A 482445-nucleotide genomic window follows, 5' to 3' on the forward strand; every position below is an offset into this window, starting at 1 on the left:
CACGTTTCGGAAAGTTGCTATGTAGAGTTGTTCTCCGTTTAATCCAAATGAGCAGGAGCTACGAAAACTGTAATTAGAAAATGAAAGCTGACTCAGCTTTTCTGAGTCAACTTGCCACACTTTTAAGATTTCATTAGCCAACAAAATAAAATCTAAAAAATTGGTTGTGACAAAACCCACAAAAAAAACAAAAAAAAATCAAGGATTAGGAAAACCTTTGCAAAACACAGAATAGCGCCCTCCCCCACCCCTTAACACCAGTTGCACGTTATTTTTTGCCTTTAATTCATGCCTACATGGGAATAACAACAGCGATGAAGAAAGAAAAAACTCGGTGATTTACAGCTCCTCAGTGCACCTTTGTTATAATTACAGGGGTATTATTATCCTACGTGTACTTGCAGCAGTGCCAGAGAATCACATGAGGCCCTTTAAGGGGGATGGGCAGAGTTTTGAGAGGTTGGTATAACTTTAAGAGTTTACTACCAACACCTCTCTCTCTCACACACACACACACACACACACCGCAGAAAGTTTGGAGGGTTGGCGAGCAGTGGGATACCTACGGGCAGGAAGTGACGGAACTGCATAAATTTCTGAAGGAGGGGAAAAAGGCGAGAAAAGGTATCAACACAAAGCAGAGTGCGAAGCAACGTGGGACCGTTGTAGAGTTTGTCGGAGGAGGAGTGAACTGCGCATGATCTCAACAACACCGGAGCGAGCAACTTTTTCAATGGAAGGAGGTTACCAGCAGTGAGAAGCGGAGATTTTACTCAGCGGCTCTGATGTCCATGACTGTGTTCACACTTCTGGAAAGTATCGACACACAACGGCACCATATGGAGCAGTGACCCACAAACCTCCAGCCTCCCCTAGCTTTGAAAATGAGGGAAAAAACTTAGCGCAAAAGGAGGTGGAGGGGGAGAGAAGTGTGGGAGACAGTTGGAGGATATGAACTCAGACCTTCAGGTTTCGCCACGATTATTCGCTCCGTCCGGTTCAGTTTTGCGTCTTCGGGGATGTTTGCGGGTTGCACCTCTGCGCCTTCCGTTCGGACGCTGGCTCGCCTTTGCACCCTGGTGCTGATGGTCGCCGTGGGACTCGGGTCGGAGCTTCGGGTTCGGGTCCGGCTCTCAGACGGGTTGGTGACCGAGGAGATTTTGGAGGCGGACAGTGAGAGAGACTCGATATCGCTGGAATTTAAGCAAGGAGACGGAACCCTCATCACTTTTGTAGCAGACTTTAAACAGGTGAGAGGAGGTTAATATGTTATTAATGTCATAAGTTTTTCTTGGTATATGACAGGTCAATGTTCTGGGTTCTCAATCATATATGGAAACATGGCTTTTGTTTAATATTATGTAGTGTAATCATTTTCTCACTAACAAACATTTTTAGCCATTAGTTTTCATTAAAGTTTGTAAAACGTACACTTTTCCTGCTTACCCCATCAACCTAGTAAAGATGGCAGCTTTCACTTAACTTAATACAGAACATATTAACAACCTCATAAGTTCCCCTTCAGAACAAAATCTAATCAAGGACCCTCTTTAGACTTATTAGTTTTAGGAAATGGGCTGCTGTGTGTTTTCATTTTATTGTACATTCCTAATAGTTTGAAGACTATTTATTGGTATACCAGAAAACAGGCAGAAGTTATCATTTTACCCGACTTTGCGAAGGACAAAGTGATATATTGCTGCTCCTTCCCCACATGTTGCTGCACACTGTTTGTTAGCTGGCTGAAAAGACTTTCACCTTTCACCTTTCCCTTGCTGAAGAATATTGAAAAGAAAACACATCCATGGAACAAACATGGACACTGAAGGCATGCAGTTACTTGCATACCTTCATCACATTTCAATTTTAAACATGGAAATGTGATTTTTTTTTTTTTTTTCAAAATTCTCAGTTGGAAACTAAAATCAAAATTTCAACAGAAAAAGTCAAAGGTGGTTTGACAGCTCCCAACTGAGCATCCAGTATGGGTACCACACTTGTAAAACATACTAAATATTTCAGGCACTTATGAGAGTTTATATCCCCTTATAGTAGCATACCAACTGGATTTGTCTAAAAACTCACCTGTTGTAAGCGCTGAATGAAAACATGGCCATGCACTGCACGTGACAAGTGTCGTTTATGTTAGCTTCTATTTTGCGACTTTCCACTTAGTCCTGAAGTGAAATGACTAAATGAGGAATTTGGACTACATGTAATCAGATCATCTTTAACTTGTGTCATTATTTTAAGCAGCAGAACAATAAAAAAAAAGAAGTAATACACTTCACTAAGCAACCAATAATTTAGAGGGCGTTGATCCTGTCTTGTGAGTTAATATTATCCAAATTGAGTGAATACAATATACACCATGAGAATCTCATGTCGGACCATGCAGAAGGCAGATAATCATAAATCCCTAGTAGCTTTCCTTGACATCCTATTATCTTGTATTTCCATTCTTTTTCAAAGAAATCTGCCATCGCTACAGGGTTTTGGTTTCGGCTAAATCATTACCCCAAAGCATGCATGAAGAGTCATAAATCTACGGCTTTGCAGAAATCTCCCCAAAGCGCAAAACCCACCCCTTGGAGAATTTACTGTAAAACCATGTCTAAGCTCTGTCAGAAAGTTTCATTCATTCATCTCCATCAAAGGGTGAGTTTCAGCAGAAACCAGGACAGATGTTGCTCCCCAGATGTGGACGCCCACAGAAACCTCAGCAGCCCACGTGTCCGGTCAAAGAGGAGATTATAAATGGCCACGTTTACCATTCTTCCCAAAGTAGATGAGCTCATCGAGCGTCTTCACCCCGGTCAGCGCTGAAGCTTTTTTGGGGGTTACGTTTCATCTTGGACAAAGAGCACAAAGAGACGCATAAAAATCTGAGGAGGGCTCGGAAAGCTGGAAAGGCATGCGTCTGTTATGGTTGTTGTCACACAGAAGCTGGCGAGATGTGAAGGGGGGGAGATTTGCTGGGATTAGGTGTGCATGTCTGACCTTTTTGATCTGCATGTCTGCTTCGCTAACCAAAACAGCTAATTTAGAGTTGAAAGAGAGGAGGCCGTCATCTCAAATCGTTGGTGCCAAAGCAACCAAGAGACGGACATGTACGTTATTTATCGGCAAACCAGGAGTGTTTCCCTGCCTGCTACATGGCCGTGTGCCTGCGCCCGTACTTGCGCATGCATGTGGTTATGTTTATTTGAATGAAGCCAATAAAACTTTCTTAGATCACTTTACTTTTCCGCCGGTTGATTTATCTTTTCCAGTTGGAGAGTCGGCCGTCTTCTCTCCCTCCCTTTTCTTTCTTCCCTTCCCTATCTGCTGCTGCATGTGGTTTCCACTCAGCCCTTGTCCAGTATCTCAAAGATTTATGCAAAGTCAGACAAGCTGCCAATTCCAGCTTCCATAAGTATACAGTTGGGATGAACGTGATCCGTGCATCTTCACAGGAATGTCAAACAGAGTCGGCACGGTGCTCTGCTGTCAGTCTGTCAGGGATGAGATGAACTGGTTAATTTACTACTTGAAGGCATGTAGAAAATATTATTTACTGGTTATGTGGAGTAACATCGGGATCATTTACAAATGAAATCCTCCTCCTTCGTTGGGTTCTTTCCTAAGGCTTCAAGACGAGGGGGGAAAAAAAAGCAGTAAATGTTATAGACATTAAATGCTGGAGAGGTCTGCTGAATCTGAAAGGGAGCTTTATCTATGCAACAATCTCCCCCACAGGATCAGCTGTACTGCTGGAACACTGTGTCTGTTCTGAAGGCATGTGGACATATGGAAAAGATGATGTGGTTTAGCTAGCTCACAATGTGTCTGAGTCAGTTTTGAGTCAAGCACAGCAAATGGACATCACTGTGTTTCAACTTAAAACCGCACAGGAACTCTTTAAATAAGACCATTCCATCAATAACATGATGACATGTCGCTTATTCTGTGGATAAATCGAGCTGTTTACCTTTGCCACGTTCAAATGACCAACTCCAAAGGTCGCCAACGTCATGATGTTGATGCTGCGTTTATTTGTCAGCAGAAGAGAAGCGTGTTTCTGATTGAACATCTTTCTGCCAGTTCACTTCACATCTGCATTTTTCTTTTCCCCCCTTCTGAAACTGACACCATTTATGGCCGTAGATGGTGCAAGAACTTCTGCTGAACATAAACCACGTCTCGCAGATTAATCTAAGGGAAATGTCTTGCATATTTCATGGATTGGTTTTATATCTCCAGATGTCAAACCAGCTTGTACCAACGTGGTTCTACGTCTATTACCAAGTAATGGGTTTAATCAATCCAGGATTGTGAGGGACTGCAAAGACTTGATGACTCAAGGATTTTTCCTATAAAAATGGCTCCATTGTTGAGGTTCTGTCTGTTTCTACCCCGCCAAACACAGAGTGGCACAAAAAAAAAAAAACTTGTGCCAATCTTGGCCAGTTCTTCGATTTGTCAGAAGAAGACACGCTGTTTTTGTCTGGGGCTGGACTCTGTGTTTCGTCAATCGCATCTTTTATAATGTTGACAAATCGACACATGTTGTCGAAGAAGGTTTCGCTTTCAGAAGTTCGAATTTACATTTCCAAGTCATGAAGGAAGGAGCTTGTAGCTAAACCATCAGCAAAAGGAACAAAAGGTCCACCAAATCATACCTGTTTTTCCACTTGAAACGTGTTCGATTCAAGGATGAAGTATTTCGGAGATCTTAGTTCATCTTGAGACTAACTTTTTAAAACTTTTGTATGCCTTGATTCTGTAAACCTGCCCATGCAAAGTAAAAATATTGAAATAATTGAAGTGATTTGTGATGTCGGTCTCCCTGGACTGAATTCAGAATACAAGAAGAAGAGGATTTTAATGTCTTCTGGAGAAGTGTCTATTGTTATGGCTCTGAACTTGTTCTCCCTCTTTGGGAACCACTGCGCTGAAAGTACCAAACTTTCTGCTTCTGGCTCGCAAGCTAACAACTGCAGCAATCTGTTAAGCATTTAAACATTTCTACTTGGCTGTTAAAAAAAAGAGAGGGGGGCGCACAACACGAACTATAGTAGCAGTCAAAACTAGGCTTTTGTGCTGTTTTTATCTCCGTTTATAGAATAGATCTGCTATACCACTAACATTTCTATTTTTAGTTCTAAAATGGATCAGGAACCCATACCAGTTGAATTGCAACCACAATCTCTGAAGGTCTGCCATTGTTTTAAGACTTAATCTCTCACTTCTTAACCAAATGAAGTATGCAGTGCAGTAATGCTTCAGCTAGAGAGCGAGTTAAACATTTAATCATACTGAAAGTGATTCCTAATGGTCAACAAATAATAAAAAATTTCTGTCTGTCAAGTAATTGCGTAGTTTTATTAGTCTGGGTGTACCTGCCAGTGTTTTACTAACAAGCTGTTATGTAATAAAGTATTTAAAAATGTAAGGTTATAGTGATTTTTGTGGCTTTCCCATGACACGGGTTTCGAAAAGACTCTTTTATGTCGCCCTTGTTTTGTGGAAAGTGAATCCGCATCAATGGAGACGGTGCAGGAATGACCTTTTGTAGTGATGATGGGTCAGGCGATCAGCAGATGACTGGAGGCCACTTGACACCATCTCCCATTATCATGCTAAACGGGCCTGGATTTTGGAAATGATGGTACTGTGGCAGGAGGGCTTGAGTATTTGAACTTATTTGCAATTCCTGACGACCTAAAAATGTGGCTTGTCTATCGGTTACAGTTGTTTCTCTCAGGTCAGTTCACTGTAACGTGCTGTTGGAGCATCTTCAAAGCACAAAGCAATGCCGAACAAAGAGTTTTCTGCTTAAATGAATCGGAGATCCTCCACACACCCTCCTAGCAAACCGTACGTTGCGAGTGGAAAGGCAGGTTTGTTAGCTTTTACTGTACTGATACACAGGTGTTTGTTTCATTTTTGATTCGGTTGGCATGTTTTTGTTGAGCTTGGACTTTCACCTTTACTAAGCAAAGTAAATTTCTTGTGTGGAAGATCTTTTGGGAATGCATCAACTTAAAAATTGTTTAAGAGAGGCATAAATAAAGTGTTTTTGTCGTACGTCAGTCACAAGTCGGTACATTTTTGCCACACCTTGTTTCTTGCTTAAGCCTGAAATATTGTCTCACTTTGTCACTTGCACAAACTTGTTAAAGTCTTTGCAGGGAAGTGTCACCTGTTCCAGGAAATGCTTCTGAATCAGATATACAATAGTACAAAGGGAAATTTCCAACATTTCTCTTGAGAAGAAGTGACTGTGAATCATCACTGAGTCACTAAAAGACCATCCAACATTTACCTGGTAATATAAATATGCAGGTCAATGAATCACATGCTTTAAAATCCTTTTTAAACAGTTGATGTTTAATTTGATGCATTGCTTATTGGATCATCTTGATGTGTCCATTTTTGTTTTACATATCTGCCCCTTTTTTTAAAAATATAGGGCAAAACGCATTATAATGAAACAAATCTTTGTATGAAGGCATGCAATACATTTGTTCTGGTAATCACAATGTTGATTAGATTATCAGTATCTTACAAGATATCCTCAGCAAACACTAACCTCAGTGAAATCTTCAGGGAGCATTGCGTAAAGGTTAATTGGTGTTCGCTGAAGATTAGAGCTTTCCTAACATTTAGGGAACCTTCAAGAGAACATTCCTTAAATGTTCCCCGGAGATTTGTTTCAACACTGGCACTGTGACCTGCTGGTAGCAATGGGAGGATGTACTCTTAAATGTTCCCTGAAGACTACTTACAACTAACATTTAGAAAACCTTAAAAGTTCCCTAGATGTTACAAAGTCAGTAACCTTTAGAGAACATGCGGGGAAGGTTTCCTGGAGGTTAGAAAATCTGTAACCTTCAGTAGATAACTGTCCCAAAAGCTTCCGGTACAATAAGTGTGTGTTTGAGGACGTCTTCAATGTTGTGAAGATCTGGCTAGCATCCCCTGAGTGTTTTTTTTTTTTCATCCTTAACATCAAAATAACATTAGCCTCTGTTTCCTCGTTAGCTAGGTCGTCTTGATAATACTTTGTAACTGATGAGAACCTCATTTCTTTTTTGTGGTCCCATGTGGCCTCCCTTTGGCCTCTCATGGCCCTGTTGCTCCAGCTGGTGTCCTTATCCTTTGTTTCCCTCCCACCAGCAGGCCAGATGTTCATTAACAAGGCTGCAAAGGAGGCAATTCCAAAGTTGTCCTGTGTAATGATGGTCTTGAGTACTTGGCTTACCACCTAGGACAAAGATGGTAACCATTAAAGGACAAGGCGAAAGCAGTTGTGGCTTGTAATTTACAAAGTTGTAATCTTTTCAAACAGTCGTTCAGGTTTTAGAAATGCTCTCGGGAACAACAAAAGCAAACAAAGGGGTTAAGGTGCCAAAACCTCAGATTTAACTGAATCATCCTCAAACATCCCCTTTTGTCAAATGCGTAGACGGCCTATTCAGTTTTTGGTCCTTTCTGGTGTCTGCGGCGTTAGTCACTTATTGCCTTTTATTTGTCAAAAGGTGAGAAAAACAAATGTATTTTAGCAGTTTTGCTTTTAAGACTTTTTTTCTCCAGAAATGCATCAATAATTGTGTTTTTTAATTTTGTCTGTTTAGACCAATTCCTTTTTGAATGTTTGTCATTTAAATATTGCTGGAATCTTTTGTCCTGAAGCTGAATATGAAAAACGCGGAGTAACGTTTTGAGGTCAAACGGCACTGCAGCCATCTCTGCTGTTTGTCCCTTATCTATCTGCCTTATTTCCTTCCCTGTTAGCACTCACTGTTTGCCTTCCTCTAATTTCCTGAATACAAAAGTCTCCATAAACTTTGTTTGGTTGTCTGGTTAATTGCATCCAGACTGTGTGCAAATGAATCCATAGTTCTCCTGCGGCGACCTACGGAGAGTTTGTAAAGCTCGTGTGTCCTAGAAACAGAAGTCTGACGCCAGTGATAATTGTCTTTCTTAGTTGATGTTAAGAGCACAGCAACATTCTTTTCGGGAGAATAGCCAAAGGGCACGCCTTTCTTTCCACGGCCTCTGGTGTTTTGATTGTCCATTCACTGACTCTGTTTACTAATTGGTTCGTTCTTGGGGCAGCCAGGTGTGACCAGCCCTAAATGTGACTCCACATTCTTTCCTTTGGAGCATCTGTAATTAACTTCAACTCAAGCATTTCTTAGCTCAGCGGTTTTTCCTCCTGCTCCTTTTGTCTGCGCTCGTCTCCAACTCCGTCTCCCAAACTGATCTTTAATCCCTGGCCACACCTGTGCTTTTTGACTGGCTCCTCTCTTACTCCAAGGCAAAGACCCTACTTATCACCACACAAGGAAAAATCCACGTTGTTTTTCTAAAACACCCAGGCGTTGGAGGAGTTGGTGTTCAAAACAAGGGGCGAATCGCCACTTGCATTTTTGCAAAAAAAAGAAGACAAATTCACCTAAAGTCTATATCCTATACAATGACAGTTCAAGTTTAAAGGTCAGTCAACAAATCATTTCAGCCAGGGTTAGAATGCCTTCACAGACTCGCATTGATCTCAAATGACTCATTAATGTGTGGCTGGCTAGCAGTCCTTTTCAGCTGCCCTTATCAACACACCAGGGTGTTAGAGGGGATTTAAAACAGGAAGAACCCCCTCCGGACGGGCTGCAATCGCTACACTTTTTGTGCCTACATGTGAATAACCATTCTCACACTCGAGTGTCATCTTGTGTGTTTAGTTAAGTACCCAAAAAGATATGCACAAATCTTTGCCAATTTTTCTCTTGACATGTTTGTGTTTGGCTAGGTAGTTTGCAGTGAAATTTCACTGTAAATGGAACCCTTTCAGTGCGTGAATGGGCTTTTGTGGACCTCCTTAAATAATCTGGCCCACTGAAGGTAGCCACCATTGAAACAAGCCTTCCTCTCTCCTTCTCTCTCTCTCTCTGCTGTGGAACAGTTCTTGGTATGTCCCACTTGCAAGGGTGCATAAATACAGACTTGTGTTTGGCTGGTATCCAGCAGTAGTTTGTTTGCAAATGCACTAAAACTCGTGGTGCAAGTGAGCAAAGTTACAAAATCTGGACTTATGTGGACTATTTATAGCTGTGCTGACATTCACACTGCACCCGGTGGGGGGGCGGAGGAAGGAGTCACAGCTATGCCATCCTCTTAATTATGGGATTGGGTCACTTTTTTTAAAGACATGCGAAAGATTTTATTTTATTTTTTTCTGATTCTGGTGATTTTCTCTAAATTATGTCTGGAAGCCTTGACATTTTTTTTTAGGTTAAAGGAAATACAGTAATTGATGGGTGAGTCTTTTACCCAATGTAGGACACATTATAAATGCTTATCGAGTGCTTTTAATTTTCCAGTTTATGGATGTTTTTTTTTAAATTATTATTCCCTCTGTCAGTTTGATGTATTTGATCCAAAACTTGCTGCACTTGAGGCAAAGCAGGTTTTTTGCAGGATAAGTGATTATCTTCTCTGTTTGCTCATAGAAACATGATTACCCTCATAAGGCTTTTTTTTTTTTTACACAACACTGGGCACGTTTCAGAAAAAATTTGGACAATTCGGGCTGTAAATTTTTTTTTTTTCCTGCAGTTGCTGTTCACACATGTACTTTACAGCTGGAGATTTTCTGCTGGATATATGTTCTCACAGCTGAAACTATAAGAGGGAGTGGAGGGCGTTCTGTCCACAACATAAAGGATGAAGAATGTGATTCTGACTACTTTGCTTTACTTCAAACATTGCGAGTATAATATTTGTTGATGTAGTCACGAATTAAAACACATTCCAAAATGTATTTGGTGAGTAAAAGCAACATACAGGTTGGCATACATAAATCAGGAAGCAAAATGTACACTAAATTACTCCTCCATATTAAATAATGTGATGCTTACACACTGTAAATGGTGTACAAAAATGCCCAGAGCTGATGCTACAAATATTTTTGCATTTTTTATCCTTCAAGGCACTTGAAGGATAAACTTCAACTGCATCTGTTTTTGTGTTCATTTCTAATTTCCAAGCGTTGTAAATTTTGTCACCTAAGTTTAGTAAAAAGAAGTCCTGAGTTGTGTCAAAGTCATGAACTTTAAATTTCAAGTCTTAAACAATTCATTTGCAAATTGTAATTCATTCAGAGTAATGCTTACTTTTAGATTTGCTTTAAGTATCTTAACATTTACTTTTGTTTGCTAGAAAAACCAGGAGGAACGGAACTTCAAAACTATCTGAAAATCAGTGCTGATGCTGCTCTTTACAGTAAATATTAACAAAAAAATAATAAAATAAAAGATCCAATGACCGGCATACTTCCATTAAGCCACAATACATCATTAACAGAGCTTTTTTTTTTGTTTAGCGCTTTAGCATTTTTGGTAACTTTGAAGCTGATATTGTACATGCTTGTTATCTTATTTGTTTATATTTAGGTCCTAATTAAATTACTTAAAATATCACACATATACATTTTTGATTTTTACAAATGTTGTATCGCTCATGGTTATATTTGTATTTACTAGTATTTAACACTTTGGATGGTGTAGTTTGTCAACAAATAAGCAATTTCCCCTCGGGGATCAATAAAGTTTATTCTACATAAACAACAGCAAAAATAATGTTAAGCAAAATGTTGAATTCTTTGAATAACATTTTTAAACTGATCAAAAAGAAATGTGCATTTTGCATATGTAGCAGCAAACGACAGTAAACGCAGTCAACAAAAACAAGACACATGAGCCATCTACTGTAAAACCATCTTCTTTCATTGTTTTTCTTGCTTCCCCATCAGATCTGTTCCTCTGTAACAGAAATCACAGAAAGGGAAAAATTACCATCAGGTCTATTACAGGTCAAAAAGATGTAAAAACAGCCGTCACCTGATCTGCAGTCCATCAGTACTGTTTTCTTTTGCATCTGCCTGTGCTTCCAGCTGTTCCTCCCACAGATTGTGAACTTTAAGGCATTCAAACATCTCCTTGCTTGGAATGAAGTCATTGCAGCACAAACTTTGTCCATATTTTATGTGGCATATGCAGCTGAGTGTGTCCTGTCCCATTCTGCTCATCCGTTTGGACTTGACCAGGTTTATTTGTGAGAAAACTTGTTCTACCTCAGCACTTCAAGGAAAAACGGATAAAATAGGGCAGATTCGCGGAAAGCCTGCTCTCCACTGCTGTCTTTGTAACTGATCTCTTCAAACCAAAATGCCTCTGCTTGGGTGTCCTCCTTGTTTGTCCATGGATGGTATGTAACGGCCTGATGCTGTGTGTCAAGAGCTGCAGGAATTCCAGACTAGTTTCAAAAACAATGAGCAATGAGCTGCTGTTTTGTTTGTGACAGACTGACAGTTGGACTGAAAACACAGATTTCCAAATCTGAATGTTAGCTTGTCCGTTTTACCGCTCTACGCCTGGTGCAGGATTTCAGCATCATAACATCTTTGCTTCGCAGAAAGTGAAGCTTCAGTCTATCCCATTCAAGGAGTATGTGTGAACAGCTGTAATATCTGTTGTTTCATTGATTACAAGGGAATACCGAGCATCTCCAATATCACATGACGTCTTTGAACATGCGAGGGGCAAATGCATGATTTATTAATGCAGTGCATTTTGACCTTACTACTCAGTTGAAGTGGATCCGGTGAGTTCTGCCAAGATGGTCCACAACACCGATTGATGAGTAGCAAGGTTATGTAGATGGCAATTATTAGCTCTTTTCTTTTTGTTTTGTCTTGGTGTGCTTTGTGGCTTTGAAATTCATGTTTGTTAGCCTCACAGATTTTGTTGTGCTTCTCAGTTTTGGCATGTTGAATTAAATTGCAGTAAAGACCAAGTATTTCACATTTGCAAAATCTGCAGGATTCCTTTGAAACATCTCCCCTCTGAGGTCGAATCCATTCTTTAAGTGAACTCTCCTTCTCCCACTCTTATTGTTTATTCCATATTTTTAACACTTACTGCAGCTCACTCTAGGCTTTGGCTGCTTTGAGAGCGTTCGCCGAGTCAAGTTGGGCAGGAGACTAAACCAGAATTTAGTGAGCACAAAAACATTAAGATACCATTTGAGCGTTGGCTCGCTTTTTAGCTTTGAGTCATCATTCTTTGTATAATCTTAAATGTGGAAAGGAAGTTGGAGGTTGTTGCTATTTTTCTTTCATTTGAATAAATAATTGTTGATTTTAAACAGGCAATTTGAATTTTTCAAATTTGCATCTGGACAAGTAAAACAATTTTTTTAGCATTAAAGTGTAATTAAACTTATAACATGAAAGGATTATTTAGGTAACAAATTTACCTAAATAAAAAGACAAAAAGCACAGAAAAACTAAAACACGTTATATTTTTAGTTTTTTATTTTATTTTTTAAAGAAAAAAAAATACGCTTCCATTACAACTTCAGCAAAGACATTGTGGTTGCTCTACAGCCTGCTGCATTCTGTATTGGGTCCCTAACCCAAAACAATGCACAAATATTTGTGGCAGCTCTGGCATCCCGTATTTAATGTGGAAACGGCCACCTTAAGTCCTCTTATTACCACCTCTTGGCTTGCATTTAAGAATTGGTCTGAGACATTTGCTTCTGTCTGAATTTAAAATCCAGAACATTATGGTCCACATTCATGCTGCTTATTAGTCTATCCATGATTGGGGTGATGTTTTTTTTTTTTTTTGTACTTTTCCCAACATTGCACACACTTTTCTCTTAGCATGGGATAACAGGACCCCTTAAGCACGTTGGATTCAGAAGGTTCCTGTTTACGTTAAGTAGTCTGTTGGATGAACAGCAGACATGCCTCCATCAACATTTGTTCTCCTTCTAGCTCCTGTCTTCATTTTTAAACACCTCTCTACCAACTCCCACACTGATTTCAGTTGTCAATAGCACCCGTTAATGCTTAGGCATGGGCCGTTTGCTGATTTGTTCGCTGGTTGGCTGGTCAAGCTGAAAATTAAATGGTTTTGATCACCTTCCAGTTCTTAGTTGCGTCTTTGCTTCCTGCAGGTGTTTTTGTTGTTGCCTGCCTTGTAGCGTATAAAATTCCTTTCATAACATCACAGTTGTGTTATATACACTCTTGTGTATATATTTTAAGTGTGCCTGCAGAAACAATGATGTTTTCACATCTAACTGGTGATTTTCAGGTGGACGTCAGAGTTTTTTTGTCTAAGCAAACACTTAATGCCACTGCATACTATTATTCCAGCTGCACTGTTAGAAAATCAGCGATGGTTTGTTTTTATTGCAACAATGCATCATTCAGTGAACAGTTAACACTGAGAGTGTTAAATAAAGGGCTTAATAGGATTTCTATGCCTGGATTACAAAGATTACATCATGTGTGCTAAATTCCCACAAGGGGTCAGTTTAAGAAGTTTAGTTTTCATCTCATTTTATGTCATTAACCAGCAAGATCTTTTAAAAAGTTTAGCTGGAAAGATACGTTTTATGAAGCGGTAACAAATCATTCTCAAGCAAAATCTGGACACATATCATTCAAATATTAGGTATCCCGCCTTTGTATTTAAGGACAATGTTGGGATATTTAAATTACAAAGTGTTTAGATTCCACTCTACAAGTTGAATAGTAATTATAGTATCAAACTACAATGAAAGAAAAAACGTACTTTTTGCGTCTTGTTTTTACCAGCACCTGGTTGTAATGTTAGACTGTTACCACAAAGCGGCGCTAGTGCACAAAATTGCATACCTGTAACAATAGCTGCAGTTTAGTGTTTTTAGGTATGGAAACAAAGTTAACTGGGATCCGTTTGTTCCTTATTTCCAATGTAGACATGTTCATTTTACTAACAAAAATACAAGTTGGCTTTAAACGGTCGATAAAATTAGTCCTTGTTCAATATAACAAGTAATATAATTCTCTTCTGTCTGATATGTTGATCATTATCACTTTATACATTAAATTATGTATTTTGAAAGGTATTTAACCAAGTTGGAGTAATCAACCCAATCTCTTCCTCAAGTCAGAATTTTAGTTTGGACTTGTTTGAATTTTCTCAATATTCAATATGGCTACCTTCAACATAAAGAACAGTGGTAGTTCTGATTATTTTATCTCACTTCAGTTGCTGTATGGCAACATATTTGTTGTTTTGCTATGTTAAATGGCGTAAGGTTATACTCATCAATACTTATGGGAACCATAGTCAATAAGTGTTGTTCATAAATGAAAAAAGGCACATCAGTTGTAGTTTACATGGAAAGACACCAACAAGGTTTTGTATATCTGGAAGAAATAATACAAGAAAATAATCTGGTCTTCACAACATCCAAAAATAAAGGAACTGCCTGTTCAGATTAAAAAACAACTGTTTTTGGATGTCCATCCCTTGGAAGTTTGGCAGCCGTCTTAAATATTTTCCACTTGTGCAAATCCTTTCTCACCATAGAATAATGGACTTAATGTTGCATGGAAATGACCTAATGGCCCTCTTCAGATTGATGTTCAGCAGCAATTGCTTCAGTAACAGCATTAATGATGCTTTTCCTTTGCCTTGAGAGCTCCAGATCTGGAAAGTTCCAATACATCTGTTTTTATTTTGACACCCACACTTCCTGATGACCGTTTATTTCACATTGATAGAATAGCACCTTCCTACTGCCCAGTCTCCTAATGAAAGCAGCATTTGCTGCTGTTCTCTTCATTCCTACGTTTTGCGACCAACTCAACTTTAGCCGAGCATTGGAGTTCTAACAAGGTTCTCGGAGAAAACTCCTGCACGTTTTTGACAGCTACCTTGATACTTGGCTTTATGGAGACATTTTGTTGTAAACTATGATGCAATCTATTTGACGTCTTAATATTCTTTTGGAAAGACCAGGCAAATTGCTTTTTGACTTGTTTTTCACTCTAAAGCTTGCAAATAGACAAGATTCACCAGTTACAACTTCACCTAACTTATGCAACAATTTACATTCAAAACCTCTTAATTTCTAATAAATGCAGTTTCTCCTTTCAGTTTTTTATGTTTTTAGTTTGTTCAGAGGCTTAGAAATAGCAGGTTTTCTTCCAGTTTTCATTGGTACTAGCTTCACAGCAATTTTAAATGATTTTTGCTTTAATAACTTTTATAACTAACTCATTTGTACGCTTACTGCCATCAGCCCGTTTCATTGTTTATATTGGCAGCAGAGGCATTGTCACTCCATATTTGTGAGAGAGCAGCTGCAGCACTTACTATTGTTTCAAAACAACAGCAAAAATGATATTTACTATTTCAAACTGACCTTGGCATTTTATTTATGATCAACAAATACCTATGAACAACAGTTACCACACATACATTGCCCAGGAGAAAGTAGGTCCGTACAATCTGCATTTCCTTTTTAAAACCCACCTAATGCTGAAATTGGGTAACTACAATGTCTATTCTCTCACTAACAAATTGCACACTGAAGAGTGCAGATCAGAAGACATCGTACCTTTTGGAGGAGGTGCAAGCAATAGTCTCCATAACACAGTGTGAGCATTTTAATTCGATGTAGTTAAACTGGTTGACACGGGTATGGTGAATTTCTTGACTGAAAGGATTTTTGACCAGTGGATTTTTGGCACCTTTTCACACACACACACATGTGCACAAAAGTAAGAGCTAGTATGTATTTGTTTTTGTCAGTTTCTCTGCAGAGACCTCCAGGAAGTGACATCACCTGGGGTGTACTGGAGTAAACCAGTACAGTAAAGGCACCTAATCATTGCCACACTCAAGCTAGTTAGAGCTAAACAAGCACGACATAACGCGCCCTCTACCTTTCAACTGCACCAGTGTAGCTGGCTCTGCTTGTTTCCTGTTTTACTACATCTGATCTTCTGCTGTATATTTGTATCTGGCAAACGGGTACAACAGCAGTGCTTTTTTTCCTTGCCCTGAGTTCAAGAATAAATCAAGTGTTGCCAAATGCCATGCTTCTACCTCGAGATCCTTTTTTTTTTTTTTTTTTTATTGTTCGGAGGTGATTTGGCCACAGTCGGCACCATTGTTTCCTTGCACAAGTAGGCAATCATTAATCAGTACGCAGAACATCAAAGAGTAGGAGGAGATCTCGTATACTAAACTTAAGCATGGAGTCGGTTCTACAGCGGTATCTTTGGCCCGCTTCTCTGTAATTACCCAGAAAACCCTGGGGCAAATAGAACATTTCTCGCTCTGCCTACTCAAAACAGCGTGGCAGTTCAGCCCCATGTGTCTGCAATATGGGAGGTCTCCAACGTTGCGGCCTCTGTGTTCCCCCCACATGTGATGAAACTTGCTCGTCCCCTGTGTGAGCATTGTACACCCTTCTCCCTTATATCGCACTGTGATATATGCGAGGCTCCTCCAGTCTTGACGTCCTCTTTAATCATTTCAGCTTTTGTCTTATTATTATCTCCGCATGGAAAGAGCTGAGGTTTCTAATTTCCTCTGTCTGTGTTCTTGCGGTTCTCTGCGGTCTCCAGGCCAGCTTGCAGAGATGTAATCAATATTTGCTCTGTGTTTTTTTTTTTTCCTTTTCCAAAGGTCAAATGGTAATGCATGATTGTCTTGTGTAATAAATACCCCTGCTTGTACTGTACGCCTGCCAGGAGATCCGTTCACAGGCAAAAGCGACTCTCGGACTCAGCAACCGGTGGCCGTGCGAAGTTTTCTGTCAAAATCTGCACAGCAAAAAAAAAGAATCACTTGCAGGATGTGTTGCTTTGTGGTTTCTCACTCCGCCCAACCCCCAATTCAGAAGGCGAAGACCAAAGAGTTTAAGGAGAGCTCTGCTGGGTCATCCCTGAATGTTTATCTATTTCTACTACTCTGCAGCGACTCACTCGCTTCAGAGCGATGTGTGAAAAGTGGAGGAGGGGTGTTTGGGACTGCGCTGCGGCGCTTCAGGGAGGAGGGAGTGGGGTGTCTGATGAATAGAAAGACAGGTCTTCTGCTCTGCTCTCTCAGCTTCCCATCATGCTTTGGACGCCCCTCCCCGTCAGGACTCTTTATGGCCTCTGGTTTGGTGCCAGATCTGTCATGGACATGCCAAAAGCAGCACTTTTAAAAAATTTATTTTGTGCTCCTGCTATCTGCATTTTACTACAGATTTAGTTCCAAATAAAATACCAAGGAAATATCCCCCACCTCCCTTTTTTTTTTTTTTTTAAAGAGAACTTTGTGCAGCAACTTTAATTTGACACTGCAAATAACCAGAGCACCACTGTAGCAACACTGGGAAGGCCTACGCACAATAAAAGTATCAACAAACTGTTAGATGAGGCTTTATTGGCACAGTGAACATAAACTCCTCTGTACTTTAGTCAGACGGTTGTTTGAACATCTTTGAACTCCACATGTTGAAATGCTTTCGAGTGTCTGGAAAAGTGCAGCAGTGGAAAGGATATTAGCCGCAATCTGAACGGGCTGCACGTACAAACAGCAACTTATTGCAGCGTCCTTCAGGAGTCGTCTGTTTATGCGTTCATCCTCTCCGGCCTCTTGCAGGAAGTGAAGATCTTCCGAGCACTGATCCTGGGCGAGCTGGAGAGAGGGCAGAACCAGTACCAGGCGCTGTGCTTCATCTCTCGCCTCGGCCGTAATGAAATCATCCCCAGTGAGTCCATGGCGCGACTCAGACAGGTATGACTCACCGGATCTAGACGTCCTGTGAGCCGGCTCACATTTAATAAAGCAAGAGGAAGACTCCTCAGGCGAAGCCGTTAATTTACAGTTTGTCAGCTTTTATCCTCTTTCAAACTAGTGGAAATAAAAACACATGTAGATCATCCTCTTGCGTAAGCTGTTTTATAGAGAACTATTACGGTTTTGCTTCCAATGGATCAGAACTTTCGGTGTAATGTTTAACCATTTTAGCTCACACCAATGAATTATTTGGACAGAAAAAGCACCAAACTGGATAAACTAGAGCTATGTGTAAGTGTAAATTATAACATGGAGAAGAAGCCACTCGGAATCATTCTTGGTTGTAGATTTTTATGTCTTTGGCAAACGCAAGGTTCCTACTCAGCCTGGAAAAGTAGATTTCATTATTCTTCAGGTCTGAAAAAACCGATGAGAAAATGGCAAATATTTGTATCTTCAAACTGTCTGCTGTCTCCCTTTGAGTATTGTCTTTCTTTTTTATTTATGAGTCGTTCTTTTTTTTTTTTTCCTGGTATACTGCCTCGTGTCCTCAGTTCCTTCCTTGTGTGCTACCTTATATTCATCCTTTTTACTTCCTTCTGTTGTCCTTTATTTCTTTGTTTCCCTCCATTGATTCCATCCATCCATTTTCTAACAACCTTGTCCCTCAGTGGGGTCGGGAGAGTTGTTGGTGCCCATCTCCAGCTAACGTTCTGGGCGAGAGGCGGGGTCACCCTGGACAGGTCGCCAGTCTGTCGCAGGGCAACACAGAGACACACAGGACAAACAACCATGCACACACACACTCACACCAAGGGGCAATTTGGAGAGGCCAATTAACCTGACAGTCATGTTTTTGGACCGTGGGAAGAAACCGGAGTACCCGGCGAAAACCCACACATGCACAGGGAGAACATGCAAACTCCATGCAGAAAGACCGGGACCAGGAATCAAACCCAGAACCTTCTTGCTGCAAGGCAACAGCTCTACCAACTGCGTTCTTTTATTTCCTTTTTTGTGTCCTTTTTGTCTTCTTTGCTTGTGTTCATCTTTCCTTCATTGTGTCCGCATCATTTTATCAGCAGTCCTTTCCTTACCTCTGTCCTTCATTCTTTGGATCTCATCTCACCGCCTTGTCTCCTTGTTTTCTTTATTCCCTTTTGTCCTTTTTTCCTTTGCTTCCTGGTCTCCTCCCTTCATTTATTCTGACTTTCTTTACTTCCTTGTGTCCTCCTTCCTTTGTCGTTTCCTTTTAGTTTTGCACCTACAAGCTCTTCTTCCTTCATTCCTTTGTTCCCCCTTGTTTTTTTTGTTTTTTTTTCCAAATTAAATATGCAGTTACCTGGCTGCTGTAGAAACATTTGCCAGAAATATTTAGCTAAATTCAAAGGAGTTTAAACACTGGAAAGTTATTTCTGGAAACTTGTTTCTGAAAATTAAGTAGAAACCCTGTAAGTAGACTTCACCGTAATTTGAGAGAGACCATAAACAATGTTGCTTTGTATAGGAAATTTTTTTTTTCTAAAACAGTGATGTGTCAAATCTTAATCATTTAACTATTTAGGAGCTTATCATAAAGCATAATAAATTTCTACGCTTCCCTTCTAGTCCCTCTAGCTTTTTTTTTTGGGAATCGTAAAAAGCACACACAATTAACCAAACTCAACCGGGTTTTTTTTGTGTGTTTTTTTTTTTCCATCTCTATGCACCTGTTGCATCTCCCCATACATTGAGCTTCACGAATCTAATCATTTGTTTCTCTTTAGAAAAATCCTCATGTCATTCGCCTGGCAGAGGAGCGAAAAGGGCTTGAGCAGCTGACGATGAGCGCCGCTGTGAACCTCAGCCGGGCCTGGCAGCTCAGCTCCCACATCCACAACATGTGCAGCGAAGCTCAGGAGGCCATTTACACCAGGGAGGCAGATGTGAAATACTGGCTGCAGAAAGGTAATCAGATCTGTCGCGTAAGCATTTATCTCATTCTACTTTGTCTTTGCATATTTGAAAACATTATTTATGTTGTTTATGCGTCCAGCTATTTGAGGTCAGATTTGGGTTTGTGTGACGGCAATAAAGCCTGATTGTCAAGGCTGGAGAGAATCAGTATGACAGCACTTTTTGTTCACCGACAGCTACGTTTGGAAGAAAACACTCCTGATGGTCATGGTTCAACAAGCACCATCATATCCAGAGGGAATCGCATAAGCGTCTGTTTAACATGACAAAGCTCCTCTCTTAGCCTACCATCTGCCCTCTTTAAAAAAACAAAAAGCAAAAAAAAAACACACACACTTTGTTTTCCCTCTACAGAATTTAATTGAGTGAAATAAGAAGATTGCTCCAGACACCAGTGTGATGGCATGCTTTTGTTTCAGCTCTTGTTGACAAGATTTGCCTTTGTGTTGCAGGAATAGACAGCTCAATATTTGAGGTCCTGCCTGAGACGACGGAGGCGCCCAGCTTTCAGGCCTGTCATTCTACTAAAGACTTGTGGCAGCCGTGTCTCTGCACGTTCGGCCTCCGTCTGGAGTGGTACCCGTGTCTGCTGAAGTACTGCCGCAGCCGGGACGGCACGGCCAAAGGGACCACATACAAGTGCGGCATCAGGAGCTGCAGCAAGGGCTACCATTTCACCTACTACGTCCCACAGAAACAGCTCTGCCTGTGGGACGAGGAGACCTAGTGTTCTTTTTTTTTTTTTTTCTCTCTGGGAAGTTATAAATGGGGGAAAGAAATAATTGTTCTTAAGCCGGTGTTTGTCCACCAGTTCTGTACGTGGCAATATTGGACCTTTGATGGAAAGATAGTAAATTAATCTTTTATGCATTAGGACACGACGAGGGAGGGGGGGGGAAGAAGAGATTTATTCAGGTTCCAAGTCACGCCAAACGAAGGACAAGTAGCTGAACCGTCACAAATAAATGACACATTATTGATATCCTCACTCTTTGTTACTTTGCCAAAAACTACCACTTCTGTGCCTCTTTTTGGAAGAATTGTTGGGGAGAAAAACACAAGACAACAACAACAGTGACCTCTGAAACAATCTACCATGTGCACAAAACTAAACGGTGCATTTGCAAGGAATGAAACACCAGCAGAGGAGCACCTGCGTCTCTCACGTTTCCGCAATGGAGGAAGACAAAAATGTAGTCTTCTGTCTTGGTGAAGGACAATAAGGATAATAGATTTATCTTCACGATAAAGTTCTGTGAAAAACAAATATACACATATATAATATGGCCAGTCGAAGCACCTGTTTAAGTCACAATAAGCAGGTTAACTAAAAATGCCTTGCCAACAGTGGCTTTAGTTTTGTTTTGGTTGTAAAACAAAATCATCTAGGGCTTTGTGTGATGTCTTATTGCTTTCATGATTTTTTTTTCACACTTTTTCTCAGATTAAACAAGTCCTCAGCAAAAATAAGTATTCTAAGACATAACTCCTAGGAATTTGCATGTTGCTCGTGCAGGTGCGACGTTTCTGTTTCCAACATCCCTTTCCTGTACAGTCATCTGTTCCACCTCATTTGTATGTTTAAGGATACATAGGCAGCTCTTGCCTATTCCTTTTCTCACACTCTTAGGAAAAGTGCCAAATAAAACAAATTTTGCAGAAAAACAGTTTTTAAAAGGACCTTTCTTTAATTGTCTTTTCTAGGAAAATACTCTGTACGTTTTATACAAACTTTGCAGTCTTTACTGCCATCTTCTGGTAGTTGAAGATACAGGTTCCACTGCCATAAAATAGTTATATATTTTTTTTGTCTGTCTGTTGAAATCATCGCTTAAATGTTTAATTTATACATTTTAAATCTTTGGTCATTACATGCATAATTCAAGAAGCCATTCTTGATCTCATGGGACCAACTTAAGCTGTGTCTGTATGTTGTCAAGAGTAAATATGTTGAAGTAAGGTTTTGAATCATCTTACCTCCACCATGGTCTTCAGCTACCATATGAACATTTCATTTTTAATTTTCTTGCTGGCATCTCCTGCTAACTAAAGAACCAAATAAGTGAAACATTTGTCATTGTGGCCTTTTTGTGATAATCAAGTGCCTTAACATTTCCACTGATGTTTTTGCAATGTAATTATAGATTAAGTTGTTAAACATATTTTTGTATGAAAGAGGTTGTTGAATTGTTGTAAATAGTCCTAGACAGTAAATGAAGCAATTTAGGTATTGCATCTTATAGAACCGTTTTGCATAAATTGTTTCAATAAAGTCTTTTTGCACTGCATAAGAGATGGTGTGAGTTTTTGGTCATTTTCAGCATACACTTGAAAGAGAGCAGCAATGCTTACAAAAGATAGGTGGTTATATATACTAGAATGGCCCAGATCTAAATCTAAAGCGTGAATGCTGATGTTCACTCGTCCAATCTGGTATTTTCAGTTAAAACTACCACTGAAAATAGTGGTAAGAGTAGGATTTTTATTTTTAGCTGTGCTAGGGTGAGAGACATACCCAAAGATTTGCATATGTAACTGCAGTGACTATGTTATGCAAAGTACTGATTTAATACAGTTGCCCTCCACATTTTCAGGTTTATATATTTTGTATTTGTAAATAAAAACGGATATTAATCTAGAATGTCACTTCCATTTCACAATTACGTTTGATTTAATCTTTCACATAAAATCCCTTTAAAATTAAACGTTCACTTCTTGGTTGAGTTGTAACTCCACGTGTTGACCATTAGGTGTCGCCATTGTTCTGAAAAAAAAAATATAATCACATTCTCTCATCAAGCCGTCAAGAGAAATGAAAATGCTACATTTAATGTATTTGATGAGCCTGTTATCTCTCACTACGGCCTGGTTCGATATTATTTACTCAGAGCACCTTCCGTGTGTTACTTCGAGTAATATAAAATATTCACATTTATAGTACTCAATATAAGCGTTCTGAGAACCAAAGGATGCTGATGGAGGCTGTTGCTGCCGGAGCAGCCTGGATAAAGGACAACAAATAGCAGCTGGAGTGTCACACTTCTCTTTCCCTTAGAAAACATACATAGCGAGGAAAACGGCAAATTGCATCTAGGCGCAGAGACCGACAGATGTTTACCAATAAGGTAATGCTATTTTATAGCGCTTGTGAAAGCCGGAGAAAATGCTTTTAATGTTCTATATAAGCATAGCCTGCTACAACTAGTTAGCTTGCTATCTGATACGGCTAGCAGGTTATCAGGTGGGGTTGTAACAGCATCCTAATGGCTGGTGGATAAGCTTTAGTACCGTTTCCTTTAGCTGTCTACCAGCTGTCTGTGACGGTTTCATCTCTGTAAAACGAGAAAACAGAAATATTTATATTCCTTCAACTTGTCACCACGTCCTGTTTTCCTTTAGGTTGTCATGGAAACGGCACTTTCGCCTGAAAATGTCAAGTGTTCCTCTACCTTTAGGTTCAGTTATAATATATAAAATGTCATATATTCAGGAGGGGTTCCCAATTATTACTTGCATCCTGAAAAACATAATGATGTTGATTTATGTTATCATCTAAACATTTCCTTGCATGGTCACGGGGTTAGGGGACTAGTCGACAGTCCATCACGGGGCAACAGAGCCACACAGGAATACAACCATGCACACACTCACACCTAAGGACAATTTAAAGAATGAAAAAGTCTTGTTTTGGATATGATGTGTGCATGTGCACAGGGAGAACATGCAAACTCCATGCAGAAAGACACCAGGCCATGATCGCCTTCCTGCTGCAAGCCAACAGTGCCACGAACTGCACCACTGGTGCAGCCAGTTGTTTTATGTTCTGTATATAGTTTTACAATTTGTAGCTATTGATTTAATTGGGTACATTGTCGTTGTTTAAAATAAAACAGATTTAGTGGATTCATTAAAACTTGAAATGAGCTGAATGAACTGTAATCTTTTGAGGAACAATAAAAGTAATTAGATATAATCAAATTTTTCATTTAAATGAAGCATTTAAAAAGTCAATAGACCATTAGACTGTAATGTTCAATATTTAATAACATTTAGATGTGTATAAGGATGTATCAGGACGAAACAGCTCATAAGTGGAGTTCCTTTGCAGTGTGGAAAAGTATTGGGGCTTTTTTCAAACATTATTTCTTGTCTCATTGTCTGAACACCATCCACCTTCGTGTGCATTATGTCCATCCATCCACCATATTTTACCTAATTTGTTTGTTTGTTTGTTTGTTTGTTTGTTTGTTTGTTTTTAAAAAGCCAGGATCGTAAATTGGAAACTTTTGTATTTATACTTAAAAATTTGACAAATAGATGGGGAATTCAAAAATTTTGCATCTGAAAAATGATCCTAATTATCGTTAGGTGTTTAATGATTCTCATGTATGCTTCTGTTATTGTAAAGTCTTTATTGTTTATTTCATTAGATTTTGCCTCTTCAGTTTTGTGTGCACTGATTCATCCTCATTGTTTGTGCTTTGGACTGGATTCCTTAGATTAGTGGGGGGGGGAGCGGATCTGTTGACTGTTTAAGTTATTTGCAGTTTGTTTTTTTTCATTTCATCTATGGTTTCTATCTGATCTCATGATCAATATTTTTTAACTGTTTCCTAGCAACAAGGGCTGACTCAGCTTTTACATCAGTCTCCCCTATTTGCAGAAACATGATAGAGTGAGAACTCTAGCAGCAAACTATCTTTGACGTGTTTTTCTTCCGTAACCATGTCAACAAGAATTTAGACAGTTAGGAGAAAATAAAGAACAACTGAATGCAGTACACACGCTTTGCACCTTGGAAAACTTTTGTCTTTGTAAGTATTAATGGCATATGGAAGAGACTTAGACCTGTTGTTTTTCCTTTGGTTAATAAATGTACATGATCTTTGAGTGTAACATTAAGATATGTGTATTATCTAGCAATGTATTTTTCTTTCTGTTATATTTCAGTTACAAAAATCCACTTATAAGATTAGGGGTGCTCTCCCACTACAGCACCCCTACACTCCATTTTTGAATGATGCTTTATTTAGGAGATATTCAAAGCACAGTGTTATTGTTTTCTTACCGAACCTTATGCTTCTCCACAACTTTATCTCTGACCGGTCTGCTGTGTTCTTTTGTCTTTATGACACTAAAATGTCTCACGATTAGGCCTTGCTTTGTGTGGTTCAGTCACATAAAACCCTAACGAAATAAATAGAGGTTTGTGGCTGCAACTTGACAAAATGTGAAAACGTCCAAGGGTGGGAATATTTTTTTGCAAGGCACTGTAAGTAACAGCCATTATCCATATTTAATAATAATATTTTGTAGATGCAAGTACATTTATAAAACCTCTTAGGATAAGAATTAAAAATTAAACCAAAATAATATTTAAAAATCAACGTCTTGTATTTCGGAACGGCCGTGCAGACTGAACAAGATGGAAATAGTTTTGTTTGCACCGACTCAGGGTGTCTTTGAAGCTCACATGGCATTTGACAGCGTGTGTGTTCCTCATGGGATCCTGTCTGAGGCCCATCGCCCGGTAACCTCTCTCCCCGTTTTGAAATTAGCTCCTAAGACATCCAGAGTTTAGTGTGCAAATCTTGTTCTACTTTTAGAGGGGGGTTCTGCCCGTCTGCAGTGGTCTCACCTCCTAGCACAAACGTCACGGCAGAAGAAGAGACGTCCCCCTCACCCCACCAGACCCTCAGCCTGCCGACTATAGTACTATTATAGTTCAAGCAAAGGCTAATTGTTGGTCATTTACAAAGGCTGCACAGTCCAAGCCTTCGGATGGCATTTCTGCCTCTCTCTACTGTAAGTGATATTACAGGGGGGCGATATCTGCCTCCTTGCATTGTTCTCCTATAAGGTGATTCAAAGGACGCTAAATACTTATTTAGTTGCTTTAGTTCTTGTTTATTTCTAGCTCTTTACTGCTTGTTTTTGTCTTCAGGGGAGACGATGTTACCGATTGTGGGTTTCACACTCCTCTGCCTCTGCTGCTGGGCATCTTTCTACTTCATCTTGTGCTTCTTCAATGGACATAGGAGCTACGAGTGGAACTGTCGCCTCGTCACCCTGATGCACGGCATGGTGGCGATTTGCATCACGGCTTACGTAGGGTATGTGGATGGACCCTGGCCATTCAAGGAGCCAGGTAGGAAACGGATATGGTGAATTTTTTTTTGCAGAAATGTAAAATCTCATCGTTGCTTTTTATATATATATACTTAAAAAGGTTTTTCCAAGTGATTGTATTTTTGTATTTAAAGAGCTGAAGTCTGATTCTGTTTCTTTATGTCAGGCACCAAGAACACCCCCTTACAAATAATTGCCTTGGTGATCAGTCTGGGCTACTTCCTTTTTGACATGGCCTGGTGCTTGTACTTCCACACCGAGGGACTAGTCATGCTGGCCCACCACACCATGACAATTCTGGGAATTATAATGACCCTGTGGCTGGGCGAGTCTGGAATCGAATCGTGCGCCGTTCTCTTCGGCAGCGAAATCACCAACCCCCTCCTGCAGACGCGCTGGTTCCTCAAGCAGACGGGACGCTACGAGACTCCGCTCGGGGACGCTGTGGACGTCCTGTTTGTGCTGCTGTTTGTTGTGATGCGAATCTTTGTGGGAGGTACAATGCTGTACTGTGAGCTGATCTCGCCGAGACCCTTATTCCTCATCAAGTGCGGAGGAGTGGCCATGTACGCTCTGTCCTGGGCCTTCATGGTGGACATTGTTGGCTTTGTAATGCGGAGGAGCAAGAGATGGCACCAGGAGAGAAACCAACGGCGGAGGGCTGCAGCTAAGAAGGACTGACAGGCGTTTCGGCCTCTGGACGAAATCAGTTTACCTGACTTTACATCAGCTTTTCACTTCAGACACTCAGTGGATTTTTTTTTTTTCAGTCTACAGGAAAATCAGCTTTCTGCATTGACAGATTTATAAAAAAGTTTGTTTTTTGTTTGTTTGTGTAAATGGAATGCACTATGCCATCTTTTTTGAAAAGTCTACCATGTGTGCATTTAAAAAATATATATTTTAGTTTATATGCACCTGATGATTGTTATTTCAAAGGTACAAACAACATGTCTATAAGGAGGACTGAAAACCAAAGCACTTTTATAAAAACACATGTTGCTTTCAGCTGCTGTGAACTGTGGCCCAGTCTTTTGTGGTGGTGCTGTTCCAAAAAGGGAGTTTACAATTTAGAAAGTGAGACAGTCAGACCTCGGGTGGCTGTTGAACAGTTTTTCGTCAGACAAAAACATTAAGACAGCTTTCTGTGCTTTCTTTCAGTTGTTTTTTGTTGTTGTTGTTGTTGTTTGTTTGTTTTTTTTGTTTGCTCTTAGAGAAACACAGTGCTTATTTGAAAACACAATACAGTTTGGGACATTGTTTTCCACTCGCGTTGTGAATGTGCTAATGTGATAGATCTACACAAAATCCTGCAACGTTGTATTTCATTTCCTGTCTCTGTGAGCTAAAATGATCCTGAATTACTTATTAACATTTTACCTTTATTTGTTGTATCAAAGCCTCATTTAATTGTAATAGAGTAAAAACAAAATGCCTGGTGTAACTAGTTTAGAGAAAAAGTATTTGGTACTAGAACCATTATATTCAGATAACTGACATTCACTGAGTGTTTATGTGATTGTTGAGAAAGTCTCTTCAGTCTTTGTTGACAGCAGAAATGACCCTTATTGCAAATTATTTGTCTGGATTTTGATATTTTTTTTAAGGCACTGATGCACTTTTTTAACATCCCTACTCTGTTTGCTGAATCTTTGGAACACACAGGCTCAGTCAGCCAAAATGTTGGAGATCAGGTTTGAGTTTACAGCATCAATCCGTGCCAAGGAAGGTACCAAGCCATCAGCTTTCATGTTTGCTGACACAATATCTTTGTCATGAGGCATATAATCATTTGTTTTTAAAGAGAAGAAAGTACAAAAATAAGTTATCTGTGCCTTATCTAAAATGTACTTACCCCCCTTTGTATGTTATGTTTTTCTTTTCTTGTGCTGTGATCTAAATGCTCTAACACTAGACTGTAAAGTGAAAACATTGACGATGGATTTATTTGTCTTTGTAATTCCTGATTGAAATAATAATTAAAAAAAATCTTTGTGTATGTTTTCCACATCAAAATGTCGCCTGAGAATAAATAATTGTCAGTAGCGAAATCGGCATCACGTATATTCAGATGAAGTGAAGTTACCACAGCCGTCCACAAGATGGTGGTATTTCAATTACATTTGAATGACTAGTGAGGTAATATCCGTTTTACTCCTCATACTGGATTTAGGTGTTCTATCTTGTTGTTTTTTTATCTATGCAAGATTTTAAGACTTTCAGAAAAGTCCATGTCGTTTTTAAAATGCAAGATATATATATATATATATATATATATATATATATATATATATATATATAAAATAGGTATTAAAGTATAATACTGTCTTTTAGGTGGGATTGATCAATATGACTAATACACAATAAAAGAGAAATGAATAAAATTTCCTTTTGAGATGAAAAATGTGTTTTTGTTTTTTTAATTGAGTGCAAATTCAGTGCACTTACTTAGTAAAAATGAATCCAAAAGCTGTTGGAATCACTTACACAAAAATGCATCCAAATAAATCCAGCTGACCTTTCATGATTTAGCAAATAGCCATTTCAAATTGCTTCTAAAATACATAACTAGTTCATTTTTCATCACTGTTTTAATTGTCAAATAGTAGATTTAATGAATCTCTTTTCACCTCTTAACCTTTGCCTTACCTCCGTGCTTTTCTGGTTTGCACACATGGGGACACAGTTTCCCAATTGCTACTGGATTTCAGGCCAGGGCTCTGACTTTCTAGCTCTAAAAACAGTTTTTTCATAGGCACACTTAAAAACCAATTGGGAGGAAATGTTCTTGTAGATCGCCTCAAAAATTTAAATGTTTTCTTCAGTAACACATTTGCAAAAATAATCACGATATATGGCAACTCTTCAATGTCTGCTTTGAAGAGTTACCATATATTTTGGGTATGTCTTAATTACTCTCAATCAATATTGAAAAATGCAAAAATATATCATTTCAAGTACATTTAATTTCCGTGACTGAAATGTGTTGCCCTAACCAAAAACACAAAAAAATATATGTTAGTTTGTAAATAAACTGAATTTGATCATTTTGTTCTTTCTTAGCAAGCACAAAAATTATATCTGCCTCAGGCTTGATTACTGTTTACGTGACGAATACAGTCATACTAGGTCATATCTTTACGAAGTCAAAAGGATCAGCTAACCAAAGGCCTCTCCATTTCTCCATGAAGGGTTTTTAACCACCACCTGAATTAAGTGTCATCGGTTAGGTGGGACGAGGAGGTCAAAGTGACACAAGGTCAGGATTTAGTCAGACTGTTTTTGTCAAACTTTACATAAAATCTCTCAAATCAAACTGCTGAAAGGGTCGACAAAGAGATATGACTTAACATTTGGTTTTTGACACTATTTTCTCATGTGGATGCTCTACTAAACATTAAGATGAATTTAATCTTACCCCTTAACTCTGTTGCTAGGTTTTACATATCCTTACTGCGGGAAAGGAAGTTGTCCCCCTTTTATGTTGAGGAAAGGAAAAATGTCAGAGCTATCTAATCCGTATTTGCTCTAAGTCTTTTTGTGGGGAAAGCAACTATTCCTATGTTTGTTGTAAAATCCAATGCGCCATGCATTGGTATGTCATTTTTTTAATGTATTTAATAAAGTAACATAAAACCAATGTTGTATGCTACATTTTGTTACAGCTCAATATCTATACATAGATATTGATGTTGCATATTCTTATTTTTAAGGAGTCTGAGTTTTTTCAGTCATTAACAGAGGGTCACAAACAATTTTGATCCATGCATACATTGTAGGATTATGGATTATAAAAGAAAATATGTCCCTTTGAGAATAACTTTCAAGCATAATTATACTGAAGATAAAGTAAATTATATTTAAACAGCACTGTACATTATTTTTACTACACAATTTTATGTTTTAAAAGTGATCACTTGAATACCAGACATTAAAAATATAATACTTCTTGATAAAGAAGAATTATGAAAGAACCTGTTAGAATGGAACAATTAAAATAAAATTTGTTTTGCAAAATGCTGTAATTTTACATGTGTAGATTTCAATAGTTCTCCATAGAAATGATGTTAATTTGACACAATTTGACTGCTTAAAGATAGATGAATAGCTTAGTTAAGTGAGAATCATTTTTAAAATTCTACTTTATTTAACTCAGTTTTAATTAACTTTTAGTATAATTTTGGATTGTTCCTATGTTAAAATTATTTTTTTTAAATGAAGCTAGCCTGCGGCTAATGCATAAAATATTTATTAATACAGTATGCTAATAAACTTTTTGAATCTATTTCAAGAAGGTGACATGCAAATCTGTTCCCTGACAATGGCAACAGTCGCCTCAGGGTACAAAAGCTTATCTTGTTTGCGAATTTGACTTTAATGGTAGCCCTGTGGCTAAATTGCAGGATGCTAAATTGAGTTCTTGCTCTAACAAAGTAACTTTCTCCAAGTGCAACTCTTATCACAACTTTCTATAAGACATTTCATTTTCAATGATTTAAACACAAGGAAATTAAGTTTTAAGTTTTTTAAATACATTTAGACAGATCTATCTATCTATCTATCTATCTATCTATCTATCTATCTATCTATCTATCTATCTATCTATCTATCTATTTAGCTATCGCTGAATATTACAGTAAAAAACATGCCTTTTTCAAATGCTAACGATGCCATTTAAATTTTAATAATTTTATTGGGTAATATTTAATGCTTCCCAAAATCCATTTTTATAGTGTAATTACAAATGCTCAGCCTGGATTTGTCTTGGTAGCGCGAGGCCTGTAAGAATGCATCACATACTGTAGGAATTGATATTACGTTGTTGTTTCGTGTGGAAGTAGCAGTTGGAGGGCTGTTGTCACATTTGTAAGCAGTTTAACAATAATGTTTGCTAACGTTGTGATGCAACTAAGCATTTTCCCATCTCCCGGCGGAAGTGGTCAGTGGAAGCGCTGGACTCCAACTGGTAGCGGGCTAGGGCGTTGCTAGCGGCAGAAAGTGGGATTTTTTTCGCTACCTTCCCTCAAGTTATACTCTTCTACTCGCCGCGTCTTCCATCGGAAAACAGCGCCTTTTGCGTTTGCCAAAAGTTTTAGGGCCTCTCCGAGGCTTTCGGTCGTTGTTTACAGAGGAGCGGTGGATAGTTTGTGTCCCGTTAGCTGGCCGCATAGCTAACCTGCTTTCCATCCACGGGAATTCTGCCGAGAAACGACCGAATTCTGGAAACATGGAGTCAAGCAACGTAGCGCTGTGCTAACCGACTCCGCTGGATTTTCTCTTTGCTCCCGGAGACTTTTCAACACGGAGACATATCGCAAGTTAGTCTGGACTCGAGAGGGTGTTGTTACATATAATTTTCCGTCGCGGCTCGGCTCATTGTTGTGAACGGGAGTTTGCTTAGTTTGCACTCGAAACAAGAGCACACACGAAGCAAAGTTTTTTTTTTTTTCTTCTTTTTTGCTGAAAGGGCTCATCTGTTTTGTTTGCTGGTAGCAGGCGAGATTTAACCCCACCAGTTTACCGTGAGAAAGGATTTCCAAAAAAAACCCCAGCCGTATTTCTTCTTTTATATACATAAATATGATCATCTTAAGCCGCTTTGTTTTTTAATCTCAACATTTAGCCGCAGTTGTTTTGCTAACTTGTAACACGGCTCGTTGATACTCGCTACTGAGCGATTCTCATGATCACGGGAGAGTCGTTCCCGCAGCCACAGGCAGGCATTTTTGGGAACAGGGAATACCAAATGGGACTGCAGGAATTTCCAGCATCTTTAAAGATCATTTAGACACCGAGGCCACTCGTAGCCGGTCGAGGGGTGGTGGCAGACGGACTGCATCGCTGGGCCAAGGTGTCTGGTGCTGCATTTGGATTGTTTACACGTTTCCTACCGGCGGAAGCTGGGGATGTGAATGCAAAAAAAAAAAAAAAGAGTCTCGCAAGGAGTTCATGCATGCACGGCAACTTGTGTCAGCTGGAGCTGTTTTTATATTTATTGTTGCTGGCAAAAAGCTCTACACTGTAAGGTCCTTGCTGCTGTTTCATTTCGACAAGGATCACCTGTAAACAGGATCAACCAGTCAGTGTTTTATTAGATTTTTTTTTTTAATTAGATATATATATATTTTTTCTTATTTAATTTTTGGACGTGCCTTTCAGCAACTTAACTGTTTTTTTTTTCTTTTTTTTTTAACCAAAGGGAGTTGATTCTAAGCACCGCTTATAAAAAAAAAAATCTTTGCCTACTCAAAAGACGAATGCCGGAGAAAGAAGCTCCTGGAAGTCAGGTCACCACGCTCTGGAAAATGCTAATGGGATATAATTTGCTGCAAATCTAGAACCGGAAGCCCAATGAGTGACCCACAGTTCAGTTCCACTGACAGGTAATGTCTAATCATCCACTGTCTGAACACACACACACACACACACACACACTGATTAAGCCTTCTAAGGTCATGGTTCTCAAACTGTGGTACATGTGCTACTGGTGGTACTTTGGCAGCTTTTAGTGGCACTTTAAAAAAAAGAAAAAAAAAAAGAAGTGGGCATCAGTTACTTCTAGTGTGAATACAAACAAATGAAGTCCAAATTAGATAATATAAGCACCAATCACCACTCCAAAGATAAGATTCTGGATTTTTTTTTTTTTCTTTGATTGGTTTCATTTAGCGGATCAGAACTAAGAACTCCTATCATTTATGGTCTTCAAACACATCAACCAACAACATGCTCTTTGATGTATTTTTGTAAGCATGACAGGTAGCTCAATCAGCTCAAATAGATCATACACCACAAAGGAACATTTATTCTACGTATGAAAGCCATAATATGATTAAAAAAAAAAATCATCAGAAGTGTTTTTACTTTAATTGCTACAGAATATTTTATGCCAGGAAGCCAAATTGGATTTATTGGACGAGGTTGTTGAAAATTTTCCTTCTCAAATTCTAATCTTTATGTTAATTTCTCCAAGTTGGAGCATTGAAATTGTAAGTTTAGAGCAAAAAGGAAACCCATAATAATGAAACTGCATACTTCAGAGTGGTGCAACACAAAGAGATGACGATGTTTTTAAAGAAATAGTAGTTTTTTTAATCCAGCGGAAAGTGGGAAGTTCTTAGAAGTATCTTGACATCACAGCATCTGCCCCTTAGCTTAACCGATTCTTAATAAATTAAAACTAGTGCCTCCGTGTTGGCTGATGTAGTTTTAGATGGAAAAATGCCAGGAGTCCTTAGTTGAACAGTTGATGACCAATCAGCTGTCAAGTGAAAATTCTCCGAGTCTGATCTCTGGCTGATTGATTGGTGTTTTACCTCAACTGAGTAATAAAGCCCTTCTCTGTGGATGTACTGGGAAAACTTGATATTTACTGAGGGTAGTGCTAATTATAAAACTCTGAGAACCATTGTTCTGGTATTTTAACCTGACTGTCTAATTGCTTGTGCACAGCAACATCCCTTTTTAGTAAACCTTTTAATACAGATTACTCTGTGTTGATGTGATTAGTTACAATAATGGAATTATATTAGTGAAGAAGGACATCAAACCTTAATGGAAACTCTGCCAACCATGGGTAATGTACTTCCTGCCAATGAGGAGACCTTCAGTGTGTTTGTGCTAGGAAACAGTCCTCTCTAATCCACGTACACCTTTCAACATCACTATTACCCCTAAGCCTTTAAAGCTAGCCCTCTCCTACACCTATTAAAGCAATCTCTGGATTTAAATAAAACCTTGGCTGCCTGAGGTAATCGCTTTATCTTGGCAGCTGTCTGTCCAAAAAATCAAAGGTTAAACCACAAGGGCTAAATAACATGTTTTTTTGGGAGCTGAATAAAAGAGAGCCATCCGCGTGTTTGATGGCAGTGCATGGAGATGCAGTCAGTGTACATCCCTGCACGCTGCCTTGTGTCATTACAGGAATGACTTCCTCTGTGGGTTTCGCACCTTTAGGGAATAAGGAGGTGACTGTTCTCAATCTGACGTACGTACGACAGTGGAGCAGAAGTGAAGCTGGTGCATTACATCAAGCCTTCCTCCCTCCTAGAATCCCACATACCTGCAAGCAGAGCAGCAGGCCAGCCAAGCTTCCTGGAATGTGTTTGTAGACTTGGAACAGAGGGAAGCTTATTGCACAGGTTGGGATGTGAAATATCCTCATGGCTTTGAGCTGGAGGCTAAAGCCCAACCCATTTTACTTGACCCCCTTCCCCCACTGAAATGATGGCAACAGTGGCTGGCACCAACTGCAATGGTAGTGGTATTTTATTTTTATGTGTGTGTGTGTGTGTGCGTGTGTGTGTGTGTGTGTGTGTGTGTGCGTGTGTGTGTGTAGTTTGTCTGATGGTATTTATGTGACTGGCTAAGCATGGGTTGGTATGGGATTCTCACAGTATGATAACCTTGATTTTAAAAATACAACCAAGTTCCATGATTTCCTGATATTTACTGGAAAATATAGAAGACAGACTTATTGGGTTTATTTAAAACAGACAATAACGCTTATTAGGCCTAAGCAGTGAAATGCTGTGAAGGTCTGTTGTATTTCATAATGTTGTCAAACAGATGATTGATTAATTATACAAATGTCATCGAGAACATTTTCTTAGTATTTTTGAATTTAATACATAGACTTAAGCAAAAATAAATAAATAAATGAACACACTTAAATTAGTATTATTCTTATTTGCGCTTTTACAAATGGATCATTCTTTGCTCTTCAGCTGTTTATAGCGTAACGCAAGTATATCGTTACCCTGTGATTTTAATTCTACTCTTGCATTAATTTTGTCTACTTCTTTTAAGAATAGAAATATTTATTGTCCCAGAGTTGGGGAATTTATGAACGTTTTTGATTTATCTGTATGAATGGTGTTGATGAATGATAACAGTTCCATTAGCTGACTCTCGGTTGCTAGGCAACAGGACATTTTTTATTTATTTATGTTTTGTTGGCTCTATCTGAAAGTAGTTTGACAGGAAACAGGGTAATGAGAGAAGAGGAAGACATGCGACAAATGTCACCAGGCCGGGAATCGAGCCTGCGACCACCGTCACGAGGACGAAGGCCTCAGTACGTGGGTCGTGGTTTGCCCCTGCGCCACCACAGCGCCCCCAGCAACAGGACATTTTAAACATTTATTCCGAAGGGGTCGCGATTCCAGTTATGGTCCTTTTCTTTCTCAGTAAAATAGTTTCTGATATAGTCAGCGTCATACATATGTTCCACCATGCTCACTTGGCACATTAAAGAAAACAACAGTGTCTTCTTATATAGTGTAAAATGATAGGTGTCTGTTAAAGGACATTATTACCACCTAATACAGTGTACAGTATGCAGACCCCACTGATGTTTTTATGACACTTTTTGCCCAGACAAAGGCCTGTGACCCTCTGACACTTTTAGGTCAGGACCCACCAGTTGGAAAAGATGGCTTTAAACACACTGGTTTCAATGACATGATGCAAAATTTCACTGGTTTTGGAATTGTACACATCGATACTGTTAACTGGTCCATGCCTGTGTTGATTAAAATGGTGCATTAATGCTGAAATCTGTGATGGAGACAAAATTAACAATACTTATACTGGAGTTAATCTTAAATATTGCATTGTGGCTAGCTCAAAAATACAACACAGTACATTTTGACGTATTTTGTTTTAGCTTTCATTAGATTATCAAATTGTAATATACTATCAATGTATATATTACACAAATGTGTTCTCCTGGGCATGTTTGTATGTTGGGATCCATGGCTTTTATGCTCCAATAATTCATTTTTTTTTTACCCTCCATAAAGAAAATAATATAGCTTAATGTATTATCTGAAAGATAAAGAGCAGATTTTACAGTAGGCCTTCCTTGCAGCTAGCTGTGTGCCTCGGTTGCGAAACCAATTTGGTTACTTTCGTGTAGGATGCAGCTGCTCATCGGGGTGTATGTGAAAAGCGCTTGATAGTGCTGCGTTTCCTTCGCTTCCTCTCGCTTCACGTGCAACGCTTCGCAGCCTGCGTTTGCAGCAGCGTCGGCTTTGACTGCAGTCAGTTTAGTGTGCCTGCTAGGTCTTTGTCACAGAGTTCTGCTGATCTCCACGTTTTCCCACCACCTCCCTACCGAGGTCCTCCCGGAAACCGGTGCTGTTGACATCACTGGTTGTAAACAATGGTTTTCAGTGCAAGCAAATCGTCCGTCCAGTGCATATTCCTGCAGCTGTTTTGTCATAGAAGTCTGAAAAATGTCTGTCCAAATGTCAGTGCGTTTTGCACCTTTTTTTTTTTAGAATTTTTCATCAGAAGTAAAAATCCTTTCAGGGTAGATGTGGAGTATGTGTATTTCTGTAAACAGTTAATGCTTGTTAAGTAACGAGGACCACAAAGTGACGATGTCAGCTCTTTTTGACAATAACACGGAGCTGAAGTTTATGTTTGCCATGCTGCAGCGCAGTTTGTTTCCTCGTGATAAATGTTTTCGTGAGTGTTTCTGACAGCTTGGCTTGCTGGTATGCATCTCCTCCATCTTGGCAACCTTCCATGATAATGCAGCATCCTTTCATTCCATCAACTTAGTGCTGATGCTAAAGGAGCTGCGTCAGCGGCTCTGAGCTATGCATCAAAAACGAGTATGTAGAGATAAATTACGGACAAGAGCTGAAAAAAGGCTCAACGTAAGGCACCAACTGCATGTTTCTTGCAAAGAAAAATAAAAAGGGAATTTGATTTCAATTACAACATCTTCGCATTCAGTTACAATATTCCTTCGATAGAGTATGGGATTCAACATGCTTGTTTTAGCTAATAAGTTACACAGATCTTTAAAGGCGTCTTAAAATTGCTTTGTTAAAATGGTGATTGATACAAGCAAGATGGTGTTGCTTTGACAAGCGGTTATGAGAGCTTACAGCATTACAACTTATAATACTACAGCAATAGCAATTGTTTTACTTAAAACAAAAATTCAACAATTATTACTACAATGATTATTATGCTTACAATAATGATATTGATACATGGACAATGTGAATGAACACGAGTGGTGATTTACACATGACAATGATTTGTCAGTTTCTTTCTGCTAAAGATAGGAGCAAAAAAAAGTGAAATTCTACTGCCTAAGTAATCAGGTCAACAGTGTCATCAACAACAGAAGGTTAAAATAATAGTTTTTTATTATTATTATTACTTTTAAAATATGAAAACAGTTGTGGAAAGTGCAAGGAAATGTAAAATACATTAAAACATTGCTAAATTATATAGTTTTTAAATGAACATGCTTAATTTAGGAACTATTACCCTTTTTGCCCTTCTGCTCTTTAAAGAGAAACGGTTAGTCTAAGAAGCTAATATAAGTTGGTCATTGAGCAGGGATATGTGCTCATCTAACAAACCTGCGTCTTTTGTGTAAACAAAAATAGTCATCTGTGAATGTCGGGAACATCACTGGCGAGTCAGTACGTTTCTGTTCGCCAAGAGATATTGGTTCAGAGTAGAATAACTTAAGGTCATAGAGAAGTGTCCAGATCCATTCCCTGAGAGTTGCTCTCCTTGCATCCCTAAATCACATTTAGGTGTCTTTATATTTAAAGACTTTACTTTATTTGAGAAGTCCAGAGGATTCTCTACCAAGAATACTCCTTCTTCTCCAGGTTTTAAATAGCAGTCCATTTAAATGCTAAAATACTTACTCTCTAGACTAATTATGGGTTAAAAAGTAACTGATTGCAGTTTTCTTGGACGATCATTGATCATTAATCTTTAAAAGTCTGACCTGTTGATTCCGAATTTAGCCCATACGGATTTGTTTATTCTCTGAGATATTGCTAAACATAGCAAGAAAGTCGTTGAGTTGGCAACAGTGGGGTGACTATTATTAACTGCAAACGTGCAGACATGACCTGCTGGACCCGTCTGTGTGTCAAACTTCTCTCATGGCAGAGCAAAAATTGACAGTAGTTGACTTTCTGACCTTTGATGAGATCGGTGGATAAGATTGCTTCACATCCAAGTATTGGCAGATCACAGATCTTCCAAAATTAAGGAAATCGGGGCCGATATATCAGCTGGCTGATTTATCGGTGAATCCCTTCTTTTGATGTAGATTTTAAATCCGATATGAGTCTCGGCTCCTTCAGACTAGTGCCAGCAGAAATAGGAAGCACCTGGTGGAACTGCACATCTCCTAAGCTTATCAACTACTTCTCAGTTTAATGCTACTAAGAACCGTTGAAAACAGCATGTTGATTGCGGAGAGCCGGAAAGAGCAGGAGCTTCTTAAAGAGACATAGGCCCAATTTCAAGGCATTAATCTATGAAGTCAATTTTTTTTATAAAAAGAAACAATTTCTACAACTGCAGGTAAAGTTACCTAAAAAAACATACTGAATGGAGTAAGTCCATTCTACTCAACATTTTTGTGACCCTTCAGATGCTACTGAGTACATTGTAGTTTACTTTAGTTACAATGTACCACTTTGGACTGTACAATAACTTTAGCTACAATAACCACTTTGGACTGTTGAAATAAGAGCAACACTCACAAAACAAAATTAAAGCCATCACGTTTTTCACAGCAGGTATTTGTTGTTTTGGGCATTATATGACTGGTTTAACCTAACCACTGTTACACACGGGAGTAGTGAGGCCTTTTAAAATGAAGCTTACGGAAAATTTCATAATAGAAGCCTCAATATTCCTTTCTGCAATTGCAAAGCAAGGCTAAAATGCTTATGTTTTTTGAACAATAACATTTGTTGGTGTTTGTTGTTAATATGTTGCTAAGAGATTAGCTTGTTTTCTGGTGGCGAAGTGCCACGAAGTAAACATCTGATTTTTACTTTTGCAAAATATACCAACTGTAAATTTCTTGTGTCTAAGCAGATGAGCAGTATTTCAAAAGAGCTTATGTTTAATAAACAATAATATTACTTATTAATTTGGTGGTAAGAGATGTATAAATCAAATTTTTACTTTTATGATATATTTACCGCCAATGACAAAAAAAAAGAAATGCACTTTTGAACAATAACAATATTTGTTGTCAATCTGTTGCTAAGAGATGAGCTCGTTTTCTGGTAACCAAGTGCCACGAAGTAAACATCTGATTTTTACTTTTGAAAAATAAATCAACTGTAAATTTCTTGTATCTAAGCAGCATTTCAAAATAACTTATGTTTAATAAACAATAATATTACTTAATATTTTTTTACTGGTAACAGATTACTTTTTTTCTGGTAACGAACTGCCACAACGTATAAATGAAATTTTCACTTTTATAATATATTTACCATCAATGACAATAAGTAAAAAAACAACAACAAATCTTTAACTTTTCTGCCAAATTCACCAAATGCACAATTCTTAAGTAGTAAGTAGTATAAGATAAGTAGTACTCGAAAGAGCAGAAGAAATATTGAACAATAACAATATTTGTTGTTAATCTGTTGCTAAGAGACGAGCTCGTCTTCTGGTAACCAAGTGCGACGAAGAAAACATCTGATTTTTACTTTTGAAAAATTAACCAACTGTACGTTTCTTGTGTCTAAGCAGATAAGCAGTATTTCAATTCTTGTTAAATAGTAAGTAGTTTCTTAAGATAAGTAGTATTCAAAAGAACAGAAGAAATCTTATGTTTTTTGAACAATAATATTTGCTGGTAATCTCTTACTAAGAGACGAGCGCATTTTCTGTTAACGAAGTGAATTAACATTAGTACAAACAGCAGTGCACTGCCCCCCACTAGCAGTCAAGCCTTTTCCCTAAAATAAGCTTTTAAGCTATTATTTAATTTATTCACCATGTTTAGCACACTGAATGGAGGAAGTCAATGTAAGACAACATGTTAGTGATACCTCACATGCCCCTGGTAGCACTTAGACTAATAGTAGCATTTTGGCTTATTTTAGCTAATACACTAATTTTAACATACTGAATGGAGTAAGTCCATTCTACTCAACATTTTTGTGACCCTTCACATGCTACTGAGTACATTGTAGCTTACTTTAGCATTGATGCTAAATTTTAGCATCAGAACGCTGGGTTCCAATCGATGGGCACACTTTGGCAGGCCCCATTTAATTTTTTTCAGAAATTTTCTAGTTTATTAAAAGTATTATCCATATAAAACTTTTTTTATTGAGGGGTATTAGTGGGGTGACCTAATCTGAGGTTGTTCACTGTATGTGTCAAAGCAGAGTGACTGTCCAAACTTCTTGATAGAAAATGTTTTGCATTAAAAAAATAATTTTTTCCTAAGTGTAGCAACATGTACCATGTTTAAAGTGTAGCTTAAAATGTGCAAATGTTGGAGGTTACAACAATCCCCTGTATTAAATAGAATTCACACGACTAAATTGGCCTACGTGTTTCAAAATGTCCTGCGTGAGACACTTCCAGCAATCAGAAGATTTTGCTGTCACTTTCATTTTTATAACTTTTGCCGAGTATCACATTATGCTTGATAACAACTTATACGTTGTCAGTACTTCTCTTCATTTGTCATATTTTTGCTGTTCATCATCCAAAAATTAAGTTTGATTTGGCTAAGAAGCTGAAAAGGAGAATCCTTAGCCTGCATTCATCTTTTTATGCTGTTCCCACTTGTTATTACAAACATTAAGAACAAGTGCAAATTGACTTATAAGTCAAAACATTTTGAGCCAAAGTGTTTGTATCCATTTTTGAAAAAATGAGAATATTATTGTTTATAATGTACGTGTGTTAGTAAATTGAACGCCTGATAAAAAAAAAAAAAAGAAAAAAAAGAAAAACACTGATAAAGCTTGGAAAAGGATTAGAATGGCAGAGAATTAAGAATCAAGCCTTGCCTGAGGGATGGGGATGTTGAAGAATGGGCATTAGCAAGGGCACTGAGTGCCTGGGGAGTTTGGGGTCTTTCACCCAGCTTTGTGATGCTGATGCTTCTGGACACCTCTTACAATCCTGTCTTGTTAGCCACAAGAGCTTCAGGGCTGGACATTACTTTCACTCCATAAAAGACTGGATCACAACAATAGACTAAAGAGGGACAAGGAGAGATTTGTCTTGTCCAAGTGTTATGTCCTCACATGTCCATTTAACGGTTCATGACCTTAAACTTGGCTAGTGCCTTATAGCTAACAACACTATCTCTCAGCCCCGGTGTCCTGGTGATTGTAGAGCGTCATTGTAAGCCTATCTCTGTTAGAGGATTTCTTTCCCTTTAAATGTGTTTGAAAGTTTTATTTGCTGCTGTCGTGTGCTGCGGGATTATCTGAAACAACTGGAAATGGACGGTGGATTTTAAAAAGCACAGTCAGGTATAATATCGGTGTCATGTTTGCGACTGCTGTTTTATGCGATGGAGGATGTTGTGTGAAAAGTGGTGCTGGAGAAAGTACGAATCTACCTGCCTCAGCAGTGTTATTGCAGTGTGTCTGCTTATTCCGGGGTGACACGGAAGACAATCAAGCGCAATTCCTAATGTGATATTACCTTTAGGAAGTGAAAACATAGAAATCTATGTAGAGCAATGCATAAATAGTTAAGAGCTAATGAAAATAATTATGGATTTTCCTGTAGAGTTTCCAGAGTAGGCGTTGTTCTTGGTCTCTGAATGTCCTTCTTCAACCTGTTCATGTTGGATTAATTTAAAGAGCCCTATTTTCTGTCTAAAATGACAAAAGAGGTGTCACTAGTTTGCCATTATAACATAACACCTACTAATTTTAGAGGTTGGCCAGGATGGATTTTTTTAAAGGCCAGTGTCAATCTTTAGAAATCAGAGCCTCCGATGCATGCTGTGATTTTTATTTTTTTTGTAGCAATTGTTTTTTTGTTTTTTTTTAATAAAACAAAATTATAAACATAATTATACATTAATTGACCAGTCCAACAAATTAATCACCTTGAAGGAATCGTCCAGTTTATTGTATTTTGGTACTAGAACTAATAGAGGGTGCAATTTTTTTCTTCATATTAAGTGGTAGCTCCACTCAATAAATGAGTGGAGCTAAAGTGCACACTAGGAGCCTTATGGTGCATGTCCTAAATTGGCAACTTTAACTAGTAAAATTTCAAACTATATATGTTGTTATTATAGATAGATAGATAGATAGATAGATAGATAGATAGATACTGCATATAAACACTGAGAAAAATACTCAATATCAAACACTGCTTGAAATTCAGTGTTTCCCATGTTTGTTTTTCTTCTAACACATTCTGTTCTTAGTGTAAAAAACAATATTGCAATATTTTAATCTTAAATAGACATTAGCCAGTAAGTAGCAGACAATTCAGCCCTCATTTATATAAAAAAAAATATAATTTAGATCAGCCTGTTTGGGAAAACTATAGACAATGTCACACTTAGTACAAGTGTTAATGTCATTTATGGGAGTGTAATTGATCCAGTTGTACAATTATTATTTTATTTTGTAGTCATTTCTTCCATTTGCCTGACAAGTTTCCTGTTGATACAATTATATTTTATTATTGAGGGACAAAAAGCCTCTTACTGAAATTAATTACATTAAAAGAATAAATAAATAAAACCTGGATGTGTTTAAAGGGTAAACTTTACCAAATAGGCAGCTTTGGACTGTTGTTTGAACCAAACAAGTAAACTATGATCCAAAAAAACCCCAACCCTAGAGTAATTCACTTACAGTGGGAATGCAAAAGGCTATCCAGCAAACCAGGCACAATAAGTGATCCAAGGAGAGGAAGTAACTTTGATTATGAGTGTGATGAAGAAGTGAACCTTATTAGGAAGGCATGCATCTGGCATAATGTTTAATATTGAGATGATTATGTGATAAACCCATAATTTCCTCTCTTGTCTGTGTCTTCCATCATGGTTTCCTCACCTCTTTTCATGACCTCATGCATTTGAGCAACTCAGATCCTTTATCAGGTTTGAGAATCAGTGACACTACCAATCCATTTGCACAGAGGTGCTCCGTTGCTGAGTGGTGCAGACACAACCGAGTAGCAAATCTTGTACATCATCTGTTTTTAATCCACTACTGTGTCATAGAATCTAAATTGTTCACACACAAATGAACTGCGTGTACTTTTTTTTATTTGCCAAATGCTGCTGCTGTCCTCTCGGGGGGGCTGCTTATTTTACCCCTTCACCATTCCATACCCTGGGCATGAAAACTGCAGGCTTACTGTTCTTAACAAAGCGGCGGATCGCAACTTTAGCGTTGTTGGTGGTAAGACCAGTGTTTTAGAGATTATTACATCACCATTTTCTCCCGTCGAGTATCCAAAATGCTGCCACAAATAATTTGAAAGCGACGGAGGCCTTTTTAATGCTTTCGTAAATGCGTGATGTATTGTTGAACCGTATCAACACAATAGGACACATAATGAATTACTTCCTTTACTGCTTCAGCGGCCGGGGGAGCTCTCCGGGAGCCTTCCCCAGCTGGTAGGGAAGCTTCCCCGGCTGGGGGAGCTTGCTTCTCTGAGGCCGATCTTTTTGATCCTTCCCCGGCTGGGGAAGTTGGCTCCTTTGAGACAGTTGAGTCTGAAAGCTCAACTTTTGATTTGACGAAGGTGGCACTGGATTTATGAAAAGAGTGCTGTTCAGAGCAGCTTCCCTGGTTGGGGGAGCTCTTCGGGAGCCTTCCCCGACCGGGGAAGCTTGCCAGGACTAGAAAACTGGACCCACGAAGAGAGCGCTGTCCAAGAGAACGTTTCCTCAGAAACCATAGAGATTGTCGAAAATGAGACAGAAATTGAATCTTCTCTTGAAAAAACGAAAATATAATAGAACCACTTTTGTTTATATTTTCAAGTATGTTAGGGTTGTGTTTCTTGTTCTTTCCGTGGGATTTTATTTACTGTGGGGGTATTTTCAAGTTTTTCATTTTTCTGTATTTTGTCTGTGGATTTGTTTATTTGTTTGAATCATCAAGTCAAGCATTGAGCGCTTAGCTTTAAATTTAATTACATTTAATTAATTCAGTTTCAAAATGGGGTCGGGGGTTGCACAGTGGCGCAGTTGGTAGAGCTGTTGCCTTGCAGCAAGAAGGTTCTGGGTTCGATTCCTGTCCCGGGACTTTCTGCATGGAGTTTGCATGTTCTCCCTTTGCATGTGTAGGTTTTCTCTGGGTACTCTGGCTTCCTCCCACAGTCCAAAAACATGACTGTTAAGTTAATTGGTTTCTCTAAATTGTCCCTAGGTGTGTGTGCGTTTGTTTGTAATACCTTGTGGGGACGATTTTTCTGACACATACTACGTTGTGGGGACCAATTGCTCCTTGTGGGGACCGAAGCCTGGTCCCCACAAGGGGGTCCACGACCTACTGCCAGCCTCCTCCAGTCCACGAGGTACTGCCAGCCTCTCTGAGATGGTTTGCTGGGTCAGAGTTAGGACTAAGGTGTGAATTGAGTTTTGGTTAGAGTTAGGGTTAGGTATGGAATGGTTATGGTTAGGAAAAAGGTAAAGGTAAGGTTTAGGCTGTAGAAATGAATGGAAGTCAATGGAAAGTCCCCACAAAGATAGCCACACAAACATGTGTGTTTGTGTTGTGTGCATGGTTGTTTGTCCTGTCTGTCTCTGTGTTGCCCTGCAACAGACTGGTGACCTGGTACCCCGTCTCTTGCCCAGAACGTTAGCTGGAGATAGGCACTAGCAACCCTCTAAGGGACAAGGGTGTACAAAAGATGGATGGCTGGATGGATGGATGGATGGATGGATGGATGGATGGATGGATGGATGCCAAAGGGACATTAAATGTTGTTGTAGCTCATCGAGATTCTTCAAAGAGTCATTGAAGATGGCTTCATCAGACAGTCTGATGAAGAAGATGGTCAGGATTGTCCCTAATTTTCTTGATTCTATGAAGAATCCTTCTCTGCATGATCATCTCCAGAGTTTCCACAGTCATCCCCAGAACAGAACCAACCTTCTTGATCAGGCTGTTGAGTGATTTTAGGTCCCTGGCTCTGATGCTGCTGCCCCAACAGATGACGCTCTCAACAGCAGACTGATAGAAGATCTGCAGCATCTTGGTGCAAACCTTGAAGGACCATAGCTTCCTCCAGAAGTCCAGTCTGTTCTGTCCCTTCTTAATATTAATTATGATAATTTTCAGAATAATTATTATTAATAACAACTACAATTATTACTATTAGTAATAGCATTATAATAAATTATTGTTGTTTTTTAATAATAGTGATGGTAATAATAATAATAATGATAATAGCAATAATAATAATTAGTAATATAATAATTATTATTATTATGTAACATATAACATATGTTATGTTATTATTACATATTTTATGTTATAATGAAATATAACATTTTATTTTGTTATATTGTCAAATAACAAAATAAAATACCTCTGTATTTTACCAAACATATTTGTTATTTTGTCATCTAATTATAAACAAACATTTTAATAAATGAACTACAGGTTTATAATACTTGTCAGGCTACAAGCCCAATAGAGATTCAGATACTCACTCTAGAGTAAAAATAGATTAATTTTTCTTCTTTAGAAATTAACAATGAATCCCAGGTCTTCAGTCATAACATGTACAGTTACATATTTTCCTGGGCAATTTAAAACTTCTTTAATTCTGTATTGAGCTTATTTATCATATGTAATTTTTGGATAATATTTTTGGGGGGTATGTATACATTTGTTTGTAGGATGTAGATGTGAAGCTAACTGCTAGCACAGACCTAAGGTATAGCATGCAGCCGACATCAGAAACAGCTTACTAATAGATTTTATGCCTGTTTTTTTCCCCCCTATTTTTGTGCATAACATTATAAAATATTTAAGATAAATATTAATATTAAATATTTAATATTTAAAAGTGTGACGATTGCAGGAGTGCCTAAATGTAAAAATGTATTGTTTACCAGAAAGCACAATCAAATAACCCTCGCTGGGTTCTTCACAGAATAAATCCAGGAAATAACCCTATATATGAAATAAGTACCATATTTTCCAGACTGTAAGCCGCACCCCCAAAGTTTTTTTTTTATTTTAAACCCAGTAAACATACACATATAAGCCACACCGGGCTATAAGCCGCAAGGTTCAAAACTTAGGAAAAAAGTTGCGGCTTATAGTCCGGAAAATATGGTGTATGAAAAAAAATCTAAATGCTCTCTGGTATTGTACAGGGGGGCCAGACCAAATGTGGAGGCGGGCCGGATCCGGCTCGTGGGCCGTAGTTTGGGGACCACTGGCTTAGAGTAACTAAAGCATTACACATACACCTATGCAAGGAATGTCAGTGTGAAAGGGGCTTATGTTTCCAGGTGTGTGTGTGTGTGTGTGTGTGCGTGTGTGTGTGTGTGTGTGTTTGTCTGTCAGGCAGACACCTCTACGAACATTGTTCAAAATCTTGGAAAAAGAAACCAGAAATCAACAGCAGCAGAGAGAACCTGGTACAGTTTGGATTTCAAAAAGCCTGACTAACTAAGGGAAGTCACTCATTGATTACCATTGGTTTCAGGTCTGGCAGCAGGGCTCGCGAATAATCAGCGGTTTGGACAGGTTAACACCTTTCTTCCTTTCCCAGTGCTCGAGGACAGCAGACAGCATAGCGTGAAGAAATGTCTATCCCCCGGCCCTCATGTCAGGAATCCCGATGAGGTTTATTGGGGCAGAAAGGGCGCAGATTCCCCCCTCAGGCTGTAGCTTGAGCTACAAAGCTATTGGTCTTGTTTCTTTAACACACGCCACACCTCCCTCGCCTTTTCTGTCTCATTCGCTTATTTAATCCCTTTGTTCCTTAAAACCGTGTTGCACTGGGGAGTGCAACATGACAAGACTGTGAAAATGTACAGAAACTACTTTGTTTTATATCTGTGTAATACGGAAGTTGTTTTTTAAATAAAGTATCTGGGTAGATGGGTGTAGAAAATTTGCAGAGAGTGGAAAGTAGTGACATCATGCAGACTGCCTGTTGGTGTGTCAGTCGACTATAAAGATTAGATAATTGTTTTTGTATTCATGTACCTTCTCATTGGCTGGCTGCCAGCATAAATCAGACTGTATCATTATACGCATAGGGACAGACTCACAGGTCAGCTTTAGGAGGTGCTCTCAATGGTTGGCTGGTTAAAAAGCAGTGATTGCCAGTTCCATTCGATACTTACTAGGCAGGCCAGCAGGCATTACTCAGCACAAATAACAACCTGAGGACGGCACACCAACCACACAGATTCCAAATGCAGTTTGCCAAGTTTTCCAGTCTAATCTGTCATCTCAGGATGTGCTTTAAGATGTGATGTTGGATTAGACACACCTTAGTCTAAGCTCTGCAGCCCTGGGGGCTTCTGTCAAAGCTGAATGTTTCTGACTGAATACTGTGCTGTGAAGAAGTACCTGAGTTTTTTTTTATTTTTTTTTTTTTTTTTTTTTTAGGTTTCTTCTATATGTTGATGTTTCTTCTACTTTTTGTCAAACATGAAATGTTTCAAATGATCAAGCATATTTTTATATCAGACAATGACAACTTGAGCCAATTGTTTTGGGGAAAATGCTACCCAGACCAATGTGAGAAAGCAGTGGTTCTCTAAATAAAGCTAGTTGCGCACTGTGGGCACGTCTATGTGTCTGCTATAATTGGCAGTGAGTCTTTTTGATCGCCCATGAAGGAATTTTGACCCAGTCTTCTTTGCTGAATTGTTCATTCATCAGGTGCTGATGCAGCAAAGCACCCTTCTAATATGCTGTTCAGCTCTGTCTTGCGTGCCTCCTGCCACCGCCATGTTTGAATGTTTCATTGAAGTTCCTTTTAAGTTCTCTGTTAGTTTCACACCTGATGTTATGGGATACACACTGTTCCACATTTTCTCCTTTTGTGGACAGTGGATCTAACTGTGGTTTGATGGAGTCTAAAACCTTAAAAATAGCTTGGTAACCCTTTCCAGATGGATGGATTTCCGTGACTTTGTTTCTGAGTTTTTTTTAAATTTCGTGATAGTACAAGTCTGGCAGTCTGAGTGAGACATTCAGACTCACTCAGACTGCCAGGTTCTGCATCGGACCAGAACCGAACAGTGGGAGTTTAAGGTTTAAGTATTTACTTCCTCAAGTCCTCGGCTCCTCAAAGCTACCTAAACCTCTTTGTGACTTCTGGAAGTTGAGTAGCTGGGGCTGTTTTGAATCCCATGAAATTCAGACCAATCAAACAATAGTTTCACATGGAGAAGGGGGCAAAAGTTTGAAAGATCCAGTAGCTTGCAGCGCTAAAGTTCTACGCCCATAGAACCATCTGTCGTCGTCTTCCTTTTTCTCTCTCTGTGGCCTGCCCTGCTACCAGCCTTTCTTGCTGCCACTTTTGCCGCAGTTGGCTCCGCTCTGCCACAGTTTTCCATCAAAACACCAAACCTCAATGGAGCATTCAAGCCCAAACCCGCTCCAGCGCTGCCCCTCCCTTCTGCCCGTCTCTGTTCTGACTCTGCCTTCTTTATGCCTTACTCACTCTCTACACATTTAATGGGCCAGTGCAGGAAGAGGCCCTCGTTTTGATTGTGATAGCAGCGTAGCATCTGAAGATTTCAGTGAGCCAAGTAGATTAATTAATTGAGCTTTTAATGAAAGAAATGCATGGTTAGTTATGGTTTTTCTTGTCTTTTTGTAGGTTTAGATTTCATCGCAATCTAAAGGTTTTTATAAATATATAAAATAAGAAAGCTTTTTAAGTTATAAACATGTAAGTTTCATATATGTTTCAAATTACTGCGCGTTACAAACACGTTCAATGAAATATAGCCTTGATCCTTACGGAGGTGTGATGGGGGAGTACTCCTCTTTTTTAGAGAACAGTTCTCTGCTTGTTGGTTCTAGTTTTTATTCTTTTACGTTATGATAAAGGAGCAAACAGGTATGTTGAGTCTATATTGATAGACTCAACACCTGTCTGAGATCCAATAGCACCTGTTTGAGATTCTTTTGGTTCTCAGTTGTGAGGAGCCTAAACAGCAAACTCACCATTTCACAATGTGCGGTAACACATATGCGAGTAATATCTGCTGAGTGTTAAAGCTAACTTCCTCAGTTAGAGGTTATCCATCGAGAAATCGCTGCTATTTTTTACAGCTGAGCCCAAAATATTCATATCCCTGTCAGATTTAGTTTTAATTTAGAACTCTACAGTATATTGAATGGCAAAAAAAAAAATCAGAAGGGACTGCTTGGAGACAATGTTGGGAGAAATGTGACATTAATTAATACTCTGTATGCTCAACAGTTGCATAGGTCAACTTATTGGTCTGACTGAGTTGTACTTTATTGGCTGAGGTGTTAGAGCTCATGGAGAGTGGTGGGAAGTGGTAGTGAAGAAAGAAAAGCATCCAGAAAATGGTTAATTCTAGTTAATATGATCATAATTTTCAAAAGTAGTATTTTCATTCAAGCTACAAGTTTGTTTTCTGATTGAAAATGTCTGAAGTATCTCCCAAAAGATAAAAAGGCAACTTAAAAGGTGTATTTTTTTTAAGAGAAAACCTTTAGATTTATTTACATTTTAACTTAAAATGGCTTGGCAAACATATTTACCAGTTTCTAATTGTTACTGTCTGTAACATACAAGTCCCCTGAAATGGTTACAGTAACTAATTGGGTTAGTTACTATTCAGTAACTAGTTAACCCAGTGTTAACTATGGGTTAGTTGTACACATTCTGTTATTAGATGATCAGTGTGTTGGAGATTTGATAGCAAGATGTTGTTATGGAGACAAAAGATGGAGTTCGCAGGTGGCTTGGACTACTATGATTGCATAGGTTGGGAAATTGTGGCGTTCCCAAAAGTTTACCTACTGTGCATTTGCTGCAAGTTTTTTTATCTTCATCTTTTTTTTGGCTACATAACAATAGACGAGTTACACAGTACAGTATCCTTCATGTAGATAATGAACATAATGATAAAACTGTCATCACGGAAGGTAATTTCTTGACCCACATGCAAAAACAAGAGAACCAATGATCAGTAAAAGATGTTTAATATAAAGCACCAAAACAGTACAGATCAGCAGTGTTCTCGGGGAGTGGCAACTGGAGCGGGCTGGAAGAGAGAATGAGCGATGAGTTTAAGGACTGTGGGATGTTTGAATTCTGAACGAGTGGGAACGGTCTTACTAGGTCAGGCGGCAAGGGAGCAGGGGTGGATACTAGGATTTCCAGGTGTGGTTTCGGGTATGAGGATCTGCTGCGGGACCAGCTGGTGTTTGGAGAAAATCTAGTGGGCGACGTTGGAGGGCGGACAGATACGGTCCTCAGCTCACCGGGGCAGTTCGAGGGAGGCAGCCAACAACGGATAAGTACACCAGGTACAGCCAGGAGCTCAAAACCTTGAGTGGTAGGACCACGATGAATGAAAACGAATGAACACAACAGGAGTCACTGGGAGGCTCACAAGGGATCAATAAACGCTACTAACGGTGGCCTGCAGTACCATTACTGGTTAACACTCTGGCATCGATGTGTTGGCTGACTCCACTCTTAAGCCTCTCGGAGATTTGACAATCTCCAACAGATGAGTAGAATCCCAGCATCGCCAGTCACGCCCACCAGAGATCATCCACCAGGCGACCCCTAGTAGAAGGAGCGAGAAGCAGCAGCAAAACAGCCCAAGCACCCAGGATCACCACAATAACAATGTAAAGTTAGTTTTGTTTCCTTTTAAGGTTGTACAATCACCAATCAGTTACCATATACTGTGGTTCATCCTGGAATATGATATTCTGTTCTGAAGTCCTGGAAAGTTTGTTTTGAGTGACTGAAGTTAGCCAAAAGAGGATTAGCACAGACAAGCAGACACTAAGTTAAGCTTTATATCATAACATTATCCCAGTGCTCTCAGAGTGTAGCCAGGGCACAAACATTACTAACAAGGACATGCAAAGCGTATGATGAACCGGGACCAAGAGTTCATTTATAGTACGGCAGAATTTGAAATGGCAACGTTCTAACTGTGAAGTAATAGAGCTAACAAAAAAAAAAAAAAAATTGAAAATCTTAAACTGTACAATTAATATATTAATTACTTTCTAATAGATATAAAGCCCACAGGTATTTCATATAAAATTCATTTGCTAAGAAGCTACAAAAACTGTATGATGACAGTAATAAAAAATGCCTTTAAATTAGAGAGGATTTCAATTCAGTCACCTGTGCATCTTATCAAGATATGGGACGAATGTCACAATGACGTCTTGTGAAAATCTGCTTCCTTGAATTATTTCTCTTTTTGTTTAAGTTAAAATTGTGAAAGTACAACTTATCGGTTACAAATTAAAACTAAAGAGAAACTTTTGTTTAGTCCAAAACTTACTGTGCACTAGTAATTGAAAATAGTGTATATTTAAAGTAAAACATAGATCAACCGAGCTTCTGATTTTGCATTGTAGTAAAGGACTGTTTCAAGATTTTTTTTGTTTGTTTGTTTTCTGTCCCAACTATAACCAGCTATGTTTCAAAATATAGAATGCCAAGAATTGTTCAAATCTGGGTTGGGTTATGCTAAAATAAATAAGCTCAATGAAACATTTGGTTTGTCTTTTAAAGAAAATTGGAGTTTGCTTAAGTTCTCTCAGTAACTTGAACTCAAGCGAATTGAGTTGGACAAAATTAAGATTTGAAGTGGCAAATCAGACTAGGGTTTTTATCTAACAATGTATGTGGCTTTACCTTAGAACTGTAAGACGCACGATGTAGATTAATTAAATCCAGCCTTTGGATATGTGTTTTTTGCTTAGAGCTAATGATATCATATTTAAGTTTGGAATATCACATCGGACAAAAAAAAGTCTTCTAAGTACAGAAATGAGAAGTATGTATAATACGTTCTTAAATGTTTTTTTTTTTTCAAAACATACTTTTAATCTGTCAAACGAGCCTCATTGGAGTGCATAGTCCGTCTAATAAATATGGTTGTATAGGTATACATTTTTTTACGAGTGAACAATGTGCAGCCTAATTCACTTGCAGTGCTCTCTGTGGGTAACAAATGACCTACATTTTTTTGATCATTTGAGTTGTTGCTGAAATGTACCAGCTGAGCAAACTTTCACTTCCTTTGCACGTGCATAGCAAACCTCATTCACTAAAACTGACACTGCTCTGGAATAGCTTAGACGGGCGACATGCTCACACATGTCTGAATTAGTTTCCAGTTCAAGCATCGCATTTACCTTCAATATAAATTAACATGCGCGGTGGAAAGTGTCTTGGCACTACGGCAGAAGCAGACATCTATAGTTTTCCTTGTTTCCTCTCTCGGGGGTGTACAGCCAATCAGCACCAAGGAAAATCAATGGCGCTTCAATAGCTTTTCAAGTGGCACCGCACGGTGGTGTGTCAGCTTCCTTACCTGCATTTTTTTTTTTTTATTTATTTAGAATATTTTGGATATGCTCTATTACATAAATCTGCCAAAAAAAAACAAAACAGATTTTCTGTGAATAATTTGGAGTTACTTTCCATGAAAAAAATCCACAAATAGGTGACTCTGTGAATACTTAACTACAATTAGGTGGAGGTTCGCTGTAGAGTGTTAATAATACATGAACTTCTGTCCAAAGGCTGCAGAGTATTTAGTTGTGCTACCAATATTTCCTTTAGGTTGTTTTGAGTATTTTGTTTGAATTTCTAAAGAAAAAAAACATGTATATTCTCTATCACCTCTAAGTATACCTGATTAGTTGAATACATTTCCAATACTTAAAGTATGAAATAGACCATATGCTAGTCATTTCCGTTTAAAGACAAGTCGATTTTTTACATTATATGTCTGCAAGATCCATCAAATGACCTACATTAAGGGGGAACGGCGTTTCCCAAACGCAGAAGATGCAGTGCAGGTGGATGTCGCTCGTTGTGCAGCTGGTGTCCCATCTTCTGCTCTCTGAGTGCTCCTGAGTACTGCTGCATGGCTCATTGATTGGTTAAGGTGTGCTTATGATTGTGCTGCAAAGATTCTGCATCGTATAACCTGATGGATGTTTTTCTGTTTTTTTAAATAGGCAACTGTTTTCTAATGGCCTTCGATCAAAGTTCCCATCAACCAGCGCATCGGGTTTCTTCACTATGGCATGCTCAAAGATGAATGATTTTACTTTCTTGCATTATCTCAGGAGTGAGCACATGGCTTGGAACAGCAGTTTTGACCAAGCAGATTTAGCCTTACTGGACACCAGTGTCGGACCAGATTTGGTTATTGATCTGCATAATACATTTCTTAGATGCAGTTTTTACAAAGATACAAAGATTCATTTAAATATAAGACAGTTGTTCTTGTTATATAGATTTTCTACAGTTTTGTGTTCATTTTGGCCTTGGTTTAGCCAGTACCTTAATCCAGATATATTGTACAGATACCTATGTGAACTATTAAAAAAAAAAAAAAAAAAAAAAGCATATTTTTCCCCAATGTCAAGTTTCACTATACTTGTAGGTCAGAAGGATAACTAAAGTTTTTTTTTTGTATTTGGTAAATGCCAGAATAATAATGGATTTGATATATCTTGGGGCAAACATCTTGGTTCTCCTGTCATCAGCTTCTCTAAGCAGTTTGCTTGGATTTAGTTCCATTCATTCTGACAAGCCTGGTGTTGAATCTGGTTTGCAGGCCACCTTGTTCAGATACCTTTTCATCTCAACAACATTTCTATGGAACTAAGACACTTTGAATTCCAGCCTTTTTGTAACTCATTTGTTTTGTATTTCTAGAGTAATTGTCTATTTGGAAAAGGACATTTCTGCCTAAGCTTTAACTTCCTGCCAGATGTGTAGAGATGTTGCCACATAATGTTATTTGCTCCTGATGCCATCTAATTTGTACACCAGTCTCCCCTCTAGCAAAATATCATCACAGCAAATACGTCACATTTTGAATTGAATTGTGATGTTAAGCTTGTAAGATTCTTTCCTTTTCCTCCAAATGTAACTGTGATCGTTATGGCTAAATATTTCAGCTTCAGTTCTATAAGAAAACCGGACATGTGTCCAAAAATTGGTTCTCTGAGTTAATTTTACAGAAGAGAATTTTGTTTTCTGTGTTGCTTCTGAAGTGATTGGTTTCTTCCATTCTGAGCAGCTTTTCAGCTCATGTTGTCACAGGGTTTCTATCACCATGGATCATAATGCTCTCTTCCCGGCTTCAGCCAGAACGATCGGGTATTTTGCTTCGGTTCTACTGTTGATACACATATTTTCCTCTGAAATGTGTGTATATCGTTAGAATAAATAGTTATTTATTTCCTTCTGTAGAGTGTGATCGCTGGACATTCCAATGGTGTCTATAGTTGTGTACAATTGCTTGCTTAGATGGCTACATCAAATATCTGGATAAGGAAAAAAAATCCACAATTCTCTTTCTGATAGCGTAGCTGATTCCTTCTTATTTTTTCATGATGTCACACAAGGTAGTACCGTGTTTGAGGTGTTACCTTAAGACATCCACATGTATACCTCAAGGTAATTCCACTTCTAGTTGTTCCACACTAAGGCTTTCCTAAACCAACAGTCACAGTTTCTGTGATTAATCTCGGGTTTTCCCCAGAAAACACTTGTTAAAAAGTCATTTATAAAACACATCTTACTTGGATGCATTTTGTATTTGTTTGTTTTAATAAAGATGTTATAGAAAGGCTGACATTTCACTCAACCTGAAACCTAGCTTGCATGTCAGTCATTGTTCCTTTGCGATCGACTAAGAACAACATCGGCCGACTCAGTTTTACCGTCTGAACTTTTGCATGCGCATGTAAAGTTTCAGTATGCATGTGTGTGTGTTTATGTGCTGACTTTTCCATCTTTCCAACTCGGAGGTTTCTTAGGGAGGGGACTACTTAAAGCTAGTTTTTTTTTTCTCTCTTCTGCTTGAAGCTCTGGAACTTATTACAGTCTGAGGCATTTTCATAAACAGGCCATTCAGCTGCCTCTGCACGGCTCTGAATGAGACTCAGTGTCACAAGGAGAAAGAGATTAATGTGGGCTGGTTAGTCGCAAGACCTCCCCATTACGGAAGCCTGCATTTGTAGGACCATTATGTGCTATATTAGTAGGGTTTTCAATTTTTAAAGATTGCAATGCAATTGCCACTGAATGTCTTCTGTGCACCCTATTAGTTACTATTGGACAAACTGGCATATGACATGTATATGATCTAAATGGTGCCATCAATGCAAAATTAAGAGCATCAGAATGGACACTAAAAACATTTGGCCATTATAATGCATTTTTAAAGATGGTTTTATTGCTGCCTGATTCGTCAGGGTAAAAAGTAGTAAAAGTGAGTCTAAACTGCACCTTGTGGTTTCTGTTTTACAAAACAACTTTTTTTTGTGATTTGTAATTGAAACACGCATATGAGTGCTGTCATGAATTGGTTACAGTGGCCTAGTGGTATATTTGTAGTGCTATGGTCTGAAGCTGGACTGTTTTAATCCCTTCCAATGGTCTCTGACACTCTGCTACGACATACATATGTTGAACACTTGAGTAACATAAGCAGCTGAACTATTGAATGATCACCACTTGTCGGTGAATCAAATCAGGTGGCAAATGGGGACTGGCTGTGTGCAAACAATAAAATATTGAAAGTTTGTCAGAAAATCTGCTGGACCCCGCAATCAAGAAAACCTTTATTAACCTTTCTCTTATGGAATCCTGCAAACTGGAGGGGCAGGATTCAGATAGAAAATATTTAATTTCGAGTCTATTTTTAAGAGCTGATGATGGCGTTGATGATGTTTCATCCGCATTTTGCTGGCACTTTTGGCATTAAATATGTTCCCAACACCCCTCTAGAGCTTAAGCATCTCGGCCACTAATGATTTACTTCAGTCGAGGGGATTAAGGGCAATGAGTGTGCGTCCAACTGTTCAAATATATCAGCAATATCCAGGGAGCTTAAAAACCTGACACTTGAATACAGTATCCTACCAGATGTTGTCCAAGCAGTCTTTTCAAAATGCAATATTACACTGATTGTTACTAGAGACGCAAATCTTTCAGCGTGGAGCAATTCAGTTCCAGTTTTAGATTCATGATTCGATTCATATACAATTTTTAATTCAGAAACAAGTTTTTCTATTCAAACAGTCTAGAGATTCTGTTTAAATTATGTGACTGACAAAAGGAAAAGACTTTGGGGAAAAAAAAACATTTATTTAAAACAATCCTATAAGGTACTGTATCAAATTCCATCAGTTTATATTTAATCAAAAATAGATTTGTGCATTAATGGTAACGATCAGTAAACGATCAGTATTAGATTTGCTTAGATGCCTGCTTTTTTTTAAATATAAAATAAAATAAAATATCAAATAATTATTCAAAATGTATTTTTTACAAAAAATTAAGCAGACTAAAATTGATTTTTGAGCATTTTGATTGATCGATTTAGAATTGCCAGCACTATGGACCTTCCCTACTGGTGGAAGTGGGAGTGGGCGATATGGACTTCAAGGTTTATCTTGTGGTACTATTGTGATAACAAAAGTGAAAATAAGAACTATTCATTACTACTTTTTGGGTAGATGCATGGCTGTGACTGCATAGCAAAGCATTCCTTTGCACACACTAACTGTCATGATCGTGTTTCTGTGTGTTTGTTTTTGGAGTTTTTTGTGTTCAGTTTGCTTCCTGTGTCTCCGTCTCTGCGTCTTCCTCGTTGATTGTCTCCCAGGTGTGTCTTGTTCCCTTGATTACCCCGTGTATATTTAGTCTCACCTGTTGTCTGTGTTCTTCGTCGGGTCCTTGTCTATTGTCAAGCGTTTGCCTTCTGCGTCTGTCTGTCCGTCGTCCCAGTAGTACTGGTTAAGTCCTGTGTTGGCGTCAGCTCCAGTTCTTCAGTCTTTGTTTTCAGTGCTACTGGCGATTAGCTGTGTGCTTGTCTGTCTACCGTGCTGCCTGTTCCTGGACTGTTTTTGAGCTTTATTATTCATTAAGACCATCATTATCATCACCATACCTGGGTCTCAGCGTCTCTCCTCACCGCTACCACACACCCATCCTGACACTAACTTCATGTAATAATTTTTTTTCAAATGTATTGTTACTTATTTATACTCACATTGAACAAACAGTGAAGACAATAAACTAGCAATCCCTGTAATATGGATAGCTTAGGGGGATTTTACACACCATCCATCCATCCATCCATTTTCTAACAACCTTGTCCCTTAGTGGGGTCGGGAGTTGCTGGTGCCCATCTTCAGCTAACGTTCTGGACGAGGGCCGGGGTCACCCTGGACAGTTCGCCAGTCTGTCGCAGGGAAACACAGGACAAACAACCATGCACGCACTCACTCACACCTAAGGACAATTTAGACAGACCAATTAACCTGACAGTCATGTTTTTGGACTGTGGGAGGAAACCGGAGTACCCGGAGTAAACCCACGCATGCACAGGGAGAACATGCAAACTCCATGCAGAAAGACCGGGGCCGGGAATTGAACCCAGAACCTTCTTGCTGCAAGGCAACAGCTCTACCAACTGCGCAGCCCGATTTTACACATCATTAATTAGAATTTATCATAACAACAATCAATCAAAATTCTTATGGTGATAAACAGTCAATGATCAATTATACCAATAAATCCCCATCCTTAGGTTGAAGATACTAACCCTTCTGTTTGCTAGCTCCCAGTTTAAGATTCACAATATTTACACGCATGTTAAAAACCACTATTTTACAGTGGTTTTTAACTGTAAAATAGTTTTTAAAAAACTATTTTAAATATAATCGATATATATATATATATATATATATATATATATATATATATATATATATATATATATAATCAGCTAACAGTGGAAATAATAGCACAGACTTCAGTGTTTGTGTTGACTGAGAGTAAAGATTCTTGTCAACTTTGTTCCTTCCTTATCTTGAAAAGTGAATTATTGAACGAATACATGCTGGATAGTAATTTCTTATTTGCCATTTCTTCAAATGTTCTCTCTTTTTTTTTTTTGGGACAAACATGCCTTGTATAAAATCCCTGCCTACTATAATAAAGTTGTCGTGTCTTTAAGGAATTAAACTCCCAACAGCTGCACACAAAGCAAAAATCTGAAAGGCAGAGCAGATTTGACCCGGAAAAGGTTTTAATCCGCAGCTCAAGAACTCTGATGTTTGACAGGGATTATCATGTTTACCACTGTATGAGTCTCAGTAAATGTTGATACCGTCTTGTTTTTCATCCTGTACATCAGCGTAATTAACTCCTTTGTGTGTTGAAGTTTAATAAAAAATTCTGATTATTGGCATCTTTATTTTGCAGGTTTACCAAGAAAGCAACAAGGTAAGACTTTTCTAAATAAATCGTCTAGTCAAGGCTTTCATCATTTTTAATTAAGTTTCATACACAGGCTTAGATTAAAGTTTTACTTGTCTTGCCGTGTTATAACATAGAAATCTTTAACATTTGGACCAAACATACCCCACCAGCCCCCGCTCATTCATGAACACATACACACTAAGCGCAGGACAAAGGGCTTCCTTTTCTATGAGCAGCCCATGACTGCCTTCCACTGCGAACTAAACAGTGGCCTTTTTACTGTTGGGGCCGGCATAGGCAGAAGCGGCCATACATAGCCGCCTCATAGGTTCAAGCTGGAGTTTTGTCCTGTGGCATCTCCGCCGAGGAGTGTCTGTTATGTGGCACTCAGCAGAGCTGCTCCACATCCTCTCTGACTGTCACATTATACAGTGGACACACTCAGACCGATTCATTCACTGCGAGGTCTTTGAGTAACGCCATTCTCGGCGCTGAAAATAAACCGGCATTATTCGCCCGCTGGAATTTTGTGCTCATCAGCACATTAGCCGCTGAACTTTTTCACATTTTACAGCCACAAACTTTGGTTTATCTAATTGGGATTTAATGTGATAGAGCAACACATGGTTAGTGTCAAGTTCAGTGAAAATGACAAATGGTTTACAAACAGATTTTGCAAATAAGAGATTGAATTCATAATTTTGTAGCCTCAATGTAAACTTTACAACCTTTTCTTGCAAATACGGCTGCAAACCTTTTTGAGTATATATCTTTCATATCTAGAGTATGAAGTCTTTGCCCATTTTTTATCAGAACAGATATTACTCAGACTGGGTGGAAAGTTTCTCTAAGAACTGCCTTTGAGGTCTTGCTGCATATTTTCAGTTGTATATAGTCTGGACTTTGACTGGACTTTCTGCACCATGCTACTGTAGCACTTCCTCTGTTTAAGGTTGCATCCTACTCCCACTTTTCAGCTTCTAACCCGTAAATGCTTTGCATTTAGTTGACACGTCTTACCCATTGATTCTGACAAGCTTTGCTAGCCCTGCTGAAAACAAGCAGCATAATGCCGCCTCCACCATGTTTCAGTCTGGGGTTTTTTTCAGCTTTTCTAATTAATTCTCTTTTTTCAGCTTGTAATGTTAGCTGGAAAACTATTTGTTGGTATGTTTCGAGTTGTACCATTTTCAGATAATGCACTGATAAACGCTCTGTGAGATATTTTAAGTAGCCAAACCCTGCTGTGAACTTCTCAACAATTTTCTCGCTGCCCTTTCTTCTGTGGCCCTTAGTCTTCATGATGCCTCATAAATGTGCACTAATGTTCTCTAACAACTTCTGCCTTCACAAGACAGACAGGTTTATGCATGGATAGATTATTTCATTTAGGTATCTCTTAAAACAGTTGATTATGTTTGATTTTATTCAGGTTAGTTGGGGCTTGAATGCAAATATATGCCAACATTTTTCTGTTTTTTTTTTTTTTTTGCAAGAGGTTACAAAAACCTCATATCATGTTTAATGTTATGCATTTTTTATGTTGATCACATGACATTATTAAGATCAACATTAATGTTTGTGGTTTCAATGGTTTCACAAATGTGGGGGAGTTTAAGAAATGGGCAGTAGAAGAAGTAAATACTTCCACAAGACGCTCTATTATTTTGAAACTTTCCTGGTTTAGAACCGTTGGTCGAGGCTCATGTCTCATTTATGTTCTTCTTTCTTTAGAACCAGCAGCATTCTGAGTAAGGACCATCCCCCAGACAAGAAACCCAAAAGTGACAAAGCTTCACTTCCCTCCAATGAGTTTGACCCTACAGGTAACTTCCCATTCTCATTCTCAGGGACATCCTTTTTTTCTTTTTTTCTGTTTTTCATGTTTACTCTTCTACTGTCTTTGTTCTTGTGGCCACTGCTGAACGTTCCTCCCACTCTTTGTTCTTTCTAACACACAAGGCTGCAAAGCAAAATATGTGTTGTTAATCATTTACCAGAATGCGTGTTGGAAGATAAAAAAACAATATATATGCATGTATATTTTTTCTGAAATAGATTATAATATTTTATCTTTTTTTTTAAAATATTAGTACTTACATTATTTGATTATGACTATACACTAAGTTTGGAGACATCACAAAAGTTTCATGTGAACAAAGAAATAACCTCCAGTGCAATTCCCTTTCTATTCAACAAAACAATATCTATTGACTAAGTCGTCAGTGATAAGAAAAAAAATTGTCATGTAGTGCACTGAAAAAAGTGTATAATTGTAGTGTTTGACACCGTCTGCTGACTAATGTCTCACTTTCCTTTAGTGACACTCATGGGGTATTTGCAATTTACTCAACTGGTTTTGCACCACTCCCTCAACAGATGACTGGTGTTGGACAGATTTCTGCTCGGTTGGATCAACTACTATCAAAAGATTTATAAGTTTGCTTAGGTTATTGAATAGTAATGAAATTACTTTTCAGAAATCAAAACAGATTTTTTTTTCTGACCACAATAAACCATCAGAATTAGGACAAAGAGAAGATACGTTAAAATACCCACACAAAACAAATGGCTGCAGCTTTATTGAAGCGATGACATCTGTTAAGCCCTTTTAATAATAATAATAATAATAATAATAATAATAATAAAAAGATGTATGTGTGACTTTGGATTTGGACAAATACAAATATTGCAGATGCATGCAGTTGAAAAGACTTATCATATCTGATTGAAATTATTATTTTTTTGTCCTGAAATATGGGGGACATTGCAGCAAAAACTGTTCACAGGTCGACTTGTGAAAGGATATTTCTGCAACCTTATTGAGGAACTGTTGTGTGAATTGGAACTTTATTTCACTTTGCACTTATACCACTCCTTGCTTAATCTAAGGTTGCAAACCGTTCTATGGTTTGCAAAATCTTTACCTGCTTTATTTTTAAATAAAGTGTTAAGGAGGTGTGGCAATAAGTTGCTTACTGCTGACACAAATGTAGTTGACAATCTGCTCACATTGTTTGGACTTGGTTTTTTCTCAGGCATGTACACAGAAACTGATCACTACATTCTCTTTCATAGTGTTTAATAAAAATGCGTGACATTTAAAAGGACGTTGTGGAGGAAGTGTGTACTACAAGTCATCCCTGCACTACCTCTAAAACTGGTTGCCAAATAAGACATTGACCGCAGTCTGCAGCCACGAATTGGCAACTGCACATAGCCTAAGCCTTTGCATGTTTGGTGTGAGCTGAAGTGATCATCTGGATGTTATGACAAAACCTTTAAAGCTTTTGTTAAAGGTCTTGAATATTGTGACTAGTAGTACTGTCTTTTTCCACAGACAGTACAGTAATATTTTGCAATTGCTGTTGAATGTGCCATGTCAGACTTCTCAATTTTATAGAATACTACGTTGAGAAGAAAAATGTTTCCCCTTTATTCTGTCTACTATTAAACATTTCAGCTCAACGGACAGTTTTTGTTTGTTTGTTTGTTTGTTTGTTTGAGACAAAGAATGACAGAGTAAAATGCCATTTTCAGATGATGATTTAATTTCTTAGAGAAAAAGTCATCCAGAACAACCATGCCCATCTTTTTAGTTAATGAATTAACTCTAATTAAACATACTTTTTGAAACACACAAAGGCTTGATCACAAACAAAACAATAAAAACATCTAATATGACCTGTTTGACGATCTCCAAAAAGTAACACATTTTGTCCTAATTTTAAGAAATTCAAAAACAAAAGAAAGCCTGTCAATGAATCCATCAGCCTGGAAAGAGTTACAAAGCCATTTGTAAGGCTTCCGGACTCTTAACAAACTGCAGTTTGACATGTCTGAACATGGGCTGGACTCCTCCTGACTGGGCCGAGAGGCGTGCGGAAAAAAACATAAAGCCTCCCTGAGTCTGCTGTGGGATTCGAACAAACCAGTGAGAGCCATTTTCCACAAATAGAGAAAACATGGAACAGTGGTGAACCTTGCCAGGAGTTTGCCAGCCTACTGAAATGACACCAAGAGCGCAACGGCGAGTCATACGGAAAGTCACGAAGAACTTTTAAAGCGCCGCAGAAAATCACTTGTCTCTGTTCAGGTTTTGTGCAAAAATTGGATACAAAATTGTATCCGTGTAGATCCAAGGCCAGACCTTACGGGCTTCAGTCGTGAAGTAGCTAAAGAGAACATTCTGAAAGACACCGTCTAGGCATCAGAGTGCCATTTTATTATGCATCAGAAAATTGATCTAAAACACACCAGTATGTCCACTTTAGAGTGGCTATCCCACTGCGGTGGTGTGCTATGACCTTAAACATCCAACCATGCTTGGAAACTCTCAGCTGTGGCTGAATTAAATTAATTCAGCTAATAAGATTGGGCCAAAATTTCTCCTTGTCATGTGAAAGACTCTTTGCCAGTTGTCTCAAACACTTCATGTCAGTTGTTTCTATCCAAGGGTGACACCACTATTTATTAGGTTTAGGGGGCAATTACTTGTTCGCATCAGGTCAGGTTTGTCTCTTAGTGAATAAGATCATCAGTGCATAACTGTCTTTTGTACTTACACAAATGAGTTAATTTTAGCTTTAGTTTGATGAACTGAAAGATTTTAGCGTGACAAAAAAGCAGAAGAAATCTGTTGGGGAGCAAGTATCTTTATTAAACTGTGCATGAAGGACACAGAAAGCCTCTCTGTCTCTTCCTCAGTCCAATCTCAGATCTTTGCAGGGTGAGATTGCTGCGATCCCAAAATCAGTCCGGTGCAATATTGTGACTTTTCCCTCAGGTCTCGTTATCAGCCGGGGCAGAACGACGAAGGATCTGATTAAGGCTTTTGTATTCAAAACAAAACAGAAAATCCTCTGTAGCACATGGTGGCTTATCTCTTTGTCATGCAGCCGTACAAACACTACTGTTTTTTTTTTGTTGTTTTGTTTTGTTTTCCTCAACAAGATACGCTCTTCACCACATATTGTTTTGTGTCGCTGCAAATAAATTTATATGATTTCCAGTGGCAGTTACCGCCATGTCTGAAATGACCACCACAGACGGGGAGGATAGAAGCTATATTTATTTGAAATCTACACTGACTTGTTCCCCTTTATCTAAAAAAAAAACAAAACAAAAAAAACCACTTTTGAATTCATTGTACATTTTAGCATGTTTGCATGCTGTAGGTTTCTGCTTGTCTATGTTGTATGTGCATGTTGCATAAACTGTTCTCTTGCTTTCGGCTGATTTATCACAATTTTTTAAATGGTTTGGATATGTAGTCATGGGCAGTAGATAGAATACAACATCACACAGATGTGGACTCTTGTGATTTATATCTTCAAATTTAAAACCCTTCATTGGTTGTGGTCTTTTCTCCAAACTAATGACTTTCATTTAACCCCTTAACTGTCATGAGGATACCGACGTCCTCATGCACTCATTGACTTAAGTGTAAGTCAATGGGTGACAGTTGAGGGGTGCTGCCCTTTCTGTTCATTTAGTTTTTCTTCTCCCATGATTGTTTCTTCCTCATGATTTTCTCTTTCCTGTTTTGTGTTTCCTTCTCATGTGTTGGTTGTCGTTTATTTTTGTTTACGTGTTTGTGCGCTGCTGGCTTCTGGTGGGGGCTGTGAGCAGAAGCTCTGGTGGTGGAGAAGAGTGGCAACAACAGTGTGCTTGCAGAGGGGAAGCCTGAATCCTGTGGTAAGACGTTTCGTGGTGCGATCGCCGGCATTAACGTCCTGGTGTGAAGTTGTCGATAGAAAATGACGAATGGCCGGGCTAAAATGTGAATTTTAGCCTGCGTGATGCAAAGTCTGGATCTGGGCACCAAATCAAGGGGATAAGCCGGAGAGATAAGTTACATAAGCGTGCAATTTACAGACTTTGTAAGCAAAAAACATTGAGAATTATGCCAGAAAGTGAATAATAAGTATTTTATTGAAAGATATGCAGCTAAAATATTTTTATGTTTGACCTATATGTTGTTGTTTCCTAGGCATGGGAACGTATAAGATTCTTCACAGTCACGGCAGTAATGTCCGTGGTACCTCAGTTCTTATTGAAGGGACTTTGAAACATTAGATTGGTTCGACGGGAGAACTGAACAATTTTGAAATTGTGACTTTTAAAAACTTAATAAGTTGACCCATTCGATGAGTTAGAATATTACTGAAAAGTCCATTTATTTCAGGAACTTTCAACTCTAAGTAAAACACATTATATAGATAAATGACACACACAGGGATGTTTGAAAGCCTTTATTTCTGGTAAGTAGGATTTTCCACTTCCAGGCAATGAATAGATGGCATTTCAAATTAGAGTATTTTATCAGACCAATTAAACTGGTGAACAGGATGATTGTAAACACTTAATTATTAATACAAGAGCCATGTCACTATGGATTCTGAATGTTTTTAATAGTTTATTCTTGGATCAGTTAAACCTTTATTGAATATATTATTACTAGAAATTGTTAATGCCTTAGAAAAATGGGCTTTATATATATTTTTTCCCAGTACGTTGATGTTTTAAAATCTATCATACCCTTCCTGTGGTTTAAAGTCCTTTCAATGAAATGCTAGCGAAGATGACATCCCAATTAATTAAGCTCGATATGAGCTTACTGGTGTTGAGCAGAACGGCAAAAAGGTGTGATACTCTCCACGATAAGCAGTTAAAACTAATAAAATGTGCTCATTTTATATATTTTTTTCGGTCAGATAAGAATAATCAAATGTTAAAGCAAACATTTTTCCTACTATAATAATAATAAATACTGTAATATTTAATTTCTGGTTTGAATGACAAAACACTCTGTGAACCTAAAAGTCTGGTATTTTTTTAGTCAAGTTGGTCAGACCGTGAGATTCTCATCTTGACCCGTGGCCGGTATAAAACTAAGCTCATGGTTGGTGTGACGCCTCAGTTCCTGAATCCTCGCTAACGGGGTCATTATGGGGCGCCGTCGTCCTCGCGGTGTCAGTGCTGCTGTAGCTCTGCTCGACTGCCCTCTCATGCCTGTCGCATCAGTTGGGAGTTTGTTTCAACACTGCAATGGCCCACACAGTCAGTTAATTTGAGATTTCTAATCAAATGACTCATAGCAATAGCCTGAAGTTATATAAAGCCCACTGACAGAACACATTGTTAAAGCTGCTGTCAGACGGAGCGGTCCGCAGTGACAACGTTTCAGTTGCTTTCTAGAAAGCATGATCAAGATAACACATTCCTGTCATTATTAGGACAGCGTAGGTGTGTCTTGTCTGTTTTTGCTTCTTCCCTTGCTTCAGCGACCATACAAATCAAACTTCAGGGATTCATCGCAAGCAAAAAATAATATACGGGTTTCATTTGCCTCAGTTTTAGATGTAAGGAAAAGTGCCTGAATTTTGTGAGCCGCGCATTATTGATTTTGGTTCCTTTCCTTTGGCGTTGTGATGCCGAAAGCACCTCGGCTGCATTTAAAGGTCAGTCTGTCCCTCAGAGGATATTCCCATGTGTTTCAGTGAAGGGTGCCGATTACATATGAGTTGAGCGTTTGAATAATGCATGAGCTCAGATGGTTTAACCTGAGCAGTAATTACAAGGCCACTCTCAAATCCCTCACTGCCATTGTTCATGCCACCTGAAGATTTTGAACATTTCAGCGAAAGATAGAAAATCAGATCTAAAGGCAGATTCACACCAGCTCTGTTCCCCCAACGGCTTTATCCGCTTCCCTGACACCCCTGCCCTCTCATCCCCTCCCATCCCCCTGCTCTTTCAGATCTACCTAACCTTCTTTTCCACCAGCCACCACCCCCTCCCCCCCAGACTGTGCCATTTGGCTCCCTAGCCTGCCTCCCTTATAAGAGCTGCTGCTGCTGGCCCCTCCAATTTCCAACCCCCCATCTAACCCTTTTTTGGTGAACATATTTATTGCCGTTGCTGAATTGACCATAAAATCTACTGGAAGAAATAAGTTATCATGTTTAACGTCTGCTTCTTAAAAGGTGTACGAAGGTTTGTTGTTTTAAGAGTAATTGTTTTATTTTGTATTTTTTAACAACTGTGTTCTCATTAGCTTTCTGGTTAGTCTGACTCTTGTCATCCACACGAGATAAGCTCCTTTCGCTGTGGTCACAAAACAAAGCAAGAAATGAAAAACCTGTCAAGTAACGTTCCTATTTTGATCTTTCTGATCTCAGGATGCGGTTCCTTGTGTTAAAACCCTTTGAACTTGGTGACATTCTTTTACTTGCAGTCACAGACCTCATCATATTTAACGATTACTGACGTGACCAACACAAAGTAAAATAATGTGAAGTGGAAAGAAGAATCTAAAATGTGTTCTGTGCATTTATATGCCTCCTCCTTTACTGTGATATCCATTAATAAAATTCAAGGCAGCCAGTTGCTTTCAAGCACCATCCAGGTAAGAAAATAGGAATTGACCTTTGGCCAACTTAACCTCAGTATAACACAAACTGTTCTGTTAGTGAACAAACGTCATCACTAAGACCCAAACAGTTAATGGCCTCAGACTGAGGCCAATGTCCGCACTTCTGAAGGACAGTTACCTTAAACATACAGCCAAAGTTAAAATGCAGTGATTTACATCCAGCCATCTTTATGTGGCAGAATGTCCAGGTCAAAGCCCAGAGCTAAATCTAATTGAAAATTTGTGGCCGAAATGTCAAAATATATCCCAGCTGACTGAGCCTTAGCTAATATGCAAAGAAGAATTAGGTACATGTGCAAAAACGATAAAAATAGAAACCAAGGAGAATTGCTAAAATTGCTTCTGCAAACTGAATACATGCATTCCACGCATGCCAGAATTTTATTTGTTTGAAAAAAAAAAGAACATTATATATCATTTTCATTCAACTTATTCCATAATTAGACAATATTAAAATAAAACGTCACAAAAGTTAAGTGAGCTATTGCCATGTTACCATAACACATAAAGTATTATTTGCATCAAGCAATCTTTACTGTTTCCATTTCAAGATTCTTAATGTATGTTCTAACAGCAGCTGTTTAAAGGCATTATTCACATCTATCAGCTTCATAGCTTCTTTCTCTTGACCATTCTGGTTACACAAATTTCCCTTTGAGACTGCTTTCAGTGTGACTAATGGGGTAGGAGGAACAAACAAATTCTGGTATTTTTTTAAATTTTATTATTTACATGTAGGGATGTGAAACTCAAACTACATCAACTTTCTGTTTAGTTAAGCTTAAAATGTTAAAGAAAACTTTGGTAATTTTAAATTAAATCATGAACGAGAACATACGACTTGTAGTGTATTCCTCTGTCACAGTGTTTGTTTTTTTCTAACTTCAAAGTGCCATCTTTTATCTACTTCCTAGTCTTTATGTACTTACTGTATTGTGTTTTCTGTCCTGTCTCACTTTACAGGTCTGGTCCAGCGATGTGTGATCATTCAGAAAGATGAAAATGGCTTTGGGCTTACTGTCAGCGGTGACAACCCTGTGTTTGTGCAGCTGGTCAAAGAAGGTAGAGTGGAGTGTGTAGCTCTTTAAAAACGAAGAAAAACCAGATGTTGCAATGAAAACTCCTGGTCTGAGCTGTCACAGAAGAGATATGGGTTCCTTTTTATGCCTAGACATCAGGTTCACAAAGCTTCTCGCAAACTTGTATAAAATATCGATACCTGGAATGATTGATGTGATTCTTAAAATGTATCTGATTCCACACTCAATGGGGCAGTAAGCTATATGTTCTGCACAGTAGTGTCAGTGTAGCTGCAGCTTGTTCTTAGTGAAGGTAGTTAGTCACTGCAGTGCCTGTAGAAAGTGATGTAGTTCTGTTGTCAGGTTTCTAAAAACATCACATGAGCTGTGCAGCTGTGGACAGAAAAAGAAGAAGAGGGAACTCTTTTTGGGCTTTTGTTGCACGGTCATCAATGCTTTTTGAGCTGCTGTATGTGCTCCTGTTTATTAGACGATACAGAACGCGGTCTTACCCAGGCCTATTTATAAAGATGCATACATATGTAGAGTCGGCGTACTTGTGTGGAATATGTGTCTTCTTGGTTTTGTGCTTTATGCGGAACTGCCTTCAGTTATTTACTGCGTTTTAATTGATCGTGTTTCTTTGTCTCTCTCTGAAACAAAGAAACACGCATTTGGTGTTTGTCCAACTGTGTGAATAAATGTCCCTGATGAGTCATATGCTAACCATTGCCCTCCACCTTCTCTTCAATTCATCTCATATGTTTTTCTTCAGATTTTTGGTCTGTGAGTATATCTGTTAATGAACGTCAGCCTTTTCATGTTTTGAACCATTTCTGTGTTGATTTGGATGTAGGTTTCGAGTCCTTGTCCCGCTAAAACGTATGACGGCAAACATTCAGTTTTCTGGCAGAATTCACCAGATTTGCACCAGCAAGAGGCCCACAGCAACCCCGGTCCTCCACCTTACCAAAACAGTGGTGCTTCGTCACATGCCCATCTGTTCTTTAGTGCCAAACTCACCTGGAATGTTTTGTTGCTGAAAAGCAGAGTCTTAGTTTCAAAATGCCCATGTTTACATTTGTGATGACAGGATAGCAAAGCATTTTTTCCTATTATACCTTCCAGACAACCTGTTAGCATGTAGATAGCGTCTAATGGAGACTCGCTCATCAACGTCACTCATTGTGGCAGTTCTCTGACGCTGCATGTTGGATATTCACCTTCCTAGCTCCTCACTGAGTGGAGAAGATGGTTTTGTTGTTTGTTTAGTCTTGTGGCCATTCATTAAGAGAAATGGGGCTTTAACCTGGGTTTATAATCTTGGAAAACAGGGAGTCGTGAAGTACTAATTACATTTATAGAAACTCACCTTCAAAGAATAAATGTATTATTTGATGTACAAACAAAACAATTAGACGATAAGGCAATGTAAAGAGAACAGTTTAAAAAGCTGGTCTCTGGCCCTCCTTATTATCAGGTGTGCGGTTAAGCTAAGACCAACAACATTTAGTAAGCAAGTACTGTGGAAATATAACAATAGATAATAGCTGTTTGTAATGGTCGAATGTTTACCCACAGCCTTTTTAGGACCTTTGCTGCAGTTAATGGCCACTGCCAAGCCTTGTTGGTTGTTTTTTTTGGATTTACAAACTACACTAGCTTTGCCCTGCTGAGTATAGTCAGACGTGGCTCCTATAATAACCCGTCTCTTGCCTAAATCCCCTTGTTTGGGGTGGAGCTGTGAAACAGGTCCTACTTGTAATATAACTACTATTATGGCCTTCCAAAAGAGGCCCTTTGCCACATCTGGTCTACCAAGACAATATGAAATATTTTGCCGTATAGAAATATCTACAATTTAACCAGGAAGATGTATTTGTTATTTTCCTTCGAAAATTGTTGTGCTTCTGTTCTCCCTCTCGAGTCGAATCATTGCTTCTTTCTCCTTTGTTCTTGCCAGATGGGGCTGCAATGCGGGCAGGTGTTCAGACAGGAGACAGGATCATCAAGGTAACGTGATTTAAAGAAACAGAAGATAAACCCCAAGTGTCACAATGTCGGCGCTGTAAAGTGGCGGTATGCCTCCACCTGCTGGACATGAAGTGTCATCTGCTGCCCGCTTTCAGAGAATATTTCACTGTCAAACATTTCGGCTTGGCTTTGCTTTTAATGTTTTGGGTTTTTTTTCTCTCTCTTTCATTTCTAATCATTATGCTTCTGTTGTCTTCCAGGTTAACGGGACCCTTGTCACACATTCTAACCACACAGAAGTGGTGAAACTTATCAAATGTTAGTTCCTCTGGACACATACCAAAAAAAACAAACAACAAAAACAAACAAAATAAAACACATTTATAAACAGAATAAAGCTGAAGATGAGATTGTGTAATTCGTCTGTCTTGCTGTTCTAGCGGGCTCCTATGTGGCGCTCACGGTTTTGGGGCGCCCCCCAGGACTAGCCCAGATCCCGTTGCCTGAAGCAGAGCCTGACATCTTGGGTGTTAGCTTATCCTCTCCAAACTCTCCAGCAACAGAGCGCCCCTACAGTCCTCAGGACCGCCTCTCCCCCTTCCAACCGTCATGGGTACGAAAGATATCTAATGTATTGTCACTCTATTACCTCGCTGACAAAAATTACTTGCAGATTCTGCATCTATATCCAATCTCTCAGTTATAACGCAGCATCTCTATTGATGTGTTAAATCTTTAGAATGTTTGTCATGTCTGCCTTTGTGTGTTCCTCGCGTAAACCTATAGCACTGGTTGCACTGAGTAAGCAGAATTAGGCTAATCGATTACCACCTTTGCCACCCTCAGGAAGAAAACGGCAGTGCGTGCAACCAGAGGACTGACGTCTTGCAAAAGAAGCTCTCAAAAGAGCAGCAGGATCTACAGGTTTGCATAATAATGGCTGCTATCTACTGTGTTTTACCTTAAAACTTGGCGTCTCCTTGGTAATGAGCTGCTCTTCTTGACTTTTAGCTCCATTTGTGTATAAAGCCTCTGTTAGAAATGTCGCAACCTAATAATTTCTCAAGATTACTTGTTCTATGCCCATTCAAGTAGAACGAGAACCTCGAGCGTAAAGCCAGAGCTAGAACGAAGTGATTTGAATCAAAGCATTTCTATGTGCTCGGATGGCCTAGTCAAAGTCTATGCCTGAATCCAATTGTATAGAATTACAAGTTCATGGTCACAGACAGTATCCATTCAGTCTGAGTGAGTTTAAGCAAAAAAAATAATAAAAAATGACTGAAGTTTGAAGAGAAGCTGGAGTTGTAGGAAAATGTGGTTCTGCAGAACCATGACTCATGGGGGGGTAAATTAAAAAGCATGACACATTTTTAAAAAATATATATTTTTAGTTGTAATAAAAACTGTGAAAACCACGTATTCCGTTCCTTCCTCTTCATAATTATGTTCTGCTTTGCACCATATAGATTCATGCGATTATCACGCGTGACAATTGGAAGAAGTTGCGTGGTTATTTCTTGAGGGTTTTGTACGTGCGTGTTCGCCTGTTTGTGCGTAAACACCTGAAACCTGCCGTTTGTTTTGATTGCTCTTGTCACGTCGTCTAGGCAATGAAAGAGGAGTACAGCAGGAACCCCTCCCCCAAACTACTGAAGGACATCCAGGAAGCTAAAAAACACATTCCTCAGCTGCAGGGTCAGCTCTTAAAGTCCACCGAAACAACACAGGTACCGGCTTTCATATTTGGCCCAGAAAACAGGAAATTACTGACACAGATCTACCAGATATATCCCAGCAATCTTTGTATAATTTTTTTTTTGTGTAGCACATTCGGGGATCATTCCAGACATCCTAATCTCATCAAAGGATTAAGCTTCCTCTGTGGGAAGCCACTCTTTTGTGTCTGCATGGCAGAGAGTTTTGCATCTCTCGTGCTATTTAAAACTGTTTCTGGATGCTGCATGCCAGTTACATTTCATTAAACCAGATTCTGGAAATGTAATAAACCTCACCATTTTACTCATTAGATTGCTCACAGTAACGTGTTACACTCTTTGGATGGTGACCAGCTTTTGACTGTTGAAAATTGTAACAAGTTTCGCATGGATCTGCAGGAGGCTGTTTCAGGTGGCGATGCAGACGACAGTAGCACGTACGAGACGGACCGCACGCACACCCCTAAAGCAGACAATAGCACAGATCTGTCCTGGAGCAGCACTCCCGTAAGTACCGACTTTCATTCATGATGCTTAAACACTCGTCATGTTTACAGAGTAATTGAAATGCATGCATCGACTTTTCTTTCGCGTGTTGGTTTGACAGAAAACAAGATAAAATGTGTTATTGGAGGGGTGGCTATTATGCAAAATCAATTGTTTGAGCTTTACATTATGTTGTAATGTTATTCTCTCATACTGCGAGTTTTGCTCTTAAGAACAGTCGTTAATGGCATAATGTGGAGTGTCTTCTTAAAAAGACAAGAGGCCAATTTCAAGGCATCAAATTAGTCAAATTTTTTTTTTAGTCCTGTTTGATTTATGCAACATTTTAACAACAACTGAAGGTGACACAGTTACTTTATTGTGCTACAAAATGGCACTATGTGCCTGGAAGACAACTTTAACCAGTTGCAGTATTTTGCAACTGTATTTTTTCTGTGTTTTATTATTCCTTCAGTAAATACGGATTGCTTAAAAATGCTTCATTATTTTCCATCTTGTTTCCAGATATTTAGACCAGCGACTCCAGAAAGTCATTGTCCAAAAGAGCTCTCCTACCCCAGCCCAAAGAGCACACCCCGAAACAGCTTCAACTCCTGCCACTCCCCAGAGACGGAGGACACCACTGACCTGGTGACTGAACTGTCCACTAATCCGTACACATACAGTTAACCTGCTTTACTTGTTTACAAAACAGTTTTGATTTGTTTTAGAGACCTTATATGACAAGGTTCACCCAACTAGCTGTAGATTTGTGGTGAAGTCAGACAGTTTGAATGTAGCTCTTTACTTTCATTGTTCAACCAACTTTTTGCCATGTGCTGCACCCCTTGCCAAAAAGCTGGATCCTCAGTATGACCCTCATCCCGCTGGAAACCTTACCAAATCCTTTCAAAACTGCAGTCAGATAGACCAGCTTTCGTCTCAGCCGACCTTAAAACTGTCCTCCTGAAGGCATTTGGCCTGTATGTGTGGACTACTGCAAACTGAATGTGTTCATTTTTGAGCAGCTTTTTTTTTCTTCTCAGTTGTCTCAGTTGGTTCGTGGTGTCTGGCTTCACCGAAGGCAGTGACTGACGCTGGTGTTTTTAGCAGGCTCTAGTTCATGATAGGCCTGTGGTTCCTGGTTGTTGAACAATGTCATTTTGTGTTAGTTGGACAGTTTGAGTCAGATGTTTGTAACTTGAACACAATAAATTTTTCCAACAAGGCAGTGATACGTAGCACAAATTAAAACTACGTTTGGAAAAGATAACGCAAAAATAATATTAAGCTTATGGAATGGGCCTGAGTAAAATCCTCTTTAAAAAAATGTATTGACTGTGATCAGGTCTTTGTAAAGAAGTAAAGCAACCAGTTTAAAGGAACTTCACCTGTTTTATTTTTAAAGAATAGTGGTTAAATGTCCAATGAGGATTATAGCAGAACATTGCTAATGGCAGTACAAAATATCTCTCTTCAGACTGATAATGCCCATTTATCCAACTATGGCTATGCTTGTACATAAGCCTGAACAATATTAGAAAGTCTTACGATTGAAGTAATATTGGTATTTATTGACAATGATGAGATCCGTTGCGATAGATGCCTATTTTCTTCTTTTCTTCTGTGGCCTTTAGCATTTTGGATATTGTCATTAGTGTCCAGTGTGAGCGCCTACTTCCACGACACTGTCCAAATATTACATTAGCACATGAAATGCAAGTTTATGACCTTTAACATATATTAGCTAACAATTGCTGCATTTTAAATAGTGCTTTGCATTATAAATATTGCTGAGACTAACATTGGAATGTTGTATTTGCAATACATTTTAGCAGACTTGATCCTGTACATATTATTTTGACGTGCAATTAGAGAAAATGCAGATTAGATTCAAACTTTTGCAACCAGTTTTTGTGTAACAGCATCATTTTAACCTGGAAGAAGGAGCTAAAAGGAGAATCACGCCTATGATGATGAATGTATGGAAAGTTTTAATGTGGAGAGACTAACATGTTTAATCGTGTTTTTCTTTTTTCTTTCTTTTTTTACAGGACTCTCTGTCACCCCCCGCACTCAGCAGTCCCTCCTCTTCTCGCGTTATCTCGCAAATTATCGGAGCTGAAGACGACTATTTCGGTCGAGACCAAGAGCAGGTGGGCTTTTTTTTTTTTTTTTTTTTTTTACAGGCTGCTGCTCACATGAGTGTCGTACATTACAGATGTACTATAAGCACACCCAAACGTACCCTTGCAAAAGCAAGTTTAAAGAAGGACGTGCATGTGTTTCAGACAAACGGCCAGTGCGACAGCTTTAACAGTATTGAGCAGCTCAAGTCTCGTCCGGCTCACCTCGCAGCCTTCCTGCATTATGTCATCTCTCAGTTCGAACCTGCTCCTGTGGTGAGACTCTCTTAAGCACGGTTGTTGTCTGTTTTAATGCAACCTGACGTCCCCTAAATGAATCCTACTGCTCCGGTTCTCAGTTGTGCTACCTCTATACCGAGCTCTACAAGCAGACCAACTCCAAAGAGACCCGACGGGTTTTCATGGACCTCCACACTTTTTTTATGGACCGGGGAGCAGTGAGTCGCTCACGTTGAACATGAGTTACATTTTCACATGAAAGTTGTTGAGTGCTACTGAAATTACTCTTAACATGTTTGTTATTAAATATTTAATAGTTCGATTTTTCTGAATCAGTCACATGTTTGGCCAAACATGACCATAATCTCTGGCAAAACATTTATATCGATTATGGCGCTGACATGTTAAAATGGCATCATTGCAACCAACTGACTTAAAAACATTTTCTGTTGCAGAATTTAAAGGTTCCTGTTCCTGAATCTGTTTCCTCTGATCTTGGTAACTGTCATTGTGCTTATGAAACTTGGTGAAAATTCTGCTTTGTGTGATCATTTTTGTTTGAGTGTGAGTTCTTAACCTTACGTTTAGCGTATTTAAAGAGTTTTCTTTTTTTTTTTCTTGGAAGATCGGCGGCGGACGGAGTTGATACCAGAGGAAATAAATAGGCAACATGTTCAAACGCTGCAGGACTCTCTGCTAGCGGATTTTGAGAAACACCTCGAGGACTTTAGGTAAACCTGGTCGCTCTTGACTGTTGTATTCCTTTCTAACGCGGCAGCTACTTACGTAAACTGTTTTAAAGTTCAAACTGTGAATTGTTGATATCAATGCACAAATATACATTATTTGTGCATTGGTGGGTAAAAATATGTTTTGAATTTCAGGCAGAAGCGCAATATGGGCCTAACGGTGGCTGAAGCTGAGCTGGCCAGACTGGACCAAGAGAGAGTCCGAGATCGCGTCACGCTTGAGCGAGAACGTTCATACGCTGAAAACATCATATCTAAAATAGATGACATTCTGTGAGTCGCTCACTCAGATGAATTTCCGGTCTGACGTTGACATGCAGTCATTAAAAATGATAAATGTAGGTTTTTTAACGATGTGTTTTAGATGTCTTTCTTTCCTAGTTGAAATGATCACAGAACTGAAAAAAAAAAATTAAAAGCTGGAATTTGCTTTTTCTTTTTCATTACAGAGTTTGAAATTAGACATAAAAACTCAAATGTTTGAGCACTAATCTTTGGTTGAGTGCAACCAGCATCAACGCTCTGGCAGTATTCTGGCCAAATATAATCATATTATATCGCCTGCTTTGTGCTTTGCGCGAGGAACCTCTAGTAGAGAGACGGACCCTCATCATGACCCTGCTACCAGTTCAAGTTAGGACTGCCTGAAGTGCAGTTAGGCAGTTTTTTTTTCATCCATCCATGCTACTTCTTGCATGCAGTCTGTATTTAAAGGTTTTATCTCCAAAATGTGATCTCTGTAGAAAGATCTCATAAATTATTGGTGATTTTATTTATTTATTTATTTTTACAAATTAAATTGCCTTATAGGGTTGAGAACTCTGTAAATTTGAGTCAGAGTCTCTAATCTTTAGCTCTCTCGTAAAAAGTGTGCAGAAAGCCTGTCAATCCAAATTAAACTGAAACAAATCGTAGTTCTACTTTCAAAGAGGAACTCCCAGCTTCAGGCAATCCTGATCATTTGCAACAAATTAATAGTCGTTAATAACATCAAGTTGAAGTAACGTTCTAGAACTTTAGCGCTTTTTATGAGAAGATTAGATCAGCATATGCATACATTTGAGAATTGCTGTTTAATTCAGTGGTGGCGTGTATTACGTCAGATCATGCACGGACACCCAAGAATTCTGTCATGACAGAACCCATCGAGTTCATTCATGCAGGATTGTTTCTCCCTTAAAGCATTTGAAGCCTGTAATTGGAATGATGTTTATGCAAAAGATGAGAGCATGCAAACATCTGACTGGAAATGTATCCATACAAATACATTTAGATGAAAAGTCATTGGGATTGTTGAGCAGAAATATACTACCGATGTCTCTTTTTGTTCAATCGTATATTTTTGTTTTCCTTTCAGTTTAACTACTCAGACCACAGAGGAAGACAAATGGTAAGATATCTCATTATCACATGTTTAAAGTATACATTTCTTAATTAAATGAGTATTTGAGAGTTTTATTGTTACTTTTTTTTAAAATGACTGAGTCTCAAACTTAAGAAGTCTTTTAGCCCAGTGACTTCTGTCTTTACACATTTTGATTTTGTTAAATCGGGTATTAAAAGCAGTCTTGGGTTAAATGAACTATGTCAGAAATAGTAATTTGTTAACTTAAGACCATATGTCTGTGATGTTTCTCCCACGGCGACTGAGCAACTCTGACAAATTCCTTTGTGCCATTAAAGCTCCGATTTGCATCTCCCACAGTTTACAAATAAGGCGCCCGGGCAGACTCTTAAAGAGAACATGTAATTTATGCAGTGTGTTTATATTAAATTATTCAAAAGTGTGACTGATTGAAACACTCTCGTTTGATATGCCATATGGTCTCGGCACTGCACAGATGGGTTGTCTAGAAATTGTACGAGGACTGGGGTGACATATGGCACTAGTCACAATATGCATACACGTGCTATTCACAATTAAGCGCTGCCTCTTTTTTTTTTGTTAAACTGCAAATAACAAACTTCTTATTTATTAACTCTTCTTATTTTCCTTTAGCACTACAATACAGTTTGTTATCTATACGTACATGAAGCACCTCGGTGTGAGGGTCAAGGAGCCTCGAAATCTGGAGTCCAAACGGGGTCTGAACCGTCTTTTCCCTAAGATGAAGGTACCACGTGTGCGTCTGGCGTATCAAACATTCTCCTTTACCTTTATCAAGCATGTAACACTTTGTCTCCTCCTCTTCTTTAAGCAGAAAAGTATTAAAGCAGATAAAGAAGTCGATGACAGATTAAAAAAGAAATTTTTAAATCTTGTACCTCAGCGTCGACCCAGCCGCATCGAAGCAGCAGGTAAGTGTTTGATTTTGGGGGTGTGTGTGTTTTGGAGCCTGTCAGATCTAGTTGAAACCATATATAACCATATATATAATTTATTTACTGCTAAATGCCAGAATATTTTTATTTGGAAGTTTACATACATTAAAAAATACGATACCATTTGGTAGATTATGATTTGTATTGCTTTATATTTTTGGCCAGAGTTGCATTGATTTTTTTTTTTTGGACACAATTTTAAAGATGATAGAAAGTGAGAGTCGGATTGGTGTGCAGGTTCTTCTTCAACACATCCCACAGATTCTCAGCATGGTTAAGGTCTGGACTTTGCGATGGCCAATCCATGTGTGAAAATGATGTATCATGCTCTTTTAACTACTCTGGCATAATTTGAGCAGGACAAATTCTGGCATTATTATCTTGGAAATATGCCTGTGATAAAAATCCATTGATGGACTATCCTGGTCATTCAGTATATTCAGGGGGTCTGCAGGCAGATTGTGTGCAGCATAGTGCTGCCTCCACAAGCTTGTAAGGTAGATGCTAGGGATGATGGGTACAGCACTTGATGTGCCTCTCTTCTAACCGTAGCAACCTTCACTCTAGGACAGGATAACTCTGAACTTATCAAATCACACGATCTTCTTCCGTTTCTCCACACTGCAATGCTTGCAAACTGAATCCATCTGTTGTAAGCGGCCTCAGTGATCGGTGGAGTTTTTGAAACTACTCAGCTGTGTTGCACAAATCCCTTCGACAGGCAATATGAAAACAATGGGAAGGTCTAGTTAACATGCTAGACAAAGACAGGTTCTGTGTCCCAGAGAGAACCATGTTTTGATGTGAAAGCCTTAAACATGGTTCTGGAGCAAAAACAAAGTACCTTGTGAATATGCTGACGGAAGCTGATAAGAGAAAGACATTATCCACAGTGAAGAAATTCCTGCGCCAACAGGGGCTGAAAGACACTTGGAGAGCAAAAAGCCATTACTCCAATAGTGACATTAAAAAAAGGGGATTATGTTTTCAAATTGCACTCACAATGGCCTTATACTTTGGAGAGATATTTTGTGGTCTAATAAAACTAAAGTGGAAATACTTGGCCGTAGTAATTATTGTTACATTTGGAAGAAAAGTGAAGATATTTATAAGCCAGTGAAGATCGCCTCAGCTGTGAAGTGCTGTTTAATGGTGTTTTGCTGCAAGAGGGACTGCTGCATTTCACAATACAAGTTTTATTTTATTGTAAGTAAAAAAAAACAACAGAAGCGACATCTCATTGTCGCTTCAATGAGATGTCGCTTCATTGAAGCGACATCTCAAGACAGCAGCGTGACGATCGAAGATCGGGCACTGGCGGCTCTCTAAACTAACAATATCCATCAGCTTTCTGCCAATTTACAATTACAAATTACTGCCTACACATGCACTTTTTGGTCTGGTCATCAAAGAGCCATAGAAAATTTGTGGACATAGCTGAAAAGGTGTGTACATGCAAGACAGTCTAAACAAAAACTAGCTACACCAGTTTAATCAGGAGAAATGGGCTAAAAAAACCAGCAAACTATTGTGAGAAGCTTTTGGGAGGATCACCAAAACATTTGACCCAAATCAGATACGTCAAAGGCAATGCTAAGGACACTTAAGTTATTTTCAGAACGCAAAGAAAGGATGGAAATTATTTTCTTGTTATTTTGGCAGTTAGCAAATAAAGAATTTTGGTAGACCTAACAAACCTAAAACAGGAAAGGCTTATTATGATTCAATTATTATCAGTGGGGAGGAAAAATGGCTATGTAACTCTTTAAAACCTGAATGTATTTATCTGGTGTGAGCTGTAAAAAAAAACCAAAAAAAAACTGGCACTCAATATATATTTTTTTCTCTTTTTACAACAAAAGGCAAAAACCCGGAAAATCGCCCCAGGCCTCAGAAACAGCTGTCTCAGCCAACACTAGGAGCGGTTGAGCTAATGGATAGCAGCCGTCTGCGGGGCAGCCAGTCCAGCGAGGGCCCCGAACTCACTCATTCCTTGTCCGTCTCGTCTCCAAGTAACACCACTTACAGTGTGGATGCAAACCGAGACGCTGATTTTGGTGAGCTTTAACATGGCTTATTTAATTAGAATATTAAGGTTGTCGATGTGGGTTTTGCAGCATGTTGGTAGTTTAGTATAATGAAATAACCTTTAATTTTTGGGAAGTTTAATATGTTTAATAGCCTTGTAGCCACTTTATAAAGTGGTCATAGTTTCAACATTCTGCTGTTTATGTCTACGCTATAAGGTGGTGAAGCTACATATATGTACATGCAGAAATATACTCTTTGAAATATACTGCAGGAATAAGCTTGATATAAAGTTAATCATTAACATTTTGCTACACAAATCACCACCAACTGCAAAAGTAGAGTTCAGAACGCAATTAAAAACAGTCAAATTGTTTGTTTCATGACGTCTCTGTTTGCGAAACCAAATTGAATTCCCTTCAAATTGGTGGAATTGTGAACCAATGAACAGATTTCAACTTCGTTATGCTGATTACAACTCCCATTTGTGTTTGGGAAAGGGAGTAAAGCGGTTCCAGAGGCAAAATTAAAAAGCATAATTATCAGGAAGCAAACTCTGAACTGCAGCTTTTACACTTTACAGTTTAGGGTGAGTCACTTCAAACATTTGTGGAACTGCATGGTGCCAATTTTGAGCTGCAGGATTACAACTCTCACTTTATGGCAGCATAACACCATTATGTCAGGATGCCTGCAAAAAAAAAAAAAAATCCCACAAAAGGGTGGTGCAGATTATATTTGTGTACTGCATGTTCCAAAAACTGTGTGGGCAAAAGATGTCTGCGTGGGACAGATTAATGCAGCAGGACTCCTGGCAATCTTTATGCAGTTAAAGCAACGTGAAAACCACCGTGACACACACGTGGTTGTTGAGTTGTCGAATAAAGCTGTTCAGAACTTTGTTTTTGATGGATTTTAAACCATTTTTTTCTGGTGTTTTGTACCACTGTATAGAGAAGCACGCTGCTGTCACGGTGGAAAATAAATGAACAATATAATTACCGTGTGACGAAGGGACAGAATTCAGAAACATATTTTCCTCCTCGACAGACGTTTACTCTTGTAACTTTTGCATTGCTCATTTCAAATGAAATGTAGCATCATTGGTATTACCAGTATACTGCCAAGTCCATGTTTTTCAATCTGAGCTTTCTTTTATGGCCACTCTGTCGTCCGACACCATCCAAAATCCTCATTTAAATAGGACGGTCTGCACCACCATGCCGCCTGTAATCAGCTGCATGCACAATTTTTGTAGCTTCATCTCCGTGGGCCCACTTGTGCATACCTTTTTTTTTATCTGGGATCTTTTAAGATCAGACCCTAAGTCTTAACTCCAGTCTGATGACCTCTACCAACCATCTTTGTTGAAATTTCTCCCCTTTCTGTGACCCTTTCGTTGACTAAAAATGAAGTCACTTAAGTCAGCGTACGGTGTAAGCACACTAAACTCTTCAAGCTAAGCTAATGTATGCGGTTCAGTTTCAGGTGGCACTCCAACATCAGCCCCCTCCAGGCTGAGTGACGGCCTTCAGCCTGATCCTCTGGATGGATTAGCATTCCCTGATTCAACTGAGCTTTATCACATGGAGAAGTTACAAGAAGACGACAGAGAAAGCGACAGGTGCGTTTTTATGCATTCTGCATCAGAATCAAGACGATTTCCCGTTTTTGTCATTGATTAATTTAACTAAATCTTTCTCAGGGCTCACGACGGGACACCAAAGGCGGTCAGAAGGTGAGTGCAGCGGATCCGTTTGACTTTGGCGTTTGGGATTAATCTGAAAGGTAAAGGGAGCAATGAAAAGTGACCTTTATTCTCGTCTTAGACTTGAGGCATTGGGTATCGGAGATGTCCAGAGCGAGGACGATCAGGGGACAGACTCTGAGCTCGATCCCCACAACTGGCAGTATCTGGTGGGACGAGAGGTCCTCGCGGGACTCAGGCCTCAAGAGATTAAGAGACAAGAAGTTATAAACGGTGAGTATAAACAGCGTCCATTGGTCCATAAGTCTTCTTCATGTTTGATGTGGTTGGGATTTCACATGCTACCGCAGGGCTCTTTTCACCTCCACTGGACAACTCTTATAAAACCAGATAGTGTGTAAATATAAAGGCAGTATGTGCTTTATGATTTTAAGTCTGCAACCTATCGTCCTTTATTTTCCATATTTATGGGAAGGGCTCACTCAGTTAGCCTCAGCTGAACCCTACAAAATAAAGTTAAAAAAACCGACAGGATTCGTTTTGTCCTAGAATCTGAAAAAAGAAAGCAAGATTAGTCTAAACTCCTTAGCTTTCAAACTAGAAATTCCATCTAGTACATATTTATAATGTCTTTTATAAAGCAACGTTTCTTTGCAATGGAACAATGCTAAATCCAATATCTGAAAATGGAAAGAGATCCAAACACTTGCAGGCACATCGAGACACGCCTTTCGAACTAAACTGATTGGTTGGGATTATTAAAAGAAGCAGCCAAGAAGTCCTTAGGAACTCTGGAGGAGCCAAATAGAGCTACTTCCATAGTGGAAGAATTTGTCGACAAGACAAATATTAGTCGTGCGCACAATAAATCTGGCCTTTGTGGAAAATTATCTAGGAGAAAGTAATTACTGCACTCTTCACTGGCAGACCAGTCATTCCTAATAGCGATACAGTAAGGTGCTCTGGTCTGATGAGGCCAAACTTTGACTGTTTGGTCCAAATTCAAAACACTCTGTGAGAAGGACAGTGAACTTTGAAAACAGCGAGAGAAGCACATTCGTGGCAGCATTGTGCTGTGACGATGCTTTTCTTCAGCGGGGACAGGAAAGCTGAAATGAAGGCAAATGCTTAGCAGTCCTGGAGGAAAACTTATCCGAGGCTCGAGACTGGCTGGCGGGTTTACCTTCAAGCAGCAACGAAAACCCTAAGCAAAAGTTAGACCTAAAAATGGAATGGTTTAGTTTTAATTTTTATAACGTGCCCAACATCCCGTCAAGACTGATGATGAGCTATTTTTGCAACAAAAACAAAAAAAACATCAGTCTGTAGATTTGCAAAGCTGGTGGACAAAACCCAAAAAGCCCGCAGCAGGAAATGGTTCTAGCAAATGACGGACCTGGGAGGATAAATGCACCTTACAGGTACTAATTTGTGAAAAATGCAAATGCCCTGTAACATTGTAATTCCACTTCACAATTATGAACAACCTTGTGTTTGAGTATAACATAAAATCCCAATAAAAGGCATTCAAGTTTATGAAGAAAGAAATAATAATTCAAGAGACATGAATACTTTTGCATGTCAGTATGAGAGTGCACTCACAATACGATCCTCCTCTCATGCCTTCCGCAGAGTTGTTTTATACGGAGCGTGCGCATGTGGGGATGCTGAAGGTTTTGGACGACGTTTTCTACCAGAGGCTTTCCAAAGACGCAATCCTTCCTCCTGCTGACATCAAGAACATCTTCACCAACCTGGAAGAGGTCCTACAGCTGCATGGTACACTCAATAAAGCGACTCCTGTACTCTGTAACTTTAACTCGTAATTTATAATGAGACACTTCAACGATACATTTGTTGACTTTCAGTTTCAATACTTGAGCAAATGGCAGCCATACGGAAGAGAAATGATTCGTTGGTAATAGATCTGAGGGGGGACGACTTGCTCTCGTGGGTGAGTCAAAATGGTTTCTTCTGGCATTGTTTTTTTAAACTGTGGTCACAGCTTGAATGATGTAGCTGAAGCAAACTGTGCACACAAAAACGGGGAATGTTCACATTTGATATTATGCCATTTTTTTTCACACCACAGCCTTCAAAGTCTGCTATGAGCATTATATGTGTCAAACTAATTGAAAGTAAGCCATAATTGTCAAATGGAGAAAAAAAATGGTGTTTACAGTTTACAACTGTTTCAAGTCTTGCCACAGAGTCTGGACTTTGACTGAGCCATTCTAACACTTAAATATGCTTTGATACAATAAAAAAAGAAGTTATTTTGCAGCCTGGAACGGGCTTTTGTTAAGTATTACTCATAAGATCTCATTTAAAAAAGGAACAAAAAAAAGGAGATTTTTATGTATGAATTTTTAGAAAGCCTTGACCTTTACAAATATTATCTACTTTTTATAAAGAAAAAAAACCCAGACAGAAGGAGAGTGAAGAAGGAACACTTTCCTATCTTAGTAACAGGGAATGTTTCCACCATGGAGAACAAATGCAGCCTTGTTTCTTAACGATGTCCGAAGATGGCCCAGATTTGGCTAACATCTACACATCTCAACGTGATATATTTGGTGTGAGGTAGTCAAATATCCAGTGGCAGGCTCGTCCGAATCCCCCCCCCCGCGCCGGGAGATAAGGAGGGCAAACGGTCCCCTGAGGTCTGAGCATCGATCGAGTACCACATTAAAACTTAAGCTGTCCGTGCTCAAAAGGACATAAGTCAGGCCACTTTCTTGGAGTCGGCTGCTCACCTAAAAGATTTCCATTACGAATGCTTCTGACCAACTGAGCTCCTCTTCATCTCCGCCCTGTAGTTCAGTGGTGCCGAGGAGGAGAAGATCAAGCAGGCAGTAGGAACCTTTTGCAGCAACCAGCCGTTTGCGCTGGAGATTATCAAGACCAAGCAGAAGAAAGACTCGAGGTTCACCTCATTCATTCAGGTACTCGTGATGCATCTCACTACATTGTACAGGTTCCCCCCTCCCAACCCCCCCACAATATATTTCACTCTGTAAGGACTCCTGACTTTTATTTGTCCATTTTTAGGAGGCAGAGAGTAACAGACAGTGTCGACGACTGCAGCTAAAAGACATAATTCCTGTTGAGATGCTGCGGCTCACCAAGTACCCCCTGCTGTTAGACAACATTGTCAGATACACAGGTGCAGTCATGCTGATGCAGGTTTTTTTTTTTGTTTGTGTTCTAATTAGGTTCTATTCTGTGGGTTTGTGGGCTGCTTTTTGTCTTTTAACTGGCTTTGGTAATTATTTAATTAACCAAATTGCGGTAACTTTGTTTTGAATAGTTTTGATTAGTTTAATTTGGGATTATTATATTACGTAAAGAACACAAATTGCCAGTTTGGATCAGAAGATTGTTTAGAAAACTGTCAAGTGACGTCCATTGTGCTCTGTCCTGTATCTAGTAAAGCAGTTTCTGTTTTTAGTTTGCAAGTGAAGTCAGAAATGTTCATATTAAGAAAATGTGGCACCAAAAAACTATTTGCAGCTTTTATACTTGAGATCTAATAAGAATTTAACTGAAATGTTTGTATTTAGGCAACAAAAATGGGGTTAAAATTCAGCAACATGTTTGGAAATTTAGGTTTGGAATAGTCAGCTACTGTATGTTGAGATAAAAAGTTCTTACTGTTTCATGACTCTTTATCAATACAATTGATATACTATAGATGACACTAGTGTACTATATATTTGCAGGGTTATTTAGTACTCATTCTGGATAACTGTTTTGATAAATACACCAAACAGGGTTTAACATGTAAAGTTTGATCACCTGAAATATTTCTTGCACCAATTTGTCCAGAAAAATCTGGACAATTCAAGCTTCCTTGAATTGTCCAGATTTTTCTCCTGTCATATTTAAATCAATTAGATTCTTATAAATGGTAAATCCAGCATGAAAAGAAAAACAAGGAAATGTTTCTTTTAAAATTTTAATGCAGTATAAAAAGTGATTAATATTAAAACCCAGCTCTTGAGTTTCAGTAAAGCGGTGATAAATGCCATTTTGTTGCAACACACCGACTATTAATGAAGTACCGAGACTAGAAGACAGATTACCATTATAATGGCCCTGCGGAGTGAGTTCACAGTTCCGGAAATGGGGCACCAATTATTTGGGCCATCGTTTTATTCTTAGCACGAGTTTGGGTCTCACACGAGGAGAAAGCCTTAATGATAAAATATGACCAGCTGTTATAGGGGCATAATGCCTCCCGTGCTTTATTATATTTTCTAAGAATTATGTGTCCATTAATACTTCCTGTGTTAATGAACACAGGAAGTATTAATTTGTCCAGAAGCTGCCCGAAGAACCAGAGTCCTCACTGCTTGATGTCATAATGTTTTTCAGACGATCCAGTGGAGAAGCACAAAGTTAAGCAGGCAGCAGATTGCTGTAGAAAGATCCTTAGTCACGTCAACCAGGCTTTAAAAGAGTCTGAGGACAAACAGGTGGGTTTTTGAAATGTGCCATCATGTTAAATTTTCTCCATGCGTTTCCTTTAGATTCCTTATTTGGAGGAAGGAGACAGTAACAACCTCTCTTTTTTTTTTTCTTTTTTTTTTTTTGATTATTCCCCGTACAGCAGTCTTCTTTAGTAAACTCTCTTACTCATCCTATTTTTCTGTGTATTCCTACAGAAATTAGAGGACTACCAGAGAAGATTGGACCTCTCCTCTCTAAAGCAGACAGACAACCCAGTGATCCTCGAGCTAAAGGCGAGAGACATACATAAGTTGTTTTATATGCGCTTGTTTGTCGTCCACCACCACTTGCACTGTGAAACATGCACTGGATAAAACCATGTGAGTAATAGGTCCACAAACCTTAAATCTCACTTATTTATTTTTTTCTGCTGTGCATCCATCAGAACCTGGATTTGACCAAGAAGACACTGATTCACGAGGGCCCTCTATCGTGGAAAATGAACAAGGACAAGACTATTGGTTTGCACTGATTGTTTATATATACAGTGTATATATATATATATATATATATATATATATATATATATATATATATATGATGCTTTTCTACTACACCAATGCGTACGTATGAAAGTGAATGGATGCATTCTGTCTTTCCCTTTCAGAGCTGTACACGCTCCTCCTGGAGGACATTCTTGTTCTGCTACAGAAACAAGACGAGCGTCTGATCCTAAAATGTCACAGCAAAATCCTGGCAGGCACCCCAGATACAAAACACACCTTCAGCCCCATCATTAAACTTAACACTGTTCTGGTGCGCTCTGTGGCTACAGGTCAGTTTACAATCTCCCCGGACTCTCCGCTACCAAAATTTGTAGGAATAGTTCCTAGAACCTGTGTAACTGCTCAACGTTATCATAAGAGATCGGTATCTGGTGGTTTACGTCCGTTTAATTTTTTTATGAGATTGAAGAAGAAGAAAAAACACCAATTCTTTTTTGTAAAATGTCTTAATTTATTGTCCAGATTTTCACTTAAACTCCTTTGACAGAAACATAAACAATCTAAGCTTAAAGCCTCCTGATCACTCTCTCTCCTGCCAGACAACAAGTCCTTCTTCGTTCTCTCCATGTCTGACAACGTTGCACAGATCTATGAGCTCATGGCGCCCACAGTCTCAGATCAGAAAACGTGAGTCCAGTTTCCTTGCGATGGATTCGTTTGACATTTTTGCCACGCTTGTTTGTCTTACCGAACAGTGTTTTTCTCCTCCTACACAAGGTGGCAGACTCTGATCTCCCAAAGAGCCGACACGATGAAGGTCAAACCTCACAGCATCATACCGTTACCTCAGACTGAGTATGCTTCCTTCCCGTTTTATAATCCAGTCGCATCAGATAGCTACCAGGGTTTCGGCTTGTTACGGAGTTAAGTTTCTGTCCGTGTGTGGGTGTCTTAGTGGGGAGAGAGACGGCGTGGAGATCATTACAGCAGGCGTTTCCAGACTGAGCAGAGAACAAGACCGCACATCCACTGGCAGCACGCAGTCCACAGGTAACCGAAGACGCTCATTTCTATCTTGGAAAACATTTCTGTCCGCACAACTCAGACACTGCAGCTGTGTAACTGCAACCATCCATCTTTAGACAAAGAGAGCGGCCCAGCCTCCAGAAGTACACTGCAAGGTTCTCTACCTGCTGGCAACCCGTTTGAGGAAGTGAAGGCAGACGTGGAGGAAGAGGAAGGTTTTCTTGACCCGGAGCTTTCGTGCGAAGTATCTGAAGTTGACAGAGAAGGAGACTCGTTCGATGTGTTCCCCTCAAGGGCAGACGAAGCACTAAAAACATGTAAGTCCTCTGGACACAAAGAAATTAACTCGCCGAGCTCTTAAATTACAAAACAAGTCATTACCTCTCGCCGGTTTCTTCAGTGGCCGCATTAAAGCAAGTCCTGGTGAACCAGCTGATGTCCCAGGAGGCAGCACAACAAACCAAACGTTCCACGGGAGTCCGTCTCCTGAGAACCACCTCCTTGCGGACACCGACGGACAACCGCGCAAAGGTGATGGTTCACAACGGCTCTGAGAAGAGCGGCTCTAAGGCAGAGGACCTGGCTCAGGACCTGGGGTCAGGGGACACTGGATTCTTTGATTCTCCTGAAGACTATGGTATGTGCGAGGAAGTAGAAGATTGATAAAAAAAAACAAATGTGTTGGGAAATTCTTTGCAATAGATCATTTTGATTCTGCCTGCAGGATGTTTAGTCCTGGGGGGTTACGGAGGACAAGGGGAGAGCAGCACAGACGACGACATCCTGGCGTCAACCCAAGGGAAACAGCTGAGGACCTCACAAGGCTGTGCGGCCGACTCCGGCATCAATTTGAGGTTTTCTTCAACGTCACAGTTCGGCAGCCTCTCCACTTTCAGCAGACAGGTGTTGTCTCACCTTAGACATCTTCAGACCAGCCTCGGCTATTTAAAGGTACTCAAGATCACTCATCGTTATGTATTTTCAGCTCCTCAACACGCCGTTTAATCCCGGGTTCCTACACATATTTAGAAAGTCTGAGAAAAGTGTTATCCTGGTCTGTTCAAGTTTGTGTTTCCAGACTATATTCTCCATCTGAATGAGATAACGATGCAGTGTACGATTGAAACAACAACAAATAGACGATGTGTTCTTCCATCCATCTCGCCATCTATTCATCCATCAGTCTACCTAACAACTTACTTAATTACCAGTCTATAATCGACACCTTTTCCTCCCTTTTTACAGGAGGTTGAGACCAAGTACAATAATCTAATACGCCAAAGGACAGACAGGTCATCGACGGACACAGATGGAAATAAAGGTACTCGCATTTAAGCGTAAATCCACCACTTTGAACCATTTCTGTTTGCCCTTTTTTTTTCTAATTTTCCATTCAATGTTGTTTTTTCTCAGATAAAAGATAGTGTGGATGTCAACGCCGCGGCTTTTGACATTGGTACCACGGAAGAAGTACCGACTCGCCGTCTGTTCTTTCTTCTCGAGTCCTGGACTTTCTGGACGTCGTATAAGCTTGTCCTTTGACTGCTGAGCTCTTCGATTATTTTTGTTTTGTTTTTGTTTTTTCCCATCACCCACAGCCATCGCAGGGAATAACAGACTTAAGTGTGAAGCAAATGTTTTTGAAGGGAGAATTCACTGGTGTGGTGCCATGCCTTCCCTTCTCAGCACAAGGCGAACAGGGAAGTGGGATTGCCCCCGAAAACCTCAACCCCCTTCTACCATTGAACACCAAATTTTCCCCTCTAAACTTCCTGCAAGAAAGAGAACTTATACCAAAATGTACAAAGATGTGTGTTTAGAATATATATATATGAAACACAAACAAGAAAAGGAAAATTTTAAGATAATGTATTAAGATTTTTTTTATTCCCAAGATGTATTTATTTTCTTTCTTTTTGTTTTTCTTTAAGTGTTTCCCAAATTGCTTGCATGCTTTTGGCCATGGTGTGTTACTTTTTTTTAGCTGCTTATCCTGGTTGGGTCGCACATGGTTGGCCTGAGTGCGCGCTAGTATACAAGTGCTCTAGCGTACCTTGATGAGTGGCAGCACTATATCCTGACTGATAGAGGCCAGAGTTGCACTAGTGATGGATAAATCCAGTGTATTAAAACTCCTGAACATTGTTAAAGTCTAGAATTTAACACAAATTCTAAGTCTGGTGTTAACTAGAATGAAGAGTCTTTAGGCTCTGATCTGGTCCTGTTGCATTTCTGTGCTGATTCCTTTCTTTCCCCTCTTGCTCTTTTCTCCTTTTATGTGCATGACTTTTTTTTTTTTTTACCCCCTCCACCCCGTGAACTTTTTTGGGTGTCATCTCTTTCCTCTTTCAAGCAGCCGAGTGGCGCTCATGCTTATTTATCCCTTCCCACACTCTATATGTCATGCTTCCTGTTGTGCCTCTGGTTATCTTGCTCTGTTGGCCTCTCCTACAAGGAGCGGTCATGCTCTCTCTGTATCAGCTTCTGACAGAAATGCTGCTTCCTTCTGCTACTGTTGGTGATACTGATCTGACTGCCCACATTTTCTAATAATGTCATGAAGTTCATCATATAGTGTACAATGATCAAGTTGGAAGGTTATCCATAACGTTACAAAATAAATAAAAGGTGCCATGACACATTGAAAAAGAAGTCAAAATATTTTCTTCCTTGTTTTCTAGATGGTTCTTATATTGGAGTGACAGAGCGCCTGGTAATAATATTTGAACGGTTTTGCATTTTTTTTGCCATGGCACAACCACAAATCTTAACGTAATTTCATCAAATTTTATGGAAAAAAACTAGCAGAGCATTGTGTATAATTGCCAAATGGAAGAACGGGTAATTGATTTTACGTAGATATTGCATATCTAAAATAGAGCTTTGCAAAACAGCACTTCTCTAATTATAGTCGCAACGCTTTTGGGGTACGTCTCTATCAGCTTTGCCTATCTACAGGTAGGATTTGGGAATACCAGTTTTGAAATCTTCCTACACATTCTCAATTGCATACATGTGTTTAGGCTTTGACTAGGCTTCTGTAATGCACTAAATGAATTGATGGATTTGTTTTGAAGGATGAGACTGGTAATTTTGCTAATTACAAACCTTCTTGTATAAATCTTCCATATTTCCATAATCTCTGTCCAGCACACCTGTTGCTGCTAAAGAAACATGAAAACACATCAACACATCATAATGCTGCCACCACTATTTCTCATGGTGAAGAAGCTTAGTGATGTGCAGTACTTGTTTTCCTCTGCTGATAGGATTTTGTATGAATTAAGTTAATTTTAGTCTCATCTTACCGGAGCCCCTACGTCTACATGTTTGCTCTGTCTCCTACATGACTTGTGATGTTAAATATTTAAGGAATTGTTTTCTTACTTGGGACTGGCTTAAAAATCTCCGCAACTTTGATCCTGATCTGTCTCATGTGTCTCGTGAGCTTATGATTCAGTTTTACTTAACGTTCCCTGACGAACCTCTTAGGCCTTCACAGAATAGAGTCAATTATACTGGGAGAAAAGACACAGGAAATCTTTAAGAAATTTCTCGTGTAAAATGATAAAATATGGAAAGGTTCAATGAGTATGAATCGCAACAGCATTTAATCATATTTAATGTACACATTGGCAGGTTATGCTCATTGTTACTGATCTATTTTATTTAGAGAATCATTTTTTGCATAACATCTTCAGTAATGGGAAAATAAAATATGATGGACTGGCCCAACTCTTAAAAAAAGACTGCTATGCTGAAGAATGTCTTGCTGTTGGTAGAATTACTTATTTTAATCAAAATAGAAGAACTATTCAGATAGTATAGTATTCTTATGTATATTGTGTATGAGGTACAATTACATAAATGACTTCACGTCCTGACGTCTTCATACAAGAGCCTTCTAAACCCTTTCAATGATTGGCTTTTTTTAGATCCATCCATTGTCTCTGTTTGTCCTTGCAATGTCTCATGGGGGCTGGTGTCTGTCTCCAGCAGTCATTAAGTGAAAGGACAGGTATACCCTGGACAGGTTGCCAATCCATCACAGAATAACATAGACACACACAGGACAATCAACAATATACCTGCTATAAAAAAAAAAAGCATCTGTTAAGGATGATCTGCCACCACTATGTTTTACAATATCTTAGTTTATGTCGACTAATTAGTCAATCCTAGCTGGAAAGATGGACTAAAATGTGGTGAAATGAACAATTTTGTTTTCACCTCCAAATTACTGTTCCATGTCGTAATACCCAGATGGGAAAATGTTGACTGGACGTCCAGTCAATACTGGACGTCATACTCCAGTATTGACGTCAATGACCGTCAGTGGGCGTCGGGCGACAGTCAATGGTGGCCAGTCCGCTAGGTGGCGGTAGATGCATCTTAAGTTGGTTTGCCATCCGCCAATAAAATAAAAATCTGTGCTGTTCGGTGTTACATGCACGTTGACGTTGTTTACAGTAACTCTTACAAACGTTATTTTTAAGCTCTACTTTCTAAAAGCAACCACTTTTGATTTGTTTAGTTTGTATTTGGAGGTGCTACATGCAACACTCATTTTAGACGCACTCTATATGTCTTGTAAAATAAACATGTTTCCATGGCATCTTAGTGACGTGAGGAAGAGGCCACAAACGCGGAGTCAGTCAGTCCTCAAGTCTTAACTGCGGGTAGTCGGAGTTGCTCTCTGTTTTCAAGTGGGAAATCCAACTTCGGAGGCCGTTCCAGGTGATTTTTTTTTTCCCACTGAGAAGTCGGAATTCCCCAGTTCCGAATACAACTGGAAATGTAGCATATTGCTTAACATTTACCCACGTCTCTGCTTGAACACACCTGAGTTACTTGAGCTGGCCATCAGCAGGCTCCTGCAGGATTGGTGACAGGCTCAGGAGTCAGCTGATTAGAGACGTGTCGGAGCAGGAGCTTATGTAAAACATGCAGGACACCAGCCCTTCAAGAAGCAAGATTGCCCTCCCCTGCTCTCCCTCTTATGTAAGTCTAAAACCCAGTGTTCGTGGGAATTGTTATTCTACAGTGTGGGTGAAAAACGGGTTCAGTTTCAAAGGACGACACCTTTTAATGATATTTTCTGCGGAGCGCGGGGGACACAGTCTCGAGTATTCCTTGTATCTTTGCATATTTCTATGGTTGAATCTGTTTGTAATACCCAGTGATTCTTGAGAATAGGGACAAAACGGGTTTTTAATTTTCCCCATTTTTAAAAAATTTATTTCTCAACCTTATGTATGCAAATATGACAATGTTTTGGAAATGTAAAGATGCTAAGGTGCAGGCTCCCAGTTGCAACCTTTTTTTAAAAAAATAAAATTTTATTTCACAAAATGTCATCAAAGTTTTGTAAATTGTCAGTAATGGTGTTGACACATCATGGTTGTGACAAGCAACTTAGGAATAAGACAGAAGAAAAAAACTAAAGAATAACATAAGCTAACCAGAGCTAACTAGCCCTCCTAGCGGTGGTCATGGGGTCCTCAGAAGTTCTGGTGCCCCCCAATAATGCTTGATTTTTTTTTTTTCTTTTTTACATTCTTTTCATGTCTCACGGTGTTGACAAAAACTAGGGACAAATTTCAATGGAGTTGGAAAATATATAAAAATGATTTTTATTTCAATTTATTGATACTTTTATAATTATTTATATGACTACTTGTACTTAATTGTCATAATATATAATTTTAGTATTTCTTTAGTTGTTATAAACTATTATAATGTATTGAGTTCTGCTCCTGGACAAGGGCTTTTACAGGCATCATCCACCGACTACAATGTTTAAAATAAAAAAATATTCAGCAAATACCAGGAAAATATACATTGTTGTGCTCACATGACCCAGGTTAGTTTAGTCAGATATTTGAAAAAATTATATTTTGTGTACATTTTATTCAAATTTTGTGCTTTATTCATAGGACCTGTTTTGTCCCTATTCTCAAGAATCACTTTTGTTAGTCCCAGGTAAAGACCACATATTAAAATTCTGAGCAGAGGGAAGACTTTGTTTTTACCATGCGTGTGTTTCCCTGCTTCATCACTCCTGAATCAAATAAATGTCATAAATAGACCTGTGTAGTACCTTGACTGACATACTGTAGTAATTAAACCACTCAATTCAGGTGTGTTGAAGTGAGGAAACAACCAAAAGTTACAGGAGGATGCATGGCTCCTCTGGTGTTAACGCTGAGGCAAGAACATTTGTTTACATCTTAGGTAGGTATGTAAATAATATTATGATGTACTTCATACATGCCAGTCCCCACCATCTTCTCATATGTGAGAATATGTTTATTGCATTGTCACATGAATAATTTTCCCATACAAAATCAAATACCTTGTTTTTTTTGTTTTTTTTTTTATTTATTTTTTTTTACCTTTTTGAAATTTCCTGAGTACATATTGGACTTCATACTCCAAAGCTGATATATCAGAGTTCAGATGTTTCTACAATCCCAGCTGAGCTGTCAGATGATCTTTCTTCAGATTGAATTTTACAGTTATTACATTTCATTCCAAGGCAAACAGAAGATGGTATGCATTTTTGATTCAGTGTAGACTTGACTTTGGCTCTGCAGAGGCATATTGTATTATTGATGTTGCTGTGCCACATAATTTGAACAGAATAATTGCAGTCTTTTTTTTTAATTTTAGATTGCAATTAATAGTTCAGTGTGCAAGTTTACCTTGATATAATCCAAAATAACTTTTAATTGAATTCAGAAACTGAAATATATAGCTTATTACACACAGGTGTATTTCAAGCATTTGTTTATTTATAATTTTGAGTAAATGAACAATCCAAATAACCTTCTGCAGAGAATAATGCATTTTAATACAAGACAAATGTTGACCTGCTTTAATCTCTGTCTACTTGGGCCTCCTTTTGCATGAATTACTGTGTCAATGCAGCGTTGCATGAAGGAGATCAATATAAAGCTCTGAGGTGTTCAGGAAGCCCAGGTTGCTTTAATTTCGAGAGAGAACTCGAAAAGACGCATGCGGACCAGTTTCGTGTAGCCCACAGACCTATCCTAATGTGTTGAAGAAAACATAACAGGTCCCCTTCAAAGTTTTCCCTTAGACTAACTGTACCGACTTTGGACTTGATGGTGACGGAGGGTGGGGGGAATAATGGAACATCATCAGCAAATTTTATTGCATGCTAAATCATCACTGGCTGTGGAAGCATCCCACTGAATCTTAAGCAATTTGGATTCTGTTCCTTTCCACTCTTCATCTCGCAATTGTTGGCAGATAATACAATTGACTTTGGGCTGCACTTCATTTTGCACCACCACGATCAACTAGAGATGTATGCCCGGATCCTATTTGTGGACTTCATCTGTAGTGGCATCCACTTGTCTGCGGATCAGGAGGGTAATGAGTCTGCACACTGACAGGAGGCAGATCAGGTGGCCCACTGGTGTGGTCAGAACCCCCTGGGACTCAAAACAATAAAGAAAAGACAGTGGAGATGATGGTGGACTTTTGGAGAATACCCTTAGCACCCCTTCTCCTCACAATCCTCTTAAAACACTGTGACCACCTCCGACTTCTTGGAACCACCCTTTCTCGGGACCTGAGATGATCCTCACACACTGTTCGGAAAAGGGGCCAGCAGAGACTGTGCTTACAGTGGCCACTCAAGAAATACAACCTACCACAGGAGCAGCTGCACAGGAAAAATAGGAGAGTAATTTTTTCGGAGTTAACATTATTTTCATCTGAAAGTGTCATTTTTATACATTATAGAGTGAAATCATTTCAATTGGTCAATAGAGTCGGAACAAAAAAACAGAGTAAATCATATCGGAGTAAAACAAGAACACGCCCACTGAAGTTCCTTAAGTTTCGTTTCTTCCACCATCTTGTTATCCCGCATTGGAACGGAGGCGACGGTTAGCTGTGTGCCAGGTAAGTCCCCAAATGGGTTGTACATATATTTTACGTGGGGTTTTATGATTTATTTTTATTATTAAGACTAATTATCTCTAGTGGAAAGATGACGTGCTGCTGTGTGGTCGTGGGGGAAGAAGGGGTGCAGCGAATAATTAACATGGTTGGCTAACTAGTTAGCATGTGTGCTTCAGCTAACTTAATTTAGCAGTTTACAACAATGTAAGTAGAAAAAAAAACATCAATGTTGTACAATGCTACGTCCATTTTTTAATTTTCACAAGTCAAGGCTGTCGCTATTTTTAAGCTGAGGAACCGAGTTTAAAAGAGGAGTTAGCCGTACAGTCGAAGCTGGCTCTGCTAGCATGTGGAGCCAGGGTTCCGCCCAGAAAATGGCGCGAGAGGACTATGCTAGTAACTTTTCTTGAACGTAGAGCAGCGATAAAAAAAAACAGGATTAAAGTTGTGCTTTGTAAGCAAACTATGCAAGTTGTCAGTAAAACATTTTTGACTGACTATTTTGTCTATAAACCCCGTTTCATCGAATTGTATGGAGCTGATATGTTTTTTTTTCCGTTTTAGCTGTGGTGATTGGCTAAATTCAAGTAAAGAGCCTAGCCCCATTAAGGTAGTTGTTAGCCACCCAGTGCTTTTTCCCCATGATTGTTTCAACCTTTTATCTTCATTTTTTATTCACTTTGATAAGTATGTTTATATGATAATTGAAAAATATATTTTTACATAATGCAGGATGCAAGCTGTGCGTGTCAAATACAGGGATCGACAGAATTACATCTGTTTTGAAGGACAACTGTCTTGCAGTTCGTTTTTGGAATGTGGTGAGTGAAAACAAAACAAGTTTATAGCATTTTCACATATTAGGTTTATCAAAAACGTTTTGGGAATGGTGCCAAAATAGGTGCTTTACCAACTTTTCAGATTTATTTTTTTTTACTTAATTTTACTTTTTATGTCTTGTTATTTACAAATGTTCAAATATAGAATAAATAAATAATTTGTTATGTTCACAGCTGCAAAAAAGTTCAGCATCCCAGCCTTGGACTTAAAAGTCTTTGATGACTCAATGAAGTGGATGAGGAGGTTTTTGAGCTCCTTTTGAAAAGTCCAAACCTTGGTGTGCTGGAAATTTGTGAAGCACAAGATCTCAATCCAGAAGGTAAGTTGTTTTGAAGTGTCATTTGTTTATTTTATTTTTTTCTCAATTTTAGTGTGTTGGCTACTGTTAACTCTACCAACAAAATGTTTAGATAATGCTATGGATCAGCTAAGTTGTTCAGCAAGTGGCTCCTTTACCCGTTCCAGTGGAGAAACTGAAGTGGACTCCGATGACACCATTATATTGCAACCCAGTATTGCAACAAGACAGAGAACTGAAGACACCTCTCTTGCCCAAGTAAGCTATGCAGATAACTGTGCAGACTTCCATAGAGTTTTTACAAATTTGAATAAATTATATAAATTACTCTATAAAAAGCACTTTCTGTGTTTTTTCCTTCAGCATATCTCTGCACATTTTAGTCCAGATCCTTACCATAGAAGCCTCTGGACTTCACAAAATTTTTAAGTTCTTGAAGTTTTTGTTTGTGCTTTTTAACATATTCTATTGCTATTCTACTAATAACTATTATAGCTCTTCTAATACTGTCTCTCTTTTATTAAATAAAATAGGATTTGTAATTGTCTTGTGTACGGTATTTTTGTGATGTATTGATTTATATTTTTACCATCACTTAAGATGATTGAAAATGTTCTAAAGAACAAACCAGGAGGAGACAGGATCATCAATGAATATGCGCGGACAAAAAGCCTAACAGACAGCAGACGGCGTGACATGGTCAAGATATTGGTTGCACATATGACAAGTGAACATGGGTATGCTGAAATTACTTATTTTTTTGTATGCGCCGCTCACAATTACCAGTTTTGAAGGTGTTTTTTATTCCTTTAACAATGCTCATAGTTTTTTCTGTGTCTATAGGACAAGTCCTTCCAGATGTATCAAAGAGGACAATGCAAACGGTATTATTACCTCGTTCCCTTACCTGGCTGATCCTAAGAGCAGATTTGGCTATGTAAGTTCAAAACAGAAGTCCAACCTATTGGCTATGGTTTGAGTAGAACTGAAAAAGGTTTCTCTTTTGCATGCCCTGCATTTGTGCCACTTGTTTTTAACTTTCCAATTTTTAAACCTTTGTAGAGTTCATTGTTCGAGTGTTGGGCTACTGCAGCTTGAAGAATAAACATTGTGAATAGATTTTATCTATGCAATTCAAACAATGTGAACTAAAATCTGTAAATCACAGCTTCTAGCATTCACAGCTGTCTTTGCTTTCACAGCTTTAAAAACATTTATCATTCACTTACTTTTAGGAGCATCATTACAATGCAGAAGATGGGAGTGGGTATCTGGCTTGTAGACTGAAGTTTGTCCAGAGAGAAGCTTCTAATGGACAAAAGAAGGTCCCCAGACTGTCACAAACCCAAACAGGTATGTGTATTTATACTTGTACAATTCTCATCCTGCAACCAAACTGCACAATAAGTTCCCTAGCCTTATTTATTAAATCCTAAAATGGAGTGTCATATTCTTATAATTTTTTTAGGGGGACCAACAACTGACGGGGACTGTTTGAGAGAAGAAGACTGCCTTATGACAGATAGCTTGTGTTCTGAGGCCATTGCGCTGATGAAGGAACTGTTATGAGGAAGATGAAACAGACTTTCAACTATCGCCAGAAGATGATTCATGACCCAGTGAAGTCATGTAGTATCTTTTTGGACTTCCCAAGATTCCTGGACATAGGAGGATTGGTATGTTTATCTTCACTTCAGCTTAACCTACTTTTAACAAAGTTTAAGTTAAGGTGGATGTGAGAAAGTTTAACAAAATGATTTTTAAAACCTTCACTTCATCTATTCTCCAGGTTGAGCAAGATTTTACATTGATGTTTGGTGAAACCATCGCTGCAAAGTTCCTGGAGAAATGGCCCACTGTCTACAAGCAGAAAGTCCTTGAACAAAGCCGTGGTCTCACACAGTCTGAAGACCTTCAGAACCTTCTTCACAATGCTGAAGGCACAACAGAAGTGGAAAATGGTAAATTGGACTGGATTATAAAGAAAGTGTTTAATGTTACAGAATTTTATGTAAATTGATTCAATATAAGTGCACCTCCTCCTGCCGTCACTGTTTGGTAAGCTCACTCGAAGTGTTAACACTGTTGCAAATAAGAAGTTTTGGTAGCTTATGTTTATTTTACTTTTTCTTCCAGGATGGGACAGTGACATGTCATCCATTTTGATCCTTGTGCACCTCCTGCCACCATCACCTCACGGCCGCAAGAGACCAGGGAAACTCTCAGCCAGACAAGCCAGTGAACATCTTGTGAAGTTTGTCAAGGTAAGGTTACAGTAAAGGGAAGATTTATGTTGATCAAAATTCTCTTTTCTTCACTTATTTTTATTTAATTTATTTGTATTTCTTGTGAAGTTGGTCTTAAATTTCATTTCAAGTGACCTTAAAGAGGTCCTGAAAAGTAATTTGCCTTATCTATAAGAACCTTGTCTTCTTTGAAGCCCAAGACTAATCGTGTTTTATTCTGTTTTTTCCAGAGACAGGAACCAGCATCCAGGAGCACCTTGATGGCATCTCAGAAAGGCGTCAACCGTACCTGCTTGCAGTAGGGACTCAGAGGAGCGTGATTCACAAGTACTTCATTGTGTTTGACAAACATGCCATACCTTGTAAATCACCAGGCTCTCTTGCCTGTTTTGATGAGCTTTTTAAAGCTCACTTTGTGTTCGGCACTTCATATGACCATGATCTGGTCAATGTGTACAATTTTCTGCACACCGCCATTTATGAGATAGATGTTGAGACAACCAAAGTGAATCCTAGGATTGCAGAGTTGAGGGCTCGGATGCTGTGTTAAATTGTTGTTTTGCTATGATTGTTTCAGTATTAAGTTGAGTTGGAATGTTCTGTTTCATTTGTAAGAAGTACCAGGCAAATGTTCTCTGACCAAGCACTTAAAAGTGATCCACGGACTTTGCCCTGGTAAGACACTTCATCTTAAATGTGGTAGGGCAGGTTGTGCTCAAGTTTATGGCACGTTTTCTGGGTTCAGAAAGCATCTTAATAAAGCACATGATAAACACACTTCTAATCCTGGTGAAGGCCCATCTACAACTGAAGAGACATTTGAAAGTCAAGATTTTCCCTCCGAGTGTTGCTTCTGATACAGTCCTGCTTCAGAAATATCTTGTCTAGTTGTGCAACAGCAGTTGCTGAACTTAAAAGTGGCAGGTGTAAGTGAAAGAACAATTAACTCTTTGGTCATTTCCCTGGAAGAAATAGTTAATGATCTTCAAAATCAAGCAAAAGAATCTGAGAAGCAGTATTTCTTTACAAGAACTTGTCAAAAGTGACATTGAGTGCAAAATTGATCAATGTTTTGAGAAAATGGAAAATCCTTTGTGTCATACAGTCATGAAGATGCAAATGTTTATACTATTCAATACTGTTTTTTGTGAACAATAAAAATGGCTGTTCAAATACTGCTTTCTGGTCTATGCATTGTATTCTTACAAACTCTGCTGTGTATAATAGCTGTAAAACAATTGCTTAGTGAGTGAAATAAAGTTAAAGTTGGTTCTATTTTAGAATGTAATTTAATGTTTAACTGCACAATATGGAATAAAATTCAATTAAATTAGGAGTAAAATTTTATACTACTAAGAGCACAATTTGACACTATGTGGAATAAAATGTATTCTATTTTGTGTAAAATTTCCTTTTAGTCAGACTAAAAGTTATCTCTACTTGGAGTAGAATGCAATTCTATTTAGAGTAAATTATATTCCACTTAGAGTTAAAATACGGTGGAGTAGTTTTTCTTTTAAACAACTTAGAGTAAATTCTCTTGGCAGTGATTAAAATTTTTGCACTAAATTGAGTTGATTTTACTCTGTAATTTCAACTCTTCCATGAGAGTAAATTTTACTCTATTTAGAGTGGGACCAAATGTTGTCTTTTTTAGAGTAAAATTTTTTTCAAATTGAGTAAATTTTACTCTGGAAATTTTACTGTGTGGTTATCTTTTACACAGCCATTATTCAGTCTGTCCTCTGCTCATTCATCACTGTATGGCTCTCTCCTCTCAGGACTTGTACAGATCTATGGTCAGGAAAAGGGCAGCTAAGGTCTGTGTTGTCCTCTCACACCATGAACAGACAGTTTAGACTTTTAAACGGTGTCTGAAATGTTTAGACACAGTTTAGACACTGTGTCTAACCTGTGTCTTCAGGTCAGGGTTACAGAGCTCTATCTGCTAAAACTAGCCACCTTTCTGATTAACACTTAGCAGTCAGAATGTCCAGATTGATACTATACATATTTGCACAAATTAAAAAAACAACACTTTGTGTATATAATGCATATTTGCAAAAAAACAAAAAAATGTTGCTACATTTTTTTATACATATTTAAAATGTCCTCTGTGACAATAGAGTAATGTACCACTTGATGACGGATGCCAGAGAAGGTGATGTTGATTACCAGCAGGTGGCAAACTTCCACCATGCAACTCCTTTATAAGCAAGACCCACCCTAAAACCTGCAGTGACATCAGTGTTTTAAATAACCCACGGTGATTTTTTTGATTTTCCAAACACATTTCACTCCAGGGTTTGCCAAGTCATTGAACCAAGCACCGTCTAAATATCTTATTGGCCCTCACACCGAGGCGAAGCCGGAGATCAGGGGAGCTGACACAGATCTGTGCAGCTATCATGTTACTTTTCTTCAGGTTTACTGCTACCTGTTGTAGTGTTATAGCTGGCCGTGGTTATGCGTTGTGTATCTGTAGGGTAGGGTTGGAATAATCCACACAGTTTGACGTGCTTCCTCTGTTTTCTTTTTTTTCCCCCTCAAATCTGTCACTCTGCTGCAGTGAAGCAGGCAGGAGAGGGAAAGGACCTGTTCAGAGAAGATGGTGAAAATCCAAGATGAGGTAGAAAAAAAAAGAAAAAGGGGGTAAAATGGAGAGGTGGAGGAGGGGTAATATATTAAGGGAGTAATAGGAGAGAAATGGCTAGGGACAGATTGTGATAAAGACACAGGGGATATGAAAGGATCTGTAATTGATTCTCGTTTGTGCACCTGTCATCAAGCTAATTGAAAAGGCAAAGACAGAGAGGAGAGCGGTGTCAGTCACATTGGACAATTCAACAGGGCACTTTGTGTCGTGCTCAAATGAGATGAGTTGTTTTTTTTGCCTCTGCTATGCCCCAAGTAATGCAGGAAAAAGCTGCTTTATTCTGAGATTGGTCTTGTTTGAAGCTGTCAGCAGGCTGGCACTGCTCTTCTCTTAATATTTAAATGTCTCCACTTGTTTTCTGGCGTTCATTTGAAATCAACCTGAGCATTCTTTCTAAGCTCGTCCCATGCTGGGTAGCTGCGATCATAGTGTGGAGCACGTCATTATGTTTGTCCTGAAGGGGCCCAACTCCAAGATAAGGATGCTGGAATAATAATTCACCTGTGACGGGACACAAACGAGACCCTTTTTTTTTTTTTTTTTTTGAGCGATCCCAACGAAACCGTTTCATAATAATCCATCCTTGCACATCGACTGAAAAGTGAAGTTTCACGCGAAGCACTTGCATTTGCAGATACCCGTTGCTTCCGAATTCTCATTAATATGTTAATGTATCCAGCAGTGCATCCATTACCATACTGATGGTTCAGGTGTTGTATATTTACACATCAGGCTGCGAGCAGTGTTTATCCCATGTCACTGTATGAATTAGTTGGTTATTGTTGCAGAATTACTGATGAAGTGTGATTGTGACGTATTTGGTTTAAACTAAACATGACAAGCACTCGAAGTCTTCGCTCTGCAAATTGCGTGTTAGGAATACAGCACCTCCCCTGTTTGCTGTGCTTCATTTTTCTCATTTGATATACTGCACTGTTCATCAGTATTCATCTGTGTGTTTGCAGCAGGATCCTCACAAGCAACATCCTGAGCTTCTGTTCTTACTCGTATATCAGTGAATGTCTATAATGACAGTCATTTTAGGTCAGACTCTGAATTGGTCAACAAAATGATCAGTAATTTTCTTCCAGTATCTCCAAGTAGCCAGGGGCTGCACAGTGGCCCAGTTGGTTGAGCTGTTGCCTTGCAGCAAGAAGGTTCTGGGTTCAATTCCCGGCCCTGGTCTTTCTGCATGGAGTCTGCATGTTCTCCCTGTGCGTGCGTGGGTTTTCTCTGGGTACTCCGGTTTCCCCCCACAGTCCAAAAACATTGTCCAAATTGTCCCTAGGTGTGAGTGTGTGTGTGTGTGCATGGTTGTTTGTGCTGGATGTGTTCAGTCTCTGTGTTGCCCTGCAACAGACTGGCGACCTGTTCAGGGTGACCCCTCCCTCTTGCCCGCTGGAGATGGGCACCAGCAGCCCTCCCTACCCCACCAAGGGACAAGGGTGTAAAGATAATGGATGGATCTCCAAGTAGCCTTTCTTGCAGAAACATTGTATGTGTATATAACTAATAGACTGAAAATTAACAAACTAAAATGAAATATTTTGACTACTATGCCAGATTTGTTGCTCAAAACTAGCCCTGCACATGACTCTGAAAACACTATCGCCATGGAAAAGCATAGAAGAGACAGCATTATGGTGGATTGATGCTTTTCTTCAAAGGCAATGAAGCTGTTGAGATTTGATCAGAGGATGAAAGGAGTTGTGTACAGGCCGATCCTTAAATAAACTTGTTAGATAAATGGGGATTCTGGAAGTCCATCAGTCAGTCTACTATGTCAAAACATATTAGTATGGAAAGGAATGCCCCCATAATTTTGTGACCTAAATCAAACTGAATACCTGTGGCTTAAGACTTCATAATTGCTCCTCATGGATGCTATATATAGATTGCACTACTTTACGGAAACTAATGGGCAATTACATCAATATCTAGATGTGGAAAGGTGATAGACGCCAAAGAAATGTCACTACCATTGCAGCAAAAGGTAATTACTTAAAAAATACGGTAACTGATTTGAGGCTGAACATGAAGATGTTTAACTGAAAATAAAAAAAATTTACAGCTTGCAGCACTTTTTCTTCCCTCTATGCCGTGTCAATTCGTCTTATAAAAGGTTAGTGGTTATGTAATGAAGTTCGAGTCATGATCTATGAATACAGTTGCAAGTCGGTGTGTAATGAGCTATTTTTGAAAGGAAAACCAGGAAAGGTTTTAGTTTCTGCCCTTTCATTTTACAGTTTCACAATAAATATCTGCATTTTCGCCCATTGGTTCATTGTGTATACATTCTTATAATTGTATTCACAGGCAGATTCAGCCTTTTTTTTTTTTTTACCTCACAGCTGTTCCTTTGCTGCATAAGTCAAAGTTAATCACAGGCCAAACAGAGAGAGAAACATTCATGCACAGTCAAAGGCAAGACTTGACATATTTTGTAAGTTTTTCTTTTCGCCTTTGTGAGGAAAATGAATCTCATCTTTGTGCTATGTGCTGCCCTGATATTTGCACACACATTAAATATTTCAATCATGTACCATTGTGATTTAAAGTTACGTGGTACAAGTAAATGCATGCTTTTCACGCACGTTAATGCCTCTCTTTAATTTGTTTTTCCATTTACTTGCAAAACCCTCCCAAACGGGAACCCTGACCTTATAGAATCGATTTCTGCGCTGCCCTATTCCCTCCCCATCGAGCTGAGGCCAGTATCAGATGAATTGGACTGAGGATCAATGCAATTCCACCAGTCTGTTTAGTCCATCCTTTATTGTAATCGGTGTACCACGCAGAACAATGAGCCATGCAAGATGTGTACAGGATGTGTTCAGTCAATTCTGAAAGAGGAATAAACTGGCTACCTAAGAGTGAAAACACGCCACCGATTGGGCAAGGATTCGTGCAAACCAAATATCCTAGGATGATACCCGAACCCTTTCATTTGTTCCTCCTGTGGGACCAGTTCTAATCAAGCAATCAGATAATGAATAGGCACCTGTGACTTGGCTTGGCATTAACCCTGTCTAATTACCACACGGGACTTTGATGGAGTATCCGGGTAAAAAGGCTTCAGGCAGTCAGGCCAGCTGGCGCCGGGCTCCCTTGTTTATCCTGCTGTGAAAGAGAAACCAGTGGGAGCGTTCTGAGCTGCGACCCGGGAGCACACCTAGGCTTAACACGCCGCGGAGGCACATTAGAAATCGATAGCGCTGCTGGCAGTCGTGTTTCTTGGGGATTTTTGCAACCGGCGCCTGGAGGAGAGGTGCACAGCTGCAGCCTCTATCCTGCCAGGCTGATTGGACGGAGTGCGGTGGCTACATGTCCGGTGCCGCGTAGTAGACATGGGAGAGAGGGGAGAAAACCATACGGTGAAAACAGAGTTAGATGCTTAAAAGCCTAAGTGGGTTGTCTGACATTTCACTGGAGTCGGCCGCTCTGCGTTGGCCTCTGGGCATTTGGACGGGAAACACACTGGAGCCTGCCTCATTCTAACTTATGCTGGATGAGGACTCGGTGATTTATAACACTTATTTCGCTCTGCTTTGAGTAACTCAAATCTGAACACAGCACCGAAAAGCAAGTACCGTTAACGGAAGAATATGGCATTTATTCTTTTCCTTGGCGAGGCCTTGGGGATGCCAGTTAGACATTTTTATCAAAAATGTAAAGGGAGTGAAAGCATTTTAAGAGTCTATGAAAGCAGCCGGTGATATTTTCCACATTTGACTAAAAATAATTTGCAGAATGGTGTAGTATCCTCCTCCCTTTTTTTTAATTTACCCCAGAACAATCATAGTCATGAGTCACAATGAGTCATCTAGGAATCATGGTTCTTCTTTCGTTCCATGGAGCGTGCTATGTTCGCTTAATTACGTAATCATTTTTGTGTGTGCCATGTAAACAGGCGTTTGGTAGTATTCTTGAAAGTCTGCAGCCACAAATTGAATACGCCGTCCTTTTTATGGGTTGCAGATAGCAAACTATAGGCTTAGGTTATGAGGATAAGCTTTACAGCAACTTTAATGCTGAGACAGTTTTACTCTAGCAGTTTAACAAAACTAGAAATAAAATGGTATTTAATCTAAAACTCAAAGCACAGGGTTTTTTTTATAGCTACATCTTAATAAAACGGAATATATTCAAGTAAAGGATTACAGCGATTGAATTTTTCTTTTCTACATCTCTTACATGCTGGAATGCGTTTCATTTATTGATGCTACTTTAAAATTCAGTATGTCAGAAAGCTGGAATTGTATATAGTAGAACTAAGATACTAAAAACAGCAATGTTAGATTATAGAAAAGCCTGTTCATGTGATGTACAGTATCAGTCAAACACATTGTCATTGAAGCAAACACTGGTACACTTAAGAGTGTGAGGAGGTGCCAAACCCTGCCAGAAAGTGAAATTAGCATCTCCCTAAAGCTTGTCAACAGAGAAAAGCATGAAGTGCTCTAACATTTCCTGGCAAACGGCTGCACTGACATTGGGCGTAATAAAACGCAGCAGATCAACACCAGCCGACCATTTGGCTCCTTAAACCATCAAACTGGTCCTCAAGAAACTTGGATTCAGTAGCTCTTGACTCTGGGGTCTTGATTTCCAAGTAAAATGCAAAATGTATCTACTTTGTATATCTCAGACTATTTAGGCTACAGGTGAAGTCTCTTGTGGCTTTACAAGTCTGGATACATCATGTGTGGTGGGTCTTGACTGACTCCACCTGCGGTCCACGCCTTTCCCACAAACTTTTGATTGGTTTTTGATTCATAGTCCTCAAGCTTGTGCACGTTCCCTATGCTTTCCCCTCCACAGCTTTCCATTAATATATTTGGTTTTAGCTCTCTGTGAGCAACCAGCTTGTTTAATGGTGATCGTCACAGTGGAGGGTATCAATGATTATCTACTGAACAACTGTCAACAGTATTCAGCATGGCTGTGTAGATCATGGCATATTTAGGAGGCACTAATTTCTATTGGTCTTATGTAATGAAACTGTCAGAAAAAGTGTTTTTCTGTTTGTTTTCTGTGGGCCATCTTTAAAACAATAAACAGACTGTTGACTGTTTATTTAGTCAAAAATAAAATCTGGTTTATTTTTTTGACTTTAATACATCAAGACAAATAAATCTGCATAGGAATACTTTCAAAGGCTGTTACCATTAATTGTCTGATGCATATTTTATTTCTTCATATTTCACCTTGGCATCTTAAAAGTCTGCTCGCAAATGCATAGAAAAGTAATGCTTTTTTAAAAAATTTTTTATTTTATTCAGCACCATATTGCAGCAAACTACAAAGTTACGTTCAGTTCTAATCCAGTTTGGTTCATTCAAGTCAACCTATTGTATTTTAATTATTTTAGTTTTAATAAAAAGTTCAAAAAGGAATTTAAGGAAGGAAAGTCTGTCTGCATCCAATTTTTCCTCTCGCTCTGAGCATATGTAGGCGACAGACTTCGCCATCCAGCTGCGCATATTTCAGAATGCGTTTTATGCTTCAAGTGGATGCTGCAGTAGCTTTACTGGCATCCATTAGAGTGTTGGTAGGGAGGTGACACTTCGGTGAGCGTTCACAGCTCCAGATGCATCTCGGCTTTAGATTAGGAGAGTTGATGCATGCCTGTCTGAGAGTCCTCAATGCTGAAATAGACTAAAAATGGGGTCAGATGATTTAGCTTCAGCTTAGTGCTGATCAATGAAGCTTCTATACTAATTCCAACATCCGGAAGGAAAGAATCTACTTGCAGAAAAAACCCCAAAGGAAATGAAGAGGATATGGGGAAAAAAAAAAAACCCTGGAATCGAAAATGCCCTTTCTGCTTGGTCATCTGTTGCTATTCTCTCCGTGGGCTGGAGGCTCCTGAGCTAGTTATTTGTAACATCGAAGATGGTCCCCTGCCATCGGTTTTAACTCGTCTGACAGCGTCCAGCTGGCTTTCGAAAAGGGCAAAAATTGAGCGGACGCTAATAATTCCCGGTAAGGCCTCAGAGGTGAGCCGTTTCCCCTGACCTCTTGGCGCAGAGGTCTCACTCACGGGTGCTGCAGAAAATAACTTCAGTCAAGGGCCCCCGGTAATCCAGCTGCATTGCAAGCAGGATCACAAAGGCACTGTTTGGAAAAGTGGGGAGGCAAGCAGGGGGGCGACTATTAAGTGTTGGACCACAGAGAGCCTTTCTGCATTAACATCTTGACCTTGACAATTGGATAAAAGGTGGTTTTGCTTCTCCAAACAGCTTTAACAGCATATGGGCTTTTTAAGGTTAAGCTAAGCTATTTTGACCTATTGAAATAATAGCGTCTCGTTTCTTCTCCGAGCATGAAGCGACAATAAGAAAATCCAGTTTTATGTATCAGCAGAAGTCCCAAAATAGATGCTTTTATTTGTCCCTTTTTAGAGAGGTCACACGCTGACAAGTCAGTTTGCCAGAGGCTTTGATGTTCTCTCCTGATTACATAATTATGCTCTGGTGATGTGTGGTCTGTTCAGCTGGCAGCAGAAATCTGTGCCATCTTTGCTGTTTAACCTTTAATAAATCGGGACTGGAGATTGACAGAGTAGATTGTCTGAGTTGGTGAAAATCAAGATAAGAAAGAATATCTCCTGATTGCAGGTAAATTTCCCCAAATAACTGCCGACTTTTCTCCTCCTCTTGACTCGCACAGTAATGAGCCAAGGCAGCGATAACTCGGATAAAACAAACGGAGAAAAAAGAAAAAAAAAGAAAAACATTTGCTATCACAACAGTGCCTCAAGGAATTTTATTAAAGATTTAGACGGTGGTTGTAATAAACCATTTGTAAAATCCAAGAGAAGTGGACGAAGGGAAAAGTGATGAAGGTTAAATCGATACAAGGAAACTCCGGGGTCAGTGGATCTCCAAAATATATTGGTATTGTTCTAGGACAAAAAGATTTTTATTTGCTGAAGTGATGGAGCATAAGGTGATATTAAAAACCAAAAAGAAACTCAGATGATACAAATAATGCTCCATGCTATTAGGATACATGGGATTTGAAGATCTTTCTTTAATATATATAAATTTCAGTGATGATGCTGGTTGCAATTGATGCTCACCATTTTCGTTTTTCCACAAACACAAGGTCTCCACCGCTCTCTGAACTTAAGCATCTCGACCTCTCGAATCAATTTCATCTGTAGACATCAGGGGCGAGGAGCGTCCTTGAAATTGGACAAATATATTATTAGCATGCACAACACAAATGACTCGATCTTGGCGACACTCGGAGGCTTCTGCTGTGAAAACCCACTGGAGGTTCTTTCCACCCTCAGTCATCAGCGTTTAAGGACGTTCTCGTGAAAATGAGATCATTGAAACGGGTAAATAAAATCTACAACTCCTTGAAGAACCTTGGATAATGTGTTTTAAGACATTTCGTTTTGCTTTGAGCTCAATAAAAGTCTCTGTGAAGTGAGTTTGAATTGAAAAACAACAACCTTCCAAATACTGCATCCAAGCAATCTAGTAAAAACACCTTTTTGTACACGTTGCTGCGATGCTGTGATTTGACGTACTGTGCAGCTCTGGAAGCAAAACAAAATTTTGCATGCTCCTGCATGAAGAAAAATGCTAAAACAGCTGTTAGTTGCAACAGTGCAGCAAGTTTAACATCAACCCTTGGCTCAGAAGGTGGCAACCAAGAAAAAAACACTTGACAATTGCTATCATGAGAAACCAAATGCCTTTTGGAAAAATGTATTTTATGGTCAGACAGATATCTAGCTATCCTTTAACGAAAGGAGTCAAACGAAGACTTTCAATTTTAAGAACATTGCAGGGCTGTGTTTTGCTCCTCGTTGTACTGATCCTTTGCAAAACGTGGATGACAAAAAAAATTCCTACCTCTGAAATCAACAAGTGAGAGGCTGGGCCTTCATTTTTAGCCGTTTCATCTGGACAATGATATCAAATGCACATAAAGTAGTTTTGGGGTGGATAAAGCAGGCTGACATTAAGCTTTCTTGAATGACCTTTCCAAAGGCTCAACCTTAGCCCTGTTGGAAATTTGTCGACTGCACTTTAAAGCCGAGTTCTTGACAGAAAACTGACCCGTTTCAATTAAAGGGGCAGTAACATGTATTTTTCTGGCACATGGTGCCATTTTATAGCATGTTAACATGTTATAAAAATGCTGTACATGCGACATTGACCTCTCTAAGAATCTCCTAATCTTTTCGACACGTCCCCTTCAGCAGGTCATCACAACAATGCCTCCTTCTCATTAGGCCAGTAACAACGCTTGTTAGGAGTGATGGACTGAGAAGTAGTTCAAGTTCCTCAGATGTGCAGATCTCCCAGGCATTTAGTCGCTCCTCCAAAGCTGAGTGGGAGACGGGTGATTTGTGAGACTGAAGCCCAGCTTGGGGACTGCAGCTCCAAGGAGGAGCTTTGGGTAAATTGGTGGGGCTTTGTGAGAGCAAGCATTTAGACACCACCAGAGATTCCCTCAAACATTAAAGAATCAGAGCAACACTCCAGGTGTGTTTTTGATGAGGGATTAACATTGCAACATGATAAAAATCTAAAAAGAAAATCAAATCTTACAAAATGCCTCCTCTCGATCTTTAACTAGACCAGTTCCATCAGAACCCTGCAGAATCTCGCTGATGGCTGCAATAAGAGTTTGTTTGAGATGCAGCTCAATGGGTGATATTTGACAGATCCTACTTGGGGTGTATGTATACATTTGAGCCTGTCTTTGCAGTTTTGTGACCTTGTGTGGATTGTAGAAAATAATAAAAAAATTGCCTGGATTAAAAAAAAAAGAAGGAAATGAATAAAACTAATTAATGGAATTTTAACCCTTAGAGAGAGAATGCAAACTTCTGATAAATGAATCCAACTGCCTTGCAGAGGAACGTTTTTTCCTTCCCTAAATGCTAGCAGTCTCTTGCTTCTATGCTTAAATATTGCAACCCACTTACCAGTCAGGCAGCACAAATTGTGATTTGAAACCTCGCAAACTATTACTGTTATTTAAATGCTCCCATCAGCCCTATTGCTCATTCCTCCTGTCTTGAAATACGAGTAAGATGCATTTAATGGCTTGTTCTCTTGTGCTGAGTGGAATATAGCTGCTCTGTTATTGTTCACTCTAAGTTGTCCAAAGAAAGTGAATCAATCCCCTGTTCCCTTCATCTCATTCCACATCAGCTTTCCAGCTGAGAGACACATGAGCTTTAGCACACGTAGTTCTAATCCAGGCGACGTCTCGCTCTACGGCGGCTTTCAGAACTGTCACAAGCAGCTAAGAGTTTGGGGGCAGACCCACTCCGACACAATTTCTTGGTTAGCTGCTCCGAATTCATGTCACTCGACTGTTCTTCACTGCTTTATCTCTTGTTACCCACGCTCGGTTTTTCCCTCATCCTTCATGTCTTCCGATCTCTCCACATCCACTGGAAAAGAGCCAGAGCCATTAGCCTGCTGTCAGTCTGACGGGAGAGGAGGATCCGTCCTGTTGGCTGATGCAAAATGAACACCACCACTTGGCCGCTCAATTCACAATACAGGCGGACCTTCGGGGGCGGAAGGTAATGCAGCACACGCAGCCAATAAAGGAGTGTCCGCGCGCATGCAGATGGACACCAAACAACACCACCTGACACACTGACACAGCACTGCTGCACTGGTGCGGCACTGGCCTGATTCAGAGCTAATGAATATTTACCAGCTGGTCATACCACGTCTGAATCTGCAATGGCTCGCAGGAGAGGTGTTAAACCTCTGGTGGCTAAGATTCGTAAATCAGTCTTTAACACCAGCAGCTGTCAGGGTGAAGAGTTTACTCTGGAGCTCGCATGCAGCCGTCCTCTGAGCTAACATTTACGCACGTGTCACGAATGAGGTACCTGATACTGTGGACGGTTAATCTTTTATCCCCATTTGGCTCTCTGACGATCACAGAAGAGTGGCAAATGAAAACTGACCCCTCGTGCCACAGGTTCAGAAATATTGGGGATATATTTTGAAAATATTTTGTTTCGATAAGTCACTTCTTCCCCACTCCTCTCCTCAGCAGTGACGTTTTCTCTAAGGAGCTGCGGTGCTGTCAGGCTACAACGGTACTGTAGCGGTACAGAATTGACATTTCTTTCTCGCAGAAAGGGTGCACCTCCCAGAACATAAAGAGAATAATCCTCAAGGTTTTCTTGTTTTTTTTCCTCCTGCAAACATACAGCAGTATGAGGCGTTAAATTTTCCTCAACCATGGAAGCATTTTTCTGTAATATTAAAAATTTATCACAATATGTGCAACGGTTAAAGTTTTAGAAGAATGGGGAAGAAAAAACATCGTCAGCTATAAAATAAAAAAATGTGGGTTTAAGGAAGTGAAATGTTTTGATTCTAATTCATCTAAATTATTAGTGAGCTTGGAGCAGCTAAGTATTTGCTCATTCCCATAGCGTAAAGAACATTACATTATTATATGTTAATGTTGATACTTAAATGTTAAAAAGCTTCGCCTTTATTTTAAAAACGCATTGCTCCTCCAAACTGATTTGTTTTACATGTTTTCAAACAGATGCAGCTCAGTCCATTAGAATATCACTGAAAACTCTACTTCGATTAAAATGACAATGTTATGAAATTATAACACACAGAGGGACATGTAGAGATATTAAGTGTTTTTTTCCCCCTTTCTGATATTCTGATGATTGTGGCTTAGAGCTACTGAAAACCAAAAATGCAGCTTCTTAGTAATATGAATATTATATAAGACCAACAACGACACCAAAAAGATTTTGCTAAGTAAACTCAAAAGTCTGTACGCTACAGTATATCCACTCATCAGTGGTCAGGGCTCCTTTTGCATGAACTAGTACTTCAATTCAGTAGAGTTCTTCAGTTCATTAATCTGTGGTTGTGACCTTTTTAGGAAACCTGAGTTGTTTTGATATTGGCTCTTAGCTTGTCTGCATTGTTGGGTCTTGTGTTTCTCACCCAGGGCCGGCTCTAGCTATTTGGGGGCTGAAGGCAGAATGATGTGGTGCCCCCCTACCAATCTCTGCACCCCAAACTAAGTAAATTTAGGTACATTTCAGAATAGTATTTATTTAGTCTATTATTATATATCTTGATCATGGTCTTGTTTCAGTAAAAGCATGTAACCCATTGAGATTTTAGCACAAGGTTGCAGTTGGCCTTGGTCTCAAAAAATGGTTTTGAGACAAAGGCTAGTTCTAAGACGGAGTCCAAGAGAGACCAAAACTTTGAAAATGTAGTCCTAGACTGTTGAGACAAAGACTAAAAAACAATCCAGCCGGTATTCTGACTAGGCCAATAAAGACTTTTCTGACATAATGTCAGTAGCAGCCTGACATTAAGATTGCGACAGCATTACCCGATTTCCTGGATACGTCCGTTGGTGTTTAGGCACCTCCTCCAGCTGCAGCCCATGTCTTTTGAATCTCCCCCAACTGTCTGGGTTGAGCTTCTCTTTAAAATCCTCTCAAAGCTGTGGCTCCTGCCTTTGTGGCTTACTCTTCTGGTGAATTGAGCCAGTGATTGCTGTTTTCCCAAAGCTCATAGAGCACAAGGTAACTGTAGCATTAAACCTTTTAAATTGACCTCATGACGTATCCAAATTTTCAGAGAAACTGAATTTTGTGTTTTCATTGGTTGTAAGCCGTTATCAAAACATACACAAACTAACTCTTCACATGTAACAGTCTGTGTTGTGATTCATTAACTCCTCTTTTCAAATGAAATGACTTGAAATGAACTTTTTGAATGATCGTCACTTATTTAGCTAATATAGCTGTTTTGTGATTAAACTATAAGTACAAGATTGATTCTTGCCCTTTTGCAGAGCATAAACATCACAGGTTCGCAGCTGAAAAAGGAAAGCTGGCGCCAGAACATCTGTCAATAGAATAAACCCCTGAATGCTAATGACGGAAATTGCTGACAGTCCATGTTACAATTCAGTGGCAGGTTTTATTCCATGCAAGCACGCCTTGCCATTTTCCTTTAATCAATACACTCGCAGCGAAGGAGCCAGTCACTGACTTCAGCATAAACGTGTCATCCATTGAGAGCTGCATCTCGGTGAGGTGACTGTACCCTTGTCCTGCCATGTCAGCGTCAGCAGCCTCGCTCTCATCCATCCTCCACAGACGTGGTTGCAGTTCATTTGGGATTCAAGGCTCTGTCAATAACGTCTCCAGCAGCACGACTGCATTCTGCCTAATTACTACAGGCGCCTCTGTCATGTGAAGTTTATGCGGGGTCAGATGAAGTCATGCTCACTTGAATCAAATCGGTCTCAAACAGCGGCAGACTGACACGACGCAACATATTAACATATTAAGATATTAAGGAGCACATTTTTGTTTTGCGTAGCTGATTATTCGTTGGCACTTTGGCAAATTTGCGTGTGGCTCTTAATTGCACCTCAGGAAAGAAAGCATGTGCTTCAGCATGCGTCATTAATTCGTCTGCTGCTGTCAAGGTATCTGTACCGCATGTCATATTTTCTGCTACTGTTTGCCGTATTCCACCCATCATTGCCATCTACCTCACGCCAGGGGATTTAGAGCTCTTTTAAAAAAAGAATCTGACTTTGGATAGATCAGATAAAGTTTCCGGCACTGCATTTCTCCACAACAAACCAAACTTGCTCAGATATTATTTCATTCCTCTTTCCTTTTTAACGCTGACTTGACATGGTTTCTGCCCCCGTTCCCTGATTTGATGTTTGTGTGTGATGCTACGGTACAGTGAGTTTATGGATTGTACTGAATAATCAGGTTACTTCCAATTTTCTTTCTTTCTTTCTTTCTTCCTTTTTTTTTTTTTGGTCAAGTAAGACCTCAAGCAATGTCATGATAAAAATAAAGAAAATGTCTTTCTTTGAGACAAACGAAACAAAAAGAGAAACTCTCAGTGGTTCTTAACCTTTTTGAGGTACCGAACCCACCAGTTTCATATGCGCTGAACCCTTCTTTAGTGATAAATAAAATATGTTTTTTTCCGCCGAACCCCTGAGACCAACTCACCGAACCCCTGGGGTTCGATCGAACCCAGGTTAAGAACCTCTGCTCTAAGTGTTTGCCTAGAGCTAAAGAAATATGAAACACTTTTTCAAAATAAAGTGTTCATATTTTTAAAGTTACTCTTATTGAAACAGTCATTTGTCCTACAGCAAGGGAAAATTCCAACAAGGATTGTTACTATTAATGCAGATCCTATATGTTTAAATTTCTCTGTGTTAAACCCTTCTAATTCACAAGCTCAAGTCCAAATACCCTTACCCTACCAGTATTTTGCACCTCTTGATAATTAGCACATATTTTTGCACACTCGTGAAGGCAGACATTGCATCCTCTTCAGTTTACTGACACGATGCCGTCTCCACTTTGTGTGCATGTCAGGTTTGCACATTGCTGTCGAGTTTGCACCTGGGTTTGTACATGCAAAACTTTTAAAAGATGAGGCCTGGAGTTTCTTACTCCTAACCACAGAGTGCATATCTTTAAATTAAATTTTTTTTACCAAGGACAAACTTCATATTCAAGTTGCCATCAATGCTTCAGAACCGGTGTTTGGAAAATAACAAATAACCGAATACATATTTGGCACGGCACACTGTTTGTCACCTAGAACACATTAAAAATTAATATCAGCTCTCAGTCTGCATTATGAAATACAAATATCCTATTCCATTCTGGCCACATATTGGTTGTGAATGGTGGAAATCCCTTTATTAAGTCCCACTTGAAGCATGCAATTATAGATTTTTTTAAATTTTTTTATCTGTAATTGGTGACGATTTACTTAACATGGTTCACTCTTATGCACTCTTATGCACTCTTTTGCATACCTGTTGAAGTGATTGTGTACCTTGCAGCAACTGCTAATAATCCCTGTTTTTTTCCTGAGGTTTAATGTAAACCTCCCTGCAGGTGACTCCAAAAGATTAAAATCGTGGTGTGGTTGTAATCTAAACACAGCTGAACTGTACAATTGGCCTTGTCACAGATGTAAGATTCGCCAATAAATCCGGTTAAAGTGCAGGCACGCTGCACTGGCTTAACAGTGTTGCTTTATTTATTTAGGGAAGAACACTTGTTAAGATCAAGATCTCCTTTGCGAGTAAATCCCGAGCATGAAGATTATTGAGCGAGAAGATGGTTGGAGGGAAGATTTCATCACTACGTTCTCATGTGACGAAAACGTGCCTTCGTCCTCTCCCTCCATGCAAACTGCAGCACAAAAGGTTGTTTTTGGTTAAATATGTACGTCTCTTATGTCTTTTATCAGACTGAGGGTTGTGCAAATTATATACTACGGCTTCTAAACAAGTTTCAGTGTGAAAAGTCTGTCTTTACAGTGTTGAAGGAGTGACTGGATGTGCTGAAGAAACAGGCCCATTTTTATATCGAGGACAGACTCAGGAAGTGAACGTGGAGTGAATAAATGCGGAGATTTTGTAAAAACAAAACCCCAAAAGAGAACGCGCCTTATTTTCGTTGTGTTTGAAGGGAAAGCAAAATGTAAAGTTAACTTTTTTTCAGCTTTAAATCACATAAAAATGCTACTCCCTCATTGAAAACATACCTGTAGTGTTGCCTTCATGCTTTTATACGTGTTTGAACAATCACCGAGTCTCCTGCTGCAGCCATTCTGTGTCTAAATACTCGCTCAGCCATTTCCCCACACGGCTCCACCAGACTAGCGGCAGCAGCAACTAGCAAACACCTGGTGGAACAGAATAACCTCGCCTCCTTCAAGGAATGACTAGGAGCTTAAAACGTCTGTAAGAATAATTAGAATTCAACACGTGTTCCAAAGATGTGCTTTTCTCTTGCCGTCTGTGTGTGTCTAAAACCTTTGAGCAAACGTCATAAAGAATTGTGAGGTTTATGAAGGAAAATCACACGGTTGGAGCAAGCAAAGAAAATCAAAGCGGCAGTGCTGTAATCTGAATGCAGTGTACCTTGAAAGTGGAAAATGCCCAACAAAAGAAATGAGAAAACAAACGAGCAGGAACAGAAGATGATATTTGTGACTGAATTGTGAGAAATTTGTGCATGAAATGTGGAAAATGTACAAACAAAACCAACTTTAAACACTTATCGGTTTTTGTGGATGAAGCAAAGGCAGTTAATGTTAAGTCGCTTTTAGCTGTGAACATACAGGCTCTGTTTGGAGCAGATTTTAAATAAAAGGCACCCTTGTTCAGCCCCAAATCCCTCCCTCGGTTGTTAAATTTTCCTTTGGTAAAACACTGGGACCCAACTTTAGCCTTAAAACTTTCCAGAGTAACCTTGATGATCAAAGTGACGAGTAGGAAGATGTAATCGCAGAGCAGTAAGGAGATCACAGGATTTTGGACAGAAAGGACAGCTTGAAGACAGGTCCATGGTTAACACTCCTTTTATCTGAAGGAAGCATTGAAGCCATCTTTCATATTGAGAGATTTGTGCCTGATGTAAAGGTTGCATTACAATTTCCGCGTGTTCTGCAGGAAAAGCAGGACGACTGGGATGAAGGACTCGTAAGTCACAGTCGTCTGGTGAGACACTCCTGTGTTTAATTGCACGAGTGCCCCGCATACCTGAGAGCTTCAGAGGGACACAGGTTTGTGATTAAGAAGATCACTCTGACATTAACTGCAGATCCATCATCCCGAACGATGCGGCATGCAATACTTGACGACCTGATGAGTGAAAAAACGGTTTACTAATTTTGAATTGCCGCTTCGTGGTGCAGATGGAGATGAGTAACTTTTTTTTTCTTTTTTTTGCCCTTTTACTAAAACGTGAAGACGCATTTCTTGGTGGTTTTAAGTTCTGCCAAGCAGTGTTTGTTCAAAGAACTTTCAAAAAAGTAGCTTTGTGAGAGGAAAGGAGGCTGGGGTTGAATAGATTTTTCAAATCAGGGATTTTACAGGGAGAAAGGCTCCCAGCAAGTGTGAATAAAAGTCCTGGAAAATATCACAAGATTGAGACGGCAGTGGGGTTAACAAAAAATAAATAAATAAAATAATTCAGTTTAAGCACAAATATTCTCCCTTGTATCTTTGAGTTGTTTACATTTCAGTGTATTATGGTAAAAATTTCACCAGTGCTTGTTGGCAGATGACTGAGCATTTGTGGGTTCTATGATTCAGTTTGGTGTGAAACAACGTAAATTTAGCCGGGTTTTTTTTTTTTCCCTCTTAGCTGTTATAAGAGTGATGTGTCATGATTCGTGTCGGTTTTATGGCATGATTTGAGTGGGCGTACCGAGGGTGGGCTGGTGAGTCGCGGTGACAGATTTTTCTGAGCTGTCCACTCTAATGACTTATAACCTTCACCTTTTTAGTATAGTGTTCAGTGTTTAAATTGACATTTACAGTTCATCCACTATGTTTGTGACTCATCTGTGTGTCAGTGTGGACATATAGTGCTCAATCCATGTGTTTTTTTATTTTTTTTCTTACTGCAAAATAACTGGCGGCCACTCTAAGATCTTAAAAAAAGAAATCAAAGAACCAAACGGCAGAGGTGAAGTGCAGCGCTTTGCAAAAGTAGTCGAGTCATTTTAAACTTGTCCACTTTTTGTCATGCTACAACAACCACGAATTTCAATTAATATGTTGGGGGTTTTATGAGACAGACTAACAGAAAAAAAATAGCAAATAAAAGTATGAAATGTGGCATGATCTTGTACTAAGTCCCCCTTAATCAACCAGTTGTCCAGTTTTCTTTGAAAAATAGCTCATAAGTAAGGGCACAGGCGTGAAGTGCTCATCCATGTACAGAGAGCTCAGTCCTCCACAGACATGTCCTGGGTTTGAGCCCCGGCCTGTAGGCCTTACACACATCTCTTCTCCCTTTCTCAATGTCAGATAAAGACTGGAGCTGAAAAAAAGCTCATTGGTCACGTTGGACGAGGAAAATCTGTGTCGTATTGCTGATTCTCAATTGGATTAAGTTTGGAAATTGACTGCGCAATTCAAACACATAAATAATAGGGGTCCACTGATGGCAGTTTTCTGGGCGATACCATTTTTTTTTGTCTGAAATGTTGCTCAATATTTCAAGAAAGTTTCTGAATTGGCAACAGTGGGGTGACTATTGTTAATTGCAAATGTGCAGACATGACCTGGTCGGCCGGTTTGTCAGTCAAACCTCTCACGGGGAAAAAAAAACAGTGTTTTTTTTGTGTTTTTTTTTAGACCTTTGGGTTGATAACACGGCCATGTTTTGGTAGGTTACCAGTCGTGCTGTACTCCTTACAGTTTCAGATGATGACCTGAACAGAGCCCTGTGAGAAGTTCAGTATTTGGGATATATATATAGCCTGACTTTAAACTTCTCTACAAATTTAGATTGGACCTTTCTGCTGTGCTCTTTGGTTTTCATGTGGTTCTTTTACCTCTATAAAAACCCTAGAATTTGTTACAGAAGAGCTTTATGTATGTCACGATGGACTCTTACAAATTAGGAGATGGAGTATGTGGGGCGGGTGGGGGAGGGGGGGGGGGTAGACAGAAACGCACACTTCTTAAAAGCAAACAATGACATTTTTCGTCCACTTTTCTATTATGCACTACTTTGTGTTAGCCTTTCATTAAATCCCAATAAGCTGTGCTGAAATATGTGGTCGCTACATGCCAAGAAGTGTAAAAGTTAAAGGCCGTTTACTTTTACAGGGCACTGGATGACCGCACTGCCCACCCAACAACCCCCTGAGATCTTCAACCAAATAGATGTGAAAACTGGATTTGCTTTCTTTGTAATACTTCAATGAGATGAAAACCAGTAAGAAATTGTTGTTTAAGCAACACATTTTTTGTGTCTACTCCGTTTTTTTTTTCTTTCTTTCTTTCTCTTTTAAACAAAACAACAATATCAGCTGAATAAGTTGGGTGTTGAAATATTCTTTCAACACCAACAAACGACTCATACCGGTTGCAGCGACGTGTCACACGGTTAACTTTCTTGCCCTCCCCCCCCCTCCCCCCCCTCCCGGTAAAAACCCGTGTTCTTATTCCGTATGCGGACCGCGTCCGCCTCCTGTGATGGGTTTATAAATGCAAGAGTCCGGAGCGTTTTCCTTTTCACGCCCGGTCAGTCTCTGCGTGAGGAAGGCACCGAGCATCCCCTTTTCTGACGGAGAGAGAGAGAGAGAGAGAGAGGGAGGGAAAACGAGAGAGGGAAAGAAGGAGAAAAGACAGACCTCACCCGCACCTCAGTCTGCTCTGAACCTTTCTACCGGACCGCAGTGGATGGATCAACAGCGCAAGATGTGAAAAAAAGGGGGAGGCTTTTTCTTCTTTTTTATTTTTGGCAGGCTGCAGAGTGTTTGATCACAGGAGCTTCTTCGCGCATAGAGAGGGATCAGCTGCCTCGCTTTTTCTCTGGGCGCTCTTCCCTCAGCGGGGAAGTGGGATGCGGGTTACGCAGCATCACCGGTGCCGTCGTTGCAATCATCCTCACAGATACACCTTCCACTTCTTAAGGCCTATCAGATTGTGAACCCGTGGAACAATATATTAAAAAAAAAAAACAAAAAAAAAACAACTCTTTAACCGGTGAGGAAAAGGGGGGGCTCGTTTCTACTGGCGATAAAGAGAAGAGGGATATTTTTCAAACTCCTTCGGATGTGATTCCTCTCCCCCCCGCACACCTGCCCCCCGTTCTCTCCCCCCCCCCCTTTCACTCCTCCGCTCTTATTTCTGCCTCTGTCCCGTGAAAGCCGGAAAAGATCTGATCACCCAAAAAAAAAAAAAAAAAAAAAAAAAAGAAGAGAGAGATTTCTCAGGACCGCTGTTGATCTTATCGCTATCGCGTTTAATCTGTCCATTTCTCTGTCCGGAGAGTGTCGGTGGTGGAGGGGGAGCTGCGGGAGATCCAGAGACCCGAGGAGGGGAAATTGAGTTACTCTGCAATTACAGGCTTTTCTTGCAATTCAACGTGAGTTCTGCGAACCGAAGCGCACAAACCCCGCGCCAAAGTGAGAGGGAAATTGATTTTTAAGCCGAGCAAAGAAGGCAGCAAAGGTGAGTCTTTCTTTTTCTTTTTTTTTTTTCATTTGGGAATGCGCGGAGTTTAAAAGAATGTCAATTGCCTAAGATTGACTCAACGCAAATGAAGCATTTTGGTAGACGTCGCTTATTCGTGCGGGATAAGTTTAGTAGTTATTTACAGTGCAATTGCCAATTAATGGATGACTGAAGCTGTTGGTTTGTCACCAGATTTGAACTGCTGGGATTGTTTGCGTATATCTGAGCTGCTACAGTTGTCTTGTTGTGCGTATCTGGCCGTGCGCACTTTGTTGCGTGTTGGGCAGAATGGAAGCCGTCCTTTGCGCTGCGGCGACAGGAGAGCGCAAATCATTAAATGGAAGGAGGCAGAGAGGACGTCTTGGTCGTGACGGATGTTGGGAGGGCGCACGCAGAAAGTGACACAGATCGGACTGTAAATTCATTTCGTGAGTGATGAGCAGCAGATGTGTGGCGCATGTTGATGTGACGCTCTGCGCATAGGTGGGAAAGTGGGACTTTTCTTTTTTCTCCCCCCTCAAAACACAGATGCACAGGAGGTGTGTGCGTGCGTGCGTGTGTGTGTGTGTGTGTGTGTGTGTGTGTGTGTGTGTGTGGAGGGGGGATAGACTGGCGATGTTGTGATGACAAGTGTGGAGGGAGTATATATTTTTGGCACCACCTTGTGGTTTGGTCTGCTCCTTTTTTTTGCTGTGTTGGTGGCATCTACAGGTTACTGGTGTTATTTATAGCATGATGAGCCGACAGACCCACATGCAGTCATTATGATGTAACGGTATGTTTTTTCATTAATCTCCCTTATAATTTCTTTTTTCACAATCAAATATACCTTTTTACATTTTCTAATGTTTCGTGTGGATTCGTCTGTTTTGTTTTCCACTTTTGATTCCAACAGTAAATCTATACTGATCCAAATGTCCTTGTTTGAAAATTAGTTTTGTTTGCTTAATATGTTGAAAATGAGGAACATCCATTGCTGTCTCCACCTGTTGAGAGCCATTTCAGGGCCTTTTTTTTTTTAAGTAGAAATGTTGCTCATTTTAAAAACACAAACAGCTCAGGCTGATTTCTTGCTGAAAAACACTATTGTAAAAACACATGCCAGAGTCTCAAGATGTGATTTGTAGATATTCAAGTCTAGCAATTATTCCTACTGACGTATTGTTTGCTTCATCTGAAAACCTGTGGGATTTGCTAATAATTTTCGTACTGTTAACACTAATTCCAAAGTACAATGTGTTGCTGGAAGTATTTGATCATCTGCTTTCAGTCGCAAATGAACTTGAAAGACGTCCCATTCATAATCCATGTGCTTTGACATGTCGTCTGTGCGTCCTTCGGAGCTACAGCAGCTTCAGCTCTTGCGGGAAGGTTACCCGTAAGGTTTTTAGGATGGCAGGGATGAGAATTATTTACCTTTTATTCCAGACACGTACATGTGGTTTCAGACACTGATGATGGATGAAAAGACCTGGCTCAGGCTGAGGTCAGGAATCTGTGCAAACCGGTCATGTTGTTCCAGCCGAGACTCGTCGGTGTCTTTATGGAACTTTCCTTGTCCTAGGTTCGAATCCTGGAGTTTGCACGTTCCTCTCATGAATACGTGGGTTCGTGTTGGCTTGGCAGAAACATGACTGTTAGGTATGCATGGCTGTTTGTCTCTGTGTTGCCTGTGTGATGGACTGGTGAGCTGTCCACGGTGTTACTGCATCTCTCTCTCTCTCAATGAAAGCTAGAGAAAGATGCCAGCCCTGCAAGGAGAAGTGAGTATGGACAATGGATATTTGGACAATGTAGTCTGGCAACTACCAACCAAAGCGTCATACCCTGAATTGTGACTGTTGTAGAGTCCAGTGGAGGTGTGCATTACAACTATGCATTGAACCTGAAACTTTGCAGTGCACTAAGGCTTGGATGCAGCTGCTTTGCAATGGAAGCTCATCTCCCGAAGCGCTCTATGCACTGTTGTGGAGCTAATCTGAAGGCCACTGGAGGCGTGGACGACTGTGGCTATCAACTACATCCTCTTTATGATGCCACTAACGGTTGACTGTAAAATATTTGGTGCAGAGAAAATTTCACAACTGGATTTATTGCACAGCTGGCATCAGGCCACAGTACCACAATGGAAATCATTGAGCTACTGAAGTTGGCCCATTCTTTCACAGATGCTTGTAAAAATAAGTCTGCACGCCAAGATACTGGATTTTATACACCAGTGGCAATATAAGTGATTGAGACACCTGTTTCAGTTCTTTGGATGGCCAACGTGGTGTTTTCTATTTTATGCCTTCAAACGCAGCGGTAATATGTCCACAATGGTAGAGATTGTATAGCAGTATTTCTGTCACAGGTTTAATGAATGCTACTAAATTTCTGATTGCAGCTTTAAGTACTTTTTTTAGTGGACTGTCTTCATATGTAGCAATTTTTCAGTATCAAAGTTGGAAAAATGACGACTCTTTTTGAAAGTGGAAGTCAGAAGTGACAGAGCAGCCTCGAGGTTTGTATTCAGTATAACTTCAAATGTATAGAAAGTCAAAGTTACAAACTATTAATTAGTAGTTAATTTTGACATTTTTGTATCTGTTTAAATCAAAGGCACGCATTTCACTTATGGTAGCTGGCAAAAAAAAAAACATGGTAAATCCTTTCAGTTTTAGCGCATGCCAGGTTGTCACTGGTAACTTATTGCGCACAAGTGCCACATTAAAAATTATAACTTATGTAAACTGCATACTGAATAAGTGTCTTATTGCTTTTATTTATGTGCAGTCAAGCGGGATCAGCAGGTTAGGCTGTTTGAAAGATTGACGATCGACCAGAAAACTGCAATCAGTGCAACATTTATCCGCTCTTGTTGTATTTCCAACTGGGATCAAAGGTGTGTGTGTCTGTTTATTTGATACGTTTATGAGATTGCTATTTATTTTGAGTGATTGTTTTTCATAATGTTTTGCGGAATTGCTTAGGATATGAATTAATAAATTAAAGAACAGCCTCAAGCAAAAGCACAAGGGCTTCACCAATGTATTCCTAAGGAGAGCACTTAAGTGCCGTTATTTAAATGCACAGCCTGCTTAATATTGATAGGTGATTAAGAATCCATATAAAACCATTGTCCTGCTTCTGTATTTCTTCTGTCTGTTTTAAACATTTATGCTTTCGAACTTTGCAGCATCTATCTTATGTTAACCTGAACGATTATCAACAAATGCCGAGTCCCGTTCCCTCTCCAGCCTCGTCTCTCTGAGCACTCCTCTTTCAGGAAAACACGGCTAAATGTTTGCTTTCCGTTTGAATCCTCATGTTGAACACAGGTGATTCAACAGCCACCAAGATGAAGACACTTTCTTTTCCCCAAGAATGAATTGTAAGTGATGCAGTACACTGATCAAAAACGTCAGAAGGAAGATAAACTACCTGCATGCATTCGTCTTTTCTCCTGAGGCGTATTCTGAGACTTTTTTTTTGTTGTCTATTTCTTAAATCTTGGTGCCACCCTTGTTCACAAGGAGGCGCTCTTACCCTCAGAGATAGTACTAATATTAACAGAAGTCAACAACGATGCATAAAACAACACTGAGGTATTAGCATAATGACTTTGGCTCAAACAGTGTTTGTGATTTGGATGAACTCCAATCATTTATTTTTGCTCCAAGCACAGTTTTAAGATCATTTTGGCAAATCAGAAGGTTTTTTTTTTAGGCATAAAAAATAGTAGGATGATTAAATCAAGAATAATTTAGTGCTATTTTTAATTTTTTTTTTTGCAGGAACATCTGTTCTGGTCAGATTGTCAAAACAGAAATATTGTGAGATGACAAGTGAAATCCTAGCTTATTTGGGTCTCCTCTCTGGTGATTCCGCCCCTGAGCTGTTTTTGAAAAACCGACCTGATGATAAACAGTCTCCGGTTGATAAATCGAGACCATTTCCATGACTAATATAAACAGGCCTCAGATGCTCTGCAGGCTGTTTTTCTTCTGTGTTCGGTTTTTTTTCTTCTTTTTTTTTTTTTACTTAAAAATGCATCTTCAATACACTTTGAAATCTAGAAATGTTTTTCTTCTTGCCACTAAAAGGGAAAAAAAGAGCAACGACTAACGAAACAATGTTAGCGTTTGCTACATTTTAATGTACGCATGATATGAACCGTTAATATTGCAACCTTACTCTGCTATTAATCAATGGTCATTTTTAGTAATGAAGCTCTATTTAAATTCTTGCTGAGGGTTTTTGACTGTAGCGCTTCGGATAATTGTACATTGGCGATAGTATGCTGGTCTGTTTCTGTCAAATTCTACTCTATCAATCGCCCTCACCCGTTCAATAACGTTAACCGAGGTAGATTTATTTCAGTCTGATTTCCAGTCCTTGGTCCTGGTCATAGCTCAGACAAAAAGGTCTGAATTTTACCCACGTTATTTTTAAACAAACATTTATCGAGCAAGCTGAAATCTCCTTCTGTAAGCCAAACACTGATTAAAAAAGAAAACTTTTTGAGTTTTTCCTGAGCAAGTAACTAGGTTGGACTGTATGCAAATTGTTTATGGTATAAGCAAACGTGAAAAAACAGAACAACTACTATAAATATACAAAATGTGTTTTACACAATAATGTATTTGTTTGAAATAAGATATTTAAACATTCTGCCGCTTTAGCAACTTTTCTATCAATATCCATCTTTCCCAAACTGTGATACAAGTATCACTGGTGTCAAGTGGACTATGTCTGCTGGCACTTAGAAGAGGATCAGTGGTTTGCAGGTTAACAAAAATGATTCCCAAGACGATCACAGTGAGTGCACACGCTTTACAGACCAAAGCTGCTTTAAGGGAAAGTGCAGGACTGGAGGTTTTAATGACCCATGTGGAAACTGGAGTGGCTGGAAGTAATGCATGTTAATACAAATTATCCCAACCGAGCTTTATTCCTAAACTGGACCAGTTTAGTTTGATTCCATAAAATTTACTTTTAGCTTGTTGTCAGTTTAAGAAAAAAAAAAAGTTGAAGAAATTGATAAATCAAGGAAAAAAATAATACTGATTTAAAGATCAGGGTGTCACAGTTACTCTGAGGGAAAAAAAACAGCAATTCTTAACTCGGTCATCTGAACCTGATCGCAGTGTGGCGAGAAGCATTAAAGCTGTGAATAAAAATCAAGGTTAATTCAAAGAAATAATTGGTTTCTGATCTCTTAAATATTTCTGAAAACTTCTTTTTGTTTTGTTCTTTCGACTAGTTTTAATAAACTCAGAATATGACAGTATGGTGATATTCATTTACTCAAACAGATCCCTTGCCCACAAATATTCAACTCGGAGTCATCTTTGCTGTATTTTCCTACTCTTTTCCTTAGGGGCACAATGAATGACATCTGTTTCAAATGTTTTAAATTCACTAAATCACTATTTAATTCATTAGGAGGCAGAAGTCGAAATCAGTCAAACCAATATCAATCCAGCATCGCAACTTTACAACCTTTATCTGCTGGATTAAAGTGGATAATCTGTCAAAAATCTTAGGCAGTGGAGTTTTCACTGCAGGATTTCTACTCTCATGTCACTGCTGAGGCCTCATGGCTGCTGCTTTTTAAAAAAAAATGTTTTCTTTTGTGATGCTCTTGGTTGTTGTTAAAAACACTTTTGGATTGCACAGCTCTGCTAGGTCAAACTCGGTTCCTCCAGCAGTTTGAAAATCACGTGGCAGCGTATCTTTGTTTCAGCTCTGATCTGGGTGAAGTGTTACCAGACACTTGACCCATTGGCAGCCGTTTGCTCGTATCTGTGCTTCAGTTTACCCGGCGTCTGGTTTGCTGAGGTTTGCAAAGCAAGCTCTGCAGCTTTAATCGAGCACAATGGAGCAAGTCAGAGTGACGATGTCAATTAATTTAAACTAAATGACAGATTTTCCAGCAATTTGTGTTCCGTATGGGTCTCACTGTGGAAGCATTTTGTGTTTGTATGTTAGGTTTGTTTATTATTAATTTAGAGTTGGCTAAAAGATGTGTTGTGTTAATGTTTTTTAAACGTATTAAAAAGATATTGAGAGATACAACATACAGTACTTCAGGTCTTTTACCGATTTGCAGAGTGAAAAAAAAAAAAAAGCAGATGTGTGTTTCTTGGCCTCATTTCTGGAAAATCCTGATGCATCACCATTCAGTCTTTATAAGGATGAATATGTATGATTATGATAATTAAAGTAGCCTCAGTTGAAAGAGTTTGAATTATCATAATTTGTAAAAGGCTACATGATTATTGAAGAACAAGTAATTGCAATTAATGCAGGAGCAGTTTTAAAGGACGACAAAGGCCTCTTTTGCTGACAGAGTAACTTGTTTACTAAGCAACATATGAATCACACCTCTGGTTAGAGTTACCATTGCTGTCTGAAGTGTTGGATCTTTTATAAGCCTTGTAATTTCCCCTTGTATGTTATCTGCTGAAGTTGGTACGACTTTTTTATCCATTGATTGAATTATCTTCAGGTATCTTTTTGAAGATGCCAGGAAGGAGGAACAAGGCACTAAACACAGTCCTGTGTGTCGTTTGGGACGGCAATACTGCTGACAGACAGCACTCTGCTGCAGGCTGCAAAGTGCAGTTTAAACCTGCAAGACGACTTGACAAGGACACCATTATGCAGAAGACTAAGGGGGAGGAGCAGAAAGCTCAACGAAAAGTTGGTTTCAACCAACATCCAGATGAAGATTTTGGCAAATATAGTATTTAACCGTTGGTGTTTTGTAATGTTTGTGAGTCTCATTGACTTTTTTTTCAGAGACTGACATAGTTTTAATGATAGATACATATAGATGTATCTATCACAAGCCCTCTGATGCAAAATGGCACATTAACTCAAAAATGTTAAGCTTAAGTGTCAAAGAAGCAGGCTTCTCACAAACAAGCATGTTAGTTTGAATCTATCCAATGGAAAAATCAGTGTAAGAATTGAACTACATGAAAAACTACTTTGTTATAGTAAAAAAAAAAAAGGGTTGTGCTGTGGTGGCGCAGGGGTTAAGCACAACCCATGTATGGAGGCCTCAGTCCTCGACGCAGCCGTCACAGGTTTGATTCCCGGCCTGGCGACCTTTGCTGCATGTCTTTCCCCATCTCTCATTACCAACTTTCCTGTCAATTAACTATCAAAGGCCACTAGAAAAAAATAATATATATATATATATATTTTTTTGGTAAAATCTCGATTGACAGTGGCAGAGCGAGCAAATATAATATTACAGCAGAAGCCGTGTGCGCTGACAAGAAAAACGAAGTAAGATTCATGGTCTCATTGCATTCTTGATCAATTGATGGATTGGACATGGGAGCTCAACTCCCCAAAGTTGTGAATGTTAACTAGCTGCCGTGCGTCTATCCTTCAGCCTTTGAAGCGTACGCACCCAGCACGGTTCACACACGGCAAAAGCAAGCCATTTAGTCAGTTACATTTTCTGGGGTGTATCTGTACAACTTGACTGATTTATAGTACTCTGAGGGTAAAATCTTTTTCTGTGCGATGTTTTGGTTTAGTACACAGGCGAAAAATGGCAGAAAATCATTGTACAAAATCTGATTCTGGGTGGTAAGAGTTAAACAGGTTCTTGGCAGAACGCATCGGCTTTTTGTGTCACGTTACCTTTCTATGGCCCAGGTGTGAGGACAATGCACAGTAATGCCAGGTCGTGGCCTTTAGCATGCCTGTTTGTGCCTCCTCATGGTTTTTTATCTCTTTTCACATTTTTCTTGCAACAACACAGCCGTCTGTGTGCTTGGTGCCCCTCTGGGGAGCGGTTTATTTGTCTGTCAAAGATGATCCATATCCACTGCACAACCTGTCAAATGTTTAGACAGTGATAAATGAGAAGGAGAATAAGTGCAAAGCAAGCTGGCATAGATAAAGTACTTGAAGGGATTCAAGTGGTGGTCAAGGGAAAACAGAGAACCCAGACGGACACGGCGTACATGCAGCGCGCATCGTGACTCCCTTATCTACCTGAGCTAGCGCGCGGTCTCGCTCTCTGCCGGCGCGACGTTGGTTAGAAACGCTAAAAGAGGAAGCCGCTTTGAAACAGAACATTGAAGTCAAACGTTAGCATCACCATTAAAAAAAAAATAATAATAAAAAAAAAAGCCAGAGCCAGTATTTTAAAGCTATAGCCCCCATGCCTTGGGTTAAATGGCGTGAAAGAATTAACAGGCTACTGCTGATATCATAAGATGTGACAGCTGTCGGCACCAAATTCACTCATTTAATAAATGTTAAGTCTACATTCCCCAGCACAGAGTGAACATATTAGCTGCCGGGTTAATGTGAGCTCGGTAAGCATCAGCCCCAGTTATTCTCAGCTGCTGAATGTCATGATAAGAGACAACAGTCAAAGTTACTTAACTAGACAGATCTCCTCATCAACCGTTTAGTCCTTTATGTTGCATTTTTTTTTGCAGATTGGTTGCCGCCTCCTAAATCATGCACAAGTACATTTTGAGGTAGTTGTAACATTTTATCCAGATTAACTCGTGTTAACGTAGTCAGAGCACGATTTACTGCATGCTAAATTATTTCGCACAAAATCCACTTGAAGATGAAAGAAACCTGAAGACGGCTCACCAGAAGATATTTATTAAAGACCAAACAGGCAATTAATCTTATCAAGTTAAATCCACGACATTAAACCCGTTTAGAGTCTTTTTATGACTGATTTTATGACTACTGAAATTTATACGCATTTTTAAAAAAATAACGTTATTTTTTTAAAAATGCGTGTAAATTTCACCAGTCATGAATTGGATTTGGCATACAGTTTTTTGGTTTTACCTTTTCAAATGTTTTTGCACTGCCAAAACTACATAAAATATTGAGAAAAGGCCAGAAGCTAAAAGCAACAACTACGTTAGAAAAAGAAGAACCTCAGTATATCACACTGCAGAGACTCAGTTATGCTAACAACAATGCACAAAGCACAACTATTGTAATAAATAAAGTACTAAATATAGTTCAGACAGCCTTGAAGTGCTAATTTTGAGTGATTATTTTGTCCTGTCCGCATCTTCTGTGATTCCTCTGTGTGCTGATGTTGGCAGCATTTTACATCCTCGCTGCTACAATCAATCTCTCTTCTCTGGTAAGGCTACTTTGTCAGGAATATCTGCAGGATTCCTATTGGGATGTAGAAAGTGGTCTTGGAGACATGATTAACCATCATGTCGCCGGTTAATTGGTTCAAAATAAAACTGACCTAGAGTCAATTCAAATTATTTGCTTGCTTATTTTGCTCACCCTTGCTGAATATTGGCCAGTGACTAGTGAACACTCTTAAAAAGTCAGTATGCATGTCCAATCCAGGATTTATTTGTATAAAAGTCTTTATATTAAAATGCTTTTATTAGACTCCATTTGTTAAATTGTCTCCTCTTCCCATTAAGCAACGGTAAAATGTTTAACCAAATATACAGTTTTGAAATTCACATTTGTTCTCTAAGTTGGTTTTGCAAAACCCCTGACACACGTATACTGCTGAGATATCTGGATAATTTGATACCCAAAACTTTTATTAAAGTTTCCTCCAAGTGTTTCTCTGCTTTAAACATCTAACAATGTAAACATTATACAAGGAGTGTCAATAAATACAACAAAAAGAGCATCTTATGACCACACTCTATTAAAAAGGTGGGACAGACGTTCATTACACAAAAACATTAGTTGTTTGTTTTTTGCACACTTTTAAATTACTTCTTATTTTTATTAAATAAGTGCTCAATAAAGCTTATTCTTTATTGAGCTATTTCCTTTTTTATAACTGTCCAGCTGTTGGAAAAAAAGATGCCAACTTACTTTAAGTGTCCCAACAGGCTTTCTGCCATTGTCAAAGACTGTAAATCCAACCCTGGCATCCTTACAGAATACATTATGCTGAGTCTCATGTTTGACTTACTCCCAGCTGTTCCTTATGTTCCTGTTCAGTTTCAGCCGTCCCCATCAGTCTTGTAGCAACAACGCATTAAGGATCATTCAATTGAAACCAGGTGGGTTGTAGCTTCACAGAACATCTTTTCCTGCTTGTGTTTAATCTTTTCCATTGAATACTCACTCAAAAACTAGCTCTGACTCCTGCCCAATGTCACAACTGACTACAAATGAGAATCTTTTCTACATTAGTTTGCTTTAGACTTTCTGCCTTTCAACCATGAGTTTAAATCTAATCTTCTATTTCTGCAAAATAAATAAATAAATAAATACACTCAATTAGTACTTAAATGAACTTGGTTGATTACGATTAGTCTCCATGATCTATGTGCCTGTAACTGTGTGTTGACAGACGAGTCTTTAATTTATAAGCAGTATGTGTGATACAGCCTACACCCATTTTTAGAGCTCTTGCATTGCAACACACATTGACATAAATGCCCTTATCAATTTCCTTTTCTTACATCACATGACTGCTTGTTTCACAAGCTGTTCTCACAGCGGATCGCAGCTGATAATCCATCTAGTGTGTGCACAGAGGCTATGCAGTCTTCAACTTTATGAATGTCAAATGTTTTACAAAGCAGTAAGCGGTCTCATGGTAACCTTTTTAATGCTTAAGTAGCATTGTGTCAGTCGCTTAACGCAGGGTGTCTGTCGAGTGGAAACCTTTCCTCAGTTGCGTTAAAGTTGGCTTTTGATTTGTACATCCCTCCCTAAAAGAAAAGGACAAATTGTTCCTGTATTTGTGCAAATCAGAAGGCAACTCCAGAACTGTGCTTCAGCAGATTGTTAACCCTGGGCTAGAGGAATGAACTCAGAAGTGTTTGAAGTTCAGGTGTTGAATCTATTTGGTAGTGTAACATAAAGTTCCTTCACTACTACCTCGCAAAAATACTCAAATTTGATGCATTAAAAGCAGGATTGTCTCTTTCTTCCTCTTTAAAATGTTCTAAACACTTGCAGGTTGCTGTGTTATGGTGCAGCTGAAGAAGACAGAGTAGATTGGGAGATCAAATGTACTTGGAGCTCGATGGCGATGTTACGAAAGTACCTTTGCAAGGACCCCCGTCACATACTTCAGTTATAAATAGCAGACTCGAGTAATGATGCAAAACCGTAACCATTCGGTTACAAAGATATTTTACATGCCGGCTTACCTTCCTGACTTCTTGAGCTGCGCCAGCTCTTTAAAACATCTGAGATAAACGTTGCAAACATTTGCATTCTCGTATGCAACACGTTCAGAAGAAGTCTGTTAAATTTAGGGACACAAAGCATGTGTGAAAATATATTTTTGCATCACAGATGTTGTGTGAGCATGCCATCGTTAAGAGAGAAAAAATGACTTGATTAATGTCTGTAGTGAGGGAGAAATACTTAGTGGTGTAGTATTGATAGAATGTCAAAATGTAAAATAGGCCTGTGTTTTTATAGAGAACATATGCAGCTCAAACTTAATAAGTCAGTTCCACTTAATCTTGTTCCATAAATCAATACAAATGCTTTAGCAAATCAGATATTGTGGGTGCCAGAGTTTGATCAGGCATGCTTCTGCTCTTTTAGGTTTTTTCTCTTTTTTTGTTTTCCTTTTAGTTCTCAAACGAAAACTTGTCAATTATTGCATTTTTCAATTTACGCAGTTTTCTAAATTGCATAATCAAAATGAGTTTGAAAACAATGATTCACAACAACAAACAACGCTAAACCCCTCAGTAACCTTTACATCTATATTAAATACAAAATGGTTATTTAGACGTTATATGTGCAGCGTATTTCTGCTTGGTTTCAAAAACTACCTCAAAGAAAGCTAAATTCACAATAGCTGAGATACTGCTAGTCACTCAACAGCTCACTTACACTAATTTTTATTTATTTATTGGTATTATAGTGCTGCACAGGTGTTGCAGAGCCATCGGCTGCACATCCATCGTGTGAATCTCCTGTTTTATCATGTGCCTGAGGTGCTCTGCTGGATTTAAAGCTGGTTACTGTGGAGACACTGAAGTTCAAGGATCTTATGTTCAACAATCTCTTTTTGAGATTATTTGAGTATGGTGACATGGTGAATCATCTCACAGGCGTCAGAAGATGGGAACATTGTGGTCATGAAGTGAAGGAAACGGGCAGCAGCATGACTAAGAAAAGTCATGGTGTTTAAATTAAGTTTAATTGCTACACGAAGACCGAAAGTATGCCAAAAACGTATCCGACACGCCATTATCACAACACAGCCAACCAGAACCAGTGATCCAAGGCAGGTGGAGCCGATATTCTGGGTTGTTTCTGAATGTACCCTCTGAATATCACAACTGAAACTGGAACTCATTGCAAAAGGTGTCATTTTTTGCAAGAATGTTGTCCAGTTTTGGTTTTGGTAAGCTTGAGTGAGTTCTAGCCTCTGTTTCCTGTTTAGAAGATTAAACAAGTGATTGAATGAGCTACTGTTGTCTTTGAATCTTCTGGAACTGCTCTGCCCATTCTCCAATGACCTCTGACATTTTTTTTTTCCCACACACAGCTGGCGTTCACTGGATATTTTCTCAAATTTGAGCTATTCTCCATAAACCAGACAGTTTTTGACTGGTTTATGGAGATCATGTACCATCTCATATGTGCTATATCATATTTTCTTCTCATTGTGGTGGTTGGATTCAACTTCAACAAGTCATCCTCATAACATCTTGCATGCATTGAGTTACTGCCGTGCTAGTGGTGATTTGCATAGGTTTACACAATAAGGTAATTGCACATCCAATATCTGGACTTCTGTACATCCAGCCTCTAAAGAGAAAGTTATTGCAAAGCTTTTCTCGGTGTCCTTATATCCAGCAATGCACAACAGCATGCACAAATTATATTGCATACTGGTTGTTTTCTCCAAAAAAAAAAAAAAAAAAAAGCGTAGTGAAGTTACTGCATTGATCCAAACAACTGGCAGCTATTCATTCACACGGTGTCAGGAAACCCTCCAGGCCGCCATGCATCTCTGTGGATTTCAAAGACGACTACTATAATGGGCCCTGAAATGGCCTCAGTTCCTCGCTGAAGTACAGAGGATACTAAAATGTGCATTTTCTAATTGTGTTATTTTCATGCTGATAAATGGCATTCTGGCTCCAGTTTCATTCTAATTATTATGCTACAAAGGCTGTTAAGTTCACAACGCTGCAAATCAATAGCACATTGGGTTGTAAACCGATTAAGGATATACCAATGGACTGAACTGATGTTGCATGTTTTTTTTTTGTTTTTTTTTTTTAAACTAATAACCCATGATTAACTTTTAATTTCACAGATGGCTTAAACTGCCAGGGATTAGTCCTTCAAGATGATTACTTCGTAGTATCATTTACTCGGTTTAGAGCTGCTTTTTGATGTCTCCAACTTCCCCAATAAGCCATTTTGACCAGAGTGTAATTCTCATCGCTATGATATTTTTCAGGCTCACAAGTAAATTAGACGACAGAGTGCAGTGTGCACATTTCCTAAGTGTTTGACTTATACTTTTTTCTTTTTTTTTTTCGAGTGTTAAGTACTTGTCGGATAGAAAAATGGTAGTTCTGTTCAGTTGGGCTGCTGGACAAATGCAAAAAGAGAACCTGTTGGACAGAAATGCAATTTCAAGAAATTGTTTTGTCATTTTAAAAATCTCTGACCTGCTTTCATCTAACAGGAAACTCTCTGTAGAAACATTACAGTAATAATTCAACTTGGCAATTACAGTAAGCAATTTGACTTCCCTTATGAGGATCTGTTGCCACAGCAGCTCATCCCTGCTTGCCTATTTCTGGCTCGGAAGAGGTTGGTCATAAAATGTTAATGTACTTTTGTGAATGCTTGTGTGTCCGAAATGGGAAGAGATAATTTAATTATCGTTTCATCACACTACAATGAGATCTTGTAGTGTGATTTTTTTTTTTTTTTAATGTAGAACTAAAAACCATCTATAGTGTTTTTTTTTTTCTATTTTATGTGATAGACACACATGGTAGCTCATCATGACTGTGAAGAAAAGGTTTTAAAAAAAAAACTGGTACAAATACAAATCTGAAAAGTTTCCATTTATTTGTATCTTTGATTTATTTGTATCTTTGATTCCCCTAAATAAAATCCAGTGTGACCGACGTGATTACGAACTGGGGTCTTAAAATGAAGGCAGAGAGGTACATTTGGAACAAAAACCCTGATCGTACAGCCAGCGCTGTGATGGAAAGGCTGACATCAAAGCACAGTTAGTTGCTTTGTATGCCGCACACATTTTTGAAATTAATTTATGGGTTTTCTTTCACTGCACAATTATAGTTTGCGTTGATCTTCTAGATAAATTCCCAGAAAACAGATTTGGGGTTTGTACCAGAGGAAAGCGAGCTTAAAGCTGAAAAGGGAGATGATGTTATCGACTGTGATTTTACGTCTTCTTCACCGTTGCACAATATCTCCACCACTCTTGTCGCTTCAATATCTCAGCCACTGAAAATATACACCATTTGTGGCAACTAAGGCCAATGAAGGTCACTTCAACTCATTACAGATAATATCATTATTCAGTGTAAATGTATGACACTTGGAATATAGTGTGTTGCCAGATATTACTCCTGAGCAGTCCTATAAATGCACTGATATCTGCATCCTTAGTTTACCAGCTGCAGTGCTCTTAGTGCTCAGTTCAATCATTCAAATTTATTTGCATAGCACATTTTAGCAACAAGGTTAACAACTTCCAAGTGCTTTACGTCATAAAAACGCAAAACTACAAAGTTATTGAACAAACAGTCAGTAATTGAAACGTTACATTTTGTCAGATGCCACGTCAGATTATTGATTAGTGTTTCATTTATAATGTTTCAAAACGCCACTTTAAACTGGTGGGCTTTTAGTCCGGATTCTAAGGCACTCAGTGTTTTGGCTGTTTTGCAGTTTTCTGCAATATTGTTCCAGATTTGTGGTGTAAAAAAGCTGAATGCTGCTTCTCCATGTTTGGTTCTGGTTCTGGGGTTGCAGAGCAGAACCAGAACCAGAAGACAGTCATCCATCTTGGAAAACTATCCCAAGGTTTTGTGACTCGTTTAGGACCAGGCTGTACATTAGTAAGCTTATGGAGTACTATTAAAGTATTTAAAAGCTAATCTTACAGGACAAATCTTATTTAGATGTGCATCATTTTTAAACGGTGAAAGATTACATCGCATCAACATCCCTCCCTTGGTCTGAGCCCCCAGAGACGATCATATTAATCTGTCTCTATTTGACTACCTCTCCCAATGGTGCGTGCAGAAAATGAACATTGTTAGAATTGATCCGGGTACATCGCTCCTAAAGCTCCCCATCTTGTGAAGCAGCCCTCCGTGCCTTCCCAATCCCCTTTCGCCGATTATATGCCAGTCAGCTCTGCCAGCAGTGTTGCACTTCTCTCATTTGTGATTGTGAATTTCATCAAACATCAATACTCCTTTGAATCATATCCAAATGGATATTTTATTGTTCTGCATGCAAGAAACAAGCCGTGTGCTCAATACGCCTTGCTTTCTTAGTCTTACCTGACCACCTCTTGTTACCATTCAGTGGATTAAGATGGAAACTGGTAACTCAGGTCAGCAGATCAGCTGCTCTTGGAGGTACCGAGATCCAGGAGGAAGCTCAGAGGGGACAGGGTTTTCTCTGTCATGGGTCCAAAGTTATGGAATGCCTTGCCTTTGCAGGTCAGAGAGGCCCCTTCACTGTCCACTTTTAAAGCTCGTCTTAAAACCCATTTATTTTACTTGGCTTTTTTTACACCAGCGGGATCTAGTTTTAAACTGTATGTTTTTGTTTTTAAACTGTAAAAGATTTTTTTGTTGGTTTTTTTTTTTAGTTCTTTTTTATTGTTATGTTGTGTTTTACTGTACAGCACTTTGTATCAGCTGTGGTTGTTTTAAAGTGCTTTATAAATAAAGTTGGATTGGATTGAACTCTACTCGCTTCCAGTTGGCAAAGGACAGAACTGATGGTGAATTAACTGCGTATTTCGAAGTTACCTGGTTCTTAAAAACTTACCAAAGACTCGTATCTGCAGTGCTGTGAAAGTGTGTCGCTCCCTTACAGATTTATTTTGTTTTTGTGTCGCTCTTGTGCTGCTACTGTATTTACTCGGGTGAACCGTATATGATGTTAACATTTGTTGAGCGATCACGTTGAAGTGTGACAAAAGAACCAAAACAGGAGAAATCTGTGAGGACAAACTCTCTCTGCTGTCTTAGTCACTGAGCAGTGTAGGCCGTTTGAAGTGGACTGGCTTGAACTTCAGTTGCATAAGTTAAATATTCTTTCTTTAATCCATGACTAGAGGAAAGACTACATGTTCTTGAGATGAGATGACCCTCGTGTTTGATATGTTTGATTCATTTTAATCTGTAATGCATCATTTCTCCCTTTTAACAGAAAGAAACGTCTCGTAGAAGCAGCCTCTGTCAGGTTCAGTGTCAGTTTTAACTGAGTGGGAGCCAAGAGATCAGGACAGCCACTAAAACAGAAGCACTGGACAGAGAGAAACAAAGACTTTGGCTATAAAGGATCATCCATTAAATAAAGGAAAATCCACCAAGCAGGTGATTTCGATGAATGTAAAACGTCACTATCTTCTGGCTTTCTTTTTCTTTTTTATCCTCCTATTTTTAATCTGCTTCATCGTTCGTATTTAATAAGCGTCTCTCAGATGGCCGCAGTCACTTCCCACAGACTCCTTCTTTTCCTCTAAAGCCGCAGAGCTGCCGCGATCCCCGTTGCACTCTCCATAGTTTTACAGGACCTTGTTATTTGCATTTTCTACTTCCAAATGTACAGCATATGCTGCATGACTTTCCTGTCATTCTAATTGGCCAGTGGAGGCCATGAGTCATTTCACATGTGCTCCCCTCAGCTTGATTGACATGCAGCTGCAGGGACTCATCATATCCCAGGTGAAGAGGCTGTATGTCCCGGCTACTTTTTAATCATGTACTCCAGGCTGGGGCTGATAAGAGATGTAAGGGTGATTATGGTTCAAGGAGGACGTCCTTGCGCTTGGGCCTTGGGATTATGGCTCTTCACCATGCTCTGACTGGGGGAATAAATACATCAGTATTCAGATAGCTGCCTCCGCAGGGGTTACAGAGTTGCTGGAGAGATTTGAAACAGAGAGCAGCGGCTCCAGGGAACTCGGATCCGGTGCCTAAAGCGTCCACATAATCTGTGAATTTATTGCATTTTGACGAGTGCAGCGGATGGGAGAAAAGATGAGGAAAACATTAGATATATTGAGCCTACCTAACCTTTGAACCCAGTTTCCACTTCATTTCTAATACATGAGCAGTGTGTGTGTATGTATATATATATATATATATATATATATAAGTAAGTGTATGTATATATTTATGTGTGTGTGTGTATGTCTGTCTGTGTGATCAAATTCCTGCAGAAAGCATGAATAAAAAGTGAAATATGTCCATCTGTCATCCAGGGGAAAAAAATGTACACTAAATAGAGGAAGATCTAAGCGAGCTAAAAATAACGCAGCCATTTTTGCATGTCATGTCATGAACAAACTTATTCTCTGTAGAAGGCAGAATCAAGGGCTGGGTGACTTAATGTGCAACGAAAGCTAAATCAAAGGAGGCCTCGCTCAAGGATTTCACCAACTAGTTAAATAAAATAAACTTAAATTTAGCATCTATTTGCATAAGGTTACAGTTTGGAAACGTCTCACAGAAGCAGATGGTTATAGGTAGAAGTAGAAGATGGATTCCTCAAACTCACCAACACTTTAGCCGAGGCCACATTAAATGTACCTGTTGGACATGCCGCACCTCACAGTCTCGTTTCTTTTTCTTCTTTTCTATGACTTTTACCTTCCTATGACTCTGCATGATCCAACTTCCCTGTCATTTTACTACCAGTACACCTGAATATCCCCACTGAGCGATAAGTCTAATATATTCTGCTCACAGCAGCCATTTAACTTATCCATTAATTAAGCTATTTGCACCCCTTGAAGTTTGGAAGGAAAAATCGACATGCGTTTTTTATCCTACGTTCTTTTTTTTTTTTTGTGACATACATAAACCAGTTAGGATATCGGTATCCTAACTGATAGCGATATCCTAATTAGATATCACAAATGTGATACATGATACAAACATGTATCACATTTGATACATGTTTGATGAACATGCATCAAATGTGATGAACATGTGATACATATTCATCACATTTTTTTTGCACAAAATACTTCTCAGACAACTAGATTTCCACTGAGAATGGGCTGGTTTAAAGTCTCGTGTCACGTTAAGTCCAAAGAAGCTGCTGCGACAAAAAACATTAAATAAATAATTTAACCGTGATGGAGGTGTACTGTTGTAGGACTAAGATCCAATAATGAAAGCAAGACTAAGTCTAGAGTAACAAATTAATGCACAGGACCTTACATACAGGCCATCTTTAAAAAGATGCATTTCGAGCTGCTTTTAACAGAAATTACCAAGAGTTCTTGCAGGGAAAAAGCTACAGAGTCTCAAGGCCACTGCAGCAAATTCCTCTTCATCCTCTTGCCTTTAGCCTGGTTCATGGCTGGACAGAAGCTGGTTAGACGTGAGAGGCAGATGAAGTGAGCTAAAGACATGGAAATCCTGGGAATAAAACCTGGTTCAGGCTGCAAAAGACAAACAAACTATGCCTTCCTTTCTTTACACGTTCTGATTGCACATTGCCGTGTGTTGGTTTATCACACGAACTCTGAATAAAACTGATGCTTGTTTATAACGTGGCAAAATATGCAAAAATGTAGAAAGACTAAGTGCTTTTGCAATGGACTATAAATTAATAGCTCACCATCTATCCAGCTGTCTTCATTTGAATGATGGAAGTTGCCATAAAGAATGCAAATTTTCATCATCCATCCATCCATCCATCCATCCATCCATCCATCCATCCATCCATCCATCCATCCATCCATCCATCCATCCATCCATCCATCCATCCATCCATCCATCCATCCATCCATCCATCCATCCATCCATCGTCTCTACCTGCCTGTCCTTGCAGGGTCGCGGGGTGGGGGGCGGGGGCTGTTGTCTATCTCCAGCAGTCTCTGGTGAGAGGCGGGTACACCCTGTAGCGGTAAGTGACATTAAATTAAGGAATAAATATGTCTACTATAAAATATCTATGTGCCAGGTTTTAAATAAGGAAGCCTATTAGATAAGAAGTAAATCATTTTAAAACTAAAGTCCCCAGATGTTCAGTTTCCTCCTGGAAGCCTGTTATTGTTGCAGGTGACTGAGCTGCAGGGGAGTCTGCCGTTGTGTCTCTGGCTAGTATTTACTTCAGAATTGAATTTTGTATTCTAATAAAATCGTTTGATTTATAAGGACAGTGACTAGAAAAAGCATGCTCCTAAAAAGGCTGGTTTTATAAGCCCTGTGGCAGAAAGATGTAACAATATGGCAGCGCTGCGATTGGTCCGTTCACAGTAAAAGAAAAAAACGAAAACAAATGGAACTGTAGGGATGTTTCATTATCTCTATAGGCTTTAAATCTCCACTTTCTGTTAGAAGTTGCTTGTTACTTTATAAGTAAGAGGTAGGTATGAAAGACATGACTGTCTTCATTTAGTCAATTATGTATTCTTAGGTAAGTTGACATCTTTACCATCGCCATGTCCCTGAATGAACTCACACCTACGCACATCCAGCAGTCATTGTATCTTCAGAAGTGCTCTTTACTCTGCCCTTGCTCTCGTACCGGTCTGATATCACAAAGCTCTTAATTTGATGAGTGTCTTTCGTCAGCAGAGATGCGGGGAAAGATAAAGCGGATGCTTGTAATTACTTGTATGCATGGGCTCATCACAGAGATTTATTACTTGAAGCTTCTCATTTAGTTCAGACTGCCCGTTTGAGTCCCTTTGTTCCGAGTGTCATTTTCAACACATACTGTATGGTTGAAATCGTAGCTGTTAAACGTCTGAAATGTGTACTACTGAGCTCACAGGAAGAATACTACTGTAAAATTATTACTGATGAAAGATGAATGATGACTAGTGTGTTCTGCCTTGATAATAAATATTTTAAAATCCTATACAAGTCACAAATAAATTAAGAAACCACTAATTGATTCTTATCAACATCATATCTAAGTTTTTTTTTAACTTAAATCACTGATATTTATCAAAGCAAGAAGGATTACTTCTGCATGTTGTTTCAGTTAAAAAATCTTTAGCATGTGTCCATGTCTATCGTTCTCCTCATTCTCCATTTTCTGTTAAATGGATATACCAATATACTAACTGTCTAAAAAGCCAGCTTTTTATAAAACTTCAGGTTTTAAGTGAGAAATGCGTTTCTCCTGTTACATTTTAGAACCTTTAGCTTTGCTGTCTCGTTGCAGAAGTATTTATCTCGGCTTGTGCCTGTTCACATCTGTTCTGAGAAACATCTGACCTCATGCACATCTCATAAAGCTACATGTGTCACAGTGCTAACTTTGTCCCACACAGCTGCTTCTTCACCTCCAGAAAATGCTGAAATTGCTTGCATTTTTTGTTTTACCCTCTTGCTCTGCTAAGCATCTGTATCACGTTGCTATCTGAAACACCTGGGATGATTAACCCCGTGTCTGAAAGAGGAGCCGGTTAAAATACCGGGCAGAAAACAAAGATCACTGAGGGCGAGGAAGGCCCGGTTGGCAGAGAGTCAGATTGGAAGGCTTAGAAACATCTCTGTTGGACTAAATGTTAAGTGTAGTCACACTGCAATGATCAGATTGCCTCAGATCTCCTCTAATTGAATTTACTCTAACAAGCTAATGTTGATAGAAGAAAAAGGTGTCTGATGCGGGTATTTTGTTGCAGCCAATTATTTTCCTATCCTTCCTGTACCGGCCGTATCTGCTGAGGGGCTAGATTTTGATCTGTTGACTTGCAGCCTCTTCAGATGTGGTGTTTGTTGTGGAGTCTGGTATTGATTAGAAGAGCAGTGAAGGAAGTGGAGGAGGAGAAGGGTGGTTCTCATATCAATTAGTCAGTCGCCATGGTTTTAATTTGTGGTATGTCACCAGCCATTGCTTTTGCGCTTTGCGGCGCAGGTGATCCTTCAATACAAGCCCTGAAATTGATATATTCAAGGTCACATCTGATTGTGAAACAGACAAGCTTTCTAACAATTGACTGGATTGAATGTCAGTGGTGTGCTTGTGTGTGTGCGTGCATGTATATGTTTTATATATATATATATGACATATATGATTGTTCTTATAGCATAATATGTTCTTTTATGTCAGCGATAGAAAATTCCTGATGTTTATCTACTGTCTAGTTTAAACAGATCCGATGTCTTCATTATGCTTTTCCATGCAATAAGTAGCTGTAAGCTACCTAAATGTTTAAAACTACTGTGAACTCTCATATGCACACACATCTTGAGACTGCATGTGATGCAGTTTGTTGCCCTTGCTTGAGCCGCGATCCTTCAGACTTTGAATTTAGTTTTGTCTGAGTCGTGTTTCTTGTGCTCGCCTGTATTTTGATTGATCCCTGGTTCTCCACAGTCACGTCCTCCTGTGTCCTCTTTGTGTCGTCACTGTCTCAGTTTAAACCCCCGCACAGATGTTCGATATTCAGCTAATTACGCTCCTATTTTCTCCTGACATCCAGTTTTGTTTTGTTTTTTCCATCGTCGTCAGATCCCCCTGTTGGGATTTTCTCATGTCTTACTGGTTCTTTCCTTGTTGCATCATATCAGTATATTTCAAGTTTCGTCCTTTTCAGCAACAAACTAAGCTCAGCTCTAGAAATGACCTGGCCTAAATTAATGGTTTCCTCTTATAAAGGACAGTAGAATAATTTGTTTGTGAAACCTTTTCTGTTATCACACTTCTTTTCTTTTTTTTTTTATGAGTTTCATTTGTAATTGTCTGCAAGCGTCCTACTGATTTACATATACTTGGACATTTGTTCCATTATTAAAGGCCAACTACCTAATTGAAAAAAGGTTTATGTGGGATGAAGGAGAGTTACTTAAAATAATTCAGCTTAAGGAAGGTTTTTGAAGTTGCTAGTGTGGGGTATTTTTGCAAATGGGTATTAACTGGACATGTCTCAGACTTTTTGCACATCTGTGCAAGGGATGACTGTTAAAGTGTCATATCAGGACGATAAGAACTTGAGAGAGGCCTTTTCAAGTCATTATTCTCATCTCTCAGCATAGCTGGGATTACATTTCTGAGGGCTACTATGTCACTTCATTGAGTTCAGGCCAAATCCAAATAAAGAGCTGGTGAGTCCAGCCATTTACATTCCTGCCAGTCCAGATGCAGATTGCTAAGCTTGGTTCCGTTAGACTTGAATCCCTGGAAAAACTTCCTCACAGGCAACAACTTTGGGGAAACTTCTCAGTTCCTCCTATTTACGATCCTCCACCTCCCACACCGGTCAAAGGTTTGGCCTCAGCTATTCATTCAAATCAGGCTGATGCTGTATGTCCCATTGTTTTCATGTCTCAGAGGAAGAGTAAAACATTATAGTAAAAAATAAAAATAAAATCTAATTATTGGTTTCCATAGAAACAAGTGTCATTGGTAGACTGGGCAAAATTGGTGCATCTCTCAATGAGGAGCCGAACTGCCAATTTTTCTTTCATCCAAGCCATTTTGTTCCTGAGACAATAATCTTCTTTTTTTATCTGTAAAACAATATATTGTAATTTGGACCAGCTGTATCAACAGGTGATGTGATAAAATTCATCTTTGAAAATTGTCTCTGTCTTTATGGATGTCTGTGTTATTGTAACATTTGTTAATGGTGAAGCCTCATCTACCAACAAAGAGCAGCTTCATATATATTTAATTCTTTTCCTTTGTGCATCTTTTGTGAAAGATTTTGTGAGTTTAAGCGGAAGGGTACAGCCTCTTCTCAAAGTCTGAAAGTAAAGAGATTAGGACGGTTGTTCTCCGGAAAAAAGAAATTTCACCCACAGATTTGCATGTCTGCCCGCTTAAACTCACACCCCTCCGAAAAAAATCAACATAATCTCATTTATTTGCTCCACAACCTTATCCATCCCGATATATAGTGTTAAAGGGGAAGATAAATATAGTCCCCTTGATGAATACATTGAACAGCTTCAGAAAATAATTAAAAGGGTTGATGAGGTTGTCTGTATGAAGCATGGTCCCTTATAAGTCTTCATTTGGGAGTAATCTAAGGGCATGTGTGCCCCCTGCATGTTCCTATGCCTCCTTTTTTCTGACATCTCATTAGAGGCATGTCAAGTCCTTCTGCGCAGTGTTATGATGATTATGCTGTTGGGATGGTTTAGGTGATAAGAAAAAAAAGGGAAACAGACTCCTAGCTTGGCATGAACAGTGATATGACCGTAAGGTTAATTGTGATGCCGGTGCAGGGAGGATCAAAAGCTTTTTGAGCTTAGACAAAAGCCGTTTGTCAGATTTAGCCATCTGTCAATAAGGCCGGTTAAGATCTATGAAAAGACTTAATTTTGAAAAAGTTTCGCTGATTCCCTTTTGGTAGGCATTGGAAGGTATGTTGTAGCTTTAACATGGATTTAGTGTTTATTTAGAACAAAAAATGTATAAAGTAATGTACGGTGATTAGTTTGTTTTATTAGAGAGAAGCAGAATAGAACACCAACACTTTCTGCTGGTGTAAAAATTAATCAAAAGTTTCTGTCGTTGCTTCGATTTTGATACATGAACTTAAGCAAACATATAAAATAAACACTTGCTAAAGTCAGTAGCAGTTTTGAAGTGTTTCTGTGCACAATATAGAATTTGCAACTCTGCCTTTTATAAAGTAGCAAAATAACTACCTCATATAATCTGATTAATTAGTCAATCTGTCTGCTACTTTAGCCAGCCTGAGTCAGCTGCCTAACTCGCCATGTTTAGAAGAGAGTTATCTTATTACAGGGGATGTGTGGAGCTCTGTTAGCGCTCAGCAGGATTGAGAATCTCTCCTTTGTAGATGATAATATACGTTGATATGCTGCTAATACTCCGATACCTCAAAGGTACACGAAGAGCAAACTGTGATTAAATACAATTCAGTCCCCTCCTTAAATTCTGTCCAACTCGGTGTGTCTAGATTAAGCTAAACATGACACCATTTAAATTTGTTGTGACAAGATTAATTAGAATAAAATGGATTTGCAACGACAATGTGTAAGTCAGTCAAGCTTTCGCTGTTTCTAGAAACAGAACAGAGTTTTACAAAAATTAATTGGCGAGCTAGAGAGGATGAGCAGCAGAGGTTTCCTCTTAATGCCAAAGAAAGTGTAATATATCTATATATTTACAGAATGCCGCTAATTTATACTTGCAGAGTGCTCTTATAGTAGGACAAGGGTCATGCTGCCACATCTGGATGTTGAACACCGGATGAGTCGGCGCTGGCAGTGTTTGGCCGCCGATAATTATGGTGCTTCGGTAGGTGCTAAAGTTTACGATTTGTTGCTTTTCCAACAGTTTTACTCTTCCAGAGGCTGGCAGCTAAACACAACAGAGTGTCCTTAATTAACCGAAGTTTCTGCATACAAAGATAATAGTAAGTCAAGCAGCTGCAGCACCCAGAGGGGAATAAACAAAGATTTAGCTCAAGCTTCAGTCTCTAATACTAAAGTATTAGAGATCTTTTTTTTCCCTCCTCAACTGAAGGTTAAATGTTATAAGGACACTACTGAGAGGTTAGAAAAGGCTTTTGTTTCTCACCGACCTGAATGATTCATCTTAGCTTCACCTGCGTGTTGTGAATTGGGTTTAGTTGTGCTGTAGGCTCGCTGTAAATGGATGGACAAGGTGACCCGTGCTGTAGATCAAACTGCCAAACAACTACTCAGGGACAAGGTCTCGCTCGCCTGACTGGACATCATTTTTCTCCATTTAGCCCCATCTCACACCTGTAATTGGACGGTTGTCCACATGAATGCTTACAGCACCACTGGGATAGTCATGTGTGTTTTTTTTGTTTTTTTTGGCTCACATGACTTTGTCAAAATATTTGCTGAATTTCTCTGTTGGGCTTAAAAGTCTCAAGCTGGGATTTTTGGGTTAATATTAGTGTTCGCAAAAAGCTAAAGATGTATCCAAGTTTTTCATCTGATGAAGGCTGTGAATGAAATGTCCTCCTAGATTTTGCAAAGAAGAGTGGGCACAACAGACTGCTGCTGACAAAAATCTGATTTTAATAACTGAAAGAAAAGAGACTTTTAACAAAATATAAGTAGTTGAGTTTGGCCACTTGTTGCTTATTGTACAGGTATGTGGAAAATATTTTGAAATTATTTGTCATAGATGGCTTTACGTCAGAGAAACCTGAGATTTTAACTTTAGTGTGTACACTTTACCAACTCAAATATATACGTATTTATTCATTTTACCAAATGGTTAACATAGCATACTTATCTGGTGCCACTCTTCAGTGTGGAAGTTGTTTCTGTGGGAGAAAGTCTTAAAATGGGCTGTTTTCAGTATCAATGAGGTAATTTTCAAGACATTCAGAAAAAGCAAGATAAATTACAGCAGTTATTCTGTTTCATGTCTACGATGTTCTGTTTGTGCTAATATTATAAAAGTAGTTTGATAAAAGAGAATATTTTAAAAAATGTAACCTCTTAGTATTTAAGAGCAGCTCCAAACCAATTCTTTTGTCATCAGTAACTTCTTCATCTTTTAACAGATTTCCACCAAAGCAGTGCTAGACAAAACCCAGATCCCGTTCCAAACAGGTTTTATAAAATTATTGCAGATAAATAGTGTTTGTTCATTTTCCTGTTTGTTTCAAAATTTTTGTAAAAACAAAATCCACAGCGCAGGATTCCTTTGGACAAAGGACATTTTTGTGAGTATTCCTCATTTTATCACTGCTGACAGAGGCCTTAATATAAGCAGTCCATTTTATAAATGCTGCTTAAATGCCTCTTACAATGTCAACCTATGAACAAACAGAATATGCATTTGGTCATGTTTAAAGAGTGTCAAAAAAATTTTAATCAAAGATGAAGATGGCAGTTCTTAACCCGTTGAGAGCGTTGATTTGTATTCACTATATAAGGTGCAATTTTAAAACAAATTACAAAAGGAAAGTGACCCACAATCTTATATCATTTTTTTCTTCAAGATTGAAGCCCAGTGTATTTTTTCTTCTAAATAAAGCAGGTTACAACTGAAACTTTCTTGAGTTAGTTTAATTTGTTGGAGCCCACTTCCAACTCCTGAATGAACGCAGTTCTTTCTTGAGCTTCATGCGCACAAAAAGAAGAAAACCAAACATACGTGTCATACTAAGAGTGTCGGGTTCACTTAAGTATTGTGCAAGTAGGAAAGTAAAATGCAAATTCTCGTTGGGGGTTATCTTCCGTGACCTTCATTTCTTAATAAAATTATTTGATGCATATATTGTTTACACAGTATGCGCACACAGCAAGCCTAATTAAAAATACACAGAGATAATGACTGCTCATCCCTGTTAATGTTTGTGCGAGCAGCACCAATTTTAGTGCAGCAGAGTTCTTTAAGCTGTCATCCAGGTGTGTTTTCCCAACTGTGTCTGCGGTAATCTTAATAAAAAACAAAAAAAAAAACACACAATGAAGTCCAGAACTCAAGTGCTTGAATGAAATACTACTATATATTAGATATGTTAAATCCGTGTTTATATGTCGTCCTTGAACCACAATTTTTGTTTTGCTCACAAGTTTGTGAAAATATCTGCTATGCGAGCAGCTTGTTTACGTTTTAAAGTCTGGAAGTGCAACGCAGCTATTAGCTGTAAGGGCCTGACAGATGGTTGCTAAGTTCTATTTTGCAGCCCATTTAATTAAATCATTTTTTTCCTTTAATGTTTTGGTCATGTGAACAAAAACGATCCTGCAGTCTATACCCTACTGCCTCTGCCTGCGCTACACACACTTACATCTTTTACGATGCTTTAATAATGCTGCATAAATTGAAGTTTCGTTGTGATGTTGTGCATTCCATTCAGCAGAAACGAACATTAAGAATAGTCCCTCCGCACGCTTAACATTGCAGATCGCTAAAGAAAAAGGTCTCAAGTGTGAGAACAAAAATCACACAGTTGCTATGGCCACCCTTGAATGATGTCTCAGAGTGATTAAATTACATGCTGCACCAAAGGATCAAAGAGAGCAAGAGTTGTTCCCCTCTTCAAGTCAAACAAAGCGACTTTCGTACACAGTTGGTGTAATGTGTTAGCTGATGATAATTGAAATTGCTTCCATCTTCACTCCAAGGTTTTTTCCTTCATCTGTCACCTAATTTGTGTGTTCTGCAGTTAGTCTCCTGCTGCACCCTATCTTCTCTCTTTTCATCTCCCCTCCTCCTCCTCCTTTCCAACCTTGCCCTTTTTCTTTCGCTCGTCATTCATGAGTCTTTCCTGCTTGCCCCCATCTTTTGCCCATTGTTTGGCCTCTGTGGTGGACCAAAATGTCAGCTGTGGTCAGAAACCTGAAATCATTTGCCATTGTTCTTGTCTCTTACCCTTGAATCATTTAAAATTAGCCCGAGGGTGCGCCTAATTTTAGTAGTCATTCATACTAAATGGATTTTTCCTCGAAACAGGCAAAAATAAGGAAACAGCCTTGTAGCACCACTGCTCATAGTGTGGAGTCAGTGATGCTTTAGTATGGAAAATGGCCTCATTTGCATTCAAAGTGATGGACAAATACGGAGCTACGCCTCCCACAATATCTCTGGATGTGTGGCCTCGGCATTTAGCTCTGAGCGCAACTTCAGTCACTCTCACTTTTACGGGTCTTTAGACGTTTTTTTTTTTCGAGCCGGCTGCACAGGCTGTACATCGACTCAAAGCACACTCCACTGTTATTTGGTTGTTGTGTTATATTATTGTAGATGTGTTTTAGTTTCAATATGTCTCATTGTTTGAATTGTGCTTCATTGTGTACCAGTTTTGTCCTGTCAGTTAATACCTGTGATGTTACTACTAAAAATCAAAAATAAAATATTCTAAAAAAAAAAAAAAAAGCCAGTTTTATTTAAAAAGTGGTGCAGCAATAAATCATTTCCAGACTTCTTGACACATATGGTGAACAAATATCAACTGAAAAACAAACAACTCAGTCACAAGACAATTATTTTTAAAAAATTACGTTGAATGAGCTACACGCAGAAGTGTACATGGTCTAATACTGTTTAGTGAAGTTCTAACGCATCTGAATGTTGAGCTTACTGAGATTCACCGGACCAGGCATTGTTTTTTTTTTTTTTTTTTTTTTTGGCGAGCTTCAGGGCGTCTCGTAGCTCGGTGTTGGAGCGGAGGCTACAGTCGTCAACACGGTTATCCCTGATCAGTCGCGTCCTTGGGCCGTTTTTCTGCATGTCTTTCTCTCTGACCTCCTTCCTGTCAAGCTGTTGTTGAATAAAGGCCATAAAAAAACCCTAAAAATAAAAATATATATATTGGCAAGCTTGTGCTAATGGTAGCCTCAATTATCTGTTCGCATTTGACAAGAATGGCCCCTGTTGAGTTATTGTTGTGGTATCCTGGTTTGATGGTTTCAGAGGAGGCGTTTGTCATAGCTTGGGTTATTTGAAATAGTTCTGCGTTTTCTATCGCCTGCCACCAGTCTGTCCATTTTCATCTCACATCAGTGAGACATTTTTTATCACTGAATATTTTATTTTTTGTCCATTGCCTGTTGCTTTGCTATTTGTGTTAATAAGAAATTGAACATGTACCAAGTGAACTGCATGCTTTTGTGCCTGAGTATAGAGTTCATTTAAAAGTCTTTTTTGTTTGCACACAAAGTACAACAGTTTCACATCATGCTGTCTGAACGATCCCAAGAAAAAAGGGTTCGATTTAGCTGGTTAGGTTTAGGCTCTGCCCTGCATTTATACAATTTACTCGCAAAAATATTTGTAGCAGAATCATTTTAAAATGCTAAGTTTTCGGAGGCCTGTGGGACAGAAATGTCTGAATATTTTCTTGAAGATTATTCCTTCTTTCAATGAAGCAGTTACAAGGCCAGAGAGTATAATGGGGCTGTTGTTTGACAACTTAAGTGGCTGCGGTTTGACAGGATAAGTGGGAAATGCGACATGATGAAGAAAGCCCAGATGCACCACAGTCTCTGAATTAGTTTGTGGAGTCACAGCTGCAGTGTAAAAGTTTATTCTGTTACGGGCTGCTGTGTCCACAGAAACAGCCGCGATTTTTGGGATGTGAATTAACATAGATGCACTATGGGGTAGTTTTAGTTAATGCTTTATTTAGCCAGACTAAATAGACCAAAAACTGCAAATGTACTTTTCACATATTCCTCTTCTGTCATGCTTTATGACATTTTCTGATGATTATTTGTAATTCGTCTGTTTATGTTGCTGGGTTTTAGGACATTAAGCAGTGAAACATGGACAGATTTAGGCTTTGTCAGCACAACAGGATATAAATTCTTCCAATACGGTTTATGTTCAAGTACATAAAAGTTTGAAAACCAATATTTTCTTCTTTTTTTTTTTCTTTTTTTTTGCAACCAGCTGCTCTGCCTTCATCTTTTTGATTTGAAGCTGAGAGAAGAAGGAAAGTGCTGGTCATTTTGTTCCATTGCTCTATTTGTGGTTTTGGCCGTTCAGCCTTAGACTTTCATGGTGTTGAAAAGATGCCGCTGTGAACGTCTCTGCTCAAGTTTCAGGGTGTGTCAGCAAGCATTTTGGCAGCCAGTGATTTAAAGCAATCTGCTATGTTTCTCGCATTCACAAGTTCATGTAAATGTGATTTTTACCTTGCATTTGTTTAAAATTGTGTCCAAAGCACTTTCTATAGTTAGACCCAAAATTATTGATACCCCTACCATATTAAAGTTTAAGATAATCTCTTAATGTTGCAAACATGTTTGTCCTGATTGGTAGTATACATATTTTGGAGTCACCCAGCCTCAGCGGAAACATGCAAAAGGCATTTATAAGGAAGGTTCGATTGCTGTGATAACAATTTTCCACTCATTATTAAGTAGGGTATAATTAATTTTTAACATGTCATTTTATAAGTAAATAGACACATTTAAAGCATTATAATGTTTGACCATATTTTCACATTTTTAATGAGAAACAAACCTTAACGAAAGTCCAACTGACTAGTAATTGTATCAGTATGTAAAAGTTCATAACTCCTACAAGATGGTGCTTTTAACTCTAGAAGGAATACACTTAGCTAACTGTTTGCTAAGAGAGCTAGTAATACTTACTGCATTAATTGTGCTAATTGCAGAAATCAACTGAACAACAACATAGGATGCAAATGACGGTAAACAATTCTGGGGCTAATCATTTTTCCTTTAAATTATAGTGAAATTGTCGTTTACTGCAGGGCTGTGTAGTAAGACTGCTCTCACCTGCACATAATGTGACACCGCCGATAATTATAAGATAATGGATTTATAAGCAATTATGTGGTGAATGCTGCTTAGGGTTTCTTTTTATTGCTATAAATGAATGACTAGTATACTTAATATGTATCCCTTCACACATTAAGGACAGATTTCTGAAAATATATTAAAGGAAATTTGAGCATACAGTACAGAAACCTGCATTAGCTGTCTATAATGAAAGGTTGGTGACAACTTGTTTCAACTTGCTGAAACATTTCAAATTCTCCATGGACATAATTGGTATATGAATCGTCATGAACTTACTGGAATATAAACTTGAACAAACGTTGAACTAGTTGCGGTTAAATTGCCTGCATGAGAACAGTCCAGCTATGAAAACAGGTTGAGTTAACAATGCTCACTCTTTCTAATGGTGGACTTTTACATGTCCAGAAAAGAGAGAGACAGCAAAAACATATTTCTCACGTCTTCAAGATGATTTATTGTCAAAGTAAAAAAACAAAAAACAAAAGAAAAAACAGGAAAAAGGTTTTAGATTATCCATGCTGTTGCACTCTTTTAGATGCAGCAGCATGGATAATCATTCACCTCTGCACACCTGGTTGAGACTCCTGCAATTTATGACAATTAAAAGACTGTAAGCAGCTGCTGCAGACATGCTGACATCTAATCTCTAGTAAAGACATTTATTCAAGGTGACAGGTCATTTTGCTTAGAAAGAAATGGTGAAAATGTGATTAATGTATAAATATAATTGTATGGATTGAACTCTTTGCTGTGCCAGGAAAACCACCTTTCAATGGGAGTGTGTGTGATTCTGATAGATAAAATGGGAGGAACCGCTTTTTCCAGGGGGAAAATAAACCTTCCAAAGCAGAAATGTGTCCCATTACTCAATCAATGGAGTACTCGGATATTAAAATATTTGATGACCGTAGCTCAGACACCAGCTTTTAAACTCTTTATTAAAGTGTGAATTTAGCATTTCTCACCTTCTAAGGCCTTCTTTTCCAACACTGTGAGAACTCATTGCTCCGTCTTCAGAAATGTTGAACTATGTAGTGAAAGCTTTTGGTTTGGGCTTTCAGCACAGAGAGTACTGCAGGTGGAGTAAAAATGATGATGAAAATGTATGATGAAATCCTTGTTTGACTGAGTAGCCGCCGCCTGCGGTCCTCTGACACTGGATCAAAACCTTGATTCATTGGCTTCTTCAGACACACTGAACTGGATCTAAGGTAGAGAGAGCACTCTAGTATAAGTGCACACATGAAGACCACAGAAATGCAGCTTGATGTGCAATTTAGTTCACGCATAATATGCTGGTTTGTTCCGTTGTCCGGCCTTTTATTTATTGAACATCCTTTAGTTGAAAGCCTCATTATGTTAATTTGCAGAAAATATTGAAACACTTTTGTTTTGATCTCTTTTTCTATCAAATGCTGCTTTCTTAAAAATAACTAAACAAACAAAACAAGCATCTTAAGCTCATGTGATGTTTTGGATTTGATCCATGTAGTCTAGACCAGTGTTCCCCAACATAAAACATGCGGGCACACTGCCCTGCTTGTTTTATGTGTTTCCTTGATTTAAAACAAGGAAATGTCTAAAGATCACAGTAACTCAGTTACATGAAAACCTTGATCATGGCTCGTATGGCTCTTGAGGTTCAATCTTTCATCCAGATTTTTAATCAGCATTCAATGAAGCATATGAGAATACGGTAAATGTGTAAGGTTGTGCTCCTTCAGGTCTCACTAAACTTGGAATAAAATCCTGGTCAAAGAACAAGAAAGTGAGAGAAGGTAAAATGGTGGGGTAAAATCGGCGCTGCCAGTCGACACAGACCAGCTAGTTGCTGCTAATGGAGCTTGAGCTGCATGTGGTGCATTGTAAACTCCCACGGAGGAGCCAATGCAGCAGCCAGTGATTAATCCTCACATCAAATGCACCAATGGTTTATTTTTTTGGGGGGAGAATTACAGAGCCCTGGAAGTGCTGGGCTTCATTGATAACAAAACCCAACAGTGAAGGTGGGGAGTTGGTGGGGGGGTTGGGGGGGGTGACAGAGTTAAACACATCCTACTGCCTTAGAACTTGTCTGCCTGTGTGCATACCTGTGGATTGATACCCAGTGGACATCAAGCAGCTAATTTTCATATTGACATTAGGATTTATTTTTTTAAGTGCGATTCTGATGCAAAGCACGGCGTAAGTGTTTTCAGCCACAAGCGGGAGCTAACGTTTGTCACCGAACCCTGCAGTGAAGATATTGTTTGATCACTGTGTGCCTTCCTCCAAGTTTAGGGGAGAGTTTAGTTTTTGTTTTTTTGTTGTTGTTTTTTTAAAGTCAGTTCATACATTACTTTCAGGTTTTTCTCACTCTGAAATTGAAGTCTTTTTTTTTTTTTTTTTTTACAGAAGTTTGACACTAGAGTATTTAAACATCTGCCTGCTGTTTTTGTCTGATGCAGAATGTGGCTTAGGTGCCTGGGGTGGCAGATTGTGTTGCAAAACTCTTTATATCCATGAGAACAAAACAAAACAAAACAAAAAAATATATATACAGCTCGACTTTCCACTGAAAGGAAATTAGTTGCGATCACCAAACTGTGACACAATGCTTTCTGAGGTGACGGCTCGGACTGCGGGAAACCATTATAATGTCGTATATGACAGCATGAACAAGGGGCAAGGCCGATGATGAGCTTTCTGGCTTTGTCTGTGTTAATGGTTCCATCCAGTAAATCACCTCCAGTGAGCAGTGCTAACATGATTCATTTTAGCTCATTAATGTTAATTGAAGCTGGTCTCTCCGTATGAAATCTTATGTAATCACTATTGAGATCACAGGAGCTCTGGAAAGAGCGCCTCGCCGTAAATGATGTCTGACTGGAAGTAAAAGAAGCAGCAGAAGTTTGTTTTATTTACCAGAAGAATGTAGTAAAATTCATAGATTTTACAACAATAGTCCCATTTCCTAGATTTATTCATAACCCTTCCACCTGAGACTTGGTGTTTAACTCAGGTAAACGTAAAATATTCCACTGAGAAATGGGAAGTTTTTTCGCAAAGCTAATGCAACATGTTTTCTTTTTAACTCTCTGTGTATAAGCATACGTGTGTTAATAAAGCAATACGTTTTGTAGCCTGAAGTCGAGCCCAAAGTTTGCTTGAAACTTGCATGAAACTTAAGTCACCTTCTGTGCTGTGAGGGGCGTAAACCACTGATCTCCCGCCTGGGTGCAGAGGGATGAAGATGGGCTGTTCTGGCTGCAGCAGGGAGGGGTCGCTACAGAGGGTCCGGGGCCTCGGAGTGTTTCAGGAGGAGGGGCCAACGGCAGACCTGGTTAGGAAGAAATCCAATGATGTGAGATTTCATGTCAATATCTTCAAAAATCTTAAATAAAAGCTTGAAGTCATGTCAGTCATGCGAGGGGTCTGAATAGTTGCTAAACATAGTGACAAAGTAAAGAAGTGGCCAATGATGAAATTGAAATTAATATTTTACTTCATGGTTTCAACTGGTCAACAATAGTTGTCGGATGCATTATGAAATTAGACATTGTGCAAAATGGTTACTTTTGCAAGCTTGCCAGTGAAGTTACATGGCTTCATAATTTTTAAATAAGCAACTGAACTTTTTTTCTTTCTTTTCTTTTTTTTTTTAGGACTTATAATAAGGGGCAAGGAGGTAAAAAGGAAATTCAGTGTCGATATTATTTCCTTGAGTAAATATCTAATATGTATGAGATGTTATATTAAAAACAAAAACTTTTCAAATTGAAATGAGGCTTTGGGATGAAGGTGAGCAAATCTTTTAACCCCCTAGCATGCACAGCATTCTGAATAGATCTAAACTAAGCAGATCCCCCCCTTTGGAGCCTGTGACTCAGCCTGATTAATTCAGGCACTTAGCTCATGTTCAAAACAGAGACGACTCAAAGCCTCTCTTCCTCTTCTGCTGTATTTGTTCACTCCGGGATCTCGAAGTCTCCAAGTTTTGCTACAATCACTTCCTTTCTTTTGTTCTTTGCCAAACATTTTCAAACAGTCCTCTCTTGCAATGTCACATCCACTTCCCGTTACTCTTTCTGTCTTCATCTCTCTCCCTCTCGCTCCAGATTTTTTTCTCTCAACCACCTTTCTTCTACCCTTTAAATTTTTGAGGTACAGCGGATGCATGTTTGCTTCTCGGGATATATGCGACTCTTCCAGAGCGTGTCGTTTCTTGATTCTGGGCTGCTTGTGATCTGCTCAGTGAGAGTAACAGCTCCTTTAATTAACAGCAGCACGAGGAGTTGTTGGGCGGGGGAAAGGTGTTCAGCTAGAGATCACTTACATTTTCAGTTTCCTCCATCTGCTTTGAGTTTTATTTCTCGCTTTTCATGATTTGTAACTTGCCTGTTAATCTCAAGCATATTTCTTGCAGGGTTTGGGCTTATTGGAAGCTTTGTTGTCCCCATTTGTTTAGCACTATCTAGTTATGCAGGTCCGATGGCTCAGAAATCACTTTGAAATACGTGCTACATGTTAGTGATTTCAGTAAAGGGAGCTCATTTGTCTCAACTCAGATTTTATTTTTCATTAACTTCTCAGATAAATTTGCGGCCATCGTAATTGCTGTGGTATTCATTATGTGGGTGTGCCATCATTAGACACACTTATTAAAAATACTCAGTGAAAACAGTAATGGAGTTCAACCGAGTGCCGCGTTAATCGAGACCTGCAGGGAATAAATACCAAAGAAAATATGCTCCCTATTAATGGATGCACATGTGCACACGCGGGCCATTTGCACTGGTGGCTAAATGTCAAGTTCTCTTCTAGCCATGGCCAACAGAATATAAAGCACCTCTGCATTTGCTGGCAATACATTGTGCAATGCGTTTCTTGACAGAAAACCTGGGGAAACGGTGAGCATAATTCGTCATGTTTTCCTTCGGCTCATGCTATTGCTCCACTTTACTGGAGTGGAAGCCCATTAAAGTTTCTATGTTCCTGCAGTAAACAAAAATCTCCTTTGAACCCATAATCTGTCTTCAGAGGAAGTAATAATAATAAAAAAAACTAAGAAATTATTAATGCTAGGCAAGGTCAAAATACTAATAAAAGGTGTATTTGAAGCACACAAAAATAACTCGTACAGGGCTAAGACTTTAATGTAGCAAAGATCTGATGCCAAGTACCAGATTTTGGTGTGAGAAATTGGTCAAATATACCATATAAAGTGAAGTTGACAAAAAGTAAATAAACTGAGAGATCAGAAAAATGATGGAAGCACTTTGCTGCCATCTGGTGGTCTGGAGTCAAGCCAATGTTGCCTAAATGGTAAAAATTGTAAATAGCTTGCTTTTGCATAGCGTTTTGTCAAGTCTAGAGGACCCCAAAGAGCTTTGCACTACATTCTCACACACAATCTCTCATTGCTGATGGTGGCAAGCTACTGGATTGTAGCCACGACTGCCCTGTCACAGTCTGACAGAGGCTGTCAGACCGCTCTATTCTCTTCTGTCGTGCGCTGCTGCCACCAGGCGAGTGACGTGTCTTGCCCAATATCACAACGACAGAAGAGAATAGAGCGGGATCAAATTAGAAACCCACTAATTGATTTTATTATCATGATGTGGTGATGTAACTTTTAGTATTCAAATGAACGAGTTTGATTTAGAATCAGTTTGACAAGAAAACACAAAGTTTTTTTCATATAATTGTAAAATTCAGGCAGCAAGAGGTTAAGCTTTGAAAGTGAAAAAACTATTTACACAAACAAAACGGTCGTATTATTTCAGCTCTCTCGCTTTCTGCTACAAGACTGATCTCTTTTTCGATAAGTTCTCCACATCTCTGCTTCGGCGCTGTCAAACAGTTGTGACCAATATCAAATCTGGGAAGTACTCATAGACTCTGTTGTTGCGCCTTATCAAGATTAATGCTTCCAAGCGGCATTTGGAGCCATTATGTTGTAGCACCACGAGTTTTCAGACGATCAAATACATCAACAGTCTGGTCTGTCATTCAGATTGCTGTGACCAGACATGCCGCTTTCAATCCGTCACGCTCTCTGACTCTTTCTGCTTTCTTTTGAAAGTTGAAGAGGCATTGGGGTTTCAATGGGTCATTGGGTTCCAGACATATAACCCTCATCAAATCATGAATTTATGTGTGTAATGATCCTTAAACATGATTAAGAGAAGGCCTGGAAGCTGTGTGCGCTGAGCAGGTACTATGACAGGCTTGTTTTGCTGAGCTCTGGATAATACGCCTTTTATGTCTGGTACATTGAATTGCACCGTATTATATATAAGTAATTAGTGTAATTTTCCTTACCATTGAGCTTTTGTGCAAGTCTTTTTTAATTTTCTTTCTCAAGCTTTGTATCTTTACCTTTCACCGTAAAACCTCAATTCAGACTTTTTCTGCTGTAATCTTTTATGCTCTCCTTTGCTCTGGTGTTACCATAATTACTCTACTTCTCACTCATGTCTGCAACTCTGCTGACTTCTCACACTTTACCTTCTCTAATTGCACATTACTGCACCCAAACAGCCACCTGACAGACACTCTGTTTTCCAGCTGCCCTGTCATCTTTGTTTGATACCCCGTCATCTCCCTCTAACCTCATTATCAAACGTTCTGGTTATTGGTGTGGGAAGATAAAGAGCTAACGCAAGGTGCAGCCGGTGGGTTTAAACCCCTCTGGGCACTCTGATCATTTCAATAAAAAAAAAAAAAGAACAGACAACAGAGTAGAGGAGAACACCTCTGTGATTTGATCACCCACTATTATTAATTAAAACGATAGAAAGGCTTTGTCAGCTCTATTAGGACGCTCCAGGTGGGGGCAAAAAGGAAAGAAAGTTTTTCAAAAAAAACTCCATACAAAGATTTGTTTCATTTGTCAAGAAAGGTTGTGAATAAAGAAGATGGCCTCATCTGTCAGAGCTCCTTTACTGCTTAACTGCCACTCCACTACATCTCCATCACCCAAATGAGTGCAGCTAACATTTCCTATAAATTTTAGTGCAAAGGCTTGTCAGTGTTCTAAATCCATGTGTCTAAAGCCAATTTTTGTGACTGCGCCTCAAGAGAAGTGTCACAAGCACGAAGACTTGCAATTTACATGTGGAAATTGAGAAGAAATGCACTTGCTTCTTACATTAGTTACCTGTTCATGTTTTTATTTAATTTTTATTTATTTTATTTTTTTTTTGTGCCGGTGTGTTTGTGTACATTTTATTCCCAACGCAGTTTCATTTGTTTTTGGTTCCCACTAGGATTGCCTGTTCTGAGGCTATTTATACTGGAAACATATGGTTAGGTCTATCTAATTAATTTAAAATTATTTTTTACAAGCACGGTTTTCATATAATCTAATTTATTTTGAGTATAATATATTTTGCAAATTGCAGAAGGAAGCAGATTTTGTTGACATATCTCATGTCTGTTGTTGAAAATTGATTTGATAAGCAGAAGTCTGACATCGACTGTCTCACAGTGCGCAAACTATTCTTTTCTGATCCTGAGCTATGCAAGAGTCTATGTATATCAAATAATCCTCCTGGGTTTTGTCCTACTGCACTCGGATATAAACACACCATCGGTTTCCTGTGCTGCAAGAAAACCAAGCGATTTTTACGGCTTCATGCATCTACTCTCAGCTAAAAAGAGAAATTAGGAAATTCTCTGGCTGAGTGGGATCCTCACTTCTGGGATCGAGAGCTTTTAAACAAATTGTTAAATAATAAAACAAGGTGCAGCGGATGTTTAATTTAAAGTAATTTTATTATTATGCTTAAATACATTTTTACTGCCAAAAGTAATATAAAAAGTGGCTTTCTTAGTCTTCCGGGGAAATTGACTGCATTTATCCAACACTTTCGTAGTCGTAATGAAAACTCAAAGCACCTTACACTAGCGCCACATTCACACTAATTAACGGACACGCAGTAAAACACCTGGGGGTCCAGTGAGACACGAACTTCATCTTTGCAATACGATTTGATGCTTTGCAGACTTGACTTGTGCACAAACTGTTTTTAGGTGCTAAATATATACTGTTGAATCTGATTGCAGATTTACTACTGAAGTTATGTTAGCGTCTTCCCCAAGATGTGTTCATAAATCTTCAACTAAACTTTAAAACCAGTCGTTAATTCGAAAACCTTAATTTGCACTATTTGGTACAAGTATTGTCCTGAGAACCAGAACCCCGTCGCGTTTCAAGAACCAACACACGTACTAGACAAATACGTCTGTCTGAACTGGTCAAATTAATCCTCGCAGTGGAGTGTCAGCAGGTTTTTTTTGTCATTAATGAGGGTTATAAAGATGTCCAACATGGAAGGTTAAATGGAAAAAAGAAAATGTTCATCGTGGATGAGTGAAGTCGAGCCTTAGGGGGTTTGGTAGATGGGGGTGTGTTCACAATGAGTGCCGATCAAATAATATGAAAAACTACAATTACATTTTTAGATAATTGGCATACTTACGGACAGATCACTCTGATTTTATTCCCGCCTGTGATCTATCACACTGTGAAAGAATAGTGATGTTTCTCTTTACCGCATATTTCAAATGAAGCCCATTGACTCATTGAGACTTTTTTTTTTTTTGCTTGAGCACAGGCATGACTGCGCACATGCAAATGCAGTTAGAGATCTGTGCTAATTGCTTACGTGGAGCTCGCTGACATTCGCACAGTCACTTTAATCCATTTGAAATGCGACAACTCAAACCAGCCAGGTGTGGCACAGCGCAGATGGGGTTGTTCTGAAAACGAGACGCGGATATGTAAAATCACACACCCAGAAAAGGACCCGTGTGAGTAGGTTAGACAAACTGTGTGTTAAGCGGGGAGCAGCACACTAGATATCCTCTTGTGTCAGCTCGCGCTAATGAGATAATTGGTCTTCACATGTAATCACAATGTTAAGTGCAGTCAGCAAGTCGTGGCTCTGCACACTGATCAATGAAGTGTAATTTAGGTCCCCTGTATTAACAGCTGCAAGTAAAGTTTTCCTGCGTGTGTTTCTGACTCCATGAAATCAGAGATGACTGCGATGCTCAAGAGAAGAATGGGAACAGGTTGAAACACGTCTTTAGTCTTTTGTTAGATTAGATAAAACGATTTGGCAGCGCTGCTAGTACTCTTTTCAAAGTGTAAGTTTTCATCTGTGCTGTTGTACTGGCACAGTTGACCTTTGAACTTTGTGTTGCACTGATGCTGAAAGCACAGGCTTTTTCCAGATAGTCTGATCATGCCACACTAATGGAGATATTCAAACGTTCAAATTTGTGTCGTATGCACTATCCGGCAGCCGCACAACCATAAAGTTGCTTTTAGAGATCACGCAAATCACTTCTTTTGGCATTTTTGTATCAAAAAAGCAATACTCTGTCAACAGGGGGTGATGGTAATTCAAATAATTGTCCTACCTGTAAAACACACCAAACTAAAGCAATGTCTGTAAAATTTATAAGAGTATAGTCTGATGTGTTTGAAAAATTAATGACTTATGCAAGTCTAATTTTTGTTCTGGCTGACTGGAACATCGTAAGAGATCGTCATTTCCAGTGAGCTTTAAAATGCTCAGTTCTGATAACTGCTATGGACTGTCTTTCATTTCTTTATTTGAGTAGCTGCAAAAGCGTCCTTGCACAGTTTTCCAAACAGTGCAACTTTGTACACAAGCTTCGTAGCAGTAAATTGAGACACAAAAGACAGACTGATACTCAATGAAAGTGCTGTCAAGCATTTGTAGAAAACAGTTCAGAGTTCTCAGGATTTACTGTTCTGAGTAAATCTCAATTTTCAGTTGCCAGCATGGCGGTTCACCTTAAATTTAGACAAGCATGAAAACACACAGAAAGAAATAAACCATGTTTGAGCATCTCTACTCTTTCTTTTTTTGTTATTATTATATTGCATACCGTTACATGCATCAATCTACTTGATGCATGTAACGGTATGCAGCAAGTAAACTTACAAAAAAAACACAAAAACTGCATGAACTTCTATATGTTAATTGCACCTTGCACCAAAGCGTTTGTTTTGGTGCAAGATTCTTGATTTGTGCCACATCACAAATCACGAATCTTGTTCCTGAAAATGTGCTATATGAATAAAATTACCTTACCTTTAAATGGTCACTACACAGAGCAGTGGATTTTTTTGTTTTTCTCTCCCCCAACAAATTGTAGAGCCTCACTGGGTAGCTTGTCTACATGCACGCTGCTCTTTACTGCCATTAACCACATGCATGCAGTGCTTGGCTGCAGTAATGATGCTTGACTCCAGAACCCAGGGACAAGCTTCTAGTGTCAACCATCAATCTACCCAATGAGAATTTAGCTGTATTGAGATTGCACGGACATCGACTGCCTCTTGTGCTAAATTTTCCTGCAAGTTGCTGATGCGACTGAAGGTTAGCCAAATCACTTCTCCGTTAGTAGATAGAGACATAGAGGGTGAGATAGACCAGCGTAATAAGTTTAGCAGCAAATGCTAGCTGTGGATTCTCTTGGCACAACAAGGTTACTTGTGTATCTGCTTAAACTTCTGTTCACATTAGGCCCCGTCGTTCAATGTATCTGTTTCCTGGAGTTTAATGTATTGCTGGAGTCAAAGATGGCTTTAGACAAGTGTTTCCTCCATATAAAGAAAATGTTTTTGGTTTTTTAATGTTCTTTTTAATTGCAGTGCCTCATGTATGGAGATAGCATTTCTTTTAGGGAATGTCATGCAGGCTTTCTCTGCCTGCATGACAAGCAGAAAAAAGGATTCAGTTCTCTTGACAGTCTGAGTCTTCTACCCTGAGACTATAAACTAGTCATTTAATATTTAGCCATATGCAGGCAGCCCTCAGTGACTGGTTACACTGGTTTTCTTGTTGCCGGCTTTTTTGGACGTTTTTAACTGCCACATTGTAACTTGTGCTTATCTTACTCCCTTTAACAAGTTAAACATGGTGAAGTGATCAGGTGACTGTCTCAGCCAAAACTTTGTGCACCTGCATGAAATACATCCTCCAAATTGCCTTTTATTTTTTTTTATCACAATGCACCTGTCAGACTAAGGTGAAGATCTCCCTCTGGTCTTTAACGACAATTACACATGTAATCAGATGGAAATTGTTTAATTTACTACTTATAAATGCCAGGTCTTTTAAATTGCAGTGTAATACTGCACTGCAATTTATTGACCCTGTGTTCCAGCCAACCATTTTCTTTCTGAATTTCCAGACTTTTTTTGCATCAATTATCAAGTGACAGAAGGTTTTAATCATTGATGACTGTAATTTGTACACTGCAGTGTAGCTGCAGAGTTTGCAACTATCAGAGATAATTTTAACCTTCAGTGTCCTCCTACTCACAAAAAACAAAAAAACGACATCAGTGCATCGTGCTTGTGCTGCAGACTGCAATTAGGAATATTTTAATGACATATATGTTATTTTAATGAACCAAACTTGCTTGCCTTTTCTGGAAACCACAATGTGCTAAATTTTTCTTGCTTTAAACATTTATAATAAGAGTTTTAAGCTTATAAAACACTGCATTTCTAATAGCATAACATATAGCAACTAGGCTTCCTTCCACAAAGCTGAAGATGGACTTTTTAAACTGGTTGAACTGATTCACATTACAATTTTCATTTTATGCTCACGACCACTATGTTTTTGTGTACCAAAAATTAATGCAACTTATTTTTTTTTTCCAAAGTAAATTTACATCTTTAAGTCACATTTTTACCTTTCCTTATGTAAAAACAGGTTTAAAACTGCACCAAAGTGCTGTACAAAAATGATAATAAAATAAGTTGATCAAAAGAAAAATAATACAAGAAAATATATGTACCGGTATAATATTAAATAATAAGAGTAATAAGTAAATATTACTCTTATTAATATTTACTTATATATTTACTTATAAGTATATATATATATATATATATATAATATATTTACTATAATATTTACTTATTTCCTATTGTTTCCTATTTGAACAATAGGAAAAATGTATGCGATTATAGAAGTTAGTTTTGTAAAAATGTTTTAGATGTATTTTTATGTAATGTACTGCAATAGGAGTACAAATAGCTCTAATTTTTTACTTTATTTTAGTGTAGGCAGACCTTCTGCTCTAATAACAGGTTAAACAAACCCGATGATTCCAAACACTTTCTCTATCAGGCTGGGAGGTAAATGATTTACGGCAGGCAGAACTTGTGTACGCAACAGGAGAAAGCCGAGGATAACTCACAATTTGCTCTTTCTCACTGCATGTTTAGTGGAAAAGTATCTGTCTCAGCATGGGAAAACACATAGAACAGTTGGTCTTTCACTACATGCAAGAGAAAAAAAAAAGAATATAAATGAAGTGAAAACATAACAGGTGTTTTTGTACTGAAGGTGCTGCTGTTCAGTGACGGTGGCCGAGGATTAGTTTATTGCAAGCGTTGCGTTTCCACCACGAATTCTTCTCGAAAGGAAGCAGGCAAATGCCGTGAATCTTGAAAGCAATGCTTTTGCATGAAATATTACATGTGGCAGGGCAATTTCCATCCTGAGCAGTAGCGGCCTGTCTAGTGCGGCGTTTAATTCTCACATGCGATTGCAAATGATTTTTTTTTTTCTCTCAGAGCAAGTTGGTACTCAGACTGTGTCAGTTTAATTTTAGCAGAGTTTGCACCTTTCCCTTGGAACTGTGAAATGGTCATCGCAATCATACCTACGCTGCATGACTCATTGTATAGTTTAAACTGTATGATTATGTCTAAGTTTTTTTGTTTTTTTTTTGGGGTGGTGGGGGAAACGAAAGAGAAGTCACAAAAAACAAAACCCCTCTTGATTTTTGATTGCCAGAACCTCTCAAACAGTGCATGCTTGATTTTTGTGGCATGGGTACCATTCTCAGAGTTGGTTTATAAAAGTCTTCTCTGCATCAGCAGCATCAGCAGCAGCCAGGGTGCTAAAGCACAGCCTTCTCACAGGCTTTCTTCTCTCGTGCTCTGACAAAGACAGGAAACAAGTCTCTGGGACGTGAAACCCTTGACAGCATCTCATTATCCACTTAATAGCACCAGATTAATTACACTGACAATGACAGATGGCTCGGTGCTGGATCACTGAGATTGGGAGCTAGTATAGTGACACTAACGTTCAGGTACAGTTGAAAGACTCTGCATATGTGATATACCGTTCCCTAATCCGCATGATGCCGATCTATTTTTCTTATCGTGTGACAGATATGCATTAGGGCTGTCAAAATCTGAAACAACATTGTAACAAGTCTTACGGCCCTGCTGTAAGAGGTGTTAAAATGTGTCATACTGCAGCAAAATTTATTATACTGGTCCACAATTTGTACCAGCTAAAAGTAGTTTTGTAACAGGATTTTGAATGTCAACCAACACAGAAGTTGTGACTAATCAAGAAAAGTTGTCCTTTGTCAAAGCCTTGTGTTTGATTTTTGCTGCTCACAGTAAACAAGGTAGAAAAACATTCATCTATCTGCAGCAGTGACGTGCGGTGAGGTTCATAGCTGGTGAGGCACCGACTTAATTATAATCGGATTTACAAATCTAGATCCCCTGCATGCTATTGTTTACATAAGGACATTTCGCTCATGCGAACAATGCTGGAGGGCAAAAAGACTATCCTTTAACGTGTTGCTTAATAATTCCGTTATCTCAATCAAACTTGACACGTAGATATTATTAATTTCGTGCTGTGCTTAACAGCAAAGGGAGAAACCGTTAAAGTACAACTCAAAACCACGTCTTTCTCGCTCTCCGTATCAGCGCAGCTGCTGTATGGCTAGCTTGCCATAGACATACGGCAAGCTAGCCATAAAATATATTATATTACATAGACATAATATAATATATTATGTCTATTTAGCTCGCTGTTAATGTCTCTTACTCTGCAGTTGTGGAGTCACACAATGTCTGGGTTCATGAGCGCCCCCAGCGATGAGGCACGAGAACTACCTGCCTCACCTCAAATCTGTTCTCTCCCGTTTCTGATCGCTCCTCAGCACACAAAACACATTACACACACAGTTGGTGACAATAAAAACACAGTACATTAAATACATAAGCTAAATTATGGAAAATCAGTTCATACATTAAATGTTTTTAACCATTTTATTGGCGACGTACAGACAGGAGGAGCATGCTCTCATAGAATAGCAGCCAGCGCAGTTAGGTTGCGCAATCCCAGGTGAGGCTCAGCTCGCTGCTGCCTCACCGGCTTCGCTTCTGAGCATTTGAATGGGAAAATGCGAACATTAAGCGATTTTGGAGAAAAAAAAATCAGATTTGGTTAAATTAAATGAAAAATAGGTACTAGTACAAACCACAGGGTGAAAATATCTTTATACATTATTTTATTATATATAATTTTTCCATGATGACAGGTGAGGCTCTGCCTCCCCTGACCGCACGTCACTGATCTGCAGTCAGATTATGCTCTGGTTTGTTCTTCCTACAAGCACAGGTTATACCCTCATTGTACGTACATGCAGGGAAAGATGCCTATTGTAAATTTGCAATTAATGTGTGCAATAATAATCTTCCCTCTGAGTCTAACTACAGTGGATCACCAAATGAATTCAGTTTGTGATTACTTTGCATCCAATTTGTGATTGAAGGCACCATCACCTTCTTTCCCAGCACGATTAGATTAGCTGGGTGAAAAGACCCTCTTGTTCAAATTCATATGAGGTAGACACTCATTTTGCTTATTTTTTTCATTTTCCCAAAACCAGAGCGTGCCTGTTTATTGATATTTAGTAATACTTTACTGTAGTTATTGGGGAGGAAAAATTATCCCTTTTTAGACACATTGATCACAAGCTGATGCATTTTATATGTAATATCACGCAGGTGATTTAGACACTTAGATAAAATATTAAAATCTACATACAGTCATTTAAATTAGAATACAATGTACAACATATTTAAATATGTAATGTAAGGTGCAAGTATATACTTGTGTTTATATCTTATTCTTTTCCAGAGATTAAAATGTGATATTGACTTGTGAACATCCATTTTAAAAGAACTGAGCATTAATTAGAATTATTCTAATTCTTTTCACAAATGTATTAAGAGTGTAATAATTCACAAAGCTCGTGAGACGACAGCACAAGTTACACTGGGTCCATGAAAACAAGACAAGATTCTTGTTAAATGTGTGAAAACAGAGTAAGGCTTTTGTAAATCTCCACATATGTTTTAAAGAATTTATAATCAATACACCACAATTTAGTCCATGTTTTATATTAAGTGGTTCTATTTTTATTTTTTTAGATGTTACGAAGAATCTCTGTTCTGTCAGTAATTGACATTTTTTTATTTTGAACCACAGATGATCGAATGCAGTCATGACTCATGCAAGCTTTAGTGATTTTCTTTAAAGCAGAAGTCAATTGTCCATCTGTCTGTCACCCTGTACTTAAAATGCTGCCGACTCAGGAGCTATTTTTATTTTTGCTTCAAAGGAAAGGTCTCAAACACGGGTACACCGGGGTGTCAAACTTTAACTACTCACCTTCATATTCAGGACTTAATAACATCCACTTATTTCTCCGGACGAAGTCCTGACAGCAACTTGGGTTTAATACTCATTATGGATTCCCTTCGCACGGAGTTTTCTGACTTCTGTAACAACAGACGTAAAATTTCAGATCACTCTCAACTCTTTCTGTAACAATTATTGCTCTGTCATTGGTATAATTAATAAGTAAATGTTTGAAGGTAATCTTGAGCCCCAGTTAGACTCAGAAGTGTGATGTTTGACACTGCTACACATGGGACTTGTCTTTCATTTGACTTTCTTTTAGACCACAAATTGGTTTTCTCATCTTTCTCTCACAACTCAAAAGCAAAGACATTTGTTTTTTGGACATGAGATTTAGTATGTTGGTTGATAGTAACCACCCTTCTCTTCCTGTCAGCGCTTATCCTTGTTTTTCCTCTGCTCACTTCAGTCTGCTCTTTCTGTCCAATCTAATTTTTTTTGTGCGCTTTAAGGTAAAATGCTGAGTTTAGTGGATGAAAGATTTTATTGACTTTGACTGGTCTGAACAGCAGAAGTACAACCCTGTCCATTTAAATATTCCCAGTGATCTTAAAATGCTATTTTCAAAATAATTCAGAGTATTTTCCACACCATTGGCATTCAGGATCTTCATATATTGGAGATTTAGCGCCGACACTCCTGTCAGGACTGCATAGATTTAGTCTGCACTATTTAAGATATATATCAGTGACAACCCAAATGTACCCCATGTTACCTTGAGCTTAGTTAGGAACCGTTTTTTTATGTTTTCTTCTGGTTTTTTAAATAAGGAATGAAGTCAGGAAGGACTTCCAGTGTTCTCAATATTTTTACTCACTTTGGATTCAATGCATGCTTAACCATGAAATGCAGGCAGAGGCAAATCTCCTAAACCTTATTTAGGTTTCATGCGGCTTACACTTGGGGAATCATTTCTATGTTTTCTGTGAGTTGGTGGATGGCAAAACATCCTTTGTCTTAAGTTCAGGAATAATGTTTCTAAATTAACTGCTAAGACAAACTCCAACATTTGTGCTTTGGATAACTTTGCTAACTTTAACGCTGCTGTTGTTTCTCCAAAAAAGATAGTTTTGAATGTTTTACTCTGGAGGAGCATTTCATGCCATATCAGCAGCAAAAACATTTACATCCTTGGTCGAACAAATAGCAACTATAAGCTTAAATGTTTTGGGTGAATGAAAGAATTGGTGCTCTTACAGCAGGGGTGAATTTCATGTCAATGGACACTTTAGAAATATTTGCTGAAGTCGAAGGTGACGCCTCTGTTTTATTTGCCGTAAGCCCAAAATGATTCATCTTCTATAGAGATGATCACATTAAAGTCAGGATTTCTGTCAGGCCACTGCCAAGTGTTAATATTCAAGCTAATATAAAAAAGTTTGTAAAATAATATTAAAACAACACTTTAAATTTAAATTTGATAGGTTTATTCAAATTTTCATTCTTACTTGGTTATTAAAGTATTTTAGAAACTTTGACAAAAAAAAGAATCTTGTTTCCTCTTTATGTAGATGCGACTTTCTGAAGTTTCATATGGATAGTTTGAATTAGTTGCTTTTTTTATTTATTTTTTTTTACATAAAACAGTTACATAAAAATCTCTGACTGAGTAAAGAATACACTTCTTATTTAGGCCTCATGTTCCAACGTAGATGAAGCTTCGGATCTATTTGCGAGTCCTTGGCAAGTAAAAATGGCAGCTCACATTTCCCACAACAAGCAAAAGTCTGTTGGTTGGACCCTTTCCAACGGCGATCTACGTCAGCAGTCCTTAAATCACCTGGTCTTCTGCCCCGAGGCACTTAAAGCTTCTCAGTTTCTACTCAATATACTGTAAGAGTAGACATAATATTTCAGATATGTCGTCTCTGGTTTACAGCTGGAGGTGAGGTCACCATGATCCGTCTTGTTGGTGGATGTTCCCCAGATGTAACAGGTTCTGTCGGACTTGTGCTATCACACAGGAGACAAACCAATCTAACATCTCTGACTGTGATATTATTCTTTGCAGTCCTGCTGGTCCATGTTGATTTTTTTTATCTGACACAGTCAACATGTGCACTACCACTACTGCTATACAACATGGTGGCGTAAAGATGTATGTTGATATATTAAAATAGAAAAAAAATGCTGTAGTGATGTGGTTGACGTGTGCTTCAAATAATATAAAAAGGCAAGTTTGTTCTTATTATGGAGATTTTAAAACGGCAGTGGTTTTTCTTAGCTGTTTCCTAGAAAGCTTTGTCAAGGTTTGATGCTTCTATTATCTACGGTAAGATCTGGAGCCGAAGCTAGGCCTCCAATTCCGTTGCTATAAAGGACAAATTATAAGAACAATTACTCGACTGTTGGCTTTGTCTCTTTCTCGAATGTTGATAAAATTAAAGAAAATAATCTCCATCTTAAAAAATAAATGAAGTTATACTAATAAATTACGAAAACTGTATCCGGTGCGAGTGTGTGTGTGTAACAAATCATTATTTCAAAACTGTTTTAGGGTTAAGCTTGTTTTAAACATTTGTTTGATGATCTCAAACAATTAAAGTTGCAGTATGCAATTTTCATAATTTATTTTATTTTATTTTTTTACATATTTGTTAAAACTATCAGTATGACGGTGTGGGATGAGACTGATAATCTTTTGAAAAGTTCAGGTCTGCCTTCTAGGAACAACCAATCAGAGCCAGGAGGCGGGACTTAGCGCTGTCAATCATGTTTGTTTACACACTGCTCACAACTCCCCTCCCCTGTCAGTGGGCAAATTCTTTTTCAGAGCACTGTCTTTTAAAAAGGCAGGTCTGTGGATGTACTTATTGCTGGAGAGACTCCAATAAATGTGTCCAGGTAAGAGAGGCAAAACAAATCATCTCGTCTTGAAAAAATAAATCTGTTCATCTTGGTACAGTGCGTCTTAATCTAACCAATTCACTTTGCATGTTGAAAAATAAGGATGAAATGTACGAGACGGGCAAGAACCAACCATTCTTTCACCGAGAACAGAATGAGTGGGGAGAAATAAAATGTAAATGGCTCGAGGTATATAAAAAGGTCAGTCTGCTCTCAGTGAGAGCGATCGCTAATGATTCTAATCACGCCTTTTTTCCAGAAGTGAATTGCAGTTAAAGAAATCACAGTGTGCAATCAATCAATCTCTGCATCCTCATCATTGTAAAGCTTCAGTGAGGCATGCAATCATTGTTAATGAAGGGTTTGATGTTTCCAAGTGCATGCAGTCCATGACACCATCAGGTTCCAGATCAGATGTTCGAGTAGGTTTTCTGGGTTTGTTCCTTTCATAAAACACATTCAGGACTCGAGCTTCTAATGCTGGCGATGGCCAACCAAGAACAATGTAAATATGAAGTGAAGGATTCGTGTCATTCTTGCATCCATTGTGAAGTTGATACTGTATGGCGTCAGGTGCAGGTTATTATGCCCCTTCACAGTTGTGATGTCTGTCTTTACAGCTTTTTATGGACATAACTTTTGAACAGGAAGCATTTTCTATTAACTGTTTTACACCAACTGTAGGAGTGAACCGGTTTTTACACCCGTTGGGAACATTTTGTACCAATTTTTACTTCTAATTTTTAAAAGTTATTATCAATAATCTCCTCATCGTCTTTCATTAGGAAATGAGGTTAGTGTAGCTATGTAAATAAGTTTTATAAGTTGAAAATGTTTTTTCTCTGTCTCCAAAATTCTTTAAGAATACTTTACTACCATGAGAAAAAAACTGACATGCAAATACATGGGAGTGAAATGGATACAAAATGGACATTACTTATTTTCAATGTGGGGGAAAAAATCAATGAATTGTCAATTTGTTCATTTCGTTGTGATGCCTCAGCATTACTTTTGTTTGACCCGTCGAGTTCTCAATGTCTTTCCTTTAGCGTTTAGTCCTGTTGTCCACGTGTATTTATAGCTGTGTCCTTATCTCAGTGTCGGCTGCCAGTCTTACCTTGATTTGATCTCTGCTCGTCTCTCCTGACCTATTTCTTTTGCTTTCCTTTGGATTGTGCTTTTGGTTCATCGTTTGCATCATTTTCACGCCCTTTACAGAGTTTTGTACTTGGCTAGTAATCACCAAGTATCCACAATACTTGGATACTTTTCTATCCTCTTGACTAGTGGCTAATGACTTATTTAAATTTTTTTCCCTTTGGTCGTCTTGCCTTGTACCCGGGTTATCTAGAATTAAATCGACTTCAGTACAGTCAAAAATAACAAAATACAGTGTAGTTTATACTAATGTCTTTTGCATCAAAAACATTTCAAGGGAATTTTGTTTAGTCACATTTATTTAAATGCGTCAACAAATGAACAACACCAGTTAACACTGACCATGTCTCCTATGCAGTCCTCTTACTTTTCTTCTCATGATTGAATTCTGTTTCTTTTCCGCGAGGAAAAAGTTTGCAGCACAAATGTGAGTTCAGTCCCGCTACAGTCTACAGTATATCCCTGCTCCAGCAGCAGCGGCTTGGACGGGATCCAGTATTACAGATATTAATGGGCACACTTTAGGCAGAGAGGGAGGATGAATGACACTATAAAAGAGAGGAGAGCGGAGAAGAGAGGCAATTGTGTGTGTGTGTGTGTGTGTGTGGGTGTGTGTGTGTGTGTGCGTGTGCGTGTACTTACGCATCTATCCAACAGGGGACATTGGCATTGTTTGTACTTGTGTGTGTGCGTGTAAGACACGGAAGGTTGTGATGTCCGTCTTTGAACAATATATTTGACCTCTGAACACAAATGCAGTTAATTTTCCGATGCTATTAACATAAAGGAAAGATGGTGTTATTTTACATATGATTATGGTTATCATCCTTATTTGGCACCTGCCTTGGTAGCTTCACTTATAAACTGTAATCCTCTAAAGCAGTGGTCCCACACCTTCTTTTACCGTGGACCGGTCAAGACTTGGAAATTTTGCTGCAGCCCAGGGGGGTGGGGGAAGGAGGGGGATTTCTGATTGGCTGAACCGTCAGCCAATCGGTTCTGATATCGGACCGATATCAGTCCGATATCGGTGGATATCGGAGATGATAAGTGGAAATGTTTATTATTAAATCTAAAGGTCATTATTATGTTTATTTAGTTAAAAATGTTAACTATGAAAAAACATATTCACCTCCAAATCATAGTGCAGCAAATAGAGTGGCTGCTCCCGTCGACTTTTATCCACCGCCTTTTCTTTTTGTTATGTCTTTTATCTCTTAAAATGACTCCACAAACTATCACTATTGCTTCTACATTGTCATCCGTGTTTGCTTATTCTAAATTCCCGCTATGTTGGGGGTTTTACTGAATTATCCTCTGGAATCGGGATGTTCATGAGTGGAATCGGTTCGTGCTGCTCCTACCTTGGAGACACGAACCAATCGAACCTGTTGGACTTTTATCAGCTCTGTGGTCACAGAGGTTTGGAGAATCGGCCGACAATTCTTAAATCTTTCTGTCTAAACCAGACTTAAGACTCACAAGCTCTACTCATCTCCTCTTGACCACTGTCCAAATGCTTTCTGACTCTGGTCGCTATGGTAACGTTTATATATCCCTTCAAAATAAGATACAGATGCGCCACAAAAACGAACATTTTACTTTCGTGAACATTTTAACTCAATAATGACTAACGGGAGCCCTGAGCTTGTTTCTCTGCAACCAGACGGTCCCATCTGGGAGTGGTGGGAGACAATGACACCCGAAGTGTTGCTTATATCCACAGTCTGCTTGGTCTCTACGTGGCGAAGCAGTTTGAAGCTTCGTTGCTTCATTAGCAGCCGATCACCGCATATTACGCAGAGCGGCTTGTAATGTGGGACTCACCTACCGGTCCGGGATAAATCCATTCTCCTGTCTCTTCTCTGGGCCTTTTCCCCTTTGCAAATAAACTTTCCAAAGACATCTGATCTGTTTCTTACTCATTTTGCTGCTTGTGGGCTCAGTGTTGGCGTGCAAGTAACTGAGAGAATCCAGTTAAATAATTTTCAAAATAAAAGATCCTCCAGACTCAAATAATACATTAAACGGAAATATTTAATTATTTCTTGCGCGGCCCACTACCGGTCCGTGGACCGGGGGTTGGGGACCACTGCTCTAAAACACACTCCTTGGAGGCATGGACTGTGTTGAAGTTTTAAATTTTACCCAATCTTTGCCTGTGACATAATGCATCAGTTCAATGCTAAGAAGCTTACCAGAAGACGCCTGCGCCTTCAGAGCCAATCTGAACCACATGGCTGTTGATGCAAATTCAATATTTGGAAGCGTGACCAACACGGACTGAACGGCTTCGTTCGCTTCAGCTACAGGCAGACTGCAATTCTGAAACAATGCAGAAAACCGACGTCATTCACTTCTTCTATTTCTGTTCGCTGATTGGCCTGGTCAAAACAAGAGGCGATCCAAGTCGAGGAGAGCGAGCTCAGACTTTGCTGGAAACAGAACTTTTTTTTGAGTGGAGTCGCACAGGAAGGCAATAGTGACCCATAAATATACATTTGTACAACAACAGGACCAATAAGAAAATGTAATTTATTTAGTTGGAGTAACACATCTGGATTGTCTCCTGCAAGCTCAGTCTTTTTCACTCTATTCAATGAAGTTCAAATTCACTACACTGCATTTATAGCTTTCTATATGGACATAAACTGAGAGGAGTTGAAACAGTACTCATTAAATTTTATGTTGCTCAAAGCAAAAAGTTTATAAGATGGGGAAACTCTTTCTTGTAAAATTTGTGCAGATACATCTGAACTGAAACGGCTTTGAAGTACAGCATGTTATTATCAAAATCATCGAGTTAAAACAGTGGAAATATGCCAACAATATCCATGCACTTGAAGAAACTGCTCAGTGGGAAAACATCTGTATATCTATTTTTTTAAAAGTATATAAAACAATGTCTGTGTCAGATGATGCATTATGAAAACATTGTGGTGTTTCTGTTAATATGGATAATACAGTGTTTGACGTTTTTCTAATGAGACTTTAGTTAGGACCAAGCATCTGTTACAATACGTTCCAGTCAACAAAAATGTATAGGAGAGATTGCTCTGTCTGCATCCAGTGAGATAAAATATCTGTGATTTCTGTGATGCAGAAAATGTGGGTGGAATCGTGGAGTTTAACATAAACAAGATGATCCATAAAAAAACCATGACATTTTACAGATTTCATTGAGATCAGTGAGAAGGAAAAACAACAGCCACAGGAGTCCATGTGGTATTTTGGCTGCTGCAGCTCCCATACCTGGTAGTGATCTGGTGAGGTGGGACTCGACTCATGACTCTCCTCTCAGTACACAGAATAGAGCTCCACTCTATAATTACACGCTTTTTGGGCTAATAAATGTGGTTGGAACAGAAAAAGTGGAAACCAAAACAATAAAAATGGAAAAAGTGGAATTTGGGGGGGAATGGTGATGTCTGCTCCTCTGCAGACATCACCATTATTATTCTGCTTTTGTGGGCAGAAGAACAGCAATGGGTCGGTGCTGATATGCATGTATTTATTTAATGTTTGGTGGCTGGACATATATGTAAGGAAGTTTTTGCATTGCTGTTTTATATGGTGGCAGCACATAGCTGCAGAGGACCAGTTTCAGGAACTTCACCATCTACTTAGGCTTATGGAAATGCATCATGAATCATGAAACATTGGGCATTTCAGGCAAAAGGAATTATTTCTGCTCCAGACTGGGACTATTTATCACAACTAACGTAGAGACTGAAAGACGTTGGGATTCCAATGAATTTAATTTGTGGGCCAGTCAGCATAACTTCCCCCCCACATACAAGGTTGAGAAAAATTTCCGAGCTTTGGCAGACTGTTATTTTTATTTTTTTTTATTTCAAAACGGATGTGAAAGGAGGCGGACTGTTATCTCATGCAGTGCAATTACTCTGGTGGATTTTCTCTGGGAATATTTCCCTTTATCACATTTATTCAAATGTTTACGTCGCTTCTTTGGTTTATGCTTCCTCTCTGTTTCCAAGTGCGTTTTGACATACATCTGTGTGGGCGGACGACTGAGGACACTTTGAAAAGAAAATGGTGCTTTAGACGTCGCAGGTTTTGACATTAAAATGGTTTACAGTTCATTTAATTGTACAATGACTGTTTCAAAAATCATAACACTCTAGTAAAGGAACAATAGTACACACATCGGATTATTGTAGGAGGAGAAAATTGAATGCTGCTGGTATTTGAGAAACAGTAAAGCAGTGAAGAACGTTGGCTTAATTTGCTTTTCGTTGCATTTTGTGCTTCGGTGTGAGATTACACTTAAATAAGAGGGATGCCATCTTGAGTCGCTTGGTTTGATTTCCTCCAAATACTCCTCTCAGATCCCCTTTTCTGTTTCTCATCTCCCTTGATGTGTTTTTCCTTTTCTCACTCTCGCTCCCTCTCATCCACAAGTTGACCAATTACAACAATGTTAGCTCTGTCTGTCTCTCCCCGCTTTGATAATTAGAAGTCCGACCGTGTTCTTCATTCACAAATTCCCCGCTCAACCATTGTTGCTTAGGGCCAACTTTCAGTTCAGATGAAGCCTGATTAAATTCAAGGCGCTGATTAGCCGCAATGGCTGTAACAGAGGAACGGAAAGCGGAGCGGAGGAGACAAGGGAAGAGGGGTGATGCGGGGAGAACTGGCCTGAAGTGCGGATGCTATCCTCTTTAATCACTCTGAAAAAGCCAACGCAGCTGTTTCAGTCAGCAATATAAGGATTTGATCTATTTTTAAAAATTTTTTTACGTGATTTGCTGTGGTTTTACATAGGGGACAATAATTCCCGTTTGTCGATGTGATGTGTGATATCTTGAGGCAGCGCGTCATGTCCGATGTGTTGGAGTACAATTTCTTTTTAGCTGTGCTCAAGTTCTCAGAATGCCGTCTGCCGGTGCTTTATACCAACGTCTTCACAAAGAAGACGTGCATGTGAAATGTTGGTTTAATTTTGCAGCTGCAGCCGTCGTAGCGCTGCTGGGAAAACACTACAAGAGAGAAGAAATATCTTGTATCCTTTCTTAACTTTTAAATCAATCTACATTTAAAATGTGCACTATGCTGTTTCTGAGAATAATAGTTGCATAATATAAATCTGAGTTACTGACAAGGTGGCTTATATCCTCAGTTCATGACTTCTGGGATCTCTTGGTTAGCTACTTATAAGTTATTATCTGAGGGTTTTCGTTGATAATAAAAATCTAGATCCACATTTTACAGAATATTTCTGAACCTGGAGTCTGTTTTGTGCTCTGAGCAAAAAGGAAAAGTTAATTGGCATAATAGTTGAGCCAAGTGATGATTACGGTGATGATAAATTTTGATCAGGTCGAAACTTTTGAGCCAAATATAACTTAAACTAGTCAGCCAAGCTGCTTTCTGCTATTTTAAATGAACTTTCTAATGTCATCTCAAACTCTCTAGAAGACACACGGCTCCAGTTTGGCTCCAGCTGTAGAAGATCACTCTGCACAAATTGAATTCAAAATAATTTGTTTAGTACAGTCTAATCATACAGTCAGGTGCAGATCCAATAACATACACACCAAATCAATTACAATTCCAATACAACAGAGACAAAATTAGTTGATCATTAAATACCAGTTAGCAGAAAATCATCTAACGAAGCACAGTTGCCATATGTGGGCAACCAATTTCCTATAAGCATTAGGAGTGGATTTTTATTTCTTTATTTCTATGTTTGTACATTTTAATAAAGACAAACTGTCCTAATTATTTTCATTTCTTGATAGCAATGCATTACAAAATCCCACAATTGAGTAGAGACTCAACAGTTACTGAGCTTTTAGGACCGTCGTCACACGTCGTGCAGTTCTTTAGGAGAGAAGGTGAACATGAGGAGGGAAAAGCTTGGTGGTAAAATCACTATGTGCCCTGAGGTGAAATCACTGGGAGGTCCAGTGGGTGGCTGATCCAACGGCGGTCTTAAATCTGCCGTGTCCTATGGCTAAATCCAGGGATGACTGTCTGTGGCAGAGGGTGATGGATGGAGAAAGCCCTACTTTAATTTGGAAAGCTGTTGAACACTGTATTCTTCTCATGTCTCAGGACAAGAGCAGCACAAGCTGGCAGTCAGAGAGGCGTTTCCACTTGGAAACAAACTCTGTCCATTCAAATGTTGGTTTTTCGCTAAAATATTACATTTTTATGTTTAAAGAGAATGAATTCACAAGTTAGATTGTGGACATTTTTAAACAACAGGTGATAATTGTTTATTCCGGAACTTTTTCCAAATTTGTCTCTGTTATTAAGCATTTCCTTGGTTTTCCAACCCTTGAGATGATATCGACCGCAGCCGATGCTGCAGCCCGTCTTTATTCTGCATTCAGAGCATTCAATATTCAATCTCTTTATCACTTGTGCATCAAATTTATCCTTGATGCCTGGTTCCACGTTATTGATTCTCTACACTGTTGACCTTTTTCATGCTCTGTGTCACTGTGGATATTAAACACAGCTTCGACATTCTCGGCTGAATGAGTCGGATGCTTTTCAGATGTAAGGAATATTTTACAACTCTGTTGATTTACTGTTATCAATTTATACACAATCTTTTTTTTTTCAGGTTTTGCAAAAAAATATTTCCAAATGAAAATGCCCTCAAACGCATTTTGGGTGGTTCTTTTTCACAAAAGAAGAACATAGATTTGTAACTTTCTTTTTAAGCATATTATGCTTACGAGTATATTTGACCTCCATATGTTGTTCTTGTCTTGGGAATTCAGACTTTTGTTTCCTAAGAAGTAAGACAATTTCTGGCAGATGTCACGTAACTTAGTTGATCAAATGGCTGTCATGAAACGATGGGTTTGGCAAAAGGGGACATGAGAAGATCAAATGGGACGGCAATGGAGTTAAGCTCAGTTTATTTTGAAAGTGTACATTCATTTATTAATCAATTCATCCAGCCCTCCATCTATCCATTGTAGATATACATCTATCTAGGCAGAGTCGCAGCCAATAGCTCATTTACTCAGCGTTGCAGTAAGGATTAAAAGCTTTGAGACTGCCAAAGTGCCACATTTTGTGGGTCAGTTAGTTAATTTAATCATTATAAATTTTTAGTCCAAGTATTTGACAAAGATGATGTTCCCAAAGTGCTAAGAGTCTCTTGTCTGTAGTGTTACTCTGAGGGTCTGTGCATATGTGAGCACTGCATGTCTGTCATTAGTCTGATTTGTCTGGCCAATAAACCTCAAACATCAAATGAGTCGGGTTATAAACGATTGTTAAGCTTTACAATGCAGAAGTGTTCTTAAATATCTGCATATTTTAAGCGAGGCGATGATGAATTAGGATAATTTGGAAACTAAAGATTTTTGTTGACGATGTTGATTGCGAGGAAAACAAGACAAATGTCTGAAGGATATGTTGAGACTAAAGACAAACCACCATTAGGAAAAGAGAAACAACAAAACATGACAAGTTAAAAAAAATATCCCCACTCATCCTCATGTGATTTATGTGAAATAACACTTTGTAAAAAGGGTAATTTTGTCTCTGACTTCAATTCCTCTATCTAGAAACTGATCTGACAGAGGGGCTAGTAATATTTTTGTCAGGTAGATTTTAAGTTACCAGATCTGACGTTCAAATTAATTTCTCCCCTCATATTGTGTTTTTTTCAGACTGAATTGTCTTGTAAAGCAGACACTGGGAAAATAAACATTAAGTATGTCATTGTTTTTCTCTGTAAATATGACTTTTTCTCTTGTAATGAAATTCACTCCAGGTATTGGCATCTGTGCGTACAGACAATAGTAATTATAATAAAATGAAACAATTTAAAATAAAGTTAAACTCCACAAATGAAGTTACGGGTGCAAAATTTGGGGACACAAGGAGCACGCAGGAATGTATTTATTGATTTCTACAAAAGCTTTTATAGGTAATGCCAAGATCTACTGAGACGACCTTGCAGTTTTCCTTTCTTTGTCTGAAAACAAGAGTTTTATTGATTGTTGTAATATATGCTGTAGGAATACCCACACCATAATGTTCTCAAATGCAAATTTCTCTGAGTGTTTTTTTGGGCGAGGTTCAGTCCATTCTTCCCCCAGTTGGGCTCAACAATAAAGTCCAAATGTTCCAGCATGAATTCATCTGACCAGACTTTTTCATCCCCATATTTCCTTTGCTTATCCAGATCTTATGCATTTAGCTGTAAATGTTTGGACCTTTTCTAATATCAGTCTACATTTGATTCTATACCTTTTTTAAAAAATGTGACTTTCAGTGTCCTCAGTTCTTTTTCCTTCTCTTTACAGAAATGTATATCACATTTCTCCCGTATAAACTGGGATTATTTTTTTTTTTCCAAAAGAAATGCACCTAATTATTTTTTGCAGGTGTGTTATTCTGTATATTTGTACAAAAACAAGGTCACTATTTTTAATCTTGCCTGCTAAGCTGCAAATGAATGAACTATAAATGAACACAACCCCAAACTGTCAAAATTCATTAAGTAATTGGGAAAGTGACAAACAAGGCTAATGCTTTTCCCTTTTTCTCCCTTTTTTCAGGTGTGAAAACGTTAGACAGCTTGTACCTTATTGAAGCTAAACATTTCAGCAGCAGTTGTAGACCAAACATTAGGACCTCTGTTGTTCGGCAGAAGGTTCGACACTCAATTCATGATCTTGGATCATCACAAGACACTGGATTAATAAATTATTACAGGTTAATAAATCCAAATTTAACCCTTTCATGCATGAATTATGATCCTTTGTGTCAGGATTTTTTTTTTCATATTTTTTTTATTTTCTTAAGGCATTAATGGAGGTGGGAAAAGAAATGTTAACATTTTTTTTTTTTAGGTGATCAATTGTAATTTTCTCCAAATACAAAGTTGTTCTTTGAAAAATACATCAGTAGTATTGGTCTTTAGTGGTTATCTGATGTCACAATATGTTTTTTTTTAAGAGTCGTCTACAGTAGTCGGTCGGTTTGCTTTTCTGTCTGTCGGCCATATTGGATTTAACAAAAATAATTTCTTGAATTTGCAGCTGATGGCCAGTAGCTGATAGTGTGTTTTATGATGCATTAGTGTCCACTTCAGTGCTCTGTGTGCATTTATAACATAAAAATCCACAAGAAGCTCAAGAAAATGGCTTTTAGACAGCTGTCCACTGTAGTGACCGCTATGCATGAAAGGGTTTTAATGAACCTCGCACTTAGAGGGATAATGCATGTTTTGTTTTGTTCTTTTTTAAAGCTTACCGTTGAGTCCCTGCGGGAATCACTTTACAGTTCCAACCAGTCAGCATTTGCTTTTAAATAAAATATTTATATGAATGCAGAGAAACTTGGAAAGAAAAGAAAAGCAGCTCACTATACCCTAAAAATCTCTACGCCGCCTGTAAATCACAGCTTCTTGCTATGTTGGTTTATTCCTCTGCGTGTACTTGAGTGTGGAGAGCCAATTTTGCATCCTTCCCATTAAATCAAAGGATCTCATTATCTCATTCAGCAGTCAAAAACACAAATCACTCATTCTCCGTTGCACATTAAGTACAGACCCTAATGAAACAAATCCAGTCATCAGTGGAACAAAACAACAGCTGGGTGATTGCACTTAAAACACATTTTCATTTACCATACCATAACGCCATCATGATTAGGTCATAAAATTTAAGCCTCCAGGTCCAAATCCCAATTAAGATGATTGTTTGTGGTGGGGGGAAAAAAGTCGTTATTTTCCAAAACGCTAAACTTAATGGAAATGTGATAAAAACGAAATGAATGTATGAAATATTGCTCCCTACAGCATCGGCAATATTGTCTCTCACAGCGATCATCGATCTTTCTGCAATATCAAAGAAATTACAAAACATTTATGTGGAAAGTTTAATATGTACCTGTCTGGGAGATCTTGTTCCTCACAACTACTTATTTATTGTGTCTACATGCATTATAAAAAATAACTTTCTGACAAATACAGGGACATAAGGCAACAAATATTGCAATATTAATTTTTGCTCAGTTTTTTATTGTTATTTTTCTAATTTAAGTGTGTTTTGTTATGAATGTTGCCTCCCTAATGTTTTCCACAACTAATCAGACGTGGCTCATAATTAAGCTGCCATAGCAGGAAAGGGACAGCTTGGTAAAAAAATAAGCTTTGTTTGTGATTCTAATGTGGAACCCAATGATCCTTTTAAGGTTGAGGAAGCAGCTTTAGACTATTATGAATCATAACGTTTCCCTTTTGTTGTGCTTGGAAGAAAAAAACAGCATGATTAATATGCTTCTCTGACGAGCTCAATTATGCACAACGCCAGTCAAATTAGTATATTTTTTAGATTGGAAAGTTTTAATGTCGAGAAGGGTGATTTCAGGAAAATATTTAAAGGGGCTTTATTATGTGAAATCAACTTTTTTTTTAGCTTTACACCAAAAACCTATCTGGAGTTTTGCTTTGATTCCTTTGTGCATGTTTGAGAAATTATTCAATCTCCCGTGGCAACCGTTTGGGGTTTGGACGGGATACATCAAATGTCAAAAACTGCCAACCATTGACAAATATAAACTTGTGCCATCTTTTACATGTCTACAAAAGTAACGTTTACTGCTGTCATTTAACGCAAGTGCTTTCGCGTGTCCTTCCTGTCGTTCATGCATTTGTCCTTCTTTCTTTCCTATTCTTCCTTCCCTCCTTCCTGCCTTAGTTCCTACCTTCCTGTCTTCATTCCTTCATCCCCTCCTTTATTCCTTCATTATTTTCTTCCCTTTTTTCTGTCTCCGGCATGTTTAAAACCTTGTCAAAGCATAAATATCTAACAAATTAAGAGTAAACATTAGTATTTTGTCTTTAGATGAGCATAACGAATTAGTAACTTTTAACTCATGAGTCTGGAAAGGTCTGAAGTAATTTTACTACCATTTTCAGGAACTCTATGAGTGACAATTTGTTTGAAATCTTGATCATTTCTCTCTAAAAATATTCCAAAGTTGATTCTCACTGATCGCTGTTTGGTGCAAGTTAGTTGCCGACTACTCAAACAACCCCGCCTTAACAATTTGTTTTCCATTTCAATATGCGTAGGCAATCTTAATATGTGCTTTTAGGGCATATCTGTACACCGTCCTTGTCCTTGAGCTGCCACTTGCTAGAGTGCATGTGCACACACGGAGACACAAGGACATGCATAGGCACACATGTATCTTTGCACATTCATTCATAATTATGTTGATTTGATTTGCAGTCGGGACAGCCCAGCAAGCACACGAGGCTTTTGACACCAATTCTTTTTATGCATGCATAAACTGCAGTTAAAATCACATGCAGCCACTGATCATTCTCATGTGCGTTTCCAAAGAACCATCCTTTCTCCATGTCAGCTCGTCGTCACGGTCAAGCATCTCGCCAATGTTGTCAGCTGGTGTCAAATGGCAGCGAACAAGGTGAGGAGGGAGTGAAATAAAGCAAAGCTGGAGAATTAATTATGAAATCTCAACACGAATCAGTGAAAAATAATAGATACATTTTGAAATATGTTGTGCAGTGATGAAAGAAGAGCATTTGTTTAGGTTGTGGGACTCAAAGATCACAGATTCTGTTGAAAATTGCTGCTTTTCAACAGAATGAAAACCAGGAAGTGTCTGAGCAACCAATTGAGAATAAAACAGAAAATCCCCAGAGCACTCAATCACATGTCACTGCACACTAATTAGCTACAGCATAGATCTTTTTGGAAATGTAACTTTTTAATAGTTTTTTATGATGTCCCCATGAATAGAAGATTTTGTAGACTTTGATAAATTAAGTCAAACCAGATATAGTTATCTCGTCTGAGTTTTTCTTTTTAAAAACTTTTACCTGTGCTTGCATAAATTATGTCAGACACTGATTACTATTTGTAGTAATACTAAGGAAGTTTATACTAAGAGTCGTCTACAGTAATAATACTACAGTAATAATAATACAGTAATACTAAGGAAGTGCATGTGTGCAATAAAAGTCCACACCCAAGCCTCTGTTGATGGGAAACATCCGTACCTTTAGGGGTCTGAACAATTACAAGTATTTTTTTTTCATTTGGTGACAACTAGATTGGTTTTGGTGGTGGTTATAACTCAAATGTTGATGGGTATGAAAAGGGCATTTGAATCTTGATGCAATATTGGAGGTTTTTTTCTCTTTCTCCCTTTTTTTACCCAGTGAAATATCTGTGGCTTGCAGCCTTGCCAGCAGCAGGATTTCTTTGCAAAACGCATCCCTCTGGATGTAGTGCTGCGTACCATCTGCTTTCATAAAACCTGTCGTCGATTATGCATATATATATGTGTGTGTGTGTGTGTGTCCTTAGGGAGGAATGCAAGATTTCAGGTCATGCATTATAAATTACCATGAGCAACTGTTGGGAAAGCAGGCACTTGCTGTCCTCGGGTAAGGTTAAAACCCAACAGGATTCAAAGGGATGTTGCTTTTGTAATGCAGGGCGTCCGCTAGACAGAAGCAAGGGCAGCAGCGTAAAGAGAAGGCCTAACTTTACTAGTCTCAGTGTAACACTTAGCCAGCCCTGGATAAAATAAGCCTCCATTTAATGCTGCCTTTCTTGTCAAAACTACCTCAGGTATACATCTCCGTTTTTCTGTAAGCCTCCAGCATTGCATCACTTGGAGCTCAGTGAGAAACTTCCATACCCGACCTTTAACACAATGCTTTCTGGATCTCTTTTTACAGTCCACATGGACTTTTATTTCTCCCTGATGCTCTGTTTCAAATTCTCTTTCTAAAAAATTTTTTTTTTTTTTTTTTGCTTTGTTGAATCCCACCAAGTTCAAACTCTGCATTGTTTTCCTACATCTCACCAAGAGGGCCACGCTAAGCAAATAGGGCATCTGTTGGCCAGAAGAAAGAGAGAGGTAGAGAAACAGTGGGAAAAAGAGTGTGCGCAGCTGCTCTTTGGTGTGTCTAGTGCAGAACTGATTTAAGGCCCCAGGCCACAGGAAGAAGACTGCTCTACACTCCAGGCACGTCCCTGAAACTAGCAGCAGAGGAAGCACTACTGCCATTCACCACCATCGACTGCAGACGCCTAAATGAGTCTGTTCTGTCCTGCAATGCCCGACGTGGCAGTCTGCCACTTACTTAGCCTCTCCAGCTCCCAGTATGCCCCGCCCCCACTGCCTGGTTTTTTTTGCAGTTCATCTTTCCGTTTTTTTTTTTTTTTTCTCCACGTCTTTCAGTCCATCACTGTCACATCTCAAACTTTGCAATTTTCATGTCTTTCCGAGGAACCCGCCACCACCGCCATCCAGACTGGCAGACCGTAGTCTAGTCATGCGTTCAATCTTCCTGTCACCATTTCTTTAGATTTACACTCCATCCTGTCCGGCTACCGCTCTCCGATGGGTCAGTGTCTATTTATTGAGGTCAATTTGTTGCAAGGTCTTTCATGATCACAGATTGTTGTAAGGTTTTCAAGTACATTATCTGTCACCTAAAAGTACGCACTTCGTATAGAAGTACTAGCAGCGATGAGAACAAAACATGCATGGTGGGTTCTTAGAGAAAAAATGGTTTTGTGGGGGATTGGCTAAGTCTCTGCATTTTTCATGTTCCTGATATCCCTTTGTGACCTCTGAAAATGGGAGAAGAGTGTAGCTGATGTCGGATTTAAAATAGTGTGACAGGTTGTGAGCTCTGAAGGGTTCAGTGGGCCTTGCAGCTAGCTTGACAGCTTAGCGCCGTCTCCTGTGGTGTGCATTCGATTCAGCTCTTAACTTTGGGTCATTGCACAAGCCAAAAGAACATGTGTACTTTTGAGATTATATACAGAGAGGTCACGATTAAAAGAGAGATTTTAGGTTTCTTGAAGTGGGGTTCTGTTGAGAAGTCATAAGTTCATGTCAAGACCAAGAAGGACTTCAACCGTGTTCAAAACCCTTTTTGGAAAGTTATGAAAAACCCTTAATCTGGCTCATCAGATGCCCATCGATGCAAATTCAACACATACTAAGAATTGTATTGGAAACATTTTCTCCCCATCTTGCTGAGATGGTCTGAATAAAATCTGATTTTTAAAAAAAAAAGCTCATTCTGAAATATTCCTAATGATCATCTAGAATAGATTTTAATCACATTTGTAATTTATTTTCAAAGAATCAGTTTAGTAACAGCAGCATTATTAAAGTAATCTACATGGTAAATTTGTTGAATTACCAATTTGCCCTATCATACTTAAACGTATTTCTGTTTTATGTTGTATATTCAAATGATCAATCTCTTCTTCCTTCATCACAATTAGTTTCTACACTTTTACATATGTGACGTTAATTGTGAAGTGGGACAATTTAAACAAACTGAATTAAAGAGGTAATATATGAGTGAACGAGGCAGCCTCAAACTTTTGTGGTTGAGAAAAGACTCTCAAAATGTTTCATCCAAGTTATTTAGTTATTCTACCAAAATTGGAGGAAATGTAAATAAACATTGGATGGAGAAATTTGATACAAAATTCTGAATCTCATTATCGAGGGATTTAGTAAAGGAAATTGATTTTGGCAATTGTCACAGAAATAAAACGGGTAAAGTTCATTTTTTGCACAGTTTATAAACTAAGAGTTTATTGCTAGTATGGTAATAGGTGCTTATAACCTAAAGCCATACTGAAAAACACCAATTTGTGTAGGGGTTGAAGCATTCTTTGAATTATTTTCAACTAATTAAGCTTTCATGTTATTTTATAGAATATATTTTCTTTAAAAAAAAAAAAAGCACCACAGCTCTGAAAGGAATGGATTTTGTCCACACAAACTACACAACATTGTTTTCCAATTTTTGCTTGCTAAAATACTCAGTTTGAATTCTGTTTTTACTTTTCTGTTTAGTTTTATATTCGATACCTAACAGAAAATACTTGAAATATTTATATTCTTTAATAATCTGTAAAAGAAAATGTTTGCCCTTAGCACACCAATCTTAAAATGTAAGAATATATCTCATTTTTGAAGCAATCCCTCAATTATTCAAAACTTGTACACGATCATTTAAATGAACAGTAAAAAAAAAAAAGGATTGCTGTTGCCTTTTGGATGCACAGTGATGAAAAACTGGTTTACCAATTTCCCACTTCACCTGCAGCGATTCTTAGCTGCTGTTTTGCAGTTGTATTTATTTCACAATCAGCTACAGGAAGTGGTGGTTTTGCTAAAGCAAGAACAGAAAAATCCATATGGCTCCACCACCCTGTGCGTGTTGCATTGATTTTCTTGATGAGTTATCAATTTGCATGTGTTGTATTCCTGCAGCAACTAAATTTGCACAACATTTTGAGGCTTAAATCAGAGCAAACCTGCTTTAGGAAAACATTTTTATCAAGCTGTATTAGAACAGTTTTTCACGGCTTAGAGGCAGAGAGCAAAATGTATCTAGTTTGGGTACTTGTGATTTTTATTTATGGGCCATAAACAAAATTTTATGGCGTTATTCATTGTGCATGCATTTTTTCCACTTATGAATACAACCACAGACATCCGTACACATAAAGCAGGCTTACCTGGATGGCTAAATGTTTAAAAAAATGCACATACTGCAAAAGATTTCGGTCAATTTGGTGTTGACAGCTTTGAAAAACGTCTGATAGAAAATCAGTTATTTTGTTATTTAACAATTAATAAAAATAACTAAATGAGTTTTAGTTGTCTGTGAAATATGAAGTTGTCTGTTATGCCACCTTTTTCTCAGTACTGTTCTAAGCAATCACACAGTCTTAAATGAACACTTATGCTACTGACGCATCCCTTATTTCTTCAATTAAGTTCCTTTAACGGAAACCGGTCTGGTGGTTTTTACAGTGTAATTTAAAGATCATCACCCATCTAACTGTGGCTTATTCAATCAACATGACGTTTTCTTCAAGTCAGTGGACAGTTTGTCGAGCCAGAACAGCTCACACCCTGGCAAACACCAGAGATCACTCATCATTCTCTTTTTTTTTTTTTTTTTAGCAGAGAAAATTAATATAATTTAGAGATTTTGCAGAATTTTTTTTTTTACAAGATTTCCAACAACATGATGGACTGTGTAACACTTAAAGCCATCATTTGTGGCCAAAACACGTGTTCAAACAAATTGGTGTCCTTTATTGGCAGCAATAAGGAGTGTTTTTATACTAAAAGCGGTTAACAAGGGTGTATTCAATTTACTAATTGGCTCTGCTTGTAGCACTTCATTAATGTGATTGCTTGGTGTGCTTGTGTCGCCTATACACCGACTCCACCGACTCATCCGTTGCTGAGCATTTAGTTGTTTTCTTAATTTATTTTTATGACCAAAAGGTGTGCATAATGAATAACTAGTGCCTTGGAAAAACTCACATTACAACCGCAAACATTAATGTGTTGATGTGATTTTCCAAATGTTATTTTTTGCAGTGGAAAATCTATAAAGTGTGGCATGCATTTGGAATCGTTCTCAGCAGTAACACCTGCAAGTGTTTCAGTGTCTCTCTGTCAGCTTGGTGCATCTACTAACTGAGTTGTCATTTGTGTCTTTTATTTCTCGGATCTCGCGTGTTAAAAAAGACAACTTGCTGAATGAATGCAAAATCTATTAGTAGTAAAAGATCATCCTTTTCAAGTGAAGTCATTACATCAAGACTGCAACGACATTTACGTAAATGAACATTCACGTGTTCATTGTGTAAATAACCTCAGGAGAACCAATATTACTGACTTACTATGACTACATCATACAGCATTTATTTTAGGGGTTTTCATTCTCAAATTACATTTTGCTGACTTTAGACTGTTTGGACATTATGCAAAGAGCTGCAGTCCAATTGTGTTGTGTGTTGCTTTCTTAATGGTTGCTTTAATTCTCCTCCTCATGTTTTAATGGTTGCTCTCCAGGCTGGGTGGGATAATATCGCTTCGCAACACTGTGCACTAAGATTTGATTTATTAACTCTCTGAATCCTCAGTTTTTTTGTTAAAGACTCTGTTGGCTCTAGTGGCCTTTATTTGAAAGTAGTTCGACAGGAAAGAGAGAGGGGGAAGACATGCGGCAAATGTCACCAGGCCAGGAATCGAACCTGCGACCACCGGCACAAGGACCAAGGCCTCAATTCATGGGTAGTGCTTTGCCCCTGCGCCACCACAGCACCCAATCCTCAGTTTTTACTGAGTTGAGTGTTTTCAAAACGGTAACGATGCTACAGTGGTTGAATGAATTCAGCCAAAAATAGGAAGATTGTTGTTAGGAAACTTCTTCTTATCCTGCATGAGGTCAGAACACCAACACTAAAAATGGTAGTACAAATGGATCTCAAGTAATGTAATGTCAGTCACATGTAATCAGTGGGAAGTAACAATTTGAAATGTAAATATATTCACTGGCCACTTTATAAGGTACAAAGTTCAAACTCTGCATCAGATCTGGGAATAAAGGACGTTTAATTAAATTTTGCTCAGCTTGTTGGCACCGAACAGGCAAATTTCAGGAGCTACTAATATACTGGTCTGAAAAATATAAATCACCCAGTCAATTGTTATGTGATTGAAATTGGCTTTTTAAGGTCAGAGGACACCAGGTTACCCGTTCAAGGTGAAAGAACGATAACAGTTGCTCAAATAAGTATTTGTTTTAATGAAGGTGTGTTGAATAGTAACTCCGGATGCACAACACTTTAAACCATGACACAAATGGACTACAGCAGAAGATCACACCGGGTTCCACTCCTTTCAGCTAATGGCAGGAAACTGAATATACAATTTACACAAACCCAACAAGAAAACCCTTCCAACACCTTGTTTAATCTATATTTAATCAATATCTGCAAGATGTCGGCTGGAATATCACTGCGGTAGATTCCCGCACCTGATTCTGACGAGAATGTTCAAGACCTAAAAGGTCACAGAGTGAAAACATTGTGGTGACCTATGAGAAAGAGAGCAGTGAGGAAAAAAGCTATTGCATTATTTTCATTACATCATTTTACGACAGTTTTGACATTGCACTATGTTCTAACAGAGAGCAGCCGCAGTATTGACATGAGGTTTTTATACTTATATTTTGGGAGTAACTAAGTGAGCATTGCTCTTTATGGTTTGGATCCATGAATTGTAAAGCTTGATATTAGCGCAGTTCCTCGTGTTTGTATGAAATGTGTCTTTTTTTGTTGTTTTTTTTAAGAAAAACATGAATGCTTAGTCATGCAGGTTTCGTTGTGCAATGATCAGCCTTCAATTAAGTTACAAGTCTTAGCAATCGAGTATTCACAAAAATACTTTTAAGTTGACATTTTGTTTATTTACCATTGTTTGTTCATGTTTGTTTGGTTAATTAAATCTCAAAATCTTTATCAGAGTCTTGATTACATGGAGCACAGCGGCTTCCTCTGATGCCTTGTGACAGCAAAAACAAAGTTTATCTGATGTGTTGACTCTGCATTCGTGACTAGACAAATACAATGTTGCTGCTGATGTTGGTTACAAGGATTGATTTTAATGGACAGAAACGTAGTGTGTAGCAGTTTTAGTCCTTTGGGCAATGTTTATAGAAAATAAGTTCTGTGCCTTTGCTTTTCACGCAGCAACCTAAGACCAAGAAAGATAAAATAATCGAGAGAAAAGTCGTAAGGAAGACGGGGAGCAAAGCATGGTGAAGGAAACAGTCAGCAACAATATCTTTATGACTTCAAGTTTACATTTGTCAGCACTTCTGAAGTTTCCTTGTTATTTTTTTATACACACTGCCTAGAAGAGAGACATTGATTTCATCTAACATTTTATTCTGGTATTACTATAAATTATCTTGAAAAGCACATTCCATAAAAGGTTTTTATTAGGGGCAAGTAGATTTTACAGCTGAATTAAAATGTGTTCTGAACAGAGTGGTTTTTATTTTCCTCCATCTACTTCAGCAGGAATTTTTAAGGCTAAATCATGCCTAGATGTTTATGCTGTTATTCCAAAAGGATAGTTAAGTCTCTTTTTCAAAAGAATATAAGGTTTGACTAGATTTTCCAGTTAAAAGAATCCGGTAAAGACTTCACCACGAGGCGTAGATGGTTGAGAAGCAATCGGATCCAAGATACCGGCCTGTAGATGCTGAGGTTCTTTGGAGGTTTGGTCGTTGGTACTGGTACCACCCTGGAGGTCTTCCACAGTTGTGATAATTTCCCCAGATTCAGGCTCAGGTTGATCATGTATCCCATGATGCCACACAGATGGTCTGCAGAGCACCTCAGGAAACTGCAGCTGACGCCATCTGGACCTATTCATGTTGTTCATCCACCAGTTTGAGTCTCCGTAGGCCTGAAATGGTCATCGGGTTCTTCCAAACCACTGAACCTCCATCTTCTGTCTTTCTTAGATGTTTTTCATCCCTAATTTTCTTTCGCAGTTCTTTCTGCACAAGTCTCAGCTTCTCATGGTTTCCTGGTACAATGACTCTCTTCCTCTCTTTAAGGAGAACATTTATTTTCAGGGTTTTTTCACAGGTTGGAGATTATCCAGGTTGTGGTCTAAGCACCATAGACCACAACCTGGTCTATGGTGCTTAGACCACAGGAAGATCAAGGAAGATCTGATGCTTCCTTGGTGCTGGCATACAATGAGTCCAGTGATTTATTGTCTTAATTAGCCTGGCTCATCTTGTCATACATATGATATTAAAGTGATGTCTTGATTTTGGAATATTGACATCTCATGTTTTCAGTGAGATATTGCAGATCATATGTCCAGGACTGAAAAAACGATACTCCTATTTTTGATGCTGCTCTTGTCAAATGGCTTTTTTCCGTTCCTCACATTTCTTCATCCTTCCGTTTTCTTTGTCCTGAATGACATTACTGCTGTCAGTACAGAGATTTTGATGGACAACTGAGTCTTTACTGAAGGCGACGTCAAAGCACATGTACTCCACATGTAGCAAGATTATCTGAGAATCTGTAGCTGTTCTTCAAACTTGGTTTTCTGGTGCACTTTACACCTCTGACAGAAAACTAGGCTGTCACATGACACAACAGAACCAGCTTGTTTTGTCAGGCTTCAGCTTCACACCTGTATCTTCAGGGTAAGAGACAATCTGTTGAGGACAGTGAGGTTGGTGCTCCGGTTTTGCAGAAGTGTAGTGCCTTTCACACATCGCCTTCTAGAATCAACGTGGCCAACGGTAAAGAACAGAGGCATGGATATGTGGGCGTTACCTTTAACCTGATGGATGGAGCTGATGTGCAGAAGGACCAGTGTTTTTGTTTTCCAGGAAGTTTCACAACTCCGTTCCTCTTCTTGACACTGAATATAAAAAAGTGTTTCCAGTCGGAGGCTTCTTTAGGTTCGCTGTAAAACAAATCGGTACAGAAGATGCTTCCTGCCCACAGAGTAGCTACAAAATCATATTTAAATTTAGGATGATTAAAATTAGCCCTGTACTGGACTGGCGACCCGTCCAGGGTGTAGCCAGCTTCTCACCCAGTGACTGCTGGTGATGGGCAGCAGCCGTCCCACAGCCCTGCAATGACAAGTGGGGATGGATGGATGAATGAATGGATGATTAAATTAAATTAAACTGGATTTCCACTTTATTCCGATGGGGTAGAAGTTCACATGCAATGTTGCCCCTGAAGACTCAGCCATGAGATGAACACAGGCCTGGAAATGAAACTGTTTTTTCCACCAGCAAATTTTTATTGACTACTCGCTCAAAAGGTCACAGCAAAAGTGAGAATATCTAAAGCACTACAGGCCTCGCTTGACCAACGTTCATGTTTAAAAATAAAAAGAAACGTAGCATAAAATGTTATCTCATGTGTGCTAAAATATCTTCTGAATCCCCAAAACTTTGAGGGAAATATTCTGACCAACAAGGCAAAAGTGGGATGTTTTTGAAGTGGTGCATCTTATTAAATCAAATGTTAAACTTAGACAGCATTTCGGGATATGCTGTTGATCTGTTCAGAGATTAAAAATTGAGGGACTTCTGAGTTGTGATGCATTTAATGAACACGGGGAAACATGGAGGGATTGGTGCATCTCTAATTATAAGCCACATGCATTTGGTTCTGCAGTACCAGCGGAGTTTTCTGTCCAGGACGGTTTGTGGTTGTAAGACTTTCTCAAAACAACGACCAGCAGAAAATGCTAAACCCTAAACCTTTGATTGCTTCGAACAGAAGAGGCCCTTAACATTTGAGGCAATGCGTCTCAAAGTAGTGAAGAAAGGAAGCCTAGTTGCCTTCTGTTTGTGCCCTCTTTGAGATTTGACATGATCCAAATTAAACATCTAATAACCTCATCAATGAATAATTCAGTGTTCTCTATTTAAACCTCAATTTCTGAGTGTCCCTCACTTTTCCGGACAGCTGTTCATTGAATCTACTTGATGCCTGGTGAGTGTATTTCTGGCGACTTTTTGGAAATGCAGTAATGAATCTGAGGTCGTTTAGATGATCAGTGCTCATATTTTGGCAGGCCAGATACTCAAATGATTCATAGATTAAAGGCGAGATTCAATCACTCCCTCATTTTTCAAGCTGCCCGGGCAAAGCATGTGTGACTCCAGATTTGCACGTTAGAAGATCCCTTTATTAATTTAGCGAGAAGGTAAAGATGGGAGATTTATGTGTGCAGAGAATCTTAACATGTGTCGCAGCAGGTTCTACACGCCTTCTGATGATTTCACCCCAGCGCTAATTGACAAGGCTGATCTCCAGGGAGAACTTTAATTCTCTGCTGGATACGGGCGCCATTAAACTGCAGCGACGGGAGATTAATGCTCATCTTGTTAGTGACATTTGCTTTCTCGTTTTCTGCAGAAACTGTCTGGCAATGCCATCCGCTGAGGGTTGCTGTGAAGGATGAGTTCCAGAGGCTCTTTCTAAGGAATCTGCAGTGACAATAATAAAAATGTCAGATGTGCTGTTTAAACAGGAAGGGAATCTGGCTGAGTAAGGGACATGCCACAAAAACCAGGCCATCAGCAACACGGCGCTGTGAACTTTAAAACTCTGGTTTACAAGGCAGATCATGAATTTGCTTTGTGGTTGATAAACGACCATCCTCAGCGTTGGTGATCAGGCAGCGGAAGAAGATGCCGCAGAAGAAATTGCAAGCCTACGGACATAAAGATTCTTGTGGAATTGTACGATTTATTTCAAAGTTTGGCATATGAATTGCTCTAAGACGTTTTATTTTTTATTTTTTATGCATGTTAGGATTTATTAGTGCTTTTACAGTCTTGGACGTACTTACTGATCCATTTTTAATGAATGACTACCTGTATTTCCAAACCTTGGACAGCTACTGTGTGCTTTATGAAACTCTCTGTTCTTTTCAGACTCTAATTTTGTGTGTCTTACTTTCTGTCTTTTCACAGGGGTCCTGCGAGCAGCACCTCACCTCAAAAGAAACCAGACTGCGTGTCTGTGTGTACGTATGCACACGCCTCTGCAGGTGCTGGCTCGCACTATATGTGTACGTGAGATGACGAGAAGCTAAGTGACTACCACAACCACCAAGATCAGACAGCCCTCTGTGCTGCAAGATGGATTAAAGCCCCACACCTCAGGAGATCAAAGGTAGGAGCGGATGTTTTGTAATCAGCAGCCACTCACCTGCTCTTTTCAATGACGGCATGAAGAGAATGAAGCGGGGAGAGGAAATGATGAATAACAATGAGTTTAAGGACAAGGTCTTCCTGCCATCTGTGAACTTTAGGTTTTGACGTTGACGCCTGTCAGCTGTGTGCATGCGAGAGGAAGTACTGAAAGTTTTAAGGGTATTAAAAGTGCTTCTAAAGCAACTTTGGCAGGAAGGTTTCCTCCTGCTGCCTCAGAATGCAACTTTAACCCGCTTTAATAAACCGAAATTATGCCGTAGTCTAACCAGACAGTGACAGGTTTGCCAAAGACAATCATACGATTATCATACAATCATACAATCGTACTGCGTTGGGTTTATCTTGAAAGCCAGAAGTCGGATATACTTTGCATTTTGTAAATTTCAAGACATGGATTTGCCTTTTGTTGTGGACATTGACCAGGCTAAGATGAGCTGTAGCATTTAAACACTTAAAAGACACTGTACTGTATGGATGACTAGTTTAGTGTAGAGCTGTACAAAGGAACTGGCTGATGGCCGGAGTGGTGATTATTCAGCTTGATTGACTTTGGCTGCTGTAAATGCACATAAAAGAAGGATCATTTTTTTCAATAAGTTAATGTACCATAATAAGCTCTCCCAACTCTTAGTCATACAAACTCTCTTTTTGGTGGAAGATGTTAGTAAGTGAAGAGGCCTTCATTTTATCTGGAAATAAGTGGCCCAATTATTCGAGATAAATTCATTTTAAATTGATATTAAGTTTCGGCTCCGACATTTTAGAGGCTGAACCTACATGAACCTACAAATCAGTGTGAGTAAAGATGGCAGAAAGAGACCAGCAGCAGCAGGAGCAGCAGCAGTGGCCCTCTGTGTGAAATGTGTCATGGTGGACAGCACCATAACCTGATGGCTTTTCATGTTAGATCCTCCATTTTGATAAATGCTTTGTCTGTTATTTTAAGGGAATGTTCAGAGGAAGGAAAAATAAATAAATGCACTGTTTCCAAATTCAATAAATAATCATTTAATCTTTGACCAAAGTAGTCTTGATCACAATTTTCTATAGTTACACAACCCCAGTTATATCAGCGAGATGTTTAAACTGAAATCAAAGGAAATTAAAGGTTCGGAGTCACAGATGTTTGACCTTTGGATGAAAGACTTATTTACAAAAGGGAACAAAAAGTTGTTTAATTACCTGAACTTTTTCAGAGCACCACGCAACACATGGTGTTGCGTGGTGAAGGCTGAGAAAATTATGACGAAGACAGCACACCATACATACAGCACACACCAACGCTGTGGAATCGATAAACAAGTAGTTTGTCTTCGTGTTTGTATGAAAAAAATAATTAATGGAAAACGAGAAGGTTATGTACCTTGATTTTTAATGCTGTTGACAAAGGGTGAGTAATGTGGCTCTTTGTAAAAGTGCTTTTATTCAGATTTTGGCAGAGCCGTTCTCCGACTTTCTTGAGAATAATCGTCATGTGACTCATGTTGCCTAAGATTGATTATTTAATAACGTTCCTGGTCACATTGTGCTGTAACTGTAATGAGTGTTTTATCAAATGAAACATGGCTCTGCGCTGATCTAATGAGCTGGTACCGAGTTTGAATTTATGTTATTTTCTGTTTTGTTGTCATTAATTCAATTGGGTTGTTTAGTTACAGGAAGTTGTATTTTCTCTAAAACCAGAGGATATCGCAGGTTTACGTCTCTTCAATTTCCGTCTTGGTGTTGGAATAGTTAAGTCGCTCTTACTGGCAGCTGTAACATTTTTTATTTTCAATCAGCTGTTGGAAGGCGGGTCAGAGGCTGAGTCAACGTTGCCGATAGCATTGTAGCATAAAACAACACAATATCAAATGCTGTTTTTACAGCGGCTGCCATGTTAAGTAGCAGCGTGACGAAGCCTCCGCTCCCGGCATGAATAATTGATGACTGCTCGCAGCAGGAGGGGTAGAAAAACATTCAGTGTTGTTGTCGTGTCGTCTTAAAATATTGGGCTTTTTCAAGGTAAATTGCATTCAACTAAAATAGGAGGGTTAACAAAAACTAGATTAGAAATTAGGTTAAAACATTCTTGCTGGTGAATCTCTGGGTTAATCATCAAAAAAATAAAGGGGCAAATAGGCGTTATTTCTCAAACTACCTCATTTTGCAGGTAGCTTGATTTCTAGATTCACTTGGTGTTGGTTCATTTTTCCAGATTCAGAAAATCCGCCTTTGCATTGCAGCAAAGGCAGAGCAGCTGTTGGTGCTTCTTGGATCATCGGCTTTCTTACAGCATTTTGTTTGAAAGCACCGCAGCTCGTCAGCTATGGGTGGCCGTTCTGAACACTGCTCTTGCTGAGACACTTGCTTACTCTTTTCGCTGCTCTATTATTCATGCGCTGGGAATACCGAGCAGTGAAGATATGTTTGTTTTGCAAGGGACCGTAAAGTGTTGCATATTTTCCTCTGGAGATCATACCCAATTACTTAAGATGCATGTTGTGAAAGACAATTTTAAACAAGTTACGTCCTCCTTTTGAGAAGTATAAACGGTAAAGATGATTCTAAAGCTAATATTTGAAGTTGTTTCATGATGCACTAAAGTTATGCTCTTTTAGATTCCTGTAAATCAGTCAAAATACAGGAAATAATCATAATTCTCATGCTGATCTCTGGACAGAGTTGCTGTCCAGAGATCAGCAACTCTGGACAGTTGCTGATCTACCCAATAACTAAAACCACAACTGTGTATAAATTGCAACCTGAAAACTTTCAAATATTGTGTAGTCAAATAGCTGACTGCTGTGAGAATTTATTTTCTGAAGCTGCAGGTCATTTAAAATAAAACAAAAAGTAGTGTACCACTATTAGGGCGGCAGCTTTTCAAAGCCGTCTGTGTTGTTTTGTGGCGAAGCTGCCGAAGGAGCGTTTTTCAGTTCAAGAGGTTAATTTGAGTGGGAAATGGCCACAGTGTGAATTATCACCGGTAAACATCAGGATCGACTTTTGAATTGCCACCCTTTTCTCCAGTTTTCTAAATGTTTTCTAAAAACTTGTTGCCGCTGTGGGCTAGAGAAGGAACCAGGCCAAGAAAAACAAACACCTCCGCTTTTGTTCTTTAATTAGTCGGCTTCATGACCAGCCCATCTATAAATGAAAGCCTTAGAGAGCACAACTCCTGGAAGGATTCCTGCAGAAGCAATTCTGAACAGTTTGAAGAAAACCTGACAAGATTAGACACAGACGAGGCACAGTAAGGACAAATGAGGGTTAATGACGAAAAGGTGACGGGCGCACGCAAAGTACATCTTTTCCTCACTTAAATCTCTCTCTGTAATTAAATGATTGGAGAAAAAACTTTTCTGAAAGCGAATCTTCTGTTATGAGAATACTTCATCTCAATTAGCTTAAAAGCAAAGGTGCTGATAAATGATGGTGAGCTTTCTTTCATCAGAACAATTCTTTTATTTAATAAATCATGAAATGATAAAAGCTTTTATTGAAATATTATTCCGTACTGTCTTATTAAAGGGCAGACATTTTATGAAGATTCTTTAGGTCACACTTTATCCATCTTTTTAATATATATCCATACGTGTAGTTTTGTTTTTTGTTTTTTTTTTTTACTTTTGCCGCTCACACAACTCTTAATCATTTTGAAGATTGGGTAACCTTGTGTTTTTCTTTTAATATTGTCTAATTTTGGCTAAAAACTCCTCTCTTTTCTTTTTAAAGACAAAGACACCCTATGAGTCTTTAATTTCTGCAAAGTTATTCCAAACTCTAAGCAAAGCTGAAATTATGTGTTTTAGAATTTGTTTCAAGGCTGCAGTCTTTTGCCTTTGCTGGCAGAATAGAGATAAACAGAAGGTCTGATCAGGTTCACAACCTTCTCTTTTTCACACCAACAATGTCAGATTTCGCTCTGGAACAAAGTAAAAATATTTTCAAACTCTGACAAAAGGAAGAAATTTGACAGATGGTTACAACATTAAGCCACATGTTTTCTCAAAGAGCATTGCACATAAACATGTAGCAACATTGGCAGATTTCATTACGTTCTAACTCAAAATGATAGAATAATGCAGATTACATTAAGTTTATATTTTAATTTGACTAGAAGATTTAATATGTTCTCCTCAGAAGAAAACGATGGTTCAAAATCTAACCCAGTTAAAGTTTGCAGAAAAAACCCCCCAAAACATATACAAGTTCAAACTGGAATCATTTCTACCCTGATGATCTGTTTTTACCACGGCAGATGAAGAGAGAATGAAGTAAAGATCGACCGCAGAAAAATATCCCAGGTTCTGGAAAAGCTTCCCGAGATGGGATTACTCCTTCTCATCTCTCCTAAGTGCATAATCAATGGCGCTTTTCAAAAGAGCGAGTTAATTTCTTGCTTTAAGGACGTAATAAACATGCAAACTTTTGTGTGTGGTGGGGTTTCAGTCAGCAGGAAAAAAAAAATCCAGACGACAACGCTTTGCGTAGCCGGGAGTGAAACCCGTTACGATACAACCGCACAAAAACGGGCAACAATTTCACAAACTGTGACTTAACGTCGTCCTTCTCCAGCTGGAATTCCTTTCTGATTCTCTGTGCCCTTCATCTTTTGCCAAAAAAAAAGAACCTGCAGGAAACCTATTGAAACACATTTTCTTTTCTTTTCTTTTTCTCCTTTTCTTTTACAAAAAAGTGAGGACAAAGATTTGTCTTTATACCAACTGACTGTTTCAGGACTGGAATGCAGTGCTGGACAAAAATCACAAAGCACAAACAACTGTTTATTCTTAGCAAACATTTAATAGAAAAAACTAAAAATAAATCAATAAGGCATGTATATTTTTAGAATATTGTCTTTAGTTGATAAAGCAAACTGATTAAATTTCTCACTGGAGAGAGGGTGTGTTGAGCGTTTTAATAGTTGTGGGGGAAAAAAAAACAACCTCTGCACCACATGAGGTTTTACCACAACGTGCACGCACACACACACCCACACGCGCATGCACACACACACACTACACAGCGACGGCTTGGCTGAAATCACGTTACCGACGCCCATGTCATCTGGTAACGGTGCAGCCACATTTATATTCACACACGGGGCAAAACACTTTTCATGTTTTTAAAGCCACTGCGCTCTTCCACAGGCGGTTTCTCCAGTTTCCCCATGAATAAAAATGCCAGAACACACACTGCGCTTTAGAGGCGTCGACATTCTCCAAGGCATCAGCACCCTGTGAAATCTGCTACTGACAAAATGTGACTTTTTTGCTGACTTTGGCTCGGGGAAAGTGATTTGAAGAGTTCGTTTCAGTTGCATTGCCCACACGTGCAATCTTGCGTAAGATTTGAGTGTCGAATATCACCGTGATGCAGATGGCGCACTATAGCCTCTCTGTATGCGTCAGTCTGAACATTCTTGATTGTGTCTGTGTAAATCCAGCCGCTGAGCCTTATTGGAAATGTTAAAGTAATCTTCGCCGGCCCTCCTTGTTGTCTGTCTCTGTAGGGTTTTTTTTTCACTTGCTTAACAAAAGCCACACAGCACATATATCTGGTGAACTCAGCCTTTTCAGAGTAAGTTGCTATAGATTTATGAATAAGGAAATACTTAATTAACTTTATTTCCCCCTCGGTCTGCTCCTGTCTTTGTTGCTTCTGGGTCCAGGTCTTTTTCCTCTTTCTTTCTCCGCTGCTCCTGGAAAGTAGAGATAAGACCCACTGATGTTTGTCTGCTCCCTGGCAGATTACTGAGGCAGACAGGTAGAAGGGCTCTGGCAGACAGTAGCAATATTTGTGAGGCCAATGCGAGACTTAACTGAAAATGCTTGAGAATCCCATCCCAGCCTTTACGCCATCTGGCTCTCCGTTTGTCCTGGCTTTTGACTAGTTGCTAAAGGGGAATAAAATAAAGATGCATCTAATTCTATTACAGTAAAACCAGTTACCAGTTGTTCTAATGAAAAATACAAGAAAACTCTTTTTTGACAAGAGGCCACAGGTCTGTCTTTGACAATATAAAATGTGAATATATAAAAGTGTATTATTCTGTTTTGTTTCACCTGAAGTATTAACCGTAAACTTGTTACTGATTATGGTGAGCCAGATCTTTACATTGAGACACTGGTGAAACCAACCAAAAGGGATGAGATGAATGTTTAAACGCCGTAAACTCTAAAGAAAAACATTGACATCCCCTTTTTCTTCTTCCTTCTACATGTTTTATGGTACTCATAAAATTATTAATGTAACAGGTTTTAGCTAGGAACTTTTTCTAGATCATTTCTTGACCATGATGCATGGCAGCACATTTTTTATTTCGTTTTTTTTGCAATATATGTCAAAGCCCCGGAAACATTAATTTTAAAACACAAATGTTCCTAGCTATCCTGAGAAGTTGTTCAGGAGAACTTTGTAAGTAAAATGTTTCAAAGCTGTGTTCAATACATGGTTGTCACTTTGGCTTCTGTGTTCTTCTGGATATCAGGAGATACATTATTAAATGGGGGAAACGCCAGACGTTCCAACAGTGTTTCTTCCTAACAAGCATCATCGATTTTCTCTTTGTCATCTTATGTTGCGTTTGTTTTATCTTTGTGTGTTTGGCACCTTAAATCAGTGGTTGCAGAAAGTTTTGGGCTACGCTTGCCAAACTGTGAGATGTGAAATTATTCTGATAAGTAAACTATATGCACCTCAGATTAGGTCGCCCTATTAATACCCCTGATGAGAAAGTCTTAAGTTTATAATATTTTGAATGAATAATAACTTAAGAAGGAAGATGCATAGCTTCAACTAGAATTTATTTATTTATGTTTATGTCAGCCTTTGACCTTCAGGACCTTCAGTCCTATGTCTGCAACTCACTCTGTATCCCAGCTCCGCTTGCTCTCCTGCTTCTTACCTGGGTTTTTATTTAGAGGCGGCGCGCCAAGATCATCTTTGGCCTCCGTTTATCCCTCTTTAAAATCTTCCTGCTCGGCATTCTTAAGGAGGCATTTAAGGTAAACATTAACATCTCACTTTTGTTCTGCTGCTGAAAAGTCTCTCCGTAGCTGAAGTCCATGAAGCTGCTACTCTGTGCGCCGCCGCCGCGGTGTGCTCAGCATTGAGTGTTAAAGTGATCAGGACCGGTTAGCTTTTCCCCTTAACCGCTCCAGAATCTGCTGCACAGAGCTCTGCTTGTATTTCATTACGAGTGGAGCAGCAGTGGCTTGTTCTGCTTCGCTTCCACCTCTGCGCTACAATCCGCTCATCTTGGACGCGGCGCAAAGTGTGAAGTCGAGCAGCTGACGGAAATACAGACCTGTTGAGGAAAGCTGTACCGTATAAACAGATTTAAATCCTAAATCAGTGGTCCCCAAACGTTTTCCTGTGAGGGCCACATAACTTTTCCCTTCTCTGGTGGGGGGCTGGAGTCAGTTTGTAACAGAAGAAGTGTTACACGTTTATCACCTGGGCTGCCGGAAATTGTTGGCGGGGAGGGGGGCTGAAGGTTGAAACTGTTCTGGGGGTTCTCGATTCATTTTTACCCACAAAGCACATGGGCAAAAACCGTTAGTGAAGCGGTCACTGGGACTGACTAGTATATATTTCATTGAGGAAAACCTGGAATGCAGCGTTCATAACAAACACGTGTGTTCATCTGCTCTACCGCTAGCAAACAACCGTACTGATTAAATAACATAAAAGTCAAGCATTTCCCTAATAGTCCAACAGATGGCAGCAATGCGCCATGCAAAACAAAACACCCTCAGTTTACAGGACACACTTCCTGCTAAAGAGCCCCCTAGTGGTTGAAGAAAAATCCACATATAAACGGGAAAATACAATATATGAAAAAAATCTGAATGCTCTCTAGTATTGTTCAGGGGGCCGGACCAAATGTGGCGGTGGGCCGGATCCGGCCCGCGGGCCGTAGTTTGGGGACCACTGTCCTAAATGATTCAGCTCTCATCTGTAACCTGTAACCTAAAAATGTTTGTCACACTGTACAGCCGTGCGGGTTTTTAATCATTGGTCAAATTGTCCAACGATTTTAAGAGTTTCATTAAACAATAATTTACTCCAATAATGTCCGACTGTCTGATGCAATTTTGCAAACGCTGCCTAATTAGGAGTTTTATTGCCTCTTGCTGATGGTTTGTTTGCATCATGCCAGTTGTTTCTGCAAAGCATTGTCATCGTACAAACAAATGTTAACGTCCTCCAGATAGAGAGAGCTACAGTTGAGGGAAAAGTGGTTGAGAGCAACAAGTTGTAAAAAAATATATATATATGTGCAGCAACAGGGACATAGAGGCAACACAGACCTTAAAGATGATCAAATGGTTACATTCCTTGATTTTTTTTTCCCTGCATGATGCAGGAGTTTCAGACTCAGTTTGAGCCATTTATTTTTTTGCAGTGTTTTGTTTTATGCCTCTTTTACGCAAACAGCCTCCATTTGTGCCCTCTGCGGTGTTTGATTGACTCGTGTTTGATCAGAACTGTTTAAATAGTAGCTTCAATATTTATGCAGCAAATGGCGATGATGCTGTGTGACTATGGCAGAACAGAAATAGTTCATTGCACTACACCATGTGGCAGACAAACCCTTGCACATGTCTGACAGCTCTACTGGAAAATTAAATCAGAGGCAAAAGCAGATGTACAAGCACGGGCAGGAGACAAGGGATAACAAATGATTTTGTACCAAAAACTCTTTTCAATGCACATACGAAACAGTCCGAGAGGAAAAAATGAGCAAAGCTCTGAGGCATGATTTACAAAATAGCTCAGACTAAACCGATTAAAGACAGTAGCTGTTGGGTTGAGATTTTAGAAAATAACTGGTAAACCTGTTATGAAATACAGATACCTGGTTTTATTTGTAAAAGTTGCTTTCATCCCAAACAGCTTGATATACAATACAACTGAATAACAAATGGCTACAGACCAGGGTGCCTTTGGTGCTTTTCCTGTTTATAATCAGCGGCAGCATCTGGTCTGGTGATTTTCAGTCTGAAGTATGACAGATGCATAGGGCTTTGGGTCATGTAATAGATGGCTCTGTCATCTGCTTTCTGGAAAAAAATAAAATAAAACCGACCAAAAAGCAGCAAAATGATTTAACAAATCTTATATAAAGTCACGTTTGTTTTGCTTGCTCAAAAGCTTTATCTGTTTTTGTTTTGCATTGAATTTGGACGAAGAGGTATATTTGCCTGAAAGTACAAGATTAAAGGCTTTCGTCCACTGGAAGGTAAATTAGGTGACAGGCGCCATCTCTAAAATGTTCGTGCTTTTTGCACCAAGAACCTTCATCCTGAAAGGCAAAAATGCCTTGGTTTTGAATGTTTTCAACAAAAATCTCAGGAGAGCAGCATGCATTTGTATTCAGTCCCCTTTGAACTTTGCCCCTAATTAAAATCCAAAACCTTAAGAACTATTATTAGTTGACCTGTCAGTAGAAATCTGACTTTTCTAGCCTACATACTCACTCACACACATACCTTTCACTCTTCTATATGTCCAAAACAACCTTCATCAAAGCTCAAAAGATTTTCTAATCCCACAGATTTTTTTCTAAAACCTATAAAACATGTTTTCATGACTTTGCTGCATTGTTGCGCTCTAAACTGCTTATTTAAACCCTGACAATTCATGTCAGCGAACGATTCTTAATATAACAAACTCTCCTTCATGATGGTTTAGAATCCTGTTTATTCTTGAATTGAAGTATTCCTCTTTTATTTTACTTAGAATATTTCAATGCATGTCTTAAACATGGGAGATTAGAGCGAGCTTACATCACCGTAACAATATCTTGTTTTCACGATAATACTTTGTCAGAACACGTCAGAAATGTGTCAGACGTCACAACATATTTGTTTGCAAACACACTTGCACAAGCAGGATGAAAATATCTGTTATAAACCTTCGATGTCTACTTTCACGAGTGACTGATAAACAAAAGCATTTTTCAGTTTAATGTTTTTAAAATGTGTTCATGAGTTTGTGTTCATAATTCAGTGGCTAGCTGAAGAGATGCGACGCTCTTTCCTATATTTTCTTGTTAATGTTATCAGCACTAGATGACTTCACAACGGGAGGATTTTTATGATCCATTCAGACGTATAGAGGGCTCTGTGCGTTACAAACTGACAACTTCAAACAAAGTCGGCCCTCAGTTTTATTTAGCTTGCAGTAAAGAGTAACACATTTCATTCAGTAAGATGCGTCAGTTTGCGCTGCTTTACATCGTCCGAGGGAGGAACCACTGACACACTCAAAGGCCAGTCCCAGGAGTTCGAGCGCCAGGCAGTGAGAGAGAGTGACCTTCGTGGCCAAACAACAGCTGTGTGTCAAGATACTGGCGGCTGGCAGCACCAGACGTGGGATTGTGACAACTGCAACTGCTGAGCTCCAAATCTGGTTCCCAGAAAGAGGTCAGGCAACAGGTTCACTTCAGACCAAACAAAGGGGCCCTCTTTTCAAGTTTACCATTTCAGTTCACTGGGAGCCAGTGGACCAAAAGTGTAAAAACTTTAAAATTAGCTCATATGATAGGAAATCTGAATTGTGTTCAAAATGTATGCATTCAGGCTGAACATTCATTCTTGGGTTCCTTTGGATGTAAACCTTAACCCTTTCATGCATAGTGGTCACTACAGTGGACAGCTGTCTAAAAGCCATTTTCTTGTGTTTCTTGTGGATTTTTATGTTATAAATGCACACAGACCACTGAAGTGGACACTAATGCATCATAAAATACACCATCAACTACTGGCCATCAGCTGAAAATTCAAGAAATTATTTTTGTTAAATCCAATATGGCCGACAGACAAAAAAGCATGCCAACCAACCCGGTCCCTCCTTCTACTGTAGACGACTCTTGCAGGTAAAAAAAAAATATTGTGACATCAAATAACCGCTAAAGACCAATACTACTGATGTATTTTTCAAATAACTTTGTATTTGGAGAAAAATTACAATTGATCACCTAAAAAATAAAAAAGGGATCACAGTTCATGCATTAAAGGGTTAATTAGTTGCTTGTTTTTCTAATATTTGTTTTAGTTTTTTGTTTTGATTGTCATTAAATATGTTGGTGTGATTACTAATAGGTTTATTATTCTGTTTCTGCATAGTTCAAATATGAACATTCAGTTTAATTGGAAATGTAAACAATTTGATTCTCAAAATAAATATATTTTGTTTAAACATCATTCTATCCCACACAGCAGCTCAGTCATTCATGGTGATCATTTACAGACTGGTAGAGACCGATAAGTTTTTTTTATTGCATCAACATAATTACAAATGTGGACAAATTTGATGGCGCCCCTCTGTCAGTGACCAAAAAGCCTCCAGTGGTGCTAAAAGTGTGTACCTAGAAAATCCAGCCCTCCATATGTTCCCACCAATACATTTTAGAGTTGCATATGAATGAGCACATTATCTGCAGGTATCTAGTCCTGCAAGTATAATATGTATTGCTAGGCTGTTCAGCACAAATCTGCTGCAATCACGGATGTTATGTTATTTTTTGAGGGTCAGTGGAGGAGGGGGGTGGGGCATGTTTCTTTGAGTCAGTGGCCTTGTCTTGCTGTTCTATGGGTGAATGCAGTGGCTGTTCAGCGGCAATGAATATTTTTCTCAGGCACAGGTTTCTAGTATTGGAGGTTTAGAACTGGACAGAAAGATGGATGGTTTTCAAGGGGAGAATTATAGATAAAGAAGAAAAGAAGACCTGAGGGGACAAAAATTAAAGACCACACACTATGCGGAGCAGCAAGAAAAGGATGTTGAAAAATGGGGAGATGATAGCAAGTAGAGAAGGATGGGCTCAGAAACTCAGAGGATGAGACCGGCCGAGGTTTTAGTGAGAAGAACTGAGGGAAAGGAAAGAGATATATGATACTTCAGCTCTTTGAAACTGTAAAGTAGAGAAAGAAGTTGATGAATGACTCTGTTGGGTAAAGTGGTCACAGCATCTTTCAGAACATAAGAATGAAGGGCGGGAGGAGAAGATGGAGAACAGCTGGATCCAGCGGAGTGTGGTGAAGGATGGTATTGTTTTAGCTTTGGTGAACACCTACTGATCCTTTTCAAAAATTGTGAGGGAAAAAAAAAAACACATTCCTGATCACAGCCAGACTGGATGCTGTCGCTGGTGCTGCCTGATAGATGGCTCACTTTGCCTGGCTAATATAATGATAATGAGTTGGAACATGGCCATGTGCAGGCAGGTAGAAAGGAAGTGGATGTCCAGTCATGAGTGAAGCGATCCTTTGACAGAAAGCAACTAAAAACATGTTTTTATCAACCAGTTAGAAGAGGATACACAGTAGGGTGAAACCAGGGGTGACAGAAAAGGCTGTTTGTGTTGATAAACTGTTACAAGAAGTTCATGTTTTGAAGAAAAACTGTTCCGTGGTCGACCGAGAGAGTAATGCTATATAGTGTGGGAACTTTATTTGTTAAAGTTGACCACAGTTGGTTATTGCTTTGTTTTATGCTTTTGTTTTTGCTAATTTTATATTTTTGTTCCTTTGTTATGCTGTATCTCCCTGTATTTAAGCAGCTTTTGTTCTTTGTCTTCAGGTCATTTTGTTTGACTTCAGTTGTTCAGTTGAGTTGGACCCAAATCTGGGTTTTATCTCAATTCGTTTTGCACTGGCGTTTGAGTCTTTAACTCCTTTTTTGACATTATTAAATTTTTTTTTTTCCCCCATATTGAACACCTTTTTTCCCTTCATGGTGGGTCTGAAGATAATCTAAGATGTTCTAGCCATGTGTGGTGTGTTTAGAAGGATCTAGTCTGTTTTGATCTTTTGTGTTGCACAAACAAAGGTTTTTGTCACACATTTAAATTTCGACAGGCGGGGTTGAAGCCGATTTAGAAATATGAACTTTTTACTTGTGTATATGAGATATATGCTCCCTAAGTAATATTGTCTGAACTACAATATGTCCCACATGTACATGTTATAGTTGTCAGTTCTATGAAAAGATCACAAAGAGAAATTTTTACTTCTGTTGCATTCGTTTGCTCATGGTTTGTAATGCCGTTTGGGGCTGAATGCAAGACTTGCCTTTAAACGTACTGTAACACTATAGAAACATTAATTTAGCCTCAACATTCAAAACATTCAAAGAATTTGCATTTGTATTCAGCTCATTCTCATCCCATACTGTAATGAAGGCAGAGATGGGATGAATGAACACGGCTCACGTGGCATATTTCCATTCTCACCGGGCCTTTAGTTTTCACTGAGGCATGAACTTCTTTCCCCTGACAGCGCAGGTAGAGAGCATCTGTGAATGGCGAGTGAATTTCCCGTTGAATAACTCCGGTGTTTGCATGTGAGCGACAGGTCCTTATCAGAGCTCTCGCCTGCTGATCAAAGTTGAAAGAGGGTCAGGTTGAATTAAAGACTAGCTAATTAAAATGTCCAGCGAACATGTCAGCCCTCATTTCATTTATCACCCCAGGCTTGCCGGAGAAACGGAGAAGTGAGATGTTAGCGAAGCATGGAACGGGAACAAGGTGCGTTGGACTTCATCTGATGCTGGAGCAGAGGTTATTTAACAGGCTGTGTTTGGTAGTAATAGAGCATATGCTGCGTTGTGGTACCTTGTGTTATTAGACTTACAAGTAAACGATGACATTACATACATTTTGCACAGCTTTGTGCACATGAATACACATCACTGCAGATTTGCAAGCTGATGTCCCAGATAAAGAAATAAAGCTTGGAATATGAGGCTTTTTGTATCCCTCATGCTTTGTTCACTTCATTTTTGCAGCATAGCATTGTGAAATCTCGAAACTTTGACACTTTGTTCAGAACAGAGAGCCGTTGCCGTCTGCTTCCTGTCGAGGTGTACAGATTGTAGGGAACATTAGCAATATTTTTCTGGGTGGTTTATGTCTCAGATCATCAATTTAAATGTTGAATTTAGGGGATTTCTAAAAACTTCTATAGAATATTACAAAATAGAAAAAGAAGGTGTTAAATGTCAATTTTCTGTGGAAAATATCCTTGTACATATGCATTATAAAATATCCTAGAACATGGTAGAGTTTTAAGACACTTTATGTTCAAAGGTTGGTTAAAAGGTTGATACCATTATGTCTTGTAAAAAAGAAAATGCTATATTCATAACTAGCCATGTCCATATAATTGTAATGGATACTACAAGGAAGAGATTTAGAATAACATTGTGGGAGAGGCAAAAAGTGAGGATAAAAATACACTAAAAGACACTAAATATGTTTAGAACATTTTCTAATCAATGTCTTCATCTGGAAATTGATACCATTATGTCCTTTTTAGCAAGAGTAAGCTAAAAGAGGCACTAAAACAGAGTTGCTGAGTTGGTTTTTTTTTTGTTTTTTGTTTGCTTTTTTTTTTTTTTTTACTTTTTTTTTGGTTTCTTGGTTTAATTTTCTTAAGTACTTAGGTGCGTTGAGGTTTTAATCCTGTGGCCCACTGAAGAGCAACAACAACAATCCGGCCAGCAGAAGCTTAGCTCATGCACTATTCAATTGCATTCAGGATGCACATCTCCTGCTCCGACTGCAGCTGGTAGGGACTCCAGCTCAAGGACCGGGCCATCTGTGAGTGTTTTGGTACCTTGGATGGGCCCACTCCTCTACCCTCTGTTAGTGTAGCTATGAATGACGCGCACCAGAGTTTCTGAACTAACACCAGAACAGTTGGTAGATTCGCCTTCAGTTGCTCTAAATCTCCCTAAATGTAGCAACAACATTGCAAAGAGTGAGGATTTGTTTTTCATGACTTTTAGCTTCTCATTTTCACTAGTGTGTTTGCTTATGGAAATGCAGTTTTACTCTTATCTTTGGTGGAGTGGCTAAACAATTTCAAGTGTTGAAGTGGAAGTATTTTGTTAGATCTTTTCTCACCACTCTTAAAATAACGACGTACATTTTTTTCACTGATACGCGAAAATGTAATTGACTTCAGTGCCCTCAGTTTTTTGATGCCTGCTGTGTTGTTTCTAAGAAAGCACATTGTAAATGTAACTGAAATTGTCATTGTCATTTTTTGCCTTTTCAAAACCTTTCAGAAAATATCTAATATATCTAATGCATGACTAGCTAAGCTGCTTCCGCCTTTTAGTTGGCAATATTACCTTTAGAGTTGTGGTAATTCAAGATGTAAAGCTAAACGGGCGACATATTCACTTTATTTTGTATAACTATTCAAGAGCTCCGCGATTCATAGGAAAATAAATAACAAACCCAAAGTAATTAGATGCATTCCCATTAATAGTTTGACTTTATTTTTCATATTTTCTGTGACGTACCTTTACAGAGGCATTCATTCATTCTGACCCATGCACGTCCACAGGGAGCGGTGTAACCACATTAACTGAATTGTGCATGCACAAATCGGTTTATCTGTACTCATTAGAATCCCATACAGAATATTCAGGGGACTAACAAAATGGAATGCTGCTTAGGAATAGAAAATGATAATAATGAGGAAACATGTGCCATCGGTTTGTGCAATCATCAAAGTGTGTTGTTTTTTGTTTTTTTTCTATCAGCAGATTTTTCTTTTTTTTTGTTGTGAAGGTGTTTGATGCAGACTGACACCAGGAGCGAATCACCCTAATGAGATGCCGTGTTGCTCCGCGGAAATGATTACCTCAGGAGGAGAGGTATTAGATTGATGAGGGCAATCTTTCCCTCCTTGCCTGAGATGCACCAGCACCTTCACCACCATCACTGCACCATTTAGGCAAAGACAAGCCTCTCTTTGTCAGACCAAATGACCCGTAACATTTCCCCGGAGAGTTAAAAGGGGGGGAAATCTGTGCTGCGCCGTCGCGACATCAAGTGACAAAATCAATTTAAGTGTTGCGCTTCTTACTAGAGATTCACTTTTTTAAGTCATCAGTCCCAGCTCGCCTCTGTGCATGTTGATCACCACGTTCCTCGGCGCTACAGGCCTACGATCCGAGCAGCTCTCAACTCTGAATGAAAGGCTTTCCTCAAAAGCATAAGCTGGGCATGTACATTGCAGATGCATAACAGTTACAGCATGTTTCCCCTGTTAAGATTTGAATGCTGATTAATCGATGACTGAGGTTATTGATGCGATAAGGGATGATTGCTGAGTGTCCTCTTTGTTACTGCTTGACCCAGCCTTCTGCGATTGCCTCGGCGAAAGCTTGGGCGCCCATTAATCAAGTCTGGGTTGATCGCCTCCCAGGTCAGCAGTGATCGGGGAGGGAGGCTCGTGGAGGTGAATGCAGCAGCCATTTAATAGCTCACACCGGAGCAGCCTTTACAGTAGCAGATTACAAAGGCGGACACGGACGTCTCTGTTTGCTCCTGTGGAACCCGCAGAAACATCGGAAACAGTTGAGGCGGGACGAGATTACACGTCGGTACATTCAGACTTCATCATTTTAATTAGATAATGAGCAAAGATGACAGATAATGAAGCAGTTTTTGTGCATATATCGGTTTCGTAGATGATGGTAATGAGCTTGATAAATGTCACTGTTGTTACCACAATGATTTATTTCTACCATAAATGTTTGCAAAGGTTGATTCAGTGACACAGCAGAGCTCTCGTTGAACTGATGTTATTGAATAAATCAGTTTGTAATTTTAGCAGAGCATACCTGAACAAAGTAAAAGAACAAGTTTGTTTTGGTTGTTTTAGGTTGTGTATAAATTTTTGTTTCTTAATCGATGGTTTGGAAGATTAGGTTTTCATGAGATAAAACGTCCAAGTTTTAATGTACACGGAAGTTAATCTTCTCCACATTTAAAGATCTTTAGCCTTTATTTTGTAAGAATTATGAAAGGTCTGAGCATGCCAGACAACTCGGTCTATTAAACTGCGATGATCTGCAGATTTGTCTTGAGTGTCTTTCTATCATCTGTACTCTGCTGCTGCGGAAAGAAAGTCAAATATTTGTGAACTTTATCAGCAACAGCCCAGCAAGCAGTTCTGCAGTAATCTGCCCACATGTGAGGCAGACTGTTTTAGGGTTTTGTTGGTTATTAGCGTCGTAGGGGTTCTTTTTAGTTGCACTGCTGGGCTTATTGCCCAGAAAAGTGAAGCAAAAACAAAAGCAGAAGGGATTTTTTTTATTTTTTTTGCTTATATTTTAAGGTGAATGCGATGAATAAAAGGATCACGATTACATGGAGAAGAACCAATGTTATGTGAACAGCAGTTGTTTCCTGGGATAGTTTTTGCAATACTTTATCAAACATCTGCCAAATTTTACCGCTGGAGGAGCAATCGCAAAAACACAAAGCGGTTTCCACATGACATATTTATTTATTTTTTATTCAAATTAACTTTTTGAATCTGAAAAACTGATTTATTTACTTTAACAACTAACGAGTAAAAATTACAAATCATTTTCTAATATGCATTTAAAATGAATCCTTGATACTAATAAAGGCCTGGAGGAAACGTTTTCAGAACATGCATTACACAGTAAGAAGTATCACTAAAGAGCTGGTGCACTTAAGATAAAGTAAAACATCAAATTCCAGAGTTAAGCCTTGGCCTCGGAGCGCTGACTCTCGTTTCCCCAAGGATGCGCCTCAGAGCTGGGTTTAGCTTTTTAAATGAAATTCAGTCAGAACAGAAACTACTAGAACAGAGGCAGCTTAAGCATCCTTAATACTGCACTAAGCAGAAAGTCTGAACTTCTGGACATCAAACAGATTGACAGCAATTAACAAGGTACTTAAAATTACCTGTGAAAAACGAGAAGCAGATTTTAAATGTAAGAATATGTAGTTATTCTCATGTTATTTATAGATTGATTGCAGAGTGCTGCTGTCAGAAGGAAATGTTACTTTTCAGTAAATTTGTTCACTTAATGTGTATTTTCTTACTGTTTTAATTTCTTAAGCTTTTAATAGTGAATCCATTCTGCTTTAAACAGAACCATCTAGACAGGGATGTTACTTTTTTGTAGTTATAGCTTCATAAGTTTCACCTAAGTTGCGCAGTATTTGTAGTTTACTTCTCTGAACAGGTTTGATATGTAGCATAAAACTGTCAAGGGAATTTTATTTGGTTGTTGCCTTTCAGAAAACATGAAGAATATAATATTACACAGATGAAAACAGGTAATAGTTATTATGTTTTTAATTGTATGTAGTGGTTCTATTTTTGTTTAAATCTTAAAGAGTCATATTTTCTGCATGTATGCAAATTATGTATGCAACATTATCATGAACATTAATACATTTAATGGGAATTATTTTTAGAAAAAGCGGTATTTTGTCTTTTTATCGCTCCATCTTCCCAGTGCGTGTTGGACTCCACCAGGGCTGTTCTGTTTGTAGTGTTCAAGATCTTGAGGTGTAGTAACTGAGAGGAAGTTGTCTGGTTTGGAAACATTTGATTTCCACAGAGGATATGGATACGTCGCCATCTTCCGGTCAAGACCTTGAGGATTCATTGGGGCAGTTTATAGCCAGACCTGAAGCAGCTTTGACTGCAGAGTTTGAGGACATGGTCCCCAAGTGGAGAAACGTGGATTGGATCATCTCTGTTTACCTGATGAGTAGATGTATGTTGGTGTCTTTTCTACAAATGATAGTGGGATGGAGATAGACAGCTGGTTGCTCTGTAGTTATGTGGACATCGCTCTGGTCTGTCGTGATAGCGTCAGAGCTAAGCCATATAGCAAAGCTCTCAATTCACCACTCTGTCTTTGTTTTATGACCCTTATCTATAGCCAAGAGTTATGGATCAAGACAGAAAGAATGACATACTGGTCATATTCTGGATAAAGTGGCCAAACTCTGCCTTGGCGATAAGGAGCTCCATCAGCTGGGGACTAAAGCTGCTGCTCCTCCAAACTGAAAGGAGCCCAATTAGGCTCAGACATCTGATCAGGACAGACGCCCTCACTTGAGAATTCCCCATGCACAACCCCATATGAAGACTATCTGGTCCCAAACGGACAGCCTGCCAGTCTGAGTGGCCATCTGACCATCAGAACCAGTTGTGGAAGCAGAAACCTGGCTAGCTCTCAATCCAAGGGAAAATGAGGTGGAGGACTGCATGAACAGAAAACTGTCCCAAAAACCCCCCACAGATGACCTCTGCTTACGTTAAAGTATGAAACTAGGATCAGGACTGAGGCAGGATTGCCACTCTGTTTTAGACCAATGAGCGACTGACTGGGTTTGGACGAATTGTAGATTTCATGTCGGTTTGAAAATTTCTTGCTCATGCATATTTATCCTCCAGCTGTGGTTTGTAGACTAATGAGCAGTGCTTGTTTCTGTTTGTTAATCTTTTGATTTGTGTGTGTTTCTATGGTTTAATAATTAGTGAGATTTTTAAAAATTATATTCATAAATCAACTCCTAGTTGTGATCTCTAGTTGAAGTCTGAATTAACGTTGGTGTTAAACCCAAATGAATCCGGTCCTGGGCGGTGAGTAATAAGGTTTTGCATGGTTTAGCCTCCACTTATACTGACAGGCAGCAGTGCCACCTCCAACTGCAGAAGATGGATGGATGGGTGAAAGCTACGTTAGAGCCTCAGACTCACAGTTTGATGTTGGTTATATATCAAACAGTATAATCACCGTCAGATAAAGAATCTTGACTTTCTGCATGCAGTATGAAAGATTACAGCCACGAAATGTTAACAAGAAGCAATGAATGGAGTAGGAAAGAAAAAGCTTCTGTTCAGTGACACACAGCTTATGAATTTTCTTGGTTCCTGCATTTCGGTGGCTTACATCAGCTGCGCATTCTGTACATAATAGTTGCATATTCTTTTCACACCAGCTTTGAAACTGAATGAGTCAATCAAAACATGTTGCCAGATTGGCATTGGTGGCAGCTCAGATTTGAATGATTGTTTTATTTGCCAAGGTTATTCATTCATTTGTTATGGTCTAAGAATGTTTTTTATGTAAAATGACTGACACAAAGTCCTTGGGCTCAACAGTTTGTCTGTTTAGCAGAGGTAAAACAGATCGGTCTGACATGTTTGCCTTTGTATTGCTTCTTTGACCCTTTGTAATCTTTATCCATTTTTCTGCCTCTGACATATTGGGTCTTTTTTTTTTTTTCCATTGCGCTAGCAAAAACACATTTTGTGTGCAGATTCCAGTGTTATTTATAGAGAATTCATTTTTCCCAAAGGTTCATGTTCTCTATGTCAGGCATTGTTCAAGTTCAGTGTCACTCTGACTAGAATAGAAAACCAACTAATACCTGGTGGAACAACACTTTCCAGTGCTTGTCAGTGTTTTAAACGTATTAACGGAACAAACGTTTCAAAAGTTATTCACAATAAATTTACACAGATTGACAGAAATAAGACCACTGATATATGAAAAAAAAAAAAACACTTTCCGTATTGTTATATCATGAATCGTAGAATTAAATACACCCATTAAAATGTCAGGTTTTCATTTGGGGCAACAGTGGTTCAGGGGATAGGAGTTTGTCCTGTAACAGAGGGTTGCCGGTACGAATGCCTGCTCCTCCGGTGAGACATTTTACCCGCCTTGCCTTCTGGCAGTGGAAAGCCTGGCAGCATATTTAGTTGAGACCTTACTGAAGTTAAAGACAGGACCTGGCCTGGATGGATCAGCCTTACCGTTTTGATGTGCAACTGGAACTTATTAGTTCGCCTGACATAGGAAAGGGTTCACCTCGACCCAGGGGCTCAGTATAGGAGGAAAAAGTGATGACAATTCTAGGGGCCCTGACCAACAGGGGGCCCTCCACAATTTATTTATTTATTGTTCATAGAAATAAAAAAATAATTGGGGCCCTGTCAATTACAAAATTAATCATATTGTATTTTCGAAGATTGTTTTTAGCAGTAAAAATTTTATGTTCCCACTCCCAGACCAAAAAACACACAGCCATATTTGCCCTGAATCCCCCCCGCCCCACCTGCAGGAAATGGTTTGTTCCTGCGTGGAGAGCTGCACCGTGGATAGCTTTAACAGCGTGATGAGTGGAAGACACGAACGATTATGGCAGTTACTATGCTGCTAAGAAAAGTTATAAAATCAGGTTTTCAAAAAAAAAAATAGGAGAGAGAGAAAAAGGCAAGAGTGTCAATTTATAGCTCAGTTTTTCTCCAAGAGAGGTGAGTAGACTGTGTGAGATTATCAACCATTCAGCATAGTTAGCTTAGCTACAGACTACTGATTACCTCCATTTCACCAGCATTTAATGAATTAAGGAATTAAATTACCAACATATTCATATATTTAACTTGCCCCTGTACCTTTTACCACTTAACAGATGAGTCAGTCAGCAGCAGCTCTAACCCACGTCCCTCCTGACCTGCCCTCTCCTAAGTGAAATTAAATCTGCAGTAACTTTTATATAAATATGTTTTTTCTACATATTTGTTAAAACTGTCATTATGTTGTGTTATTATAGTATGAGAGGTAATCTGTGAAAAATCTGTTTCCTCTGTTTTCTCCCAGTGCTCTCTAAAAACAACCAGTCAGTGGCAGGAGAGGTTTAGTGCTGTCAATCACAATCTCATGTGGCTCATCCTTCCTCTGTGCTTTTCTGCATCTAGCATAGCCTGTTGTAAATGCTTAGTCTAGTAAGCATAGCTACCAGTGATAGCAGATAAACAATTTTCCTGTAACAATAAGTTGTTTCTCCACCATTAGCACATTTAGCAGTGAGTGAATGAGGCTAATTTACAGTGCTAAGAGCGTCCTACCGGTTCTGATTGGTTGTTTTGGTCAGAACGGTGCATTACTTTAACCAGTAATAGTAATTCAGGAAGGGGATGGAGGAGATTGAGATGGAGGAGATTGATTGTTTTCATAGATTATCTGTCTCATAACAAACTGCTACGACATGGTGACAGCTTTAACAAATATGTAGAAAACATATTTTTTATTAAAGTTATATACTTCAGCTTGACTAAAATGCAACTCAAATGAGACGTCTGGATTGCTTCATGTATATTTTGCACGTTGCCTTTGACTGTTGCTCATGGGGAGAGACATTTCAGTAATCTAAAACTAATAGAAAAAAATTGAGCAACCTACTTGCATAATGTATGTATGCAGACTGTATGCATACTGAATTTTACTCTCGCATGTAAAATTCATGAGCAGTAAATGTTGTACTAGTTATCAGTATTGGACCAAAGAAAGCAAGGCAGATGCAAGCCTTTGAAATTGTGACGCTTTTGATGGGTCAGATAGACTCAAGAAATTGTAACAGCAGCTGCGTGAGGGGGGGCGGGGGGGGGCCCAATTTAATTTTTTGCCAGGGGACCCTAGATTCCTGGCAGCGCCCCTGCCTCGACCCATCGCAGACATCAGGCCTTGGGTTGATTGCAGGTGGCTTTAGTAAAATTGCAGGTATGCCAGAAGAATCAAAAATTGTTCCACCAAACTTTTACTTTGACAAATGAGCGGGAAAGACTTATGTACTGAGAAAAGAATTTTACTTAAAATATAGTTAAACGATAAAAAAATATATATATATAGTTTCTGAAGGAGCACAAAGAACAGACCCACTGAGAAGCAAACAATGGGAGAGGATTCTTATTCTTGGCAAAACGATTCTCTTCTCACTCACACTGAGCAACAGTGTCTATGCATGTGGCAAGCAAACTGCCATCTCTCTGTTTCTCTGTCTGTATAAATGCACCCTGACTTGTTTTGTTACTTTCCCCAGGCTGGATTTATCCTGCCTATCAGTTTCCCAAATGCAGCCCTATCTACAAGTCTGTAGCTCACCTGAAACGCCTCATTCCTCCATCAGTCTGACTCCCCCATTACGCCATGGGAGATCAATTTCACCTCCTACACACAAAGGGAATAGAGATATATAGACAAGCACTGAGTACTGTTTATGCCAAGTAGCAGTATGGGATTGGTTGATTTAGCATATACATTTATATATGTAATGTATGTTTAGACCCTAGTCCAAAAGTGTAACGACAGAGAGCTGGGGCTTGTTTGGGGTCATGCTTGGCAGCAAAAAATAGTTTCACGGACTTCGTTCTTTACTATTATGGCTTGGTTGGTTGGTCAGTGGAGCCTGTAAGGGCTGTAGTTTGGGCTGATTGACTGAAAACATTGTTCTGCTGCAGAGAGGTTTGCTGGGGTTTATGTAGGCTTGGTCCAATTACTGCATGTGGTTTATAGATGAGCATCCTTGCATGTTAGGGGTGTGTTGGGGCTAAAGCTGAAGTAAGACGAATGTTTGTCCCTGTAGTCTGTCTGCTTCCTTTTCTGCTCAGTTGAATGAGTGAAGAAAATGATGGAGGGATGCTGCTGGACAGAGCACTGTCATGCCTCAGTTAGTACTTTGGGAGCCTAACAGCTACTGCACTGCTCTAGACTTCTTTTATACAGTAGGCAATGCATAGCTGGGCTTTAATCCTCTTATTTCTGAACATTATTCTCAGAGCTTGTTTAAGTTGATCAAGCTTTAATGCAGTCTGCAGCCACACTGCTGCCATGACTCCAGGGAGAGCAGTGCTGAGCCGTCACAGAGTCTACAGAATGCAATGAACTGGGCGAAACGTTATGTTTACTTTTCAAATATGCAGCCTGCTCTTGTGTTGTTGTGGCAGCTCTGACCTGCCCAAGCTTACATTGTGCCTTACACCAACAGTGGTGCTTTTTCAAACTAAACCAGTGGCCATTTGATGATGTAATGGTGATACAACAATGTGTGGACCTTAGAACATTGTCTCAGGTTTAATAAACCTCAGTTTCAGGTAACCGTGTGTCCTGGGGTTACACTCACTAAATTTACTGATGCAATACAGGTAAAGGCTTTGTGTTATCTGGAATTGAGTGGTGGGCAGGAAGGATACCACCAATCTGAGAAGCACAAAAGGAAAGAATATTTGGAAAGACTTTCATCGATAAGTCATTACATTACAGCGATATTGTACCGGGAACAGAAGAAGCTAATGTATAAATCTCCAACAAAGCTGGGTTTTGCCATATTTGTTTTTCATATTCCTGACGGTACTGCTGGAGAATTGATTATATTATCAACTTATGATATCTACAGCAAATTGGTTAGTTTTAGTATGCTGTGACCTGCTTTTCTGAAATAACTGGTGAGCAGTTCAACTAAATTTCTTCTCGTCTGTCTGTTAACAGTAATCACACACCTACGAAAATATCCAAGCTTTCCAGGGACGTGGCCTACATGTTGCACTGTTTGCAGCTGTGTCTTTAATCAAATGACGTTTAACCTGTGGTGCATGTTGAAGATGATTTATTCCTGAATTCAGCTAATTATTTTTCATCAGTTAGTACAAGATGAAAATTCAAGATTGGGGCGGGACACTCTAAATTTAAAGTGACCCCCAGAAGTTGTCAGTGTGTTGTTGTTTTTGTGTGTAAATAAAAAAAAAATTTATTCAGTATTTCCATTTCAACATAGTTTGATTAAAAAAAAAAAAAAAAAAAAAAAAAAAAAAAGATGTTTTTGCCTAATGCCTGCTGCTTTGGCATTGGTTAAATAATTTGTTTCTTGATCACTTCATCACCTTACTACCAAGACTTCCTGTTCACACTATGTAGATATTTAGGATAATAAAACTCTTAAATCTCTGGCTTGATTAACTTCTTTTTTACCTGAGGTGTAACTCTTTGCAACATTTTATTCTAGTTCAGTTTGCTGAACTAGACTCTGAGGTCTGAGTGCATAATTGAACTCTAATGAAACAACTGTTTGCTGTTTTGATTCCCAATTGAACCGAGTCTGCTTATTAGTAGAAAACACCCTTAAAGTCAATATTCCATGTATTTTTTTTTTTTTTTTTTTTTGCTGAAAATAGTTTGTACTCAGTTCACCTAATTTTTCATCTGTTGGTTACATTTTTCATTTTTTATTGTGACAAAGCAACTTTACAACCTTGTTGGACATAATTTATAGTCTACAGAATTCAGTGTGTGTATTTTTCACCTGGCTCTGTGCACATGAATGTTTTTCAAACTGATTTCCATACTACCTGGCAGGAACCTGGGATATGAAGAAAAAGCTGTAGTAGCGAGGACAAGGTGGATAGAAAGAAAAGAGCCCTCCATTATTTATGTTTCCCTTGCAAACTTTATGACGCCGTTAGGTGGTGATGCTGTTGTCTTCTCTACCCATTTATTAACTGCACTGCACTGCTGCATTTTAATGTGTATGTCATAGAGGACGTTTACCTCTGGTGGTGTAGCAAAGAGCCAGTTTCTTCGGCTCGGTGAAACGAAGGAACGGATGGTGCTCAACATAAGAGGAGTGCAGCTTTTTAATGAGTTGGTTTGTCTGCCGGCAGAAATCCAACACTCTTTGAGCTGCATTTTGCCAACAAAGCAGTTTTCAAGATGTTGCTCTAAATTATGGCGTATATATATTTTTTTTATGTGCTAACAAAAGATATCTTTTATGTCACACCAAGATCCCGTTTTCCTGTTTGGTCAGTTCTGTATTTTTGAAGAAGTATTAACTAATATTCCCTAAAATGCCACAGAGTCCCTTCCTTACCTTTTGCCTGGAGCTTTACTTGAAGGCAGCACACTCTGCATCAAGATACTTAACTGTGCTTCACTTTTTCCATAACACAGGATAAAGTAGCATCTGCTGTACGAAGACCTGCATTAACATCATTGTTACTTGCACCATAAATCATTTCCTCAGCGACAACAATTAAGCATTTCATAGATTAGATCTTTTTTTTAAACATGTCTATCTTCTGAGCATTTAATCCTGTATGACATTAACATTTCCTGCACAAATGAAAACATTTTTAAAATTATCCATAGGAAGCAAACCTACTTTGGGAGCCTCTCAATATTTTAAAATATTTATTTTATTTTACTGTAAATCTACTGCATTTCTAATATAATTTAATTCAATAAATAATTTTTATTGAATAGTGAAAGACATTGACTTACCAATAATATTCAGCAGTTTAATGATATTTAATTAGGTAATTTAATCAAAAGTTAACCTCGTATAGATTAACAACAGAGTGATATAAATGAAGGATAATTGAGGATTGAGGTCAAACCTAAATAAACCTTATCAGGAATTTTCCATACGATGATTTTATAGGCGCGTTATTGTCTACACGATAATTAGGAAGACTGCTTTCTTGACAATTGTCCAGCAGGCAGTCGTTTAGGATAAGCCACAAAAGGTCATTGATTAGGAAGCTGTCTGTTCACAGAGCGTTAAATTGTTGAATCAAAAAAAAGAAAGGAAAAAAAAACTCTACGTTTGTTTATGTGAGACCAGATTACAGAACCACTCCTTTGTGTCTCTAATTTTTTTAAGACTCAGGAATGCACTCTATTTCCCAAAAAGAAGGTTTAAATCATTTAGTACAAACACATTTTGTTTTGGAAATTACAAAGATTGATTGCAAAATAAAAAAAAAAACTAGAGATCTGCCTCACTCCATCTCCATCTCCACCTTGGACAGTTTTGTTACTGTTATTTAACATGATTTACTAATCTATGAGTTAATTTGAGGATGTAGCCATACCAGTTTCCTGGTCAGATGATTTGTAAGTTTTGGGTCAAACATGCATAATATTCTTCCCTCCCTAGTAAAGGAACATTTTGTTACTCTGACAGTATCCACACATTATTACGAAAAGTTGAATGTAAAAAAAAAAAAAAGGGGGGGGGGGTTGACAGGAAAAGCTGCATGAGGAACTGGGATAGCCACTTGAGAAGATTAAGCAAAGCCTATTCAAGAGGAGGTTCACAAGGCGCAGACAGTAGAGCCACCACACACAGATGTATCCCGCTGTCACACCCCCTGAGTTGAGGCTTAGCGAGAGACAATGTCAGGAGTGTCTTGCACGATCTAAAGAGAAGTAGTACTGGATTCTTGTATTCTTGTTCAGTGGTCCAAAATCCTCTGTTCAGGTAGAAGTAGATTTTACATTTCACTTGTAGATCAAAGTCTATGAGTCTGGAGGAAAAGTGGAGTCAAGTTCCCACAGTCACTCAGGGTCTGGGGAGCGATATCATTTGCTGGTGCCAGCCGACTGCGCTTTATCAAGTCCAGAGTCAGCGAGCCGTCTACCAAGGAATTTTAGACTCCTTCCCTCTGCTGACGAGATTTATGGAGACGCTAATTTCATTTTCCAGCAGGATTTGGCACCTGCCTGCATGGCCAACAGTTCATATAACAGGTTCAATGACCATGATATAATGGTGCTTAACTGGCCAGCAGACTGACCTGACGTGAACCCCACAGAGAATCTGTTTGGTGTTATCAAGATAAAGATGAGAGACCCAACAATCCAGATGGGCTGAAAGCTGCAATTAAAGCCACTGGCTTTAATCTATCAGCAGTGCCACAGACTGGCCACTGCCATGCCACACAGTCATTAACGCAAAAGGAAACCCAAGCAAGTGTAAAGTGCATGTACTGTACAGTATGTAGATATATTTGTTGTAGCATTTCTGTTATAAACAGGCTTTTTACTGGACTTATGTAAGCTATTTTTTTTATGGTCTCTGAGCCATAACCATAAAAATGAAAAGAAATAAACATTAGAAGTGAATCCCTTTGTGTAATGGATCTGTATACATTTTTGCTTTTGAATTGAAATGCTCAGATCAAATTAACTTTTCGGTACGACCAGATTTGCTGAGATCCACATTGACATTCGTCATAAATCAAAAAGAGATGTAGTCGTTCCAGGATAATTCATGTCACCTGATAAGACTCTTGTTATTGTTCAGAAACACAGCTGGGCAGTTGTAAGTACACACATTTACCATAAATGTGCATATGATCAACTTGTTGACTCCTCTGCTCTTACATATGTAGCACTGATGACCAGCTGGTAAAAACACTGATTTATTTATTTTTTTCCCCCACACCATCTGCTATGTGTCTCATAAACATGCATGAATACCCAGTGCACCGACTCCTTGCTCAATCGCGTAGCTTAAATTCTTATGGTCGTATGAAGACACGAAATCCTTCAGGTTATTTTGCCGACATGCTAGAGTCATCGTGTGAGGCAACACTAGCAGCAGTTATTCCTCTGAGCTTCAGTGCAAACATCAATACTGACCGTTTCTTAATCTGCACTGTGTGAAACTGGCCCGTGGGTAGACTTCTTATTAATATCTCTGGTTCTGAACAGACATGGAGCACCAGTCATTTACAGCACCATTCATATGGTATGAAATGTTATGCATGCAAGTTTCTCCAGTGCGGTTTTAGCCATGCTGAGCGTTGATCTCGCAGATGACGGTGACGCCAGAATGCTTCCTGGAAATATAAACGCCAACCTCTAGTGTTAGCATGGAAACAAGGACGGCACAGTGGAAGGGATGATTCTCCACTTAAAGCTGCAGTAGGCAACTATTATAAAGAACATAAAGTGCAGTGGAGCCCGAAGCAGTGCAGCCTGATGTGTGTTTTTTTTCACACATTATCCGTATAATGCTGTCAGGACATGGTGACAGTCACAGCAAATATGTAAAAGACGTGACTTTATAAAAGTTTTCTACTGCGGCCTTGAAGTACTTTCCTATTCTTTTTAAAGTGCCATAAGAAGAGTCGGTAGCAACACCACAGGTAATGTCAGTGGACAGTGACATTCTCTTGTTTATCCATATCCACATTGATTTTGGACGTAGTTAAGGTGTCACTTGAAAATCTATGTGTGAAATTACACTCTGTAAGAGCATAAAAGCAACACATTTCCTCCTGCTGGAAATGGCTGCTTCCATTTTAATGGAAAACAGAGGTTAGAACTTTTACTGGATGAGTGCTGGTGTCAGTGGAGGCTAATTGTGATGTTTTCTGTAAAATCCAACTAAATCATTGCAGCTTTATGGTTTCAGGGACGTCTAAGATCTCTGGATGTAATAACTTCCTTGCCTTGGAAGTAAATCTGATCTATTGACAAATAGAGGGATGTTATCCTTTAGCACCTTGGCACCAGTAATGTTTGCTTGGCTGTTTTTGCCAGCAGCCATAAGTTAAACATCATAGTGCTGTGATTTTCCTCCCTGGAGGCACCGCTTGGCTTTCCTTAATAAACTGAACCTCCGCACACGGAGCCGTCAGGATACCTAATTGCCCCAGGAAACTAGCTGGTTGTTACTTTGTGTTTTATAGTGGGGTGATTAGCAATTAAGGAGCAGAATGCAAAAGGGGTGAGCATGTCCCTATCTATCCTTACAGAGTTGCATTAAAAACTTCTGGAACTCCTGGGGGGGTGGTTATTATGTAAAATAAACTTCTTTGAGCTTTAAATCGTCTTATAATATTTCCTCATCAACATACCAGGAGAGTTTGACTCTTTCATGCATGTTTTAGAAACCCTTCAACAAACCCTCTGACTTGGAACTGCAGCCTTCAGCCGAGCGTCAAGGCGAATTTCAAGGCATCACATAGTATATATATATATATATATATATATATATATATATATATATATATATATATATATATATATATACAGCACTTGTATAACAACTGAAGATGACATAGTTCCTTGATTGTGCAATAAAATTACACTATGTACCTGTAAAACACACATCAGACTGTATATGCAGTCAGTCCTAATAGAAACGGATGTTCAGATATTTTTGTCTTAATTCAATTTTTGTAAAATTGAACACATATTTTAAGGCCTAACATTTTAGGTACACTTAAAAAACAGCCTGCACAAAGTTAAAAGGGTAACAAAAAAGTACCTAAATAAATGCCACTTCCTACATTAATATACTCATCACCCAATTTGTCAGACACCTTGTTAATACCAGGTTGGACCTTTTTTTCTTTTTTTTTTTCACAATCAGAACTACTGTCTTAATTCTTCTTGGATTTGAGTCAACACAGTGATGCATCACTCAGAGATTTTGCTGACATAAATAATGCAGATTTGTCAGCTGAGCATCTACAATCATTTCCCATCCGACTTCACCTCGAAGGTGCTCTACTGGATTGAGAACTTGGAGGCAATTTGAGTACAGGGAAGTTATTGTCATGTTTAAGAATTTAAAAACTAGTTTGAGGTGATTTGTGTATGATTGTGCTGGAAGTGCTTATGAGAATATGGGTGCATTGTGTTTATAAACATGGGTTTAGGCTGTGGCCTTTATTCAACTGGTGTTCAACTGGCGCTAAGGGGTCAAGCATGCAAAGAAAACATCCTCATAGTCTCAACCATTGGTACAAGATTGGATGGCTCCATGATTTTATGGTGTTCACACCACTAACTAACCCTACCATCTTAATGCATTGGATCAGGCACCATTTTTCCAATCCGTTAGTATGTAATTTGGATGAGCCTGGGTGAGTTCTACATTCAGTCCAGAGTAGTGTTTGCACCCGGTCTGGTCTTCAGGTGCTTTAACCCGTCTGCTCCGAGGTTTGAGGTGTTGCACATTGAGAGAGAATATTCCTCATGTCTCGGCTGCAACAACTGTTTATTTGAGCTTCTGTTGCCTCTGCAATCATCCGAAGCCACTCTGCCCAGCCCCTCCCCCAACATCAACCAGACAATTTTGTCCCAGACAATTGCCAGTCTGTAGATATTTTATGTTCTATGTGTTATACTCAGATGGCTGTGTGTGAACAAGCCAGTCGATCGGCAGTTCTCTAAAACACTCCCAACAGCTACACAATGTTCAAAGTTACTTATATTATTTTTCTTCCTCATTCCAATGTTCAGTTTTAACTTTACCAAGTCGTCTTCACTACATCTGTCCTCTCAGCTGCTGCAGCGTAATTGTCTGTTTCACAGTTTGTGTTACCAAGCGACTGAACCGATGTACCTCGTCAAGTTGCCGGCTAACGTAAGAATGTTTCACATGGATCTTCACAATGCAGAGGTTTATAAAAACATGGTCTTACTGTGGAAAAGTTACTATAAATGTTACTGTAATGCTCTTCTGCATGGCAACAGGAATGCATGTGCTCGACGCGTTGCATTTGTTGCGAAGCACTTCATTTGATTTTGAGTTTATAAATCTGTAAAGTATTTTTCCAAAAACTGAAATTGGAAAAATCAGAATAGCTATTAAATAAGATCAGGAAATCAAGAATTGGACATGTGGTTTTACAAACTGCATACTTTGAATGCTTCCTTTTTTAAAAAAAAAAAAAAAACACATCATCTCTCACGTCTCTGTTTGCAGAGAACCATTAATGCACTGCGCTCCTTCCAAGCTACGGTCACTGGGGAAAATGGTTGAACGCTGATCTGAGGCAGAATCTGGGAAGTGCTGTGTGGGATCCTGAGTTCCACGCCGTTTCTGGGTGTCCAATTGAAGTCCTACTTCAAGCACAATGTTACCACATCATGATGTAGGAGGGTTTGCTCATGTACTCCTCTGCATATAGAGCTATTTATTTGTTTGCAACAGCCCATCTCAAGTGAGGGAAAACAGGAGTTCAAGAAGGGGGGCAGGGGGAAGCACCTACTTACTAAGTCTGGAGAAAGATGGAGGGGATAAAGGCAGCTTTCTAAATATTGGCCCAACAATATAAAAAAAAAAACCCACTTGCAATCAGGTTTAGGCCGCTGGAGAAATGATGGTTTTGGTGTTTCTTAGTTATTTGGGTTGCTTCAAAACAACCAAATACAGAGGTGAAAAAAATCTCTGAGAGGGAAAAACATTATGTCCATTTTCACCTGAAATTTGAAGTCCTAAAGCAGGAGTTACCCTTATTTTAGCTACTTTAAAAACAGACAATGTCAAGTGTTGACACGGTGAAGTTTTCAAAGGGTTTTAAAAACTGGAGTGAGCAATTCAGTTCTACTGGAAACAGAAGGCAATCACCTTTAACATCTGAAGTGCTCTCTAACACGAGTAAATGTCCTTCATGATTCAGTCAGCAGCACCACCAGGATGGCTTCACACTAAAATGATGATTTCAGTATGAAGATTAGCAATTGTAAAAGAACATGGGCTCTAATTTTCCAGTTTTTGTTATGATGCAACACTGAATTAGAATGGACTTTATCAGAATCTTGAATAATGTGTATATTATGGTGAAAAACTGAGTCTAAATGCTTTGTGAATTTGCATTGTACTTTTAGAAACAAGCTCTTTTTAAAATTATTAGAGTAACTTTCAAGCAGATTCCCGGTGAGGAGCTCACCAGAGGACAGTGGCAGCATATAATACATGGAGTCTTATAAACCAAAAATATCAAAAGCTAATGTTTGTAGGAATTTTGTTTATTCATGAGGTTTGACGTGTACTAAATGTGCTTCATTTTTATGTATTTAAATGAAGAATGTTCTGAATTCAAAATAAGACCCTTATTACATTTCTAGGACATAATAGTATGAGAATAATACTTTAGAACCATTTTATTGCACCCGTGCCAGGTGGTATGTGTCCTATATCAAGACAATGGTACTAGCAAATCAAAATAAGCCAATGCTGGATGCAAGAATAAGTTACCGGTACTCATCAAGACCACATTTTCAGTCAAACATCATTATGTATTGTGGAAAAAAAAAAAATCAAGACATATGAATACTTTTGCAGGAGGGGCTGTACATCCAGCAGTTTCTTGTGTTGTTCTCTTGAAAATAGTTTGCATTGCACACGCCTGCCATTAAACATGCACGTGTGCAAGCAAACAAGGCAGCATGCCAATGTGTGAATATATTTTTATGGGGCAGAGAATGATCCAAGTCATTGAAAAGTAGACACGCATTGAGCCAGATGCTCCAGAAATCAATTCCTGTGAAACAGATGGCAAGATCACTACAAGCATGATTCCCTCGCCTCTTTGTGCTGCAGAATCCCTCGGGACACTCAGGGAGCCTGCATTCAATGATGAGCGTATCCTTGGTACACTCACATTATTTTTAGAGAGGCTTTCACACCCAAACATTACATCTCTGTTTTGATTTTTGAAAGCTTTTGGTAAAGTCTTTGACGTTACATGTTTGCTGTATAGAAAGAATGAAATGGTTTGGTACATTTTGACACTGTTACGGGGGCATTATCTTTTTCGCATTTTTTAGAAAACATTTTTATGGAAATGTAGCCTTAAAAAGTGACTCCAACTTTCATGGTTAAAGAAAAAAATAATTGTTTTTTTTCATCATTGTGTTTGATTTGTAGATATGTTGCCTAACTTTAACCCCATTTTTTTTTTGCAAGTAAATATATTCTTTAAAAAAAATCAATCTTAAAAGAAAAATCTATCTCTCAGTTACGGAAACGTTGAAAACTTCCTTTAAATGTTTTGTCTTTGTGCAGAAAGAGCAAAACTCAGAAACAGTGCTGTTTTGGTGAAACTCTCATATTTTTACTCTAGTTATTAGAGCTCAGTGTATTTAGAATTATTACAGAGTATTCACCCAAAGTCTGAGCTTTACAAAAATTAGAATCACATAATTAAACAGATTTGTGTAGCACTGACAGAAAATGTGAGCAATTTAATTTTTCCAGTAATTTGACAATTACACATAATAGTAAAATACATTTTTAGACCAAGATTTGACTGTAAAAATTGAGAGAGACTTTATGAGTGCACCCATATTTCCTTGTTTAGAGTAATTTCTCTTGTGAGACAAATTTCAGACTCTGAGACTGAAACTCTTAGCAGGTTGTCGTTGTCCAAGACTGTGTGGTTTAATAAGGAGTGGTGATCCTTTTTTATATTTTATAAAAAAATCAGATGGCAATCAGAACCACAATCAGTGAAAATAGTGTTTAAAATCAAATCTTCTGTGGAACATGATGTCAGTTTAAAATATGATGGGTAGGAAATTGTCATGCTAAGTGGATCAGGAATGGACAAAATGGGCATAGTTCCTGGCTAGGCAGTAAACTTCAACATGAACTGTCAGATCACAAGACCAAAAATGAAAACAAGAATTTCTATTATCTCTGATTAATCACAAAAGTTTCCTGTGAGAAGTCGATCTTTTTTCTTCTTTCACTTTGCGTAGACAGATTAGCTCTGGACCCCCACCTGTAGCGTAAACGGACTCTATAACAGAGAAAACAGTTGCATGCACAGAAGGTTCTGCAACTTGCACATATTAACACAAAGCGGTGGACACTATTGTTATTTAATGATGATTTAAGCTTAAGCATTAACATGTTACAAAATGGGACTGATGAAGAAGAGTTAGTGCAAAAGTGTGCAGTATTATTTTAAAACATCTATTTTTAATCTCTGAAAAAACATGAAACTAGAAGAAATGTCTACATGGTTATTGTTTGCTCTAAGAAGCTATATAAAAACAATAAGTCTAATAAAATCAGCTGGAAATATGCCTCATGTTTTGTTTTGTTTTGTTTTTTTCTGCAAGAGCAGTCTTTTTTATGGTTCTTTTCAGTCCAGATTTGCGGATTATTCTTTGTGTTCACCTAATGCCAAAGCTGCTTTTTGCAATTGTCTAAGAAAGAACAAAGCACTCACAAGCTAGATTTTTGCCAGCAGCTCGCTGGGCTTTTCATATTGACTGAGTCTATAACTGCACCAAGATTGGGTGTTATTTCCGCTCTCAACGCAAACCTCTGCTTAAGTTGATCATTTTCCAGATGCATTCACAAAAACACACAAGCTGTCATTCTCTGTTGCTTTTCGTCGCAGAGCTCTCACATCAACATTTACTGGACATTTTGGTAGCTGAATGATATTCAGACCTCGTTATCAGAGCTCTGGTAAGCTTTTTCTGTGCAGTTTTTTTGATTTTCTTCAAAATAATAAGGACATTGTATCACATTGCCAGCAACTTTAGTCAGATTTAGCTGCACAAGTCGCACCGGTGAATTTGATTTGACTTCGAAACTTCGATAATCAAGGGAAACTTATTCAAGGTTATTTTTACGCTGACGTAACATCCCGTCCTCAGCGGATGTTCAAAGTTTTGTCTTCTCCCTTCTTGAAATGAAACCCACAATGGAATTGATACGATCATCTTATCAGTTCACTATCTTTCACTTTTGTGGATTTGTCAGACAAAAGAAAGCAACTTGATGGTATGTCAAGTTGCTGCCTTTTTTTCTTCTTTTTTTTTCTGAGAGCAGTGCGTTATCTAGCAAAGGGACAGCAGCCCGCTGTGAATTCCCCAGGTACATCCCACGCAACAATACCTCTTCATGGTATCTCAGTGGGAACAGGTTTAGTAGACAAGGTAAGTTCACCCCTGCAGAGTTTGGGAATGTAGAAAGATACAGACAGATATATAATATGTGCAAGCAGACACACTGTTACACACAGCGACACACACACACATACGCAGAGGCACAATCCAACTCAATTTTTAATGAGCGCCATCTACAGCGGAGCCGAGTTGAGTTACAGTGCAGGTACAGCCTTTTCACACATGACTAACTCTCATTACAGACACAGGACAGAGATTAAATCGGCGGCTTAACGTAACTCAATTAAAACGTAGCGTGCAGCACGCTTTCTCCTCTTGTCTTACACTGTCAGGCCTTGTGGGTCTTCTGACTTTTACTCTGCAACGTCTATGATCTTACTACAGTGCAAAGGACAAATGGAGACATGGTCAGTGGTTAAATATATAGTTAAATAATATATAGCTGTCTGATTAACTATGTGATATTCACAATATTCTACATTTAGTGGAAGCTTGCAGATGTTTTTGTATTCATATATGGGGTTAGTGGTGAAACATTTAACTAAACTACAGAGCAATTATTTCGTTAAAAAAAGATGCCACAGTCACACCTTTCCCCGAATAAAGTCGCAGTAAGTAGTTGTAGTAAAGCTTCACCCACTGGCAGAAAATGTGCAAATAAAAAGTAAATTTTTATTTTTATACCCATATGACATTCTTTGAGTAATGATTTCAGATTTTCTCGTTAGCTTAGCTTCAAAGGCTCTCCTCAGTGAAAGGTTTTGAACTGCCATAACAATCGTAGCTGAGAATGCTTTTCTTTTTGTTAGATCAACGATTTAAGTTTGCTTCCAACTTTTTGAGAAAACTAGCTGCAGCCACGTCTGTGAACATTAAGTTGTGGTGTGTGGCCATCAGCAGATTCGCACAATGGAGCTTCTGAGCTAATAATGGTGACCTAGCTCAAAACCAGCTAATTCTGAAAGGATCTGAAAATAGGCAGAACTTTGTCTGTTCTGCTGTTTTAACCAGCAGCTAATTTCTTCTGAAGCGTCGACTGAAAACTTCCAAACATCTATTATCATGAATGTTTTTCACTAAGGTGAAATTTTATTATCTGAGAATGATTTTATGCAAAAAAATTTTTTTTTTGCATGTTTAGCCCATGGACGCATCCTATCTTGTTTCAAGGACACATGGCAAAGTCATAAAACTTAAAAGATTTGATGGAGGCTTTGTAGCACCAACTAACTCCAAATGTCCTGGAGTTAGTATGTTGCAAGGGAAATGCTTTATGTTGCTTTAGTCTTAGTCTGTTCAGACATCTTTTGCTTTGAAGGTTAGTTGGAGCATGTTTTATTTTGTGTGTGAAACTTGTGGTGAGATGATCAGAGTATTTAATATGTAAATAATATCATCCATCTTGTTACCAGTTCTCAGAGCATGCAGTGAATCTCATTAATCTTAACTGTCTGAGTAAATCCTGCCATGTCACACTTGCTACACGCAGAAGTATAAATGATTGATGTTGCATTGCTACACTTTATTCTGTTGTTGCCAATCTAGTTGGCAAAGAGTGCCACCAACCAGTGCGATGTTGAAACGGTATTAAACATCTGCATACGACAGCGTGTGGCTGCTGATTTAAAGTAGGTATTTACGTAGCCACGTGATATTCAAGCTGCGCCTGCAAAATAATCTCACTGCAGAGGCAGCCGGCAGCTCCGTGTCCCATTCAATTTTTTTCACCCCCACTTGACCACCTGCCCCCCAAAAGTGTCTGTCAATGCCACTGATTGTACCAAATCTACTGAATGACCTCCGAAGGATTTTCAGTACACACTGTGATTTGCTCATCATACAGGAACCACTTGTACCTGTCTGCACCCTCACAAAGAGAAGCAATGACAAAGTCGTCTTTTGCTTGCATATGGGCCCTGCTTGCCGGGATATACTAATAGTGTTCGGCTTTGTAGTTCAGTCCAGGAATAAAACCAGCTGCTGGCACCAATCAGATCAATCGCACTGAAGAAAAAGTGGCTAAATATGAATCCATTTACCTCGTGTTTTTTTATCACATCTGAATAACTTTAAGGAGGAGTGCTTTAGAGAATAAACTGAATTATGCCCAAGCTTGACTTTAAGCAAATCTCAGACTTCTTTAAACTTTATTGGAAATGATTTTTGGTGATGGAGCACATTTCTATTCGCGTATATGTCAAGCTCTTGGGTGTAAACAAATTCATATTCAAAGAGACATAGCAACATCAATAAGGAACTGTAAAAAAACGAAAAAAAAAAACATACTTCATGTTGTTTTAACCAGCAACTAATGTCTTCTAAAGTGTCGGCTGAAAACTTTCAAAAGGGTACCAAAGCAGGAAAAAGATGAGTCTACTTTATTCTAAATGTTTTTCACTAAAGTAAGCATGAACATTCAGTTCATTTTAAATTAAATAAAAGATTGGTTTTAAATAACAATAGATAATTAAATTAAGAATCTTTTTCTTGGGATGCTGATTCACTTTTAAAATAAAATTACAAAACAAAATGCAATTGTGTTAAAGCAGTGTTCTGATAGTAGCATGCATTATCCCGAGGTGTTGATAAGCACTTAGTGTTGGGAGCTGTGAGGAGGTGTGGATGTGACGCCGTAAGAAATAGAGACTCAAAGCTCCACAGTGTGTAGGAGGATCCCACGCAGCTCAGCGAGGCCCAACTAACACTGCTTTAGCTACAAGTAAGGTTAGGGTCTGTGTGTCTGAAATCCCCGAGGAAGGGACTGATCAAAGACACGGGGCCACAGTGCAACTTTCAGAGCCTGCAGTATGCAGGAACATTTATGCGCGCAAACTAAAAGGAACACAGAACACACCTGCTCCCTTGACGTGTATTGATCGCATTCTGTGTCCATCTGCTGCTCCACCTGCTTCAGAGTCCCCACAATAAGAGGCTTTCTATTGCCACATAGCATTTAGCTGGAAATACGAAAAAAAGCAGCATGTTGAACATTTTTTTTTTTTTTCGTTCTTTTTGTGTAATTGGCCTGAGTTCACATATGCAACATTAGGGGGAAAAAAGTGCACAGCACAGACAACCGCATTGTAATAATTAATGCAGCATTCTTACAGTAGGTGTAATGCTAAAGGTAGCATATGTCAGATGGAAAATCCACAGTGTTTCAGCTGGATCAGCTCCAGTCAGAGTTTCAGTAAAGAACTGGAAGCTCTGGCTTCAGACTGGAGGGAAAAATCTGAGAGTGTATGGAGGTTGTGTGTAAAGCTATGCATCTAGAGACATGCAGAGAATCTCCTCTAAAACTGAAACCAAAGCAAGAGGTTAGCAACACTTAAAGAAGTGGATAAAGAAGCATGAAAAATAAGTGAATTAATGGTCAGTCAGCCGAAAATCTGCAGCCTTAACTTTTTTGATATTGGCATCTACCTTTTTATTCCATTAGTTTGCAGGAATAAAAAGGTAAAATATGACAAACATGACCACTTCCCTCTTTGGTCATATTTGTTTCTACATTGTAATTGTTAATCATCTGAACATGTCTGGAATAAAATATAAAACTTTTTTTTTTTAAAGCAAATCAATGTCATCTTGGGTGGTGCTAAGGAAAAGTTTACATCTGAGCAACAAAGGCTTTGAATAAATCTGACTAAAACAGGTTATAGAGATGTGCTTTGATTCATTTTCCATAAAGGCTTGGGTCTGAGCCAGCTGCCATTAGGTGAGATGCAGGGTTCAGCCATGCCGTACTGACGGTTCAGCTCAGAGTCAACACACAGACACACAACTACGGAGGCTTATTTTTAAGATCCACTTAGAGCAACCAATTAAAACCGATCATGATATTAATGTTTTAAGGCCGTGGGATTAAGCAACGTGAATGTGAGGAAAACTACACAGGCTGCAAGTGAACACCAAAGCTTCCCAGAAAGCACTGCTGTTTGTTACTGGAGTAAGAGTGATTTTTGAAAATCAAAACAAACATTGATGAGTCTTTCTGCTTTTGCAAATCTAGCTGAAAGGCTGATCCTAATGACTTAGAAGGGAATTTATCAGATTATCTTTCACTGTCGGGTCAAAAACATGTTTGCAAGGACATGTGTATGTATATATATATATATATATATATATATATATATATATATATATATATATATATGAGAATTTCTATCTGGCACCTTTTGCTTTAATCACTTAATTTCTTCATTTCTTTGACAATAGCTCAGGTTCAGCCAGAATTAAATGTGTCTGTAAATATCAGGTTTCAAGTCTTGCCATATTTTTTTTCACTTGAAATTGTGTCCACACTTTATTTTATAATATAATCAATGCTTCGGTCCGAACTGTAGCTTTGGTTGTATGCCTGGGCGCATGGTTCTGCTGAAACATGACGCATTTTACATTCTGGTTGAGATGTTTTTTGACTACATGCAGTTCAAGGGTTATGTCCTTAAACTAATAAGATGAGGTGGTATTTCTAATTGTGAACGTCTGGCTATGTGTGTGTGCCAGTTCTTGTCTTCTGAGACGAAGCTCATCGATGAGGCAGCAAACGTTTTTCATGACCCTTTCTGTTTTGGTTCCCGCTCCAAACCCTGAGGCCGGCTGGTGTCTGCAAAACACGTCTGCAAAACATTTAAAACATTTAAATGTTTTCTTCACATCTTTCATCTGCTATCTGTCACTGTTGCAATCACTGCCCAGCCTGTGTCGGGCTGCACGTGTTGCATTTCTGCACTGGTATTTGTCATGTCACCATTCAACTATACCACAGCACCCGCCATCTCTTTTCGTCAACAATGCTGAGTCATAAGATGGACAAGTAAAATAAACAGAACAAACAATGTTTGCTTTAAAGTGGAGAGTGCATTTTGACTCATGATTCAGAAATGTTCCCTCATGGTCATAATCAGTTTGGGACAAATCAACATTCAGACGATCCCATCCGACAACAGCTGCTTTTTGTGAAAAGTAATTTATCTGAACCAGTAAAATGTCTGTAGACGGTCTCACCTAAAGTGCCCAAAGTTATTTTAGAGCTGTTCTTAAACCACATACACCTACCACCTCATTTTGGTGGCCCTGAAATGCTTACACCGATTTCTCCAAGTGTTACTTGTACAAAGTAGCAAGTACACAAATACAGTTGTGTTCAGATGACAGCAGTTTACAGCTTTTACCTGGAAAATGGAATATCTTACTGGTATCTTGTTGAGAATCCATCCCCGTAGTTCAGGCTCCAAAAATGTTTCACATATTTCTCAGTAAACTTAAAGTCAAAACAACTCCATCTTTCTGTTAAATGCTGACGTTTAGATTTTAGTTTTGGTTGGTATACTCATGTTTAAATATTACATATTGTCACAGTGGAACATCGACCTGGATTTTAGTTGTTGTGAGAATCAACTCCATTGTTTAGTCTTGTCATTACACCATTGGCTACATTGACAAACATGCAATTAAATGTATATAAAAAAGTTTCTAAGCATTTATAAGAAAGCAATATTTTTATTTCTGAAAAGTTACATTTTTGTAAGATCTCTATTCAGCAGCAGCAAAATGCAAAAACCTCCTTTATTCTTTGTCTAAAGTTTGGTGGATTTTACTTACCAAACTAAAGACATGAAGGAACAAACTTCATTACAATCACATGGGTTATGCACCCTCTGAAAATCTTGATCTTGGAATGCATTTTACCAGCATAAGGTACCAAATTGACACAAGTAGTTGCCTAGCAACAACTTTGTCCATTTTCTTTGTGAAAATGGGTGCAATCTCCCATTAGTGTATTGCTGAGGCTTTCACCAGAGACGGGACTGTCCTTCGGTTTTTGTATGGTGGAAAATGTGGCTAAGATACATGTAGCCTTTCATTGCTTTGTGAAAGGAGAAATGCAAATAAGGAGGTTTTAAAATGCCGAGGCATTTTAGGCTGTAATACAAATGGAGAAGCACAAGAGAATAAATTACTTGTGCAGAATTGCCACTATTACTTTAAGCATTGCTTTGTCTTCCAGGTATTTGTACAACACAATTCTCGCTCAGATTTAAATTTGTTTCCATGGTAAAAAAGAAGAAAAGGCAATCAGCAGTTCACATGGATATTACAACTGTGTGTACTTTTATTCAGGTTCGGTAGACCTATAAATACATTAAGACATATAAAAAAAGTACCCAACTTTAGTTTTGACCAACTGTAAGATATGCAGGAGATTTTGCTTAAGCTCGTGAGATCCCATCCTTTTAGTTTTTCAGAATATTTCAAATATAATAGTTCAACAGGTATGAAATATTACTTTTGCACTCACAAAAAGACTGACGACATTTTGCCCTTCAGACTATTTTCTTGGTCAGCAGCAAATCCGCGTTTGCCCTCTGAGTTTCCAGATCTCCGGTTCCTAAAAAGCTGGCAGGCAACTGATGGATCAAATTAAGGTTTGGATACAACCTCCAGGTCCTGGGTCAGATTTTGTAGAATTTTAAACTTTGTAAGGTTATTTCTTTTAGATACTTTTCACCTGCATAAAATGTTGTTTTGAGTATTTCCAAAAATATCTTCACTTTGGCCTCGATTTTATTTTTCAGAACTTAAAAATTCTAAATCATTCTACAGAAATCAATCATTTTCTTCAATTATTTAAAAATATATATTTATCAGACAACTGGGAAGTTATTTGGAGAAAACCAAACTAGTCTTACCTTCTTTGGGAACCTTCTTTTTATTTTCCATTTTATTCTAAAAAGTTAACCAGACTTTGCTGTTTTCTTTCCCATTTGAGTTTACAATTAATTAATGAATTGAGAAAATTAACATTTGCATCACATTTATGATAAATTGGCATATAAACCCAAACCCACTAATATAGACCAATACATGCAAAAAACAAGCACAGACTTTCACACATAGATATCTCAGACTTTTGACCAGTTTTAACCATTTTTTATTCAGATCGTTCTCTGCGACATAGAAAGGCTATCAATCTAGAAATTTCTAAATATGCATGGAATAAAAAAGGGAATAACTTTGTTACTTGAGGTGCTTGGAAACCTTCGAGTGCTTCTAAAAACAATACATCTCTTTAATAAAATCGTCTTCTCTTAAGGGTGACATATTATGGCTTATGATGGTACAAAATATGTTCATTACATCTTGTGAGCAAAATCGTTCTTCGCTAATGAGATGCTGGTCATTTTATTTAAAGTAATTAGCAAAACTTGACAAAAGCAAACGTCTTTAAAATAAATGAGTAGCTACAGACCAACATATGTTACAGTTATTAGTGAGTGTCTGACAGGTTGATCATTCCCACATGACTGTCATTCCCAGAAACAGAAAGAGAATTGTAATTTTTCACCCACTAATGGCTTGTCAGAAAACTTTCTTACCCAAAGTTTGATCAAACCCAGGGACGGAGTAATCGCCCAGTTCAGCTCTGAAAATCCCGCGTATGACGTTATTTTCTGAGACATTTGTTTTTCTCAAGTTTCTCTGTGAAGACTCTTTCAGTTTATTCTCAGCGAGTTATCTATGAGACTGTTCCAATTTAATATTAATAATTTAGCTCCTCAAGACACTGCCTATCCAACGATCTATGCCAGAACTGAGGCTGTCTGCTCAGATTGACCTCAGGCCTCTTCATATAGCTGTTTGGTAAAACATGTTTCTTTAGCTGAGGTTTAGGGGTCACATCCATTAGCTTGTGGAGATCTAACTGGTTTTATGACAAACAATGAAATGGACCAAAATAAGGCATTCTGGGAAGTGAATCTGCAGACTGAAAACATCCTTTTTCCCAAAATTCAAAGTTAGGCTGTGAAGTATTTCCTGTTGGTTTCTAATAAGCCTGTAAGCTCATAATTATTCTTAGGTTTTAATTACTTTACATAAGAGGATCTCAAAGGTTTATATCCTCGTCATACTGTTGTGGAAGCATGAAGGTCCTTGGTTCAAATCCTGGGACTTCTTCTGAAGAGCTGGCATGTTCTCCCCATGCATGCTTGGGTTGTCTCCAGGTACTCCAGCTTCCCTTCCACAGTCTGAAAAGATGATTGTTGTCTTACCTGATCTGTTCAGTTTGCATGTCTATGGTTGTTTGTACTGTGTGCTTCTGTTTTGCCCTGTCCAGGTTTTGCCCCAATGTCGTGTTAAAGGTAGGCAATAGCACTAATAGCGCAAGGTTACGCAGGTATTGACAGCAGATTGATGGATGGATATCCTAGTCATTAAAAAAAATCCCTTTCAATGATTAGTGTGCAGATTAGTTAGTGCACTCTTCCGTTGTTGATTCATTGCTACGGTTCGTCGTCTTGCAATCAGAAAGATGTGGAGTTTTGCTAAAAAGTTTCCTCCTTAACTGTTTATAATGTATAAATCTGTGTGTGTGTGGCTGCAATATAAAAAAGCTTCGGGTGGCCAGAATGACTTCGATCTCAAGTTTTGTCCATTTAGCAACTATTAATCATAGCATGTTTTTTTTCTTTTTAGCAGATAAATAGTAATGCCAAATTTGGTTCTTCAGTTATCAGCTTTTATAAATGGTTAAAGTTTATTTCACGGATAAATTAATCTTTGCATTGATTTAAACAAAAAGTGAGAAATCCTAATAAGTAGTTACTAATTCAGCTACGGCTGAAGAAGCTTTGATTCTGATGGATTTATGAACATTGAAATAGTGAAACCTGGCTTAAAATATGTCCTGGGCAAATACTTTAACCTTCCTTTTGTGACATTAGTTTAGTATTGAGGACAAGCGAGGCAAGCGACACGATGAAATCATTAGCTCGATGAAAGGAAAAGGATACGGCTGAGGAACGGTGAGGTATGACATTGTGTGCAGGAATTTCAAATGTACGAGAGGCATATTATGAAAATGTGAAACGCTGCTGAGACCAAGCATGTTTAATCAGAAAAACAAAAAAACAAAAAAAAAAAACATTTCTACCAGGTTGGGCTGTGAAATGTCATCATGAAAAGTGGGTTTGTTTTACGTCTGCATCTTTATTCCCATGACTGCACGTAGGAAAATAGCTTTAATAGTCAATGAAAGGGCCACGGCGTCTGCATGGAGAGCATTCTTTTCCTCTCTGTTCATCCATTTCTTAGAACCAGATTGAAAGGTTTTTAATTTTGCCTCATAACCATGCGTATTTCTGACAGGCTCTAATTTTCTTACAAAGGACATTGTCACCCACGTGTAAAAGTTTTTCCTTTTTTTTTGGCATTAAACATACCTGGAGATAAAAAATACTGTCATCTCTTTTTGGCTGAAGTTGTATTTCTTACATTTGGGAGGCAGTTAATTTTTAAGCCTAATGAAAAACGTTTTATATTTAGTGGAACAGCTGGCTGCTGAGCAGCACATAAAATCGTCAGACGCGTTAAGCAGCAGGACATTTTTGTGTAACAGGTTTAAAGGCAAACAAGCCATATAATTAAAAAAATTGAGTTGAGACACTCATGAAGACTGAATTCCCGTTAAAGACTACATTCGGCTCACCTTTGTGTTTGTTTACGGAGCCATGCCGGCGATAACGTTTCACGCAGATACTCGAAAGGTAAAACTGTAAACTGTGTAGCGGTGCGAAGCTCCTCTGGAAGTTAATTGTTCAGAGCCCTTAAAAGCAGAGGCATGTTAAGCAAATCCCAAGGTTCAGCAACCAGACATATTTGAGCAGATTTATACCTGTTAAATGGTTTTATCCTTTACTGTTCTCTGAGGTGTGAGGACAGTTGCAGGCTGCTGGCGATGCTTCACCGATTTGTTTAATACTGAACGCATCAAGCATTTTACTGCAAATGAGATCGACTATCAGGAGCCCTCACCGACTCCAAGGCTCTGCGACTTAAATTAGTTTGATGCTTATCGTTACACTCTCGGTATCCTTTAGCATGGTCTTTTTTTTTCTCATCTTGATTAGCAAGGCTGTTTGATTGATGCAGGAGTAAAGAGTTTCATTCCATAAAGCATCGGGTCGTGTTTTGTTTGGCAACCAGGAAAAGGCGACTGCTTTGCTTTTGAGAGATTTCTGCTGGCTGCTGCCAGCAAAGACATAATATAACACTTACTGAACAATGAGCCCAATATATCTTCTGACATTATTGTCTTGGGCAGATATGCACATATTGGCGGTCACAAGCATCACTAAAAGTTGTGCAGTGATGTCATTGCCTAATTTGCATAGCATAGCTCATCACTGGAAGAGTCGAAACGTTAAAATTGCAACAACGTGATTAAGTAGCCACGCTGAGTCTCGAATAAAATTTATAACGTCACACCAACTCGTCTGTTTTTCTTTCTTTTTCTAGTTTCTCAAACGAACATTTTGGATGTCAGTAGACAAAGAGAACATCTGAAAGAAACAAAAAGGTGCAATTTTAGCTGAAGTGAATGTGCTGAGGAAGCATCTGACATGCACTCAACAACCGAATCACTACAGCCTTTGTAGAATAGCACTAAAGAACGACACGGGTGGAAAGTGTCCAAAGGGCAAATAAAAGTCTTTTAGTAGAAGAAAACTACGCAGTCCTTAATAAATTGGCTTACAGGTCTCAAAGGTGGGCAGAAAATGCATGTTTTGCTCTGCAGCAGCTGGATTAGTGTGACATAGAAAACCTGGAGGCCTGAGTAACCTGAAGAGTTTTCATTCTGCAAAGTTTCCACACAGAAAAGTCTGAGTGTAGAATTATTTTTTATTTATTTTCAGATCTGTATGTGTTAAAAGAATGAGAGCATGGAAAATAATCTGGATTATCAGACTTTATTCCCCATCCCATTGCCTTTCCTCTCTTTCTTTTTTCCCATATTATTCCCTTCCTCCTTGTTTTTGCCGCTTCTTTTATTCTCAACCCTTCTCAAATTTGATCTGATTTGCATTTTAAATTCAACTTTCCTACTTGTCTTCATACTAGCTAAGTTTCACAAGATGGTATTTTTCCCATACTAACATTTTTTTAGTTGAAAATGCAAAACAATTTTTCAATACGACACAGATTAGACTGCGTCTCTTATTGCCACATGTCGGAAAACGTCATCAGCTGCAACGCTTGTGCAAAACTCTTCAAACGCAGAACCTCTGAAACTCATGGGCTGAACTCAGTTCATTAGTCAGTACTGATTCCAGCTCACATTTAAATTCATGAGCTTCAGTACATGATGGTGAGGCGACTTTAAGGATAGAAGTAATTTGAAACTATTTTAGTCTGCACACAATGAATAAAATTATCTCTGAGCATGCTGTCTATTTTTGGACGGTTTTAATGCCTTTGTGTTTGCTTGTCAGAAAAGATTGACTAAAGGTTCCCGTGGGTAGATGCGGTTCTCTCTGTAAAGTCGATTTATGATGAAATTTCTATTTAGAATAAATATCCAGAGGAGTTATTCTAATAGTTCTGTATTGCTTTGAGTTTAATCTGAGTTTGTTGTTTTCTTCATCAGCCCTTCTCTGGTCTTGTCCTTCCCCTGTAATTGATCCCAGCTGTGCATTGTCTCCTTGATTGCCCCAGTGTGTGTCCATCATGTTTCCATTGTGTCACTGTTTCCTGCTGAATCCTGGTGTCAATCCTGGTGCTCTGCCCCTTGTTGCCTCCAGTGCTCTGCTGAGGTTTCTGTAAGTATTTTTGGACAAATCAGTATTCAATTATTTTCATCTTGCACCTGTTGCACTTTGGATCCTCCTCAGTGTAACCTAATCATGACAGTCATGTAGCAAAAGAGCTGGCCTCCATTTTCTGCTGGTGTCGAAATTTAAAGAAAGTATTAACTGAGACCTAAAGAAACGATGAACACAAAAAGACAGGTGAAGCTAATTTTTCTCGTCAAAACTTTTCACACAAATCAAGATTATTATACAAGTTATACTTTCAATGTGTGTTCTTATTTATTTTTAATATTTTTCCTTCATATTAACATTTGTTTAAGCAGGCATGACAGATTAAGAATAATTTCTTGAAGTAGGGATCTTTTGAGCAGATCAATTTAAATAACAAAATATTGTAAACGCTGCACTTCAGTTTACACCCAACATGTAAGTTTGTCCTGAGTGCATATGTTCTATAAGAACATAAAAATGTTTTTTTGCATTTATAAACAACTGCTACAGGCCAAACGGTGCCCATGTCTTTGCATCTTTTACTTCCAACTTCCACTTAATCTATTCAGAATATCGATCCAGAAGAAACTGTCTGCGTCGTCAGATTTCCTGGAAATAAGCCCAGCAGTTTAACCACAACCTCTTTTTTTTTTGTATGCAGCTCCTAGCAAAAGCATTCAGTTCATTCTTTTGAATGTTTTTCTATTATGCGTTTTTGTTGGTTTTTCTGTGGATTTTAGTTAATAGAGCAACACAAAGTGGTGAATGGCTGTGAAATGGAGTGAAAATGAATACGTTTCAGTTTGTTTGACAAAAATTCAGAATGTCTGTCAGCACCCTTTATGGTAATAACATCGTGTGCATTTAACAGACTTCCAAAATGACTTCTTTAAAAAAGTAGGTTGTGTGCAGATTATCAGTATAAATGCAGTTGTTCCTTGAGGGAACAACTTTGATTTGAACATTACTGAACAGCTTGATAAAGACAGGGAAAGAACTCAACAAAAGAAAAACATGTGGAAGAGACCAAAATTGATATTTTGTCATCCTGCATAGTGGTAAACTAATGTTGGTTACTTTTCTTCAGCTTGTTACGCGAATGGGGAAATATTCAAGCCGGGTGAATATCTTTCCAAAGATGTTACAAATTATTGAGCTGAAAAAGTAGAAGCCTTATTGTTGTTGTTGTTCTCATAAAATCGTACATTAGGGATATAATGGACACACTGAAGAGAGGATACTTTAGATGTACATCCTCTGGTTATGTCAACATCTCAGTTATGTGTTCGTCCTTCTTTTCCGCTGCACTCACAGAAATCTGTCTTGCAAACCTGGAAAATGGTGAGTTTTAAAATGGAGCCTTTCACCTGCAGTTTTTCTTTTTTCTCTGTTCTCAGCCCCATCTACCAGCCTGCACACGTACTCATTAGTGTTTGAATGAATAAATAGGTCACATTTGACAGGACTCAAAAAGCTCACTCTCCTGGATATAACACATCAGTTTAGCCCATTCTTCTGCCACATTTTAATGCTAGCAGAAACTGTTGCTTTTAACTTGGATCTGGTTTAAATGGACCTGTAACTGACCATTGCTTTCCACCATTACCAAAATTGTATTAATTTCATTAGAATTTAAGAGCCAATGTCTAATTTCTCCTCAGATAAATGAAACAAAAGAATAAAAGGTGATTTAAAACTTTTTGCCACTGATGTAAATACATTTCCCTCTTTTTTTTAAAGGCTAAAGCTGTTTCTCGGATACATGCAAGTGAGTACTTGTATTAAAAAGGCAATAAAGAGCAGGAAAAGCAAAAGCTGTGACACAATTTCAATATGTATCCTCGTCTGAAACAATTTGAATGACCGGATATAATGATGTCACCCTCCCTGCAGATAACAAGATATCAACTTGGATGAGATTCTTAAAGCAATTTTAAAACTCGGCAAGATAATCTAGTGATTATTTTGTGGCTGCAGTGGTGTTGGTTGGTGTTGGCAGTACACAATCCTGTGTGTTCATGTTTGAGCCATCAGCAAACCTCACCAATCACCTCAGCTTTTTCTCTGCGAACATTGCTGAGCCTCACTGACTGGTGACAGTCTGCTAAATAGGTGCTGATAGGGGCCAGTCTGTTCTAGACAGGCTGCAGAAAATAAGTGAAGGACAACCCAATGGCTCTTGTTGACCCACTTTCTGCTTGTTTTACCTCCATTTTTTTTTTTTTTTGTTCTGCCACTGCTAAGAACAAAAAAACTACTCTGTAATTGGACTTTAAATCAAAACACACATTTGAGCACATTCACTGAGCTGTGAGTTCTTCAAATTTTTTTGTACACACTTTTGGAGTCATCAACGTCATTTCTACGCTGAATGATCAAAGCAGGTGTTATTAAGGATATGGAGACACAAACACACCTTCGTCAGTACAATCTGTGCTTTTCCCCCCTCCTTTCGACTGCAAAATGCAAATGGGCTGATCAAACTGATACGTCAAAATAATTGCTCTCCCCAAAAATCTCCAGCATCATAATCGGAGAGGTTTTTCTGACTGAATAAGTGATGGAAAATGTCAATCGATTTACAAAAAAATTATCAGATTCATTACTAAACTTTGCAGGCTTGAAAAACGACTATGCACGTCTTCAAAAAATGTTTTATTGTCTAAAACCATAAAAAATGTCAGCAGATTCTCAGTTTTCCGAGTTTTTATTTTCGGGAAGGTTTAAAAAAAGTCATTCGTTTTCAGACAATAAACTAGAAAAGTTACCTCTGAACTGGTGGTGCTTCGGTGAGAGGATAATTCACTGTTGCAATATCCAAACTTCCGCCTTTTCACTCGCATTTATGACTGCATTGTTGACTGCAGCACAAGACTGTGTAAGTAACCCTTCGTGGGAGAGAGGCCGTTTTGTCAAGACAGGTAATGTGATTAATCAACATTATGTAACATTAACACAATAAACTTTTTAGATTAATCACACGGGTTAATGCATTGACGACCCTAGTTTTTATACACCACACCGCATGACGACTCGTCTTCCCTACCAAGTTCATTAAATTGATTTCTGTTTATTAACCTCTGGAAATGAGGCAAATCTGATCCACCATTGCACATTTATTAGGTTTTTAATGTGCGTTTTTTTGTTGTTTTTTTTCATAAGTAGCAACAATATTTAGTTTATATAGTTTAATTTATGATTAGAAAAATAAAGCACAGAAATATCAAGCACGGCCCTCCAGGTTGGCCATATCCAGTCCTTGCAAAATTCTGTGACTTTAAGCTTGTGGGGGAAAAGCACCTCAACTTTGGCTTAAGATGCTTTTGCTCACATCCCAACACAATACCAGCAAAACCAGAATTCCCCGAATTATGAGATGCTCAGTGTTGCATTGCTCAGAAAGGACACAATGACATGAGAGCAGAGCTGGTGACTTAACTTTGAACAAAAATGTCACCGTACTCCCGATCTTGTCGGGGGGTCTGACAGTTTCTCACTCTCTCCTCTGTGTAACTCTTAAGCTCACAATTTTCCACAAAAAAAAACAAAAAAACATCTGTCATCTTTGCAAGGGAACCAACACAAATAGGTTTGTATGAAACACACATGAAGCTTTGTGTGGATGGCAGAGCTGAGCTGGTTTCCTGATTTACATGAATTTCTCTGGAGCAGCATGTAGATAAATCCTGCTCTCTAAATAACTTTACTGTCTGCATTTGCATGTTTGAGACCTTAATTTATTTGTTTCCAACAAATGAACTTTTAATGTGACGCCTCAAAGGATCGTGGTGATTTATTCAGCTTTCACGTTGTCAATAGTAATTATTTTCTGCCTTTAATGCAGTTTAGCTGCAAAGTTATGAAGAGTCATGTAAGCCGAGTCGGATCTGTTTGCAATGCCAAGCTGAGCAGATTTGGTTGAGGATCCATATGTTGTTTCATTAATCAGACAGCAGCTCTCATCAGTCAATTTGCTTCTCTTACTGCAGTCTTTCTTGACACAGTCAATTATAAATTAGATTTTATAAACTCAAGCTCACTTGCATGGAGAGGATCATGAAGTCACAGCAAAGGAAGAGCTAAAAAAATAAAGCCATGAATGTTTCTGTACCAGCTTTTGTCTCCTAATGGGATCAGCACAGGTGTTTGTTTTTTTGTGTGTGTGTGTGTGTGTGTATGAGTGTGTGTCTCATAATAGTCTCAGGAGAAAGGCTGCCTTTTCTCAACCACCCCAGCCCTCATCTCCTCCTCCTCCTCCTCCTCCTCCTCCTCCTCCTCCTCCTCCTCCTCCTCCTCCTCCTCCTCCTCAATTTCCCCCAGCACTACCTCCTTGTCTTTATCTTCCCCTGCGTGGTTTTTGTGATGCTAACCTCCTTACCTCTCTCCTTCCTGTATTGTCTCGGGGTTCGCCACCTGCACAAACTACCTCGGATTCCTCCGGTTTCTCTGCTCCACAAATCTCATTCACAAGCAACAATCCATTGTTTTGCTTGTTCCCTTCCTCTTCTGTTATTGGGCTTCTCAACTTCTAAACCTCCATGAACTCTTCACCTGCAGCTTCTCCCCCCCCCCCCTTGCCGGCAGGTCTGCTGTTCTCGTTACCAATTCATTACGATCGATTTCACCCACGGTTAGCTGCCGACCAACAATGAACGGGTTTGAACTATGCTTACTCCTTCAATCGCAATGATGTTGACTAAAATAAATGTTAAATTCTAAGAATCAAGCAAGTTTTACCTCATTCTTTCTACGTTTTTCTGTGCTATATTTATACTTCAAGACACCCAGGCAGTCTTGTAACGGTTTAAAGGTATATTTTAGTGATCTTTTGGAGGGAGGTCACTCAAAAATGGTTTTTCTTCACTTTGGGTCCGTCCATTTCTTGCGCCCGACTAAAATTCAGTGTCACAGTGTTGAGGCTGGAAAGCTTCTTACAGCAGGAGAACATTATCTGAATGGCATGTTTAATAAAATATGTAGGTAAATTCAGGTGACACAGAGCTGAGAGATGCATTTTCCTTCAGCTTCATGCCAAGTTTTCAGCTCACGGCTCTCTAGAGATTACCTTGTTGGTGGTAAAAATCTGATTTTGTTTTTGTACCGTCTCTCAAGCCGTCTCTGTGATACAAGTACACCAATACATCAAGCTTACAAGATGAGACAAAACATGATATACAAGTTTCTCTTTGAGAAAACTACGTGTTTGTTCCTAGTCCAGATTTGAATTGTACCAGTATATTATGGTACGTATGCTTGTTTATTTCTAAAATGATCCAAATGTCTAAACAAAATCCCACATAAACCATCTTTTTTGTGCTTTTCACAAATCTAGTAAATGTTTCATTAGTATCCAAAGTGTCTCAAAGAATCTGTGTTTAGAGTGAAACTGTTCATGTTTGATCCTTTTAAGCTTAAGTTTTGGTAATGAGATGCAGCCCAGACTCATTTTAAAACATCTACTCAGGGTCGACAGGAAGCTCTAAACAGATGCCAACTTTACTTTCAGACAATTGCTGTCAGACACTTGTGGTATTCTCATTGTTGCATATATCTCATATCTTGCCTGTCGCCCCTTTTTTTCCCTCTAATTTCCAAAATGCTGACAGACTTAATTAAAACTGATGAAGGTTTCATCATTGCTTTTGCAACCGAGGTTTGTGTGTGAGGCTGGCCTCTTTTTATGCAGACTCTGTCAGTGCAGCAGGGGCAACAACTCAAGAACTATTTCCTTCTACGTTTCAAAATAAAAGCCCCAAACATGGCGTAGCTTAGACTTACTTAACTGGCTGAACTGGATAAGCCTCGGGTTCATTTTGTGCAGAAATGTTGCTTTGTTTTTACATTCAGTTGTTTGTAGCGCCGGTTCTAACTGGTTCTAATACCAGCTGTTGTTCGGTTGTGGAGCTGCTTTGATGTTTCAAGACTTTTGCACAATGCTGCCTGTATTTAAGAGTTATTATTACCATTTTATTGATTCTTATAGTGAACATCAGCGACATTTTCAATAAGGTGAACTTGAGATAATGAATTCATATTTTCTGTTGTCATAACCCTGACAATTACACGATGCAGCAGGACTATGAATGTTAATATCAATGTAAATTATCGATAGTTATTCAAAGATGCTTATTTACATAAAATTTAAAAACTGACCCATTCCTTATGAAAAAAAGTGTTTCATATAAATATAAAAGTAACTTATAAAGTTTTCATCTGACAAACGAGCCTCGTGGCAAAGCATATTTCTAAACATGAATAAATTTGGTCTACAACTTTAAAGCTACAGAAAGGAGAACTAGTCATGCGGAATAAATGACATAAAAACTCTCATGTGCCAGTTTAATAAGAGGATACTTTGATGTAGTTGATGGGTTTGAATCGGCTTTTTTAAAAGTACGAATGGCAGAGTATAGATATAAAGATATTACCGGAGACGTCGACAAAGGCAGTGACAAGGTTACAGTTTTGTGCAAATACTGCACTACATTTATATGATGAAATATATATAGATTTTTTTTTCCCAGACAGCTCAAATCTGAGAAAAAAAAGCTTACATTTACATTCCAAGGTCAAAACGCAAAGCACTCGCTGGTAATAAAAGACGATGTGACAGTGGGTGGTGATTATTGCTATCTGCGGCGCTTTGGTTTGCTCTGCTCTGTGGCAACAGATTTCTAATACGTTTCTGGCCCTGAAACAGGTTAATATATCTCTTCAAATGTACAAAACGGGCCTCTCCTCTCCTCTCCTCTCTTTTATCCCTTTCTCTCCTCTTGAGCTGCGCCGTCACTAGTCCTTCCCTGCGACATTGACTACAGAATGCACAGAGCAGTAATTAGGCAGAGTAATCCTGTTTCAGCAACAATGAACTACAGCAGCCATAGCACATATCCCTATGAAGTGAATCGCTGTGAAAATGATTGCAACGTTTGCAGACGAACATTACATCACGCCATTGTTGCTCCTCAAAATTATATACAGAGTCTTCAGAATATATTGCTGCTGTAAACCACACAGGTTTGCATAGAAGTTTACTTTCTCGGTGGATTGATGAGAAAGTTTGACGTTGGCGTGTTTCTTCCCCGTTTTCCTCAAACTGTTTCTAAAGCATCAACCCAGTGAGGACAGAGTATAAAGCAGCCGTATCTATACAGCAAATATAAATCAGTATTAAGAACAATTGATTCATGGTTAGTTTGTCCTGTTTTTAGTTTTTGGAAAATAGTACAGCTTTATATGCTTTTGTTTTGTTTTTTCCCCCTCCCACGGTGGTTCAATGAACATGACTCTAGATTAGGTGTTGGTGCTTTTTCAGATTCTTTTTTTCCACATACTGTGTTTTCAGTAACATGCACATATACAAAGCCAGGCTGGTTCAAATGGAGCTGAAAAATTATTTATGACTGTAAAGAAATGTAATGCCGGCAGGGTTTCCCCCCAGAAAACTTGCTAAGCCCGGTGGTTGGGGCGTCGATGCAGTCCACCGGCGGTCCACCATGTTTTTTGTATTAAAAGATGTTAAGTTGACAGGAAATGTGAAAGTATTACTGTGTAATTATATGTTACAGGAAAAGATCTCCCACAACTAGTCTAAAAACAGCACATTTGCACTTCTGTTTAATCCAAATTAAGTCAGCAGCTCCATCAGGCCCACAGACCTTCAGGGGCCCCATAAATGCAAATATTTTAAAACAGATTACAGATGTATAAATGTAACACTTGTTTATTGAGATTATCAATGCTGTTAAATTTTATTCAATTGTTTAGGCATACATAAATTAAATGATTTTGTTTAACATTTAAATACAAGATTTTAAGCAGCTGGCAAGTTTACTTTGTAAAACTTCAAAGAACAATATCCATAGTTAGATTGTTTTGTTACCATAGCAACAATCTGATGCTGTACATTTGAATTTACAAATAAAAATAGGTAAACTGCGATTATAACTTATTGCTTTTTAGGCTGACCAATTAAACTACTCCCCCTGTCCTAGATTTCACTAAATCTAACACAGAAGCTGTTAGAGGTGCTGATATTTTTAGCAACAAAAGGGGCCCTTAAATCAAATTCTGCTCAAGGCCTCATCCACCCTTGGACCGGCCCTGCATGATGAGGTAATCTGCTGCACTACGCAGAGATGCGCAACAAACTGGAGATTTAATTCAATGCGGCAAATGTGGATTTAGTAGCTCTTTCATTTCGTGTCTGTTGAGTTTTTAATCTTCACAGAAATTATTCTGATTGGTCGAGTTCATGGGACTCGACCGTGCCTGACGGTCACGAGTTTCTCAGATGTCCGTGTGGCCGCGCGCATTAAGTAGACAACGCATTTGAAATGGTTTGATGCAAAGTGTAATGCGTTACAGACCAGAGGGCGCGAAAGCTCCTCACCGGGCTGAACCTGCATGATGAGGTTAGCGCTGGTCCTTATCCAGAAACGCTCCGGTCACAGACATAAACTTTACAGGGAAGACAAAGAGCCACACGCTGGGTAGCGTGTTGAGATGTAAACGCCGCATATAATTGTTTGTTCACAATGATAAATAATTCTCACCACGTCACAACGGTCACCTCTGAATTCGCTACAAGTTATTCCTGCGGTTCACATTGAGCTGCGCAACCAGAGCTAACGCAGCGGGTTTTAAACTCTTACCTAGAGTTCTCCAAAGGATCATAATTCCTCACAGTAAGTTGATGTAAACATCCATACAGGTCAGACTGTGTCCAGTTTGAGTGAAAGGACGGAGGCGTGCGCGATCCCGCTGAGGTAAAGCAGCGGCAGCGGGCGAGGCAAAGCGCAGAGGCAAAGCGCTGAGGCAAAGCGCTGAGGCGCCAGCTGTGTGGTTAGACCGCACACTATCGGGTTTAAATGCATAAACTATAAACCTATCTATTATAAACCTATCCTTTAGGAATAAATCTGGACTGCTAGTGAAATGCTAAGTGCGAAAGAGACGTTTGCAGCCCGGCTTTAAAAAAAACACAAAAAAAACGATTTTTTTTTTCTTTTAATTTTTCTAGAAACATAAACAAGCAACTCTAGCCTGGCGGCGGGGCTAGTTAAGCATGGCGGGCCGCCAGGCCATATTATAAACACGTATTATAAATACGTATTATAAATATATTATAAATACACTGGGGGAAACCCTGGCCTGAAAACATCCTCGTTGTCTTTGTAAATAATGCAGCACGGCCCAATGCTTTGTTCTCATGACTGAAAGATGAGAAGACAAAAAGGTAATTAAGTTATAAATGCCCAACTAACGATATGAAAACAATGTTTTCCCTTATCAGTCCAGTCCCTGGCTGTTCTTCAGAAGGTATATCAAACACTTTTACACAGTTTTTTTTTTTTTTTTTCATGGTAAGAATGGGAATCATATCTAGGTTACACTAGAGATCAGAGAAAACAAGAAACTCTGCTGGTTTGCTTTATCTAAATGCTCTTCTTTCTGCTGTAACAACGGCTTAATTAGAAGGCTTAAAAGGCAGCATGGAGACGAGGCGTAAAATGCTTCTCAGATGAAAAGTAATTTCAAGCTCTTGAGGATTGTCTTTTGTTTTCTGCTGTAGTTGGATGTTAGATATACTTTGTCCGTTACACATATTCATGTCTTTTCCCCCCTCACTTTATAAATCTATTCTTTACACATTCTGTTTTTGTTTTTTGTTTTTTTCTGACTGTTACTCAACCTGTTCTCTGCATAGCTCGACTTTTACAGACCAGACACTATCTTACATGTAAAGAACCTTTAAAACTGATTTTATTTCTGTGTATTGTCTGTGTGGTTTTTGGCAGCATAATGTGTAAACAGCTAAAAGTACAGGAGTATGTTCAGCCCCTGATGGCATTTGCTGTAATTCCTTTATGCACTTTATGGACTTGTGGTCCAAATGTAAACAATTTCCCTGTTTCTGTTTAGCATCATTTACCATTCAATCTCCTTTCTAGTTAATCATTCATCGGACCTCAGGCTTCATTTGTTCATACATGTTTTATAAAATGTTCTTTTTGCTTAGCTACCATTTTCATCAAAAGCATATTTGTAGCTTGCTATTCATTAATGGAGAGCCTCCAGCTGCCCAGCGACTTTGGTGAAATGAGAGATTTTGTTTGAATAAAAGCAGAGATCTACATCAAATTGCTCTGCCTGAAAAAGTGATAGGCTTTTTTTTTTTTTTGCCAATTTTTTTTCCTGATGAATTTAATTTTGTGACTTGGCAAAAAGTCTGAAGCACATATTAAAGGAAACTATATTTTGATGAGCCCATTGTCCTGCAAATGACAACGTGCATTTTGGCCGGCGCAGCGTTTCACTGGGAAATCGAACCAAGTTAAACTCGAGAAATAATAAGTTTCTTTATAGAATTCGAATCAATTTTCCTTTTCATTTAGATTACATTTACTTGATTTGCACACAGCTATAGAATAATTTCAGAGACGGTTAAGTTTGGCACGGAGTCTGAGCGCTTCTGTTAAACACTGTTTGCTGTTTCTGATGTTCACCTCCATTATCCTCTTCCACCCTGGAGGTAGAAACCATTTCTCTCCCCAGCTGTGCACTTCCATGGTACCGGGCTCAATCTGTGATTGTTTGCCGTGCAGCCGTCCATGATGGATGACTTGCGTGGTATAGTTTAAGATGATGCCTACAGAAAGCACCAAAGAAAAATCTAAGAATTGTCAACTTTCCTGACTGCTGGGGTTTACTTTATTTAATTTGTTGTTGCTTTTGCAAATAAAGACTAGTGTCTTTGCGGCAAGGGGTCAGTCTAGCTATTTATTTTAACAGAATATATCTTGCAGAAACCTAGAAAATGCAACAAATTCTCCATCTGCAGCTCCTCCACAAAAAAAGCCGCCTTGTGAACTCTACTCAAGGATTACATTGCACTAGTTTTTAATTAAGTGCAATGTAGTTAAAAACTTTATGTACAAATTTAGTTGTAGATATATTTTGAAACCACTTTTTATTTCAATTTCAATCATGCACCACTTTGTCTGTCGTATAATATAACAATAAAATGGATTAAAGTTTGTGTTAAGTGACAAAATGTGAATTAAAGGAGTGTGAATATATTGGCAAGGTACTGTTTCCCATATATTTGCAGCAACCCTTTGTGGCTTATGCATTTTTATGCTGCTTTGCAGACACATTATGCTAGTAAGGATATGCTTCGCTGGTTGCCCACCCATATTAGCCCTGAACTGATTAATTGCATTAATTTGGCAACAGTCTTCAGCCTTTTACGGGTAGCAATCCATAAACTTTTGCCTTTAAATCTCTGACAGGGCACTATCAGTGATGCATTGGAACTAATATTCCCCGCAGACATTGCCGAGGTAATATCTTTGCAAGCAGAATAACCTTTAGCTGCAGCTTCAGGGTAAGATTTATTTATTTATTCATTTGTTTCATTTTAGAGGTACAATTTTAATTAAAAGCGAAGATCCATCTGAGGTGTCTGGATCAAGTGTTCTGAAACCAAAATTTACTTTGAGAATACTTTTAATATCGGGAGCAAACTCAATGCTGCAGTGATTTTTACAGCCCGTTCCTCCTTTCATGCAAGAATTGGCAACTAACTTGTGATTTTGATTTTATGAACCTTAGTTTATCACATTGTTAATGGCTCTCTCTTTACCCCATTACATTAACAAAGTAGAAGTAATAATGCAAATGAAAGTTTGATTGTGCTGCATTGAAAATGTTATGTCCCATTGTGGTGCATCAATAACAGCTTTATCAAAATTATCTTTTTCAGGCTGCAGAAGCTAAATAAGAAGTAAATGACCTTCAGAGGGACGGGGGGGGGGAGAGGGGGGGGTGAAAATTAGCTGGATATTTTGTAGAAATTAATTGTAAAAATAATAATAGTAAAGGACATAGGATATCTGAATCTCAGAGCTGTTGCTCACAAAACAAAAACTGAGCAGTGCCGTAGCCAGTCGACGCTCTGGTGTGAGCAGGCTGCCTTGTGAGCCTTCTGACATCAGTGGGTGTAATTTTGATGTGCATGCCCTGGAAAAGTGCCGGAGTAAGAGCACTGTAAGAGCAGCGTGTCCTTTATGTCGATGCCTTCACAACACAAAGAAAACAACCCCAAAAACCCATAGAAATCTCTATAATTGTGGTATTAAAGGGAGCTCTGGCTTATACCTCATTAGGAGAAGAGCACAGAAAGCCTTGGGGCCTTTCAGCACATGCGAGAGGGAGAGAGAGACAGAGAGAGGTTGAGATTGGCAGCAAGAGTGAAAGAGAAATTGACTGCTTGCTTGAAATAGGGATTAAAGCACATTGCACAAAAACATACAAAGCAACTCACCACATGCAGCACAAATAAAGCGCTGCTGTATTTAGACTCCGTAATTGCAGTCATGCTAATGATGCCTGCGTCTGTCCAGTTGAAAAGGTGTACTTTATGTCCTAAAGAAAGTAACTATGTTTTATGTTTGCCATTTGTTGATAAGCATCTAGATGTCTAATCTTTCTGCTTGCTTATTATATGTGCTCTAAAACTGCATGTCTAATTGAGGAGCTGAGTCATTATGTTCAGAAAGAATTGTGTCCCTGTAGAATAAGAGGAAATGCCACAATGTTTGCAAAGAGAACTAAAGTAAACCAGCTTTCTAATAGCACGTAAACATGGAGTTATATTACATCAAATTACACCTTTGAGTTTGTAACCAAACTTCTTTTTTTTTCTACCTATAAAATAACATTTTCATACCTATGGTCGTAATAATTCCTATCAGTTTGTTAGTGGTAACTAAGTATTTTTGGAGAAAGTGGAGATAGTCATAAAAATGCTTAGATTTCCCTGTTTTGATCAATTAAAGACAGGTTATTTAAAAAAAAAAAAAAAAAAAAAAAAAATATATATATATATATATATATATATATATATATTCCTCCTGGGATGCTGATTTTTATGAAGTTTTTACAACTCTTACAAAATATCAATATTGATTTTAATCAAACCAACATAACTTCATTGGCAATTATTCATAAGCTATGCAACATTTCCATTAATTATTATCACAATGTAGTTGTACTGATTAATCAGGAGCCATAAATTGTGTCTGATTTCTTGGTTTATGCTTTGTTCCTGATGTAGAAATATTTGCTCCAGTCTTTGTAGCATTTTGAGTATCTATTAGTTTGGCATCCAAATCAAAAATTCTCATTGATTCCTGAGTCCTCTGTTACTTTTTTCAGCAGTTAAAATTGTTTAATCCGTTGTTAACATGTCGTAACCTGATTTTCCGAGACGCTCGCGCTGGGTTTATTGTTGGAATCATTGCAGCAAGCCAGCAAAACGCAAAGAACTTTGCACAGTTTTCCCCCCAAAACTAAGAGAGTGAGTTGAGAAATGCTGTTGGATGCAGGTAATGTTAGCTAACAGATGACTAGCTAATACCAACACAGCATTAACCTTGTTAGCTAGTAGCTTCTAATTGGTGAGTCTCTTTGACTCATAGATGATTTTTAAGGTTATCTTAGTAATGTATAAAATGCTCCCTGGGGTGAACATGCTTTGTAGTTGTGAAACTGCTTTTTTTAGCAGTTGGCTGTTTTTTCACATATCTTTTTTGAACATTATTTATACTGTCTGATATCCAATAAAATGTGTTTCACCAAAGCAACACTGTCAACAGCTGAAATTCTTTGATTCAGACAAGATGAGACGAGCCTTCCTGACAGCTGTAAGCTCGGAGTTGAGCCTTGCTTATCCCAAGACGTTCTCTGCTCATTATTATTTCCCCCACGTGGCTTTCCATTCAATCTTAAGCATCAATGACTTTCTTCATTCCCCCCCCCTCTTAGTTTTTCTACGCCCCATTAGTATTTGTGCACTACATTGGTTCTAAAACCACACACAGGCATAAACACCTGGGCGACAAACACACCTTGCAGTTTGACCCATACATCTGTTTAACTAGAGCGACAAGCTGTTGCGATTTGGAGGGACATTGATTTCGAAATCAAGTTTGCTTCCCTCCAGTGCCTTTTTGCCAACTGGGAGCTGGGGCTGCCTAAATCTGCCAAGGAACAGCTTTTCGGGCCATGGTGCCTGTTTGTCCGTGGCTTACATTTCTGCCTCTCTCACTTTCTCCTCTCTCTGTTGCTCCTGGTGATGTAATGTTTTACAGCGAGACTGAGAATGCATTTTACCCACGAGTGTTTTTAAGTCATTTTGTATGCTGTGTACTACGCAATACACACACAAAATCAGGAACAAACCTGTTTTAGTTCTTTCTATGCATATGAAAACACGTATTTTGTTAGGTCTAGGTAACTGACTGAGTTTAACAAGTTCGTCAGGGAAAAATAAAATGCACCGGTAGTTATTTGAGAAAATACGGGAGAGGCAAGCATGTCTTGTTCACTTGTTCTATATTTTCTTTTCCCGTCATCTGCTGAAGAAAGGCTGATTTCTGGACCTCCATTGTCCACTTGTTAGGTTACCCCCCTGTGCAGTTTCACTGGGCACCTGGAGGAAATTCAAACTTTAATCAGAAGCGATTGTACAATTGTAAGTCCAATCGCATTGGCTCATCATAGCTGATTGTGCACGGTTTATTGAGAGCCTAACTGTGTGAGATTACACTGCAGCATGTTCATGGAATGCAGATGTGATAAGATGCTGGGTGGTTTTTAAAATAATTGTGAATTAATGTCAATCCGATGCTGCGTACTGAAAGCTTTTCACATAATGTCAAATGACAACCCCAAACGTTAATGCATTTTATTGGGATTTTTAGTGATAAACCAAAGAAAGTAAAAAAAAAAAAAAAGCCATTTTGAGGTGAAAGGGAAATGATTACTAGCTTTCAAGTTTCTTTTGAAGTACTTTGACAAACTTTTTCTTTTTACAGAAAAGATATTTTACTCAAGTAAGTTTCTTTGTATTTTTTCCAGAACTAAAATGTTTGACAGCTCGTATCTGGTTTGATTTGTGGCCAGAATCGGGCTCACCCTCATAAGTGAATTATTCTTGAAAATTATTAATAATTTTTTTTTTAGTTATTCTAGTCAACGTTTTGGTGGAAAAAAATAATAAGTTGCTGCTTTAGGAAAGATCTGTGGAAGACGCTTTAATGTTGAAGTCTTATGTTGGTAAATCAGTTTTTTATTCTACTTTATGGATCATTCAGCTTATTTTGTAGAAAGGCAAAGCATTGCTCTCTTCGTATCACTGTGTTGCACCACAGGACCCAGAAGAGCCCAAAGCGAGGCTGGAGTGAAATACATGTTGACATTTCCAAGTGGTTCTGAAAGATTGTCCTGTGGACAAATAATGCTTTTTATAAGCTCAGTGTTTGTTTCCGAGAAAAACACTCACAGAGAGAAATTGCTGAGACACACACATGAAGATGGTGCTGGACTCAATGAGGAAAAAAAAAAATCATTTAGGAGTACATGACACGCACAAAAAATAAAAATACAGGTCAGTGACATTGTATGCTCCTCATCTACCTTTTAAAAACTTAGAAGACATTTTATTTTATCTGTTACTAGTTGGCCTTGGTAGAAGAATTTTGTCTTTCAATTTTGCTTCTTTTTTTTCTTAAATTACATCAAATTAATCAAGATGGAACTTGTAAAGTTGCCAAAATTGACAACGGCTTGATTTTTATAGCAGTGATTAAATGAAAATGTAGTCAAGCCTATTGCCATGGCCATTACTTAGACTGACAAAACAGTCAATTTGTAGGTTTTTCTGGCATACAAAGACCAATAAAAAGGTCTAAAAAGTGCAAAAAGTGGTTAAATGTAAGTGAAGAGTCTTTACTGCCTTGACCCTTTTTTCTTAATGATGCTGCTGTCCCACTTTTGCATACAAGACATCAACCTGTGCGAAAGTCCAGTTTAAAGCTGTGTACCCATCTTTTCTCTTCTGTGCTCTCAACTGGTTACAATTTGGTGGCGTCCGGCTTCTCTTTTTTTTTTTTAGAAACGACGGCAGGTTCACGTTGGTGTCTGAGGAATTCACACACATTTTCTAACTTCCAGTGTTCTGATCTTTGAGCCAGTGTATCACTTCTGTCTTGAGTTGGTGAAAATAAACGGCTCATCGTCAAATAGCTCCACTAGATATAAATATTATGCAGTTTGCATGAAAACGACAAGTTTTTCCTGATTTAAAAAAATAAGACCGTAGGAGGGTGTCTCTTCTTTTTCATCATAGGAATCCCCTTCACTGCTGACTTTATGTACAACTAATGACAGCAGCCCGTATAATTTAAAGGATCATACAGAGTACAGATGACTAAATCAATTAAATGAAAACTCCCATCCGAGAATCGTCTCTTAACTCGATGCATCTCGCAATCTGTGAGCCGACAGTGTGCTGCCGAATTATAAACAAGAGCACATCTGGTGAGCAGTTCATCCTCCAGATCAACATCAAAAACCTGAGACATTTGATTACTCACAAAGGTAAACTGACTCTTTTTTCTTTTTTTTTAGCTATATATTGATTTGGAAGTTGTTTAATGGGGGAAAAATATTGGCAATATTTCTAAAGTAGCACCACAAAGTCAGTGATTTTAATTGCAAAAAAACCGCAAAGTAAATAGAAAAAATCTCAGAGGGGCTGAGATGCATTTTCCATGTTAGACGTGTTGAACTGAAAGGGTTAAGTAGCGCACACAGTGCATTGCTATACAGACTACAAGTCCTGCAGCCGTGCAGCTTTCACACCAGTGGAGAACCTCACAAAAAGAGTTCAGCTTCTTGTTTCTGAAAAGTTGAACTCTGAGATCGGGTTTCAAAAAGCGCCGGTGTCCGATTGCAGTCGTCAGTGGCATGTAAACGAACAGCTTGACACCAACAGAATGTTGGGGATTCATTGAAAACCTTCTCCTTGTGAACGGACCATTAATTGAAATACTCTCACATCCACTTCCTGCCTGCACCTCTGTCGTCGTGGCAACGCTGTTCATCGGGATCTCTTTCCGTAACAAAGAATGTTCAGTGCAGCTGAAGCTCTCACTTTGACCTCTCTCAGTGATCTGTAATCTATTTAGCTAAATTGTTTTTACAATCTCTGCCTTTGAGGCGATATTTTCATCAGGCGTTTTGTTTGAGGTGATCATTGTTAGATGACAATAATTTAGAGAATGTCTGCCTTTATTGCAATCAGTCCACTGAAAGTGATTTCAGCTACAAACTTCCACACCTTCAAATGTGCTTGGTAATGTGTCTATATTGTCTGGCCAAAAACGCAGTGAAACAGGGTTTCTTATCACTGCACAATAAGCTAACCACAAAAAAAGAGGCACAGAAAAACATGTTTTGTTTTTTTTTTTTTGGTTCGCTGCTCAAACTTTCTGCCATGATTGTGAACGTAGCAGTCTCTCCCGACTCTGCAGACAATAAAGTCAAAGCTAATAAGGTGATTGTCTGGGCCCTTACTCTATTATGACAACTCGCACAGTCACAAGCATTGCAACATGCAAGGATATAATGTGAAAGGAGAAATGATTGCCTTGTATAATAATGAGCTTGAAGGACAGTACAGCTCAGCCTGCGGCTGTAGTTCCACATGCGCTTGCAGTTTAAGCACAATATCATCTCACAATTCATGAAGTCGTGTTATTAAAACCATTACTAACCTCAACCAACAGATATCATATATCCCCTTATTATTTGCCACCATGTGGGAGCTTATATTAGCAAGACATAATTATTTCTTTTTATATATATATATATATATATCATGGAATTACTACACATAGTGGTGTGTTGATGCATGCGTAATTGTCCTTGGAGTGAAATGAGATGTGATATTAATAAAAGCTACTTTGGTTGTTTTTTTTTTCAGCTGCATAATGGACCAAACGTCAGTCCTACGATGATCTGTAGCAGCCTATATTTAGAATTAAAACCATAGTTTGACAACACTTCTAAAATAATCTTTTGGGATTTGTTTGCAGCTTCAGGCTCTGGGATCAGACTGATTTCTATACAATAACAAAGATATTCAGCTTAATGATGAGCAGTACAGTTGATGCCTGTGTTACACTTAAACACAATAAACAACTTGTAGGAAGAGAATAATTGCGAATACTGTCCATTAGAAACAACATGTCATGTTGATGCTACATGAATTGAAGGCTTTCAATCATACAGCTGGTTCTGTCTGAAAACAGTTGATGCTGAAAGACAGAAGATCTTGGGGGGGAAAAACAAAGACGAAACGATCTGTGAATGTTTTAGACATGGTAGGGATGGGCAATAAATCAATTACAATATCACAATAAGCACATTATCAATACCGATAGGAAATATGTCAGTTTTCAATAACTTAACTGAACTCTAATCCAGAACCGCACAGCATTCTGGGGAATGTAGGCAGAGGAAAGGCTTTAGCCGCTCAACCTCAGAAACCCAACAGAGCAAAGTGTGTGGCATCAACTAACTCTCTCAGTCTTTGGTAACCTAGCAACCACTTGCTGAGTCACTTATGCATCAGCAATTCAAGGTTTTACTGCCATACATCATAACTGCTTAAAAAAAGTGAGTGAAAGGAGAAAATGAGTCCAACAGCTCCAGAGGAAACTGGATAAAACGGGAAAAGTCACATCACCAATTTGGCAGAATTTCAGGTATTTAAAATAAAAATAAAATGTATAATGACTGATCTGAAAATATATCGTAAAATATCACCTTAAGGCACAGATGAAATTACTCCACATATTAATTAAATAACGACTTATTTAATAAAATCATAACCCTATAAAGACTTATCATATATAGAAACTTCAGAAAAATATGAAATGGCGTACTAAAGCTAGCTCAAATAATTAAAGTTGTTGCAATTCTAGGTTATCGTTTTATGTTCTGACTCAGTAAAAGGAATGACAGTGTTTTTATTTAGCTGTTAGTTTCGATTAATAGTAATGTTTCTGTAACATTTCAATCACTGTTCAAAACACCTGGTGTGTTTGCTTTAAGATCTACCAAAGTCCAATAGTCGCTGTGGTTTCATAGCAAATATTAACTTACTACCAAACATGCACTTAGTACTCGAACTGTACGAAAATCCCAAATCATGACCCCCTTACTACTGCAAGTTGCTTCATGACTTTTTCTCTTCACAGAAGTAAATTAACAACACATCAAGCACAAGTTGTCTAAAACTGGTGATATATTTTAGGTTAAACCTATAGAATTAAGAATAATAAAAAAATTGAATAAATAAATTGTAATCTTTAATTGCGTTGGGATTCTCCCAGTAGAGTGGTTGGGTGGACGGTTGGACGCTTTGTAAATTCCTCAGAAAATTATCCAGAAAGCAAAGCTGTCTTAAGACTTCTGGTGTGAGAATAAACCAAGCATGAACAATATTGTAAATATGTTTTTCAGTTAGTTTTTTTTCGCTTTCTGTTGCAACACTTTCACAACCAATATCACCTCAAGGCAACCAACCAAAAAAATAAATAAATTCCCTGCAGTTTATTCAGGCAGATTCAAAGTTAACTTCATACGTTGCTGTTCAGTTGTAATTAAACACCACAGCTGGGTTGTCGTCATAGTTGGCGTTCTCCGTGTGGACAGTGTGTTTCCACATACTCTCCCTGTAGGTCATGGCGCTGCCTCGACATCAGGCCGTTTCCATCACACTCTTACTACTCCTGACAGCAGGACCGCTGAGATTAAGTGTTAATAAAAAAGGTTTGTTTACTGCTGGGAGATGTTGGTAGAAGTCACTCAGGCTGTGACCATCCAATTTACCCTGAAGGGGAAACACTCGAGTCGTTGCAGAAAGCCAAACAATTAGGCCGAACGTGATATTTCCATGTACAAATAGCTCTTCAATCTCCATTAATACTTTCAATAAGCCACTTTTTTTAAGCTTACCGCAAATATCCAACACAGGAATACGCATCTCGCATGCGCGTTAATTCTGCGGCTTTTGGCAGATAAAAACGTTCTCAAACATTGGTCATACATCACTCATTTCCATCTGCAACTTGCTTTTTGTACCAGTTCTGAGTCCCAATGCAACAGCACATGAATATATGCAAATCCATGAGTCTCATTATGCGTCTGACTTGCCTTCGGTTCAGACTGTCATTTTTAATGGTCCACTCGCAGCTGAATTAACTGAGTGTCTGATGAGTGATTGGCAGCTTTGACATTTGGATTGTGTAAACAATTGCTTTGACGAGGCATGTCAGACTGCCGGATCAACCTGCTCTGGCAGTCGACGTCGATCCTCTCTATGGTTGCCACGTTGACAGAGGACAGACTCGTTTTTCTCTCTGCGTTGTCAAACCAAGCTAAGGCCTCTGAAGTATTCCACTTTGCAATTATTTTAATAAGGTTTTTTGGGGGGGAAGGATTTTAAATTATGAAAATATTCCTCCTAATATTAGAAGAAGACTTGCTCTTCATACTGTAAATAGCTGTAAGACATCTTTCTGGGGCATTTAACGGGAAAAGCTTAGTCTGCTTACACATCACTGTAAACTGAACTAAAATGGAGAAGAAAGCAGTGGTACCCTGAACTAAAAGCACTTTTTATTGGCATTAGATATCTTATAATTAAGGGAGAAACACAAAAGTATCATGTCTGCTGAAAGGCAGCCATGATAGAACTGAATTTTAATTGGACTTAATTTTGACTTTTTGATATTTGAAGTAGATTCTTGAATTTTTGATTTTATTTTTACATTTTTTTGCATAGTGCCTCGCGGTATGTGATGCTGTCAGCTGAAAGCATACAAATCGTCTCAAAATATGAGGGAAGAATGCTTTTTTTTCCTGAATTTTTATGTTAAAACTACTGATTCTCTTAGCTACTTGGCTAATTGTTTGTAGTGGGTTAACCACTCAGTTATTTATTGAAGGTTTTATTATTCGAAGTGAAAATTCAGCAGAAATGCCCTGGGTTTGAATCCCGGGCCCGGGGTCTTTCTGCATGGCGTTTGCATGTTCTCGCTGTGCATTTGTGGGTTCTCTCTGGTTACTCCGGCTTCCGCCCACAGTTCAAAAACATGACTTCAAAACATAGCACCAGGAACTCCTCCGACACTGCAAAATTAAGCGTGTGTAGATGATAAATAAAACCTCTATTAACAATTCTGACTTTAAAACAATGGCCAGTAATTTCAGGAATCAGGCATCATCAAATCAGTTCCTGTGTGCGTTTTGGAAATTCTGCCCATCAGCTCCTTTTTTAAGTCTTCTTTTATGTTGAAATATTTATTTTTCTGTCTGACTGCTTCCTCTGTTTTATGCAGTTGATTCTGCAACCTTCCCTCGTAAAAGACAGAAACTCGGTTGAAATGTTCAGCACTGCAGAAGCGTCTAAATGATGCACATTCTGTCTTTAAAAAAAAAAAAAAAAAAAAATTTGTCAAGTAAAGAGAAATTTGAAACGTTTTGTTTTTCTGTCCATTTTGGACAGAAAAGGGTAAATGAAAGGGGTGAGCAAACATTGTGTCTTTATTTTTCTTGAAGTGAAAACATCAAAGCAAAGTTTTGACTTCGATTGTTTGCAGCTGTCATATTTGAAGCATGTCATCTACAGATAAAAACCGAGGTGAACGTGTACAAACTAGCATCTCATGCGATTTCCCCCTTTTTCGCCCCCCTACGCCCCGCCTAGCTCCGTCTTTATTAATTCTGCCTCGGTGCAGTAAGAGAAAATAGATCAATCTGTGTTTGCCTTTCTCAGATGAGAAGCTAAAAATGAAATTGACATAATTGACTTTAGAGAGCTGAGAAATGAGGGCAATGATTCAACCTGGCTTTCATTTTACTTCTGTATTGAACAAAATGGAATTTGTGCTTCAGTCTTTCATTGAGGAGCTATTAGTGGTTCAGCTTGCACTCAGTCAGAAAGCTGACAAGGTCTTTGTCTTTAACTCTGTGCTGATGACGCTTTTAATCGACACTGATTAGTCTCAATAATAGAATGTAAATCTGATTTTAATTTATTTCCTGTTTCTCTTGATTGCAGTAAATAGTACTAGTTTGTAGAAGTAATAAAGCCATTAGTGGGCAATAAACTAGAAGCAGGGATTTGATTTTGTAATTAGTCAGTAAAACATCCATTTGTTTGATCTCAGCAGTCCAACAAAATATTCTTTGCTCTACATTCCTCATACGTTGACAGCTCTGCTTTCAGGCTCTGCTCTCGTCTGATCAATAAATCCGAAAGGTACTATGAAACGAGGATTGATCAGCTGTCACATCACACCCCCGCCCTCTTTGAAGCGTCTTAGGTAATAGATAAAACATTAATCTCCTCAGGTTATCACGTGTTCACCTTGGGGCGTTTTTCTTCTAATAATTTTTTATTCCTATTAAATATGATGCAGTTTCAGTCTGTATGAAAATCTGGGAAGTCGTTTTCTTGGTACGCTGCTTTATTTGCTTTTTATTGATAAAAAAAAAATGTTGAGCACAAACTAATATGCAAACTTTGCAGATGAATATTTGCAAAATAAATCTGTTCAATTTTTACATATTACCAAATGACAATATATGTCATCTTAAGGCTCTAACAGATTCATATTTTTTATTTTTTTATAGGCACTTGCAGAGAATTTAATTATGGTTCACTTCTGTTCGTACTAAAATAATTCAAATGTGTAGATTAACAAGCTGTTCATGTTCATGCAGGCAATTTTTAATCATAAAAACAAGTAATGTTTCAGTTACAAAAATTACCATGCTATTTAACTTCATGCCAAAACCATAAATCGTGACATGTTTCTTCTGCAACATAATATAGTGTCTATATTTATATTTATTTGATGGTATTTTCCCCTGGTTCCCCAAAAAGCAAGCATCGGATGCAAGACACTATGGTAAACATCTACTTACTGTAGAAATAAATCACTACAGTTATTTTTTTTTATTATTATAATGTTATATCTTGGCATTAGCCCACATTACATGATATATAACCACCAGTTTACAAAAAGAAATTTAGTATCCATAAAAGATTCTGTCGACTGATATTTGACAAACTCTTGAGTTGTGAATGTGTGAGATAAAAATGTAAAAATGTTGTATATATATTACCTAACTAGGATCTCATTTTTCACCTTCGTATTTAAAGAAAAAAGCATTCAGAATCGACAGATTAAAACATTTGGATTACAATCAATAAAATACGTCACACTGTATGGAACATGACCTGCCCAGATTACATTTGTGACGGTTTCTTTGGTCAAAGTTTGAGTACTAAATATATCTCTAGCTTCTGGTATTAACTTAGCAACTAAAGTTTGATGTTATCTTATGTTTGAACAAACATGCTATCTTGTACTCACTGAGACTTTCTTACAACTCGCAACATTCACAACATTTACATCAGGATGAGCTACCTTACTCATGTTTGTTCAGGTCCTTGGTCAGGATTTTGCCGTCTTTCTGTTTCAAGACATCTTAAGATGACCGTATTCCTTCAGTAAATTTCCTCACTCTGTTTGGAGATCGCTGAAGAAGCTGGATGTTTCTTGTGTTTTCTTTGTACAATGTAGGAAGGTTTTTCTAGCACATGGTCTTTGAAAACAGCACATCATCGCTCTCTGGACATTAGACCCTCAAAGCTCAGTTCACTCTAACTACCCTCTCCTTTAATAATTAAGATTCACATTAATTCATGCCAGATGCTTATCCGATACAAACACAAATTGTTGTCATAAGCAACTCTCTCACCTCTGCGAGTTTTCCATGTGTGAAAACTGAACTAAAAATATCTCTGTGTGTAATAGTGGCATTTCAATACTGCCAGATGAGACCACTTGTAATTTAATGAAGCAAAATGGATATTAAACATAACATTCTGAGAAACTTGTGACCCTATTAATAAATGAAAAGGCAGCCACCTTTTGTCCAAACACGCTTTTCAATAACATCTCATCTTTTCCATGGAGTTAGCCCACCATTTACTGCTTTAACAGCTTAATCTCTTCTGGGAAGGATTTCCACAAAGTGATGGGGTTTATGGGAATTTCTGGCCATTCTTTCAGGAGAGCACTTGTGAGGTCAAGCACTGATTATTGGAAGAAAATCCCTGCAGTGTCCTCTTTATTTCATCCCCAAGGTGTTCTGCTCGGTTGAGGTCGGGCCAGTCGAGTTCTTCCACACCAAACTCCTCCCTCTGAGAGCCTTTTAAAGTTTATCTTTTGAATTTGATTGGTTTTCCTCTCTCTTTTTTTCCTGTCAATTATTGACCCTGAGGAGTCGATCCAATACTGCATGCTGACTAAAGTCTCTGGGAAACAACTTATTAGCACTAAAAGTTGTTATCCCTGGTTACTTGTAATAAAGTCTTAAAGAGCAAATTCGGCTTCGGCTTTCTTAGGCTGACTCTTTTGTCTGTAGAAGCAACTAATTCATCCTTTCACTTTCTGATTATTTTTTCTTTGAGTGATTTCAGACAGATTTTCCTACAAAAGCAGCAGTTGTTTGAGAATGATCAAATGGAGTCCTGGAATAAATTAAAAAAAATGTGGAAAAGTCCAAAAACATATAAGTATATGGCACTGTACCTAGTTTTCATTTTGCAAAGATATGAATTCTTGGCACAGATTTAAGATGCTGAGCAATCATCCAACAGAAACTGCTTTTCTGTACGAGAAATATCCATATAATTTGCATTACCCACGGTCCAGATTAGCCTAAATTATTTTAACCTTTTTAAATGGATGTAAGAAACAAGGTAATAGTTACTGAAATAATTTTCATAATATCAGAAGGTTGTTGTCTCCTCTGCAAAGTCAGTTTTTCCTAAGATTTAAAATCTGACAAAGTTAAACTCCTAAAGTAAGTTATGCATTTGATCCTGTTTGGATCAAACGTATTCGGCTGCTGTTTTCCATGCAGCGTGCCTCAACGCAGTGTTTCTTCCGCACTTTGTTCCCGTGAATGTCAGGCTGGAATCCAGGTCTGGCTGATCATGGCAAAACCCTTTCGGCGCCGTCTCAGGCCATGTCACGAAGCTCACGTTATTCGCTCCAGGGCACGTCTTCTCTGTCACAAGATCCTAATCAAATAAACGTCTTTTTGAAGGGATGTAAATCCAGATTTAGACTCGGCAGCCTGTGGATGTAGGTTTTTGTCAGTAAACAAAGAGGATTAGAAGTCAATTTGTTGTTGTTTGGAGAAAGTTGTTGTTCTGAATTAAAGAGTCTTTGTGTTGCCGTAACTGAGTGATGTGAACAGGACTGGTGCGTCGATGCAAATGTTCTGAAAATTTGTTCTTTTTTATTGTTTTTTCTTTCAAATTTAGAAAGACAATTACTTCAAAAACACATAAACTCTCCCCGGTATTATCGTGAGTTCCTGCAGTAAAATTCTTTTATTGATTAGTCTCAAATTATTTCTTATTTTCTGCAACCACTTATTTATAATTAAAGTTTTCATTCTTACCATAATATTGATCCCACTTGATTAACAAAACAGATTGAAAACATTCAGTCTTTGACATTTTACCACGTTGGGTACTTAATTCAAAGAAGTGGCCTTTTTTTTAACCTGACATGTCGTGGTTTCATGTTTTTAGTTTTTTAATCAGACATGCTGACATGTAAAATTAATTTCCGTAATCTTCATCTTCTGTCGTTGGAGAGGTATCTGAGAAGGGAACTAGACTGAAACAACAAAGCTGTAAGGCGCAGAGTGTCATGGAAACAAAAACAACCATAACTAACCGAATTGGTTCAGTATCTAAAACAATGTTATTTGAAAATATTAAAATATGTGAACGCAAGGGTTATGCCGTTTTCTGTATAAAGAATTGAGAGATTTTCCACTTAATAAAAGAAGATGACACATTGCTGTGTAATAATGTAATAGGTACAGGTACATATTAATACATCAGAAGCTGAGAAAAATCAAATATCTTTCAGTAATTGACTATAAAAAGTGAAAATAATACTCTAGAGATTCATTTTTTTAATCTTCTGCAGACACTCAAGGTTTCTGAGAAACTGAATTTTGGGTTTTTATTAGCAGCAAGCCATAAACATGCAAACAAACAGAAGCAGGTGCTTGAAATATGTGGCTCTTTGATTGAATTATTGAAATAAAAAATGTTTTTTTTTAAATCATTCTATCAGTGACACTTATTTGGAGACACATTTAGGTAAAAAATTGTATTTTTTAAATCTCGTAAAACATGTTCGTAGGAACGGAATAAACTTCACTCACTGGGATTATTACTGTCAAAAAAAAGAATAACATTAACATCCTCCTCATATACAAACTGTACTAAGTCCCTCAGCCACTGATGCAAATGGAAATGAGATCAGCAATCTCGTTTCAACTGCAACAGGCCTCAGGTTCACTTTGCAGCACTTTTGCTGTCAGCTTCTCCAGCAGATTCCCGACGTGCGTCTCGGTAGGACATTAAGAGAATGAGTGCGCTTGTTTCACATCCTGTCAGATGCCATGAATGCTTCAGTGTTGCTCTCTGTATGTTTTAGGTGGCTGTGACAGGGGCACACCCGGGGCAGGACCCATGAGGAGTCATAGAAGATGCTCACAGTCTGGGCGCTTCTGCTCTTCTTAGCCATGTGGGTGAGAAGCACCTCTGGTGGCCCGCTCTCCTTCAGGATAGGTAAGCCGCAGAACAAAATTGTAATCATGTATTTCCTAGCGTCGGTCATCGGGGACTTTATGTGATAGACTAACACCAAGTAGGTGGAAGTGGAAAAAAAAAACAACAAACGTGGTTCTCAAATGTTTTTACAAGTAAAAATCTTAGAAAGTGGCATGAATTTGTGTTCTGGCCAGTGTGTCAATATTTTATAGATCTGCGTTTTGCTGCGACTCCTTTGGGATTTTGTCTCTGCCAGCTTTGTACATATAGATTCTGAAGTTTCTTTATTTCTCTTTGCAACATAGCCAAAGTTCAGTCAGACTGGATGGTGAATGTCAGCCAGGCCTTTCACAAAAACCCATTCTTACTAAACTATAAATGGTCAGAAATTGACAGTAACGCTGTTATTTCCAGACTGTTTTTAAGTCATTTGTTGATAATGGCATGAGAATAAGACTAATGAAGCATAATTTTATACGGAACCCGAAGACATTTTATATATCCTAACACCAAAAACAATAAATAAAACAAAAATGAAAAACACACATAACCACATTCATTAATAACATGGATTATGAAGTCTGTGTAAACAAAATTGACCTTCAAAAAAAAAATTTATCATCAGAATGGAAACTATAGGTCTCATCTTAATTTATCCTGCAGTTAATTGATTTAATTAATAGCTCATCGCTTAATGTCAACATACATTTTTAAATCTTGTCACTGATTCTGAATTTAATTTATGTCTTGACCTTGACTGCTTCTTTCTGATAGATGTTTTAATCTAAATCATTTCATTGCAGCCTGGGCTGCATGTTTATGGTTGCTTTTTCTTCTAAAGGATACATATTTCCTCTGGTCTGGATAAAGTCGTTTTCAGCCTCCAACAGATTTTCCTCCAGTATTGGTGTATTGATGTGGTCCAACATCTTGGACCAGCTTCCCAATTCCTGCTGCAGATAATGCATCCCCACAGCACGATGCTGCAGCCACCATGGGTTTTAATTTCCAGGGATATTGTTTTGTTTGGCTTTGCTTTGTATGTTGATGTTGGCTATTGGACTGGAGAACCTTCTCCAAATGTTTGCTTTCATACTTTGTTTCAGTGAGCAGTAAGTTTCTTCTTGCCACTCATCCATAAAAGCCAGATTTGTGGAGCGTATGACTAATAGTTTCCCAATCAAATGATGGATTTTGTTAGGCGGTATTACAATAAAAGGCTGAATACAAATGAATGCCAAGGTTTTAGAATTTTTTTATATAAACAAAACTGAAAGCATTGATCTTTTTTTTTTCACTTCACACATATGCACTACTTTGCTAGTCTGTCACCTAAAATCCAAATACAATATTTGTGGTTCCATCATGAAAAAGAGTCAACTTCAAGGTGTATGAATACTTTTGCAGGAGCCTTTTAAGAGGGACAATTAGGCACGTGACCAGCAAAAACGTTCCCTTGATGGATAAATGGCTGAGCAGCAAACTGAGTTGTTGATGACATTAAAGAATAAACTTTGAGACTTCTTTCAAGCAGCCTGTCTCGTACACCTCACCAGACATTAACTGTCTCATTGTGAAAGGAAAAACAGCTTAAAAGAAAATATCTCAAAAGCCACATGGGAGACTCCGTACTTCTGTATTTTGCTCAAAACGTGTGGAAGAAACATTTCATGAAGACGTCAGAAAAGTGTGTCAAAGTGAGATTTCTGTGACATGCTCTTCCTCTCCGAATCTGAACCGCTTCACTTAATGAGATATATTTTCAAAGCTTGGGAGCCAAAACAAACTTTTCAGTTTGTGGAAACTTCAGAAGTGGAATATATGGTCTTTAGCAAAGAACACTGGCATTTTTATAAAGCAGATATCTCCTTCAAGTTTAATTTTGAATGTTTAATGCAGTGGTGTTTATTAAGTGTACAGAAACAATCTTTGTTTCCTGAAAACCACAATCTAAACAATCTAAATAATTTTCTAAAATATTCAGAGCAAGGGCATCCAGATATTTTCTGAAGCCACATTGGATCCAGAGACACACTTGGACATAGGCGTAGGAAGCGGGAGAGGGGGAGATATTGGAGAGAGCCACATTTGTCCCCCCCCCCCCAATAATTTCACCGCAGTTGCGAAGAATCCTCCACTCGCATGCTTTTATTTTGAAGGCGCATAACAGCGCATTCAGCAGAGCGCTTCCTGCCCCTCCCCTCCCCATCCCACCTCTGAACGGCCCAGAGTAAAGGCAGCAGCAGCAGGAGTCAGAGAAACTCCGTTTGAATGAGGTAAACTGTCTGTCAGGAATTTTACCATGAATATCGCTCGTTTATAACATCTTGTTGACAGTTTACTTTCATATATAACTAAATCTTTTTGATTAAGCCGATTTAATTCTGGAATAGTCACATGTCCAACATTTTACTGCTAACTTTGTTTAAAAGTTAGCTAGTCTAGTCACAATGCTTTATAATGAGACTGAAACAGCAGCAAAATTAGCCTTTTTATTATTTAAAGTGAACAACACCTGATCATATTAGACCACTTAACATGTATTTATATTATATTATATTATTTAGATATTTAGGAGAACAGCAGTGCTAGAATGATGTTGAAGAAAGGTGAAGAAGCTCCGGTGAGGTCTTCATTTAGTTTATTGAAATATCTATTAACTGTTTTTAATTTTTAAATAAACTAAACTATTTTATTATGAGAGGAGCAGATCAGGCATAGGAGAGCCAGGTGGAGTTTCAGAGTGTGAAGGTTTAAAAATTATATTAATTACAATAAAACCAGAAAGGATAACGGATGAAGACTGATCTTCAGTTTTCATCCGTTTTATGTCTTTCAACGTTTCAATATTATTTTCATTATTTCCGCACAATAAGGCTAAGGGTTAGGAGACAATAAGAAAAGTGCTTGAGGAGAGGTTAAAAAATAAATTAGTGAAAATTTTTGCTACACAGTAAATAGAGTTGAGATGTATAATAATGTATACATCTGAAAATTAAGTTGTTTAAATTCTCATTCTGTATGATAAAAACATACTTTTTATATTTAGTTCACATTCTGATCCTGTAAATTACTGTAGTGCTTGTTGTAAATCCATGAATCCCTGCAGGAACATCAGGCTGCAGAGAGTCAGAGGGAGGCAGAGACAGAAACACATAACTGTAGATATTTTACTTAAATGTTTGTGGCTGAAAATGACAAGAGAATAAAAACATTTAGTCTTTTTGCTTCAGTGTTACTGAATGCAGAGCTGGAAAGTGAGACTGAGTTAACAGTGAGGAGCTAAGGTGTCTGTTAGACGTAAAAAGTACAATTTTTATTTATTTTGTAGATCAAACTGTTGCACTGATGTAGAAAGCTGTTCAAGAAGAACAAAACTTGTTTTTTAGATTTTATTTTTGTTGGTCAAACTGCTGCATTGAGTTTAAAACTGCAGAGTCCTATTTTATGAGCTGTTTTCTACTTTGGTTTTAGAAAGAGGTAGAACCTGTTCAATTACCAGTCAATTTATATCAATGCATTTTGACCAATAATCAAATGTCTTTTGACCATTAAAATATATCAGAATCTGTTAGCCTGTCTGTGCTACCAGAGTATTTATCTTGCTAGTTGTGAGGCAAATGATAAAGTGAGTGTTCATCCTGGAATGACGGTCATTGTACTATGCATAACTTTAATCTGATTATTGGATTGTAAATAGTAACATGTTAGAATACTTGTTACTGAAACAAGGGTCAGATTAGAGTAACGCATTACTGACGTGTTGATGGCATAATTGTTTGACATTTTCGCTCAAGCCTCTTACTTTTCTGTCAGGTTTCCGATATGCGTCCCCCCCCCAATGACAGACTCGTTCCTACGCCCTTGCACTTGGATATCTCATACTTGAGCTATGGAGAAAAAGTACTAGACTGTCGCTCCATGGCCCAAAGATATCTCGTCAGATCAAAGTACATTTTGCAATTCATTCATTAGTTAAGGTCCAAAAATCTAAAGACACAGAATCAGAGTTGCATTCAGTGTAAAGTTTCATCAGTCAGGGAGCGCCGTCATCTCGTGGTCCAACGTCTCATTCAGGTCCAGACTAAACTCTGCCGTCCATCAGGAAATACTTGAACACCTCACGCTTCCCTTTTGCTGACCAGCTTTGTGGAGAAGCTGATTTCATTTTCCAGCTGTCCTGGCCATTTGCTTACTAAAGCCCAATATCTGCTTTTGTGACCATCATTGTGCTTGATTGGTCGGCAAACCGGCCTGACCTAAACCCCACAGGAGATCAATGTGTTATTGTTAAGAGGAGGATGGGAGGCACCGGGGCCAACGACGCAGATAAGCTGAAGCCCACTATTAAAGCAACCGGGTCTGTTTACTGAGACGGACCGTATTTTCACTTGACCGTGTATGAATTGGTTTAGATAATGCATCATTTTTAGAACTGGACCGTACGTAGAGAACAAATATCTGATGCAGTATGACTAGGACTTCATCTGGCTAAAGCTTGAGCGAGTGTTCATTTAGGTTTCTATTTGGCTTTATTGGAAAGATATGTCCATTGCCTATAGAAAGAGTAATGGAAAGATTAAGATACATTTTCAGAATAAGCTTCATTCTGCAGAGAGCAGAGTTTGCTCCTGGCGTCTCTGGGGCCTTGTAGATCTGACCTACAAGAACCCAACGTCGCACACAAAAACAAAATATCACAAGATGATTATAACCCCTTTAATCAAAACTTAAACTTAACAGAATGACACTGACTGAATCCAAAAATTCACATTTTGAGGATTTCATTATCCTCTTCCTGATACCTTACTTGATTTTGTTTAATCAAATAAACAAAATCTTCCTATGATGACATGTAAGACGTCTGTTTCAGGTGTTGCCTTAAAACGCATCCAAATGTGTGTCTCAGATGAACTCATGTTGTGCTGCAAACTTTAAAATTAAAGACAAAACACTATTCTGTTATTTTGCTCATGAACATGGGTTGAAAAAAAAATTAGAAATAATTGTGAAAATTCCAGCCAATCTAAAACATGAATGTTAGTTTGACTTACCGTTAGAGAAAAAAAAAATATTTTTCTTGACTTACAGTGCACATGATTCATCCATGTGTGCAATTTGCAGATGCCTGAAGATTTCAGGCATTAATAGCTTGGGAATGACTAATCAGGAAGGAGACGGGTTCTGTGCCCTGGAAATGGACATTTTCTTGGAATGAAATGTGTAAATTCACCCTAAACCAAACGCAACGTACCATGTAAAGATGCATAAGCTAGGAAGTGAAAGCCTGAACACAAGCCGGTCTCCAAATGGACAATACAAGACATACCGGCAATTTAGTTGCAAAGCGACCTAAGGACCAAAAAGTCAATATTTCGGAGTGGCCATCATAAAACTCTGGTCTCAGTTCCATAGATAATGTTTGGGCAGAGCTGAAAGGTATGTTGGGTCAAGAACACATTACAAACCTGACCAGCTGCATCAGGAGAAATGGAGCAAAACATTACTAGGATAATCTTGTGAAAGCACACTGGAACGTTTTAATCTTGTAAATAAAAAGGCAGAAAATCAGTTCTACAAAAAAGGGATATATAAATATAAACTTCTGACTATTTTAAAACAATGTGCCCCTCAACATCATTTGATGAAGCAAAAAGCAATGCTTTGGATTATCTCAATGGACGTAAGATACAACATGTTTATTCAGATTTAATGTCAGTCATAAGAGAAAGATTGTGTTTTACACAGTGAATTTAAAAATGTGTTGTAAATTGCATCAGAGAGCTGAAAACACCTGGAGATGAAAGCTTAAATTATTTTTTTTACTACTTAAAAGAAGATATAATAAAATAAAATTAAAACATATTTCTTTAATGAGTGTTTCCTGTTGTCTTTAGCGCTCAGCATCCTCAAGCTAAGTAGTCTTTTCCAAAGACATGTTCTGTTCAAATGAAAGTATTGCTTAGTTTTTTTAAGTCTGTCTTTCAAACTCCTTGGTGTATATAAGAGCTGTTTCAAAGCTCTTCTGATCTTTAAGTCTGCTATTGTACAAGAAAAAATGTTTATCCTTCCATTATTTCAAATGTTAACAGAACTGAGTCAGAGCACACTGTCACTTCTTAACTGCATCAACATTTTCTTATTTCTGAAAAGAACACTTTTATCACTCAGTAGATTTCTCCCCTGTCTGCTCGCTCTCGGCTCTCGGCTCTGCTTCTGCGTGATACTGTTTGCAGTCTGTCGCACAGTGCTTTCAAACCACTTTGTGCTTTCTGAAAACAGCTCAAACCCAGAGTTTTCTTATATGAAAACACCAAGAACAAATCATTCCGTTGGATTTCGAATGTTTGCCGGTTCACGAACAGCAGCTTTTTTTACCCCTTTGTTTACCTTCGCTATTCATCACCAGCCCCTGTCTGACTGTATTAATTCAGCTCTACAGCAGCGCTGGTTGTTTTTCTGCTTCCTGCTGCATCATTGATGGATAATTAGCTGCCTGGCCTGCTTTTTCTCCTTTTTCTCTAATGTCATCTCTGCACATCACCCGGCTTGTTGCCAGTGTACCTTCATTACGAGGCATAAATATGCACCGGCAAAAGGCACACATTTCAAAGTGCAGTGGGACACACAAACAAATGTGTAACCCCAACACTTCGCCACAGACTCCCCTCTGCCATTTGTGCTTTTGTAGATGGTATTTAGCATGGCTCTCCCAAGAGTCCTGCCTGGCTGGCATAATGTCACTGTCTGGCCTTCTCTGAACGTGACGGTGCCAAAAACAACCTCCCACCTCTTCCACATTACCCCCAGGACCTTCCAGCGGCCAGCAGCAAGATCAGTGTGGTTGGACTCGTTGTCTTTGGTGGCAAGTCCATTGATTAAAATTAAAAATGACAAGCTTCTATTTATAAATAAGTCACTTTGAACATGCGATCCAAGGTGTCCATGTTCATTTATAGAACTTTTACAGATTCATTCAAAATTTTTATTAAGCATACGGGAAAAAAAGAGAAACTGAATTTGATGGGATTTATTTATTTTTTGATAGACCATCACAAAGTAGCATGTCATTTAAACAAGTCAGGAAAATGAAACATAGCTCTGAAAAGTGACACAATTACTGTTTAGCCTGATTAACTCTGATACCCCTAAATGAAGCAGTGTTGGTCAGTCCACCTACAATAAGCTTAACTTCAGTATAAATCCTAATGTGGCCTCAGATGTCAGTGAGGAAACGTTAGAAAATAAAAAGCATCACAAAGACCAAAGACTAACCCTAAACAAGTCGGGAATAAAGTTGGGGAGAAGTTTAAAACTGTGCCAGGTTGTAAGACAATATGAAACATCTCAGAGCACTGACCAGTCCAACATCTAGAAAAAACCCTGGTGCTGCAAACCCATGAATATTTGGGTGTCCGCCTTGCTGACAGGCCAGGTTGGAAAAGCATTAGTTAGAAAAGAAACCAAGAGGACCATGATAATGTGGAGGAACTGAGATCTACAGCTCAAGTTGGAGAATATTTTGGCTGATAATTTTAATCTTTTATCATGCACCCCACAAATCTGACCTCTGCAAAAGACTGACGGGATGCTTGTAATGTTTAAAGAAGAGTTAATAACGTCTTGATTTTATCACAAAACCTTTAGGTTACATAGCAAATGTAGAAGAAAATAAGGCCAAAATCAGTATTTTTGACAAACAGGTAAAACATTATTTGTGATGAATAAAAATATCCCATAGTGTGACCTGGGTGGTGATGGCAGCATCATGCTGAGGGAATGCTTTCTCCTTCAGCATGATGCTGACCAGCAGGCAGCTGGTCAGAGGTTACGGAAAATGGATTGGCTAAACCGTGATGCCTGTATATAGAGGAACAAAACCCCTAAAGGAACCTTTAGACCTAAAATGAGACGGTTTCCATTTAAGCATGTTTATGTTGGAAGGATTTTATACCTAAACATAAGAGAGAAATGGTGAAGATACCTAAAGATGAAATTATAGCAATAAAATACATTAAAGTTTGTGGGTTTAACCAAGTGATGGTATATTTGGACATTAATTACAGTAAAGACTTTCAAAATCCTGAATTGAAAAAATGTTAACTCAAAGTATGTATGGAAGAGACTGAACTGCGTAATTTTATGCAAAAATCCCAGATCAACACCATATGGTGCAGCTTGTTTTTGTTGGTGGTAAACCCCCCCAGTCGTTAAGTGAAGTAGTTTCTACTGCTTAATTTGAACCAGTCAGCAAAGGCTGCTTCTTTTGCTAATTTGGAGAAAATATTCCTCCGCTCACACATAATCACTGCCTTAAGCTGATGTCTGTTTTTTTTCTGTATACAGGGAGGGAAAACTTGGGCAAATAGTCTGGAAAATCAGACATGATCCTTCATTAGAGCTGGATTCATCAGGCACCCTGTCTCGACTCCATAAACATGTTCTCACGCAGACATGCTTTGCATCTGTCCTGTTCAATAACAGAGTGTAAGAGCCAATTATAAGCTGTTCCTAAATCAAAGGCGGTACGGGGGTTTCACTGGAGACGGGCTCCTTTTTTTTCCATTTCATAGCCTTTATTGAATTCAACCTAATAAGAAAACCGGTGGGTGCAGATTAAATACTCTAAATTGATCACACTGGTTTTCAAATTATATATTTTAAAATTTTCTACATTCAGACAACATTACTGCTTTGTATGAATAAGTGCTGCATTTATAACCACATGGAATACAAATGGACTTTTATTTAAATTGAAAAAAAAAAACCGGTAGATCTGTAAGTTTTATGGATTATTTCACTGGAGACGAGATATCATTACAAACTGACAGATTTTGTCGTGAACATTGCATATCAACCCCCAGAACAAAATAAGACTTCATGCTCAAAATGATTAATATGTGACCTGTGACTTCAACAGTTTTCTTGACATGAGAAATGTATTTTCCAGGCACATAGTGCTATTTTATAGCACAATCAATTAACTATTATCCTTAGTTATAAAAATGCTGTATTTATCAAACATAATATTCACCTCACTACTTTGCAGTTTGACGCTCAGAAATGGGCCTTTGTCTCTTTAAGAAACTTGTACTCTTTCTGTCACTCCACCTTCAGCACATCATCACAACAATCCTCCTCCATAATGCTGTTTATGACCATTCTTAGTACCGTTAAACTGGGACGTAGCTGTATGAGAAGCCCAGCAGATGCACAGCTCAGCTCCACCATTGCTAATTGCTGCTGCTAAGTCTGGTGGAGTTGTGTGTGGGAGACGTGGGGTAAGGTTGCTCCGTTGTGTGGGTACTTGGGTGGAGACTGAAACTGCAAGGTGGAGATTTGTGTCAATAGTCGCCACACTGTATGAGGAAGCATTTAAGAAACCCAGAATTAGCCTGACGATTGCCTTCCTTTGCAATCGTCAGGCTTTTGCAGGCGATTTCCGGTAAACTTCATGGCATTGAACTGGTGCATTTCGTATGTCATCGTCAAACATTGGTGATTGTTGTGTTTGTGAATTTTACCCAGCGTTTGCACCTTTAGCAACCCTCAGCCCCCATTGGCTGAGGGTTGAACAAGGGTCTGGCTTTTAGCAGGCTAATCCTGAAGATTCAAGGATTTCTCAAACGTGCATGAAAGAATCTGGCATTTTCTTAGTTGGACAAGAAAATATCAAGACAAATTCTAAAAGAAATTTGTCATGTGGAGATAAAAAAAAATATATTTAGTCATTTCCTACATTTGCCCCGGAGAATGAAATTATTTAATTTGCCAGATTAATACTTAAAAAATCTCTTTTAACCTTTGTCATTTGCAGTCAAGTGATATTTTAAATAAATCATGCACTATAATTACAGCAATGTTTAAGCTATGCAGAGTAATAAAACCTTTGAATTATCACAAAAACACAGCAGTCCACACACAGTCAAATCCTCAAACTCAAACTACAATTACTTTTGCCTGAGGCTTGTTAACCTGAAATGCTCATATTTATTTATTTATTGTATTCACCTTACTAATAATGAAAAAGAAACAGCTCGAGGACTAGCTGGACTCCTGGAGGAGCTGCTAACTGACTGGCACCACAGGAAGAAGTCGGACAAATCAACCTGTGCCTCTTTGCTCTGTTTTCCACACTCAGCGGGAGGAGATGATGGAGAATCCTCAGTGGGCTGAATTCAATTCGCTTCACCTCCAACTGCAGCAAATGCTGAGCCATCTTTACCGGCTCCTTTAGGACAGACGACGTTTGAGCTGTTGGACTGGGATTCAGTTTCTTTTGAGATAGATATTAGAACTGGAAAGCGTGCTGATAATAAGAGTCACAACAAGAGTCATTTCACCCCCCATTGTGCCGTAAATAGAGAGGACACACTCTTAACTGTTGGTTTCCACTCTGTTACCCAAGGAAATATATTTCAAGTTATTTGCTTCTGGTTTATTTCCTCCAACTGTGTGAGGATTAAAAACTTAGTTGAATGAAGCGTTGCTATCCACAGCAGAAGTATTTTTGAGTTAAAAAAAAAAAACATGCATAGAAAAACCTCTGGAATAATGCCCACCTTTTGCAAGGTTGTTGATGCCTGTGACCATTGGATGAGAGGGAAGGTTTACCCTTGATAGGTCACCAGTCCATGCCAGTGTCACATAGACGCACAAGACAAACAGTTGTGCTTGATCCTACTGGCACCTCTTTCATTTTAGAGTGATCAAGCGTGTGGCCACAGCGAAAACAACAAACGCCTCACTTGTAACATGAAGAAACCTCCAGCAGAACCAAAACCTGCTGTAAACAACCATCTAGTTTGTCCTGCTGCGAGTGTTGCGGAAATGTAGGGTGAAAAGTGATTGACTTTATAAATTAAACCGGCACAAAGCTGTATGTGCTCTTGTTTGAATTGTTTCTTTTTCATTTGGTGAAACTCCCTGCATGTTTTCTATATTCTGCTTGTATAACTTCGACTTGATATATGACATGCCAATACAGTGTCAGTGAACTATCCTGTTTCTATTCCTATTTGAGATCAGTTTTCAGTAGAATAGATGTTGCTGTAAAGCAGCAATTACAGCAAAAATAATGAGAGGAATAGATAAAGTTTCTTAGAAGACAGTATAAAGTGAGAAGGATCGTATTTTACAAAGTCTTGAATCAAAAATGCTACTAGGCCTATTTGTAAAAGGTAGTTTAGCTAGGAGTTGGAAACTACAATTTAAGAATAATTGAGATAATTTCAGTTTTTATCATTTTAATTAAACAGAAATATAGCATATATGTGCTGCAAAAAATACATTTTGTATGTTGTCCAGCATTTTTACGTTTTTATGTGTGAGCTTTTGTTTGTCTTTTTTTGGTGGGGGGGAGTCAGCTTCTTCCAGGCACTGATGGCCTGGGTGGATCAGTGCAGTGAAGTCTTGGAGTGTAATTAGCCTTGCTGAAGTAATGTCCACCAGTCAGCAGCACTGCACTGTCAATTCCCTCAGTTGTGCTCTCTCTGTGACTTATTAAGGCCAGCTGCAAGAGCCACCGCAGCTGAGTCACTGCACCCTTGCCTCCAGTCAGCTTCATTCTGCCCCCATTCGCTCTAATTTCAGATGGCATCTATGAACTCATTTAACTTTCTGTGAAGACCAGACGAAGATGGCATGTTGGGTGGGAAGGACTGGGTTATGTCTGAGGAAAGCAACCTGGGTTGCTGTGAATGTTATTTAAGTTGTGGGCTCATCAGCTCCTGTTTAGGTAAAAATTGTTTCTCGGAAAATTAAGGTTAAAGCAGAGGCTGATGTCCCGATAAGGACCCCAAGGGGAGGAGACCTCATAATGATTCCACTGGCTTTTAATTACTCAGCCATGTGCTGTTGGAGTCATTAGTTTGATGACACGCCAACATGTGTTTTCACAGAGTTGAAGCTGTGGGGAATATTTGAGATCTTTGTCTTTTTAGGTGACCACCAATTACATGAGACGACTACCTATTTTTATTTATTTATTTATTTATTTTTCATTGTTTTGTTCAGATACCAGAGCAGATAATGAGGATGTATCTGAAAGAAATGATGCTTAATTATCCAGCAGCATTTTGTGCCTGCGGGGAAAACATTCTTTATCACAACTCAGTCACCTAAGTGAGGGGGGGGGGGGGGGGTTTGGGAGGAGGCTTTGTATTTGGAGCAGAATGGAGTCCAAATACATGCAGAGACAAATCTCCCCCATGGGGTCTAAATGAATTAAGGCAAGAGTATGACTAATCTCTAAGGTTTTAATTACCGGGACAGGTGCTGGGACCAATCGTTTATTTAAAGCCAGGAATGGCAGATCAGAATGATTTTATACAATTATGCACACTTTTTTTTTTCTTTCCCTTTACTGTGGAGCTTATAGCATAAATTATGCAGCAGATCTGATAAGTGCAAATGGTGCGCAGATGTAACAATCATGTATGCATGTGCACTTTTAATCTCACACCCTAACAGAACATCTTCAATCACTGTAACCTCAGCGGACCTCATGAAGACGAATTCAAATATGCGCTCGTTTTCCTCCATGAACCTGCACTTTATATGCACAACAACTTCTCTGCCATACACAAACAGGAAAAAAAAAATAATAAAAATTGGTACTTAAATTATTAACAAACTAATTACAAGCCGCAGGGTTATGTTTGTGGATGCATAATGGAGCTCGTCTCCTGTTGAGCTGGAGTCCGTGAGCGTAGTTTAACGACGGCGGCATTAGAGTTTGAAGATTATTACCGTATGCTGCGGTGGTATGAAATGAAGGTCATAAAAATGGCATGTCTGGACCTCAGTTCAAATGAGGTTGGTGGTTGGCGTGGTTTCAAATGCAATAAACATGAGAACAGCGACTCCCGTTGGAAATATTAAATGTTGGTCTGAAAAAGAGAGTTCATACTCATCAGGAAACACAAATATGATGTAGTATTTCAGTGCATGCCTCTGGTAGCATGCACTCAAAATTGAGTTTTAAAGCAGAACTGTTGGGCTTCTGAAAAGTTTGTACATTTCTTTGCACTCAATACTTGGTTGGGCATCGTCTTGCATGAATTACTGCACCAATGCACCACATAGAGGCCATCATCCTGTGGTACTGCAGAGGTGTAATGGAAGCACAGATTGCTTTGAAAGCTGCCTTCAGGTCATCTGCCTCGCTGAGTCTGGTGTCTCTCATTTTCATCTGTAGAACAGCCTATGGATTTTCTAGGACGTCCAGGTCAGGGGAGTTTGCTGGCCAATCAAGAACACCACAGTCACTGAACCAGCTTTTGGTACCTTTGGTGGTGTGAGCAAGTGCCAAGACCTACTAGAAGATAAAATCAGCAACTCCATACTGTTTGTCAACAAAGGGAAGCATGAAATGCTCCAGGATTTCCTGGTGGACGGCTGCATTGACTTTGGACTCCAGAAAACAAAGTGGACCAACACCAGCAGATGACATGGCACCACAAACCATCACTGACTGGAAACTTCACACTTAAAGCCACATGGATTATGTGCTTCCTCTCTTCCTCCAGACTCTGGGACCTTGATATCCACATGAAATCAAAATGTACATTCATTTGAAAACTGGACTCTGAGCCATTGCATAGCAGTCCACTCCCTTTTCTCCTTAGCCAAATTAAGACGTCTCTGACATTGTCTCTGGTTAAGGTTATGTTTCACTTTCTAAAATGACTGGCCAGAAATATTGCTCTTATACACAGTATGAGAGGTACTAGTATTACCTCATAAAGTCCCCAGTGAACATATTTTGATTTGGAAAACGTATAGCCTATATGGCTCTTAAGAATACTTAAAAAATATTACTAAATGTTATACATCGCTAAAAATATTTCTTACATGGGCATTTCCCAAAGAAAAATTCTAGATCCAGATAATGCATCCCTTATGTTACGGAAACGCTTTGCGTAGTGTAAATGTGCATAATATAGGGGTAAAAGAGCAAAGGGGTAAAACGGGATTGAGCTTGGGCATTTTTAATTCTTTATGCCACATTGTCTTCAGGAAACAGCCTGTATTTCTGCTTTTACTCGGTTTATTTTTAATTCATCCCACATTTGCACCTCCCAACAGACAAGGACATCAATTTTCTCTGCGAAGCAGATGTGTTTTTGCTGCATATCTTGGTCCTCCTCCTCCTCCATTAAAGCCTATGCTTTGTTGAGAGAGCACTTTAAAGAAAATTAAAGCAGATGATCTGATTATTCATGATTGATTCCAACCCAAACTTATTGTGATTTATTTCCCCTATTCCAAGCCATCTTTTTCCACCTGCAGACTGCGTGCACCACTGCTGCGTTAATGCGTTTGGTTTCAAAACTATTGAATGCGTGTTGCCAGGGCCAACTGTGAACTCATGCCCCGATGCATGAAAATGTTGTTGTAACTGCTATAAATGCCATGTCTTTTGTCCTGTGTTGAGCTATTATCTCCTGGCAGTGAGTAGAGAAATAGCAGCTTTGTTGACTTGGTTTTGATTAGTGCAGAACAAAACGACATCAGTGACGTGCTCACATAATCACAAACTGGCTCACGTTTTGTATACGTTTTGCATAAATATAAATCCACACTTCACTTTTTAACTTGCACGGCTTACACACTTTTCTATCTCTGATCAGCTTGATAGTCTTTTACAAGTTAAAAAGCTTATTCTACATATCTGTTCTTCCTGATTGCATTTTTTAAAGAGTGAACTTCAAAGCCTTTTTAAAAAAATAATTAGCGGAAAATTTGGTTTAGGCAATCACTGTATAAACTTCGATCTTGATTTCTCTATATATATGAGTTTAGGCGGAAGAAGTGAAATGATGGAAGAAAATATCTTGGAGGTTGCGAAATTCTTGAGACTGAGGTTTAAGGATCACAGTGAAACAACACGACGGGCTCTAAAACTATCAGACATACAGCCAGAGCTGCAAAAAATGGTTTAGAACAAAGAGTGGTAATGTTTTTGAGTAATCCAGTCAACATCCAGATATAAATATAATTTGGAACCTGTGGAAAGACGTGAAAACTGATATTCACATATTATGTCTGTCTAATCTGTTTTAAGAAATTTTGTAAAGAAAAAAAATTGGTGAAAATTGTATTCTTTAGACGTACAGAGCTTGTAGAGGCATGGCCAAAACGTCTTCTCAATGTCATTTCAGTAAAAAAAAAAAGAAAAGACTTTATTTTCTGTAAGACGCATTGAAGTTATGATAAACAAAAATCTAGGTGTCTGGTATTGCTTTTTTTTCTTTTCTTTTTGGCTACTTTAAGCATTGAAATCCTGATTAAACACAAAATGGGGAGCTTGAGCCAACCGGCTACGAAGTGGAACGAAACCAGCAAAATAGAAGCAGACGAAGAAAGAACAAAACCTTAATGACACTGACCTTCAGAAACAGACTTTATTCCTAAAGTCATAGTGTTCTGCTATTAAAGAGGTATTTATTACTGCAATTTCTTTTTCTCTTCCTACATTCACAATAAAAGTGGAAATACAAAATAAAATTATTGTGACAATGAAAATGTGACAATGAAAGTGTTGGTGGAAGAGATTAACACCAAATAAATTCTGCTGTTGGTACTTAGTAGTTTCTGTCTTTTCTGAGTAAATAGAGGATCCAGAGCAGCACACATGAATAAACCAACAGAGTTGAATCAGTTTTTCATTTGTCTTAGCAGTGATTGGGTCAGCATCAAATTGCCTCAAATAGACATCCTTAATGCAGTTAGCAAAATCCTCACTTCTTAATGTATGCTTGTTTTGTCTATTTTTTTTTTCTTTTCATTTTCTTCTCAAAGACGTCAAAACATTGTTGAGGTAGCTGTGGTATGTTAAAAATGGACTGATTTTGTAAACTTTCTGTTTGTGTGCAAGTGGAATGTATAAAATCTAAAGCCACAATGCACACCTCATATGCGTGGGAGAGTGAATTATAAGCTTTTGTGAGAATGTTTTCTTTTAAATTGTCAAGGATGTTGACACATTTCATGTCTGTTTGAAGAACTGAAGTACAATACAGTATATGGAACAACATCATAATAATCTTATCTAATATCAGCAAAGTATGTGAGTTGCTGATAGTGCTCCTAGATGTTGCACAGTTCATATTAGAACCAAAAATATACTGTGTACAACAGCATCAGCAAGTCATGTAGGCAGAGCATTCAGTCTTTTTCCACAATAACCGATTGACTAACCACTCGGAACAGACATACACGGTCAATGAGTACCACAGGGCATCAAATAATTAATAGTTGAATTAACCAGGAAGAAGAAGGAGGAAGCATTCGGCATCCTGTGGTGAGTGAAACTTCATTAATGGTTCATATATGCAGATTACTGCTTATTTCACTGGACATTTCTAAATGTCAAAAGAAGGGGTTCATTCTGGCCTGGCACAAGATTACATTGCACATGCCAAGAAATGAATGGTTCTTTGAAGAATAGATTATGATGACAGTTCTTTGGAGCACCATTATGCAAAACCATGTCTCTTGGCAATTTTTTTTTTTTTTGTGCTCAACATTTAACAAGAGTTTTGCAAAAGTTTTTTTTTTTTCTTTTTTTTGGGGGGGGGGAACTGAAATATTCTGCTGAGCTCTTTCTGGTTCCAGTTTCCTGCTTTATTTTTCTCTGTGCAATAACACTTGTTTGACACTAAAGCTGAAAACTGATGGCACGAATGCAGAAGTCAAGACATAAAGCTGGATCGTTTTACAGAGTTTGAAGAGGATTTGCTTTATTACAACTCGAAAACACCAATAATGGTTGAGATTATAGTTGTGATGAGAAATAGCATTGTGCTAAGACTGTTCAGTCTCATCGACCTAAGCTAGCAGCTGTGGGGTTTTTTTTTGTTTGTTTTTTTTATTGTTTTTTCCTCTGACTCGCTTTAGTCTCTAAGGTGCGTTAAGAGAAATAACAAACCCTCTGACTTCTGCTGTTTTTTCCCCACTAATTTAGACTAGTCAATTCCTCTTCCACAGCAGTGCTTATTACTGTGGAACTGTTGGGAGTAAAGTGTTTCCTCCAGTGCACCAAAAGACTCTAGCTGCCACTTTTCACTTGTCAGGAGATTCACAGAGGTTTTCACGATTCCTCTCTCTCCCAGTCTCCTCCAATATTAGATCTCTGACTGATTCGCAGAACTCACTGAGGCAACAACAGACACATAATCCCCTTTTGAAAGCAGAAGTGTGGCTACTGATCTGATGGACCACATAGATCTCCTGAGAAGAGTAAGTCCATCCTTGGACATTGGTATTTTATCAGGCGGATAACAACATATCAAAATTTGAGCAATTTAATATTTTTAACAGTTTATCTGTACTGATTTTTCTCCCTCCTCTTCATCTGCATGAGTATGTTTAGCATACACATGCACACACCAACATGGCCACCCTTCCTCCATGGGAAGTACGCCCACTTTTCCCTTGACACCACATTCTGCCAGTCCCTCACCATTATGCCTCACCTTTGATCATGGATCGCGATGAAGAGTTTGGCAAGCCCTCAAAACCTTTTCTTCTTACAGGCCAGACCTTGTGCCATTGCAGACGCTTGGCAAAGCCGTCGGTTGGTTCTGCTTTTGCCTTGAGCACCAGCGCTGGCCAAACAGATGCTGGTGAACGTGAGCTTTTTACTTCGTTTATGCTTCAGTGTGCGCTCACACTTCCAACTAACTCATCTAGTTATCTGTGCAAGCTTCTGTTGCACTCGATGTTGCACTTTTTTACATTTTATGGCCATGTGGTGATGGTAAAGTCATCCTATTTTGTTTTCCCAAAAATAATAGGAACGGGCTGCTTGCCTAATGGCTTTATAACCCTGAGAGGAAATACAAATACGGTGTTTACAAATTGAAGACGCTTGTGTGTGACATAAGCACAGGCTGCAGCAAAACTCTTTTTAATGTAGTGTGGAAAAATGAATCTAGCAGGCTAATACAACCCTTTTCACATTTACTTTATATTAAGTTGATTACAGTTTTAAGGAACTTCTAATTAGCAGTCCATGACTTCTTCAAAAAAAAAAAAAATCACTGTTAGACAAATGTCATAGCCTGTTTTGTGTATTCACAGCAACAAAGAGACACATGGGCTGCTCTTTCTTTGACTTATTTTTTGGCTGGGCTGCACTAATTTGTTTTTGACAGTCAATAGATATCTTTGGAAAGCAAACAAAAACCAAAACATGTTTAACAAGATGAATAATTGTTGCGGTACCAAAAATGTTTCACTTTTATGCATCGTTTTTGAAAATCTTGCATCAGTGAAAATTTCAACCAACGAAAATGTAAGCAAAGTGGCAACTACCTGTGTATATGGGAAAAATATGTAAAGAAAAAAAGAATTGAATGTAGAGATCAATTGGGTGACTTTTTGACTAAACTCTTTACTGATGTGAAAGCATTTAATTTCTTCTGATAATTGCTGAACAGTTTTCTGCTTGCTTTCACTGATATTTTTCATCTTTTGCAATCAGTTCCAGGTCTTTGAAACTGGACGCCCTCCTTCCCATCTACCTCCACAAAACATCAGACAAGAAAAACATGTTGGTAAAATGAATAAGACCCAAAATCTGCCTGGGTCAGAAAAAAAAAATTAATCCTTTATGTAAACAAGTAGATAACTTGGACTACTTTAACGAAGGTCAGATCAGGTGACAATCCAAAAGTACAAAAAAACACATATAGAGTAGCAAACGTAGCTATTATAGGCATCGTCCAGGCAAAATTAAACACACCGACATAAACATAGCAAGGACTTGAGGACACGGTTGCAGTGAGTCAACAGCCTACAGAGACAGACTATTTCCACTGTCCAGCCAACTGTGTTATTAACTCGCTCTGCAGTGAATCAATTGACAGGACTCCATGTTTCGCTGTGCATGTTCGCACTTGTGCCTGTGTGGCTTTTCTCTCCTTTGTCCGCTTCTCTAAGTCCCCCCTGACTGTTCAGGGTCAGTGCAGGCTTGTCCCTCTTGTTTTCCTCCTGTCACCTTTCCTCAGGTTTCACAGAGTTTTGTCCCTGAATCTTTATTACTTTGTATCACTTGTAGACATGCACACACTCAGTCGCAACAGGGGCTGTTTTTAGCATCATGCGTTGTTTACCTTGGCAGATCTTTGGGGATCTCTCAGTTAGGATTAACTCTCCTATTCCGTTTACTAGAAAACAGTTTGTGACTGCATAAAAAAAAATTTAAAAAAATTGCATGCTGTTCCTGTATTCAGACCTTGTTTTTGGAAGTGCACAAACTACAGATGCTGTGTTCACATTAGCCGGCCTCTAGAGCTTTTACGAGTCCTCGATGATGTATAGTCAGTATAGGAAGTATAATAAGGTAATAGTGGATTTGGCTGAATCACCAGACAGTAGGGGGTATGCAGCAACATTGTGCCGGGTTAAGCAAAGATCATGAAGTACAGAGGTTAGATAGAGGTAGTTGCAGGAACACACATTTATTCAAAGTCCTTTGCTGTTCTAAGAGTTTTATTAAACCAGGTTTGGTGGTTCTAATTATCATGAAACACAGCTTCTCTCTTCTCAACAGCCAAATACTTTTAAATGTTGTTGTTTATTCCTGAGATGCCTCTTCCTGTTTTTTTTCTATATATCAGCATTGCTATGTTCCCACCTCTCCTGTTCATAATCTTAAAAAAAAAGCCTCCTGAGAAGCGTTAAGTTGCCCTGAAGCCCTGTTGGAGTCTGACACACCATCCTGTTTGCACAGTTTCACTTGTCTCTGTGTTTGACACCATGCTTAATCCATTCAAACTCGTTATGCATAATGCTAAATATTGATTTCTCTTGAATCCTTGCTGCAGGCATTTTAACTTTTTGTCCATTTTGTGTTTGTGCCAATACCTGCTGTTGCTGCAGCTCGGCTTTAAAGACTACAACGAATAAAGGGAAGCGAACGGCAGGCGGCAACTTCAAACAAAATCTAATCTAAGCAGTGGTTTAGTTTTTGTCTGCAATATGTGGATTGCATAAGCAAAACGAAAATATCAGATGCCATTATAGTGATCACCCTCATCAAGAGGAGGAGCCGTTTTCAGGCAGGAGCAGCTCTTTATAGGGTTAGACTCTCCAGGCCTGTTTGCGTCTTCTGCCACTGATTGTAGCATCCAGCCTGATAACAAAACAAATACAGGTCATCAAAAAGCACTTATGGTAATGGTTGATGACTATTAGAGGTTAACCGATACTATATTTTTTCGGATCACAGGTTTGCTGCTTTTCCGCTGCGCAGTAGGGTAAAGTGATTAGGTTCAAGCAGCAGCTTACTTTTCCTTCTGTAGCATCACTGATCAAGTGGTAGAGATAACCCAGGTGGGTCCTCGTCTTTTTTTCCCCCCTGTCCTATTCCTAAAATACACACTGTCACACTCGGAAAGGTTATGCAATCAGCTGGAATCTGCTTCTCGTTATTTAAAAGTATATTCAAGTTTCACATTACCTGCTTTGTGTCCTTTTTTCTTTTAACCGTGTTCCCATAGGTAAAAACCCATTTCTACGACACAGATCACAAACTGAATGCCACAGAAGACATCTAGGTGATTCAGTTTAAAATACAGTGTTGTGAAAAAGTATTTGCCTCCTTACATTTCTTGTTTTTTGCATATCGGATAGATAAACAAAAAAACAGCTTTTCTAATAGTTTTTTTTTTTTTTAAGAAAAGCAGTGATTCAAACCATATTTCATGCACTTCTTTTTCCAGCCTCATGGTTTAAAGTGTGCAGGTGGGACACAAGAAGAGCAACATGTCAGAGGTAACAGATTGATGTCCAGCACAGATCTGCGCTGATGGTCTTGAAGCACCTAAAGAGCCGTGCCGCTGTGACTTTCATTGTGATGAATACTTTCTCACCCGTCGACATTTGCTCCGTCCCTCCCTGTCCCGTTCGTATTCTGATGAAAAGTCGATATTTCATGTACAGCGGCAATCAGTCAGGATGAGAACATAGGAGCACATGCCAGTTCGCATTAGACGGTGAGGAATAAAGAAGCTCAGCTGAAAGGTTATTCATTACTGAATCCCATGAAACCTTTATATCAGTTCAAGCTGTTGTGCGCCTTACGATTGGCGGTCCGAACGCCGGTGCGTTGATGTGGATCACGCTCCCTGGCTCTGGCCGGAGCGCCTGCGGCCTGGGGACACACATTTCCTCCCAACGCAACATCAGAGCCCAGCACGCCATCCAAAAACGGTGACTAACGCTGCACAGCCTTAATCGTAGATTCTTTCATGGTATTGGTGTATTAAAAGCCATGGACTGTGAAAATGTGAGGGTAGAATGGATTTTGAATGAAGTGCTCTGATCGACAAATAGCTGCTGCAGCGTGTTTGCTCCACTCAACCTTTAAATCGGTGACAGTCCTGAGCTGTTGTGCTGTCACCTGTGTGCCAAAACATAGACGTTGAAAATATTCAGCATTTATCTTCACCGTTTGAAATCTCTGGAACAAAAAAACAAACAAACAAACAAACAAAAAAGCCTTGAGATGAAAGCCTTTTTCTTTCTCTGCATTTTCTTGGAGATGTTGAACTTTTTCAAAAATTATTTGTAATAAGGTTGTTGGACTTTATGGGATACTATTTGATTGCAAACTGTGTAAAAATGCTGACATGTTCAGTTTGGGTGGCTGTGTCTAAAATATGCTTGCAAACAGAATCACAGACTAAAACATATGAACAGTAGAAGAGGTGATAGCGGAGATAATTGTTAGAGAATTCAGTTGATGGAAAAATGTTTGGCTTCCTCACCGCAAAGCTCCAGCTTTTAGTTCAGTGTTTATCCCAGTTCTGTAAAACTGGGGCGTCCACAGTCGGTGTTCAAGGGTCAGTAGCTGGCATGTTTTAATCCTCGCCAATTATTTGATTCAACACAGCTGAATCAAATAATGGCTCGTTAGCAGGGCTGGGCAGGACATTGGCACGCTGAGGATGCAGTTACTACCAGGATGCTGTGAATGAACCAGGACCGTCTCTGCCAACAGTCTCGGAACCATGTTGGTTGAAAAATCCAACAGTTTTGCTCAGTTCAAGTTTGCCAATAAAATAATAATGATAATAAAATAAAAACCCTGCCTTGTGAGATAAGCATTTTGTGCACCTCTGTGAGAGAAAGTTTAGGAGTTTGCTCCTTTTCTCTTTGCCATGATCTAAGCTATTGTTGCTGCATATAAATGATTGAAATCAGCATTTCAAACTTTTCGGAGTCTGTCACTAGAAACGCCTTTGACGTCGTGAAGACGGTTCCTGATTTGTTTGCCTTGCTGGTTTCTGCCTTTCTTACTGTGATGCTCCCAGGAAAGAGCCCCATTAAAAGTTTTCAATCTTTCCCGATGTTTTCTAGGAGTGAACACCCAGACGTTCAGTACAGCTACCGACAAGGTAAAACCAGAAAAACTTTAAATTGTCAAAAGTTCATGGCGGTTCAATTTCTAGACTGAAAAACTTTGAATTATTTCAAGTGGTTGCGAAAATAATGCCTCTTCTCTCTTAAGAGAAACAAGGCATTTGCCAAGCAACATCTGCACATGCTACAAGATTTCTGGAGAAAACACTTTTGAACAAATGAGACCGAAGTGGAAATGTTTGGCAACAAAGAACAGTGTTTTGAATAGTGACACCAAACACAGCATTTGAAATGCTGCGGTGCTGTAGTACCAGAGCTGCTCTCAAACCAATACCCACAAACCATGATGCACCGAAACAAACAGTCTTTAAATTACTCTGCACTCAGGTTACAAAAGTCAGAAATATAAAGTTGTCTCTGTAAAACGCAGATCTACAAGCTGTTCATTTGAAGAACTGGATAGATTTGAAATGATTCAAATCACATTATTTGTTTTAAAGCAATGCCTGGCTATCATTAGGATTTGACAACAACTTGAGAACAATTTTGTCTTTCAATTTTATATCTGAGTTTTTGGATATTGTACTCGCATCACATTTTAACCTTGACTGTGTTTTCAGATTTAATTATTCAAAGACACATCAGTACTAAATTGCATATGGGTTTACAAATATCTTGATTAGTTAATGGAATTTTTTTTTGCATACCAGACAAGCCAGTAAAAGAGACTGACGCAAGGGCAAAACATGGATAGATCAACATTGCAATTTTTTCAAAGTTAAAATTTGAATAAGTACTACTGTAAAGTTAAATATTAGATCATTAGATTTCCATGTTTGTACAGCAGTGAAATGTTAGCCATCAAGTTGACTTCAGAAAAATAAAATAAAACGGGTACTTGTAGGTTCACAAGCAGTGTCTGAATGAAAGGGTATTCATAACAAGCGGCCTTAATTACTGTACTCAACTTTGCTCTACACTAGAAATACATGTTGACTTACAGGTAATTGTTACAAAACAGAGGAACTTTACCGTTGTAATTACAGCTCAGGGTTAATTGGCTTGCCTGATTTGTTCTCACCAACTTTGACTTGAGATGTTTTTATATAGATTCTCAGTCAGTTGGACGCTGGGAATCTGAAGTGCTTAGGTAAAAGGCAACTGGAATTGTTTCCAAGCTTTTCTGATGAGCTTTAATTGACATTATTTTAGTGATTCAGGGCTTGGTAAGATTAAGCTTTCATTTAGGACTCCGTAGCACAGACCCAGGCTGATCCTCACAAAGATAGTACATTACACAGAAGCACTTTATGCAGTTATTTAAACCTGAGACACTTCCAGTCTCCTTTTCGGGTCATACTGTCAATCCATCATGTACCCAAATAGCCTACAGGATGTCAGTGAACAATTCATTGGTGTAATTGTTCAAACAAAAACTGAAAAGTTTGAAACTCCATGTAAAAAGTAAAAAAAAAATTCCGTAAAAAACCAGGAAAATGTCCTGGTAATTTTCTGCCAGTACATTTTCCGTTTTTTTACGGAATTTACAGCGGAATTTTTTCCGTAATTTAACAGTCTTCTATGTTTAAAATTAAACATATAAAAGCTGCTAAATTACGGGAAAAATTCCACTGGAAATTCCGTAAAAAAACGGAAAATGTACTGGCAGAAAATTACCAGGACATTTTCCGGTTTTTTTTTACGGAAAAATTTGAACTAAAATACAGTTAAATTATGGGAAACTTCTGACAGAAATTCTGTTTAAAAACTGAAAATATCCAGGCAAAAAGTTACCAGGACATTTTTTTTCTTCCAGAATTTCCATCAAAATATTTTCCATAATTTAACAGTTTATGTCAAATATACCAATATTTTGTTAACCCAAAACTGAAATTCTGTCTTCTTACTCTGTCTTTTGTAAAATATTCACACACTTAAAAAAAAAAAAAAAACTTGTACATTTCCAAATACTTTTGTCTTCCAAACCATTGAAGTCTGTATTCTATACCATATATTAATTATAGTGTAAAATATATTAAAGTTAATGTATTTAATATATTCTTAGCATAATTTTGAAACAAAACTAAATTCTAAGTCTTCAGGAAATGTAATTGTAGAACACAAAACACTTAGTTTGAAAGTAGCTCATGCAAAGTGATATAAAAATAAAACCATTCGACAAACAATTTGCAGATTTTATTTAGCAATTTAAGACCATAAATTGACGTCATCTAGTATTTATAACTAACCTTTGCTATTATATATTAAGAGTTAAACATATTCTTGAGCTTGCTAATGTTCATCTTCTGCACATCACAACTAATTTATTGCATTTTACTATACAAATTTCAACGTATAAATTAAATGTATACCTATCTTGACTAGTCCTAGTAGTCAAACAGTTTTGTTAATTACTATAAGATGGAACATACAAAAAATTTCTTTGGAACATGAAAATCATAGTTGTAAACAGGACCAACATACTTCAAAATAAATGAAATACAGGTATAAATATTTAGTTAAAAATCAAATGCTACATAAACCCAGCCTAATGCCAATGACAGTGGAAGACACTGGATTCATGAGTGTGCGCTCTCATTACCTCTAGTCGCTGTGAACATAAAACAAAACAGTCCATTTTATGTTTCAGTTCTGCAAAAAAAGGTTAATCCAACTCTTAGGTCCAGTTACCAAGAACTTGAAATGTTGTCTGACCAGTTCTTGTGCTTCGCAAAGGTTCTTGGTGCACCAGGTTTGATGAGAAGATCAATCACGTTTAAACTTCAAAAGGCTCAAATTTTCCATGGATTCCCAGTCATTCAGTTCATTAAGGGACTTGAACCATCTGGTTGGAATGCAAAGCTGCTTCTTCACCTTCGTCTGCGTCATGTCAGTCGACCTCATTCAGGGTTTGAGCCCAGAAAATCTATAAACAAAGAGAATGGATACTCAAGTTTAACACAGAAACACTTCATGTTATAAACATACTTTTTACAAAAGGCTTCTAAATTACATTACAGCAGCATATCACCTTTCTCATCAGCGTCTCACCAATTGCTAATACCTCTATCACAAACAACAACATTGAGTAATTTTGATTAATTCTGACAGATAGAAAATCTACTCTAGGAGTGTGTCAATTGCAGATTTCTGGCCAATCTTTAAAAATATGACTTGTCAATTCTGATTTTGGCCGATACTGATTGTCTTGTCTGAATATTGCTAAATGCAGAAAACGTCAGTGGGTTGGCAACAGTGGGGTGACTATTGATAACTGCAAACATGGAGACATGACCTGGTGGGCCGGTCTATCAGTCAAACATCTCTAACAAGAGAAGAAAGCGGTTTATTTTTAGATCTTTGCTGAGGTAGAAAAGATCAGTGGATGAAATCACTTTCACATGTATTGGCGGATCACCAATCGTCAAAATTAAGGATTTGGGGAAGATTTATTGGTGCACCCCTAACATATACAATATACAAATATTTTCTTTTGAAAATAAAAACATACACTGATTTTTGCATATTTGTTAAAATAAAGTCACCATGTCATGATTTTATGTTATGAGACATATAATTTGTGAAAATAAAAACTCCTCCACTCCCCCTGAGCTACTATTTCCATCTGAAGAAATCCATCACTCCCAACCAAAACCAACCAATCAGAGACAGGAGGAGAGTCTTAGCGCTGTCAATCAACGTCTTCATGCTGTCAATCAACTTACCATTACAGAAAAACTGTTTATCCACCGTCATCGGTGTCCATGCCTTAACATTCATCCTTAACATTCATGAGAGATTCAGTTAGCTGCAGCGTAGCCAAATGCAAGAGATCAGGGAGAAGTGGGATGAGCAGCACCACAAGAGTTTGTGATTGACACGCTAAGACCTGCCTCCTGGCTCTGACTGTTTGAATCCAGTTAGCACTGGCTAACAGATGAGCTACGTTTTTTTCACAGATTATCGCTCATGCAATATCAGGACACAGTGACAGCTTCAACAAATATGTAAAAAAATATATAAGTAACATAGTGCTGCATTAGACATTATTAGAAAGACACATAACAAAACATGATGCCTGTTATTGTAGAAAACACCACACGCTTCTTAATTTAAACTAAAGGTTTATCAGGTTGAGTAAAACAAAAACAAATGTTCACACCGATTTTAAAGATGCCTAGTTGCTTTCCAGGAAAAGTTCAGGAGTGTCTGGATGCAGCTGTTGAGGAGAGAAAACAAAATAACCATATAAGGAGAAAGAAATATAAACACTAAAACATGCAAGTCTTCCAATAATTAAATCAATTAGTTTTGTTTGTTTGTTTTTTTTACAATAAAATGAAATAATTTGTTCTGACAACAAATTTAGAACAGTACTATTTATATAGTTTTTAAGCTAAGCTACAATAACCAATAGTGAGTTTGCAAGCAGGCATTTCTGTAAAAACTCCCAATTGGAATACTTTTTTTTTTTTTTGCAAACGTCACTTTTATTTACTCTCAGTGATGTTTGTTCCTATTTCAGAATTACAGACTTACAATTTATATGAGGCAAGAAGCTTCTGACCCACTGTAACAGTTTATCAACGTAACCTAATCTCAACATGCCTGATTAGAGCACCGAACATGCAACAAATTTAACGCTGACTAAAACACGATCCGTCGCCACCCCAGTCTTACCTCCGCCCCCAAGTTTACGTTCGTTCTTCGTTCGATCCCACCATACTCCCCACCACCACCCCTAACTACAACTTGCAGCTTGATATTTTTAAAAAGCAGGATTGAGACATAAGTAGCATGACGCCATGAACGGTTAGCTTTTACGCGCCCTGTTCAGTTTGACTTGAAAAAATGGCCGGTACTTTGAATTCGGTTAAATACATGAATAGTAATACAGCAATCACCGCATTTTACTTTTATAATACACAAGCAAACACAGCATTGTAAAAAAATAATCATTTTTGTTAAAAAAAAAAAAGAGCAAAAAGTTTGCAATTATAGGCTGTGCCAGGAGTCTCACGAAGTCAAACGAAGTCAACTACAAATATTTCAAAACATTATTCACAGAAAAGAATGTGTTTTTATTTATTTTACTTTACCAGGGAGGTGGCAGAAAGGTAACTCCATCTCTTAATCAAACCGAAATCCAAAAGATATGTTCCAGGGTCCGGTTAGCGAGCTTGAAATGTCGTCCGACCAGTTTTTGCGCTTCGCGAAGGTTCTTGTTCCCATGATGCAATGCGTAAAATGGAAAATACAGTACAAATACCTGTAAAACTAAAAAACGGAAAAATTCCTTCAAATTTCTACAGTACATTTAGCCGTTTTTTTACAGGTTTTTTTTACAGTGCATTATCAGAGATGAACACTTTTTGATCTTCAAGAACCAAGAGAAGTAGTCCACTGTCCTTCCAGGTTCTCTGGTTAGTAACAGGTCATTTTTGTTCATCAATATGACAAGGACATAAAATGGAAAAAGCTATGCATAGTCATAAGACTTATAAATTTGGTTTTTAAGTTCTTAAAACGACCACATATTAACCCTTCTGCAGTTAGGTAATCTGCACGCCATAGATTTATTGGTGCTGCTCTAAATGTCCTGGTATATCTGAGGACTGGAATCTGAATTGACCTTGCGGTCAATGATGTTGTTATGAAAGCATTTGCTCCTGTCATCTACTGTAAGATATATTCTAAAGGTCAGCTTGCTGCGGGTTTAGCTGCTACGTCACCATGTCAAGGGTTCTCCTTAACCTCAGCACACTGTTCATCAGCGGTTTGCTATGTTCTGTTCGAGGTTACATCAGATTTAAGTCCTGTTAGAGCACATATATGACATTCTATATCCGTACAAGACAGACATACAATATTTAGTTAATTTTTCCTTCATCTGCAGATGTGCTTAATATTGCATCCCTCGTTCTTTTTGGTTCTTATCTATCCCTTTCCTTTCTCTAATCTAAATGTCCAATGGTCCCACATGACCTTCCAGACAATTGCATGCCACTGGCTGTATCAGTGGGCAAGGCCTGTTGAGGGAGATATGCTGACTGACAGGTAATGACATCCACTGAGAGCCGGGATTCCCTCAGGATGTACTGTCTGTTGGCGTGCCAGTCTTTTCCCTGAATCCAGAAATGAAACTACCCTGCTCCACCACTGCCATTTTCATCATTACAACCATCAGCATCCTCTTCTTCCTCCTCACCATCAACGTCAAGATTATCTTTGTGTCGCTGGCATCGCACTGAATCAGTTTTTGCACTGCTTGTCTCCATCACGATCTGTCAAACAGTTGGCTCGTTGCTACAGGTCTGCCCGGAGTTTTTCCCTTTGTCATGATCTTTTCTTGTCAGTTTCCCACCCTTTTTCCTTTCCTTTTCGTCTGTAACTCTTCCTTTAGATCTCTTTCCTCCTCCTGTGTCTGCCAGTCTGAGTCTGTCAGGCTCAACTAAAACTGTCACTTATTTTTACTCATGGATCAGACCAAATGCAAATGAACCTTTGACATTTATTCCCAGCCTTTCTCTCGCTGACCCACTTGTTTTAGCCTGGAAGGTCTTTTGCATTGAATTAATACATTCTGTGGCACCAAGACTGATGAGGTTATAGTGGTATAACAGACTCCTAATGTATGAGCATATGTTTTTATATAAAAGGCAGGGCAGAAGTGGATGTCATAATTCACTAAAGCTGCCATGAGAATTGATGGGAAGCATAGGCTTTGCACCTGCTGCTGTCATTTTCTCTGAAGTGATTGACTTTAATTTCTTTTTATCCCTTCATTACATGTCCTTCCACTGCATATTACAAGCTCAGCTACTAAAAGACCTGACTATATACTCAGCTCCAAGTTATTATCATAGGTGAAAAGATTGTATTTATGAAAAAAATAGTTTTCATGGCCAGCTAACAGATTCACAGTCTCCTGTGATGGCTTCCACAGACTCTGACGCCTTCAAAGCATGATCTTCTCAATGAAGTCCTTCTCTGACAGACTTCGGAAAGCAAATTTCCATTTCTGCCATCATAATGAACCAGTGAAAATAATTTTTCTTTTGAACATTTTCTGACAGCAATATTTCAACATTGATTCCTCTGTTTTTTTGGACACCCAATTTCTAGAAGATGCACTTTTTTAAGAACTAGAACTTCACACATACGTTACAACAGTTTACTTTTAAATTTGTATCATTTCTGTCTGTGTGACATTGCAAGAAATATCAATATTACTGGTTTTTGAGATTTCTTTGTTTTTAAGAATTCATAGTTAATTACAAAGTAACATAAAAATTACTTTTTTTTTACTCAACCAAATCCTACACCCACCACAGATGGTTAAAACAAAATAAACACTTTCAATTAAATATAATCAGTTTATAGACTAAATCAAAACAACTGTAGTTCTAGCTAGCACAATACTAGTTAAGTAATTATTAATAAGCAGAAAAAGCAACACACTTGGCATTAATTAAAACTAATTAAAAGTTCAATCTTACATTTCCTTTTAACAACTGATAGTCTAATTTGTCTTTGGAATTTCCTCAATAATAAAAACACCACAGAAATGTGTCTCAGTTTCTCTACAATAAAAAAAATAAGAGCATATCAGATTTTTTATTTTATTCAACAGTAAAATCTTAGCAACCATGCATTTTCAACTCGTTGCATGTTAGAGCCATAGTCTCATCTTACTTGACATAACAGCTGTGAGAATAAAATCAGTTTTCTTCTTTGATTTCCCTCTTGTCTCACTCAATATAGCAAAAGACTGCTTAGCAGCAAAATGCTGTCAGAAACCATCAACAATAACAAGAGAGGTTTCTAATTATCGCCCCCTTAATCTCCGTCTTGGCATTCATTCTTTATTCTTTATCAACAACTGTGGGTTGTTCATACACAAAAACTGAGAAACAAAAGAAGCATTTTTGCATTTGCTTCCCAAGTTGATTGCTTCAACTTTCGGAGGCCTTGAGAGAAGATATTAGTCTTCGTTTTAATCAGTTTCAACAATTATCGTAACCATTCTTTAAAGCTTCTCCTTTATGTTTTTATGTATACTGCTCAGTTTTTATATTTGCTAGCTACCACTTGCACCAAAAACTGCTAGTATGTATGTCAGTGTATTTATGTAGGATTGAAACTTAACAAAACAGTCTGAGTCAGGGGAGAGCTGTGGGCCCCCGGATGAAAGGCAGAATGTGACCAAAGTAATCCAAGCCTTTGCCATTTCTTATGATAACTGGAGAAAGCACATAATAATTTTACAATTTAGGTGTACGTAGAATTATATAGTAGGGTGCTCCAGACATTGTTGACTCATTGTTGCTAAAAACTTTAAAAGACTGACTGATTTTAGTGACATAGAGGGTGTAAAATATTGAACAAAATGTTGTGCTACATGACTGGCCTTGTTTTTACTCTTACATTTAACTTTATGACAAACAAAATTACAAGAGGATCGCCAATATTTTCTCCAAGTGTATTCTGGGTAACCTTGTCACCAGCCGTCCACCAGCGTCATAATCAGTCACTTGGCAACAGATGGCAAACTAGCTAGAACATTTTTACGGACTAAGTTAACATGAGTGGAGCTCCATGGAGCGACAAAGTGAAAAGGATGGAAAAATATTTTGTTTGTCGTCTTGGAGATGACTCTGACTTTTTTGTAGGCAGCGATTCAGGCCCGCCAAAACTGCCAGCATAGCCAGGGAGCCGGGCTAGTTACAGGTAGCAACTCTTAACATATCATTCACAATGAATTAACTGTAGACTGATTGTAAATTGTATCACCCCAGCCGCCTAGCTGACATCCACTTTTTTCTGTCTCGGCGGTACAGCGGGATGTCAGGGACTCAAGAATGAGTTATAGTCGCGCTTTTGACAGTTCGGGTTGAGCGCGTGCGAGCTACGACGGTATGCCGTTGATAGGTAAGGCTTACATTGGATCCGCCTCAACGTCCAGTTTGAGAGAACGGCGGCGCGCGCACGAGTAACAAAGATGTAGATGTGCACGAGGCGCTGCAACACGCTGCGTGTGCGGCAGAGTCAGCGCGTACCACTGCTTGCCCGCTTCAACGCGCGCTGCTGCGTGCTCGGTTCAACGCTTCAACATAGCTTCAGCAGTTGCTAGCTGCTCCAGGCCCTGAGTTGAAATTGATTGTCAAAATGATCTGATCGCTATCCGTTGTGGTGAACTGCTTTGAATTAGTGTTGTTTCATTATTCTCTTGGTTTTTTATACGTCGTGTCTGTTAGATGGACTTCAGAATGACGTAGTCGCTCTCTGTGGTGGTGAAACTTGTAAGCTCCGCTGTTGCAGGCATGTCTATGTTGTAAAGTTACAGTACAGACCAAAAGTTTGGACACGCCTTTTTCATTCAAAGAGTTTTCTTCATTTTCATGACTATGTAAATTGGAGATTCACACTGAAGGCATCAAAACTATGAATTAACACATGTGGAATTATGTACTTAACAAAAATGTGTGAAACAACTGAAAATACACCTTATATTCTAGGTTCTTCAAAGTAGCCACCTTTTGCTTTGATTACTGCTTCTCACACTCTTGGCATTCTCTTGATGAGCTTCAAGAGGAAGTCACTTGAAATGGTCTTCCAACAGTCTTGAAGGAGTTCCCAGAGATGCTTAGCACTTGTTGGCCCTTTTGCCTTCACTCTGCGGTCCAGCTCACCCCAAACCATCTCGATTGGGTTCAGGTCCGGTGACTGTTAGGGCTGTGTAATAATATCAATTTTGCGATATATATCGATATTTTCTTTCCTAGAAAAAAAATCGACATTCATCCGCAAGTATCGTAACATCCAACTGTCACCCTGCTCACTCACTGCTTGCTTTGCCAGGAGAGTGATTAGGTCATCAGACTTAGTGATTCCTTCAGATGCTAAGTGTCAAGGTTCAAAAGGTATTATTTACTTTACAAATGCATGTAAGCTACAGTTTCTACTGTTTCAATTAAAAGAAACATGTTTTCTCACCACTTCTTTGATTCTTTTTGTCCAGCTGTCGACTTGAAGTCTGTGTCCATGTCCAACCAGAGCCAGGTATTGTGTAGTTGGTGCTTTTAATCAGTTTTCAGCTAAATTAATCCAATCTAACTCTATAACAGTCACAAAATGTCACCAAAATCACTCTGTCCCTCTAAAATATTTCAGAAAATTGCCAAAGTGTATTGAATTGTATCATTTGATGAATATCGCAATATATATCGTACCGTGAGCAGAATATCGTGTATCATATCATATTCTGAGATTATTGTATCACTACTGCCCTTCTGTACTGTATATTATCATGAGCTTTATTATTTGGGTAAAAGGGCCCGGTCAGTAGCCCCGCCCCCGGGCTGCGATTTTGACTTGTTCCGCTAGTGGTTCCAATCACACTCTTTAGTATGATATTCTATTGGCTGAATTTATATTATATATTATTATATTGGTGACAACAGCAAATTACTTTTTTGTCACCAGGTCTTTGTTGTGCAAGTTTCAAATTTTGTAAGATGGCACCTCCATTCCCCTTGATGGATTCTGCTGCAAGGCTGGAGGTTGAGATTGATTAAAGCATAGAAACATAAAATACGTCTTCAACGCTGCCATATAAGCTGGCATGAGAAGTTTGCAGTTATGCTGCCACAAGTGAATGAACTATTACACACACGAAGCTCCGCGTTTGGCTGCTTAATTACACAAGTGCAGGGGTGTTTTGAGATCCCACGGGTTCCTGAGCACACATTCAGACACTCGTGTATAAATCTAATGTCTAAACGACTCTTATAGCTGTCTGTTTTTTCCTACTAATTAATGTCAGCACAGCCACCACGTAAAATGAGGAATGAGGTTAGAATGGGTAAAGAAAGTGTTTGATTAATTAACTGTTTTCTACATGAAGTAAAACAAATTGCTAAACAATGAGGACTCTCACAAGACAGCATTGAGTTGAGTTCAGAAATATTGATATAATGTGAATGTACAGAACAAGTCAGTTCTACTTTGAAGAGCTATGAGTGCAAATTACTTTCCATCTCATAATGGCGTGTTTGACCATGACACAGTGCTCCAATCTCAATGTTTTGTTGGGTTCAAGAGCCCACACAAACAGGTTCAGCCTCAAAATGTATTCACCTACCTAAAAAAAAAAAAAAAGGGCACTCCCATTTTCTTAAACTGACAACCGGACTCTTCCAAATGTCAGAATAATGATACAGATTTTTTTTAAAATCATTTTAACTGCTTAAAGTGTTTGGCCTCGTGACCATCACTACTTTCGGAGGGGAAAAGAGGGTTGCTTGCGAGGCTTTGAGGACCTGTGAAGTACGATGTCCACAGCATCATGATTTTGTTCCCCTTCATCCAGTTAAAGCAATTTTTGGACATATGAGTAAGATACAGTAGTATCACACATGTGGGTAGAGAATGCGCCAAGTCAATGCTGAGAGACCCAGGCAGACCAAGCTGTGACTCTGAGATGTTCTTCCTGTAAGAAGATACCTCAAACACCACAACTGGTTTCTCTATTTGAGTTTAGCTTCAGCATGAATAATGTAGACATGGACACTAGTACAAACACTATTTTAATTAAATAATTATTGATGTTTACAGCTTTCTTATCTGCTTCACTTCCTTAAAATTTTGAACCACCCTAGTCTACCACTTCAACAGCAGCTAGAAAACTTAGGAAAAGTGAAGGGTACGTATTTCTTGCTGGAGAATGATTAAAGCTTATTTGTGCACATTTGACCATTTTTGTAGTCTTAATTCCTCTTTTTGTTAGTAAGTCGTCATAAAGTAGTCCCTCCTTATCCTTTCCTCTAGATAAGGTATTTGAATAAGAATCTGGTTCTTGACTCCATGTTGTCTAATACCATTTGAAATCAGCTATACGCCTGCTTCGATTGTTCAGCTGAAGTAGAAAACATACAGTATTACACTTCTAACATCACCAAACAATAATCATTAAATAACCAGTTCAGGATGAATAAACTGCTCAGTAAATGTAAAAACGGTTGGAGTGCTGCAATTCCTAGCAAAACTCATTATTAAAATATTTTAAACGAGATAATTAGTTCTAAATAAATACATAAAATGTGAGTGAAAATATTTCCTTTGATATTTTTGCTTTTACATTGTTGGGCGAGTTGAATATGCATGTTATATTGAACGATACTGGAGAAAGTGGAGACTAACTGTTGAGTTTAAATAAAATATTCATTGTGAAATCTATGTGAAAGGATGACATGTAAAAACTCGTTAAACTGATCAAAGAGGCTCAGAGAGGGCAGTTCTTTTTTTCCAGGTGTGAAATCCGTTGCCATGACTATTACGCCCTTTCTATGTTTGATGGAAATGCATTTTTAAATTGGACTTTTTAGTTAAGTGGTGGGCTTATTTTTTCTTTTTTTTTGCAGATAAATAGCCAATATAAATTTTCCAGCATTCAGACTTAGAATAAATAAAGCTAAATTAGTGACACATATTCAAAAAGTGTTTGAGTTAATGTCTACCATGAGAATTTATGTTGCATTTATTATTCTTTTGTTGTTGCTGCTTCTCTTTTAAAGACACCCGACATCTGTTTAAATTTCTTGGTCCATGTGTCTTCAAGCTGCGAGAAACAAAATGCCTCTATCTGTATTCTGACACTTTATCCGCTTAAACCAAATTAAACCCATTCAATGTTCACAAGCGGATTCATTGAACAATCATCCAGTTTAGTCTTCATTAGTTTTATTTTCTCCCACGTTGTAATCACAGAATCTTTTTTTACTGTTCTGTGAAATCACAAAAATCAGTTTCAAAATTGAACTGAAAAACAAAGCGTTTCTTTAGTTCAATTATTTTTATTGAGACACTTGTTGCAGTCTATTTACATAATTCAAAGCTATTTAAATAAGTACAAAAACAGAACATAAAAAGATGCAAAAATAGATTTTTATATTTATTGTTCATTGTAAATTACAAGAAAGTATCAAGTATATTAATTAAACCAATGAGGTGCCCTTTCATAGCAACAAAATAAATGCAAAAAACCAGCATACAAAAAATAGTCTGTCTTAATTGATTATGATGTAATACAGTTTTTCTGATTTGTGTGCCAGATCCTCAACTATTTTACTTAAATGGGATGTATTGTGTATTTTCCAGGCACGTAGTGCCTTCTTACAGCATAATCAAATAACTGTTACCTTCAGTTATTATATAAATGTTGTATATATAAAAAGTAACTTAAAGTTATAGCACCTGTGCAATATGGTGCCTTGAAAAAGGCCCATGTCTCTTTAAAGAAGCTCCTACCCTTTCTGACACTCAGCCTTCAACATACCATGACAACAATGTTCCCATGACAACAATGCTCCCCCATTGTGCTGTTTACAATCATTCTCCGAAGTGTTGGACTGAGAAGAACTTTTTTTGATACGCTCAGCGCAGTTTCACCAGAGGTTTAATTGCTGCTGCTCTGACATCTTTCACTTCCTTAAATGTGCCTGCCTATTCAGCTCCTTTTTTAGTGCCAGTGGAAGTGTCGAAGTAGAAATATTCCAAAATGCTGTTTTGCATTAATATACCATTTCGATTTACAAAAAAAAGGTGAACTCTTAATGTTTACAAAATAACTGTTCGACTACAACCATGTCAATGAAATGATCTCAAAATGTGAAAAGTGCTCATGAAAATCAAAAGCATTAAAGTCTAAATGAAACTGCACAACATAAATTCAAACGACAACCTAAAAATAAATTAAGTAATATGCTCATGAAATGAAAAACAATGGTCTTAATCCAAAATATCTACAATATTTAAAATTTTTGAAATTTCTAAAAGGACCTAAGACTGAGATCCATGTGATTATGGAGTCAAATCTTTGGAGCTAATACTATAGTGCAATTTAGTAGAGAAAATTGTGTTTTTATAGGACAGGTTTTCTACATTGTGGATACAATGTGAAAGAGGCACACTTTTTCCTGTATCATTGTTTGCTCACCCTTGAATTGTCCCCAATACACTCCAATGTAGAATTACTTTTGCCCTCAATCCTTTAAAGATTTTTTCAGGTCTTACGTTCTATTTGCTGGTCCTGGGAAAACATTTCCCTCAGTTAGTTAAAGCCATAAATAGAAGGTTTTGTGATAAAATGCTTTGCATATAAGCCAATTAACTCAGCGCAGTCATGACAGCTGAAGCATTTTAGCCAAGTGTATTTCTCTTAATATCCATCAACGATAAGCACAAGTTGTACAATATAATAAACTATGAGGTAAAAATAAAGGATAAAACTGAAAACTTGCTCAAAAGCAATCACACTGATGCTGATTTTATGCTGAAATGTTCAGTTGTTTACATTTTTTGCATATTTTACCAGACATAGCAAAAAAAAAAAGATCCCAGGATTGCTAAATGGGTGACAAGGCATTTGAGTGCAAGCTGTAATCCATTACACCTGATCCATATCTGAACGACTTACTGACTTCTTATATGCTTTCATGACTCGAGGTTAATGAACCAATTGATGTACAGTAATTCAAAGAAAAAGTTAAGATAGGTCTCTAATTGTAAAATGAAGTAAAATAAGGGAACTTTATTTAGCCTAGTCTTGAACATAACTTAAATAGAACAAAAGCTCAATGATTTAAGCATGGGAAAAAAAAGTTCTGGATAAAAGAATGTATTGAAAAAAAATCTAAATGTGATTGCTGTAAACACTATTTAAATAGATTAAAAAGGAGACTTTGAGAGGTCAAACTTTTATTGGAAATCTCTTGTCCTAGTGTTCTTTGAATGACACAATAAGTATTAATGTTATTACATAACGATTTAATCACATTGTGATGTTTTAGAAAAACATATTTTGAATCGGGCAACAAATATTTGACACCACACCCTTCTCTAACTGTTTAAGGACAAAGTCCATCAAAGTATTTACAGCACATTAGCTGGAACTAATTTATAAAAGATCTGGTAAAAAGTTTTGCTAAAGTTACCATTTGCTTAAAGCGTTTGTCAGACATTAAGCTAAAAGAGATGACAGTAGACAGTTCAGTAGAGTGTGTTTTTACTCTTTGCTAGCCTTCTCCAGAAATACGTGAGGCATCTGTATTCCTAGATCACAAAAACCATTGGTCACAATTCAGAGAAGTATAAAAACTGATGGTGTAGAAAACAGAAGGTCAGGGAAGTTTCAAACTTTAAACCATATCATAAAATCTAATGTCTTGGAGCTGCAAATCCAAGACTGTAAATGCCAGGATTCCAAAGCTGTACCCATAAACAAATTAGCCATAAAATAAAAATTATCAGTCAATTACTGCATGAGTTTCCCTCCTCCTGCCAAAAGAAGCTCTAAAACTCATTTCTTCATGAACATTTGTCCTCTGACCGGCTATCCAGTCATGGACATGGACTCAGCATATTTATCAGGCCATATTTTCAACCGATTTTAGTCAACAGAGCAGTTTGTGTTGCTTTAAGTTAGATAGTCTAAGCGTCAAAACCATGTAGGTGGAAATCTGCCATTAATATAAGAAAAGAAAAAGATACATTTTAACCCCATACTAATTACCAATAACCTCTCCACAGAACTTCCTTGATGTACCTCATCTACTCCCTCAGGTAGAAAGGAATTTATTGAAGAACCAAATTCTGCAGTAATGAATAAGTGAACATTTTAAAAACGTCCCCTTTTTTCAGTGTTGTATCTTTTTCTTTTTATTCATGTAAGCTGGCCAACAGCTTTTTATATACCTGGAGCAAAGTTTAATGCAAGGTTTGCTATTTAAAAATCCCTGTCAGCTACTTCGATGGTTTTAAAAATAATCATTCTGGGACGATTGCAAAACAGATTTCTAAAGATACCAGGAAAGAACAATACAAATTGTCTGTGTAACTTGCAATCTGAAGCTCCTCACCAAATCTGTCGAGAAGCAATGTGTACAGTTCTATATCTGTTGTGGTCTCCAACCACGTTTCTAGCTCTTCTCTCACTTTCACTACAGACAAGATTTCCTAGACGTGCTCCAGAGGGACCGCATGTCAGAAAAACAACCTTCACCACAGACTGCTAATAAAGTTTGCAGAGCTGGATGTTTTTTTGTTTTTTTTTTACTGGAAAAAAGCAAATGACTGTTGTGTAAATACAGAAGCTAATGTTGCTAGATTTTAGGGTGAGCTTGTATTTGTGTAAAGAACAAATTCTACATTGTGGGGACTGACTGCTCCTTATGGGGCCCAACACCGAGGCCCCATAAGAATAAGAGCTGTTTTTGGGTTATGTTTAGGACTAAAGTGTAAGGTAAAGGTCAAGTAGACTATAGGAATGAATAGGCCTGTCACGATAACAAATTTTGCTGGACAATTAATTGTCTAAAAAATTATTGCGATAAACGGTAATATTGTTTCAAGACCTTTTGACATTGATTTAATGGAAATGACTAATAATGCACGCTTATTTTCTGCCATAGATAGATACACTTTATTTTCAAAAGAACACATAACACTGGAACTGATAAGCTAAATAAACAAAACAACCAAAAACAAAAATAAAAAGGATTCTCAGTCTCCATTAACAAAAAGCGTACTTGAATAAAAACTAAACAACATAAAGCCAAAGTGGAAATAAATACTGCATTCAACCAAAAGAGTGCAGATTATGAAGTCTGTATACTATATTGCCCTTCAGTAATCACTAGATTTAAATAGAGAAGATGGGCACATCCGACTACCTGATGCAATAGTTCACACTACACGGTTTTTTGCCCCTATTTTCCCCTTGTGCCAATCTTAGATCGTTGGCCGATCTGAGATTGTCGCTGGTGATTTCATAACCGATCATCCTGTAGTGGGATTTAGATCGTCTTGGCCGCTCCGATCTAAATCAGGGGTTTTTCCCGACTGGGAGCTTAACGCAGCCTGTTGAATGTGACAGGTAGCCAATCAGAATGTGACAGGTAGCCAATCAGAATCCGCGCTTTCTGAGGGGAAATTACGGAGGGGAATCCCAAACAGCTGACATGGCTCAACCCGAAGTCCAGCGGACATCGGAGATATGTGGAAACAACATTAATATTTATTCAACATTTCGTGCAAATAATATAGAAATGACAAGGGGAGGAGTTGGAGCCAAATTGCTACCCGGTAAGTTTTCAGCTGTTCTTCGTTATCGTGACATAAATAGGTTATAATGATTTTCATTCCGTCAGGACTTTACGCTGACTCTAGCCACATGCATCACAGGTAGATTCTAGTAAAGCATTGATTAATGCCTGATATTAAAATTAGTTAACTGGACTTGTAGCCATTATTTTTCGCTACAAGTCCAAAATAATGGCTGTGTGGCTGGACACCACACAATTATACCGATTTCTGTCGGCTAATGTGTGGTCTCTCAGGTTGTGAAAATGGACCGACAGTCGGCGCGCTGGACTTTACACTTAGGAAATGAGGAAGGGAGGGTCAGTGGAGAGCACCTGAGTTGAGCTTTTTTTCATTCAGTGTCATCAACAGAAAGAATAAAAGGCAGGAAGAAACGATAAAGCCGATAATTAAAATGAGGTCGATAGGTTTAATTTATCGTACGATTAACTGATTTATCGTTTATCGCGACAGGCCTAGGAATGAACGACAAATGAATGGAAGTCCTACTGAAGATGGAAAGACATGCTGTGTGTATGTGTGCTGACAAACGCTTTTTTCATCTTCAATGACTTTCTTTCTGTAGAATTAGCTGCCAACATTATTTTATATATAAGTTTGGCAAGCTTTTTAAAAATTATTCTCACCATTATCTTTATCATCCAAGATACGGTTTCCTCACATAGTCTTCATTTTGCTCCTGTAGTTTAGATGTTTGTTTAGGGGGCAATCCAAATTTTTCTAAGAGTTGTATTTGTTGTACTTTCTCACAGTCTCCGCACAAACTCATCCCAGACTGAAACGTCTACCTGGAGCTTGAGGATGCACTAAATTCAATCGTCAACGTCTTTGGACCTTGCTTTATGCTTTACATCACCACATCCAGCTTTTTGCATTGAACTTAGTGATGTAAGGTTTGAATATAAGTGGCTCAGCCATGGAAACCCATTCTATGAAGCTCTCTACACTGTTGGCTGTACAAAACAGTATATGCCTCAGTTTCCTCTGACCCTTCCAAGTGAATTTCACATTTCTCTGCTTTGTAGCTGACTTGCTTCCACTTTGTTGTAACACCACTAAAAACTGACTCTGGAATATGTGGTAGCAAAAAAATGTGACAACTTTGCTCATTTGCACATGTGGTATCTTATCTGAATTCACTGAGCTCCCGAGAGCGACACATTCTTTCACAAATGTTTGTGGAAGCAGTCTGCATTAGAAGGTATTATATGTCTGAAATGATTGGTTCAGCAGAATTCAATGATTTGTTAGGGTGAATTAATAGTTTTAGCACAGTACTGTATACTGTTAATCGCTAGATCATTCCTGCCTCTTTAGGAAGTCTGTACTCCATGTTAAACATGTACCTCGTGCCTACAAAGCATCCTAATGACATTCTTTAAATCCAGCTGTGTTGAAGCATGGAATTATGTACAACAAATAGGACAGATACTCATCTGCTGCTGCTTTGATGTCATTTTTATTATTTACTTAGCTGCAGTCTTGGCGTTCATACAAATATCTGTTATTACCTCCTGAAGAAGTGGTTGTGTTGACATCTTTAAGTTGATCTATATTACATTTGTTTAGGGGACTTTTAAATCTTTTTAGGGCTCTTATAAGTACTGATCCAGCACAGGTCATAAAAAATGTTATTTTGGGTCAGACACACAGTGAAAACCATGAGACAGTTAACCAACCGTGAGACAATTAATTTTAAATGTATGAAAGCATATGTCATTCAAGTTCTTCCCAAGATTAACAGCCCAGAACACGGCGGATGTTTGCTATGAATGTTTAACCAGCAGTTCAATATCTGTACTGTCAAAGGTCAGTGAATACATTCACGATGTGACTAAAATATCACAGCATGCATGCAAAAATATCACCTTAGCTTTTTAATGCCCTATGCGATCTTATTCATATGTACTTATTCACATGTATAGAGCACAAAGTACACATAATCTCTCCATAACTTGCTTAGAAGAGCCCAGCACAAGAGACAAATTAGTTATCCTGATTGCAGTTTTACAGTACAGTAAATATTGCACCCAGAAGGAACATAAATCAAATGTGAGAGGAACACTTTTCCTCAGCACGGTTTTATGTTGCAGTGGTAAAATGATTTAATTTGGTTGTAGACTCACTCTGCAAGCTACTGCACTGATTTCATGAAAGCATTAAAAAGCTGCAGATGCTTGGGGCAGCAAACAAAATGATTACTTATGTTGTGTTTTTAAAAATGTTAAAACACTCAGGTAATATAGAAACTGGACTTGGTTTGAGGTTCTTACCATATGATAAACCTTAAAGATGTGCCACATGCAACAAAAAAACATAGATTTTTTCTCACTGCTAACAGAATAATATAAACATAAGAAAGTGGCAATATAACATTAGTACTGGTAGTTAAGTTAAGCTGTCTGCACAGGTGACTAGCGTGCAGACAGTTTTTAAAACTGTGTTTTAAAAACTTTAAAAAATAAGATTGATAGTGCATTTGTAGCTTCCATTTCATTACTGAGCATGCTTTTGTAAGATTTAAAAGGACACAAATTATTATTCCATGTAGGAAAAAAAATCACAATTAATTGGAATTTAATCAAAAACCATATAACGACAAAATAAGCAACATTTCAATTTAATTTTAATTTATTTACTGTTAAATTATTGAATAAAGAGACATATGAGCTCCTCAACAAAGATGTTTTTAATCTGGCATTTAGGTTATTTGACTATCAGATTGGTGCAAAGTGCTATTCAGTTTTCAAGTGTTTCAGGAACATTTGACTACTGATATAATTTCTTTGAAAAAATACTTCTTTAGAAATGTGGACTGTAGACGCTGACATTTGCGATGGGGACATCTGTGCTTGCTGCAACATGTTTTGCATTGAGATGGAATAGCTTCACAGAAATAGGTTAACTCCTTTTTGCAAAACTTGCACACAATAATTGTTTCCAGCATCCCATCAGGCCGATTTTCTTTTTCTTTAAACAAGGAAAGTGGCTTTATCATCTATTGCTGTTATTTGCTGATGATGCTGGTGCAGCAGATTTACCAGAAATGCAATATAAAGGTTCCGGCTCGGGACTTTAGTATCGAGAATAAAGAAAAAGTTAATAATTGTGTTAAAAATTTAAACATATTAAAATCTATGTAACTAATAAATCAAAATTAACATGCTAAAGTCCCCAGCTTGAGACATCTGTGCACCACTGGAGCACCTGGTGAGGCAGGTCCCACTCCGTCAAATCAAAAAAAAAAAAATCTGATTTGTAGTGTAAGTGTAGAGAATGTATCTTTCAATTCTTATTTGTTGTATTTTACTTTGTTTTTGCCAGCTGCCATTCTTGACGATCCTATGGAGTGCAGCAGGGGAGAGCGCTTAGCCATCACGCTGGCCAAAAATAACATCAACAGGAGCAGCAACCGCTCTACAACAGGCAAGCTGGAGGTGGACATCTTTGAATTGCTGAGAGACAGTGAATATGAGATGGGGGAGACAAGTAAGTGTCTTTGATAGCCATGTAAAGTAAACATAAAAAAACATGTCTTCATGTATGTTGATTTTTGTCGTCCTAATTTACAGTGCTGTTAAATAGTATTTGTTCCCTTAAATATTTGCTGTTTTTTTTTGTCACACTGCAATGTTTGGGACTCTCAGACAAATTTTTACTATAAAATAACCTGAATAATTACACAAATACATCCTTTATATGTAATATGAATTTCAGTCCACTGTGCTTTGCAGATTTTTTAAATTAAACATATTGAAGGGTTTCCAAGCAAGAATGCCCTGTATCACAAAAAGGATTTAAGTTTGGACTTTGACTAGGCCACTCCAAAACCTTTAATTTGCTTTTCTTTTGACCCACTCAAAGATGGATTCCATCCCCTAAGTATCACACTGCTAAATGCTGTGTTAGTTAATTCCGTAAGTTTTATATTTTCTTTTTTCTTTTGTTAACTGCCAGATGAGTCATTGATGTTCTCCTGGAGTAACTTCAATATGTGAGCAATTCCTGGGAAGTTTGCCTCTGTTCTGTGTTCTCTCTGTTTGTGCATAATCAGGTATCACTGTGGTTCCCTCAAATCCCAAAGCTTCACAATTGGTTTTGTAACTTTCCTTCTCAAATTGATGGATGTCACTGGCTGCTTCTCATCTGTTCTTGAATTTTGTTAGATCGAGGGAAACTTTTTGAGGTCTTTCGACCTTTTTTATGTGGTCAGAGATGTTCTATTAAATTTTCCTTTTGAATTTCCATGCCTGGCAGTAAGTACAAAAAGCTTTAAAAAATAACTTTTTATGAAATCTACATCTGAGAATGGTATTTTGATTTACTGAAGTTATCACTGACATTAAAATCTGTTTGATGATCTGAAACATTTAACATTGACAAATAAGGAAATCTGTAAGTGGCAAATATTTCACAGCACTCTTAATGTGTGCTTTTTCTGTCAAATCTGAGGAGCAAAACAGGGTGATCCATATGAAATGTGCTGCGTCGGGTCACCAACTGCTCCAGAAAAGTAGCAAAAATAAAACTAAAAACTGTAGAAAAACTAAATGTACTTCATATTACTTTGACATCTTTTCACCACCCACTTCATGTTCTCACCTCTACTAAAGGTCATCTAATGAGACTGTATTCTGAGCAAAGAAATTATATAATTTTGTGAAAGGTCTTTCTGGAACAATGTGTTATGGGAGTAACGGGTAGCTGACATGATTAAACCCAATTTAATCAAGACGATGAAATTATAGCATGTTGCACAAACTTAAAGTCTGTGTTTTCTCATTTATTGGCAACTAAAGTTTTAGTTGCTTATTTTGCATGTTTTCTGCATCAAAATAGTTACTTGTGAAACAATATAGTTAGGATATAAGTAAGCGGAGAGTGAACTTATCTCCATAAAAACATTCAGTCAATGAATTAAAGTTCTTTTTGTGCAACACTTAGTCAGATATAAAGAATAAACAATTCTGTATTTGGGGAAAAAACAAAGTATTGTGAAAATGTTGACACTTACAAATAATCCAAAGTATTCAAACAAATGGATTTCATCATGATGCAACCCTGATTAAATAAAGTAAATTTCAACAATTTCAAATATCCATTTTGTTGAGCAAAGCTACTTTTGGAGCATGTAGGAAACCAGCTTCTTCATGAGATTTGGCTGAAATTCTGGGTTCAGGGGCGTAAAGTGAAAGTGGAATCAACAGCACAATTATTTTAAGCAAGATTGCCATGAAAATTGTAAAATTAAATGAGAAAGCATTTATACTCACCAAATGTTTTAAATGATGCTTTTTACTTGTTAGAGCTGATAACTGGAAAATGGTTTCCTCAAACCTCAAGTTTTATTGTTTGACCTTTTTAAATTTTTATTGAAAACACTTAAAAAATCAATTCAGCACAGTCTGTATATTTAGAAAACGGCACATTTTCTAAACAAACAGTTGCCACAAAAGGCGGAGAAATTGATCTGTATTATGTAGTGGAACAAACATGAAAGATTTAGTGGAGCTGCTTCTATAGAAACACAGATTAACTTACTAGAGAAGCAGAAAACTTTTATGTTTTCTGTCTGAATAAAGACTAACAAGCCTAAATGTTCCTGTTTTTCTGTGTGTATGGCAGCATCTGTTCCTGTGTGCAGCCTAGATATTGTTATAGTACAAATCCTTTGTGTGTGTGATTAGGGCCAGGAATTGGATTAGGGTTGGATCAGTGGCCACAGTTATTGTAGATGGAAATATCAAGCAAGGACCACTGCATGCTTTGCTTCATCACTCACATAAACAGATACACTTAGGAGTGCTTCTAATATTGTACATATTTTATCATATTCAGTTTAAAATAAAAAGTTTATCAAGCACATTTTTCAAGTAATCAAAATAATATCTTTAGAAAAATGCTGAGATGAAGTCTAAACAAGATTTTTGGTGAGAATAATTTAGACGATATTACCAAAAAGTATTTGGTCGAGTCTCTTCACACACTTAGATACTGGCGTGATGTCATCGTCTTGATTAAATTGGGTTTAATCATGTCAGCTACCCTTTACTCCCATAACACATTGTTCCAGAAAGACCTTTCACAAAGATAAGGAGTGTGTTCATTGCACTTTTATTAAACTATTCTTTCAGAAGTGTCTTGATGTGTGTAGAAGGGGACCCAATCGCAGCAGGCAGTAGACGTAGAATGTTGTGGATGTTTTAATGTCAGTCACTGCTCTCCCTATGCATTGCTATGGCAGGCCCCAATTAATAAAAACGTTCATTTTCCAGCAGTGCTGTTGGGTCTGGTGAGTCTCATCAGCTTACCTCTGGTTTGCACTTCCTCAGCGGTGTTCTGTCGGCAGGCGGCCAGACTTGGTGAAGCGGTGTATCTTAGCTGTGGATCAATAATAAGCTGCCATTTATTTTTCCTTGGTGGGGTGGCAACTGGTGTTGTTAATGGCAAGCTCCAGGAACCTGGAACTTGAAGGTTCCTTTTGCAGAATTCTAAATAAACCAGAATCGTATTTTGTGCACTGAGGTCCTGGATGCACTAACTGTTGCCAGTATTTCTAGAGCCCTAGCTCCGTGGACATGGAGCAGACTTCTCGATGTGACCCTCCCAGTAAGCATGTCAGAATAAAAACTGTTTGACTTAGGTGTTGGATTCTAAGGATGTCTGTCACATCAGAGTTTCCTTCTTGAAACACCTCATCCTCCTGCTGCTGTAACCAAGGTTAACATAGTGTATTTTTGCGTCAGTAGTTTTCATAGCAGCCTCTCCTATGTTCATTACTTCATGGCTGGATGTCCAGCAAAAAATATAGTTGGGCAGTTGTCTTTTGTCAGAAAACTGCCAAACCCAACTTTGTCCATTTGATTGAGAGACATAATTAGTCACTCTGGAGAAAATGTCTTCACTGCTCTAATCTCCAGTGGCAGCATAAACCACTTAGCTGTTTTATGTTGCACTTGATTGAAGGTCATGTTACACTGTTCTTGAGCTAATCTGAAGACCACATAAAGTGTGGAGATCTGTAGTTATTAAGTCTATTGAAATTTATGGAGCTGTGCGCACTATTTCATCATCTGCTGACCCTGCTCTGTGATTTACACAGTCCACTTTGCGACTGACTTGCTCATGATGCCAGTCACCTCCACTTTGTTTCAATACAGTAGACTGTGAAATATTTAGTAACATCACAACTAGACTTTCTGTACAGATGGCACCCAGTCATGGTGTCACATTGGATTCCACCGAGCACCTGAGAATGAACCCGTCTTTCACAAGCATTTGTAGCTGCAGTCTGCATGACTTTGTGTTGAATTTTGTACCCGTAAGGCGATGAAAGCATTTGCAACACTGGAATTCAGTGATTTAAATTGATGAGCAAAAACTTTTCACGTTAAGCTACATTTTTAACAAAAACATTGAGTTTCACATAAAAAAATGTATCACATTTTTTAAAATAAAAAATAAAAACATCCAAGTTATAGTCCTAGAAATCAATGCTGATAACTTTCATAGACAAAATGTTTTTGTTAATTTTTCATAACGTTGTGTGAGAGGTGGGATACATTCCACACAGATCATAAATGCTGGGCGGTACCGCCCCCCCGGGGGGCGTTCAGAGGACGGCAGGGGGCGCTGGCGGATATTTTTACGAAAGGGGGGCTCTGGGATGCCTTTGGGGGGCGTTTGGTCGAAGGTAAACTTTACACCTTAAATGCACAACAATGCCAGTTTAGACTTTGAGCAACTTGCTAAAACTGTATTGTGTTACATTAAATCATGCTTGGCTGCAACTATGTAGATTGCAGCTCTTCTTCTCTTCAGTGTTTGTAGCTTATTGGCGCAGCTCCGCTCCTGCTACTAGCTTCACCGGTGCTTCAGTTCAGTTTTACACCGGCTGATGACGTTGCTGAGATTCACTTTGTCTGGTATTTTTGCCAGTTCTGTGATCAAGTGTTTTATTTCCGTTTGAAGGCTGCCCGCTTCCATGGAAGAACAACTGAAAATCTCTCTTATAAACACTCAATTACTAAAATCACGATGCCCTGACTTTGTATCCCTCTGAAAAATGAACCCATTTAAATAAAGAAATTCCTCCACGGGTGACACCACGATAAAGAGCGTTCATTTTATAGCGTTAACACCGCAGCTGTAAGTGGTCCGGTATGAAATGGTGTGATAGAACAACGGTACCACAGCACTTTAAAATTTCAATAATCAGAAAACCGAAATTGTTTCCATTGTTTTAAAAGGTTTATGTCAGTCTGTCTTTTCCCCATCAATACTCTTCTCGACTGCCCTGCACCTTGGGGGTCAAAAAAGACGCGCACATTGCGCAAAACTCTGAAACAGGAGAAGCGGGACATAAATCGGAGCGACAAACTAGATGTGAATTATGGCATAAGAACAGATAATCCGACGCTGAACAGTGAAAAATCAACACATGATGTGAAACACATGACGATTAGGCGGCGCAGCAGGTGATGAGTGAAGATTACTTATGGTGAGCGTCAACAAACGATAAAATAAATCTAGCAACAGTAAAGAAACTAAAGTGGACATAGCAATAAACCAAGAGAGGGTAATACTAATCAAAGGAAGCTAAATGGAAATGAATGAAGAACAAAATGGTATGGCAAGACCTTCCAAGCAATAATTAATACAGAGAACTGTATGGCAAGAATAAACAGACACTATTTCCAGATAAAAGGTAAAATAATATTGTTGAAGTGCCATGGGTTTAAGACCATATCTAGTACTGAGAATAAATATATTTTACAGACCATAACAGTAAATAACTTATCACTTATTTATGTTCAAAGGGTTAGGGTTAGAAACCAACAGAAACACTGAAGAGCAGAAGAGCCATGATTAATAGTTACAGTTCTATCCATGTTTTAATGTTGCAGAGCTCAGTCGGTTTGCAAATAGTTCAAAGTTTAAACTGCCATTGTTTTGCATCTTTTATCTGCTCATTTTGTGCAATATTTAACAACTAGAAAATGGCAAAGAACAAGAATATTCTTCCACTCTGGCTGCTGTAAGGTCTACCAATTTTAACTTGAATGCTCATTGCATTTTTCATAGACACTTGTGAAAATAATTTCTATTCCCATGGCTTTTTTGTTCTCTGGGAAATTATTTTTGATGATAAATAAACAAGCAACAAGCATACAAATCAAAACATCTACAATAGTGATAGTTATTTCATTTCATTTCATTTATTTATTTATTTCGAACAGACATTAAAAACAGTCAAAAAAGAACAAGAAAACAAAATAGAATGAGACAAACTTAAGAAATAAAATGTAAAACAAATTATTTTGTCCATGTGACATGCAATTTTATATTTTCTGTTCGAAAAGGAGCAGGTAGAAGATACATCTTATAATATCCTGCCCCTTTCATACCATTTGATGTATTATCAATTGACTTTCAGAACATCAACAAGAGACAACTTGTTTCCATTTTTCATTATGTTTAACTATGTACAATTATTTTAAGTACTATTTATATAATCATTTACATTATAAACTATTAAACATGTTATATAGCATATTTTGAAATGAGTTCTGCTTTAATCAATTTTTAAACTGGTTTATATTAATAATAAAATAATAGTCAGTGTAAGTAGCCTACAAATTCTTTGGTGGGGGGTGGTGAGGGACCTGGATATGGGTTAGGGGGGCGCTGGCACAAAAAAGGTTGAGAAACACTGGTCTAAGCCATTGCCTATGTGGTGTTCCAAGTGAGCTGAATCAATGCATAAAGCTAAGCTTTTTGCTGCTCTGTATTGATTAAACTATAACCTTTCTGAGCTGAATGTTGCATCGACATCAACCTTGTTGCAACCAGGCGTTCTCATGGGGGCCAAAACTCCATCCTGACAATGCAAAATATAATTTCCAAAGTACTGGTGAGGATGAAGGTTACAACTTACACAATAAATACAAACATGGCGCATATTTGTGTGTGGCATCCTTGCTACATTTGGTTATTGCACTTTGGATATGCTGCAGATGACCTTATCTTTGAGGTCAAATTGATTCCATAAATAATAGCAGGCTTAAAAAAGTATGGAAAATAGACGTTAGAAAAATTTAACTCACCAATACCCTATATATATATATATATATATATATATATATATATATATATATATATATATACAGGTCCTTCTCAAAAAATTAGCATATTGTGGTAAAGTTAATTATTTTCCATAATGTAATGATAAAAATTTAACTGTCATATATTTTAGATTCATTGCACACCAACTGAAATATTTCAAGTCTTTTATTCTTTTAATACTGATGATTTTGGCAAACAGCTCATGAAAACCCAAAATGCCTCTCTCAAAAAATTAGCATATCATGAAAATGTTCTCTGAACGAGCAGTTAACCTCATCATCTGAATCAGCAAAGTAACTCTAAACACCTGCAAAAGATTCCTGAGGTTTATAAAAACTCCCAGCCTGGTTCATTACTCAAAACCGCAATCATGGGTAAGACTCCTGACCTGACTGCTGTCCAGAAGGCCATCATTGACGCCCTCAAGCAAGAGGGTAAGACACAGAAAGACATTTCTGAACCAATAGGCTGTTCCCAGAGTGCTGTATCAAGGCACCTCAGTGGGAAGGAAAAAGTGTGGCTGAAAACGCTGCACAGTGAGAAGAGGTGACCGGACCCTGAGGAAGATGGTGGAGAAGGGCCGATTCCAGACCTTAGGGGAAGCAGTGGACTGAGTCTGGAGTAGAAACATCCAGAGCCACCGTGCACAGGCGTGTGCAGGAAATGGGTTACAGGTGCTGCATTCCCCAGGTCAAAGGTCAAGCCACTTTGAACCAGAAAGACCAGCAGAAGCGCCTGACCTGGGCTACAGAGAAGCAGCACTGGACTGTTGCTCTGCGGTCCAAAGTACTTTTTTCGGATGAAAGCAAATTTTGCATGTCATTCGGAAATCAAGGTGCCAGAGTCTGGAGGAAGACTGGAGAGAAGGAAATGCCAAAATGCCAGAAGTCCAGTGTCAAGTACCCACAGTCAGTGATGGTCTGGGGAGCCATGTCAGTTGCTGGTGTTGGTCCACTGTGTTTTATCAAGGGCAGGGTCAATGCAGCAGCTATCAGGAGGTTTTGGAGCACTTCATGCTTCCATCTGCTGAAAAGCTTTATGGAGATGAAGATTTCATTTTTCAGGACAACCTGGCACCTGCTCACAGTGTCAAAACCACTGACCATGGTGTTACTGTGCTCAATTGGCCTGCCAACTCTCCTGACCTGAACCCCATAGAGAATCTGTGGGATATTGTGAAGAGAAAGTTGAGAGACGCAAGACCCAACGCTCTGGATGAGGTTAAGGCTATCGAAGCATCCTGGGCTCCATAACACCTCAGCAGAGCCACAGGCTGATTGCCTCCATGCCGCATGGAAGGCTGTAAAAGGATTCCTGACCAAGTATTGAGTGCATAACTGAACATAATTATATGAAGGTTGACTTTTTTGGTATTAAAACACATTTCTTTTGTTAGTTGGATGAAATATGCTAATTTTTTGAGACGGGGATTTTGGGTTTTCATGAGCTGTATGCAGAAATCATCAGTATTAAAACAATAAAAGACCTGAAATATTTCAGTTGGTGTGCAATTAATCTAAAATATATGAAGGACCTGTATATATATATATATATATATATATATATATATATATATATATATATATATATGACATTATTTCTTTTGCATAGGAGTCTTTTTTTTTTTGTACTTTTTAATCAGTTGTATTAAATAGTATAAAAAGTACAAGAGCCAGTTTGTACAGTTAGTCACAATTTCAAAACAAATAGCAGCATCTTGGCTTGCAGCCAAATCAATCCACTCTATGTTTCAATAAAGTTGCACAGACAGGTGCAGATATTTTTATGTGTGCATGCCAAGAGAGGAGGATCATACATATGCATATTGTTCTGCAGCAGTTAAGTCATGTGTCATGCTGTAGTTCCCACGGGTGACTGAAAAGAACAATTATTAATAATTTGATTCTCTGTCTCTTCAGCCCTAAAGAAGTTTACCCACTTTCGCACACATGACTGATAATTGCTTCTCTTTTGCCCCAGTAACCAACACAAAACTACCAGGACTTACACACACCTTGCACACACACAAGAGCGGCACAGTTCTCTGCTTTCCCCCAGCTCCGCACCACAGTCAGCTGTGTTTTAATTATAAAGCAGGGATTATAAGCTGACAAGAAACACCATTCTATGTTCCAGTTTGAAAGATGAAAGCATGTGTACACAAGAGAGGAGTAAAACTCATTTTCACTAAAATGTTTCTGTCAAAAGATATGTTTTCAACCCCAAAGGTAAAGCCTTTAAATCAGTCCTTGTAAATGTAGAATTCAGAGAACAAGACAAGATGTGTGCCACTTTTGGGGATATTATTCCATTCATGTGCAAATATTCAAATACCAGATTTCAGCTTTTAAGCCTCCAGATATTGCTATTTCTGTCTCTGTGCCTTTCTTGGCGTCTGTCTCTCTGTTGATCTGTGTCTCTTTCCGTTTCTATGTTTCCTGTCTCCATATGTGAGCACATATCGCATTAATATCAACCCTTCCTACAAGATTAGCTTTCGACGGATTGACATAGATCTGGGGACATGTATTTGTCCATATTCATGTAGCAGGAAATTCACTTTAGGCATTCAAACAAGTCTGTCTCTACCTGTTTGTTTAGAGTTTGTAACAGTTTCCATGAGTATCTGTTCAAATATGACCAAAAGCTTTATTAGATACATTTCCCTGCTACCTAATTCTAAAATTCTCACTCTATGTGTCTCTGTTTCCTTTCAGTGTGCCAGATAATGTCTAAAGGGGTTGTGGCAGTCCTCGGCCCATCTGCCAGTCCAGCTTCTAACTCCATCATCAGCAATATATGTGGAGAGAAAGAGGTGAGTCCCTGCACCCTACGGGCTCGTAGCCCGCGCTCACAGCTTGACCACAAATAAGAGCTTGGAAAAATAGAGCTGCTCATTAGCAGCTATGCGTTTTTTTTATTTATTTTTTTTCTGGTAGAATGAGGAGGAATGAAATGCAAGCTGCTGGTAAAATGGTAAAACACTTAATGATATAAGTTTCCACTCTAATCGTAGTTGTATCAAAGCACTGCTGGACATTTCAGTTTTGATTTTCTTCTTATTAGCTTGGAGCAGTTTGGTCCCCAGAGGACGTTGCTTATTTACAAAGAGAAGTTATGTTTTTACTTCTGCTTGATGTTTATTTATTCCAATAAATCACATGTAGTGAGAACAAAGTAGCTGCATGAAGCTGTTTGCTGCTTAGTCAAAATAAAAACAAAGGGGGATTTTGATGTATTTGTAAGATACAAAAGGCATGTTTTCTTTTCTGAACAAAACAAAAAAAGGGTTAGAAATGTGGCTTTTAAACTTAAATTGTGAATGCTGGTTAAACATAAAGTACTTTTACTCTGACAGATTTTTTCAGATTTGATGGTAATATAAAGCTATAAGCAGTATTTCAAAATAGCTTATGTTTTATAAACAATAAGTAATTTGGTGTTAAAAGATTAGCGTTTTTTTTTTTTCTGGTAATGAACTGCCACAAAATATATACCAGATTTTTTACTTCTGTCTTGAATTTCTGTTTTATAATATATTTACCACCAATGACAAAAAAAATATACCAAATATACAATTCTTAAGGAGCAAGTAGTTTAAGTTAAGTAATATTTCAAAAGAGCATAATAAATCTTATGTTTTTTGAACAATAACAATAGTTACTGTTAATCCGTTGCTAAGAGACGAGCGGTTTTCTGGTAACCAAGTGCCACGAAGTAAACATCTGATTTTTACTTTTGCAAAATTTGCCAACTGTAAATTTCTTGTGTCTAAGCAGATAAGCAGTATTTTAAAAGAGCTTATGTTTTGTAAACAATTATTAATTTGGTTTTAAGAGATGAGCGGGTTTTTTTCTGCTAATGAACTGCCACGAAGTATAAATCAGATTTTTGCCTTTGTGTTGAATATCTGTTTATAATATATTTACCCCCAATGACAAAAGAAACCCCCAACATTTTCACTTTTCCACCAAATGCACAATTCTTGTTATGTAGTAAGTAGTTTAAGTTAAGTAATGTTCCAAAAGAGCAGAAGGAATCTTATGTTTTTGAACAATTACAATATTTGTTGTTAATCTGTTGCTAAGATACGAGCGCGTTTTCTGGCAACCAAGTGCCATGAAGTAAACTTCTGATTTTACTTTTGCCAAAGTAAATATCAGAAGACAGTGGACATTAGCAGTAGTCTTTTCCCCAATATAAGCTTTTTAGCTATTTTGTTTATTAGCCATCCTTACCAAATTGGCTAGTTTTAGCTTATACACTAAGTTTAACATACTGAATGGAGTAAGTCCATGTTACTCAACATGCTTGTGACTCTCCACATGCTATTGAGTACATTGAAGCTTATTTTAGCATTGATGCTCATTTTTAGCATCAGAACGCTGGGTTCCATCCGACGAGCACACTTTGGCATGTCCCGTTTAAATTTCTTGAGAAATATTCTAGTTCCTCATATAGTGTGCAGGTGTAGGACATTTGATTCTGCAGGAATTCACAAAGCTTAGCAATCTCCTTTATTTTTTGCAATTGTGTTTGTTGTTCGCTATTTCTGTACCGAATTATAAGCATAAATTGCATAAAACACACACATATCCAGTCCTGCAGTGAAGAACAATTTGCATTTTGTTAAAATCAGGTCACAGTTCTCTTACTGTGAACCCAAATATAGCAATTGTGAAAGTGATTAAAGTGACTGAAGGTCGTGGTTGTGGAAGTCATTATCTGAATTTGCTCTCCCTAAAACTTTTTTTACTGCATAAGAGAGGAATCATGTTTGACATGTTGTGTCTAATTCAAGTGATGTGGATGTTTTTAAAACACCTCTGTCTATTGTTAATTGTCATAGAATGTTTCACTCTATGAACTGATTCACTCAAAGATGAACTGAAATGACTGAAGTTTAACCAACTCCCAACAGAACAGAGATTCTTTAGTGTTCAATCATGGGTTAGCTTCTTAACGAAGTTAATTCATTTGAGTTCTATTAAGTAAAAACAAATTCTCTATTTGACTGTTTCACACTCATACAGTTTGTCTTCTTTTTAACACAACATCAGAATTTTAATAGGTGCTTATATGGTTTTATTTGATAAGAGCAAACTGATAAATGCTTTTTTTCCCCCTTAAGAACCTAAAAGTAATTGCATAGTCAGCACCTGTTAATCTCAGTGTTGAAATTGTTCCTGCCTTTACAAAGTCTGAAATGTTTGGTGTAAATTTTAAGTAGTATTTAGACATTTTATGGTACACTTTAAATTGCAACAAAGATAGTGTGCCACATTATAATGAAGGAATCGATAAGAAAGAAGGAAATCTGAATAAATGTGACAGGAAGTGCTTTTATTTTGAAGACCTGGAAGTCCTTCTGTAATAATGCCATCGTTACACAGAGAGAAATTATGTTTATGGGAATTTAAGTATGTTTTGCTCTGAAATTATCCAAAATCAGTTATTACTGAACTCAGTTTTATGGCTATTTATGTTGCTATTGTTAAACATTATATCTAACATGACAAGATTGCTACAGCCTACAATCCACAAACATCCCTTGAAAAAAAAAAAGACAATCAAGGCCATCCTTCAACGGGTGTGAATGCATCAGAGCTGCGGTTTGTGGTTTATTTACTGACGTAGTTTCACACCTACATATCAAGTAAAGATTTTTCATGAGACTTTTGTCTTAAATCTTATTTCTGTGACTTAAATGTGACCCATACGATGCTCTAAGATAAAGCTTACTCTATTAGTCCACAGAGAAGCTGTCCTTTTCTTCCTGTGTGGATCTGATCCCGACATGACTGCAGTAGTAACAGGCTTCCAAATGCCACCTTCTTCCCTACAGTATCTTTTGCTGAAATAAAGCCTAATGAGAGATCAGCCGGCTATAGTAGGAGACAGACCAGGACTTCCTGTTGCTAAAAACCTCTGGTGGCTCTGAGTGAGGGGACTTGCTGCTTTGAAATACTGACTGTCATATCACCACTGTACAAATTTTACGTTGACATCATGAAAGAAAAATCCAACAAAGAGGAGTTAATATACGACCAGCAGGTTTAGTTTCCCCACACTTTCTTAAATTTCATTCTCGCATATCTGTTCTTATTGTAAACGAAAGGGGTAATCGTCAGGATTAACATAATGCTGGGAAGCTCAGCCAATCATGTCCTTTTCTGAGGGAAAGTGACAGGATTATAAGATTTGCTGTTGTCGGAGTAAATTAATCTTTGTATTTTTTATGTTTAACATGACATTAAGCAGTGATTTTCAGGAGCCCTGACACCAGAGCTGTACTCAACTCCACTTAAGTTAACAGTAGATAAAATATTATTTGCACTGCAGTCACAGGGAAAGTAATGCAGCGAATTATACCATACCATACATACCAACTTTATTTATAAAGCACTTTAAAAACAACCACAGCTGATACAAAGTGATGTACATTAAAACACAACATATCAATAATAAAAAATAAAAACTCTTACAGTTTAAAAACAAAACATACAATTTAAAACTAGATTATCACACATACCTTGGCAGCTTCATAGAAACACATTGCTGAGTTTATGATTGGTCAGGTTTTAGTGTTATATTTTATCCTTATTGCTCTTGGCGATGCTACGAGGACTTTTTCAGAGGAGTGTAACGCTTTAGTTTGAGTTCTGCTGTTGAGCAGCAAGGCATCTTGAAATGCCTTGCTGCTGAAATGTGCTATATATGCCTGCTTTGTCTAACTACACATTAAGCCCTTTTCAATGACACCTGTGTTATTTAAAATTTCAATCAGAGCAGTCTAACAGAAATAGCAGTATTTGATTTTCGTCTTCTCTTTTTATAAAAAAAACAAAAAAAAACCGTGCAGTCAACTTTTAATTGAGAGTAGAAAATTTGAACAACTGTTTATTCTGTCGCTGTACGTCAAGTATGAATAAAGTGCTGCAACTTGAACTTTCTGGGCAGACACTGTATGTTACAGTAAAGGTGCTACCCAAAACTTTCAGCCCTTATGGCAAATATGTTTTTCTTGTTTGTAAAGCTCATAATTGTTTTGGTATTTGCTGTAAGCAAATTACACAATAGTTGCTTAATAACTTAAAGTAACTTTTACTAAAAAAATGTTTTATTACATATTTGTTAAAACTGTCACTATGTCTTGATAGTGTAATACAAGACAGATAGTTTCTAAAAAAAAAAATCTCCGCCTGCTCTTTGTGGTTCTACAGCCATCTGCAGAATTACACCACTTTGTCAGAAACAACCAATCAGAACCAGGAGGAGGGTCTTAGCGCTGTCAATCAACTTTTTGCTCAAACCCTCCCCTGCCCTTTCTCTTTTCCTGCAGCTCTTTCCCCACAACAAAGCCTGCTGTGAATATACAGGCTAGTAAGTATGGCCACTGATGACTGCGGATAAACAGTTTTCCTGTAACAGGAAGTTGTTTCCCTGCCATCAGCACAGCAGCAGCAAACCGGCAATCTTCGGCAGCCCATACATGAGTGGGATTGGCAATGCTAAGACCTTCTTCCTGGCTCTAATTGGTTGTAACCTTGGGAAAGCTTTGCTTCCTCTGGTCTGAATGCAGAGGAAATGATGGATCGCTTAAGTCGTCAGTTACTTAATTCAGAAATCCCAGGAGAAATGTCACACCATCTCTAAGGAAGCTGACAATTGTTTATTGGAACTTCAAGCAAGAAATAATCCTAAGCATATCTCAAAGCCCACCAAGGCTCAAGAAAATGTCCTGGAAGTGACCGTCGTTGTCGACTCTCTGGCACTCTACTGAAAATCTCTGGTAGGATTTGGAGAAGACGGTTGCAGCATGCAAACCCAAGATTATCAATTAAATGGAGGCTCTGTCCTTGAGGAGAAGACTAAGATTTCTCAGAAATGTTGCCAGAAGCCAAAGTCTGGCAGTGAATTGCATTTGAAGAAAGTCATAACAGAAAAAGTGTGCTCTAGTAAGTGGTAAAGATGTTTTTTATTAAGAGGCTGAGTAATGCAATACTCACCGTAGGTGGCATTTTATGTTTAACTTGAATAAAACAATATTGTGTTGAGTTATTTAAGTTGTCCTTGTTTAATCTGTTTGCTACAAACAGCTACTGTTAGCAACCTAAGTAATGTGGACCACTACTCATTTTCACTTGATTTTAAAGGATAACTTTGTCCTGAATTGTTTGGAAGGATAACGATTCTTTGGCACATTGACCTTCTTAAGCTAAAGTTTGGAGCCCGTTACACTTCCCGTCAACTTTGACTTTTTTTTTTCTTTCTTTTTTTTTTATTATTGAACGTTTTGTAGTATTCACATGGCAGACAGAGCTGTGAATGTTTGCCATCACTGAGAAGGTCCTTTTGACGTGTGCCGTCTATTTTCTCTGCTCCTTTGAAAACTGTTGAGCTGTAAAATGGCTTGCAGTATCAAAGCGTGAAATAGGTTGATGTGACACATTTATCACCTCAAAATACCATCAAGCTAGATTTAGTTTAAGAGATTAGAAGGAAGATCTATAAGATCATAACCTGAATCTTGTGATACAAATGCTCAGATTCTTTTTGGACATGTAATTTCCCGGACACTAGACAGCAGATTGTCATATCATGGACTGAAATCACTTTCTTGGGTAAACTTTGATTTTCTGTGGTTTGGTGCCATTTTGTGTCTGCGTTGAATACGGTGGTGGGAAATTGTTTGATGAAATTTAAATAAAAAAAACTTTTTTCAAAATTAATATCCATCTCTGGTAAAATAATTTTTGTCTTCACTGTTTCTGGATCATGAACATGAAGGAGTGGCAGGTAGCAGCTTATGCATGATGTGTGGTCCAAATGGACCTGCATGTCTTGGTCAACAGAGAATTTACAAGGAAAGATCAATGCTGGTCTCATGTTACTTCTGCAACCTAACCAGGACTACATCTAGCTCTCAATGCTCCACATAGTCACACGTCTACATCCTCTTAAGCTTCTTGTGAGGTAATGAAAGTGGTGTTGCTGTTTGTTGCTTGACAGTGTTGCAGACTGACACCGAGAGTGTCCAGATAAACACCAAGCTGTTTTATCTCACTGTTAGGCTCCCCAGCTCATGCTTAAGGTGTGGAAATCAGGATGATTATTGTTTAGTCATTGCCCTCTGTTTAGCAAAGAAGATTATCATAGCCTTTTTTCCCCCCCTCTGATAAATCTGTCTACAGTGACCAATGTATTTCAAAACAGAGGGAAGAAGGGTCTGTATTTGTATTGTGATATTAATACTAATTCATATTAATGGATACTTATGAAGAGCAATATTGCCTTATTGATTTTCTGTTACATTAGAAGCGGCTGAATGATTTACTTCTCCTCACATTCACCTCTTCCTCACCTATTCCGTCACTGGCTGCACAGATTGTGGCTTAATATTAAGCGTTCCCTGTAATTGGCCGAATTAGATGCCAGTAAACATGGAGAGCAGCCATCATCATGTCCATAATGATAATCCACCAATGACATCGCCCCTATTTATTGGACCGGGAAGTGGCGGGGTAAGGGACTGCTGCACAGAATAAAATCAAGCTAGTGAGAGAAACATGGCCAGGTTTTAATCCACTCTACAGCGATATTTCACCATTATACCGAGGTAGGAATCTGTGAAAATTAAAGAGCCTTGGTATCTCAATGTCATTTTCACAAAGGTGTCCATCAGTCATGTATTGATTCACTGCACTGTTAGGTGTTTTTAATTGATTTCTTTATTAGATTAGAGTCACCAGCATTGCCATTACCACCAATCACAGAGAACCCCTGGTACTAATAGAGCTACTTGAACAGGGCAGAAGTAACAGAAGGTTCATCATGCAGGAAAATTTTGCATCGAGAAAATGTTTCCCCGCTGAGCAAGAAAGCGTTGAGCTGCAGTCATGAAGGGCAAAGTCATCTTTAATGAGTTGCAACACTATTAAAATTCAGCTTTATTCAGTAGCACAACAGAGAAATCAGCAGTCCACTGGGAAATAATGTAAATCTTTATTCTATGCGCAATAGCCAAATAGTGTGCAGCAGGCCTTTGAGGACTGTTTGGGTGGGGGAAAAGTAAATTAGAAAGAGCAAAGCGAACCAGAAAACTGAACTTGTTTTAAGTCATATTTCACAACGATGCAGATGGCAGCAATCGGGTCAACAGAGAGGTGCTTCTCTGCATCTATGAATTGTGCAGGTGTAAGATCACTTAAAGGTGCAGCTAACAACTCAGCAGACCCCACACAAACACAAACTTAACAACGCTTTAAAATGCTTTTTGCAAAAAAATAAAAAAATGGCCACCACATTTTCTTCCAGTAAATGTTTTCTTTGATGAACCCAAACACTTTACAGCCTGAGTAGTTAGCTACTCTGCTGTGAAACTAAACAGTCATATTTGCAATAACTCAATATGCCTTTTTTTTTTTTTACATAAAAAAGGTTGTAAATACACATACATGTACTTAAATTTCCTTTTTATTTTTTATTTCCTCTTAAATTTAACTGTATACTTTTATTCTGAGAGCGCTTGAAACTGAAGTCAAATTCCTCTGTCCGTTCTTTTAAGGATGCTGCAACTTTCTTTATTTAACAAATTCATAATCTCAAATGAATGATGCTATGATGTTATGCTGAATGCTTCGAGTAGTCTATTGGCTGGAGCTGCATGCTTTTCTCAACCACAAGTAAATGTTATGCAGATTTATTCTGGACAGTGGCACAAAATACATTTTTGTGACATCAGTTTTTCCATGGTTTCTCTAAATGCCCATTTTTACTGTGCAAACTAAATTGCAAAACCTTTAAACTTTTCCTAACCTCCACGTGAAGCAGAAAGCAGATTCTAATGTTATTGTTAATTCAGTGTTGCTCTATACATTTGACCATTTTAAAGGGACACAATTTTAGATAACCAACATTATAATTAAATACTTAAAAGTAATATTTACAAAAGCTGACAAGAACTGCATTTTAAAGTTAATTCACCAATGCACTGTCGTCTTCCACACATACTCAATACAAAGCGGTTAATCTTAACACCTCTAGTTTTGGCAGGTCAGAGCTCTATAACTGAAAGTGATCTTTTTGGGTTGTTGCATATGTACACAATAAATTATCAGTACAAAAACCCACTGGAAGTGCAGAAAATACAGAATACTCTTGACATCCCAAACTGTAGCCTCTCAATGATATTTGTTTACAAAAGGTGGCGGCATGTCAGTCGGATCCACCGGTGAGAACATTCATGTCCGTATGTAATCGCCTACTGTTGTGCGTACCTGCCTCAGAGCACCTAATCATTCACCGTGACCGTATGAAAGGCCAGCTGCTGGCGCCCTGAAGAGTCATTGCCGGTGACAACGGTGGCAATACTGTGGCTGACAAACCTCACTGGGTGACCAGTGCATCATCTTCCAGTCTCCATAAATCACTCCCTGGTTTCCACCACGCAGACAGAGGAGTGGGACTGAGCCCATCTGGGTTTCACACTAATGGTGACTAATAGAAAAATCCTGCCACTGCAGAGAGGGAGTTGACTGTGCATCAGGTTGTTCCCTTTAACAGTGTGAAAAGAAATTCTTTTGATCGGAGATTTTCAGGAAAATGCTAAATAGTAGCTTTATGTTTGAGGAATGTAATTCTAGGAGCCTGGTGAGCGACGAACCATGTTCCAATGCAGCGTTTCAGACTGTTTAAAAGTCTTTAAGTCGGATGTGATGTCCAGATCTTCACAGACTGTTATGATTCTAGGTCAGTAGCTTTTGTAATATCTTAATCTAAATTTATTAGTTGTTAGAAATGGCATTTTTATAAAGCCCTCGTTCCATCCCATCTCAGCTTGGTTTGCATACCACAGTTCATCAAATTAGGCTTTGATTAAATCCCTTCATCTCTTACTTTTTTATCTAGTATTAAGAATGAAAGGATCTTTCTGATTACAGTTAAATGAGGGTTTATGTAAAATCCTCAATTTAAACTTTATATAGTGTTATAATGTTATTCAAAAAACATATTTGAAGTATCGCTTTGATTCTTGGTATGCATGAGAACTCCTTTAATCTCCCGTGGCAACCATTCAGGGTTGCCTAAATGCTGGCCTCCAACCGAGCAGCCGCTCCACAGAGGGCCCTTCACCTCCACCTTCCCCACCAGACTAGTGGCAGCAGCTATTAACAAACACCTGCTGATGTTATCGTATGAATTATTTCTCAGTCAAACGTTCCTAATAACGGTTAGTAACGTCACAATGAGAAGCGTTGTTGATGACATTCTGAGTGCTGGAAAGACAAGAAGCTTCTTTAAAGAGAGGCAAAATTCAAATTTCTTTCTAAGGTGTGTTTGATATATACACCATTTTTAAAATAATTGAAGCTAACATAAATTACTTGATTGTGCTATAAAATGTGACTGTGCCTGGAAAATACAAAATGCAGTTGTCTAAGCGAAAGTTTATGAATATTAATGTTTTTTCTGCTGTCTTGGGGATACTATCTCTCCTTGCAGGAGTACGTAGAGTTTAACCAGATGAGCTTTGTTACACCGGTGCTCAGGCTGGATTTAGAGCTGGACCTGAGGTCTGATGGGCAAACATAATGCACACTGAAGTGAGGCTTGTTGTCAGCAGAACCATGGCACCCAGACAGACAATGTTTAATCAAGTCAGAAAACTGTTTGCAATTTGAGTATAATTTACTTGGCAATTATACTGTGACTTTAGTTTAGCTCTTAAGGTGTTGGTGCACCTGGCAGAAGCTCTATTTGTTTGATTTTTTTTTCTTTTTTTTGCCTGTCCTTTCTAGTCTCCTGCGGTGCAGTGTTTTTGTTTTGTTTGTTTTTTCTGCTCGAAATAGCAATGCTGTGCAGGTTAAATTATTTCTGGTTCATGTCTTTACAAGGTTGAATTAATTTCTATTTGAAGTCGAGTGATTTCTTAAGTGAATGAACTCTGTGGATTTTGCTGTACACAGATATTGAAACAATCTCTGAACTGAGCAAGGAGACAAACCCTATCCTGGACGGCAGACTGCTTTAGAGTGCCCTCATGGCCACCATTGACCACTGGAGTCAGGTCTCACTCTACGCGTGACTCTGAAAGGATAAAATAGATAAAGATCCATTTTTTTTCCAGGAATAATGTTCAGTATATAATTTTTTTTTGCATGGTTATGACTGGGGCAGACCTGTGAAGTATACTGCATTACCAATTAATCATTCTGCAAAGACGGATTACTTTAGCTTTTTACTGCAGATACATCACTTTATATTGATGTTTTATGACATCAATATAAAGTGATGCCAAAAAACATTTCTTCATTTTGCTGTCCAACTTATACACATGATTTGAAATAGAATAGAGTAGAATGGTTTGAGGTAGAGGTAACCCAGTTGAAATGTTCTCCTTGTGGCTATGCTCGCCTCTAGTCTGTCTTCTAGATGTTTTCCAGAGTGGATCACGTTCCTCTGTACATGCTTTACATGCCACAGTTCACCGTTCTTTTCTTTCTTGTTACTTTTAATTGAACATATATGAGCAAAAACATTTGGTTGGACTTTTTTCATCCTTTTTGTGTGTACATCTTAACAAAATTACAATAATGCACAGGTAAATTTTCCCGCTATTTGTGTCTTACTAACCTACACAACACAACGTTTTCTGTTTCTTGTAAGACAACTGAAAGATACACTAGGTGGCAGATGTCTGATGATAGTGAGTACATTGTGTTTGCGCAATGACAATATCTGCCGATTCCCAGCAGACTGTAAGCAAGTTGAGCGACATAGCCCCTAAGTGTCATATTAGCAGAGGTAACAGCCTGAAAAATCACTGCACTGTTCTCTATATGTAGTTGATCATTTTTCCTCTGCTCAGCCAGCAGTTGCAGTTCTTCTGCTCCTTTTGATATCTTTATCTGCGGTCAAAACTCAAACACAGCTGCATCTTAAGGAATTAGAATATCATTGATAAGTTACTGTGGTAATTTAGTCGTGATATATGGTTACATTCAATAAATTCTCATTTATTTCACTAATTCAATTCACAAAGTGAAAGATAATATAGATTGATTACACATAGGCGGATGTTTTCAAGTCTTTGCTTCAGTGTGTATCTCTAATATCCACGGTTTGCCCTCTTTCAGCCACAGCCAAGAATCTTTAACTTTCTTCCTCATTTAGCATCTTTTAGATTTCTTGCTTCACAAGCAAGTGGGTTTAATCTTTACAGCCTTTTATAATGTGTTGCAGCAAAGCTTTTCGTCTAACCCACAAAGTTAAAATGATTAACTTTAATCCGCTCTGGGATTCAATGAACTACTTTTTTTTTTTTTTTTTTACAAACACCTTGGCTCTCGTTGGAGTTGCATCACTCCATCACTTTTTCATATCCAAATGTCTCTCTTGTTTTTCTTATTTTCTTTCTCCCCATGACAGTTTCCAAACCAGCTGTCAGCTTTTATCCCACCTAAATATCAGCGATTACTCTCCTGAAACAAGTCCCAGTTGACCATTTTTTTGTCGATTTTCACGCTAGCTTTCCTCTCTGATGTTTTATTATTTTCTTTTTAGTTTTCCCTTCATGTTACGATTTTGTCTTGCTGTACAATTTTTCTTCTGTGTTGCACTCGTTTAAGTTACTGATGAATAGCAGGGAACAATCTGGTCCTCTTAAGAAAACTAATCTAAATAGAAGGGGGGAGCTGTGCTTGAAAAAAGCTCTTTCTCTCTGTCTCTCCCTAATGACCTTCCATCATCCATACAATGAATCTGTGCATTGCAGTGGGTAATAGCTCTCTTGTATCCATCTCGTTTTGCCTGATGCTTTAGCTTTTTACTGCGGAGTTGGTTTTAAAAATATGAACTCAGACTCTCCGTTAGGTGCAAGTTGTCTTGGCAGCAGGTTATGTCTTATTAGTCTCAAAACCTACTCTGGTGTAATAACAGATCCTCACTGGCTTCAGTTCTAGTGTGAAAAATATTTTTTTATTCATTCTGAAGCCGACTGCTGTTTCTTTGTTTAGGGAGATGTATTGATGCTCCTCCATTAATATAGCGTTTTTATTACACATCCTTCAGAGTCGTGTATGAAATTGTAAGCCTCACTATAAATCATGACTACATTGACGTGCTCATGTGGTATTTGCATGCCAATAATATGTGTTGGATGGGGAGCCGCTGTCTATAGTTGACAAAGACGATTGTGCCCAAAATGCTAAAAGTCACAGACAGTTGGAAGCAATAATATTGTTATGCAGGTTCTTCCATTATGCAGATGCAACATCTTCATTTTCTTAGACATGTTTTTTACTGATATATATATGTTGTAGTCAGATAATATATTTCAATTGTCAGTAACAAAGATCAACACATTCTCTTGTTCACATGTGCTAAGTGTTTCTGGCAGCAAATAAACAAAAAGAAATAATTTTTAGCTTAGTTGCCCTTTAAGGAAAATAACTATCTATACTAGACATCTAGAAAAATATTGGTTATTTTTGATTGGGAATTTCTGGGTGTATCACTGACATTTTTTAGAAATTCAGCTCTGAGGGGAAAATATTTTATACAGAGATCCAAGTTGATTGTATCAAGCCACACATAATAAGAACTTTTCAATTTCCCTAAAATTAGCACAAAAGCTTAGAATTTATTGTGTTAATCATGCCCTAAACCAAACCTTGACATTTCCTTTTCCATGTATTTGTCTATGAAATTCTAACTATAGTCAGGTTAATGCATTGATAGGATATTCACTTATGAAAGGAAGGGCTGATACTTGCCAGCCTACAAAAGGAAACAAAGCGTTCTTCAATGATTCAAGATATCAACTTTTACAGTGAAGATATGTTTAATACTAAAAAAGTTTAAGATCAGTATTATCCTCTACATAGAGGTCAACTAATTAAATTTCCAAATCAATATTGACCCTGAATTCAAAAGAAGTGGAAGGTATCCTTCTCACAATCAAATGGTTGTTAGGTTGTCTTTTTTTCTTTTCTTAAGGATGGTTTTTGTTATTTGTTTTCTGTCACTTGTCCCCTGACGTCTCGAGCTGGACGCCATAGAAATAACTAGCTGTCCGTCCTTCACCAAACTGCAGCTGACCTTGCCGTTTTACTTCACCTTTTATAACAAAGTAAATAACCAGCCCTATCTGACCTGGTTTGCCAGCAGACTCTTGCTGCAGATACCAGCAGACCAAATTCATTTCTTACCTTGACTTGACTGTGATGCTCTTCTAACAGCGTGCAGAGTGAAAATACTGCAGATAATAAGAAAAAAAACACAGTTTGACTTCAGACGTCAGCTCAGCCAGAAAGAAAACATTTATTGAAATCCAAGCGGCTTCCTTCAGAGGCGTGCTCAATTCGCAGGTCATCTGAATTTGATCCTGCGGAGAGATTTTCCTTCCTGATCGCTGCATTCCTAACAGGATCTTTGTGTGTAGCTGCAGTGTATCCAGTAACTAATTTCTATTGTGATGTTTTTCACTCATACATTCCTGTATTTGGAATGTTCTGTGAAACATGTTTTATTTTTCTTTGTTTTTTGGTTTGTTTGTTTGTTTTATTTTAAGGTAGAGTACAGCTGTAGTTTTTACTGACCAGGTTGGTGTAAAGTAAATTGGCTTTTCTTCACATTGAATGGATAATATTAATTCTTACAAGCATTTAAAGAGTACCAAACATTTAAAGTCACTTTCTGGGATTGTTTTCATTAAAACACATAATCCTTTTCTTCGTATCACATTGGTTGCTCTGCGATCTGAAAGTCCACTGCAACATTCAGATTCTCGTTGCTCTATCAGCATTTTTTGTTCTCAAACATTTGCTGGCTTAGTGTTTTATAAGTTGTTGAGATCGAGCTGCGCTTTTGTTGTGGAGGTGTAAGTCAAGTATTTGGCTGGATTCCCAGAAAAGGATAAATCTCACTGTTGAGATTAGAGACAACTCTTCTAATCTGAGCTTTTGAGAAGTTATTTATTGTGCTTTGCCAATGGAGATAGACCTACTGTGAGGAAATATTTACTTATAAAATATCATCTGATTTATTAAGATAATGACGTAAAACATTTTAAACTCCTCAAATAAAATCAGCTCCTTCTTTTTAATGTAAATCACAGATTGGATGGCACAAGCAAAGAAAAATCTGAATAAACCAGCTGAGTACAGAACAAGCTTTTCCGGATAAAAAGTTTTTTTTTTTTTTTTTCTCCTGCGCTAAACTACCTGATCGATGAGATAGAGATCTAGTGGTCAATGTTCCACTTTCTTAAAAAGCACCAGGGGATCCACAGCCTACTTTATCTTTATCACTGCTCGGTCTTTGTGCTGACCCCTGGAAGCTGATTCAGGCTCAGTGCTAGTTCAAGTAGCGATCAGGGTGGAGACTCTGAGACAGAATAGATGGGAATTGATGACAGGGTGCTGACACTTTGCCTCACTTATCCTTGCATCTTATTTTGGTTCTCTCTATCCCACCTAGCTTCATTTGTATTTTTTGTTTGTTTTTTTATTCTAAACACCAACAGCTGGTTCTTCTAAATTCCCCATAAACCTCCCGTTCAAAAGCAAATCAGGTTGCAATAATAGACTACCACCTGTGCTCCTACCCCTGTCAACCTCACAACACCATCCCTGCCAGCTCCACTCCAGCATTTCAGCCTTGGCATCCCACTTGCTGACTTATGTACAGTGTCTCTAACAACATCTGCTCTGTGACGCACGGTCGCCAACACAACTCTGGCTTGCAGTCTGGTATTTTTAGTCCGGTCTTCAGTCATTGTTCTTTGCTGACAGCTGGATCTGTTTCACTGATGATCTCTAAATTGATTAGCTATATCCACTTTTTGACCCTAAAGGGACTGGGCTTCAGAAACCCTGTATTTAGTACACTCAGACTGAGTGGATGCTTTCCACTTGGCATAAGTGCTGAGAGATTTCAAGGACAATTGTGTGTGGGATTTTTTTTCTGCCAGGCATGTTTTGTACACTAATTGATGGCCAGGTCAACAGGTAATGCTGTAAATGAGTCACTTCACAACACAGCAACACTGAAGCTAACCTTCCTACAGCTGCACCTCAAGCGTTCCAAGGCCCATAAAAGTCCAGGGATACTTTAATAAACTGTTTTGTTCTGCAGCTCCTCTGAGTCCAAGCCGGCAGATGCAGATGCTGATTATCCCAGCTCTCCATATGGCACCACTGCACATCCAGCCCCTTTTTTATGCTCAAACTCCACCCTCCCATCAGCCTCCTGTTACCTTCTCAGTGTCCATGTTGCTGCACGAATTGGAAACGTGTCAGTAGCAACAAAGAGCTTATTGAAATAAGCAGAAGAAACAAAATCTAATTTACTCACACATCACTAATATCTTGATACATTTTTAACTAACTTTGGTGAGTTTTTAAATTCTAACAGTTATATTGGTGGTAGAGCTAAGCTTAGGTAAAGCAAACTGATGTTCACATGTCAGTTTGAAAAAGCAGTGATTCACCTGAATCCTCGTTTTAAGTGCTCAGACTCCGTGTTGTAATGGCAAACATATCGTAAGTCCATTCTAATTGGGTTGGGGTATTTTTGCAGCTGAGAAAAAGGTTCTTCCTCTGCCAATCATGTGTGCATACGGTGCTTTTGTGGAGGTGTGTGCAAAACCCGTGTCCTGTGGGAGCTTCTTCATTAAACGCCTGTCAAACCTCTGTCTGCAGACCTGCCAACCTTTCTGTCACACTGCAAGAAACACACACGCGCACACACATCTTTATATATAAACAAATATAAATGGACAGTGACACACATCCAAGCAGTCTTTCCAAGCAGCTTCAGTTTCAAACACAGACCTGAAAGAGAAAACCGAGGGCAGTTGTTGAGAATTAGCAGTAGGGTTGCTCCAACTTGGTATCAAAAGGACATGACTCAACGTCACTACAGCTGTGGAATAGTTGGAAATCTGGTGCATATTTAATGTCATGAATGTGCATTGAACGTTTTGGCAATTAAACCATGAATGTTTGTGTTTTTGCTGTCCAGCAAAACTTTGTTCTCCAAGAAAACGTTTCTTTTCCAACAATATCTAGAATTTTGATTATTTGACTTGTGACCTTCATGCTGCCTTCACAGCATAAAGGTTCATCTTCTGGGAATTAATGGTGTTTTGGGGAGACATGCGGGTTTGTTCTCTGCCTCATATTCTGTTTTGTTTGTAGGAGCTCAATTCCTTTATTATCTGCCCATGAGACTGTATCCCACATGTTTGTGTTCCTTAACATGCCATCATTCTATGCATGCCGACGCATTTTATTTGGCTACTGAGTTGCAATTCTGGTGTACTGAATTATATTTAACTCTGTTTTTTTTTTGTTTTTTTTGTTCTTAATTGTGCTTTGTTCTAGTTCTTATTATTTCCTATTGATCAGTTATTCCCCTTGGTCCTCTTGCATTGCTAACTCTGTTTCATTTGGCTATTTCTCTCTGGCTCTCAGTACTCAGTCCCCTCACAGCTGACATTCATTCTACTAATTAACTTGCTTGCCAATGCTTTGTGTAACCACTTCACCTAATTGTTCCTTTCTTATTCTTTCCTCATTGGATTCTTCTACTACACACAGGTGGTTTTGCTCCTCCTGAGGAACAAAACCACCTGTGTGTTTCTATTTCTCGTAGTTTTGATTTTTTAATATTTATTAAATGTACCTTTTTGAAACTACTGCGCTAGCCTACATTTGGGTTCTCCAAATTTTAAGAATGACACTACATTGCTTGCGGAAAAATACAAATCTTGTTGATTTCATTATCAATTGATTCATTTTTGGCCATTTTCCCAAACTGCCACATTTTATGCCAATAGTTGCCTGCTACTAAAGCTGTGGAGGAATATGATTACGTCTCCAGAAATACCATGAGCCATGTCTTTGTATGTTTTCAAAGTACAGAATTATTCATACAATAGGTGTATTTGCGTATTAAATTACAAATTTGACTGTGTATTGTGGGAAAATGGGAAAAGCTTCAAGGGGAATTAACACTTTTGCACAGTCCTGTATTGTTTTGTTGGAGGAAAATGGATCCTTTGCACAAAAACTGACAACCATTGTACTTCTTACAAAAAGAGTACCCCTGACAACAGGAATAAATTTGGCCCTGCGAAACTCACTGACACTTAATAAGTGCTAATTGTGACTGCGCTGCTGTTCATCACTCCCAGTTCGTACCTTATATACCTGGTTGTGTTTTTGTTGACACTTCCCCCGCCGAAGCCTCTCTTCTGTCACTCACTCCATCGCCCTCATCTCCTCTCAGTCAGACCGCCAGTTCCTCCTTTACTGTCTTTTCCATTTTTCTTTCTGTCTGACCCACCTGACACTCATCTGTCCTTCACAGCTCTCACTCCAGTATTAAATTCTGTTTTCAGTGAAGCTACCAAATTATTAAAAAGTGCAGCATTTACCTTGGGCTGTATTGTTGCAAGAGATTTTTTTTTTCCCTGCTCATAATTTTCCAATATAATTAGTTTCACACCATTAGTGTCAAAGCCCTAAGCAGAGGCTTTAAAAGAGCAGTCTGTCTACTTTCAATGCCTAGCCTATTTACTACACTTGTTTCATTGGCTTGCTTACACAAATTTGAATAATCTCTTATTCTGTCTAAATATGTTTAAGCAACTTTAGTAAATGTTTAACTGGTTGTGCAGTAATTTAAGCAAAAATAAATTATGCCAAAAGAGATGTGGGGGGATTTTTGCATAAGCCAGAGAACAGACAGAAAAAGATTGAGGATCTCAGGATAATTTTTGGAATGAAAAAAATACAATCTATGATATATCTGGAAACCTACACCTTATTCTCAAATGAGGTAAAGTCAGAAGATTTTACCAGCAAAACAGAAAACCTTTTTAGTGATACTTTCATGGCATGCCATGAGAAAAGAAACCGGACAAAGAGCATATTCCTCCATTGGTCTTTGATGTGATGTCTGTATAATTGTTAGTGGCAATCTACCAGCTCATATCTATTTGGTGGCAAATTCACAGTGTTACTTGAGGATGTTGTTGAGTGGGATAGCTAAACTTAAAGTCATGAAGCTGCAAAGACGCATGTAGAATGAGATTTTACCGTCGTCTTACTTTCTTGTTTAATCTGTCATCGTAGAGATTGATTCTAGCTGCTGGTTTCTGATAAGAAGTCGAGCCAAATGACTCTGAAGTCGATGCTGACTTGCTGTTATTGCTTTGGAGATTGATGTTTTTGCTCGGAGTAGATTCTTTATAGTGTTCATGCTGAACATTGTTGCATTAAGAAGATAGTGACTGCCACTGTACAAGAACCAATTAATCATGTGTTTTGCAGACAAGGGAATTGTGTTTGACGATGATATATAGATAAAGTTCTGTCTTGCCTGTTTTAAACTACTTCCAGTCTACACAGCCCTCTTGCTAAATATAGATGAACTTCTGTAGTGTCAAATATACGGTTCTTAACTCCAGCAGTGTTTTGAAGCGTCATCATTGGTTAATGCATGTGATGAGCTGAACCTGTCCTGCAAAGCAGTCATTTCTGACCCGACCATCAAATCAAGATTTGGTGGACCTGTCAACATTTTTTTCCCAAGCTGTTAAAATTTGAGTGAGCACCATCTGTTTTCTGTCTCGTGTTCTTAGCTGCTGCTGTGTGCTTCAAGGTGGTGTTATGTGTTCAGAGACGATATTGTCTACATTTGTTATAAGAGTAGTTGTTTAAGCTACTGTTGCCCTTTCCTAATCTCCAACTAGTCTTCTACTTCAACATAAACATTTTCATCTACACCGCTGTCACTCTGCATCGGCTGTCTTCTTTTTAACTGTTCTCTGTCTGCTACAGAGACGGCTGTACAAGATGATCCTGGTAGATCAGCTGTCCCTGACATAGATAAGCCAGATTGTTGCAGTTTGTTTATACATCTTTTTTTCTTTTTTTTTCCATTTTCTGATAACTTGGTGATTTTTCATAAAAACAAAGTAGCATCATTAAAACATTTACAGAAATTATAACAGGGGAAAAGGATTAGGATGTTATATCGGGTGTTTTCCTCCATGAGTGACGGCTGCATGCTGTGGAGTTTGATGAGGAATTTTGACTTGGAGCCGAGTAGCTCCCCTGAGATATTGCTGTATTTTGCAGAAGGGTCCAGAGGACCACGCTGATGGAAAAGGACAGACTATATGTGTCTGTCTGTGTTTATAAGTGAATCTCGGAGTTTGTGTCGACAGCCTCCTAAACCCCCACCGATAAAAGCCCACCAAAGTGTGTCTGGTTTGTGAGTGGAAAGGAGGTGTGTTGCACCACAGCCTGCGGTGCTGAAAAGGAAGAGAAGAGTGCATTGGAAAAGAGACAAGAAGAGTAAACAGTGTGCGGTATTAACAAAAAGAAATGAACAAGAGATGGTGAGAAATTGTTGAAATGCAACAGGGAATATAAGGACACGACTGGAAAGGGTCTCATTTCCCCTGTGTGGTGTGTAGTTATTACCACGATTTTAAGACTCCTTTGGAAGAACGAATGGCTGTCAGAGCTGGCTGCTCCTCAATATCCACACACCCAAAGACTCCATTACGTCCTGATGGGCAGGAATTTAAAACCCATCGTGGGCATATAGGTGCGAAGGGGAAAGCAACGTATGGGTGCTGAGAAACACATAGACAGGCAATCTGCCATGATGAAGAAGTTGCCTCTTCTGTATCTTCTCTTGGACTCAGCATGTCTTCCTACATCCCCTTCAAGGCCCACTGTGCACAGCTGAAACGCCTCACCAGGTGACTGACATGACACCTTCCGCCCCACGGTCCACTCTTCCTCATCCTACGTTTCCTCACATGCCCCAATAAAAGTAGCCTACTGTCAGCATCTCTTTTTCTTTTTTTTATATTGCTTGCAGATGCATCTTACTGATGCAGAGACGGATGTTATCTAAGGGAAATAAATTGAAAAGGTGTTTGCATTTCAGCAGGATTTGTAGGTAGCGCTACTGGGGCTTTGTTTCTGTGCTCAGGGAATGCTTAAGGCTGCAAGGTTAACTGTTGTGTGCTTAACCTCTGTTTTCACAGGGGAGATGAATAGCATTAAACATGCCTGTTTGTGCTGTGGGAGTTGTATGATAAATTTATTAAAGGCAGCCGAGGAACACAGCTTTCTTAAATAACCTAATTGAAAAGGCTTCAGACTGTCGTACTGAAGATTGTTTACTTCCCAGTGGGATTTAGATAGAATAATTATGTATTTATCGATTTTTAATCAAAGCTTCAGTGGCCTATATTTGTTCTCACTGTGTCTCATCTTTTTCCTGATGTCTGGGGAAACGCATGCAATCCACTACACGTTATGTACTCTGTTTCAGCAATGTTCCACTTGTATAGATATTATTAAAAGAGAAATACATTTTTTCTCTTTGTTGACATTTTATATGCATGTAATGTGTTTCTGTTTGCATTGTTACAGTTTAGTAAATTACACCAATGCATGGATCAATCAAAGATTTGGACAATTTCATATCAGATTTTGTACAGCTCAGACCTGCTGATTTCTTCTTTAAAAGCCATATATACATCCACAAATTGATTTTTTTTCTTCAATCGTAAAAATGTTATATCTATTCCATCTCTTTCTTCTGAAAAATAATTAGGTTCTGGGATGGAAACAACATATTTCACTTGTTTACAAGTTAGTGGAATAAGAAAAAATAAAGGTTGTAATGACATAACATTTCACCTGGTCAGTTTGGCCTATTTTTAGCTCCTTCCAGAATGAGCTGTTTTATGGCTACGTCACTATTTTGGAAGTAAACTGCTGATGGCCACACCCACCAACTTTGTACCTGAAAAAATGTCTGCAAACAGATGCACAGTTGTACGACAGTTCGTCTAGGTGTTTATTTTTAGCACTTGGGCTGTTTCTAGAGGTCAGTGGGAATGCAAATACATGAAAAAAGAGAATTTTAATTAACAGGTCCCCTTTAAGTATCTACAAGGAGCTGCTGTGGATGGTGATGCTCTAGGCAGGAAATATCTCTGATGGTGGTCAGTATAGAGAGGCTTCTGACTGAAGACTGTTGCTGTAGGACATTCTCATCACAGTCAAAAGATGTTAACAGTTTAATTTTCAGACAGCACAGTAACATGTCTTGGACAACACCATCAGTCATTAGAAGCCCTGCTGATCCACTTTGTTTACTTTTGCTGCTCCTTTTTAAATTTCTGCATTGTCTTAGAAAACCCGCCAGCGAGATGTTGGAGATATAATCCTTGCCCTTTATGATCAGTGGTAGAGACGGATTCAACTGCCCCCTGTTCCCTCTTCTCTTTGGTCCCGTTCTGCATCCACAAAGCCTCCTTTAAACTCCTCTTTCATTGGGGTTCATACTTCAGATATTACTTGTGCTCTTGTTTTTACAGGTGCTTCCAGTTGTAAAGCATGCATCTAGGTTTTAGATCCATGCAAAACATGCAGCGCCTCAACCAAAGCAAACAAAACAAAAAAAATTAAATGCCTACATAATTTTCTGCACCGTTCAAAATGTAGAAATGTACGAGTTCACAGCATTTCTTTAAAATCTTATAATTAATTGTAGCTATAGAAAAACCTGTTCTGCATTTTTCCATAAAATCACACTTATTTTATATATTAAATTGTCAACTGACCTTCTGGGACTAACATTTAAATTTTCTGAGTACCTCTAATGAGTCACATAGTTATTATTCAAATAATTGAAACAGCTACTTATGGCATAAGGTTCACTTTCAGTTTCAACCATGTCTAATCCCTGGCATAGCATGAGATTTTGTAATATTATTAGGCCATCTTCTGTATGTTTAAGTTGCAGATTTTTATTCTGTCATACGTGTGGTATGGAAAATCAGCACAAACATGACACCAGTTCGCCTTCTATGATTCTTAGGAGGGTTGTCTGTCAGCAACTGTCATAAAGAGAGACTCGGTGACAGAAAAGGTTTGAAGGGAAAACTGTATACAACATGAGAGTGGCTATGGCCCGTCACCATGACAGCGAGGCTGTTTAAACAAGTTGGACTGATGAGTAAGTGAACCATTGATCTCTACTTACTCCTGCAATTTTTTGTTTTATTTGTGAAATTTGTCTGCAAATACGCCAAAATATCAAATACAGCTATGGTTGGTGGTATAGTTCATTTTGGTTGCAAAACATATGTTCTTGCTGAAGATAATCGAAACAATTTCATTTAAGATCTTTAATAATACAAACTATGTTCATTAATTTGTCTCATTTCAAAGTGAGAGTTTAGTGCCAGTTCTGTTACTAAACTCGGTATAAAGTTGTAGATAATCAATGTTGCGTGTTTCCTTAATGTCTCTGGGATCTTATAAGCAGCTCTAACACTGGTAAATGCTGAGGTCTTAACCTCAGAAAACATTAATCTTGCTCTTTATCTGATTATGACGCCTGGATCTGCCATAGATCTAACACAGTGATTGTGTAGCATTGTGACCACCCAATGCGCTGCATTAGATGCGCTGCAGTTGGGAGTCAAGAACACATTTAGGGTACATAATCTGTGCCACTCATGTAGCAAAATGTCTCAATACGTTCCAAAGATTTGTGACAAGCTGGCTTATGTGGCGATCAAATTGTTGCTTGGTACAATGTTAAATACATGGAAAGGCAATGTGCAAGCAAAGCGCCATGTCGTCCAACACAATTAAGACAAAAGGCTGGCACAACAGAGTGTGACAGGGCTGTACTAATTTCACAAAATTAGCTCAAAACCTCATACAAAATGTTGGCTGTTTAGTGTCCTTTTGGAAATAAAAAAACGGTTAATAATTGTTGCGTCTGTATTTTGACTATCCCCTCCTCTAGCACCACTAATCAAACTATTGTTATTACACCACATTTGGCTAAATTGCATGCGTGTCTAACTAAACTGTTCATAAAAGCAGATCGCAAGGTTTTATTTTTACGTTTATGACGGAGATTTTTCTTTTTTTTTTCTCAATTAAAGATTTGTTATCAAAGATCCTGTCTGCACTCGAGAATAAAAATAAGTTTCCTCATTCAGTCTTGTTTTGACGTTCCGCTTTGGTAACTTAAAAAATGTCTGTATTGTGAATTTGCACACCACCACAGACCCCTGGGGTTATTGTTGCTTGCAGTTTATCCTATTTGCTGTAACATCTTTCTTCTGAGCTATTCATTCTTTTGATCATCACCCGGCATCTTGCTGACTATTTTTACCCTGCATTTTGTTTGTGATACTTTAGATATTTTTTTCTTCTTCTCCTTTTTATCAACACGTGTGCTAGAGGTGAAAAATACAGCCTCTCAACAGCGGATAGCTAAATTACAGGCAAACTAACAACAACTTTTCCGTGCAGGTACCGTATGTCAAAGTGGCTCCAGAGGACATCCTGAAGGTGCAGTTCCCCCGCTTCACAACTCTGGACTTGAGACCAACAAATACCGACATCAGCTTGGCCGTGGCCGGCCTTCTTACATTCTTTAACAGTACCGCCTCCTGCCTCATCTGTGCCCAGGCTGACTGTGAGTGCAACATTCACACCTTCCTGACAAAATACATAAACATACACACCTGCAGAGAAGGTTCACAAAGCTGCCTCCCCTGCAGCTGCCAACAAAGTACAAACACTTTCTTTGTCTAATGTCTGCTATCCCTTAACACATGTTAGCACACATGGGCTTCTCGCATGCTCGCCGTCTGTAATCTGACAACAAACGCGGTGCTGTGGCTTGCTTTCTTCTGAAGCAGCTGCTGCACTCCACACAGCCACACTGCACAACTTCCTCACAGCAGTCCGCCCACTTAAAAACAAATTACATTTACTGCGGAATCACTTCCCCGCTCCAGCTGAATTGTCATTCTTAAAATTAGGACATCGCATTTCGCTGTGTCAGGCTGATCTATCGTGTGTGCGCGCGTTCTCACATTCTGCGTTAGAAAACCAACCTTTAAGACAAAGGAGGGTGCAGCTGTAGCCAGCAGTGATCTGACCGCCTTCTTGTCAGAGGCCCTTATTAGATTCTAAAAGATATTTAACTAAATGACCTTAAAGCTTGTGATTCTCCCCAATGAAAGTTATTTTTGTAAACAGAGAGGAAGATTAAATGTGGGTTTGTTCCCACCCTCTTGAGGTCCAGCGCTCGGTAATTACAACTCCCTTGACAAAGACACTGTGACCCTGTGGCACCAGCTAGCCCCCTTTTTTTTAATCAGTAGAAGGCTTTGAAGAAAAGAAATAGGTTTGAGATATCAGCCATGTGTCAGACAGCCCAGAGGTGGCAATAAGCTACTCTGAGACACCCACCCTGTCTATCTCCACACTCAGTTCTCCTGCCTTTTAACTCCCTCCTTTAATGTCTTCTGGTCTTTACTTCATTAAAAAACTGTTTGGTCGCTCAATAGAACAGTGTGTAGGATTTAGCACTAGCTTGGAGCTAGGTTTGGGTTGCAACCATCTGACTACCTCTTGTGAGGCCATTTGTCACCAAGCTGCAAAAAAAAAAAAAAAAAAAAAAAAACACAGCTAACATTTGCATACAAAACCAAAAAGTTTTTGTACAATAGAATATTGCTTGGGTATTTTCCGATTTTGCAGCATTTCTTCTTTTCAAGTAGTGCAAAAATTTTTTGATAAAAATATAATCCTGTCACAAAATACAAATAAAGTTGGGGATTAAGAGTGTGACAGGGCTGTAGTTTCACAGTATAAACTCATAGCCTCATCCAAAATGTTGTCTGTTTAGTGTCCTTCTGTTGGAAATAAAAAAAAAAAAGAGTAAAAAGTGTTGTTTCTGTATTTTGACTATTTAGTCTACTGAGATCGCTGTATTTTTCTTGAGAACAAGCCCCTCCTCTACCACCGCCACTTATTTTTTTAAATATTGTTTTTACTCCACGTTTGGTCAAATTTCATGTATAACTAAATTGTTGATAATTGTCTCCAGAATTGTGGACTTGTCCGCAATTCTCTTCCTCATTACTAGGCAAATTTTTTCCCACGATGTCGCACAAGGATTGATGTTTATTGGACATATTGCCTTAAAATACATGCGTTAACCAAAATGTCATGAATTAGTTTCCCAAAATGGTTTGTGGTGTGGAAATGGCATTTGCAAGCATCTCAATTTGAAGAAAGTTCTATAAAGATTTTGACATTTAGCAAATAGAAATAATTATAGGAGTCCTAGTTGACCTATACTGGCAAGATTTAGTGTGATATAATAACATTTGGTAGTGGGAATGAAATGTTTTTATACGTCGTATCTAGTTGTATCTACTTTCAACTGTTCATTCTGTTCCTTCTCTTGTTAGCCAAATTAGTTTACATTTCTATTTTGAGTTTTTGTTGATGCTTTCAACATTGCGTAAATTTGTATGGATAATACAATATTGTAGTGTATTGACTTTATAAAGGAAAAATCTGGAAAATCAAATGAGATATCGTTATCAAAGTATTTAAAAAAAATATTGTGATATTGTTTTTTGGCAACATCGCCCAACTCTACATGGAATATACAATAAAATAAATTAAATGACACACCACCCACTCATATAACTTTCCATGCACTATATGTGCACATCAGTACTTGTTTTTCTTGAAAAACCCATCAGTCACTTCATCTATTAAGGTCTTAGATCGGTGGCATTTATTGCCTCAGAGAGCTAAAACGTCTGTGACAACAAATGAACCTTTTAGGCACCTTCTGACTTTAAGGTCTCTGTATTAACAATATATTTCTCATTTTCATTGGTTATGTGTTTGGTGCTGTGAGTAGCTTCTGATTTTGTGGCAATAAGCTTGAAGTGGACCGGGAAGGAAATGAAATAAAAAGAAGCAAAATGAAGGGAGATTAGAGGTAGATAAGAGAAACCATGGGAAGTCGGAAATGAAAACAGAGAGGATGCCTTTTGGCATTTGTGTATGGAGGTGAAAAGACCCGGGTCAGGAAATGTGGGGAAAGTAACAATCCTGGAATTATACATTTACAGAAAGCCGGAGACGGTCCAGGAAATGACAGGGCAGCTTTGATTGTACTCTGGTCATGTGATCATTCAACAGAAACTGGAGCTAATGACAGTCTGGCTGGGTTTGGATGTGCGTGTCTCTGTTCATGTGTTTATATTTGAGCAATATAGGTTAGAGCCTACGGGTGTTTAAGCTGATATCTCTTTGAGTTTGGCTCCTGCACCAGCAGCCTCGTTCCTGTCGAGAGTTCTTGCAGTCAGTTGGTTAGTTGGCGGGCTGCTGTCGGTCAGTGGCTCATCCACATGTGCTGAAATCATTAATCACCCAAGCCAGTGACAGCCTAATATAGCGTGACCAATTCATGAATATTTTTCCAGCAATGGCTGAGCAGTCAGGAGGGAAGGTGTGCCCAACGGCTTGGTGCACACAAGGGCAGACATTAATCTAACCTCTCCTACTACTGATGTATGTGCTGAAACTTTTATGTCTGTTGACTTTTATGTTTTTTTTTTTATTTGTTTCGTCTCTTTGTGAAGTCTGAAGCAAACACCGAGAAAAGTGCTGGTTTATTCACACACAACAAGGTGTGCACACAGCTCTGCACATAGAGCTGATAATTATGTTGTTTCCTGTGTTTGTGACAGGATTGCTCTTTCATTCATGAATAAATGGCAGCACCTGTCACTGAGCTAAACAAGGAGAAGATCAAAGACTGTAGTGCAGGTTTAAGATTTCTTCAAATTTTTGACAAAAAAAAAAACTTTGTTCTGTCACTTTCTTTTCATGTGTTTAAGCAGTTTCAACTATTTACATGGTTTCTGCAAGGTATTAAGTAGCCACACCTTAAAACATTTTAAATATGGTCTTAAATTGCATTTTGTTATTTATTTTTATAGAAATGCACTCTTTTGTCCCATCAATAGTAGTGCTGGCTACTATATATATATATATATATATATATATATATATATATAATGTATGTATATAAATACATATAAATACATACATATAAACATGTATCCAATATATATTATTCAGTATTAATCATTATTTATTTGTGTTTGTATCGTTATATAAATATGTATTGATATTACTAAATAATTGATTAAATAAATTATGAACGGCTGTGTGCTTTGTAATATGCTCATCATATATCAATATCAGAATATTCCATTCATATTCTATTGTTATAGCCACTAAGCTTATTTAAATATGCTGAACTATTTATTAAAAACATACTTAAAAAATACAATTGTTTATAAATGTAGCTTTGATAGATGTTTGAATATGGTTTCCAGTAACAAAAAAGTGTGTTATGATCGATTAAATGCGCTGATACGTCATTGTGGCTGCTAAACACATAAGCTGAGTGGAGCGGTGGACCGCTCCAAGATGGCCGCCCTAAATCTCGTCAGCGACAATGGGCGAGAGCGGTCCATGAGGCGTCTATCCTTATATTATGTCTATGTATCTACCTACCAACCTGATAATCACGTTGTCTGCAGGTCATTTAGCACCACGTTCTCCACGAACATGCTGTGCTCGAACGGAGAAGGGTGACCATCGTCCGGCCACGCCCCGGCCCAGTTGCGGAAGGCTCTCCTCGCAGACCGGAATCTGACTGTTTTGTTGACATTTGTTGACAACAAAGTGGCTTTAGATATTCATCCGAGGTGCTTCGACTAGGGTTACCAAGGGACCAGCCTCTATACATTTAAAGCCGGGGGGTCGGGGGAGAGACTGCGGCGGCAGCGGGTCGGTTGGTCTGTGTTACCCAGAAAACAGTTGGGCACAATATCGCAAGACCAACACCGTGAGTGAAACAATGACTGGGGCAGCCTACTATATAAAGCACTTTGGGACCACTTCTTTATTATTACACATCCACATTCGTAGAGTATGGAACAAATCGCGTCCCGTATAGGTATAGGTTCAATACGGGACGGGTGGCAACCCAAACTGAAACGTCTATTCTATGCGCCTTATATATGAAAAAAGTTTTAAAATAGGCCATTCAGTGAAGGTGCGCCTTATAATCCGCCTTATAGTGCGGAAAATACGGTAGTAAAATAAATATATGTCAGGAAAAATCCTAAACAATACAGTTCCTTGAATTATTCAAAAGCATATTCTGAAGGTGCAAAAACACATCATGTTGAGACAGGGGAGGCAGCCAATACAGAAACCAACTTAAGTAACAAAAAGCACATTTGTTCAAATGAAAAACTGTGCAACATCTACAGTTTGGAAACTTTCAAGCTAAAACATCAATGTCAGAAATGTCTGCGCTTTATTATATATTATTCACCTGTCAAGCATTTCACATTAACTGTTAAAAATCTAAACGCAAACTTGAATTGTGGCATCACTGCCGTTTATATTACGCTTTACTTTCAGCCCCAAGTTTGATGTATGAAAAAACATACAGACCCACTAATGACGAAAAGACAGTATTTTTGCCAGATGAGATGCTGAACTACTACACCAAAATCACATTACATTGCTTCAAACTGTTGAGTTAGAAAGAATTATGAATTCCATAAATCTGCTCTGAATGGAAGCTCTGAATGGAAGCAGCAGCCAAAGAAGTGCAATTAAGTATGTTCTTTAGACATAAGGGGGCCTCAATTTGAAAAGTTTGAGAGCATGTGAGGTAACATGTACCTTTAACCCAGTGCTTTTCAATTCCGGTCCTCAGGCCCCCCTGCCCTGCATGTTTTAGGTGTTTCCCTTCTACCACACACTTGGATTGAATCTGTGGGTGATTAACAGGTTTCTGCAGTCCTTGATGGTCATGCAATCATTTGAATCAGCTGTTCTGGAATAGAGGCACATCTAAAACATGCAGAGCAGGGGGGCGTGAGGACTGGAATTGAGAAGCACTGCTTTAACCGATGCATCTTATTGATGCAGAGGTTGTTTGAGAATCCCATACATGAATCCTGTGTGATAAAGTGATGAAAACATTTCAGCTCTCACCTGATGTAAATGTTAATGTTACATTTTTGTGGTTATTTTTGGATTAGTTTGGCAAGGACTTTACTCTGACTTACATTTCACATTTTGACTGTTCACCTTGTCTGCTGTACTTTTAAATGGCCATAACGGTTTTCCAGAGTCATAAAACTTTAGAGCTCGAGGCTACGTGATGATTCAACATAATGTACAGCTGTCAAAAGGGCTTTTAGGTCTTTGTTAACACATCTCCCGTGACTGTGCTTTATTATATATTATTCACCTGCACCTGTCAAGGAAATCACAGTCACCTGCCGCCTAGAACTCCCATGTTAAATCTTTTACGTTGCCCGTGCCTCGGTGATGCAGCAGTATTTACTTAGGGGCGGCGGAGGGGTGGTCTGTGTGTGCAGGCGTCCTGCAGTGACAGCAAGAGAAAGATGAATAAGTGGCTGGCTCGGTTGAATGTCAGGCCTCACCTTTATCTGTGTGTCTCAGAGAGAGTCGAGGCCAAGTGCCGCCCATGCCAATGAGGAAGTTTGGCGTCACTAACACACATAAGACGCACAAAGCCTTGCTCTTCTCTTCTCGCCAGAACCATCTGTTATATTATGCATTCTCTGGGGGTGAAGGCGTCGCTTTAATCAGCCACCCATAGCTCTTGAACATATCTGACAGTAGGAAGACTTAAAGAATAACTTTATGTCTACCCTGATGGTTTTAATGGAGGTTCCTTGTCGTAGCTGCTGCGGATTAACGTCACTGTCTGATGTTGTAATATACAAACACAATTTGGTTTCAGTTTCTAAAAATGACAAGCTACGAACGTCATAATTCTTGCGGCGGTTTAAGGCGAAATACAGAATTAAACAAATTAAACTAATTTACAAGAAAATTTGCACACAAAAATAAAGATGACATGTTTAAGAACCTATTTAGACAGATTGCATAAAAGTTGATTTGGGGGTTTTAGTTGCACCTTAAGTATCTCCCATCCCACTGACAAAAATTCATCACATCCCATTAAACGCCAACCCATTTTGTCAGTGTCTTATGTAAATAGCAAGCTAGTTTTCTCTAACACTTAATCTGGAAAATCTGATTAGCTCAGATTTAGTTATTCATACATATCAATATTAACATGGCAAATGCCTGAGCTGCTGGAGTCAAGTGTGAGGCATGCATAGCAGCGAGGGGTTGATTTGGCTTCACAGGAATTGGGAAAAGTAGTTTGTGAGAAATAAATAACTGCATTGTGCAAACGTTCCTCCCCCTTGTGTTTTACCTTTTGATAATGAGCTGTGGCATCTGTTTTCGATGTTGTCTGACTCAAATGAATGGAGTAACACTATTTTTAGTGTGAACCGCAGATCAACCTTCTGTCTTATTGTTTAGCTCTGTTTTCTGCTGCTTCCATTCAGAGCAGATTTATGGAATTCATAATTCTTTCTAACTCAATAGTTTGCAGCAATGTAATGTGATTTTGGTGTAGTAGTTCAGCATCTTATCTGGCAAAAATACAGTCTCCTTTATTTTCAAGTGATATAAGATATCTCCATTCCAGTAGCTAAACAGTCACAAATAGGCATGAGTTGATATGTGTTACGATTTTCAGGTATCGACACAGATATTTAAAGGAACGATGCACAACATAGTGTAATCAAAGGGAGGAAAACCCATTTCATTTTTGGGGGGGAACAATAAACAGGGAGATTTCTTAAGTGTCACTGATTTAATCTCTGCTACAACACCTTTACAAAAAATTATGGATCTAAATAAAAGCAAGTTTTAATGAGTAACCCCACTTATTGAAATCCCTCACAAACATTGATTTATTGTAATGTCTCAGAGTTTCTTTGGAAAAATATTCAGATTTTTTTTGTGGTTTTAAGGGCTGTACGTTGAAGATAAGAAATAAAGACATACTTTCTTTTTCTGCTGTCTGCTGCTCTGCTTTATCTCTCGCCTCCCACAAAAAAAAAAAACGTTTAAAAAAAAATATATATCACATTCAGATGGAAAATAAGCTAAATGGCAGAGTTAAATTAAAAATAGATTTAAAAAAATTACTGATTACTTGGTAACTTAATGTCAATCATACAAAAAAAACAAATCTAAGCATTTTCTAGCTGAAATAGTTCAGTAACTGGAACTTTCAAAATGTGCAATTAGATTTTGTTGCTACGTGTTTATGATATTCTGTAAACATATAAAATAGTAAAGCATTAAGGGAAGAATTGAGAAAACTACAAGAACACATTGAGGTCAGACAGTAAAGAAAGAATAGAAAACGGCTAACTGAGTAAGCTGAGTTTGATTACAACTGTTGGCAACAATTATGCAAAAAGTGTATGATTGGGGCTTGGACACAACAGCTGAGATCAGATGAAGCCATTTTTCATATTTATAGTGGCTTTAATAACAGCAGTAGTTCAGGGACAGCAGCAGATATTGCTCTCATATCTGAGGATAAAACAGCTGCAATATTTCTCCAGTAAACAGGTAGTCTAAAGAAAAGTACAAACCACTTTCAAATTCCTTACAGTCCTGACCTTGACTTCATCACAGATAAAAATTAAATTCCAAAAGTGGTTTTGTGACCTTATTCTTAACATTTACGTATAAGTCTGCCAAAGAAGTTGAGAACTATTTCTTCTGTAGTACAGCCCAAAAAAATAGTCTAAGGCAAGAAGAATACGAAGACACGTACAGACGTACAGTCTTTGAAATGTTGTGTTAACATATTGGCTTTCTTTAAACAAACCACATGCAATTCAGTTTTTATTGTTATTATTATTATTTCTTTAATGTGTCTGCAAAAAGACCTTTCTCATAAATGTTTCCTCTATCTACAGGCATAAGGTTCATTCATTTGATTAACAATTGGTTTTATTTTGCAGGAAACGCATCTTACAAGAATCCAGCACGCTGCATGTTCTTTCTTCTCAGTGTCTCTGTTATTGTGCGTGTACCTTACAGGCTGAGCTGTCTGGCATTCTGAAACCATCTAATGTCACAAACTCGATGCGAAATGGTATTTGATGGCCTGTAAAACAGTAGTCAATGGATGCAGGAGGCAGACCAGGAAGGCGGCGTAAAAAGAGGCTATTTCAAGCTCATCAAAGTGATTCAGTGTAATACAACAGCGGAAGCTGAATTGACAGCTTCCAGACACAGACAGGAAAGCCAACAGCAGCTGGGACTGATGTCTCAGGAGTAATCACATACAGGTTATATAAAAACAAACACACATACACTGATGTACTGCCACACAGACAGGCCATAAGACATTCAGACTGGGACATAATTATAGACTCTCTTAGACATGATGTCGGTAGCTGAGAAGCACAGCAGTCAATGTTAATTTATTGGAGAAGATGAAGGAACCGAGTTTGATAACTTGAAATAGCCTCAGCAAAATTGGTCTCCCCGTGACGGATAAATTGCTCTGCTGTCATCATGGCAAAAATCACAATAAATATCTGTTGACGCCAAAGTGTAGAGGCAGGTAACGGTGGTAATGCAAACAGTTTTCTATAAAGTCGTGTCCTTTCAGCGACTTTTCTGTATCAATATCGGGAAACTTTGCATGAATGTGATGAAATCTGCCAAATTGTCAAGGTGAGACTTGTGAAGCTGTCGCGTATGCTGTGCTTTACTGCTCTTCAGATGGCTTCTTTAATCATAAAACGCAGCATACATTTCTTGAAAGCAGGGTGTTGTCATTGTTGGATGTTTTAATGATGTAAACACGGAGGACGGGTGTGAAGAGACAGTTTTCAGATCAGAGCCTGCAGGTTTAATATGACAACATGTTTGCATCCTTAAATATAAGCAATTAATTTACAAGTGACATTTATACTTCAGCTTTAATGAACACCGATTTAAATGTCAGCTTAAACAGACTAAGTAGTTTCAAATAATATCTGCTTGCTTAGAAATGCGTTCATTATTAAGATGTTTTTGTCAAGCAGTGTATGATTTACATCATCGCAAATTTTAAGATGAATACAATGTGCAGTTCTCAAATCCATCGTTCTGTTGTATAAACCTGCTTATCTTGCCATCAAACATTTGAGATCCCAGTCGTTCATGTCTTTTTTTGGGTTCACATTTTAATTCAGGTTTTTGAACTTCAAGTTAAAGTCACAAACTGATAGCGAGCCATTATCCTCAAAGATTTTCTGGTAGGAAGCAGAATTTATGTATTTTCCAGGGACATAGTGCCATTTTATAGCACAGTGAACTATCTACGTCACCTTTAGTTGTTATGAAAATGCTGATAAATACTGTATACATAAATATATAAATTGGCCATTGACACATTTAAGAAGCTCTTTCCAACACATTAAGATTCTGAGGAAACATAAAAGCTCTTGACCATCACACTGCCGATACGTTTCTCCCTATGATGCTCTTTTTCTGAAATTCTGGGGTTTTGTGAGGCGGACCCTTTGTGAATATGTTTTATTTATTTATTTTTATTTTTTTCCTTTTTAATTTATTCCTTTAGTATGTCAAGTTAGGTTTGCACTGCTTTAGATATTCTTCAACCTATTAATGGATGGTTCCCAAGCAGGAAGTTCCCAAACCAGGAAAGGTTAAACACTATTCCGGAGTTAACCCTTTTTTAAAAATCAAATGCTTTAACTGCAGGTTTGTTTGTTTTTGTTTTTGTAGTTTCAAAGCCTACCGAAGGGCTTTATAACATCTTGAAGAATAATAAAATTTGTCAAAAGCTGTTTCTCAACTGTTGTTGAATTACTTTACAGGGGAGTAAGATGTGTTGCTTTTGGTGATCTTTCAACCTTCTTAGCCTGACTTCAAGACTTCTTGATTCTGCAGGTGTGGAAGTCACCATTCTTATAAAGATTCTGTGAAAAGCGAAATGACTACTACAACAACAACAACAACAACTTAAAACCTCAGTTTGAATGTACTTAGGTTATCTTAAAATATTATAATTTGTCCGAGGATCATTTGAGGATGATCCTCAAAAGAAACAAAAGCCGAAGACATTTCAATGTGTGTACACTTGCAGTAAGTAATTTCAACATATTAATATTATTGTTGTAAAAAATTTTTAACTTTCCATATACAACAATGAGGCTGAAAGATATTTTCCATCAGAATTTGATTGAACTTGGTTAGCATTGCTTAATTTGCATAGAGGTTCCCCCTGTTTGTGAGTCTCATCACACCTGTGCATCATGTCCTCTGTGCTTGGCACCAGAATACAAAACAGATGGGAAGAGCAAATTTCAAGGTCAGGTAAATACCAACAGTGCAACCACTAATCTGGCCCTGACAGCCTTGTTCAGTTTGTATTTTTCCCATAGCATACCTTAAAAATGTGTCTATTCTCATTTATGAAAAAATTAACTAATTACATCACAGGAACTGCTAGTGTAAGACTGACTGCCAGGACTGTTTTAGTTAGACTTGCTTTAATTGGGACACATTCACTTACCTTATCCGGGTAATGAGTTCACCACAGTTTTTTGAGACTTGTGTTATGTCGCCTTTGATTCACCCCAACTTAATGTCCAGAATTTATTTTAGTGCAGATGCAGACTTTTGACAAAGCAGACAATTTTTGACATTGTCCATAAGTAGGGTCCTGTGATTTCCACGTTGTGCAAAACAGTCAATTAAATAATCTGATCATTATGTGCACAATATAGAAGCACGGACATGCGCAGAGTTATAAAATTCCCCAAAAACACAGGAAAAAGTTGTACTTCTGTCTGTGCTGGACATAAACAAACGCAGAAGAGTGCTCATTCAGTGTTTTTGTACAAAAAAAAAAAAATCTTTGAAAAAATTATTTCACACAACTCTGTATGTGTAGATTAGATTTTGTTTAAAACTCTTTTGGGTTTGCATGATTTTGTAAATTATGATAATTGAATGCAAATTTGGCATTTTTAATGGACTTTTAATGCAACTTTTTGAGCAACTTTGCATTAAAAGTGTACCGAATGACACTTCATGACAACTGTCATAAACATTCATAAAGACTTCTTTATGTTCATGGCAGATGTTATGTCATGTTTATGACAGTGTGATGTCAGTCTTATGCACACCCCTTCAAATAAAGTGTTACCCTCTTTTGTCTTTCGCCATCATAAAACTCTGTTTTGTATCTCAAACGTGAGAAATATTTGTTGTTTATCTTTGGAATAAAAATATAACTTTGGCAGAACAGTCTTAATATAGAGCGTACTTGAAGGCTCAAATATTAAATATCAGGTATACTCAACAAAAGTTGGAAAATTACACAAATGGGCTAGAAATCAGTTAGAAATGTTTTTTATTTTAAAGGCTATGCTTTTCTTTCAGGACTCTATTTCTATGTCATGAAATTGTGATTAGACTCTGATAAAATATTTGCCATTTTCATCTCCATCAACAAATAGAACCGATACAATTTGCAATCAGCCGGCACATCTAGGACAGGCATCACAAGGAGAGTGGTGTGTTGCAGTCAATTGCCAATGGTTGTCAGTTTAAGCAATGAATGAAGATTCACCAAACCCTCCAGGATGCCTTATAACTGGACCGAACAACAGTACCAGCATTTCAGGAAGTTTGATTCTAGTTGTGTTTTAGTTTTGCTTGAGGGATTATCGTCGTGTCGGGCAGTTTGACATCTCGGATGTCGTCTTTGCAACACTGTGCAGGGTGTATTGACATTTATGGGTGCCTTCATGTACCCTTTGTTTCCACCATCGTGTCACTGTGACATCTGTTCGCCCCAGTGAAGATAGTGAAGCAGCAAGGCGCTTAGGCTGACTTTAAACTAGTGAGCTGGAAGAAAAGCTGCCATTGCCAAAGAAGGAAAGCTGGTTGGAGCACGCAGGAGCAGAACGAATGAAAAAGATAATAAATCTGAAACGTAGCGCAGAACAAGACAAAACATAACAGAACAATGTTTGAAATGTTTAAAAATGTGTCGTCTTCTGACATACGATCCTCACATGTGTTTTCTGTATGTTTCATCGACAGGCTTGTTGAACTTGGAGCAGCTGCTCAGACAGTTCCTAATCTCCAAGGAAACCCTGTCAGTGCGCATGTTGGATGATAGCCAGGACCCGACCCCTCTCCTGAAAGAGATCCGTGACGACAAGACGGCCACCATCATAGTGGACGCCAATGCCACCATGTCACATATCATTTTAGAACGGGTAAGTATATGTCGCATAACGTTCATGTTATCTGTGACTCTACTTGCCTGACTTGGCTTTTTACATATATTTCTTACAACATGCAAAGAAATGGCAAGGCGTATGAAAAATCTAACATTTTATTCTGCAACCAAAAAAAGTTACCTGCAACAGACATGTCCTTTTTTTTTAACCAGATAACTTTTTATTTTATCTTTATTTTCAATATCACTCTAAATAAAGTAAATATAATTTTCACCACAAAATTTTATGTTTAGTCTCAGATCACAAGATTGACAGAAAATTAAATGGTTAACCCTCTGGTTGTTTAGTCCCAGAAGGTTAGAAAAATAACTGAGCTGTGCACCAGTGCTGCACAAATCAGCTACAATTAGGAATTATAAATGAGGACATCGACTCAAAGAAATACATTTTTAAACATTCTGTGGGGATTTGTGGACGACTGTGTCATAATAGATCAGGTTTTTCCTCTTTCTAATGTGGAATAGAGCCAGGATTAAAACACATGTAAAGTGAAACAAAATGCTATTTGAGTGAATTTGTTGGTTCCTTTTTCTAAAGGGACATTTTTTACATTAAAATGCAAATGCAGTATGCAAAGCTATAAAGCAAAAGAGCTTTCAGACACTATTAGTTTGTCCACTTCCTGCCTCTGTGTATGAGCGACCTTTTTGTGCTTCTTTACTAATGGAATATATGAGTAGTTACTGTCTCAAAATAATACTAACACCTAGGATTTCACCATGAAGCGAACCCTCTACTTTTTAATGGACACACGGGTTCTGAAGAAGACGTGATCGCGTCGTTCCCCTTTTAAAGAAAAATGCTCCACATTGTTTCCTAAACTCAGTAAATGGATGTCTGTAGAGGCGTTAGCATTAAATGGACAGAAAAGAGGGCCAGAGGGAGAAGATTTTATTCATTTCTTTCATTCAGAAGCTCTGTGCTGGTAGCAGCAGGTGTCCATACCGTCATGTCTCCTTTACGTTTTTGTCTCTGCTCCTTCTGTTTGGAGTTTACTTCATTTTACACACAATATATATTCATGTTATTTCCTCAAAATTTCACTTTGTATTCTGATGTATGTTTTTTTTTACCCACAGTGCCTTTAAAAGTATGTGAACCATTCAAACCTTTGGGCTGAAAGTAAACATAATCCAACATGTATTTATTATTATCTTTCCCTTACACAGGAACGGGTCGTGGAGTAGTGACACAAACAACCTGGTTCTTTTTATCAGCTCTTTACTCCAAACTGTAGGAAAACGAATTCCTCTGTTGTCCTATAATGGGGACATTTCAATGCAACAGCAGTGAAGTGCTAAACAATCAAAGTAAGTCAGTTCCTACAAAGATAAGAATATGCAATATGTAAGGCAGAATAAAGAACAACATACTGTACAGTAAGGGCAAAAATTCAACATAAATACTGTATAGTTATAAAAACCACTGAGTAGGTAAAAAATTTACAAAATGTGTATGTTGGCATTCAAAAGACCATTCAAAATAAGTCAATAAGTTAGAATAAAAATTGTGCAACAGCGGAGATGTTATTCAGCAAAGATGTGCAAATACCAGAATATATGGAAACACTTCTGAGTTTGTGATGGTTATGGCATCTGACAGCTTCTGGGAGGAAGGAGCTACAATAACTCTCCTTAGTGCACACAGGATGCAGCGCTCTGTCGCTAAAGGAGCTCAGTGAGAGCTCTTCTTTGTTTTATATTCTCTTTGCTTGCACTGCAGCTATTGTTGTTTTTTATATTTTAAAATGATATTTATTTGGTGGATAAATACAATACAAAGAAAGAGGTGGAGGTTATGAGTGCTTGCTCATTGTTCACTTTTTTGTTTTTAATCACATTTCATGTGTTTACAATTAGTTTGTTGCCTTAATTGTTATATTTAATGGTGCAAAAGAGGATTTTTGTTTCTGAAAAAAGAAAATCAAGTCAACGTTTTTATTCCTCCACTATGTTATCTTTTTCTTTTATTTATGTTTTTTTATGACAAATAGCTCTAAAATGTTATTTCTATGCTCTACACTTCTAGTAAAGAACTACATGGGTATTTGACATTTATATTTGAAATGTTATATTTAATGAAAACATATACATATCCAGCGCCTCGGGAAATCCCAAGAAACAGCCGCTCTAGTGTATATTAAGTCTTGTTTTATTCACAGACGACTCCATGACAAAGGCTCACTAGACAGAAGCTCACAGCCTTATTGGAAATGGAACGAAAGCTGAAAACTTCTAAAAATATATATAAACCAGACAAAAGCTCACTGCTGTTTGCACACCTTCCCAGTCATAGCTGTTGACAGTCAGTGCTGAGCGTTGGAGTTATTGCATACTCTAAATGAACAGCCTTTCTCTAATACCCCCTTGTAGCTCATCAAGTTTGGGGACGATTCCTCTGTAGCTTTGAGGGCTGTTCTTTCAGAGATCTGATTTGTAATGTGCCAACATTCAAATGGCCAAAACGCCTCTATTTTTTTGTTTTTTTTGTTTGACATCATTAGAAAGCTTAGAATCCACACTTTCAGAATCTGTCAATAACTCAAAATGCCCCCTGGGGAGACTTGTTCCTGGTTTTCTCTAGAAACTGCATCACTGTGATGTTATCTGTACTGGTTTCCTCACCTGTAGGATGTCATATCCCTAAGGCATGTTGGAAAAGCAAACATATTCTTGAAGTGATAATAGTGAACTAGTAAAGCAGATATACTCTGTGCCAATCTGCTTTATCAGTTGATTTGGTGGACAAGCTGATTCCGAGTCCATTGGGATTGTTTTCAAACTACTGAATATATCATATTTTATGCTGCTGTAAAATTATTACAAAATCCGAAAGTTTACCTTGTTTTGTTTGGGGAAACATACGGTGAGTCACAGCTGATCCGGACATTGATACAGCTGGCAGGCTCAACCAATATGACTCTACATAAAAGCACAGATGTTTGTTTCAGCTGAATAAACGAAGGCCTTTATAGCTGTTTATATTGTAATAAATTGCATGTAGGTGAACTCCATTTCTAAATTGGTAACTCTTGAAGTCTGTTGGTTTTACAAAATTTTTACTTGGGGGAAGTAAATCAAATCAAATCAAATCAAATTTTATTTGTATAGCACATTTCAGCAGCAAGACATTTCAAAGTGCTTTACATAATTAAAATAAAAACAGAAATAAACAGTGAGAAAGAGAAAGATTTAAAAAAAAAAACATTACATCATTAAAACGTCGAAAAGAAAGAAAAAGAAATTAAAAACATTAAAGACATAAAAACATGGAAGACATCAAAACCCGCACTCTAACCCTAATTTAGCCATAAACAACTCTAAACAGGTGGGTTTTAAGTTGAGATTTAAAAGCACCCAGTGTTTCAGCTGTTTTACAGTTTTCTGGAAGTTTGTTCCAAATCTGTGGTGCATAGAAACTGAATGCTGCTTCTCCTCGTCTGGTTCTGGTAGTAGATTATTATCCCTGAAACTACGTGTTCATGTTCTGTGAACTTTATAATTTTGCAGCACTTTTGTGTTGGTCCATCACAAAAGTCCTAAATATAAACATCAACATGTGTGCTTGTAGTTTGACTGCATACGCTACTCTCACTGCTCTTTATATGATATTTTTAAGAGGCAATCCTGCAGCAGATTGCTTTGAAGTCCAATCTGTGGTTTAGCTCAGAGATGCCAAACATGTCAAAAAGTGAATGACTACAAATCTGCCAGTCTCTGACAGTCCTTAGGGTTTGTCCTAAATGAAAAGCAGGAAGCATTATTTAAAGGCAGTAAATGGGTTTCATTTTTCATCCTGTGATTGTTTTGTTTATGTTCTGCTCTCTCTATGAAATCCGTGCAGCAACCATACATCATGACATGAACCCTGCTGTATGTTGTTAAAAGTGGTAGTCACCCAAAGAAAATGTGTCGCGCATTGTTATATATAATTTTCTGCATCAGAAAGAAAACGGTTTTTCATCCTACAGCTTTGCTTTTTTTGTGTGAAACTAAAGGGTAAATGCCAACCAATAATTGTCAGAAAGCTGTAATTAGTGGACGTAGTTTAATGGACGTTGTTTTAAAATGACGGTGCTCGCTGTTTAAGGATACGGTGAGTTTATCTGGAGTTCTGTCACAAACAATTTATTTGCTGCTTTCCTGTAATATTTAGTAGCGTTATACTTCTTAGAAATTTATTTTCTGAGCTTCTTTTTTACACCTCATCTGAATTCATAACTGAGTCTTGTTAAGAGCACACGTTCAGGAACATTCTTAGACATTAATAATTCTTCACTGACACAAAATCCTCAAATCATTTTCATGTTTGAGATGCTCATTATGCAAGTTTTGAACATGAACATATCAAAACATTCTGATTTAAAAAGGAAATATTCAAGGATAAGCTTCAAATGTGGCACATCTGAGTCGGGCATTAGGCTTTTTTTTCTTCTTTTTTTTATTTAAGCCCTTTGTACCTACAAATGCAGTTTAAATTTATGGATTTAAGATTACCTGTCTGTCTAGCTGGATTAAACTAAAGTCGCCATCTTAATGAATTTCTGTTCAGATCATGTGTTTTAAGAAAATAATCTTCATAAAGTTCACCCTGCCCTTCGCAGCTGCTCCTCGCCGACTTTGATTTAATCAGACTGTGTGACAGCGTCGAGCAGCATACCAATGGAGCTCAGAAATTAATTGCTCCATCGAGAGGTTTCGTTAGATGATGATGCGTCGGTGCTTATCAAGATGTGGATTTGATCTGCATGCTCAGATGAAGCTCCAGTTACATGACTCAGTGACCTCTCAACTTTTTTCCTCCCTCCTTATTTTTCCCTCAGAGCCTTATGTTTTGTTCTTCTCCGCCCATTTGTGTGTCTGACTTTGAACTTCACACAGTTTATTTATTTATTTTTTCTGCCAAAGACGCTCCTTAGTTTTGTTCTGGTCTTTATAGATGGTTAATTTTTCTCACTTTTTACTCCTCTCCCTTTGCCCTTCTTGTCATTTTCCCTGCAGGCATCAGAGTTGGGGATGTTATCTGTCTACTACACTTACATCTTCACCTCCCTGGTAAGAAAATGCATTGACATGTTGGCAAATATAATACAAATTTCACACCTAAAGGAGCACATCAATAATCTAACGCTGCACTCATGTAATGCATTACAACAGAAAACTTTAATTGGTACTCTACTTTGAATTAATGCTTCATTAGGAAGAGCTCATATAGAGGACTGATGGCACGGATTCATTATTTCAGAGTTAAATGGTTGATTTTCTACCTCATTTTGTTGGACAGCGTATTAGAGACTTGCTGTAGCGACCACCGTGGCTCCAGTCATTGGAGAGCATTTTAGCACCAAATAAATAAATAAATAAGTGGCGGGACTTGATTAAGTTTTTAATTGAGTTAATAGTAGTCTGCAATAGATGATTTCAATTAATCACATTTTAGTGGTAAGCTATATATCAACAAAATAAGCAAAATTTTCAATTCAAAACCATTTTTGCTACTATTTGGTTATTCAACCATCAGATTGTTGCAATGTGCTTTTACACCCATTCAATTTTCAAGCGTTTTAGAAACCCCTGAAAACTGAGGTAGCTTCTTTTTAAAAAAAAATACTTTCTTAGAAATGAGGCATGTGGACGTTGACACGACCGTTGGAGACGTCTGTGCTCGCTACATGTTTCACATTGAGATGTTGTTTTAGACTTCTGGCTCCTTTGTACACAACTTGCTCATAAAAGTGGGTGAATTTCAAGACGTCAAATTGCATCGTCACATTTCTTATGTTTATGTGTAGAGCGTTTTTCTATCTTCTGTAGGTTACACTTGATTGTGCTATGAAGCAGCACAATTCTGAAATATACATAATGCCACTCCTTTAAAATAAATTATTTAAAAATATGTTTTTTTGCTGCTAGTACTTCTGGTGCTGCTGCTGCTAACACTTTATTTAAGAATACAAGAGTTAACTAAACTCACTGGATAAATGAATGATTTTTTACTGTTCTCTTTCTTGTTGATTGTGATCTTTTTATGAATGCTTATTGGTAAAGTAGAGGTTTTGTTTGCATGATTGAATGAACATTTCTTTCTAAACCAAAGTATTTCAGAGTCTTAGCAGCTCTGTTCACATCATCTATTCTAGTTGTAAACCTATTAGGACATTTTGTCCGAGTTCTTCATTTGGGCTTCTTGAAGTTGTCTTGGTTTTTCGGAAACTTTGGCGAGATCTTAGTGGGATGATCTACTCTGGGTAATAATCTTTTGACAATCAAGCCTGTGTTTCTCACAGCTCTGCTGCCTTTTGCCCTGATATATACCAACCCATTTATAGTATGTAGTGTATTCCATCCGGTGACTGAGCTCTGTTTCTTGAATAAAAGAATAATTGATACAGCATCAATTCACAGCAGATTCAGTCTTGAGGCACCGAACTAGTCAAATAGGTCCAATTGCTATTCAATTACATTTACCAGCCACTTTATTAAGTAAGCCTGTTCAACAGCTTATTAACACTAATGGCAGATCTGTTGATCACCTGAGAGCAACTTACTACATTTAAATATCCAGATGGCTGTAAAAAGCATTTGTTGCAGCTTGACGATGATGGAGAGGAAAAAGGACTAGAGGGAGTCTGAACATAGCGTGGTTTGTTGATGCAGGCCAGCGGGATCTCAGTGTTTCAGAAACTGCTGATGTGCTTGTATAAGTACAGAACATGGTCCCAAAATATCCAGCGTGCTGCAGTTTTGAGGACAGTTTTGGCAGGTGGGTACAACATGATAGAAAAGCAACATAAACACACATGTTACAACCAATATAGTGTGACTGAAACCATCTCTCAATGCACAGCAAGTCACAGCTTGACGCAGATGAGGAATAGCATCAAGTGTTGATTTGTCAACACTTGTTGACAAATCTTTCAGCTAACGTCAGAAAACCGAGACTATAAATCTGCATCACTTTTTCAGAAACACAGCTGGCAAATTTTGAGTTCAATAAGTTTGAATGTGTGTGGGAAATTGAGAAGATTGTTTTCTTGTTTGCACTAAAGTCTAGGTATTGGTGGAAAAGGGTGGAGGAAGCAGAGATTCTGTTTATGCCCAGACTCATCAGTTGCACTGGCTTACATCCGGTCAGGCTGTGCTGACCTGATGTAAATATCTAAGCCACCCCTCTTGTGTTGGGATCTCTATGTCTGAGACTTTAAACAAATAAATAACTATTACTTTTCATTTTCTTTTGACAAGACTCAATTTTCAAAAACTGTTTCTAATGGCTTTTCCAAGTAAAACACTTGGTGAATATATTTTCTTGACTGCGCCAGCCGGTTGAACATCTCCAGTGGACCTGCAGTCTGGTATTTACTGTGTTGAGGGAAGGCCATCATCCATTCGCAACAGGAAGAACCGGCAGTCCAAAAGTCATCTGAAGTAAGATTAGTCCTTGGTATGGTTAAGACTAAACCCCAAGATTTCAGTCATAATTTCATATTCATCGCTTGTTTCTGTTTTTTCTGCAGCAATAATTTCACACTAAGCTTAAGTACTTGATGCTATCCTGTCTGTATTTCTGGAGCTAAAGCAGCCTCCCATTGTCTTTGTAGTCATTAGTTTAATCAAAACACCAATTCTCCTGGACATGATCAAATGCTAATACTTCAAACCTCAATTCGTCACTGATTGCAAATTATTCAGTGTTGGTCAAGAATCTTTTTTTTTTCCAATTCTGTAACTTTGATCATTATCTAAATCGTTCACATTTTTATTGTTGCTTAATTGTCTGTTTTATATGTGAATGAGTAGCTTATAAAATTAACAATCACGTCGGCAGAAGTCTTGATGTGAAAATGTCATGAACCAGCAGACCCCATAATTCACTTTTTGAGATTTAGTGGCACCCTTCAATCCTAACGACCTTAACTTTGAATAAAATTAAACAAAATAATTTAAGGAAAACATTTAATTTATGCCTTCTTTTTACCAGTGTGTTCCTTTTATATGACATGCCTTTAAAAAACTGCCTTACAGCAAAGTGGTGTAAAGTTGGCCATTAATCTGTGATGAAGCAGCCAAACATGTCAAAGCTGCAGCCTTGCATTTTTTTACAGGCTCAAATGACGACTTGAGTGCTTGTCCATAGGGAGAGAAAATACTTTTTTTTTCAAGTTGGTTTACATCAAATCCACTTCAGAAAAAAGTCCCTGTCTCTGATGTTTTAGCATTCAGAGGGCTTGAGGTCAGCAGTGTTATGTTCTGAATGCTAACACTGCAGAAGCACACTGCCGCAGAGGGGTGAACTCAGTAGTTTGAGCTAGGTGAAACATGAACATTTAAATTGTGACAAACGATAAATGTTGTTTGAAAGCAGCAAAATAATTTATCCCTCAGATGATAGTTTTATTTGTGCCTGGTCTGCTATATTTCCTTGAAAGCTGTAACATGGCGTGAATCTCAGACAGGTGTGTGACATTGAAGAATTTAATCAGCAAAGGAATAAGTATCGTTTTTATCGTGTGTCATTTATTTAGCTGGATGGAAGTATAAGACAGCATGATTGGCTAGAGTGGGCATGTGGTTAAAAACAAAAAATAAACAAACAGCCATTTGTCTTAATGGGCTCAGATTTTCTGGACGCTTGTTTTGATTTATCTTTTTGACATTTGACACGCTGCAACATGTGGCCGGTCCTGAATTTCATCTAGTTCTCTGATTAAAGTTTATACTGGAATATTGCAATAAAATTGTGGAGTTACTGCAGATTTTCTGCTCAGCAGGCATGAATAAAATGGGCTTTATCCAAAAGCAGACTTAATGGTGTGCAAACATTTTTAATGATATAAATTTCTGTAGTTTTTGTGAACTGCTTAACTTCAAATGTCAGTGCACTGTTAAATTTATAATATGTTCTCATAGCTGTCGGTGGAGAGTCCTGCCAGTCTAAACTGTCCTTTTTCTGATAGATTATTGGTCAAACAACATTTACAAAGATTAACTTAGTTTGCACTTAAACAAGAAGCTGTCCATAAGAATCTAAAAATCTCACCACACAATTTAGCTCCCAACACAGTATTTACGCAGTGGTGATGGGTGTTTTGTTTTATTTTTTTCTGTTTTTCCCAGCAAGAGCTGCACTGCTCTTAACACTGCTTAAAGTTCGAGTTCACACATGAAAACTGCCAGTTTTACTAAATGTTCAAATTGTGCATTAGAGTTTAGTTTAAAAAAAAGACAGGCAAAACAAAAGATGAATGATCTGAAGATAAAACTGAAAGGTTTTAATTACGCTTTTGAAGCAATTCATTCTCACTCACTGATTTTCGCAAAGTCCTTCTGCATGTTTTCTTGGATGTTTCTATTTTATATGGCAAAGGAATGATTAGGATTGAGATGGAGAGACATTTGGAAAGTATTTGTAGTTGCGATGTGAAGTTATAGAAGCTGACCACTGATCTGAGGATAACATCTGCATTGGGTTAAGATGTGAGACGGCTATCTGAGGACCATAACGACGGTGGCTCAGAGAAAATCTGACTCTACAGTAAACTTAGCAGATAGCTGCTCCTTTTTGTAAATTAATGAGGTTCAAAACACTTTGCTCTAATAGCGCTGCTGAGAGGATTCATATCAAGCTGATTTATGACTCATTAAGCGTATGCTAGCTTCCTCCTCAACCCTTGAAATACCGTCTTCTGTTCTTGCTCTCTGTTCTCCTTCAGCCGGCTTATTTTTTCTCACTTTACATGTTTTCACATTGTAAATAATCTTGCTTTTCTTCTGCTGAAGGACAGCCCGCAGATTTTTGTACTTTCTCACTTTACATGTTTTCACATTGTAAATAATCTTGCTTTTCTTCTGCTGAAGGACAGCCCGCAGATTTTTGTACTTTCAAAATAACGACCCATCAGCCACCCATTCAGTGACACCATTTTCCTAAACTAAAAAAAAAATCCAGCTATTGCTCTGTGAAGCACAATAACTTTAGCTGACATTATTTAATGATCAGCTGGGTGCCCTTGGCAGTCAGGGATGGCATGCAGAAGCTGTGAGATTAAAAACTGCTAAGCTTTTGTCTCCTTAGTTGTTGTAATTAGTGACTCATCCTAGTTATTGTGTTTTAAATGGCTCTGGCTCTTACATAAATACACAGAAGAGGACAAAGGGAACTTTCAGGATGCGCTTTCCCTCAGTTTTTCAGCGCTAATTGTACTTCTCCGGACATAACACATTGCATTCTTTGTTTGCTTTACCATACGCTTATGAAAGTGCATCACCATTTTATCGGGCTATCCTTTTCATAAAAGCTGTTATGTCTTCAAGCAGCTTGAAGCCCTTTGAACAGGCAGCGTCCAACGTGATGTTCTCAAAGCATGACATGCAACAAAAACGCAAGTGGGTAGTTAAAACAATGGTGTTTTATTTCATGTTTTTTACCCTGTTGGCATTTGTTTTGTTTAAATTAAGCCCATACACTTTACCTGAAAGGTAAATCTTGCTTTGTTCTAGGAATCTCTGTACATACAGGTTTTATGTGGCGTACATGACAAAAACCTGCTTTTGGGGTGAGGACTTACTCTGTATTTTGATCTTCTTCTGGTAGTTCTCTGCAGCTTAAATGTACTTTTTGAAGAAAATAAACAAGTAAAAAAAAAAAACAATATGTCATTATGCATTTTAGATTACCTGAAAAACTGTTTCACACAAATTCAAGATTTTGCATGACATTAGATTGTAAAAAATGTGTGGAAGGTAAAATTTTGAAAAACAAAAACAATTTAAATTCAATTCTTGATTGAATGTCAGTTTGGATCTTATCTATTACCAGTACATAATATATGTAAAGAGTTAAATGGAATAGTAAATGCTAATGTGTCTTACTTGATCTTTAATCTTACAAGATAATAAACACTACTATATCTTTATGATTGATTGTGTAGTTTGGCATCTTCAGATACAAAGTTGTGTGGTAAGATTGTGTTTATAAATGTCCATCTAGTATTGTCTTTCAACTTTAAAAAAAACAACATACTTTTATTTATTATTTCAGGGGGAAAAATCCCTATTTAATATTTTTATCCTTCTTTATATTTCTAAAGCATTCCGGTGATTTTCTACACTGTCATTTGCTCAAAAGAAAGCTGTCATTATTCCTCTGTTATAAAACCCAAGACCGGCTTGTAAAGCTCAGTGTTACGAGCCTTTTATATCTGCTGGCTATGGTGGAAAAAATGTTTCATCTCTGTTGGAAAGATATACCGTTACTTTCCATAAATACAAACACCTCTGGACGCAATATAACCTTTTTTTTTTTTTTTTTTAAACCACTCATCTCAGACCAACACAAGATATACTAAAATAAACTTGCAGATCTCCATGTGTTATCAGCGTAAGAACTTGATCTGTTTTAATTAAGTGTGTGTGGGCAGGCGGTTTCACCTTCAGATGGCACCTAATTAAATTTTTGTAGAAGTGAAAGTTCAGTCCTGAACTCCAGATTGGAGTCGCTGGCCATTTTAAACCGTGTCGTAGATCTGAACAGTTGCCGCATATCACTGCGTAATCTGATCAAAAGAACATTTAATCAATCCAAATTGCTTTCAAGAGTTTTTGGGTGTAGTTGTAATCCCAGGAGGGGAAAAGTGAGTTACAGGTCCCACCGTGTTTTGATAAATTATGATAAAGTAGTCATTGGTTTCAGAGCGGGCTATTTTTTGGAGAATGAACTGCTGGTTATTTAAGCTTCAAAGGTACTCTAAAGGACCTAATAATGTTCCTAATATTAGGTATTTGCATGGAAAGATTCTATCCTCTTAGTAGTAAGAGGCTGAACATTATTTTCAAATCAGCCTTTAGCTTGCCTTCCAATGTAGACATAAAATCCCCTTGTTGGAAAAAAGACGGTTATTTATGCATTTCATGCTTTGTAATTGTTACAATATTTCATGGATGCAGGTAAAGAAAAGTGAATAACTTGAGTGATACACTGCTTTCACGCCACAGTAACAGAAATTGAAGGGGGAAAAGCAGTGTGTAAAAAGAGGAAGTAGATATTATGGATATTTAGAAAGTCTGTGATTTCTTATTCTTACTGTGAAGTTAAATATTGGAGAGTTTGTCTGTTTGGAAGATAAATATAATGAAATATAAGATTTTCAAATGGTTTATGTAACATGTAGAAGTTCTGCAATGCTACATTTATGTTCAAATATAAACAGCCTACATTGTTTTAAGCTTCAGTTAAATGTAAAAGTAAATGTAACCACTTGTCTGTTTTAAATGGCGTTAAATCTTAAGATGTTCAGGACTCATGCTGCATTGTTGTTTCATGGTAATTAATTTGTATTTATACAAAAAACTTGAAGCTAGAGGAGAACTGGATGCCAAAAAAGAAAACAACATACCACTGAGTCAACAAAGAACCTGTATCTTGGCTGGAAATGAACAAGTAAGAAATCCCTCAACATATTGCAACTCAGAGTGAGGAGAGAGGTAAGTGTTCCTCACTTAGCTATAAGAAGCACTGAAGCCAAACAATTTAGACAAAATAGTAGGAAGCACTTTGAGATTTTTTTCTAATGAAAAGTTCAGTACAAATTACATTGATGATTATTATTATTATTATAGGAAGTAGGTCGTCCTGACTTGACGAGTTACAATTCAATTTTTTGTTGATGAATCAAACAGTCAATTTGGAAGGTTTGCCATAAATTAAATCACTTTATTTTCCAGATATTAACATAAATAATTAACTTATATTTCTGAAATTTTCTTAAAACAGAACTGACTACATACAATGTGGTGGACTGTAGGATTTGCACGCTTCATTCACCAGTCATTAGTAGGATTAGTTACCTGAACATAGTAATCTGAAAAATTACATTTATTGGTAAATACATGCATTTCTAAATAGGATCAGGTAAGATTTAAGGATTTGTAGCAGAATAAGTCATAACATGATGCATAGCAACTGACTATTAACTCTGTGAAGCTACAGAAACTTTTGATTATAGATGTTCATAGTTGACTAGCAGATCGTTCAGCCTGTAAACATGAATCATTCTTAATTTTCCATCCTTTTTGCATCCTGCTCTCCCTTCCCCATCCAGATATCTGAATTCTGTTCGCTCTACTTTGTCTAGCCATTCACTACTCCTGTCTTCCTGTGCTGACACTTCATCTGTATCTGGCCCTGACAACTCTGACTAACGATCTGCCACACTGCTCCTCTGCCTAATCTGTTTCCCCTGAATCATCATCTCAAGACGCTCATCAGTGTCTTCAAATGGCCGCCCATCTCCAGTCTTGGTTTTTCTCTTGCCCACTAACAGATTTAACTTCCAGCTGTAGAGAATGCTTTATTTTTCTTCAGATGATTTTTTTTGTTGTTGTTGTTTGTCTGACTAGTGTGATGTGAAGAGCTGGATAAGGAAGTAAGGTTAGGCAAGGGTAATTTGTTTCGTCCGTCATCACTGAGCAGAATGTTGACCTTCTTTTCTTCGTGCTCCCATGTTTCAAGCTACATCATGTGCAATTATATCACCCTGTTTCCATTATCCATACATTCTTCCATTTTCTATACCTACTTGTCTGTGCAGTCACAGGGAAGATGGCTCCCTATGTGCAGCAGTCGTAGAGCAAAAGGTCTCCAGTCCATCACATGGCAACACAAGCCATGTTTCCATCCAACTGGCACTAGAATTTTGGACCAACTTTTAAAAATTTTGCAAAAAAGAAAATGTGAATTAGTCATGTTTCCATCTACTGGTTTGGAACGAATCAGCCAGGCTACATATTTCCTCAGAGGTTGATGCTGCTCATGGCTGTAATAAATAAGCTGCAGAGTTTGCAAACTAGCAAACTACAGAAAAATCTCAGAAAAATCGAGTCCTGCTCTCTGAGCTTGAAGTTCACTATGTCAGAAGTTCGGCACATGTAGCTCGTGTGTTTCCAAATCCCCTTTTGCTCATTACGCCCTTTTTGGGAAAATCCAGAAACCACCTCAAGCAAGCTTAAAAGCTTTTTTATTTAGAATTTTGCCGTTTCCTTCAAACATTTCCAATGTAATACCTCAAAATGCACATGAAAAAAACACAGATGGAAACACGGCTACAGAGACGCTCAGGACAAACAACCATGCACGCACTCACTCATACCTCAGGGCAATTTAGAGATCCCAATTAACTGTGTTTGAACTGTGAGAGGAAGCCGCAGTACCTGGAGAGAACCCACGCATGAGTGGGAAGAATATGCAAAGCCCATACAAAAAGACCCTGGGCCAGCATTCGGACCGAGGACCTAGGCAAGCAACAGTGCTAACAACTCTGCCGCTGTGCAGCACCTTCTTCCATAAAATTTAGTTTTATAGCTTGCAAATTTAATTGTAAATAAAAAGCAAGTGAGGATTTAGACGAGGTCCCTGTGGAGAGGATTGGTGAGAGTTAAGCATCTTTTTCTGATCCTTATTAAAAGAGCAAATTATCATCAGACAAAGCTCCCTGGAGTGAAGATCGTTTTTTTTGCTGCTCATCGTTTTTTAAAAGCTGTTAAATTCAACTTGTTACATGTTGTAATGGTCTCTGAGATTTGCTTTGAACTCCTTACCAAATTAGGTAAGGCGCTCTGTGATTTCAGGGGCTTTGGGCTTGGATAATGAAATGCAATTCTTAATCTGAAAATTACTTTTACTTGATGATGCTGATAAACTTTAGACAAACAGGTGATTGAAGTGAAGAATTCCTTCCCCCGTTTTTCGACTTTGGCTTGTTGGAACCAAAAATGTAAATGTATTTTACTAGGACTTTAAGTGAAGGACCTACACAATGTAGCACATTACTACGAATGGGAAGAGAACAATGAATTATTTTCACATTTGTCATAATCATAAAAATGTTAGTGTTTATTGTGCATTTATTAGCCACCCTGAGTCAATGTCTTTGCCGAAATTTCAAGTCCTTTGAGGTCTGCCACTGCAAGGTTTGCACATATAGAAACAGATTTTTTTATCCATTCTTGTTTGCAAATTTCACAAATTTAGCCACATCTTATAGTGACTGTAGTCTTTAAATTTTACTCTGGTTTTATTCATGTCACCTTGTTGGAGGGTGAGCCTTTGCCTCAGATTTTTTTCACTTTCTGACCATGTCTCACTGTGACAATGATGTTTTTAGGGTGTTAGTTTTTCCCCACAAAGCATCTTGAATGTAGCTCAAACTTTTCAGATTCATATTAACAAAGTGGCTTCTTGTATTTGTACTCATCTTAGTTACATTTGACAAGTTGCACAGGGGACTATAGCTATGGGTTTGGCCTCGATTTTGTTTCAACAACTTTTTCATAAAGGCCAGATTTTTGTTAGTGCACCAATAGTAATTATACTTTAAGCAGATTTATTCATCTCATAGTATGTTTTCAGGTGTCTTTCCGTTTTTGGATGATGGATTGGGCATTGCTCTGTGATGTGATGAAAGCTTGGATTATTATTTTATAATCTAACCCCGCTGTAATCTTTTCCACAACGTTTCCTCTGATGTGTCTGGTGTAATCCTTGGGCTCTACGATGCCGTTTGTTCTCTGATGTTCTGTAATAAAAATATGAGGCCTTCACAGAACAGATCCATTTGTGAGCAGGCGGAACGTGCAAAGTTCATCCAAAAAGACCATAGACCGAATTCTGAAGGCATTATATTGCACTGGATTTTATTTCAGATTCCTTTTTTTTTTTTTATTAAAAATTATTCCACTTCACAATCATCCACTACTTTGTTTCTCCACAACAAAAATGTGATAAAATCCATAAAATGTTGTGAAAGACAGAATATGAAAATGCTCAAGCGATATAAATACTTTGGCAAGCTCTTTGGGATGTATCAAATTTTATTTTCTGTTGTATATGATAAATCACTATATATATATGATCCTCAAGGACCACTTACTTTTAGGTTAATGTTTCTGATATAAATCCACAACTTTAAGAGTTTGGGGGGCAAAAAGAGACTGAGAAATTCAACTGGGTTTCTACAGCTTTGTGCTGTGAGAGGAAAACTTTGTCTGTGGGAGAAAAAGTTGTTCACATGATTACACCCTCCACCACCTCCAGACCCACCCTCCTCCCCCCTCTCACACACACCCACACACGCACGCACACACACACACACAGAGATTCTCCACTCCACAGCCTCCATCTAAGTGATTTGTATCCTGCGATCCAAACCTCTCCGTTGGATTGAATAAATCACATCAAGTTGCGAGTGACTCATCGTATGTTGACGGGATGCCTAATGTCATTTGAAGGTTAGATGAGCACGAGATTGGGCCTGGCAGTGCCCCGTGTGGCCCACTTTCACTTTGTGATGTCATTTTGAGCCTTGATGCGAGGCTCGCAGGCTCACTTTCTCTCACGCACAATCGAGTCCACGCAAAACAATCAAAAACACGCTTTGACACGTGGCGTCGGCTGACATATTATCCCCCTCTGCAAAGCGGGGGCCGTCCATTCCACCCCCTTCCTGCACTATCAACCCCTCGCCTGTTTGTTTTGTTCTCCATGTTCCATTTCCTCTCCACGCACCCATAATCCCTCCTGTCACTGCGTCGTCGTCATGCATCCTTGCCTGAACGTCTGCCGAAATATCCTGGCTGTCACACACACACACACACACGCACGCAAACACAAATGATAAAACTTAAATAAATAAACTCGTAGCCCCTTCCCTCCTCCCCTTTACCCTGCAACCCTTTCCTCACTCATACATACCAGTGTGTAACGTCTTGGCCTGCCTGTATGTGCTCCTCATGGAAATAAGCTGTGTCGTTTTGGTGTTGTTTTGAAAATGCTTTTAATTAAATCCAGTTTAATTTAGTTTTATTTATATAGCACCAGATTACAACTAAACCTGCCTCAAGACACTTTGCAATTCAAGAACGTCCAATTCCCACCCAACTGTTTCCGTTTGATTTTAATTAATATCACACCAATTCATTCCAGTACAATCAGATCTGATCATACAGGGATCCCTGAATCCCCTCCTCAAACGACTGATATTCTGCACATTTTAGATGTTATTGCTTCATCTTACCAGATTCAAACTGTTTCGTTACCTCGCCAGCATATTATCAAGTTCTACAGATCCCTGTTAATGACATTTTAATTTCAATAATTTATATTGAAGCATAAAAACATTAATTCATTTTCTGCCGCTTATCCGGGGTCTGGTCGCGGGGGCAGCAGCTTCAGAAGGGAGGCCCAGACTTCCCTCTCCCCAGCCACTTCTTCCAGCTCCTCCGGGGGAATCCCAAGACGTTCCCAGGCCAGCTGAGAGACATAGTCCCTCCAGCGTGTCCTGGATCTTCCCTGAGGCCTCCTCCCGGTGGGACGTGCCCGAAACACATCACCAGGGAGGCGTCCAGGAGGCATCCTTACCAGATGGCCAAGCCACCTCAACTGGCTCCTCTCGACGTGGAGGAGCAGCGGCTCTACTCTGAGTCCCTCCTGGATGACCGAGCTTCTCACCCAATCTCTAAGGGAGAGCCCAGCCACCCTGCGGAGGAAACCCATTTCGGCCGCTTGTACCCGTGATCTCGTTCTTTCGGTCATGACCCAAAGCTCATGACCATAGATGAGGGTGGGAACGTAGATCGACCGGTAAATCGAGAGCTTCGCTTTTTGATTCAGCTCTCTCTTCACCACGACGGACCGGTACAGCGCCCGCTTCACGGCAGACGCTGCCCCAATCCGCCTGTCGATCTCCCGCTCCCTTCTTCCCCCATTCATGAACAAGATCCCCAGATACTTAAACTCCTCCACTTGAGGCAGAACGACCCCCCTGACCCTGAGAAGGCACTCTACCCTTTTCCGGCTCAAGACCATGGCCTCGGATTTGGAGGCACTGAGCCTCATCCCGGCCGCTTCACACTCGGCCGTGAACCGCTCCAGCGAGAGCTGCATATCACGATCTGATGAAGCCAACAGGACCACATCATCCGCAAAAAGCAGAGATGTGATCCTAAGGCCACCAAAACGGATCCCCTCAACACCTCGGCTGCTCCTAGAAATTCTGTCCATGAAAGTAATGAACAGATTCGGTGACAAAGGGCAGCCTTGGCGGAGTCCAACTCTCACCTGAAACGAGCCCGACTTACTGCCGGCAATGCGGACCAGACTCTGACACCGGTCATACAGGGACCTGACAGCCTGCATCAAAGGGAGAACCCCCCACAAGGCCCTCCTGGGGACACGGTCGAACGCCTTCTCCAAGTCCACAAAACACATGTAGACTGGTTGGGCGAACTGCCATGCACCCTCCAGGACCCTGCTGGGGGTGTAGAGCTGGTCCAGTGTTCCACGACCAGGACGAAAACCACACTGCTCTTCCTGAAACCAAGGTTCGACTATCTGACGGACTCTCCACTCCAGGACCCCTAAATAGACCTTAACAGGGAGGCTTAAGTGTGTGACCCCTCTGTAATTGGAGCACACCCTCTGGTCCCCCTTTTTGAACAGGGGGACCACCACCCCAGTCTACCAATCCAGGGAACTTCCCCCGATGTCCATGCGATATTGCAGAGTCGCGTGAGCCAAGAAAACCCTACAACATCCAGAGCCTTAAGGAACTCCGGGCAGATCTCATCCACCCCCGGGGCCCTGCAACCGAGGAGCTTTTTGACCACCTCGGCAACCTCGTCCCCAGAGATTGGAGAGCCCAACCCAGAGTCCCCAGGCTCAGCTTCTTCAACAGAAGGTATGTTGGTGGGATTGAGGAGGTCTTCGAAGTATTCTGCCCACTGGCCCACAATGTCCCAAGTTGAGGTCAGCAGCGCACCATCCCCACTATAAACAGTGTTGGTGCTGCACTGCTTTCCCCTCCTGAGACACCGGATGGTGGACCAAAATTGCCTCGATGCCGTACGGTAGTCTTTCTCCAAGGTCTCTCCAAACTCCTCCTGAGTTTTTGCCTCAGCGACCACCCGAGCCGCATGCCGCTTCGAATCCATCAGCTGTGTCTGCAGTCCCACAGCCCAAAAAGGCCTGGTAGGACTACTTCTTCAGCTTGACAGCATCCCTCACCGAAGGTGTCCACCAACGGCTTCGAGGGTTGCCGCCGCGACAGGCACCAACAACCTTGCGGCCACAGCTCCGATAAGCCGCCTCGGCAATAGAGGTACGGAACATGGTCCACTCAGACTCGATTTCCCTCACCTACCCCCGCACGTGTTCGAAGTTCTGCCAGAGATTGGAGTTAAAGCTCCGTCTCACAGGGGACTCCACCAGACGTTCCCAGCAGACCCTCACTACACGTTTGGGCCTGCCAGATCCGACCGGCTTCCTCCTCCACCACCGGAGCCAACTCACCACCAGGTAGTGGTCAGTGGACAGCTCAGCACCTCTCTTCACCCGAGTATCCAAGACATACGGCCGCAGATCCGATGAAACGATGACAAAATCGATCATCGAACTGTGGCCTAGGGTGTCCTGGTGCCAAGTGCACATATGGACACCCTTATGCTTGAACATGGTGTTCGTGATGGACAATCCGTGACGAGCACAGAAGTCCAACAACAGAACACCACTCGAGTTCAAATCGGGTGGTCGTTCCTCCCAACCATGCCCCTCAACGTCTTACCGTCATTGCCCGCATGAGCGTTGAAGTCCCCCAGTAGGACAAGGGAGTCCCCAGGAGGGGCACTCTCCAGTACCCCCTCTAAGGACTCCAAGAAGGGTGGGTAATCTGAACTGCTGTTCGGCCCGTAAGCACAGACAACAGTCAGAACCCATCCCCCCACCCATAGGCAGAGGGAGGCTACCCTCTCGTTCACCTGGGTAAACCCCAATGTGCAGGCGCCAAGATGGGGGGCAACAAGTATGCCCATTCCTGCCTGGCGCCTCTCACCATGGGCAACTCCAGAGTGGAAGTACGTCCAGCCCCTCTCAAGGAGACTGGTTCCAGAACCAGAGCCATGCGTCGAGGTGAGGCCAACTATTTCTAGCTGGAACCTCTCAGCCTCGCACACTAGCTCCGGTTCCTTCCCCACCAGAGAGGTGACGTTCCACGTCCCAAGAGCCAGCTTCTGCAGCTGAGGATCAGACCGCCAGGGTCCCCTCCCTCGGCTGCCGCTCGTAACACAATGCCCCCGACCCCTTTGGCCCCTCCGACAGGTGGTGAGCCCATTGGAAGGGAGACCCACGTCTCCTCTTCGGGCTGAGTCCGGCCGGGCTACGTGGGTAAAAGCCCGGCCACCAGGCGCTCGCCATCGTGCCCCACCTCCAGGCCTGGCTCCAGAGTGGGGCCCCGGTGACCCACGTCCGGGCGAGGGAACACCAGATCCAAAGTTCGACTCCATCATAAGGGGTCTTCGGGCTGCACTTTGTCTGGATCCTCACCTAGGACCTGTCTGCCTTGGGTAACCCTACCAGGGGAATAAAGCCCCAGACAGCATAGCTCCTAAGATCATTGGGACACTCAAACCCCTCCACCACGATAAGGTGGCAGCCCAAGGATCAGTGAAGCAGAAAAACAGATAAAAAAAAAGGCCGGGCAATGGTACTTGAGGACAGCTACTGGACACCCTTTAAATAGCCAGATTCATATTTAAGTACATACGCTCACTGACCAGTTTATTTGGTGAACCTGTTTAATGCGTATCGCACAAAAGCAAATCTTATGGCAGCAACTCGATATATTTAAGCTTCGGCCAACATAAATACAGAAGTTCAAACAGAGTATCACGGGTAATGTGAGAAAGGAGATTTATAAGTGACTTGAAATGTGGGTTGTTTGTTGGCGCCAGACAGGCGGCGCTGAGTATTTTACAAACTGATGATCTACTGGGATTTTCACACACAGATGTACAGAGACTGGTCCTTAAAAAGGGTCCAGTGAGCTGTGGCCATGTGGACGAAAATGCCTTGCTTATGGGGGGAAAGACAGACTGGTGCAAGATTACAAAAAGGCTGTCAACCAGTCACTTGTTATAACCAAAGTATCATAATATCACCTTTTTTCTTTTATTAGGAGGTTGGTTATGGTTGCTCTTGAAGGAATGTTAACATTTTGATCCATGAAGTGCATTAACTCATGACAGCCCACAAAATCAATTGTTTCTTGTCTTCATGTCTTCTTCTTCTCTCATGTTACCATTTGTCTGTGCAATGCCCTCCGCTCTTCCGTCATCACATCATCATCTTCGTAGGTATCAGTCATTTTTGGCTGAAAAGTTAACGCTGCTATATTTCAAAAACAGATCTGCGTAAAGTGCATTTTCCATCTCACTCCGTACCCCGTTTGGACTGCTTCACTTTTCTGTTCTGCTTTGCCTCGGCCATCTTTCTCTCATCAACAGACTTCACTTTGGAATGACAAGCGGCGCCCTCTTCTGGATGGAGGACACACTAAAACGCTGAAAAACTTTTAAATGGACGCTCTTAGTTAATTAAATAGAACTCATATTCATCTAATAAATCATTAACCAACAATTAATCCTAATTTTACTAATTGTTTGCATCTCTAATTAGTAAGAATTATCAGCAGCAGGTTAGTGCCTTTTGTAATTTCACCTATTTCTTTTTTCTAGCACTCCTCCTTACTTTTATCATCCTCCATCCTTTCCCTCTTTTCTTTTAGAGTCTCTCCAGGTGTGCACAGTTGAATTGTATTGTTTATTCACATCAAATTTATTGCTCACAAAAGAAAATCATCTTCGCCCACATTTCCCAAAATGTGAATGCGCAGACATGTTCCTGTAAATAAATATAACACACTTGAATTTTACTGTTCCCTAAATGCTCTGGGGAACATAAGATTTATGTCACCAAAATAAAAAAGAAAAGGAAAAGTCTTGTCACTCAAACAGTTTCAGGGGAGCAACCACTGTGACTGTGAAAGTGATTGGGATTTAATTAATTCCCCTCCACGGCTTATGTAAAGTTCATATTTCACTGTTTAGACGCAGAGTTTGAGAATCAATCAACTGAGTAATAGAAAAGGTAATAAGCTGCACGAATATTGACAACAGAGAGCTGCATCCAGGCAAAATATAAACCAATATTATCATTATGTCTCAACAAGCATGTCTCACTGAATAATGTTTCCCCGCTTTTCAACCCTAATGCCGAGACGACATGTCATCTTTGTTAGGGTCTGCTCTGATTGTGCTCCTGCTATTGAGAGGTCTAAAAATAAACGCAAACTCTTCTGCAGTCAGGTAAACGCATTTTTCTGCTGCTGTAATTGACTCCAACTTTAGGAACCTCTGTTGATGTTTGTGCTTAATTTTGCAGTTTTAAAACCAGCCTGTTTTGGTTTTGTTTCAGTAATCTTAAAATGTATCTAAACATAAGCAGTGAAAAACCCAAAATGCTGTCTGTTGATACTAAACAATTAATTTTGTTACTTAATTTTGTGTTACTTCTAAATCTTTTTATCACTTTACATAAAACATAACTTAAATCTTTAAAGTCCTTAAATCTTTAAAGGCAATGTTTTGTCAGGTTTCATAGGAAAAGGAAACAACCATTAAAGTGTGCATTTAAAACAAACTATTCACCATCAATTTCTGGCATTTACTTTGCTGTTGCAAGCAGCAGTCATAGCTGGGTGCTTTGTATATGTCGAGTACAACTGTGGCTTTTGTAGCTTTTTATGAAGCTGTTATTATTTGCTCGATGAAATACTGTCGAGACAGAACATTTCTCTAATACTTTCCCAATCTTTTTTCTTTTTTGTGTGTGTCAGTACTATAACTCATTTTTATGGCTGTGGTTTGATCTAAAATGTTAGCAAGGGGCTGTTTGACTAGCACAGGCAGCTAGCTTCACACTTTTATTTGTTTTGCTTTGTTCTGGCAATGTGTACATTCAGGTGATGTTCAAGTTATTAAGTTTGATCCACAATATTGACACAAAGCTATTGTTCTGTGTAATTGTCTTCCTCTTAACTTAGAAACGATGTTTGAAGCATGTTCAATCTTTACATCTTGTTTGTCTGTCCTCTCCATGCACTTGGCAGTGGTCTCACTTTATCTTCTACCGTTTTAATGATATGTACATAGAGATGTGCATATAAACATTCTACTTTGCCCCCTTAGGCTGCTTGGTTTCTTTGGTGCACATTTGTCAAGCTAAAAGTCTGGATTTAACATTTCAGGTACAAATACATATATAGATGCAAGTGAGGAGCTGTCCTTGATTTATCACATCCTATTTAGAGGTTCAGATCTTCTTCAGAGCAACATTAAGTTAATGTTTTCAGTTCAACTTATTTTCATAGCTTTGTGAGCTTCAGATGATTCACTACAATAGAGTGAAATAAAGACTTATCTTTTAATGTATTTAAAACTATACCTCAGATGCACTTTGGTGCATTCCATTTTATTATTTACTAAGTTATTTCCAAATTCCACGTTCCTGTTTTTATTCTTTTTAATTCTAAGTTTTCCAACTTATGAAAGATGATGCGCTGTTTTACAATTGTAGTCTGCATGTATTTTTTGGTCTGATGTTTTGTTTTCAGCCCGCGTTGGCTAGCCTCCCAAATACTGAATTGTTTTGGAGCATGCTACTTTTACCATATACAAAAAGTAAGCAGTACGCTTACTTTATCTGATAAAAGAAGCATGTTACTACTTCTTTTATCACATAGTATTTTACACCTACATGGATGTAACATCAAATAAGATACTTGTTAACTGTCAGACTGAGTATCCTTTGGTATCTTTTTATGCTAAAGATTTGCCAGATTTCAGTTTGATGTTTGCATAACAAACTGAATCGCAAGAAAATTGAAATAATTCAGTGTGGCGTCACACATTTTTGACTCAGAATATGTGTGAGCAGCTCTTGTTTATCGATTACTCTTTGTCAGCCTTGTTACAGCTAACTCTCCCTCGGAGCCCGATGTTTGGATGACTCAGCCTTGACAATTGTGTTGCAGCGTGGTTTTGTCCTAATCCCAGCGCCTGAGTCAGCTTACTATCAGGCTTGCAATAAAAAGTTGAATTGGCTTGCAGACTTCATTTTCTGACATCTTTTCCGTGGTGATAACTTTCTATCTGTCTCCATCCCAACCCAACCCTCTTATACTCAAACCTTTTCTCTTTTTTTTCTTATTTAGTTTATCTCTAAAGTATGGGATTAGATCCTGGGGAGTTTTTTGGGGAGAGACAGAGTTTAAGCAAGCCACCGTATTATGATAAATAAAAAATCGACAGCAGAAGTATAAAACAATATATATGTCAGAAATTTGGAGCCACATTGTGGCACAGTTGTTAACTCTGGTGACTTGCAGCAATTAGGTTTTGGCTTTAAATATCAATTGAAGTTTTTCTGTGTGACGTTTTTGCATGTGTGTCCTACTCCAACTTTGTCCCACACATTCCAACAACACACACATTTGTTCAATACGCCTATAATTTTCCCTCGCTCTTAACTCTGGTGTTAGGGTTGGGACGGAGGCGCATTTGAAGTTTTGAAAATTGTAATTGAAAGTTGTAGGCACCATTTTGTACTGGTTGCCTCTTGCTTCTTGAAATGCATGTGTGAGAGTTGCTGAAAATTATGTATTAAAGGATATTATTTAAAAAGAAAATGGGGATAAAAATGCCTCTCTGGTAACCAAACCATGACTGCCTTTGATATGTGCAACTTTGTCTTTTTAAGATTGGAAAGAGCGCAGGGGAGCTTTCGAGGAAAACCTCACATTTTCTCTGTTGCTCCCTTAAAAGGACTTCAAAAGGAAAGAGCATTTTAAGGAAAGGTTTTTGTGATTATTGGAATCATTTTTTACCAGTATATCTTAGGGGATTTTTCTTTTCTTTTTTATTTACCCATTTTAACACAAAATCAGCACAATATTTTACTTTTATACACCAAAAGTAGAAATAAAAGCCTGAGTGATACTGTATCAGAATTTAGACGTAAGTAAACCAGTTGACTCTTTCGTAAATAGCATCATGAGGTGATTAATGCTTGGACAATTGGATGAATAATCATGTGTAAGCAGCATGTCCCTGTCATATTTTATTCACTGCTTTTTGTTGGAGACTGCAGTTGAATCAGATGGTGAATAATCACAGAAATGTAAAACCTGTTTGAACAACAATTTCCCACCTCCAACCCATTCACCCACATCCCACTCCCACACAAAAGGACTCCCTGCACCACCCTGCCACCTCCCCTCTGCACTAAAGATCACAGAGGAAGATATAAATATGAGACCAGGAAAGCTTCAGGATGAGACAGTGTCTCTCCCTCATCCTCATTCTGGTCTTCAGTAAGTTTTTAAGGTTGTGTGAGGTTCCCTCCTACTTCAAGCATTCTGTGTGTTTGTACATTAAGGGGAACGCTGTGTTGTATGATAAAGCAGAAAACTAAGCTGGAGAACCAACTTGGTTTTAAAGCACAACATGAAAAAGGAAGAAAAAACATCTCTCTTTTAGAACAAAGGATCCCAGTGAGCACCTGTCACTACACATTTACCAACCACAGAGCTTAGCTAGCAAGGCTAAAAGCGCCTTACAAACGGAGCACAGAATAAATGTAGTTGGACCTAAATTGCCTTTAAGAGCAGGAAATGTACTCAGATGCTTTCTACTTGCATTATCTTTCAAATGACTTAAAATATTTAGAAATGGATACAATTGCGTACAATATTATCAAAGTATTATGTGAGACAGCTTTCAACATATGATTGTAAGGTCAACCTTATGGATGGCGTAATTGTTAAAAGCCTGCCTTCTAATATTTAGATATGCTGTTTTTCCACTGCTAACATTTTCCTTAATATTCTACACATAAATTGGAGAAACGCTCACTGAAAAGGTAGGATTCACAATATAATTTGATACATTATCAGACTGACTACTTCATAAGCATAGGAATAATTTGATATGTCTCAATATCAGTGCAATAATTATTAATTATTTTTAATCTGTACTTTACTGAAGGACAAAGCAGACATCTAGTTTCAGAAAATGAATTTTAAACGGGCAGAGTTTCATATTGAATGCTGTGTTTTGTGGGTTTTTTTAATCATTTTTCCTCCACACATTTTTATGAAAAGGACCTCCTCCATGCAGACACAGCAGTGCAATAAAATTAAAAGAAGCCTTCATAACTTTTCCCTAGGTATTTCTGTTTTGAAGCTTTCTCCACTGACGTTATTTCATAAAAAATAAAGATGAGTATCTTACTGGAAAGGACCGACACTGGTGGCTTCCAAGGTTGATGGTGTGTTGGGCCTCTGCCAGCGTAAGAATTACTCCAACCATAAGGTCCCTGCAACTCAAATCCGCTGTCACTGTAACCGGCCAGACATAATTCTACATATAACAATCTGAAATGTTAATTTTTTTCCAAATATAACACATGCAGCCATTAAAAGCATCAGGACAAAGTTGGTTTGTCTCCAGCTCCAACATTTTCTGCTTAATACAAGTTAATTTCACAGTCACCTCAAAGTGAATTTAACTGGCTGACCTGCTAGAAATTATGCAACTGGCAATTTATCTCGCTGCGCAGAAGAAACGACTTGGGTTCACTCCACGCGCCCATAACGCTGTGAAGTATCCAGATGGAAACGACTGCAACTGGTGAGAAATTGATGGAGCTTCAATCTCAGTTTTCATGTCCAGTTATACAGAGCGGCGTGATGAATTTCATCAAGTGAAAAAGAAAAGACCCATGGTAAATCATTTATTCAATTTTTCAATTACATCCAGGTTCATAACAGGTCTGACATTGGGTAATATTCCTTCTCTCCGCCGCCCCTCCCCTCCCATGCTCCCTGAGAACATTGTAATTAAGAGGCTGCAGGAGGCTTTAGAGCTCAGCCTGAATTTACGCGGCAATTGATACAAGTATGAAATGACTTATTGCCCACAACACTGCATGAACATTTCAGCTATTAGGAGATAATCAGCATGCCAGTAGGAATGGATTTTGCAACTGTGCAAGGGTCGGCTTCAGGCCGAAAGGTTTTAGCAAATTATAACCTTCCATCTCTGCGAAGCTGAAGACATGTCATTAATCACCATTTTATCATTAAGAAAATCAATATGCAATTTACCGAAATGTTACTCGTCACCGCCTACTGGACTCAGTCTCTTCTCTCACAGTGCTGCCACACTAGATAGAGTAGAGATGATTTTTCTTCCTTTTTCAAATTGTCACTGACGATTATCAGCTGTGACATCTCTGTCTTTATCTCAGCCACGTTTTGCAGAGCAGAAAACAATGGCTCGAAGATCCAAGAGTGCAGCAATGGATATGGATGTCTCTTTTAAACCACTCCAACAATTTGTGTTTTTTTATAAAAAAATATTTGTGGGAATGGTGCAATATAATACAAGCTGACAACTGGAAGAGGTCGACAGAGGAGGCATTTTTGGGATTTTGCTTGGATCTCTAAACAAGCTTCCAAGTTTAGCGTTATTTAGTGTTTTAATTAAGTGTTTAATTTCTCTGTCAGCAACTGTAATGACCGTAGCAGATCCTTAGCATGGCTAAATAAAACTGAACAGCAGATGTAAAAGGTAAAAATGTTTTCATTTTGTGTGGGGTTTTTTGTTTTGTTTTTTGCATAACTTTCGCATCAAAGTTATACAAACAGGTGTTGATGAAGCAATGGCAAGGAGGCTTCATTTATAAAGGTGGAGTAGGGAGTAAACAGGGCCGTAAACCGGTGCCCGTCACTTTCCACGCAAAGGTTGTTCTGTAAAAACAAACCTGAGGGGAGGATGTGCGATCCCTCACACAAACTCTGACCCATGAGCATGGCTGTTTTGGACGTAGGTGGTGAGGTGGGGATTTAAAGCTACGCTGCGTCGTAATTCTTTCAGACGTCTAATGTGACTGTATATCAAATAATGATCGTAGATTAACTTTAACGTAATCTTTCAAAACAGAAGGGTTATTTATGCTTCCGCTGGTGAGCCGAAATTATTCATGAGGACCTTTCAAATAAAACAACCTATAAGCCAAATTAAATCTTAAATCAAAGTCCGTGAAACATTTCATCAAAGTTTTCTCACCTTCACATTTCTCTCCCCGGATGATAAGAGGGCAACGCGTACTAAACATTGACGCACAAATATGACGAGGTGTGAGGCAATTAGACTGATTGATGTACACATGTAAGACCTGTGGACCAAATGGGAGAATTAGCAAAGATTTCACACCTGATGGACTGATGCCCTCTTCCATGACAGTACTTTCAACCTGCAGGGGGCAGCGAGTTCTCCCACAGGTTCTATCGTAAGCCCCTCACGCTTTAATATCACTGACATGTACCATGGTCAATGATGACCATGAGAAAAGCTAAATAAGTATGCCTCAGTGGTACTGTTTGAGTTTTCTAAATTAATACTCAGGACAAAGGATGGAAGGATGGATGGTAATTTTGAGTCATACATCACTGTGACTCGTCATTGTGACTAATGTGAAATTATCATGTTTCTTACGTCATGTAACACAGATGACTGGTAATTCTCACCAACAATAAAATCCATTAATTTTAATGTATTTACAGTTTTTTTTCCCTTGACAGTATTAAGATTACTCAAGCTCATTGAAATACAGAGACCACTGAAATTCACAATGAAAAATGTGATAAATAGAAGCAGCTTTTGTTCCTTAAAACACACTGTGCATACTAAATACAAGCCTCTCAACACTACATCTGAGAATATTGTCACATTTCAGGGAATATGGTTGAGTTTTATTCACAAAATGTATTAAAAATTGTTTCTTTCGTACAATGTTTTTGTCCCTTTCATTTGAGCAATTGAAATGTACGAGATTGAACACATGAAAGGGTGAACTTCCCTTAGTATATTTTAAGAATGTCTCCTAGGAAATATACCAATGCTCTCTGTGTGATGGGAAAAGAGTGCAGCGGGGTAAAGGAGAGGCACGCTTTATAACTTGGGATCCTACTATCAGCTGAATCAGTCCTCTTGGGATCTCATTAGTCACTGCTCAAGCCGGCTATATTGTTCCAAACACCAGTGGTCACATATTTGGACATCTTTTATAGCAGTATGGTTTGTGCGCAGTCACATGACTGGCAGACATGAGAAAAGAGTGAGATGTCCCAGAAAGCGAGCAAAAGTGAAATTCCATTTGCAACGATAAAAGGGCTGCTAAAGAACAGAAAAGGGAGCTGAAATGGAAAGACAGCTAAAGTTGAGGCTTCCATATTGTGTTGATTTTCAGAGGGAGAAGAGAGGATGAAGCAACAGTTTTTGCTTGGTTGGCTCACGTTCAAACTGTTGATTGATCTCCAGGTGACAGTCGGTGTCACGGGCCCTCGGCCATGCTGTCATTCCCACACCCCTCCTTCATCCCTGCTCTGTCACTCTGCTTCACTCCTCCACTGCTTCTTAAGCTCTCACTTGTGCCAGCTTATGTCTCACCTTCCTCTCTATTTTAATTGATTTAACTTTCGGCTGTATTTTTTCCCTCCCTCTGTTTTCTTATTGTCATTCGATTCACACACCCTGTTCATTGGTTGAGAGTCGTATCGTCTGCTGTTTGTTTTTACCATCCGCCTCTGGTTTTTGTGAACTACAACGGGAACAAACTGTTCTCCTATATGTCGTCTCTTTCTCTCTGTTTACAATGCAAGCATTGCTCATGTCCGTGATTTTGCTTATTTTAGTTTGCTAGCAAAACTTAGCAGATTTCAGCAGTTCTCAGGGCTCACAAAGGATTATGGGAGCTAGGGAGACCCCTGAAGTACAATATCCTTTCAGCTGTATTTTCTATGGTTGGATTTATGACACAGTAGGAACACAAAGATTGAATTTAGTTTGGAGACCATATTTTCCCTCAAAGACGTGCTGTAATACAAAAAGCCTTCTGTGTGTTGAAAAGAGAGTGAGGGGATTATTAAAAATACTACAATACCTCTTCAATTACCAACCACAATGGTGGCGACAATAAAAAAAATGGAAAGAGTGTACTTTAATGTTGACGGTTCCATTTTATATTGAAATATTTTACAAAGCAGCTTGTAATAGAGTGTAATTTAAGTTGTAGGTATGTCGGTGGTAAGTATTAATTTCAGTTGACAAGATTTGGAAAAATTGCACTATTAGATTTACAGATATTCTTGTCTTTAAAAGCTACTTTACTATCGTGATTTTAGTTATCATATGATGAAGTTGCCCTTCCACTTATCCCTTCAATTCCCTCTATAGCTTATATCCTGGATCGTACAAACACGTCCAGGTAGAGAAAATGTGGCACCCAATGACAGACTGCCCCCCTGGGTGGCGAGCCAACTATAAAAATGATCCTGTCACATGGTGGATTCTGAAAAGCCAGTATAAAAGTTATTTAAGGCAGACTTCTTGCTGTCCATATATTTAAAAGAAAATGAACTAACTACAGTAAAGCGTCCGATTCCATTTCTCTTGTGTCTCCGTGTTTTACACATGCAACGGGGACATAAATCTCTTTAGCCAGTTCCAGTGTGGACTTAATATTAAGGTAAAGGTCACATTTGGCAAGGAATGCATATAATTAAATCCATAGAAAATGAATGCACACCAGTCTAATGTCCTCTGATGTGATGTGCTTCTGCGTGTGCTTGTGCACGGCACCACTTGAATTTAAATGTGCTCGCATGTCGAGCTCTGAGCCCTGGAAGCCCACAAATGCAGCACGTTAGTTTCTTTCAGGCGTAACTCTAGGATATTTCGGTGACCTTGGATTTTGTTTAGCATTTGCTTCTCGGCCTCAGGTTTTGAGACTCTTTGCAGACGTCTGTAGCCACACCCCTCACTTTGTGACTGCAACACCAGCTTACACGTGTTGAAATATGCATGTATGCAATATACAGTCCCTCTTCAGGGACATGCTTAATGATAGCTCCATTTGCACAGCTTTCACTTTAATGATCTATGAAAGTATACTTAGTCAGTAATTACATGGACAGTCTCAAAAGGCTTTTAAGAGGCCCCTTAAGGGCTCATTTAACACGGAGGAAGTCTAAAGGAAACAATATCAAAGGATTTTTCTTGTATTCTGACATGTTTGCATAAGTGATTGAAGTCTAACCAGGGATTTAGTTGTCCCGAAGATACTCCTCGAACATATAAGCTCTGTTTTAGCCCTCTTTTTTTTCTTTAGACTCAAATTGGTCTGTGGAATTTAAGTTTTGTTTTTATGTTTTTTACAAAATATTGGTGATCTGGAGAATAACATACGTAAGAGTTTATATTAGAGCTATTGTAATTAAAAGTTACTTTATGATCTATTGTTGCAGGCTGAACAGAAGACACTGTCTCAAAGGTCCCACATCCTCTAATGATTAACATGAACTGAAAGCAGGAACTTAGAATAATAATGAAACTCGAATCAATAAATTAACCCCCAAACACGTACACTATTTGATGTTGGTCTGTCTTTCAAAATTGGTAGTGTTTTGAGTTTTTGTAGTTGTAAATTTGCATTAGAACTGAACGACACACCTACACAGACATAGAGCTACGCAGTTTGAGTCACTGTAGCCTTTAAGCGAGAAGGTCTTCGGTTTGAATCCCAAAATCTTTCTGTGTGGAGTTTGCATGAGCTTCCTCCCACAACCAAAAACATTACTGTTAGGTTAATTGGTCTCTCTAAATTGGCCTTTAAATACACCGAAGTTTAAGGTTGGGAACTTGTTTGAAAAAGTCCAAAGCTTTGATACTTTTTCAAGGCACAGTGAAACCTGGTGGGGAAAATAAAAAAATGTCTTTCTTTATTGAGAGGTCAGAGCTACTTTCTCACCAAAATCTATGCCCAATGATTTTTCATGTAAAAGACTATTCACCTTTTGTTGGGTACAATCAGAAATGTGAATGGTCTGTTCAGCACCGAAATCAAGTGCACTTCACCCGGCAGAAATAAACCAGACTAACAACCCCTTCAGTGACAGCAGGATGTCATAGGCGGGACGACTCTGGGGAATCAAAGGGAGCCTGGAAAGTGTTCTTATTATTGAAGCAAATTGAATCTGGGTGCTTTCAATCATGTAAATGTCAATATTTGTACCTGGCTGCTGTAATGGTCTCCAAAAGGAACACCTTTTTGTTCAGTTTTCCCAATGAACAAGGATTACACCCTTATGAAGACCTATTGCTTAAAAGTGCGCCTTATATTTCATTTCCAGAAATGCCTACCTTCTCTAAGATAAGCATCCTCCACATGTTGCATGTATCCATCTTTAATTCAAAAGGTTTAGATCTCCATCTTAAACTCTCCCTTGTCTCATATGGACAGCACTCGCCGACATTTTAACAAAGTTCCATCCAACCATCTCCTTGGATGAAGACAAGACAAGAAATTTTCTGCTGCTTGCCAGCATGATTAAACATTTAGGATTCACAGGTTTCTGTGGGGTTAGCACTGGGGATAATAGGCCTCCCACTCAAAGTCAATATTCCCTGCTTCCTCCTGCCCTCCTCTGATCCGTGTTCGGATCGGCTCAGTCTCTTCTTACTCCACTGTGGAGTGACTCATGCTGAGTTCTCTTGTGGTCTAAGAGCTTTTTTCCACCTTTCCTGCTTGTCTGTTATTTAATTTATGAACCTATTCACTCTTTGTCTGTTAATGTCCTTTATGTGATTTACTTAATACCGCCTTGTCTGTGTCCTTCTAAAAGAGGAAAGGGTCATTTTTATGTTTTTCATGTTTATGTTTTTAGGCTAATTAGAAATTGATGACCTTCGTAGGCTTTCATTATCTTTCAAAGCTTAGCAGAGTTTCTGGGTAACGTTTTCAGATTTCTCAGGCTTTACTTATTTATATTTTTCATCTTAGCATTTCATTATTTTTCTCTTTTCGCTTTGGTCTTTTTTTAATGTTGCCCTCCAAGTTCTGCTATTTATTATAACACCACAAAGAGTTTAGGAGTTCATCCTAGTATTTGGCCATTTCACAGCATTTAAAAGGCTTGGGAGCAGAGCACAGTTATTGGACCAGTTTGAGTTCATTTTCTCTCTGCACCATAAATTCTGCTTTGTGTTGCACACAGTTGCATGTGATGGCAGCTCAAAGGCATTGATTGAAAACTGTAAAATCCCTACAAATTAGATGATCTAATATCATTCTAAGTCCTCGTCTCTTTTTAAGTGAATGCTAAATAACTGCACGTTGCATTTCTTGAAGCTGACGCATCAGTTAGAATTACAGATAACCAAAGACAAGGACAGATTGAATAAGTTGCATAAATTGAAAAGAATGTGTTGCTCATCACGTTTCATATTGCATCTAAAACGTGTAAACATCCCAGAGATAAAGATGAGTTTTTGTGATGTAAATATGAAACTAAGACACCTGATTTCAGACATTTTTCACATTTTTCCACCTTTAGGGTGACATATGCTGCGTTGGTTGATGTAAAAACAGATGCATCCGCTTACAGGGAAAAGTGAGGAAAAAAACTGCAAATGCTGCAACAATCTGCTGGCATAAACACTTGTTAAACCACTATTTAAGAAATATTATTTGATTCAACTCAAGAGTTCAGTGTTCTTTATTCTGTAGAGTCTGATGAACTGTAGATAAAGTTCAGCTGTGCTCTACAAGTGACAACAACCCCCATGTATTCTCCATATTTATCAATGAAATAAGACCTAAAATCTCAGGTTCAAGAAGACTTTTTCTTTTAACTCAATGCAGATAAACTTACTTTGTTGTGGTAAAACTACATGACGTCACGGTGATAGAAGGTGGATATTAGTCATTTAATAACAAAACAATGATTTTATGTCGTAGTTGAGGAGTTACTGGTTTGTACAGACAACAGTGTCAAAGGTCCGTGTTATTCCAGTGGCTAACAGCCAACTCCTTGCATCCATTCCCATTTGTTTCCAGTGTCACATCATGTCACCTCTCGCCGCACGGTGTCAGCTCTATCGTAGTCTCCTCTTCAACATTTACCATCCCCACAAACTACCCTTATCTCCCGAGTCCCTGACCTCGGTGGGAAACAGGCAGATAGCTAGACTTGGCTTGGTCCGGCTGTCATAACGTCGACGACACAAAAGGAAGACAGGCGATGGCCGCCACCTGAGGGGGAACCGGTTTCTGACACCTCTATTAACCTTCAGGAGACGTCCATCTGCTGTCACACCTCTGCGCTCTCTTTTTCCTGCACTCCCTCATTTCTCACCTTGTCCCCTGACTGCTTTTCCCCAGGCAAAGATTGTCCCCAGAGCAAAAGAACAAAATAACAAATGACTTCTATTTCACTTTTTTTTTCCACAACCTTGAAGATGTTGGTATGCAATGGATTTCCATCCCATTTATCCACAGGTCTCGGTGTCCTTTATCAGCTTCCCATCAACTCTCTAGTTTGTCACAGTCTCTCTCCGTCAATCAGCAGGTAATTCCAACATATTTGCTTCCCAGTGTATCTTCAGCACTGTTTGTACAGTGACCTCCATGGGAGGAAATTCATGTGGCAGTGGAATATGCTTAATTTTGAGCAGCGATGTCTGCCTAAATGGTGAAAATGCATAAAATGCTGCAGCTGTTCCACGTCAAATCAACCAAAATAATGGAAGTTAATGGAAAGTGAGTCACACAAATAAAACTGGATGTAAACCTGTTTAATGAACACATGCCCTTTTTACCTTGACACCCATTCGATATATCATTTGTTGTAATTTAAACAAATGAGGGTGAATGGTGGCAGCAAACAACCGCTTCAATTAAAGTGTGCTGCCTGCCTTCAGTGACCATTTCTCTCTCTCTCTCTCTCTGTTTCCTTTCTCCTCACAGGAATTCACTTTGCTGCGACTGGATGATGTGGCTGACCAGCGGGTCAACATTGTCGGGTTTTCAGTCTTCAATAAAACGCATCCCTTCTTCCAGGAATTCGTGCTGAGCCTCAATCGCTCCTGGCAGGAGAACTGTGACCACGCGCCCTTTGCCGGCACTCCGGTTAGTGACCCAATAACATCGTCTCGCATACAGTAGAGATGCACCATAAGAACAAAGTGTGACCTCTTAGCAGAGGAGTCGAGAGGAAATGAATTAAACACCTCGCCCTCTGTTCCCTCCATCTTTTAATCATAAAAATGATGCAGCTATATATTAATCACACTGTAACTTGCAAGTTTTATGCTCTCTGCTTTTCTTCTATGCTAAAAAAACATATTATTTGTTATTTTAGGTTAAAACAGCTAATTTCTCAATATATGTTTTATCACTGATTGCTGCTCTTCTAGCTCGCCATCTGCTGCAATCTCTTTGCCACAACTTTAACTTACCCCAATTGTTGCAATGTTTTCTGTTAAGGAGTAAAGATTTACTGTAGTCTTTTGAAGGAAAACATATTTGTTGGAAATCAGACTTCTGGAAACCAAAACTGTTCAGGCAGGTGTCGAGGTTGAGCTGGCTAATCCCAGTTAGGCTCTCAGAACCTCCAGTCCTTTGGGTTGGAGAAACCAGGTAAAGTTCCCTTCTGGTCGAGGAATGGAGAGGTCGCCACTGCAGACCTCATAGGTAGACGCATCAAGAGACTTTCTCATCTCTATGGGAACTCGGAGACATGGGGTTTATAGACCACTTTTTCAAAGTTCTCCAGTGAGCATTTTGAAGGTTTTGAAATAAATCTTCTTCCAGGCCAGCAGGTCAGAAGGAAAATATTCAGAGCTCGTGTGTCTAAGTTGGAGGTTGGCTCCAAAGTCAAGGATTTGGGATTCAGGTCTTGCTTTTGTAGTGGGGATCGGTTCTTTATTGAAGGAGGGAGTTTTGTCGGCGAGGTCTTCAGCTCATGGAACGCCCAGAAATTAGGTCCAATCAGTTCTTGAGCACAAATGGATCCCAATGAAACGTCTGACGCTTTGGACCAAAGCAAAGCATAATCAGAGATGTGTAAAAACCTTTACATTTGCTCTTTTTGCAACTTTTAGTTGTGTTTTACTTTATTTGTTGAACTTTTTTATGACAAGATCATACTGACATTTTTATGATTAATGACAAAAACATTTTCAGACCTTATTGAGTTGAGCTGGATAAAATTTCTTTTCTTTTCCAACCTGATTCTGCGGAGCAACAAAATGAACTTTTTTCTCCTCCACAAGTCTCAACTGTTCTTCTGTGACTTAGGAAATGAACTGTCTCAGAAGTGCGTGACTACATCTCTTTTTTTAAGTAAACATGGAATTTGAAAGGATTTTTTGATGGATATGTATTTTTAAGTTCTTCATAAATTCAGAAGGACATTCATAAAACATCTGGGGCTTCTGCTCTGAACGTCCTGGTCTAACTATGTTAATAGTTCTCGTTATTTCCACACAGGACGTTTTAAAGCTTTCCAGACAATATGTTGCACATATTAACAAGCAAAGACACTGAATGATCACGTGTTGCTCTTGTTTCCCAGACAACTCATTAGCATTGCTTAGCACCACCTTATTACTTATATAATAGCTTCTTCCTTGCTAACGGCCCATCATAGAACGTGCCTTGTCCTAAATTATCAAAAATGTTAGGAGCTCAGTATTAGCTATATCCTGTAATGCTATTTGTTTTTAAAAATATATACTTATTCATTTAAAGCGGCTGTTGTTGAATACAGCGTGCCTTAATCAAGCAGATTTTCTAAAATATTTTCTTTTTAATACATTGCTATTATGCTTAGTTTATAGAAGAGGATCGTTGGAGTTTTCACTCTCAAAGTCTCCAAATAAAACATGGTAAATTGCCCTCATAAACTGCTGTTTATGAGACTACAATTTATAAGCATTATCTGACTTTCTAATAGGCTCTCCAGACGCGGCGTTCTCATCCATTTGTCTTTAAGCCTGGTCATAAAATCAGAAGCTTAGCGTTACATCAGGATCTATGCCAGCTATGAGAGCGAATTTCTGTTCTCAGACGCCAAGGAAGCGCCGTAACGACAAGACTTCCTGCTTGTTCACAATGCCATTCTGAGACATTATAATGTTTCAAAATTAAACTTGGTTAATCCTGAATTGGTTTAAATTCTTTTTGAAACATGTGATTGTATACATTATGCAATATCCTTATTTAGACCTTTTCAAATGATAAAAGTTTAGATGACTGGTGAACTTCACTAAATAGATGGCATCATGAGCAAAGAATGAACCGTGTGTGAAAAAATTGCACAAGAACGTAACAAGTTGACAAACCTCAACCACTTACACCAGTTTTGAAATTAAAAGTGATAACAAAATAAAAAAATTGGCAATAGCATGAGCAAAAAATAAATGGAAAATCATCAAATGTTCAGACATTGTAGAAAATTCTGTTACATTTCAGATCAAAATTCAGATCAGATGGATAGCTTCAGGGTTTTAGTTTGAACATAATTTTCTCTGTTTAAGCAAGAAAAGCTACAAATTGAGAAACTGGTCTCATGCATGCACCCACTAGCCGTCAGTTTAATTAAAGATGTGTGGTGAAACAGGTTAGGAATAATTCATACAAAGCTTGAAAAAGTGTCTTCTTCATACAGCGGGTCACTTGGATGCTTGGTGAGCCTGCGGCAATTAGGGCTTCTAGTTAATTAGCAAATAACCACCAAGGATGCAAGCTGACAGCAGCCAAGCAAGAAACTGATTATAACCCAGTTAGACATGCACTGTGATTACACCCTGTTAATTCACTCTCGCACATTTTCAAAAAACGCAAACGGATGACCTTACCAGTTTCAATAAGACATTAATGCATTCGTAAAATCGAAGTCCTGCACCGTTATTTTTAAAAGAGAACATGTGGGTGGGTAGCTTGAAAGTTTAAAGATCAATAACTGTTCAAAAGAAAATAATTAGGTTTTATAAAAAAAAAGTTTAAGTCTATAATAATACAGTCCCAGTTAGATATAGAGATTTTAAAGATGCATTCCAACCACTTTTTGTTAAAAAAAAACAAAAACAACATTTGGGCGTTAGATATTGTAAGGTGAAAAATAGGACTGAGGAATCTTATCTTATGTCAAATTTGTAATTTTTATAAATTTTATTTTGACAGATGCTGTATGTCATAGGAATAACAAGGGGAAAATAACAATTATGCTTACCTAAATAAAATGTTTTTTTGACAGTCCGTCTTATGTCAAAATGTGGACAAAAATCGAATACCTAAGTGAAGGTGGGCATAGGCAAACTGTGAGCTATAGACTGAATAAAACACACAGAGTTAAATTTAAATAATAAGACCTGTTATGGTGTTTCAGTTCTTTTCCCCAGGATTAGAATATTATATATTGTTCAAGGAAAATGTCTTGTATTATCCCACTATTATGTAATTGCTTCCACATTTTGCAACGTATAATTTAGAATTGATGTAATATAATCAATTTTATATGAACACATTGTTTAAATTATTCAAATGAAGCTTGAGCGTACAGCTTACAAGAAAAAAATTTGTTTAATTTTACAGCAAATTTACATAATTTACAGTTCAGATATGTGAAAATAGTCAAAGTACTGCATGTCAGGCATTATTAAAAAGTGATTCGGATTAATTTATGGTTTTGTTGTGTTGTTACCTGTCTGACAAGTCAGCTTTAGATTGACCTTAGATTGCTGGAATAAATAGATGCAAACATTTTGACAATTGCAAACAGAACAAACCGCATTGGTGCAGACACTCTGTGAAGATTAATTCATAAAGGTTTGTGGGATTCTTAAAACTGAAAGAGGAACTGACAGGCTGACCTGCTCTCTGATTAATTCCACTAATAATTAGACAAATGGAGGGTTGAAACTGAATTCCCAGATGATCACTTGGCACATATAGCACTGCAGTGGCTCGGGTGGTGGAGCAAATGGCTGCTGCCCCCAGAGGTTCAGAGGTCAAATCCCGTTCTTTTCCAGAAACCATACCCTTGACCCTAACAAGTTTCCCAACCATTAAAATCAGTCAGGCGTCAAAAGCAATACACACATTAAAAAATGTGTCAGTTCTTGTTATTCTAAAAAAAATCCACATTATTTCCACATAGCGCCTGTTTCTATTTTAACACACCAACATAAATGCCAGACATGAAACAAGGCGATGGAAAAACCAAACCTTAAAATCAAACACAATCTCCAAACTATATGTCAGATCTACTGAAACCTTGTTCTCTGGGGCAAAGGTTGCCGACGGTCCCACAAATTCATTGCACAACATTTAGTATTTGAACCTTTCAGTTAGTCGCACCAGGACTGTCAAGTGTTTTTCTTCTGTTTATGCGGTGGATAGATTGCGTCAATGTCACCTTTAAATAGGAAGGTTTTTAGTTAAGCACACTCCCTTAATGTGTCATACATACATTTATTTTACTCTAATTTACATTTATCGATATCTCCCCCAACTTTTGGGTCACTTCATCTTCTGTTCCATTAAACAGATAAAGAACTATGAAGCTCAACCCCTAAATAAGCTTCTTATGAGAGGCATTAGGTATTTTAATTAACTGTATGTAGCAGGGATGGAGCGGCGGTGACGATGAGGCTGTTTGTTCAGGGGGGATGAGAGGAAAGGCTGCCTCTCCCACTGTTTTTAGCCCTCACTGAGAGCGGCAGACAGTAATTGAAATAGTCGGGGTGTGCCAGCTTCATTGGTGATGAGAGCAGGAAGGACAGAGTCTCTTCGAGAAATAGGAAGCACCGCAAGAGAGAGAGAGATGGTTTTCATCGCTGTCAGCAGATCAGACTCTTTCTCATGATCTAATGGAATAATATCACTTCCAGTCTGCAAACGGTTTAACCCCTCACCGACCAAAAGGCACTCAGTGTAACACTTTGAGTTATTGCAGGTTTCTGTGTGTGTGTGTATGTGTGTGTAGTAAGAATAGATTCACCTTCTTCCTCTGCAGCTCTCGTCAGCCCTGTTCTTTGATGCAGTATACGCAGTGGTTGCAGCGGTCCAGGAGTTGAACCGTAGCCAGAACGTCGGCGCTACTCAGCTCTCCTGCAAGTCATCCAAGATCTGGGAGCACGGCACGAGCCTCATGAATTACCTTAGGATGGTAAGATTAACTTTGATGGATATGATGAAACTGACAGTAGAGGAACCTGCATATTATAAGAGTATTTTAAATTTTAGGAAATGTATATATATTTTTTTGCATTTTTTTTTGAGTCAAATGAGCCTCCTCAAAGTTTCTGCATGTGTGCATTTGCTAATTGCACACATTTTTTTCTTGTCTTCCTGTTTCTCCATATGCTTGTGTTCTTTGTGCCCTTTTCAAAGCTGCAGAGAGGAGACCAATTAAGTGGTTTTCATCCTGTAATTGATTTAAAATAGCTGGATTAGGTGTGTTGCTTCTTACTCTGGAGAAAGGCACAACAAACAGACCTGCTGAAGAGCGAAGAGACGAGGCTGAAACTCACATTCGGCTCATGAAACACAGCAGCAGACTTGTAGAAAGAGAAACGGTCAGATACGTCCACAGTAAATAACGGCAAACTTCTTAACTCGTTTTTCTGAGATTAAACATTATAATGGTGATGACATTTTAAAGAGATCAGCCACCGCTCTGCAACACTACAGCTGTCATGTTGTTGTATCAAAAGTGTTCTTTCTACAATGGAGACGACAGTGTCAACACCAATAACACCAAGCAACAGCTTGATAACTGACGATGATAAAAAGTATCCAGAAACATGTTCATTAAATGTTGCATTTTCCAAATGTACGAAGGGTGAGGGCTCTCAAACCTTGTGTGCGATGCTGAAAAAAGCTGCATCACTTTTTTATACTTATTTGTTTACATTTGATGATGATGATGATAATAATAATAATAATAATATGCGTTTGTCACACAAAGATATTGTGATGTGTTCAACAAATTTTCTTAATGAGTGACCTACTTTTTCAGTACATTAGATAGATAGATAGATAGATAGATAGATAGATAGATAGATAGATAGATAGATAGATAGATAGATAGATAGATAGATAGATAGATAGATAGATAGATAGATAGATAGATAGATAGATAGATAGATAGATAGATAGATAGATAGATAGATAGATAGATAGATAGATGGTCAGTTAACAGACTAACAGGCTTTTTATTGAGTCAAGAGGCCACATTGTTGTTTCTACAGAGTTTTATATTTTTACCATTAAAAATGGAGGAGATTGTTGTCTTCAATCATCAACAATTAACCTACACTGTTTTTAAGTAAACATACTAAAAGCTAAATTAAGGCAACGATTCTTTCCAGTTTTAAGGAAAACGTTATCCTCTTCATTTGGTCGTGTTTTTACCTAGCAGGCTGTTTGGTTGATCAAACAGTAAATACATGCAGAAAATAAAATTCTTCTTTTTAGGTTCTGGCACAGTCAGTAGTCTGATAACTTATCAAGTGATTGTACCTGTGCACAGGTATTAATCTTGAGTTCACTGGCAACATTGGTGCCTCTATCTGTGGTCATGGAAATCATGCTACTTTCTCATAGTGACCAGTTTAATTATGTTTAGTTTGATTTATCACCTATAGATTTTTACACACTGTAGATTTATGTGCAAAATTAACACTTCAAAGCTCGATATTAAACTATCAGCGACTGAATACTTTAGAACTTTTTTGTTCACTACAATGCTCTATTTTTATTTTTTTTTTGCTCAGTAAGTTGCACATCAGCAAATATTTTGACCCTATACCCCAAAGTTTCTGGATAGTCTTCTGTGTTCACAGTAGTAGCTCTGATTTTATGCAAATTTGCAAAGCTCTCTCTTACTGCACCTCTTGTTACAATGTAATATGTGTTTTACCTCTTAGATCTGCACAACGGAGGATAATGTCTCCCTTTACTCAGCCAGTTTATTGTTTCTCTGCATTACTCTGAGAGACAATGAAGGAGAGATAAAGATGGGCTGTCAGTGAAGTGAAGGGTTTTTTGTTGGAGATAAATGACTGAATGGGATTAAAATCCTTAAAGTTGACGTGTTTGATATCAATCTGTTTGTCTTTCTTGCTCAAAGAAACTAAATGAGTGTGTAATCACACCGTAGACTGAAACTTTCTCACTTACATTCGTAGTATCATTCTGACACTGATATTATTTCACAAAGAGACTACAGGAATTTATGGATACATCATGATTGTGTTATTCAATTAATTAACATCAATCAAGCAATTAAAAATTTTTATGGACAAATCCTGGGTTCTGTTTTGCAAGACACCTGTGAAAAACTGAGATTCCTCTAATGGTTCCCGATTCCTTTTACTCTGCCAGACGATGGTACATCAAAATACTTTATTTACATCGTCATACTAGAAGCTCAGACCGCTTCACTCTTCAACCACATTCACCCTTTTCACTCACAAATGCACACATTTAAACACCAGTAGTCAACTTGTGGTTTGGTAACTTCATGTTAACCAACATGAAGCTGGAACTGAACCTGCAGTATTTTGATTCAAAGATGATTAATGCTTTACTTTATAACTTGTCGATGAGCAACATCAACTAAAGTATCTGTTCAAACATCTTACACCTCGATTATCTTGCCAAGGCTTCTCACACCACAGACGTGTTCAATCTTTTAGGATTTATCTGACTCTTATTTTACCTGTAACAGTCTGTGCTTCATTCCACCCCGCTTTTTATTTAACATGGGAATGTTTTCCACTTTGGGGGAACAGTTTCTCCTTTGTTTATGGATCTACGATTATCATAACCCTTTCATGCATAGAGATGGTAAAGTTTGCCAGAACGTTCAGGGTTTACAATTTTTCCTCACTCGCCTATCGATTTAAGGAGAGCAGTGCTCAGTTCAGGTATGTGAAGTTTTCCTAAAAGTTAACAAGGCTCATGAGAAAACATCTGTGAACAACACAGCCTCTGCAGTACATCAGACTAATCATTATGGTGTTTGTGGTGGAATAAAACATATTGAGACAGTAAGTATATTTGTCTATGCAGCGTTTAGTCATTCTTTTGTAGGGTAAACCACTCAATTTGAAAAGACAGACAGCATTGACCCTTCACCCGGTCTCCACATACAAATAACCAGGACAAACCCTCCTCTTGACATGAGTATTCAAATGTTTTGAATGGTGCTAATTGGTTCTGAGGAGTGAAATGAGACTCACCCTCAGGCCTCTTTACTCCTGTTTATTGACGCGTTGCCCACCAATGTTTGATGTTGGAACTGCTGCTAATGAAGAAGAAAACTCTAGGTAAACAATTTTAAAGAGTGCTTTCAAATGTAGTCTCACTAGAAATTAATTGATCTAGCCCTTTTCATTTAGTGTACCACTTATAAATGATTAATCCTATCTTTGCATTAAGACACAGGGCTTTATAGACAAACTCCATGCATATCGCAGTGGTGGGGAATACGTTCTTCTTTCTCTGTGTTGGATAGGTAGAATTGGAAGGCCTAACAGGACACATCGAGTTCAACAGCAAAGGTCAGAGGTCCAACTACGCCCTGCGGATCATGCAGAACAGCAAGGAAGGCCTAAGGCAGGTAAAGTAACTTTTAGGTTAAGACTCTTTAATTTCAAATGCTTCAGTGACATAATTTGCCTAAGCCCATGCAAAATGTAAAGTGCTGTACGATGTACCTTGTTTGCTTGAGTGAAACAGCACAGACTGGTCGATCACTCTTCAGATAAGCACTCGCTTTAATATCACAGCTACTGTCCACATTGCTGATCAGACACAGTCCCGTTCCCAGTTGGGCGCTACTTCTGGCAAATCTTGCACTTTTCTTTATGGTGGTTGGGTACTGTTAGCTGAATCGTACCACGGGGAGTTGTGATAACACTTGCTCAGCTGACATTTCCTGGTGCAAACAATCTCCATTATCCTGCTGGCAGAGGAACTGATGTGCCAGAGGACAAAATTAAATATTCAGGATGGCTCTTTGAAGGTGAAAGGAGTACACTTAAAGGGGAAAATAAATTTAGATTGAAAGAGAAGTCTGCTTTGAAGAAAGGAGGGCTTTTGGTGCCGTTATAGTGGCTTTAACAGAAACGTCTAAAACTTTAGATAAATGTTACACTTTTTGGATTCTGATTCTTTATGCTGTTTTATTGTCTTTTTCCGTAAACTCTGCCATTATACACCACGTTAATGAAGGTTTATTGGATTTGATTGGTCCCTTTGATTGGTTCCTGTCATTAAAAAACCAAAGAGTTTTGTTGACAAGCTGTGTGAACCGCTCACACTTCTTATGGCATAACGAAAGATCGTAAAAATATATCATCTTTGAGTTTCCAACCAGTCATTCAGGGTTGAGCTAGCTAGAAATTGTCCAAGCTAGTGATTTTCTTGCGCCATCTCTTGTGATAAATGTGTGCATGTTCTTTCTGATGCTGAGCAGTTTGAAGCAGAAATCTTGCCTTAAACTCAAAGTTTACCATGACATCAATCAGCTACCTCCTAAAAACTGCTGTACAATAGTTTATCATGTGCAAAAACGAATTTCCATGTAATTCCTTTTCAAATGTTAAGCCTTTTCCCACTCGGTTTCTCAGTAACATGTCCAGAAGAGGAGATCATTTGTGAATGTTACAACAAATCTTGTGAGGCATTTAAATGGACAAGAATGCATCCTGGTTAGATTTGCTGCCTAATTTTCCTTCTTTTTTTTTTTTTCTTTTGCTGACCGACATGTTTTTTTTTCCTCACTCATCACTACCAGCAATGTGTTTTGATATGTATGATATTAAAATCAACACAGTGAGGAGCCTTATCTGCTATTCGCAGTGTGTTGTAAAGATAACACAGAGATTTACATATCATGCTTTCTGCATCAAATGCTGCCTGCCATAGCAAACCCAAATGCCTCACCTGCAAGTTTTTATTTTATTTTTTTTTAAGTATATACCAATCAGAAGTGTGCCCTGTTGTGCAGGATGAATGTAAACAATCAACCAGAGTTTCTGGTCCAAATCATCCAATTCTTCTTAACTTCTGGTTCTTGGTCTCAAAAGAAATAAGCATTTGCTTTCAGAAATGATATTTTTCCCAGTTTCATTTTGTTTTTATTGTTCACATACATTAAAACTAAAATTGACTATTTGTAGCATATTTGTTCCCTGGGACAAAAAAAAAAAATAGAATCAGATATTGTTTTGAATACCGTTGTTGTGTCATGGAGTGACGGATAATTTTGCCCGCTGTAAAAGGAGTGTGTGAGTGCACATTTTTATTATTTCATATTTCATCCCGAGGGGTTAAAGATGATGTAAAACGGTATCTGTGCTGTTCTTTTCATGAGGCCATAAAAAAATATGTGCATTGCATTTTCCCAAGGAAATGTCTGTGTCTCACCCTGGCAGCTATAAAACCACTCTCATTTCTGTGTTGCTCTTCTGTCTGTGCAGCATTATGTACACTATACAGGTTATTATCCATCAATTATCATACAAACTGCCACCAGTCTGCTATGGCAGAGAGCTTTGTTTGTGCCTTCTTATCGGGAGCACTCTGAGTAGCTGTTTTTGTATCACCTGCTAGACAAGATGCAGCATGAGAAGGCTTCACAGTGCTCCACTATGCTCTCACCCTTTCAGCGGATGATCTCATGGAAACGCTCCTCCCTGAAAGAGAGAGCACAACATCTTTTCTTGGCTGCCTGTGAAACCGTCAGTCAGTGGCCCAACGCTTTTATTAACCTTGTCCGTCTCGCCTCGCGTCCCTTTTTAGTCTGGCACTGGGCCATTCAAGCAGAAGGATAACACTATCGAGTCTGATGTGATGATTTCGACCAGAACTACTGCAAAACAGCAATGCTGGTAATGGTAATGGAAAGAGGCAAGGTGTTATACGGCGGGGATGCAACGAACGGGGTTGTCTGATGCTTTGTTAACAAAACACCTCCCACACATCGTTGGTTTGGGCTGCCGCAGTCAGGCAGACAGCGAATGGGCAGAGCCTTGGCAAAGAGGAAAATCTGGCTCAAAGCCCACAAACCCAATTTAAGAGCAATATTCATATGCCACCACATGATGCCATGCAATGCCATCATGTGGTGGCATTCTAAATAGAATATTAGCATCACGGTATATACAATATCTGGCACTAGAATGTGCAATAAGGAGAAAAAAACCTTTTCGTGCCAAAAAATGGCGTGAAGAGCCTAACGAACATCAACATCTCACCAACCTCTGACTTCTAATTTTGCAACAATAGGATTAATAAAGCTTTATGTACACAGCCATTGACGATCTGTCTGTTGCTTGAATTGTAAGCCGTTTATGCATTATTGTATTATTTAATGAGGAACTGTCACTGGGTGTGCTACCAGCTCTGTAGGGAATATTAGTCAGGGCTTTCAGAGTGTGAAGCATATGGAGTATATTATTATGAGTTTTGTTTCAGTAGCTAAGCTGTAACTCCTACTGGTGTGTGACAATCATTGTTATTATTTTTTTTATTCATTTATCAGGCTGTAAAAGGCAACAAAAAGGTTCAGGTATATGCAACAAGTTTGCGTGATGCTTATTTCCTAACCAGAGATGTTTCATCTTTCAGCTGATTCAAACATGCAGTTAAAACCAAAAAGAAAATAAAAAGCCAATTTTTTTTCTCGTTGTCTAAAGTTAAATCAGCTTAAAACTTTTTTTGCGTCAGGTTAATTAAGAATTACTAGAATTATTTGTATTTTCTGAATGCCACAACCGTGAGAGAGAGATTTTGTCGCTTATTAATGTATTAATGTAAATGGATACTCACCAGCTGCTTTATACGGCCTACTGTACCTGAGGACACTGTCCTGTCACTGTTGCTTCACAGTTACAGGGTCTTGCTGGCTTTTCCTTAGTCACTAAGTTATCCCTGCACATCTAACTTTTACCAACTGCACAAAATGATTGGCTGGAATTGATCATGCAATACACGTTTTCAATATATTCAACAAAATGTGGGGGGAAAAAATTGATCATGTTGGGTTTGACTTTATGATTAGACTGGAGTGGAACATATTGTGTCGTGAACAGAATTTAAACTGAATTTGATAGTAAGTAATTTGAGATAAATTTGACTCTTTGTCCCATAAAATACCTTGAAATTAAATTTTTTGGAGTTGGTGATCTATAAACTGAATTTAATTGAATATTAGGTTAATTGCTGACTTACCAGTTGCTTGTGTGCGTGCGTGCGTGCGTGCGTGCGTGCGTGCGTGCGTGCGTGCGTGTGTGTGTGTGCGTGTGCGTGTGTGTGCGTGGGTGTGTGCATATGTGTGTGGGTGTGTGTGTGTGGCCTTGGATTTGTTACACTGCAGTAAGGACACACTTCTTGCTTGTGGGCACCCGTAGGGAGAGATGCTGATTTTGGCTTGTGGGTTAAGTTTAGGACAAAGGTGTGAACTGAGTCTAGGTTAGGCTAAGGGTAGCAGTCAGGGTCAGGCTACACAAATTAATACAAAATGAATGAAAACCAATGCAAAGTCCTTGTGAAGATAGAAATACATGCTTTCTCCATGTGTGTGTGTGTGTGTGTGTGTGTGTGTGTGTGTGTGTGTGTGTGTGTGCAGGATCTGATTAGTGTGTGAACTCACATTTAATTTAACTGGTCTAAACCTTGTAGGTTTAGACCAGAAAGCAGGTTTTTAAATACCTGCACAAGAAATCAGATTCATGTGTACGCGACCTGCGGCGAGAGGAAAAGCTGTTTCTACCTTTTTGGCCATTTTTAATTATCAGCATGTCTGCTGGGTTCAACTTTATTCTAATTCATGGTGGTTCAGGTAGAATCATTACTGAAATTAGCTGGCTGCGCCTGTATTTGTACAGCGGGGCGATTTCTCCAACTAACCTACAGAACTCGTTGCTCCCACTGGCGCCCTTTATAATTTTCGAGCAGATGGCAAATTGCCCCCAAATGTAAATCTGCCTCATAGACTCTTTAAACTTATGTTTATATCGCGCACGTTATGTCTCCCTCACCTGAAGTTCACGATCAGAGAGTTTGCGTGTGGCAGTGTTTCTCAAGCTGGTTGTTTTAAGGCTTCCTTGAGGTTACGTGCTCCAGACTCTTTGCACATTATGGGTTACATCTGTAGCAGCTGGTTCACTCTCAGGAGGAGGACGGTATACCAGAGACCGTGTGTGGCAGCTGCTCCCCTCCCGGGCTGCAGAAAGAGAGCTGCTTTTACAGCAGATGGAGTTTTGCTCAAATATTTTCTGGGAGACGCTACAGGGCAGAAAGGATTTCCTCGCTCCTCAAACATAGAATACAATTATTTTATGCATAATTTACTTTAAATGGAAACATCTTCGATCTGCATAACAAACACGATCAACACGAAATTCCAAAAATCAGCACGTGAGTTTGGAAAAAAAATTAAAAATAGAAAGCCTTCCTGTCTACATTAACTGTTTCAGGAGAGAAAAATGGAAACCTGAACTTTCAGTAATTACATAAAGCCTGGAGCCAAGCTTAGTGAAGCTCATCTGTAGAATATAATGAAGCTGGAACACACAAAAATATTTGTTTGTCCACTTTTGGCTGGTGAATCAAAATTCCCAGCTGCTTCTGTACTGACAGGCCTGTCAGCCAGCAGTGATGCTGAACTTGGCATGGCTTTGTCTGTGCCGTGGCCAAGACACCGCTGGCACCTGTAACCAGCAATAATCCGGAGAGAAGAGAAGGGATGAGGAAGGAGGACAAGAGGCTGACAAATAAATGAGATGGAAAACAGAGGCATTAAAAAAGCTAAAAGCCTCAAGATTAAAGGCAGAACGTGTATATTTTGGTAATATCTGCTCTGTTTTAGCTGTCACCGTGTTCAGTATTAACGCCCGTGTTATTGTGACCTTCAACTCTTATTCCTCACTGGAATGAATAATCGCATCATTTATGGAGAACTGATTTTAATCCTCCGAATCCTGCACTATGTACTGAGCCTGATAAAGGCGTGCAATAAAAGAGGAAGTATCTGCCCGTGTTTCAACATGGACACTTTTCTGAGGTGCTGCGCGCTCCAGATGGTCCAAACACCAGGGCTACGCTGTAAAACAGCATCGTCCCAGATAGCTACACAAATGGTTAATCTGACTCAACCTGTTTGTGGGGAGCACAGACGGCTTTCTTCTTCAGAGGAATATAAAAAGACCCAACGTTTCTCTAAAGCCTACCTGTGTTCTTCAAAGGAAATCACTCCTGTTTGCTGTTGGGGGAGCAGCAGAGTGACAGCGGCTGTTGCTTAATCTGCTCTGACGCTGACGTTTGCCTCTGCATGCTCATCTGCATGCCTGCCTTTAGGTTTCAACGGTTACATGCGTGTGTCGAAACCACGCGTAAGCCTTCACGCAGCACTTGTGAGCATTTTCCACACATGACTGTAAATCCCACATTTGCTTGATCTGTTGTTTGATCTCTGATTGAGTTTACATTGGAGGGAATGGGGGCTGCACAGCCTTTAAGACACAGATTAGCCTAAGAATTACCATGAGTCTTTGTGTGGATTGGGAACGATACACGTAGCTTAAAGTTCTTTTGATTGGTGAACACGATATTCTTTGGATGGGGACAATTTGGTGCTGAATTTATGGCTTATTGAAACAAAGCTTCATTTCCCCGGATTTCTCCTGAATTCAATTAAAAGCAGTTATCTAATGCACCTTAAAGACAGTGCCTTACAAAAAGCATTCAAACCCAAAACCACAAATATATTGGGATGTTATGCAACGGATTAGAAACACTTGTGTAGTAGAAGATCAATTTTGGAAAAAAATCCTAAAACTGTGGCATGCCCAGTGGCGCAAAAAGTGGGTATGCAGCGTATGCTCGAGTGAGCATCACTCCTTCACCCTGACGTTCCTTCCCTGGGGGGGTGGGGGAGGGATTTATGTTTTCGCATCCACCTAGTATATAATGTGTAGTTGCGCCACTGGGCGTGCCTTTGCATTTAGCCTCTTAACTCTGATACCCCTAAATAATAATAATACCTAAATAAGTGCATTTATTTAGGGCTCTAAAAAAGTCCTCTTTATTGTACTCTAATTTACAATTACAATAAACGTCATTACATTCAGTTCCGTATTTTATTGTGAAACGCAGAGGAGGCTCAGTTTAGTTTTGAGGCTACTTTGCCGCTCTCAGTGACGTGAATTGGTGCAAGGCAAGACGAAGACTCATAAGCACTCAAAACACCAAGCTAAGAAAGCACTGCTGAGAAAAACATCGGCTCTTCCTCAAGCGGCTCTCCAGGAGTGCAAATCTTAATCCGGTTGAGCATCTATGGAAAGATGTGAAAATTGCAGTGCTTAGACGCTGCCTTTCAAACCTGAGACAGCTTCAGCAGTTTGCACAGGAAGAGTGGGTCAAACTACCGGTTAGCAAACGCAGGCGTCACGCTGCGAAGTGCAGAGATCGCTTTTTTTTTTGGACAGTGATTGGTGCAAAAGACTCTCACACAATATTAAAAGAAGATAACCACTTTTTTAAAAAATGAAAAATGTATCATGTTTCTCTCATTTCTATATAACGCTGATTTGTATAATGAATAGAACAAACAACTAGAGACGCTCACTTTGCTGTAAATTGTACCAACAAATTTGTGTTTGTTTCTGTTTAACAAACATTTTCATCCACGTTTAGATTTGCCACCATAGTGACAAAGCGTTCCAGGCTCCCAGCAGCCGCCTGGCCTCTAGCTGTGGACTCTCATTTTCTACATGAAGCTCATTGACAGGATCATGCTGACTAATAGAGGAAGCTGTAAAATGAATAATTATTGCAGTTTGGATTAGGCAAGCTGTTTCCTGTGGAGGTGCTGGACTCTGTTACGGACCAATATGTTTGGCTGCAAAAGAGGATGCACTCGCAAATTAGAAGGGTTACCATCGTTATTGGTTTAATAGATTTTCACCACAATTTTTTTTTTCTCTTTTCGTTTCGTACTTGTCCGTAAATCATTACATTAACATATATGCATATCTGCCTGCTGCAGACCGGCTGCGCTCTGAAAACTCTCAGCCAGTTCCTGGTAAGAAAAGAGTCATTAATTAAGTCTAATAATGGAGGCACTTAATCACTCTTTCAGCACGGAAACCACCTGAGAGAGAGAGGGGGGCGGGGGGGTTTAAAAAGAAATGTCTGAGTCTTGGATGCAGTTGGATGCTCGCTACATGTCGGCAAAGCAGGAAGCAGTTTAAGGCTATAAGTGGAGACACTGGCCAGAAGAGGGAAAGGTCAAAGGCCCACAGCAGCATGACAGAGAAAATTGCTCCCAATCATTGCTTCTTTGAAAGAGTCGATACACAGGGAAAGATTTGGCTCAGAAACTCCACCGTATTGATAATGTGTTATTTAAGCCTGAGGGTGATGACTATTAGACTTTGAGATGAGTTAAAGTGCCAAAGGAAGCGTACTTTAACTGACTTGGGATCAGTGTTTCTGTGCCAGTTATCTCTTGAGGTTCTCATTTCTTTTGAGTAATGCAGGGACAGACGAAGTATTCAGATCCAGAATGCAAACATGGCAAACGCAAAACTCTGCCGGAGCAGTCCCAAAAGAAAAGCATTTAAACATTTTACTGCGGCCGCAAAACTTTAAGTTTGCTTTGCTTAAAGCTGCGGTATGTAACTTTTTAAATATTTGTTTAAACTATCACTCAATCATGACGGTATTGTATGGGAAAGATAATCTGTGAAAAAACTCAAGCTTCTCCACCTCATCCCAGTACTGCTACTACCCTCTGTAGATATACACCACTCCTGGTCATAAGCAACCAATCACAACCAGGAGAAAGATCTTAGCACTGTCAATCATCCTCGTGTAAGCGCTGTTTATCTACTGTTATCAGTGGCCGTGACATCCAGCCTGAGCGTTCATGACATGATTGACAGCACTGAGATATAATCACAAAATCACTCTTTGGTTCATGTTTTTAGGCAACAATTCAGTCAGAAAATTTCGTTTGGGAGTCAAGTGTGGGTTTTCTGTACTCTGAAGGGATTTTTAGAGAACTATAAACCCTGCTTCAAGTCTTTATTGGTATTCTGAAATTTAAAAAAATGCCATGTTAATATAGAAATTGTTTATGAAAAATAAAATTTGCTAAAGGTTTCAAATGTTAAAGAGGTGGTGATACAACCCACCGTAAAGACTCGCCTAAGAAACGTTTACAAGCAAAATATTCTCGTGCAACGAGTCAAACTGTGGATTTTATAAAAAGTGGTCAAATATATAAAACAGCTGAATTGTAAAGGCAACATATCTTGTTGGTTGATGGTTGGACAAAATTTATAGAGCGTTTTCTAGTCATATTGACTTTACATCCACATTCACCCAACTGCGCACAATGACTGGCAGACCGATCAGCCACTAGAGGTTACGTCTCTCGCACAGCAACACATCAATATGTGGCAGGAGGACGCTGGAATCGAACCAACGACTTAAAATTTGCTGGACGACTGCTCATCCCACCGAGTCACGTTCGCCCCTTGTGACCCGTTTTATAGCTTAAATGGCTGACAGAGAGTACTGGGAAGTAGTGCAAGGTGTTCCCAGTTATTTTTTATGGGGAAACTTTAGGCATTTAAAACAAGTATAAAAGTTATAGCATCCATTTGCCTCAGCAGCAGAAAATAAAAGGAGGACATTTTCTGTTCATTCATCCATTCATTGTCTATACCAGCTTTTTATTGCAGGGGGGTGAGGGAAAGAGGGGGGTTATTTCCAGTGGTCATTGGGCAAGAGGCGGGGTATGCTCTGCACAGCGAGTTCTTGGCATTGATGGCTTTAATGGGGTGAAAAAAAAAAATCTTATTTTTTAAAAGAGACAATTGTCTAACTCTGTTCTCTGGGTGTAGGCCTGTCACCATAGCAAATGTTGCTGGACGATAAATTGTCCCAGAACGTATTGCGATAAACAATTACATTGTTGTTTTGAGAACATTTTCAATTCATACAACAGTAGTAATGGCAAAAAAAACAAAAAATGCAAGAACACATTCTGAAAAAAAAAAAAAAAAAACTATTGTAGCAAAATCTAGACTTATTTCATGTGACTGAGGTCAAACTGTTGTGTTCACAGCCAAACAGACTTTAAAAAGAAACTGGAAGAAGAGTTGAAAGGAAGTAAACAATATTAAAAACAAATCTAAGTAGTGGCAACAATTTATCCAGAAGTTAATATAAACGACACTCTATTATAATTATTATTATTAAAAAAAAGAAAAAAACAAAGAAAATGTCTTTCATGAATCCACTAGAATTCATTAGGTTCTAATGAACATTTTAACACTGGAACTGGAAGACATTTGGAAGATCCAAAAATAAAGAAAACAGAAACAACATATAAAATAAATTATGGAGTCTCTGTAAACAAATGTGTTTTTTTTCAAACAATATACTAGTTGAGACCAAAACACCAAACTGAAGACTTTTATCATTCAGGTTTTTCTAAAATGAGAAAGAAAAGTGAAAAATAGGAAAAAAAAAGGTTGAGATTTTTTCTTTTATTTATTATGCAATTAATTGACTTATTGTTTATTGTGACGGGCCTCGATGGATGCATTGCTAATAACAGTATTAAAATTTAAAGCTTATGCTTCTGTCATATGCTGTACTGCTAGTAATGAGCGGCTCCAAACGGTTTACTGACGTACAGCTAGAATAAGTTAGCTTCACACTCTGTCTCTGGCAGAGTGAGTTTTGATATAAACCTGCAGCTGTGATATTTACACCTGGTTCTTCATGTGGTTTCCTCCTCACGCCGATGGTTTCGGAGAACACGTGAACAAATCACTAAGGAATGCACATCACAATTCTCTTCACATCGTTCCATTATGCACTGCTGCAAGAAAGGATATCTTAACTTCTGAACCTCATGAATGTGATTCACAGCCGGAGGACACTCAGATATTGCGTAGCACCTGTGGGAGGGGAGAGTATGAAGGACAGGGTTTTATATTATCGTAATTTTATTTCTAATATGAGATGAACTCTCAAAATCTCAGAGTAAAAGAACTTGTGATCCCTGTGACGGATCTATTATCGTACAAGACAGGGCGCTATTATTACTGATGCTTCAGTTGGGAGCGGCATGTTATTGTTGATGCTGGTGCAATATCAAGTTTGATATGATTTAGAATAAATAAAATCAGTTTTAGGGTTTATAGTAAGCATTCTCTCCTGTTTTTATTAGAATTTCAATCATTTAGGCGTCAAAAAAATGTAACAATCTTAGCAATTAAGAGGGAATAATCTATTTTCATATGCTTCAGCAAGCTGAAATGTGATTGTTAAATTGTAGTGCTAGTAAATTAACTTTGTACGAGAAATAGAGCGAGAAGTAAAACCCAGATGCAGCATTAAGGGGAGAGTGCAGGCTGTACCACATTTTCTAATATACTGGGCATTATTTATCTATTTCAAGTTTACAACTGGGGATCTGACAGAGTCGATAAAAGCTCAGAATAAAATCAAAGTGGGAAATTTGATTTTATAGGGGTTTTTTTATAGTCTAGATAAGAAAAAGATAAAATATGGAAAGGAATGTTGGCATTTAATTATCACATTGCCAAAGGAGGCATCTATCCATCCATCTATGAATGAATGCATAATGAATTTATGTATTTATACTGTTAAAAAATAAATTTGTTCTATGTATTCTGTTGTGAAAACTCATCTAGAAATCCTGGTGTCTTGCTGTTACACTTTTTGTCAAATTGTGGAGCGCCTGCAACTTGAGTTTTTGTCATGAAATGATCAGTAAACTGCTTGTGGGGTCAAGCGTCGCTTTCGCCGTCATGATTCGGCGTCCAAATATTTGTTATCAGATTGCATTCGTGGCGAAGTTTACTTTCCAGGTGACCTTGTGTCAGGAAGCTCAGAGAAAAAAGTCAAGTGGAAAAGCTCATCAAAAAGAAGACTTTCTTTTATTATCAAAAGAAATGCGGCGTTTGCTGAATATCTAGCATGCACTTTGCCTTTCAGTGTTGTGAACACACACATACACACACACACACACACACACACACGCAAACGGAAAATTGGCATCACCTCAATTTGCATGAAATGATTTGAGCTATGTTATTTACACAAGACTTCCTCCAGTTAAAGGGTGAATGTGCTCGTTCAGTTCCTCTGCCTTTTCTGTTGGATTTATTTATTTCCTGTCAGGACAGCTCCTACCTTTATTACAGCAATCTGCTTCTTCTTTTTTTTTTTCCTCCCTCTCCCCTTCACTTTGCTCCCAAACCGTCTGTGAGAACACCATTACTCTAGCTGCCGCTGTAGATGCAGATGTACTCGGGTCAATTTCTATGCTGCAGCGAGAGAACAGATGAAAAAGACAGGTACAGCAAAGAAGGAGAGTCGGAGGGTAGTTGGAGGAGAGGAGTGGAGGTGGGGTGTGAACTCAGCAGGTTAACAAATTCAAGAAGATCTTGAGCCTTTCCCTAATATAGAAGCCTGATGTAGCTCAGCATGCCACAGTTTGGCTTGATCTCTTTCTTTGCCTCGGGCTTCAGCACAGATGATTAGGTCTTAACCAGGTCTGATAGACATACTGGATTTAAATACACAAGAGCTGCTACTCGAGTCTCTTCCAGTGAGGCTAGGATATGTGTTGGAAGGGATCCAGACTCTTTGATACAGCAGGAAGGAATTACCCACACTCCTCTAATGCTGGAAAGTCAACACTCCTATATGTGTCTGTTTTGATAATAATTGAATATTATGTTGAAGGTAAGATGAACGTTTTTCTGCAATAATGGAAGAAAATGCTATATTATGAACTTTAATTTGGTCTTTAAGATGAATAAATAAATCGTTCATGTGGAGTAAAGTTTGTGTTTATTTACTGTATTTTAGAGTACACCATACTATAAGCCTCATCAACAAAGTTTAAATAAAAAATTTAATTAAAAATGGAATTGTACATATATAAGCTGCATCGTTCAAAGCGTGGGGAAAAAAATAGCGGCTAATCAGCTATGTAATGAAATTGTGTTATGAAAGAAATAAACATGTTAAAAATTTGAAAACAAAATGGTAATGAACTTAATAATTACATAGGTTAGTACCCAAGAAACTAATATCTAAACAATAATATGAGCCCCAAATGCAGTCATTTAGGGACATGAGCCCCAAAATGTCTGAGCAGTAGAATAGAAATAGAAATAATAATAACACCAAGTAAGATAAAAACAAATCTAAAAAAGAAATATACCACTCAGATGAGCATCAAAGTTATATCTTTCAGTCTGGGAAGGGTTACTAAGACATTTCTAAGGCTTTTGGAGTCCAGAAGACAAAACAAAAGTGATAGCCAGTTATTTACAAAAGTATCAAACATTAGCAGACATTTCCAATATGTGCCATATTTTTCAAAATGGCTCTAAAAGGGCAATAATAAGGAGGTCAGAAAAGCATCTGCAGACCTCACTCAGAGACACTGGACAACAATGGCTTCCATGGTAGAGTTCCAGGACAAAAAAAACCCTGCTGACCAAAAAAACACCCAGGGAATCTCATTTCCCAAAAAATATTTTCAGGATCTCCAAGACTTTTAGTGGTTCTTTGTGGGAGATGTTTTTCCCTGTTACATCTGGACTGAAACAAACAAAGTATTTGAAAAATGGAAGCATCATTCCAACAGTTAAACGCGGTGGAAGTTTTTCCTTCATGATTAATTAAATGCAATCTGCATACAGATTTTAAAAAATGAATAAGTGTTTATTCAGCTTAAAGCAGCTCAAATCATTCTTGGTTTAGCTGCAGAATTCATTGAAATTTGACTTGGTATAAAGCCCAAAAACGTACCTTTCAGCAGGACATTTTCAGCATGTTTTTGTTGACAATGAGCTCATGCAGCCATGACTCCATTGTTTCATCAGTGATGATAAGCTTCCCCTATACAGAAACAAAGAGTAATGAGTTAGTGGAAATGTGTAGTTTATAGCTCCGCATGCAGTAAAGCCACTGACTTATGATTGTAATTGCCTTTATTCAAAGCAATATTTTACCTCAAACTTAGCCAGTTTTAGAGGTTTGCTTTCAGTGATTTTCCTCAACAACATGACTGCACAAATTATGCATATGAAATATACTTCTGTAAGAAAATGTTCAGTTGCTAGAGCCCATACTGTTCCAAACGTAAAAAAATAAAAAAGACAAATCCAAAGGTTTGACGAGAGTCTGAGCACTACAATACTCAGGTCTCTTATAAAGGAATGTCATCTACCTGCCTTCAGGGGAGAAGAATGTGTGACGACATAAATTGTTTTTATTTTCCACTATGCAGTGCAGCTGTTTTATTTGAATCATGCATAAAATTGTCCCTGAAAAGTTGCAAAGCCCCTTCGTGGATCACAATAAGGGGCTGCAAATTTGCTGGAAAGAAGTTTCATATTTCAATTTCGGTTCATCCATTCGCTTTATCTGTATCCCAGAAAATAATACAGAAAATCACATCAGAGCTGAAAATCCTGGTGTTTTTTTTTCTTTTCTTTTTTTTTCCTGTCATCTCATTTCTACAGGTTGCGCGTGCCTGTTAGTTAAAGCGTGTGTGTGGTTCATTTTTCGGGCCACTGGAACTGTGGCATGTCGCTTGCAGCGTGTCAGACCACGTTAAGTTTTGAAACTCAGCCATTAAACACACTTTTTCTCTTTTATTTCCATGCAGTGATTATATTGTGAGGTCTGAAGGCTCTCCTCTGCTTTCCTGATAACTGTAAGCTGTGAAGATTGTGCACAGACCTTCAAATTAAACGTGCAAATTCAATATAACAATAAAAATAAAATCCATTCTTTGTTTTTATACTTCTGATCAGTCCTTGCTTTTTTTTATGCTGCTTTAAACTTTGTGGTGATTCTGATGCTCTGTGTTCCCTGCAGATGGGTTTTATTTTTTCCATCATATCACCATGTCAACCTTGTTTAGTAGAAATATCTCATGTAGGCGGCTGTTGTATGAAGTTTATTCAGAATTTAAAAGCCTCGCGCCCTCTCTCTCTGAAGCCTGCGTCAGTCGGGCACAAAACTGTAGATTGGTTTATGAACGTCGCTGCCGGTTTACTGCATGTGTAGCTGTCTCTGTTATTAGCTAAATGTCCTGAGTGGTGCAGACAGCCCCGAAGGTCACAGAAGCTATGAATTCTGGAAGAAGAAAAAAACACAACTTGTCTGCAAGCAAAAGACTCCAGTCACTTTTATTAGACTTTCTCTCATCTCTTTTTAATTTAATTTGCCCAAATATGTATGAAGACTGATCCCGAGCCATGAATCCAATCCACTATGTAGCATTTGATGATTAGAATGTCTGGCCTGTTTTTTTTGTTTTTTTTTGTTTTTTAAGATCTGTCTACCATGTGCATTGGTGGACTTTATGAACTAATTATGTCTGCCTTGGTTTTTATTTATGCTCAGACTGAAATGCAGATAAACATGGATTTGCCTTCAGGGGCACAGCAGCTACTATCACTGTCAAGTTTGCAGATTAAATGATTTAACTTGAGCTTTTTTATTTTACTTCCTAAATATTTCCTGAACTTTTGTGTGCCTTAAAAAAATAAATAAAAAAAAGCTACTTGGAGAGAGCATTGCATCTAGCTGCTGCCAATCAAATACATTTGATTTTTATCAATCATTAGCCATTGTGACAACGTCTTTGACACTAGCAAAGTTTTAGATTGTGTCAGTAGGGAAAGACATCAATTTGGCTTTAGGGCTCATTTTCAAACAAAATTCAATTCATTATCCTACAGGCAGAAAGATCATTCACAACTTTTCCCAGTCTGTAGGGAGCTTCCTGGCCAAAATGAACATAAAATGACAGTGAAACGCTGTAAGAACCACAAACCAAACCAGTATGGCTTGTTTGGAAACCTAATTTAAAAATAAATAAATATGGCAGAAAAACATGAGTTTTCAAAGTTGCATCTAAAAGACCCACAACACATCTGAAACGATGTCTTTTTGCACAAATTGAACCAATGTAAAGTTGGCTGTAACACTTTATTTGAAGGGGGGTCAATAAGACTGACATGACACTGTCATAAACATGACATAACATCTGTCATGAACATGAATAAGCCTTCATGAATATTTATGACTGTTGTCATAAAGCGACATTCGGTAAATTATGACACTTTTAATACAAAGTTGACATTATTTAAAATGTCTTTGTTGTGACAACTTGACATTAATCAAGAAATCATTACTGTTTAAACTTTACCTTTAATAACATAAAGTTGCCTAATTTTTAAAGTGCAATCAGTAATACTTTTAGAACAAATTTATATCAGTAATGATTTATTGGTTAATGTCAAGTTGTCATAACAAAGACATTTTGAATAATGTCAACTTTGTATTAAAAGTGTCGTAATTCACCGAATGACGCTTTATGACAACAGTCATAAATATTCATGAAGGCTTATTCATGTTCATGACAGGTGTTATGACAGTGTCATGACCGTCTTATTCACCCCCTTCAAATAAAGTGTTACCAAGTTGGCCATAATCCAGACACGTGTTTGGAAAACACTAAGCTGTTCGTCAAACAAAGTAAACGCGTCCGTTCACTGCCTCCTCTGCTCGTCTGAGTTACGATGTCACATGAGCCTCGTCGCTTTCTCTAAGGTTCGCATATTTAACTTTAACAAGTCAAATAAGAGATCAATCCAGCCCCTTCGAATCATCAGCCCTCCTAAAGATATCCCCTGTGGTGAATCTACAAATGCATATTGAAATCCATATTGAATCTGTTAGAGCTCAGACTCACATCCACAGTCTGCACCGGTATCCTTTCTGTGCGTCTCATTTTCTCCTTTGTTTGGTCTCAGAGACGAGCAGTCCCCTCTCCTCTTTTGTTTTTCTCGCTTTGCACTTTGCAGGCTGGAGATGGGGAATAGATCAAAAGCAGAATGGATGAGCTGTTTTGCCAGATCCCCCAGTCTTAAAGGATTTCAAGGCTGGGTGAGGCTGTGAATGTGTTCCTTGGCTGCGTGCGCATGTGTGTGTGTGTGCGTGCGTGCGTGTGTGTATGCGCGTGTGTGGGTGTGTGTGTGTGCATGTGTAATATGCATGTACATGCAAATTTATGTGTATCTGCCTGAGAGCCTCTGTTCCTTTGTGCCTACAAGTTTGCCTCCAAGTCTTAGTTTTTATCAGTCAGCACTGTGCACCCTCGAATGCCTTCTAAGACTCGCCATGCGCCATACTTTAGCTGTCGAAGTAGCAAAGAGGATTTGTAACCCTATAGGCATTGTTTCATTTGCTGCTACTTCTAGGCATTATCTGCTCTCCAAAAATCTGCACAATTTCTAAAAAATATTTGTGTTTTCTATTTAAAGGCAGTTTATATTTACTGATCAACTGATTGCTTAAATTTACCGATGGTAAATACAATGTTTTGACTTGATGTGCTGTACTCATCTTACATCGTTACAATCTTAACAAAACATTTGTTGGGCTCAAATGTGACTCTCTTGTTAATTTTCTAGATTAAACCATTAGTCAACACCTCTAGCTATTAGCCAGGTCATTTGGGTGAGAAGTTCAGGTTCCAACGTTTTTTTAGGGAGCGCAAATTGTTGTAAAGTTTTGGTAAGCTGTTGCTCAGTGCTCCTGTTGCAGCTCTTAACTCTCCAGAAGACGAAAAACGTTTCTGCTCATGCAGCTCTCGGTGGCTCCTCGACGCGTTCTCGTTTTGAAGCTTTGGAGTCCAGAACCGATGGCAGAAGTACGGGCTGGTGTTGTTTACGTTTTAAATGGTTACCCCATCATTCTACGTGACTGACTTGCAATCTGCAGATCTAAGAGCTGTGACTAAGTTAAATAGAAAATATCAGGTTCAGCTGAAGTCTACAAAGCAGCATTGTGCCCAAGTCACAGCCACCATGAATGCACAAAGGTGTGACGAGTTGCTAGCTTTCTTTTACCCTGTTTCTAAGTCTTAGGCACAGAAACAAACCTGCCCTGAAAGGCGCAGACCTTTTTATCCCTTTGCAGTTAATAATCTGCAATATAGAACTGAACTGACGTCTCTCTGTTTCCACTGTTATCTGTGATGTGTAAGGCCAGGTCAGAGGTTATGAAGATAGCCCTGTGTAATAACTTTTCAGCAGCTTTATTATTAGCAGCCTGTGAATTTTTAGCTTTAGTCTTGACCTCCTGTTTAATAGCTACAATTATCTCAAAACGGCTTAATAAAAGAACAATAAAAACCACTGGCAGACGAAGTGAGGAAATCTTTTTAATTCTTATTGCATTCACTTCATAACTTATCTTAATGTTTTAATGGGTTTTTTTCCATTCATAGCAGGGATCCCATTGGCAGAAAGAATGCCTAATGTCACTGGTCTCCACCAGCAGAGTCAAAATGAGAAAATCTTACCTGATTTATGTGTATTTATTTTATGTGCCAGTAGTATAAATGTAAACTACCATCTGTGCTGCTGAGAACAGTCGGACCAAGCCAACTTCCATGACGCGAGCAAAATCTGGCCAGATCTGAATCCATCTGCTACAGCTGGACATCTTTATTCTTTAATGAACAGTACAAAAACACTCAAACATGGATGTGGGTTTCTACAGTGAAGGTAACCGATATGTTTAATGCAGCAGGTATAAATGCTCTTTAGCCAGATCAGGTTCAAATTAAGAACTGAGGTAAAAGCAGAGTTTTTAATTGACCGAGTAGTTAATCGGGTGAGTTTGAAGCCAGTGGTCTGCTCTGAGATCTGGATCCAGCAGGAGCCAAAACAAACTCTTACATACATGCTGCAGACGTGAGTCGGTCCAATTACGACAGCCACATGGAGATGAGTTCTATAACTGTAGGTGGGAGGAAGATTTATCCCAGCTTTACCCCGTGTACAAACAAACGTAAAGATTCCCACGGAAATATATTTCAATTGTTATTATGAATGCTGTTACCATCAGCTGTCACCACATGCAAGAAAAATGTCTGATTTTTGGTCATTATTTAATATTCATTGATGAGGTTTATTTATCAGATGTGATATTCTAATATTAAATTTTGCTTTTCATTAGCTGTAAGCAGAAAATCATCATAATTCATGTCAGTCTGTGTGGATGTATGAGTCTGATCTTGCAAACATGATTTAGTGGAATGACTGAGCTTTTTAATATCACTGCACAACTCTGAAATTTTAGGAGTGTGTTACTCAAGTGGAGCATCAAAAGTTGCCAGCATCACAGATTCTGCATCAGTTGCACTTTGCAAAACAGACTTAAAATGGACGAGAAAACGTTTCAGTATTGCAAAATCTCATTACATTACCATGTATTCTGACTGTTTTGTACAGCGTTTGTACAACACCGAGGCTTCTTCTTTAAGTAATTAAAATTTGATGAAGTTTATCCTCTCTTTTTGGAGCTAATTTTTTCTTCCTACTACTCCAAACTGCCCTCTCTGCACGATCTGCTGCAGGGCATCGCCCCGAGCAAGATGTTTTACTGGACGTATGTTGAAAAGACAACTTAACTTCTGTCAACATATGGATGCGAAATAAATGGTGAAACCAGCGAAGACGTCTACTAGTATCTAAGGTTAAAAAGTTGTTTGGACTGATCAAACGGGCAACTCAAGCTTGACATTTTTCTTGGTTTAAATATGTAAAGTTATTTTGGGGGTGGGGGCAAAATAACCTATAAAATATTAAATGACAGGAGCAAATTTCTACACACATCTTTTGGTGTTTGGTGGGGAAGTGTTCAGACCGATTTCAAATGGCTTTCTGCAATCTGATGGAGGGAGAAATAAGAAAACACTCCCATGCAACACTGTAATTAGAACAGTCTGCTGCTGCTTCCACAACTTCAAATGTCTTTTATCATTAAGACTTCTGCACAGTCGACGAGTCCCTGTTGGGACATAGACTAGGATCATTGAAACACACGACCCTTGTAACGCTATTCTGAGAGCAGCTTCGTTGCTGTCAATGTTCCGCGTGTGTGTGGTCACACACAGTGGTCTGAATCGAGCTGATTGTGAAGCCTTCCAGATGTTTTCAGAAACTGTTTGGACCACACAGTCCATCTCTGTGCAAGTGATGAGCAGGGACTGTTGCTGCCAGGGCAGCCATTGTTTGTCATGTTTTCTGCTGGGAATGCAACACTTGACGGGCCGCTTTGAAATCCTCCTCTGCAAGCCGGAAGACCTTTCCCTCAACTCAGAGCTGATGTTTCATGACAGACGTCGACTAACGCCATCGTTCGCCATAATGTCAAATAATGATCAAACTCACTTGCCTTGTTATTAGAGTTGCACACGTCACAGATGTGTTGTTGTTGTTGTTGTTGTAATATCGATCTGTGTGTTATTGTGACAAAGTACTATCACACTTTTATTAGGACCTAAATTTAGGCAGGAGGCAGGCAAGTTCGTTTCAAAGTGGATGTTTAACGATATTAAAGGTGGACATAAAACAAAGGTGGAAAAAAATCACAGGGAAGGAGACGGAGATGGCAAGAATAGGATCTGAAAATGACCCAGGGGGCATTTGTAGATAGAGAGGGAGGGATTTCAAGTAGCAGAAAAGGTGAGCGAAAGGAAGAAAAAACAGAAATCAGAAGAATGAAAAAATAATACTAAAAACTACCAAAACCAAGTGGAATTCATGCTTTACACACCAACTAGACATTGAGCTTGTTAACTGAGTCTCAATGCCATATATCCCCAGACCTAAAACAAAAGCAAGGGCCTAAAGAGAGTTTAAAGGGAGTCGGTCACATTTAATGACTGATGAGAAAGAGAGAGTTAAGGGAAACATGTATTTACTGCTGCTGGTTCAAGAAGCAGTCAGATAATTTAGCGAGGTTACATAGAGTGGAACGGGGGACAATCTTGACCAGCCCTTGAATTACTACCTCTTGAGTTTCTTTCTGTTGGTTGGCAGCAGAGTCACGACTATGTGCTCTCCTCAGTCCCTCTCCCTGTAATGGCCGATCTTTTCCACCTACGCCACCACCTGTGTTTGTGTAGCTCCCGAAGTTTCCCTACAGCGTCACCCTGATTAGTCTCATCGCTGCTGGCGATGAGTCACAGCAAAGAGCGTTTCTGCTAAAAAGTTAGCCCTTTATCCCACTCACTGTGCTGTAGAGAAAACGTACGCAGCAGCTGCACACACACTGTGGTTCACTTGAAAAATGCGCTCACTCTGAGGGAAAGTGAGTCTTGTTTTCTTTGGTTAGATGTTCGTTAAACTGGTGGTGACTGGCGCACGTTGTCTTCACGCACATGAGGCCGCCATGACACAAGTAAAAGTTTTTCCTCAGAGGCTTGTGAGGCTACTTTACTTCAGCTGCACAGACAGCCGCCACCCAAGCGTTAAGCCGCCGCATATTTCCGCCTCGACTCGAACTCATTTACGTCCCTGTGACACCTGAATGCCTTGGCTTCACTGTAAGTGGGCCGTGTGACATTATGCTCGATAATGGTAGCTGTTGCTTTCCGCACGTATGATGGATGCGCCTGTCACAGTACAATGCTGCTACACTGTATTGGATACAACGTTTGTCTGACAGACGGGGGGGGAAGAAAAAAAATCAGCCAATCCTGACGCTTCAGTGGTCAACCGCCTTAATCTTTTCCTCATGCTGTAATTCCGGTTGCAGAATGAACCCGGAGTAATCCCTCACAAGGCGCGCCGTTCCACCTGTTGTCACTCTCTCCGTCTCACTTGCCGTCTCTTTCTGTTTTTTACACATATTTCCCGTCCGCATTGCCCATAAGCTTTCTCTCTCTGTTGTTCTGCTGCTTTCTTTTGTTCTCTCCGCCCTATGTGCTGTCTATCTAACTGACTACTCCATATAGTTTGTCATTGATTTGCTTTCCATTTGCCAGCCTCACCACACCTACTCAGTGTGTGACTGACGTTCGTCTTGCATCCATCTGCTCCTCTTTACTTTTTGGTTGTACTCCTCTGCTTTTCTTTCCCCTCTTCTCAAGCCTGTTTCTCTGGAGACCAAATGATTCTAAACTCTGGTCTGAATCGGGCTCCTCAATGCACAGTAATTGTCTTTTCTCTGCTGAAGATAAACATTTTTTTAAGAGATTTTAACGTTTAAGCACTTTGTTTAGTGGCAAGTTATGTCCTCAGTCCTAAGGCATCGCTTAATACCATGGTGTCAACCTCCGCTTTCAAACGAATGAGCACATTTGCTGAAATTGAGACTTTCTAGTCGCATTGAACATATAAAAACAAATAAAAGGGTTTATTAGAAGCCAAACATCAATCTTTTCTTGACAACACAATAGCTAGTTTATGTGCCTTAAGCTTAATTGTAGTTTTTATGTCCGATCAAGGCAGGCATGTTTTTCCTGTGTAGATAACGGCCTCATTTTTAAATGTGGTTTTGGTTCTGGGGAGTGACAACCTTTAGCAGCCTTTAATTTTGTCGTGGAAATGGCGCACTTACACAGGATGTTTATTATTTTTGCAGTTTCTTCTTGTTTTTGTGGTTGTTCCATTAGGTTTTTGAAACATCTCAAACAGTTAATTTTGTGTCTGTTTTCTGATAATTTCTATAAAATAAGTTTTTGAAACAAATTTCTTCCATATTTCTAGAATCAAAAGCAATGAGTTTTCCTTGCAGATAGTGTTATTTTATGTTATGTTCGGTTATGGTTAATGTTATCACATTAGTGTTCTGTTCTAGCATCTTTAGTAGCATGCACAGTGAAATACCTGCCTATCATTGCTAAATTTTTGGCTACTGTGCCTTTTAAAAGTATCAATATCCCTTATATTCCAATCACTAACTTCTCTCTTGAATTTCAAGCAAAGAAGTGCTCTAATGCCAAAATGAGTGAATGTGTCTACTAATTTTGCACAACTAGAGAACAATATTTTGATCAGTGCCACAAATTCTGAGTTATTCCTACTAAATATCGGAATCCCCACAGTATAAATAAAGCTACCACTCCCATTGTTTCCATTGGGGTCAGCAGTAGTTTCCTTCACATTGTGCTTCTGATCTATGTAGGCTAAAAAGTTCAGTTTGGTTTCATCTGACCCAGAGCACCTTCTTCTACATGGATTATGACAAACTGGCACCAGTTTGCTAACAGTCTCTTTCTAGTGAGGTGTCTTCTGAAACCAGTTAGATTTATAGCAGGTGTGTCCAGCTCCAGTCCTCCAGGGTCCAGAGCCCTGCAAGTTTTAGATGTTTCCTTTTACCAAGAACAGCTGATTGAAATGCCTGAATTTCTTCCTTCATGTTACTTTGCTTGGAGATAAATCACATAAATCGTTGAGCCATTTATGTGATTCAGGAACATCTAAAACATGAAAAACTCTTTGGGAACCACTGAATTATACCAAAGGCTGAATAAAATCCTTCTCTGAAGATTTGTATTTGTATGTGCTGCTCTGTCACGCAAACTCTGAATATACTACAATTAAATTTTTGATTTGAAGGTGACAAAATGTGAGAAGTTGAAGGGATATGAACACTTCAGTTTGGGTCTTTGATTTCAGATCTGCAGACGTAAGCCTCTGCAGATCTGAGGCTGCAGAGGCACAACCAGGGGCTCCTGGTTGTGTCTTCCCTGTGCATTAGTCAGGCCGGACTTTTATCTTATCTCCACAACAGTGGAACAAGATGTTCAGAGCAGGGGCATCAATTTCTTAAATTTGCTATCAAATATCTATCAAATGTATTTTTTTTAAGTCTTTTGTATGAGTAGCCTTGGAAAAAAAGAAGAAGAAAAAATATCTGGTATGTGACAAAATATGAGTACAGCAAAGTCAACACAGCTGCTTCGAAAGCTTCCTGCCACATGCCTCCCTGCAATTTAAACCTGGCATTGACAAACTGACACAGAGTGATTCTGCTCTGACATAAATGTTCCTACTGATGCAGCTCGGTGACGCAGTATGCGCATCGATTGAATGGAAAAGCACTAATCACGCTCCAACCCAAACAGGCTAACCTCCAACAACCTTCTCGCCTGCTCTCTTTTGAGCATCTGCCGCTTGCGTCAGAGACATTACAGGCTTTTCACTCAGCTGCAGTGTTTGACGCCCCGGTGAAAACGGTTCTCTGTTTGAAAAATACGCAGCTTCTTCTCTGTGTGACAGAAGCAGGAGTCAAATAGAGCCTCTGCTGGAGCTGTGATTGTAATAACTTTTGTTTCATGGGACGGTTTGTTGTTTCTGCCTCACCGAGATTGATGTGACACACTAGGATTTGCTTCACGTTACAAGTTACACAGTCTGCACCATTACTGCTGAGTGTGCTTCAAAGACAATGACAGAAGATTACAGATGTTTCATCTGAGCCGTTTGATTAATGGCAGACTGTGCGGCTCACTGATAAATGTTTCATCAGCTTAATTAGCGTTTTATAGTTTGTCAGTTCAGCTTTTAGACTACTCGCTGTCATCCTTTCATCATATTTGTGCTCCAATATGTAGTGATTATCCGCACACTTTATTGCTTTTTGATTCATAAACAACGAGATGCCTCAGCACAAAGATGCAAAAAGTATTATTGCCCCATAAACTTTTTCTCATTTTCCCACAATGTAAGCACCATTAAATGCTTTTAAAAATAAACATCTAACAAGTACATACTGATCCCCCTTTAATCTGATAATGATACATAAAATCCAGTGCAACCAATTAACCACTGAAGTAATCAAAATAGCGTTATCCTTTGCTGTTCAACAATCTGAGGTTTGTTAGAGAGCATCGGTGAACAAACAGCATCATGAAGATCAAGGAACCCAGCAAACATGACAGGGAGAGCAAGTTAGATACATTTAAAATAGGGTTAAAGTAGTCTCATATAAAAATATCACAAAGTTTGAACTCTGCATGGAGCCTGTTACGTCCATCATCTGAAAATGAGGAGCATGGCGGAATTCAAACTCACCAACACGCTGACAGGATCGGTGTTAATCAGAGAAACAGCCAAGAGGCCCATGGTGACTCTGGAGGAGCTACAATTCCATGTTCAGGCAGGAAAAAGACTCAGGAAGGGGATACATGTTATTGGTCGTAAGTTTGCTTCGACCCTGTAAGGCATACAGCAAACAGGTGGAGTGGTAAATGGCCTGTACCTGCGTAGCACTTTATCTAGCCCGGAGGACGCCAAAGCGCTTTCATTCATTCACCCATTCATTCACTGCAGTCACAGTTTACCAGACAAACTCAACCTCCTCCTCCACTGTCGCCACTAGAAGAAGAATCAGAACAAACTTGGATTTTTTGTTTCCACTGACTAGTAAAACACTCTGCGTCCCAAGAAGTACCACCCATCCACCTGAAGACATGGCTGTAGAGTATCATGTTGTGGAGATGTCGGAAAACTGTTCCAAGAGTGGAAATTTTGCGGGAGCTGAGACAGACAGCCAGATGAAAGCTTAATTGCATATTAAAATAGCCCAGTCAAAGTCCAAACTTCGACCCAAAGCAATAATTTGTGGCACAGCTTAAAAATTGTTGTGCACAGACATTTTTCATCCAACTTGCCTGATGATGTTCAGCTGTCTCGCAAAAGAAAAAATGGAGGAACAAATTTAGTGTTGAGATGTGAAAAGCTGATAGAAATACTCAAACGGATTTTCAGCTGTAATCACAGGAGAAGCTTTGAATACATCCTGCTGCTCTTGTTCTTTCAGCTCTCTGTGTTTTCCCATCATTTTCGACTTTTAACTGTATGTCTGTTATTTTTCACATCTTCTTCTCTTGCTATAACATGAATTGTCCTTTGGGGACACAAATAAAGCTGAATCTAAATATCAAATTAAATCTTAAAATAAAATTTTATGCCGTTCCATCACTTTAAGTTTGAGGTCACGATGCGCCAAAATGTGAAAAGTGTTTTTCAGGATATGAACTTTCTTGCAAGCCACTGCTTTTTGCATGATGCTTTGATTCGAAGTAATGGTTAAAGTATGACAAGTTTCCAGTCTTTGGGAAACAACTTCTCTTCACCGAAGCATCTGAAGAACATTAGATCTCTTATTAATGCGCATCTCGAACAAGGGTGACGAGCAGGCTACCACGGGGTCAGCGCTCTCTCCCTCATCGCTCTGACTCTCCACCCACTCGTCTCTGGCTGGAGTCGAGGTGCCACCTCATCCCATTAGCCTCTCAGTCACCCTCATGCTCTGGCTTTCATGTCACCTGCTGCGCCAAGCCAAGCTAAAGACTCCCCACCTCCCACCACCTCCGCAGGCTCTGGCAGCTGATTGTGTACACTGTGATTGTGGAACGGCATATTTCACTGGCCGCTTTTTTGACCATACTGCGGTATATACGCGCACATTTTCTCACTCCCCGGCCTTCTTTCTCTCATTCCCTCTCCTTCTCTTTCTCTCTCTTTGCCTCTTGAGGCAATCAGTGGCAGGGTGTGCAAAGAGTTGAGGGAGGTTTGAGGAGCAGTGTAGTCTGTTTGTGTGAGCAAGGTGCTGTTTTTTTCCCCCCAACGAGTGCACCACAGGAAATGGAAGGCAGGATCTTTTTGATCATGCTCTCTCAAAGGAAATCTTTGATTCTGGGAGCCGTCTCTTGCTTTTTTTTTTCTTTTTTTCCCCTTCTCTCCTCCTTTTGATATCGCTCACATCAGAATTCATCATCAGCGTTGGAAAAGTGGTTAAATGGAGTCCAAATCCAATGCGGATCAACATGAATGGGCCGAAATCTCTCGGCACTTTCAGCAGTTTAGCCGTGAAACAAACCGTGACCATGTTTTTTTAATAACACTTCAATCATTGGTGGTTTAACGTCGTCCCTGGCCCGACTCCAGACACTGAAACTTTCTAAGCCTGTAAACGGGGAAGCAGTCTCATGTATCAGAGTAACTGATACCGTCCTCAAGTCTAATTTAGATATGTTTTATGTTCATTACCTTCACTTATTCATAGACTTCAAGCGTTGATTATTATGATAAATGTTTTCTTTTTAATTATAAAAAGCAGAGACAAATGTGTGTGTTTTTTCAAGCTGCTGGAAGATTACAGACAATATGATTTTTTTATGTTATGTTCTGAAAGTGCTGCATTTTGGGGGTTTTATGGCAATAACTTCCACAGTTCCTGGAGATAAAAAATGTTCCACAAAACAAAAAATAAATAAAAATTCACATGTTTAAATGCTTTGTTGATCTTTTGTTTGTCTTTGGGTATCTATTATAAAAACTCCAATGACAGTTTCTGTGGGAGCAACAGATACTGAACTTGCATGTTTCTGCATCAGCTACATAAATAATTATAGTATGTAATGCTTACAGAACCCTAACACTCCATCGTATGAACTATTACGAAAGTTACAAGTGAATTTTAAATCACCCTACTTTACATAAACATCCATCGTACTTGGAAACAAACCATATGCAGAAATGGCATATATCTATCAATACAGAACAGATCAAAACTTTTAAAAAGTTGTCTTTTTTTTTTACACCATGACTGTAAATCTGTAACAGATTTGTGTGAAAAATGATTCTTAAAATTAAAATCTTTGAAAAGATCAAGTAAAATCTAAGTAAATAAAACTAAAAAAAATAGACATACACATAAAAGCAGCATGGCTTAAAGTATGTTGGATTTATAAGCCTGAGCTGCGTAAATGAATGAAACGGGAGATGTGAATGACAGACGGAGCCGGGATGTGAGTTAAGGCGCTCTGTGAGGTAGAGGTGTTAAGTTCCACTCGAGCTGTGCCGAGAGTCTGGCTCTGCACCGCAGGATTTGCGGGTAATTGCTTTAATGAATGCATTCTGTTGCCTCTGATTGAACACATGCCCTGTGCACATGCCTCCAGGAGCCAGGCACGTTATTTTTATTTCCTCCGGCGTTTCTTTCCGAGTTTCCCTGACGCCTCGCCTCACGCCGCAGAGATCTCCCGCCTTGTCTGAAGGTCACACCGATTCTCCGATAGTGAGAAGGGAGAAAATTAAGCACAGATTGTTTCTGTTGGCCTTTCTCAGCTGATGGACTTGGTGACTGATTCTTTGTTTGTATGCGTGTGTGTGTGTGTGTGTCGCTTTGTAGATCGGCCTGTGGCACTCTGAAGATGGACTGTCCATGGAGAGAACTCTTCCATCAATCAACGTGACAGACACCCTCTTCAACACAACTCTTACAATCACAACAATACTGGTAAGGGTCCGTATGCACAGGCGGAGTGACACACATGCATCGGTTGTTCATGTCTTTTCTGTTTGCCCAAGTCCCTGGCTGTTCTGCATGTGGCTGACATCCTGCTGTCGACAGAATATTACCATATCAAAAACCCATTTTGTGTTTTCAGATCCAAACTCAGCCCTCCTGGGATCAGAGGAACTGTGGCTGCTCTATTGTTTGTAACTCGAGTACCTTAGATGAGGCTGTATCACAGTGTGTCGGCAGAAGCTAATAATTTACCACGTCAACCATCTTCAGCCTTTGTTGGGAGTCGCTTTGTACCTCTGTCTCTTTGACATTACATCTCGTGTTTAATATTTATGCAATTTCTCTTCGGTTTATGTCTTCGGTATTGTGTGAATTTCTTCAAATTTATTTTCGGCAGTTGTTTTGCATTTGGTGTGAGCTGATTTGCACTAGACAGAAGGATATGAACTACCATTGAAAGTATTTTTTAATCAGCTTCACACAACCATGCACATCTAAAAGGAACTTCACTCATTGTAGCTTCTTTACAAGTTCTTGCAATTTTCTAAACGATTCCCCCGGGGAGTGTAAATCCGGAACAATTTGCCAATTTTCCTGGGCAGATTAAGCTTTTTATTACCTCGTTTCTAAAATAAATTTGGATAATGTGATACACACCAATAAAACAAGAAACGTTTGGCTTGCAGGAGCTATGTTTGAGAAGACAAAGACAACATATGAAATACTGACACTTGCATGCTGTTTTTTGGTAAGTATTCCAGGTCCGTTTTTGGAATAGTAGCACTGATTGCTGCAGCTTTTCCTCCCATTTTTATTTATTTTTTTGTGTGAAAACTGAAGAGCTGTAGGCTACCTCATCTGGACGCTTTATTTTATCGTGCACCAAATGTTTTCAGTGACTGTTGAATTTTTCCAGTTGTAAGATGTGTTAAATGTAGCTTGGTATTGTCATTCAAGATATCTGAAGAAAAAGAAAAAAACTTCACATATGTTGCTCCCCAACCTGTATATATTTCAACATTAGTGGCAGCTTCACTGAGGTGAAAACTATGCAAACCTTGTACATGCAAACCTTGTACACTTTTGCTCTATCACTGATTTTTACTGTTCACTACATGCCAGATGGTCTCCCTCATCTTTTGCCTGGAGGATCTCCATGTTTTTCCCACATCTGTGACTTCCAAAAAAGTTTCAAGTTTAGATTTTTTTTTTTTTGTTGTTTGTCACACCACAGAGCAGCTTTCCTCTATAGCTTAGTTTCATGTGAAGTGGCCTCAGCTCCAAAGAAAAAGTTGCAAATGTTTAAGTGGTGATTATGGTCATCCAGTTTTTTGTTTTTTTCCCCAAACACATAAATGATGGTTCACCACTGTGCTTCAGAGTAAAACAAAAAAACTTTGGGCAGTTTTAAACCAATTTTAGTAGTTTATTCAGTCTCCTTAGATGTCTTCTCTGCTTTCCATGCCAATAATTTGACCCATCTTTAAAAAAAAATCTAACATCTTTTCCACAACTAGGATGTGGCTGTTTAAGAAATGAGAAGTTTCTTATTGCGTTAGTTGGGGATAAATAACTTGTTGCCAAATGGACGACCATTTCATTCAGTGACTATCCAATAGGAATCTCATACCAGGCAATGCATCTCATTGTGATGAAACCTTTCGAATATGGTACTTTTAATGAATGCATTGACAACCACTGCTCTAAAGAATTTAAATTTCTAATTCAAAATGTCCATATTATTTCCAGTTTTATGTATTGGCATTATAAAGCTCTAAACCAATACATTTACAGAGATAGTAGGCAGAGACAAAGTCTGTAGCATGAGGAAGATGTACAAGAAAAGAAATAGTTATGGTAAAACAGTTTAAGTGCTACAGAGCTGATCGGGAAGAGAAAAAGAAAAGCAGGCGAGAAGGTGGATATTGTAACTTTACAGGAATTGAGAGAAAAGCCGGAGTTACAGCAGGGCGGGTTGAATAGGCAGATAAGTCACGCCTGGAGACATGTATGAAATAGGCTAAACTACAGAGTGCATGTTAGCGTGACATTTAACATGTAACCTTTTGTCTGTTCATATTTTTAAGCCCAAATGTCTCTAATGGGGAAGCAAAAATCCTGCCATTATTCTTTCTTCCTGCCTTAATCCCATTGGGAGTTGAACTGTATAAAGTTTTGACCTTTTTTCATGACTTTTTTTTTTTTTTCCAATTCACTGTGCTGAACTGAAAAACGGTTCAGGTGTCCTGGCATTTCTGTTAATCCTTTCCTCAAGTGGTTGTTGAATAAACAACTTAGCTTCAAGCTTCTTGCAGCATTTTTATTTAGCTTTCTGATACAATAAAAACAAACATGTACATGAGTGTCTACGGCTTTGGATTAATACCTTTTTCTTGGTCAAGTTGGAATCTAGTCAGAGGTACAAAACGCTCCAGGACAGGTTTTCTTAAGGAATCACTTTTTCTTTGACTGATTCTTTCTACTGTTGACTTGAATTGTTGCCCAGCTGCCCTGGGAAGGTAAAAGCCAGGTGATGAGCAGTGTCCGATTTCACTAAATATTGGCTTGGAGTTCAAGTCAAGAAGATCCATGACCATATGACTATTCTACCAAAAAGAAAAAAAAAACTCTGTTTGAGGTTAATGATTTACCTTCTAAATGGCGTTCATTGCTGCCTAAAAAGGTTTCGTTATGTTTCAGAGACTTGTGCTTTGACACGATACAGTTTTGAAGGTCAACAGCCCATTAATTTGATTACCTGATTTCTGCTCCTATAGACACGTCTGTTCGCTTCTGAATTATGGAACTTAATTTACAATAGATGGACTCTAGGTGGTAGAAATGTCAAGTTTTATGTTAAATTTTCAAAAATTTAAACTAAATTTTGTTTTATTGTATTATTCACTTTAGTGCGTGGAAATAATAACCCAATTTTAGCATAGATTTGTGAGAAATGTGGAGAAAATGAAATACTTATCAGATGCGTCTGTCTAAAGACCTCAACAAACTTTGTGTTTTGGCTTTAGGCAATAAGCAAAAAAAGGATTTTTGGATTTTACTAATGACTTTTTAAGACAAAAAGGTGCTGTAATCAGGTAACATTAGAACTAATCGGTGTGGCCATTAAAGGAAACATCACATGGGGCACAAACCCATTATCCCACCGAGAGGTTTCATCATTATTAGTCTCATGGTGTTTTGGTGGCTGGACAGAACTGAAGAAATGATGGATGGTGTTTGCAACACTTCAAAAGATACAAATTATTCCCCTAAACTTGTTTGTTGTGGTTGAAATGCCTTAAAAGGCTTCAGGGTTGTTCAGATTCAGATCACCGAGAAGAAGAAATGTTGAACTTAAATGAAAAACTTTCAACAAAATATACTTGCAGCATTTGCCTCCTCATAGAGTTCTATTTTCTATTTTCTATTTTGTTTCACATACAGGAATATATTTTAATAAACATATAAAATATGGAAAGTTGTTTTCAAGTGATGATTTTATTCATTAATGGAGAAAAACTATTGATCTGGCCCCATGTGAAACAGTAATCCTCCCCCAACACTTCTTTGAAATTGAACTCTGCTGTCAAAAAATGTGGTTCATTAAATACTAATTTTTAAGGCCACAAAAAATTTGTGATTACTGCTATACATTGTGTAATCAAGAAATCACATAAACAGACCCAGTCTGACAACACAAAGTACAAAAAGGTCCCAATCTAAAGATATTTGAGAACTGATTACCGTATTTTCCGGACTATAGATGCACTCAAAGTTTTTGTTAAAAAAAACTGGAAACGTACATATATAAGTCGCACCGAGCTATAAGCTGCTGGTATCTCCGCCGCTCTCGGTTTTCCACAAGCTATTAAGGACGCAGCCCTGCGTCTCCAACGCTGAACCATGGATTTGTTCACGCCAAGTTTACGTGCAGCGGCTATCGATCTGTACTACCAAATTGATAACCTTCAACTTAAAGCGGCATCATATGAACTTCTTCCTGTTGTTTCCTTGATGAGGGGGTGTGAGTTTGAAGAAATTTCTCCGTTGTGCCTGCTGCTAGCATGTGCTTGTTCTAAATGAAAATCAGCGCTTTCTTCTTTGATTTGCAATTTTGACTTCCAATGATTCACTTCCTGCTAAAGAGCCCCCTGGTGGTTGAAGAAAAATCCACAGAAAAGCCGCACCCGGCTGTAAGCCGCATTGTTCACAGCGTGGGAGAAAAGTAGCGGCGTATAGTCCGAAAACTACGGCAGCTATCCATCAATCAGTCTGGAAAACTATGGAAGAAAAAAACTTTTGTTAGGCTTTTAGACGCCTGTGATTTTGTCATCCATTCTGCTTATGTTCGATAAGCTGAATAGCACTGACAGTAGAAAACCTTCCTAGCTTTTCAACTGGTGGACTGAAATAACTAACAGAGTGGTTTGACAACTCTCCCAGCTGGAGAGTTGTTTCTGCAGGTCTCACTCCTTTCAGTTAAGGTCAGTGTTCATGACTCAATAATAAGACAAACATTACACCAAAATGATATCTATGAGAGACTTACGGACCAAAAAAAACATAAAGGCCAGTCCGAAATTTTCCAAAACGTCTTGAGAATCTTCTGAGAAAATGTTCTATGGATAGAGAAAAGAATAATTCTACTCTCTATCAAAAATATCCTGGAGGATAATTTCCATTATTTCATAACCTTAACCTCGGTTGTGTTTATTTTATGCAACAGAAAAAGGGTGGCCAATCCAGTTGACAGGTTTGGGAATAAATAGTGTTTAGACCACATGTGTCAAACTCAAGGCCCGGGGGCCAAATCTGGCCCACCTTAGCTTTTTATGTGGCCCTTTAGACTCCTATTTACATCAGTTAGTCTGCAAAATTCACACAAAATCAATGGATCCCAACATTTTTTTCTGATTTTTACTGCAATTTTTTCCTGAAATTTGTCAAAAACATTGGGTCTGAGTGACTGCTGCCTCAGCCTTACCTGATGTAAAGTTACAATCTGTGACCGATACGTTGATAAAACATCACGTTTAACACCATACATTAGCGTAAATATAATAAAAATAACTTACAAATATTTTTTAAATTAGCATCAGAAAATCTGAGATTTTGATTGCAAAAAAAAAAAAACACAAAAACATTAACAAAATCCTGGATAGGCTGATCAGTGTGAAAAGATTTTCAATATTATTTAATTTTAAGAAACACTTATTGAATCCTGAAACAAACAGCTGTTTATTGATATTTTAACAGTTTAGTGGGTTTTATCAATACATTTTGGCCCTTTAAAAACATTCAGATTTTTGATACGGCCCAACATGAAAATGAGTTTGACACCCCTGGTTTAGACGGTAGAGTTGGTTCAACTTAATAAACGAGGTAATTTATAAACCACATTTTCAAATTACTCAGGTTAACAAGGAAACCTGTAAGAGAACAATAGTGTTTAATCGCATGGTGTTCCGACTAGAGCGATATTAAACATCCAGCGTGTCCCCAGGGAGAAGAAAACCTTTCACTGTGTCACTCTCCTCTAATGCAGGGTGACCCAATTCAGCTGGGTAGAGTTTTGCACCCACTCAACATCAATAAAAGTAACGCAGCACTATTTAAAATCTACTTCATTGATTAACTTATTTAACTCCATTCATAATCCACTGCTTTTTTTTTCTAATTACAAGATGCTCTGAGTTTTGTTTTTTTTTCTCTCCCCTTTAAAGAAATTGTTTGTTTGTTTTTTTTGTCATTCGTGCCTTTTTTTTCATCGCACCTTCCAAACAGCTGAACGGGGATTTGTCAGTCACTCAGCTCCTCCTCCTTCTCGCTGATGAAACGGATAAGGCACAAAGTGGGTTGTAAGCAGAGGCAATTGTGCTAATGTGTTTTTCTGAGTGGCTCGCTTATCAGCATCACTCCCATGGCTTGGGGAGGGCATATTGGCACACTTTGCTGGTCCTTAATGGGATTCAGATGAAATAGCTTATTTTACAAGGACGCTTGGTAAGACTGAGGATGCGTGTGTGTCTGTGTGTGTGTTTGGGTTAGGTCTGATTGCAGCTGAGACAATGTTTTCACTGTAGAAGGAGTTTATATTAAAAAAAAAAGAAGAAAAAGAATTGGATGAGCACAGAGCTTTGATTTCACTTTGGATATATTGAGTCCCCAGACCAAACTTGGGAAGCCACCACGGAGCAATTTTCAGTGCCTATCACAGCTCATTCATCATCGTCTGATTGCCATGTCACTGTTATCTTGCTTGTGGGCGGCAGACGGGCCTCAGCTGAAGGCCTCCATAAGAATTCCTTACCTGTAGCGCCGGCTCGGAGGGGAGATGTGAGATGTGTTCTCTGCACTATTTATGAAGCAGAGGCTCTGTGTGCCCTCCAGACACATCTGCCTGGCCTTTATGAGGCCAGTTTCCTTACACCCCTGGCATGGCTGTCACCTTTACTTTTCAATTTCACAAATAGCTTTGGGGGGGAGGGAACTGTCACAGAATTGATTATCACTTTATTGCAAGGCCACGAGCCATGTGTTTGTGAGCATTGATTGAGTTTGTGACAGGCATTGTTTAGATCTTTGCAAAAATGTCCTTACCAGGCCTAGTGGCGATTCTGATGCGAGTGACAGGGCTTATCTTTACCTCTGAGATGCTTTTGATTGTGTTGTTGAAATTGTGTGCAGTGGATTTGTTTCGTTCTGGCCCTGTGAACAGTGATGCTTCAGTAGGAATACTTCATTTTAACCTTTTTTGTGTTTGCAAGCAGACCATTCAATGGTATTAGGAGGTAAGATACTTGTATTTATTCAGACCGCTAAAAGTAAAGTAAGGTTCCTTTCAAACACATACATGCAGCTTGAGATTTTTCACATTTTTTACGTTCCAACCACTGACAAATGTATTGTGATTTGTGACAGACCCAGAGAAATTAGCACATAATTGGGGGAAAAAAGAAAGCAATACATGCTTTTCATTTTTTAACATTTGCTAGGACAAATGTGGCAATCACAGGTAGAAAATAAAAGGTTGGTCCGGAGACTCTTTAGATAAAACAGGTTACGGTGATAATCAGATATCCCCAAAGAGAATTTTGAAATTTTGAAAAAAAACAACAAAAAAAGAAGAATTTTTCCACTACTTCACAATTATACTTTACTTTTACATCATCTAATATCTCAGAAAAAATACCTGAAAGTTTGTGGCTGCACTGAAGATGGAAAAGTTTAAAAAAACAGAAGTAATTTTGAAATGAACTTTTTGCTGTTAAATCTAAAACCCACCAGGGTTTCACCTTGGCAGACGTGTTTTTGATTCCAGCCATTATTTAAAATTCCCACCGCCTCAAAATCTAAAATTCAATTGAATCACTTTGTTCCTAATACTTGAAACGTGCTCCTAGTCCCACCTATACCAGTCATTTTCTGTTGTTTTTTTTTTTTTTTTTGCTTTGTTTTGTTTTATCAACCACATCGCCCTCTGATATTCTCCCTCAGCTTCCCACAGACTCCCTTTGGGTCGCCGAGCGCTTTCTTATCCAGTCACAAATGCAACGGTAAAAATTGAACAGTGTACACTGCGCTGACTGATAAAAGCAGACAAGGAGGCTGATTTTCTGGCACACAGGCTCAGAGGCACTGAGGCATATGCTTATGTATTTGCACATGCAGATTCAAGCTCTGCTACTGTTCTCTTTGATTTTTTTTTTTAAGCATTCATTTATCTCGATCTTTTCTGCAAAAGCCTTATTTGAAGTTTACCATTCCTGTGCCCCAGCCAATTTCCTATTGGCCTGTCATTTTAAGGGAATATTATTAGATCAAATTTGCCTTCTGTTCAAACACAGCTACAAATTAATATCCCAGCTGACATCTTGTTGCACTCTGGAGAGCTTGTTTTCTGGGGGGTAAAAACAACGATGAAGGGCTGCGTGGAGGCGTCCTCAACACCTGGAGGTTTTAAGATGAGGAACTCTATTGTTGTGGGTGTGAAGTATAATATGAAGAACATCCTCCGGTGCACTTTTACGACTCATGTGTTTGCTGTTCCTCGTCTGCTAAAGTTATCTGTATGGAACCAGACTCCTTTTGGCCTGGGAATACGTAGGTAGGAAAGCCTAAGAAACTGTTTTAAAAGTTTGCGTTGCTTTGTAGATTCAACCCAATGTTTTTTTTTTTGTTGTTTTTTTTTTTTTTACTTCTTTACATTTGTCTGGTGTGTTAAAGAAAGTAGAAGGAATTTCCTTATGGTCTCCTCTTCTTCAGAAAGCACAATTTTCAGTCCCCTGTGTAAACGTTTCACATAAAAATATATATATTGTGTTATATTCTAAACTTAAGCGACCCTTTGAATAAGAAATAGTTTCACGACAACTTTATTTCAGTGTTTAAAGAAAGTTTTAAGATTACCTTTTAAAACCTTTAGTTTAGTTTGGTCCATACAAACTAAAATGCCCTTTTTCACAAAAGCTCTTAAAGAGAGAGGAGCAAAAAAAATCACTATGGGCATCAATGGAAATGAAAACACAAAGGTTTCTGTTGCTATCAAGTGTTTCCTTTACTGAATAATGTTTCCAGAGATTATTTTTATTCGGCATGTCTGACCAGGAATAGAAAGATAAGAGACACAAATGGTAATATTTCCTCTCATTTTCACCTAAACACACACAAGCACAGAAACTGCTTCATTGTTCAGGAGCTACAAAGTTAAGATGTCCGTTTTTCATGTTCAAACTGATGTTACTCAAAGCTTGTGCAGTGTTTGAAATCCAGCATGAAGGATAAAACTAATGAAATTCAGAATTGTTTTCTAATAAATTAATGTAGCATGAAAATAGGATTTACTTGTTTTATTTCCAAAATGTGGACACATTTCTGGAAATATTTTTTGTGCAGTCCCCAACTTCACCAGCAAATATTCATATATATATATATATATAACATAAAAATGTGTGTCTTATTTAGTGTACACAGACTTTGGGCTGTAATCTTGATTGAAGCTCTACCAGGAAATGCTCTGCCATCAACTCTGCAAAAGATCATGTGTAGGTGCAACACATAAAACTGAAAGCAAAATGCTTTTACTGCACCTTACCAGTTGTATTTTTTTTATTTCCCCTGTTTGTGTAATTTGTTTCTCAATTTTTGCTGGTTATTGGCAAACATACATTTAGGAAACAGCAACACCAACAGTTATGTCAAGCAAGTTTCAGCAAAATCCAAACTTCAGAAAATGTTGCCTTGGTAAACAGTTCAGCGTTTTTCTGACAAAGTCAGCCGTTCATTTAGATTATGAAATCCAATCAAATACTGCAAGTTTTTGATTGGATTTCAATCAGACCTTGTTGAAAATTCTGAATTTGCAATATATTCAGAATTTATTACTATATCAAATTCAGCATTGAAGATAATTAATACACCGTATTTTTCGGACTCTAAGCCGCTACTTTTTCCCCACGCTTTGAACCAAGCGGCTTACAGCCCAGTGCGGCTTTTCGGTGGATTTTTCTTCCACCACCAGGGGGCTCTTTAGCAGTGAATCATTAGAAGTCAAAATTGGAAATCAAAGAAGAAAGCACAAATTTTCATTTAGAACAGGTGTGTCAAACTCATTTTCATGTTGGGCCATATCAAATATCTGAATGTTTTTAAAGGGCCAAAATGTATTGATAAAACCCACTAAACTGTTAAAATATCAATAAACAGCTGTTTGTTTCAGGATTCAATAAGTGTTTCTTAAAATTAAATAATATTGAAAATCTTTTCACACTGATCAGCCTATCCAGGATTTTGTTAATGTTTTTTTTTTTTTTTGCAATTAAAATCTCAGATTTTCTGATGCTAATTTAAAAAATATTTGTAAGGAATTTTTATTATATTTACGCTAATGTATGGTGTTAAACGTGATTTTTTTATCAATCGCCGTATCGGTCACGGACTGTAACTTTACATCAGGTAAGGCTGAGGCAGCAGTCACTCAGACCCAAAATTGCAGTAAAAATCAGAAACAAAAGCTGGGATCCGTTGATTTTGTGTGAATTTTGCAGACTAACTGATGTAAATTGGAGTCTAAAGGGCCACATAAAAAGCTAAGGCGGGCCAGATTTGGCCCCCGGGCCTTGAGTTTGACACATGTGATTTAGAACAAGCACATGCTAGCAGCAGGCACGAAGAAGAAATGTGTTCAAACTCATAGACATAATATAAGAATAGATGCCTCATGGACCGCTTTTGCCTATTGTCTCTGACGAGATTTAGGGCGGCCATCTTGGAGCGGTCCACCGCTCCACTCAGCTTATGTGTTTAGCAGGCACAATGATGCATCAGCGCATTTAATCGATCATAACACGCTTTTTTGTTACTGGAAACCATATTCAAACATCTATCAAAGGTACATTTATAAACAATTGTATTTTTTAAGTATGTTTTTAATACATAGTTCAGCATATTTAAATATGCTTTATTGCTATAACAGTAGAGTAGGAATGGAATATTCTGATATTGATATATGATGAGCATATTACAAAGCACACAGCCGTTCATAATTTATTTAATAAATTATTTAGTAATATTAATACATATTTATATAACTATACAAACACAAATAAATAATGATTAATACTAAATAATACTGGATACATGTTTATATGTGTATACACATACATATATATAGATATGTGTTTTTCAGCCGACGAGTTCAAGCTTCAGAGATTCAGCAGCTGAGATTGAGTCCAAAATCCGATGTGACATTCATCCGTGCTGCAGTGAATCCGTCTCTTTTGAAAGATATTTCCCAATTCTTCCTCACATCGTGTCTTTAGGAAACCTTCTAAACAAAAACGGAAGATTTGGGATGTATCTTACTTTTCACCGAGTGAAAAAATTACATATAAATAATAGTCTTTACCACCTGTGTAAACTTTGCTGGTGAATGTTATAACACGTATATGTTTTGTAATATATGTTACATTGTTTCATTTCTAATAAAGGCTCTTGTGTCAGATGATCTAAATCAATGTTAGAAATAATTAATTTTTTTAGATTTACGGAATCTCAGTTAGCCTTCATAGCTGTACTGAACCCCGTATTACAGCAAGTATTATAGCTAATATTAGCTGGTATCTCGCCGGTGGACATAAATACAGTAAAGTAATATTCTAATCACAACATATACACAATAATATATCCATCTTACTTGTGAAATGTTATCTGTCAAGCCCTCACATCAATGGTCCATCGATCAGAACAACAATATCCCTCAGTGCTGAGGCATCTTCTGTTGTTTTGGTTAAGCAAAACAACAAACCGCTCCAAGATGGCCGCCGTATTTCCTGCTCCAGAGCAGCCAATGTGGGGTCTACTCTTATATTATGTCTATGTTCAAACTCATACCTCCTCATCAATGAAAACCACATGAAGAAGTTCATATGATGCAGCGGAGGCTTATGGTGCGCTCTATAGTCCGGAAAATACGGTAGTTAAATTAATCGCTGGATTTATTTTTTTAATTATCCCTCTGCAATTTTTGTTACACATATTTACTACGGCGCCAAAAAATGTAGCTGGTTTTATACAGCGTGTCTCCTGAGTAAGCTTTTTGAGCCTGCCGTGACGAGCTGGATCGACATGCACATCTGCTTTGTGTGGTGTGACACAGACAGCCCATTAGCATTTGCTTTATCCTTGTGGTTATCACATCCCTGCAGTTTCTTTCGTCCACCGATGCAGGGAAAACGAGGCGTTCAGTCCATGATGTCAAAGTGCTGCTCTGCTGCCTTTAAAAGCGGAACCAAGCAGTTAACTTTGACGAGAACAAGACCGCTCACAAGTAAAAGTCGTGCCACCTGAGGGGCATCAAGTTTTCCCAAAATAAATCAAACTATTTTTATAGATTGAACCTTGAGGCAAATCGATCATGTGCCCTACATATAACTGCGGTAGAGCTAGCTGACTCTTCGAACAACCAAGATATTCTCGTGCGCGACAGCTCAAGACATTATGGTACACCCATTTATGTGTTGCTTTCACAATAAAAGCGCACATCTGCTGCAGTTGCAAAAAGAAATAATGTATCAGAAATAATTGGGGACATTATGAAATGCTGAAAAACTCTCTGCTTCCAGTGATTTCTCTCACTTCTGGGTGACAGAGGGATACCTCTGGAACACCACCAGCAAACGTCAACCAGATCTGATGGATAATTTCAAAATAAAAGCCTATTAATATCTTGTGTGGGCCGGCTGTTCGAAGAGCCGGCTAGCTGTACCGCAGTCATATACCAGCATTTACAGCTTTCGCAATGGCAAAACAATTTCACTTTTATTCTGGCCCTGAAAACTTCAGCACCACATCATTAGTGGTTATGCTGTTCCCTCCTGAATGCAGTCACAGTCCACTTTATACGGCTCACACACATGGCTTTATGGCTGCAATCTGTTTTTCAAAAAAAAAAAACTTTCTAAATGTTGAATTTCAAAGTCATTGTTTTAATACATATGAAGTTTGCTCGTTAATTTTAAGATTTTGTTTTTTTAGTATTGACAGATGAGCTGAACTGATGAGTCGATTGAGATGATGCCTCAACAGCAAATATCTGGTCTTTTCTTTTATCGTGACACAGTAAATCCAAACCACAGCAGCTCGACAACTGCATTATTTGATAACGCACTAAAGTGGCCTTTGAAATACGTAGTGGGATTGGTCTTTAAATCTTTTTCCAACATCAACTAAACCACAAAACAAGACATAAATAAACTGGCAGTCGATCACAGACTTGGATCTCCAAACGGCAGGTTGTAAATATGTGTGTGTGTGTGTGTGTGTGTGATCAGATGGAGGAAATGCTTTTGTTTCTTATCCAGCTTTTTGCTGGTTACAGCGGATTAAGGCTCTCGCGTCAATGTTCCTGTTTTGGTACCTGGCTCTGCTTCAGATCCCAAAAATCTCTGTTTTCATTGCAGGCGGTAAACCCCATGTGACCCATGACCTCCAGAGAGAACATGGGAAGTTAAAATCTTCTGAGGAGTTCTGGATCTGAAACGCAATCAGAGAAAATACTAAAGATACACACAGCGGTGGCATGATGTTTTTTATTTTTCTAAAGCACAAATTTGAAAAGCTGTTAAAGTGGAGGATGTTTTCCATCATCTCCAACATCAACAATAACGCTATGCAAACTGTGCTTTTGCAGGAGAATCCGTACGTAATGCTACGGCCAAACCACCAAGAACTGGAGGGGAATGACCGCTACGAAGGCTTCTGCGTGGACATGCTGAAGGAGCTGGCGGACATCCTCAAGTTTAAGTACCGCATCCGGCTGGTCGGGGACGGCGTCTATGGCGTTCCTGGAGCCAACGGAACGTGGACCGGGATGGTCGGAGAGCTCATCTCCAGGGTGTGTAATGTACCTGGTAGCTTCACTCGTTCTAGATAACGCTTCTGCTGCTATCTGCACAGTTTTATTGTCACTCATTGTATATGCTCTGTTATCTTTCAATGCCCACACTGGCACATTTTTTAACCTACTCAGTTAAATATTCCTTAGGAAATTTCTAGTACTAGTAAAATTTTGTCCCTGTTGTACAGTATGTGGTTCTTTATTCTGTTTTTATATACTGCATATTCACATCTTTGTAGAAATTGACTTTCTTTTGCTGCTGCTGCACACATATTTCCCCATTGTGGGACAAAAACAGGATATTTGTACTTCTGTAAGTTTAAAAAAAATACTAAAGTTGCCTTTGCTTATTTATTTATTTATTTTTTAAGATTTGTTTCTGATTTCTTAACTAAGTTTCCCCCCCCCTCACTAAATTAATATGCAACTACCACAATAAATTCAGTTTCATTTATTTTATTATGAAGTTTCAAGTGTTAATTTGAATGATTTATTTAATTTTGTTTGCGCTTCTTTTTGAGAGGTGCCAAAAAACATGGCCGCCACGGTTAAAATGCAAACACATAGAGACTTTCATGTGGCCTGCATCTGAGACGCATAATAAATTATCAAGTGTATTCGGTGATAAATGCACATCAACAACTTGAATAATTCCCACTGATACTGACGCGCACACAGACGGACAAATTCAATTGGACTGCTCTGCTTTCATTTGGTTCACAGTGACTAAATTTCCTTTACTTCACAAAGTATGATGGGGTTTTTTTCACTAAGCAGTTGGCCTTTTCAGCTTAAGCATTGCATTTTTCAAAAACAGTCGCGGCTCGTCGGTGGCTTGTTTTGTGTCGGCTCCTTTCCGTAAGCCGTCTGAACTGACCTCGACAAACGCCGCCTCTCATCCCTCCTTCCTCCCTCAGTGAATCGGTCTGCGCCGTTGCTGTAAAACCTCGCAGTGAGGTCCTGTGCGTCTTCACGGCTACGTTGTTTCTGCCAACAGCCAGATAAGGTTACATAAAGGGAGGGGACGAGATGGGGAGGAGGAGTTGTGAGTAAAAAAAATATATATGTGAAAAGGAAGGCAGGGGTGAGGCGGAGGAGGAAGAAATGATGTAGTGAATGACTGAGTCTACTGAAAGAGGTGATCTGTCTTAATTCCATGGGCTAATGGAGGGCAAAGCCATTAAGAACGTAAAGCAAGATGTGCCTGCCTGTGTTACAGTCAGAACCCGAACCCACTGAAAGCTGCTCCAGGGAAGCCGACCTTCGCCGGTTTGCTTAAGTTGACGCGTGTCTTTCGAAGGCAGCCTGAGAGCCAACGCAAAAATAAAAAGGGCATGCTTGAGAGGAATTTGTCATGGGACAGAGGGTCATCTGGGAGGAATGGGGAGGGGCGGAACGCAGGGAGAAGAAAGGCTTCATCTGGTATGGTTGGAGGCTATGTGAGAGGAAGACGTATAAAGCAAAAAGATGTGGGATCAGCTTCGCCTGCGAGTTTAAAAGATAAGTTGAGAAGATACAGTATGAAATACACGCTCAGCAGCAAGGACGGGAAGCCTGAGGATATTCTGGACAACAGATTCCCGTGTCCCTGGCTGTAACGTTCTGACTGAATAATATTTCACCCAGCGAGGATGACTACTTTGACTGGTGTTAGATAGCCTCTGTGCTAGCCCAGAAGAAGGCCTGTGGAGTCCCAGTGCAGCGTATTCTGCTTTGTTGGGAAAAACCTGCAGTTAAAAAACAAAGGAGGGAATCCACAGGGCTGCTCAAGTCACTGTGTATTTGCTATTAAAGTTATATCACAAAGCAGATTATTCTAAATAGATGTAGAAACACACATCAAGATCCAAGCAATCCCGTTTTTTATTCAGGTCACAGTTGTCCCCTCTTGGCCCACAATTGCAGAAGTGATTAAACAGAGTGGAAGGAATATTTTCCCACAAAGAGTTTCCACCTGCACTCTTCAAAACTGTAATAACGTCGTCTGAATTTATCAGAGAGTAATTACATCGTGCAACTGTTTATTTTACAAAATAGACAAAAAGGGTCTTCTCGATTCTGTCCAAACTGTGAGCTCGATTGTAATTTCATCCATTAATATAAATTTGTTAAAAACAACAATATTGTTCAGATAATTTATTTGACTGGTGAAAAATGTATATTGAAGAAATCACTAGATAATCAAATCCATCTTTTCAGACTTCCGTGTCAAGTTTTTGTAAAGCTATCAGAGCAAAGCCTGCCACTTTTTTCAGGGTTTTTTTCTCCTACTGCATTAAAATGACCTCCATCTTTCAGTAGATGGTATTTTCTTTTCACAACCTGCATGACAACTCTGGTCTTTGAGAGCCTTATGTTCTGGCAAAACTTAAATATGTTAGGAAGGGATTTCCATTATATACATAAGTAACAAGTTATTTAAAAGTTGGTTATTTAAAACTTTGATGCATGAGAGTAGAACACAATGTTACACCTTCCCATTTAGTTTAAGAATTGGAAAGAACTACAAAGCTCTTTGCAAAGCTTTTGGTTGGTATGTAACCCGAGTTAGCGCCTCTTCTAATTCTGATATCACAGAAAAATACAAACCTGCTCCAAGCTTTACAGAGCAAATAGCAAAATGTTGGTGCGGACGCGGCTTCATCACATTCATATGAGATCAGATGTATGAGTTTTACTTCTTTTAAACTAACTGCATGTTTATGCGGGGAAAAAAAAAAAGTTGGCTGGAAGTTGGTATGCAGGAGGTCAGGGATGTCAAAGAACATGAATTCATGTAAGTGAAATCCACTGGATATTTTTGCAATTGATTTTAAAAGTACAAACCTTACGATTTCTGAGTGTTTTTAACAGATTCTTCACATGCAGGGTTTAGTAAACAGAGCTAAAGTGACTATTTGAAAAAGGTCCATCTGTTCCTCCTCCTCCTCCTCCTCCCCAGAAACGAGGAGGAGGAGGTGGTGAGCAAGAGCGCAGCCAGAACCTACGAGGAAAATTATATGGACGTAAAACTTTTCTTTTTAAGCTGCTGTAAATACAAGCCAGCTCTGTATATTGGTAATATTTGTATATTATGGGTTTATTTCTCATTATTTTTGTCGATGCGTTTCATCTCACAACAAATCTATTAAAGGGACTTTCATTGATTTACTGATGCCGTTCTGACGTCATTCCTCTTAATGTTTTGAGCAGCACTTCATTGGATCAAACACTTCAGATCTATTTTAGGAGACATGATCACTTTACTTCATGTCCTACATTTGTGGCTGGAGAGATGATTGTAACCTGATGCTAAAACAGCAGAAATCACCAGAAATCTTCTGGACTTAAAGCTGCAGTAGGCAACTTTTCTTTTTAAAAAGTAACAAAACGTCAAAGACAGAGGAGCTCAATGTTTTTCATATGCAAAAAAACCCCCAGATTTTTGTGAAAGTTGCCTACTGCAGCTTTAATGAATTTATTTGTTTGCATGTAGTGTGCAAAACAGCTGGAAAGAAAGGAGCTCTACTTGTTTGCACACGTTTAGTTCTTACACAAAGTTTAATTTGTCCAAGGTCAGATTCAAATCCTTTTGTCTTCTTAACTGGATTCTAATATGAATGACTGTAGCTAGACACAGAGACCACGGCGCTTAACAGCAGGCATTAGATTGTGTGATAGCAGAAGGTGCATTAGGAGACAGCCACAGGAATCTTATTGCATTTCATTAATATTTCATCGGATGTTAAAGCTGCCGTTCGCTTTTCAAAGACGTTTCTTTGTTAAAAATTGGCCTGGAAAGCCGCTCCCCTACACGTGTCTCTTCTTTCGGTGCTGAAAGCAGAGAGGGGAAAATAGGACAGCTGATGACAGAGGGTCAAAGCCTCTGGCTGGGGATCGGGCTTCGGGAGACGCTACGGGCCTCAGTGCTCGGTGTGGGCGGCTCCGAGTCCAGGAGGCGGAAAAACAGGAATAATGGAGCGTTTCTAGCAAAGGTGCGACTTCGCTCCTCGACGTGGCATTTTAAACTTGTTCCGAGGGCTTCTTTGATTATCACAATTCACTCTTACGTCAAATCTAAATCCAATCCCGTGTATGTCAGATTCTGTTAAAAAGAAAAAGTGTTCCTGCTGTAGTGCTCCCCTCCGCTTGCTCTCGTCCTGCTATTCTCCTCCATCTCCCCAATCCTCTTAGTCCTCCTGCTGCAGACAAAGAGCAATGCTTTACTGCTTTCGCTCTTTGCTCCACAGGGAGATGAAAAATCCCTTGCAGTTGCACTTTGCTGGCCTGTATTATTAGTAGAAAGCTTTCCAGTATTCAGCTGCATTGAGCATTTCTACGTATGTGTGCGCGTGTAGATGTGTGTGTGTGTGTGTGTGTAGATGTGTGTGTGTTTGTTTCGTACAGTGTGTTTTGCCAGCCGTTGCTTTGTCAAGTGATTTGTCTTGACAGTGCTCCTTTGGCCAGCCACAATGGTTACCCTGAGCTCTCTGGTGCCCTCCACGCTCACAACGACTGACACACACACACACGCGCACACACGCGCACGCACACGAGGCCAATGTTGGATTATCCTCAACACAGATAGTGCTGGTGGACAAAGGGTCTAAAGGATACAAAAGGGTATTATAGGGGTTTTGGCTACCATTAGTCTTCTTCTTTAGTCATCCTCGTCGTCTTTTCAAACAGTTTAGTCACATAGAGGATGTTATTCCTCGGAACTGGATCACACGTGTGTCTGTGTTTGTTTTTATGACGCAATCTGACTCTCCTTTCAGAAAGCTGACCTGGCCGTGGCCGGACTTACCATCACAGCGGAGCGCGAGAAGGTGATCGACTTCTCCAAGCCTTTCATGACCCTGGGAATCAGCATCATGTACCGTGTCCACCTGGTGAGTTATCCCGCCACACACACACGCACACACATCTCCACACACACACGCACGCACACGCACGCGCACACACACGCACACGCACACACACACACACACACACACATAGCAGGCTGTCAGCCATAGCTGTAAAAGACCCACTCAATTCTCTTTTTCTCAAGTGTCTCTTTTTGCCAGTCTAAATCCTGAAGTAATTTCTGCTGCTTGGAGACCTCCTGGCATTTCTCACCTCTCAGGTGACGCTTTTTTTCCTCTTCTTATTTTACTCCATCCGCTGGATCTATTCCTTTCTCGCTCGTTCCTCGCGATATCAACTTCTCGACAATAACCAGCTCCCGTCCCTCCTTGTGTGTTCTCATGTTTCCTTCCTTCTGCCTCTTTTGTCCGCCCGCTCTGCCAGCACCAGATGGTGTGTTTTGTAGTGTGAACTTCTTAATGAATGTAGCAGTTTCACTGTTGCTTTCTGCTTGCTCTCTGATTATGGTTCAGCCGTCTTATTCGCACGGGCGCTGGCCTGCGCACGCACAAAGAGGAACGAAGCGGCGGCGGCAGAGCAGGTGGAATGGAGCCAGCGTTTGCAGAAACCGTGGCCCATTAATCACCGGCCCTCCACCAAAACACAAGGTGACACCAGAGGGCCCAGAGGCCCCGGCCAGAATCTGCTCCGAGATGTTCAGCCACGTGCGCGAGCTAACGGCGCGGTGCCGTCCCAAAGGGGCATTTAGTCGCGTTTCTTCGATTCCGCATCTCCACCTCCTGCGTGTCCTCATTCATCCCTCTCCTTCCTGCAGCCTGTTCACTTCTCGAGTACCTGAAAGAGTCGGCCGCAAACAAGCGGCAGTGGGGGGAGAATCGATCAGTGCTTTGCAGCAGGTTGCAGCCTTAAATGGGCGGCGGGGCAGTGTGTTCGTCCTTAGAGGCGGAAAGCCGGCAGGTGGGCGACATCGAGAGAAGACGAGGTGGAGTCGCTGTCGCCGCAGGGCCCCCGGCGCACGGAGTCAAAGAGTTGAAATTAGCGCAGACTTGACCCATTTTCTGAGTAAAAATGTCTGCGAAAGAGAAGTGGAGAGATAACAGCGTTTGAAAAGGTAGAGAGAACAGATTGGGATGAGAGGCGATGAAGACCCGCATCCCTCTACCTTTGCCTCTCTCCGTTTGCGTCGTTCATTTCCCTGCTCTCCCTTCACGTTCTGGTTGCCCCCCGGGCATTTCTGGATCTGATTCACAGCAGTCTCTCGCCATGCTCTGAAATCCGATATTTGAATTTCTGCGACTGCACTTATTTAGTTCTAATCCACTGGCTATTGATCCGCGGCTCAGTGCTTTCTGCAGAGGCGGTCTTGCCGCTTATTTCAAACTTTAAATGAAAATTTCAGTGTGATCAATAGGAAGGGTGAATGTGATGAATTGAAAGTGCTGGCTACCTATTAATTACCATTTAATCTCAATTTCTCCTCTTTGTCAGTGTGTTTGTCTTTCTGTCTCCTGTTTCTGTCACCTGCACACGCCGTTTCTCCACTTTATTTCTGTTATTGAACACCCGTGTTTTTTCCAGTATAGATTTTTTTTGATGGTGAAGAAACGGCATTTATGCTATGCCAACAACAGATCCTAGAAAGAAGCGCAAAATTAAATACGACCTGCTCGTTAGAAATCTGGACTAATAACACCAACCATTGCTTTATATGCTCAAAAAAATGTCTCAGTTAAACTTTAGCCAGGTTTTCCACGCACTACAGAGCAAAGTTTAGGAATGTGTAGTTTTGTCCATTCTTCCGCAAGAGACATTTTGAGGTCAGACACTATTAGATGAAAAGGTTTGCCTCACATTTCCTCTAATTCGTCTTAAAAGTGTTCCTTCATGCACCTTGTTTTTTGCACTGGTGGAAAGTCATGTCTGAACAAGATGAGACCATCCACAAACGATATCCACAGAGTTGAAATTCCCCAAAATAATCTCGGCAATCTGAAGGATGAAGAGTTTCTTACTGGAACTAAGGACTCCAGAGCCTGATCTACGTTCTCTATCAAATGTTACTCTTAAAACAAGACAGTCAGGCAGTTCTCCAGGGAACTGTCTAACCCAAACTCATCCATTAAACTGCCAGACAGAGAGGAATGATTCATCACTCCAGAAAACATGCCTCCACCACTGCAGCCCAGCAGCAGCAGCATGCTTTCCACCACCACTGCATGCACTGCATTGAGTTTTGTGATGTAGGTCTTGAATGTAGCTGCACAGCCACTTAAACCCACTATCTTGAACTTCTCTATGCACTGTCATCATCTCTGTTGAATGGATCATGAAGTGAGAAGATTATAAAAAGTTGCCTCTGAGCACAAAGAGCCTCAAAATCCACTGGCCCCACTCTGTGTTTCTCCTTCACCCGACCACCTGTCTGTCATTTCCAATCCTTTCTATTATTAAGACTGGAGTTATTGAACGTGGGGCATCCTACCACAGGTCAATGCTGAACTTCACTGAGCTCCTGAGAGTGAACCCAGTGTCACGTTAAGGTGATGCATTTCACCCACCTGGAGAGGATAAATTGGTCAGAAAACCTGAAAATGAATCATTTGGAGGGATGAACCGATAATCCTTGCGATATAGTTTGTTTCGGTTGGTGGTTAAGTTATTGGACTCTCAGTTAAGAAGCTGATATGTGATCATTTTAGCTCACAGATGTGACGTGACACAAACAACTATCACATCTCGGCGTACCAAATGTTTTAAGGGATGTAAAGAGGAAAATAATTATAAAGCAGATGTATTGAAACGATGTCGATCAAGTACATTTTACTGCAGATGATGACAGGCTGAGATGGTAAAAGGTTAGAAAAGAGTAAATATTACATGCATGTTAGGATAACATTAGCACCAAACATATTATATTGGACAACATTTAGTGATTACTGTGCTGTTAAAATATGCTGTTTGATTCGGCTCAGCTTAAACCTGAATGTGAATTTAGCAATGCCACGTTACAAAATCTGCTAGGGTCTTTATTCACCAGAGAGGATACTCTTGCCTTGTTTACTCTGGAGGGTTGTGACTCTGCACTTTATATGTAAAAAAAAACATTGAATATATTTCTGAAATTCTGCTTGTTGTCTGCAGCAGGAAAAGCACCACGTCTTTCTGTTTTCTAGCTGTCCTCCCCAGCAGCTTTACAGCAGCCTGAGCGATGTCAGCGAGTGCCACATGCTATGGAGGCGCCTGATGTGGTGCATCACATGACACGGAGCCTGTATGAGTGACTGCAGGGCTGAAATTCGCATTGGATTTATAGGCTTAGACATCACCTTTTAGAACTGTCATGAAAAAATAAAGCTTTAATAAAATCTATTATGTTAGCATCTATAAAACAAATAACGGACTATAAGCCGCTACTTTTCCCCCACCCTTTGAACCATGCAGCTTACAGCCCGGTGTGGCTTTTCTGTGAATTTTTCTCCAACCACCAGGGGGCTCTTTAGCAGGAAGTGAATCATTGGAAGTCAAAGAAGAAAGCGTTCATTTTCATTTAGAACAAGCACATGCTAGCAGCAGGCACGACGGAGAAATTTCTTCAAACTCATACCTGTTTCATAATTCTGTTTTTATTTTTTTCTTATAAAGGTTTTGTGGCCAGACAGGAAAGTGGGTAATGAGAGAAAGATGTGCAGCAAAGGTTATCAGGCTGGGACTCAAACCTGTCACCTTTTAGGAAACTGAATACAAATTTCTATAAGCAGGGGTGCTGTGGTGGCGCAGGGGTTGGTCCTCGACGCGGCCATCGCAGGTTCAATCCCCGGTCTGGTGACCTTTTCCACATGTCATCCATCTCTCTCTCTCATTACCCTACTTTCCTGTCATATCATTTTCAAATAAAGGCCACTATAGAGCCAAAAAAAAAATATTTCTACAAGCAAAAATGTTTGAAAAACTAATATTCTTTTACACGCCAATCTGTGTTGATCTACGACACACATTCTCTGCAAAACACATGAAATTTTAGCTTCTTTTTTTTTTTTGCAAAGCCTGTAGGCACACAAGGTCACATAGATTTGCGCTTTTGTACAAACCAGCCTGACAGCAAGCCGACCGACCTGGTGAGCTCGGGAGGCAGCAGGACGCTGCTGTGAAAGTGACCTCGTTTGACCTCTGCCAAATCAGGTCCTCTCCACGGATTGCCCCCATGGCCGTTTTGTCAGGCGTAGCATCTGACAGCATCTGCTCGGACACAATTAGCAATGTGCACATCATCAAAGAGCCCAGAGTGAAAGACACAAGGCAGGGAGGCTCGGGGAGGGATGGCAAGGAAGACAACATAAAAGGGAATGAGGAAAGAAACGGGAGGAAAGAGAGGCAGGAGCTGAGCAGAGAGAGGACAAAGAAATCAGAGCAGAGAGGCGAGCAGGTGAGTGTGAAGTAAAATGACAAAAGGAAGTTTCTTTCATTGAGTCAGTATTCAGGAGATGAACCCCTCTGTTGCCTCGGGGGGTGACGGTGTGGTATGAATACCAAGAGGCCGGATGACTTGGTGAAAACCTTGACTGGATAACCTCACCAGCATCTTCAGTCACCTTCCTGGCATGTAGGCGACTCCACCGGGGGGGAAAACGGAGAGGAGCAATCCGGGTGATGGGAAGGTGCGAGAGAACAAGGGCAGTAAAAGTTAAACGTCCAACTCGCTAATTTGTGTGCCAAGAGGAAAAACAAGAGTACGCTTACCGTTGAAGGGATGGGTTTTTGGCTTATTTGTTTTGATTTCCTCATGAAAGCAACTCGTAAAGGGTTTTGTTTTTCTTTCTGCATCTTTGCACACCCTTTGATTTGCCTCATATCCTCTTATCGTCTTAAGGGAGGGATGAACGCCCGTAAAATGATTCACTGCCTTAATAAAAATAGTTTATGCACGGCAGCAAATGTTTATGTGTAAGAAGACGGGGCAACGTATTGCTTTACTGAACCCTTATAAAATCACATTCGGTTCGTTCCGAGTCTGATTCACGCGCCGAAGCAGCTATTCCTGTCAATACCGCAGCCTTCTGCCTCTTTGGAGTGTTTATCTCCCCTTGAACCGTTCCTACCTCACGGCTTGCGGTTGCCGTGTTTTGCCCGTCAGCAGTCAACCACCTGCTGCCTCTGCGCAGGGGGAGCATAGGTGCTCGTCCGAGAGCGTACCGAAACTGCCGTGCCGAAGCTGACTGACAGCAAAGACAGCTGCTGACAAGATTTAAAAGATACGCGCACACACGTGCAAACGTGCTGACAGTCTGTTACACACGAACCTTACAAAATGAAGATATTATTCTCCCTCCATACATCTCTAAGAACAGAGTTTAAAGAGCAAAATCCCTGACCATCTGGAGGTGCCTTTGTTGCTTTAACCTCCTTCACCCTGTGAGATCTTGCTTTGGCACAGGTTGTACTTGTGAGACAAAAGGTAGACAACACAATTTTTCAGGCGGTGAAGTGCTGCTGAACTGGGCTGCTGAAATACATGAAGTTGTTGAAGCTCCACGTTGGATTGAAGCCGATTTAAGCAACCTGAAAAAAATCATTTCTGCGAGACTCTTACCATCTAACGACTGGAGGACAGTTTGGCAAAAATGCTATAGAATCTTTTTTACAGTAAAATAAAAAAAAATGTTTAAAGTGATTTTCAAATATTTGTACAACTTCAAAAGTTTCTTTCCCTCAATTATTCCCTCCCTAACTTTATCACATTATCACTAACGTTGCCAACCGTTGTTTGGATTGCAGTATTTGGTAGCAAATATATATATATATTCCAAGAATAATGAGTTAAGATATTCTGCCCGATACAAGTTGTGGTTGGCAAAAGGCAACTTTTACAGGCGTCTCAATCGAACTTAATGACGCCCAAAGGAGGTAATTGAGTCACTTGGTTTAGGTTTGTAGGAGCCTCTCTGCAACTAAAGGTTGCAGCAGTTCTCAGGAACTGGAGATGTTTCCTGTACCTCAGTTTTAAGTTTTATGCAGCTTCTTAAAATAAGAGCAACACAATAAGGGTCCTCTTTGGATCCACTTTAATATCTATCAATCAATCATGTTTATTTGTGTAGCACATTTCATCAGCAAGCCAGTTCAAAGTTCTTTACATCATAAAAGTACAAAAATAAAAAGTCATAACGTGCAGCGGCTCTGGAGAAAGATGGATGGTTTGTTTTGCAACAATATTTTATTTCAGTGTGAAATGAATAAAGTATTTCTGACTTTGATTTCACTCAAAATTGGAGTCTTAGATTAAATTTTATTGAGTTTTCACAAAATAACTTTAGATATGAACTGCTGCACATGCAGAGGGTTTAAAAGTGGAGCTGGAGCCGGTCGATTCTTCACTGCAAACATCAGAGTAAAAGACACATTAGCTGAATTTCAACCTCCAATTAACTCCACAAAATACCTCACTTTATATTAGACTCTGTTTTATTTTATGCTTCCATTTGTCTTTCCTACAACTTGAAAACCAGATATTCCTTAAAAATCTGCTGTTTGAGATTTCCTTTTGTTCCGAGTTCGTCCAAGTGCCTCTGATATTAATTGACGAATCTTCTGATGTTTTGCAGCTGAAATTGCAACCAAACAGATGAGATGTGTCTCTTTCTAAATTCCCGTCAGTCTCTCCAGCTCTCCTTCTTTTATCGATTTTAGTCTGAACTAAATTTGACCACTCTGCTTCAAAATGTCCTGCTGCCTTCTTGAGCCAATCACTATCCTCGTGCCTCTGCTGTTTGGTGCTGAGTGCAGAGTTATTTTAACAGAACTGGAGTGGAGAGAAAAAAAAAAGTCTTTGAAGAGCACAATTGAACCAAAACTATCAAAGCACAAAGTTTCTTTCTCCGTTCTCAGTTTACTTAAATGTTCGCAAAATGGGATATTTAAAGGAGAAAATGTCTCCTGAGGAAAAAACTCATGACATGCTTTTGAAAAGAGGAACATTTTATGCAGTTTCCACAGAGTGCTCATTAGTGCGTCTGCTTCTGCCTCACTTTGGACGATCCCATTCAGCCCTTGGAAAAACACAACTTTGCTTGAGTCCTAAAGCAAACATTTTAGCGCACAAAAATCGAGATTTCCTGAGCAGCACGCTCTCCAGCTGTTTTCCCTTTTGTCCGTGTAATCTCTGTCTCTTTCCCGCCTCTCCCCGCCTGTCCTCTCTCTCTCCGGCACCCTCTCTCTGCCATCTGTTAGCACGGGAGTCCCTCACCTCCTCGGCTCCGTTTTAGCGTAGTAACAGCACCTTGGTGGGAACTTAAGATACGGGCACGCAGGGGACAGCAGTTCACAAAGCGCCTCTTCAGCATGCACCAAACCGAACGAGCAAACAGGAAGACTCACGTCAGCACAACCCCTGGTGCCAGCTGAAGGCGACTTGGCAGCATTTCTCTCCTTGCAGCAGCACTCTTACCTTCAGGAAGGCCATCATGTGCTTCAGCCCTCTGCTCGTCTATTTCCAAACCACTATCATCATTATCGTCACAAGCAATTGCCCCTTGCAGATGGAACGCTGCGCATTGTGACTGGCACGCTGATTTGAATCTTGTTCAAAGTGTTAGTGAATCCCACTCTTTGCCCCCCGATTTCCGTAACCAGGCTCAAACACAAGTGATTACGGTCGCATTAATGAGTTTCTTCCGTCTCTGCTCGTGTCTTTTAGCATAACAAACGCCGGACGAAATAATTCCACTCCCCTCTTTGCCTCAGATTTGATTTTGAAGGGCCTCAGAAATCTATCAATATTTTGTTCCAGCTTGCGTGAGGTCTCCTAGGAACACTTAATTGACTATATTTCCATAAAAGTGATTTAGGCTTGTTCACGTGGGCTCCAGAGTGTTTCTGAAATGGAGGATAAGCAATTTCTACACAACGTGTTATGCCTTTGTCTTCTAATAGCGCTCAGGCAGTCAAGTTTCTCGATCACCTCCGCTCTCTGAGCGCCCTCCCTGCCCCGACAGCCACCTCCATTTCCCGGTCGTTAGCAGATGGTGGATTGTGCGGCTGTGTGTAAACGGGTAATGTTCTCTTAGTGAATCTGCAGGAGAGAAATACAGTGTGAGCGTTCACAAACTCGTATGAATATGCACGCGGACTCGTTCTGACGCCGGTTCATCTGTAATTGGTTACATTTAGAGGACAAAAGCTGCTGGCGATGGATAATGAAACATTAGAAATTAGCCCCTGGTTTCCCACTGGTCCGCTGGCTGCCGACCTTATTTTAGCTACTTTATATCCCGCTAACCAATCCAAACAGATATATAGCAGCCCTGTAGCTGCTTCGGCTCTGCTAGCCTTATTGCCCGAGTCAAAGCTATTAATCTTCTTCCCTTTTTTCCCCTCTGAGCGTGGCTGCTGTTCACCCCAGGCCTGCTGGAAGTCAAGTATAGGTCATGGAAATGAATTTATGTTTAATGCAGCCATAATGGTTCAGTTGATTATCTGAACCCTCTCCCTGTAATGCACGTTACCTTCTAGGAAGACCAAATGCTGCCTGTTCATTTAATCGTTCTGACCTCCACTTGGTTTTCATGGTTGGACCTTAAACTGTGTCATGCAGTTTCAATGGAAAACAAACTGCACCAAATGCATGAATTACAGACAACAACAGTTTGTTTCCTTTTGTTCAAGTAGTCAGTAATTAAGAAGAGGTAGGGAAAAAAATCAGATTTCATCATTTCTGATGAATATAGATTTGAAGAACACGGTATGTATTTGATTTCTATCAAGTCAATACCTGAGCCACATTTTGAGTGTCGGTGCTTAGTACTGAAAGTTTTGCTCATTTTTCTTTTCAGCGTCCCCCCAGCATGACGCCACCATCTCTCTGTCTTACAGTGCTCCTGCGCACGCCGTGTCTTGCTTGCCAAAAAATTTCATTTTTGTCTCTTCCACGCACTTGCACTGCCCTCTACATGACTTACTACAGTTTTTTGACACAGCTCCTCATGCCTTCCCCTCAGCAATGATTTTCCTCTTGCCTCTCTTCTGGTTTCAGAGCATGTTTATATGTTATAATCGCCTTTTTTCATACAGGTAAATCTCACTGAGACATGGTGTCTCATTTTCTGGAGTGATCTGTTTTAAATATACATATAAAACCTTAGTCATCCATGACTAATACTCATCCTGCTTACAAATTATCCTCACTGAGCTGTGGATCTGTGCAGCTCCTGCAGCTAGCCTGGGCCTCTCGGCTGCTTCTCTGAATAATGCGTGTTTGCAGTTGTGCCATAATCTTCCTGTTAACGAATGATGGACTGAACAATGTCCCACGAAATGTCCAAAAGTATTGTCTTATATCCTAACTTTGGTCTAAAGCAAACTGTCCCTGACCTGGTGTGTTTCCGTCCTTCATGAAGTAGCTCAGCTGATTTCACCTCATAAATATTTGAGGGCTTTATAGAGCAGCCGTATTCGGGCTCCGTTAACTAATTAAACAACTTTTGAGGGCTAGTTGGGTCCCCTGGATCTTACCTGAGGTTTTGCGAGACGAGGGAGCTGAATACAAATGGGAGCCACATTATGTCAGCTTTTTTATTGGTACATGTTGAAAATCGAGGCATTCCTCTTCCATTTGCTAATCCTCGACTGCTTTGTTTTGGTCTTTCACATTAAACTTTAATAAAATACATGGATGTCTGTGGCTCTAACATGAGGTGTACATATTTTCGCAAGGCAAAAGTGTTTTGTTTTAAAGCAGCAGATTCTGGGAAGCAAAGCCTCTTATCTCTGTTGTTGTATCACTTTACAGCTCTGTGCCACTCTGTTGACATTTCATGGGAGACTGAGTTTGTGCTTTCATACAGCATTGATCTGTTTACATGCAAATGAGATACACATAATTACAGTGCTATCTGCTTAGGACAGGAAGATCTGCGCTTATCGCATCGAAATCACTTTATTTAGGGTAGGAGTCACCTTTTTCTGCCTCCTCCAACGCAAAGCAGGGAGCAGCTAATGTTAGCTACGCAAACTAAACCGGCCTCAAGCGAGGGAGTCGGCGCTCTTCTGGTTGAACAGGAGAGACGCTTGAAAATGTCAATTAGTTCACGTTTTGCTCCGTCTGCACCTTTTTAGTATTTATACTCGTTTTGAACATTTCAACATTGTTTTTCATGTTGCTGTCACAAACTTCACTGTGCTGTTGGGATTTTATTTGATAACTCAAGAGAGAATAGTACAAGTTTCAAGTGTTATTACAATAACAATGAATTTAAGGGTTTTTTTTATTAACAGTCCTGTGAATTTATGTTCGTCCTTTTAAAATGGAGAATCACCTTTTGTTGCATTTACAGCTGCAAGTCTTTCACGGTGTGTCTCTGAACTTTCCACAGCTTTGTCAATTCTTCTTTGCAAAACAAGTTGAACTCAAACCAATTTACTGAAGGTCATGAGTCTGGCTAAAAGCTGGATTTTACATCTGGACATTGACTGGGCCATTCAGAGAGGTTTGTTGTTAAATCTGAGGAGTTGGGGTAATATTGCAATGCTCTGTAAGCACAAGATGGAATCCTACTTTATATTTAAATATTAAATGAAAGTTGTCTTTGGATTTGAGGAAGCTTCAAGTGTATTATTTATCATTCGTGTAATCAGTATCTTTTTTTTGTGCGTGTTGTGTTTCAGGGACGTCGGCCGGGCTACTTCTCCTTCCTGGATCCCTTCTCCCCTGGCGTCTGGCTCTTCATGCTTCTGGCCTATTTGGCCGTCAGCTGCGTCCTCTTTCTAGTGGCCAGGTAAGGGTAAGCTTGATCTTTACAGCGGAGAATGAGACAAAAGGATGGGAGGAGAACAAAGGGTTGACTACAGAGATTAAAAACAAAAAGAAGAAGAAGAGTAGTTGTTTGGGGGATACGCAGAACAGGAAACAGGTGTCTGTTCCCTCACTTTTAAGTTTTTGTGGTTGATCTGCAACACCACAGGGAAAGGAAACGCTCTGCTCTAAGCGGCGGGTCGTTAGAACCACACTGCCACCTGCTGGCCAGGGAGAGTACTGGTAGATCTGCTGCTGAAATGTTAGGATGTGATTAGATTGAACCTTATAAATGTCCTGGGAAATTGGTTTCCAGCAGCAGTAGCCAAACAGAAAGTTCACCAATAAATATAAAAAGAAGCGATCTAGTAACAAAAGAAGTGTAACTTATTTTTGAATAACAAGCTGCAGGATAAGTGTAAGTGATCCCAGATCAGCTGGCACATAAAACCTTTGGGAGCTCTCGGTTGATGATATGCAGCACGAATTATAAGATAACCTCAGAGGTCTTCCATATAGCTTCCTAATTTAGTTGTTTTGGAGACAAATCACACAGTAGTTTAAATTTGAGCAAGATATCTGCAAATAATCTAATCTCTCAGTGTTGCACACAACCGTTTTTTCCCATGTTGCTTTGTGTATTCAAAATTCCCAGCCGATTTCCCTGTGATTAAAGCGAGCTGCACTGGGGGGATTGAAAGGAAAGAAAGCTGTTTGTCTCTCTGGAGAGCCAAGGTGACTTTGTGCTCACTTCGTTGCTCCATTCTCTTTGCTCCTTGTCGTTTGCTTCTCTTTATGTCTCAAAATCTGTGCGGCTCTTGGGTTTATTCACTCTGATTCGTTCCTCCAGATTCTGAATGTTTATGTAACCTCCACCTTCTCCTGTTCCCCTGCAGACTGACGCCATATGAATGGTACAACCCCCACCCCTGCCTGAAGGGACGCTGCAACTTGTTGATCAACCAGTACTCACTCGGCAACAGCTTCTGGTTCCCTGTCGGCGGATTCATGCAGCAGGGCTCCACCATCGCTCCCAGAGCATTGTCAACACGTTGCGTCAGCGGAGTGTGGTTAGTACTGGCAATTTTTTCCAGCTTTCAAATCCACAAACGCAACGCGCGTTCAGCTCTGCTCTGACCTACTTTTGCTGCAACATGAATTGCATTTCATCTTTTGTTTGTCCTTGCAACCACTTCAAGAACACTGATTGTTGTAGTTCTACTTTTTTTTTTTTATGCACCCGTGTCTTCAAGAATGCTTTACCAGCACCTGATTATTATTTTTTTTAATGATGGCCATAATACTGAAACAGAACTTAAGACCTGAACTGAAGTGTTCAGAAAAAAAACCAGAGGATTAAATAAATGCCCCCTGTGTCTTATTCCATTAACGTGACCTTGTTTTACAGATGCACCATTACCAAAAACCTCTTGATTTTTGCGGGGATTTTTGTCGTAACAGAACACAAAATGCAAATTTGTGAAATGGCAGACAAAAATTTCACGTTTTTTTTGTAAATGTTTTGTAAATAAAACCTTAAAAGTGTGGCATGCATTTGTATTTAGCACACTGAAGTAAACCACCTGTGACTGCACAGGTGCACTTGCTTTACTTAACTTCTGGAAGAATGTGAGTTTTATTATCAACACCAAGTAGAATTAAAATAAAACTTATTGAACTTTGTAAAGTACCAAAACACAAAAAGTTGTTTGACGTTGGAATATTTTTGTGATGCACCACATAAAGTAGATGCATAAAACAATGACCTGGGAAAGCAGGTACAATAAATTTGCACAAACATATTACAGAAATGAACCAGGAAATCAGTCGGGAAGCAATAAAAGCTTCTCTTAGAAGTAAACTAATAGCGTTTTTATTTAAGAAAGGTGGGACATTATAGTAGAGCTGTTGCCTTGCAGCAAGAAGGTTCTGGGTTCGATTCCCGGCCTGGGGTCTTTCTGCATGGAGTTTGCATGTTCTCCCTGTGCATGCGTGGGTTTTCTCCGGGTACTCTGGTTTCCTCCCACAGTCCAAAAACATGACTGTCAGGTTAATTGGCCTCTCCAAATTGCCCCTAGGTGTGAGTGTGTGTGTGCATGGTTGTTTGTCCTGTGTGTCTCTGTGTTGCCCTGCGACAGACTGGCAACCTGTCCAGGGTGACCCCGCCCCTTGCCCGAAACGTTGGCTGGAGATGGGCACCAGCAACCCTCCCGACCCCACTGAGGGACAAGGGTGAAAGAAAATGGATGGATGGATGGATGGATGGATGGATGGATGGATGGATGGATGGATGGATGGATGGATGGATGGATGGATGGATGGATGGATGGATGGATGGATGGATGGATGGATGGATGGATGGATGGATGGATGGATGGATGGATGGATGGATGGATGGATGGATGGATGGATGGATGGATGGGTGGGACATTATAGTGTTAAAAGTGGTTAAAAGTTAAAAGCGAAACATGAAGAATAATATAAAGGGTGTGGTAGAGGCATTAAAGCTTTAACACTACTAAAATGCAAATGAATTTATTCACTATAGAATACTGCACATACATGAAAATATAAATAAATACAATTACACGTGAATACACTTCAAGTAAATGAATGAAAATAAATGAAAGAATGAAATAATTTTTCTTTTTCTGATCAACCAACCAGGAAAAGAAGAATATTAGATATAAAAAGGCCATTCATCCCTGTTGAAATCCCAGGTTTCTATAATGTTCAAAAATGAGACAAATAATTTCAGACATTTTATCATTTATAACACGATCTACAACTTGCACGTCTTAAGAGGATGAAAAGCTGCAGTACATTTGGAGAGGAAACTTGGAAAATATGCTGCAATAATGTGGTTGCATATACAGTCTTATTTGTTGAAGCACATTTTGATTTTATCCTGAGCCTTCAGCCTTGTTGGGTAGGACTCTATCTGCATGCCACATCTTGACTCGGCAACCTTTTCTGATCTTCCTCTGTCAGATCTCCTGTGCGCCGCCCTCTCTGATCACACCACAGCTTTTCAATCAGATTCAGGTCTGGAGTCTCGCTGAGGGATTCAGAAACATTATTCTGCTTTTGACGAAGCCATCCTTCTGGTGGACTGGATGCTTCATTTTGGTTGTGCTGTGAACTGAATTTCATTTTCAGCTTCCTTCAGAAGCATTACAGTTTTCTACATACATGAACTATTTGGAACTGCTTATAATAGCCCCTCTGCGCCCCCCACTGTGTCCTAAAATCCAGCTGAAGAGGCCAAACTTGCCCAACGCATGATACCTCTACCACTATGCTTCATCATGGATGTGGTGGTAATATTACTGTATTGTTTTTGCACATACTTTTTGGGCAAAATGTGCAACACATCAGAACAGAACATAGTTTTGTTTAAAACTGTAGCTGGGGTCCATTTTTTTCTTTGTTTAAAAAAAAAAGTTTTGGGGTGATAAAAATGTAGGACATTGTTATCACGTGTTACACAGTGAGCATTTGCAAACAGTTTCTGCAGCTGCATTGATGCGGAATGACTGAGTAACATCCTGTTCTTGGTAAAGTGGTGACGTTTCACACTGACTGTATTTGAAAACCTCTAAAAAATTGGACTGATCATCACTGAATCTTAATTTGTCTGTATGAGCATGTTGTGTTGGTGTGAACTACTTTATTAGATCATATATTTCTGTGTCTGTCTTTTAAACTGGCTGTTGACATGAGGGTAACTGAACTGCACTGAACAGTTAAACTTCATCTACAATAAACTTCTCTCCATTTGCAATGACGGTTAAACAATCCAGTTTGTTCAATTTGTGTCCCAGATAACAAAAACTTTAATTCTTTAGTCTCCTAACCAAGTGAAATAACTTGTGTTGTTTCCTGTTTTCATTTCTGTTTGTTTCAAACATTTTCTCTCTGATTCGGGGCGGCTCTGGTGTCGTTACTCCAGAGTTTCAGGACGTCAGTTTTCAAAAATCTTTTATACATTTGAGACTCCGTCTTTCTTTTCATGTCTGCTTTTGCATCCTAACCAACCGTTGCCCCATTTCTCCGTCCATTTCCACCGACCCCCTCCATCCGTCCAGCTGAAACCTCCTGCCGTGTTTTCTCCTCTCAGGTGTGGAGTTGTTTTAATCTTCCCATGCTTTCGCCACGATAATTCGTCTTCATACAGCAGTCTGCTTTTGCATAAATTCATAGATGGATACATATGTTCTTTATCTCTGCCCTCCTCCACAGGTGGGCCTTCACATTAATCATCATCTCCTCGTACACCGCCAACTTGGCCGCCTTCCTGACTGTTCAGAGGATGGAGGTGCCAATAGAGTCGGTGGACGACCTGGCGGATCAGACAGCGATAGAGTACGGCACCATGCATGGAGGATCCACTATGACTTTCTTTATGGTGGGAGCTCATATTCCAGTAGCTTTTCTTTTTAACTCATAGTTTCCAGTCGAAACTATGTGCATCAGTCTCATTCTAACGTGGTTGCTTTTAATTTTAAGTGGTTCCTTTCTTGTTGTGGATATCTTACACACCTTACAATTTAAAAGATTTCTTAAAGGTAATAAATAATTAGACGCACAAGTTCCCGTGTGAATTACTGGTGGATTTTCTGTCGTCCATCAAATTGACGGATTTCACAAACGTATCTTTAAGCAAGTTCAGATACTTTCCGCACAGTTGAATTCAGTGACTTCAGAAGGCCGTGCCAAATTTTATCGTTAATTTATTGATCTATTTTGTATCATTGTCATGTTGGAACATTAACTTGCACAGAAGTTTCAGCCATATCCAAATCATATTGCACAAATTGGAGGAAAATAGACGGGAAATTAAGGACATCCCAGGAATCACTAAGGATCGACTGGAAGCTGATGGAAAACCAGTGAATCTGTCCACAGCAAATTAGTTTTGCATTTCCACTGGCGAAGAAAAAAAACCCTGCACCAAATCTTACGTCTTCAAGCTCAATTTAAATCTAACTACTACTCTTAAAAATAGTATTTTTGCCAGAACCAATCAAATTGAACAAACCAGTAGTGAAACATTTAGTTCATATCGATTGACAGCTGCAAAAACAATGTTGCTGCGGAGCACTCAGTTTCATCTAAATACATTGCGGGTGTGAATGTGTGTATTTGTTTCTTCTACATGCGTATTTTCACCTGGTGTCCGTTGAGAAAATCCACAATAAGTTCAAAGTTGAATTCTTGTTTTATTTGTTCTTTGCTTTCTTATCTACATGTCCAATAAACAATGAATAACCAACATTAACTGTAAGATCTGAAACATGAAAACTAGATGTGAACTTGTCATCTTAACTTTGCGCTTACTCTGACTTCCAAAACTCTTGTGATCGATAAGTCAGACAGTAAGTGTTGGGATCCTCCTTATCGCCTGCTTGTCTCTCTCCCTTCACCGTAAGTTTTATTTCTGTCCTGCCTGCCCACTCTGCCATCCAATATCCTCCTCCTCAAGGAGTCAGTCAGCTGTCCAAATCCCATTCCAGCCTCTTTCATCTGCTGCATATTTGACCTCAGAGAGAGACAGAAAAAGACAGTGACAGTGAAGGACGGTGTTACAGAGGAGAAAAGAGACATCAGTCCGACTCTCCTTGATGCTGTTACACTTACTGGACCCTGAATAACTCAGGGAAAACTGGCTAAGAGCACATGTAAGAAAGGCAGCAATATCATTTGAAGTCTTTGGTCTAAAATCTGTAGATACTCAAACTGAAACTCGTATGCGGCCGAAGAGGGGGCTGGGGGAGTGGGGTGCGGAAAAGCAGACAAAGCAGAATCACTGAATCGGAGTTGAAATAAATCCATCAGTCAAGAAAATGAAAAGGGGAAAACAAATAAAAACTCATCTCCACATCAGCAAAGGCAGAAAATGTTTATCTGCAGCTAATAAACCTCTGCCGCCTGACTTCTTGCAGCCGACTGTTTGTTCTGATCCAATCTCGCCCTGCAGAACTCCCGCTACCAGACATACCAACGCATGTGGAACTTCATGAACTCCAAGCAGCCCAGCGTGTTCGTGAAGAGCACCGAGGAGGGCATCGCCCGGGTCCTGAACTCCAACTACGCCTACTTGCTGGAGAGCACCATGAACGAGTACTACCGCCAGAGGAACTGCAACCTGACTCAAATCGGAGGACTGCTCGACACCAAGGGCTACGGCATCGGCATGCCACTGGGTGAGCGGGGAACGGTGGGAGGGGGAGGAATTACGGATGAGAGCGAGCCGACATTTATTGGTGGAGCAAAAGGAGAAAAGAGGCCTGGCGTAAAAGTGACAACTTCAGAGGCCGGGGCTGATGGTTTCACCTAAATGTGCTGTATAATTCACTGTGAAGCCTAGAAAAGGAAGAAGAAGAATAGGAGCATTAGTTGAAGAATGGACCATAAGCATTGCATTGGAGGGTTAAATTGAAAAGTAAAGCCCCTGCATAGCCAAACAATCGGCTCCTATTATTTGGACAAAGTGATGCAAAAAGTGAGAAACTAGCGAGACTTTCAGCCGGGCTTTTACAGAACCATTTCTTTGCTAAGAGGAGACAGAGAGGGAGTTTAAAGTATCTTGAGAAATGTTCCTGAGAATTTAGATACGATACTTTGATCTCCTGCGGCATGAGGAAGAATACGTCTTCAGTAAATAAGATTTGAAATCCTTTGATGTTTACAAGATAAAAATTCAATTTCTCTGTGCATTATGTTTTACGCCTGATACTGGACATGTCCTGTGAAATCAATTTGAGGTCTGAAATCTGAGCCGTTCCTTCTGAATTCAACATTCATGTTTCACACCGAACTCTGAAGACGAGACGCTCTTTAGATCAGACTCTGATCCGAGTCTGATTTCCATCATTAGCCCTCGGGCAGGTGCTATTAAAATACAATATACAAATTAGAACCATTAAGCAGGAATGCAAATAGTGCAAGTTAAGGAGGGAAACACTAATGAAGATAAATGAAAGGTGCCAATTTTCAAAAAGAACAGCACAAACATCCCATCATATGCAAAACGTTTGAAAAACCAAATCCTAGTATCAGTACCAGTAACTCTGCAGAAGATATAAAAGTAGAAATACTTAAAAAGAGTTCATTTATAAAAGGTATTGCAAGTGTTTTAATCTGCACCCTTTTTGTGAAGTTCGATGCACACATAATAAGTAAGTATTCTCATTAGTAATGTCCTACTCAAGATTTTTTTTAACAAGATACTAGTTAAAGTTTTTAGGACCAAGAATTTGGTGATATTTAATCCCATTCCTGTTAAAACTAGTAAAATATCAAGCATAGGCCTAAACTCAAAGTCCAGTAGAGTAATGTGATTTTACACAACTCTGTCTTTTCTGTTTTTCTTGATGTCAGATATTCTTGTTCCAACAAGAAGAGCTTCTTCACATCTGCTTCACCGTGCTGCATTTTTAACAAGTTGAAGGTTCTACAGGAGAGTAAAAAAATCAACAACTCGTGCTGACAGTGCAGCCCCACGGCTCCTCCTGAGACGGATGATGATGTTTCCTCAGTCAGTCTGCGTAACATAATCAGGCGTCTCTTGGTGCTGGTGTCCAGCCTACTGGAGTTTGTAGAATGCCAATCTGTTTACACATTTATGTAATTTCTTTACATTTAAATACATAAACAAGACTTTATGCATCCATCATGACCAATTTGGACGTGGACAAATTGAGTCAGAGCAGCATGGAAGCATTCGCAGATGAAGGTTTGACCACATTTAGGACTGAGAGTCTTTAGTCAACTCATGCCTTCCTCCTGCTCACAAAGTTTTCATGCAACTCAGTTTGCCAAATTGTTAGGCTAACAACACTTTTCTCTCCTTGTAGCATATTTCAGTGCCATTCCAGTTAGCTGTGTGAGGATAAGCTTAGCATTTTGTTTAAAACATTTAAAACTTTACATTTGATAATAAAAGTTTTAGTTTTGCTCTGCACGGCAAATGGACAGCTGTCTGAGAACAACACAAAGAGCAGCCGATGTAACAAAGACGGACGGGAATGTTAGCGGAGCGCCTTCGACCGCAAACATAAGTGTAAAGGGTGAAGATTATAGATTTTACAGAACAAAGTAGCGATTACAGTTTTACAACTCTGATTTAATTTCAGACGGCAATTAAAATATCTGTCTATTAAAAGGTATGTAAATATCTAGTTTGCATCAGCAGAAAAATGAATGGGATAACGAAACCGCATAGTTAAAAGGGAAAAGAAAATATATGCATATCAGTTAAGTTTGTCAGGGTTTTCTGACGTACAAACTACGAGTGGAAGATGCGTTGAGTTCTCCTCTTTGCAATCTGCTATACTGCTGCTCCAGAAAGGACCTTCTCCCTTTCAGCTGAAGGAGTAGGAGAGGCATAATCAGCTGATTGCAATCTGAAATTTATGCCACTAGGTGTGAGTGCCGTCGCTACAATGAGCCTTTAGAAAAAGAAAAAAGAAAAGGGAAAAAAAAAACGGCAGCTGACGCAGGATTGTTCAGTGAACAGCCTCTGATTTTATCTTCAAATTAACTGCCAAACCAGCTTCAACCACACAGATATTGTGTGAAAATATGATTATGTTCTGTATCGTAAAGTTCTGCAGGTTTCGGAAACTTTTAAGCATCCGGTGTAAGAAACTTTCCTCCTTCCGTCAGGGTCGGTGTACCGCGACGAGTTTGACCTCGCCATCCTCAAACTTCAGGAGGACAATCGTTTGGAGATTCTCAAGAGGTTTTGGTGGGAGGGCGGCAAGTGTCCAAAGGAGGAGGACCACCGGGCCAAAGGTTTGAGGGCAACCCTCGGCGTAATCAATCGCCGTTTGCTTCTTCGTTCCCTCATTTCCTTGACCTTTGCCCTTTCCTCAGGTCTGGGTATGGAGAACATCGGCGGGATCTTCGTGGTGCTCGTGTGCGGCCTGCTGGTGGCGATCTTCATGGCCGTGCTGGAGTTTGTTTGGATGTTAAAACAGGCCCCAGGAAATGAGGTTGGAAAAGCATATTTGACCTTGACATACTTTGCTTCCTTCCCCTGAGAAGGGCCGTGAGGTTTTGCATTAGCGCGTAGCATCTATTCTTCCCCTCTGAGCTCCCGGTTCATTGCATTAATAATCGGCTGTCAGCACAGGTATCTGGCTTTTTTTAAGGAATATTTTTAAAGTGTACAGTGATGAAGCATTTCCTCATGTTTGGGAGGATAAATCCAAATTATACTTCTGACCTTAGAAGCTTAATCTGGAAAGAGGCTTGGAAAACATTCATTTCCAAATGTGAATCGTTTTGTGCCTTGAAGTGTTAATGGACTCAAACCTGCAAGCAGTTCTACATCTGTTCCTTTGCCCGGAGTCCTTTGCATTCGCTCTGTACAACTTTATAAAACTCTTTGCACTTCTTAGATTTTTCTCAAGTATCAACCATAAACTTTACTGTATTTTGTTGGGATTTAAGGAGAGAGGACAACAGAAACCAGCATTTAGTAGTAAAGTGGATTTAAAACTGAAGTAAAGAGGAATAACAGTTTTTACAAATTGCAATATATTAAAAAAAATGTTTGATTTGTTTATATTTAGTCCTCAGTGCTTCTGATGCAACAACAACTGCGAGTCCTTTGGGATTTTTCTCAGATTTTCGTATCACAACGCTAAATAAAATTGCCATTTGATATTTGCAAAATGTGCATCCTGTCTACCGCATGAAATTCTCATAAAATATTTAGAAGTTTTAGTTTAATGCTAAATGTTAAAAAAAAAAAAAAAAAGTCCAATGCCCCAAACTGGTGGAGAGCTATCACTGACGTGGCTTCATGTGCGCATGTCAGAAGTAATACTAACATTAAATTGTGGTATAAACGTGTTGTGATTCTTTGTATTTGTTGCTGCTAACCGGTCATAAAGATAACCATGAAACCTGTGTGTGTTCTGTGTGTCCGTGACGTCCGTCAGTCTGTCCTTACCGAGTCAGTCAGTCAGTGACTTGTCTGGCCTCTCTCCATTTCTCTTCTTCTCTCTTATCCCCCCGTCACCCCTCTCTATCCTCTTCTCTTTTTTTCCTCCCTCCCCTCCTCATGTGCGCACGCAGCAGTCAGTGTGTGAGGAGATGCTGCGGGAGCTGCACGGGATCGTGTTGTGTCGGGACAGCCTGCAGGTGAGGCGCCGGCGGGCGGCGTCTCTGATGCGGCCGCGACCTCTGCCCCTGGAGGAACGTCGAGCGCGAGCCGCCGCCGTCAGCCTCAGCAACGGCAAACTGTGCGCGGGCACCGGCCTACCCGAGCCGCTCTCCCACAGACTGGCACAGGAGGCCGCCCTGGTGGCGAGGGGCTGCAGCCACATCCGAATCTGCCCCGAGTGCAGACGCTTCCAGGGACTCCGGATGCGACCCGCCGGGGCCGGCGAGGCCCTTCCCTCTCCCACGCACAGCGAGGAGAGCATAGAGTGGGACAAAACCACAAATAGCAGCGAACCTGAATAACACTAGGAAAATCCAGCAAGACTGACTTTTCCGACAGACACCTCTCTCTCTTTTTTCCAGGGATCAAAGACCGCGTGGTATTTTTATCCAGCCATTCTGAGCTTGTTCTTGAAAAGCAGGACGGCGCTGCAGACTTTGTTTTGCCCTTAAAGCAACAGCCTAAAGTCAGATTTTGAAATGTTTTTGGATGATTTCTGTTTTCCTTGGTCAGAGGAAAGAGAACTGATGAGCGTGTCTCATTGCGGTCTGTCCCTGGAGGCCCTTTGTACCCTGTGAAGCAGGACAGACAAAAACAGCTACGGGGCATTTGTACTATGCAGTATTTCCAGTCATTTATCATTGTGCGGTTCATTTTTTTTTTTTTTATATACATTTCTGTCCTCTGTTTGATTATTATAACTAAATATTGTTATTCTATTCTTAAAAAAAAAATAAACCACTTGTTTTTTTTGTCTGACAGTTACCTGTGCGAAGATGTACTGCATCCAATGTGCTGCGAAGGAGTAAGGAGGTTAAAGCAAAGTCATCCTTTAAACCTTTTTATTTTAAAAGTGCCAAAAACCATGAGTGTTTCCTTGTGGCTTAATGAAGCACCACAGCCTTCAGAAAGCAAACAAATTCAGCTCTACCAAGAAAATAAACATGCAGACGCACATCAGCTTGTTTTGTAGTGACACTGTCCTATAAAACAGAATAAAATAACCGTTGGTATTGCGATGCGCGTCGTTGGTGGACGGTCAAATCAATCACATTCACATCCTGATCAAAATATAAGGTGGTGACTGAGTTTCAGCATTTTCTAGAAAGATGTCTGTTTATTTCCATCTTCCTTAAGCTGCTAACACACTCTTTCTTTCTTGTCTCGCCACATAGTGGTGTCTTTACAAGTGCTATTTTTGCAGAGCTACAAACATGAAGAAAGATTTTGCTTATGCATTGGGTTGGAGGGTGTTTTTCTATACTGTGCAGTAAAAAGGAATCTGCATTTTGTTTCGGCTTACGTGGTTCAGATCAATTAAAAAATTTAATATCAGACAAAGGTAAGCTGAGGAAATACAGAGTGTAGTTTTCAAGTAATGATTTAATTTATTCTACCGAAACCAACGTTGTCTTATTTGAAGCTGTCACTGTGTTAAATCATGAAATAAGTTTAATTTAATTGGTAGCCTGATTACTGCTTGTCCTGTGCAATAAGAGTAATGTAACTAGCACGTGTCTGACAACATGAAGTAGTCCAAAGGACCTCAAAAAAACCAACACACCATCTTATGATCTGAAGAAATTCAAGAGCAAAAGAAAAGAATACACATCAGTGTCAAAAATACAAAAAAAAAAATCACATTAAGGATTTTGGAACCACAATCAGTGCAATTTTCCTCTACTGCAGAAAACCTGGAACAACAGTGACATCTTCTGAAGAAGTCCAGACCTCAGTTGCTCCAGTTCAGGTCATTGTTCATGACTCAATAGAGAGAGAGAGGCGGGATAAGAACAGCATCCCAGGGAGAGTACCAAGGGGAAAACAGCAGCAGGCAGAAAGGAACACAAAGATCCGTCTCACATTTGCAAAAAAATAAATAAAAAATCATCGTCATGATCCCAGAAACATTTTGGAAAATGTTCCGTGGATTTATGAGGCAAAAGTAGTTTCTTAAAAGGTGTGTGTCGTTAAAACTAACAGTCTTTCAGAAAAGAACATCATGCACATGATATTTAAATACGGTTGCCTTGTTTTGCAGCTGGTTTGCTGCTTCAGGACTTGGGACGACTTGCTGTCATTGATGGAACCATGAATTCTGCTGTCAAACAGGCCTGAGAGAAAGTATCTGGTTGTGAGTTTGTGACAGTGAGCTCAAGGACTTGGGTTCTGCAGCATGACCAGCATAATTTTCTTAACATTTTATTTATAAAGTTTTGTCTTGGAGTAGTCTAATTAAAACTGAGCTTAAATCTGATTGAGATGCAGATTTATTAGGTCCTTACGGAAAACCGAGAGCTGTGGAGATACCAGCGGCTTATAGCCCGGTGCTGCTTATATATGTACGTTTCCAGTTTTTTTCAGAAACTTTGTAGGTGCGCTCTATAGTCCGGTAAATACGGTAATCAGTTACATCTGGTTGTTCCTACCAAGGGTGATGGCAAAACTAGATATTAGGGTCATTGGCCACAAAGAATCATTTATAAACAACGCTGTAACATGGGATTGAGTGATATTATTGTATCAATGCTATGACATTTTTGCAGCATTTTCATTCATTTTGTAGCAGTAGCACCTATTTAAAATTGATTTAGGTTTCTCTGAGTTAAATTATAAAAGAGGCAACTTGACTTAGATGTAGATCAAATTACATAGAACAGTAGGTAATTCCTTAAAGATGAATAATCTTTGTACATTCTGGAAATGCAATGCACATATGTGATGGAGGCATAAGGCATTTTTCTAGTGCTACTTTTCTGCAGATGTTCTTTTCCGCAGCATCTATTGAATAAAAACGATTTGTTTGTAATTTTATCCCAGAAAATGGCTCTGCTAGGGAGGTCACTGGACGTTCTTTTTGGATCATCCTGAATCAACCCACAACAGCATTTTGGATTCAGACCATTCGGTATTTTGGACTGAAACAATATTCTCAGAATTTTTTTTTTTATTATTATTTATTTTTTATTTTTTGCATTCATCCCAGTTCAAACTTTTTCAGGGGACTGAAGACGTGAGAAAGTCGAACAGCATTGATTCGCAGAGTTGCTAAGAAACCTCCACAACAATTGTGGAGCAATTTTGAAACAATTTTGGTTCATGTTGGTTGAATTTCATACAACATCTGTTAATGGCGCAAATTAATTTCATTTTAGTTTGAAAACATTTTTAAGTTTTATTCCATTGCGAGAAGGTTGGAGTGATTTTGCCAAAGTTATAGAAACAAGACATGAACGAATTGGTCATCTTGCTCACAATAAATCCCAAGTTTTTTTTTACACAAGTCCATGCAGGAAACTTTTTTTAGTCCTTAGTCTACCCAAGGATCAAATGAGACAACTTTTAGGGTTCACAATCCCTGGGAGATTTAAGATTGAGGGTAATTTAGTTCTGGAGAAAAAAACTTTCAGGTCAGCATCATGTTAATATCCCTTTAGTGCCACAACATTTTTGATCCATTCCTCATTTTATTAGATTTCCACAACAGTTGTTATAAATACCTGCCGGTGATGAACACAGTTTTTGTTCTGTACGTGCTGAATGAATTATGGCCCCTTTTTCTGCTGTTAAAACCGAAATTCTTTTACTTTTGCCTTCATGTGAAACTGGTGACCAACCAAAAAGCTCTTGGTAAAGAAGATTTTACTGCAGCAGTTTACCTCCGTTCTTTTAAGTGTTTAAACGTTGGCGCTTTTGTTGAATGTGCAGTTTTACAAGCCCCTCAGAGAAGTATTTTGCTTCTGACGTGTTTTGACAGTTTTCATACTTTATTGAAGCTATAGAAGCAGAAAAAAGTCATTTGTTCTTTGGAATGAGTGACTTGGGGAAACATAAACAATGATTCAGTCACTTTTCTTTCCCTTTCCAAAGAGCTTGATGGCAGGAGAAAAAAAAAATCGAATTAATCACACAAACAGTGTGTTAATCCCTACATCTCAATTTGAAAATTATTTATAAATGTCTGTTGGAGTAACATTTGCCCTTTTGCATTTTTCTACAAATGAATCCAGCAGGACTCTTAGTTACTTATGAGAGTTTAGGCTGAGTCACTGTTTTGACGGCTTTATGATAACCTCACTGAATCAGAGGGCAGACGGCTGCCGGTGCAGACCTGTCCTTAACGCCCATCACTTTAAATCTGCACATCACAATCTGTCAATCACCCTCATGTGGACGTACGTCGTTCTGAGACGTTTTACAGGTTTTTTCCCCCCCCTGTTTTTGCTTATCTCAAATAATTCAGATCCTCAAACACATTTTACCACCAGACAAAGATAACCCGACTAAATGCAAAAAGATGTTTTCAAAGTACACTTTTGTACGAAAGAAAGAAAACTTTATCCGCACCAAGCTAAAAGGTGAGCCACTTTGGTTGAATCGTACTTAAATTGTTGCTAACTTTTGGAAAGCTGAGTTCATTTAAACCAGTCCAAACCTGCCGGACCTGCAGAACCAAGAAATGTCTTAAATAGAACCTGTCTGACAACGTGATACAGGCAATCAGACAAACAGTCTGGATAGATCCAATGAACCACAAAAATGTTTTTATTATTATTATTTTTTTTTTTTACAAATTAAGAAACATGGCACAGTGGTGAACTTCCAAGAAGTGGCTGACCTCCCAAAATTTCTCAAAGATGGACTTAAAAACTCATCCAGGAGGTCAGAAAAGATCCCTGACCTACTTTGATTGAATTGATCTGATATGGCCTTAAACAGACAGTTTATGCTTGAAGTGACCCCTCAATGTTTCCTGAATTCAACCAATTTAAAGAGTAGACAGCTATTAGGCTTAGGGCAAAGTGCTTGGATCACTTTTTTTTTAGTTCATAGTTCATCATTGCTTGAAAACAGTTTGTATTTATTCAGGTTTATCTTCAAAATTACCTTTATAATCTGAAATATTTCAGCCCATAAGGGTTCAAATCTTTTTCTTACAGCACTGCAGGATGCCATTTCATGACGGCTTTAAATGAAGGTGCAGCATTCACCTTTCTGTCACTTCAAGCCTCCATCTTGTCAGTTTCTTCTCCTCCTTTAGAGCAAGAAAAGTCAAGAGAAAACATGTTTCATTTCACAAAATATCTGTCAGGTTTAAATGTCTGTGTTTTTTAATGCACATTATCTGTCCATGATCTGCTCCAATGTTTTTTTTTTTCATTCAAAACAAGCTGGCTCACAAAAGTTATGTAAATACAGTGTAATCAGTGCAGTTCCTGGTAAACGTCTGTTGTGGATTTTTTTTTTCTAAGAGTAATTATTGTTTGACGTTTATTGTGTTAATGGAGCAGCATTGTACACTCTTGTGTTTTGTTTGTTTGTTGTTGTTTTTTTTAATTACAGGAATCCTTCTCATGGACAGCTACGTTAATTAGTTTAATGAAGGAAAAAAAAAAAAATCTTAAGTCTCCAGAGACATTCACTGTAAAATCTGTACATTTCTTTAAACGTTTAGTCAAATTAATGAGTCAGTACGAGAGACGAGACGACCCAAATTTTATAAAGGTCTATAAAAGCCCGTTTTCATCCATTTGCTGAATGTTACTAAGAAGCAGATGAGAGTGGGAAGGCTCTTTCTGCTCTCAATGCAAACTTCTTAAATGCTGAAAACATTTACAGAGGTGCTAAATCAAGCGTAGTGGGAATGAGATTGCCAATTACCTTGAAGGCACGGAGAGCAGTGGAGTACGAATTAAAACAAATCCCACCGAGACTCTGGGCGACCTTCTCCGGGAGAGAGCTGGCACTGTTTGTGCTTCTATATTTTATATGCTTTATTTTTTTATGTTGACATTTTATTTCATTATAAATACATTTCTGGAAACAACGTCCATTCTCTGGGCCTCTGGTTTGTCTCGTTTGTGCTCTGATGGATTTGACCTTAGCAGCTGTTTAGATCTGTCACACTGACAGCCTCCTGAGTGCACTGTTTTGTTTTTTTTGTTTTTTTCTTTTATACAGTGCCTTTTTAAAACTATGCAATCAGGAAACGCACTGAACGTTTTCACATTTTGCCACGTTACAACCACAAGCTTTAATGTATTTTCTGAATGTTTTTCTGTGATACCTCAATGCAAGGATCTCTTCATTACAACGAGGAGGAGCAATTATTCAAGTTTTTTTATTATTATTATTTACAAATAAAAACCACACAGCATAGCTTCCGTATGTGTTCCTAAATAGCATCCAGTGCAACCAGCTGCTTTCAGAAAGTAGAAATGAACTGTAATTGTTAAACAACTTGAGCTCAGTCAGATTACACAAATTGTTTTAACTGTACTTTGAGCTAAACCTTTCATCTGTAGCTCTAGGTTTAGGGTTGTCTCCAGCATTGCCTTTATTTAGCACCATCAATCCTTATAACAGTTCTGATCTGCTTAATTTGCAAACTAAATATTTGGCTTGCTAATTATACTTTTAGTTCTAAACTGAAACATTTAGAAAGGAATAAAAAAAATGGTGAAAACATTTGAAAAATGAACCCCATTTTTCTTCTTACACAAGAGGCTAAATAACTAAATATTTAGACGTGTCAGAGTAAAAGGGGTAGACCACGGAGGCACAGCACACATTTCAGGTTTTTGTTGGGCACAAAACAAATTTAGAAACCGGGCATCACGGGCGCTGTGGTGGCGCAGGGGCAAAGCACGACCCACGTATTCAGGCTTTAGTCCTCGTGGCAGTGGTCGCAGGTTCGATTCCCGACCTGGCGACATTCCCCGCATGTCTTCCTCCTCCTCTCTCTCATTACCCTGTTTCCTGTTGAACTACTTTCAAATAAAGACCAAAGCTTTGTAGTCGTAAGGTGACAAAATGTGAACCAGCTCAGGGAGTGTGAATACTTCAGCAGGACACTGTGAAGACGAGCAGGTGGGCCGTGTTGGCTAACAGAACCAGAAGCATCTTCCTCTCGCCTCTCTCCCAGAGCCCGGTTAGCAGCTGAGAGTTTGTGTGGGCAGAGAGTCTTAACGCAGGCTAATGAGTTTAACAACTCATCTGCGATATAAGCATCCACTGGCTTGTAGTTCATCCATCACCGTGATGATTTTCAGTGGATATTATAGTCTCCTCTGGATGACGGGATGAACAGCCCGCATCAGATTTACAGTTTAATTCATGCTGCTCCTTTTGTCTCCCGGTGCCTCTCTGTTCCAGCGTTACAGATGAAAAGTTGTGTCCAGTTCATCATCAGCCTGTCGCATTGCTTATCTACAGCATTCACACGGCAGCACGAGCCTTTAAGCTCCGACACACACAAATACGCGCCTCTTCCTGTATGTCACCGTCGTGTCAGGTTTATATCGCTGTGCTTCTTCTGCCTCCCGGTGATTTAGCTCCATAAATAAAATGCATCTATTTGCTCGCTGCTTCCTGCCGCCTGCTGCTGCTGCTGGATTTATGGAGGCTGTGATGAGCACTGAGAGCCTGAAGAGATGTGTGTGAAAAGGTACTTCTCTCCTCAAGCCTGCAGCTTGTTGCATATCTACACTGGTTACCCCATATCTAATGGTTATTATGCGAGGACTTAAGAGACACCGCGCTCTGACTTTAATGTATTTTATCGTGCTCGAAGCACCCTGAACAAGTATTGGCATCCCGAGGGGAACTGATTTGCAGGGTGCAACTTGCCACAGTTCCAGTTGTTTCAAACTTGACTGTAGAGATGAGCAACTTTAGGTGAGTAGTCAGTTGAGATATTTATTGTTGACAAAGTCAGCTGTTGGACGACAGTTTGAGCCGCTGCTGTTAATAATTGTTTTTGATGTTTGAAGAGTTCATGATGCCATATGTGCTGTGTCAAAGTTCCCTTAACATTTCTGAAGAGAAACAAATATATTGTAGATCCTGATATTCAACAGAGGGTTTGAGACATTTTACCTCAAATTAATGTTATTTGAAACGAGACCCACCTTAAAGCTTTATGAAGAATATGTATATTTTTTTTACATATTTGGTAAAACTGTCACTATGTCATGACACAGGTGAGACTGATAATATGTGGGGCAAAAAAACAAAAACAAGCTCCTTCTCCCAGTGCAAATTTCAGAAACGTGCAGCTCGGTCAGAAACTACCAATCAGATGAGGGACTTGGTGCTGACAATCAAGCTCATGTACACACTTAGCATGGCTACCGACAATGGCGGATAAACAGTTGTCCTGTAATGGTAAGTTGTTTGTCATTGAGGAGCTCGTATATGAACACTTTATATACTTTTGCATAGTGCAGCCTTAGGTGTTTATTGCAGGATCTTTATTTCAGTCAAGTTACTATTATCACTAGAACTATTGTATGTTTGTAGCAACAGAAAAATACGTCTTTATTTGCTGACTTGCCTCCTCATCAGCTGGTTGGCATATAGATTTTCTCTAATGCTGCAGTTCTCCCACAGAGCTTCACAGATTTCATTCCCTTCTTTACCGTCCTCTGCATGCTGGATGTGTAATCTGTTTCATGTCTTATTTATACACCAGTGAAACAGGAAGTCGTGAATTACTATTTAAAAGTTCTTTGACACAATTTACAGAAATGCTACAGTTTGATGTGTTGCTCTACTGCAGAATGATATGTAATTATTTGAAGTATTTTTACACAGTTTACAAGACAATGGTTGCCAATGCTTGTACAGGCTGCCGTATGTCCAGAGACACTGTGTCCAGTGTCTCTGGACACACAAACAACCTGTGTGTCCAGAGATGGAAAACCAAACAACAAAGCCTTTATTTTTGATAGCCTTTCTATGTCTTTACTTCTGCATTCATTATGATTCTGTTTCTTTCTAATCGCAGCTGTTCATCCGTCCAACATCGTATCACTTTGTGTAACCGCTCCTTTCCCCTGTCTGACATCAGAGAAGCTGAATGTTAAACGCAATGAATGCCACAAAAGGTTCCAAATGATAGACTGCATTTTATCTTCACAACAATCCTGGTGCAAATTTAAAGTAATGTCTCACTTTTCCGCAGTTGCAGCCTCCTTGTTTGTGTGTGTGCGCCAAAACGCGGCTCTTTAGACTGAACGAATTCATCACAAGGCTTTTCCACAGTCTTTTGTTCTCCGAACAGTTGTTGAAACGCATTGACCAAAACATCTTGACATTGCTTGTCTTTCAGAGAAATAAAAACAGAGCTCCGTTTACTTTGCTTTGTTCCCCCTCTTTTCATTCCCGCCTGGATCGATTGGAGCCGCAGATGACGAAGCGCGGATTATAGTGTACCTCTGTGTGTGTTTGCGTGTGTGGTGGGGGTGTGTGGGATGAAACATTTCTGTGTACGAGTGTTTTCCATTGCAGCTCTCGCATGCACTGGTATCCACGGAAAAATCACTGTGTGGGCATCTTGATTCATCAGCTGGAGGCTCTCTCTCTCTCTCTCTCTCTCTCTCTCTCTCTCTCTCTCTCTCTCTCTCTCTCTCTCTCTCTCTCTCTCTCTCTCTCTCTCTCTCTCTCTCTCTCTCTCTTCTCTCTCTCTCTCTCTCTCTCTCTCTCTCTCTCTCTCTCTCTCTCTCTCTCTCTCTCTCTCTCTCTCTCTCTCTCTCTCTCTCTCTCTCTCTCTCTCTCTCTCTCTCTCTCTCTCTCTCTCTCTCTCTCTCTCTCTCTCTCTCTCTCTCTCTCTCTCTCTCTCTCTCTCTCTCTCTCTCTCTCAGTATGCATCATTTCCCAAAAAGCTGGCCAAAACGCTGCAGACAGCCATGTCAAATTGAAGGGTAAATAAAGCAGACAGCTTTTTACAGACATGAAGACGACTGAGTGCTAAGCATATCAATTTTTACTGAAAAAAAAAACTCTGTAAAGTTAATGCTAGAGACAATCTTTTGTAAAAAATAATAGTAATAATAATTCTTACAGCTTACATGTTGTTATGCTACAAACTTTAATACCATTGGAGACAAACACGACGCACTGCGTAGACAAGAGCTGCATGGTAAAGTACGGCGCCCTCGAGGGGACATGGGAGGGGGGGAAAAAATCCTTTTTGCTTTCCCTCGCAAAACTTTTGCGTCCCATCCGAAAATGTTTGCGTTCTCTCGCAATAATACCGATCAGTTCGTGCTGCATAATTGAATACTGTAAGTAAAGGACTTCACGAAATCTAAAATAAAAATCAGCAATTTATTTGTATTCAACCCCTTAACTCTTGTTACACCCGTGAAAAAAAACTCAGTGGCAAGTTTTTCCCTGGTCATGCATTCCTCCAGCAAGCACAGTGAAGTTTGTCTGAGTTGTTAAAAAAGATGAACTGAGCTTTGAAATGTGTAAGACAATCTTCTCCCATCAATTATCTTTACGAAGCTTTTTTTCCCCCCACAGTATTTCAATTGGGAGTAAATCACTTTTCAGTTTCCTCACCAGCAGGTGCGCATCCTGCTTACCTAGTTTTAATTACTCAGATGGCTGCAGTCAGTCCTTGTTTGTCCTCCAAACAAACAGAAACACACACACACACACACACACACACACACACACCGTCTGAGGACAGCGGTTCTTTGTGGTTTCCAAGGAAATAAAATATTGGTTTTCACATAAAGACCTCTTGAGTTAATGTTTTAATTGGTTGTTAGAGCACAGTCTTATCCTAATCCCTGTGTAAATGATTCATTACCCCACAGACCAGAGGGACCAACAGCACAGCTCTGGAGTCAAGAAAAAGAGGCACAAGTGGCAGCCATAGAAGTTAAATCTGTTCATCTCTCTTGCTGCAGGGAAGGGAAGTGTTATCAGTGCTGGGCAGCTAAATCATTTTTCCTGCATCTTTAACTCTAATTTTGCCTTTCCCTTGCTGTTTTCCTCTGTGTTGTGTATGCCACTTTAAATTTCTTCTAAAGTTTACAACACAAAGCTGTGTATAATTTTAAAACTCAAACTCAGCCAGACTGGATACAGTGTGTCCGTAAAAAAAAAAAGCAATTTTCAAGTTATGAAATAGATTCTCATTTAGATTTGGGTCCGGTCATGCTTCAGTCTGAACCCGTCCAGACTGAATGAACGCTCTCATGAGGGAATGGAGACCTCAGCTCTGCAGCCTCTGACAGGTTTTCCTCCAGGATGACTTTGCATTTAGATTCATTCATCTTCCCATCGACTCTGACCAGCTTCTCTATCCCTGCTGGGGGAAAAAAGCATTAGCACTTCATGAATCTGCTGCCACAAATAATAATTGTAGCGTTGAGACATTGTTTCATCACAAGCCGTCAGGCTGCTTCTCTGGTTAAAGTTCTCCATTTGTTGCCTGTAATGTCAGGTGGGATTTTAATGTATGAAGTTCTCCTACAGATTGATGAGGGTTCAACGTTTTATATCGGGTTTTTTTAACCTAACCCCACTTTAAATTTCTCAATAACTTTATTCATCACTTGCCAGGAGTGTTTCTTGGTTTTATGACGGTGATTATTCTCTAATGTTTCTAACAAACCTGACTAATTACATGACTTCTTAAGTTAATCTGTTTCTGAATTTTATTTGCTGGTCTTAAAGTGAAGGGAACTAAATTCAATGTTCTGATTTTTATTTCTAAAAACGATGAGCGTATTTGTCTATTACATAAACCCCCAATGAAATACTAGGTAGTTAGTAGATATGACATAACAAAATGTAAAAAAAAAAGGAAATAAGGCTACAAAAAAGGTGTATAAATACGTTTGCAAAGCTCCAAATTTAACACAACCAAGTCAACATTCTCCAGTCCAGTTTATTTCTACACAAATCAGACTCTAATATCCTGCATTTCCTGGCTTACAGAGTCGTCTGCTACATCTAGTGGACATTGTGATGCATTACAGCCAACCAGTGATTCACTTCTGAATCCAAACCTAGTAAAAAATGGCATTTGTTAATTCTGACAAGATAAACATATATACCATCTGTGTTGATGCTAGCTGAAGTACCTTACAGGTCTTTAGTTGATCATGTTCGTCCACCCGTCTCTTGATGCTGAATTAACTCTGCACACATTTTGTGTCCAGTGTGTCCAGGCCAGGCACTTTACGATTTGTCCTAATGTCCTCAAGGAAATGATCTTAGTCATTTGATCCAGATCAAGCTGTGTAGGCAAGATATGGTGGATTTAGTTTTATAGCTCTACTCATGTCCAAGAAAAGAAGTGCTTTATTGAAGCAAGGAAACTGTACGAAAAATATAATTAAGAAGAAATATTTGAGAGCAGTGAATAACTAAAAGCAGTTATTTGAGATTGAAAATTGAGACAAATATGATTCTGAAAACTGTTCAAATAGATGAAACGTTATTGAGGTTTTCATTGAAGATCGTTTTACCACATCTAATCTTAATTGTGATTTGTGTGTTGGTGTCAGCTAACACACAAACCTGCAGAATGTCAGCAAGTCTCTTTTGTACTTGTTTCATGTCATTATTTGCCTGTTTTGCTGTCTGGTTGTTTGTTGTTGTTGTTGTTTTTAAAAAAAAACGTTTTATTGCTTGAAGATCTTCACAGACAAACTACCATCATCCTAGAATATTTTTGTCCCCTCACATTATTGAAATGTCCAGTGACTACGGTATGTTAGGAAGACTCTTTCACTTGACGCTCAACATTTTTTGCATTGAGTCTGCATGTGCATGTGTGGGTTCTCTCGTGCTTCAGCTTCCTCCCATGCATGTTTCTATGCATGCATTTGTTGGGGGATTACCTTTTGTGTCTTTCAATGCAATGCCCTCCCTGCTATATCTAATGTCCTAAAAGAAAATCTGTTTTTGTTACAGTTAAAAACAAAAAAAAGCTTTTTACTGCAAATGTTTGTCAAATCCGACCTTTATTCTGAGCATATTTGTTTGGGAACCGGAGGAGAATCTACGTTAAGCAATAACTATTCGAACCCCCATTTTATTGCTTCCTGTATTCTCTTCTCCTTCTCCGTGGTAAAAAAAGTGGCTTGACACACAGCAGGTCTACTTTTCACAGAAATTCTCCAGAATAGGGAAGAGCCATGAAAATGCCGATCAAGTAAAGCAGATTTGTGTTGAAGTCAGCAAGTGGTGGCAAGATAATAACTCTTCACCAAATTTGACCCGACATGGCTTTTAAATCAACTTCATTACTAATTAAACTCAAAAACATATATAAAAAAAAATCCTTGCTTCGATGGGAAAACTGCTGTAAGCAGTAAAGTTTTCAGATTAGGTTTTTAGAGTCCCTTTCTGCACGTCGGAGGTTCTCGGGAAGTTGGTCGCCAAGCTAAGGAGGAGCAGAGACCTGAATGACTCGAGGGCTCTGCTGACAAGCAACTCTGAAATGTTTTTAAAAGCCAGGACCATCTAGTGCCTTATGGAGCTGTAATAAGATTTCAAAATCTATCCTTTTACAAACATGGAGCCAGTGCAGTGGCTGAAGCATTGATGTGATATCGCAAGCTATCCAGACTCTCCTGCAGAAATCATCAGGAAAATAGATACAAGCTGAGTTGTGGGTTTTTTTTTTTTTGGTCTAATCTGATCTTCCTTCCCCTTAAAGACCTTTATCCCCAATGAGTTTTACGATGGAGCTGATGTTAATTAGATTCAGTGTCTTACTGGAGAGGAAAGAATTGATTATAATTGCATATTAAAACCCTTTCTGTACAATCGCAGGCTGGACCCTCACGCACAGCTTTGGGCTGACCACTTACCTTTGAAACCCAGGAACATTTGCATGTCTGCACTTAACCACTCAGGACAACAATGACTCCACCTCCCACCCAATTACATTTTAATGAAAATTCCACTTTACATGAATATTGCTTGCCTAATCCATACTGACAGATTGGAATAATATTATATGGTTATGTTCATATTTTATATTTATTATAAACAGGATTATTTATAAGGGCATCTCTTTACAACATGATTTCCTTCTCTAGGTAAACTACAATTCTACACAATTAAATTATACAATTATTCTTCCTCTAAATAATATTTTTCTCCAAACCTCCTTCTTTTGACACTAAAGTCCTCTCACACTGGAGTTTGTTGTCTCATTCATAAAGTATATTACATATTCCTTGCTTTAAACCGGATCTTGTGGTTCTTTCTTACCAAAATGTTAATTTAAAAAGCTCAGTTAACAAACTTTCTATGAAGAATACCCGACCAGCTTTTAATGTCAGGTCTTAGTTGGATTCAATCTTATTTCTTTATAACATTCCTTTTCAGATAATTTGCCTCAGATACTTTTTAGGCATAGCCCTATTCTAATATTCTCGAGTGATTTGGTTGCATAAGTGTTTTAAACAAACATGTCCCATAACAACTTGCTAGATATCAAGAAGGGGATAAACCATATTTATTAAACTGTCACTGAATATTCTCCCATTTAAGGTCAAATAATCTAAACATCCCTAAATATGTTTGCCGCTAAAGTCACAAGCCTGCTGTTTAGACGAGCTTAGTCTCATTGCACTGCTGCTCGAGAGTCAGATGTTGGATCAACTTCACAAAATGTTAATCTAACAGCACACACGAGAAGAAATCCCAAACCACAGGACGCCACTGAGGAAAGCAGGAAGAGGGGATTGTTGTTCACAGATGTCTGACCGAACCCTCAGAGGGCTGTTACTGCTCTCCTCAAGTCCCTTTGTGTTCGTTTCTATTGGAAACCGTGTTTCAGCGCGCATATACAAAGCTATCAATCAGTTTCCATGTCATCCAGCTTCTGTTGGAAGTTTGCTTTGATGGCATCTTCCCCCTTGTTCCATCACATGTTATTAGTCAGAGCAATATAAATGCAGAGGATCACTTTTAAAATCCTCATGTGACATATTTCTTCTGTCTTGGCACTTTTGTTTGAAAGTGCTGATGCTTTTCGGCTTAGAACGACAACAACGATGGTGTCATCTGGAATATGTGACACTTAATTACCCTCATTGTTGTAGGTAAAACAGCAATCAGCTTATGTGCCAGGCTAATTAAGCTTTCTCTTGCTCAAAAAAACGGTCTTAACCTTGGCCATCATGAGTCTAGTCTGGGCTCAGAGGGATTGACATGTTGCTTGAGTTTTTAACGAGAAGATAAATTTTTTCTTCATGCTCTGAAGTATGCAGACATTTTGCTGTGCCTAGTTTGCTCTACTACTAGAGAAGCCCATTCCTACAGTATTAAGTCATTCTGTATAACTTAGACAAATACATACATTATGCATAAACATAAAACATTTTATGTTTTCCGGAGATAAACAATTACTAAAATATGTCTGTGTTGTCGTTTGGAAAAGGCAAACTACCGTATTTTTCAAACTGTAAGCCGCTACTTTTTTCCCACTTTTTGAACCATGCGGCTTACAGCCCAGTGCAGCTTTACTGTGGATTTTTCTTCAACCACCAGGGGGCTCTTTAGCAGGAAGTGAATCATTGGAAGTCCAAATTGGAAATCAAAGAAGAAAGCGCTAATTTTCATTTAGAACAAGCACATGCTAGCAGCAGGCATGACGGAGAAATTTCTTCAAACTCATATGATGCAGCTTTCAAGTTGAAGGTTATCGATCTGGCAGTACAGGAGGGAAATAGAGCCACTGCACGTAAACTCGCGTGAATGAAACCATGGTTCAGTGTTGGAGATGCCGAACCCATAAGGACGCAGCCCTCAGCTGGGGCATCATGGGAAACCGAGAGCTGCGGAGATACCAGCAACTTATAGCCTGGTGCGGCTTATACATGTACGTTTCCAGTTTTTTTTTATTATTATTGTAAATGCGGCTTATAGTGTGGTGCGCTGTAGTCTGAAAAATGAAAAATAGAGTAAATAACCAGAAATCTTGAAAAAAAAAATCTAAGGAATGCCTTTCAGAAGTTTTCATACTTTTTGAATTTTTTCAAATTTTGTCACATTACAAACACAATTGCCAGCATAAAGTATTGGGATTTTTGCACAATGTAGTCCATAAATGTGGAAAGGACGAAAACTGAGGCTTGATTTTCCACTCTTCACTAGGTTTGTTTGATGGCACTAAAAATGGGTATTTCTGATAATACATAGTGTGATGTACAGGCATGGCCAAAAGTTTTGAGAATGATTCAAATGTTAATATTTACAAAGTCTGCTGCTTCAGTTTTTTATAATGGAAATTTGCATATACTCCAGAATGTTATAAAGAGTGATCAGCTTAACAGCAATTAATTTCAAAGTCAATATTTGCCTAGAAAATTAACTTTATCCCCCAAAACACATTTCAACTTCATTGCAGCCCTGCCTTAAAAAGACCAGCTAGCTTCGTTTCAGTGATTGCTCCATTAACACAGGTGTGGGTGTTGATGAGGACAGGGCTGGAGATCAATCTGTCATGATTAAGTAAGAATGACACCACTGGACACTTTAAAAAGAGGCTGGTGCTTGGCATCATTGTTTCTCTTCTGTGAACCATGGTTATCGCTAAAGAAACACGTGCAGTCATCATTGCACTGCACAAAAATGGCCTAACGGGGAAGAGTATCGCAGCTAGAAAGATTGCACCTCAGTCAACAATCTATCGCATCATCAAGAACTTCAAGGGGAGAGGTTCCATTGTTGCCAAAAAGGCTTCAGGGCGCCCAAGAAAGACCAGCAAGCGCCAGGACCGTCTCTTAAAAGTGTTTCAGCTGCGGGATCGGGCTACCAGCAGCGCAGAGCTTGCTCAGGAATGGCAGCAGGCAGGTGTGAGTGCATCTGCACGCACTGTGAGGCAGAGACTCTTGGAGCAAGGCCTGGTCTCAAGGAGGGCAGCAAAGAAGCCACTTCTCTCCAGGAAAAACATCAGGAAAAGACTAATATTCTGCAAAAGGTACAGGGAGTGGACTGCTGAGGACTGGGGTAAAGTCATTTTCTCTGATGAATCCCCTTTCCGATTGTTTGGAACATCTGGAAAACGGCTTGTTGGGAGAAGACAAGGTGAGCGCTACCACCAATCTTATCTCATGCCAACTGTAAAGCATCCTGAAACCATTCATGTGTGGAGTTGCTTCTCAGCCAAGGGAGAATGCAGCCCCAAGGGAGGCTGCATTAACTCAGTCTAACTGTCAATAAAAGCTTTTGTTACTCATATGATTGCAATTGTATTTCTGTATGTGATGAAAACATCTGACATACGCACATGAAAACCAGAGGGCATCAGATCATGTGAAAATATAATATTTGTGTCATTCTCAAAACTTTTGGGCATGACTGTAGTATTGGCTAGACTTACTAGTTATGTCAATTTTAAATAAATTGAGCCAGGGCAGAGACGTGGACTTCCTGTATGGCATTTATATTGCACTCTTTGTCCTCAGGCTATGTCAAACTATGTAATAATAGTAATAAATATAGCTAATTATCTGTTGGTGGAACATCTCATAAAATGGCCTTTATAGAAGATGGGCAGATTGACAAGGAAAAAGCTGTTATAGAAAAAAAAAAACTCAGTAAGTTCCTGCTGCAGTTTGCCACAAAACATGTTGCCGAGAAGGCAAACACGTGGAAGGAGCTGCGCAAGTCAGCTGACACCAAAATAAATATTTTTAGTTACGTGCAAAATGTTGTGTGTGGTGAAAAAACACACACTGCACATTATTCTGAACACCCCATCCTCACATTGAAACATGACAGTGGCAGCATTGTTCTTCCATCCTTCCGCTTAACGGCATGGTGGGGGAAGCTGGTCAAAGTTAATGAGAAGGTTGATTGAGCTAAATACAGTGGCCTTGGAAGAACATTTCTCAGAAGTGCAAAGCTTCACCTTAAAGCAGTCCAACACTCCTGAACATACAGCCAAAGCTACAGTGAATACGTAGTCGTGTGTCTGAAAGCTACATAATACTTAATGATTAAAGTCAAACCTCCAGCTTTGTTTTTTATGAGGGAATAACATGACATGACACAAAGCTCAAAAAGGTTTATTTTCTGTAATACCCTTCCCTTTTAAAACCAGCATTGCAGAAGTTACCAGGG

At 38.8% G+C, this 482445-nt stretch overlaps 5 protein-coding genes and 1 long non-coding RNA gene across 28 annotated transcripts; 5 read left to right on the forward strand and 1 right to left on the reverse strand.

Moving 5' to 3' along the window:
• The first annotated feature begins 503 nt into the window (after window positions 1-503).
• oafa (OAF homolog a (Drosophila)) lies at window positions 504-21871 on the forward strand. The gene is made up of 4 exons (XM_008425664.3): window positions 504-1250; window positions 17487-17621; window positions 19391-19571; window positions 20033-21871. Exons 1-4 carry the CDS (start codon window positions 1020-1022, stop codon window positions 20305-20307), a joined length of 822 nt encoding a protein of 273 aa, XP_008423886.1. The 5' UTR covers window positions 504-1019; the 3' UTR covers window positions 20308-21871.
• A 487-nt stretch (window positions 21872-22358) lies between these two features.
• tlcd5a (TLC domain containing 5a) lies at window positions 22359-27760 on the forward strand. Of its 6 annotated transcripts, XM_008425661.3 has the most exons (4): window positions 22728-24394; window positions 25187-25385; window positions 25525-25728; window positions 25876-27760. In XM_008425661.3, the coding sequence occupies exons 3-4, from the start codon at window positions 25533-25535 to the stop codon at window positions 26388-26390; spliced, it is 711 nt and encodes a 236-aa protein (XP_008423883.2). In that variant the 5' UTR covers window positions 22728-24394; window positions 25187-25385; window positions 25525-25532; the 3' UTR covers window positions 26391-27760. The 6 variants fall into 6 exon arrangements, with proteins under 6 accessions (XP_008423882.2, XP_081470622.1, XP_008423883.2 ...); XM_008425660.3 differs by lacking the exons at window positions 22728-24394; window positions 25187-25385 and adding an exon at window positions 22359-22705; XM_081614496.1 differs by lacking the exons at window positions 22728-24394; window positions 25187-25385 and adding an exon at window positions 22359-22705 and having other exon boundaries at window positions 25619-25728.
• A 2717-nt stretch (window positions 27761-30477) lies between these two features.
• On the forward strand, window positions 30478-89405 carry arhgef12a (Rho guanine nucleotide exchange factor (GEF) 12a). Of its 7 annotated transcripts, none has more exons than XM_081614522.1 (42): window positions 30478-31788; window positions 31909-32092; window positions 57966-57986; window positions 59697-59788; window positions 63594-63659; window positions 67363-67461; window positions 69382-69431; window positions 69653-69710; window positions 69833-70005; window positions 70239-70316; window positions 71003-71122; window positions 71510-71617; window positions 72122-72247; window positions 73651-73752; window positions 73888-73998; window positions 74082-74180; window positions 74418-74460; window positions 74588-74693; window positions 74847-74984; window positions 76069-76101; window positions 76711-76825; window positions 76910-77009; window positions 78896-79090; window positions 80544-80685; window positions 80767-80799; window positions 80891-81042; window positions 82402-82548; window positions 82638-82723; window positions 83589-83714; window positions 83821-83935; window positions 85147-85247; window positions 85437-85514; window positions 85667-85742; window positions 85889-86056; window positions 86327-86414; window positions 86505-86582; window positions 86683-86777; window positions 86870-87070; window positions 87154-87390; window positions 87478-87704; window positions 87999-88074; window positions 88167-89405. In XM_081614522.1, exons 2-42 carry the CDS (start codon window positions 32061-32063, stop codon window positions 88175-88177), a joined length of 4302 nt encoding a protein of 1433 aa, XP_081470648.1. In that variant the 5' UTR covers window positions 30478-31788; window positions 31909-32060; the 3' UTR covers window positions 88178-89405. The 7 variants fall into 7 exon arrangements, with proteins under 7 accessions (XP_081470648.1, XP_081470650.1, XP_081470649.1 ...); XM_081614524.1 differs by having other exon boundaries at window positions 76913-77009; XM_081614523.1 differs by having other exon boundaries at window positions 30478-31027.
• A 5037-nt stretch (window positions 89406-94442) lies between these two features.
• On the forward strand, window positions 94443-99250 carry LOC145554587 (uncharacterized). Of its 5 annotated transcripts, XR_014090575.1 has the most exons (12): window positions 94443-94688; window positions 95253-95298; window positions 95421-95509; window positions 95702-95847; window positions 95939-96084; window positions 96427-96563; window positions 96670-96763; window positions 97062-97179; window positions 97295-97502; window positions 97616-97787; window positions 97963-98090; window positions 98303-99250. XR_014090575.1 is itself a non-coding variant. In XM_081614724.1 (10 exons), the coding sequence occupies exons 7-10, from the start codon at window positions 97392-97394 to the stop codon at window positions 98372-98374; spliced, it is 483 nt and encodes a 160-aa protein (XP_081470850.1). In that variant the 5' UTR covers window positions 94443-95509; window positions 95702-95847; window positions 95939-96084; window positions 96427-96563; window positions 96670-96763; window positions 97062-97179; window positions 97295-97391; the 3' UTR covers window positions 98375-99250. The 5 variants fall into 5 exon arrangements, 2 of the variants coding, with proteins under 2 accessions (XP_081470850.1, XP_081470851.1); XR_014090574.1 differs by having other exon boundaries at window positions 94443-95298; XR_014090576.1 differs by lacking the exon at window positions 95253-95298.
• Window positions 99251-118722: 19472 nt separating this feature from the next.
• grik4 (glutamate receptor, ionotropic, kainate 4) lies at window positions 118723-471889 on the forward strand. 8 transcript variants are annotated; one of them, XM_017308264.2, is made up of 21 exons: window positions 118724-119751; window positions 192069-192270; window positions 265432-265565; window positions 308406-308570; window positions 317924-318021; window positions 341582-341747; window positions 354155-354333; window positions 359358-359411; window positions 389110-389271; window positions 394163-394315; window positions 397670-397774; window positions 425236-425343; window positions 438545-438748; window positions 443509-443622; window positions 454256-454365; window positions 455279-455452; window positions 458625-458790; window positions 460363-460588; window positions 463053-463181; window positions 463263-463381; window positions 464475-471889. In XM_017308264.2, exons 3-21 carry the CDS (start codon window positions 265484-265486, stop codon window positions 464859-464861), a joined length of 2901 nt encoding a protein of 966 aa, XP_017163753.1. In that variant the 5' UTR covers window positions 118724-119751; window positions 192069-192270; window positions 265432-265483; the 3' UTR covers window positions 464862-471889. The 8 variants fall into 8 exon arrangements, with proteins under 8 accessions (XP_081470656.1, XP_017163753.1, XP_008423871.1 ...); XM_008425647.3 differs by having other exon boundaries at window positions 118725-119751; window positions 464472-471889; XM_017308265.2 differs by having other exon boundaries at window positions 118725-119751; window positions 464336-464614.
• Window positions 290103-293234, reverse strand: LOC145554645 (uncharacterized). Its single transcript, XR_014090624.1, has 2 exons — window positions 292084-293234; window positions 290103-290847 (listed from the first exon to the last, which is right to left on the reverse strand). It is a non-coding gene; the product is annotated as an uncharacterized LOC145554645 (long non-coding RNA).
• Window positions 471890-482445: the final 10556 nt, after the last annotated feature.

Source organism: Poecilia reticulata, chromosome 13, assembly GCF_904066995.2.
Source record: "Poecilia reticulata chromosome 13, P_reticulata-male-v2, whole genome shotgun sequence".
In the NCBI taxonomy this organism is placed as follows: Eukaryota; Metazoa; Chordata; class Actinopteri; order Cyprinodontiformes; family Poeciliidae; genus Poecilia; species Poecilia reticulata.

What these genes read in the sequence shown, in the direction of transcription:
- arhgef12a (XM_081614522.1), top strand. Translation starts at nt 32,061, where the DNA reads ATGAGTGACCCACAGTTCAGTTCCACTGACAG. An exon ending in TGTGCAGCTGGTCAAAGAAG is followed by an intron (nt 67,462 to 69,381) that starts GTAGAGTGGAGT and finishes TGTTCTTGCCAG; the next exon opens with ATGGGGCTGCAATGCGGGCA. An exon ending in CAGGAGACAGGATCATCAAG is followed by an intron (nt 69,432 to 69,652) that starts GTAACGTGATTT and finishes GTTGTCTTCCAG; the next exon opens with GTTAACGGGACCCTTGTCAC.
- oafa (XM_008425664.3), top strand. Translation starts at nt 1,020, where the DNA reads ATGTTTGCGGGTTGCACCTCTGCGCCTTCCGTTCGGACGCTGGCTCGC. An exon ending in CCATGGCGCGACTCAGACAG is followed by an intron (nt 17,622 to 19,390) that starts GTATGACTCACC and finishes GTTTCTCTTTAG; the next exon opens with AAAAATCCTCATGTCATTCG. An exon ending in GAAATACTGGCTGCAGAAAG is followed by an intron (nt 19,572 to 20,032) that starts GTAATCAGATCT and finishes TTTGTGTTGCAG; the next exon opens with GAATAGACAGCTCAATATTT.
- LOC145554587 (XM_081614724.1), top strand. Translation starts at nt 97,392, where the DNA reads ATGAGGAAGATGAAACAGACTTTCAACTATCGCCAGAAGATGATTCAT. An exon ending in CACAACAGAAGTGGAAAATG is followed by an intron (nt 97,788 to 97,962) that starts GTAAATTGGACT and finishes TTTTTCTTCCAG; the next exon opens with GATGGGACAGTGACATGTCA. An exon ending in ATCTTGTGAAGTTTGTCAAG is followed by an intron (nt 98,091 to 98,302) that starts GTAAGGTTACAG and finishes TGTTTTTTCCAG; the next exon opens with AGACAGGAACCAGCATCCAG.
- grik4 (XM_008425647.3), top strand. Translation starts at nt 265,484, where the DNA reads ATGCTCACAGTCTGGGCGCTTCTGCTCTTCTTAGCCATGTGGGTGAGA. An exon ending in CGCCCTTTGCCGGCACTCCG is followed by an intron (nt 389,272 to 394,162) that starts GTTAGTGACCCA and finishes CTTCCTCTGCAG; the next exon opens with CTCTCGTCAGCCCTGTTCTT. An exon ending in CGTTGCGTCAGCGGAGTGTG is followed by an intron (nt 455,453 to 458,624) that starts GTTAGTACTGGC and finishes CCTCCTCCACAG; the next exon opens with GTGGGCCTTCACATTAATCA.
- tlcd5a (XM_008425660.3), top strand. Translation starts at nt 25,533, where the DNA reads ATGTTACCGATTGTGGGTTTCACACTCCTCTGCCTCTGCTGCTGGGCA. An exon ending in CTGGCCATTCAAGGAGCCAG is followed by an intron (nt 25,729 to 25,875) that starts GTAGGAAACGGA and finishes TCTTTATGTCAG; the next exon opens with GCACCAAGAACACCCCCTTA.